We start from the raw sequence: 565,290 nt of genomic DNA on the forward strand, positions 1-565,290 counted from the left end.
CATTATCATCATCAATGAATGAGAAATAATTAGCCAAAGGCAATGCCATTTTGGCTCCTCCTTTGAAGTGGAAAATCAATTCCGGGATTTTTACTGACTTATAGCCTGAAATATTGAAGCATGGCGCTAGGCCGGATATGTTTTCCACTTCACGTGCTCTGCTATAATTTCCCATTTGTTTCTCAAACTCTTTTGAGACTAGCTCGAAGACTGGTCTCTCCATGAAAGTGAACGTTGATCCTGAGTCCACGATGGTGCCTCCATTACCATCTGATCCTGGGACCAAAAAACTGTACGGAACTTTCACATACTTATCGCCAACAAGAATTTTACGTAGAGTTACATAGTAGAACTCTTGGAAAACTGGGTTTGAGGCAACTTGGTTCCTGTAAAACGGTGTGTAGCTAAGACCCCGGGTGTTTGCATCACCCGAACCCGACCCGGTTTCCAACAACATGTTGCTGCTGATGCCCGTGTCATCGAACCGGCGAGAAACGAGGCAGTAAGAGAATTTCTTGAGGCCTAATTGGGATGGTAAAGAGTCAATGCTCCGACCAAACCCGGCTATTCCAGCGGGTTGTCGGTTGGAGACAATAGAGCATCCAACAAGGAAATCTTGGAAAGTTTTCTGAGGAAAAACAATGTTTTCTAGTAATAGAAGTCCACCAGTGGAACCTGAACCGTATTGAATTAGGTAAGGAGGGCAAGTTTGAGTACAGTTTTTGGATGTGGGTTCACAGTCTTGGCAACGAGACTCAACGTCAGGACCAAAAAGCCAACTACACTTCGGGTTTTTGCAACCTACAAGCTTGTTGGAAGATGAAAGTTTCGGGGAAAAAGTGGGGACTTTTGTTGGGTCGACGTTAGGGAAAACGCATTGGGAACAATGGTAACGAGAGGTGCAAGGGAACCAGGAGAGGCTGCTTCCAGTGTCCATAACGAAAGTGAGGGTTTGAGGCGGAGTTCCAAAACTGAGAGAGATAGTGTAGCCGCCATAACTGTGAGGAAAAAGTGGAGCCTTGAGAAGAGAAGAGGTAGCGTTGGTTTTGTGGTGGGGGTGTTTGAGGTGGTGGGCTCTTGAGACAGAAGAAGTGGCTAAGTTGTTGAGAATTTGGAAGGGATCGGAGGAAGGGTGGTGGGGGAAAGGAGAGAGGGAGATTTTGATGGTGGTGGAAGTGTTGTTGCCGGTGGTGGCGGATGATAGTGTTGTGGAGATGATAAGGAAAGAGAAGAAGGAGATCAAAGGAAGAGAAGCCATGGATTAACAAAAATGGTTTTCTCTGTTTTTGCTCTGTTTTTTTTTTTAAGTAGTATTGGGATAAAGTGGAATGGGGGGGCTGATGTTTCTCTTGTTGTTTGTTTAAAGAGAGAAAACAAGACAGTAGCAACGGTAGACAACTCGGCAGAGGAATCATGTTCGATTTGGGTGACGCTTTTTGGACACTGTAAGAGAGTAAATTACCAATTATGTCACCACCACCGTACCAAATTTAAATTAGATTCATTAATTTTTCTTTCTTTTTCATTTTTATAAGAAAAAAGAAATAATAATTTTCTAAGCAATTGATCATGTTACATGATGATAACATGACTCCTTCATTAATAAATAAAGTTGACTTGACTATAATATTTTTAAGTTAAATATATTAAAATTAAAATAAAAGATTATATTGAATTGAATTTAATGAAATTATTTCCCTTCAATTTGTTTTTAATATTCAAAAAAAATAATTTTTTAAAAATGAAAGTCTTAGTTTAGGGATAAAATAAAAAATGTTAAGTGTTAAAATTTATATTTTAAACTTATTAAATATAATTTTTTAAAAACAATTATATAAATCAAATAAATTAAATTTTGAGTTCAATAATTAAATTTAAACTCCTTCTTCTCAAAACATTTTAAAAAAAAAAATTCTCAATATTTTGAAAGGAGCTAAAAAAGAAGTGATGTGGAGGATTTAAAAAAAAAATAAATACATGAAAAACTATCAATCTTTCTCACTTTAACAAAAATTTTCCAATATGCATAACTTCTCCTCTAAGTTTTGACCATCTATTCTCTTTCCTTAACCTTTCTTTTCGCCTCTTTCTATAATACCAAACAAAAGAATACTATAAAATTTCAAAATTTCTAAGTTAAAGTCTTGACATGGGCTTACATTGGAAAAAGAAATACATAAAATCAAGTTTGTTCTCATTAAACATATGATCTTTAAGATTTTAAATAAAATAAAAATTATCAAGTTCACCATTGGATACAACTCAACCAATGTCCTTTGTGATTTCATTGTCAGCATTATTTTCCAACCCAAAAAGGCGGTTTCATTAATTGTAGAAACAAAATGTCAAAATTATTTTAATGTAGGCATCAAAATTTTGCATGTTCGAATTTATCTATATGGAAACAGTATCATTCTTGATGTACCAAAGAAATAAAAATACTATTAAGGAATTTGTTTGACATTACTTTGTAATTTTAGATGAAATGAAGGATTTAATTGTTATTGTATGATATTTACATAGAGCTTTAGATGCAATAGAGTCTTATTGTCTATGACAATTGTAACTTTGAACAAGTTCTTAATCATTTATAAATTTTAGATTGATTAGCATAAATTTAATGAAAACCTATGATCAAAAGTTTAAACAAGGTGTCTTGTGAAACTAATTGTTAAGGGTTTTTTTTTTTTTTTAAATGTTCTCCCACTTATAATTATATGAAATTATATTTTGTCAAGTACTATGTCTTAAGTGCACTTAAATTATCATAAATTTGAATTTAAAATTTAATTTAATTAATTTATACAACTACTTTTTAAAAAATGGCATTAAGTAAATTTCAAATTCTAATTCTAACTTGCAAATTTTCTTCCTGTAATTTTTTTTTTTTTTTTGTAAAAAAAAAAGAAGTTAAAGGTGAAACTACTACAAAAGTACACAGTCAGCTTTCATGGGACCGTTGGTGTTGAGCAAGACTTTTTTTGTTCCCATACGGCCAATAAGAGACAAAGGAAAGAAGAATAATTTAGGGCTAAACAGTGGTAATTCACGCCAGCCTTCCCATCAATTACAGGAAATATCACGTTTTTCTTTCACGCCATCAAACCCTTGAATGTTCCCTGTGGAAGATGACTATTTTTCAGTTTTTTATAACTTACTTCAAAAGCAATTAAAGCATATTAAAATTTTCTTATTTTTCCAATTAAAAAGAAAAAAAATTCTCATCTCTTTGCTTTTGTGGAAACAGGAAATGGGAATTGGACCAGAGAGGGCCTTTCAAGGGTTGCGCTTATTTTTATGTGCTGATCAAACGAGTTAATGAACTTATCTGGCTGAAAAGCTCATCTTTTTATATTATGGATGGGCTATGGCAACTTGTTTTCTGCCCAACTGCCTTCTGCAACATGGGTTAACTTCTCTCAGCAACGGTGTTGCCATTTGCTGGCAGCCCTTGCAGGCTTGTACCCTCAACGGCTTTTTCAGCTTACCCGATAAAATGGTATTCTCGTATTGTACAAGCCCACTGCAGTTTTGGGATTAGAGCCTTATGGAAATATTTTCATAGATTGTGTTTACGGTTCTGTTGGACTCCCGAAGCCTTAAAAGCTTAACATTAAGAATGAATGTAAATGAACAGAATTTTTATAAATTTTTTATGAATATATTTAGTTTTTATTTGTTTACATTCATTTATTAAACTAATCAAATACAAATAGAATATTTGATTTGTTTATAGTTATGAATAAATTTCGTTTATTTTTATTTATTATTCATTTTTTCTTAATTTTATAACTGGATATTTGTTTGCTTAAATTTGTTTTTGTTATGATTTATTTATTATTTTTGAATATATGTATATATATTTATAAATATGTTCGTTTAATTTTTATGAATAAATTCATTTAATTTAAAAAAGTTGAACACAACTGAAACAAACATTCTACCATTTAAATGAATATAGCTCAAATGTAATAAATAAAATTTTTATCAAATTCGAATAAAATATAAACAAACTATAAATATGTGTTCATTCATTTTTGTTGAAAACGTTGTAAATTTGCATGGTTTTGCGTTGAAGTTGATAGAATTGCTAACAACGTGTGATCTGAATGTTGAATTGTTTAATTTCAATGAATCTTCTTCCCGATTTCACCAACAACTAGCCATCGGCAACTTAGATTATTTTATGAAGTTTTCAAACATAAATTCTAAGATCACCATTTATCCATTATCTTATAAGCTTCGAGTACGTAAAAAACTGGATAATTTTGCAAAACAAGTTAAAATGCCGTTCCTAATGAAATGGAAACAATGTTATTCATCAAACATTAATTGGATCATTGCAACATTTTTAAACTACAAATGGATTAATTATAAAGTAAGATGACAACCCATTGACATCTGCTTGTACGAGATTGCTAGAGCCTAGAGTCAAGCTAGCATTTCCTGAATTTAAATACAACATATAATTTTTATCTGTTCGCCAACTGTATGTCTCACAACCAAAGAAATACAAATGATCAAATCCTGGAAAATTCAGTTGCCTGCATCGCCTTCGCAATAATTTATCGGGGAATCTAATTTAGAAAACTATAAATTTAACGATAATTTATGCTCTGACAGTTTCTTCTGATAGATTTTTGGAGATCATACCCTTAATTATCATGGGCATTTTCATGAATTTTAAGCAAAAAAGAAATTTTTTTTTTGAAGGTTTTGGCTGTTCAGCCTTACTTCATGGATTTCCTTTGGTAAATGTTTTTGGCCAAAATTTGTACATTATATTTAAAAAAAAAAAATTGCGATCAAGGATTCTTTTAACTGATAATTATAAATCCACGTGCATTTTCTTATTTCATTATCACAATAAAACAAGAAGAAAATAAAAATAAAAGACTAGTAATTAAATCTAGAGCCGTACCTGGATGGCAGGATGATGGTTTTGGAAAGATAATCCAAGCAACCTAAGATAATCTTATCTTCTCAAAAAAAAAATTTTTAATTGAAACATGCTTTTTGGCAATTTTCAGCGCATTCATGTTTGCTTTTCTAAGAATTAATTTACTTAGATTTAGATGAACAAGAATGAACAGAGACTGACGCTGTCTAACTCAAAAAGATTTAAAACCAATTACTGCCAAAAGAGGCAAATTATGGTCAACGACAATCCCATTTTCTCATGTCTAACTTGCAAGTTAAGTATTTTATTTTAGAACTACTTGTTCGTTCACACTTCCCACTAATAAATAACAATTATTAATTAATCTTTTAACATTTAATTTATTTCTAAATTAAATATTGCACATCATGGTATTGGTGAAAATTAAAAATAATTAAAAAGTTTGATTTTGAAAAAAGGAAGTTATATGATAATATCGATTATCATGGGTGAGTAATTTTTTTTATAAATGAAAGACAAATATTTTTAAAACGTTTTATTATTATAATTTTTATTTAATTTTAAGTGAATTTATTAATTAAATTATTATTTAATAAATTTGTTACATCAACTCAATTAGTTCAGTCAATGTAATATTAATATAGAATATTGGTATAGATTATGTCACTATATAAATTACTCAAACAATAAATGTAAAACATTAAATATAAGAAAGAAGCTCGAAAGAGTTAAGAACAAAAGAAATAGAAAAGGGATATAGGCAACGATAAAGGAAAAGATATTTAAAAAATGATAAAATTAAAGGTTATTTTTATTATTTTAATGTTTCTTAATTTTATACTTAAATCTTAAGAATTATTTTTGTATTGATATTAATATTAATATAGAATGTACGATCTTTATGAAATTATAACACATTTTGTCTTGAGTGAACAATTTATTTGTCTGGATTGTTATGAGTTAAAAGAATTATTCATTTGCTTTAGTCTAAAAAATTCTTTAAAAAATAAATCAATAATCTATCCATTTAAGAAATTTTTTTTTTCCTAAAATGGACTTCTGAATTGTTAATGGAAAGTGGAAACCGAGCAGTTTGCACATGTTCCCTGGAGAACGTAGTATAATATTTAGCACTAAAAAACAGAGTATGAGCCTGCTGGCTAAAGCTAAACCTAATAAACCAACTGCACAATAACCGTCAAACCATTCATCCTTGAGACTGATCAAGCTTTGAAAATCTCGAGAACAATGAAAAAAAAACCAACACATCAATAGAATTTGACACAAAGCCATCAATAGTTTGACAGCAGATCGCACAGAGGAAAAAAAAAAAAGAAAAACCACCCTGTGCTGTCCTACCCCATCTCATCCCATCCCATTCTGCTCTGTTTTGTTCTCTTCTGTCAGCGTGCGCTCGTGCCATTTCCACGATCCTTTCTATGCCTTCCTGCGTCGGTTACGCTGCCGGCGGCTTGTCCCACACGAGTGTCTCTATCTCTCATGTTGTGGGACCCTCTCCCTCAGCAACAGTGCTGCCTGTAAGTCTCTTTCATTTAATCCCGTGGGGCCAATTGCCCACGCCCCCTTTGGCAGACCCAGCTCCTTCGGCCATTTTGGCCCCGTTAAAATCTTAGTCGACAGGGTCGGAGATCTTTCCACAACGGTTGAATCTAACGGCAGTCATAACCTCCACGTCCAAGCTTGAGGTTGACAACATTTGTCGATTACAAAAAAGCAAAAAAACATAAAAACCGTCACCGTTCACAAAACAGTACCTTTATTTTTTAAGACTAGAAGATTAACGTTGCCGACCGTTGTAATTTTTGTTTGTTTACTGGCTGCTACATGTGTGGATTATGAACTGGAATTTGGATGAACTGTCACGTACTTTCTTTGAAATTGCTTTATCAATGTTTCTTAGTATTAAAAGTAAAAACGAAGAATACTATTTGCTTTTTTTGAAATACAAGCAAATAATACGAAGAATATTGTACCACTCTTGGTTTAAGGTCATAACTCTATGTTTTCTCTGGTCTAAAAGCAACTCACTTTTTCATTACTTTGGTATATATGTTATGATTATAATTTGCATGAACAATAATTTTTATTTAATATATTTTTTTTGTGTTATAGTATTGCCTTTTGTTTTCAGATTACTCTTCATATGAATATGTAATAGTATTTTAGTCTTTTATGGTACACAGGAAATTTAGATGAGGAAATTTTCAATATCAGTAAGTTTTAGAAGTGGTCTGAAAGCCAAACACGCCATAGGAGGGAGCATTGCAACAGCAAGCAGCGGAAATATATGGAGTGATGCATGGCATGGGTCTTCTTATTATTATATCATCACATCAATCAATCAAGAAGCATAAATCAAGCAAAAGCAAAATCATTACATTTGTCAGTACATAAGCACAAGATCATTCCCCAAGGAGCATTTCCATTTTCCAAAGGCCCCTTTGCCTTTGCCGCTCTTTATTTATAAAATTTCACCTGCTGGCTCCTAACAGCCCACGTGGAATTTTTCATTGTAAATTAGGTCAACATTGTTAGTTTCATAATTATCTTTTGAGTGTTTAACTATAGGCTGTTCTCATTAAATTCTTTTTCAATTACAGTGAATTTTTTTATTGCTAAATAAAAGATATCAGATAATTTCTTTAGGGCAATAGTTGTTCTAGAATATTATTAGTTACGTATTCTACAAATTAGTCAGAAGCCATTAAATTAATGTGATAATTAGTATGTTAACATCCAATGAAACAGTGCCTTTGACCAACTGACTTTTTGGGTAAATTAGTAATTTTACTCATCTAAAGCATGAAATTTTTTAATTTTATAAATAAGATTAAGATGATAATATATATATTATTTTTTTTAAATTAAAAATTTTTAAATATATAAAAAATATATGTCAACATTTTAATTCCGTTTATAAATTTAAAAAATTATTTTTCTCATCTAAGACATCTAATTAATAATGAAAAATTATATGATACATTGATAATCAAATTATTTAATTTTATAAGTAAGATTAAGATAATAATATATGTGTTATTTTTTTAAATATATAAAAATATGTATTATTATTTTAATCCCATTTATAAATTTTAAAAAATTCATTATATTTGTTAATTTCTCGCTAAGAATTTAGTTTTTTTTTTTTTTTTGCCAATTTAACAAGTTGGTTTTAAAAATTAACTACACTTTTCCAACTAATGTGGGATATTTAATTAATTTAAAACTAAGGAATTGGAAGCCCTTCAACTGGCACTGGCAGGCGCACCCAAAATATTGGGGTTTTTTTACACATGAGCGTCATGCTTTTCTAATTAAACAAGACAAATGCATTAATTATTTTAAAAAGAACAATAGTGAGAAACTTAATTATTATTTATTTTAAGAAAGAACAATAGTAATGTTCTAATTGAGATGGAAAATGCCACAATGAGGTTGCTCTCATTTAATTCTTATGAGCTACTTTCAAAATCTTATAACAACATATGCATACATAACATGCATTATTATATTGAATTCTATGCTAAATCTTCAATGGAGTTGGGATGATAAATGATAATAATTTATAAACTCAAACTCCACTTATTGTTGTTAAAAGATTATGGTTTGTCTCTATTTTATAGGTTTGGTTTCGTGATAGTGAAGTTAAGAACCAATAATTTTATATTTAAATATTTTGTTTCATATCTGATAATTTTTTTTGTTTGCAAATTTTAATTGTTTAAAAAATATATATGTAAGAAAATATTGGTATTATGTAAATATGAAATGATTTCATACTTAACTGAATGTATTTCATCAACAATTTCTTATTATAATCATTCAATTATAATAAAAAATATGTAAGGTCACTATTTATAAATATATATTTCATGTAAAATTTTGATAAATTTCATACAATTTTAAATTGTGATTAACTAATTATAGTATAAGATGGTACGTTCCATATTTTAATATGTATTTATGTATGTATATCATGATTAATATACATAGGCTTTTAATCATGATCTTTTATTCTCTTTAAAGAAACATTAATATCCAACGTTTATTTATAAATTTAAAGAATTCATAAATTATGGATTTAGAGATTTTAAGTTTTATTATTCATTGGTAAAAAAAAAAAAGTTTTATTATTCAATTTTTAACTTTTAATTTTCATTCATTATAATTGAAAATTTTACAAAATTTTTTAAAATATGAATTATTGTATGTTATATAAATCATTATTCATGTTGATTAATCTTAACCAAAGCCGTGCCAAAAAATTTGAATATTTGAAGGATTTGTAGTTGATGTATGATTAATATATAAATATTATATATTATTAATGAATCATATAGTATCATTTTATAAAAAAAATTATTTTTAATATATTTTATTTTAAAAATTTAAAATAAACTTTTATGAAATATTACCATGTTATATATTGATAGCATATAGCACTCGTACACCGAAATTACATCAAACCCATATTGGAAAAGTTTATATTATCCACGTGGATGAAACTACTGGCTGACAGTGTAAAACCGAGACAAATGCAAGACAGTCTCCATTTTTCTAAGTTCCCACTTTGGGTTTATTTTGCTCCGTTAATCAATCAATAAAAGTGGTCCCTCTCTGTCCATAAAAAGAAAATCGATATTTTCAACCTTGAAAATGAATTATTAAGAGACGGTATTATATTGTTGAATGTGGGGTTGGAAACATTTTTCTGTTCTACATGCTTACCTTGTTCTGATTTCTCAACTTTCTTCAAAGGACATCATTATTGTTGGAGAAAAAAAAATAGTGAAAGAAACAAAGAAAGGAAGAAAGGGAAGAAAAGAAGGAGATGGAAGAGACAGAGTCCAGGTTTAAAAGGATTTGTGTGTTTTGTGAGAGCAGTTCAGGGAAGAAATCTAGCTACCAAGAGGCTGCTGTGGAGTTAGGCAAGGAACTGGTAATTTAAACAATCAACTCTTACTTTTTCTTCTTTTCTTTTCTTTCTGAGGATAAGTATTTTCTCTCTCTTTTTTTTTTTTTTGCTTCGTTTCATTTGCAGTTTTCAAGAGTTTCCCAGGAAGAATATTACAATTCCAATTTGGACACTTTTTTTTCGTACTTGTTTTCAGAACTATATTCCAACATTCCCATCTCGAACTGCGATTTCCTAATTCCCATTGCTTCCAACATGGAACATTGTTTTGTTTTCTAGAAAATTTGATTCAATGAATGAGTTTTTAATTAACTTGGTGCAATTCTTTGCCATATACGAGGAAAACACTTTCTTCAATCATATCCACTAACTCCTTTCTTAAGTTTGTATTCCTCTTAGATCCTAGAAATGATTTTTTTCTTTTATGAATTCTTTTCTTGTTCTTCTCAAGTGGGGGATGTTGAATGCTGAAACAATCAAGCCTTCGACGTGCGCTTATGATTGTAGAGGGAATTAGCTGTATAAGGACTAAGGAGAGAAGGTTTAGAGTTTATGTTTGGCATGAGAGAGAGAGAAAGAGACGGACTTTGCTAGCTGTAACCTGCCTGTCAGTTGAGCAGCCTTCTTGCATGATCTTTGTTTATTTTTTTTAAGAACCCTTTGAAAAATGAAATAATACAGTAATATTATTAATAAGAACTATAATAATCAATAATCAGATATTGAAAATGAAAATCAGAGCGTGTTCTTCCCTTTGGCACTTCTTCAAAAAAACCTCCATGATTTTTGTTTATGGGATTCCATGAAAAATACTTATATATTTATATATGTCACTCATTTTGTAGGGTTTTGTTTTGATCATTCCCTTTCCACTCGACCTTATAATTGTTTTCTCAATTTGTTTATGTTTCCTATTGTTAATTATTCTATAGACAAAAAAATTTTAATGTTTATGTCCTTGTGACACGTGTTAATAGGTTTGATTTGATGCATTTTAGAAAAATGGTTTTTTTTTTTGGAAGGTGGAGAGAAGGATTGATTTGGTCTATGGAGGTGGCAGCGTGGGATTGATGGGTCTTGTTTCTCAGGCAGTTCGTGATGGTGGGCGCCATGTTCTAGGGTTTGTTTTCTCTCTTTCTCTCTCCTTTTCTTCTTTTATTGTCTTCTTGTTTTTAAAAGACAAGCATCATTGTATATTTTTTTTAATCTCAAGATATGGGTAATGATCTTTGTGTTTTTTTGTTTTTTGGACTTTGAAATTGGTTTCGAGTGTTTGACATTTTTAAAGAGTTTTTCCTTCTTGAACCATGCAAAATTTTTTTAATTATCTATGGCAGTGGGACGTTTCTCAACAAAGGCAGACATCATGGGATCAAATGCTGCCCCAGAGATAATAATAGAATTTATTTGTCCCCCCCTTTTTCACATGTGTAAAAGGTTTCTGTTTCGAGTGGTCAAATTGGATTTGTGCAGAAAGGAACATAGTTTATCTCGTACATATATACTACAAGAATCTGAAAGTGCCTTTACTAAAGTTTTTACAAGGCTTTTTTTAAGCAGCTTTGATCGGCTGGGAAAAGTGAATGAAACACTTTTGGTCCTTGCATTGTCAGTCCACAATTGTACTCCCAACTTCCTGTTAGAGTTCATTTTAAAGTTGTAGACTCTATAATCTTTGAAACTCTTTTTGCAGTCATTGGAATGGAGCCCCTCCTTTTGACATAACTAAATGCAATTGTTACAGTTAAAATGACTTAGATGCCCCTGGACAAAACATAATTTTTTTATAATTTGTAGTCTAATTTCTTCCAAATTTGGAAGTAAAATCTACTATATTCAATTCTTTAGTTTATGTCCTTGGAATTAATGGTACTGATTTATGGTCGGTGGATTCTGCAGTGTAATTCCAAGGACCTTGATGCCGAGAGAGGTAAATATTTAGAGCCTTGTATCAAACCGCCAACTTGATCCGAGTTGTCTGCAGCAATATTATCTGATTTCTATTACCCATGAAATCGATCATTTACAATGACATGGCTGAAAACATGATAACATGATAGTTTAGCTGTCCAGCTGTAGCTGTCAGTTATGTAGCCTAATGAATAATGATAGAACTATATTATGGCTTACAGATTCCGATCGTAAAAATAAAAAGTGAAGTGCCAACATCTGAAAGCTGAGTGCAATGAAAAGTTTTTCACTCGGTTCACTTTCTGTTAACTGGATCTGCCATGTGCGTTCATAACACTAGGCAGTTAGTTGCTGCAGTGATTTGTTGCGTAGTGGATATCTGTTCGATTGTTTAATTTCTTACTTTTTTTACTCTTGTTATTTCGAATTTAGTAGTAAATTTTTAATGGAAGGTGTTGTTGCAGATTAGTGGTGAGACTGTTGGAGAAGTAAGAGCTGTATCTGATATGCACCAAAGGAAAGCTGAAATGGCACGACAGGCTGATGCCTTCATTGCACTCCCTGGTATGAATTCCTATTTGATTCGCACATCCCCTCTTATTCTTATATTTTGCTGTCTGTAATTTATCCATTGATCTGGATGTCATAAATATGTGCGGCAATACGTGCTTACATCACAGTATAATTGATTAGAAATGCTTGGCTTGGAATGCTCAAACAGTACTTTATACTTACGTGTAAATATGAAATGTTTTATTAAATATCAGGTGGCTATGGCACCCTGGAAGAACTGCTGGAAGTTATTACATGGGCTCAGCTTGGAATTCATCGTAAACCTGTAAGAAATATTTTACATTTCCCTCTTTTTTTTTTTTTTTTTGGGTTATGTCGTTCATTGAGTATGATGGATTGGTAGACGACAGATAAGAACTTGGTCTCGAATAAAAATTATTTGGTCGCTTAAAAATAATGGTAGGAAAAAATGATTTGCAATTAACAGTCTAAAATTAAATATATAAATAATTCTCCTTATAAGTGGTAAAAACAAAATCAAGGCAATGGTAGTTTATTACAGAGAAAATAATTGAGGTTGTCAACTACAGAAACATGTGGCTTTCCTCAACAGATAAACAAATGGATTTTTCACCATAAAATATTTGTTGTTCAGCTTTTCGATCAATCTAATATATTTATTATCAGCCGTTCCTACGTTCACATGACTTCTTGTTTAATTTTTTTTGTAGAACTCAACTTGGTTTCTAGTCTCACATTAATGTATATTTCTATACCGTCACCAAATCTCGAGTACATTGATGTTTTTTAGGTATTCCATGGTACTCTTAGAAAGCAAATTTGACACTAGTTTTGGTAAATTAATATCTTATAAATGGTGATGTATTAGGGAGAAAAACTTTAGAATCAATTCATGTGGTGCTTCAATAGAATTCGCATGGAAAGATAGCATAAGATTTGATAACCTAATGATGCTCGTGCTTCATGATTTAGAGAATTGATTGGGAGAAAGGTTCTTACATACTATTTAAAATTAGGAAAAAAAAAACAAATGTTGGTGAATTGAAGGTTTTGGTATTGTGTCTTAGGTCACTATACAAGCCAATAGTACTATAATTTGATATAATAGACTTGGATATCATACTTAATTTATCAAATAATTTAAAAGTAAGTCGTATTCCTTTGTAGGTGGGTCTCTTGAACGTGGATGGATATTACAATTCTTTCTTGTCTTTCATCGATAAGGCCGTTGATGAAGGCTTTATTTCCCCGAGTGCACGTCGCATTATCGTGTCTGCCCCAACTGCTAAACAATTGGTCAGACTGCTAGAGGTAAGCAGTTCCTTCTAAAATATTCAATGGCAAATAAAAAAGACTTTAAGAAAATGAATAGGAAACTCACATGTTTGAAGGTTGAATGACCCAAGTTCCATGGCATAGACTAATTTAAGTAGAATCACATGTACCCTAATCCCCAATCATTAACCATTTTTTCTTCAAGCAATGATGTCCCCCACTTTTCCATTGACTAAGGTTTTCTATGTTAAACAGGATTATGTACCAGAATACGATGAAATAACGTCAAAATTAGTATGGGATGAAGTGGATCGGTTTAGTTACGTACCCGAATCCAGGGTTGCCATGTGATACATATTGCTTCGGCTTTTTTTTTTTTTTTTTTTCTCGGCATACATAGGGGTATATACGGTCGTAACACCATACAACCAGCAATACAGGAACTTTTTGGTGGAATTTGGAACTTGATGTTCGTGGAGGAAAGATGCTGTGTCACTTTCCCACTTTGTGAAACTGTGAAGAAATGATCATCAATGACTACTAGTACTAGTTACGTTCATATCCATTAATTCATTAAGCCTCTCTTATCAATATGCTTAAGTAAGAAAGATGAGTAAAGAAATGGTAGTGCTTGGTTAAGTTGGCCTCCATGCGTAAAAATAATTAGGCATTAGGATGGAATTTGGCTTCAATACTCCTTCCTTCTCTTAAGATTTCGTACATAATAATCCATGATTATATTCATAAATTAAAAAAAAAAATCAATGAACTTTGACTTGTAAAAGCAAAATGATATTCAAATGTTGGTTTGTTTAGATAATTGGACTTCAAATTTGTTTGAGTTTGAATTACTTATTCACCTAATGATCATTGAAAAAGTAGGTTACCGATTCAAACCGAAAGGATTCATGAATCAAGACCAAAATTTATCATATATATTAGAAAAATATATTAATATAATTATATTATAATTTATTGGATTGATTATTAGGTGTTGAAAACGGTGTTTAAGGAATATATTTTCAAAATATTGATTTTTTTTTATTTTAATTATTACATATGATGTGTAATAAATAATTAATTTTTTTAATAATATAATTATGTGATATAATTTGAATGAAAGTGATATATAATGATATAACGTAACTCTTTTATATAACTTTTTTTCATTTTTGAATTGGCGTACTTGTTACGAAGTCATGGGATCATGGCAAATTGTGTAAAATTTTCTGTTCATTATCTAAATCCTAAGCTATAATTTTAATGTTTCCCGTCGTGGTCCTCTGAATCCTCTCAAAATCAAAATTTACTGAAAAAGCTCAAAATTCAAAACTCATGTTTACAACCGATAATGATAAGGAAGATGCACGTGTCACAGATTTAAGGAGAAGTCTCGAATCTCTTATCGAATATAAAATGAAGGTTACTGGGATGTAAAAGGATTCGCATCATCTCTTCTTTATGAAATGTCTTTTGTAAGATAAAATCGTGAGATCAAAAGGGTCAGAACGTACAATAACTCACAATAGTATAAATCGTGACAAGTAAATTGATCTGAGATGTCGGATGAGTGGATGCTCAGATCTCGAAACCGCGCGAGTCGAAACTTATTCTTGACCCATGATACACGTCCATGCCCATTTTAATTTCTCTTATTTATTTGTCATTTATTCATTTGAGAATTGATAAATTTGATTTTAATAAATTTAGGATTTAATTAAGTTGATTTATATTTTATGCAAGCATTTTAAAAATATAACAAATAAATTTAAAATTTAATATTTACAATTCTTTTTTATATTTAAATTGTGATTTGATAAAAAAATACTGACCTTAAATTATGTAATAAATTATTCATGCAAAAAAAAAGGATAAATAAGAAAAAAATGAATGAGCACCTAAAACCTAATAATTTGAGCTAAATACTAAAGTTTTATTTATTATATAGTTAATGTTATAAATATATCTCAAAAACAGTGAACATAGTTATAATCTAAATCGATAAAACTTTGATAAAATTTTTTAAGTGAAGTTTGTGAAAATTTTTTTAAAAAGTGATTTAATAAAAATTTTAATAAAAAATGTAAATTAATAGATTAATAAAACTTAATGTTAAGATCAATAATATATAAAAAAATATTTAAAATATTTTTTATAATTTAAATTTGATAAAAACATACTTAATAAGACATTTACTTTATGTAATAAGACCTTTAAATTTATTAATTTATTAATTTTTATTTTTATTTAATTATTTTTAATATATAATTTTATAAATTTCACCTAAAAAATTTTATCTAAAAATTTTCTTCGAGGTTTAGTATTTCACGAGTCAACAGAAGGAAACAAAGCCGTCAATTGTGTTCCATAAATCATGTTGAATTCATATGTTGCTTTTTCAATGACAATAATATATACTATCACATGCATGTTACTGGGATTGGATTGGAATGGATTTTTGTTCGTTTCAAATTTAACTTGATTTTATATCTATAATATTTGAATCATATTTAATATGATAAGATTTTTTATTTTTTTTATCCGATTCAATCCGACATCATATAAAATTATATTCGATTCGATTTGATTTAAAATTAATAAAATATTTTTTAAAATATAAAATATTATTTTTAATGTAAATATAAAATAAAAAATAAAAAATATATACATAATTAAATAAATAATTAAAATAATAATATACACATATATCCGATAAGGATAAATTTACTTAAGATCCAACTCGACTCAAAACTTAATTTTCAAAAAAAACAAATGATCCCCGTAAGGCCAAATTAGATCAAAATACATCAAAGACATGTCAGAATCTGTTGAAAAAGGGTTAGGCTATCATCCATAGTTGGAGTAAACATTTTTTGGTATGTCATACGAGAACTACAAATGATGTTCCTTTTCGCATGTAAGAACTAGGGGTCAAGAAAGATATGACTTCTCAAAATTTTTTTTCTGTCATTATTATGTGTAAATTGGATTAAAGACATTTACATGTTGCTGTTTGCAAATAAATGAATGTTTGATTTGTAAATTAATTTGGATGGTTTAGCATGTGAACGTTTATATGGAAAAAGGGCTTGCAATAGGTCATGCCTTGGCTTAAGTCTTATAAATAATGCAAGAGTAACACTTATACCTTAAATCAAATTATTCAGACTCATCTCTATTTTTTAAGCTTCGACCTTCCCTTTATCGAATGTATGTATAAATAAATAAATAACTATATATATATATATATATATATAGTCATACTTGAAAATATCTGAATTTGAGGTGTTCAATGTTTTATATTTTAAATATTACATTAAAAATTTTTAAAATTTAAATACCATATTACATATTTTATTATAATTTAACAATCATATTAACCCTTATAATTTATATAACGCGAGATACATGATTGGTCGTTGATCCAAGTGATGCTACTTGGATAACTTAAAGATTATATCTTTGTAATCCCACATCAAGATTCTTTGGAGTCAGCCATATCTAACAGACAATCCAACAGGTGACAGCTGTAGAGCCCTCCCTAGTTTCATCACGAAGCTGAGTATTTAAAACAAGTTGGAAAGCTTTTAGAAAATGGCCAGGAAAGAAAAATGGAAAAGAGAGAAATAATCAATTTTCTCCCCTTCGCCTCCATGACTTTCAGCATTCGTCATAATTACCTGGTTTCTACTAAGATCCTTTGGGCTTTGGTAATGCAGAAGTCAGGAGTAGAATTTTGACCCAGCGGACGGTCCCACCTAAAGCAGAAGCATATGAGCCACCGGGGCCAATGCCCATCGCTCATCGGGCCACTCTGATTATGCATCAAAGTCTTGCTCAGTAAAAGTGGGTGACAAAAATATGATTGAGTTTTCTTTGTAAATGCATTAAAAAAAGCGCCAAGCCCAACTTAAAACATGATTATTCCCCAGACATTACCGACATTACCATCCAAAGCTCGTGATTGACAACAGATACTTAGAAACAAAACTCATTTAGACCATTACTGATGAACACAGATAGTCTCTGCCTTCTTCTTGCCTAGTGGCTACCCTCAAATTGCTGCAAAGTATTCCTTGCTCAGCTTAGGGTCTGGTTTCATGGATTTCTCTCCGGGCTTCCACCCAGCTGGGCAAACTTCATCTGGATTTTCTTGCACATACTGCAAGGCCTGCAGGAGTGCAAACCAAAAAAGAAAGGCAAAAGCAAATTACAAGATGATACATGCTAGAAAGGAAACTTTCAACATAAAGTAACATGTAAAATTTCAAAAATCAACTCCTAGAACCTGTTTGGATGCACCTCCCTCCCCCCAAACAAAAAAACATGGCACTCGGCACAAGAGTCATGCATCCAATCGGGACTTTAGTCAATTGCAGTTCTGGCCTACTAAAATATAAAATTACCTGGAGTGTCCTCATTGTTTCATCAACACTTCGCCCAATGGCAAGGTTGTTAATAGTAGAGTGCTGGATAATTCCCTCCTTATCTATAATGAAAAGCCCTCTCAATGCAATTCCCTGCCTTTCAAAGTTAACTTTGTAAGAAACATATGGTACAGATCATATTTGCAATAAAGAAGTGCTCAGTGTGGGGAAAAGTCTAGTAGTTGATAGAGAGAATGACAAGAGAGAGTGAGTGAGGTGGCATGGCTCTGAAAACAGCTTCCAGTTCTCAACTTATCAAGTGTTTCAAATAACTTGTTTTGTTCTTTTTGAATGCAAAACCTCTTTGTTTGACCACAATTTTCTTAGCTTAACAAACACTAAATTCCAAGATTTCAGCCAATTTTCAAAAATCAGGACATCTATACCTGATCAGGAATCAACACTCCATAGGATTTGGAAATTGTCTTGGTGATATCAGATATAAGTGGATATTTCAAATCACCAAGACCACCTGACTTTCTCTCTGTTTGAACCCAGGCAAGGTGAGAGAACTGCATAAATAATAAGTTGAGATTAAGTTCTATTTACTTTAATCTAAACTATAATGCAACAAAGTAAACTTCAACATAAAATGACAAATGCGGATGCTTCAACGATGTATTAATGCTTAGTTATACTAAACAATAACTATAATCTAAGCTATAATAAACATACGTATTACATAGACTTCAAGCAAAAATTAAAAATGCAGAGCATCAGAAGCAAACATACAAAATCCACTAGAATCATAGCCTTTAGTAATATCAACTTTTACATGATATATAAGTTGATAAGCAGGTTTACAGTGATTGCAAAACTTTCCAGATTGAATAAAGTAACACATATTAAATTGTTTGCGGATCACTAATACATCGTTGAATGCAGTATTTTTTTGCAACTAGGACAGGAACATTCTCTATTGTTTTTCCTCTCCTATTAAACATCTCCTTGATCCACTCTGAAATGCTTGCTATAACAGCATTTCACCCAGGTTAAAAAGAAAACCATTAGCATTTCATTAGTGCTACTACAAATCTTCTAGAATTGTGGACATAAAATGTAGGATCATAAGAATATAGATAAACAATTACTTCACAAAACATTTAGAGTACAGTGCACTAGCAACATAGCATAATGAGGAAAAGAAGTATTTTGTAATACAATGCAGATATCTTTAACAACCTTTGGTAAGACAATGTGCAACTCTGTGACTATATGATAGGCCCACTACAGTGATGATTATAAAATTGCAAATCATTATAATCATGTATCTTCAAAATTAGTCAATGACAGCCAAACATAACTAACATTATTACCTACGCTACACAAGACAAAAAGGTGACTCAACCAGAAATGCAACACAATTTATTCAAGAAAAAAAATAACAGCCAGAACCAGATTAAACTGAACCAGGTTAGATGTTATCAGGGAAAAGGAGGCAACATTTGACCCAAAAGTGAATTGTCCACTCAAACTGTCCAAAATCCAAGACCACCCAACCTGCATTAACTCAAAACTGCCTGCAAGCTGAAACTGAAAATACCTGAAAGTCTATTGCCACGTCTATACATAACCAACTAGCAAAATACTTAAGACTAAGATGAAGATGGAAGCACTCATTTAAGAATCTGCTGTGCCTGTAGGAAACTACTAACTTTTATTACGGGAAAAGAAATATACACATTTTTCGCTATGACAATAGGAAACAGCTAGGAATGAAGAATAGAAGTTTTTCTTTCACCTTCTTTTGGTAACAAGGAACTTACCACACTATCAGTAGAAACACCTAATATTTCTGTGTTTAGCTTCTCAAATTCTTCATAGCGGTCACTGAAAGCAGTAATCTCTGCAAGCAGGAAGAAATTTGGGAAGGTAGAAGTAAGAAGAGGATCCAAGATCATAGAAAATTTCAGTTTAAATGTTCAAAGTGAAACAAACCTGTAGGGCAAACAAATGTAAAGTCCAATGGGTAGAAGAAGAGAATCACATATTTCTTCCCAATGTATTCAGAGAGCTTGACCTGAAACAATGATCCATTATTTAGAATAAAATTGGAAAAAAATTCATTTTAAAAGGGTAAAAAAGCTGAAGTGCCTAAAAATAATTCAGTACAAATATCCACATAAAATACCTTAATGAACTCCTGATCAAAGACAGCCTCTGCCTCAAAATCGGGAGCAGTATTTCCTACCAGTGGAAGTTCACTCTGCAAAAAGATGCACAAAATGAGAAAACCATATGAGAAATTATGTAGATGCAGAAACAGAATATAACCTGAAAACAATAATGTGCCATCAAAAAATTAAGAATTTGTTTAGAATATACAAGTTCATGACTATTTTTTGAATTTCACTTAACATTTGTAATTTGATCCGCACTTTTTATTAATCAACAAAATTATAGATTTTAAACATACTAATTCATTTAAAACTTCATTCTCAAATGATATAAATAACCATTTTTATTTGGTTCCCCACAAAATTTACCAGTGGAGCCGGCTTTAGCTTACGATTTTGTCTTTTCATTGGGGTCAAAGACGCACATTCACCGAGCTAATCCTTCACTGGGTACACTCATCATAATAAAATTTTCCATCTTTGTTTAAAAAATCAAAACCGGTTCCCAATTTCTCATTTTTAACTCATTCTAATCAATTCCTTCTTAAAATGACTACAATGTTCAATAAGCGGAGCTAAAGCCAGTACATCCTAATAAATTTAGGTTTCAATTGTTCGCATTAATAAAATAAACAATTAAATAATTATAAAGGGAATAAATATAATACGCTGGCTTTGACGACGAAACTCTTCCGAGAATGGGAGGCGCGGGAGAGGGAAACGGAGCGGGCGACACGAGAAAGTAGAGGGGCACGGAGACCGGTGAAGGAATTGGGGAGAGGAAGAGATTGGGAGATGGGGTTGGATTTGGTAGAGAAAGCCCTAGGGTTTGATGAGAAGAGAGCCACGGTGGTTGAAGTAGCAGAGTAAGCCATCTCTCTCACTCACTAGGCTTCGAGACGGAAGAGTGTGAGGCGTACAAATGAAATTTCCAGTGGGTAAGAGGATAAGTGGACAGCGTGGGTTTGGGTTTGGACCGTTTGGTAGGTTTTTATATTGGTTTACCGGCTCCACACATTAGGGGCAACCGGAGATCTCGGTGAACTAAAAGGTGAAGGACGTTTCCTCCTTTTCTTTAGATTTTTTTTTTAATTTAGCTTTTGGGCTAATAGCCCAATTTTCCATGTCGTAGCTCTTGAAAATAAAAGTGTAATTTTCCAACAAATAAAGGCTCAATTAATTAAATGATTAATTAATCGAACTCGAAAATTTTAAATTAAAATTTTAATTTTGAGTCAAAGAGATGTCCATTTTTTAACATAATAAACTTATTTTTACTAAAAATCGTTGTGTGGCTTTTCGATAAAACATTAAATTTTTATTTTTATCAGAATTTAATCAATAGTAAAACTCAAATATTAAAATAAAAAAAATTATTTATACTTTTGAGAAGCCCAATTTTTTAAGGTACATCTTTAAGGAGTACTAATGGTAGCCAAGGTCTAACCCAAGAAACTTGGGCCATGTCCATTTCCCTTTCATCTCCCTTGTTGGCAAATGGAACATTACCCATTTTTGTCCAAATTCGACGAACCATTATCTTTAGAATTCAGATGGCAATCTGGCTAACAATCTATCTTCGAATCATAAAGTTTTTGGAGCCCTTATCCTCTCTCTTTCTGTCTCCAATTTTCCCGCCTTTATTTTTCGCTTTCCTGACCAGAAAAAACAAAAACGTAGACACCACCACACCATGCAAGACGCACTCCCTTCCCCCCCCCCCCCCCCCACCCACCACCACCACCTTCCCTCCTCCCAATATTCACTTTCCTTCTCCGCGAAGCCTGTGTCAACGCCTCCGATTTAAATAAAGTAATCAACCGACGGCCCAGATTACTCACATGCAACTTGGAAACTCATCTGCGTCCCACCCTATATTTCCTCCAAAACATCGGAATCTCCGAGGTCAAGAAACACACTTACTTACTGTTTTGCAGCGTGGAACATAAACTGATTCCTTGTTGCGAACACTTCCAAAAGATCGGATTCTCTTACAGACAAACGATTTTGATGTTTCGTAGATTTCCCCAACTGTTTAATTACAGTGTTAAGGAAAATTACGAGCCGACATTAAATTATTTCGTGGTGGAAATGGGGAGAGATTTGAGAGAAATTAAAGAGTTTCCTCAGTATTTTGTCGTTTAGCTTGGAAAATAGGATAAAGCCAAGGCACCGATGTTGTCTTGAAAAAGGGTTTGGTTTTCCTTTGCCTGTTTTGTTAAAGACAAGTGAAGTTGAGTTTCGCAATGGATTGGAGGTTTGTTGTAATTCCACGTTGCCGGTTAAGGGCTCTCCTTTGTGGTCTACAAAAAATTGTGATCTTTAATACTATGATTCAATATACAGTAAAAAGAAATGAATTGATTTTTATTGACTGGTATTTCGTTTTCATATCATGTAAAAATTTTGTGATTGGAATCTGAAACTAAAATGGGTTTCCTTCAAATTTTTATGTGGCTCTTCATTTTTGTGTTTTAGTTTAAGTATATTGAAATGATGATGAACAGCAGGAGTAAAATTCAAACTGAGTAGAAAATCATTGATGGTGACAGTTTCTGAATGGTTCATGAGCATCGGTTGAGAATTTTTCCACCCTCTCTTCCTTTTAGTTTCTTCTGCATTCTGTCTTTTAAGAACGTTTACTGGTGACATATTCTCTGTAATCTGTATGTTCTGTGGCGGGTGATTGACCAATGAGATGACTACTTTGATAATTTACAATCTGGAGGTTTATTGCACATTTTCTCACTTTTCTCCTATAGTCAGGTTGTCTGCAGCCCTGCTGCTGCTGAATTCTTAGTCAGTACTTATGATGGCAATTGACAAGCCTAGGTTTTGACATGAAAATGACCAAGGCATTCTATATATATTTCAAGAATCAGTAATTTGGAACTCCGCCTCAGTGGACAACTTACTGTTTTCTTCCATTATGTACTTGAAAGTCCTGTCGTCCCCATGCCCTCCTGTCATTATCATCTTTGAAATTAAGATGGTTTATAATGTTTACAGAGCTGTGTTAGTTTGTTGAATTTCTAGTTAAGTGACCTATATGTATCTGATTCTTGGTTGGAAGTAGGATGAAAAGTAAAAGAGAGTTGGTGTTTAATCCCATTAAAAAGCTTACTTTTGGCCTCACTGATTGGATTGCTCACTTGCACTTATAATGGCCTCCATTGCTACCTCTGTAATGCATGCCGTTGGGCAAATGGGAGAAACAGTTTCATACTTCACCAGAGCCTTAATTCATCTTCAAGGGGATAATCCAGTAGTCCACCTTGTTCTCCGGCCAGCGACTCCTGTGCACTTGCTAGAACATTTCTACTACCATCAGTTTGAACAAATTTTTACAATGTTTTGTTTCCTATAGACATGCTTAATTGCATATTAAATTAACGCAATAATTACTTCGAGGGCCTGCTTCAACCCCCATGGAACTTCATGCATTGTACTCTGAGAAAATGTTTCAGCATTAAAGAGTAAGAAGCGACCGAAACAAGCTTAATCCCCCAGTTTCTGGCAATGGTAAGAACCATCCTCACAGCTTCAACCAAATGGAACAGTACAATGGCAGGAAGACCAGCAACAGCCAAAGTTACAATAGCCTCCCCTATCTCATTTCTTACCAGACCCATCAGAACTGAAATTATTGCAGTTTTTTATGGGGTTTTTGGTTTTCCCACTTTAGAACCTTGTATGCTGCTTTCTTCAATGTTCTGAAAACAATCGAGTATTTCTTTCCATCCAGATCTGACTGGCGGTGCCTGAGAAAGCAGTTTTCTTTACCCTACTTCCTCACTGCTCTGACATTTCAAAAGAATCCAACATTCTAACCTCAAGTAAATCAGTCCAAGACTGGAACTTGACGCCTTGATTAAGGATACTTGCAGGAAAATCATTACTATAAATTGGTCGGAACTTTAGGCTTTAAAACTTGAAAAATACAGGCCCAAAAAAGGATGAATGTGACAGAATTAACAAGAATTATATGCTTAGCTTTTACTTAGCTACTTAATAACATGTGTTTTTATTTTAAAAAAAAAAAAAGATGGTTGGCGTTTTGCCATTTGTCATGAATCATGATTGCTCTTTTTGGTCCTTCAAGTTTAGGGTTTTGATGATGGGTAACAAAAGCCATGAAGTAGAATAAACAACAAAGAAAGGCGCCTACTTCAGCTCTTTTGTAATTTCCATTTTTGGCTTTTTACACTATATCATTCTTTTTTTGTTATCATTTTGCAGAAAACACCTCAAACTCTTGTTTTATATTAGCAAATTTCCTACTGTTTTTTTTTTAACTTTCTTTTAAAATATTTCTACTTCAATTGTTTTTAATCTATGCTCCTAGTTTATTATCATAATCTTTCTCTCTCCATATAAAGTTCATGGAGATTCTAATAAGATATTGGAGAAAAAAATCAAAATATTATCAAACTAATATCAATATTTATGTTGCAATTGCATACAATTACAGCAAATAAATCTCTTTTTTTAAAAATTAAAAATAGAAAACATGTTTTCCTTTTATCCTTTTACATTTGACATGTGCAAGATATGAATGTATGAAAGTTATTGCAACTTAATTTCTTAAATCTTAATTGAATAAAATCCTAATTCCATATATTCTTTTTGGGACAAATTGCAAAAAGAAGAAGTTAAGAGACAAAAACGAGGAAAAACCAAAACTTTAATACATTAACTGTAATTTTCTACAAAATGCTTCCCTCCACATCTATCCGAACTAAAATTCCCTCCCTTCCCTCGTTTTCTGCTCTATAACCCTTCCATTCACCACTTTCCTCTTCCTCCTCTCTCTTCCTTTTTTTTCAATTCCATTTCTACTCTCGCCTCTCTCAGGATTTCCTCTCACTCTTTCTCGAAATCATTATCCTCCATGTCCGGCGGCGCTCGAGCGTCCGCTCGTCCCACGCCGCCGTACCCCCCACCATCTCCGGCTGCCGCCTCAGCACCTGTATCGCCGGGTCCTTCGATTGTTCCGCCGATACGTCGCCACTTGGCCTTTGCCTCGACGAAGCCGCCGTTTGTTCATCCCAATGATTATCATAGATTTTCCTCTAATAATAGTAACAACAATTTAACCACCGCTAACATTGCTCGTGGAATCATCGCCGATCAAGAAGTTGAAGCGATTGTTGTGAAATCTCCAGTGAGTTTTTTTTTTTTTTTTAATTTTCTATTATTAAAATATATTTTACATTTAAAAAAAATTGGTGTTTACGGCGTAATAAGTCAACATATTTTTAATTTTATGATAATTTATACTCTAACTTGAAATTTTTTGTTAGATTTTGTTCAATTACAACTTTTTAATGATAATAAATACTCTATTCAGTTTTAAATTATATGTTTCTGCAGTGAAATTGTTATGCCTGTATTTTAATATGTGAACTTTTCGCAGGGCATTTACGATTTGGGTGATGTATTTGATGATATAATGGGCTTTGGGTAGAGTAAAGTACTCCTTTGCTGAACTAAGTTGAAATTTAATGAACGCCAGTCTCATCAAATGCCCGAAACTTGATAGCTTATACATATTAATCCCTGTGAAAGCTAGGTTTTAGTATTACAACTTTTGACAGACGTGCTGACGAGTGAATATCTAGCTATCGGGTTTTGGTTTATGATGTTTTAGATTTCAAACATAATTGTAATTGATAGTATATTAGTTTTATGTAATAAACTTGCTGTACTCATAGAGGAAGCTGATGCTTGTGCTGCATTGTTGGTTTAAACCAGAACATTGGATGCCATGCGCTATATGAAGAAAGCTTGAAGTTTGTTATTCTTTGGATGTTGCAGATTTGATGGACGTTTGATAAATGATTCAGTTGATATTGTTATGACTTTGACTGCATAATTTCCCCCTTCTTCAAAATATAACTGCTAGCCTGTCAACAAACCTATAGTCATATATGATATTCCTTACTCTCATTGTCCTCCACCTAATAACAATTGAATCACTGGTGTTTCTACATGATTTTTCATGACATTGATCCCTATGAGTTTTGGCCTTTGCAAAAACCTTTTGCATCAAGTAGTCAAGTAATTCTGAAGGTTCTTATGGCTAACAGTAAGTTTTTATTATACATATTGTCCTTTATTTGCATTTGTTAGACTTAGGCTTCTTTTTTTTTTCAATTCAATTGGATGTTAGTGTAAATATAACCACACACAAATTATGAGTTAAACTTGTAATTGTTCTTGCCATTAGCACCACTTTGAAATGCTGCTGGTTTTTCTCAGCAATTAAAAAGGAAGGGCATGGCGGACAACAATGAAGTTGAATCTAGCCAATGGATAACCAGTCCAGGAGTTACGGACATATCCAACAGTCCCTTCCAGACACCTGTATCTGCTAAAGGAGGAAGGATAAATAATAGATCAAAGGCCTCAAAGGCCAATAAATCTACTCCTCAAACAACTGTGTCAAATGCTAGTGAGAAACTTTGTCCATTCATCCACTTTATTATTTCATCTTTTTATTGTCTTCTACGAGCTTAGTCCACAGAAGGAAACATATATTTCACTCCAGAGCTGTATACACGAGTTTGATTGCTTTATTATTAGTATTCTCATTTGCCAAGAAAGAGAGATAGAATATGGAGAAGAAGAACCACTGACATTAAATATGTTAATGGGCAGGTTCTCCATCTCCTCTTACTCCTGCTGGCAGCTGCCGTTATGACAGTTCTTTAGGTAATCTTAATAATTTTTATTTTATTTTTTTTTAACACGGGCTGTTTTGATAGCTCCTAAAACTTTATACTTGGTGAGGAAGGTGATAATGTGGTTGATATTTTTAGGTTTGTTGACAAAAAAGTTCATCAATCTGATAAAGCACGCTGAAGATGGTATCCTTGACCTAAATAAGGCTGCAGAAACATTGGAGGTAATGATATGCAGCTAACTGAGTTTATGTACTATTGGGTGTTTTGTCATGTTATTGAAATGGTTCTTTTTTTTTCTTTTTTTTTTCTCTAAATGTTGTGACAGGTGCAAAAGAGGAGGATGTATGACATAACCAATGTCTTGGAAGGCATTGGTCTTATTGAAAAGAAGCTCAAAAACAAAATACGTTGGAAGTAATTATTGATGATGTTAAACATTTTTCAAGAATTTGTTGTCTTAATTTGGTTTGTCATTCTGGTTAACCTCCAAAGAACATGGGACTTATTTGAGGATTGATCAAATTTACTAGGGGTGTTGATGCTTCAAGGCCAGGAGATGCAGATGGTGATGTCTCTGTGTTACAGGCATGTGGAAGTAATATCAGTTTTGTTTTTCTTTGATATCCCCAGGCAACAGTTTTTCCTGTTATTGTGCTTTAGAATGTTTCTCTATTTCTTTATTTTGGTTTATGAATTTTAGGAGAACGTTCAATCTGTGCTTGTTGACCAATCTCTTGTTTATTTCCTATGCATATGATCTTAATTTCTATTATGTGCAGGCAGAAATTGAAAACCTTTCCATGGAAGAGCACAAATTAGATGATCAAATAAGGTTATGCATGGCTTATTCTCTTGTTAGAGTAGTAACTGTTACTGTCTCAAACCTGTTTAGGAATGCTAATGCTTCTAAAATATTGCAGAGAAATGCAGGAAAGATTGAGGGATTTGAGCGAGAATAAGAACAATCAGAGGTAAGATTTTCCACTCTGCCTTGTACTAGGATCCAATTAATTGCGGTTAACTGCTAACTGTTTGCAAACAATGATACATTTACTCATCTTCAAATTGTTTTAGGTGGCTTTTTGTGACTGAAGAAGACATCAAGGGTCTACCTTGTTTTCAGGTCAGCTTATTCCATGTTTCATTAAATTTATACTTTCACAATCATCTTCTGTACTTGCCACTGATCTCCAAGACATCTTGGTTTTCCTATAGCTAAATTTTCCATGTTACTTTTGGCAGAATGAAACCCTGATAGCAATTAAAGCTCCACATGGAACAACATTGGAAGTACCTGATCCTGTTGAAGTAAGCAGATGGCTAGAGAATTCTAATGAGTTAGTACCATTTTCTACTTTCATGTTTTGAACGCATAATTGCAATGCTCCTCTATAATCCAGGCCGTTGACTACCCACAAAGGAGATACAGGATAATCCTTAGAAGCACAATGGGTCCCGTTGATGTTTACCTAGTCAGGTATTGCTCCCTTTTTTTGTATGCTAAACTATTTACTCATACATATTTATGAACCATCTTTCTTTCAAAATTATATCTAATTGATGATGGACAACAAAGGTTCTTCTTTTAATATCCCTCTTGTTTGTCTTTCTTTTCAAATTGTTATTTCCTCAGTCAATTTGAGAAGTTTGAAGAGATGAATGGTGTTGAGCCACCTGCGAGCATCTCACTTGCTTCAAACTCTGGCTCTAATGAAAAACAAGTTGAGTTGGTCAATGTAGATGGCACAAGAAAGGAAATTGAACCACAGACACAACAAACTTATCAAATGGGTTCTGATATTAATGCTTCACAGGAGTCTGTTGGGGGAATGATGAGAATTGTTCCTTCGGATATTGATGTAAGTGCCATCTTTCTTGACAATTTATTACTGTAGCCAAGCTTAATGGAGAATGGATATATGAACAGTAAGGGTATTTATAAATTTCGGTAGTGTGGAATTAATAATTCATTTGGAGCCTTGGTTGTTACCTTTCTTTATGAGGGTAAGGCCGAAGATTCAAATTCCATTTTCCCCCTAGGAATTCATCGTGCACCAAAATTGAAAAATTGACACTCTGGTCCTTTGTTTTATGGTTGAATGTGTAAATTGACTATTAATTTTCTTACCTTGTTTTCAGAATAATGCAGATTATTGGCTTCTATCAGATGCTGATGTTAGCATTACGGATATGTGGAAGACAGACTGTATCCTTCTAGAAATTAGCTCTTCAATCTGCTTGACCCCCAAAGGTGGGGAAAAGCACTTGCACAAACTCATTTTCTTTTCCTATCCAATATACATTCGTAGGTTCACAATAGGTGAATGTTTGTGTAATCCTTAACTCCAAGAATAGCAGGTGTTGAATGGAGTGGGGTAGATATGCTTCATGCTGACTTTGGAATGGCTGATATCAGTACCCCAAGGCCCCAAACTCCACCATCTAGGCTGACTGAAGTGCCATCTTCTGATTTTGACTCTACTCATAGGTAAAATCAATTTCCTGACCAAGTTCTTCTGATTTAAATGGATCACTGGATAAAATTTGTAGCTATTGCAATTTACTGCACGGTTGTGCAATTTTCCTAACCGGTGGTTTAGTTACACAAATAAAAAATTGTTGCCCATTGGAATATGGATTAGATGGGTGTTAAAGATGGAATAAATGCAATGGACAATACTGGGACAAAAAACATGGTTGATACTGTCCATCAAATCTGATTATATGCCCATTAGTATCTCTTTGTTTATCTGAGTTGCTTCGTTAATCAGTTTTGAAATATCAAAGCAGAGCCATACTCAAATGTAGACGTGTAGAATTGGTGCATTTAGATGACAATCATTGATATAAAAGCAGGGATACCTGCTGAAAATTGATCTGTTTGTATGAAATCAATCAATTGTATACATTGATTGTAACCATTTATATATATATATATATATATATCATAATGATTATAGCAATGCAGTGATTTTTCCTACCGCATTACTTTCATCACTGTGTAGTTGAATGTTGAACATGGAGTTTTTCAAGTTTTCAAGCAACACCACCACAATTAGATTACCAAAGGACCTGATTGAGCTGAGCTAGGTACATTTTTATTTTGCACCCAAAATGTTTTTGTAGTGGCAGAAATTTGGGTATGTTCATTCACGGTTGAGAAATCATTTTCATTTTCAAAATGCGGACCGACTCGTGATGTATGTAATCATAAAATGACCATGTTGAAGAAAATGTTACGACAAATTAATGTTTGTCTTACTTCCATGATTGGATCCAAAACAACTTCTTTCCTTCCTCTTCGGAGTGCTTGGCCCAATTTTCCTATTCCTTTCGGATGCGTTGGAAAATGAAAATTGTTAAAATAATAGTTCAAAATACGAGAAATTATATTTTTATTTCTATATATTATTATATTAATGTCATGATTTCGTCTTTTTCATTTTCCAATTCATACTCTTAAAAAAAATGGATATGACACTTGAGACATCTGTCAGAGGATATTCCAGAAGTTGCCATTTGGTGCACAACTCAGCTCCATGTAACCATCACTTTCTCCACAATTAGATTTCCAGAAATCATGGCCCTTTATTTTTCCCCAAACTCTCTTTTGTAAGTATTTCCATTCCCCACAATACGTTTTTGTTGTTGGTTCACTAGCCATTTGTCAAGAAAAATTAATTGGCTGCTTTTTTTTTAGGAGAAAGTATACCAATTGTTACTACTTTTAATCAAAATTTACATAAAATATCATAAAATGCATCTGAAATATAGTTGTACGTTTTATGTTCATAATTTGCAAAATTCAGTCTTCTTTTTTTATAAATATATAAATGATGAATTTGGATGTTCAATTGAAGTGAAACAAGGAAAGAAAATAAAACGACAATGATTTGATACAATTAATGTTGAAATGACAGTAGTTAGTGGTGTAGTTGGCAGCTAGCAAACTTTTCCAAATTTAGTACTTTGGAAAAGTACATGGAAAGTTGGAAGCACGACCCATGATGTCAGAAAAGCAAACCAAAACAAAACAAATAAAAAAGAAAACATACAAACGCTCTAGGCCGCTCGAATTGATTGGCCGATTACCAAAAAGATAAGTTTTGAAAGAAAAAAAGTGATGTTTTAGCATAAAAACAAGATGCCTTAAGCTTTCTCTTTTGTCTCTCTTTTTTTTTTTCTCTTTTTCAAGAATCCAATCCATAACTCGGAAAGGGATAGCGGTTTCCACTCCCTCTCTTTCTACGTGGTTCCCTCTCTTTTACCTTTTTTTTTTCTTCAATACGCTCTAATTTAACTTTAATTGGAAAATTTTGGCAGCTTGCCACCTTATAAAAATAAAAATTTATAACAGTAGATGTCAATATTATTATATAATAATACAGTTGTCAGTTCATATATTGTCAAATTTTCATGATAAACAATTCAAATATTAAAATAATTAAAATTTAATTTGTGACAAATTTAAATATAAAAAATAATTAATCAAACTCTAATAAAATTAATCACCGACTTGCTAATTATGAGATCTCAGACTTTATATTAAAATTATTATTATTACGTGGGCATATGAAACTGTAGATAATCTACTGATGATGAATATGTACGTACGTCATTCACTTTTACGGTGCTACGATATATCCGGGAAGCTTACAACTTGACTCATCAGATTTAAAAGTGGCAATGCTATGTACGTACCTCATTGACTTTCAAATTTTCCTGCCTTTTTTCACCATGGACGACGAACCAGAGCAACCGCCGCTTTCAACTCGCCGCCGACGCAACTCCATATCAAACCCCGTCCAACTCCCTGCAAAGCTAACTCTCCAAGCAGCCACCAGCCTCGCATATGGAGACGCCTCCTCACTGCCGCTTGACCTCGAGCTGATCTCCCTCAAAACCTCCTTAGCTTCCTATACTTCACTCAAAGACATCATCTCTTCTTCCGCCGTTGCTATCAACTCCCCAACCACTACTGGATCTGCTGCCAATTCCGGGTACGAAATCTCCATCCGTAACCGTTTAGTAAAACAGGCGGCTTGGGCTTATCTTCAGCCCATGTCAGCTTCCCCTGACTCCTCTGGTCCTCAATTTTTCCGTCGGCTTTGGCTTCGGTTCTCTTCTCAAAACCCCATCTCTTCTTGCCTTCGGTTCTTCCACCACATACTCCTGCCTGGTCTGACCCGAGTCGTTGATCGGATCCTCCGATCCATTGGAATCCACTTTACCAGATAACAGATAAAGGGTGCGTTTCACAGGCAGCGCGAAGGATAAAATATACGAAAAGATTGTTAACTGTACGGACATTTATATGGAAACCTAATTTTTATTACGAAGAAAAAAATGAATGAATTGAATTTCAGACTTATTATTCAAGAAACAATTATGGGTTTCTTTTCTTTTTTTCTTTGGTTTGCGATTTTGGGGTTTCTGTACAATTTTTGTTCGTTTGTTACAAATTGTTAATTGTGTAGTTTGGTACGGCGGAGCTTGAGACGAGCCTGTTGGAGCTTGGAGTCACTTGGGGACTCTGGCACGGAAGTGTCATCGCTTTGGTCGTACTCGTATTCTGATTGGTTGTCAAGTTGGAAGTGGGCATGTTTAGACTTGGGTGATTCTACGACGGAGCGGTTGATTGTCATTGAAGTCAAACTCTTGCTCTTCCCTGATTGACTACGGAGTCCATTTGGAGGTGGTACTTGAATGTCTGGATTTTGCTGATCAGATTTCTGCAAAAGGTTTGGTGAAATAACATTGGAGAATTAGAAATTTTAGTGCTAATTGTTTCAAGTTATGCTCATTGATCTTGTACATGAAAATGAAAGTATTAAGCCAATAATTGATGAACCAGAGTTTGATAAACATTTTTCGTGTGGTGTGTTGATTCTGCTTGTCTGCTACTGAGAAATGCTGGTTTGTTTCTTCTTTTCGAGTTAGTATCAAACAAAGGGTAGAAATTAGAATAACATGGAAGGAAGATTACCTGATTGCCATGTTTTAACCTTGAAGATTGGACTGCCAAATATTGAAGTATTTCGAAGAATTTTGTCCTTCCCAATTCTGTGCAGTTTTGCCAGTAGTACAAAGCAAAGTCCCATGCTCTAGCTTTCAACTCCTGTATCTTTCTATCCACTTCTGTTTCATGTCTTACCATGAAAGGCCGCAACAAGGTGTCGTATACATAAGCAGTTCCCTACATCATCAAAAGCTTATTATTGTCAATTGATCAGCTGAAAATTTGCAGAAAAAATAAATTGTACGTTTTGCTTTTACCTTGGTTTTAGGATACCATAGGTAGATTAAGAGCGTAATCTTCAGCTCGCCATACATGGGCAACCTTCAGGACAGTTAAAATCTAATATTATTATTCTAAGCAATCAGATTGAACTATGAAAGTTCAGAGAGCTCTCTATACCATGAAATGAATATGTCCCCTATCCTCTCAAAAACTGTCAGAAACGCCAAAAGTATCCTGCAAAATTCATTGCCACCATAACTTTTAACTTATTACAAAGCTAAAGAAACCAAGCACAGGCCACAATGGAAGATTGGTTGAAGTGTGTTTTTTTATGGTAATAACAGAATGGATAAAAACAAGTTACCCATGTCCCTATTCAATGTGGTGGTGATCGATAGGTTAAGTTGTTCTAACTATCAACTTATCCATAAATCAAAGAAATGGCATTCAGGCATTATCCATCCGACCAGTTAGAATATTGCTTTCTCATTTATATATTCTTCTTGATAAAAATTCTCAGGTGTCTATCCTCCTCAAGATCATATGCATGGCTTTTGACCTAATGGTTGTTATCTTGGAACACAAACATGGGATCAATCTAGGACAGCAACAAGAAGCTGTTGCCCTCTCTCCTCGTTTTATAGTTGAAGAAAAACCGAATTATGACATTGGACTAATTCAAACATAAGTACCATGTAACCAATTTCACCTCAAATGGTATTGTTCCTAACAAATTAAGGAGCCTAACTAGGTTTTACATGTTCTAACGAAGAAGCAAATCAAAGGCTTATTAACAAGTAACTTGGAGTGTATTTTATTGAGAAAGGTTGAAAATTTCAAGCCTAGCATGATCAAACAAGAAGAAAGAAACCAAAAAAAAAAAAAAAAAAAAGAAGACTTCCATGGGATTGAATTGCCCAGAATGGAAAAGGTCTAGTCTAGAAAACAAAATGCAAGAAAAGGTGGAAGGCCAAGACTTTGATACCAATATTGACACCAAAATCTGAGTTCCTCAATCTCGACCCTGTTCTTCTCCACCGTTTTAAAGCACTCAAACGCTGGATATGCATATCCAAGAATCAACCTGAAAACACAAAATCACCAGAAAACAGATGATAATATAAAAATCCATAAACCAAAGTAACCATTCTTTTATTATTTATAATTTAACAAGCGAAGAACATTAAATACAATGCCAATGATGCATAAAACAACATGAAGAACCAAAAAAGAAAGCATTGGTAAATGACTTACACGAACAATCTGGTAAGGAAGTCACCCAACATTTTTTAAAAATTTTATTTCTTATTTATCCAATCTCCCGCGCTAATTTTCCTGGGGACAAATTAAAAGTATTCCATAAGAAAAGGAGAATCAAAAATCTCTTCATTAAATCATTCATTCATTGAACTCTGCAAAACCAAAAACAAAAACAAAGAAAAAAAAAAAAAGAACAACCCAAATTTCCAAACCTGTTTACAAAACAAAAAAAGATGAAACGCCAATGAATTGATGAAGCGCCCCTGATCTATGGCAAGAAAAATGGAAACTTCAAAGAACCAAAAACCCTCCCAAAAAAAAAAAAAAAAGAAAGAAGCAAGAAATGAATAAAAAAACAGAAACATAAACAAAACCAAAACAGAAATCTAGGAAAGACAAGTTCGTTAATATACTTTAGAACAAAAGTTGGGGGTTAAAAAGTTAAAACCTCTGAAACAAAACAAAGGATCCCTTTGATTCTTCGAGAAAAATATGTTGCGCGAGAGACAGATAAAGAAAGAAAAAGACTTTGGTTTTTGGGGATCAGAAGCTTGATGAAGGATTGGATTAAAAGAGAGAAATGAAAGCAGAGGAGGGGAGGGAAGGGTGATTCTTTGTTCTGTTCGTTATTTTACACGCGATTCAGTGTGGGGGGATTTTTTTTGGAATTCCTCCAACGGGTTTACCGTTTGGCAGTTATTATAGTTTTCTGTTTCCGGGTCATTTCATAAATTCATAAAAAATTTTGGTTTTAGGGGAAAGAGAAGAGTTGCACTTGTTAAGAATTGGATTACTTTTAGCATCAACTCTTTTTTTTTTTTTATGGTTGAGAGGCCTTCTAGATAATTTATTATTTGTTTTTTTTAAAAGGGTAGATAAACAATTATTTTTTGATTAAGGACGATATTAAAATTATTCTTTTAAGGGGATTAAATGGCTGTGGGGAATTATTTTTTATTTTTTAATCATATGTATTACATAAATTAATTAAATTAAATTCTAAATACATTTTTTATTGATACAGAATGAAATAAAATTGGGGGAAAAATAAGTGGGATTATTTATGGCATATATTTAATTTATTTTTTTGGCAGGGATGTGTATCCAAAATTCATCCTTCAATGTATTTGTTAGCTGTTGGGTTGTTGAGTTCTGAATTGGACCAGTGTTTGATTTTTCTGGAAGTTGGGTTAGCCTAGCCCCAAATAGAAGTTTGGGAAGGTCTAATGACTTCGGCAGTGGCCATATCTACAGTGGATGGGCTTCGGCCTTCGTAATTGGGTACCATCTCAACTTGACAAGTCATGAAATTCAAAGTTGATGCACCTTTTGGTTGTTTCATATAAGCGTTATAATCCTATCCAATGTAAGAAGAGGCGTCCAAAAAACTCCACGAGGGTTTGAACACAAGTAATAATTAGAGAAGAGTGTCCTTTTGTAAGTGGTTAACCACATCTACTTCAATGGGCCTTTTTTTTTTTTTTTTTTTCCAGAAATGGAGGCCTTCTACATTTCCCAACACAATAATCCCTAGGTGTTATTAAAGTTCTCACTTAAACGCAGCCCTACATTTCCGAATTCTCAAAATGGTTGACTTTGATTACAAGTAGCTAGAGAACATGAGTACTCGAGATGTAGTTTGCAATGACAATGATGGTTGCTTCGACATCTTCTCTCGGTTGTCTGATCAATAACAGGACTTAATTAATTAATGTGATCTGCTTTCAAGTGTTTGTCGACTCCAAAAAAAAAAACAAAACTCTTGAATTTATTACTACTTGTTAAATTAAAATCTTTTAAATGGTGAAAATCTTATTAATTTATAGGTGAAGGTTGAAACTTTAAATGAATGTAACAGTTGGTGATATTCTTTGTTGAAAATGAACAGCCCTTTTAAATTGTGAGTTGTTTTTTTCATCATCAAGCAAATATCAGGGATGGCATTGAAGGCAATGGAAAGAAGAGTTTGGTGTAAACTGTAAAAAATGCATTCAATGGTAACAACTAACACCCGACGATGGGAAAGAAAAAATGACAGAAACAAGGGCATCATCAGCATGCAAAGTTTTTAGCAGGGTTTTGATTATTCACAAAACTCAAGTACAAGTTGTTGAACCAAGTTTTTATTTGGATCAATTTTCTAAGAACTAAAACCAGCAAGTACTACTTCTTTTCACTGATTTTTTTTTCTGGCTTTCATTTGCCATAAATGTATTGGTTTTGTTTAATATTTTTCCCCATCTACTATCTGCTACACTGCTATTTTTGTTATGAATTATGATCCCATTCCAGAAAAATTTATATGTTGAACTAGGTTGTACAAATGGTAGATTTTAAGTAAAAGCCTAAAGCTTGTAGAGAATAAAATTTTTCTTACTGATTTTTACACAGGTAGCTTCGAGTTAAATGATAATATTATCAAATTATATAGTCGAATGTAATATTAAATATTATGATATTATAAATTAAAATAATATTTGATATTATAATATGAATAAAATATCGTATCAACATATAATTATGTAATATTAAATTATAATATAATTTTTGTTAACACTGAGCTCAAAGAGAAAAAAAAGTCGAAACAAATTATATACATACACGTGTTATTATTAATATTTATTGAAAAATAGTAGTAGTTGCAAAATTTTATTCTGCATAATTAATTTGTTCAATTACTTTTTTTTTCGTCCTTTTCTCTCAACTGTACAAGATTATTATTGTTATTATAATGAAAATTTAAATAGTTAATGATGTATTAAAACTGAAAAGTGATTAATTATTCTTTTAGTTCAATTATGACACAATAAAAAAGAGATGAATCAAAATAATCAACTTCCAAAAATTGAAAATTTGATATTTAATTCAATTTATTTATATAATTATTTTTAATAGATGACAGTCAATAAATTTATAATTCGAATATTATCATTTATAATTTTTTTTTATTCTCAAATTGTAATTTTTTATGTAGAAAAATTACGACAATTACTTATACTAATATAAGTATTTATACTCAATTTTTTACTTTTAAATAAAAATAATAAGTGTTATGGATTTATTTTTAATTCAAAGGTTAAAAATATATAGAACTTTTACATTAATATAAATAGATTCATATATATATATATATGTATATATATACACATATATATATGCAAGATTTTCAAAAAAAAAAAAAATCAAACTAATATTTTGTCTTTTCATAAAAAAATTGTTAACTATAACACAGAAAATATCTACGTAGGATTTATAACGTTATCCATGCTTTTGCTAACTGTTAAGCATCCAAAGCCTTGCAAAAAACCAAGAGCAACAATAAGGCATTTAATGAATTGGGACGACGCCAACCTCCATACTATTTGATCGTATTTTCCGTGAAAATCGATTTTTCTTTCTTGGAAAATGAGGTATGCCATTAATATTTCATTATCACACTATTTACCACCAAGCTTTTGCAAAGTAAAATGCCTGCAGAGCTAGCAAATGGTCATAGGGTTGAGTTTGTTTGTCTCATGCAGAAAGAAATTATGTGCCGTGGCTCTCTTCATTTTTTGCACACACATTCAGATTTTTTACTCGTGCCATCACGGTCCATCTATGAACGCATGGTTAGTTTGATCATATTTGTTTGACAAACTGTTAGATGTATCATGATTAATACTAATCAATGTGTATATTTGGTATGAATTATAAAATTTCTTTATATTTTTTGGTCTGTAATCCATAGATGCCTGATAACCACTTTAGGTTTTAACTAATCTGAAGTTGAATTATGTTGATTTCATAAAAGGATAAACTCTCTCAAATCTGTTTTTTTCATTCATAAAATTAAAAATTGAGATTTTATTTAAAAAAAATTAAGCTTTTTACTATTCGAATCAATAGACATTGATAAAAATTTCTTTGTATTGATGCTATATACTTTGATTTCATATCTTAAAAATTTTAATACTAAATGTTATGATTCATCTAAAACCCAAACAAAATATTAAATTAGTAAAAAAAAAATTGTTTTTTAGAAATTACAAATTTTTAAAAGCATTTTCAAAAATTACATAAATATCTCAAAAAAATTTATTTATTTTTTAAAAAGATACCATAAAAACTGTAAATTTTTTTTTTATATTTGTAGATACTAATATTTAAATTTTAATAATTAAAATTAAAATTTTAATATCCTATCAATAGACTAAAAAAAAACCATAATATTTTCAACATCTATGTAGATGAAAATATCTTCTTAAATATAACAATCTTAATTAATTAACAAGTGCTTTTAAGTAATGTAACAGGTTATAGATAACCAGCATCTCTCTTGATTCTTGAAGTAGGAGCTTCTCTCTGGATTTTGCAACTCCAAAAGGACCAAAACTTTGATTTTCATATTCCGACAGAAGAAAACATGGCAAGAAATTTTGGGCCCTTTGCCTTAAATTTTCATTTTTAAAGTTAGAAAGGAACATAACTACTTTTTCTTCTAGTGCTTTTCATTTCACTGTCTCTCCAAAAAAGGTCAAATTTGTAAATACATGGGATGGGAGAAACATTGTCTATTGCAGCTATGGTAATCGAAAAAAAAAAAAAAAGGAGAATCAGATTAATGTTTGTAATCTCACCCCGATAGCATTAATTAATCATTAGTTTCCTCTATTAAGGGTGAGGATTAAATTTAATAATAAATAAAAAAGGAGAATGGCACACGATTTAGAAACTTCGACAAATCGATCCGCACTGAGAAGAATCGTGGGCTTCCAAAATGCAGCATTGACGATTAGCTCAATTTGATTTTGTTTTATACAAACATTAAAATTATTTATGTCTGCCATTTAATTATCACTCCAAATCTCCAATGATGGATACAACTAACAAGCTTTTACCGTGATACTATGAAATTTTAATTGGCCGCTCGGTTAGGGTTATTAATACGTATTTCTGCAAAGGTTTAATGGATGACTTTGTAGATTTTCAAACAGTTTGGATAAATTGCCAAAAGACCACATCAAAGATTTGATTTTCACTATTGCCTACATTTAAAAGTTTAAGGGTTCCGATAGTGAATGTTAGGTTCCATTTGTTTCATATATATATTGATTTTTAAAAAATTATTTTTATATTTTTATAATAAAAAAATAACTTATTAATCAATAAAAAATAAAATCATTTTCTACGACTTCTCTTTTCATTTTGAAAAAAAAAATTATTTACGTCTTAGATTATTTATCAAATTCGTGAGTACAATTCTATTCAAACTTTAAATATAATTTTCCAAGCTTGGGTTTAATTTGACCGCACTTCAAATATTATAATATATATAAATAAAAATATTTTATTTACTTTTAATTAAAACTGTTTAAAATATTAAAAATCTTGTAATATTTTAATTTTTTATATTATTAAGCATAAATATTTTTAATATTTAAATAACAAATTGTATTATTATATTATTATTATTATTTTAGTATTAAACAATAAATATTAAAATAGCAAATAATATTTTTTATTTTTTAATAATTAATATTATTTAATACAGTAATATTATTATTTTAATCATTTAATAATTTTTTAAATTTAAAATATATTATTTTCATATTTTATTGACAAATGACAAATTGTTACTGTTCTCTTTATTTGTTTTATTTAAATTTTTTCAGAACACCCTTGTCTTTCTTATTTTTAAGTATAAAAAAAAAAAGATCCAGTTAAAAGGTATACCATTTATTATTTAAGGAAGGAATAGTGAATCATATATCACTTTCGAGTTTCGACTATAAAATTAAGGGAACAAACGACCAAATATCGGGTTAATTTGACAATACAAATACAAGGGTCCCTTACTCTTTAGGCTCCACCACTCGTTTTTTCCCTCATGCCACATACATTTTAAACAATACGTGCATTTCTTGTTTTTTCTCATAACATTTAGTCTAATTGAAAGACAAAGCAAGAAAATGAAAAGCATAACATTATTAGGCAATGCCCCACACTTTTACTATTTGCCTTATCGCCAAATCTTTTTGTAAATCATTAGAAATTAAGCTGAGTAAAAGGAAAAAAAAATTTCGTTCAAAAATTTGAAGCTGAGAGATTTATATATTTTTTATTTAAAAAATTTATCAAGTCAAATTTGAAGCTTTTTAATTTATTGGATTTTTAAAAATATATAAAAATATTATCAAATTCATTCAAAAAATTTCAAGCATTTTTTAACATTTTTTCAAACTTCATTTATATTTTATTTTGAAAAATAACAACCATTTAACTCAAATTTGAAATTTATGCTTAATTGGATTGTCTAGAAATTGTATATGAATATGGTATTTAATTTAATTGATTTTTTAAATTATTTTTTAAAAAATAATATTTAACATATTTAAAATTTAAAATTTAATACTTATAATTTTAATATTTTCTTTTAAATATATATTTGAAAATTTAATATTTTCGAATTTGTTGCGGCGGTTAAAAAGATAATATTGGTGCACGTGCCGAGGATACGAACGTAGGACCATGACAAAGTCCTGGCCGGAATTGGACCTTTCAGATGACAACGACTATCCAATTTGAAATCGACGGCTGTGATCTCTCTCCATCACATTCAGGTGAAATAAATCCAACGGTCAATATTTCTCAATCATAGGACCAATTTTTGTACGTTCGTGATTTGTTTTGCATGATACCTAGTTATCACCAACCTATATATATATTTCCGGGACAATTTTAGGTAGGAAATTGTTAATTCTTCAAAAAAAAAAAAAAAAAGATAGGAAATTGTTAAAAGTCAAATGGAAAACTTATAGGTATAAATTAAGTATCCGATCAAATTAGTTAAAATTTTATTTTAATAAAAATATTAAAAAGTGTATAGTAACATTAGTTAAGATGAATATTTTTAAAAATAAATTTCTAATATAAACACAATTTTTTATTTTTTAAAATTACAAGTACAAAAAAACTTACAATCGTAATCAACTATATTATTAAATTTAAAAATATTATTTTTAAATGAATCATAAATTTAATTTTGATTAAATGATTTTAAAAAAAATTAAAAATTATTATAATATAATTAGATCCCTATTCTATATATATCATGATTAACATTTACAATATATTAGTTCAATTATTAGCTAAAGCATTTCATAAAAAATATTATCCACATGGAAATCAGGAGCAGAATACCGTTGAAGCAAGCTTTGAGAAGTTTTAGTTTAAAATCAAATCAATTATGCTAACTTTATATAATATGTAAAATTAATTTGTCTAATGTGTGAAGATTCAAAAGGAATTAAATAATTGTCTCATGTACATAAGACAATAATAATTAATATTTTCTTTACGGTTTTCATTCTTAAAAAAAAAAAAACAAAACAAAAGATTTTCAAAAAATAGAAAAAGCAAGCTTGGAAAATGCATGGAAATTTCCCTGTACTCTTAAAGTTCTATTTCCATTAATTGCAGAAGAGATTGGAGTGGAGTCCTGTTTGCCAACACAGAAAGAAAGGGAAAAAGAATGAACCAAAAAATTAATTAGAAAGAAAGTTCACTATCATTTCTGAAAATTAGTGGTATAAACACACACACACACACACACACAAAATCAAACATCTAATAAAGCTGAAGAAGGATCATCTTTATTATCTTCAATGATCTCCTTCTGATATGCTTGTGATAAAGAAGATAAACAATGGCTATTATCAATCACTTCATCAGCTCCTAATGAGGATAAGCAAGGAGTAGTTGTTGAAGAATCCGCTGAGGAAGAAGATGAAGAAGCGTAAAATGATAAAGGAGAAGAAGGAGAATGAGTGCAATTAGAACAAGAAGGAAGAGTACAGGTTGAGGAAATGGCGAGTCCTACAAGCAAATCAACAAACGCTCCAACGATGTACCCATGATTGCCTTTTCCATTTGCTAGCAAATACCAAAACAAAAGTTCTTCAAGACCTTCCCAATCTTTTAACCGGTGAGCTTCCACCATTTCTTCCATGGACTTCCTGAAATCAACATGCGGATCTTCTGACTCCATTGACAAGATTACACTATCTTTAAAAGGTAATCCATCACTCGGCTTTGCCTCTTTCAGGATTGAACTAGTCTCTCCAGGCTCGAAAAACAGCCTTTCTGACCTTAAACCTCGAATGACAGTCTCTACAGGATCACCCCCAGACTCGTCAGATGCTGTTGAGAAGCTGGCTGATTCAGAAGAGTTGGAGAACCAAGGATCGGGTGTTTCAGCTTCGATGATGGCGTCTAAGTAAGTTGAGTTGATGGTCTTGATCAGGCTGTCATCGGTTCTGAAAGAGCGAGTTCTGGGCTGGTGACAGGAAGGCCATAGCCATGAGGATTTTGCTTGTACGCTGTTGTTCTTGGAGTTGGAGAGAAAAGGGGGCTTCATCTTCTTCCCCATGTGCCCTGCCCCTTCGTTGTTGCTTTGGTTTAGTGTTGTAGGAGATTTAGGATAAATACAAAAGATGGGGGCCGGGGTTTGTTCAAATGATTAAATTTTTGGACCGTGAAACTGAAATATTATGTGAATTCTTTTATGTGGGCATTAATGGGTCAGTCAGACTGAGAGAGCTGTGGATTGTGGGGATCAAAGATTTTAAAGGAGTGGTAAATCGAGTTGGGGAAGTTGATAGATAGAAAGGAGATTGGTGGCATGGCTGCTCTTTCTTTCTTATATATGTCTATTAATTATATCAACTACAAAATTTATTACTGTTTCAGTTGAACTCATTTATTACATTATAGTACTTCTTCTAGTAATATTTAATTAATTTGGATTGCTTCAAAGACACTTCATGGGGCAATTTGCATAAACCTAGCTAAATTAATTAACATATATTATCTTAATTTGGGATAATAATGAGCCATTAAAACCCCCCCTATGTCTTTAAAAGTTGTGAAACCCCCTTAAATTAAGTGGATGATAAATCCAAACTAAACCTACATTTATTAAACCTAATGCATGCATGAGAAAATCTAGCTGTCCTTCTCATAAAAGTTAATACAAATCAGCTGAATTATTAAAGATAAGTGCAAAAGACAAAAGATTAAGATGAGGGGACATAAATTTCATTGAAAATTTGGAGGGTTGGGAGCTTCAATGCACTGTGGACTGCTCTTATTGCTCTTTAAATTAAATCAGTGTATTTTTATTTAGTAGTTTGAAAATGAAATAGATATATTTAAGAAAGTTACATGCACTTTGGGGAAGAAAACTGTACTTGGAGGGAAAGAAAGAAAAGTTCAGAAGCCAAGTTGAAACAGTAAGAAACAAAAATAATAAAAATATATGGTGGCATATGGGGATGAAAATCTTTTGTATGCGAAAGTAACTCTCTATCACGTGCTTTCCTTCTGCTTTCCAGACAAGAGATTGGGACCTGAGAGAGACTGTTTTATTTGTTTCATCTTCCATTTGATGGAAATATTGGTCGATTATATGTTCCTTATACAATGAAAAGCACAAGGGAAACGAACTCAATTCCAGCTTGAAATTAATTAAGATCTGTTGCCACTTATTACCCTCTCAATGTTTTAGCTCTTCTCCCTCCGAACTTTATGCAAACCCACCCCCCCTCCCATCTGATCTCTCGACCCACAATTATGTTTTTGCAATTATTCTTCAACGTAAATGTGAGTGATATAAGAGGTTCATGAAATTTGTTTATATATCTTTTTTCTGTATCGAGTCAAACAAATTTATTTATCTTGAACTTAATAAATTTATAAAAAATTATTTTTACAAAATCTCTTAACAAATTCAAATTTAAATAACAAAAAAAATTCGCACTCTATTTACTATTTGAATCTGCCATTCATTAGTAAATGATAAGAAATTTATATATATATATATATATATATTTACACACAAATTAGTACATAATATTAAGTTTTAGTATTCTTAATGATCTTTGTACTTCCTGTCCCATGCTCATGCTTCATATGTTAAAACTTGATCAACGATAAAGTTATTAAGATAGACAAAATGAGGTTTATGAGTTGAGAGACTACTTCTCTCATTTTTAAACTAAAAAATTCTTATATATCAACAATATCTATGACTTAATTTGTACTTAATTATATATGCATCTTTAGGTATTTGTAATTAAGCTAAAAATCAATAATAATCATCAATTATTTTAACTATTTGTTTTAAAATATATAGTTCTATAATTACCAATCAACTATATACAAATCAAAATTTCAAACATATATATATATACCCTCATTCCTCTTGCTATATATATATATATATATATATATTAATAAGCTGCTAAGCAATAAGACAAATGTATGGGTGTGGATAACATGGTATTAAATTAATGCACAATGTTGTATATTTATATATGCATAATTAATAAAGGGGACCATCTTTTATTTTAATCCTATTGGTGGTCCATTTCCCAAACTTATCTACACAAAATCTGAAGTTCAAATATTGATGTTTCTTTTTTTTTTTTCACCATTAGTTGAACTGATCAGAACTTGTTGGTGGAAGGCCATGATGCATGGAGGAGGAAGCCAACAGGGTACAAACTATACATAAAGGGATGGGACCATGCATCTCACGGAAATCTTGTGGCACTTGTATTTAACCATGCAGTTTTTGTTGCTTCTGCTGTCAATGGTAATCCTGCTTATTTTAAATCTGCTTTTTGGAACCAATTGCATCACCAAGTGACATGATGAAGAGCAAGCATTATTTTCTAAACCCAAAGATTGTTTTGAACTAATTCTAAATAATACTATGTTATATAGGGAAATTCTGAGTATAAATACAATATCTGAAGAACAATAGAACAAGATTAACTAACAAAGTGGGAATAACAGCCTCAAAACCTGATAAATAGAACCAACCCCTTGCAAGAAGTAGCAATCAAAGCAACCACAAACTAGTTAAATCCATTTTCTTTTATTTTTTTAAAATTTTTTGGTCATTTCATATCAAACTAGTTATTAAAACTTAAAGCAGCCACAACTTGGCTAAGACCTAGAGGTCTAATATCAATAGACAAAAAAAAAAAAAAAAAAGGCAATATACTCATAAGGCCTAACAAAAAGATAGTTTGTTGGCAACATGATATAATTGGTCCTTAAGATTTATGTAAAACGTGTCAAGTCTTTTTTTATTAGCGTCAATTGAGCCATTCGTCCATTTGCTTATTTTTTATTAAAATATATAAATTTAATTGAAATTACTTATGTGCCACAACTTATGGTTAAGTTCGAAGTAAAAACATGACATGTATCAAGTGACATGACAGATGATATGTGACACGTGAGTCCAGCTGTTTCTTTCCATTTTTCCTTTTTTTTTTTTAAGTTTTGCACTTCTGCATTTGCTCTTCCCAAAACGACACAGTTTAACGTTTATAGGGTATTGGAATAATCCAACATAAGATAAGATGATCGTTTTCAAAGAGAACGATGGGCAATGATATCCCTTGTTGTTATATTTTATAGGGGAACGCAGCTAAATCCAAAATTTCTAATCGAAACAATGATAACAAAAACATTAATAAAAAAAAAAAGAAAAATTATTAAAAAAAATTTAAAATTTAACATTAACTTCCCTTTTAAAAAGAAAAAAAAAAACATTAATACAACTAGAAGGAACAAAATTCCATTTTCTGAACTTTTTATATTACATAAAAAAATGGGGGAGTATCCTCATTATAGGATTCTTTGTAGGGGAAACTATATGCAAACAAGAGGCTTAGTAGTTTTCAATGTATTAGTTACCCTATTTTTGGATAAATAAAAATTTAAATTATATAAAAAAAGAAAAAGCAAGACAAACTTAGATGATTTTTTGGATAAATAAAAATTAAATTTTTATTAAAAAAGGAAGCAAGACAAACTTAGCGGACTCCAGATATATACGTTATAGATATTACCTACTAAACAACTTAGTCATTATCTAGTTAGATATAGCAGTACTGTTTCTTTTCATCTTGAAACAGACATGCAGAAGTAATTTTCTCCCTCTTTTGCTTTGCTTTCTTTGATCATTTTGTCGAGTACAGAAAATGTCGATGAACCATTACATTTTTTTTTATGAGATACAAATATACGGGCGTGCCTAAGTTGGCCTGATCCAGTGGACATGCTCCTGCTGAATCCATCACCATATCATTCTCATCAATCTGCTTAATCTAATCTTTGGCCGAAAAGGGTATGTATATCTCAATCCTTCTGCCTAATCAAGAATATAGAATATCACATAAACTGTTAGGATCAATTCGTCCCATGAGTTCCTTTTTTTTGCTGATAGATTCCTTCATTTTTGCCAGTAGCCAAAGTTATACACCAAGATCAAAGGCAAGAATCAATGGCTTTAAATAGATTCTTACCACAGGCCCCATTTCCACCATGACTACAGAAACTTTGGACTGTATCTATGTAACCATCTTATGACACACAGATTGCAAAATAGTTGACATGCAATGAAAAGATTCTAATCCAACACTCAGTTCTGACCGTTCCTTGTTCATTGAGACATAATTAGACAAAAATAAAAAAGATGTTTCTATAACCATGTTGTACAAATTAGCCAGTTAATTAGAGATACCTAATCAAAACTTTATGGCCCAATACTAACCAAATATCTATTCCAAACTTGTAAATTATGTACCAGGATTCAAAGGAGCAGACCAAACACAAGATTATCAGAATCAAAGACATGCTGCAACTTCTATCCAAAGGCTCAAATGGGAATCAAGTGAAACAAAAAATTGCAAGTAAATCTTGGAGCTACTTGTCCTATCTTTCAATAATGAATTGGCACAAAAGGCATGCATAAACTAACATTTTAATGCATCACTCCACTCACCAGACAAACACACACACCTACCCACCTACCCACCCACCCAGCCATCCACCCACACACGTGTATATATATATATATATATATATATAGGCAAAAATATATGCACACACAGTTATTCTAAAAGAAAGATATAAATATTAGGAACCAGAATAAATGCAGTAACAGGATATCTGTTCAAATCATACAAAACCAGCAAGACAGAACCACAAACCTAGAAAACTGTAACGGTGAGCCTGAAGGGACAATCATGCACAAATCAACAGACATATTCAGCTCAACCTAAGGGATAGTAGTATCATCATGTTTGTCCCCTGGGTAACTATAAATATCAACGCATATATATACCCTGCTCATGAATCAACCCCTAACCAATTCAGACACCCACCACCAAAGAAAAAATAAAAATAAAGAGAAGCAAACTTTAATTGAACAAGACAGGAGAAAACATTCGTACATTTCTGAACAGGACATGCATAACAATTAGATAAAAGCAAACAATTCACAGATCAATGATTGAAATGTGGATGAATTTTCCTTGTGTATGTACTTTGTACAGCAAACTCACCAATTTAGGCCCAGGTTTATAGCTGTCTCTCCTTTCTTTTTCCTTCTTTTAAATCAATTCACAGTCTTTAGCTGTAGGCAAGAAAGTGATATTGCAAGTGCATATGTTCTTTTAGAGATCTTAGCTAACTAAAAGTAACACATAACACAAGACTGTCCCTAAAAGTGCAAGCCTGAACATGAATGGCTTTATAGGAGTATGAAATCCTCTTACAAGATGCCTAAACAAGCAAAGAAAAAGAGTCTAAATTGGCTAAATTCTAACCCCAAAAATTTGCATCCTTAAACCAATAACTATCTTCTGGAAAACCTAGCCTCCTCCATTACTCAGACTGTAAATTGCACCTTTGATGTTGGACAGTTTCAGAATCATAACAATGACACCAGAAGTTTGCTGTTCTCTTCAGATTTGAACTAAAATCTTTTGACCCTTCCTAATATGTTCAAAAAGAAAAAGTGTGAATTACAGTTCAGTTTTTTCTAATCAACTCATCAGAAACCACTTTTAATCTCCCAAATTCCACATCAACCTTTCTCAGCAGTCTATGGGATTGATGAAAATGTGAAAGCTAAAATTTCAAGCCATTCTTATCAGAATTCCTCTTCCAAACACTCCAAAGTGCAAAGGATCATTTCAAACAACCTAATGAAAAAAATTCAACAATAGGAAATAAAACTCTCACGTTCACATTCATCCCAAGGAAGAAACTAAAAATATCGTTCAACCATGACAAAATGGTGTAATTCTGAAGAAATTTCCAAATTCCACCTTCATACAATACCTGATATGAACCCCAAATCCAGTGCAACTGAATTCCCACACGGTCCAACTTCACCTCCCAAACCGCCTAAGAGTCTAACAACATGCTTTCTATTGCCTCTTCTTACCATTAAAATAAACATCTAACCAAAATATAAAACAAGAATACAAATTTGCCAGATGTGAATGCGAAATTGAAAGAATTACACTGAACTAGTATTAATATTGATGATTGATCAATAACCCATAAAATGTGTACAAAAATCTAACTATCTAAAAACAATTGCGCAAAGAATCTACAAATGCAATGAGATTCTTTGAAACATGAAGATTGAAGACATCAACATAAGCTGATTAAAATTCATGAGGAGTCAACTTCTAAACCATAAAGAACATTAGCATACTTCTCAACATCCCCCTTCCCGAAATACCTTTTCTTGACCTCCAACCACGCGTCCAATGTCAGCAAGCTGTCGGAACCGGCCTGATGACTCTTACCAATAGCGCGCTTAACCCCCAGTGCTTTAGACGCACGATCCAGCCCTCCGTATAATCCAGCACAGAACCTCATCAAGTGTTTGACGTCATAGACTCTGTCTCCAAAGAACAAGCGCACGAGGTTCAAGAACTCAGAGAGTTGGTCCCGCAATAACTCGCCTGTCAAGCATTTCACGAGGTATCCGAAATCGTACGCGCAGTGGAAAGTTACCCACGTAACGGCGTCGTTCAAGACAAGTCCCGATGACATCATCAGTTCCGCGAACCGGACCGACTCGATCCCAAATTCCCGGTTCTTTTCAAAATCTATGCCTTGACGACGGAGAAGCTCGACGGAATCGTGAGCGTGGACATCATTCGCGATATCGAAGTCTTTGAAATTGAATTCCCAGATAAACTGGTTTTCGGTGCCAAGATCTGGTAAATTTCCGTCATCGTCCGATAAAGTGAGGCCGAGTTGAATCAGCTTGAGTAAATCGACGTTGGCTTTGAGGCTTTTATAATGCACCGTGGGGTCACCAGGCCGGATGTATTGGCCGCCGCTGGGGGAAGTTGGTCTGACGACAACGCCAGGGAACTCAGTGTCCATGGAAATGATCGGATAGCCGTCGATGATGGATCTGATTAATTCGAATTCGTACTCCAAATTATTGGACCAAACGGATCGGATGACGACAGACTCTCGTTTAGGAGGTGGTTTATCTGACATTTTCTTCGATCTTTATCAAGGAAATCCGTCGCAGTTTGGATCAAGACAACAAGATGTTCCTCTTCTTATCCTTTTCTTGGATATCAATTCTGATTTTTTTTTTCTTTAATTTAGGGTTTAGGGCTTCTTTCTTTGGGGAAAAACCGAAAGAAAAAGACGTGAGGGAAAAGGCATTCGTCCAGCGGCGGTTTATTATATTTAATTTTTTAGGTTTAAATTAAATGACTAATTAATTAATTAATTATAAACTGTGGAGAAAAGGAAAGGAGAGAGAGAGAGAGAGAGAGAGAGAGAAAATATTTAGCTTATACGGATGCAAACGATAGAGGGTGGATGGATGGGTGCTCAAGTTTGACTCGTGATTTCTACTCAAAGTCGGCACTAAACTTTGGCAGCCGCCCAGCCCAGCCCAGCCCAATGAACCAAACGTGGAAACCGTGTGCTTCCTCAACATAAATTGCACAATTTCCGCAGTACATTAAAACAAAAAAACAAAAAAGTTTCATTTTTTCATTTTTTTTAATTTGTTTTTAGTACGAGGAGAAAAGCGTAGAAAAGTGAATAAAGGATGTAATACTTTAAAGTGACGAATCCAAGGTGGGGAATGAAAGGAAAGGGTAAGAAAACAAATATGAAAAATTTTTGACGAATCCACTAGCAAGTTTGCTTCGCCAGTTTGGTATTTTGACTACGCGTGACGACCATTGTTTTTTGTGATTCCGACTGTATTGCATTGCATTTTGCAGCTGACGCTGATTGAACCAAAATGTTGCCGATATGACTTTGACAGCACTGAATTTCTAGTAAGACTTCAGAGGTTTTCGATGATACAAAGTAGACCTTTAAAGCTTTCAATTGGAAGATTGGATTAAATTTGATTCTGTTTTGTTTCTAACTTTTTCTTTTTGTTTCTCAGAATGTTCATGAGATTAGCGACCTGGATGATGATGATGACAATGATGATGTGAAGACTATCGAGTTAAAACCAGGTTCATTCCAACAAAAAAAAAAAAATGTTTCACATTAAACCACCCAGCCCACCAGCCAATCACTAAAGGAAACAGGATCATTTCACAAGAAAACATGAATGCTACGAATACAATCAATCAATGAAATAAGCACCCATTCAAAGAAAACATCATTAATGCAAAGGGTATTTTTAATATTTGACACACTGATCAAATTCCATTAATCAAACAGCATCCCTTAAAACCGAGTTTGACAAAAAAAAAGAAAAAAAGATACAGAAAATGAAGCCGAGGAGAAGTAATTGGAGAAGCTTTTGGGGGCATTCCCCAGTTTGTTCTTAACTTAAACAGGATCAGCAAGCATTACAAACTATATATTGCATACCACAAATGCAATTAGATCCAGGATATCTATATAATCTTGAACGCTAGTAGTAGGTACCCTCCGGAGGTTGGACCAGCTTTCGGTTATGTGGGGCTGCCATCTCCTTTTTCAGCTGTGTCAGTATATCCTCCATAGTATACTCCCTCTGCCAATTTGCAAGAAGTCCAAACTTCTTCGGTTCCACCTGTTGCCATTGGATGCCATCAAATTCTCGTCACAATGTTTTCACTCATCATACTCAAAACAATATAAAAAATACAGTAGCTTGAATCAGAATACCATGGATGGTTGAATTACTTTCAAAATTATGAGTACCCGAGTTCCATGTCTACATAGAAAGAGGGGGAGGGGGACAATTTACACAATTGAACATGCCAGATTGCACCATTCTCAAACAAGTGAATACTTAAAATAAACAATCAATGAAAAGCAGCATAAGATTAAGCAACAGATATGAAATAAAATAAACTGATCATTTCAAGACAAATGAATGTAAAATTATTAGTATACCACTCCGGTTTCATGGTTAACACAAGTCATGTTGATCCTTGAATGAAAACGGACACTAGGTGGCTTCTCTGGATAATCTTTATCGCAGAACAGCTTCAGCTGATAAATTCGACCTTCATGTACAGTCTGGCAAAAGGAAAAAGGAAAATCACCACAAAGAAAGAAACAGAAAAGCATGTAGCGAAATGATAGTTTTCAAAATCCCCAGCAAAACCCATAGTCACTCCAAAAGCAAGGAGAGTAGGGTAATCCCAAAGACAAAGCTAAGAAACCAGAATGCTAATTATTTGTGAAAAGAATTATGAGAAACAGTAAGATAGTAGGGTATTCCATATGTACCAGCCAGATTTTTAGCCCTTGGTTTAATAACTAAAACAAAAAAAACTTAGAATAAGCTTTAAGTTCTCTGTTTCTGTCAAAAGCTGGGTTTAATACTCAATGCTTCAGAAGATTCACATATCATTGCCCATACAAACACAAAGTTTCATCTAAAGGAACACATCAAAATATATGAATGTTGACCGAAAAAAAAAGCAATTACATTGTGAGGACCAATAATGGTGCCAGTCCAAGAGCGCATGTATATATCATCTCCATCATCCATTCCATAACTAACAGTACCATCTCCGATACCTTTTTCTCCACGTTCAAGCTCCTCCAGCAATCTGAAGTTCCGAGGCACTATAAAAAGAACTTATAATACTCAATAAAACTCATGATCTGTTATGCTAATAACATAAGAAGTCCTAGCATTGGGCTTAATCCCAAAGAATTTCAGTCCTCCAATTGGACTAATCTTTTTAAAGGACTCCTAAAAAGCATAGCACCAACAAATAAGTAGTTTTAAAAAGCTATAAATAATCATACAAGTTTAGTCCTCCAATAAGGTAACTGCTCAAAAAGGGACAGATTACAAAGCTAACAAGCCTAAAGCAGCGGCACCTTTATACACCGAAAGAAATTCTTAATCATCAATGCCTGCCTTGTCTACTTTTAAGAGGAAAAAGTAGCAAACACACAAAGAAATGTGCATTTCCATATTCTTTGATTCAAGATTTTACGTGCAAAACGTATTCAAACAACTCCTAGAACATAAACCATCAAATATTCATATAGAATCTTTCAGATAACATTGTTTATGAGAGTTTTGAATTTGTTAAATATAAGGCTTGTCAGCTAAAGAAAATGATATAATTTTAATAATAACAATTAATAAACCATAACAGAATATTCATTATGAAACTAAAACATCATAAGGTAGCCACAACAACATACTTTAAATTGCTCAATAGATACTCAAGCTAAGCAAAATTTCATACTTTATATCAATTATAGCAGCAATGAAACCAACCCGAAAACAAATAAAAAAATTAACAGCCACCCAAAACTTTAAACAAATAATAAACCCATAGAACAATAGAAAAATAGAGGGAACCCCTTCAATTTCTTATGTTAACCCATAGAAATTGACCAATCCCATAAATAATAGCTGATTATATATGCAAGAAACGATTAAACAACAAAATCTAGGAAACCCATGAGTAGAATCTAAGAATGATCAATAAAAACACATGATCATAAAAAAAAAAAAAGAAAAGAAGGGAGAAGGAGATCGAAGGGCTGACCCACGACACTCGATCCTCCTGAGCCAAGCGTCATGGGTGATTCGCTGGAGGGTTTTGTTCGATGGGTTTGGAGAGATCTGATCGATAAGAGAGAGAAAGAGAAAGATATTTGAGAGAGAAGGAGAATGAGCAGAGAATCTGGTGAAAGAAAAGCGACGAATGGCAAAGCTCTGGAATGGGGAGAATAAAGGGTGCCTTTTATTTTTATTTTTCTATTAATATGATTAAAGTAAAATAAACAAATTTATGCATTTCGAATTGAGATTTAGACATTTTTTTTCTCGATCAAAAAATATTTTTTTGAAAATAAATATATAAAAAAAATATGAGTTACTTTTATAGTGGAAAAATTATTTTAAAATGACAATATATGTTTATTTTCAATTTTATATTTTTATAATCTTTTATTTAATATTTTGTAATTATTTTAAATGTGTTTCATGTTATTTGATTTATGAGTTGTAAGATGACAATCAATTAAAATTTTATGATAGTATAAATAAATACTAGAATTTGACAAACTCACTTAAGTGAGTTAAAAAAAATATTTTAAAAAAATTACTTGATAATAGGATATAAAATTGTTCATTTAATCGAATCAATTAATTTTAAAATAAATTATTTAAAATCAAATTAATCAAATTATATTATTTTATTTTTATTAATTAAATTAAATTTATTAATTTTGAAATTTAATCGATTGAATTTAATTCATCGATTTGATTAAATTTTTTAGTTAATCGAATAATAAATATATTTAAATTAAATTATTTTAAATTCTTAATTTATTATATTTTGAATAAACTAAATAAAATTAACAAATAAAATATTCAAATATCAAAATATTATTTTAAAAATTCTAACAACTTATAAAATAAAATGATAAATTTCAAGAATTTTTTATTTTATATTCGGATTATATTATATTTACATCGTAACAGTTTTGGAGCCTGCTGACGAATTTGAAAAACAAAAATAAAAAAAAATCAGAATCGCCACTAATTTTTTTTGGTTATGTGCGATAGGTCACCTATTAAAATTTATCATTTTAATAAAATTTTAAAATTAATTAAAATTTATTAAAAAGATAATTTTATGATATGCGGAACAGTTTGCGTTTGGGAGTCGATTACGCGTGGGGAATGATTAGTAGCCCCACAGCGCTCGTTTAAAACGGTACCACTTAACTATGTATTATCCATTGATTTTGATAAAAATAATCTTATTTTCGGTGTTTAAAAAATAATTTTCTTGATTTTCTTTGTTTGTTGAATTTTTTTTGTTATTTGATTTTATTTATTGTTTCATTTTTTATTCAAATTTTATTTGAGAAAAATAAATCAGAACTTTTTTATTGAAATATTTCTTAAAATGTTTCAATACGTTGATAACATTAGAATAAATTCTTCTCACCTATAGATTTTATAGGCATCGCTTCTCAGAATATCTTAAAATCTTATCCTCGAAGGCTCATATTTATTTTTCGTAAAAAATTATGCCATGCATGTAATGCAAATGATAATATGTTAATGCACACATTATATTTTTTTATTTAGAAATTTTATTAATTTTTTCATTTAAAACTTTTAGGAAAATGAAATTTTTATTATATTGAAAATTTTCTATAAATATTTCAATACACTGGTAATATTTTAAAAAATCTTTTCACCTAAGGATTTCTTAAAGTATCTCTACTCGAAATACTTTTAGAATCTCATTATCGGATAAAATTTCTTTTTTTCTCATTTTTATTGCTTATTCTTAATTTATTAATTAATTTTTATGTATATTTTATAGCAAAAGAAAATTTTTATCGTATTGAAAATTTTTTAATAAATACTCAAATATATTGGCAGTATTTAAAAAAAAAAATTTTCACTTAGAGATTTCGTAGGTATCACTATTCGGAGTACCTTTAAATCTCATCATCGGATAAAATATTCCTTTTCTTATATATTTTTTATTAATTTTGTATTATTATTAGGTTTATTTTAAAAATAACATAATTATAAAAATTTTAACAATATTATAAAATAACAAAAATTTATTATAGCAATTTTAAATATTTTAACATGCATAAATATTAATAATAAAATTTAAAGTAACAAAAATAATATTTTAAAAAAATTAAAAAATTTTAAAAATATTTTTTTTTACTTAAACTGGGGTCGGTCAACAGTTCGATCAACACCGGTTTGACGGTCTGATCGTGTTCAACGATTCAGAATCGATCCGGATCGAGTTCAGCTAGTCGATCCCGGTTCAGTTGGATCGATCAAAAGTTAAATGTGAAGTAGGTCATCGGATCGAGTGCGCGGATCTCGGGTCGGGTCAAGGGCCAAGGCATTGATCATTCGGTTCAAAACGACGTCGTTTTGATCATTTAATGAAACGACATTGTTTTGGCTTTCAGTTTTCTATAAAAGTCAAAAAAAAAAATTTCTCTCATTTTTTCTTCTCCCTCTCTTTCTCTACACTCTAGACCCTCTCTCTTTAGACTAGTCGATCGGTCACCATCAGTGGCTCCGATCATCATTAGTGGTCGCCGACCGTCGACCGTCGTCTACGGTTGCCAAAAAATCTTAAAAAATCTCAAAAAATTCTTCTCCACTCTCTAAACATAGATCGAGGCCTAGTTTTGCCCAAATCTCACTGAAACGCCCTAAATAGAGCTTCAAAGGTTCGGTCAAACCTCTATTTTTCCTTTTTTTTTTTTAACAACTAAGCTTTTTTTTGTAGGAAAACTTTTGGCGCTGAGTTCCCCGTTCCAGGGGATTGTGTTTTTTTATTTGAATGATTTTTTTTTGCATGAAGATTTTTTTTATTTTGGAAACTTCTTTTTTTTTTGCAAGATCTCCCTTTTTTTTTTGGTATGGCACGGAGCTCAATTTATAGAGCTCCGGCCATGCCCTATCCCTGGATGAGTGGCACAGGGCTTGGCAGAGGAAGGTATCGTGTACAGTACCCCAAGCATCAACCTTCATTTCTATCCCATTATCCTTTTATATTGTCTAATCTTGGCCCTATGCCTGAGCAGGTGGCACAGGGCCTAACGTGGGTGGACAGTGCCAGTGGTGCCATGCACGGCACAAAGCACCGGCCCCCTTCTCCTTTGTTTTTTTCTTTCTTTTGTATTCTTCTGCTTGTTTTTTTTCTTTTCATTTTTTCTTTCTTTTTTGTGTATTTTGTTTAATTAAAAAATAAAAGGCAGGCTGGGCCTAAATAACAAAATGGGCTTCAGGCCTGGTTGAATTGAAATCGGGCCTGATGCCCACTTGAATTGAAATCGGGTCTTGGCCCAAAAACTTCAGAGCTCTTAATTAAAATTTGGATAAATTTGGTGTCTACAGCTGCTCCTCTTTGCACATTACTAAGAATCAAGAATATGGCAAAGACAAAAATAATGATTTTGTCTAGAATCCAAAGAGATTTTTTTTTTTTTTTAGCTTAAACTAATAAAAAGGTTTTTCTCATCAAATCGAAATGCTTCTCTTACTTGAAGCTCGATAACTTTTGAAAATTTAAAATTTGAAAAAGGCTCTTCTCAGCAGAGACTCAACAACTTTTAAAAATTCTCATATTGAAAAAAGCTCATTTCAGTAAAGGCTTAATAATTTTAAAAATTTTCATATCGAAAAAAGCTCATCTTAGCAGAGGCTCAACAACTTTAAATTAAACAATTAAAAAATAACTTCAAATAACATTATCGAAAAATAAATAATCTCGAATATCACCACTGAGAAGATGCAAATGACTTCGAATATCGTCACTGAAGGAAACTCAAATATCATCATCGAAAAAATGTAATTCAAGCTTTAATACTCGGATATCACCACCGAGAAAATGTAAATGCAAATTCAACTTTAAACTCAGATATCACCATCGAGAATATGCAAATGACTTCGGATTTACCACTAAAAAAAATTTGAATATCAATATCGAGAAAATGCAATTTAAGCTTTAATACTCGGATATCACCACCAAGAGAATGCAAATGCAAATTCAAACTTTAAACTCAGACATCACCACCGAGAATTTGCAAATGACTTCAGATATCAAAATTTTATTTTTCCTCTCTAAAAACATTTTATTCTAATGACAAAATTCTAAAAAAAAATTACCTTAGTCAACTTCTATGAAACATTGTGACTCTTAAGTCTCTAAAAAAATTGTGATCATTATTATGCACATGATAATTCTATCTTTTCAAAAGGCTGGGATGATTAATTGTCAAACTAAGGTCTGCATAAGAAAATTGAATTTTTATTTAGGCTCAACAATAAAATTTTTGAAAAGTTCTGTAGCGGTTAAATCAAATTTGACACTCTTTTTAGTACTACAATGTAGTATTTTAATAGATGTCAAGACCAACTGTGGTTAATTCAAGATCATATTGGGCAAGGCTAAGATTTTCTATGATAACTCTTATACACATCTCAATCATTGGTTGCGATGAGTTCTCGTGTTGCAATCCCATTCTCGCTCTAAATTGCCCATTTTTAGGTTTTCACCATAGAACTTATTCTTTCATTTTTTTTTCTTGCCCTTTTTTAATTTATTTTTTCAATTTTTTATTTTTTGATGATTTCATCATGTACTCAAGTATTCTTGTGAAAAAGAAAATGGGCAAAAAAAAAGTTGTTCATGAAGGATTCTGCAAGAAACAAACTCTTCAGTTCAAGCATCCATATTTGATCGCAATGAACTTTTTAAAGTATGTAACATAGGCTAGGATTCGAGGTTCTGAAGAAATGGATAAACAGGCCTAAAACATATGTTTAAAAGTGATCAGACCAAGGACCATTTTACACCATGTGTAAGACTTTTTTTTTGTCATTTATACTTTTTATTTCTTCAATCGTAATATCAAATCATCTCTTTTTTCCTTTTTTTTTTGTTTTCACTTTTTCTCTTTCTTGCATGTTTCAACATTTGCTGGAATATGTTTAAAACTTCTAAACTCAATTTGTTTAACATTTGCCTCTGCAACTTAAGGCATTCTTTCATAACTTCATTGAATAAATCTTTTTTTTTCTCCTAATATAAATGGTGATCCTTGATTAAGGTTCATTTAAAAAGAATTCACTAGGCTCAAACGGGTAGCAAATGGATAATTTCTTATTTGTGAAAAGATAAAGAAAGATGGTCATTTGTCATCTCAAATTTGGTCACTTGTACTGAAGAATGATTATTTGAAAAATCAAAAATTTGTTTTTATCACCTCTTTTTTTTTTCTTTTTAGGATTGTTTGAATATCTAGAGCACACGATGTAACCATTAATATTTTTTTATTTTTTTCTTGTTTTCATAACTCACATCACAATCAATATTTATTCTATCTTAATAAGTCAACAAGGTTTATGTGACAATGAAAATCAAATTGAAAAGGTTTATTTGGGTCCCAATCATGAAATTACCTAGTGCCCTGAACTAGGTAATCTTAGGGCAACTAAAAATCATACTCTTCTGTCAGTATGCTACCTAGATAAAAAATGGTGTGTTTGGGTATTTGTGGCTATCTAGATGACTTTTTGTTTGAAGCATAGTCTTGACATCTTTCAAATTACCAACATCTAGATAAAAGAGCATCATATTTGTCTGATTTTTAATGAATTCAAAAGTTTTTTTTTTTCAGATTGATCATTTCAGTGTTTATTACTTTGACAAAGGCATCATAAAGTTCAAACTTGTGTCATTTGAAGCATTAAGGTTTCTTTTTCAAGTGATTTTGGGACATGAAAAAGGCATGGAAATATTTTATTCGGGTAGGTTCATAATAACAACCGTCAAATTTTTTGAGATTTTTTATTATGAAGAAAAAAAAATTTTTTTTTTAATTTGAGATAAAAAAAAGGCTCTTAGCATTTAGATTCAACTTTCATACAAGTCATGAAGTTTATACGCATGTCTAATACAGAAATGAAAAAAGAAACAAAAAGAGCACACTTTTTATTTTGAATCAATCCAGCTCTTTGCAACACCAAATAAAGTATCCATCATTTCTCGAGAAAAGTCGTAGAATCATTCTCTAATTTCTTATCTGTCCATCACATCAATGCTTTAACACCCTTAGTTTATCTTTTTTCAATATCAAGGTAGAGAGTTTTCAACAACATAATGATCACTGTCAGTTTTTAATTTATTTTTTCAATTTTAATGAGATCTCTAACATTGTATTTTATTGTAAGATAATTCTCTGTTGAATGACCCTGATTTTCATTATGGTAATCACATTTTACATTAGAATCATACCATTATGGGTAAGGGTGTTAAAGGGGTTTTAGATGCACATGTTTTAAAAATCGATTCTGGATAAGTTAGGATAACAATTTTGTGTAAGATACGAGAATAGGGTCAAAAATAATTTTTTTTTTGGTATTTTTTTGGGGCTCTTAGACCACTACCTCGATTGAATCTTTGTTATGATCGGATAGGTGCAATAAAATAGTTGTATGAATAGCTGGGTGTCCAAAAATATGGCTAAAAATGATGTGTACAAGCTGGTTATTGTAGCGACTGATACTGTTGGCAAGAATAGGGATGGATGTGACATTGTTTATGGAAGGGTAATGGGTTTGGTACATTGATGTAAGGTGTGAAGTGAAACCTCTGAACTGTTGCCCCACATAGTTCACTGCTTGGGCTTCATTTTTTTTCTTTTTGAAAACTTTACCTTTATTTGCTTCACTTGTCTCTCCTGTATCAAGCTTACCATTATTTATAGCATTTTCAATAATTTCATCAGATATCCCCATATTTGTAAAGCTTTTAGTGGTATTGCTTATCAATATCTCATAGTATGGTATTTTCAGAATGTTCACAAATAAGACAGTTATCTCTTTCTCAGTGAATGAAGGTTGAACTTATACAGTCATATCTCTCAATCTCTGTGCATAATTTTTAAAGCTTTTGGTTGTTTTCTTTTTCATGTTCTATAGAGATAGACGATCTGGAGCTAAATCTATGACATGCCGATATTGTGTAATGAATGCCCTTGAAAGCTCTTACCAGGAAAAAATACGAATCCTGTCTAGTTGAACATACCATCTAGTTATAGATTTCGTAAGGTTATCTTGAGATACATGCATCAATAATTTTTTATCACGAGCATGTACCGTCATCTTACGATAATACATGGTGACATGAGTCATTAAGCATTTTGTGTCATCATATTTTTCAAACTAAGGGACTTTAAATTTAGGTGGAATGACCATATTTGAAACCAAACAAAGCTCAATTGCATCTGTGGAGCCATAAAAATTTATTTTCTTTATGATCCTAAATCTTTTTTCTAATAATTTCATCTTCTGTTGAGCACTGGTATCTTCTACTTTCTCAGATGTCTCTATCTCTAGCTTTTTTCTCTCTTTGAAATCATTCGAGTTTAGAATCAAGATTGGCTTAGATGATTTTTTTATCATGACAAGATTAGTAAAATTTTAGAATTATCTTGGAATAGGTGTAGATGTCATCCCTAGATAAGGATTGGCATATCTTTCAGGGGTAAAAATTTAAATTCTGATTTCTTGAGAAGGTTGAGTTAACCGTGGTTCAAACCCTAGAGGGTATATAAGATTCACCATATTTTGCAATTGTTCTTAGAGGCTAAGATTTTCTTCCACTGCTTTTCTTTTATCCAAATTTTTGAGCATATCCATTATCTTATTAAGATCCTCTTTTAGTCCTTCTTGAGCCTTCTCAATCCTTTCAAATCAATTGGCCTGTTCTTGTTTCATGATTCTTGTTTGAACTCTAGTGTTGTATGAAATGTGAGTAGGTTGAGTCAAATTTTTTTTGTGGGCGAGCTATTCTTAAACCTTTTATTATCATAAAAAGAATTTTTAAAAAAATCAAAATGCCATGTGTTGAAATTTTTATTTTGTATTTTTTAAAATTTTTTTTTAAAAAAAAAATGATACACATGATGCATGAATGCAAATGGGAGATATTTGCTTTTAGATAAATTTCAGTACTAAAAATTTTCATTAATTTCATACGACTTTTGTTACATGAGATTTGAGCAAATCTATAGTTCTATAGGATCCATGAAGGCTTTTCGAGAGAAAAATATCTCAGAGCAAATACCTTCATACAGAACTATATGATATGATTAATGTAAAAAGAAAATCAAAACAAAATTAAGTTAGTGTGATGATGTGATTTGAGATTAAAAAAATATTTTTTGTGTTTTGAGATTTTTGTTTTGTTTTGTCTTACACACAACTTTTATTCTTATAGATTTTGGACTTAGGTATTTTTTTACAAGAGGGTGGGCAAGGCTCTACCTAAGCTTCTTAGGCTTATTGTATGTTAGGTTTGGGTTGACATATATCTAAAGGTTCTCAAATTGTTCTTTACTATCGTCCACGCTGGACTAGTAAAGTATCTCGATCCTCACCCATTACAAGCTATGAACAGAAAGTGTTTAATTTGAGTGAAAGTATTTCGTTTGTCATTGCGGAGGTTATCACCTCACGAGGGTATAGGTACTTTACTTCCTCCTATAAAAGACGAAGCTCGGGTATAGAGCTCATGCATGGTATGCATCATGTCATTATGTGTGTATATGTTTCCTAATTTATCAAGAGTAATATAGACGAAAAAAATAAAGTATAAGAAGCATAGTAAAAGAAACGTGTGTGAATTTTTTTTTTGTTTTCAATTTGTTGTTTTTTTTTTTACTTTTTTTTCTTATTGAAAGTAAAAAAATAAAAATTTTTAAAAACAACTAGGATTATTTAAATCAAAATTTAATGATAACACATAGTTAATTTTGGCTTGACTCTTGAATAGCACTCCCCAGTGGAGTCATCAAGCTGTCGTAACGGTTTTGGAGCTGCTTGACGAATTTGAAAAACGAAAATAAAAAAAAATTGGAGTTGCCACTAATCTTTTTTGGTTAGGTGCGATTGACCACCTATTAAAATTTATCCTTTTAATAAAATTTTAAAATTAATAAAATTTATTAAAAAGATAATTTTATGATCTGCAGAACAGTCTGGGTTCGAGAGTTGGTTAAGCGTGAGGAAGGATTAGCACCCCCACAGCATCCGTTTAAAACGGTACCAATTAACTATGTGTTATTCATTGATTTTGATAAAAACAATCTTATTTTCGATGTTTAAAAAATAATTTTCTTGATTTTCTTTGTTTGTTGAATTTTTTTGTTATTTGATTTTATTTATTGTTTCATTTTTTATTCAAATTTTATTTGAGAAAAATAAATCAGAACCTTTTTATTGAAATATTTCTTAAAATGTTTCAATACGTTGATAATATTAGAAAAACTTCTTCTCACCTAGAGATTTTTTAAGTATCATTTCTCGGAATACCTTAAAATCTCATCATCGGAGGCTCAAATTTATTTTTTGCAAAAAACTATGCCATGCATGCAATGCAAATGATAATATGTTAATGCACACATTATATTTTTTTATTTAAAAATTTTATTAATTTTTATTAATTTTTTCATTTAATATTTTGAGGAAAATGAAATTTTTATTAAATTGAAGATTTTCTATAAATATTTCAATACATTGGTAATATTTTAAAAAAAAATTTACTTAGAGATTTCTTAAAGCATCTTTACTCGGAATACTTTTAGAATTCCATCATCGATAAAATTTCCTTTTTTCTCATTTTTATTGCTTATTCTTAATTTATTAATTAATTTTTATTTACTATTTTATAACAAAAGAAAATTTTTATTGTATTGAAAATTTTTTAATAAATACTCAAATACACTGGTAGTATTTAAAAAAAAAATCTTCTCACTTAGAGATTTTGTAGGTATCACTACTCGGAGTATCTTTGAATCTCATCATTGGATAAAAATTTCTTTTTCTTATATATATTTTTAGTAATTTTGTATTATTATTAAGTTTATTTTTAAAAATAATATAATTATAAAAATTTTAACAATATTATAAAAACAACAAAATTTTATTATAGTAATTTTAAACATTTTAACATGCATAAATGTTAATAATAAAATTTAAAGTAACAAAAATAATATTTAAAAAAAATAGAAAAAATAATTTTTTTTACATAAATCGGACCGATCAACGGTTCGATCAACGTAGGTCCAGCGGTCTGGTCTCGTTCAGCAGTTCGAAATCAATCTGGATCGGGTTCAGCGGTTCGATCCCGATTCAGTTGGATCGATCAAAAGCTAAATATGAAGCAGGTTGTCAGGTCAAAGGTCGACGTGCCGATCCTTCGGTTCAAATCGACATCATTTTGACCATTTAATGAAACAACGTCATTTTGACTTTCAGCTTTCTATAAAAGTAAAAAAAAAAAATTTCTCTCATTTTCTCTTATCACTCTCTCTCTACACTCTCAGACCCTCTCTCTTTAGATCGGTCAGCCGGTTACGGTCCGTCACGCCGATCGTCGACCGTCGATTGCCGTCTACGGTTGCTAAAAAATCTTAAAAAATATCAAAAAATTCTCTTCGACTCCCTAAACACAAATCGAGGCCTAGTTTTGTCCGAATCTCGTTGAAATGTCTTAGATCAAGCCTCAAAGGTTCGATCAAACATCTTTTTTTCCTTTTTTTTTTTTAAACAGCTAAACTAGTTTTTTTTTTTTTTACAGGAAAGCTTTTGGTGCTGGTTCCCTATTCCAAGAGACTATGTTTTTTTATTTGAATGATTTTTTTATTTTGAAAACCTTTTTTTTTTATTCTTTTTTACAGGATCTCTCTTTCATTTTTTAATTTGGCATGGAGCTCAATTTATAGAGCTCTGGCCATACCTTGTGATTGGATGAATGGCACAGGACTTGGTAAAGAGGGTGTCGTGTAAGGTACCCCAAGCATCGACCCTCATTTCTAGGTACCCCAAGCATCGACCCTCATTTCTACCCCATTATCCTTCTGTATCACTAGCACCGCCTACCCACGCTAGGTCTTATGCATTGGTTTTTTTATAATATCTAAGTTTGGTATAAATTTATGTTAAATTCGTTCAAATCATTTGTTGACATCGTTCGGGAGTTTTTTAAATCATATATGCAAATAAAATTAAAATATTATCATATATCAATTTATTCATCATATTAATTTATTAATTATTTTAAATGCACTCTACTAAAAACTCTATCAAATGCATATTCAATTCATTAATTTAATGTATAATGTATAATATTTAATCATGATTAATTTTTATTCATACTTATAATTTCATTAAAAAAAAAACTTAATTTTTAATACATAGAAACCCAAGGAAAGGGTTTCCCACTACTGGAAATCATTATCGAGATGGTAACTATTAATTAAATATTTGATTCAATAAAAGTACAAATAATTTCCTTTTCAGAAAATATGATTCAAAGATTCTAAAAACAAAAAAAAAAAAAAATTAACTAATAAAATATAGGTTGTTATAATACATCATAAATTTTCACTAAACTATATTTAATTATTTTCATATAAAATAAAATGAATGTTTACAAGTTTCCTTCAATAATTTAAAAATGGGATTTAAGAAATAATAATTTTAAATTGAAAATAGTTGTTCATTTTCTATTTGTATTTTTAAAAGAATAGAACAATTGGGCAAAGGGAGTTGAAATCCGTTGAGCATAAAGTGGAAGGGCCTTGAAACTTGAAAGTCCACTCAAAGACTCCTCAACATCAGATTCACGCCACGCCACTGTCTTCTGAGAGAGAAAGGAAAAGAAAGATTCAGCCAAACACTCACTGTTCGTCTCCGCTATTTTCCACCTATCTTGCGGTATCACTGCATTACTGTCAAGTTTTATAATCTTTACTGTTTTCCTTATCTGGGTTTCTCGTAGTTTATCTGATGTTTCAATGGGGATGATGCTATTGTTTATGCGTATTAGATGTTTGTTGAAGTGCCTATGTGTAATGGAAACCTTTCCTTTTCTGTATTTTGTTTTTTGTTTTCTAGCAAAATGCTTGGCTCAAATTAAGGGTAACTTTCGTTTAGTTTTTTTTTTTTTAAATTTTTTGTGGGTGGGTTTTCATTTTTAGGTTGATTAAATTCTTATCTTTAGGATGTTTCTTTGCTGTTTAGTGGGTCGATTGAGAGGCTGAATTTATAAAGTATGAATTAGAGAAAGAACTAACACAAACTTTATTATATAGCTGTTAAAAGATTGCCTCTCCAGAGTCCAATCAAACTCATTAATCTCTACTAATTTGAATGACTTGTCATTTTCGACTATACTTCATCTGATACATGCATTGGAATTTTTTTTGTGTCCCATACTTAAGTGACATATTTGTCCTGTCAATGGCTATTTAACTTTTAAGGCTCACATCTCTTTAGTGTATGCAGTAGCTCAAATGAACCAATTTTTGTGGCCTTGTAAGCAATCAATGAAATTGTTATGTTTTTGGGTTTTTATGATATTAAACTAATAGTTATATTTTTGGGTTTTTATGATATTAAACTAAGGAGTAATTGGCGCTTGTTGTTGTTGAATTTCTGGATAACTTTGTACGTATAACTATTGTTGTTGGCAATGCAAGTAAGTGATTTAAATGATTTCCAGCACTTATTTATTGGAAGAAAATATAAAAAACCGTTTCTTTTTTCGGTCTAAGTAGTGCACAGTTTGTTAGTTTTGAAGTATTATTTATTCTTGGAGCTGCTTAAATGTAATGTGTATAATGCTACACTGTCTAAACTTGTGCTGTAGCTGTTAAAGTTGATTTTCTTTCTTGTAACCAATTCCTTATTCCTCTCTCTCTTTCTCCCTCTTAAATATTTTTGTAGATGTCTTTGTATATTGGCCATCTCTCATCTCGCACTCGTAGGAATGAACTTGAGCATGTTTTCCAAAGGTTTGGAAGATGCAATATACGGCTGAAAGATGGCTATGGATTTGTTGTGTATGACTACCCTCCAAATGCAGAGAAAGCTTTGAGAGTGCTTCATGGAAGAAACATCTGTGGGGAGCCATTAACTCTCGCATGGTCAAACAAACAGCCTAGACCTTTCAAAAAGATTTCTAGGGCTGATCGATCCTATGATCATGAGCCACTTAGAGTTAGGAGTTCTTCTAGAGGTGGAGATTATGGTAACAGAAAATTGGATTTAAATGTTCAGCGAGATTACAAGATGAGTATTGACCAACCGGAGAGTCATGATGTCAGGCTTAATTCTGCTGACTTGCGTAATGCAGAGATAGACTACCACCAAGACCATGTTAACGAATACACAAGGGAAGAAAATCATGACTGTGGGGAAGATTTGCTGAATGAAAGTGGTCGAGTTGTAACCAACCTGGTGGATAGTGATAGGTGGGATGGACAAAGTCATGATCTGTCTAAGGGTAATGATGTTGAACACGAAATGGAATTTGACCGGTACATAGGTTATGACAGGAAAGATGATGATGAAAACCATCAAATTGTGTACAGTGGTTCTGCTGCACAATGCCCTCAAGAGAAAATAGCAAGAGAGCTGATAGGTGAAGGAACTTTGAACCATCCTAAGGATTCAAAAGTGCATCAAGCTTGTTACAGCTGCGGTGCCTTGGGTCACAGAAAGCGTAATTGTCCCTATGAAAAAACTTCAAGAAGATATTTCTCTGGGTTTGACCACAGACATGATGGTGACATCAGTAGAGGAGGTGGAGGGCAAGGTGGCCTGGAAAGTTTTGGATCCAATAGTCGGGAAAAGCAGCAGCAAGATAAGGATCCCCTAAGAACAAAGCGATCTGAGGATACCAGGAAAGCATCTGGTTCAGGAAAGCATGGGAGATTGATAAAGAGTGGAAGCTCCCCTATTGCAAAGGAATCTGACAGGGCTTGGGAAAAGGACTATGGAGGAAAGAAGCGGAGTAGGAGGAGAGATAGAACTCCTAAAAGACATAGTGCAAAGAAAGCAAGGCTGATTTCTTCTTCGCTTCATCCTGATTACAATGCATCTAGGTCACACTCAAAATCTAAATCCATAAAGCATATGCCAAGGCCAATTTCATGGTCCAGATCAAGATCCATATCATCCAGGGCTCACTCATTATCTACTAATTTAAGAACCAGTTTAATATCTCATTATCCTAGATCCATAAGTTCTAAGTCTAGCTCAATGTTAAGTTCTCCTACATCATTGTCTTTGTCTGTATCCCTTAGTAGGCCCTTACCATCACCTCTGAACAAGGTGCAGTTTAATTTGAAGGGCACTTTGGATATGTCTAATTCTCCTGAATCCACGGAGATTATGGTTAGAGGAGAACCAGCAGAGGGTGATGTTGAATTGGAAAATGCAAATTTTGAAAATAGAGTGGCTCTAGTGGATATGAAAAATGCCAGGTCATCTGCCTCTGTAGAAACTGAAGTGGAAAAGGACCAAGCTATTCAGAGAGATGATAGTGATAATCATATGACATCCAGGTCAGTGTCTCAAGCTAAAAATCCAAGCACACCTGATTCAGAGAAAGGTGCATTTGCTGCTGGGTATTTGTCTCCGGAGAGATTGAGAGAGATCAGGAGCAGTCAAGATTTTGATGCACTGACAACAAAGGATGTGGTATTACCACTTATAAAAATTGATTCAGAGCTTACCTCCGGCTGTTCAACAAGCATATCTTTGGAGGAGTTGTGCATGGTCATGAAGCATTATGGCCTTGAACCTTCCGATGAAAATCAAAGGCATCTATCTGTTGAAGCTTACTTTGGTTCTGCATGCATGTGGCCTTGGGAGATTATCTATTATAGGAGGTTGAAGAAAGGTCCTATTTCAACTGAGAACTATGCCAGCCGAGTTGCGCAAAATAAAGAATTTGGTATTGTTGACAAGTATGTCAGAAGCAGTAGTGGATGGGGAGAACTGAATCGCCCTTGAAAAGCTTTGTAGACATTGTGACAGCTTATTTTATGTCCTCTGAGAGCCTCAGCATTTTGGCCCTTTTTTATAATGGGTTTGGGATTTTGCAAGATAAAGATCTGAGCAGGTAAGCTTCCAGAAAGTATGCCATATGGTTACCCTAAGTTTGCTGCTAGAATCGATATAACATCCTCTTCATTTTCCTGTCTAAAAGTAGTTTTATGGTAATATGATAGGTGTTAAGTAGTAGTATTACGCATATTTCAATTTCCGAAAATTGTAGGCCTATCTTCTAAGTCCTGTACTAAATATCAAGGCTGCTCTTGTTGTGGCAAATATGTAAAGCTTTGTTGCTCTTCATGTCAATATTATAATGTTCTTTAGTTCTCAAGCTTACTGTTGAATGCTTTTATCTTTAACTTGATTGTTTCATATCTAATGGTTTCCCTCAGAAGTATTAAGATTTTATTCTCTTTGGGTTTTTTATTGCATAATAAAATGTTGCTTCAATTAAACTTTTTAAATGCTTGTAAATATCCCAGAAACATGGTTTAACATATGCAAGTTTTGATTCAAACTTTCGATATTTTATGCATTCTGTGCCGCAGAATGCAGAGGCATGCATTTAGAAATTTCACTGTTGGTCATAAGCACTGCATATTGACCTTGATTCTCATGGCAAACTGTAGGATTGCAACTTGCCATAGGTCTTTTTAGTTTACGTTTTTGGTGATGATTTATGTTCCTATGACCTCAAACCACCCTTAGCAAGATAAGTGCAATATTTATGTATTTTAGTTATTGCATTTGTTAAGGAAACAACAATTGCTTTTTTTTTTTTTTTTAATTAATTGTATTTTGTCATGTGGAGGTTTTTTTTTTTTTTTGGGGGGGGGGGGGGGGGGAGGGGGTTCCAGGCGTGTACCCAAGACTTGATAGTGTGCCTAGCAGAAGGGTTGGTTGCCTGCTAGCTAGATGATTTACTTGTCTAAAATAGGTCTATTGAAGTGAGAATTTTAAAGTTTTAGCTTATCATATAAAGGTGAAGCACCATAAGAAGTGATGGCTTTTGTGCTTGTTTAACTTGAGTTTGTATGGTAATGCTTACATACAAACAGTGGATATATTGATTGCATATTATTTTAAAAGTTGTGGGAATTTGGTGGGAATCCTTTTAGTATGCAGGCTGGCTGTTTGCTAAGCAGAAAAAAAAAAAATAGCAATAGGTTATAACCAACATCTTTTATCTATCTAACTGATGTTGATTTTATTTACTGGTCTCTTTCTGATTTATGTCGTAAATTGATTCTAAATATAATGACTTGAGAATTTCATGCGGCCTTTTGACATTTTTTGCAGTTCATGCGCTCACTGCTCATAGAATGTAGGGTTTCCCTTCTACTATTTAAATGGAGAGTTGATTATGTGGTCTTATACTTTGGATTCAACTGTTTGCTTGGGCTTAGCATTCAATATCTTTCATATATTCTAAAAGTAGTCTCGATAAATTAGTTTTGCTGTCAAAAAAAGTTATTGGTTTTTGATGCATGGGATGCACGCAAGCTGATGGTAAAAAATAGGGTGAGTAGCATGTTATGGTATAGCTGATAATGATGTATTCTATATGGGCTTATGGAGCATTATTGTGACATAGAGGATGAATATTTCGAATAAAGAACAATAGGCTTGACACGAATGATTCTTTTGTTTCAGTTGTTGTCTTGAACTGAGATCTTTAAAGTCACTGCTGAATTTGAAATGAGTCATTTTTTCAGAGATTTATAATAATTGGTTTATTGCACCAATAGCACCTAAGTTTAGGAACAAATATTCTTTTGAATCTTTGCTTGGTCAGATATATTTGAGGTACGAGGTCTGGTAGATTAACTATTATTGCCATCAAACTGTAATTAATAAAAATCCTATTGAACTCGTGCTATGCTTTGTTACAGTCATTTTGTGACAAACAGAATCAATACTGATTTTAGGCAATGACTAAACCCATGAGGTTGAACTAAGATTTATTTGCTTTTGTTCAGAAACTAAATTTATGTTATTCATTGATTTGATTCCTAATTCAAAAACTGACTATGAAACAATTAAACCTTTCAGTTACTGTTTCCCATGTTGGTCTTTTTGGCATCTTCACTTTAAGCAGAATATGTGCATCCCTGCTTATTGACAACTCTCTTCCTGCACATTTATGACCTGCTATGCTTCATTTTTTTTCCCCTAAGTTGATTTTGAGATTTGCTTGCATAAAAATAGCATTCACAGGTAACAAAAAAAAGAAGTTGAAGTTATTTCTCTTCCCATGCTCTTCACCATTATTTTTCTGTGACTTTGAAATTATGTCCTACGCTAGTAGTACAAGATTTCAAGAGGGTTGAAAAGAGAGAGAGAGAGAGAGAGAGAGAGAGAGAGAGAGAGAGAGAGAGAAATGAATAGACTGAAAATGGACAGAAAAGTAGAGAGAGGGTTACCAAAATAGAAAATGGCAGCAGAAAGGTGGCATTTAGTGAGTGATGAAAAGAGAGTGAAAATGAAGGCAAAAAGGAAAAAGATTGAGAATAGTAGATGAATTAAATTTGTATTCATCATCTGACATAATAAACCCTCATTATTCTCAACTGTCTCAATTACTCTTGCATTTATGTGTTTTAATGGCCTTTCAGTCCAATAGTAGTTCCCTTTTTTTTTCAATGCTCGAACAACCTTACCTCACTCAACATCATTTATCTTATTACCCTTTTCTTTTTTGTTTCCTTAGGCCAGTTAAGATCATTTGATAATGTTGTGTTTTCAGGCATTTAACTTAATGATTAAAGACAATTTAAAGGATATTAAGGACCTGATTTTGAATCAGGCTTCTCCTCCTTCTCTTTATTTATACTAAAGCTTTGCCTTCTTATGTAATCGAAAAAGATAATGTTTTGTTTTTTTCTTCTAGAATTACTGGATTCTATGAAAAGAAAACTGTATAATGATGAGTTGTTTGTAAATGGTCACTGTGGCTAACTTTTTGCAGACATGTTAGGCTGAGGATCAACCTCAATGGATTTGGATTTGCAATTGGCAGCAGCAGCGAGTCTTCCCTGGCCCTGAGGCACAAAAGAAAGACAGCTTCATTGCCGTCTGATTCCTGCAAGTTCATAACTTTGGTGGATGATTGAGAGGCCCCATTCTATATCAAATTGCAACGTAGCTAGCTGAGTAGCCAATCATTACATGGCGGGCCAAAGTCAAAGAAAAATAGTACTCCTATAGTCCTACTAGTATTCCCCCAACGGCGCAATACATCTTCTAAAACTGCTCTCAAGTACAGGAAAATCCAACCTTTTCGTCATGGGATTTCCCCATCTCTTCGGACCAGGTAAAATTCAGTGATCATTCTTTTTCACTCAGTTGAACTGAGCATTGTGTCACTGGCCCATCAGCAGGAGCTGTGGCATTTTCTGATGTGATATAAAGCCACAAAATAATTGAGAAACCAATAAAAAAATCTAGAATTGGAAAAAAGAAACACAACACAATGGCTTACGAACAATATAATTTTTTTCTTTTTCATAAGAAAAAGTGGGCAGTTGCAGTTAAACCAGTTTACATAGTCTTCTGCTAAAGAGGGAAGGAACCCAAAAACCCATAGTATTCTGCTAAAGAGGGAAGAAACCCAAAAACCAGACCATAACGGAGATATCCACTAGTACAAACGCCCATATTCGATGTTCTATGATTTTAACCCAAAACAAAAAAGACCAGTGCTAGACAGAGATATCCACTAGTACAAACGCCCATATTCGATTCGATGGTCTATGATTGTAACCCAAAACAAAAAAGAGCAGTGCTATTCGTTGTGCACCTCTTTTAATCACTAATTTTGCTCTCTAAGGAGTAAATAACAAAAAATAAAGAAAAAAAGTGGAGCGCAAATAGAGCTATTTGAGAAAAATAAAGGGAAGAAGCTCTAACATTAAAGTCCTAATAGCCAACATTAAAATTAGCGAAAAGGCCGGGGGTAGGGGGGGGATTCCTACTCTAGCTCTTTCTTGTCTTGACGGCGGTGGTGGTAGCAGTATCATGGAGGAAATCAAGCAAAACAGTGCTCTTGCATTTGGGGCATTTAGGGTCATTCTCTGAAAGCATGACGTACATCAGGCACCTTGGGCAGCCTACCAGAACCATGGATGTTGCCTCAGGGCTGCTTGAGTATCTGACAGTACTCGTATCAACGTCCTGGTCCATGTCCGATGACACGCATGAGCTTGGAGGAGATGTCGGTGACACGGCAGCTGATCGGCGTGGTGATTCCACTCTTGGATTAAGCCTTGGCGGTGACAGGTTCAGCCTCAACTCAAGCTTGGGACCATTTCTGCGACTCATCTTTTGTATGTTTACGTATAACTAACCTGAATGAAACATCATGTAAGACAACCAACAAAAAAAGAAGTCGGCTCAATTATATATAAATAAAACAATTGAATTGTATTGAAATATTGATAACATGAATAAGAAAAAGATTGAATGTTAGTTACCTTAAAGGTCAAGGAACCTTGGGCAGGATAGGCTAGGGTGATGATGATGAAGGGTAGGAAAAGGGGGGTAGGCTAGGATGAAACTCTGAGGAACTAATTCCTTTCTCGGAGAATCAAGAAACAAGGGCGATGGGGGGGAAGTGATGAGGAGCTTGAAGAAGTAAGACAAAATATATAGGGAGAAATGAAGGGAGAGAGATGGGTATTATTTAAAGTTTAATTAAATTATTATGGTAAGGGAGAGAAAGAGGTGTAGGTTAGAAAGAGAGAATGGATTGAAGGATTGGTAGAAGAAGAGTGTAAATTGAGGGCAGGAAATGTATTAATGGTAGAAAAAAATCCCAAGAAGCATGCCAGAAGAAGGAGAATGACAGTAAAATATTATTGCAATTTAGAAAAGTGCAGGGTGGTGGAGGAAACCCCTTCATTCATTGCTTTTTGCTTTTATATAACGAAGGGGGAAGGGGGGAGTGGGTGTTCTTAAAGGGTGTCATGAATTGGATTTGGAGTGTAATGCAGGGAAAGAAATCCCAAAGGTTTTCATGGCTCAAACCCCAGATTTTTTAAAAACCAACACAAAGGCCACCTAAGAATTTAATATCAAACAACAAGAATTTTTAATGGCTACCAATGAAAAGAAAGTATAGCACCTAAACCCGATTTAAATGCCCAACAGAAGTCTGATAATTGAAAATGAACAACACCCATAATGATATTAATGGTAACATCACCAAAATTAAATGTAATTAAAGAAAAATAATCTTTATTCATATATATTTTCTTGGATTTCCAACACCTTGCCTTGCTCTTCTATCTGGCTTCTGGTTCGGTTGAGCACACAAAAGCCAAACAATTTCTCTCATATATAATCAGTTAATTTCCTTAAAGAAAAAAACTTTTATTTCAAGTATATATAAAATAATGTTCCTTCTAAATTATTCAATTGTCAAGGTAAATAATTATAGATGTTGAAATTTAATAATCGAATCATCAAATCGAAATTGAATTTTTTTTAGATTCACTTAGTCAAAAGCTTTGCTTGAAATTCATCTTCTCCAAATAAATTATAGTTAATGAAAAATTATAATCTTATATTTATATAGGGACTTGAAATTTAAATATTACGACAAATCAAATCCGAATTGTCAATTTTTTACTCAATCTTTAGTAAATTGGCTTGAATTTTTGTTTAATAAAACAAATAGTAGTCTTATAAAGGAAATGATTAACATATGGAAATTTTGAATTAATGAAAAACTGACCACTGGGTTAATACAATAAACAGTATGCTGCTTTGAGTTAATGTGATTAAAGAAATCATATATTTCATTAATAATAATTAACAAATAATTGAAATGTATGAGGCAATCAATTTTACATATAGAACTATTATTATATACATGATCAGTAAAATTTTTAAATTTCACAATTAACAAAATTAAAATATTATAAAATTTTTTATTATTTATTTTTTTTAATTCTTAAATAAATGTAAAAACAAATATAGTACGTCAAATAAATCTTTCTTTAAATTGTGAACGATTTAAAACATAAAAGCATTAATAAATCAATTGTTAAATTAACTTTAAACAAGACACAAATACACGAATTAATATTTTATTAACAAACATCTAGTATTACTTGGAAGATTCTAAAATTTTGGGAAGGTTAAAGCCTCCTCTAGCTTGAATTAGGATCCGCCTTTGAATTATATGTCCATGTTACTTGTACGATCTTTGTCTTGATAGATTTTTGTACATTGGTGTATTAATGTATAGCATACAACAAAAAAAAAAAAATTTATTGTGCCAATACCATTAAAAAAAAAATGAAATGTGTTAGTTGTATGATATTCTAAAATTTGGATAAGGTTTTCATATAGTAATGATGCATCATCAAACATTGATTTTGGGGGAAAGAAATTATACTCATCATTAATACATTTAAAAGAATCACGTTGAAACTATAAATTCAACCAGCTAAAAGCACAATCTTAATAAAACTATTTATTAAATGATGCAAAAATAAGTTTGTCAACTCATTATTACTCCCTATTAAATTTTTACTAAATTTTCTATTGCATGCCGATTATAAATTTAAAGAATAAAAAATATAAATAGTTTCTCATTAGTATTCCATAAAATAAAGTGGTACTTTTAATATTAGTGTCAATAAGATATAAAATAAGATTTTTTTTGTTTAAATCACAAGTATAACATTATAATAAATTATAATATATCAATAAATAATCAATCAACAAAACTCAACAAATTAAAATAAATTAAAATATAATTAAACAATTAAATCCACGTATAATAAGACTTGAATATAAGATTTTAAGACGTCTTATTTATTACTAAACCAAGATCTTATTAACAAATATATAATAAAATTTAAATTCAAAATAAATTAAATTCAGATAAAACAAACACAATGATCGATTTAATTTTCTTATGAATAATTTTTCAAATCAATTAAAAAGTAATAAAAGAAATAAAAATTATTGAATTTAGAATTTTAAGTAAATATGTTAATTCGTCTATTATATCGTGTACCATTGCTAGTTCGTGTATATTTTATACAAAAAATATATATTATAATTCATGTTAACACAAAAAATATAAAATATATATTTTATTTTTATTAAAATTTTACTTATCCTCTTATATTTTTTTATATCTATCATATTATATTTTAAATTATCACTTCCACCTTTTAAAATTTGGAGTGCATTTGCACCCAAAAAAGGGCAGCCACTATATTAAAATACCGAATTACCAAAATCAAATTTAAACAATAAAATATATAATAGTATAAATAAAAATATTAACCAAATTTTAATACCTAATAATTTATTCAGCTACAAAATATCTCTTACAATCACCATTAACCTCTCTTAATGTCATAAATTTTTTTAAACAAAGAGAATAGCAGAGAGGTTTGCTTGACATATCCATTTCATTCTTACTTTCTCAAGATTTAAATATGAGATTTTCAAATTAATTAGAATTTCAAGTTCTGAATAGTAATTTTGATTTCCTTGAGAAAATTAAAATGGCTTCAACATTATCCTAATAAAAAAGAGAGGTTATTAATTAGATATTGTAACAAATGAAATGGGTTTCTACTTTCTATCGGAAGGCCACCAACTCTCCTTTATTTCCCTGAATTGTTGTTTGAAATTTGTGGGTGATGTGAATAAATGTAACTTTCTATATTTGCAACTCAAGTTTAGATTCACAGTTGCTAATCCCAAGGAAAAATCAATTCCTTGTACCAAAAACAGAATGAATTCCCTTAATGCTTGGATTCATAACCCTTTTTTTTTTTTTCTCTTATATAATTATAAATGTTTAAATTCTGATCTAATTCTCTGGCAGGTGGGAAATAAAATTAAACAAAAATGAATGTGGATATAGAGAAGAGTAAATATGAAAAAAGAAAAAAAACTGCAAATTAATATATAATTTTTTTTTAAAAAAAAATTCAAATGTATATCCTCTATAGATAACTGACCAAACACAGTAGCAATATTCTTTATAGTAGAAAATAAAAATAATAGGTCTAACATTTATTGCTCGTTGAAAATATATAATATATATTGGTGAGTTATTGTAAACCTAATAATTCAACATGGAAATAAATAACAATATAATTAAATACTAGTAATATATTATATGTATATTACCTACTCCTACCAACCCAGACTTCATATTTCCTCATATGCACCAAAAAAAATCGCATTAAAGGATGTATCTATCTTTGTCATGGTTCGGACAAAATCTTCAAACTCCGCCAATTTTGGCATTTTTTCAAAAAAAAATTTTTTAATGAAAAACTGGAAGAACAAGATAACACCATTTGGAAGGTTTTCTTTTTTTCTTTTTTGTTAATTTCTTGTAACAAAATGGAAAAGAAGGGTATTAAAATAGAATATAAAATCGTTATTTAGTCTCTTCAATCCTCATTATATATTATTATTATTATTATTATTATTATTAGATTAGATAACCATATATACTTGACGATGTTACAAGGGGAATCTGGCATGCATGTCTATAGCACATGGGTAAAGTAAAGCTTAATAAATATATTCAAAAGGGATGATGAAGTAAGCTCATTTGATATCATAATTAAAGCATCAAATCTAATTATGAAATTTTTTTAACATAAATGAATAAATATTTTTATACCCCATTGATGAAACTTGAATTGAATTCTCAACTTCCCCCTTAATTGAAATGCATGCCTACAGATTAATTGCCCTATGAAAACTGACTATGGAGAGAAAAAACAGACAAATATTTACTGTACTCTGATTACAGTAGAAATAAGAGCAGAGAAACATTCAAGTTTTTCTTTCTTAATCTCTTTTATTGTTGATGTTTCTTTCTTTCTTTTAAGTTTTAATATCAATAATAATAAAGGGTAGTTTTTAATTTACTTGTAAGAGGATATCAGAGAAATTAATGGTGAGTTTTTAAAGCAACCCTCCCCCCCATCTATGAAACCCCGAGTTTGCATTTTTATATGAGATCTTCCTTCGAATCAATGCTGCCCTTAAAACTCTTTTAATGAATATCAACATATATTTATCCAAACTATCACGTGATATTAGATTCTTTCCATGCATTATAATATATAAATATATATATATATATGTCAGAAAAACCATGATAATGCTTCATTGACCTTGGTTGAGAGGAGTTGATGATTGAATATTTCCTCGAATCAGGCCTAAACTCTAAACATATGGAAAAAAAAAGTTGACATAAAAAGATTACTGAGATTTATAGGATGGAAGAAACCTAGTTACCACTATGTGATTTAAAACCTATCGAATCATAAGTCTGAGCCAAAAGTTTCGAGTAGGAAACTCATAATCAAATTCCAAATATATAGTTGATTATGAATGTTTCCATATTGGGTAAATTAGTATTGGGGAGGGAGACTATGATTTTGAACTTTTAGACCAAGAGCCCGTAAACATGCATGACGTGCTTCCAGCAAATGCATATGTATGAAACTGATATAAGACAGCAGCGGTTCAGACTTCGGATCAGTTCCACTTCGTTTAAAGCCAGAAACACAAATCAGTGAATGCTACAAACTGTTCTCAAAATAAATTCAACCACATGTCATTTTCATGTTTCGAGATTATGTTTTATGTATAGCTTCAACTATCAGATTTTGATATATTATTTAATTTTCTGCTTTTATGCTTCAAATTAACGAAACTATTTATTATTTTTTTAAGGTTTTAAAATGGAACAGGCAAGTGGGCAAATTGGGTGGGGCTAAAGCAATGGATCTTCATTGAAAATTTCCTTCTGGGGTCCTGCTTTTTGGATATAGGGCGAGAGAAAGAGAGAGAGGTAAATGCTAATGCTTTGAAATGAATTAGGCATAAGATAATGGAAGGTTAGAGGAGGCGTTTATGATTGTTCACTACTGCCATAAAGATCAATGGCAATTGGCAATGGATTAGTGGCAGAAATTAGTTCTTCTGGAAGCAGTAAGAGAAAATTTTTGTAACAAGGGAGGCAACCAATTTCCTAGGGATTACATTTGATTTTGATTTGGGCTACTAGGGAATGGAAAATGCACTTTATATCTACATGTAGTCCAGTTTTCCTTTCCTCAAGAGACTGCCAACTACTGATATAATTTTGCATATTGATTAAAATGAGTAATTCATTCTATTCGGGTGTGGGTGTGAGTACAATTTGTGGTTGGTTGATGTACACACGACATTAGGAAAACCCTGCCCCTGTTTGGAATCGTAATCTGCACCACCAGCAGCTGGAACTATTTCACAATGTTTCACTCTTCTCTTCACCAGATCAATCATTCTTCATCCTGGATTAATTAGAAAATGAAAGTTTTGCTCATTCGGCAGTGAAACTTTGAATGAGAGTTACTACAAAGTAAATGGAAAGCAAGAAAATACCAGCTGATCAAGCAATTCAGAATACAGATTCAACTTGCAATTTTTTAAGAAAAATCGATTAAATCAGTTTTCGCAATCAATTGTTCACCTCTACTTAGGGTTAATCATTGCTCCCGGTAATGAAACCCTGCCCAATATGTCAATTTGAGTGTTTTTGTGTTCACTTCATTGTTGTCTGGTCTGTGGTCTGATAACGAGTAATGAATGAAATCCTTTAATGTATGAAAATTCAACGATGACTATGTCGTATTTTGATTGCTTTCATGATAAAAAAAACTCTTACAAAATTTTTGAAACGCTTGTACTATGAATATAATGTAATGGTATAATCTACTTTCTAATTTTTACCCGTAATTAGTCAAATGCAAGGTTTATTACACATTTATAGTTACCAGTAATGTCTTTGGAACAATTTAGCAAGAAAAATAATGGTAAAAGTGAAAAGGAAAAAGAAAATTATGGTGTCGTGTCGGTCAAAGTTGAATTTACTCCTTGATGAAATTATGGACTTTTTGGGCCAGCAACCTATCATTAAGGAAATTGAATCCTGTACATTAGTGACAGGGCCATGAGCCCATGAGTAATAGAGGAGATTTAAATGCTAAACCCATTTAAATTTCAGGGCCACTTATCCAAAATAAATAGCCCATTTGAGGTTGTATTAATCAAAGACCAAACAAAACGAGGGCATGACTTGGAACTTGGAAGTTGATTGAGGTTAATTTCATAGTTAAAATTTGCAGGTTAATGATTTTCCCGTCACTTTTTACTTTTAAAATTGGCTAATCATACATTTGTTTTTTGGCCTCCATTTGTTTATTATATACTTTATATTTTTGTAGTTAATCTTTGCCATCTGCCATCTGTAATTAAGCAAATTAACGAGTTTCAAGTGTGTAGCCGTCTAAAACAAGGATCAAAATGATCAAGAAGCTAGCTTAAAAAGTCTCGAGCCAGCCAATATTTATTGTTTTCATATTTCAGGGTCTTGATTGAGCTTCACAGTATATAGCATGGTTCAACATTTCCTTTGCCTAAAACGAGATAATATTGAAGGAAATATACCCACTTACATAGGCCCAAAACATTCTAATTTCTTCCTCTGCCAACACTCGCTGCGGAAGTCGAGGATTTACTTGACCATAAGTAATGTTGCAATGGCTCAGAAAAGGTAACAAAGAATTCCCAAGTTCTTAATTTTAACGAAGTGAATGTGCATCAAATTATCAGATATGTGTTATCCCCAGTATATGATTTCGCGATAAAACTGAATAGCATTGCTTGCTTGTTCTTTGTTTTGAATTAATGATTCTCAGCAAACGTCAATCTTTAATTCTCAGGCTACAAGGCTAGCTATAATTACAGGGGGAGCTAGTGGGATTGGAGCAAGCGCTGTGCATATTTTTCATGAAAACGGTGCCAAGGTTGTCATTGCTGATAAGCCTGATATCCAAGACAGTCTAGGCCAAGCCATTGCTGAGAAGCTTGGGGAAAATGTTTGCTACAGCCATTGTGATGTATCAAGTGAAGACCACGTTAGCAATCTTTTGTTGACACTACGGTAGTCAAATATGGAAAGCTTGATATCATGTACAACAATGCAGGCATCACGGAACGCATGCTCAAGGGCATTTTGCAGACAACAAAGTCTGACCCGGAGCGAATGATTGGGGTAAACTTCGACGGAGCTTTCCTTGGAGCTAAACATGCCCAGCGGAAAGGATGCATACTGGTTACTGCCAGTGCTTGTGCATCAATTGCAGGTCTTTGAGCTCACACATACGCTGCATCAAAAGTATGCAGTTTTGGGGCTAGCTATGGTATGGTATAAGAGTGAACTTTGTCTCGCCTTATGGCGTGGTAACTAGGACAGATATTACTGAAGACAAAAGACAACAACTAGAAGCATTCGTGGGCAATCTGGGCAATTTGAAGGAGGAAATACTCAAGCCAGAGAATCGGGCGTTGGCTGCCCTATACCTTGCTAGTGATGAAGCAAATTATGTGAGTGGGCTCAACCTTGTGGTGGATGGAGGGTTTAGTGTTGTAAATCCCACCATGCTCAAGTTTTCTAACCACCTTTAATTTGTAACCGGAATTGGAAATGATCAGTGCAATGTAGGCGATGCAAAATAGTTTAGGAAAAAACCAAATGAGGTTCGTAGACTTCATCTGGTGTTTGTTCCCCTTTTTAGGATTTAAAATTTTTAGGTTTTCATGTGATCTTAGTGTATTTCTTTTAGTTGAAAAAGATATCAAAAGCAGCTATCATTCTCATCATTGTCATCAACCTATATCATTGCTAGTAATGAAGACAATATCATGGAGATTCAATTGCCATCGTCGCCAGAATTCTAAAATTGTCTCTGCTTTTCTCCTAGCTTGTGTCCTGTTTTTCAGCATTCCTCCAACATATATGTATATGTTTCTTTTAACCCGATCGGAAACCCTCAACCCTCCCCTATTTCTCTTCGATCTCGAATGAAAACCCCTAAATTGAAATCTCTCGGTAACCATCCTCTGATGAAGGCTTACAACATTATTTACTAAATTATGGGGAAAATTTTGTTGGATTGGAATGCTAATTATATTTTCCCATGCACTATTTGAGAGAGTTGAGAAGACAGGAATTTTGACATTAGGCTTATACATATGTTGTGTTCTACGCCAGCTTTTCGAGTTTAATTTGGTTTATGTTATGAATTTTTTCGCATGTATAAAAGAAAAAGTTTATTAAGTAATTGTATTAAAGCTTTTTTTTTTTTTTTTTTATGTTGAGATTTATATTATGAGTCAAGAAATGTTAATTTAGTTGAAAAAATTATTATAATAAATATTAAATTATCAATTTTATGTCTTTTCAAAATTTTTTATAAACATATCCTTATTTTTAAAAACTACTAATATATATATATATATATATATAATTTCTCTCTTCAAAAAAATCTATATAAGTTGTGTCAAATTTTAATATTTGAAATTGTTATTATTCAAACTTTAATTATGAAAATTAAAAGTTTAATATTTTATTAACTATTTACTTATACTTGGTTATGTGTCAAATTTTAATTGTCAATATTAGAATGATCACGATTTTATATGCCAAAGATGATTTGTTAAAGTTAGGTTATGAAGGAGAAAAATGATTTATTAACCTTATAATTTAAACCCACAAATTCAGAACTTTTTAAAATGATAATAAAAACAAACATCATCTGAATCCTTATTAATACAACCTCCATAAAACTTCAATTACAAGCTAATTATAATTTGATAATAGCAAAATATTTAACTCAAGATTCGTCGGGGTATTGGAACATGTGGAATGACGGATTAACAATACTAAAGCCCCCATCTATGAATAGATTGTGCCCACTTACATACCTTGCCTCCTCACTTGCTAGATAAAGAGCTGCATTTGCTACATCTTCTGCTTTAAGATAAACACCCTTGAGGTTAGCTAACGAACTCATCGCTTTCTCAAGCTCCTCATCATTAACCCCGATGAATCCGGTCGCTAAAGGCGTTGCAAGAGCGTAGGGAGACAGGCAGTTAACTCTAATCCCAAATTGCCCCAGCTCAACAGCAGCATTCCTCGTCAGTCCCAGGACAGCATGCTTTGAGGCACAATAGGCATGTGTGGCAGCAGCAGCGACTAAGGAGCTTATGCTAGAAGTTGAAATTATGCTACCACTTCGAGCAGGAACCATCACCCTAGCAGCGTGCTTGATCCCTAGGAAAACCCCTGTGACGTTTACACTGAGAACACGTTCAAAATCTGATTTCTCACAGTCGATTATGCGAGCCTTGTTGGGATCGACTATGCCGGCGTTGTTGAACATGATGTCTAGCTTGCCATGAGTGGCGACAGCTTTGTCAACAGCATTTTTAATTTGGTTTTCATCGGTGACGTTGCAGTGTACGTACGAACACTTTGAAGGGCCTATGGTCTCACAAATGGAATGGCCAAATTCATCTTGGATATCAGCGATCACAATTTTGGCTCCATGGCTTGCAAAGACTTTAGCAGTGCATTGCCCAATACCGCTAGCTCCGCCAGTGATTAGAGCTACCTTCCCTTCCAGCCTGCAGATTATAGTTGAATTATAACCTGATTAAAGTCATTTATTTGTTGGGTTTCATTTTTAGTCCAACCAAGGCTCTCATCTTATTATTGTTAGGCCGATATATGGATCCAAAACCTTGGCTGCAGGTTATCCTTAATTTATACATAAAATGAGTTTAAACCATTCATCACTTCCAAATGAGTTTCCAGTCAATTAATTAACTTATAACTGGCGATATATTAAACCAATTTGCAGGGTCCCTCAAGCTAGAAGGATATATATGCCAGTACTGAGCCCATTCCCCTACACATCAAACGTAGAAACTGAGCTGCCGGTTTGCTCACATAAACTCTCTTCCTAAACTAAACTAATGGACCTCGGAAGATCACTTTTATCGAATCCAAAACCCTCAAATATTCTAAACTCTAGGAACAAAAATAAACATATATAAATGAGAATTTGGGAGCAAAAGAGGAGATTTGTTTTTGACTTGAATATCATTCCATCTGATAATCAGCACAACATTCAAAGATTGCAGAAGATAGACATACAATCAAATGGATGAAACTAAGACAAACTCACCTTTTTGCGACTGATGAGATAAAAGAAGAAGCCGCCATAGTTCCTCCTACTTCCTTGACGATGAAACGAGAGAGTTGACTTAACACAGGAAAGATGCTCAATTAATTTTAGAAACCCAATTGGATCCAGGCCTGTCGGGTAAAATGACCTAATTTTGATTTTATTTTTATTTTGTTTTTTGTTTTTATTTTTTATTTTTTTGGTTTCATTGTTTTTAATTTTGTTTTAATTTTTTATATATAATTTTTTTTCCTTCTAAAAGATGATGAAAATTTGTCGAAAATTTGGGGTGGTAAAATTGGATTGGGATTCAAAGATTGATAATCTTGAATTTTAGTCAAAGAAAAAATTGGCATTGATCAAAAACTCTTTTGATCAATGCTTATAAATATAGACTTAAATAAAACGAAAAAAGACACATGATATAAAGAAAACAAAAGCAAAAAAAAAAAAGGTTTTGGAGAGTAGAAACAGTTTGAGAATTTTTAGGAATTTTTTCAAAATTTTGGTTTTTTTTTCTAAAAAATTTTTGAAAAAATTTCAGAATCCGATTAATTTTTCGGCCAACTTCGATTTTTTCAAAGAGATTTTTCAGTTTTTGGCGTCTTTTTCCAAATTTCGATAGAAATTCATTTGGATTCTAGAATTTTGTAGAGAGGGGGTAGAGAAAAGAGGGGAAGAGAGAGAAGGAAGAAGAGAATTCTGTTGAAACATACTAGTTTCAGCCTTTTATATCTCTGCAAAACTACGTCATTTAGAGCGTGAGTAGATACCTAGGATCCGTGCATTTATATTTGGGCAAACCCGACCCGATTGCAACTCGTTTGACTGACTCGTGTTCCAACCAACCATTTTAACCAAGCCGAGCCAAGCTGCATTCCCTGAGCCGCACCTTCGAACCACTTTTTGTGCCTCAAGCCGAGCCGAATTCCAACCGAGTCGAGCTGTTTTGTTTTTGGTATTTTTTTTTTCCTTTATTCTTTTTGGTATTTTTTATTAATTTTTTTTATTTTTAGTATTTTTGCATGATTTAATTTAATAAAAATAAAATAAAAAAATAAAAAAATTTGAGAATAAATATTAATTATTCAATGATGAAATTTATAGAAATTTTAAATGGTAAATTTCTATAAAATTCTTATGTGAGAAATTTTGTCTAAATTTATCTCAAATTGTGGAATAATTTAGATAAAGTTTCGATAGCAATAATTAATATTTATTTTCAAACCAAAAAAATTAAAAATATAAAAATTTTTGGAATTAAATACAAATTATCCAAGGATGAGATTCTTAGAAATTTCAAATGATAAATTTCTAAGAAATCTCTAAGTGAGAAATTTCCTCTAAATTTAGGCCAAATTGTGGAATAATTTAGATGAAATTTCAATAAAAGTAATTGTATTCTTTTCCAAATAAAATTTTGGTTGAAAAAATGTGATAATTACTCAATGATGAGATTCTTAAAAATTTTAAATAATAAATTCTTAAGAAATCTTTAGGTAAGAAATTTTCTCTAAATTTGACCGAAATGATGAAATAATTTAGATAAAATTTCAATAAAAATAATTGTCATATTATTTTTTTTCAAGAAAAAAAATTAAAAAGAATTTCTAAATAGGCCCCAATGGTGAAAAATTTTAGAAATTCAAAATAAGAAAATATTTCTTATTTGGCTGAAATGGTGAAATAATTAGATATATTTTCAACAAAAAAATAATAATTAAACATTTTTCGATGATGGAGCTTTTTCAAGAAATCAAATGCGATTCTTGAATACTCTTAAGGTGAAAAAATATTTTTAAGAATTCTACCAGATTAATGGAGAGTCTTAAGAATTATTTTCAACATTTCAACATAAATTTGAAACCATTAGACTCAAGACCCTATGATAAATTTAAAATAAAATGGTACCATTTTTTGAATGGGCATGTGGGGGTGTTATAACTTTTCTCATATATAATCGACTCCCGAACCCTGTTCTGGTTAGTAGACCCGAACCTATTCTTTTAGAGACCCTGAATTAAGCTTAGAAGTTCCTTAAAGGGATAGATTCCTTAGGTAGCCAATCACACTCAGTTAAAAAAGATTGGTGGTGACTCTATTCAGTTGTTAAGTTTAGCTATAGATTTACGAATCTATACGTTATGACAGTTTGACGACTCCACTGGAAAACTTAAAGAGTCAAGCCATAAACTTTTAAATTTATCTTATCCTTTAGTCTAATGGTTTTAATGATTTGTGTTATCTGTTTACTAACATTTTTTCCTTTTTTGACTTTTATTTGATTTTTTTTGGGACATGAAACTTATATGTTTTTTCACACACACTATCACATACATTTGCATTTCATGAGCTCTATACTCAGACTTCGTCCCTCTTAGGAGGGAGTAAAGTACCTACGCTCTCGTGAGATGATAATTTTTGTAATGACTAGCGAAATACTCTCACTTAAATTGAATCCTTTCTGTTGGTAGCCTATAATGGGTGAAGATTGAACTGTCTTACTAGTCTATGATAGACGATGATGTAAGAAATAATTTGAGAACCTTTTAGTGGTCAAAATCTCTTAACCCTGCATATAGTTCACTCATAAGAGGCCAACCTTAGGATAAAGCCCTTCTTACCCATCAATAGATATAACCCAAAATTAGGATACAAGAAGGAACAGTTTATTATTTAACCATTTTGTTTGTTTGATTTTTATGCATCACTACATTATCATTCCATTCTATGCATCATTTTCATCTTCATGTTTTAAGATTATCATATCATTTTATTCTCTGCATCATTTTCATAATCATGTTTAACACTATCATTTGCATCATTCTCATATAAGAAATATTTATCACATATCAGTTATTGATAAATTAGATCTCTCACTTATATCCTAGAAAAGCCAAATGCAATCAAAGTCTACATCAATCCATTATGAGTTTGTTCATCAATTGAAAATCAAGTTAGAGGAAGGTAAAAAAAAACAAAGAGACTGCTTGCCTAAGGATTTTGTCTCATCATTGCCCGAAAAAGTTCATTTCAAGTTACAACAAAATGATTTAGCCGACTTAAGTAGTATCTGGGGATGCATAAGTAAAATAAGGCATGATTTATTTGAGAACAAATATGGAGACATAACTTCATTACTTCAGGTGAATATGGACAATAATCTGATTAGAGCTATCATTCAATTCTGAGATCTTTTTTATAGATGTTTTATCTTTAATAAAATAAATATAATACCCAAAAATATATGATCTTACTTGGCTTCAATTTGCCAAATTCAGACAAGATTTATTGATAAAATAAAGTGGGCTATCGTAATGTCAAGATATTCACGTCATTTTTCTTCAATGATCCGTTTGATAAATAATATAACACTCATGTCAAGATGGAGACATTTATATTATTTTATTAAGTGAAGAGTGAGGGCAAAAAAAAGCATATGGGAATGGGCATCTCTATGATGTTGAAAGTATCTTTTTCTTTCCTTTTTTTTAATTGGAAAGATTTTTTAAGTAGAAAACTTTAATTATAAATCCCATTGATGATAAGATTTAAAGAATGATATATTCAATTTTTAATGCTTTTTTTTTTTACAAGTTTATATTAGAGAATGTTTGTAGCATAATTTTTTTTGAACGATTTTATTTTTTATAAAAAAATTGTAATATGAAATTAAAAAAATACAAATACTAAATATGAATTTTAAATTTATTGAATATTATTTTTAATTATAATTTTATAAATCAATTAAATTAAATTTTAAATTTCAAATTCAACTTTTTAAATAATATATATATGCTCAATAATTACTATTGAATCAAACACTTAATATTACTTAAGGAATGATTATTTGAACCCAAACAAAGCAATCCTACCATAAAGGTAGGATATAAATGTGAAGGCAAGAATGACATAAATGTGAAGGCCTTCCAGGTTAACAAAGAGATACTAATAGAGGTAGATGGATTTGGTAACAAGATACACGGATATCTTTACATTTCTTATGTGACTAATCAGATAGTGTCAATTGATCATCAGGGATCTTTTCTGGCCTCTGGGAAGGATTCTTTGGACTCTGTTGGTCTGAAATATTCGGTGTACAATCTATTTAAGATTTAAGCAGATTCTGCTGGACTCTGCTTTTAGCTTTTCTGGTAAGGCTTGTATGTGGAAAACAGAGTAGAGTGGGAAGAGAAGTTTGATAGTGACTTGCACAATATCAATGGCTGAATGGAAATGGGGGCTCCAGAATTGATGTTGGTGCAGAGTTGAAATTCCAGTTAGGCTTGCACTAATAATAGGATGAATCATTACTGTGAAATACTAGTTGTTCATAATACCTTGTGCAAGAAATATGTTACTCTGTTTGTCAAGCGATACCATTGCTGGGGCTATAGTACACATGTCGTCGCCTAGTGAATTGTTCAAGCACGTGAGGTTTGCTTTTAAGTCTACAGCGGCAACCTTTTATGGAATTCATCTAGAAAGTTATTTGTTTCCTCGGCAATTTGGGGATGGCATTTTATTGGCTTCAAGATTAATTTTGGACATTCTGGTGCTACACAAACCTTTGGTATAAAGGTATTTTTTTTATGGTTCTAATCTTTTAAGATATGCAATTTCCAACGTACAATTGTTTTTTCTTCTAAATTTTTAAATTTTCAAGCTTACAATTATTACAAAGTCTAGTGATCTCTGGATATCTTGATGTTGTCAACGTTGCTTTCAGTACAGTATTGATTTGATTTTGTTCCTCGGGGGCTTTAGCAAGAGAAAATTAGCTTCTTCTTCTGTGGCACATGTGAAGAGAGTTGAACATGAGGTTGACCTAGCTCCAAAAGCAAAAGGTCTGATAAGAGGAAAAGCTGAGTAGAACAAAGAAATCTTCTCATGTTCTTACTATATTTATACCGTACTTATTCATGCATGATTGAATTATTCTTGCTGGACAAACACATTATACAGGAGGAGTCCCTTCAATCTCTTGATTGGCCACCACCTAGAGGCCAATGATAACAATATCTGGTGATCCGCCCACTTGCAGAGCCACTAAAACTTTGGAGGCCATTTCCAGTGGAGGTCAATGGGTAACTCTCTTGTCTTGAATCCTTATGGGCCCTGATGATCAATTGACACTATCTGATTAGTAACATAAGAAATGTAAAGATATCTGTGTATCTTGTTACCAAATCCATCTGCCTCTATTAGTATCTCTTTGTTAACCTGGAAGGTATTTCAAACAACAACAGGTCATGATATAAATGTGAAGGCAAGAATGACATGGCTAAACTATGCCACTATCATTTTTAAATATTCATTTTACCAATATAAAAAAATAAATTATGTGTTTTCTTTTAATTTTTTTAATGTTATATAATATAATTTTTTTGGCTTTTACTATAATTTAATAGATTTAATTTTATTTTCTACTTCAAATGTTTTTCAAATAATTTAATTATTTATTAATAAATGTATTTGTTAATTTAATTTTAGTTATTTTATTATAAAGTAAATAAAATATTATCTTTAAATAATATTAAAATTAATCATTTGTGCAACTATCATAATATGTTTATTTTTATACTCTCAAATAAAATAATCTTTTTTTTCATTAATATAAACACAATGACTTTTAGTTCTTAAAAGTTAATTATTATCAATCGAACAAGATGATTCTAAATTATAATAATAAAATTATCTCCATAATTAAATTATCATGATGGTTTCAACAAATACCAAACACTAATTATGTAGTAATGTAGAATTTTTCTACTCGAGAGGTGGTAGGAAAAAATTACTTATAGCTCATAGCTGTGTGGCATGTTAATAGAGATTGAGTTTTTTATTCTAAATAGATATTAAATTTTGATAATTTTAAATATAAAAAAAATTACCTATAAATCTTTTTTTGTCCAGAATTTCCTTAGATTTTTAAGTATACATCTTTTTAGTATTTAAGAAAAATTAAAAAGATAAAAGTAGATTTGATAATCTAAAAGTGACATGACACGAATATCATATGAATATAAGACTCGAATGTAATATGTTTTAAAATTTTAGTAATAATTATATTTAAGTTTAACAAAATAAAAAAAATATATTTTATGTTTTCATACCACACGAATTATGATACATAATTTTTATATAAAATATGATACGAATGTATGAATTTTAATATTTTACACAGACACAAATACACATATCGCTAGGTCTAAATAAAAGTATTTTTAAAAAAATTGAAAATTTTACCACATAATAGATATTATACTAGATTTAATCAAAAGGTCCAAATGAATTTTAATTAAATTATTTCACTTTCTTTTAAGAGTTTTAATCACGATTAAATTTTTAGCTTCTGCTTAAATTTTGAAGATATATATATATATATATATATATATAGCTTTGTTTTGGTCAAATATCTATAGCTTATTATTTGCCTATTTCTCTACTGTTATTTTCAGGATTGGCAACAATATGTCGCTTCTATTGTACCCCCATCCAAATTTGTGAAGCAAATCATATTTCAAAGATATTCTTGGTTGAAATCTTAACATTATTCATGGGATTTTCCTATTAAGAGGAAAAAAGAACTTGGACTGAGGGTGATCTGGCCAAGGCATCTGCTGAAATGTTGCATCCATGTTTCATGGTGAATGAGAGAAGCAATCCCCAGTCTCACCGCCTCAGCTGATTATCATATCATTCAAATACTTGGTGACATAAAGAGGCTAACTGACAAAGTTAAGACAGAAAAAGAAGCACCTACGGCCGGCAAATTTGGAACTCTTCTAGCATATTTTACATTTCAATTATGCTAGAAGATTTTGTACAAGGTAAAACTGGTTCAATTAGCACAGCTTCCTTATAAAGAAAGGGACAACAAAGGGCTCTACAAAAGACTCTCGATCCTACTCATGGTCCAGATCTGGTGCATATCAAGCAACGATCATTGCAATTTGAGCACCTCAAGGGGCATCACACAAAGCTCTAACCAACAAGAAAAGAAACTTGTTTCCATCCAAATCTTCATGCAGTAAGCATCTAACAAGTTTGATCTGAAACTACTTCCATGCATCCAAAGTTCACCTTTGCAAGCTGAGATGAGCTAGACAATAGTGAACAAAGCATAATCAACAAACTTGTATTTCTCACCATCTTCTAGCATTATTGGCTTCACCCCTCGATTCTACCAGCCTTGACTTCAAAACACTACCGGGCACCAAAGAGGGCCTCTCTTGAGCTGCATTGTCGAGATCTCTAGAAGAGCGTGTTGGACTAGCATAAATTCTACCTTCCCTAGAACCAGATAAAAGGTGTTCCCTAAGACCCTTTACAGCTTTATATCCAAGCATTTCACCTCCATAACTTTTTGCTTCTACTTGCTTCTCCAGTTCAGCAAATCTACCCCACTCTAAATCATCACCAGCATTTTGAAGCCTTTCCTTTTGCATTCGCCAATCAACTCCATCTGACATGCTCCTTTGTAAAGAAGTACTCCTTGCTAATCTGCTAGAGGTAGATTTTCTACCTGTGATGTCTTCTTCATTTATTAGAGGATCTCTTGAATCACGAGCTGCACCAGGAGCATATGCCCACTTGTAGTTCTTGATGTCGTTGTCCATATTTAATTCTATGGAATGAAGATCACTTTCAACAGAGTCTTCTTCCCGTTCTACAACATCTTCAGCTTCTCCTTCCTCTTCATTTTCCTCACTGGGATGGGAACCAAAATGGGCTCTGTTTAAATAGGCAGCAATCGCCTCACTGTTAGGCTCATTTAGAGAACCACGCCCTTTTTCTTTAACTCTTTTTGTACCTAGGAAAGTTTTAAGTTTTTTCCTCCGTTTATCAACAGCTGCATTTTTCTCCTCAAGCTGATATTTGGCCTCCGAGAGTTTCATTTGAACTCTCTGTTCATGCAACACATCAGCTAACTGCATCATCTCCTTTCCCTTTTCAACCTCTTCACGAACTTTTGCAGACTCTCTCTTCAGCTCTTCCTTTGCAGCTTTATCTTCACTGACATCCCTAGCCAGTTCATCACATACTTGCTCAATTACCACCCTTGCCCTTTTCTCACTCTCAAGTTCTTTCACTGATTTCAGAAGAGATGTCTTTGTCTCAGCTAGTTCTTTCCCAAGCTTGTTGTTTAAGGTTTCAAAACGTCTCCTAAGCTTCCTCTCAATCTCAAGTTCACCTGCAATGGACGCAACAGCAGCCTCGACAACTTTCTGCTCCTTGTTTTTCCATGCTGCCTTTTCTTCAGCAAAGCACTTCATCAAATAAATGTCATGCTGGTCTGAGCGCTGCCCTTGGATGAGTTGATTGACTTGCAGGCGAGCCCTCTCCAACTCAGCATGTAAGGCAGACATGAGGGACATACTTGATGAAGGACGATCTTCGTGACCCCACTTGCGGTTGATAATTTTTATTAGTTCTTTGGATGTTGTCAAGGCATTACTAACATCCTTCAAACGAGTCTTAACGCCAACAGTTGATCCCGTGGGAGTATGGGCGTGAGATCTAGTTTCAATCTGCGTCACAAACGGAAGATTGTTAAACTCCTTTGGGCTCACCAGATACTCAAGAGCCCTACAGCAGCTTAGCACACTGTAAAAGTCCTCAAAAGTTTTTATATTTCAGATATATGAAAATTTTAACTCAGAATTTGATACCAAAAAAAAAAAAAAAACTGCTATATTATTTAATTGTTTACAAAAATGAATAAGAGAGAGGCTCGACAAAAGTTAGGAATTCTGACCTGAAATTATGACAAGCTCAAGAAGATCATAAAATACATTAAACCATTCATAAAATATCCAAAATAAAATAAAAGATTTCTCTTCTATCCTGCATCAATACTTACAAAATATAAAGAAAAGCAGAAAAAAAATCAATCTTTCCATGAACCAAAAGGAATACCTCCATCAAACTGGTGTTGCTAATAGAATCCAATACCCTAACGTTATGGTCTGTAAGTCTAAGCTTGTGGGAAACAGATGATGCTCTTCTCTGGCGACTATGGGTTCCAGGACTATCCATTCTCTGAAGAAGAATAAATTAACATGGTAATCATTTATCCACGTAAAAAGTATAGTGTGAAAATCAATAGTTTAGGTTATAAACAACCCACTGACAATGGAATAATAGTAGAATTTGGCTGCATGTATTTGAGGCTTAGCAGTTGTAAGCCAAAAACACCAATTGCATTCATTGATCACTTTATAATTAGTTCATGATCGAGTAAGTTAATATCTTGTTCTCTAGACTCTGATTCATAAAAAGCAATTCCCAAGAAAACCAACATTTCTTACACAAAATAAAGCAATAACTCTAAATACCAAAGGTTGAAATAAAATCATGCACAATCTAATAAGTGAGATGAAATTCTGGCTGAAATCAAATCCTAAGATCACAAACTGCTGATACTAAACACTATTTGCTCATTGAGAAATGTAGCGTTTAAAAATAATACTTAAACCCAGTTTAATGCAGCATTGCCATTAACCTTACAATATCTCATAGAAAGTCTGAGTGTTTTGATGAGAATCTTATTACATACTAAATCACTTTAAGTAGTCCAAGTTTCTAATCCAAAAATAGTTTTCACCAAAAGCATAATGTTAAGCTCTTGTTCAAGAAGAAGAAGATGCGTAGAGGTTTTCATGAGTCTTCAAAATGCTTCGCTCAAAAGTGACAAAATTCAATTGATTAGTTATCAACTGGTCAAATCTAGAATAGACAACAAATTCTAAACCTAACCTACCGAACTATTTGCTCATTCCTTAAAAACAAAAAAAAAAAATCAAACCATAACAATCCAAAAGCCAAATAATTTTTTAATATTTAAAAAAATAATTTTAAAATAAATTTAAAAAAAAAAAAAAGGAACCCACCTCAGAAACAGGGCTATGAGAAGGATCAGACAAGTGAGGCGGCAAAGAACCCGAATGAACCGACCTAGCAGCTCCCCTTTCTCTCCCTTCTTTCCTCCTCCTCGTCTCTCTGTTCCCTTCCTTTCTTCTCGGCGATGGTATCTCATTCATTTCCCACAGCGTCGCCGCCAGCTTCCTCGCCGAAACCGGCTGCTGCTGCTGCCCCTGTCCTTGCCCTCTCGCTTTACTCCCACTTTGTGATCCCGCATACCTAGGATACTCCGTAGCTCTCAACATTGACGCCGTTGATGGCGATCTCATCATCAGCTTCCATGTAGGCAAGGTAGTACTGGATCCACCCCTTTTGCTACCAATTAGAATCGCTCTTTTGAATCTGTAGTTTTGGATTATGGATGATGACGATGAAGCTGAAGATGAACACCCTCGTTTCCTAATTTTGCCAGGTAGTAAATTTTCCATGTGAATGTTGCCCAGGTTTTGCCTTGGCATCATCACTTTTTCTTTGACTAACTGAGTTAACTCAGCTCCTCTTTTTTATTGCTTAATTTTGCAAATAGATCTTATAAATCTGTCAACAAAACAATGAGGATTAAAACCATTAATTTTCTTTAAAAAATCAAACATTTTCTTCCTAAAATTGGACTCTTTTTATTATTTTCTATGACTTTGACATTGTAAATTTACCAGTGTTAGGCCTAGATCTCATAAGCTTACGTATGGCGGCTGAGAAAATTGAGGAAAAAGAAAGTAAATTAAAATGAAAGATTCAACTAAACCTATGAAAAAGACAGATTTGAGTTTGACGTTGTCTGTTTGCTATTAAGACAACAGAAAAAAAAGAATGTTTGAAATTGAAAGAGAAAAAAAAGAGGTTGATTTTTGTTTTACTGCATTAAAAACCAAGGAAAATTGGTTGACTGGAAGAAGATTTCCTTTTTCATGAAATTTACCGTTATGTTCACGGCTTGGTTCAGAGTTGTCTTTAGGATTGTTTGAAAACAGAGAAAACGAAAGGGAAAACGAGAGAAAGAAAAAGAAAAGTTCGAGATTTCAGATTCAGAAGAAAACCTGAGAAAAAGTGAGCTTCCTTTTTATGGCTTTCGCAGCACTGCGAAGAGAAAAACGTATTAATTTTCTGTTGATAAATTAGAACATGGTGCATGTCATATTCGATAAAAAAATTAATTATTGATAAATAAAATTAATTTTTATATTAATTTTATTTATATTTTAAATAATTATGTGTGAACATAAATAATTATCATATAACAAATAATTTTGAATATAAATAAATTATTATTTATAAATATTATGATTATATAAAAAATTATAACTACTTAAATAAAAATTTATATTTGTTCATTCATTATAAATAAATCTTTCAGTATAATAATTTTCATTACTTTTAATTGAAAAATTTGAGGCTTTATTGTATTTTAAAGATATAATTACATTTAAGAAAGTGTTTTTCACTTCTTAAAGTCAATTTTTTTATTTTTTTTATTTATTTATTTTAACAATTTAAAGATAATTATGAAAAAATTATATTTTGCATGAGAAATATACAAGAAAAAAATTTGGTATGATTTGGAGATTAATATTAAAGTAGGCTCAAGGTATTGAAAGATTAATATTTTTATGGGCCAAAATGTTAATTTAATAAATATCTTTATTAAAGGTATGTATCTTATTGTTTGCATAATTGCTAGTAAAAAGATTGATTCAATGAGATAAACGCGTTAATAATTTATTTTATTAATTTGTAATGTCAAAATACAATATGCAAATATTGATTACATTGCATAAATTTATGCATATACTAAAACTAACTTTACAATTGGATTTAATGAATTGTATTATATTTATTTGAAAAATTGATACTTATAAAGACTAGGATGAGAAATACCTTGAAAACATAAAAGAGAAAGGCATGAATTAATTTATGATCAAAAAAATTATCACTTGTTATCAAGTAATGAATTAAATTGGATTATGATAAAATGATCGATTATATAATTGTCATATATTGATTATATATAGAACAAGCAAATTGTCACATGATTTCTATAAAAACAATAAAAAATGGATAAGAGAATTTACTATGAGAAATTAGATGTAAATAAAGAATATATATAAAATAAGATTTGGCTACAATATTAGTTTTATTGTTAAATCATGGCACCAAAATTAATGTAATAAATTGAGTTAAGCTATTTGTATGGTTCTATTTTTGTTGATCGTTTATAAATCAAATGTTGATAAATATTTTAAATTTATTATTGGTTTAAATTTTGACTAGTGTTTAATTTTCATAAAAATCAATTAAACTTAAATTGATATATGTGAATAATTATTATTAAGATATGGTGTTTCATAGATTAATTGGTGAATAATAAACCAAATAATAGTTAGTATCATAAACATGAGCAATGTGACATATATTTTACATGTAGTATGTATTACACTAGAAGTGATTTTATAAAATAAAATTTTATTGTAAACAATTACAAAGTAAAAATCATAAAAACCGTCAAAGAGTTAATCAATGGTTACAAAAAAGTATTGTTGCTTTTCACATATGGGATATTGATTAAACAAAAAGGTATGTCATTAAAAAATATTAAAGCATTTGTCGATTACTAGCATTTTGAAGGATGCTCATCAATATCTAATTAGGCATGTTTATAAATTAGAAAAGAGCATGCAAATTTAATGTTCCAAAGGCACCAATATATGTATGTATTTAATTCCATTTTGTGATGACATGGAGAATATGGTACAATTTGTCATATATTACGAAAATAAACTAAATAGGATAAAATTGTCTTTCTTATACATATAAGAAAGATATGGACTATGGAGATACTATGTCATCATCCAATTTATACATCATTGATTAAAGATAATGAAGATATTTTTGCTTATCGTACTCGAAAAAAATGGCATTTTGCAAGCTATTAAAATGAAAAATGAACAAATTTATGAGGTTTTCAATAGTTTCATGATAATGGCAAGAATGTGGCTAGTTATACATCATATTAACATATGAGCTTAAATAATAATATTGGTTTGTGAAAGTCGTAAGTCTTAGAGTTCATAAATCAATTATTTAATCAATGCAGATTCATCACAAATTTTTGTATAAAATATGAGTAAAACTCATATTATAATTATTGTTTATATTATTTTATGAAAATGATTCATTAGATTCATATTTCAGACTTGCTTTGATATGGTGATTTAGATATAAACATATTGGTTACAAAATGATTGTGAAAGTATTTAAAATTTGAGTTAAATATATTATAGACTTTTATTGTATATAAGCATATTAATCTTATGAGTAAAGTTTGAATTTATTATATATTTGAAAATGTTGTGACCAATTAAAAGTAATAAATAATAGAGATATATAGGTTGCATAATGGTGAAGAAATAAAATTTTCATAAAATTTTGAAATTAAATTTAGAGGTTTCACTAATCATGAACTTGAAATTGGCTATTAGGTGCATTAGAAACTCATAATAACATTTGAGATAATTAATTTTCATTAAAACTATCATTATAAATTAGATAACTTCAATAGTCAAATCTATATGATTTATAGGTATGATGTTAATTATTATGATTTGGCTTAGAATAGTCATAAGCCAAAATTAATACCACAATCTTGGTCACATTATGGTAATTTTGTGTCGTCTATATGGTCTAATTAATAGATTATACAAATGATTTATCATCTATGATTTTATATAATGAAAATTTCAACGTATATTTACTTAAGAAGCCATAAATGATCCAAAAATTTTGTGAATATAAAAACTTTCATAATAGCAAAAAGAATGCTATTTGATCCATTTGGGTGATGAAAATGATTTTGTTTATGGTAATAAAAATTTATTAATAGTATCTATGATGAAATAGATTCATATAAGTATTTATGAATCGACATAAAAAGTTTTAAAAGAAAACTATAAAAACATGATTATATTTAAAATTTGCTTATTGATGTAAACTCTTATATTGAATTAAAATATAAAAATTTTGAAACTTTTATATAAATATTAAGATATTTGCTAGTTATATTTCATTAATGGTAGATTTGGAGGCCTCGTACTTTAAAAAATACCAAATAGTGAAAAAATGAAATGATAAATTGATTAAGTATTTATGATATCTTAAACAATTGAATGATACATTTCTTAATAAAAAAAATGCATACTTGCACATTGTGAGGGTGATAAGAATCAAAAGAAATAAAAATTACCACTATAGTATTGTAATATTTTAATATAATTTTATAAGCAAATTATAAAAACTAATAAGTTTAAACACTTATTAAAGTAAAATCATAAAAAAGTCTTTAAAAATCTTAAAAAGACTAAAATGGTTTAATTTATTAATTAAGTTTATTCAACTGTATTAGAAGTATAATTGTATTAAAAATGTATAAAAGTATGAAAATAGAATGGTTGAAATTAATGAATATAGAGTTATGGCCACAACCAAAACAAACTATTTCTTAAAATGATAAGAATGTGACAACTAAGTCTGGAGTATATAAATGATATGCAAAATTAAAAGTTTGGACATATTAGCTTGAAGTAATTATATTAGAGATTCAATCTCAAAAGAAAATTGAATTCCAATATTTTTTGTTGGTAGTACTACAAGCAGAATAGATTTAAACTTTTACTATTAGACACCAATAATGAGAACCCAACTTTGAATTAGTAACCTTTAATTACAAAGTTTAATGGATAAAAATAAATTATTATTATGTGTCTGTTAAGTACTAATAAAATTCATTCAAAATTTAAAAATTAGTGTGATCCATTACGTACGAAGGATATATTTTTATACTCTTAATGGAGTTTTAAATGCTAAGGTAACGGAGATATAATGAAAGCTCTACATATATAATATAGAAGTGGTGCTGCTTCAACAAGAATAACTGAAGTCTCTTTTGTAAATGTTTATGAATAAGATAAGTATATAGTCAAAATAGTATTAAAAGCAGTTATAAATTTTTAACAAAAGAATAAATAAGTATTATATGTGTTTTATCTTAAATTCTAATACTTTGAGTTGATGTTTAATCTGCAGACATCATCAACTTCATTAAAATTCTAATATATATATATGCTACTTGAATGTTTAAATCAAAAGATACCTTATTATATTCATAATATTTATTTGTGTGAAATATAAAAATTAAGCAACAACATTCTAAATTAGTGAAGGATTATTGGTAGTTTAGAATATGGTACATCTCATATTAGATAAAAAGAATTAATTATTGATGAGTAAAATTATTTTTATATTAATCTTATTTATATTTTAAATAATTATATTTTAACAAAAATAATTATCATATGATGAATGGTTATAACTATTTGAATATAAATAAATTATTATTTATAAAAGTCATATTTATATAAAAAATTATCACCATCTAAATAAAAATTTATATTTATTCATTTATTATAAATAAATATTTAAGTATAATCTTTTTTACTATTTTTAATCGAAGAATTTAAAATTTTATTATGTTCTAAAAGTATAATTATTTTACAAAAATATTTTTCACATTTTAAAGTTAAAATTTTTTTATTTTTTTATAACATTTTAAGATGAAATACAGACAGTAAACAGAGCTAAAGGTGGGGCAAAAAGAAGAAGAGATATTGTGCGGTCAAAACGAATTTGAATTCTTACGTGTCGAATTATTATTGGAATCGAAGAATGTGTTGGTTTCACTATTGGTCAACGTTTGGTGACGTGGGGGGGATTACAGGGGAAAGAACGTGGAAGGTGATCTAAGAGATTAGCCGCAATTTGATAAAAAGCGGAAAAATTAGGGAAATTTCGGTGGACCTTTGTGGATATGGTTTTTACCTTTGATTTCGCTTTAGGACAAGGAAATTCTCTTTCAAAGAAGAGTTAATACGTAATCTTCAAGCGGACAAAATCATAATATTAAGTAGCAATATTTATTCAAGTCCAAGTTTAAAGAGCCTAACATCTTCCAAAGGAGAAAAAAAAATTAAATTGGTGGAAACTCATTGAAATAGTCATATATTTTCTTCACTTATTATTATTTAAATTTAATAATTTATATATTCGTATCATATAAAATATTAAAAATTTATGTATTTATATTATATTTTATATAAAAATTATATATTATAATTCATGTTAATATAAAAATATAAAATATATATTTTTGATTTTATTAAATTTATTTATAATTTTTATTAAAATTTTAAATTATATTATATTTATATTATTTATTTATATCGTGTTATTGTATTATATTTTAAATTATTATATTTATTATTATGTTTTTTAATGAAAAAAAATCATAATTTCACCACTTAAAAAAAAAAAAAAAAGGAAGCAGAATAAATTCGGTGAGTTTGAATAAACAAATCTTTACAATACAAGAGCGCATGCATGTGAGAGAGCACCCAATAATTTGATGTGCCTCACATGCTAAAGGTTGAAAGGTGTTCAAAATGATTGTTAATTATTATAAGTAATCTATATGGAGCCTACTGGGGTAAATTTTAATTTTCCTCACAGATTTCAATAAAATCATGCATCTATATTATATCCATGACCTCAATCAATGGCAACCATGGTGCTAAAATCAATCAGATTATGCGAGTCTGATTCAAACCTAGCTGAATTGTATATGTCATTTACTATTTACCCCTTGTTAATTCCCTAAAAAACTATGATTGTGTCATTGTTTTCAGTAATGTTTTATTAAAAAAAGATTTCATTAATGTTTCTCTTTATAAAGATCCATTTCAAAATTTAAAAACTTAGAAAAACCCTTTAATTCATAGAAATGTGTGGAAAAGTTACATTTAGTGAATTTACTAAATGATTTGACTAGAGTAATTAGTTTAATTATTGCATTAGAAAAAATATGTATATCAAATTAAAAGTTTAATTTAATTTATTTATATAATTATTTTTTAAAAAATTTAATTTTAAATTTCAATATTTATAGATTTTTTATTTTTAAATTGCAATTTTTTTAATAAAAAATTCACGTTTAGGTACTTTGAAGTCTTATTATTAATGATTTTGTGCTCATAAATGAGCAATTTTCTAACTAAAGGAGTAAGAAAAATGGAAAACGAGGTTAAATGTTGGAACAGGGTTGATCATGCGGCAGGCGACATTGTTGTCATTGTCATAAAAAAAAGGCAAGAACCTGTTCATTGAATAAGTCTTGGGCAATCCGTAAATAACAGCTTCCAGCTACCAATCTTTCGAAACATATGGGCTCACGCCCAATATATGGGTAGTGGAAAATACAAAGATCCAAGAAGCAATTCTTCTCAATATAAGATAGGGGTCTCAAAATATACGTCTCTTATCACCAATATCCCAGGGGACTCGCTATGGGATTGGACCTTATTTAGGCCCACTTCTGGAATTAATGTTCAGGTTTTGGACGAAACATTTTTCCCATTTTCGTTTTATCGATTAAAAATTCCTTTAATAAAAAAGGTGGTGGTGGGGGGGGGGGGGGGGGGGGGAGGGGCGTGGGGGAAGCACATAAGAAATGCTTGATCAAATTAACATATATTAACTAACGCTATCTTCTCTGACTTTAAAGATAATTAAGTTTATTTTGACATTTCCAAACTGCTATTTTCTATGAATTCGTCGTGGTCCAAAAGTTTATTTGTTACCTAACAAATGAAGACTTGATGGATTCAAAAGAAAAAAATGTAAGACCTCCAAAATTTTCAAACATAGTGACACAATTAAGACAAGACACGGTATCTTATTCAGGTTAGCATGTCTTTCAAAGTTAGGCCTCAAAAAAAGAGACAGGGCTGTCCATTATTCAAAAGGAAGGCTTTGTCATTTTGAAGTCACTTAATTTAATACTGCAACTTAGCGGACAAAGGCCGTTGACTTAACAACACCACCACCACCACCCTCCCTCAGCAGTATCTGCAACTGCAATCTCAATCTCAATCAGCCAATGCCTTTTTTTTTTTTTTTTAATGTTGCCTAATACTGACTTACTTTTCTGAGAAAACTCTTTCTTTATAATCGACATTAACCCCCATCTTCACTTTAGGTTTTTCTTTTCATCCAAGTTTTAAAATAGTCATAGTTTTGATGATAAATGCCTTCCTTACTACTTTTATTTCATTATTGCTACAATTTACCTTTTCTGTCTTAGGGCCTGACAGAGAGAACCTTGCTTGCATCATAAGGTTCAACTCCAAAGTCTTTGTAAACATGCATTACGAAGATTCAGCAGAGTCAACCGCTATGTTCTTCAATCCACCCAACCACAGCCCAACAGCTTCGCTGATATGGCCAATTGAGTAAAATATTGTCAGCAGATTAACTAAACTGAAAAAAATAAATGCTAACACTATCATTATTGAACAAAAGAATCTTTGACCTATCAAGGGATCCTTGGAATTTCTTTATTTCAATCTGTCTCACTATATTTAAAAGCATACAATTACACATCTCATTACATCTTAACACTTAAACCAAACCGTGAGAGGGTTATTTTCACAATCACCTATCCACCAATCTTAGTAACCTGTCGTTTAGTAGGGTTTGATTCAGAAGTTATACAATTCCTCTTAAATTTGTCAACAAATATTGGCTCTAGTTTTCTCGCACAATCCCAAAGCATTCTTTAGGTAGGATCCGTAATTCAGTTTGGTTAAAAGCTGCAAGGAACGTGACAAAATGTTCAAAAAGTTCCTCAGCGCATGCTCTCACAGTACAAATGTGCAAAAGCCTAGAAGGGCCAAGCCAATGGAATCCTTTTGGAAACCAGAGCAAGCTTTGTCCACTTTGTTAACAAATTGGGGTCGATGGGCCCCTTGGACCATGCTATTGGGATTGGCTTTTCTCATCAACCCCTAATATCTGGTCCCAAACCCCCCTCCCCCCACCATCCCCGCACTCCCAGTTCTACATCTACACCACCCGTGCCATGTCTCAATTGTTATCAACCCTACCTAATTGCATCATCCATCATCACCTCTTATTTTGTTCCCTGCACTTTTTATTTTTTCCTTTGAAATTTTTTCACACAAAGCTAAAAAAAAAAAAAAAAAAGCATGCTAGCAGGCAGCAGCAGCAATGTAAAGGTTTGCGACGAAACTGAGGTTAGGTCGGGATCTGGTGGGGTCCATTTCCAAGAACAAAAAAATACCATATACTTGTAGGAGTTGTAGTCTTTGATCTGATGGGTCCCATCTGACATAGCCCACGCACGCCTTCTGATGAATGGGAAATTGAATTCATGACCCATTTCCAGGTAAGCCAGACCGGTAGGCAGCCGAGAAAAAGATACTTGGCCTCTTCGATACAGTTTTTTTTGTTTTTTTTCTCTGTTTTTCTTTGGGCTGGAAATGAGATAGCTTCCTTGTGATCATATCATAGACAATTAGACATTGGCAATTTAGCATTGCCTCGGGAAATTGTTATTATTTTGTTTGTTTCCGAGTAAATCAATTCAATAGATTAAATGAGTAATTTACCCTTTTTGTTGCATTGGCAGTCTGCCAGTGAGTCCATTTGTTGTCATTTACTATTTAAAGGTTGAATGATCGGTTTCCAGATATCGAATTTTGTTTAAATGCTGCATAGGGTTACTTTATTCTTTGGCTTACAATCCAATTTAAATAGTACAATAATATTCTTTTGAATGGAATTTGTTGGTATGTGATCAGATTTGTCAGCTGAAATTTGGTGAATTGTGGAAGGAAATGAATCTACACCTATAGTTTCATGATTTGCACAAAAATGCGTGCAATTATGAATACTCGAGTTCTTTTATCAGTATTTTATTTTTGGACAAAGAATTCCCATGTTCAAGTTAACTGAATTTCATGAATTTCACTACTTGCGGATTTTAATATATGATTTCAAGTTTCAATAATGGTTCTGGCCATCAGAAAAGGTTTCAATTATGAAATTTTGCATTCATGGAGAAGTCAGTTATTTTTGGTGAAACACTATTACAAAAGCTTTGAACTGATAATAAACACAAATTCCTGTTTGGCCAAAGATAATCACAGTTACACTATCATTAATCTAGAATATAAATAGAAATCAATTTAACTCAATCAAGTTAATTCCACATATAATCCATATAGGTTTCATTTAGATGGTCGGAGGGTCAAATCTTAAAACAACGTGATGGTATGATAAAAAAAAATTTTCATTGATTATCGAAATAAAACAATAATTAGTAAAATTAGAGTTAGGAAAAATGGAATGATAAACTTCTTAGGAGCAATTATTAATAAATCTACTTTAACTTCTTTTAGGAAAATAATGCATGGTTTATCTTAAAAACAGTGGCTCTCTAGCAAATGCCTTAAAGGAACTTTATATAACTTTCTTACAATTAAATAATACTACCTGAAAAATTAGGATGAATGGTTTCATATGGTCAAGGTTTTGTCCTAGATAAGTGCACTTACAAAGACTATTAAAAGCATCCTTTATTTATGATTATAAGACAATGATATACCTTTGTTTTAAAGCACACAAGAGAAAGTATTGCATTTCCAATTTAGGATTTTTTACTTAAATTTCACCCCTTTTTTAACTATTAAACTAAGTTCCGCTAGCAACGAAAAACCCTATTTTAGTATGAAAATGAAGCTATTAGTTTCACGTCTTTTCCAACCCTCCAAACTTACACATAAACAAATTATGAGTATGTACAAAACAAAATGTTGTCAAGTGATGAAAGATGAAGTTGAAACAGTATGTTTGAATTTAGTTATATAAATTATAAGAATAAAATGTACATAATTTGGACAAATTAATTAAGAATCAATATGCTTATATATCTGAATTGATATAATTAAGAATTATAAGTGCTTGTAAGTCGAATTTTCTTTGCATGCGTGAGCTGTCCAACTACAAGCCATGCAGAAGAACACCGTCTAGCCAATGGGATTGCCAACATGTTACTTTTAGTCTAACCAATTTGTTTCATCCACGGACTGTTTTCTAATTAAATATGAACCTCCTGGCGACTCAATGTGTGGATATAACTGAAGATTAGAGTCCAGACAAAACAAAAGTTTGCCGTAAAAATTCAGCCGTCTAAACTCAAGTCCACGTTATCGGCTCCTGAAATTTAATAAGAATTCAATTAGCTAATGATTCATATATGGAGCTTTTGTTTTCGGCTATGTAAAACATATGTTTGGACTCTGATTTATTCAATATTCGTGTCGATACCTGTAATTTTCAATCTGAATACTATGGTCCCCCTTTTGAAGTATTGAAAGTTTGAAGAGAGCAAGCTAGCAAAACAATGACGGTTTTTTATTTTGTATAAAGGAGACTATAAGCCCATAACTTGGGATAAAAGAAAAGATTGTAGGTGTTAGATTTAAACTTCAAATTTATTAAATATCAACTTTTAAAAATAATTATATAAACTAATAAAATTAAGCTTTGAATTTTCTTAATTTTTATACGATGAAGTGTATCAAAGAAATATATTTGGGCTTCAAATGTGTTTAACGAGTTTCTATTGGAGAAAGGAATAGTACCAGAGAATCCAAACCAAACTGCTGATCCCCACAAATTGACTAGCTTTGATGTTAACACCTGCTGTTTTTTTCTTTGGTACAAAAACTTGGTACCTAACCATCGTTATCAATGATCAATAAGGCTTTGATATCAATCTGATCTTTTTAATCCAATTGGTTTTCCTTGGGAATTGAGGAAAGTCACTCCCAGATATGGAAATATTAGACTCTAGCATTCCACCAGTCTTGTTCCATAGCGTGTGACAGTTAGCCAATTACACCTTCCAAAACCTGGTTTTAATTTCTTTAAAATCAAGGTATCCTGTTCTTGGAAAACAACATCTTTGAGAAACTCATTAATTTGTACAAAGTTTTGAGGCTTTAGTTGGTTTACAATATTTGAACTGAATTTTAGACAAACTTCGTTGAAAATTGAGAGTGTATAATCAACCTACAGTTAAGACAGCAATTTTCTTGTGCTGACATATTATAAACCTGTTTGATAATTGCAGTAAGTAGGCAGTAAATAAGATGACATAAACATGTCGGATGTATTAAACAAAATATATAGTATATATCAGCATAGCACAACAAACCACATGTATTATTTATGTGTTCCCCAGTCCTGCCCTTTTCTAGGGATGAAAGGGTGGCTGAATGTACCTGGAAATTGAGGTGGGTTTTGTCTCAAACTCAGAAAAAAGACATGCAACTGCATAAATAAATGAATAATAATAATAATAAAATGAATTGAGTGAGAGACACCCAGATGAGAGAAGGGTTTTAATGATGGGGAGGAAAGGACAGGATTGAAACACGACTAACAGAAAAAGGGAGAGAAGGGGTTGTTCCAATTGGGCAATCTTATCTCGTCTATATATTTCTCTGTTCGTTGGGAAAGGGAAGGAAACTATGGATTTTTTTTTTTCAGATTCCCCCCAATCGTTTCCTTGCTCCTTTTTAAAACTAGGAAAGGCCAAACATGAATAATGCTGTCATGCACGTGAAAAAAAAAAAAATACTATTCTCTTCATATTCAGGGGAGAACCCCCCAAAAATATTATTCACCTAATATTACACAACAAAGGGAGGACTGATCACTCCGGGCTCAGGGTCAGGTCCTCCTAATCCTTTCAGTACTTTTATTAACAAAACAAAGCTTCCTTTCACTGATTTGTACCATTCTCTTTCTCTCACTGCATATAAACCTAACAAGCATGTTCATCTCTGTCAGGTTTACACCATTGTATGAGATTTTTCACTGTTTGAAATGATGCAAATTAAAATCCTTTTTTACAGGCAGGGGAAAAAGATCAAACGTGTCCTGATTATCAAAGCTCTGCTCCAACTGCTACTCGGGTTGCCGTTGGATTCCAACCAGATCACCCATACTGCGTCAGGTTGGCCCCACCCTTTTGATTTGTTTGCCAATGCAGTAACATGGGGTGTTTTCTAAATTGCACAAAATTTATTCACTCCTGTTAGAATTCTTTTCTTTCTCAAGATTCATCTGGATACATGTTCTGCCGAATTCAGCAATTCTTGTTCATGTATCTCACAGTTACAGGATTGGAAATGTGAATTTCAGAAACTAGCAGTAGTTTTTTTAGGCAAAGTACGTGAAATTAAGGAAATAAAGTATAACTGCTCCAATCCCAACACCGTTTATGTTTATGGTTTAACATTATCCCATGCCAGATATTTCTTTCTTTTTTTTGTTCATTTAATTATTGATGATATTTGAAATGAATATATATAAAATTTTTCGACTTTTTCCCTAAATGATTGTAACTCTGTCTGAACCTAGAATGTGTATTTTATCCTTACTCTCATAGCATATTCTACAGGGGAGATTACTTCATTGCTTACTTATATCCAAACCCAATTCATTGAATGATGGATAACAATGGAAGAGGAAAGTAAGACGAAGGAAGTGAAATCTGACACCTGTTTGGTTTTATTCTTTTTTTTTTTTTTTGGTTGCAATCTTTGGCTTTATTCTTTTTCAATAGACAAACACAACATATCAATCATTCGATTCCAAGAACTGAAACTATAAAGCAGTTCTAGTAAGAGTAAGAGTAGTAACTTAGTCAGTAGCAACTATAAACTAGTAACTTAGTCAGCAGTAAGAGTAGAATTTAAAATAAAAATAAAAAACAAACATATTCATCATCAAATTTCACTGAATATAATGATTGAAAAAAAAATTCATCACGCAAAACTTGAACGTACGACAATTCCCCCTTACCCCTTACCCCTCCCCCCTTTCTCTTTCTCTTTCTCTCTCCCTCTCATTTTCATATCTTTTGAGCTGCATCAAATAGTTTCCACGTCAAACCCATATTCATCACGCCTCTTTCAGCCCACTCCATCCTTTCCTCTCTTTTTCACTACAGTTCTCTGCTGTACCAAATCACCCATCTCTCTCTCAAATGTCCATAAACCACGTCTTTGAGTAGAAACAATCAAACAACAAAAATATCAACTCAAAGAACAAAAACAAAAAGTCCTTCATGGAACCAACCCAAAGCTCCCCTTCTTCAAAGGTTCACAAGCCTTTAATTCCCCTTGAAAACTCCTCCTGGACCTCCCATTTCTACCCTCACCAATCTTGGCTAAACTCCTACAACAATCCTCGAGACCACCCTCACCATCCCTCCATGTTCTTCCCTTCAAATCACCCTTCCCACGACTTCAACCTTAACCAAGAGGAAGACGAAGAACTCGACGACCAAACGTCCACTTACAACACCGAAAACCCTAACCAAAACCTTCATGAAAACCCCCTAGGCCATGAAAGAGAACCAATGTTTGAAAAACCCTTAACCCCGAGTGACGTTGGCAAGCTGAACAGGCTTGTTATCCCCAAACAACATGCAGAGAAATACTTCCCACTCGGCGGTGACTCGGGCGATAAAGGGTTGCTACTGAGTTTTGAAGACGAGTCAGGCAAGTGTTGGCGTTTCCGTTACTCTTATTGGAACAGCAGCCAAAGCTACGTGTTAACAAAAGGGTGGAGCAAATACGTGAAAGAGAAGCAACTTGATGCTGGTGACATTATTTTATTCGAACGACACCGTACGTATAGTGATAGATTGTTTATAGGATGGAGGAGGCGCGGTGCGGCAGCGGCGGTTGCAGCGGCAGCAGCGGATGGCGGTAACGCCGTGATGGGGAATAATAGCGGTGGTGGCGGTGACAATGAGGGGTGGAGTATTATAGGATTGTATGAAGGGCATCCTAATCTTGGGCACATTGAAGGCCATGGGTCTATTGCGCCATACCAACCTGACTGCCTTCATGCAGGTATATAAATATATATAAATATATATATATATATATATACATTTAAAAAAAGGTGTTTATTTTATAGATAGCTACTTAGTTTATTCTATAAAAAAGTTTCGAATAATGTAAAATTGGAAATTTATTCGCACATTGAAGTTCGTGAGAGACACTTTGTCGAAACGATTTACTACTATTTTTTCCAAACGATTTTGTTGCCTTCACCTTTTCATTTTAATTGGCAAGCATTAAGAAACCTTTTCCTACAATCATTTCAAGCATTTCTATTCTTTTCGCTTTTTTCTACTTTAAAGAAAAGGGGTTTCATTGGAATTGGCATAATAAAAAAGAAAGATGTCAAATTAAGTAAGTGGATAAGCACTATTTTTTTGGTTGAATTTAAAGATAGAGATGAGGTAAGAGTTAAGTTGATTATGGATCACATGGGAGCATGTGTTTTTGGGATATATTTGCAGGAAGCATGGCTCAAAATGCAGCACCAGCTGGGAACCCAAAGAGGTTGCTGCGGCTATTTGGGGTGAACCTAGAGTGCCAGCTCGACGACTCCGAGCCATCCACGCCTGATATGTCGTCGGTGTCGAGTCAGGGTCCAACCACCCACCAGTTTTACTCTCAGTCCTACGCTTCAAATTATATGGTAAGCAATGCATATATCCACTAGTTTTTCGCTGCTGCTTCTAATGAGACAGATTAACAAAGGATTGAAAATTAGTAATTAAGTTGGGGAAGGTTGACCACACGACACGTGGCCTAATTTTATTAGTCTAGTCACTAAAATATGGTAAGTTGCAATGTAGTTTACTTTTGTCCCAACCATTTTTTTTCTTTAAAAACAATTTTTTTTAAAACCAGACATTAATTGATGAACATGCCCCATCCAAGCTGTTGAATACAGTGTGATTTCAGGATTATTATTATTATCTTTAAATAAAAAGATAAAATGGGCCCTAAGTAAGGCATGCAAGTTCATTACTTCCAACTCTAGTGAACCACTCTCCTCCTAGGATAATTAAATCCCTTATCTTTTTCTTTTTCCCATGATTATTTTTCTAAAACTCCTACTAATTATTTTATTATCACTAAAAAATTATTTGATACATCATCCAAATTTCACTAAGTAAATTAGAAGATAAATTATGTAAAAACATATAAAATAATATAGATTTTATGGGTTTTATGTGAGTTATTCGTTGGAAATATCGTGACAGATCATCCCTTGTCGCTAGGCTAAATCCTGGGGCCAAACCGACCTAGCCAAATAGTGGTCGGTATGGTTTGAAAAAATGGTTTCGTTTGGAAAGCAATAAACTGAATAATATACTTGGTAGTATTGCTTTTGATCAGCCATAAATTTCGAGTAAAATAAAAGCTCTAAAGGTTTTAAAATCCCAAGCAGAAATGGAGTTGGGAAGTGAACAGAGGCCACATAAGCTAGATTTTTGTTAGTTAAAATATTCCAAGTCGAGTAGATCTTGTCCGCTAAGCCAAAATTTTTATGTGTTGAAATTGATGGAGAATGCAATAATTAAGATGCCCTCCAAATAATTGATGGTCAAGAGGGGGGCTGGTCAGAATAGTTAGGCACATATTCTACAGATTTTTCCTGAAAATTAAAGCATTGATTGATGAGGTGATTACAACTGTAATTTTCTATAGAATTTTTGTTTTTGTTTTGGTGTATGTGATTGTAACAGGATTTCACTTTCTCCAGAGATATCAACCAGATGAGAAACCATCGAGGATAAGATTTGAAGATGTGACATCAAAGATTTGACTTAATTGAATCCCACGCGGAAGGTCAAAAGAAAATACTATTAGTATATGAGAAAAGAAAAGAAATATATATATATGTTCTGTTTTTTAATTTTATTTTTCTTGAAAGAGGAAGAAGTTAAAAAAATATATTAGTAGAATTAGGAACTTTCCAGGGCAGGGAAAGTGAGGGAGACAGAGGGAGCCAGGGAGGGAGGCAAATTGGAAGATGGAAATGAGAGTTGAGGGGAGACGCAGGCAAAGAGGAGTGGGGCAAGGGTGTGGATGTAAGCAAATGCCAAATGGAGAACACTGGGTCGTTTTTGGAATCTATTTGGGGGACTGTTGAGATTCTACCTCAAGATTTAAGGCCCATGTAGCCAAAGCTGTTTTTTTTATGCTCTACTACTGTAAGTTGCAGAAATCTGAATCAGAAAGCTTTAGAAATGGACTGCATTTTCACATTCTCTCTCTCATTTGGATTCCATTCTCTGTAATTTTTGTTGCAGCCAATGATCCTGAAAAAGATAGTGATATTTTATGTAGTCAAAGGAATACCTAAAAATTAATTCTATAAAAAATAAAACAACAAACAAATAGTAGAAGATATAGACAAAGTGGTCCCCTGAATAGATAATGCATAGATTGCAACTTGCAGGAAATATTGAAGTGAGAATTACAGAATGTCATAAAGGATATAAAAGTAGAGTTAAATAACGGTAAGCACAGGGTTCCATTCTGTATTCTTTTTCCCTTTTTTTGCCAGTTTGACTCAACCTGAGTTTCACACCTGAATTGACGACGTAGAAAATGATTCAAAGTCGCTCCAACGGCTAAAAAACTAATAGCCAGTTTTAGCCTAGTTTCGGTGATGATGATCCAGTCCAAGCATCAGGGTATTTTGTGGTTCCCCTTCCGATTGTCCCAAGCTTACTTACTACAGCTATGAATGTTGCATCCTCGTTGCCTCCATGTCCATCAAAAGTGCAAGAAACATTGGAGTTCCCCTTTAGAAAGTTTTATGACCTTTTAGCATCATTTACAATTTCATTTACTGCAATAAACCTAACTTAAGATTTTTACACCATTTGCCTTTTTATAGTAGAATACATGACAAGATCCTCCTATTACCATCAGCTTTCTAGCTGTGCCCCAGCCTGTTATTAAAACTTAAAAAGGAGTGAAACCTGTATTGTTCAATTGGGGCATGAAGATTGCTGAGAACAAAGCTAAGATCAGCGCCAGCATCTTAAAAGACTTAAGGCCTCTGACGTGTTGTAATTACTCAGGTGTCTGGTGACAAAGGGGCAAGCCGACGAACAGAAATAAATAAAGAACATATCATAAATGGAAAGGTTGGATAGAAACAAGAAACACTATGAACACCTGAATCCTGATAAGAGCTCTCTTTGTTTTTTAAGAAGGCATGAAATACTAATAATCTTGAATGTTATCTTCAAGGTCAAGGAACAATCTTGCCATCGTGCCAATCTCAAACTCTCAACAAAATAGTATAAAATTTTTTATGAAAAAGTACACCTAAGAAATGCATAATTAAATGGGTTATATATATGATGTGGCCCTAAGGAGCTTCCTGAAATGAAAAAAACTAGGGAATTAACAGTCTCAGCATGCCTATTGTGGCAGATTGTTCCTACTATTGTAAAAATGTTTGCAATCTTTTAGCAACCATAGATGCAATGAAATAAAGGAAATGTTTAGAAAATGCCGGTTGGGGTGTGATTTCTCAAGAAAAAGCACCACAATTAGCTAGATGCTCATAACTGTAGCAAGTAGCACACAACCAAATACCCTGTCAGACATGGATCACAATTGATTGACCTTGATTTTCGTGCCTTCAAATTACGAAATTCTGTTTTATTTTAATATGATAATTTATATATTCATATCACTAAAAATATTAAATATTTATATATTTATATTATATTTTATATAAAAATTAGCATCTTATGCCACCGTAAAATGCAACAGAGCCTCAAACTGACAACACCACAATTTAATCAATTTCAAGATTCTTATACCACTTGGAGGATAAGAGATAAGGCCTTTACCAACGGTACCTTACCTAATCAGTAAACGTCGTAATGCCTACCACCTGAGCTTTAGGCCGCTCATACTGAACCATTGAATGAAAAACATTTAATAACTGTTCTTAATCATGCAAACAGCTCAAAGCAAGCTGATGGGGATAAGTATAGTTTTAAGATATGATTAAAACCATTAAGCCCAACAGTGTTAATAAAGTCACTACTCGCCAACTTAGTTTTGACATGGGGCATTCCAGTGACAAAAATGGAAAATGTGACCCTTGAATGAATGGTTTTGATTAAGCATGCAGTGCAGTAATTAGACAAAGCTTATCACGACCTAAGTACCTAAATGAAGCTTGGACCACACATCAATGAGTATGGAAAAGTGGCTACAGGGTTCTAGCTTTCACGCAAGTGTTTGAAAGACCTTCCAGGTTAACAAAGAGATACTAATGGAGGTAGATGGATTTGGTAACTAGATACACAGATATCTTTACATTTCTTATGTGACTAATCAGATAGTGTCAATTGATCATCAGGGCCCATAAGGATTCAAGACAAGAGAGTTACCCATTGCCCTCCACTGGAAATGGCCTCCAAAGTTTTAGTGGCTCTGCAAGTGGGCGGATCACCAGATATTGTTATCATTGGCCTCTGGGTGGTGGCCAATCAAGAGATTGAAGGGACTCCTCCTGTATAATGTGTTTGTCCAGCAAGAATAATTCAATCATGCATGAATAAGTACAGTATAAAAATAGTAAGAACATGAGAAGATTTCTTGGTCCCACTCAGCTTTTCCTCTTATCAGACCTTTTGCTTTTGGAGCTGGGTCAACCTCATATTCAACTCTCTTCACATGTGCCACAGAAGAAGAAGCTAATTTTCTCTTGCTAAAGCCCCTGAGGAACAAAATCAAATCAATACTGTACTGAAAGCAACATTGACAACATCAAGATATCAAGAGGTCACTAGACTTTGTAATAATTGTAAGCTTGAAATTTTAAAAATTTAGAAGAAAAACCAATTGTACGTTGGAAATTGCATATCTTAAAAGATTAGAACCATAAAAAATACCTTTATACCAAAGGTTTGTGTAGCACCAGAATGTCCAAAATTAATCTTGAAGCCAATAAAATGCCATCCCCAAATTGCCGAGGAAACAAATAACTTTCGAGATGAGTCCCATAAAAGATTGCTGCTGAAGACTTAAAAGCAAAGCCCACGTGCTTGAACAATTTTCTAGGCGACGACATGTGTACTATAGCCCCAGCAACGGTATCACTTGACAAACAGAGTAACAGATTTCTTGCACAAGGTATTATGAACAACTAGTATTTCACAGTAATGATTCATCCTATTATTAGTGCAAGCCTAACTGGAATTTCAACTCTGCACCAACATCAATTCTGGAGCCCCCATCTCCATTCAGCCATTGATATTGTGCAAGTCATTATCAAACCTCTCTTCCCACTCTACTCTATGCAATGTACTTCAGACATTTCCAATAAGCTATTGCAAATTTGACACAAAAACTGTTTTCCACATACAAGCCTTACCAGAAAAGCTAAAAGCAGAGTCCAGCAGAATCTGCTTAAATCTTAAACAGATTTTACACCGAATATTTCAGACCAACAGAGTCCAAAGAATCCTTTCCAGGGGCCAGAAAAGATCCCCACGTCAGAGAAGCAAAAACTAAAGCACCCCTGCTATCAATCCATATGAAGAAACAATGTCCCATTCTCATTCCAACAAAAAGACAAACAAGTTCATAATAGTAAAATACAAACTCTTTTTTCCGGGGGTACATGCTTACATAATACATTTTCTTAGGCTCTCATATGGTTAATGTTTTTACATTAATATTTTTTCAATTAATGAAGAAAAAGCAAACGAAAAAAAAATTTTAACAGAAAACAAGAAGCAAGTAACAAAAGCATCAATCAAACAAAGCTTTAGTTATTATTGCTTGCAGTAAGGCTAGATCAACACTTTCTTTTTTCACAGTCAAGACATGTATCTGGTTTCTTTAGTGTTAAAGGCTCATTCAAAATTGGTTCCTTAATGCAAAAGCCTAATCAAGTATTGCATGCAAGCTACCTCCTTTAAGCAGTGGGCAGCAGTTATTCAGTAATTATTGGTTACACTTAACAAAGAGATAAGGCATAATAGTTCCTTTACATTTCTCCAAGCACAAGAATGTTGAATACTAAACTAAACCAAAAACTTACATGCACGAAATATGAAGAAATCCTACATTCCAATTTGTTAGCCTCACATAGAAGGAAAAAGAAGCTTCAGAACTGTGAACGGAGATTCCCATTATATTAATAGTTTTTTAAGCTTCCTTTCACAATACAGGAAAAATTCTCAGGCTAATGAATCGTTCTTGTGATTTCATGCCAACCCACCTCCATCAAAGCTGTGTATCAACAATAATGTGCTGGAGAAGTACTCGCATGCACTCATCAGTAGTCAAGTTGAAGTTTTCTGAATATTGCCTTCTTTTTGGGATTTAGAATCTTCCTTTCTCTCCATGACCTGCTGGATTTCTTCTTGATATCCTACAATAAAACTCCTGAGAGCATCTCTATATGCAGAAGCCCTTGTCATGTAATAATCTCTGTAAAGCAGGTCTCAAAGTCTCCATCCCACCTCTTGCAGCAACTGCTTCGAAATCATTTCCATAAACAACATCAAAATAGTGTAAAAAGTTTAAGATGATAAACTAAAATACCAGGAAAATAAAAAGAGCAGGTGAGAAAGGAAAGAAATTTGGCCTCGAAATATGTTAGTCAAACAAGAGAAGCTGTACCCACAAGGTCGATGATGACAGAATCAGTAGAAAATTATCAACAGTTAAAAGAATTTTTCATTAAAAAAAAAATCAATATAAGAAATATATATTTAGAAAAGACAATTTTGGCAGATGTTACATCATGCTTCGTTCTTCATCGTGAGCAATTTTATTTACAACAATAGGTATCAAGGTACCATAAGATATTGGGTATGATTGTCAAAGTGATAGCTATAGGATTTGAAACCCAGATAACTAAAATCACCGAAGAGATAAATATTTACTTAATATCTTTCTTCTTTAACACCAAGGCTTGGCCTAATGAAAGAAGTATTGGTTTAATATTTTTGTCAGTTAATGAAAGAAGGAATTGTTTATCAAAAATTACATTACAGCAGCAATAAAATCTAAGGACTTGAGCACAGGTGCCAACAATATAATCAAACAAAATGTGGTTCAGGAAATGATCCCGTTAGAAGGTATATTGACTTTGGCAATTTGGATAGCTTACAAAGCCTAGATTAAGTGTAGACACCCCATTGAGTTGGGATTTTTTTTTAATTTAAGTTTAGGATTTTAGTATTTTATTTAGTTTATGATTATTTATTTTGTTAATTAATTGTTTTATGATTTAAAAAAAAAAAGAAGAGAAGAGTTTGATTTAGTTTGAAGTCTAGTGTTCTAATTGAAAAAGAAAGTATATTGATTTAAGAGGTAGACTTGAATTAAAAATCTAACATTTGATTTTGCTTAGGAGATTGAAACTAAGAAAACCTTCTTTTATTGTGATTTGGATTAAAGGCTTAGAAAAAGATATCATTAGGATCAATTAGAAGGAATCAAGAATCAATCAAAAAAAAAAAATCGAGAGAGAAAGACTTAAAAAAAAAAAAAGGGTTTTTTTTTTTTTTTTTTTTTTTTTTCTATTTTAGGGTTTAGTTAATTAAGACTTTCTTTTGAAATATTTGGGTTGGAAAAAAAGTTGAGAAGAAACGCAATGAGAGGCTGCGTTGCGTTGGCGTTGTTAGTAGGAAAAGAAAGTGATCCAGGTTTGAACAAAGGCATTAATTAAAATTGACAAGTACCATTGCATAGACCTACATTACAACTCCCACCACTTTTTAACCAAGTAATATCCCACTCGTGGTTTGGCTTCTTTGCTTCAGTTCTTTTGTCACTTATTTGATTCCATTTATTTATTTATTATTTCATGCATATTTAATTTTTGCATATGATTTTAATTATTTGAAAAAGTTAAAAGAAAGTTTAATTTGGTAAGAAAAATTAAATGTATATTTTTTAAATAAATAAAAGTTCAACTAATGATAAAATTCTAAGAAAGTTATGAGTGTGTAATTTTCTTAGGAAACTCTAGGTGAGAGAGTTTTTTTAAATTCAATCAAAGTGTTGAAAGATTTAGAAATTGATTTCAAAATAAGAAATTTTATTTATTTTTAATTTGAAAAATTAAAATTGAAAACAAATTGTGATGATTTTATAATTGATTAAATTGTGATTATTTGATTATTGTATTTTGTATTTGATTATTGTATTTTCTTGGATTATGTATATTAAATTTCATAAAATATTTAATAAATCGACGATGCAACCTCTTCAAGAAAATAAATGTGTTACTTGAATACTCTTAAGGTGATGAATATTTTTAGGAGATCGACAAAAACATTGAAAAAAAACCTAAAAGTATGTCCAATATTTAAATATTAAAATTAAAAAATAAATTAAATAATAGGAATGAGTTAGGACCATTGAATTAAGGCTAAAAATATAATTTGGGATTAATTGGTACTATTTTAGGATGGGCATTGTAAGGATGCTATAACATTTCTTACATGTAACTGAACTCCTGAATCTAATTTTGTTTAGAAGACCAAAACTTATTCTTTTTAGGGACCTTTAGTAAAGCTTAAGTCTTTTTTAGAATGGATAGATTCACTTTAAGTGATCAATCGCATCTAGATAAAAAAAATTAGTGGTGACTCTATATGTTATGTTTAATAAGTTAGTTCTAGGACATACATATTATGACAGTTTGACGACTACACTAGGGATAGAGAGAGTCGAGCCAGTTTGTAGTCTTAGATTATTTCAAGCCTTACTTAGATGATCTTAATGTACTTATTTTTGTTTTTTTTTTCATGTTTATTAATTTGTTTGTTCTTTTTTGTTTCATCCATTTATTTCTTGAACAAAAAAGTTTGTTTAATTATTTTTATGTTCCTTAATACACACTGCACATGCACTTCATGCATTAAGCTTTTTACTCGAGCTTTGTCCTCTTTTAGGAAGAAGTAAGTACTTACACTCTCGTGAAGTAATAACTTTCATGTGAACTAGTGAAAACTCCTACTCAAATTGGACTTTTTCTGTTTTAAGCTTGTCATAGGTGAAGAGTAAGGTATGTTACTAGTCTGTAATGGACAATGATATAGGGAACAATTTGAAAACTTTAGATTATCAACATATCCTAACCCTGCATATAGAATAACCTAAAATGACAACCCTAGGTTAGAGCCATGTCCACCCATTGTTAAGAGGTAACCTAAATTAGAACACAGGAAAGAATTTTAGTAGTTTTGTTTGTATGAATTTTATGATAAAGTTGAAAGAGTTTAAGTTTAATCAATTTTTAGTGTGTTGTTATGTGACAAATATTAACACATTCATACATTTATCCATGCATTATTGAATTTTTATCATCTTATGCGTGCATTCATCCAACTTAGGTAGTCATTTGTTCATTCATGCATAATGGGGCAAAGCATGTATTCCTTCATTTATGCATTATTATAAGGCAAACATTAATGCATGTCTTCCTTTATTCGTGTATCATTACTGCAATGTATCAAATATCTTATGCATGCATTTATTTATCCATTGAGGCATATAACAAGTTAGGATAATTCTTTCCATATAGTAACATAACATCCTAATTGTGGTAAAAAGATTCAAATATAGCTAAATAATTAGAAGATTTCAAGTAGCCTACTTGTCATCACTATAACATTCAGACTTAGGTAAAACTTATGGAGCAAGAACAGGCAAATGAAAATTGAGAGGGAGTTAGAAAAAATCGTAGACTTGCTCAAATAAATGAATAAAAGGAAGGCTATGAAAATACTCTTACTTTGCCAGATTGCCCATCCCAAAATGTTGTGAACCCTTTATATCCACCTAGAGATAATCCATACTAAGCTCAAACTTCTCAATGGGCATAAGGATATCAATTTCTTTTTCTGGGACATATCCATATGCTTACTAATCTTATACTAATCTTACTTTTACTGAAAAAGGTATCTAATCCTATTCAAGCTTTTGATTTAGATGATCTTAAAGTACATGAAAAGTTAAAACTAAATACCTCTAAAGTAGTAAAATACTTATCTTTTCAAAAGATGAATCTATTAGAAGAAAAACTTCAGGTAATTAAAGAGATAGACTTTTATGGGTCTATGGATGCGTCTGAATTATATTTGATGCTTGATGTGGTGGTTTCACCTAAGTTTAAATTCTTTAGGTTTAAGAAGTATGATAGGACTAACTGTCTTATAACTTATGTCACAATGTATTATCGAAAAATGGTTGTCCATACTCGGGATGAGAAGCTTATGATTCATATAATCCAAGATAGTCTAATAAACTCTACTGTCAAATGGTATGTTGAGCTTGATAAAAATCACATCCATTCATGAAAAAAATTAGCTAGGGCATTCATCACCTAGTATAAACACATTATAGATTTTGCTGTTGATCATTTATCTTTATAAACATAGAGAAAAAATCTACTTAAAGCTTTAAAAAGTATGCTCACAGGTGGAAAGATATAGCTAGCCAAGTTCATCCACCTCTTACTAAGAAAAAAATTATGATTCTATTTATCAGTACCTTAAAGGCTCTCTACTAAGAGAGAATGATTGAGAATGCTACAAAAACTTTGTTGGCATGGTGAACTCTAGTGAATTATTAAAAATGTAATTAAAAATGGTATTATAACTGAATGAGAGAATGCTAGTGCAAAGAGAAAGTTAGTGCATCCAAGAAAAAGAAAGATGAAGCTCAAGTTGTGAACTATAAAGGGTAAGAATTTGAAAGTTTCACCCCATATTATCATCACATAATGCACCAAGCCCAGGTAGCTATAGCTTATTATTAACCAGCCTTTTAGCATCCCGTATATATGCATGGCCCATCACTACTCCAATTGCTAAAACCACTAACCAAATGAGTGGTTTAAAAAGATCTATGAACAATTAAAAAAAAGCTCGCATTGATCTTATCTCTATAACCTATATTGAGCTATTTTCAAACTGATCAAGAATGACTTGGTATCTTCAGTTATTTTAAAACTGTTGAAGCTATTTTATAAAAAATGATATGATGTTAATGTTACATGCGATTACTATAATAGGAATGTGGGTCACTCTATAAAAATCTATCATGTTTTTAAGCACAAGGTACAAAGTTTGATTAGAGTAAGCTTGATGAGTTTTAATAAGCCAAATGGGTCAAATATTGGTAAAAACCTTTTACCTGACCACATAAGGGCATAATTTTAACAATGATAAGGATAGTTGGAGCTGTCTGAAGTTGTTTATCATTTTAGGATTTTTTTTAAAGTAATGCTAAGATTTCTTTTATATATTAGGATTTCATTTTATTTTTTATCATTTTAATAAAAGTGGCAAATATGATGCATTTTCATGACATTTTTTCTTTCAGGTAAATTACCATTATATGTTTTTATCTTTCTATATATTCTCTTTTACCCATTTTCATATTCCAAATAATGAAGGTTCAAACAATAATGATTATAATATAGGATTCAATTTTAAAAATTTATTCATATTGATAAACTTGATCTGTGAATATTATTTGAGCAAGTTGTGTAAAGGGAGTTCAAAAGCAAGTTGTGAAGATTATTCAACCATTTATTGAAAAGCAAAATAAAGACATCTCATAAGCATGTGGTCATTTATGGTGATCTATCTACAAGTAAGTCTATGTTTAATAAATGATCTTCAAAGAAAGTATTCATATTTGATATAAAAATTTGTCATTTTTTTTACTTTTCAAGAAAATAAAATTTGCCATTGGTACCATTTTAAGCCTATTATGATTTTTTTTCTAAAAAAACCCTAACCAAAGATTACCTTTCACATTGCAGAGGTAAATTTTGAGAAAGATTTGTTTATTAAAAAAATAAAAAAAGTCTCAAGGATGAAGATTGAAAAAACCCCTTCATTAAAATGAAGACGAATGCCACAAATAACCTGAGAGATAAAGTAGAAAGAGCTCTTTGTGAATAAATTCCTCTTGAAGAGAAACTAATGAAGAATGAAGGATGTGAAAATAAAAAGATGAAAAAATGAAAAAAAAAAAATTAGAAGAAATAAGGGAAAATGCCAATGTGCTTCAACTGATGAATTGAACCTTTGGTTCATAACCCTTTAAACATATGTTTTAAGTCTATTGTATCCTTTCATTCACAACCATTCACCTTAGCCTACGTTACGTCTTTTAAAAGTCAATTTTGATTAAATATGAATGATTGAATTGAAGAGTCAAATATTGAACTAAGGCGTACTTATGATAGGACAATGAGATCATGATATGTTCTAGTATTTTAGGATTGGTTTGAAATTAGATGGATATGTTAATAATGAATGAAGTGAAAAAGAATAAAGAATAAACAAGAATAAAGAATAAAGAAAAATGAAAAAAATGAGAAATGAGAAATGAGAAATGAGAAATGTGAAAAAAAATAGAAAAAAAGAATACTCAAATTGAAAACCCGAAAGGTAATTTGAGTAAAGAAAAAAATTGAGTAGAAAAGATCAATGTCAACTGACAATTCTATTAAATTGGGACAAAGTTTGATAAGCTCAATGATTTGAAAATTCAATGGAATGAGTTTTTAAGAAAGAATTATAAATTAGTATTTAAAATTGTCTGAATATTTATTATTTAAATGTTGATATCCCACCTAAACAATTACAGTGATTGACTTTTATTCATTTTTGATTTATTTTTTATCATATTTCTTTTATTTTTTTCAATAATAAATACCCATTTTCTCTAATTTTTTTTATTTTTTACCAACTTTTGCATCCTCGAAACCAATTGAGGAGACATATGATTGCATTACATTTGTCATGAAATTGAAATGATGATAAATAAATGAATGATAATGTTCATAAAATATTCTTGCATTCATTTGAAAAAAAATCCAATATGACAAAGAGAAGAAACAAATTGAATGAAAAAGGTGAGAAAAGCTTGAGAAAACGTTTTACGGATATGGTGACCAAATGATGAAAACAGTAATGGATCAGTCAATGGAGTTTGTAGTTTTGAGCAAATGATGGAAACGAAAATGGATCTGTTGATGGAATTTGTAAGTTAATTATGAAATTATTAGTATTGAGAAATTGAAAAGAGAAATTATGAATGATGAAATTAAAAAGAGATCATAGGACGATTATAATCACCTAAAAAATGAAAGAGAATGACTTGGAAGTTGAAGACACTGGAATGATCTTGAGAACCTTTTTAGCCATAATTAGAGTTGCATTCATAAACATTGCATTCATGCATTGCATTTATAAATAGTACACTTATGTAATTTGTTTGGTAAAAAGTTATGATCTTGGATCTTGAAATGGTGAAAATGTGAAATATTTTTACTTGATTATAAGTTTTTCCAAAGATGAGATTTTAATCCTCAATGAAGGATAATTTTTGAAGATAAGATTTTGATTCCTGATGAAAAATTTTTAGAAAAACGAGTAAAGTAATAATCCTTAATTGAGGAAATATTCTGCAAAAGTAAAGCTTTTTTATGAGACTTTGATCCTTGTATAAGGAAAACTTTCCAAAGATAAAGTTTGAAACCTTTGGACAAAGAAAATGATCTTGAGAAAAGTTGGTGAACCTTGGTTAAGGAGCTCTTTCAATTTTTAAAATTTCATGACCACTATTAAGAGTCTTTAAATCTTAAATATGAATCTTTAAGATTTTCAAATGTGAAACTTTGAATCCTTAATGCAAATCTCAAAAAATTATGTAAATCTTGAGAACTTTCCAGTGAGAATCTCGAATCCTCAATTTGAATATTTGAATGAACTTTTGATCCCTTCAAATAAGAATCCATTTTTATATTTTTCAAAGTTGTTGAGCCTCTGATGAGAGGAACTTTTTATATTTTTAGAAGTTGTTGAGCTTTTAATGAAAAGAGTCTTTTTTTTTAATATTTTTCAAAGTTACTACGCCTTTATCCATAGGATTTTATTAGAATAAGATTTTAAAACTACTACGAAAATATTTTTAAATGTGATCTTTGATGAGAATCTCTAAGAGTTTCAATTGTAAATCTTTGAATGTTAGATGTGAACCTTTAAAATTTTTCAAGTGTATAAATTTTTGAATATTTGGATATGAACCTAGAAGTTTTGGATGTGAATCCCTAAGAGTTTCAATTGTGAATCTTTAAAATTTGGATGTAAATCTCTAAAATTTTCAAATAAGGATCTTTGAAATTTTATATGTGAATCTTTGAAATCTTTTGTAAACTTAAATCTTTGCGAATCTTAAATTTTTTGCGATTCTTTACAATTATGAAACTTTAAAATTCTTTGTGAATCATGAATCTCTTGCGAACTTTTGAATCCTTATCTTAAATCTCCTATGAATCTTTGAATTCTTTGCAAATCTTGAATTTTTTTACGAATTTTGAATCTCTCGTGCATTTTTTAATTTTTTGCGAATCTTTGAATCTTTGCTAATCTTGAATTTTTTATGAATCCTTGAATCTTTTACGAATCTTGAATTGTTTAGAATCTTGAATCTTTTGTGAATCTTGAAATTTTAAGAATCTTGAATCTTTTGCTAACCTTGAATCACTTATGAATTTTTGAATCTTAAATCTTTGTAAATCTTGAATAACTTGCAAATGAGAAATTTTGAACTTTTTTGTGAATCTTTGAACTTTTACAAATTTTTTAATTTTTTTGAATCTTTGAAATCTCTTGCAAATCTTTGAACTTTTGTGAATCTTTTAATTTTTGAGAATTTTTGAATTTTTATGAATCTTGAATCTTTTGTAAATCTTTAATTGAATATTAAAATTTTGAAAATCTTGAATCTTTTTTTAATCTTTAAAATTTTTGTGAATTTTTGCAAATATTTGAATTCAATTTATTTGTGAATCTTTCAACTTTTGGGAGAACCTTGAATGTTTTGCAAGCTTTTAAATTCAAATTAAGAATCTTTGAATTTGATTGTGAACTTCAAACTTTAAGTTGAAAATTTTTTTAATTTCAAATTATGAATGTTAAAATTTTCAGTGGCAAATTTTTCAATTTTAGTTGTGAATTGTGAATCTTTATTATAGATGAAGATATTTTCTTTGTATCAAATCCATACATAATAGATGTTTACTGTTTTACATAATTTTTGTTTCACAGAAAATACGTAAAGATGGACAGCTATAAACACCTTATCTAGTTAAAGTTTTTTTCAATTTAATTTTAGCATTGTAATATTTTTGTTTAGTTTATGATTATTTATTTTGTTAAATAATTGATTTATGATTTAAAAAAAAAAAAAGTTTGATTTAGTTTAAAGTCTAGTATTCTAATTAAAAAAGAAAATGTATTGATTTGAGAAGTAAACTTGGATTAAAACTCTAAAATTAACTTTGATTAAGAGATTGAAACTATGAAAATATTTTCCTATTGTGATTTAGATTAAAAACTTATAAAAAAAATCCCTTTTATGATCAATTAGAATAAATCAGGAATCAATTAAAAAAATCAAGAGAGAAAGAATTAAAAAAAACAAAAATTAAGAGTTTTCTTTTTTCTTTTTATCTATTTTAGGATTTAATTAATTAAGATTTCTTTAAAAAAATTTGAGTTGAAAAAAGAAGTTGAGAAGAAACACAAGGAGAAGCTAAGTTGACATTGCTAGTAGGAAAAAAAAGTAGTCCTGGAATCTGATTTTTGTATGAGTCGATTTGAGTAGGTTTGAGAATGTGGTTTGTCTTTCTTAGGATAAATGACAATTGATCAAATTTTTCTGAAGGTTCACCAAGGAACAAAAGCATTAATTGAAGTGGACAAGTACCGTTACATAGACCCACGTCACAAATCCCACACTTTTTAACCAAGTAATATCCCACCCATGGTTTGGCTTCTTTGCTTCAGGTTTTTTTTGTCATTTATTTGATTTCATTTATTTTTTTTTAGTTTATTGTTTCAGGCATATTTAATTTTTGCACATGATTTTAATTATTTAAAAAAGATAAAGAAAGTTTAATTTAGTAAGAAAAATTAAATATATATTTTGGAAATAAATAAAAGTTCAACCAATAATGAAATTCTAAGAAAGTTATAGGTGTATAATTTTTTTAGGAATTTTTAGATAAGAAAGTTTTTTTTAAATTTGATCAAAACGTTGGAAGATTTAAAAATTAATTTAAATACAAAAAATTTTATTTATTTTTAATTTGAAAATTAAAATTAGAAACAAATTGGGTAGATTTTATAATTGATTAAATTGTGATAATTTGATTATTATATTTTATTGAATTTTGTATTTGATTATTGTATTTTATTAGATTGTGTGTATTAAATTTTATAAAATATTTAATAAATCCGATGATAAAATTTTTTAACAAGTGTGTTACTTAAATACTATTGAAATAAGAAATATTTTTAAGATATCAACCAAAGTGTTGAAGAAAATCTAAAAATATATCTAATATTTAAATATTAAAATTAACAAATAAATTAAATAATAGGAATGGGTTAGGACCATTGAATTAAGGCTAAAAAAATAATTTGAAATTAATTGATATCATTTTAGAATGGGCATTGTAGAAATACTATAACTTTTCTTACATAATTGAACTCTCAAATCTAGTTCTGTTTAAAAAGATCAAAATTTATTTTTTTTAAGAACCCTTAGTAAAACTTAAGATCTCCTTAAAAGGGATAGATTCATTTAAGTGATCAATCGCATTTAAATAAAAAAAATTGATGATAACTCCATATATTGTGTTTAATGGGTTAATTCTTGGACATATACATTACGACATTAAGAGCAAAGCACCTGGGAGAAAAATCAAAGAATCAATTTCATGCTACCTCTAGGTAAGTTTCACTAAATGGGGAAATTGAAACAAAAACCTAACTTTAGTTGACTTCCATCAACTAACGGCAAGGACTTTGCAGTTCAAGATTTTGAGAAAGAGTATCCACTTGAGTTAGGAGTGAAAAGAAATGTGTTGGAAGACAATTAAATTTTGGTTAATACAGACTCAAGAGAGAGAGAGAGTGTGTGTGTTTGACCAGAAAAAGGAAAAAAAAATGCTGTGGTAAGTTTTTAAAGCAACTAATTACCACAACTATGGTTTAACCCGAATTTATGGTACTTCTTAAACTAATGCTAACTACTGTCCCTTAGTAGCACCAATCGTTAAAAGAAAGGACTTGTACATTCAATATACACATTTCTTCGGAGCTTAAGTATTTTGGCACAATGTTCCTTGACCTCCATAAGATATCACAAGCATAAGTTGATGAATCAGAAGAAACAATGGTCTATTCATAACTAAAAACTGCAACCAGAAATTTAAACATTTTAAAGAATTAATGATTTATAGCATATAATGGGTATGTTACATATTACACAAGTCTTTATTAAATACTTCTTGATTCATTACAGACAATTTATAAATCAGATACATTTCATGATATGAAACCAAGTAAAGTTGTTGGAGGTTGTCTCTTTAGTCCTACTCTTATCTTCATTGGGTTTACCTTCAATCCTTCCATCCTTCTTATAATCATTTGGGCTAAGATCAGGACCAATATCCTTTGCCCAGCTTGCAGCATAAAGCCTAGAGGCCTCAATCAATAAGTTCAAGAGCAGTATTTGACATTCAAGTATGTAAATTACTCATTAAACTCAACACAAGCAAGCAGACTGACACTTAAAAGCTATTTTATCGATTCAATATCTCCATGATCCAATTTACACCCTGAACACCAGCTATCACATTTTTGAGTTTACTACAACAAATTGAGGTCACCTGTACCATCATCAGGTTTTTTTACTACTTAGCTTTTGCTATTTGCTTCTTTAAAATTTGTTAAAAGGAACAAAAGCAAAAAAGTTTCTAAAAAAGAGGGGACTGAGTAAAAATTAGCAAATAGTTCAAATGTAAAGCACTTCCAAACATATTGATGTAAAAACAAAAACCATGCATATTGTTTTTCATTAAAAAAAAAAACCAAGTTTTTTAATATTAAAAAATATTGTACCACTAGTATTTACCTTTACAACAAAAATCCTTTTTATTTTCTTTGTTTTTTTTTTGGAAACAAAAAGCAAATAGCAATAGCAACAAAGAAAAAGAGGCTAATTTGCAAACCAAATTCACTATTTTTACTATAATGGAGAAATGATAGAACCATGTTCTTTTAACTGAGCAGTAACATCTAAAGCAAAATCCAATAATAAAAAAGTTTCTCCACTAAATAAACCGTCTCCAATTATATGAAAAGAGGAAACGAAGGAAGGGGAAAAAACCCAAAAACCCAACTACATTCATCGTTAAACCCCAGAAACCAATCACTAATATAAACTCCAAAAGCAGAAAAATGGAAAAAGCTTACCAAAAAAGGCTCGTGCCAAGTCAATTTACGGCGCTTTTTGATGTGAGGAGGATCAGGCAATGAAGAAGGGAAAGCTATTTCTTTGAGATCGTATCGGATGTAATCATAAACTGTCCTGCACACTACTTTCAGCTTCATTTTAGCTTCATATAGAAGAGACCCAATTTGATTAAGAAAATCAGTAACTTGTATTTATTCTTTCGCTGTCCAAATTTTAAGGGAAGCTGACGTTTACTAGGTTCGACAGTACGGAGGTCAGAGGGCTTTTGATTTATGTCATTTTTTTAAAAAGTTTTTTAATGATAATATGGGTTTTAGTGCAGCTTCGCAGCTGTCTTTTGGGAAGAAAACTATAAAGGCGTTCATGGGAGCAACAGCGTGGATGGAAGAGCTAATGGCCTTCTAGATGGCAAAAGTCTGAGAAAAGCAAATGGGTTTTTCTTTGAATAAGGCGTACCATACATGTATACACTTTTGATTACATTTACAAATGCTAAGCAGATAGTATCATAGTTCTAGAAAATCCAATTTCAGTTAAAATCAAGATGTAATTATATCCTTTTTTTATTATTTCTTGGGTTTTATTTTTATTTTTTATTGGAATGTTGGGCTCTAATTTGATGCTTTTCAATTATAAACAATGATGATATGCAGAGGGAATTTACTTTCCCTTCTACCAATGATTATATTCAATCTATTCCTTGGAAAACAACGGCTTTGGATGGAGCAATGATTGGTGAGGGTTTTATGTGCGAAAATTGTAGGAATGGCACATGGAATGACGGGGGCCTCTGTGATGCAGGAATGGAACCAGAAAAAAAAAAAAAGAAAAACACTACAAAAAGCTTAAGCTGAGCCATGGAATAATCAAACAAATGACAGATGGCAACTGGAAGGTCAGGTCGGTTAAACAGTACATATCTGACAGAGTTCAGGAAAGCTGATAACCCGTCAAGGCACCGTGAGCCGCCGGGTACTCCTGCTAATGTTCCAAAAGACTGCAGCCGCTGGGGCCTACCTGGGACACCAGACACATAGAATGAACTTCTCTCTGCTCACCTTCTGTTAATGGAATTTAGAACCAAGTGATCACCAAACTCGGAAAAGGCAAAAGAAGAAACAAAAAATGGGAACCCTCTGTTACCCTATATGAGGAGAACTGTTTCCATTTTAAAGGCTGCACAAGATCTCCAACGCAATTCAGGTTTCTTCCTGCACATTTTCTTCAGAGTCCACTTCGCTGGTTTCCATTTCCTTCACTTTCTCAAGCTGCCTCAGAGATCTAACCTTTCAGGTCCATATGTGGATGGTATCTGCCATGATACAAATTGTTAGCCATTGAGAAATAGAGGTTCAACACTTGAGGCTAGACATAAGCAAGTAGGATTACACACCAGAGCTGGCACATATCTTTGAATGGCAGCCAAAATGGCTGCATGCCCAACGGCACTAACCTGCAGGGCATAACTTTATCCATCAGATTAAGACAGAATAGATCGATAATAAATTGAATTTTAAATCAAAGATGACTGCAAATTTAGCAAACAAGCTGTTATTTTTCTCTAGTCATGTACAGGTGATTGAGACAATTCCTTTTTAGTTCTCTTTTAATTTAGGGCTCATTCAACAGTACTTACCTGATATACCCTACATGCTAGATGTTTATGCTATGCTTCATTATTTTGGACAGTTAGAAAAGAAAAAGGTAAAAACTTACTTTAGAGAAACTTGTAAGTGTTAAAGATAAGTTACGTGAACAAAGACTTCCAGATACAATTACACCAAGAGTATTTTCTCTGAACTCAATTTTCAGCCCCCAACTCATGCGGTCAACTTAATAGCAAAAGTTTTGCGCTTTTATTGTCCCAATATGATAATATAAGTGGAGGTTCCATGATGGATACGTTATGTGGATTAGAAAGACAAAAAGTGATTGATCAGCAATGCATTGGAAGACACACTGTTGACGGAACGATATATTTTGACTTCCAGGAAGAAGCATCAAAACGCCAATTGGAACAACTGATGCTAAGTCAGTTAGAGTTCTCCGGAGGGCTTTTTTTTCTCTCTCTGCTAATTCATCCCCTATCATGGCCCTTCTAAGCAACTCCATTGCAGCAGCAACATCAATGGCTAGAAGCTGAGTTCCTTGCAAGACATCCTGCTCATTGGTAAATAACTCAGTCGACAGCATTCATAAGAAAATGATAGATGACTTCTCATCTTGAAACAGTGATTCTATACACCACAAAGTTAGTCAGACCATAAAATATTGATGAAGAGTTTGAAACAATCAATACAAATCATTAACCACAATGACCTTATCAAGGGATTGGAAAAATCTAGGCTCATAATTCTTCTAAGATTTCATCAAGGGAAAAACACTATATTAGCAATCCAAAAAGTTATTTTGTATGTAGAGAAGGTATGTGCGTACCCTATTTCAACATGTTTCATATGCCCATAGCATGATATGGTACAAAAATATGGTACAAAGAAGGGATACAGAGAATTAAGCACCTTCACTTCTATTATATAAAGCGACTATTTTAGCATGCAAAATCAAGAAATGAAACCAGATCTAGAACAGATAATATAACCAATTTTTTTATAAAATAAGAGCTTAAGCATGTTTGATACGATTAGGAGACAATATACAGTTTGAGTTATCATTAGATAGAAAATAAACTACATGTTAGACTTTTAAAATGCAGAAAGTTCCTCTGGCCTTAACCCAATCTAATAAGCCCTATAATGGGTCATTTAGAAATGTTATAAAAGGTCTAAGAAAGACTGGTTTCAATTAGTCAAACTAAATTCTGACATGAGAAAAAAGTAGTGATTGAAAATATTAAGGAATTAGTTTCACCTAAAAGTTAGAAGAACACATGTAAATCAAAGCTAGAGTAATTACAGAATGCTAATTATACAAACATAAATATTTGATTTAACAAAATCCTCAAGATACTCGTACCGTGCTTGTTTCTTTTCTCTTGTCCAATGATTTTTCAATAATACTTTCTTTCTTCTGAACCTCAACCAACTGAGCATGTCCAGAATCATTAATAGAGCTAGGACGATCATCTGTAACCTTAACATCCTGAACAAATTTGAAAAAGGTAAAGCAAATTAAAACATGCATGAAGAAAAGCCATTCTGAAGGTCATTGGTTATCATATCATGCATCAACATGTTTCTTGTTCTTACAATGATGAAATCTTTTGTAGTGAAATTACACAGTTATAACCGTTAACAGATTGATTGTACCTCATCGTATGCTGACTGATCATCACTTCTTGTAACATGTCTCTCAAGCTCGATTAGTTCATTCCTTAATTGTTCAAAGCAGCAGATTTCATTTGGTTCTGAATCAGCAATATCAATATTTGAAGTATTCTGCTCAACAAATTCACTTCCCTGCATGCAACAAAATTGCAAATAGCTGTCATTTAAATAAAGTATACAGATTCCCAACAGCATGATAAATGCTTTAGCTTCTGGAATCTGTGTTATCACAATTATACTCAAGAGCTAAGAATTTTATATCACAGTGTACATTTGACCGTGCATCCAAGAAAGAGCTGTTTCTAAACATAATTATTGGATGACAAATTTCTTCACAAGTCCTTCACTAAAAAAACACACCTAATCTAGAGATCCTCAAGCCTTCAATCAGTGCTCATGTCCAACCTTCCATCCAAATATACAAACAACTTAAGTTTGATGAACATGTCACAGCTTTATAATAATTTGATTAACGAAACAGATGTTGAAACCAGGCGTGACTTAGCAACCATTCAGAAAGTTCAAAGATATAATTTTCAGAATTAAAGGTCCAGTTCTCAAGTGCATTGAAATTCAAGCTTAAGGTCAGCTCACTGGTAGTGATATAGACCAGCAGGATATTAAATAAATGCAAGTCTGATACTAAAAGGATATTAAATAAATGCAAGACCAACAGGACAACAAGTGTCAAATGCTACTTGTGGAGACGGGTCATACCAATTTCTCTATAGCCGATGACCCAGTGTCGGACTTCCTGGCCGAAGGGTGTAAGAAGCTCCATATCCCACGAGATTTATTGACAACTCTAAGAGGAAAAAGACAAACAAAATAAAGAGGCATGAATAGCAGAACACTGAAATGATTGAATTAGCATTAAAAATAAGTTCCAAGAAACCAGGCAAAAGGTACAGTCTAATGCTGAAGTTGCTACCTGTTGCTTCTGTCATTTGTTACAGTAGCACTCTTTCGGGTTTCTGTCTTTGGATACTGTTGCTGCTCACTAACAGAGGATTGAGAACTATCATCACCATCTTCCTGAATGAGAATAATGACTTTGCATGAATTCCAACTAAACTTACAAATATATTGTATAGTGTGTGTGCTAAATACAAGATTAAGGCATGGAGTGCCACGTAAAAAAAAGGAAAACACCCAATTTGACCTTAATTTCTATTGAACTCAACTATTTAGATTATGGCAAAGCCAGCCCTGCAATTTACCAAAAAAAGGAAATGCAGTCCGGTAGTCTATGGTTAATGTAGTGCTGCCCCGCAACTAATGCCATGAAATTAATTATGCTAATTTGCAAACACACCTAGCACAAAAATTTCTTTGATGTCAATATTCTTGGCTATGCTCCCAAGTGCATTTTTATATTGAGGCAAAAGGCAAGCATTTATCTTCTATTTGAGGAACTGAAAAGCCCTAGCCATATTGCCATCATGGCATAAATTTTATATTTAAGGCATTACTAGAATTTATGGTATTCAACAAATTTAGAATAACAGAAAAAGAGGGAGGAGGGATAGGAAGAAACCTGTTGAAAGAAAGCTTCTTTTGCTCTGAAAGATGCCTCCAAAAATTCAGCCTCCTTTTTTAGCTTCCTTATTTTCTCAAGGTTAGAATAAGCTGCTTGTAATTGCTCTTTCCTGGAGTAATAACTTGAAACATGCAACTCTTGAAGCAAGTTTTCCAGTCTTTCCAGAGTTTCTTCAACACTCTCTAATGCCTGAAACAAAACATGATGTCACTGCCTAATTACAACCGGTCAACAAGTTTAAAAATAAAGGCACAAACAGACTGGAGGAACCATGGGAGCAAGAGTTCCATTCATATACGTCATAACAGAAAAAGGCAGCAAGAGGAAAGCATCTATGTTATTTATGTTGAACTTATGCTAATTTCCATCCAGTATAACTCTAGAAAGAAAGTATAATCACCCCCATGGTTACGTAGTTATGAGTTATCTGAAGATCAACATTAAACATTATGCTGCAGTACAGTTGATTTCTCAAATGGTAAGTGAACTTTGTAACAACTACTAGTCTATAAGATTGCAATTTCCCAGAGTGTGTGTGTGTGTGTTCTGAAGTATTTTCTCTCTTTCTTTGTTCTCAGTGATGCTTTGGTGTTTAAAGAAAACCCTAAATCAAACCAAATGCAGTTACACCAATGCAGTTGAACAACATAAAATCTAGTGCACACAGAAGCCAGAACCAAGAAAAAGGATAGGACGGTAAACATCATCCATGCGTTTAGCAAGCAAAAGCTTTGACATCCTAGGTTTCATAAGAAAAAGGCAGAAGCATTAACAACAGATCTGACTAAGCATATGAAAAGAAAAATAGGCCCCACCGTGACTTAAACATTTACTATTACCAGCAGCATAGGCACATTAGCTAGTTCCAAGCTACATATAATTTGCTTTGAAACAAATTTAATTTCAAAGGGAAAAGGGGGAACCTTATCAAATGAATCTGACTCTTTCTCAGTTATTAATCCAGTCCTACCAACAGAACTAGTCTCCACCATTTCCCTTCTGCATCACATTTTTTCCAGCAAGTATAATCAGCAATTAGCAATCATTATGTATAAAGTACCATTGTCAATTAATGCAACACTAGTATGACATGAGAATGAGATGAAGGTAATAAACATGATATGCAGCAGCTCAGGTGATAACCACATCTCTTTTGCATAACACAAAAATAAATAAAAAGCAAATGATCGTTGTAAAAAGGTACAAACAAAATGTAAAGTACATGCCAGCAGTAATAATCAAATAAAACACAATTACTGGGCTGGCCTAGCATCAATCAGATCAGACTCATCGGACACTCTTTGATGCAGAAAGAAAGTGAAGAAGAAAATACATACAAGATCTTATGAATTTAAGAATACATGAAAGATAAAGAAATATCACACCTATTAACAATAGAAAGCGGCAATGCAGACACATGACAAATAATACAGCGGCAGCTTGTCCTCTTATTGAATCACAATGCCAATAATCATTAAGTTTGTAGTAATTTTTTTGTTTTGCTCTTACTGTTAAGTATTAGAAATAAGGATGATTGAACATCTTAATGCAGCAACCATACGTCCATCAGCAACATCAAACAAACATCTTACTAGATCAAGTCCATGTAAGACCATACCAAACTACACAATGCCCTTGGATTGCCCCAAAACTAGAACTAATTTTATAGATTCAGCAAATCTAAAGAAAGGACCAAGAAAACACAAGGATGAGAGTTTTCCATGCTGAAACTCAAAAATGTCTTGGAAAATATTTCCACTCTAAAATCCTTTGCAAACATTTTGGAGTTTTATCAACAGATAGCTCTTTCTTGAGTTTTCTGGATCTTATTTCTGAAGTGTAGCTCAGAGTCCTTTCCTCCTTTTTCAAACACAGCAAGCTTTGGCCTTCTTTCCTATCAGTTGTTCCTAATTTTTTATATCTAACTATTTTACTCACTTTATTTTTTGTCTTGCAAGTCATAAGTGTAATGTAGTTGCAGTTTTGCAGTAAATGAACATATACATATATAATGGTAGAAATTTTCTAACATGCATATCAAGATTTCAGATTTTTCATGTCTTTCTTGGAAGCTTAGTTTAGGTACCTTGATGTATTTGATTCACATGTATCCTTTTTTTCAATAGACTGATAGACATTTTTAAAATATGTTTGAAAACTCATAGCAATATGCATGTACTTGAGTATGAGAGTGCATTCTCGTGGGTTAGTGAGTGGGTTGTGAGTGAGAGAGAAGAAGGGGCTGCTAAAGAGAGAGAGAGAGAGAGGGAAGGAAGGAAGAAAGACTAAGTTAGGTTAACCTGAGTTCATCCACGACTTACGATGCTATCCTGAGTTCATCCATGCACACCAACTTATTGTGCCTAAACAATATAGCAACACTTTGTTCAAATTACTCAACAGAGATCAGATATAAATTGGTTTTCAATTAATGAACCATAAACTCCTTTACCCTCTAGACAGGAACCTTGCAGCCTTAACATTAGAAGGATTTTCCAGCCATCTACTATATTTAATAAAGCTCTGCATCCAATGAGAACAAACATCCAACACTTCAGGAATAGCTTTAATATTAGGAGGAACTTCTCGTATACTTTTAAGTCCATGAGACTGTTTTGATGTGCTAACAATGCCGGGATAAAAAGGAAGCCAATTTAGCTCTTCACACACAACCTAACGAATTTAAAAGTAGGATGATATATCATAGTCCATCATGAAACATATTTGTCAAAAGGTAATTACCAAAAAACCAGCCATGCTGACCTCTACGTGTAGTTGATAAGAACTTATTGATAAAAGTTGAGGATAGTACAACACGCTGCCACCTATAAGGTACCTGCGACAAAAGGACATTGAATAAAATTTGCAACTTAACCATTGAAACCAATCTGATCATAATAGGGGGAAAAGTTAGTGTATTCTAAGATACCTAATGAAGCTTTCAATAGGATCATCTATAACGTCAAATCCATTTGCAGATAAAAAAACCTGTGTATTTCTGCCTAAGACAATGAAGAACCCAAAAATGGTCAAATCCCTTTCCAAGACCTGCAAGAAATTAGTATAACTTTCAAGAACAACTCTACCAAAAGAAAAACTGAGTATGTATTGAACATGTCGCAGTCAGCACAAACTATTTTGCTTCCTCCTTCAATCATCACGTTTTCACATTTTATCCATCATATTCTAAAAGGATGTGGGGAAAGCCTTAAACATCTTGTAATAACAGATTCAACCTAGAGAGATATGAATTTATAGATTATTTTAGAAACTCTCGCCAGGATGCTATTTTCAGAGGATGGAAGACAGCAGGAAGTCTCAAAATGTAGACAAATCATAAACTCTCACTGCAAACCTCAATGCTTTCAGATGTTGTTAGCCTTGACCATATTTTCTCTCTATCTATAGCTCGCTGCAGCTGCTTCTGCACAAGATCGACCCAGAAAATAACCTCCTCAGAATCTTGATCATTTTCCAATCTGCAAGCTGCAGCTCGGGGACCAAAATGGACAAGAAATTCTCTGTGTAGACCAATGTCCTTTATAGAATGACAAGCTTGGTATATGGGAACGAAATCAACCAGCATGTCCATAAGTCTACCAGTTATGTCAGGAATCATGGAAAAGAAATGGGAGCAGGAAATTTTAGCAGGACCAAGTCTTGTGATGGCAGCAAGACAAGTCAGTGCAAGCATGAGAAGAGCTTTGTCACTTGCACTTCCTGCACCCAATGACTTGCCTTTCCCACGCCTGGGAACAATTAAAAGAGTCAGTATGTGACTATAAGCTTCACAACTATCAAGAGCTTCATGAGAGCCTCACATGAAGCAGCAAGGAGGTGATTCCGTACACATTTGTGGCAGCAGAGAATCGAAGGTCTCACTCAAAATAATTTACAAAAGAGATCACCACAGCTGGAACTTGCTCAGTCCAAAACCAGTCATATGCTTCAGGTTGCTTGGCTGATAGTTTCTCCCTGATTAAGCTCTCCAAGGGAGCAGACTGACGCAACAAACTGCACCAATGTGCTTGTTAGAAGCTGTTGAAAATTCTATACGAAAAGGGAAGTAAAATAAAGAGGTTAGCAGAGAGAGAAAGCCTGCAATCCTCCTTCAGCAAAACTTCATAGAATGAAATTTCAAGTGAAAACTATAACATAGTCCGCCTCCATGATTAAAGCATAATACAATGCACCTTACCTACCAAGCATATGCATTTCACATTTCACATTTCACAACAACATGATTGCCTTTGGCCATTTTGTTCTGCAGAAATAACCAATTACCATATAACAACTGGAGGAGAGCAACTTAGATATTTAAAATCATTAAGACTCCATTGTCAAATTTGTAACTTGTAATGCCAATTGTAATATGAACCATATTCAAAGTGAGAAAATATTTCAGTTTTTCTTAATGCATAATAAGTTGAAAAGTGTTAACACAAATTGATGGTAAATATTTAAATACACGTAAAGTGTGTTTATACAAACTTGAACAGGTAACAAAATAGCCTATATTTGAACAAGATTCGCGAAAAGTTAATAATATTACATGAAATACAAAATATATGCAATGCACTACCTCCTTTGGACAAAAACATTATATCCCTATCTCTAACATCACCTCGGGATTAAATCTCGCTGGCAGCTTGCAGTAGGGAATACACAGAAGCCTGTGAAAATGCATGAAAATTTAGGTAGCTTAAATGATACTTGAGATGAACATAGATACTTTATTTGTATTAGCATACCAGAATAAAATGTTTTAAAACTGTGCTGATAAATTAAATAAGTTTAGATATAAATAAATAAAGAAAAAGAAAGATGTTCAAAATAATTAATGAAATCTCTCAGTCAGGTGAAGGGACATTGTTTGATCAATATAAATAAACAACATTGTAAAAGAATGACAAAGTAGTTTTACAAGAACCACATCTTGAGAGCTGGTAGTACAAAAACATGCATCAAATTAAACATATTAATAAAAGCCCAAAGAATGAACCAAGACAAACCTGATAAGAGAGTGTTTTCACCCATGCATTCCTCTCTACATCAAGCCAGGCGGTTGGAAACCAAGACAATTTTGATAATGAAACTTGTTCTATGATTGCTAGCTCAAGAACCCTAGCTGCATCATGTAAAGATTGAACGAGTCCATTACTATAATCTTCACGCTGCAGTGATTGATTCAGTTTGACCCTTATCTCATCTACATCTGTACTTGCACTGGTTTGTGGACCCCCGTTGACAGTGACACCATCTTCGGCTGATGCTGGAGGAAAACAGAGACCCATCCTTCTTGATTTACGAAAGCCTAAAAAATGTTTCCTATAACCCACCAGCCTGGATTATCTGACGAAGTCTGCCTTATAAGACATTTCTTCCTCAAATTACCCCAATTCGTCAACAGATAATCCAAGTTGGCCATTCCTTTGCAACAAACATGGGTTCCAAACAAATTCCGTGAAAGCCATGGATTTGAAAACCTGCTAAAACACCACACCCAGCAAGACACGTGTGTTTTCACACAGCATGGATAAAAGAATACTAAGTGTGGCGTATAACTTATTTCCTAGGTATGTCAACTCCTGGAACTGTAACAGGCGTTTGTTTATTTCTTTTCATCCTCCTTCTAGAGGGTTTCTACTTTCTAGTTAAATTTATAAACCACTAGCCAGGTAGCTCCTGGTTCTTTCCTTTATTCAATTGAATTAGCAAATATACGATCAGTGGCAACTTATTTTTTGAACTTCAACTTGTAGCAATCCTAAAAACCACAGTGTCAGTTTAAAAGGTATAAACTTTAAATCTCATAAAACAGCCCCTTAATTCACGCGAACCACTAAAATTCAGAAATAATTCACTTAATTATTAAACTTATCCATGAACACTGAAAAAACACAATTAAGTTGAAAATTTGCATTCAAAAACTGCAATGAGCTTTGGCCGGTTAGTCTTCTTTCTTTTGGAAGAAGAAAAAGAAAAAAAAAAAAAAACTTATCGAACCGTTTGGCTTGCAAAGGAAACGAAACAATTCGCCATAAATCAGACATAAAGAAGCGATTAATCAATTAAATAATGAGAATTTGTGTAAAAATAAAATAGTTCGAATCTTCTTCACCTTAGTTTTTTTTAGCATCAAATTTTCAGGATAAAAAACAGTTTAAAAAGTTTCGATGACTAATTTTATACGGATTCTCTTCAATAAAAACCTAAATTACTCAGCCAAAACCAAAATTAAACAATACTTGAATGAAAGGAACAATTTTAAGAAAAAAAAGGAACAATTTTAAGCACCTTGAATATACAAAACTGTGATAATGTAATTTAATCGACATGTACAAACTGTGAGGGAGAATCGACGGGAAAACTTTTGGCGTTTGGATTGCGGGAAAAAATGCAGGGAAAAATGTTGAAAAAAATAAATAAAGAAACGTAGTGTTTGTTCGAAGTGAAAAGAATGAAAATGAGATTCTAATGACGTGGCATATAGAGGGAAGAGGGAGGGTCTGTTCTTTTTTTTAATATTAATTCTATCCGCATACGTGGAGAAACGAATAGTCACCAAACAGGGATCGTCTTCGTCTCCTTTCTTTTTTAAAATTGAATGAAAAATCCAAAGAAAGGTCTGATTTTGGCGGAGGTTTGGATGTTTATGTGGTGCCACGTGTAAGGATTGAAATATTACCGCAACCCTCTAGCTCTTTTTTAAGCATTTTATTTGGTTTGGGCCTTTTTCATTTTTTTATAGGCCATCAAGCCCATTTTTACTTTTTGGGCTTTTTTCTTCATAAGAGTTTGATGTGAGGAACAAATTTTTGTTCCGATTTACAAAATCAAATAAAAGTTTTTTTATCCAAATCTTATCCCATTTTTATTCCTTTTTTCATTTGGAAGAAAGAAAATTCGAATTTAATTTTTTATAATTTTTTATTTAAAATTATGGGTTTGAGAGAATTTAGACGTTCAATATATTTTTGAGTCAAATATATTGTAAAGTCAAAGAATTTAAAGATAAACTAATAATTTTAAAATTTTGAGTTTAATTAGTTAAATTAATGATAAAGCTAAACATTTCTTAATAATAATGTATAACCATTTAATTTAGTTATTTTATGCAAAAAAAAAATACCGTCATTCATTAAAGAAACTAAAAATCACTTAAGATTACTAAAAATTATACAAAAACATTTAATATTTAAAAATAAATTTTTACTAACAAATACTTTAAAATATTTTATTAAATAATAATATCTGCGTTCAAATCATTAAATATTTTTTACACTCATTGTCGACAAACTTAATTATTATAAATGAAAAGGAAACGTAACAAACTCCTTTTGTAGCTACCACTTGCATCTTCTCCCAATAATCTATTCATGATCGCTATCAATAATTTATATTTATAATAACATTTTAGTTTTTTTACTTTTTAGGATTCTTCATAATCTAATAATTATTTTAGGCTCCGATTAATTCAGAATCAAATAGGTCAAATCCAATAAAAGAGGAATCTCGTACAAACTTATTTTTTATTCATAAAATTCAAAAATCAAAATATTTAAAAAAAATTAAACTTTTTATCACTCGAACCAACAGACGTTAATATAATAACATCTCAGTTATATTCATATAATAACAATCAATAAGGAAGATATTATTGATAAGCATGATGATCAATATAGTTATTGATTGATGCAAAATGTCACATTTTAGCTCATAATTTTATTTTTTTTCATTATTTTGATTGAATTTTAACAATAATTTACCACGTTATCTTATGTGACTAATGACTTCAATGACTCCATTAATAATTAAAATCTAAGTTTGTCATATAATGTGACTGATGATATGACATATGAAATGTCATGTGATAAATCATGTGTGTTATAAATAACTACATGTCATTCATATAATATGGCATATAAAATGGTGCCTAAGACCAACATGCCATTAGATTCTCACCTAAAACATTCAAGAGAAAATAACAAACTCAAGTGTTTAAAAAAAAAAAAAAAAAAAACTAAGCAATTACATGCACCTATCATTACATTAAATATTTGAGTTTATCGGAGTTTCACTTATCTATATGTAATTGAAAGTTGGAAGCAAATTAATGACAAGTGGATGAGACATAAATAAGCGGACAAACCTAAAAAAATTGATGAAAAAAAAAAAAAGAATAGAGAAACAATTGTAGATGACTTTTAGAGTTCCATTGAATTTGAATTGTTTTGTTTGTGTATGTGTGAAAAATAGGATATTAATAATGTAATGTTTTTTTACTTAATTTATAATTATCTTTGTTTATGACTATTATTTTTTCTTTATTTTTCTTTATTTAATCCAATGGTGTATCCTTAGTTTATTTGCCTAATGAAACTAGATGCTGTAAAATGTTGAAAAAATGTAACAAAACCTAAAATGATGTGACTTTAGTTCTACCATTGTTAAAATATATATTTTTATACTACTAATAATAGTATTAGTGTTACATCAATTGGAAACGATTTAGCTTTTAAAACTTATTTTATTTTAAAAATAAATAAACAATGAAAAAGCATATCCATCACAAAGAATACGTAATTTCACATTCATTGGCTTTGGACTGCCTTTTGAAGGCCATCTAGAGCTTCGCCAAAGCAGTTCTCGAAACCCAAAAGTACCCTCCGGGTGGGGGCAAGCACAGGTAATAATATTAAGAAGTTTATAAAAGGCCGGCAAAGTTTGTAACACAGATTTATTATGCATCTTTAATAAATATCTAATGTTGACATGCATTAAGTTTCAGGTTTTAAAACCTTATTTGATTTTATTAGAGTTGCACTAAACCTTATAATTAATCCCAGTTGATTATTCACGTCACACTTTATGTAAAATTGATTATTTAATTATATTTTAATTTGTTAATAAACTATTTGATAATCGTAACTTTATTATAATATAATAGTTAAGTATATAAATATAATATTTAATTATGATTATAATTTAAAAAATTATGATTTTAATACATAAAATCAATGAAAGAATCACACCTAAATATCAAAATACTAAATAGTATGGTATTTGCAAGATTAACTTAAGTCCGATAACGTGCCTTAGTTAGTCTAAAATCTAAAGTGAGAGATTAATACAACACTAAAATGTATTGAAATTTTTTTTATATAAATTACATGTAAATTAAAATAGTTTATAATGCACAAATATTTGATTAAGAGATAAATTATGTATCATTTTATTTAAAAAATTAGGCTTAAATCTCTTTCTTTTTAAATAAAAAGGTTTTGGTTAATTTAAAAGTTCTTTTTAAATCCATGCATAAGTTTTCCATTGTATCTATTTTTTAGATTTTTTTTTAAATTTATAAAGATATTTGTTTGATTTTTTTTTGGGAATTTATTTTCAATTTTGAAAAAATTTTCTTTAAAATTTTATTTGTTATCACATTTTCTATATTTTGATATATAAAAGTAGCTGTGAATAGATATTATTTGTAGTACAAAAACAAAAGATAGACATTAAATGATTAATTAATTCCAAAAAAAGTAAAAAAGGATAAAAACAATAAATTAAAATGGTTAAAATATTTTTAAAATTGAACAATTTTATATTTTAAAATAAATTTTTATATTTTTATTATATTTAAATAAAATTTATTTGTTAATTTTATATTAAAATAAACTCTTATTTCAAATAAAAATTGATTTATATTGAAAATAAAAAATAAAAAATTAATTTAAATTCAAACTAAATATAAAAAGTTTATTTACATGCAATATAAATATACAAAATTATTTAAATAAAAAGCTAAAGTTAAATTATTTTTTTTTTAAGTCATTAAACCATTGCAATTTGACGTGCGTTCCCAGATCATAAAAGTACCTTTTAACATTTAAAGAATACCGGTCACAGAACAGTTAACAGTTAACATTTGTATTGGCACTTTTGTTATTAATTTAAAAGAAAAGGGTATTTATCAATTTCTTGCATTGCCTGCCTTAACTCCTTAAGTTAACTCCTATAAGGGTGCTTCCATTTGCACCACTCCAAACACATAGAAAAACCCGCTGCTTTCAAAACACACACAAAAAAAAAAATAGTAACACTGTGGCCCGTTCCTCCACTTCACCACGAGAACCATCAGCTTGCTCCCCCGACATGAACACCGTAGATCAGGACATCGCAGCAGCAATCTCTACCATCCATCCAGATATCATAGAGACCCACATATTGACCCGGCTTGACGGCCCAACTCTGGCATCCGCCTCCTGCTCCTCCACGCAACTCCGTGCACTCGCGTCACACGAAAACCTCTGGACCAACATTTGTCACTCTATATGGCCTTCTACCACATCTCCACGTGTTTTCCACGTCATCTCTAACTTCCCCAACGGTTCCAGCTCCTTTTTCTCCGACGCCTTCCCATTAGCCATGGAACCCGTGAGCTTCGGAAACTCGTCAGAAAATCCTAACCTCACATCGGAATTAATCTCAGCTGTGGATATTTATTACAAAAAAGAGCTCATTTTCAGCAAAGTCGTCGAAACAGAAACAGTAACTGCATGGTTCAAATGCTCACCGTTTCGTGTGGATTTATTGGGTCCGAAAGAAGCGTTTTCGACCCGGATACCACACCCTGACACGGAGGACACGTGTAGGGATCTGGAGGAAGGCATGGAGCTGAGCTGGATCGTGATCGACCCGATAGGAAAACGGGCAATGAATCTCTCGAGTCAGAGACCGGTGACCATACAATGGCACTGGCTAAGCGGGGATGTGCAGGTGAAGTTCGCGTCGGTAGTGACCGGCGGGAGGAGTGGGGCGGCGACGGAATTGGTGCAGTGCGGGGTGGTGGTCACGTGCGGGGGTTCGGCGAGAGGGGAAATGCACGTGAGGGAGGTGAGTTTGCAGGTGGAGGACATGGATGGGATGTACTTGAAGGGTAGGGATAGCTTGGTAATTTTGAAGAGAGGATTGGAGGGTAAAAGAGGAAAAGTGAAGAAAAAGGAAGAGGAAAGGAAGAAGGAATTTTTGGAGTTTTTGGAGAGGAAAAGAGAAAGGAAAGAAAAGAAAATTACGAGGGAAGGAATTTTGGATATGCTTTGCGTTGCGTTTGGGGTTATGGCGTTTGCTTCTTCAGTATTATTTTTTTTGTTAAGATAAAAAGATAAAAAAAATTCAAAAAAATTAATTCAATTAAAACTAGCTTATAGAGACAAAAAAATATATGATAAGCTAAAAAGTATAGTTTCATTTAATTTCGATATAAGAAACTTTTGTTTGTGTTAATTTTGAAATGCACTGTTTGTCAAGCAGTCTTTCACATAATTCAAAGACTTTTTCGATCCTTATTTTAATTTAAGAAATTTAACATGTTGTTTATTTAGTTATAAACCGGCATTCTACAGAGATTTTTAAGATTAGTTAAAATATTATTTAAAAAAATATTTTTATATTATTTATACTTCACAATTAGTATGATGAATTTTAATGCATGAAAAAAAAAAGTAAAGGTGATAATAATTTGAATTAAATTGAATTCAATTCAGTTTTTTTGGATAATGCATATCATTTTAAATTTTTAAAATTTTATCTGAATCTAACCCTATTTTCTTTTGAAACTAATCTGATTCAAATCAAATTTTATTGATTCGATTCATAAGTTTTTAATTTTTAATTTTTTATATAAGATTTTTAATATATTTAAATAAATTTATATATAAAATAATTATTTTTATTTTATAAAAAATATATAATTCAATTTGATTTAATTTTTATATTTTTTACATTCAGATCTAAAATCTAATCTGAATTTAATATAAATATTTAATATTCAAACTTGATCCAAACAGAATAAAAAAAAATTAAAATTAAATCGAATACTACGATTTTCAATCAAATTTTTTTATCTTTTTCTCACCTTTCAAAAAAAGTATTACTTAATATTGTAACATTAAAAAATAATTAACAAAATCCTTACTCAAAATTTATTTGCCAAGAATGTGCTAAAACATAGTTATTGCGTGAAGACAACTTGAAATTATCGATGATTAAACTTTGCCCATTAAAATTAAAATTTCTAACAGTCAATCAAATCACTCTGGTGGACGTTAAATATAATATTGTCGCTGCCTTGGTGCATATTACTATAACAACTTCTATTTATTTAGAATTAAAGACTGAATAGTTGTCACATTTCTATTTGTTTCTAGCAAAAACAATTAGGTAGTTGTCCTTATTGTCTTTAGGTTAGGCCATCATCAATTCAAACATGGTAAACATCTTCACATGATCAATGATCACTCTTTTCCCAAAAACTTCAAGCAAGATCTTGCTCTAAGTACATGTTTGGATTGAAGAAGGAAAGAAGAAAATAAAAATCCACTTTGTTTGGAGCTATGGTTTGGGTAGTAGAAAATCAGAACCATACCAATGATTTTTTATGTACAATTATACTCTCTACAGAGAACTGTGTTGAGGCTCATGGTTTTAGGTGGCCTATGTACGAGAAAACCAAGTCATTTAAGAAAAAAACCTTTATGCTATATAAGTAAAACACAGGTTAGACAAGACATTAAAATTGATAATGTGCTTTGTTCATGCCTTAAAAACATGGTTGCGAGTGTTGCCCTTGCTTTCTTCATCACCTAAAAATCTTTTGTTTGGCTTCCAAGAAAGTGATGGAAAGGCTGAGAGTCACACACAGCTTTTGCTCATAGGGCTATTGTAATGGCATATCAACTACCAGCACCACAGAAAACAAGATATCATCCAAGTCTTCCTATTTCACTCCCACCAGTTTGATTATCCATGCATAAATCTGAACTAATCTTCCAAATGAATGAAGATTTCACCAAGTTATATGGATCACTGGCATAAACTTGACACACTAGCGATAAATTAACCAATCTTAGTTAAAAGGAAAACAGTTTACAGAATAAAGAGAAACATAATCGACATTAATAAGATATAAAACCATCTTAACCATTCTTCTTCTTGCAGTGAGCTCTAAGTGTCTGCTACTTCAACAGTCTTTAAGTGCATCTTATCTGAGCAACTATAATAAATACTACAGGGCTGAAACAACCTATGAAGTTTAGTAGTCGATGTTCCTTACTGGATTCTTAAACCGCGAGATTTTTATGCAAACTTCTATCAGCTCTTGCTTCTAGTGCTCAGCAGTCCTCTGGATGGCTAGATGGATCTGAAATGACTGATAAACACATTTTGCAAAGGAATTATTAAGATAATATGTTTAGTATGTAATATAAGCTTGTATCTCACTGGCAGTGTCTTTGAAATGTATGTATATCTTTCTAAACGCAATCAGCTTTTGGCTATTGGATCGGGAGGTCCCCTGGCTATAGGCATTCCACCACCCAATTTAGTTGTGGGTTTTGCATAGTCCACAAAAATAACACGTCCATTCAAATCCTGTCAATAATCACTTTGTTATTTCTGAAACTACTAAGATCCCAATATAAAAGATAAAGGAAAGGAAAAGAATGCTGTACCTTTCCATTCATATCAGTTATTGCTTTTTCAGCTTCATCTACAGATGCATAAGTAACAAATCCAAAACCTTTTGATTTATCTGAAACTCTATCCGTTACAATTTTGGCTGGCAGAAGTAAACAATGTTAGTATAAATTCATAAAAGATTCAGACTATCGCTCAATATCATGACATAAAAGGATTCAATCACCTACTGACCTTCCATAACTTGACCATACTGAGAAAATGCATCCAATAATCCTTTCTCCGAGGTGTAAAAGGATAGACCTGTTTACAAAAGAAAATTTTCAAAGAATGTAATGAGTAAAGAGGTAATACAATGAGATTTAAGCAAATATTTTGTACAGTGTTATAAGTGTAATTACTGACTGATAAAAATACCAATGTAATCAGTTATTATACACAGATTTAGCATTTGGGTTTGTTAGTTTCAAGTTATTTCAGCCTAAAATAACTATGAATTTGTAATTGAAATGATCTAGAGCAGGAGGAAATTTTTCAAAGAAATATCCCATTATTGATCAAGTATTTCTATTTACAGGATAAGCTGAGGATTCTCTAGCAGAAAATATTAAGATAATAGATAATAAAAAATAAAGAAATCAGTAGATGAAAGTGGATGAAAGTGAGAGAAAGAGAATACCTCCAACGAAGAGCTTAGAGGCGATACCTCTACGACAGATAAGAAGGGTTGGAGGAAAAAGGGAAGAGTGTTTTGGGTTTCCCGTAATAAGTCTCCTGAGTGCCGCCATGTCCACTGCAAAGACACAGAAAGAGAGAGAGGCCAGAGCCAAAAAACCCGAACGGGATCCCTTGTCATGCGGTCGTGCCACAGTTGACAATACTGTGTGTTGGGTGGGCTGATCCTAAATGAAGCCGCTGTCTTCGTGGGCCTAACTTAAAGTCCATTGATAATATACCATTTTAGACTAAAAAAAACTTTGTGAACAACGCATCACTGCAAGTTTTATTTATTTTCTTTGGAAATTTTAATATGAACCCTTTATCCTGACTAAAGAAAATATTAAGTGCATAAATTCTTTTAAATTTATAACTTCTATGCGTCAGCTCTAATATACTGTGGTAAACGGTTTAAAATTGGAAAAGGGATGAGAAACAATGTCAATGATCGCATATTTTGTTTCCCTTCAACTTCTAAAACGTTCATAGAAGACTATTTTATTATCTTATTTATTTGATTTTTGCTGAATTCCACATTACAAACATCACATAAACAAGTCGCTAATATAACGTAAATCAATTTCCAAAATGAACCACATTATCGCCCCATACAAAATGATAGATTCATACTTTAAGATCAATTTATTAGCAAGCCTCACCAGTTGCTACGGCAGGGCATTAAAAATTTCTCCCCCATACGGTATGTCCAGCTCGGTCAATTCCCCCTCCAAAATATTACAATGACATAAATTTTGGACAAAATGGTGCTCTTGCTGTATTCCTCAAGTTGCTAAATAGTAAATTTTTAGCAGTAAAGTAACATTAGCAGAATCTTTGACAGATGCTAGCATAATCCTAAACAACCAAGCAACTTATATCATACATATTAAACATTTATGGGGAAGAAAAGAAAAGTTCTATTCCTACTATTACACTCCACCAAAGAAAGGATACAATGATGTTCAACCAAACTTCCAATGCTTCCAAGGTCATACTATAAACAGAATCAATTTTACAATCATTGAGCAATCAAAGAAATCTAGCAAGGGGAAGTCCATTACTGCTTTAAGATTAAACGCCAAATTAACCCTCAAACTCTATTCAATGTCCGTTGCACACCTCAGACTTTTACTTTGTTGAGCTAGGCATTCAATCTTCAATAACTGATTCGATCAACTAAAATCATAGCAGATTAGAGTCCACGAAAACACTTGCCATAAGGTTTACTGAAATTCCTGAACTGAAAGTAACACGGTAATTATTCACCTTATCCTCCGCTACAGCTGCCACAATCCACCACCCAAATACGATGCACATTTCAGAAAGTGAAGAGAAAAACACACTCCAGATACCAATGACAATGGATCTCTCCCACCTGAAAGCAAGCTAACGGGTACAGAGAGAAAATGGTGATAAGAGGAGAAAGCAAGGATGAACATTGACAAAATGGTGATAAGTGGAGAAAGCAAGGATGAAGTTTGACAAGGATGGAGCAATGGTGGCCTTGTTTGGTAAAGGAAATAAAGGAGAATTTTATTTTCTCATTCTTCTCTCAGCCCTAAAATTTCAGTTTTTTTTTTTTCGTGCATGTTGAAAGTTTAGGTTTATTTTTATGTGGGCTACAGCCTTTTGCCACATCAGCAAACTTTGAGTCACATTTTAATTTTATGCATCAACTCCAGCTATACAAGCTTGAATGCTACCAGATTATGATTTCACACCTTGTCCTCCATTAACAATTAGGGTAGATTGAATCAAGCATCAAAGTTAAGATACCTGACTGAAGAAAATAAAAGTACATGGTGCACATGGAATGTTGAAATGAAGTTTTGAGGATCAACTTTAGAGCTCAGGAATGATGCATCTTTCGCAATGCCTGGTAGAACATGTCAATGAATTGATCATCCTGGCATAAGAAGAACAAAACAAAGAGTCAGTCAATAACAAGAAGCCTACACCATAAGGAGGCTTCAAATTACGTATAATGTGTATGCACCAGGAATTTATTAGTGGTCTTCCAAGCATACCACACCAAATTCAGTCTTGAAATCCTAGTAAGAATTCTCATCAATCCTGCTCCACAGGCAAAGATATCCACAGTTGGACAATACTACTTATTGAATCTCTCTTTCTCAGAGGCATTTGCATTTTCTACTCAGTTTTTTCTTTATTTATCTTCTTTTTTTTTTCTTTTCAATTTAGCTTTTCGCTGAATGCTAATTAGTCGTCATACTCAAGCCATATGAGCTGCTATTAATAAGCATTATAAGTTAAAAACAGGAACCAAGAGGCAGAAAATAGTATAAATACCTGAACAAGCATTAGTAGAGCATCACGGACTTTATCCCTGCTAATAAGAGGTGCGTTGTGCAAAGTAGGTGGCACAACAGGAGTGAGAGATGCAGGTGGTGGGCTAGGTGGTGGAAAGGGTTGAAGCAGTGGAGTGCCATAAGGTCGTTGCAGGTTGAGGGGTGGATGAAGAGCAGAAGCAGTAGGTGATGATGAAGAGATAGGTGGCATCATCAATGAGGATGAAGATGAGGTAGGGGGTGAAAAAAATGAAGAAGGCTTAACAAGATTGGTTACTCGGTGACTGCTACTTACCGAATCAAGTGAAGGTGGAGAAGAAAGAGGAAGGGATGACAATGACAGAGTTGGTGCAGGAGCAGAGACGGCAAGTGGTGCATGAGAAGACACAGGGGTGGTTGAGATAGGATGGTAAGGCTGTATTGAATTTGTACCATTGGGAGCATTAGTTCCAAGATTCATAGCAGCCTGAAATTAGTGAACCAAATAAATTTGAGATCAAGGACATTGGATAAATATTAGGTCTCGAAAAGCCAAAGGTGACCATCAGCAGTAACATACACTAAAGAAGTTAACCAATGATGAATCTTCAGGCGCATCAGTGGCAGGAGAGACAGTTGCTGGTGGCTCCAAGGGGCCTTCTATTACAGACATGCTAGGAACTGCTTCTAGTTCCTCAAATTCACTGCATTACAATAACGAATAAGCTTAGAAACCTTGGATGCTATAGAAAGGCAAAGAAATTATGTGACTACCAGCATAGACCGCCAGGAGAGATAATCTACCATAAGGATTGTGGATTTTCAAGGGTGAACATCAAAATCATTAAATTCTGTGATAATCATTTATATTACATGATCTAGATGTTTGCATTCTGGCTAATCATAAAATTACAAATTACCCATTGACTTAGCATGTCTTGCAGGTATTATCTATTGAATTATATTATAGGCACCTTGTAACTTATAGATATGGGAGTTGAGGCTCATTGTTATAACAATAAACTTTTCATGTAAAGTTCTTGTCTCACTCAGCTACTTCCAGCATACACTACCAATTCCAGTTCTTAATTCCACCCTCTACAAGTTCCCTATTCTCCAGTTCCTATTTTGTATTCCATCCACTCCCTACCTTCTATTTCCTTCACCTGTCATCAACATTTGGTACCACGCACCCACTCTAGTCCTCCTCTCTACCATCTTTACCTCAATCCTTCACTTGTTTGCAATACTACCTTACCTCATATCCAAAGGACCCTCTAAACATGCAAAACAGACAATAGACAAGACATCACTCCGTCCAAAATAGCGTATGGTATCCAACACACTAAAATGGAAGGTAAAACAAATACATACATCCCAAAAGCTACAGAGGCAAATTCAACAATTAAATATGTTCTAAGGCTTGAAAAAGCAATAACTTCCTTATAGATGCTTCATAAAAATCATTACCTTTTGCTTGAAGATACTTTTGGCTTTGCAGGAACTTTTGAAAATGCATTAAGTATTCTGCAAAGAAAACAACAAATAACAGTTTACAATTTAAACTACCCAAAGAAACAGACTCAGAACTTCTCTTATTGAAATCATAACTCACAAAACACATTGATATAAATTTTATTTGATCGCTTTCATAGAATATTCTTAAATTAGGAAAGTTTAAAAATTGCTGTAAATTCAAGAGAACTTTTGTTTTAGATATTGCAACATGCCCTAGTGCAAATCATTAACAAGTCTAAACTTGATAGGTTGTGGAGCCAAAAACACATATATTATCTCTTTGACATATTAGAGTGCACTGACCCCACCTGTCTAGAATCTCGATTACTAAAAAATACAATAAACTAGAAGGGTGGTGTCAAATAAAAACCACACATCAAAGGAATGCCTTCAACTACTAAACCCTTCCTTTGGATGAAAAATAATAATTAAGTAATATACAAAACACAACATATAAGATATAAAAAATCTAAACCTCCATGTTTGAATTCACTTGGGATAACCATGCTCAAAGTTGATTATTAAACATCAGCTAAATGGATAAAAGATAAGAAAGATGCTATACCTACTAAAGAGGTTTGCAACATCCTCACATTCACGCGGATTATAGAACCAAATGCCATTAACTTCTTGTGCTGCATTTCGATACAACAAATATGGAACTTGAACCTCGTACTCAAAATCTCCCAGCAGATTCTCCACTAAATTATCTGTTTGTTAAAAACAGCTTTAATCTCAAATCAGGCAAAAGAAAATGCCCATGCTCTTTCATTAAGATTAAGAATTTGAACCTGTGTTACGCCGATTCATTACAATGAACTGGAACCGAGGTTGCGTATTCCTTACAAGTTAAAACCAAGGACACAATCATCACTCATTACCATAAGCTAAATCAATTTCCCAAGTTAATTACCTGCTTCTAACAAAGTTAATGCTAAAAAAGCTCAAAATCATTAACTTATTTTACCTCTTAACAACAAAGAGAGATCCTTCAACATCTTTTCGACTCTAAATATGAAAATAAAAAAAAAAATGAAAATGATTGAAAACACAGAAGAGAAAGGATCTAAAACCGAAAAGTAAAAAACTTAAAAATTTTAAACATCCAAGTGTTAAACCAAATCCAAAATAAACATTTAAGATTCCAAAGACTTAAAAATAGATTTTTGAGAAAGCGAACCCATTGATTACTGTCGATGTTGAATTCGTAGAAGGTGACGTGAGCGGCAGTGATCAAAATCTCTTCTATGAAAGGATCGATTCGCTGGAGAACAGTGAGATTGAGCATCTTCGTGCTCTGTTGATCGAGATTCGGCATCACTTTTCCAGTCTGAGACATTTTCGATTCGATTAATATGAAACCCTAAACCCTAAACTCGATTTTCTTGATGATTTTCCCGGGATTTTTTTTTTTTTTTTTAAATAACGTAAACGATACTGAGAGTTGAACACTCGTTAATCCATTCTCTAGATAATTGCGATTCGACAGTTGGTAGTTTACCTTACTGATTCTTAAATGACCAAAATAGCCTTTTATCTTCTAGAATTTTACAAAAAAGTGGAAAAATTTTTAAATTAAATCAGATAAACTCATATGAAACTACGTGTACTTTAAATGAATGATAAAATCATATGATATTTTTTTAAAATTATTTTAATCAGAATCTTATTCACTACAAGTAAAATAACACACTAACGTTATATTTGGATAAATATTAATAAAGAAAAAAATTTTTAAATAAAAAAATGATACATGTACCATTTATTTGGATAATTAAAATTAATAAAAAAAAATAAATGAATTCTAACAATTATTATTTGAATAAATAGTAAAAAAAATGATTCATTATAATAATTTTTTTTAATTATAAGATTTTATTGTTTGTGATTTTATAGTACATTTATAGATCATAATATGTTTGTTATCTTATCTAGTCTCACAATTGCTATTATATTAGTGGTTTTTAATCAAGTAAAATAAAAATATATTTTACAAACATACATTGATAGATTTGTTGACTATTATCAAAATTTCAACACATTATCACTTTGACATCTCATAAACTTAAAAAATATGTTTTATTTATATTCAATCATTCATCAAGATCAAATCATCAAAAATTTATAAAAAAATTTTATATTAAAAAAGACATGTGAAACTTACTTTAAAAAAAAGATGACTTTAAAAAAATTATAGAAAGATTGTGATGTGGTTAAAATTTTTTTTTTATCAGATTTTTGGTATTAATAAAAAGTTATATATAATAGTTTTTTTATAAAAATAAATTTTTTTTAGCTTTCATTTCCTCAGCATTTCCCCCAAATTAGGGTATTAAAAAAAATGAAGACAAAAAAACTAAAGGTTATTAAGTTTCTAAATCTTTCATTTCCTTTAAATTAAAAATTTATTCAAATAAATGAAAGATTTTTCTGTTTTCATTATTTTTTTTTTTATTTTCCTTTCCCCTCAATCCAAACATATTGTAATAATAAATTCCACTCTAACTTAACTCTCAACCTCTGTTATTTTATTAAATTAGTTATTACTATGTTTTTTATAAAAAAAATATTTGTTTAAGGATAGAAAAACGAATTGTTAATGATAGAATTATAATTCAAATTTATTTAAAATTATATAATTATATAAATCAGATTGAGTTAAAATTTTTTATTATAATTTTTAATAACTTTAAAAAATTTTAATTGTTTAAATTTGTTTTTATAAAATTAAGATTTGTAATAAATTATTTTTATGAGTAATGCAGTCTTCATGAAAGGCATATACTTGGATAAGGATTGTATACTTATCACAAGCTTTAACTTTTAAAATTTGATTATACAAAATAATATGACTTGACTTGAATTTAATATTTGTTTTGATTTTTCTTTCCTTATATATAATTAGCCAAATTCATATGCTTTTTACTTTCTGACAATAAAAAGTACTATACATTAATTAATATTATAAAAAATTAAATTTATAATATTAAATACTTAAAGATACGTTAAAGTCAATAGAAAAAAATAATAAGGGGAGAATATATATTAAAAAAATGAAAAAAGAGGTGGATTTGTTGAAAACCAAGCACGTTAATTACATTACATAAATCGCAGTTTCCCCAAGTACAACAGAACCTCGGACAGCGAAACAATGATATTTTTAATATTATAAACACACTTAAAAAAAAAAAACTTGGGAAATTAGGACACATAATTATCGAGTTGTAACAAATGTCTATGTCTGTTCATGAGCAGTGAGCACTAATATTTTTTAGTGCTTTTTGAGAGCAAAACCAGACAGTAGAATCAACGACATGAGGACCACGACAGTCACGAAGGATGCCACCACAGCTCCGCTCACTTTCTGGCAAAAATCACCAAATTGTTGGCAGATGGCTAGCCAGTTTGTGTTCGGATTACCATTGTGAGCCAAGTAGACTATGGCTGCTGCGGCGGCCCCGGCAGCCGTGGTCAGAGTCAATGCCACCTGCCATATATATACACGAAAAACGTTAACATTTTTCCCGACTCATATGCTAAGTAAAAAAAAAGGTAGGCGATGTTTGTTTAAGGGATGGAGTGCTTACAATGTCCAAAATGAATAGGAGGAGTCTTGGTGCAACTGCATGAGGGCGGACGATAGTAACTATGGAGAAAGGGAGGGAAAGGACGAGATAGCCGCCAACTAATGCCATTGCTATGACAAAAAACCTGCAAACAAATTCAATATGTAGTTATATTTGTGTCTCAGTTTCTTCAGATAATATATATATATATATGTTTATGTTTAATATATTATACGTATAATCACGTACATAAATGTGGGGAGATCATCATAACTAGCTTCGAACTGGAAGAATTGAGTGAAGAAAGGAAGAGTCTCATCGCTGGTTCCCATGGTGGCAGCAGCTGCTAGAGCTGAAATTATGGCTCCTAGTCTCAGAAGGAAGTCGAAAATGCCCAATCCCTTCTTGAATCCGCTCTTTTGCTCCCTGGGCGTAGCAATGAGAGGTGCTTTGCCTTTTGCAACAGCGCTCGACTCTGGAACATCAATGGTTGCATGATCACCGCTCTTCATTTTTTTGATGGAAAGAAAAAGCGAGGAAATTTAGTTTTTTTTTTTTTTTTAGGGATAAGGCCTTGTTGTGATGGAAAATGGCTTGAAGGATGAAGTTTTTATAGAGGGTTCAAAAGGGAAAGAATAGTTGGTTACGAAAGCATTGCTGACAGAAAAATCAATACATTATGTTGTTATTGGAGCAGGGGAATCCTTTGGCCATCCTTTTTCATGGTACTAGAAATATTTAAAATATACCATTGAAGTTGGTTGAGATACCGATTTGTCTCATTATTTCTGATGTTCTTGTCGGAATTAGTCAACAAAACAAATGCTACGAAATCAATTTTTTTTTAATTTAATAATTTAAAATATAATAAAATGACAAAATATAAATTAAATATAAATAAAAAATATAAAATGATGTGATTTAAATTTTTTATAATAATTAATAAAAATTTAATAAAATTAAAAAATATATTTTATATTTTAATATCAATATAAATTATAATGCATAATTTTAATATAAATAATAATAAAAATATATAAATTTAAATATTTTATACGACCTAAATATACAAATTATCGTGTATATTTTTTCCTACCAACTTCGTCTCGGAAATGCTTGTTCCCCTCCAATCCATCTTTTTTATTTTCTATTTCAAAGTCAGAAAGTCCAATGGACACAATAAATAAAGAGGTGGAGTAGGAATTTGTAATTAAGTCAAACAAAACGTATGACGAAATACCAACTCACAAAAGTGTGTAATTCTCTTAATCAGTCGATTAAATCCCACCTGACCTCTCTAATCCAACAATACCAAAACGACGATCTAGACACGAGTTGTAGGAGAAAGAAGCACGGCAGGCTTAGATTCAAAAGAATCCTATAAACAGTTAATCATAAAAGGCCCGAGTTGTAAAATGAAAGCCCATTTTAAAACTATCTAGAACCGGCCCAAGTAATCTTGTATATTCCCATATAAAATTGCTTTACTTTCTTCTTGTCTGCTCTTTCCAACTTCCCTTCAGCTGAAGCCATAGTCAGAAAACCCCTTCTTTTCTCTTTGAAAAATGTGGGCAAGCTTAGAGGGAGGTCTGCCAGAAGTTACTCTAGAAACCTCCATGTCTTCTTTCACTGTTGAGGTAAAACCCTTCAGTAGATATTGGGTTTATGAACATTAGCTTAAAATTTTTTCTTTTTTTTTTTTTTTTGCGTTTTTTACTGGGATTTTGAGCTATATTACAAGCATGCACCAAGAACTTGTAGGAACTTCATTGAACTTTCCAGGTGAGGTTATTATGATAGTGTCAAATTCCACAGAATTATCAAGGTTTCTTTTCGTTCTTTTTAATTTTTCTCGTTCGGTTTATTTGTAACTAGCTTTTTAAGCTGTATATGGTTGTTTTGGTGTAGGATTTTATAGTTCAGGGTGGAGATCCAACAGGGACTGCAAAAGGTGAAGAATCTATTTATGGGTATTTTGTTTTTCTTTTAGCATGAGTTACTAAGAGCTTAATCTCTTATTGCTTTCTAGACTTTTCATAATTGATATTGGAGGATACCCATCACTTTTTTGTTTATTTATTTATTTAATGTGATAAAAGCTGATGTTTTAGTTATGGATTTCAGCACTGGAAGTTACATTGTAAAAATTTTGTTAACATAGATTTATATTGTTTTGACATCTGTTTGCTTCGATCGTTGGCAGTTTTGGTGGTGTTTTATTATACAAAAAGTGAAATTTCTATTTCTGATTTTAATTTCTGATTTTTTGTTTTTGCCATTGATTGCAGTCCTGTATTTGATGATAAGATAAGGTCTGAGTTAAAGCATACCGGAGCTGGTATTTTATCTATGGCTAATGCTGGTCCAAATACAAATGGAAGTCAGTTCTTCATTACTTTGTCACCAGCACCATCTTTAGATGTTAATGACGTTATTCTTCATGGTTACAACAAGAATTATGTTATACTTCATTGTACAGTAAGATTTATTTGGTTAATATCTGGAGGAAATTGTTGAAATCTGTGGATTTCACAAGACTTAGCTAGTGGCAAAACTGCTTTTTCATTTTTAATATTGAGATCCTTTTTGTTATTAACTGTTTATGTTATCATGTCCAAAGTGAAATGTCATTGCCCGCTGTAATGTATTTTCGTCTAATGCTTTTACTTGTAGTTTCCATGATACCTTTGTTAGAGATCACATGACTGTTCGAAATTTATAAGTTTTATTAATGTGAAAGCTAAAAGCTATTAAATTTCTAAGGTGATGGTTACTACTTCTGGATAATTTATCTGTGAATCAAGTTGGAATTTTAGCACGGTAAATTGGCCCAACTTATAGGAAACCGAGCCTCAAATTGTTTTAAGAATTATTGAGGTACAGGTTAGACTTCTCTGGAAAATTGTCAATGAGCTGGGTTGGACTGGAGTCGGGGCCAATTGGTCCATCTTTTTCGGGGCAGACTCTCATCCTGAACTATTTCTGAGGATATTATCCTGCTTATCATTGATAACAGTAAAATTTTTAGAGCTTGTTGAAAAAAGTGAAGGCAGTAGAAGTTAGTTGATGTTTTTAGGGGTTTTCTATTTCTTTGTTGTGCTTTGGATCAATAAGTTGTCTAATTACCCCTTTGACCTTGAAGGCCCAAATCCATTGCATAGATTAAGATGATGAAAACAATTTTCATCTGCTGAATGGTATTTACTTTTCTAAATCCTTCCTTTTGGTAAATTTTTAGGTTGTTTCACATAAGAAACATAAAAGTGGGTTTTGGTATAAGAACTATGGGATCAATTGTCTCCCTTATGCTGTGTGATCTTGTATTTGAACAATTTGATATCATGTTCTTTAACTATTGACAACATGGAGTTTCCCCATTCACAGTGCTTTGACTGACAATTGTGTCTACAGGTAAACACACGATATTTGGAAGAGTATGTCGTGGAATGGAAATTATCAAGAGGCTAGGTAATGTCCAAACTGACAGCAATGACAGGTAAGTTTTTTGCTCATTTTTATTTTTCTTATATTTATTGCCACAATTCAGAACAAATGGAATTATTATCCTCTTATGTTACCTTTTGAAACTTCATAAAATTTTCTTTCCAAATTACTGGAAAAGGAAATGCATAACTTGGATTTTGTCAACCACTTGAAAGCATGAATTTGCAAAAATTTACTTGAATTATAATGGCAGTTTATTTTCAAAAAGCCATTTTAACTATTACAAAACAAACATAATGAATGAATGATAACTATTGGCTAAAAAAATTAATGATAAGTGATATTAATAAGAGTGTGAGGAAACTTAGAAGGTTAGCTTATAATAGAATCATTTTATGTTAAATAAGCTATAATTGTGCTTAAATGACATTTTCTAATTGTTCTATGAATGATATTTCTAATTATTCTGTGAATGAAATAGGTTAAATAATCATACCCATGTCTAGTCAACCTCAAATGACCTACATAAAAATTTGGGTTGTGTTGTTTTTCCTTTTTGATAAACAAGATGCGTTTGGGTTGAGCGTTTCAAGAGGATTAACTAAATGGGTCATCTTTGGTTGACCTATATCTTATTGTACTTATATATTGCAACACGGGTTTCCACCCCTACGCCCTAACCAAGGCATGCCCTCAATCTCATTTGTCCAATTCTTATTTTCAAATGTGCCATAGTTCTTACGCTCAACTAATGACTAAACTTTTTTGTATTGGAAGTTGCTCCTAAGGATTTAAGCATTTAGATGAATTCATGTTTTCCTGTTTGCCCTGTAAATGCAGGCCCATTCATGATGGGAAGATATTAAGGAGTTCTGTCAAAGACTAGCACCAGAATTGCAATAATGCAAATTCTAATGCTCAGGAATGCTTTTCTTTTCCTTGACTATTCACAAATATGTTATACATTTATTAGGGCTATTTTTAGCTTAAAGGAGTAAAACAATGAAGAAGGAATTAACGACATTTCTTTGGATGGCACTTCTGACTATGTGTTTTTTGCCCACAAAAGGAGTTTGTGTATGGTTGGATTCCAAACTATAGGAGGTCTACATTAATGGCTACCCCTTTTCCATAGACCCCAAAAACGTAGGTAATAACTGCTGAGGCAAATTTGCATCGACGGCTATCTCTTTTTCATAGCAAGGCAAGTGCAACATTATGGTTAATAGCTAGAATAGGCAGTGCTCATTAAATTCCAAGCTAATAAACAATGCTGAATCATACAAATGCCAAATGATTAGGTCTTTAGTTCTACAGTTCCTCTAGTTCGGGGGGGGGGGGGGATGCGACAGCAATTCGACAGTGTCAGCTCTAAACAGTTCGCTATTATTTTGAAAGTAGCACAGCAAAATCATATTTACCGACTTCCACCAGCATTCTTTCTCCCTAAAAAATTGCAATACTATTTAAAGGTAATATGGAGTCCCGACCATAGTTATCCGCTAGCTTCAATTCATGTGTATATGATCATAATATTTGTACCTTACAGGAGGATTGTTCCCTACGAAGGCAATGAACCTGTAGATGACAGTTCAAGAAACCACCAAAGTGCTACATATGCACCCAAAATTTAGATGTCAGTTCAGCTTGCCTGAATTTGTAGTCAGGTTCAACTTACTCCCATTCTCTTCACAAGCGAGACTCAGCATAGGCAACGAAACCTAATTAAATCCATTAGACTTGACTGACCCAGGAGAGGTGCCTTTTGAAATTGTGATCCTTTCTGGTTCGGATGTTTTGACAGTAAACTCTTCTGGAACACCTTGTTTTTGTAGCATTTCCATATACCGCAAAGATGGGACAACACCGTTACAGTACATGTGCCACATGTTCCAATATGTTGCCTCCAAACCGCTGAAAAAGCTCTATCTATCACAGTCAGGTGATTTAGAAACAAGGTCTAAAGGACTCATTCTCATTGTCTCGAGAGCAGTGACATCTGAGGCCCTACAGGACATACTCATCTTCATTTTTGGCTATCAGGTGTCCTAACCCTACATTGCAATTGCCCAGAATGCTACATCATTTGGCCCGTGGTGAGAAAATCACAAAAGAATAAAGTAACCATCTTCAACCAACATTAGGAGACAAGTCCTTCCTGGGATGTTTAAATAATTTGAATGCTACGTACATCAGAGTGAAAAACCTGTGAGGAAAAATAATGAAAAGGCAAAAGGACATTAACATAAGCCAGGCAAAAACTACGTAAACAAATGATAACAAGAAAATCAATGCTTGTTGATCCGAGTAGCTAAAAAGCTTAATTCTTATTAAATAAGTTTTAAAACTTGTGAATGAAAAAAACAGACGTTGAGAGAGTTTATCCCCTTGTAAGATCCGATCTAGCTTATTTCTAGATTCAAAAGAATTATCGAATATAAGATGAAGAAAAAAAAACAAAATGATATTAACAAGAAAAAGTGAAGCTCCTTACCAACTGTGCTTGGAAGACTGACACAAACACTTGCTAGAGGCCTGCGAGAGTCCAAAAACAACCCAACGAGCTATGAATAGGCCCAGATATCAGCCCAATTCTAGATCTTAAAATTTCTAAAAAATGGAGTTATATATCTCTCCTCTTCTGCCGTTCTATGGCTGTTTTATGCGTCAACCATAAATTAGGGTTTCGCATAGCTTTCCTCCATCTCACATCGCAGCTTACTTGCTAAAAAAATTCATTTAGATTTCATCCTTCTATTTTGCAAATTGATAAGTAAAAGCGCAGCCCTTAAGATCGCCTTTCTTTTGAAATCATGGAAGCGTTTCGAGTCATAGTTGCGCAATAGTGAAGTTTTTTTCTAGGGTTTTTCTTGAGGGTTTTCCTCTTGAGATTTCCATTTGTTCCCTCCTGGTTTTCCTTCTTGAGGCATTTCTTGTATTTGGTTTTGTAGCTTTTTCTCATATTTTGCAACCCGCTAAGCATAAATAGTTTATGCTATTTTTGTTCTTTATGTGGTTTCAACTATGGGAAAAAAAGTTCAAATTCCAATTCACTAATTTTAGATGTCTCAATTACTTCAGGTGGGAGACAATCTGATTAAAATTAAAGTGATTGATTTGATTTTTTTTTTTTTGAAAAAAGCTGGAAAGTGGGAATGGCAAGAATGATGAACCAATTAGATGTGTGAATGGGAATTGAATTTCTTTTCCATTTTGAACTCAGACTTTCGAGGCATTATAATCTGTTTGACTTGCCATTTTCTTGCTACATTTTTACTTTTCTACATGTCAAGAAGCAACATGTTGAAATAATATTGTGCATATGAAATCTTGTAATAAGAAAATTGTTTATAGGACTTGAGGTTTTATGCAAGCCAAATCTGATCATTAACAGTAAAGCCTAAATCACATTGAATATTTGTAATTTAAGTACTAACTTTAGTGATGGCAACTGGACGGATCGAGACGAGATTTTGTTCACCTAGAATCGATCCGACTTTAAACATATAAAATTCGTATTCGATCTGATAATTTTTTATTTTTTTAATATTTGAATTTGATTTGATCTGACATTGTATAAAATTTAATTCAATCTGAAATTAATAAAATATTATTTTAAATATAAATATAAAATTAAATATATATAAAAATTAATAAAATTAAATATAAAATTAAAAAAATAATTTTTTTTATATATATTAGGTTTGATTTACCTAAAACTTGATTTCGATTCAAATTCGAAATTTTTTTATGTCATCCGATCTTACTCGATTCGATATCCGATTTAAAAAAAAAAAAAATCGATTTTAAGAGGTAAAATCGGATCAAAATCCGTCGGTTTTGAGTATTTTTACCTTCTCTAACCAAATTACCAATGCTATATTTTGAACAAGCTAACTAAAAGCTTAAAATCTGATATAGCAAAGCTGAAACATTAGTTCTATGTTGGATTCCAATTTCAGAGAGGCATTTCATCATTGCGTTCAATTGGATTAATAAAATTTTCCTTCATACAATATCATCCCTAAAATTAATTTACTTTACTTTATTAATTTATAAAGGGCAGACTAATGTTTTAACGCATCAGAATCAGAAAGTTGTTTCAGCATTAAACTTTCTATCGCACAAAATTGGTCCTTTTCAGCATTTGCATACCTGCAATTACTGTCAAAGAACAAAGAAAAGAACAGTGGTTAAACTAACAAACGATGCTAACAATGAAGTTGAAGATTGATTTGCTGCAAATTATATTGTTTCTGTCAGAAAAAAAACAAAGGAGAAGCTTTTGAATAAACCATAGTGAAAACCATTTCTTTTGCAATGCAGTGTTTGGATGTTATTCATACCATTTTGCACATTTTATCAAACTTCAAAAATAAAATATGTTAGATATTGTCAAATTTTCAAGAAGATATTCTCATGATCATGTAACAAAAAATGTTTGCTTTGGAATTTTATAATGCATTAGGTATGTTATGATGGTCAGTGCAAAATTTTGCAATTTGATACAAGAAAATAACTCTAATTTTTTTTTACTTCAAATCTACACCATCATTTTTTTTTAAACTAATATCGAATTAAGTTTATTTGACACAATTTGTGCAATTAAAATACTTTTGATAAGCTAAAAAAAATTTAATATCAAAAGATCAAAACCATTTGTTTACAATTAGAAAAAACTAAATTCAAAAGGACGCATTTACCCTTAACTAATGAAGGGCCTTTTCGTCATTTAATATGTCAGGGTTATTAAAACCCTAACTATAAAAGTTAGTAACTCATATCCCGGCTTCTCTTCGAAATCCAGAGTCGTCATCAGCAAAAGCGCTCTCAAAAAACCCTAGTTTCACAGATCTGTTTCATTTTGCCTAAAAGCATGGTAAGTCTCTCTTTGCATCTATTTCGATTCTTAATTTTAAGCTATATCTTGTTTGGTAACTGAGAAAAAAGTTTAGGATTTGGTATCATTTACTTTACACTAGCTTTTATTATGATTCTATGCTGGAAAAACTGAAGCTAAATGAAAATTGGAAATGTGCAAAGCTTTGTCTTAGTCTTGAATTGTGAAATTTCAAATTGTAACCATTTACCAATTAGATTAGATTTAACCTTGGAATCTCTGTCACCGGTGTTTATTTAGATTGATGGGGGCTATTTCAGTTTTTTTTAGTATAAGATAGATTTACTCATTGACTTGGTGCAAATAGGATAGCTGACATATTGATTTGTTGTGTTTTGTAGTCAAGGAGAAAGGTTAGGGAGCCCAAGGAGGAGAATACTAACCTTGGACCTGCTGTTCGAGAGGGCGAGCATGTATTTGGTGTGGCTCACATTTTTGCTTCATTTAACGACACATTTATAGTAAGTGACAAGTGACAACCTTCTTTGTTTACATTGATTTTTTTTTCTCATTCTTATTGAAATGCTATCATTCAATTTGCAGCATGTGACAGATTTGTCTGGAAGGGAAACAATGGTTCGCATCACTGGTATGGCTTATACTTGTCTTTAGAAAATGGTTTCTTTTGCTATCTTGGATTTTGTTGTTATTGCCTTCTCTAGATTTTTATAGTTTAGTTGGTTTTATTACTTCAAACTGCCTAGCACCAAAAATTGGATTTTTCAAAGGAAGCTAACTAGTAATTTGGAAACCATTTGTAACTTTATAATAAAAATGTTAATTAAACATTGCAACATGTGTTGAGATTCATGACCCAGCTTGGACTTATTGTATGAAGGGTATTTTTCTAACTTATTCCTTGCATTTTCCAAATGTAGGTGGTATGAAGGTGAAAGCTGATAGGGATGAGTCTTCTCCTTATGCAGCCATGCTTGCAGCGCAAGATGTTGCTCAACGCTGCAAGGTATTATTGCTTACCCTTTGAGTTGTGGCACAATGCATGGTTACATGCAGTAAACTCATGCCTATTCATGTTTGTTATCTGCAGGAGTTGGGTATTACTGCCCTTCATATAAAGCTTCGAGCTACTGGAGGGAACAAGACCAAGACACCTGGTCCTGGTGCCCAGTCAGCACTTAGAGCCCTTGCTCGTTCAGGCATGAAAATTGGACGCATTGGTACAATTCTTTCATCCTTTCGTTTTCTCTAGATTTTATTGTGTCCGTTCACTTTAACTCCTCTTGTATACTGACATGTAACCTCTTCTTCACCTCAGAGGATGTTACCCCTATTCCCACTGACAGTACCCGCAGAAAGGGTGGAAGACGTGGAAGAAGGCTGTGATTTTTTGCTTCATATCTATTACTCATCTACTGCTGCTGCTGCTGCGACGATGCTTGGAGTTTTCTTTCTTTTTTAAACAATTTTCTGGTTTAGATTCAAGCTTGCTTCGCCCTGTTCTCTTGTTGCACATTTCTAATTCCTGAATGGATTTTGATCTTAATTTACAGACAAAAGTTGCGCAACTCTTTAATCCACCTTTAAAGTTTAACTTTTATTTGTCCTTGTTTTTCCTTGTCCAGTCATAACGTGTTATGGCAGATACGAACGCCCTACTTTTGTTTGATGGCGTTTGGAATTTCAATCTTGAGATAAAATTATTGCCCAATGTCATAGTTTTTCAGTCCTTGCTAGTTTTTCAGGGGATTATTTAACCTGTTCAATCACAGTAATTTTTATATAGGAGTTCATTATAGAATGAATATCACATAATATTTTGGTGGATTTTACATAATTTTAAACTTCGATTCATTAATTGTAATTCAAGTTAATTAGGGGCATCGGTCTTGTTGGCAGGTTTAATTGACTGCATAGCTAGTGCCTCATCTTTTATGAATTCTGCCTACGGTCAATATTGTTCATGGATTGCATTGAAATCAATGAGTTTTATTTATATTGTCTACTATGTAGCTTGAACTTAAACTAAGGCATAAAATTTTCTCTAATGAAAAAAAAAAAAACATGGTTTGTCGATTTAAAGTCCCCTATTTCCATGTTGGAATTAGCAAACAGCGAATCTCTTTCACTTGTGAAAACGCTTGGAATCTCTTTCACGTTTGTTTTCTTGATATTGTTTAAAAAAAAGATTCATGTATTACAACTTCAGATGTTATTGCATAAAAAAGAAGTCTTCATAAGATGGGTATAAAATTTTTCTGAAAGAAACAAAAAACAGAACTGATGAGTGAGCAAAAACAGAAAAAAAAAAAAAACAAGAAAAGAAAAACCCGAGCTTATACAGTTATGTAGTTTATAAAGCCTATTATTAATAGCCCAATGGGTTGTTTTTCTTGTTTTAGGCCGAAAGAGAAAAAGCCCAATAGATTCTCACCTCCAAAAGAAACCCTAGACAACGACTATAAAATCTAACAATTAATCATCGCAGAGGCTCATTCCTTTTTTGTGAAGGCTGGTAAAAGAAAGGAAGATAGAGGCAGGAGGAAAAGATGCAGATATTCGTGAAAACCCTAACCGGCAAGACTATAACTCTCGAGGTTGAGAGCAGCGACACCATTGACAATGTCAAAGCCAAGATCCAAGATAAAGAAGGTAACTTGCTCTCTTCCGTTTCCTTACCGAATTTTCTTTTCTTTCCATCTTAAAATCACGTAAGTTTCACTTTTTTGAACTAACAGGAATACCACCGGACCAACAACGTCTCATCTTCGCCGGAAAACAGCTCGAAGATGGCCGTACCTTGGCTGACTACAACATCCAGAAAGGTTTCTTCTTTTTTTCGATGATATTTTTATTTCTTTTTTTAAAATAAGATACTTAACTGAATTTGTTTTTCTGTTTCTTTTTTCTATTTAGAATCAACGCTTCATCTTGTTTTGAGGTTGAGAGGTGGAATTATTGAGCCTTCTTTGATGGCTTTGGCTCGCAAATACAACCAAGACAAAATGATTTGCCGCAAGTAAGCTCCTTTTCTTTTCTTTGTTTTAGTTTTTGGAAAATGGGGACCGTACTTAGCCTCTACTGTTTGTTTGAAATGGGATAGAGGTCATACGAGGTCCCGAAAATGACTGTAACCATTCTTCAACTTTGTCAGCTGAGCTAACTTTCTTGGCAGTTGATTTTCATGAATGGCACAATGAAAATAAGCAAGAAATTAATCTCACATTTTGTATTTGGTATTAGTGAAAATGGGACTAAAAGTTGAACCTTCTTTTGAAGTAAAGAATGAAAAGGAGGGCATCCTAGTTCCCTAAATCAATAATTTCCATTCTTTAACTTTGTCAACTGGTCAAAACTTTACTTGCAGTTGATTTTCTAGGGTGGCACATGACAGTTGATGCTTTGCTTCTTGTTTACGGGCTTGATAAATCATAAGATTAGTTTTTCTTAATTATTTTCTTAGTGAGGTGTTCTTATGGAGATTGATGATTTATATCATGGGATTTGAGTGAATGATTAACTTGAAGGGCTTAATGACCGGAACTAATATAATCTGATTGTTGCTTTGCTTCATTATTGTATGTTATGTTAAAAGTTGCATCTTCATATGAAATTATTAATAATTGCCAATGTTCAGCTTGCATCATTCAAGTAAAATTATGGCCTAATTTTTTGTTTGCTAGGTGTTATGCTCGTCTTCATCCAAGAGCTGTGAACTGTAGGAAGAAGAAGTGCGGTCACAGCAATCAGGTTTATATGTTCTGTATTTGTTTTCTTGTAGGTTGTATTATCATCTGGGTTTTCTTTTGTTGTAATTTATAATGAACTGAATGTTCTTTCTCTTGTTGCAGTTGAGGCCCAAGAAGAAGATCAAGTAAACTATGACTGGGGTTGTCTTGTATGCTTTAAAAGAATTTGAATATCAGACTTGGGAAAATTTTCCATTTAGTTCTTTGCTGTTCTTTTTTGTTGAAAGTTGATTTCTGGATATGGCAATTGATGAAGATTTTCAATTGAGTTTCAAATTTGTGTTTTGACTATTTTAGGCATCTTCCCTTGTGTGTGGATACATGTGGATTGCAACTAGACTTTGAAATAATGAAAACACCTTACAAAGACCGAATTAATTTGGAAGTGAAATTTATCCCCCTTCATACTTCATAGAAGTAGAAACTGAACTAATTAACCATTGCAAGGGCTTTGATATAATTTCATCTGTGTACCGTTGAGGCCCTGGTTCTTGCAAGGAAAGCAAAAACCCTCCTTTAATTCTTCTATGATCATGAAGCAAACCTTGCTTGTCAAAATAGTTGATAGTGGGCAAGAAATCCCCTGGAAGTGCTGCCCCTCCATTAGCAAACATTTCCTCTATACAAGTTCTAGAAACTGCATTACTTCTTCCGTTCCAGACATGTCTTCACCTTTTACCCAGCCATAATTCTCGTTACAATAGTAAATGTCAAGGCCGAAATCTATTGTCCTAAGTCTTAAAGGGCGCAACATCGAAGTTGATGATACCTGTGTTTGTGGAGAAAGGGGGAATTAGTTTACCACTTATTCTTTTAATGTCATTTTAGTGTCTGTTTATGGAAGAGGTTCTCTAACTGGGTGCGGGGATGGCTAGAATCTGGGGCTGTCTCCAGATTTTTGGACTTGTTTTTTGATCAAGGCGAACCAAGAAAAGAAACTAGAAACATGCATGTATACCCTTTGGATGATCTGGTCGAATAGAAACTGGTGTTTCCATGATAGCACGTGCGTATCTGTAAGTGAGACAGCTTTCAAAGTGGGACGTATGCTGAGTGAAGGAGGGGAGTTGTCGCATACCTCAGACAGAGACGATAATGGCAGGGAGGTACTAGCGAGGTGGAAGCCGCCTGAAAAAGTCGATTTTAAGATCAACGTGGATGCAGTGTTTGACTGCAAAACTTTGACAGCTGGGTTGGGGATGGTAGTACGGGAAAAAAATGGTAGAGTTGTGCTATGTGCAGTAACGAACGTGGTGAACGTTCAAAGATCTCTTCATGCAGAGATGAAAGCAGTGCTGTTCGGGGTGGATGGGTTTGATGTAGTGGAGGTTGAAACGGATGCATCTATAATGGTAACGGAGATTGACAAGGCTGGGGACTCGAACTGGGAAGGGACGGGAATCACTTGGATGTGCTGAGCGCAGCTTTACAATACATAGTATATTGTTTCTTACATGTTAACAGGACTGCAAACACTCTAGCTCATAATGTAGCCAAGATTAGGGGAAATGTGGGTTAAGTTCTTGTGTGGGAGAATCTCTCTGGAACTATTACGAATGTTGATGCTTTTATGTAGTAATGAAAGTACTTTCTGATAAAAAAAAAAATCTTAACTCTAACCTTGGTGAACTACCTTGATGATATGATAAACTAAAATATTTATCATATCATCAAAATTGTTAGCCAAGCAAAAATGACATGCATCTATCGATATTGGCAACATATAGTTCGGATTCTCATAAGGTTTAGTTCTGGAGAAGGTTAAATGGAGTTATTGTAAATAATTACTACTATTAGTTCTCGAGAAGGTTAGATAGAGTTATTGTAAATAATTACTACTATCTTGCAAAATTAGGACAGTCTTTCATAGGATAGGCGTTGACTATAATCACAACGTTGATAATATTGCTATCAACTTCAATTTCATACACATGATTTCTAGTTTCTGGATCAGATTTTTATTGAAGGAAAGTTCTTTCCTTTAGAACTCATTCTATGTCTTACGGCCCTTTCTCATTAGTTAAATTTTTTTTTTCACTTTATTAATAATGAAAACAAGGGAAAAACATTACATAGCCTAAAAAACAGAAAACACAGCAGCATTCAAAGACCTATCCAAGATTAAACAGAAAAAGAAAAACTTTTCACTTAGGCGTGGAAAACTTGTTCATTATTCATTAGACTTGCACATTAGAAACATACATGTTATAACTTAACTAGGCAGTCATCAGTCGATTCCTTTCAGTTCATCCGAGGCTTCTTCATGCTCCAGGCATTAAGATTCTCAACGGTGATAGTCTCGGTCCCATGGTTGAATGCATACACGTTAGCATTCTCAAACACTGCTAATGTAGGATAAACCCTGGATGTGATGCATGTTTTTCCTCCAGCTCCGAAACTTTCCACAACAGAATGATCAATCTGCAAGAAAAAAGACCAAATAAATAAGATACAGTAAAGGAGTACAGCATTAAAACTACTAGTAATTACAAATTAAAGCGCATACCAGACTTCTAAGAGTAAGCCTCTTATCAACCAAATCTACATTGACATAGCCAGTAAATGATAGTAATTACAAATTAAAGGGCATACCAGACTTCTAAGAGTAAGCCTCTTATCAGCCAAATCTACATTGACATAGCCAGCAAATGATGGTTTATACAGCCCATCCATCAATGAGGAGCTGCAAAAAGCTAATTCAGAAATTTGGTGACATGAAAAAAAAAGACTTAATAGCTACTGTTTCCAGGGAAAGTTATAACAGACCTCGTTGCATCGGAGCACAAGAGAATTACATGCTTCTTTGAACTTTTGAATACCCTGAAGAAGACAGGAGTATACTCTTCTAGGTTTTTTGAAGCTAATGTCAAGAGTCCGAATGGACCAACCCCACCTTGAACTTCTGCTCCCTTTTTTGCACAAAGTTCTTGGGCATTTGTCCAACTAGGATTAAATGGCTCAGCTTTATCCAAACTAGGAATATAGAAGGTAACATCAACATCAGCCTGTGAACAGTGTCAAATACAATGGAGTAGTTATAAGTTATAATCGGAGTTTGAAATAATTATATCTTAAGTTCAAGTAAACAATTCTCAAGTAAACCTGGGCAGCAGTTATTCCTTTGACTTCAATATGATCGCCTGTTTTAAGCTGTTGGTGTCTCATTTTAACATTTTTCCCTCTTAGAGTCTCCAACTCTTCAATGGGCCATTGCATCAATTGCCTTTGATTAGGATCAAGCCATACTGTTCTTGGAATTGCCTGGGATGTCATTATAAAAAAAAAAAAACAAATTGTAATAAGTCATCAATTTAACATTAATTACCAAGCAATTAGTATAAATATCTACAAATTATATCAGTACCTGAATTCCAGCCCATCCTTTTTTAACATCATCTTCAGTAGTATCAGATTCATTAACCCAACCCCACAAAATCCTTCTTTTTTTGGCAGGATCGAAGAATGTCTTTGAAGCATAGAAATTTCCATAATCATATCTAAGGCCAGCCCAACCATCGACTGATGTATTATCAGGCACATATCTATCCTTAGCAGTTAAATATGTACCAACCGTATAGTAATCATATCTGGTAATATCCAAGCTCACCTTCAAAACATGCTTAACAGGTTTTCCCTGGATATTGGACGTTTCTAAACCTTCTTTACCAGATAATAAAACTGGATAAAAATCAGGGCATTCCCACATTCCTGTATAGGGTACTGAATGAAAAGGGTGTTTAGCCTTAATCCAATACATGAAATCTCTACTTCTATACAAATAGGCTATCCCTCTATGGTTCCTTTTGCTTCCAACCAGCATTCTCCAATGCCCATTTAACCACCAGGCAGTGGTTGGGTCACGGAAGGCACTGGCATTCACACCCTTTCCAGGATTAACCACTGGGTTGTTACTAGGCTTGATCCATTTACGCAGATACGGATCAGATAAATTGGCTGGCACTGCATAGTTTTGAACTTGCCTGTCTTTGTGATCAAGACCGGTATATAAAATTATGGGCTTATTGTTAGGAAGAATGGTGGCTGAACCAGACCAAGCACCGTTGATATCAAAGTGTTCTGAAGGATAAATTGCTGGTTCAAGTGCTTCCCAATTGATCATGTCTTTTGAAACTGAATGTGCCCAAACCATGTTGCTCCAAACTGCACCTTTGGGATTGTATTGGTAGAAAAAATGGTATATTCCATTGTAGTACATAGGGGCTACAAAACCAAACAAAAAAAGAGAACAATTTCATGGGAAAGCATAGAATAATTAAGGACATCAAATTTGTAGGATTATGTTAGGACACTGACCGTTTGGATCTGTTGTTGATTTGTTCATCATTGAAGAACCCAAGGCGAAAAAAAAAAAAACAAAACAAAGAAAAACAAGAAGTTAATTGGTTACAAAACTATAATTTAGAAAATCATTGTTGAAAAAAATTAACTGTGAAATTGAAAAAAAAAAGTTGCAGTCTTCATGAAATTGAGTTTATGTTTATATAAAAATATATAAATATATTGAGTTCTGCTAATTAAAAGTTAAGCTTCTAGAAAACAAAATGTCCTTTGTATATAACCTAAAGGAAGGACCACAGCATAAAGAAGAGAATTCATGAAAGTGGCTCCACCAATAAAATAATTCCCATTTACCCAAGAACCATAAAAGCAAAATAGCTTGCAATTGCAAAGGTGGTCCAAATGCAAAACGAGTGGCAAATTCAGCAATGGTATACTGTTTGGGAGTAGACCTATCGAGTTAGAGACTCTGAAGAAGACTTCGACCAATTTCATGTTGATAATTTCAACTAAAAGCCTAAATCTGAGGTGAAGAGATGGCCGGATCGATGGGTTCTCCAAGTTGTAACTCTTGGGGTCCTATCCCATTCCGAAAGATGCTAAAAAGCCATGAAAGATAGTTTTGTTAATGCACATTTATCACATTTATTTTTCTTGAACCAAAAAAAAAGTGTTTATTCTTTATGTACAAGATACCGTACATACATATACCTGAAATATAATTATAATTATTCTCTTTTCTTAATTATTTTCTTTTCATGTCATTTCTTTTCTATTTCTTTTATTATAAGTTAGCTTTATTTATTGTCAAAGGTACAAAGAACCTAATACTAGAATATAGCTGACCAAGCTCAGCATAAGAGCAACAACGTTAGAGAATTGCAAAAGTAAAAATGAGAAATCCATCAGCCTGTCAATTTCTCAATTCTTATATAAATTATGAATTTATATTTGATATATTATCGGTGTATAAATTTTATATATTGTCAGTGAATAAAATGATATCATCTTATTAATAAGTAAATTTTTTAAAAAATATTAATTTTTATATATTTATTTTAAAGATTGATATTTATTTATTAATAAAATAATATAATATAATTTTTTAATAATATATAAAATTTATATATTAATAATGTATTAAATATAAACTCATAAATTATAGTAATTAAGAAACATTTAAAGGCTCGTCGGCTATGCATTACTAAAAAAATAGAGTTTAAATACTCTCTTTTTAATTGATGTTCAGAAAAACAATACCGCATAAACAGATAACTTAAAAATAATGGAGTGGGAAAATGGGGATTTAAAATTACTTCACGCGTGATGCCACCCTACAAAACTCAAAAGGAAGTAGGCAGTTGTTCAGTTACACAATCTTCAAATTATTAAAACCAACAATATTTTGTAATATCATTTTGTGAGGGAAAATAAGGATTCCTGAGAATCCATGATTCTTCAGAGAAATTTCATTCTAGACTTAAAATATATTTATTTATTTATTTATTTCAACAATTAGTTTATTGATAAAGTACTATATTCTTAGTTTCAATTATTAGGATTCAGTCTGGAGAGCTTCAAGCAGAAAAATATAATATACTTTAAGGAATTTAAGTATAAAGTAATCATCATTGGCAACGAAGCAGCATGCCTTAATGTTGCTGTTTAATGTCTCTAAAGTTTCCCCGTTGAGAAACCAACCAGAAAAAATGGAGTGGGACATAGCTTGATCCAGGAGAAACCAGGCAAGTCCATGACAAAAACTAAAGCTACCTTGCCTGGTTCGGAAACCCCTCAATTTATTCGAGCAAGCCAATGCATGAAAAAGAGGCAGTAAGTCAGCTATATATATAGCAACTAACAAATTATTCCTATATATGATTGATGAAATAGAGAAGCGGCTAATCTTCTGGCAATAACGGAACCATTTTACCTACAACAATTATAATATAATTAATCAATTAAAATTTAAATTACATAGAATTTATTAAAATTTTACATGAATCTTACACTTATAAGTAATAATAAAATTTTAATATAATTTTTTATTATGATTAAACAATTGTAACGTTATAGTAAAAGGAAAATTTAAATGATATGTTCCCAGAAATAAGAAACCCACCAAAAAGAAAAAGTTTGCAGAACTGGAATGAAATTGTTCGTAATTCAAAAGAATAAAAAACTAGAAAACCACAGCTTGCGGAAATGACAAACCAATCAGTAAAAGAATAATGAACTAGAAAAGAAAAGAAAAAAAAAAAAAAAAAACCTCACGACTTATATGTGAAGAAAACGTACCGTTGATCCAGTTCTTAGAAGGCTGAAAGTGATAGCTAGTTCGCAGAAGTTGCTTGACACTAACTGCACTTAAAGACTGAAATTGGGGATAAACTCTGTGAGACGCTTCGACACGGCCATAGTTAGCGTTGATTATGACACAAAGAAAAGTGATGAATGTGCCAAGCGAGAGGAACTTTGAAACTGCCATTGAAACCAAACACAAAGGGGAAGTTAATACACTAGTTAACTTGGTTGTAAGAGTACCAAGTTGGGTTGGGTATTTATAGGGAAAGAAGGAGAAGGTCGTCCCAAAAAACATTTTGTTTTTATTGAAAATCGAATTTGAAACTTAATTTTAAACCCGTTTCTAATATTACCGATTAAAACATCGTTGATGTCAATTTTTTCCAAATAATATGCCATGAAATATGCAATAACTGATTCTGATTTTTCTTCTTTGTATGAATTAATAATCTAAAATATAATTAACTATGCAAACTTTTTTTTGGGTGGAAATGTAATTATATATGCAACCCTTTGATCATAAACATTTGTCGTTTGTCGTATAGCAAGCATATAGATATAGACACTGGACAATCAATATATTGGACAGAACCGAACCCTATATACAGTGGCGTAGCTAAGGGGGCAGGCCCTCCCAACATATCTTTAACTTTCTTAGAAAATTGTAACTAATCCTACAGATGCTATATTTTATCTTTTTCTCTTTTGAATTTATTATTTGTTTTCATTTTTCAAATTTTCTACCTTCGTTTTTGTCTACATATAAATATAAAAGGGAAGTGCACACCTCGTGTAATTTAGCCTTTTTTTCCTAAGGATTCTATAGCTTGATCATCATCATTTATTGTTACTGGTTATAACAATTTTAGCTTAATTTTCTAGATTTTTTTATTAAATTATTTTTCTTTTGCAAATTTTAAATATTATGCTAAACTAAAATAGTGGATTCACGTAAATAGCCACCTTAATTATTACTTCTATTCTTGGATGTAAGGAACTCTCATCGCATGATAGCGATTGATATAGAACAATTTCACGACCAAATAACCTATATATGCCCAGAGCCACTTGGGTTTATATCAGGTAATAAGGATCTATTGCGAACCATAAATAGATCTTTTTTTTTTTTTTTTACAAAATAATGTATATAATCAACGCTCAAATGAGCATTAGGACTTTGCCAATGAGTTGCTAATTAAATGTTTAATGATTAAAGTGACAATCATAGAAGCCAAACTTAAAGAAAAGTTAAATTCAAATGGTTCACATGTTATAATTAATAAGTACATCTTTATCATAAATATATAGGGTGTTGTTAACATGAAATAGAGATGAGAGATTCGTAAAAATACTAAAGTTCATCACATGATTCTCACAAAGTTGTAATTACATGCAATATGGTCCCATATCCAAAACTCCTGTTTTCGGAAGATATGCATTTGATTTAACTTGTGTTTCCCTAAAACTAATAATTAATCCCCTTAAAATTAGCAAGTTAATTGACAAGTAGATTGTTTTTGAACCTTGATTTTAGAGTACTTGAAGTTTTATGTGATGCATAAAATAGTACTAATGTAAACAATATCCAAGATTTATCCATATATGGAGAAGGAAAAAAAAAAAAAACAAATGAACTCTCCAAAGCACTACACTAAAGTTGAATGGTTGTCATAAATTTGGACATCCCAATAATTGTTGGTGAAAATGCATGAAGCCTTGTGGTTGGGAGCTGTGAACAAAGACAAATTAACTTAGGGATTTTTTTTTTTTTTTTTTTGTATTTAAAACTAACATGATTTAAATTTTAATCACTAAAATTAAAATTCAATATTCTATCAATCTATCATATAACTTTTGGCACTAGCCTAAAGATTTATTTGTTATTATGCTTGCTTGAAAGCAAAGAAAAACCCATCTAAATTTAGTCCATATCTCCCAAAGCCAGGGCCAAGGTTTTAGTAGTAATTTTTGTATAATATATCGGATGGGTTAATGAGTTACTTGTCGTTCAATTATTAAGTTTTTGAGCAATTCTTTTATGGAGTTTAAAATTTTGCAATTCCGCCTTGAAGCATAGAAAGCCATCAACGATGATTTACAAATGGATCATGACACATTTAAACTCACATATGAAGATTTTAAAAATCTAACATTAGTGTATCTATATATATATATATATATATATATATATATAAGATAATAATCTATAAATAGAACCATTTTCTTCCTACCTTTAATATCTTTTTTTATAAGAGAAACTAAGGATATAGTAGAAAAAGTTGTATATTTGCTAGTTGTAGACACTCATCTGTATCCAGAGTCCTTCGAGACTATTTTATTTTATTTTTTTATTATTACTAGTATTATAGTATAGTATAACACTATTATTATATTATTATCATGGTACTTTATTATACTATTATTGTATTATAGTTATTATAACTATTATAATTTTAATTATCATATTATATAATAATAATAATAATAATAAAAAACTATTATTATTATTATTATTTTTTCTTTCCTTGTTTCGATTCTAGTGTGAATTTTGAAAACTGAAATCCGATCAAAAGAATTCAACATAGTCAATCGTTTTATTGTATAATTGGGGTTACAAATTCAACCTAGGAAATCAACCAAGAATCTATACTCAGTTTGAGATTCGGGCAGAATTCAATTCCAAGCTTCCAGGATTCAAGCTTAGGATTGATTTTATCTATTTTCTAAAATCTATCATAAGAGGCCTATAAATTGGACAAAAAACCACAGAATAAAGGACAGTGGATTTTAAAGGGGACACGATTGATTTGGATAAATTGAACTAGGCAGTACTAGGTTTATGGGATTCTAGGTTTTGGGATTTTAGGATCGATTTGAAGTTTCTGGGTGTGATTTGAAGATTCTAGGATTAGATTTAGATTTTTGAGATTAGGTTTGGGTTCAAGAAGGATTTTTTAAGGAATCTGAAGAATCTAAGAATTTTCTAAGATTTTTTCTGAAAAATCTAGGTTTGGATGAATTTTTGATGAATTTTTCAGTGGGATATAAATTTTTCGATGAGTTTTTTGGTGGAATATGAATTTTTCGGTGGGATTTTCCAAAAATTGGTAAGGATTTCTAGTTTTCAGTGGGCTCTTAGATAGATTTAAAGAGAAGGGAGAGCGTTTGAGGGTCTAGAGAGAGAGAGCAAAGGCATTTAAGATAAAAACGTTGAAGGATTACTTTTATACTACTCCAAAATGGTAACATTTTGGCAGCCCAGGATTCGAGCTCTAATCCGTTGACCTGCGCATTGACCTGCGTACTGACCCGACTTGATCGCAAGGTTTTCCTTTTCCTTTTTTATTTTATTTTTTTATTTTTATTTATTTTCATATTTTAAGTTTTTTTTTTATTTTCATTTCTTTGGTTTTTATTTATTTATTTAGTAATTCTATTTTTATTTATACAAAAAAGAAAAAATGTATTTTCTTTATGGAAAAATGCAAATGACAAAAAAAATTTTTCAAATAAGTTTTCAAAATAAAATAAAAAAATAAAAAAAGATCTTTTTAAGTTTTTTTAAAAAATATATTTATAAAAACAAAAAAAAATCCTTTCAATAAATAACAAAAAAATCTTTACAAAATAAATTCATGAATCCTACCAAACTATTGAAAAATTTTCATAGATTTAAATTTTATGAAATCCACCAAACTATTGAAAAATTTCATAAATTAGTTTTCAAAAAAAAATAAAAAAACTAAATAATTTTTATCCTCTAAATTATTGGAAGATTTTTTTTCAAATTAAATCCTACCAAACTATTAGAAGACTTAATGAAATTCACAAAATTTTTACAAATCTTTTATAGTAAAGTCCTACCAAACTATTAGGAGATCTACTTCAAAGTAAGTCATACTAAACTATTGAAAGACTTTACTAATTTTTTTGAACAAAAATACATTAATAAATATGACAATGGAGCCGCTTCAAAGTAGGATACTAGTCATCATAAATACTGATGAGGTGAGAGAATTATCTTAAATTACTACCAAACTATTAGGATAATTTTAAGATATATTTTCAATATTAAATTATCTGGTAAATCACAAATATGATCAAGGCTTGGATAATTTAAAATTTAATTGTACCATCATTTGGATAGGCGTTGTGGGGGTGCTATAACATTCTCCATGAGTAACCATACTCTCGAACTTAAACTCTAATTTCATAGATCAAAATTTATATCAGGTGGCCAATCACACCTTAAAAAAAAGATTAGTGGTAACTCTTTTAATCTATATCTAGTGATAGATCTACAGATCTATACGTTATGATAGCTTGACGACTTTACTAGGGACATCAAGAGTCAGGCTAGTAAATGATTTCTTACTATCCAAGCCTTGCCTAATAAATTTGAAATTTATTTTATTTCTTTTCATTACTTATGTTTGTTTTAGTTATTCATTTATTTATTGTATATATTTGTCATCCATTCACATATGCATAACATAAGCTCTTTGTCCAAGCTCTAATCTTAAGAGGGAGTGAAGTACCTATACCCTCGTGAGATTTCACGTCTCCGTGTGAGCCTGCTAAACACTCCCACTTAGATTGAACTTTTTTCACTTGTAGCTTATAATGGGTAAGGATAGGGGTGCCTTACTAGTGAGTGATGAACTATGATGTAAGAAATAATTTAAGAACCTTTAGAGGTAATCCAAACCATATCTAGTTAACCTTAAGAGCCTAACCATACATAAAGTTATGTCTTCCACCCTTTATAGTTAACTCAAATCTAAGGTCATGTTGTTATTTTACTTGCTTTATAATATCTATTCTTTATTTTTTTATTGAGGTGACTAACTAATCTTTTTTTCATCTTTTTATTCTTTTTCTTCTTATGTATATTCATAAATATAAATGTAGATTGCATATTATGTTTACTAATTCTTTTCGTGTATGCATGCATTTATGCATCACTACATTCATTTTCATGCATAATCTGAAGGTTTCATAAACATCATTCTAAATTTACACCATAATTATAGAAAATTAAGATTCAATGATAGCTTAACACTAGTACTACACTCGGGTTAGAGTTAGAAAAATAGAATAAGATAATGCAAGTTGTTTCAAAATGATAAAAAAGGCTCAGGTGATACTTAAAGAAAAATTAAACAAAATTTTGAAAGCCCTAAAAAAAGAAAATAAAAAAAAATTGATGAAAGAAGATACCTCATAAGAAGCTATTTAATCAGCATATCCTTCAGGTTTCAGCCCACATCAGACTTAGACCACCCTAAGCTTTCAACCATAACAGGCTGCATTTATGAATTATAACTACTCGAGAATGACTTATGCACCCAATCATGAAAATATCCATAGTTATAATAATCTCATTGTCACTGAAAAGGCAGTCGAACCCATTCAATTCTCTACTCTAGATGAGACAAATAAGAAAGAAAAGCTATAAATGACTATACCCTTAAAAGATGCTAAGACCGACCAAGCTATTAACATGATTGAAGAAAGATTACGAGCTGTAAAAGGTATTAATTTTTATGGATCCATGGATACTACCAACCTTTGTTTGGTTTCAGATGTTGTGATTCTTCTGAAGTTTAAGGTACCAAAATTTGATAAGTATGATGGTACCAAATGCCCTATTATGCATATCATAATGTATTATCATAAAATGACAGCTCACGCTAGCAATGACAAGTTGCTCATGCATGTATTTCAAGATAGTTGACTGGGTCTACTATAAGATAGTATATCCAGTTTGATAGAACTCATATTAAGTTATGAAAGGATTTAACTCAATTTTTCATCAACCAGTACTGTTACATCATAGACATGACTCTTAATCACCTTTCGTTATAAGGATAAAGAAAAAAAATTTGAATATTTTAAAAAGTATGCTCAAAGGTGACGAGATGTTACTGTTCAGGTACAACCTCCCTTAACAAAGAAAGAAATGATAGTGCTATTTGTAAACACTCCAAAGTCACCATACTGTAAGAAAATGATAAGAAACGTAATAAAAAGCTTTATCGACATATGATTTCTGGGAAGACTATTAAAAATACAATAAAAAATGATAAATTAAAAGAAGAAGAGTCTTTTACTGCTAAAAAAAAATCTTAAAAAAAAAGTGAGACTCAAGCAATGAGTTTCGATAGGCAATAATATAAAAACTATATTCAACTAATCTATCCTATATATCATTATTTCACAAGTCATGTTTCTGCTATGGTGTACCAATCAACTTCATGACTTTCTTATCCATCCATACTTAGGCCTTTTGTTCGTCTAATTATCCCAATAAGTGGTGTGCAAAAACCATAAAATAAAAAAAAATTTATATTTAACTCTATCTCTATGAGTTATACAAATTTGTACCAAGAAGTTTACAAGAAATATTTGATTGCTCTCATTCCTACAAAATAATTTGAACCTCTTTATCTTAAATGGTATGACTCCACTGCTTATTGACTATCATTTTAGGGTGGCTGGCATTTTCATTGAAAATTGTATTCTTTTTAAACATATGGTGCAAATATTGATCAAAGAAGGGCTAATAAATTTGAATACCAATGGTAACATAGCATCCAATGTCAATGGTAACCCTTCGTCTGATCATCCAAATGTATAATTTTTAAGAGATTGATTAGAACTGCTTATCATTTTAGACTTTTTGAGAATTTGAATCTTTTTATGTACTTAGACTTTATCTTATTTTCTGTTATTTTAATAAAGTAACATGTTTGATGCATTTTCTTCATATTTTTCTTTTATGTGAATACCCATTATTTATTTTTACCTTTTTATACCTTTTCTCATACCCATTTCTTCGATTTTGAATAATAAAAGTTCAGACAATCAGAATGATAATTCAAAATTTGATACCATTCATGGTGTTTGGATTAATAAATTTAAGATTGTTAGTTCATTGGAACTACTAAAAAGGAAATAACTCTAGTAAAAGTTTGGCTTATTGAAAGGTGAAAGTGATGTGACACACGATCTTTGTGATTGTTCACTCACAAGCTTGCTCTTAGTCAATGAATATTCTTCATTGAGAGTATTCATACTCAAAATGATAAATGATCATCTTTCTTTTATTTTTTCAAAAACAATTATCCCTTACTACCTCATTTGAGCATATTAAAAATTTCTTTTGAGGAACCCTAACCAAGGATCATCCTCATACTGAGGGGTAAAGTTTGAGAGATTTGTTCATTCTTAGGGGCAAAGCCCTTTTGTGATCAAGTTTCCTTGACAAATGAAAAAGTGAAAAAGAAAAGTGAAGGAAAATTAATGAGGTAAAATGCCAATGTGCTCTACCAAAAAAAAAAAAATTAATGGGACAAAATGTCAAAGCGTTCTACATGAAGAAATGATCATTTGTTTGATTACCCTTTAAATACAATTTAAGTTTATTTTATCCCTTTCTTTGGCATCCTTTACCCTAACCTATATTACGTCTCTTAAAAATTTATTTTGATTAAATGTGAATATTTGATTTGAAGAATCATGAATTGAACGAGGGTAGATTTACCGTTGGATTATTTGAAGCTTTGATCAAAGTATCATTGATGAACAAGGAAGAAAGAGAAAGAGAAATGAGAAAAATGTGTGAAAAAAATGAAAACAAAGGTAAAAAAAATAATAAAATAATAAAATAATAAAAAATGAAAAAAAAGAGACAAAAGAGGAAAAAAAAACTTAAACTGAAAACCTAAAAGGACGATTTAAGTGAAGATGAAAACTGGAAAAGATAACTTCATGGGAAGGTCCTCAGAAGGAGGATGATGATTAGCTCAAAGATTGAAGATATTAATGCAATGTGTTTTTGAAGGATGATCATGAGTTTAAGTTTAAAATTATTTGAGCAATCATTATTTTGCATGTTAATGTCCTATTTGAATAAATCCTGATATTTTACCTTTGTTTACTCTTGAGTTATTTTTGATCCTACCTTTTGTTCTCTCAATAATAAAACCTATTCTTCTTATCTTTCACTAAATAAACATTCCTTGAATGAACCAAAGAAATGTATCATGTCTGTCACTGATTTGAATGATGATAAATAAATAAATGACATTTTTCATAAAGAGTTTTCTATTTTTTGAAAGAAATCCAATATGAGATAAATGAAAGAAGCATGAGAAAATGATTTATGAGAGGGCAAATAAGGTGACTCAATAATAAATTCAGTGATAAATTGATTGACGTGATCTGTGAGTTATGACCAGATGAGAAGAATGACATAGATCGATTAATAAAATCTATTCTGAGACTATTAATACTAAGAAGCTAAAAAGGTCTGGTGGAGTCTTGAGAACCTTATCACCATAATTGAAATTTCATGACATTAGCATCACATATATTATGTTTACATTTGCATCTTGGATAGGACATGCATTTGCATCGTTGCAATATCATCATCACTCATTCAATCTTGGCTCATTCTAAATCATTTTTCTAATCTTTACGAAACTTAGAATCTTGTGAATTTTTCTTTCTTGTGAATCTGAAAATCTTTGTAAACCTTACATCTTTGTGAATTTAGAACTTTTACAAAACTTGAAATCGTGTGAATCTTTCTTTCATACAAATTTGAAAATCCTTACGAACTTTACATTTTTGTAAATCTAAAACCTTTGCGAAACTTGAAAATTTTGCTAATATTTCATTCTTACAAATCTGAAAACTTTTACAAATCTTGAATCTTTGTGATTTTGTTAAATTTGGAATATTGGGATCTTTTAACTTCTGTTATGAAACCTCATAAATTTTTTGAAAAGTTCAAATTGTGCATATTTGGATTTAAAGTGAAATTGTAAACTTTATTTTTTGACTCATGGCATTGTCTTGATTATTCATTTATGACCTTGACTTGGTATTGGTCCCTTTCAAACTTATAGCATCGTTCTAATCATCCAATCTCGACTCAAGCCAAATTATTTTCTTAACTCGAGGCATCATCTCGGTCATTCATTTTTTATCTTGACTTGATCTTGATTGTTTTATCTTTTTGACTCGCGAATTTCATCTAGATAATTCAATTTTGATTTCGTCCAGATCATTTTTTGACTCAGATTTCTTTCTTGTCAGTCATCTTCAACCTCGACTCGATCCTAGTTGCTTTATCTTTTTGACTCATGATTTTGTTTCGATTATTCGATTTTGATTTTATCCAGATCATTTTCTGACTCGCAGTTTCGTCCCTATCAGCTATCTTTCACCTCGACTCGATTTTAGTCGCTTTATCTTTTCGACTCATGATTTTGCCTCTATCATTCGATTTTAGTTTCATCCATATTATTTTTTGACTCGTGGTTTCATTTCGATCAGTAATCTTCGACCTCAACTCAGTCCTAGTTGCTTTATTTTTTTGACTCACGATTTTATCCCGATCATTCGATCTTGATTTCATCCAAATCATTTCTTGGCTTACGATTTCATCTCGATCAATCATCTTCGACCTCAACTCGATCTTAGTCACTTTATCTTTTTTACTCGTAATTTTGCCCCAGTCATTCGATCTTGATTCCATCCAGATCATTTTCTGACTCATAGTTTCATTTCGATCAATCATCTTCAATCGTGACTCAATCCTGGTCACTTCATCTTGTCGACTCGTGATTTTGTCTTGATCATTCAATCCAGTCTCAGTCATTTCTTTTTAACTAATCTGACTCTTATTCTTAGATTGTAATAGAGTGGGTGTCTAGGTCTTTTTATCATCTCTGTCTAATAAAGATATGTAAAGATGGACAACTGTAGACATCCATCTATGTCTGGGATCAATTAGGTCTATTTTATTTTTTCTATTATTATTACTAGTATTATAGTATAGTATATCACTATTATTATATTATTATTATGGTACTATATTATACTATTATTATATTATAGTTATTATAGCTATAATAATAATAATTATTGTATTATATTAAATTATATTATTATAGTTATTATAGTTATAATAATAATAATATTATTATTATTATTATTATTTTCTTTTCTTTTCTTTTTTTTTCCTTTCTTGTTTTGATTCTGGCATGAATTTTGGAAACTGAAATTCGATCAAAGGAATTCAACATAGTCAACGATTTTATTGCATAATTGGGGTTACAAATTCAACCCAGGAAATTAGCCAAGAACCTAAACTCAATTTGAGGTTCAGGTAAAATCCAATCCCAGGATTCAAGCTTGGAATTGATTCTATCAGTTTTCTAAAATCTATCTTAAGAGGTCTATAAATTGGACAGAAAACCACAGAATAAAGGACGGTGGATTTTAGAGGGGACATAATTAATTTGGATAGGTTGAACTAGATAGTACTAGGTTTTTAGGATTCCGGGTTTTGGGATTCTGTGATCGATTTGAAGTTTTTAGGCATGATTTGAAGATTCTGGGATTAGATTTAGATTTATAGGATTAGGTTTAGGTTCAGAAAGGATTTTTGAAAGAATCTGGAGAATTTGGGAATTTTTTGGGATTTTTTCTAAAAAAATTGGGTTTGGATGAATTTTTCGATGAATTTTTTAGTGGGATATGAATTTTTCGATGAAATTTTTGGTGGAATATGAATTTTTCATTGACATTTTTTAAAAACTAGCAAGGATTTTCAATTTTTAGTAGGATCTCGACAGATTTTAGAGAGAAGAGAGAGCATTTATGGGTCTAGATAGAGAGAGTAGAGGCATCTAGGATAAAAATGTTGAAGGATTGCTTTTATACTGCTCCAAAACGGTAGCGTTTTGGCATCCCAAGATTCGAGCTCTAATCCGCTGACCTGCGCATTAACCCACATACTGACTTATCTGATTGCAAGGTTTCTTTTATTTATTTATTTATTTATTTATTTTCATATTTTAAGTTTTGTTTTATTTTCATTTCTTTGGTTTTTATTTATTTATTTAGTAATTCAATTTTTATTAATAAAAAAAGAAAAAAAATGTCTTTTCTTTTTGAAAAAACGCAAATGACAAAAAAAAACAAAAAAAAAATTATTTTCAAATAAGTTTTCAAAATAAAATAAAATAAATAAAAAAAGATCTTTTTAAGTTTTTAATAAAAATATTTATAAAAACAAAAAATCCTTTCACTAAATAACAAAAAAAAAATTTTCAAATTAAAATCCTTACAAAATAAATTTATGAATCCTATCAAACTATTGGAGAATTTTTATAGATTTAAATTTTATGAAATCTACCAAATTATTGAGATATTTCAAAAATTAGTTTTCAAAAAAATATAAAAAATAAATAATTTTTATCCTCTAAACTATTTGAGGATTATTTTTCAAATTAAGTCTTGTCAAACTATTAGGAGACTTAATAAAATTCATAAAATTTTTACAAATCTTTTTATAATAAAGTTTCATCAAATTATTAGGAGATTGGCTTCAAAGTAAATCCTACCAAACTATTGGGAGACTTTATTAATGTATTTAATTTTTTTGAATAAAAATACATTAATAAATCTAATGACGGAGCCTCTTTAGAGTGGGATACTAGTTCTCATGAATACTCTTGAGGTGAGAGAATTATCTTAAATTGTTACCAAGCTATTTGGACAATTTTAAGATATATTTTCAATATTAAGTTATCTGATAAATCACAAATATGATCAAAGCTTAGATAATTTAAAATCTAACTGGTACCTTCCTTTAAATGAAAGCTATAATGGGTGTTATAATCTTCCCAACGCGTAACCGTACTCCTGAACTTAAACTCTAATTTTGTAGATTAAAATCTAATCAGGTGGCCAATCACATTTTAACAAAAAAAATTGGGGACGATTTTTTTAATCCATATCTAATGATAGATCTACGGATCTATACTATCTAACACTAATCATGAAAAATTTTAACAAAAAAGTTATTTATTTTTTTATCTTTTTGACTATAACGAAGCCCCAGATCCTGAAACCGACTTCGATAACACTAAATTAATAAATCATTGTTTTTTTTTTCAAAAAAAATGTTATTAAGTTGTCATCAAAGAATTGAAGTTGTCATAAAAAATTAAAAAAAAACCCTTTACCATTTTTTAGTCAAGTGTCTAAATTTTAGTCAATTTTGTTATTGTCCACTGTTTGTAATTCTATCTTATCCTCTTTTGCTCTTCAATGGAGATTTCAAAGCTTCTCTCTCTTTGTTTACTAGTCTGGAACCTTATTACAATAATTAATTTTAACAATGGTGTCGAAGGCTTGAAGCTTCCCACAGAATTACCCTGAATGTCAGTCTCTTACAGCAATTACCGTTAGGCAATTACTCCACATAACAGGCTACCACTTTCAGCCTCCGAAGCATTGGATCAATCAATGGTATGTTCTCCAAGATTCAATGGCTTAATGTCCATTTTAGAATCTAACTTTTATAACAAATTCGTCATTTCAGGATTTCAATCAAGTATTTTTTAAAAAATTAAACTATAATCTTTTCGATTTTAGCAAGTGATTTTGTTTCAGACTTAAAAATATATATATATAAATTTATATTGGTTAAGATCTACCCTTATGTACTACTGTTATTAGTTTTACATAACGTAAAAATTTTTTTTTGAAAAAAAATTTGATTTCAAATTAGCTGAATATTATCGTTTAAAGATGAGTGTATAAGTCAATTAAGATAAACTCCAAATTCAAATCCATTTTTTTTTTATTATGATGTTGCATTTGGACGTTGGATACACTTTAATGTATACTTCAACTTTAGTTTGTATAGCCAAGAGAAAAAGATAGTGTAAAAGGGCCATTAGGTGAATGAACCTTTGTCCTATTGGCTGCAAACATGGTAGTGCATGTACAAAATTCAGTTTAACTTGTTACCCATATTTATATAAACTCATGGTGGAATCTCGAATCACTTGGATGACACATCTTCTAAAGAGCTAGTTATCCACTGCCTACTTTTGCTTTTGTTCCATAGTGGTGGAATCACGCATGCCATTACAAAGTAAAGCTGTCACCGTAAAAATGTGTTTGAAGAATATCTTACCTGTTTATATGTACTTTATAAAAAAGCACTGCTTTATATACAACGCCCCTTCTGAATCCTAGTTTCAGAAAAGACTTCCATTTAGAGAAAAAAAAGAAACTTGTTTTTTCCTTTTGCCCCTACTATTGGAGTGTTCTTTTTTAGTAACATGAAAAGTAAGATGAATATCATGGGGGTTCCCCCACTTTCAACTAGAACTTAAAAAACCAGAATCTTGACTTAAACAAAATTTTCTAGCTTTTGGGTTTGGCAAGCTAAAGCAGATAGAAACTTACTTCCCCTATTATAATTTTGGATTTTGTTGTCAAAGTTTGATTGTTTCATAGTTGCAAGGCGTGATGGGTGGATATCATATTCAATGGAATTAGTTAATTTCTCTTGTGGAGTTTATGGCAGAGATATATGATGCAACAAATAGGAATCATTTATTGGTGGAGCTAGTTCCATAACGCAAGTCCAATGGGTTTTTTAATGCATAATTTTTACTAAGACCCCTACATATAACCTGATATCTACCTCCAATCATCTTCAATTTAGTTGTGAGTGACCCTGTTGTGAAATGGCGTCAGGCTTGGGTTTCAGTCTGGGACCTTCTCAAAATAAATTCCTTACTAAAAAAAGAAAAAATAGTTCTATTTTATGCGGGCACTGCCGTTAGATATGTATATATGTTGTTTATGGATATTAGTTACAAAGTCAACATTGTCACTAACTTCTTGTTTCTTTCTTTGTTTGGGTTTTCCCTTGGGAGCGTTTAAACAATGAAAAAATTGTTGCGACAGATCCAAATGGTGAGTCTACTCAACAGTATGATGCAAATTTTCGCCTATACTTTATCCAATTTAAGCAATTATTCTCCCAATTTATATGTTTATCAAACAGGCGCCATGTATTACAAAGGGTTTTACCATTTGTTCTTCCAGGTAAATCCCGAAGGAGCACTGTGGGGTAACATTGTTTGGGCACACTCAGTGTCAAAAGATATGGTGAATACGGAATCACTTGAATACGCAATCACTCCGACAGCACCCCTTGATCTTAAGGGCTGTCGCTTAGGTTCGGCCACCATTCTTCCAGACAATAAACCTGAAATTTATTACACAGAAATTGACCCTCGTGAAAACCAGGTACAAAACTATGCTGTACCGAAAGATGCTTCAGATCCTTATCCACGTAAATTGAAAAAGCCTGCTGAGGGAAACCCGACGGTGGTTGCTGACAAAGGCATGAATTCCAACGCCTTTCGTGAACCAACCACAGGTAGGCTGGCAAATAGGTAATGGAATCTATTGGTTTGGTAGGAAGTAAAACTAACCGTACAGGGATAGCCCATTTGTTGATGAGAACGGATCTCAAAGAAATGGACCAAGGCTCCACAACACCCTTTACACTCGCTCGGTCCCTAATACTGGAATGTGGGAATGTCCAGATTTTTATCCTGATTCAAAGTCCGGTGAAAACGACTTGGACGCATTTGTACTATGAAATGGTGTGAAACATGTTTTGAAGGTGAGCTTAGATCTTACAAGATAAGTGTACACGCTTGGAACCTATTACCCAGATCAGGATAAGTACGTGTCTGACAAGGGCGGAACTGATGGTTGGGCTGGGCTTAGATATGATTATGGTAATTTCTATGCTTCAAAGACATTCTTTGATCCTTCAAAGAACAGGAGGATTTTGTGGGGATGGCTAATGAATCAGATTCTGAGCCAGAGGATGGCCTGGTATTCGGGTAACTCATTTATCTTGATATTCAATCAATATATATTTTGGATTTTAATCCCATAACTCTTGGATAGGCTTATATCCCATAATTGTAGGATCGCCTATATAAAAAGTAAAAATAAAATAAAATTGTGTTAAGTCATAATTTTGAATATTTTTACGTAGTTCACTTTTATAAATGACAATATTTTCATCTATTTTATTAATCTTAATATCATTTCTGTAATTTTTTATATGATATATTTTTAAAAATTTTGGTATTTCTCAAATTCAAAAACTTATTTTTCTTAATTGATATATAAAGAGAGCTACGTTTCACATATTTAAATCATATTAAATGATCTTTTCTATTCTTTTCCTTAATTTAAATTATATTTAATTTTTTTCGAATTTTTTCGAATTTTTTCATTTTTTATTTTATTTTATTTAATCTTATCACATATCCATCTAAGCACCTCATCTCAATTACGCTTATTTTTTTTTATGTTGTTTCTTAACGGTTTAACACTTAGTCCCATATAAGAATACAAGATATTGTTATTTTATACAATTTCATTTTTAACTTTAATGATATCTTACAATCACACAACACATCCGACATATTTCGTCAACTTAGTTATCTTGTTTGAAACTTATGATTTACATCCATTTCTATCTTAGTATCGCTTATCTCAAATATCAAAAATAATTATTCTTTGATGGTACCTTATCATCTAATTTAATCACATTAATATTCGTTTTCCTATTACTACTAAACTTACAAAATGAAAGCAACTATAGGCATTAATTTTCAAACATAAAAAACCTTAGCATTAGCTATAGGTAAAATCAAGAAAATATATATATATATATATATATATATGGTTGCCTGGTTGGTTAAATGCTGTTAATGAAAATAGTAACTCACTATTCTTAACAATTGGTCCTAGAGACTTTTTGGTTCATCATGCTATAGCTCCAAGTTTACATACAACTACATTGATCTTAGTAAAAGGTGCTTTAGACGCACATGGTTCCGAGTTAATGTTAAATAAAAAAGATTTCGGTTATAGTTTTCCTTGTGATGGTTCGGGACGAAATGGTACTTGTGATATTTTGACGTGGGATGCATTTTGTTTGGCAATTTTCTAGATGTTAAAAATTCATGTCAATAAATTTTTTGTTTTGACATTATGATAACAATGATAAATAATATTAATTTAATTTTGGTTTTGATATAATATAAGTAAAATTTGATAATTTTTGATAAAATTTTAGTAACTTTTGATACAATTTGATAATTATTGATAAAATTTTAGCAACCTCTCGATATAATTTTAATAATTAACTTTTTAATAACTTATGATATACTTTTAGTAATCGTTGATAAAATTTGAGTTATCATATATTTAATAATGGATTTCCATAAGAAAGCTTAAATTCAATTTTAGTATAAAATAATTTTTTTATATAATAACAATATTGTTTCAATTAAATTTAGAATTTTTTTAACTAAATTTTTAATTAAATAGGTTTGTGATAGGTTTATCCATGTCTCTCAAGATAAAATTTAAAACTTCATTTCTGCTAATAATTAAGATTAAATTCCTAACCACTTTAAGTCCAATAAGTTTATCAATAATTTACTACTAAATTAATATTGATTTACTATTAACTTATGAATGATTTATTACTAAATTATGAATGATTTATTATTAAACTGTTAATGATTTACTATTAAATTACTGATAATTTATAATAAAGTTTAACTAATTTATTATTAATTTATTGATGATTTACTACAAAGATATCAATAATTATCTAATTTATGACTAAATTATCACTACTTTACTACTAAATTATCAATAATTTACTATTATGTTATTATGCATTTACTACTTTGTTATCATTAATTTACTATTTAGTTTTTAATTATTTACTTCAAAATAATCATAGATTTATTACAAAATTAACCATGATACATTATCAAGTTATCACTAATTTATATTTAATTATCCATAATTTACTATTAAGTTATTGATGATTAACTACTACTAAACTATATTGATTTACTTTTAAATTTCAATAATAAACTACTAAATTATCATTGATTTATTATTAAATTATTTGTAATTTACTACTAAATTAATCAATTGATTACCTATTAAATTGAGATTTACTTACTGTTAAGTTATCACTAATTCACTATTAAGTTGTAATTGATTTTTTATTAAGTTATTAATAATTAACAACTAAATTATCACTTGTTTTTATGAACCTATCAATGATTTATAAATATGCTGTTATACTTTTAAAACAACCCACTAATAATATATGAGATAATTTTTTTATATATAATAACATTATTGTTTTATTTAAATTTAGAAAATTTTTATTATTTTTTTTATTGAATAAGTTCATGGTAAGTTTATCCTAGTCGTGAAAATGAAAGTTTTGACTTCGTTTCTATTAGTAACCAAGGTTCAATCATAGGCAACTTCAAGTATAAAAAAATTATCAATGATTGATAATTAATTTATCAATTATTTACTACTCAGTTATCAAAGATTTACTACTAAATTATCGATGATATTTACTTCTAAATTATGAATGATTTACCATTATGTTATAAAATATTTATCATTAAGTTGTAAATTATTTTTATTAAATTGTTAATGATTTATCACTAAATTATTAATGATTTATTATAAAATTATAATTAATTTACTACTAATTTATCGATAATTCACTAAAAAGTTATCAATGATTAACTAATAAACTACTAAATTATTATTGATTTATAATTAAATTATTAGTAATTTACTATTATATTATTAGTGATTTACTGTTAAGTTATTAATTTATTATTAAATTATTAATGATTTATTATTACATTTTTATATTTACTATTAGGTATCATTGACTTACTACTTAATTTTTTATTATTTACTAAAAAATTATCACCGATTTACCACTAAATTATCTATGATTTATAATCAAGTTATTATTGATTTATTATTAAGTTATTACTAATTAACTATTATCTTATAAATTATTTACTACTAAATTATACTGATTTACTTTTAAGTTTTCAATGATTAACTACTAAATTATCAATTATTTACTATTAATTTATCATTGATTTACTATCAACTAATTATATTAAAATGAAATTGATTTACTATTCAATTATTACTAATTTACTATTAAATTATCATTGATATATTATTAAGTTATCAATAATTAATTACAAATTATCACTTTTTTGTTGTTAAGTTATCCTTGATTTAGTATTATGCTATTATACATCTACAATTATATTATAATTGATTTACCATTAAAGTATTATCATATATTATTATATTATTACTAATTTACTAAAAAATTATCAATTATTTATTACTAAATTATCGTTCATTTATTATTAAGTTATCATTAATTTACTATTAAATTATCGATGATTATTATTATATTATACTAATTACATTTAAGTTTTCATTAATTAATTACTAAGTTATTAATTATCTACTATTATGTTATCATTGATTTATGTATATCCAAAAAGAAAGTAATAACAATGTATGCTAAATGATATAATTTGTAAGATAAAGATATAAAAAAAAAAGTTCAAGTTTAAATGATTTGAAAAATATAAGTAAATGCTCTTAATTTACTCCATAGCTTAACATGTAATAATAAGCTAAAATCATAACTTTTTATACTAATATAAGTATTAAAACTAAATTAAATAAATATACACAATATATATTAAGTCAATATTTTAAAGATTTTTTTCAAAATTTTTAGTTCATGGTAAAATAGTAGATATTAAGATAAGCATTATTGATGATTTGATTAAATTATTAGTGTATATATTTTCATACTTGTTAGCAAAGTAAAATTGAATATAAAAGATTGAAAGTTTTGAAGTGTTTTATCATAAATGGAAATAATAAATTTTACCTTATGTTTCTATTTTTAAGTATACAATTTTAAGTAAAATTTTTTTAATATCTATGATAAAAGTAATCTGAACTTATTTACTAAATAAAATTTATGAAAATTAAATTTCACAATAATTTTAAAAAATATTATATTCATAAAAATTACTTTCTCATTTTTCATATATATATATATATATATTATACTAAACAAAAACATGGTATATTTTTAATTGTTGCTTCATTCTAATTACCACCATTCAAAACAACTTTTTTGATATTTTGATGCTAATCAACTTCTCTATTTAAAAAGAGTAAATAATATTTCACATTCTCCATAAAAAAAATTTTTTGCTAAATGAAAAGATAGTATATTTTTAATTGTTACTTCATTTTTATTACCATCATTCAAAATGGCTTTTTTAATATTTTGATGTCAATTAACTTCTTTATTTGAAAAGAGTAAAAAATATTATAAGGGGTCATAACAACAAAAATAATGTTTAATTCTAAGTTATCTTTATGAATAAGTTTGAACTATGATATGATCTCTTTCAAATAAAATGTTTGAATTGTTTTCTTTAACTTATATAGTAGTAATTTGATTAATAAATGAACAATTATAAATTCGTTGAATTATATTAACATTTTTACAATATGAATTTCAAAATTCTTAAAAAAGGAAATGTCATTTAATCTCTGCGAAACTTGGGCATAAATATTTTTTTTCTAAAATTATCATCTGTAACTTTATCACTTTTGTACTTAAATTTTTATTATATTGTATTCTTATTTTATTTCGAGATTTATTATAGGTGTTATAAAATTATAGTTAAAATAGCATGGATTAATAAAATCAAACTTGAAACAATTCAAAACTCAAATTAAATATAAATAAAATTTGTACATATTTTAAATTTTAATTTAATTGAAAATAATATAATACACATTATTATAAAAATGAACTAACTTAATTTGATTTCAATTGATTTTAAAACGTTAACAACTTAGTAATTCTTTAAAATTCAAAATGATTGAATATAATCAAAATCTAAATTAAAATAGTAACCCAATTAAAATCTAATATTAGTGATTTATCTTCCATAACAATTTAAAAATTTTTTTACTTAAGCTTCTTTTCCCTTCATCTTCAATGTTTTATTTTTATTGTTTTTGTGGTTGAATTAGTTAATTAATTTTAAGAGAATTTTTAAAATGAAATTAAAATTATAAGTAATTCAATATACTTATTTTTTTATTTAAATTTAAGATGATTTAAATCTACATTTTTAAATAAAGAGAAGTATGCACTGATTATTGAGTTAAATAGGCTCAGATGCATAAGTGAATAATTGAATATTCTATGAATAGAAGTAAATAATAAAACTTGACTTAACTTAATAGGTTGCTGATTTTAAGTTTAAAATCTAACTCGAAATTATAAAAGTCAAAATTAAAAATAATTGAAATACTAAATACATAATTAAATAAAGATTTATCAAATAAATTTTGATAATGAATTCCTTAAAATGACTTTTAAAATTAGTTAAATTATAATTTATAATAATTTTTTATTTTATATATATAGTGATAATTAATTTGATAAATTTCAGTTCTTTTAAACAAAAATTACCTAATATGATAACCTAAAAAGTTTTTAGGTTAATAGTTAATATTCTTCAACTAATATAAAAGAGATAATGAGTATATAACGTTTCATCAAATAAAAAGTTGCCTATTAATCATAAAAAAATTTGAAATCAATGTATTTATATATTTTTTATTGAAATATCATATAACAGTAACATTTTTTATCATATAAAGATGATAAAATTATGCATAACCAATCAATTTTTTATTTCATTTTTCTGCTTAAAATAATCTTCTATTGGTGCTTTTATTAATTTAATATAATTGTACATTCTATCAATTAAAAGCTTAATTTTTTTATTTTAAAAATTTTATTATACATAATTTTTATTATATAAAATATTAAAATACATAATTTTAAAAAATAAAGTAAAACAAAATCTTGCGTTAAAAAAATTTATCATAAACAATTAATTTTATTTCACTTAATAATTTTTTACTTGGAATAATTCACATTAAATCATTCAACCACCTAGATTATTTGATGTGAAAAATCATTTTATTTATAAATAATAAAAAAAGTCATTTAAATTAAAATTTCTAAAAAAATTATCACTCACTTTTAATTTTTTTAAATTAAATTTTTATTAAAAGTATTTTAATCAATCATTTTTAATTTTTTTTAGTCTAATTATAAAAAGAAAGAGTCTAATAATAAAAAAATTCATATAAAAACATTTAGTAATGATATTTTAGGCAATCACTCTTAATACTTTTAGAATTAAAATTTTAAAATTTTAAAATTTTAAAAAATTTAATTTTACATAAACTTTATTTTTAATTTTAGTTGATTTAAATTAAATTTAAATTAATTAATAAAAATTATAAATATTAAAAAAAAAAAATTTGTGAGGGTATTTAGATAGTTCATTATTAATAATTTTGGAGTTCACATTTTTATATGTAGATATAGATATATATATATATATATATATATATATATATATATATATATATATATGCTTATCCGTTTAGGGAGGTAGCTAGAGATTATCATTTTTTTGTAAGAACTTGGGGGCCAGAATAAATGAGAGAGCTCAGCTGATCATGCTAAAGTTCTCGTTTGTCCATTCACAACGATAATATTGCTATCTACTAAAATTTCATATGCATGATAATTCATTTATTACTACTGGGACTTTGATTTGATTTCCAGCTTCTTGATCAGATTTTTACAGAAGCAAAAGTTCTTTCCTTTAGAACTCATTCTATATCTTACGGTACTTTTCATTAGTTAAAATTTTCTTCTTTTTTTTTTTTTCAATTTATTAATAATGAAAAAAGGCAAAAACATTTCATAGCCTAAAAACCAGAAAACACGGCAGCATTCAAACACCTATCCAAGATTAAACGCGAAAAGAAATACTTTGCACTTTGGTGTGCAAAACTTATTTATTACTCAGTATTCTTACACATGAGAAACATACATGTTATAACTTAACTAGGCAGTCAGGAGTCGATCCCTATCAGTTCATCCGAGGCTTCTTCATGCTCCAGGCATTAAGATTCTCAACGGTGATAGTCTCGGTCCCATGGTTGAATGCATACAAGTGAGCATTCTCAAACACTGCTAATGTAGGATAAACCCTGGATGTGATGCATGTTTTTCCTTCAGCTCCGAAACTTTCCACAACAGAATGATCAATCTGCAAGGAAAAAAAAAAACAAATAAATAAGATACAGTAAAGGAGTACAGCATTAAAATTACTAGTAATTACAAATTAAAGAGCATACCAGACTTCTAAGAGTAAGCCTCTTATCAGCCAAATCTACATTGACAAAGCCAGCAAATGATGGTTTATATAGCCCATCCATCAATGAGGAGCTGCAAGAAGCTAAATCAGAAATTTGGTGAAATGAAAAAAAAGACTTAATAGTTACTGTTTCCGGGGAAAGTCATAACAGACCTCCTTGCATCAGAGCACAAGAGAACTACATGCTTCTTTGAACTTTTGAATACCCTGAAGAAGACAGGAGTATACTCTTCTAGGTTTTTTGAAGCTAATGTCAAGAGTCCGAATGGACCAACCCCACCTTGAACTTTTGCTCCCTTTTTTGCACAAAGTTCTTGGGCATTTGTCCAACTAGGATTAAATGGCTCAGCTTTATCCAAACTAGGAATATAGAAGGTAACAATAACATCAGCCTGTGAACAGTATCAAATACAATGGAGTAGTGTTATAAGTTATAACAGGAGTTTGAAATAATTATATCTCAAGTTCAAGTAAACAATTCTCAAGTAAACCTGGGCAGCAGTTATTCCTTTGACTTCAATATGATCGCCTGTTTTAAGCTGTTGGTGTCTCATTTTAACATTTTTCCCTCTTAGAGTCTCCAACTCTTCAATAGGCCATTGCGTCAATTGCCTTTGATTAGGATCAAGCCATACTGTTCTTGGAATTGCCTGGGATGTCATTATAAAAAAAAAAAAACAAATTGTAAAAAGTCATCAATTTAACATTAATGACCAAGCAATTACTATATATATCTACAAATTATATCAGTACCTGAATTCCAGCCCATCCTTTTTTAACATCATCTTCAGTAGTATCAGATTCATTAACCCAACCCCACAAAATCCTCCTTTTTTTGGCAGGATCAAAGAATGTCTTTGAAGCATAGAAATTTCCATAATCATATCTAAGGCCAGCCCAACCATCAACTGATGTATTATCAGGAACATATCTATCCTTAGCAGTTAAATATGTACCGATCGTATAGTAATCATATCTGGTAACTTCCAAGCTCACCTTCAAAACATGCTTGATAGGTTTTCCCCGGAAATTGGACGTTTCTAAACCTTCTTTACCAGATAATAAAACTGGATAAAAATCAGGGCATTCCCACATTCCTGTATAGGGTGCAGAATGTAAAGGGTGTTTAGCCTTACTCCAATACATGAAATCTCTACTTCTATACAGATAGGCTATCCCTCTATGGTTCCTTTTGCTTCCAACCAGCATTCTCCAATGCCCATTTAACCACCAGGCAGTGGTTGGGTCACGGAACGCACTGGCATTCACGCCTTCTTCAGGATCAACCATTGGGTTGTTACCCGGCTTGATCCATTTACGCAGATAGGGATCAGATAAATTGGCTGGCACTGCATAGTTTTGGACTTGCCTGTCTTTGGGATCAAGACCAGTATATAAAATTATAGGCTTATTGTTAGGAAGAATGGTGGCTGAACCAGACCAAGCACCGTTGATATCAAAGTGTTCTGAAGGATAAATTGCTGGTTCAAGTGCTTCCCAATTGATCATGTCTTTTGAAACTGAATGTGCCCAAACAATGTTGCCCCAAACTGCACCTTCGGGATTGTATTGGTAGAAAAAATGGTATATTCCATTGTAGTACATAGGGGCTACAAAACCAAACAAAAATGGAGAACAATTACATGGGAAAGCATAGAATAACTAAGGACATCAAATTTGTAGGATTATGTTAGGAAACTGACCGTTTGGATCTGTTGTAGATTTGTTCATCATTAAAGAATCCAAGGGAAAAAATAAAAAACAAAACAAAGAAAAACAAGATGTTAATTGGTTACAAAACTATAATTTAGAAAATCATTGTTGAGAAAAATTAACTGTCAAATGAAAAAAAAAAGTTGAAGTCTTCATGAAAGTGAATTTATGTTTATATAAAAATATATAAATATGTTGAGTTCTGCTAAAAGTTAAGCTTCTAGAAAACAAAATATCCTTGTATATAACCCACAGGAAGGACCACAACATAAAGAAGAGAATTTATGAAAGTGGCTCCACCATGGACCAAAAAATGATTCCCATTTACCCAAGGACCAAAAAGGGAAAATAGTTTGCAATTGCATTGGTGGTCCAAATCCAAAACGAGTAGCAAATTCAGCCATGGTATACTGTTTGGAAGGAGAGAGAGGTAGAGAGGAGGACCAATACCATGTTGATAATTTCAACCAAAAGCCTAAATCTGAGGTGATCAGATATGGCCAGATCGATCGACAGGCTCCAAGTTGCAAATTCCGGAGTCCTATCCTCTTCCTCAAGATGTTAAAAAGCCATGAAAGATAGTTTTGTTAATGCACATATTTTTCATATGTTTTGTCTTGTACCCAAAAAAAAAAAGGGTTTGTTCTTTATGTACAAGATAATCAATGTACATATACTTGGAATAGAATTATAATTATTCTCTTTTCTTAATTATTTTCCTTTCATGTCGTTTCTTTTCTTTTTTTTTTTTAATTATAAGTTAATTTTATTTATTTTAAAAGATAGAAAGAACCTAGTACTAAAATATATCTTAACAAACTCAACATAAGAGCAATAACGTTAAAGAATTGCAAAAGTAAAACAGAAGAAATCCATCGGCCTGTCAATGTCTCAATTTCTATATAAATTAAAGTAATTAAGAAACATTTAAAGGCTCATTGGCTATGCATTACTAAAAATATATACTTTAAATCAAATCTCTTTTTTTTTATATACATATTTAGAAAAACAACACTGCATAAACAGATAAACATATAAATAATGGAGTGGGGGAATGAGGATTTAAAATTACTTCACGCGTGATGCCACCCCACAAAACTCAAAGGAAGTAGGCAGTTGTTTTACGTAACACAATCTTCAAAGTACTAAAACCAACAATATTTTATAATATCATTTTGTAAGGGAAATAAGGATTCCTGAGAATCTTTAGATTCTTATGAGAAATCTCATCCTAGACTTAAATAATATATATTTCAATAATTAATTTATTGATAAAATATTATAATCTTAATTTTAATAATTAAAATTCAAATCTTGATTGTTTCATGTAAATATATATATATATATATATATATATATATACATAAAGAAATTTAAGTATAAAGTAATCATGCATGGCAACGAAGCAGCATGCCTTAATGTTGCTGTTTAATGTCTCTAAAGTTCCCCTTTGAAAACCAACAAAAAAAAAAAAAGGGAATGGAACATAGCTTGATCCAGGAGAAACCAGGCAAGTCCATGACAAAAACTAAAGCTACCTTGCCTGGTTCGGAAACCCCTCAATTTATTTGAGCAAGTCAATGCATGAAAAAGAGGCAGTAAGTCAGCTATATATATACATATATATATATATATGTATGTATGTATTAACTAGCTAATTATTCCTATGATTGATAAAATATAGAAGCGGCTAATCTTCTATCAATAATCAAACCATTTTATCTAATATAATTAATCAATCAAAATTTAAAGTTACGTGAAATCTATCAAATCGAATTATTTTATTTTCAATAATTATAATATAATTAACAGATAAAAATCTAAAATTATATAAAATTTATCAAATCGAACTATTTTACTTATAATAGCTATAATATAATTAATTAATCAAATTAAATTTAAAATTATATGGGTCCATCCAAATTTTACATGCTTTTTACACTTATAAATGATAGATCATTAAATAAATTTTTATTATAATAGAACAATTATATTATCATAATAAAAAGAATTGTAAGTGATATCCTCCTCATCAATAATAAGCCCGGCAAGATAAGAAAGTTTTCAGAAGCGGAAATAAAATCGTTCCTAATTCAAAAAAATAAAGATCTTGAAAACCACTGCTTGCAGAAATGACAAATTAACCAGTAAAAGAATAAGGAACTAGAAAAGAAAAGACACAAAAAAAAAAAAACACCTCATGACTTATATGTGAAGAAAACGTACCGTTGATCCAGTTCTTAGAAGGCTGAAAATGATAGCCAGTTCGGTGAAGTTGCTGGACGCTAACTGCACTTAAAGACTGAAATTGGGGATAAACTCTGTGAGACGCTTCGACTCCGCCATTGTTAGCGTTGATTATGACAAAAACAAAAGTGATGAATATGCCAAGCGAGAGGAACCTCGAAACTGCCATTGAAACCAAACACAAAGGGGCAGTTAATACACTACTTAACTTGGTTGTAAGAGTACGAAGTTGGGTTGGGTATTTATAGGGAAAGGAGAAGGTGGTCAATTTTTTTTTTATTGAAATCCGAATTTAAAACTCTTAATTTTAAGCCCATTCTAAAATTACCAACTAAAACATCCTTAATGTCAATTTTTTTCAAATAATATGTAATGGATGACGCAATAATTGATTCTGAATATTTTTTCTTTGCATGAATAAATAATCTAAAATATAATTAACCATGCAAACTTTTTTTTGGGGGTGAAAATGTAACTATATATGCAACCCTTTGATCATAAATATTTGTCGTTTATCGTATAGCCAGCATATAGATATAGACACCGCCCAATCGATACACCGGAGGAAGCCGAACCCTACATAAATATAAAATGGAAGTCCACATCCCATTTAATTGAGCCTTTTTCTTAAGGATTCTTTAGCTTGATCATCATCATTCACTATTACTGGTTATAATATTTTTGGCATATCGGGATTTTTTTTAATTTTTTTTCTTTTGCAAATTTCAAATCTTATTATGCTAAACCAAAATAGTGGATTCACATAAATGGCACCCTAATTATTACTTCTATTTTTTGATATAAGGAAATCTCATCACATGATAGCGATTGATGTACAACAATTTCATGATCAAATAACCTATAAATGCCCAGAGCCACTTGGTTTTATATTAGGTAATAAAGATCTTCTATGTGAAATGTTGGTAGAAATTTTATTAAGAAAAAGGAAAGTTAAATTCAAAAGTTTCACTTATTATAATTAATAAGTACATCTTTACCATAAATATATAGAGTGTTGTTCACATGAAATAGAGATAAGAGATTCGAAAAAATACTGAAGTTCATCACATGATTCTCACAAAGTTGTAATTACATGCAATATGGTCCCATATCCAAAACTCTTGTTTTCGAAAGATATGCATGAGATATAACTTTCGTTTTCTAAAACTAATAATTAATCCCCTTAAAATTAGCAAGTTAATTGACAAGTAGATTGTTTTTGAACCTTGATTTTAGAGTACTTGAAGTTTTATATGATGCATAAAATAGTACTAATGCAAACGACACCCAAGATTTATCCATACATGGAGAAGAAAAAACAAAAACAAAAACAAATGAACACTCCAATAATTGTCATAAATTTGGACATCCCAATAATTGTTGGTGAAAATGCATGAAGTCTCGTGGTTGGGAGCTGTGAATATTTTTTTTCTGTATTTGAAAATGTCAAGAGTTATATTCTTATCATTAAAATTTAAATTTAATATTCTATTAACAGATTACATAATTTTTAGCACTAGCCAAGAGATTTATTTGTTATTTTGCTTGTTTGAGAGCAAAGAAAAACCCATCTAAATTTAGTTCATATCTTCCAAAACCAAGGCCAACGTTTTAGTAATAAGTTTTGTATAATATATTGGATGGGATAATGAGCTACTTGTCGTTCAATTATTAAGTTTTTGAGCAATTCTTTTATGGAGTTTAAAATTTCGCAATTCCTCTTTGAAGCATAGAAAGCCATCAACGATGATTTACAAATGGATCAAGACACATTTAAACTCACTTATGAAGTTTTTAAAAATTTAACATTAGTGTATATATAAGATAATAATCTATAAATAGAACCATTTCCTTCCTACCTTTAATATCTTCTTTAGAAGAGAAACTATGGATATAATAGGAATAGCAATACATATGCCAGCCATGAAAAATTTTAACAAAAAAGTTATTAATTATTTTATCTTTTGAACTATAATTGAAGTCGAATTTGAGATCCTCGAACCGACTCTAATAATACTAAATAAACAAATCATTATTTTTAAAATAAGTTATTAATTTGTCATAAATAATTGAAGCTGTTACTTGTCCGAAGATATATATCTGATGGTTCATGTGAAGACCAATCCCCCTTTCATTATCTCCAAGCAAAACCCTTGGCCAATTTTTAAGTCAACTGTATCTAAACTTTAATCAATTTTGTTGTTGTCCAGTGTGTGTAATTCTATCTTATCCTCTTTTGCTCTTCAATGGAGATTTCAAAGCTTCTCTCTCTTTGTTTACTAGTCTGGAACCTTATTACAATAATTAATTTTAACAATGGTGTCGAAGGTTCCAACAGAATTTAGCCTGAATATCAGTCTCTCACTGCAATTACCGTTAAGCAATTACTCCACATAACTGGCTTACCACTTTCAGCCTCCGAAGCATTGGATCAATCAATGGTATGTTCTTCAATTCAATGGCTTAATGTTCATTTTAGAATCTAACTTTTATAAAAAAATTCTTCATTTCGGGATTTCAATCAAGTATTTTTTTAAAAACTAAACTATAATCTTTTCGATTTTAACAAGTGTATTTGTTTTAGACTAAAAAAAACCAATATAAATTTGTTTGTTAAGAGTTACCCTCTTGTGCCTACTGTTATTTGCTTTACATAAGGTAAAATTTTTTTTTTTTCACAAAATAAGTAGGTCACAACTTAAGAATGAAAAATCTTAATTGAAGATGCTGAAATTTGATTTCAGATTTTTTAAACAATATTATTTAAAAATAATTACATGAATCAAGTAAGATAAACTTCAAATTCAAACCTATTTTTTTATTATAATGTTACTTTTGGAAGTTGGATACACTTTAATATATACTTCCAACTTTAGTTTGTATAGCCAAGAGAAAAAGACTGTCAAAGTGTCATCAGGCGAATGGACCGTTTTCCTATTGGCTGCAAGTTAACACGGTAGTGCATGTACAAAATTCAGTTTAACTTACTACTCATATTTATATAAACTCATGGTGCAATATCGAATCACTTGGTTGACACATCTTCTAAAGAACTAGTTATCCACTGCCTACTTTTGCTTTTGTTCCTTGGTGGTGGAATCACGCATGCCATTGCAAAGTGAAGCTATCACTCTAAAAATATCTTACCTGTTTATATGTACTTTATAATAAGCACTTCTTTATATATATACGATGCTCCTTCTGAATCCTAGTTTCAGCAAAGACTTCCATTTAGAGAAAAAAGAAACTTGTTTTTTTCTTTTGCCCCCACTACTATAGTGTTCTTTTTTAGTATTATGAAAAATAAGATGAATATCATGGGGTTCCCCCACTTTCAACTAGAACTTAAAAAAACCAGAATCCGGACAAGAAAAGAACAAATTTTTATAGCTTTCGGGTTTGGCAAGTTAAAGCAGAGAGAAACTTACTTCCCTTTTGTAATTTTGGATTTCGTTGTCAAAGTTTGATTGTTTCATAGTTGCAAGGCGTGATGGGTGGATATCATATTCAATGGAATTAGTTAATTTCTCTTGTGGAGTTTATGGCAGAGATATGAGATGCAGAAATGGTAGTCGAGCATTTATTGGTGGAGCTAGTTCCATAACGTAAATCCAATGGGTTTTTTAATGCATACTTTTTACCTAAGACCCCAACATATAACCTGTTATCTATCTCCAATCATCTTCGATTTAGTTGCGATGATTTACCCTGTGACATGGCGTCAGGCCTGGGTTTCAGTCTGGGACCTTTTCAAAATAAATTCCCTTACTACAAAAAGAAAAAATAGTACCATTTTATGCAGGCACCGCCGTTAGATATGTATAAATATATATTCTGGACATTAGTTACTAAGTCAATATTATCACTAAATTCTTGTTTCTTTCTTTCTTTCTTTACTTGGGTTTTCCCTTGGGGGTGTTTAAACAATGAAAAAAATTCTTGAAGCAGATCCAAATGGTGAGTCTACTCAACGGTATGATGCAAATTCTAGGCTATACTTTGTCCAATTTATACTTCCTTAGTTTCTTTTAATCCTACGGTTCCTACCTTTTCCAAGCAATTATTCTCCCAATTTATATGTTTATCAAACAGGCCCCATTTATTACAAAGGATTTTACCATTTGTTCCACCAGTAGAATCCCAAAGGAGCAGTGTGGGGCAACATTGTTTGGGCACATTAAGGGTCAAAAGATATGGTGAATTCGGAATCACTTGCATATGCAATCACTCCGACCGCAACCTTTGATATTAAGGGCTGTTGCTCAGGGTCAGCCACCATTCTTCCAGGCAATAAACCTGTAATTTATTACACAGGAATTGATTCCATGAAAACCAGGTACAAAACTATCCTCTACGGTAGATGTTTCAGGCCTTATCCACGTAAATGGAAAAAGCTTGAAGAGGGAAACCCGATGGTGGTTGCTGACGAAGGCATGAAGGCCAGCGCCTTTCGTGACCCTACCACAGCTTCGCTGGCAAATGGGACTCTATTGGTTTGATAGGAAGTACAAATGACCGTACAGGGATAGCCCAACGGATCTCAAAGAAATGGACCAAGGCTCCACAACACCTTTTAAACTCGATCGGTCCCTAATACTGGAATGTGGGAATGTCCAGATTTTTATCCTGTTTCGAAGTCTGGTGAAAATATGCATGAACACATTTGTACTATGAAATGATGTGAAACACGTGTTGAAGCTGACTTAGATCTTGCAAGCTACGAGTATTACACCCTTGGAACCTATTACCCAGATCAGGATAAGTACGTGTCTGACAAGACAAGATTGATGGTTGGGCTGGGCTTAGATATGATTATGGTTTAATGACATTATTCATTGCCGGGTTGGGCTAATGAATCAGATACCGAACAGATGATGTTAAGAAAGGATGGCTGGTATTCAGGTACCTCATATATCTTGATATTCAATCAATATATACTTTGAATTTTAATTAATGGCATTATTATCTCTGTCACTTCCAAGAAGAGTCTTGTTTGATCCCAGCGGAAAGCAATTGGTGCAATGGCCTATTGAAGAAACAGAGACTCTAGGGGGAAAAAGTCTCCAAATAAGGAATAAACGGCTTAAACCGGAAGAGCATATTGAAATCAGAGGAATAAGTGGGTTCCATGTTTGCTCCCTAATATAACTTTTTTTAAGAATACAGCAACCCGAAAGCATTCTTTGCCGGTGCCTTTCAATATAACGTTGAAAAAATGAACCAGCTGTTGAAGCACTTCAACGAAAGTAAGCTCCCTGAATACACAGACGCCACTCTCAAGCACATCTAGTTCAAATGTCCAATCCGATTAAGGACGAAAATCTAGGTAAGAAATGGTTATTTCACTGTGCCTTGGCCCTTAGCTATAAGTGAGGCCTTGTTCTTCTGAACAGTTGATACGTCAATCCTGAAAGACTTGGCAATAATATCATCCCTAATGTTAGTTGGAAAAACAGACCCAGAAGCAGTTATGGTTCCAGCATTTGCACTACCGAAGGCAGAAATCGCAAAAGCAGAGACCTGCCCTTGGTTATATTGATAGTGAACAACCCCCTTTAGGGAAGATAAACAGATCTCCTGCATGAAGTGTCTGACAATGTATCATATTCTCTGCATCAACAAAGCCCACTTCAAGAGAGCCTATGATAAGAAAAAGAAGCTCAGCGCATGAGAATGGCTGTGAACAGTATTTTAGGAGCCTGAAGGGAACTGCAACACAGCATAAGAAACGCCCTAACCATTTAGGCCCGGAAATTCAGCCTCTCTGACTTTCATAACCTCAAAAGCTGTAGGTAGATCAGAGCCCCAATCAAGACACGGAAGGCAGTATGAGTGAAGAAGTTTGCATCAGCAGCGGAGAAATTTGGAGCGAGGACAGAGTCAACCTTGAGGTCTGTCTCACGAGCATTTATCACCTGGGAAACCATCAAAATATCAAACAAAGGACATGAATGCATGATATGATACCCATGGTGACAGTTAAGGTTGTACGATACAACTAAACTATGTTAGATGATATCATAATTACACAGATGATGGTAAAAGCAAAGATGATTAGGGATCGCGAATGCATACTCATGGTATGTATGCAAAAATTTATATTAGAGGACAACCAGAACCTTTGTAGCAATATGAGATGGATTCTCCACCATATGCAATTGACCAACAACTATAAAAGAAATAAAAATGCTTTTTACTCATTTCTTGGAATCATCATCAAAGGACCAAATATTGTATGTTAATTTGTCCAAGTTTTAAGACATTCCACGTAGACAAGGACACAGTTAATTGATATTCACAGGGATGTCTATTAAAGCCCCATTAAAGAATTCGGTCCTGTCTAGTAAGATAATTAAATAAGACATGGAAAAAAATTGATAACCAGCGAACTACAGCCCAAATTTACAAATGTTGTAAATTGAAAAGAATGTTGGAAAAAATTATATAGTGAAATCAATTATTTTAAATAATGTTGTACTACTAACTAGTTAGGAGGAGGAATGACATCGTATAGGCTAAAAATTTTCATCACTGTTTGTCTGATTCAAACAGTTAAAGAGGAAGCAAACCATCAATAAGTATGACCAAAGAAAATTGTAGCTTATATTTCTAGGGAAGTTTTTATTTTTCACAAGATTTAAGCGCAAATCTAGGTATAATCCAAGTGGAATTTAATAGAACTATTTGTTCTTGTACACTAAATTAAGTCAACCTTATATCACTACAAGCCAAATGGCCTCAAGAACCGCAGAAGTTCCCTAATCAAAAGCAGATGCATCATGCATGTTAGACATTTAAGATTAAAGAATCCTACTAAATATGATATGATGCTTTAATAGTACACGTAAAAGGGGAAAACTAACCTGTCAATATCAAGTAAGCCAATTACCAGTAGTCCCCACATGAACAGGTGCCCTTATTGAAGTGGTGAAATCTATTTGCATCTCGGACGATAATCAACCTCTTTGTAATAGCTGATACAAACTTAATAAATGTGTGGCAGTCACCACAAACTCTAAGATTCTTTGTAATCCTGAGAGGAGTTCCCTCAGGTGTGGCAATAAGACCAAATGCAATAGCCAATTTTTCACTATGTGTATACAAGATTCCAGCCTTAACTTCCTCATCAACATCATGCAACACAAAATTTGTATCAGGAACATAACCAGCTAACTCCAATTTCTCACTCATACTCTTCAGAAATCCATAGATCTCCTTCGACAGAGGATGAGACTTGTCCCCAACATTAAATTGATGAATCTTGTTGTCCACCTCAATCCAGGTCCAACCAGGAATCTTTTTGAAACTCCTTTCAGTCATCAGCTTCCTAATTTTTGCCATATCTTCCCACCTACCAGCATTTGCATAAATATTGGAGAGTAACACATAGTGCCCAGGATTCTGGGGCTGTAGTTCAAGAAGAGATTTTGCAGCCCTTTCTGCCAACTCTACCTTTTTATGGATTCTACATGCCGCAAGCAAAGCACCCCATAGTCCTTCATCTTTCTCAACTGTCATGTTCTCGATTAAGTTCAAGGCCTCATCAAGTCTTCCAGCACGGCCTAAGAGATCAACCACGCAAGTACAGTGCTTCACATCTGGTCTCACAGCATATTCGTCCCACATCACGTTAAAAAGCTGAAGACCCTCGTCAATCAAGCCAGCATGACTACAAGCATATAACAGAGAAACAAAAGTTATCCTGTTTGGTGTTATCCCACTACTCAACATCATAGGAAATAAATCAAGTGCTTTTCTGCCCTGTCCATGGTACCCGTAAGCAGCAATCATTGCACTCCATGAAATTACATTCTTCTCTAGCATCCTATCAAAGATTTCCCTTGCGCAATCAACACTCCCACACTTTGCATACATATCAATCATTGCAGTACCCAATATCACATCAAAACTGAAATTCAGTCTACAAATATAATCATGAACAAATCTAGCCTTATGCATAGCACCCAATTTAGCGCAAGCATTAACCACAGTTACCATATTAATCTTATCCGGAACAACACCTTCCTCTCTCATCCATTCAAACAAAACCAACGATTCTTTAGCATTCCCACACTCAGCATATCCACCTATCATAACAGTCCAAGTTACAAGGTCTTTGTTTGGCATATTATCAAACAATCTACGAGCATCGCTAATGACCCTACATTTTGCATACATGTCAACAAGAGCAGCACAAACAAACTGATCCAAACACAATCCAGATTTCAAAACAACATCATGAACTAAACTACCCATCAACAAGTCCATCCTATCCCGACAGACCCTTAAAACAAAAGGCAAAGTATAATTATCAGGCTGAACACTGCACCTAATAAGTTGCCTAAAAGTTCTAAAACAATTAATAAAGTCACCAGCTTTAGCAAACCCACCAATCATAACACTCCAAGAAACCGAGTCCCTTTCTCTCATTCCATCAAAAAAAGCATAAGCTTCACCTAAAGCCTTGTGTTGAACATATATGTAAAGGACTTTGTTTGTAACAAAGAGATTATTTAATAATCCATTGGCAACTACTTGGGCATGAACTTGTTTTATTTGAAAGATGTTTTTGCAGTTTAACAAAGCAGAGATAAAATATTTGGGGTCTACATGGAGTGAAGAATGAGATTCTAGTGGTTTTTGCTTCTGGGTTTCGAGTTTTAGGGAAGTTTCTTGAGTATTTGCAATTGCAGCAATAGATAAAAGGCGGAGTCTTTCATGGTTTGCGATAAGCAATGTTTGGTCTTTCTTGAGCTTTAACATGGGAACGGTACAAGGAAGGCAGGAATACTGTAGAAACAAACTCCCTAACGCTAACGGTTTCTGAACCGTACCTTTGTTGGAGAAAATACGAGGAAACATGCATTGGTCGAGTTGAGCTCCCTTTTAACGTGTAACTTTTCTCTGACTCCTAGCAACTTTCTTCCAATTTCCTTTTCCAAAGTTTTTCAATAAAAATTTCTCAACAATTTTGTTAAGTTGGTGAGTAATTAAAATGAAAACAACACAAATTTCACTTTATCAATTTCAACAATCTTAAACATTTCTTATAAAAAATTTAAGAATATGGTAATAAATTTCAGTTTAATTTTACCAAATAAAAATCTCAAGTGGCTTAAAACAATGTGGAGAAATACTGAAGCTGAAATATATCTGGGCATCTTTGCAATATGCAATAGTGAATCAGAAAAGTAGAAATTTCAATTTCGAGTAGTCAAAAATGGCAAACATTTCGTAGATGATGAAGAAAAAGCAATATTCCATGAATTTTGAATAACACTTAACCCAATTGTGAGGTTTTGGCTCAATTTACATTCCTCTACTCAAAGCTAAAGATTAGTAATTAATCCTGAGAAAGGATTATTCGTCCTAAATAATCCTGAGGTTACTCAACAATATACCTTCCAAATTCCACCTTCAACCGCTGCATGCACAATTACAATCTTCCAAGATGAGGATAATAACAGTTTACATTAATCATACAGATACAAATGCAATTTGCAAAGAACTTATAATTGAAGCAAGAAAATAACAGACTTTAGTTGATTTGGGAAAGGGGTGAGCGTGGTATTAGTGATGGCTTTAAACCCTTTGGCTCAAATGATTCGTATGAATTGTTTTCACGAAATTCTTCAACGAGAGCTTCCATTGGCATGGCTCGTTGTGATTCAATAGTCCCCTTGCTTGGAACTTCTTGTTCGCTTCTTATTGGAGTCGTCCCACTTGGCTCATAATCCTGTACATTATTTATGACAATGCACAATGTCGAATGGAGTAAATTTTCTGGAAATGTCATCACTTACAATTTGAGTGGAAAACAGAAATCAAACCAAGGCAGGCTCTCGGATGAAGTCATAAGCTGCATAACATACCATATATCTGTGCTGAAATGTTTCTTCTGCTCTCTGCTTGATGGATGTAGCTTGACTTGAATGATCATCCTGGAATGTCTCTAGGTTTTTACCATGAGCTTTAACGGATTCCAAGATTCCCGACATAATTCCTTGTTCCTGCTCTGACATACCTGTACAGAATTCCACAAAAATATACTCATTAAGAGGATACCAAAGGTAATTATTGTAAGAAGAAATGGCCAAATGGGCGATGTTCGCAGACATCCATAGATACCAATAGTACCATTCTCTTTTCAAGCATCTCCATGAATGTGAGCAACTGAAAGTTATTTTCCTTTTCTTTTTCTTTTTTTTTGGGGGGACATGGAGAGTTGGACCAATTGCAACTTATTTCTAACCCCCCCCCCCCCTTTCTCCATAGAATATTCTAAATTAAATTTGAATTCTTAGCTCTTGAATGGCATTATCTGATGCAAACAGGTTTATCAACCCACAAAGCATTAATAAACAGGTTTATCACCGAACAGCATTAACAAGTTGACAATAAAGTGAAAAACTACAAGTTTTCCCTCAAACCCTTTGCTTCCAAGAATTACCTTCCCCATATTTAAATACTAAATAAAACATCCTTCACACCATTGAATAAACGATATGATCGCCGTGCACCGTCAACAGAGATGCCTTACAACTAATTTTAAATATTTGTAGCAACTGTTAGCACCAAACATAAACTCTACACTCTAGAAGAAAAGACAACAAGAAACTCACTATGCATGTACTGAAGGGTATCATCAGTATCCTTCAAGCCGTCTCGCTCAGCTGCAACCCGGGCACTATCAATCTCAGCATCATGCTGCTCATTTGCATCAGAAATACTCCTGAAAGAAGCATATCGAAATTAACTTCAGGAAAACAACAAATTACTACAGAAACAGAAGAATCCAACATATAATTGTCTTGGTAATAGCCTTCAGAAACGGAAGAAACTATATTAGACGCTAATTTTCCAACATAAAAAACTTTAGCATTAGCTCTAGATAGAATTTATTTACTTTCCATGCATTTCAAATGGCAAAAAGATCGTAAAAGATGTTTACCACCAACCTGATAAGTGATGCCATATTTGAAACATGTTTACTACCCATCTCATTCACAGATTCTTGAGTATGTTTGCCGTGCGTGAACACAGATTCAGCAGTAGACACACTGAAGTAAAAGACAAAGAGAAAAAGTAAGGTTCAGAGATGCAAAGACAGGAGAAATAGATCCAGGATACAAACATGGCATAATTTACCATTGCTGTAGGAGTGCCTCCATACGACAATGTTTGGCAGCTGAGTAATCGGCACCATCTTTAGCATTGTTCTCTGCTTGCACAGCAAATGCTTGCCATTTTCGTTTTGCATCTGTTGTGATACCCTCCATGGAGGAAAAATGTCCATCTAAAAATGTTTTGCTCGCAACAGCACTTTTTCTGATATCTACGAGCCTTGCATCAACCTGCCAGAGAAACCATCGGTTAGTCTTCAAATAAGGGTAAGGGAAACGTAGAAAATAAATACAGAGTGCACAAACCAGCTCTTTCTGCCAACGAACATGGTTATACACAAGACTTGTCATATCAGAAATAAGTTTCTCTGCATCAGACTTCGATTGCTCCTGCATAGTATATGCTTCATGAGTAAGAAATTTCAGCAACAAATCTTGGGGTAGGAATATGTGTATTATACCTCATAAGCCTTCTGGAAGCTAGCAATGTTCTTCATTTGAACTTCTTCAGCTTGGACTGCATGATCCTGAACCCTCACAGACTCTTCTGAAAGCTTATCAAGAATTCCATTGGTGTAATCAGAAATGTCCTTTGTTTGTTCGATACTTACATGGAACCTCTGTTAATCAAAAGGGAACAAAGAAAAAAATAAAATCACCAATGAAAGGAAATTAATATAAAGTGAAAGAAGAAATCTACCGATGTAACCTATCTTTGGAAATTATGCTAATACTAAAAGTACAAGAAAAACAATATTTTGATAAAAAATCATTGCAGAATAAATACATGTCCTGCAATGTTATGCTCTAAAAGGAAAAAAATAGAAAATATATATATTGAAAAAATAAAGAGAGAGAGAGAGAGAGGTGAGGATGCTACAATCAGATATACATCACTATATCAGGGACAAGTTGAAAATTGGAGGACAAACCTGCCTTAGTTCCCTTGCAAAAAGAACCATTTCTCCCTGGTGAGTTGCAAGTGTACCCTGAAGATCATCAAACAGTGAAGCTGCTTTGCTGGCCTCAGACAAAAGGAACTGATCCATAATTCATAAACAAAAGAGGAAACAAATTAAAAAGAGCAAAACTCGAAATAAATTAAATTAAACACAACCAACTCAAAATACCAGCACCTACCTCTTCTATAAAATGTGCATTTGAAAAGGCCAGATCTGAAATTTCGTCTAAGGCAGCATTGGAGCTAGCCTTGTGCAATCGCACAATATTTTGGACTGCCTCCATGTGGGAAACGTGCAAAGCCCTTGCAACAGTCACCTTTTTCTTCATATCCAAGATTGCCTAGAAGCAAGTTTTATGAATACAAGGTCAGCCACCGCTAGTAAATGAACTGCAACACAAAATGAGAACTACCACAGTGACAAAAATGCAAGACAGGAGGTCATTTCAGGGGGAGAATCCAGGATACAAAAAACATTCAACACCTTTTCATGTATATCTGTAAAAGAACAACATAGTTTCTCAACACTCTGAAGGTGTTCATTTTGCCGAGACACTGATGAGGCTACCAGGTTGCAAAGACAACCAATTTGTTGGGCTAGTTCTACTTGAAATTTATTAACCACTACTCTATTATCAGCCTTCAGTTTGTCTTCCCTTCCTATAAAGTAAAACATCATAGGGTCAGATTTCTATTTACTGACACACACAATAAGTATGCAATAAATAAATTGAATATACCAATTTTTAGGAACAATGAAGCATTATTCTTAAGAGCTTTCTCCAAGTCGGACCTTAAAACACAAGCTTGATGCGCTAGAGCATTTTCTGTTTTTCACCAATCAAAGATAATGTCAGCATATAGTAAATAATAATATAACCTAAAATTCAATTACATATTGTTGTGTACCTGCTTTTTTTTGTTCAGATATGATAAATTCTTTCTCATTCAACAAATAGCAACACTTCCTCAATTCTTCTTCAGAGTTGGCAAGGAATTTACTGGTTTCATTCAAGTTTCTCTACATTTGCCACCTATTTTATTAGCATCAATCATAGTGGTATAAAAGGATCAGATAAAAAACCTAGTAAGGTTCACCTCTGTCATCTCAAGTTTGCCACTCAAATCAGAGCACTGTTGAACTTGGGCAACATATTTATCTTGCAATTCCTCAAGTTGCTGTTTTGTAACAAACCAAAGACAGCAACTTATAAGCCACATAAATCAAACAAAGACAGCAAGCATCTCATGATTCCAAACAATTAAAAATGACATCAAAGCAAAAGCTAACCTTCTGATGGGTTTCTAGAAGGACCCCCATTTGTTCAATCTGATCAGCCATTGCCTGAACAAATGATGATCGAACACATGAACAAGAATAAATCAAAAGAAATCATTCACTATCACCTGAATAATCTGAGTACGTAATAAATGGATATCAATTATACTTGTATAGGGAAAAAATCATATTAATAGAATAGACAAAAACAGCAACAGTTTAGATTAGTGGCAAAGCAATATAACATTTAAGAAATGACATTGAAGAACATTGAAAAATAACAAAATCATTCGATATAGGCATAAACATACACCCTAAAGCTAGGGGGAGGTATGAACAAAACTGCACACCTTCCTTTCACTTTCCTCTTGGTAATAGCGCTCCTTTGGAATATAAACACCATTTTTCTCACGAGCAGCATACACCTCTGAAGAAATGGACAAAATCAAAGAAGAAATGTCCATTAGTCAACATAGTTAAATAAGGAATATTTTGTTGCCCCATATTGTTTTTTCTTTTTTTTAACAACCCCTCCAAAAAAGAAGTATCTTACCTGCCTTTAGGCGATCGATTTCGCCATAGAGGTCCTTGATAAGAGTTGATTTCATCATTTTTTGGTTAACCTACATTAAATGATCAATAAGTTACTTGCTAAACCTTTTCTCATTTCCAAAGAACAGTAATTGCCAGCCAATAAGCATACTAAGGCATCAACAAATTGCACAGCAGGGACAAGAAATGACAAGTATTAATACAGCAAAAATGTTGCTCAGTCATAATTTGTATTAAACTAAACATTCAAGATATAATACGCAATAATTACTTCCCTAAAATCCATAACCCACCTTATTAAAAACAGTAACTGTGAAGATAACATACCAATTTTAATGCATAAAACTCAGAGGGAATTCAGAGTATTATGGGCAGCATGATTCATACATAAGTTTCAAGCAAGATAAACTTTCATTTAAAAATTTCACTTTAAAACAAGCAAGTTAAATGTTGCATCTTGCAAGTCACTGCAAGTTCTGAATAGTTGGTAGAAACTGTGGCAGGCATTGGTTTTCAAGTTAACTGCAAATTTTAGCATGTGTTCAAAAATTGTTCAAGGAAAAACAGAAAAGAAATCCAATCAAACGGGAGACATAAGAAAGTTGACTTGTTTACTAATGATTGTGTACAACATACCTCAGGCTTATTTTTTATATTTTTTGCCCTGTGTGCATAATCCAGTGTGCTTAAGGTCTCCTCCAGACAATGGACAGCAGGAGAAACTGTGGCTATAATGCAAGTCTTTGTTCTTCCCCCAAGTGAATCACGTAGTAATCGAGTAAGCTTGCTATCCCTAAATTCCAATTAAACTAAATAATCAGAAATCAACATGAAAGGACTATAGGTATCAAGCTACTCTAATAAGCTATTCAAACCTGTATGGAATATGCCCAAGATGCTCCACAAGGGCATTTATAACTCGTCCCAAAGTAAGTAAACTTTTATTAATTTCACCAGCTTCTCTTGCACGGCCCTAACATCAAATAAAGAATTAATTATTTCAGCTAAAAGCTAAACTTGGTTACAACCTTCAAATTGATTAGGAAACATACAAGAAATACATACATCCCTAGCACCAGAACGAGATATATTTTCTGACCCTGCTAAATCAACCAAATTCAGCTTCCCACACTTTATAAGTTCTTCACCTTCTGGTGTAGCTTCCTTAATATGAATCGTGATAGAAAATAGAGAATGCGAACGACTGAAATACACCACAATTTCTCAATAAAAAAGGGAAAAAAATTTTCACTCAAAAATCTAAAGCTAACAAAAGAACCATTACCTTGACTGCTTATTCAACAAAGTCTCAGCAGTACGACGCTTAGCAGACCCTCTTTCAAGCAAAGTAAATATCTCACTAGCACTTGTAACAATTTCCTCCTCTAATCCTCTCACAAGAACTCCACCTTTCCCATCTTCCATAAGTGGCAACTGCTTCTTCTGTTTCTCCTCCAAAGCAACTTTCGAAATTTCTTCAGGCGCAAGCAAATCAGTAATCTCCTCATTATAAAGTTCTAAAAACGTAACTTTCACACTGTATTCCGCATTCTGGATCTCCAGTGTATCAAATATCTGTTTAACAGCTCTTGGTATGACCCCTGCCTCCGCTGGCAATTCGCCATTAGGACCCGTCTGTCACATTTTTAGCATAAAATTTAACAGATTAGAATACTTAATTACACAAAAAAGGATAAGATTTAAAACGAATTTAAGCACAAATTGAAGATAATATATATGTATATTACCTTTGCCCTTTTGCATTCACCTTCCATAGTGTAAGTTTTTCCAGTACCAGTTTGACCATAAGCAAAAATAGTACAGTTAAAACCTTCTAAAACTTCATTCACTATTGGAACCACTGCTTGGTCATATAGATCTTTTTGTTCGGCTGATGGCCCAAATACCTAGTTAAAATTAAAAACCATTAACAAATTCAACATTTACAGTAGTAAACAAATCCAATAATAATATTAATTAATTATGAATTAATAATCACAAAAAATGGGGAAAAAAACCTTATCGAAAGTGAAAACTCTATCGATATGTTTGCCGGCGATGCTCTGAGAAACGGCGACTTCTCTCTGGTACTCATTACACGTCACCACTTGCGGCGCATTGTTCCTTAACTCCTCTTCACTAAACGGCCTATAAATTTTATTTTTTTTCCCCCAAAAAAATCAAAATATATGAACTCAAACGAAAATAGCGGATCTAAGAAACCTTAAACAAAGGAGAGTTAAAGAAGAGGAAACCTGCAACGAAGGAGGACTTGAACGTTGACGCCTTTCTCTTTTTCGTGGCGACTGGACATTTTCAATCGTCGAACGGAAGGAGAATAGCACGAACCTATCTTCGATTCTTCTTTTTTTTTCTGCTCGGCTTTATTGTTGTTCTGGCCGTTAGATCTGCTTTTTGAATTTGGTTCTTTCCATTTTTCTGTTTGGGTTTGGTTTGTGGGTGAAACAAAATCTGAAGAGAGAGCGGGCTTTCGCATGAGATTTAAATTTTTCTAAGGCGGAGCTGGGGGGTTTGGGGGTGTTAAATCTAATGGGTATATTTATTGGAATGTTAATGGGACGGTGTACATGGTTTTAGACTGATTGGACTGTATTACCCTTATGATTATCCGAAATTACTAATTTAGCCTGGTTGATTTTGATTTTACACGTAGGAAGGGCAAAGTTCCAAACTGGCTGAGCCTGGCCCAGATAATTGAACTTGGACTTACTCACTGAGCCCAACATAATTTGATGGGTTGATCCACCATTTATCGGTGGGCTAATTTTTTAATTCAAAGTTCTATAGTCTTTAATATTAAAAAAATAGATGTTTTTATAACGTTTTGATGGAGGAGAAATAATTAATTTTTTATTTTCACATTTCGCTTTTCTATATGTTTTTTAGTTGTATTTATATCTTAGATATAATTTTCCTCAAATTATATAACATAACATAGCATAAATATATAGAAATATTATTATATTACAAAATATTGAAAAGACCATTTTATCATGACTAGAGTTGTGCAAGAGCCATGTGTTTCGGCGAGGCATGTGGATTTTGATAGCATTTTTAAGTCAGATAGCCAACCTTAAAATATTACTTTAATACTATAATTTTTTATTTAATTTTAATTATATTTAATATTATTTTTTAATATAATCGAACTAATATAAATAAAAAGCATGACATTTAAGAGATCCATAAGCTTGACACCTTAATTAATCTAATCTATAAATAACTTTAATAGCGTAGAAATTATTGATATTATAAGTTAATTTGGATACCTTAAAAGCATAAATATAACAAAGACTTTTTCATTTAATAATTAATTTTGAATTGACAGATCATCTCTTAAATTTAAATGATGATAATGCTAAACCTAAGTTGGTTCTTCTCCTATTTGAAGGATTGATCATCAAATAATGGAACCATGCTTGAAAATCAATGCGGAGAACGGTCTCAATAGACGACAAAGCTACATAAAGGTTTGGCATGAAAGCATTGCATGTTACAATGTCCTTTTTCTAACACATTAAATGCTCAATTGAACTAAATTTATAGAAGATGTGATAACTCATTAATTTCTTCCGTCCTATAAATCCACCTCATGCTACACGGTGGCTATCCTACCATAATTCTCAACCTTGCTATTAGGAATATTTTTAGATTCAAATGATAAATTAAATTTTTTATTTAATAAATAATTAAAAATATTTTTAAATTTTGAACTAATTTAATATATATAATATTACATCAATTTAATTACATTATTATTATATCCCATAAAATCTTTTACTTTTTATTTATAAATAAAATAATTTCGATATTATTTATTAATCTATTTTACTTTTTAATTTTCATACTTTTCTCTCCTTTCAATCTTTCTTATTTCTACCTTTAATTGAAACATAGGAGTGCAAACATTAAAAACATCATTTGCTTTTATTTTTAACTGCTTTTTTTTTTTTTTTTGTGATTTCAAAACTGTTACTCTTAATTCAAAACTTAGACACAGATACTTGCCTCACCCAAAGCAAAGTGAGATCGCCTTCAATGTCTTCTCCCGATGTTGTTTTGTTTATGGAACAATAAAAACATGTGCACTTTTTTTTTTTTTTTGGCCACAACTTGCGTGCATTAAATTTGGATAGTTTTAGGACATTGGTTTATAATGTCGTTTTGTTTACGGAACAATAAAAACATGAGCACAAAAAAAAAATTTTTTTGCCACAACATGCGCGCATTAAATTTGAATAGTTTTGGGACATTGGTTTGTAATGATTTGTTTTTAATAGGATGTTAAATTTTTAATTTTAATAATAAAATTTCAAATGTTAATAATTTTAAATATGAGTTTTGTCCATTAAATTTTTTTAATAATTTTATATAACAATTTTACATTGTGTATAAAAGTAAATAGAAGGTAAAAGGGTTAAAAAAAACTGTGTATTTTTAATAGAAGGTAAAAGAGTTAAAAAAAATGCTATCAAATAATAATAATAATAATTTAAAATTTTGATATTTTATTTCAATCAATCAATTTTATAATTTTTTATTTTAGGTCAATTAAATCTTTAAATATTAGTTTTCATCTAATTAAATTTTTAAATATTTATTTTTATCTCAATTAAATTTTTTATTAGATGAAAATCAATATTGATGGTTAATCAATTTTCATCTAACGCGAATTTAATTGATAATAAATATTTAAAATTTTAATTAATTATAATAAAATGATAAATAATTTAAATAATTATTAAATTTTTATTCAATATTATTTTATCCTTCAAACCAAATAGAACATGGTTTATGCATAGCTTGAAATTCGGATAGAGGAGGGCAGTAGAGATTGGCCATGTGACTCCTTTAATGGCATTACTTTTAGCTATAAAGCCATTAAAGTTTTCCAGACAGATAAAAATTATTATTTTGTTAAGCAATAGGGAGGAATCGTTGTGTTTTGCTATTTGTAAAAAATTCAAAATTTTAGTGGTTCTTGTGTTTGTAAAAAATTAAAGTTTTAGATTTTTTAATTTTTGGCCAGTAAATTAAAAATTAAATATTTAACTATGGGTTTTTTATAATATTAAAAATTATATAAATACGTTAGTAAATTTAAAAAGATCAATTGCATAAAATTATATAATTTTTTATTCGTTATTTTGATCAAGTTTTATTATTAATTTTTTTAAAATTAATTGATATATTGTTAAAATTAGTATTTAAAAGTTATGAATTCGAAATAATTAAAGTGTTCATTATTATTTTCAATCAGATAAATAATACGATAAAAAAATTTTAAAAATATATTAAGAATTAAAAAAAAGTAATTAAACTTTACTTGGTAAAAATTGAATTTTCCTATTTAAGTTTTTAGATTTAGATTAATTTTGATAATCAGATATAAAGTTTTATTATTAATATGTAATAGCATGCTGCAGCCGGTCAAATTACCCTACCCTATCCTTTGTCTAAGCATTAAATACACAATCACTAAGAGATGCTTTCCAATTTCCTAGAGCTTGCCCTTTTTTTTTCTCCGGGAAAATACCTTTGCACATGAAGTCAAATTGTCTTGTTTGGGTTTTTTTAGTAATTTCATTGTTTATGCATTCTTTTATTTACATGTAATATATAAAGTGTTTTATTATCATACTTATAAGTTTATAATTATTCTTTTTTTTTTTTCATTTCAAGGGTAAAATTCGAAAAAAAAAATTAACAATGAATAAAAGTTAAAATATAACTTAAAATTTTTTAAAATTTGTACAAAATTAAAATCAAATACAATATATAAAACGGAAGGAATATAAAATTTGACAAATTTTGTACGAATTAAAGTAAACTTAAAGGCCTAATCAACATACCAAAACTTTCTTCAATTCTTATGAGTGGGGATTTGTGACACATGCTTCGCTAATCACAAGCATTCCTTAGTCATCAAATTCATATAATAGAAAGGCCTTTCACGTAGGGATGAAAAAGAAAATTTAAAAATTTAAAAATTGATTTGATATTATAGTATTTGATTTGGTTTAAATTAATTTTTTTCTTATTCGATTTAGATTAATTTGAGATATTTAATATATATATTAAATTTAGATTGAATTTTAGATTAGAATGTAAAAAATTGAAAAGAAAAATCGAATCGAACTAAATTATATATTTTTATTAATTTTTATATATATTTTAAAATTTTATAAAATAAACTAATTATTTTATATATAAATATATTTAAATATATCAAAAAATTTATTAAAATAATATATAAAAATTTTAAAAAATCGATTAACTAAACTAAATCGATAAAATTTATTTCGAATCAAACCAATTTTAAAAGAATATTTATTCAAATTTAAATTAAATTTTTAAATTTTATAATATTATATATTATATAAAAAAATCAAACCGAATTCAATTAGATTCAAATCATTATCATTCTTACTTTTATATATGTGTTTTAAAAAAGTAAAATTCGTAAATAAAAAAGAAAAATAATTATATTAACTTATTATTAAAAAAAACATATAATAGTAATGTTAATGAGACAGGTAAGGGGCAGCAACGTTCATTTAATTACTACCCGCACAACACTAGTATATATATTTCCCCACTTCAACGCTCACCGAAACAAAGCAAGTTAATTTTCCCCTTCGCTAGCACCGCTACCATTACCACATCATTACTCTATTACTACTGCTATCATTGCTACATGTCTGCCCAAACTCACAACTCTCAAATGCTTGATCCCAAGGGCCGAGCTGTTGGTGGAACCGAGCATAGCTGGTGCCGTGCGGTGCTCGGGGGAACTGGCATAGCCGTCTTGGCTATCCTTTCTTCCAAAAATCCCGATGTTTCACGCCTCCGAAATGCCCTTCACAAGCTACAAAATTCTCATCCAATTCTTAGGTCTAGGCTGCATCATGATCCTAGTGGAAATACTAATTTCTCCTTTGTTACGTCTCCTTTTCCTTTCACTCAAATCAAGTTCTTTAACCATTCCACAACTTCTAACATCCTTGAAAATATTTATAACCAAGAGAACCAGAATATCTCACCGCTGCATTTGATTCTTGAACATGAACTTAACCAAAACGCTTGGAATAATTGTCATAATAATAAACCTTCATTTAGCACAAAAAATGACATGTTTTTTGCTTCTGTTTATGCTTTGCCTGGTGCAAGGTGGGTGTTGGTTCTCCGCCTGCATGCCTCTGCATGTGACAGGACCACGGCGGTGTCGTTGCTGAGAGAGTTGTTGACGTTAATGGGTACTGAAGAAGAGGAGACAGGGTCACAGCAGGGTCAAAGGGAAATTATGATGGACAAAGGAGAGATTAGTTTGGCGATTGAAGATCTTATTCCCAAGGGGAAGGCTAAGAAAACTGTCTGGGCAAGGGGTGTAGACATGCTAGGCTACTCTGTTAATTCTTTAAGGCTGACAAATTTGAAGTTCAAAGATGCAAAATCTCCCAGATCTACTCAAGTAGTAAGGTTGATGATCAGCACTGATGACACTGAGAGGATATTAGCTGTAAGTGATTTGAAGCATGCAAATTTAAACTCCGAAAATTTCTACTTTTGCCTTGTGAGACTCAAATTGAACTTTTCAGGGTTGCAAGGCAAGAGGGATCAAGTTGTGTGGAGCATTAGGAGCTGCGGGGCTGATTGCTGCACACAGTTCTAAATGCCGTTCAGATCATCAAAAGAAGAAATATGGAATTGTAACCCTCACCGATTGCCGCTCAATTCTTGAACCTCCTCTCTCCAATCACAATTTTGGTAAGCACGTTATAATATTGCATTGCCAAATAAAAATCTTGAAAAACTCCCTTTAAGCACCAATGGATTCTATTTGAAATGACTTTTAAGTTATCAAAATCAAAATTTAATGCGATCGGTAATACTATCATATGCTATTAGACTTGGAATAAGATCTCAATTGCCTGCTTATCATTAATCATTAATTTGGTCCTGAAATAGACATTTATGATGGAGGTTGGACTTAGTATATTTCTGGAGAACCGATCAGATGACAATTCATAGCTGACCTTACCAAGGACCATTTTTTTTTTCCCTATTTGTTTGATAGAAAACCAGTAAGGGTGGTTAATTGATAGAAACACCAGTAGTAAGGAAATGCTGCTGCTGTCTTCAATGGTTCAACTTTTTTAGTACAAGAAAAAGACCTAACACGGAACCAAAGTTGCATGTCTTAAATTTCATGCCAATTAAGGTAAGCGATTTTCTTGACAAATTTCGTAGGATTTTACCACTCAGCTATTCTGAACACGCATGTCATTAAAGGAGGAGAGAAGTTTTGGGAGCTAGCAAAGAAAACGTACACGGCATTTACAAACTATAAGAACTGCAACAGGCACTTGTCGGACATGGCAGACCTGAATTTCTTGATGTGCATGGCCATGGAAAACCCTGGCTTGACATCATCATCATCCTTGAGAACATCTTTAATATCAGTGTTTGAGGATACTGTGATTGATGAATCTAATGACCAGCAAAAACAAGTTGGCCTAGAGGACTACATGGGCTGTGCTTCTGCTCATGGCATCGCCCCATCCATCGCGATTTTTGACAGTATACGAGACGGTCGGCTGGATTGCATTTGCGTTTATCCTTCACCATTGCATTCGAGGGAGCAAATGCTGGAGCTGGTTGATTCTATGAAGTGCATTCTTGTGGATGCTGGAAAGAATGGTAATGAAAATGAGAGCTAGAGGCTCAGGTCAGGTGTCCTTTCGGTGACACCTTTGAGCTATAGACTATAGGCTCATAAATGGTGTCACCCAATCTCTATAGGTTTCTTTAAAGCCCAAGCTAGAAAATGGGCAGGTTGGTTTCTTAATTGAGGTTGTTGTTGTTCTATTTCCAATGTTCTGCTACTCTTCTTAATAACTTCATATCAATTACAATTAATAGTAATTAAAGATAGGAGGGGCTTTTTTTTTTTTTGTTATTCACCGTAGGTATGCATTCAAATTTAAGACCTATTGAAATCACCAAGGCTCATTAAAAAAATTTTTTATTTAAATTTATCAAAATTTAAACTCGAACATTAAAAAATTTAAAAATTTAATATTTTATTTTGATTTTATGGTAAAGAAGAAACTTTAAAACATTGAGGTTCTGCTTCAAATTTTACTACTTGTAAATTTGATTGTTTAGTTATATTTTAATTTTAAAATTGATTATTTAATTATTATAATTTATTATGATAAATAATTGATTATTCAATTGATTATATGAATGTAATATTTTATTATAATAAATTCAAAAAAATAATTAAAAAAATTCAATACTTTAATAATAAATTACGTGATAAGGACTGAATTTTGACTTTTACTTTAGAGGAGTTTTTTTCAACAATGAAATGAAAAATAATAATGTTTTAATAAAATTTTTTAGTATTATTAATAACATTTCATTTGAAGGGTAATAATACATACAATCATAATTTCTACAGTTATAGTAATAAAATTCAATATTAAATTAGAACACTAGCAAATTTGATCTTAATTTAAAAAAAAAAACTATATTTTCCCACGATAACAAATTTGATATTAATATTAAATTAAATTATAACACAATCGCTAATATCCTTTATCACTTTCTCTTTAAATAAAAAAAAAAAAACCTTACTTTAAATAAATTTAATATTCGTAATGATAGGTTGTTTGACTACCATTACCTTATAAAACACTTCATTCCAAACCATATCCAAAATATGAGATTTCCTATCTCTTCTTCCTCGCTTCGAGGTAGCTCAAAAATCCTTAAAAGTGGTACCTACTCTATTGTTTCTTTGTACTTACATGGATAATACATAATAGGGTGAATATTGCGAATGGTAATGAAAAAAACGTACTAGTCCTATTCCTTTTCAACATAATAATGGTGAAATTAAAGCTAAAATTTTAGACATCAATCAAAGAAATAAATTACAGATGTCCCTTTTCTTATAGTAACGCGAAAGAAATCGTAGTCCAAATTTTTTTTTTTTGTTTTAAGAATTATAAATTAAAGTCAAAATATGTAAATTTGATATCTAAATTTTAATATTTATAATATTTTTTAATTTTAAATTAAAACATTTTTTGTAAAATTAAGTTTCGTGGCATTAATTCATTCCAAGTTTTTGCTCTGATATAAAGTTCATTAATCTTTGCCGCCAGCACAGAGAATAAACATCTAGGAGTAGAGGATTTCAGTAACTCTCGTTTTCAAGTTCTTTATGGGAAGGCCCAGAAGACTAGTTTCAGCTTTCAATGATTCCAGTGATATTTTGTACAAGTGGTAGGCCTAGTCACCCAGGATAATTCTCCAGGATCAGATTCAGGCGATGCTATCACTATTGTGAGTGGAGTCGGTATAAGGACAGAGAGCTTTGGGGCTGATAGTAAGGATACGATGTACATTTTCTGGTTGTGATTTGTGAAAGTGACTGGTTTTAAAACCAGTTAAAGATATCGTCGAAAATGCCGGCCCATTATCACATTTCACAATCACCATATGAAACTACTAGCATTAAATAAGAATGAATGGGATTTTAGGCCAAGTTGTGGGGGATCTTCCGTTCCATTGCATGTTCATCTTCTGATTTTTGCAGGAAGTTCTATTGGGCTCTGATATTTTGATCTGCATGGCAGTTTTACACATGAACTTAATTTACTGCTTGCAATAATTCATCAACAAATCACTGATATTATTTCATTATTGATCTTCTGGTACCCTTTTTGTCTGACTTGTGTCTAAGATTAGTCTTTGGTTTGATAAAATCATGATTTATGTGATTAAAATTGTCTTAAAGTTATATTATTCACAATTTACAGGGTTGCAAATCAAGAGGCATTAAACTCTGTGGAGCCCTGGTAGCCGCTTGCAGTTCGGTCCACTGAAGCCTTTCCTGACCAGAAAAGGAAAAATATGCTGTTGTAACTTGTAACCCTCGTTCACTGTCGGTCCATTCTTGAACGAGTTCTCGGTAGCAATCACATGACATGACATGACATGATAAGACTGCATATGAAGAACTATAGGATTTAGCAAAGGGATGCTACACGTCCTTTTACAACGCCAAGAACAATACAAGAAGCTGGCATTTCACGGATATGAGTGACCTAAACTTCCTCATGTGTAAAGCCATTGACAACCCTGGATTGACTGCATCGTCATCTGTGAGGGCTGCCTTGATCATATCGGTTTTCGAAGATGAATCCAACAAACTGTACGGGGAACTTGGCCTGGTGGGTTACGTGGTGTGCTCTTCGGTTCACGGTGTTGGTCCAACCTTTGCCATATTTGACACTATACGAGATGGATATTTGGATTATGCATGCGTGTATCCAGCGCCACTGCATTCAAGAGAACAAATGCAAGAGCTGATCGACTGAATGAAAAGAATTCTTCCAGATGGTAGTATCAATGTAGAGAATAATAGCTAGATTTTTCATGCGGTGAATATTGTGCTCATGAACAATTTCTGTGCTAGTTTGCCATCATATATGAGAAATGAATGAGGTTGTAAAGTGTCAATTCTCTGATTTCTACAATACAGGTTCTTAACAATCTTAGACTAAAAGAAGAAAATGACAAGCAGTACCCAGTTATTGCTGAAACAAAGTATGTTCGGGTAGGGTAGGTTTGGTTAGGTTATCATTTGGAATCCCAACCAAACCAAATAAATTGAAAAACTGAACAGGTAGTATGAGAAAATCAGGTTTAAGTAGAGATTTTAGAATCAAGTTATAGCTTCTCTTCTATCAGATTGACTTCTCAGATTTTGGGCTCTTAAGTTACACTTACCCAATATGTGTTCAGGCTATACCCATGCACGCTTTAATTTAACTTATTGCATCCACTGACAACCCAAGTCCAGTTTATATGCCCAAATCCCATGAAATGTTACAACTTACATATGCCTAGCAGGTTTTTTCTATCTTAGAACCATGTTGCTGATAGTTAACTTGCCTGACCATTTATCCTCCATTTGATGGGCTTTGGTCACCTTCCTGAAGAAGCATACTGAAAAACGAAGGACAGATAATTCAGCAACCGATTTCATAATTTTCAGCTTCAGTTTTAGGCCCCCAAATAATGAAAAGTTTATCAAGATTGTAAACCTTTTTAAAAATTTTTGTTTTTCATCTGGCTCTGGCTCATAGCCCTTGTAGCACGTCCGTGGACTTTCAATTTATTGCACAAAAGTTGACATCAGTTAGTCAAAGAAGAAAAAAAAAACCCTAAGAAAATAGTTAATATTGTAATATTTTAAATCTCAAATAATTTTCAACAGAATGTTCTGCAACTCTGCTGCAGATTTCTTGATGTGGTTGGTTGTTCCTTGAACCAAAATGTTACCTTCAGAGCCAAAAGAAAAGATTGGGAGGAGAAAGTAGTTTGTATTCTATTCCAGAAGTTAAATGCAGCAAATGTGCGCAAGCTCCTAAATACCAAAGTTTGAAATGTGAATTAAAAAAGGCTATCAGAGTCAAACTATTAATTTGAATTTCCAAATTACCTGTTTCTGATTTGTAGAAATGGAAGAAAGAGAGAGGAAGAAGCAGAGAAAGTAGGAAGTGGGATCTATTGAAAACAAAGAGGCTGGAAAAAAGAACAAAGCTAATTATGACCACATTCTTCCCTTTTTGCCCCATCGGAAAATGATTTCTACTGGTAATCTAACTAATTCGCTTTTGGCTAATTATGAACACATCCTGAATTCTTGCTGCCAATATTTACAAGAATAAGAAAAACCAGAACTTAGGAATCAATTCACCTCAGTTTCTTTTGAACATGATTCAGTCAATTTACCTAGCAAAGTGATTAACATAACCAAAATCAGCACTGCAGACAGAGCTGGATATGTATGATACAGGAGAGCTACAAGTCCAGTGAATTCATGGAACTATAAACTCAAAGCATAGGTTAAGATTCCCTAGTTCCTGAAACTAAGAAGCTACATTTTTTTTTTCTAAAGAAACTCCTCAACTAGTTTTCCAAAATCAAACTTCCTATTACAACATTCTACAGCATTCACAACTTCTTGAAACGTAGAGACACTGCATGGAACAACTAGCTTATTTCTTTGCTCAAAACCAAATTCATTGTATGACTTCTCCAGCAACATCTTAAAGAGTGGATGAGACAGGAAGCTGGTTGGCACCACAAATCTCTCTTCCTCCTCTCCTACATAAATAGCAAAAAACCCAGATGGGGTTGAGGCTGTAGGAGACATTTGCTCAAATTCTCTTAGCAAGCATTCATATTGCGATTGCTCTTGATCACCTCCACCCATGCCTTTCACCTTCTTGGCTATCTTCTTCAAGGAACCCATCTTTTTTCCCAACATTTTTTTATCTTGTGTTTGAAACCTGAAAGAGAAAGAGAGCAATTAGGGGATATAAAGAAGTGGGAAGCTAGAAGAAAAGGTGGTCTCATGTCTGTCGCTTAGTGGGTGGGGGAAGAGTTTGTATTGTGGCTAGAGAGGGAATGTCCAGGAATTGATCATCTTTTGACTTTGTCAATAATTGGGAATTTGTGAACATCGTTTCTAACTTGTAAAAATTGACTGAACATTTACTTTGACTTATCAATCGTTAAACAGGAACTGAGAATCCAACTTTAGACTTCAAAACATTTAGAGATCAATGATGAGGTGCACCCACTTCGAGTTTTGATTGGTATGACATTATGCACCACATTTGTTGGTAAAACATTGTTGGGTGGCTGAGAATCACAAAAAAATAGTATGGTTTTCCATCTTACACGGTGGTAAAAGAGCTAAAGTTGCATAAAATCCATTAATATTGATGGAATAACTAACCCTTTAAAGAGTGTTAACTAATCAACTGTTGAAGAATCATTTCTGTATTTTAATCAAATGCCAACCACTAGTCATTGTAATGGTTCTTTGATTATCAACAAAACAATCGCATAATCTTCAAGAAAACAAATGAACCGCTTCTGTCTTTTCACTTTTGTTTAAAGGTGGAGTAATAATGCAGTATATGTGATCCATTCCATGATTGACTCAAAGCACTAAAGTTTAATGGGGAGTTAGGGATATTCTTCAATAGTGAACTCTAACATTTCAGTTTGTCTTATTGAAATGTTGGTTGACAAGTGTATAGAAAAACAACAAAACAAACCAAAAGAAAAGTTATATACTATTAAAAAACAGGGAACAAGAACAGAAATTTTAATAGATAAATTTTTTATTGACAAGGAGAAAAGTTGGTGGAAGGTCTTAAGTTTGGTGGGTTCCATGAAGTGGGAATTAAGCTAATTAATCAAATCAAACAAAGTCAAATACACCTACTACTAATTTCTAACCCCTAAAACGTATAAGGAGCAATGAGCAAACCATCAGCCCTACTTTACAATAAAGCTGAAAGCAGGGCCGGCCATTTTCTTTTCTGTAAATGTCAAATGAGAGACAAGAAGGATTGGGTTGGAGTGACAAAAAAAAAAAAAAAAAACAGAAAGACGGGGAAGGGTTCATTGAGTGTCGACAATTGGCAATCCGGATACTTCCATCTAAAAAAAGACATGATTTTAGCCTTGTGCAAGTGGGGGAACAATGAATGGGCTTGACCAGTTCCAAATGGAAAATCAGTTAAATGACAAATGGAGTTGACTAAAGGCGGAAAGGCTAAGGTTGTTCTTCATGGGCCATGATCCCTCTGTACATAAAAGGTACGACCACATCCAGGGAAAAGATGAAAGCTTTGTTTGAATTTAAAACTTATTATTTTGTTCAACCAACGCAATCCCAACCATCCATCGTTTTCAATGGTTTCTATCTTTTCTCTAGAATATGCTCTTCATTGCCTATTTTAAAAAAAGGGCTATTGTTTATTAATGCTATATTGTAAAATGTTTTTGAGCTCGTCTTATAATATTTCTGAATTCAGATTTTTATGCAACTTGTTTAAATGTGTCCAACCGGCTGGTGACAATGATAATAGGAATATCTTCACGTTCCAGAGCTTGAACCATACCCAAAGTTCAATGCCGCGGAGAAAATGAATCTCAAAGAGAAAAAATGTACCATATCTATCAGTATATAATATACATTTTTTGAATGATAATTCACTTTAAAAATAGATATGATTATTTAAAATATAATATAATGATATAATAAAAATATAATATAAAAATAAGATATGAAAATTTTAATAATAATTATATATAAATTAATAAAATTAAAAAATATATATTTTATATTTTGATGTTAATATAAATTATAATATGTAATTTTTATATAAAATACGATATGAATATACGAATCGTTAAATATACTTAAAAAAATTTTGGTTTCATGTCCTCCCTTTACTTTTCTATACATTTTTTGTTTAGATATAAAATATTCCAAATTAATAAGGATAGTTAATATAGTGATCAAGAAAAAAAATTTTAAACAAACAAAAAATTATTAATAATTCTCCACCATAGAAAATTTCTTAACCGTTTAATTAAATAATTTGAAGTTGATATTAAAAAATATATATTAATTAAAAAGCTTATATTTTAAGAATGCACTCTTTATTTTGTAGTTTTACCCAACTCAAAGAACCTTTTTAAATCAAATTTTGGACAAAAATCATTCAAAAATATATAAATATAAAAATTACAATCATCGATTTAAAATTATATAATTTTAAGAAAAACTTCAATCACTGATTCACCATTAATCAAACAATTTATCATTTGACTATTAGTACGTACTATATATTTTTTAATTTATTATTTTTTAAAACGATTTATAGAGTTGAGTTTGCTAAGAGTTTAACTGTGATATAAATTATAAATCTAGTAAATTATTTTTTTGGGTATAAAAAGAGTAATATAGCATTAAAATAAGAAAAAAAAAAGATTTCATTTGTTAATCATCTTTAAATTATTAAATGATTATAAAAATAAATTTAAATATATGATAAAGTTTAAAAAAAATAAATTAAATTATTTTGAGAGAAACTCCTACGAAAGGGTGCTTGGTCTAGTGGTATGATTCTCGCTTCGGGTGCGAGAGGTCGCGAGTTCGATTCTCGCAGCACCCCGATTAACCCTATGGATTCAACATTCGTTTTATTTTTCATCCGTGGGTTTCTCGAAACCGACTCTTGTTAAAGCCCAGGCCCTCCAAAATTTATAGGGTTTTTAATTTTGATTCTACGGAATCAAAATCAAAGCTTTTCTTCCTTCCCAAAACCCTATTCCCATTCTCTAGCACTTGCACTCGGCCGTCGACCAAATTTCTGTCACAATGAGCAGATCGGGCCAGCCTCCAGATCTCAAAAAGTAAGCTCTTTTTCTTCCGTTTTTTTTGGTTCTCGAGGGAAAGCTCTTATTCACTCTCTTTTCAGTACTTTCTTTTTTCTAAGTTTTCTTTTCTCTGATTCTTCGATTTCTAATTTCTTTTCTTGGTGATGTTGTTTATAACAGGTACATGGACAAGAAACTCCAGAGTAATTTTTTCTTTAATTCAATTTTATGCTATTTAATTAAAATTAGTTTTTATTCATTTGTTGTTGCTTGTTTCTAGTAGTAGCTGGATTAAGCCCGAATTCGGTTAGTTAAGTTTCTAATTCATGATGGTCGATGACTCTTTAAGCTGAATTGAGTGAGTTGAGTGTTTGAATAGTTGTAGCTGAAAGGGTTCGCCTCTTTAAGTTGATGGGGTTGAGTTGAGTGTTTGGGGAGTTGTAGCTGAAAGGATTCTAAATGTAAGTATAATGGTTCAGTTGTTATAATGAGTGAATTTCCTCTGTTGTTTGTCTGATCCTAAATTGAGATTTAAATGTGGGTTTTGTTGGTGCGGGCTTTGCATTTTGTTTTTCTCGTTTGTGAGCCTGTTGCAAGATTGAGTTGAGACTCAAGGGTGTCCTGCACTATGGAATTTAATATTTTGGGTCCATTAGAAGGTCTGTCTCTGGGTTATGATAGTTAATGACCGTCTAATGCTACTGGGATTAGATGCTATATTGTGTACGTGGAGAGATTTAAACTTAATTCTCTGTTCTGGGATGTTCTTACAGTATTGTGAACTCTTTTAAGGTTAATAAAATTTAAGAAATTTTATCTTGTTTTTCAATTTTTTAGATTCTTGTGGGTGTTAATATTTTTAACATTGCATCTCCAAAAAACTATTATAGGGGTCATGATTGAAGATTGAACAATTCATGAGCTAAAGTAGATTCTATATTTAGGTGTGCGTTATTTTGGTATTTGCTAATACCTTCTTGCCTTATTTTAGTGTGTCAGGCATTTGTCATTTGATGCTTCTGTTAATGGTGTTAATTGGTCTTGTAAGTTGCACTTGTTAGGTCGGCATATGTAAATAAAAAATATAGAGGGGTAAAACCTTGTAACACGTATTCATAACATATAACTACTTTTTGTGGCTTATGGGCTTGCAGATTGTTAATTTACATTCATTATAGATTTGTAATATGTTTAAAGGAACAAAATTTACTCGTGTGAATTTTCTTGGTACGTAATACTGCAGTCAAGCTGAATGCAAATCGGATGGTTGTTGGTACACTTCGTGGGTTTGACCAGTTTATGAATCTGGTAGTTGACAACACTGTGGAGGTGAATGGCAATGAGAAAACTGACATAGGCATGGTGGTGAGTCTCCTAATATTTTTTCTTGAAGTGCCTTCCTTAGTGCTTAACTTGTAATTCAGGTATATGCTTACATTGTTAGCCTCATTGTAATTGATATCATTCCGCTGCAGGTGATAAGAGGAAATAGTGTTGTTACTGTTGAAGCACTTGAACCTGTAGGCAGAATGCAGTGATTCTGGTTTTTCTACTGGAAATTTAAAAACCACTTGATGCATCTCTTTCACTCTCTGTTGTTTGTGTAAAACTGCTGCTACCCTGCTACTTAGGGATTGGATATGTTATGTAATGCAGTATTTGTGGGAAGAGGATGGATCAACATGGATTCTTCCCTTTCTTTTCCTTCTCTTTTAATGGATTTTCCTTTATGCAATTCCAGATGGTTTAATTTAATGTAGTGAATGGTAACAGTGATACTTATTTTACTGTTAAAATATGGAGTAAGCAGAAAACTTGAGCAGTTCGAATGACTTATATAAAACTTGGGTAGCCAGATATGCTGTCGTTATTGTTTTGCTTTAATGGGAAGTCATGCAGTTGGATTAATTCTCTCAACATGCCCATTTAGCTCATGGTACGGTTAGTGATTTGACTGATGAGCTTTCTCCTATTTTCAAAGATGTCTTCGATAAAAGCGAAATAAGAGGGTACCTTTGAAAGTTGCTCCAGATTCGTTTTGAGCCGTTAGGTTTTGGCAATTGTATTGAGAGAATCAAACATCAATTTAGCTTGTATATATTCTTGGTGTATTTAAAAAAAGGGGAAGGAAAAAACCCATGCTCCTCTCAATTAACGAAAGCTTTGAGTAAAAAGCTCATATTTTCACTCAAAGAGGCAGCAGCCCTTTCGTTTTCCTCTCCTTGGATGACAGAACTCAATCTTAGAGTGTAGCGCGGCACTTTTCTTTTAACAAAGCATGATGCTGCAATTTCATCCCATTGGGGTTAAGGTTAACGATCGCTTAGACAAGGCAAAAAGGACAAACGCTGACTTTTCTCGGGCACGAAGAAGTATACAGATGAGGGATGCCCGCGAAGTAGGATTTAATCTCCCAACGTATAAAAGGGAAAATATACCGTAGAGTTTACAACGGGCAACTTCCCTTAAAAGTTTCTCTTTTGCATGCAGCTCAACAACTAGTTGTCTTGGACAACAGCTCCTTCCCACTTTCACTTTTCTTTTTTCCTTTTGTCCAGGCTGTTCCTGGAGTCCTTGAAACGGCACCAAGAGGCAAGGACCCGTTGCTGAGTCCAACAGACTTTTGAAAGGCGACTGTTTTTGAAGTATTAAGCATTGATGATTGCTTCATCACAATGAAAATCAATGAAAGGGATATAATAACATTTCTCTGTTTTGAAGGGTAGACAGTTATAAAAGGTTTATGAGTGATCTGATCCACAGCTCACCCACCCAACAGGCAACATATCCTCAATAGAATCCATCTTTTTTTTTGTTTGTATTGCCAATTGTCATGTGGAAAGTCGCACATGTTTGGTGGCAATTTTAAGGTTACTTAGGCAACACTTCTATCTTTTTCTGTTTGCCATTTTTCTCTTCTTCGTATTCTTAATGAGAACGTTTTTTACCATAATGCAGAGAAAGCAAACAGTTTTACAATATCTTACCATGCCATTAATTCTTTTATGCATTCATGAGTCATTTGGCAAGACCATCATTAACAGCAATGTTAACAAACTTGGAACGTTTTTTTTTAAATCTCACCAAACCTTGCTTTTTATCCTCTTCTGGTAATAACTTGGTAGGTTGGACCTTGCTATTGAGCAAATCTTCTAGCAATGATTAATCAATGAAGTTGAACTATACACTCAATTTCTATTCTAAACACCAGCTTCGTAAGTACTCAAACAACGATTTCCTTCTTTGAATGGTAAACCAGAAAGCCCGACCGGGGGGAATTTGGTTGGAAACTGGTGGGACCCAGATGCTGACATGATAGAGTTAAACTAAGACAAGGTGGCTTAAGACTATGACTAGGGTGTCTTTAACCTGTCAGAACCAGTTGGATCTGTGTAAGACAACCTTTCTTTATGTTGGGATTATCTGTCATCTGTTCTTAAAAAATTTCCTCCCTTTGTATATTCAAATTCCCAAATCTTGTATCAGAATTAAAATGTTCATTAAATTTGTTTCCATTATAATAATTCGAAAATAAACATATATATATATATATATATTCTCAAAAGATTGGCTGGGATACAATGGAATTATATTTTGAACTAAAATGTTACTATTATGAATGAAAATTAATATTTAATACTACTAATATTAAACTATGAATATCATTATCATAGAATAATCCTTTTAATCCCAACATAACCATGTGTCAAGCTGGTAAAAGAATTCCATTGAATGCTTGGATGGCTACATTTCATTGGCTCTGGAACAAGAAGAGTAGGATAATTCACTGCACAGAAGCAGCGCACCAATTTGCTTATAGAATTGGCTTTGGGGGCTGTCCTCTTTCTTCTCTAAGCCTCTTCATCTCCTCCACCCACCACCACTTCTCTCTCTTCCCCTAAATTTTCTATCTTTACATTTGGCTTCTTCAATCCTCAAGCCTTCGCCAGCCAAGAAAGTTAAACATAAAAACAAAAGATAACCCCCAAAATGATGGTAGTTACTTCCTACCATCCAAAATCTTTCCTTCAATCCAACTCTACATGGACAACCAATCTTGATATCCCATTATTCCATTAAAAGTCCTTCCAAAGAAACCAAAATTTCCATAAAAAAAAGTTAGTTTCTTGGGTCTAAATTCTTGTCCCCAATAAAGAAAAAGCACAATGACTGAAGTACTCCAATCGTCCCCATCTCACTTCTCTTCACCTGCAAGCTCCACCTCAACTCCACATGCCCTTATTAACTCTGGTGTAAGCACTGTGGGAAGTATAATAGCCCAAGAAAGTGACCAGGAAGAGGAGAGTAGGCAAGAGGAAGAGAGGAAAGAAAGGGACAGGGAAGCGGATCAGTTGTCTTTCTTAACACTTTTCGTGGCTGCCTTTAGGAAGTCTTTGATTGGGTGTAGCATTTCTGAAAGAAAAGAGCTTTGTTCAATGGAAATTGGGTTGCCTACCAATGTTAGACATGTTGCTCATGTGACTTTTGATAGGTTCCATGGATTTCTTGGTTTGCCGGTTGAATTTGAGCCTGAGGTCCCCAGGAGAGCCCCAAGTGCCAGGTAAGTTTATCAAAGGAGATTCTTCTTTTTTTTTTCCCTTGAAAATTATCATTGAAGTTCTCATCTGGGTTTGTCACAATGTGAATCTTTCTTGATTTTTTTGTTCTTGATTGTCGATAAAAGGGTAGTAATTAATGAAAAATTTTCTGGGGTTTGTTTATATTGGTTAATGCAGATATTTTCTTCCTGAATTCTTTGTTTCGCATTCATATAATTTAGTCTGCTTAACTTTTAAATGTTTTTTTACACAAGGAATACTAGAAAAAGGTTTAGTGTTTTCCCTTTTCTTACCTATGAGGAAACTGTTGTTGCAAACATCAATCCATTTTATTGGCTTCGGACGATGATTAATTTCTTTGAGGCCTTGATTCTTATATAGAATTCCATAGTAATGAAGGTGACCGTTGGGTTTTCCCCAGTAAATTCTTAATGAACTAGACAGTTTGATTCAGTTTGTCTATGCAAATTTCTTCTACAAAAAAGCTCAAGTCTTTTTCTGCATTGTATGCCTTTTTTCGCTGCTGGGCATTTTCTATTTGAAGCACTTAGGAATTGGGTTCTGGGTACCCTTTTCTAATTTTGTGTATGATGAGTAAACCTTACTGAAATTATATCTATTTTTTATGCTTATTTCATTGTTTAGTCTGCGGTGCTCAGTTTGAAGATCAGGCACAATTTTATAGTTGGTACGATGGATACAGTGAATATATGGAGATAGAAATGGTGACACCTAGCTTTGTGATCACAGTTGTCAAAGTCTATATCAGTATTCTATCCAATGGTGCCTGTGTTAATTTTATTTCATTGACTAAGATACCATTCTTGTGCAGTGCAAATGTATTTGGAGTTTCGACAGAATCTATGCAACTTTCATTTGACTCTAGAGGGAATAGTGTGCCAACAATACTGCTACTCATGCAAAGGCATTTGTATGTCCAAGGAGGCCTCCAGGTATGTGACTATCTATCTTTTCTCTACTATGGCTATAAAATTGTTTGAAGTGTCCAATTTTAATAACTAAAGTCTTATATTTATTTTTTTAAGGCAGAAGGAATTTTCAGAATTAATGCAGAGAATGGGCAGGAGGAGTATGTCAGGGAAAAGCTAAATAGGGGAGTAATACCAGATGGGATAGATATACATTGCTTGGCAGGTCTTATAAAGGTTTTTTCTTTGCTCTTTCATAGCTGCTGGTCTTATTTGGTTATGAGGAACATGTTTCTCATATATATATTGGCTATATAGGCATCTCTACTTGTATTTTATCAAGGTAATTTTTATTATAAGTAAATAAAATATTGAGTATGAACTGAACTATCAAAAGGACTGGTTCATGGGCTGAGAATGCTGTCAAGATACCTGCAAGTAAGGTGAGACTTCCCCTGTTGAACTGATATTTTACATGTGGTTAATGTGTTTATAATTCCGCAGGCTTGGTTTAGAGAACTTCCTAGTGGTGTATTGGACTCCCTTCCTCCAGAGCAGGTAATACAATCCCAGTCAGAAGAAGAGTGTGCTCGGCTTGTGAGGCGCCTTCCTCCAACAGAAGCAGCTCTACTGGATTGGGCTATAAATTTAATGGCTGATGTTGTGCAACTGGAGCATTTGAACAAGATGAATGCACGCAATGTCGCCATGGTGTTTGCTCCAAACATGACGCAAGTGAGTAAATATCTTTCATTAGTATTAAATGCACATGTCAAACTTCATGAACAATTATTGGTTACTGATGCTTGAGCCAATTTGACGTAGTTGATAAAGCTTTGTTGAGTTGTTCTACTACATTTTCTCCATATTCCTCGCCTTAAAGGTGCTAAGTGTTTTAAGCATATCTTCTGATACTAGTTGTCAAATGGATGCATACCCTATACCCTTGCGTGCAAACTCGCAGAATTTTTATATTTTCAAAACATGAGGAAAATCAGAATTTATTATCATTTACTGTTCCAACATATGATCTAACTTCAAGACAAAGAGTCCATTCCACTTTTGGGGCACCTTGAAGCTCGCTAAAGGTCTTCCTCATAAATGTGATAGTACATTTTTCTGATGGTAATTCTTTTCCGTCAAAGTATTAATTTAATTAAACTATTTAGGGTTGCGTGTGGCAATAGCTGATATCCTCTAGGTTTGTTCTTGCTATCTAATCCATTCTTAGTTTAATGACCTCCGCTACTGCTGTTTATTGCAGATGTCAGATCCTTTAACTGCATTGATGTACGCGGTCCAGGTTATGAATTTTCTGAAGACACTTATTATTAGAACACTTAAAGAGAGAGAAGATTCTATGATAGACTCTACTCCTGTTTCTCGCTTGGAGCCTTCTGATAAGAATGGACAGCAAAGCTCTTCACAACTGCACAAAGATGTCAATGAGGAGGTTAAAAACGAAAGTGAAGGTGAGAACGCTTTTATTGATCAAGAACCTGCCGTAGAGAGCCCCACTCACACTGCTGAAGAGAATTTGATGACTGAAACTAGCTCTCAAAGTTTCCTAACTTCAGTTGAGAATGGCTGTGCTGGAAATCGTTCTCTAGTTGATAACTGTCCTTGCACTGTGGTTTCTCAAGTGAACTCCTCAGCAAATGGACTCCAAGAAGGTGGCCTCCGAAGGACGTCTAAAAAGAGCAGAACTGGTCAATCAAGTCATTCAGGTCTAAAGAAGGGATCGAATAAGGCAAATGAAAGGTCAATAGGTCATGCAGCAGGACCTGTAGAGAAGCGCAAGGGAACAAGGATTGTCAGCCGCATAAATTCGAGAGCAGAGCTTTTTGAAGCTTGGAGGTGAATGGCCTTGAATGTTAGGTTGTAGTCAGATGAGGTCCGCATGGGAGGGAAAAGCCAACTGGTAAAAGTTGGTATGTTGTGTTTCCATTTCTTTTTTCTTTTGGAAATATTGTGTACGAGTTAATGTGTGTCATGTATGTGATATTGGGTAGAAATTCTTTAACCTGTCATTGCTTCACACTGACATTTCCTCAGCTCGTTCTAACATTTTCTATTGTTAATGGTACTTATCATTACAGCTTCTAATCAATCAAAGTTCCTTGTGTTGCTGACCTGAACATGACTTTTGCTTTCCTTGTGCATGTAATTGTAGTTTTACATTTAATTATCTAGAAAAAAAGAACCCCGCATTTATAAAATGGTGAATTAATGCATGACAAGGCTTGAGAAGGAAGGTGAAAATAATAGTAACATAAAATATTTTCTCCAATGGAGGATTCTCTCCGCATTTTGCCAAATGCAAGCACAAATCCTTTATTTTCGATGACTCACTTCAATGATCTTACTTTGAAATTTTGTTTGTACCTAAAAAGTATTGTTCTCAATATCCTTTTCTTTCCAAATTAGGCTAAGGGTTGGTAGGAAAAATGAAAAAAAAAAATCCAACAATTAAATTAAGAAAACTAGAAAGGGTGGTTTGGAATCTATAAGAAAATAGAAGTGTTGATTATTATTATTGTAAAAGATAATTAAAAATAGATCAATTATTTCATCCACCATAAAAAAATTTAAATTCAAATTAAAAGAGTGATGCATATTCTTTTAAAATATATTTAAAAATAAAAAACTATATTTTTTAATTTTTGTTTTATCATGTTCGGTGTATTTTTTAATGCCAAAAAAAGAAAAAGAATTCTTAAAATAATATACTGCTTTTGTTTGCACAATAATAAGCTGGGCTAACAGCCTATCCAATAACACAAAGAAAGGCCCATAAGAGGCAGGGCCAAGCTGGTCCAGCTCACTCGCACTTCATTAATGCTAACGCCATTTTCATTTCTTACCAAAAGCCTCGAGCAGATTTGGTAATTTCTATATTTGTGATGTATAAAATATTAATCATTTATGTATTTATATTATATTTTATATAAAAATTAAATGATGTAATTTGTGACATAAAATAATGAAATATATATATTTTTTTATTTTATTAAATTTATTTATAAATTTTTTTAAAATTTTAAATTATATTATTTTTGTATGTGTTTGAGGTTATTAGATATATTTAAGAGTATTTCAAAGATTTAATCCTCGAAGCTTTTAATTCTGATTACAAATTCTCGTTTCATGGTTTCTTTTTGTTGTTTCCAAGCTTAAAAAATTCGTTTTTATTTCTATGCATCCGGATTTGATGACGTGGAAGTGGAGTTGCTGGCCGGAGATAGGAAGGGAAAGGGAAGCAGAGGATTTGAGAGCGAAAGGGGAAGAGAAGGCGTTTGGGGTGGAACCGCAACGCAGCATTTGACGGTAGAGAGTTAGAGCTTGAAGGCATCGGCATTGCTTTGCAAGCTCTCTTAACTGAGTGTTCCATGGAATTGAAGTCATAGGAAGCAAAAACGGCGACGACTTGATGCCGTTTTGGAGTTTGAGAAAGAAGATGAAGCCGGTACGTTTTTCGCGGGAAGAAACGGGCAAGAGAAGAAGAGTAAGTAATAAAACGCTGCGTTGAGAGTTTTGGACACGTAGTTGCTCCATTGGAGGAAAAACTCGGACATAAAATAAAAACGTGGCCCGCGTAGCAGGGAATCCAACACGACGATAACGGATTTTATCTAGTCAAAAAATCCAGAGCTAGAGAGAAAACAAAAAGAAGAAAAAAATAGAGTTAAAGAGAGCAATGGAAGCGATGCAATTTTCGACCGTCTCTTCCCGTCATTTCTCGGTGACTTCAGGTTCCTTTCCGACCAACCGAAGCTTCTGTAACAGTGAGAGAAACTCAAGTAAAGTTGGCAGTTCATGGATTAGTGGTTCCAGCAATTTTGCTTCCCTTTCTTCCAGGAATTTGTTCACTGTAAGTAAAGAAAATCAATGTAATCTTTACCCTTTTTCGAGAAAATGCCTTTTGCTCTTTCCATACTTAAGTTTTGATTTTTTTTTTCAAATAATTTGATGGTAGAGAGAGATATGGGGTTGGGTAAATTCTAAGACGGTTACTTTTAAGAGGGAAATGCGAGGTGTTGTAAGAGCTGAAATGTTTGGTCACCTGACGAGTGGCCTCGAAGCTGCTTGGACCAGGCTTAAAGGAGAAGGTTTGCATTTTTTTTTATTTTGGTTTTCATTTGGTTGTTATTTTTGCTTCTTATCCTTTGTTTTTCTAAGTAAAAGCATAAAAAAGAAGCTTTTTTAAAAATGAAACATTGATTTTTTTCTGAATAACAACGCGTGGGTGGTGAACTTGTTGTGTTTCAGAGGTTTTGACAAAGGAGAATATTGTGGAGCCAATGCGTGATATTAGGAGAGCGCTTTTGGAAGCAGATGTAAGTGAGTGTTGTTGGAAATTCTTGGGATTTTCAATTTTCGCTTGGTAATTAATGTATTAATAACAAGGTTGGTGTCTGTTGACAGGTGAGTCTTCCTGTTGTTAGAAGGTTTGTCCAAGCTGTAAGTGACCAGGCTGTTGGAGTTGGCCTCATTCGAGGAGTAAAGCCGGATCAACAACTGGTTAAGGTGTGAAATTCTATCAACAAAATGCACTTTGCTAACGATGCCTCTAAGAAAGCTTTTCTATATGGATTCCTTTGTCATGCCTGGTTGACGTACTTTAGTAGCAGGATCTTGCATTCACTCTTATTGCCTTTATTTGGTACATTATTGTCTCCTTATTTCCTCATTCATGCTAGAAAGTCGAGAACGATCTTAGTAGTCTCTGATGGTTGATTTATGTGAATCGCTTAAGTTTCCTTTTGGTTGCAGATTGTACATGATGAGCTGGTGAAATTGATGGGAGGAGAGGTTTCTGAGCTGGTCTTTTCAAAATCTGGCCCCACTGTTATATTATTGGCTGGTCTGCAAGGAGTTGGAAAGACATCTGTTTGTGCGAAGTTAGCAAATTATCTTAAGAAACAGGTTCCATTTGTATTATTGCATATAGACTAGTTTAGCTTTTTCCTCAAGCCTCAATTGACATTGGAGCATATTGTTGAGTGCAGGGTAAGACTTGCATGCTTATTGCAGGAGATGTATACAGACCTGCTGCTATCGATCAACTTGTTATTTTGGGTGAACAGGTATGATTACGATTTTCATTGTCAATAAACATATCTTGTTCCTTACTTTAGTTTTATATGATTTCAGTTATCCATTTTTCTTTCAAATTCATTTTTTGTTTTATTGGATTTCAAAGAAGATTTTGACTGTCAAGTTAAATATGCATTCGGAGTTATCTCTAGAGTGGCGTTTTTACCTGCTAGAGGTGCTAACCTTTTGAGGTGAAAGCATGGAATTTTACACTCTTACTGCCAAGATGGAGTAATGCACACTAAACTTTCTTGTCTTCTTGGTGTGAATAATCTGTCCTAGTTCTGTTATAATGAACAAGATATTTGACTGATGGCAATTGATGCTGGAGCAATAATGACTCACTTCTTCATTGGTTTGCTCGCATTACCAATTATTATTCACTAAGACTGAACAAATGAAGCATAAATAGCTATCATAGAAGCTTTCTAGCAAAAACAGTGTCTTGTTAAAAAATTTTCTGAATGAATTTCAATTTCAATTTAAATGGAATTATTTTTAGTTTCAGGCAAGTTAACAATGAAAACTTTGTCCATTGGTTTTTGTATTTTCGCTTGTTGCTTTTGACTTGTGACCATATTTCCAGTTTAATTCATGAATTGAGAAACTTGTTGATTGGTTATGACAATTATATTTACCCATCATTAGGTTGTTTCTCTTTTGACTTCTCCCAAAAGTTATTATTTCTCATACTCTGTTATAGCTTGTGACAGGTGGGCGTTCCTGTTTATACTGCAGGGACTGAGGTTAAACCATCCGAAATTGCGAAGCAAGGTTTAGAAGAGGCCAAAAAGAAGAAGACAGATGTAGTGATAATGGATACTGCAGGAAGGCTCCAGGTAATATTATAGTTACAAGCATCTGTTATGAAATTTTAATGATTCTTAAATGATGCAACATCCTTCGGTTAATCTTCCCTGTAAACTATTTTCTTGTATTGAACAGATAGATAAAGCAATGATGGATGAGTTGAAAGAAGTGAAGAAAGTATTGAATCCCACTGAAGTTTTGCTGGTTGTGGATGCAATGACTGGCCAAGAGGCTGCTGGTACTCAGACTACCAACTTTCTCTTTTAATATGCTACTGCCTTTTTTCATTTATTCATTAATAGATATTATTAGTTTTTTTTTTTTTCCTAAGAATCTCATATATCTTTTTTTTCTATTATATATTATACACAGAGTACTGGATAAACTTTCTTCCTGAGTAATACATTATGTACATTTCAGTACTTATATTTGTAGAGCATGTATCTCATTGACGCATAACTGGAGCCATGGATTGGCTAAATGTTCTACTTAGAATGACGCAGCTGGCCAAATCCATACATAAGTAACCTCGAATTTTACTGATTTGGGACCCATTTGATTAATTATACATGTCTATGCATTTATTTACCCGCTTAATTTAGCTATTATTATGACGACTGTGACAGGTGCATGATATTCTTCTCTTCATGTCCTTTTGTGAATTCACAGCCTTGGTCACAACGTTCAATGTTGAGATAGGGATTACTGGTGCCATTTTGACAAAGCTAGATGGTGATTCTAGAGGTGGAGCAGCTTTGAGTGTTAAAGAGGTTTGCCTTACCTTGGCTATTGATTTTCTTTACTTAGAGCTTATGTGATAGAATCCCTTCCTTGGCAAAGACATTTCATGTTTAAGAACCTGGAAATTATGATAGTAGTTATTATACATTTCTTAGTAGCAAATTTGGTAATTGCTTTCTGTTCAATATTATTGAACACTATAGGTGTCAGGGAAGCCAATCAAGCTTGTAGGACGTGGAGAGCGCATGGAGGACCTCGAACCTTTCTATCCAGATCGTATGGCTGGACGCATCTTAGGGATGGGAGACGTTCTCTCATTTGTTGAGAAGGCACAAGAAGTTGTAAGTTTTTAGTGAATTTCATACCATATCCTTGACGGTAAACACATCAAGAGAAGTTTTTAATCACAATACCTGTTTAGATGCGCCAAGAAGATGCTGAGGAGTTGCAAAAGAAGATAATGAGTGCAAAGTTTGACTTCAATGATTTCCTAAAGCAGACGCGTGCTGTTGCAAGGATGGGTTCCATGACTCGTGTTATTGGAATGATCCCTGGCATGGGGAAGGTATGAAAGTTGGATTTCCTGTTCTTTGGTGTTATTAAGTTTGAAAGTTTATGCAACCTTCTTGGTCCATTGAATTTTCTGTTGCTGCTTGAACAGTCTCGTGTATGTCCACCAATTATTACTCTTTTTCTTAAAAAAGTGAAAGTCTGTGGACTGTGACAAGAAATTGATTTGATATTCCATTTGTTCCCCAACAGGTTACCCCGGCCCAAGTTCGAGAAGCGGAGAAGAGTTTAAAATTAATGGAGGCAATGATTGAAGCCATGACACCAGGTCTCTTATTTTAACTGCTTTTACTGTGGCAATTTTGAAGGATAAAACTTGACCAAACATTTTTTTCTTGTTTTAAATTTATTTGATTAAGGTTGACCTAGCTTCTTTAACTATCATGTTGTATTGATACTCGACAAACGGGCCCCCCTTTTTTTTTTCTCAAAATAAAAAAAGTAAGCAAAAAGTTGACGCCATATATACTTTTACCAGTACATACTCTATTATGTCTTGGTTTCTTTATAGATGATGAAGAGCAAAGCATCCCTGAAAAGAGATAAAGTTATACTTTCTTTCATTACCCTCTCACTCTCTCATTTTAAATTACCAACTATATTTGGACCATGTCTGTCTATGGTTATCTTGCTGGGTCCAGCTATGTAGAATCATACCATGTACTCTGCCTATCCATTGATGTTTGGTTTTGGTGTTGTACTAGCCAGATTATGCAACTAGGCACTTCTTGCTTTTGCCAAATGGTCTGAACCAGGGTAGCATGCTATAAAATTTTCTTGATGAGATTGTATCTACAACTTATTGTTGCTATATACATATTTAGGAATCAGCATTGACGATTTACCGTGCTTGTAGTAAACAACAAACAAGTTTTAATGGATATGTCTGTTGATTTGCTTCTTTCTCTTTTTTCTTTTCCTGTGAAATTGGTTTGTGTTAAACTTTTCTTGTTTTCTCGTTTATTTTCAGAGGAAAGGGAGAAGCCGGAGTTATTGGCTGAGTCTCCTGAAAGGAGGAAAAGAGTTGCTCAAGATTCTGGTAAAACAGAGCAGCAGGTATGGACTGCTGCTACTAGTAGGTTTTTAAAATTTTGACAACTTCTGAATGAGATATATTTTCTGGCATCAATAATAGGTGAGTCAACTTGTTGCTCAACTCTTCCAAATGCGTGTTCGCATGAAGAATTTGATGGGTATCATGGAGGGTGGGTCTATTCCAGCATTGAGCAATCTTGAGGATGCAATGAAAGCTGAACAAAAGGTGCCTTGTCTGCAACTCTGCATATGCAAAATTGTTCAGACAATGTCATACAACTATAAACTCGATTATGATTGATGGAATTCTAACTGTACACATAATGCCAATCCAATGGTTTTTGGGAAAGCTATATTCTGTAGTAATTGATGCTTTCATTTTTTTTCCCCATATGTTAGGCTCCTCCTGGTACTGCAAGAAGAAAGAGGAGATCAGCGTTGAGAAGGAAATTTGCAGACTCAGCATCAACAAGGCCAAGCCCTCGTGGTTTTGGTGCAAAGAACTAGGAACTCAAGTTAGAGGGACAGCAGGACTCTTCATTATCTGCTTACAGTGAAGTGAAAACAGAGATATGGGGTTTCCTAAGAGCTGCCGAAACTCGTTGCATTCTCATCGTGAGTACAAAACTATAGAGATAATCATCCTGCAAAATCGATGTAACACGAGAAGATGTACTTTGACTTGTTTGTTAATTGCTTATAAAGATCAAATGTGATCCATCTCGAACAAAACCATTTCTCATGGGAAATCAAAATTATCTTATCATGGTGTTTGAGATGAAAAAAGTTTCTATAATACAATGGTGGTTTGAAGCTAAAATTTGCCTTACAATTTGAGGTGGGGTTTCAGTTAACTTTTTTTTATTTTTCGAGTAAATGTTCAATCATACTTTATTTTCAAACAAAAATAAAGAGAATTGAGAAAGGTGCCTATGATTCTTTCCTGCATGGCTCCATTAACGGTCACCAAACAAAATGGCTAACCTCCTCACAATTCCGACAAAGTATCTGGACAGTTGAGAACAAAAAATAGAAAGTCGTGAACACCCATAAAAAGCTCAGGATTCAAGCTTGTGGGTTTCTGACACGTGTCTTTGAATATTTTCCATTGATGTTCTGAAATGCCAAGCCTTATTATCTCTTTTTTCTTTCTACTTTTTCCTCTTCTTTCCAACAAAAGATACCAAGGAAAATGGAAGATGAAATTTCTGTAGCCTCTGTTGGAAAATTTCCACCTGCTGATGCTAATGGGGAGCTGAATCCCGGTGAAAACAAGGACTTTAAGGTCGACTCTTTGTCGAGTGAGATTGTTACTTCTCGGGAGACCAAGGTAAGTATATCTTATATTTAAATGAAAAGAAAAGAAAATGTATTTATGGCTTTTTTCAATCATGTCATATCAACGGAGATCTTTTAGATTTGACGGTGTCCATATTAAATTTATTTTAAGTATAAAAAGATCATTCAAAACTTCCCAAAGTCACTAAAATTTAGAAATCATTTTTTTATTAATGTTACTATGTTAGTATAATTAAACTTTTATTTTATGCATCAAAATTGTTGCTAATTATACTTATATCGTACTACTTGCAAATGAAGGATCGCGCTGATTCACAAGAGAAAAAGGAAAAGAAGAATTCAATGCAGGCGCTGAAAACAGCAATTTTAGTGTCAGCTGTGGTGGTGGCTGTGGCAGCAGCAGCCTTTGCCATAACCAAGAAATTGAAAGAGAAATAATACCAAATATGTGTCTGCAGCTAGCCAAAGGCAAAGAGTGTTCTTTTTTTTTTTGTCTGGAAAGTCAGAGTGTTAAAACTATAGCATAATAGCAATTCAATCCTTCTTTGTCTCACTTTTATTAATTTATTTTTGTAGTCTTTTTTTTTTGGTAACTATCATGCATGCCCGTTGGGGCTTTCCTTGTTCCACTGTTTAAGTGATTGTCACTGTGGAAAGTAGTACTAAAACAGGATTTAGAGAACTTCCTTCTGTTACCAGTTACATTTGTTGATTAATTTAACACGAGAAGCTGCTTTTCACATTGAGCTTTTTGTTTTTGTATTAAAGGAACAAGACATCAACTATAATCTAGCAAGCTTGTTGAAACATATGCAAAAAGACAGCAGTCACATTCCTGGGTTTGGTGATCTGCATATATATGATCAGAATAAAATAATAATTTAATTAATAAACTTAAAAGTTTACTCATCTGAAATAATAGAAACAAAAGTTCACTTTGCTCACCTTCCATTACAAGCTAACAAACACTGCACCCATCAAAATAGTCAACAGATCAAAACCATAACCTCACCCAAAGGAGTTAAAACAACCTCAGCCACAAGCAAACCCAGAATATTTGACTTTACATACAGCAATCTCAGTCAAAACCAATCCACTCATACCTGAATATTTGACAGGATCATCCGCCATTGTTCTTGTCCTAGCAAGTTTGAACCTGATAGCCTCTGTAATTCCATGCGATAATTAATTCTCATCGAAACGAGGAATTAATAGTTACAAAGACTTGCTGTTTGCTATAGAGAAACAAGGAATAGCTACTTTTCAGTCCCAAGTGAAGGACTTTTAATCTGGTTCAGCCTGTTGATAAGGACCAGCAGAACTGCTTCGGGTGAGTTATGCAGTTGATGCACCACTTTTTTATCTATGAATCTAAAATTCTAACTGGTGAAATGGTTGTTACCAATATCCTCCAAAGTTGCCTTGAGGATTTCCCCTTGCTTGATGGCTTTACACGGCTTGGTTGCATTCTCCTTAGTGGAACGCATCCATCCCATCAATATATCCCTCTCAAACAACCCATCTTCATTTCATTTCAGCATCTTTTCATGAGGATCTCTAGGCCATTCCCTATGAACCCTATTTGAACTCTCAGAAAAGCAGCAAGAATTGACTACTTCTTTACCAAGTTCGGTAATACCTCTACTTTGAACTCCTGAAAGATGCTTGGTGTCAACTCATCAAGCTGTGTAATATTCCTGTTTTTGTTTGGTTTCTCGGCTTCCCTTGAGATTCCGATGATGACTGAGTTAAACTCCCATAGAACTCCAAAACATAATCAAAATCGTCCATAAAATCTGGAAAGTAATCGACTAACATTATCTTCACACCGAACATTGTGATTTTTCCAGTGACATAATCGTGTAGGCATTTCAGCAATGCCAATAATCCTCAGAACTATTAACTTTTTTCACAGAACTCTAATGCTTGAACCAAACGACCCTTTGTTTTGTTTCTTGGAATAGATTCAGGGTTAGGTTTTTGACCGGAACTAGAACTTAACCTGATCTTTTTGTTGTAACCATGGATTTCTCCAACTCCCTCAAAACCAGACTTCCTCCTTTTGTTGCTGCTCTCTGTCGATTCCGTTGATCGACCACTTAAACCATTAGAGAACTTCAAAACATAAATAAACTCGTAAAAAAAATCTTGGGTATTATCCTAGCAAATCTTCCACCATTCAAACCGACAACAGAGGTTTTTGACACATTAGACGTTGTGTTATAACATAAACACTACACAACCTCCAAAAATCAATTAGTTGCAATTTATTCCTTTCTTTTTGTGCCTTAATAGGTGCAGTGTGCAGTTTATAGTTTAGGCTAATTGTGCCTTGTTTTCGCGTTGCTGCAATGTTGTCGTTAACCATACTGCAATGCCTTGTCCCTGAAGCAGAGTTTCTCACTAATTAGAGGTTAGATTCCGGCCTTCGGTGTGAAGAATCATTGTTTAGGCAAAATTATTCAAGTTTAAGCAGACAGTCTCCAGCAAGGATTGCAGCCTTTTACACAAATTCTCTTGAAGAGTAATAAAGAGTTGGAAATTTTATAAAAGCTGAATTGAACAAGTAAATGGACAAGGCATGAATTTATCAGTCAATCTCAAATGGATATCTAATTCTAATGCCATATCAATCATTGGATCAAAATCAGTTAAAATGTAGTAGAGATTAATAGATCAAACAACCAATGTCTACAAGGAGGCAATTGAAACAACATCAGCAAGCAGAGGCCTAAAACCCACTTTAGAACCCCAGATTCCCAAAATGAGGGAAAAAAATGGAAAATAAATTCTTCAAGAAATCATTGTTACAGCTCGATGGAAATCTCAAATCCAAAATGAATCAAAGAGGGTAAATTCAACTATATATATCCACAACAAATGGGACATTGAATCAACCCATTTTCGTTGCACTCACCACACCTCACCTTCTTCTGTTCCCCGCCTAAAACTTTGCAGCTCCCATTACATTCCGTACACATCAGAAATCTCACCCCTGCACATCCTTCACATCCGGGAATCGCCCTGGGAATTCCATCAAACAAGGTTTCCAGTTTCCCTTCCTCTTCTAACTTCACAATCTCTTCAATTCCCCCAATCAACCTTCCTTTAACAAATACTAGCGGAACTTTCACCTCTTTTGTGCCCGTTAGCTTCCTTAACTCTTCCTTAAACCCCGAATCCATCGATATATCACGCTCAAACATTTGGATTTGGTAGGATTCGATAATGGATCTTACTGTGTTACATGCCTCAAAAGTCTTTCTGATCCCTCTCAACGTTGTAGTGTAAATCACAACTGCATTTTCTCCACCAGCAGGACATTTTTTCTTGAAAACTTGGAGAATAGACTTTGAGTCCTTAGATTTCTTTGATTTTCTAATTTCAGGTTCGGGCGAAATTATTCTCTTGATTTGTTCCTCTTCTTCAGACAACTCTTTCTCGTACAAAGCAACAATCTCTGGATCAAACAAGGGACTAAAATTCCTCCGTGAAGAAAACCCCGAATCACCACCTTCAAAGCCCGCAGTTCTTGTACTTTTCACCGGATAACTCAACTTCAAAACTGCCTTACACGAACTATCCTTAGAATTGTTCACTCTCAATATTGATTTCGGGCTAAATTCAGACTTCCCATTCCCATAACCAAGCCCATTAACTCTTCCCTTGTTCTCTTTCCCACCAAACTTCTTCACTTTCAACGGAGAACCAATCTGATTCAAGAACTTCAGCGGACTTCTCACATCTTTTTCCCCCACCCCTTTAACCAAAACACGCGATTTCGGACTTCTTTTAATAAAGCCATCTTCTTCGAGATCTTCCATTAGCTCCCAGGCATTGATTTCCTCTGGCTCTGGCTCTGGCTCTTCACGCGCAGGCGATATGTGAACTCTCTTTGCCTCTGTAACACCAACTTCTTGTTGTTGTTCGAGATCATTGTCGAGTTTAAGGACCCCGTAAGTGCTTGACTTGAGAGAAACCAAATGGTTGACGTTATCGCCGCCATTGTTGAGAAGAATTTCTCGTTTGATCTCTTTCTTAACGAGTTTTGAAGAAACACAACCCATTTTTTCTGGGGAAGTTTTCCTTATTTCTTCTGTTTTGAAGTAAATAGAGAGAGAGAGAGAGGGGAGTTAACTACTTAAGATTTTGATTAGTAACCGTTGGCTGTCTGGGAACGGGCCCCAACGGTCGATTTTTTTTCGAATGTGGGATTGCGAGCTATCGTGGGAAGCCCCTGTAATTATTTTTGTTGTCCGTTTTCGCCTCTTAATATTTTTTTTTAATTTTTAATACTAATAGTTATTTTAGATTTAATTATTTTAAAATCGAATCCGATAGAATTTTATAAAAAATAAATTCTTTTAACATTTATTTTTTTATTTATAAATTTATAAATTTTGATTTTATTTAAAAAAATTAAAATTTTTATTGCTCAAACCAATAATAACTTTTTGATATGCGAGTTATTTGCTTTTTAATTCATTTTGATTTTCTTTGAGGTTTTTTACACTTATATACTAATATCACCAATTTCCGACCATTTTTTCATACTTAATTCATATTTAAGATATTCAGCAAACTTTTGATTACAAAATATTTTTAGAACAATATTGTCTTGGAACTTTTAAATAAAAATACTCATATTAAGAGTTTATCTTGGTTGAAGATAGAAAGAATTTTTTTTTATTAAAAACTCAAATCAAACCGTTTCAATTATATAATTTTATATTTATATCATTAATCTTAGTCAAAAAAATTTTAATTTAATTCCGCGGTACTATATTAAATATAGAAAAAAAAAACTTGTTAATTTAGTAATTAAAATTAATAATCATTTTTTTATTTTATAATTTAATCATTAGATTAATAAATTTTTTGTTTTTGCTATTATTTTTCATCTTCTTTATCAAAGAAAACTTTATGTGAAATTTTGATCAATTTGATCTGAAATAAAAGAATAAAAGTTAAATTAATTCAAATAAAAATTGAAAGGCTAAAATGACCCTTTTTTTTATTTATATAGTTGAGGGCAAAAGTGTCCTTGTGCCAATGGAATAAGTGAGTATTGCCGTGGTTCAAATTGTCCAATTGGACATAATTGTGGACACAAAACGAGGCCCATGTCCAAAAATAGGCCAAACTTAGGTCCGAACTTTTAAGTATTACACATTGTTTTTTCCTAGAATTTTGTTGAAGTCCTAGAAGGGTCTGCTTGTTCCATTTCTCCACGGGACGAGGCCCACGACAATAATAAACCCCTAATAAAAAATATTTTAAAAATAGCTACTTTAAAATATGATTAAATAGTAATCAATTAATTAATTAATTAATCGTGCTGTCAATAAAAAATATTTAATATTAATTAATTTCTAATAAAACAAAGTAGTAGGCCAGAAAATATCATGGGGTCCCCAGTATTCCACCGTTCTAGAAAGCCTTTACCACTAGCCTTTCAAAAAAAAAAGAAAAAAATTTTAGCATTACTTTACAAAATCTCAAAAACATAATTAAAGTAAAATGAAATGCAATTCAATTTTAATGTTTTTTTTTTTTTTGTTAATAAGGTAAGAATTTTTTCAAGTTTTGTTTGTATTTATTTATTTTTTGAATGATTTTAAAAATATATTTTTTATATCAACTTGATGAATTTTAAATTATTATATTTATTTTTAATAAATTATTTTATTTTTTTTATACTTAAAATTTTTATGATTTGAACGTTACTAAAATTAAAATTTAAATACTTTAGTAACTTCATTATCTTGCTTCTTTAGATTAATAAGATCTTTTATTTATACAAAAAAAATTTGACTTGTTAGCCCATAAACTATATTTTTCCTAAAAAGTTGGATCATCGAGAAGCTCATTTAAAGACGTGGCCCTTTGCCTTTTACATGGCGGCTTTGTTCGGGGGCGGCGGAGCCCATGCAAATAAAGAGCATAGAAAATTAGGAAGCTTCTTCTTCCTATGCAAATATTTTTAAATTATAATAAAATATTTAATATAATATTCAAATTTAAAGATTTTTTATGATATTTAATTTATAATTTATTAATTAAATAATATTTATTTATAAAATAATTAATTTTAAATAATGATATGTAGTGCATAAATAATTTTTTAAATATTATATTTAATTAATAAAATTATAATTTATATTTTTTAAAATTTAAATATTATTTTACTATAATTCAATAATCATTCGTAATATTAACTCAAATAAATTAAAAGGGCTGACAAGGCAACTCTATTTAGATTCATAAAACTTTTGTCTTATTAATTAATCTTTCTCTTCAATGTAATCAAAATATTTATATTATGCCAACAGCTACATAATCTATTAATAAAGTATTGAATTATTAGTTATAATTACCAGAAATCAACAGTATCACATAAACAAAAATAATTGCATTGTAACCGTCGGGCTCCCTTAAAAAATATATCCAACATTTAAATATGAGTTATTCAAATAGAAAATTTCAAATTCTAAATATTGTTGAAATATATTTCTTTAATTACTATAGTCAAAATAAAATTTTTTAGTCTCACTCTTGTTTACTTATATTATTTATGTACTTTTATTTTCATTGATAGCTATTAATGAAATTTAATTCCTGAATTATGACTTTTCCTTATTGTTAAATATTAGATCATTGAAACTTGGGTTGAACTTGATGAAAGATTTTGAAGTTTAAAATGAAATTCAAAGGGGAATTTCATTTTGTAATTGAAAATTAAAGAAAATTATAATGTATTATTGAACGAAACTAAAAAAAAAAAAAAAAATCCAAAAATTGTGTCATTATATTAAAACATGGAAATATATAAAATAGATAAAATGAATAATATATTTAGTAATTTACACCCAAATTATCAATTCATTAATTATTTGATAGTGAAATATGAACTTTTATTTACCTAAGAAAAAAGAAAGCAAAGAAATCATAATCACACAATTATCCAAAGTCACAAGTCCAACTCTAAGAACATAACGGGAAAAGTTGACCAACGCCTTCGCTGATTTTGCTTTAGTAAAAAAAAATCGATATTATATATATAAAAGTAAAAATTTACTTTTATTTATCATTCATTTGAATTAAAATAATAATTTTAAATATACATATATATATATATACACAGATGCAGACATTGAAACGATTAATGCAAGGAACTGGGATCCATGAATTTGCTGGACAATTGCTAGACATTCAACAAATTTCCCCCTATTTTCAGGGTTTTTGCCTAAAATTGGGAGGTCAAATTATTTTATCCCTTTTAAAAAATTGTCATCACCTAGGGATGAAGAAGAACCATTCTCAAATTTAGGATGGTATCGAGTCGGATTCGAAATAGGTTTTATTTATCTCGAATTCGACCCTACTTGATTTTTTTTAATATTCGAATCTGATCCGATATTATGTAAATCGTATTCAACTCGATTTGATTTAAAATTAATAAAATATTATTTTTTAAATATAAATATTTAAAAATATTATTATATAAATATATATATATAAATAAATAAATAATTAATTAATTTTTTTATATAATATCAGATCGGATCAAATTTTAGACATATCTAAACTTAATCCGATCTTGATTATTTTTTAATTATATTCGACTCGATCTGAAAATCAAAATTAAAAAAAAAATCTAATCCCATAAAATCGAATCGAGTCGAAATTCGTCGGGGACAGAATTGGTTGCCGTCCCTACTCAAATTCCATAGAAAGAGATTTTTGGTTGATATTTAAAGGCATGGGCTACCTTGCTGTATGGAATGGGTACGCCTCTTCTTGTGACATCCAAATCAATCATTTTTTTTTCTTAAAATTATCAAAAATTAAATACAAATCATTAAAAATAAAAATTAAGTTGTCTTCCCTTTTCGATCTGGGTCATACTCATACCTATCGAGCTCCATCTTTCCTCCAACCCCAACTATCACATTACCTAATCGAATCATGAACAGCTTAAAATAAATTAATTAATTAAAAGGATATCAAAAGGAACCCGGCCGCGGAAACTACACAGCACTAATGGATAAAACCTTGGAACCTAGCTAAAAAGTGAAAAACAAAATCTAATCAAACTAGTAATTTATTAATGAAAGTTTTATTTTTTAAAAATGATTATTGAAAAAAAAAAAAGTGACGATCCATTAATTTTATTTATAAAATTAAAAAAAATTATACTTTCAATATGTATGAAAAACAAACTAATGTAGAATCAATCGTTCTTAATCTCACCTTAATTAAATACATTGACAATATATATAGGTGTTTTAGTTAATATCATATACTAATTTCCTGTCATACGGATTGGTTTTGGATGTAAAGTTTGATTGTCACATTGGTTCAACGTAATTCATTTGGAACATTATTGTAAAACGAGAAAGAAGCAATTTTTTCTTAAAAAAAAAAAAATGTTCACTACCATTCTTTTTAGATGATTATGGATGTCCAGAATAAGCTGAAACGTTGATGGGAATTATATATACATATAATTTGTCCACATTTACCCACATTCTTAATTAAAACAAAACATCAAGCAATCAAATACAGTACGAGTCTTGTTTTACGTCATGGGTGAAGTCTACTAGTAACTCCATTTGGCAAGAAAGAGATCTGTTGGGGTTTAAAAAAAAAAAAAAAATCAAATTCCTTGACCATATTATTTATTCTGCAAGCTAAGTTTCTAACTAAATTGATCCGTTAGGTTCAATTCAATAACATATGGGCAGACCATATATATCAAATACATAATAACCTCTATATTATCACAGTCTTGGATTAAAAATTAGATATTTACCGCAATTATTTTTGGTTGTCTCAAAATTCTTTTTAGTGAAGTTTTCTTTAAATTATTATTAAAATTTAAATTCAACACATTCAAATTTGAAGTTAACTTTACTATTATTTTTTAAAGTAAAATCTTTGATTTTGACCACGTATCAAATACTATATTATCATATCTTTGGATTTGGTAGGTAAATTTATTAAATATGATTTTTTTAAAAAAAATTTAAAAATAAGTAAGTTACTTAATTTTTCAGATTAAGATAATATATATCATGTCTGATAGTTTAAGATAAATAGTTATAAATCGTGCATTCGAGATAATTTTAATAAATAGTAAACGACAAGATTCGAATACAATATCTCTTTATTGAAAAAAATGACTTTAATTGATTAAACGAATCACTTATTAATATTAAATATAAATTTTAATTTCTAATAATGTTTGTCTTTATGATTTTTGAGTAATACTAAAGAAAAATATGTATATATGATTAATGATTGCACTTTTTTTTACTAAAAAAAAAAGAAGAAAAATGTGGGAAACCATATTTCCTTGTTGCTGCAAATAAATACTACAGTACAAAAACCAACGTTTTGTATTTTTTTTTTTAAATTTTCTTTGAAATTCCATTTTATTTTAACTGAAATACTATTAATTAAAAAAAAAAGAAAAATTGTTTCCCCAAAATTAAAAACCAAAGAGAGAGAAGGCAAGCACCAGTCAACAACGTTGAAACGCTCCCTCCAAAAATCAATTTCACTCTTTCTCTCTCCATCAATTTTCCACAATCAAAACAGCTTCTTTCTTTTCTTTTTTATATAAATCTTATCAAATCCACCTCCTCTCTCAATCTTTCTCTCTTTCTCTCTCTTTTTAAGATTTAAAGAGGGGGATTTCTTTTTGTCCGTACAATGACACAGGGCAATTTAGAAACCCTTGTTTATGTCTACGCCGGCGACTCTTGCGACAACAAAATCGTCTATGAGGCTTTAGCAACCACCGAAGGCGACCCCGACGACCATCTCCACACGGAGGAGAAACATGGCCAGGAAGAAATCCCGCCGGATTTCCCGCCAGAGTCGTTTTGGTTATCCAAAGACGCAGAGCTTGACTGGTTCGATCGCAACGCTTTTTACGAACGGAAAGAGTCGCAGAAAGGAAACTCAGCTTCCAACTCCACAAATCTTAATCCTAATCTGAATTCAAAATCCAATTCTCTACGCTTTTCCTTGAGAAAATCTAAAGCTTCGATCATCGGATTACCTAAACCGCAGAAATCTTGCTTTGTCGAAACGAAGAACAGAAAGTGTACTAAGCCTGGAAATACTAGATTGTTTCCTAAACGGTCCGGTTCTGCTAAATCAGACCGGCCACTTGTTGAACCGTCCTCGCCTAAAGTTTCTTGCATGGGAAGAGTGAGATCGAAGCGAGACCGGAATCGCCGACTAAAAAAGAACCGCCAAAAATCTGTCGAAGTCGAAACTGTAAAAGAGAAAACGACAAGAAAAAGAACCGGTTTCTTTTCGAGTTTTCGTGCTATTTTTTGGTCCAATGGTAAAGGACGTGAATCAGAAGCTCTTACAGTAGCGCCGTTGCCACCAAAGAACAGCGATATTAGGTCTCGCTTGCCGCCAGATGATCGTGACGCAATATCGATAGAGCATGAAATTGCGGAGAGTGAAGCGGTTGCTGAGCCTGTCAGTTTAGGTGGAATGAAGCGGTTCGCGTCCGGTAGGAGATCGGAGCCGTTAATCTAAACCGTGTGGGAAGTGGTGGGCCATAGCTAAGGCGTGGCCGCGCGGTTTGGTCCGCGGTCGTGGTTGGGCAACTTGCGGGTCCCGCGTAATGTTTAAAATTTCCTTCTGGTGACGTGGCTGATGATTAACGGTTTGGGAAGGTAAAAAAATCCCAATTTTCCAATTTCCACGTCGTTTTCTTCTTTTTCTTTTTAAAATAATTTTGATTGGGTTTTACTTGAGAAGGGTTTGTAAATATGAGTGGTTTTGGAGAGCACAGTTGTAAGTTTTGTTCTTATTTTAATAATAAAAATTAAAAAAAAATTATAAGATTCAGATTACTTACTATTATTCTTTAAATATAGAGATTCATATATTATATCATGTTTATTTTATGTACGGTAAAGATGAATAAAACATAAAATTATCAGAGTTATAATTTATATCAATATTATAAATAAAATATAATTTTAATTTTTGTTAAATTAATATATGATTTTTATTAAAATTTTAAATGTGTTACTTTCATGTTTTTTTTATTGTAATTATTTTCTTATATTTAAAACTATTAGATTTAAAATTTTCCATCATTTATAGCTAAGTTTAAATATATTTATCTTAGAAAAATGATCTAAAATATGAAATTGAAAAATTGTAAATTGATGAAAAGAGAGCATAAATTTAGGAAATTAATTAAAGCAACATTGATTAAACATAAAACAACTTTTTCTTTTAGGTGATGAAGCACTTTTGTTACGTGAAAAGGTGTCAAATAACAGCTAAAAAGATTACATAAAAGCTTTGGGGTGATGTTGATGGGTGCTAATTTTAGGAATTGGGTGAGCTGCCTAAAGTTGGAGATTGCATCATCCAACCTGTCTGAAGATAGGGAAGGGTAAAAAATTCCCTTCATTGCCTTAACTGTTTAAATATTCATCCTTAACCCTAATTTTGAAGTGTTCACAATCACGAGTGTTGTTGGGTCTCAGTTAAGCTGTCTCTGTTTGGAAATTGTCGACAACTTGACTGCTAAGGTGGATGGTATTAGGTAAAATGGTTTAAAATCTTGACTGTTTCAGTGTCTTATTGTCTCATTTTCTTCACTTGTTTTTTAACTTTGAAAATAACTACCTCACCTATCATCAGATTTCATTTTTAATTATTAAATTTTAGTCTATTTTAGCTGCTTCAAGCCCCCAACATATTAAAGTCTTTGATACCCTGTAAGAATTTCATTTTGTAAAACTCAGTCAAGGTTAAACAAATTAAATCTTATTTTTTCGGGTGATATTTTTAGGCTAGTTTATTTATTGCTCCATCAATTCTAAGCTATGAATCATGTAACATATAGTTCTCTTACTTTTCTTTCCCTTACCCCATGTGTTTCTACAAGTTTGAGTAGTTGATGATTGAGACTGGAGCAGCTCTATTGTCTTACGTAAATCATATCACTAATAGGACAAAAGCTGGTGCCTGTTTTCAAGCTCAGAATTTCAGAAAAATTTAGTTTGGATGGTATTCTTTGTCTATCAGCCAATATAAAAGAGAAAATTCTGATGCAGGCTCAACAGTTTAGTAAAATATATTGATGTTGTTCTAAGTGCATGGAAAAAAGTTCATAGAGTACAAAAATACTTTCCCCCCACCCTTTTTAGAACCAATGATTAAAGTTTTTAGCCAATGAGCTCATCATACAGCTCAACCTTCCGACCATTCAATCGCTGACAAGGCCTTGCGTTTTTCTTGCAATTTGAGTTCACTGGAGCTTCCAGAGCGGCTATCTGCTCTTTCGAAATCGATCTCACCTGCAGATTTAGCAATTTTCAGTGTATCTCCAATCATAAATTTTGTATAGGAAAAATATACCTTTCCGAGGATGCTCCATGTGACATTCTCCGAGCAAGGAGGAGTGGTAAGAGAACCAGCATATCTGTAGTATTTGCGGCTACTTCTCTTCAATGGCTTGATATCCAAGGTACCAAGGGGAATTTCAGCTACTTCATCTGCTTTACATTTCTCCTTAGCCAAATTATTCAACCCATTCATAATCTGAAACCACAAAATTACAACATAGATTTATATATTTTTCCTTGAGGTTTGAAGCTTACAGCTAGACACTAATGAAGAACAGAATTAATTACCTTGGAGATAACTGGATCGGCATCCTCTTCTTGGTAGAGTAATGCTACAACTGCAACGCTGTTATCTGCTGCCCGGTGGACCAAATGAAGTTCAGCAGCAAATCTGTAGCAATGAAAGTGTCCCACTGGTAAGAAGGGTAAAACCAATAGAACAGAGTGTTGTACTGCTGTGGGAATTGGATCCTAACTGTTCACTTGCCCTGGCCTAAACAATTCATTCAAGTGGAAGTGGCCCAAATAGATTAAAATAAAAGTAGACACAGAGCTAAGGCCTTTCTTTGGGGTAAAGAGCCTATGAAAGTGAATCAGCCTCCACGACTCGAGGCCCTGAATAAAATTGGAACAACCCGATACATAATATTTCACAGAGAGAAATGGAGTGCATACTGTTCTCCATTAATATGGTGCTCAGAAGGTAAATGCCAGTGCATTTGCCTGAGTGAGTAGGTTTTGCCATCAATCGTTACCTCTCCAGCATATTCATCAAAGCGCACCTGCAACCAGAATTCATCAAACCAGCAAGAAAAATGCTCAACTATTAGATTCATTTATAGCAATGCGAAATGAAAAAAAATTATTTATTGTTATAGTAAGTTTAGCAACCAACCCCAATATTGAAGCCATTGTTAACGAGGGTAGAATTTGCAGGTTTATAATTCCTGATTAAAGGTTTCAATAATTTGTTGTGAACAGTCTGATTCTTCTGAATGTTTATAGGAGATTGCTTTTTCCCTGATGAGCATGCTGCGAATGCTGGATCCAAACTTCCCCACTTGTCAGGGCCATTTTTGCCAGAATAAGTGAACTCAACTGCACCTAGCACTAATAATAAAAACCAAATATGAAAAACCAATAACTGAGTCGGAGAAAAACATTAGATAATTGCCAAATGACTTGGCAGCAAAACGTGATCATACCATCAGTAGCAGAAGCAACGCCAAGAAGCAAAGTAAGTGCGAAGACGAAGAAGATCTGAGGGGCCATTAATAACATGATGACAATCTTAAACTACACAGCCTTCACCCTATATTACCCTATGTTTTATTGCTCAACTTGTTGCTATGGTTCCGGTTGCCACCACAATATTGCTGTTATTTTTAGACAATTTCTCTTCTAAATATAGCAGATGTTTCTCGAGAGCTTTGGGGCACCTTGCATTCGTTTGTCTTTGTCTATTTATACAAGTGGGAATATATCCGAATGTCATGTTCTATATAAAAAAAAAAAGATTACTGAAGTTAAACCTTAAATTATTACTTGGTTGAATCTTGTCTATTATCAACATTGCAGAGCTAAGCCTGCAAACATCGGTGTAGAATCCTTTAAATTATATAAAGGGAGAGAGAGACTATTTGGGATAAAAAGCAAAAATTAAAAAGGTAAAATATTTCCCTGGTTCAAAACAATCAATGCCCCATGGAATATTTTGGGATGCAGAATGATCAGATCAACTTTTCTTATTTTTTGTCTTCAAAAATGACATTAAAGAATTAGTATTTGTTTGGTCAGATGTTAAGCAGAAGATAGATTGAAACATATATATTAGGCCTTAAAAATGTTTGCCACATACTTTGGTAACAACAATTATATGATACATATAATTATATAGATTGAAACATGTATATTAGGCCTTAAAATGTTTGCCAAACACTTTGGTAACAACAATTATTTTATGGATTAAACACCATTTTTGGTCTCAGCATCTCAGCAGTGAGCAATAAGTAATTTTCTCCATTTCTAATGATGGCCTCCACTAGAAAGGTCAAGACAAAATGCTTTAAAGTGAGTACGGACACCCCCACCACAACATAGATCAGTCTCAGGGCATCAACAGTTGAACCTTGGAAAAGGAAGGATCAAAAACCAAGCCTAAAAAAAGGTAATATCGAATATGGTAAAGTTATGGGCCAAATTTAAAGAGGTATTCCATCAGTCAGTCACCCAAACTTTGCTTCATCTTTTGTTATTTGTTTCTGGAGATAGCCAGATGCTACCTGCCTCTGGTATATGCATGATTTAATTCCAAGTGGATGGAACACACCAATGGCCAACTTAGATTAAGACTTTTCTTTCTTTTTCTTTAATCTTTTAAATGAGAGCTTAGGGATAAGGTTTTGGTTAGTTTTGGTTTCTTTTAAAACCTTGACTAAGCTGATGATCAAGAAATGCTATAAGTAGAACCACAAACCTACTTACATGTAAAGGACTTGGTATGATTAGATATATCGAAGTCAATATGTGCTTAAAGGCGCAGGATCAGATTCCATTTCCAGGACCACGATGCATTATTATAAGAAGCTCCGTCGGCTCAATGAGAGGTGAGAGACAATGGTATGCTCATCAATGAACAAGTGACACTCGGAATGCCACAGATAATGGTGATGAGACTAGAAACTACATTATTTGTTGACAGCTCTTTTCATCACAATTTTAAAGCAAAGATAAGGATTCTTCATTAAAGTTTAAGAGGTTAACATACGGATATTCTTTAGCCCCCACCATATGACGACCATGTGTAGAACATACTGTTACATTTTGATAGGAATTCTTTTGTTTATGGATCAACTGTTCCAACAGACCTTATATTGATATAGGAAGATCAATCTAGAGAATTTGTCCACCATATTCAGTGCCATATGGAAGCACTTTTTCATTAGAAAGAAAACAAAAAATAAAAACTAGTTTTTTTTGGCTACAAGAAGGAGCAACACAGCTCGTAGGTCAAACTTAAAATCTCTACCTAATTCCCACTTTACTCTTACAACTTTGAGCCAAGCCCAATTGACAGAAGGGTGACGTTAAAAAAAAAAAAAAAGGAATATCTATAACAGAAGACCACAAGGAAAACCTACCTGGGAAGGTTTTGATTATTATTGAGCATATGTAGCTTTTAAGTATTCCACAATTTCTGCACTTTCAAACATTTGCACTCCAGTATTTGGGTCTTCTAAATAAGGTACCTGTCAACCATTTTTGTAGAAAACAACACTCTCTTACCACTTGTGGCCAAATCATGCAGCAAGTAAGAATGAACTTTATAGATTTGGACTCTTGTTAAGAAAAGTACTAATATACCTGAAAATGTCCAGCTTTCTCATAGAGGATCTGCCGTTTTGGGCTGCCTCGAGCACAACTGATAGAAGAGAGAAGAAGAATTAGTAAAAATTGTCTCAGTACCATGTCTTGATGAACCACTTGAATGCATAAATGAAGATGTATAAAGGCACACTAATCAATCAAATCCTCACAAAAATGATGGAAATCTTTAATGATCATCATTCATACTGTGAACAGTTTTGACGCAAGGAAACCTAATATAAAACACATGCCTAATATATCTTACCTTATTCACAACTTTTTAGTACATATGCAAATATAAAGAGGTTTCTCAATTCTTGGCATAGACTTGTGTGAAACCATAACCATTAATCTGAAGGTCAATATTTGGCATTTGAATGCATGGACCTTTTTTTTAACCAAAGCATTAATTGAGCAAATGGGTCAAGCACCTAAACCCCCAACGTTATTAAAATTAGAGAGCGTATGTAAGGAAATATACTTGAATATTCATATAACATTAACATACAAGGAATGAGGATGCTTTAATAAAATTTAACTAATCAAGTAGAATGATAATTTTGACTTCACCTGCGTTGGATGTGTGGTAACTCTAGTTCCACCAGCACTTCTCGCACAATCTTACAGAATGGAGAACCCTAGAAGGGAAGATAAAATCATTTTAAGGTCAAAACTAGTACACTTATTCAAAGTATAGCAATTTTTTACATGTGTATTATTGGGAAATCATAGTTGACTGCTGAACATAAATATCTTCAAACATCAAGATCTTATAATACTATACTAACCTCATATGACCATATCTCAAGTGGCTTGGGAGGCAGTTTTGATGGAATGTAAGAAGTTCCCTGCATAAAACACACGAGTATTTAGGGTGTCTTTAAAGCATTTTCCAGAAAGCAGTAAATTTATGTAGTAAAATTTAGAATAATTGCTTTGCCAAATAAGCATGTCAATGATGCATAAAAAGAGGGGAAAAAGAAGGAGAATGAAAGAGTTTCTTCACAGATGTCTTCAGAATTTAATAAAATCAGAATTTCATATCTTTCCTACCCTTCCCATGCGGCCAATCATGGCGAAGCCTGCAGTCAATGTCTGCAATACAAGAGAATTTTAGGAAAGTTTCATAGATAGCAAGAAAAACTATTATTCTCATAGAAAAAAAAAAGAACAATTATTATAAAAACAAACGCCAACCGTCAGTAGACCAAGTGATAGCATGAAAGGAACACTTCCATCACCTAAAACAAGAGAGAACAGCGTAGATGAATAGATGACTATAACAAACTAATAGCAAACTAAGTTACTGATAAGAAACTAGATGTAAGTTGAAAATTTTGAGATATCTAAAAATTAAGACATGATTTCTTAGGTAGCTCTCAACCTAGACGAGGTAGTAATTAAGACATTTGGACACAGGCATCTCTTAACCTAGAAAAAGTAAGGAAACCTCTAAAAGGACAATTGAGAAAACAGAAAGCAACTACATCACCATAAAAATGGAAGATTAAATGTATGTATCTAATGTTTATACATCACCAAATATAATCTGTAGATTAAAAAAACCAACAAAACAAAGAAAGATAACAATAGTATGTTGATGTAACTATATGTACCATATTTGGCAACCAGATACTTTATAATTTCATTTGATTCATACATAGCAACTCCTGTATTTGGATCCACCTGAAACCAAAAAAAAATGTTTAAGTTGAACTCACCTTTGACATCACTCTTTTTTTATATAAATTCAAAGGCTTTTATACAAACAAAAGCACAAATCTCAAGAACAAAACCAGGGGGGAAAATTAAGGCATAAGCGAGAAGCCGTGGATCAAAGGAAATAAATAATATCTAACCATGTAGGGGAACTGCTGCTTTCCACCCATCTGAGCAACTTTGGGACGGAAATTTGGACCATTTTTGGGGCAAGGATAAAACAAAACATCAAGATCCAAAACTGCAACAATTTCCCTAACCTGTGTATGATTAAAATGTCAGTCTGAAATGTGAAGAAGTTCATGGACTATGATTTTAGTCATATGCCAGGGGAAAACATTGATTTCCTTATGGACCTTATGCATCATGCTTAGTGACTCTAGTTCCAATTAACGATTTATTAGGAAAATATTAGAAGTGTAACTCAATAGATATCCTCTTTAGGGAAGTATAACTATCACCAATTAGAACCACAAATGCTATGCAACAAGAGCTAAGTATTCATGCTTCTGATCCTCCTGCAATGTTAAGTGGATCCATTCAATCAAATTTCAGAGTAACACCTTATCCAGGAGTTACATTGAAGTTGATATTTCCACGAACAAGGCAGCGTGGTCATGTCTAGGTAGTGTAAGATAGTGTCCAATGGGACATTTGCTCCAGTACATTTATCTTCATAATGGTAGCAAAAACCCAATATGAATGCAATAGAAGCAGAAAAGTGTTACTAGATGAGGATAATTTACTACCTTTCGACAAAATGGACAACTGGAGTTGCACGCAGTCCGCCATTATCCATAATTCAGCGGGAAAAAAGAAATGCACAGAGTCAGTCTTTTCTTCATCAGAAATGAAACATGAAAAAATGCAGTGCAGAATAAAAGAGTAAAAAGGCTATACTCATTGAAGGACAATTAAAGTGGCAATTAGCACAAGCATTAAACAGGGGAAAAAGAAAAAGAAAAGGAAATTTGAGTACCCTTCAAACTCATATATCTCAATAGGCTTCTCTGGACGAGGGCCTATCTTTGATGTCTCTTTCACCTTAGAGCCTGTAAAATACACTTATCCGATCAACATTCAATTGTGACATTTGACACTAAATAAAGACTCAACTACGAAATAAATGATTTGCTTACACTTTTTCACAGTAATCTAGACTTGCACAAGACCTTTGACACAATGATGCAGAGAAGTAAGGAAATGAAAAAATAATTGACCCCATACCTCCTACTTCTAAACAATATTGGCCAGGTGGAATCTCGTTCTCAGAAACAACAGATGCAGAATAGCTGCCACAGTGCAAGAAGATACAAGATTATTAGAAGAAACCTACAAAGTCCAATGCCATTACCATGAACCATGAAGTGAAGTGCCACCAATACAGCCTATTCCCCTAATTATTAGGAATGTAGTAGGGGGCTTTCTTTCTTTAATTAGCCAGGCGGCCAGTCAGGTAGGACTAAGTACATTTTGCTAGTGGACATTGATTATCATCAACACAATTTCCAGAGGTGTATATTACCAAATATCCAGTTAAATGACTCAACTTAACTTTTATAAACCTCAATTTTATTGTATTCATGCTTTAATTTGTCATAGAATTCTCAAATCTATGTGCTGCCATTTACAAGTTCAATGCCACCATAGCTCCAGTACGAGATAATCAACAACTAAATTAAATTCATTGCACTAATTATCAATCCTTCAATTTTCCCATGACAAACAATTAAGTCCAAAGAATCCCACAAAATAAAATAAACAAATAAAAGAAGAAAAGAAAACAAGTCTCCATACCCAGAAACAAAAACACCAGTTCCCCACCGAAAGAACAAGGCAAGAGCTGCCCCAAGGATATCCCAAACCTTATCTGGTCTAACCGCAAACCGCTTAGGCTCTGGCGGCTTGAAATTTGAAGGAGGAGCAAATGTTGTTACTGTTGAAGAAGAGGCAAAGCTTGGTTTTTGCTCTTCCTTGGTGCTTATAGAAGCAGAATTAGATTGGGAATTGGAGGGTTCTGAAGATGCTTTAATGGAAATGAAGGGTCTTGATTGTTTGCGCAGGGGAAATGGCGACAAAAGCGGGAGGTTGGGGATGTTAAGGACTCCCGCCATCGCTTGTGGTTGATTAAGGTTTTTCTTACGAGAGATTGGTGATAGAGAACGAGGGAGTTCCCGTTTTTGTCTTTTTGTTTTGTGCAGAGAGACAAAGAGTGGCTGTTGTGAAACTCTGTTGTTGGTACAAGACAAAGAGTATGACATGTAACGTAACACTGTTCTAATATCTGAAGCCATTCTTTTTTCCGTTGATTTGATTCTCGCGGAAGATTTTCTTTCCCCCAACCAATTTTATGACAACTAATAATAAATAGCGAATAATTAAGTAAAATTTAAGCTTAAATAATTAAGTTTTGAACCCTTTTAATCGATGACAACCAAATCAATTTGTGTCAAATGGTGAATATTTCAATTATTTTTCCCATTCTAATTGGACTATAAAAAATAAAGTTCCTATCTTAACTCAAATATGGAATATATATATATATAATATATATATACATACATGAATCTCATTTTAATTTAATTAATTTATATAATTTTTAAAAAGAATTATTAAGTAAATCTAAGAATGTAATTTTTTTATTATCAAATTATAATTTCTTTTTTTAAAAGATATGAAATATATAATTTTTACTCTTTTAGATTATACTTTAAAAAAAAAAAAGGATTAGGTTATATTCTTAACAAAAAAGAACAATGTAATGTAAATGCATGAGTTTAATCGAAGATCGTTGTAAAATAAGTAAGTTGAGTCTATATAATAAAATAGCAAAGTTTAAAGATTTTTTTTTGTTGTTTCAGTAAAAAAAATTTCTTGAAAGAAAAAATTAAAAGAAGATCACAAATTATTTAGATTCAATTTGCTCAATTAACAACGATAGTGTGCTTTGTTTCAACTAGTACTGAAACAGTTTTTTGGAATCAAAAGGAGAGTTTCAGTCTGAAACTATTACCGCAGCCATCACCAGCTATCGGGAATCACCCAAACATAGAGCAGGGATCTTGTTCGTCTCCCTTCAGTTTGACGTTTATATTAATTATTTTTAACAATCAAAATGGAAGAAAGAGATTGAAATTAATGAAAGTTAGCTTGAGGAGAAGATTCCTTGATTGATTCTCATGAGTATTATACGTACCAGTCCAGCTGTATAGTAGCTGAAATTTTGTATAGCAACGTGGAGATATTGCCGATGATGGGATGTTTTCATCATGTGGAAATCGTAAAGCTTTAGATCGGTAAGACAAGTCCACGTGTCAGCCTTTTGTATCATACACGTGGCACTAAAAAAAAAATATGGTAAGGTTGATTAAGGCTAAAATGGTTTCAGGAGATCTTCAGGGTCACTGAAATGAATTATTTTTTGGGTCAAGGATCACTGAAATGAATCTCAGTCAACAATAATTGGGTCAAGGAAGAGAATTCCACATGGCGGTGCCGCTGAACCATTGAGAGACCAAGTGTCTTAATCTCGAGCGCCATGTCAGCCGACCATGGTGCCCTCCCTGGACCATATCTAGAAGCCATAAAAAAAGTTGCAGGCATAAAGGAAGTGTTGCAGGGAAAATCAAAAGATTCAGATTCGTTTGTGTGGTAAGGGAGGTTATTTAGACTATTATCAGAAGAGGAATGAGAAAGGAATATTTATGTGATATGAAAACAAGGTTGTTTTTTTTCCATTTTTGAACCTTCGAAAGACTTGGATGACTTTATAATTCGTGAGTGAACAGCTGAATTCTTCGGTTTAAAAAGGAATCTTAATTCTTTCAGAAAGGAGATATATGAATCCAGACAGCAATAAGCCAAAGATCACTCATAAACTGAAAAAGAAAAAGAAAGAAAAGTACACGGAAAACTAAGTAAATCGTGTAGAAAAAACAATGAAAGAAGCAAATGGCATTCTTATTCAACTGTTCAACATTTCCGGTGATGATCAAAGCCATGTAATGTAACTTTCATGAAAGTGCACAAAGCATGCCAGAGCATCATAGTCTTCTAGAGAAACCATTATAATTTCACGAAGAAGAAACTCATCAATAAAGAACAGAAAAGTGGGATTTATTTTGCTTGTTTTTGAGGGGAAGACAGACGAAGACGTCGTAAGCTAAGAGAGTCTGAAATTCCGGGGTTTGCTTCAATGGGGTGCTTTTCTATGAGTGAGATTGTCTGATAAATAGTCGGTTCTTAGCAGAACCATTCATCAGGCTGACATAATTTCATCCTCTATGTCTCATGGCATACATCAGACACAACCTCAAATTCCATGCATTGATACATTTTAAAATGGGCTACTTTGTTATCATTACCTCAAAAATATAGGCACTCATGAAACATTGGGTCTTTTCCTGTTTCTATAATGTAGATCAGCTTAAGAATTCATCAGGCTGACATAATTAATGACACCATTTCAATCCTCTTGACCCACAGAAACAAAACCCAACATGGGGAAAAAGACAAGTAAAAGAAAAAATCCTGAGCCAGAGCAGTTTGGTTCTAAATTGATCTTAAATATCCTTAAAGCAACAGGCAAATGGACAAGATATTTGTATCTCTATTTCTCTAGCCTTGAAAAATCTTCTGCTAACCAAAGTGGTACAAGCATCAGAAGATTCAGAATATCAGCAAATGATGTTTTGCCATTTATCTTGATTGGGATGGAGTTTTCCAATTGAAAATAAAAAATAAATCTTGAGTTTTTTCTGTATACCAAAACACTGCTATAGCTTTGGTGAAGCCACACTACTGTTTTCTTTATTGGCTAACATACACAATCCCACTTGCTAATGAAGAATCAAGATACTGTAGGTTTTAGTTATAATTTCTCACTTGACTTTCAATTTCGTGTAGTTTATCTCCTACTTTCACTTCCATTTTAAAATAATTTCAATGTGAAAAGACCAAATATTTTCTGGCTTGAACTGGCAGGCCCCAAGGTCTGATGCCCCCTTGGTTAAGTCACTAGTGATTACCCTCTCCAGTCTCCTTCTTTTCTTTATTTGCTTCTACCATGAAATTTCCAAAAAGAGGGCTTTCATTTTCTACTCCCACTAATTACAGAATTACTCTATAATTCTTTGGCAAAACATGCGTGTTGATACCATCACTACCCACTAAGCAAACTTTTTTCTCCATACTCTTCATAATCTTATCCCAAGTGGGTTTCAATCATTTTCCATTCACACTCTCCAACAAAAGGACCATATTTTTCCTAAGACCTACAATTCTGCCATTAAAATTCTCTTACATAGTCTCTTGCTGGAAGCTGAAATAAAAGTTACAGGCTGCTGGAACTAGCTAACCCCGCACTTACTTGACTACATGCACCACCTCTTGCCTCAGACCACATTTGGAGTTTACAGATGGAGATTTGACAGGGGCACTAAACATGGAAGTTGGCTAAAACAGAGCTAATTATCTTGTCTGTGTTAGCCGACTTGAGAATACAGTTGTTTTCACGTTAATTACTAAGCAAAGAGATCAGAGTTTTCGCAATTGTTTGCACCCTCTCATGCTTTTTTATTCAGCATAAAAATTGATTAAAAAAAATCACAATCTTCATAGTATAAGGGATGTACAAAGTTAAGTCATTTTTTGATAAAAGGGAAAATATCAGTAATTGAAAATGATAGCTTTATTCCAAATAAACATAAAAAACCCATCATCCCTCTCATATCTCTTTAATACAAGCACAAAACTAATACTTGGAATGCTCTCTAGCAATTTGGTCGACACTAGATTGTTAGCAAATAAGTTCAAGTACTAATAAAAATTGCAGTTTGCAAATTGCAAATGAGCATGATGAAAAATAAGGCAAAAAATGAAATGGTGTTTTCATGCTTTACCGACCTCAAGAGAGATGAAACACGAATGTTGTTGATGAAACTGCTGTAAGGAAATAGTCAACATTGCGTTTATGGAGTCAACGACAGAGCCCCGTCTGTGGAGCACCATGGTCAAACACTTTTGGTGGTCCTACGGGATCCAAGCTGATCTTACGCTGTAAAAAAATGCGGTCTGGTCAAAATCCACTCACTGTCCAAATGCAGAGAACACAGTTCTATTATGTACTCGTTAACCTCAAACTCAATGAGTTGACTCATGATAAAATGATCCAAAAATTAAAGGGAAAGAGCAAATTGCTTTGCTATGCACATCCTAATGTCAATTTTTTTAAGTTGTAGAAAAAAGGAATGATTGAGGGGTAATGACTTTCAAGTCCATCTTACACACCAGCAAAATCAATGGGGGTGCAGAGAGAGATAAAGACATTTGTGTAATATTTTCTAAGTTATAAGGGCATTGCCATAAACCTTTTCTTTAAATACGACACCTTTGCACTTCAAACATCCTCCACTTAGAAACTCAACTTTCATATTAAGTTTTCTATTGTAAGCAGCTACACAGAAAGTCATGGGGAATTGCTTAGTTCTGGAAGAGAAGGTGATCAGAGTCATGAAAACTGATGGAAAAATCCTTGAATATCAAGCACCCATCAAAGTTCAACAAGTGTTATCAGACTTTTATGGTCATGTACTATCTGATTCTTTTTCAGGCTTCCAGCATCTCCAGCCAGATGCAAAGTTGCTTCCTGGGCAGTTATATTACGTTATACCTGTTCCATTACCATCCCAAAAGAGTAAGAAAAAGGTGAGGTTCTCAAATCCAGAGGTGAATGATGAGCAAGAAAGTGCTGTCGTTATAAGAATTAAGTTGATAATCAGTAAGCAAGAATTGCAAGAGCTGCTTCAGAAGGAAGGAGTGTCAGTTCAGAATATGGTCTCTCAGATACATAGTAAACAAAGCACAAATGGAATTGACACATCTGATGCTGATGATAACTGCAAAGGGTGGAAGCCTGTATTAGAAAGCATAGCTGAAGTTAACTAGTAAAGCATATCATGTGTTAAACTAATCCCACTATTCTTAGCCATATTTATCTTACAGACAAGGAAGATATATATATATATATATATATATATATATGTGTGTGTGTGTGTGTGTGTGTGTGTGTGTGTGTGTGTGTGTGTACTGCAACAATAGGCTTGTCACTATGAAATCAGCAGATAAAACGATAAGCGCGCTTGAATCCATGTCCTTGTGAACATCCATTAATTTTGTCATGTTTTTTCTTCATTTAAATGGCGTCAACCACCCGGTTAAACGAAGCAAAAAGGAATATCGATTTCTCTAGCACATGCTAAGTCAATGAACTAATAAGTGAACCTTGAAACTGGGCAAAATACAACAGTAATGGGAATAAATGCCTTTGTTTCTTTTGCTAAATAATGGAAATACCTATATTTAAACCAATACTATCCCCCTTCCAGCCAACAAAATGCACAGGTTTTTATTACCAGGTCTCAAATTCAAAAGCTAGTGCTTCTGATGCCTCAACGGCATGGTACATGCTATTTTTAGCCAATACTCATCGGTAAAAGCCCCAACCATTCACCTAACAACAAAAAAATCTCAAATCTCAGCACCCTTTTATGTCAGAATAAGAATCAAATACCATCAATGGAGAGATTAGGATATTTCACCACATTGTAGAGAACTTAAATTAATATTTGCCACAAAAGAAGTGGTAAGATGATGCATCTAAGCCACTTGAGGTTTCTTTCTCACCTGCTAAGTCACTAAAAGGAACTTTTCTAATAGCCATCTCACCATAAAAGAAGTTTGAAAAAGAAAAGAAATGAAATTAACTTATGCATCCTTTGGCGCCTAACCTATGCTAAATCCAATCCTGAATCACACTAAAAACAATTCTAATAGTAAGAATAGATAATTACCTTTTGCATTGGTAATTATTAGGGTTATGTTGGTGCGCAGTAGGCGCACCCATGATAGCGTTGGTGCTATAGCTCATAATTAATAGGAAATTCTAGTATAAACTGAAAAGACAAGTCAACTTTACCTAGTAAAATTTCATTATATGTTGTAAGAAAAGTTTAAGCGAGTTTTACTTTGAAATGGAAAGCTATTTCCAACACAAATCAAGCTCTCAATTTGCTTGTTAGGTAAGAGCATTGATTTCCCACATGCCCCATTTCTTCATCTTGACAATCCAAAGTATGTCAAAGACAAAAAAAAAAAAAAAAAGGGCACTCCATGAACAACATGCTTGTAAATCAACTGTCTTAGTTGGCTCATTAATGTGCTATGTCACCAAGTCTGACTGATGTGGCATTTTTTAACATTGCTGAACCGAAACTTTTGCATAGTGAGGGTGTTCAGATCTTGAAACTTCCCCACCATGAGACCTGGTGATAGACTGGAATGCTGCGATTAAGGTACAGACGTGGTCTCCAACCTAAAATGTTTGATGCTCTAATTGACATGAACAAAATATATTATTACACTAACACGATCACCATATCGAATTTCATGTGATTTGCATCAATTAGTTTAATGTATAGCCTAATTCAATCCTCTTTTTCATTTTTCACACAAAAGAAAGGGGAAGGAAATGAAGCTCCCAGAACCGTCTTGACAACATTGAAAAAAGGCAGTGGCAGAACTGTTTACAAGCATGATGACTTCATAATAAGTTTTTAAGAGCAACGGCCAACAATGCATTTAAGACCTCCATTTTGGTAAATGGAACAGAAACAAGAAATGAAAGTACAAAAAAAAAAAAAACAGATACCATACACTTTCAAACTGTCAATTATTTATTCTTTCAACTAATTTCCTGGGAATTGGAAATTGGAACACTTAACATAGATAAATGTTTTTCAGTCCCTGGTTTAATGAGCTTTCTGAAAGATACTCGTAGCAATTTCTATCATCCAATCGGACTTCAGATTTGTCACTTTCTCATGTCCAAGGTAGTCTCAGTCCTAAATCTAAAGAGTGGAGGGGGGAATTTGCTAGCCCAAGTACATTTCTGAATGTTATTGATCTTGATTGACAAGATCCGTGAATATAAGCAAGCCAGACACAATGAATATTTTCCACTTTCCACCTTAGTTTTGCTTAAAGATAGTACCTTTTCAAAAAGATTTACTAGGATTCATTGTTTTTAAAAGGAAACGTGATATATACGAATCAACAGTTTAACATGACCAAAATCCCAACAAAAACAACATATTAACCATCAACTTAGTTTGCTAGTCTCCCGCTACCGTATACACAAGTTGCAACGTTGGATTGAAATGTAAAATGAATAATTCACCAAATTTATACAATCATATAGATGGATTTTTCACATACATAAGATAGTACATGATGCCACCTGGTCAGGAAAATATTAAACAAGTGGTGTAACTGATTTTACAGGGAAAACATTGTATATTCGGCAAGCAGATACCTCAGGGTTCTAAAATCCCTAATCCGGAGCTATTCTTCCTTCTTTTCTACTTCCAACACAATCTCATTACGGCGGGTAAATGGAAGTGTAAATGGTGGATTGTACTGCAACCACAATTAAGGAGTTATTCAGAAAGGTATGTCAGAAGCAACTTATTCAGGGACTGACTTCATTATAGATAATTTGTTATAAATGTAACCTGTGCAACTTCTACTGAAGCCACTTTTTTAACTTGAAACTGCCTGTCATTTTTCAGAGCATCTCGGAATTTCAGTTCCCGTTGTTTAACTTCTTCATCAGTAACAAAACCTGATCCACGAACATGACCAAACAATGTTAGTTCCAAGAGCTGCACAATTAAAAGATATGAATGTATCAATGTCATGCCTTAGTTGTTCCTTAAATTGAAATATCTGTATTTTATGTTCTTAAGAAACCTGAGAAGGCAACAACTGCAACTACTTTCCTTGACACGTAAGTTAAGAACAAACCTGAGAAGGCAACAACCGCAACTACTTTCTTTGGCACCTCTTTGATCCTCACAGAAGGATCTTTAGGCAATGGCAGATTGGAACCATACTTTGATGGCATGACAAAAGACATCTGCCACTTATCTTGATTTTCCACCTGGATCATAAGAAGTCCAATATATAAGAACCAATTTAATGAACAATTGCATAAAAGGAACAATTTAATGAACCCTGATAATGCAGTGCACCCAATAAAAATCCAAGTAACTATGGATCAAAGTTAAAAAACACCAACAAAGAGTGGTGACTGAACACATCAATATGTGTTTGCAATCTGAAATCAACTGCATGATTCATAATTTCATACACAGAATCAGGGATCTTCTTCGAGTTACCTTGACAAACCAGAATAACAGAATACGACTTCACATAGCATGGACATTTTCTCTCATTTGTAAATTATTCAGTTGCATAATGAAAAAAAAGTATAAATGATAAAATTGAGTTATTTACAACATTTCCCATAAAGCAAATTTAACAATCGCCAAAAATTCCAAATGCACAATCCAAACACTAAACTTACCTTCTTTGTTATCACAGGTGTGGTCATTTCCATCCTCTCCCCATCAGAAGTCCTACTCGTAAAAACAGGGGTATTCATCTCCATTTTCTCCTTACTCGTATTCTACAAGCACCAAACATCCGAAATAAGCAAATTACAAGAGATGGTTGTAGAAAGAAATACTCCAACTTAACATAGAAGATCCTAACTACCTTACCAAACAGGTACTCAGCTAAAACATTGAAGGATTGAGATGCACCATTGAAATCAAATCCAGTCTTCCCCGGCATTGTTGTCTCAGCTATATAATAAGGCTGTTATAACAATCATAATTCTCTTTAGACTACATACAGTAAACATAAGATTAAGAAAAAAAAAAAAAAAGATAAACAACAGCGACAACATGCACATACCTCTACTTCCCTTATCTCATACTGGTCTGTCCTACTCAAAACCTTGAACCTTACAGTCTCAAGATCCGGGACTAAACAAATAAATCCATAAAAAAGGAAAAAAATGTAAATGAAAACAAACTAAAAGAATAGTTTCATTTTTGGTAAATAAAAACAAGTTTGTCAATAAACAATTCGCCAAATCATAAAAAATTTTCAAAGCGTTCATAAAATAGTACTAATTTTGATGAGATGATGAGTTATAATTTGATAAATCTAAACCTAGTAAACAAAAAAGTACCTGCCATTAATGCTTCCTCCAAATTCCGGCCCTCAAACCTCTTTGGAAACACGTATTTGGCAGTCTCCGAGGCCAAGTCCATCAAAACTGCAATAAAAGTAAGGTTAAAAGTTCAAAAGACTGATAAAAACAGAGAAATTGAACAAAATGAAAAGAATACTTTTAAAATTATTGAACATTTGGAATTGGAAACTGAACATTTACGTCGTTGAGAGACGGAAGAAGCTTGAGAAGCAAGAGCTAAAACGAGGGAGATTCGAGCTTCAAAGGCAGACATGGTTCGTCTCTGCTTCGGAGCTAGGATGGTTGTGGAAGTCGTTGTTGGTGTTCTCTCCGTTGTGGCCATCGACTTGACGATGTTCAAGGAAGATCGGTTGATATTAGGGTTTTGGGTTGAAGAAATAATTAGGGTTTTGGGAAGAGATTGAGCTGCCATTGAAGGCCTGAAAAGAAGCGGTGGAGGTGGAAATTGTCTGTTACTGGCTGTTAAGTTTTAAATTTCCGTTGGAAAGAAGAAAGGCGTGGGCGTAGATATACACATGCTCACAATGGCGGCGGTTGGAGTTTTCCCGTGAAGGATAAGGCCCATAAAATTATCCTCCTAATAAGTTTTTATTGTAAGGTCAGCAACAAATAAAAAAACTTCAATAAAAAGATTCAGATAGTCAGTAAGTCGATCTAGAAATATCATGACATGAAGGTTTGATCAAGAAAGGAAATTTATCATGAAGGGTTAAAAGGTAAATCCAGCAACCAATCCTCCCGCTTTCTCTCTCTCTCTCTCTCTCTTCCTCCAAGTTTAGTTAACCACTTTTCCTCTAAAATCAATCTCTTCCATGGCCAAAGCTCAAAAATAAAAAAAAAAGGGCAAAAATTTTTTTTTGTAACTTTGATTCGTTTCTTGATAACTTTGATTACAAATAAAGTGCAGTTTAATTAAAAAAATCTATTAAAATATATTTTTTAAAAATATTTTAAAATTTTAAATTTTGAACTTCAACTTCACATAAAATAATATAAAAACTCCCGTTTCGACCCTCAAATTTATTCTCCATGGTTGACTATTTTGTTTTTGAAGTATTGTTTGCGCTTTCCTTAAAGTTTTTTTTTTTTTAAAAAAAAACTGGGCATACATATGGTTAATAATTATAAATGATTATAAGAGAATTAATTTAAATTTTACAAGGCAAGCGTTGTTTCTCTTGTATTACCCTTCAAAGCCAGTGCCATAATCCCACAATGCTAGACAGTCAAAACACAAATGTGCTGCATACGACATTTCCCGAAAAAAAATGGCCTGCCATTTGCTTGTAGTTTACCCCTCAAATACCGTTCAAACCATTGCTCAAACACCCTGTTACTATACAGTAGAGATCCATTAATCTACTCCGACTATCATCATTCAATTAGCGGCAACCAAATCATAGGCTTACTGAACGTAATCCTTAACACAAATGCAACTATGATGAATTAATCTACATTCAACAATCACAAATTGCACGGTGATGAATGAAGTAGATTATACATTGTAGCCATGCACAATTCCGAATAACCGGAAATTTCCAAAGATGATTCAACCAACTCATCGTTAAGAAACGAATATGTTCCACCAAAACAAATTAAATTTTATTGCAACAATGAACATTGCTACCTAATAGATATATGCTCAGACCCACAATCCTCAATAACTTCAAAATATCCAGCCAGAACACGATGGTTTCATTCCCCAGCCAGAACACGATGGTTTCATTCCTCTGATTGCCTCTGTCCTAGAACTGGAATGTCTTCATACCGTTTCTGTTGCATAGCAATAAAATCAAATTTACAAGTAGATCAACTACTTTAAGCTCTGGAAGTAATTGATTATTGCAGACAAAGATCAGCAAAGATGAGTCAAGGCATTTATGCAAACAATTTTTGTGGGTGTGTCAAATTGGATAAGCAAACCAAATCCATACAGTAATTATCAAATTGAAACATATTTTAAAGTTTGCAAGAACAGAAGAAATTATAGCTATAGAGAAGGCTATATTATATCACATTGTTTAGGAAGAGGAGAGAAGAAAGAAGGCTAAAAGCAAAAATACTTGATTTTTGTCTACACATAACAATGCACACAACTGACAGCAGATAATAAATACCAATGCAACCTAAGAGATTCAATATGAAATAGGTAACAAGTATCATATCACCCACCACTCAATAACAATATAAAGTTCTGCAATTAATGAACAGGTTTACAGTATTCTACCCAACTGCAAGATTTATCTCATTGAAAAGCCAAATTTGAAAGGAAACTACAATCCTCACAGATCCCTTTTCCAGAAAGCCAATCCCAAACAATAAGTGAGATCAGACATATTCCCACAGTTACAAAATGTTTCTAAAAGCTATTTCAAGCATCTAATAGCACTAACAGTATTACGCAAGTGTCATGATGGTTGTTCTTAAACAAAAATTGACATTTACCTAAAGATCAAAGATACTTCATAAAATCCACCTTGGAATATATGGGGTTACAGAAAACCATCAAAAAGACTGGTATGAGAGTATTATAACAAGATTTCTAAAACTGGAACGAGCCGAGTGGCACCCCTGGCCATCTTAATTGCTATAATGGTTTAAACAACTTGTCAATCAAGTGGTAGGGAGTAGGGACAATCCTATCTACAATGCAATCAAATCAAAATCCAACTGTGCTCGTGTAAATCAATATTGACCACCAAATTTGCGACTAATATTCAAACAATCCACACATAAATAAGCTGCCTATGTATGCCATAAAATACACAACAGAAATGATATTCCTAAGATTAGAAAATTTACCCCAACATTGTTGTATTCCCAGAGCTTATGAACTCCATAATCCACAGCCTACAAAAGTCGAATCAATTATAATAAGAATCTTCAGAGATCATAAATAACAGCTGATTTTAAACATTACTAGAACCGCAGCATTTACAATTAAAAACCAAATAATCAATAAAAATTAACAATCATCAGTAAATTAATAAACCCTAACCTTTTTCGAAAAATCAACAATCAAATTTAATCCAGATCAAAATGGAAATGAGAGAGATTCAATGAGAAAAAAGAGTTAAAATTTACCCGTTCACCAAGGAAAGCGCCGGCGATGACGAAGGTGACGTAGACAGAGTTACGGCGCATGATGACTCTGTAGAGACCTTCATAAAGGCCTCCTTGACCTCTTCTTCGAGCTGCGTAATCCATGGCGGTTCGCTAAGGTAGAAGGAGTCTCTTTTGCTGGGATCTGCGATTAGGGTTTGCAGAGATGCTGTGCGCGAAAGGATGGTGAATTTTGTTTCGCAACTTTGAAGTTTGAACTTTTGACAAGGTACCGGGTCGAACCGAATGATATGGATTTAGACTTGCTGGGTCATCGGCCCAATGGGTTGTAAGGTTGGATTTTGTTGCCTTTTGTTTTCCTTTACTCTTTTTTTAATTAATACAACTTTTTTTTTTTTTTTGCATTATCTATTGCTTTTTCATTGGGCATTTTTTCTTATATGAAAAAAAAAAGCGAAAATTAGTGGTAAAATAAATTTAACCTGATATAGAGGAAAAAGATAAATAAGGTAATTTGAAATACAATATAATAATATAAAAATAATATAATTTAAAATTTATAAAAATAAAAAATTATATTTTATTTTTCTATATCAATATAAATTATAATATATAATTTTTATATTAAATATAGTTTAAATATAGTATTTTACATGATGACGAGGATCTAAAATAAAAGTTTGCCACGACTGCGCCACGATTCTCTGGTTGTCACGGGTCTGAAGGCTGCGCGCGTGAAACCCACAACCTCTCTTGTCAATTTTTCTTCATTGAAAAACCTAAACAAAAGAACAAAAAAAAGAGGCGAAAAATTCAACCGCCACTTCGCCAATACCACTTTTTTACTCTCAACTACGAATCTATCACTAAACAAAAAAAATCGCATCGAATCGAAAAAAATAAAACCCTCATTTTTATTATTTCTTTCTCAGCTATTTGGTTGAATGGAGTTGTTAGATGGAAACTTAGAGCTCAAAGAGAGTCAAAATCTCCAAGGCCACACCGACAGGGTTTGGAGCATCGCCTGGAATCCGGCCACCGCTGCTGCCGATGTTCCCGCAGTTTTCGCTTCTTGTAGCGGCGATAAGACTGTTCGAATCTGGGAGGCGAGCCCCTCCACTCGCTCCTGGGACTGCAAGGTCCTCCTCCTCTCCCCCTCCCTACTTATTTTTATTATTATTTTTTTTTCTGAAAACATTGCTAAGAGGAAGTGAAAATTGGATTTAAGCTAGGTCAGCAACGTATAAATTTCAAAATTTTTTGTCGCCTTTGATATTTAAGTTAACTAAAGTAGAAAACTTTTTGTTGCAGTCGTTTGAAATTTATGATTTTTACTGTCATTTTTTTTCTTTCAAGTTGGAATGAATTCCGTCCTTTTGAATTTGTTTAGAAGTATTAGCTGAAGTAACGATTGTTGGAATTCATGGTGATTTGGTGTGTGATCTTCTGCAGGCTGTTTTGGAAGAAACACACACTAGAACGGTCCGATCTTGTGCTTGGTCACCGTCTGGGAAATTGTTGGCCACTGCCAGCTTTGATGCTACCACTGCCATATGGGAAAATGTTGGGGGTGACTTTGAATGTGTTTCCACTTTAGAGGTATTATTCTTATTCTTTTTTTTTTTTTTTAATTTCTTTAGGGTGTGTTTGGATGAGGTACTTGTAAGAGGGATTTTATTTTAATCAAGGTTTACAAAAGTCCAAAATTTTATTTATTTATTTGGATAAAAATAAGAGAAAATTTCAAAATTTAGGTAGAATTTCAAAAGGCTTGAAATTCCACCTAAATTGATGACTTTTCAAAATTCCTCCAAATCCTCCTCACTTTACTGCACATGGTCCACAATAACATACAAAACTCAAAAAAATAAATATCATTTTATTTAACTCTAATATATTATATATATATTTATATTATTAATAATATCTATATATTTTTACAAACCCAATGATACCCTTATTGCATATTTTATTTTACACATATATTTTTTTTATCTTTAATATGATTGTTGTTCTTTTATAATTATTCTTTAATCTCATCAAATTCCAATAGATTAAATTTGTTTTTAAGAGATATTTATCCAAACAACATAATTATAAATGCTAACATTTTGAAATAATGCATTTTAAAATTCCTTCATTTCAAATTTCTTCAAAATTTTAAAATTCTCCATCCAAATGCACTCTTAGAGTTTTCTGTCTGTTTTGCTGTTATTCGTGCACCATTTAATACCAATTCACTAAGCAAAACATAGTTACATATCAAAATTGTGGCTAAACTGAAATAGCTTACCATGTAGAAAGGGATTGAGCCTAAAAATATTATATTTCTTGCATTCGGCTAGATTTATTGTCAAATATGGGAATTATTAATATTTAGATTATATCTGGTTCATATTTTAATAATATTGGAACCATTTATTTATTTATTTGCCGTTGTGTATAGGGTCACGAAAATGAAGTGAAAAGTGTGTCTTGGAATGCATCAGGTTCTCTTCTTGCAACATGTGGGCGAGATAGAACTGTTTGGATTTGGGAAGTAATGCCAGGGAATGAATTTGAGTGTATTGAAGTTTTGCAAGGTCATACTCAAGATGTGAAAATGGTTCAGTGGCATCTGACTATGGATATTTTGTTTTCCTGTAGCTATGATAACACTGTCAAGGTACTGTAAAGGCTAAAGAGATCTCTATCTCTTTTACAAGCCCTTAGAAATCTCTAATCTTTTGCAGATTCCCTTATGTGCCAACAAGATCGAGAAATGTGATTGAATTTGTGATACATTCGCATTTCCTTGTAGGTTTGGTGGTCTGAGGATGCTGAAGGTGATTGGAGCTGTGTACAAACTTTAGGTGAATCTAGCAAGTACTGTGGCTAAAACTCTTTCTATCTTTGCTCTTTCAGCTCATTTTCTCGTTTATTTTACTGCATGAGATGTATTTTTTTTCTTTATATGATCCTATGAAGTATTGTGATGGTTCTTTTAAATTTTATAAGACCTTGAATATTTTTATCCACTGGTTTATGAAATTATCAGACTACTAAAACTCTTGTTTCAATATCTTATGGTCAGTGGTCACTCTTCCACCATTTGGTCACTTGCTTTTAATGCTAAGGGAGACAAATTGGTAACTTCTAGGTATGCATAACAATTTTGTCAGTGGAATCATATTATTTGTTGATGGTATCACAAACAAAAAAGGAACTGTTGTAAGAAATAGGGCTAAAATAAATTGAACTGAGTTTGTAGTGATGACCTTACCTTGAAGATATGGGAAGCAGACATCGTAAGGATGCAATCTGGAGATGGTTATGCACCCTGGTGAGAAACCTGCTACTTTTTTTTAATTGAAAATTTCAAATTGCTAGCACTTGGTTGTCATATCAAATTCATAGTCTAGGCTGGTTTGCATAAATCAGGACTTAGATGCTTTGTTAATGCCGTTGAATTCGTTTTTTTCCATTTGTTTATAATGTGTAGAACTTTCTCTGGCTACCCTCAATAATTTGCTTGCACAATTAAAAATCAAAGTCAATGATAAATTCATGGCTTATTATATTCATTGAGAAGCTATTAATGCTCACATTTTGATCTCAAGAAACTCATTCTTGCTGTGTGAAACTTAGAAGCATCAATTCTTAGCCTGGTAGTTGTAGCAGTCCTACCAAAGAATTAACGGTCAAATTATTGTGATTAACATGCATATTAGATCTAGATTAATCATTAGTTATATTAAGCATAGCATGTACCCTGAAGGGATCAAAACTAACTTATTCCACTTTGATATACAGTATTTCCTTTTGTTTATTCTTGTTTAAGACTGTGTAATGCATAAAAGTAATGGGCTTCACTTGAATGGTTGTCCAGGAATCATTTGTGCACTCTCTCAGGTTATCATGATCGAACAATTTTTTCAGTTCACTGGTCAAGGTATTGACACCATTTTATTGTAGCAACTATTTTCTCCTAGGGGCTTCTACTGTGTGATCCTTTAATTTTCTCTCTATAAATGGCTGAGAAGTCCAAATTACAACTAAACTGCTTCTATGTTCTTATTTTGGGGACAGGCTAGTGCTTACCTATTTGTTCTTTTCAATTGACTTTTTTTTTCTTAACAAGAAGAAATTAGGTAATAACCCAATTCCCAAAGAAAGAGCTGAATGACAGGTTTAACTTGGTTTGCATCATCAGAACCATTTTCTGGTGACTGAAAATGTTTTCCTAAAGCTTACATGTATGAGTGACTGGAATGTTAGCCATAGTCATGACCTTGAGGAAATGACTCTTGTGCTGAGTGATAAACTCATTACCATCCATATGCTTTACTTTCTGTTTTCAAGAATTTACTAGTAACTTTGTGAGAAACGGGATGACAACCTATGCCTGAAGGAGTCTAATATCAACTCTGATTTTGAAAATATTTTGAGTGATATAACTTCTGTTTGGCTGAATTAGTGAAGTGCATTCCATTAACAAATTGTATGTGACTATTTAACATTGTAATTATCTTGTCTGATTTAAGTTAAAATGGGTTTGATTTTGTTGCCTCTATGGTTCCATTTTATAAGTTTGAGTTAGGATTATGTAAGAATCAAGTACCCTGTCTTCTACATTTGATATTATTTTCATTCTGAATAGCTTTCTTTTTTTTCTTAAGTTTCAATCTGAAACTGATTGTTCTGGCTTATGAATATTACAGAGAGGGAATTATTGCCAGTGGAGCCGCTGATGATGCTATACGGTTGTTTGTAGAGAGCAAAGATGGTTTGGTATGTAATTCTTTCAGCCTCTGATTCACTGTGTATGTTTCCATATGAGCAATTAAACGTGCTTCAGTATTAATGTCCTGCGTTTGACAGAAGGATGGTTCTGTAAATTCTATCCAAAGTAATTGGGCAAATTGTCCTGTTATGCATATTAAGAGTTCTTGGCTGGAAAATGCTCCCTCCTTTGTACTTTTTAGGTTTCGAAACTGGCGCAATTCAGCAGATTAATCTGTTTTATGGTTTTACTACAGATGAATGGACCTTCTTATCAATTGCTATTGAAGAAGGAGAAGGCCCATGACATGGACGTAAATTCAGTACAATGGTTCCCGGGGGTAAGATTTCCTTTCTTGGTCATGCACATGCACATAAAAGCAGAAATGAATAAATATCACAAATATAGATAATTTCTTTATGTATGTAGAGTCCGGTGGTTGGCTCAGTTATTGGCTTCTTTTTGTCTTCTTCTGAATTGATGGCCTACTGATTGATTTGATAGTTTTGCTCAAACCAATGCCTTCAAAATAGTGGCAAAACCATCCAGAAAGGATTGAAAATAAAAATAGATCTTGTGATTAAATATCCATTTCATTAGCTTCAGTGTTCTGGCCTCAGTTTTAGACTATATTTCCATCAATTGGACTATGCACGTTTACTAAGAAGCCCAACTACTATGTTGTGCTAGAATTTTCCTATAGTTTCACCCATTTTCTTTTTAGTTACTGCATCTCCCTTTCTTTATTTTCTATTTTATATCTTTTTCAAACCTGAGGTATTTTGGGGCTTATTCTTTAAAGAATCACAATGGTAATAGAACCATGAATTGACTATATGGAAAGCTTATACCTGTGCTTGTATCCTACAATAGATTTGTCTTGAGTCTCAACTTTATCTAACATATTGGTTTGCATTATCATTGAAAATAACAGGAAAAGCGTCTACTTGCTTCTGGAAGTGATGATGGAGCGATAAAGATATGGGAGTTAGAAACTTTGCCCGGATGAAAATTTTGTGAAATTTGTTTTTCTTTTTCATACCTTTCGGATGTTAGATATGCATGGTTTTGAAAATTTGTATGTGATCTTGTAACAGTTTGGCTTTGAGAAGTCAGGAAATGAAATATTATGTGACAGAATCATGGTTGAAATAATAGTCTAGCAGAATTGCTGTGTATAATTTGTGATAGCAAAAGTGAAATGCATGATTCTATTCTCTAACACAGACTTAACCATGTTCTCTTGTCACCTCTGCTTGGAGTGAACTATATCCACTCTTTAACTGGAAGGGTTATCCCTCGTCCAGATGCTGAACAGCTCAGGCAGTCAGCTGATTCATGGCTGTCTTCACGGATCTGGGACATGAATTTTAGTACCACAATTGGCCAAGGGAGAATTTCGGGAAAGAAAGGAGAAGCAAGAGCAAAGTAGTGTAGAAAAAAACCAGTTCTAGTTTGTCAATTGTCACCTACAGAAATGCCATGCCCCAATTGACTTGCACCACTCACCCAGTCAGCCCTGTTGGATGGGTGTGCTCGGTTTTTCCCCAATGTGGTGATGATCATGCTATTAACTAACCTATAGATTGCATTTTCTATCCTCAATGAGCCGGTGAATATTAGATTATTTCTCTGATGAGGCTGTGGCTTGTAACAGCTTATCCTTTTAAAAAAAGGGAATGAAAGCAATCATTAATCTTACCTGAAAACTAAATCAAAGTTCATTTTCCATAACTAAAAAGATTTCACCAGATTCATCATTACATTGCCTACAGAACAAGCATAAAGTAGCAAAATAATCACTTTGGCAAATATATGTCATGTGCAATGAAAACAAATCAATCATTAACATTTTTTTTCCAATTTTGATTAGAAAACAAACAAAAGATTTAATATAACTAACACCTGTTTTCTATTCTAAATCCACCAGAATTTGCTCGTCGTCCTTCATCAACCAAAGCTGCACGAGCTGACAGAATCCCATTAGGGACCAAAGAAGCTTGAAATACAGAACAATCAATCCAATCCATCAAAAGCTCTTCCTGACTCCATACTTCAGGAATCCAAACCCTGCCTGCCACTTCAATCCTATGCCTCTTCAGTCTCTCTCTTCCATTATCTTCTTCCAACAACTCTTTAGCCCTCATTGCTTCTTTCGTAACGTCATCAACTACTACAGGAGCTGAAGACGTACCCTCTAACGAGCTTCCCTCGTTGTTTATAACTCTAGCAGTCTCATCAAAATCATATTGACAGGTTTCCAACCCTGAGATTCCTGTCTCAACATGAACAACATCGTCATGCTGCTGACATTTGTTGGGTTCTTCTGGAAGCTGGGGAGCTCTTCGTTCCCCAGGCTGGACAGGATTCTGGTGGGTCATTTTTGTAGGTTCTACGTTCATGAAGTTGAGACAAAAGCCTTATTTTTCTTCTTCTTCGTGTTTTTCCTCAGTTCCTTGACTGATCCCTTTTTGTTGAAGGAGAAGAGAACATTGAAGATTACATTCACATGGAGAAAGGGTTTTGGTAGGAATAAAAGCAAAGATAATGGGTGGGGAGTTCGTTTACACGTCATCTCTTTCAAAACTGTCAAGTGTGTTTTGTTTTGTATGGCAAGTGAGAAAACATACGTTTCTTGTTTCAGGATTGTTATTGGTTAAGGTTCCATTTTGCGTAGTTCAGTTGCAAATTTGATAACACCAAAGAAGGAATGGAAAAATAGAGCCTTCAATAAAAGAAAATTTGCATATGATGCCTTGGATGGATTTTTTGGATATATAAAATAAATAAAATTTACGAAGAAATACGAATATTCTCCATCATGTAATGAGATTTAGACTCATTTTAGAGAAATTTTTTTTCTTGATGTACACCTCAACGACTCTGTCCCCTCTTCTTTTGTTTATGTCCTCACTTTTCTTTCTCTTTTCAAAATTTCTCGAGCCATGTTGAAAAACTTACTTGTAAACATTTTTTTTTTCCCATTTTTTTCGTTTCTCTTCTTTTCATCGTTTCATGCATGCATTAACAGAACTACATGGTGATATTGCATATTTGCTTTAATTTTGAATAATCTCCTACTTTTTACAGAGTCCTTATATGGTAGGGCACATGCTCCATGTGGGTATGCCTTTTAATCTTAGACCTTAGTCTTCTAACATGAAACAAGTAATTTTACAATGAATAAATCTTCTTTAAAAATCAGTTCTAATTACAATTAAATTTTTAACAATGTCTTGTATTATCCAAAAAAACAGTAATTTTTCATGTATTCTTGGACAGCATTCTTCTTCTGCATGGCATTGTTGTTACCCCACCTGAAATTTATTCTTCAAAGAATAGATGACATTAACACAACCAAAATTGGATAGGAAAACACACTAAGTAATCTCATCTTTACTTTCATCAAATGCACTCTTCTGCACAAAGCTACTCAAGCTTTATTTAAACATGGTATCAAAACAAGCTCTAACCTAAACTTCGAAAAATTTACTGCACTTATTGAAGGGAACAAACCATATAGAACCAACTAATAGCATGGTATACTTTTGAACAAGCATATGCACTAACATCTCAAAACAGAAACCAGTAATCACATAGGATTATGTGGAAATAAGTAGGGACCTCAGAGTGAAGCATAACTACATTGGTTGAGACACTAATCAGAAAACCATTCAAGCTCTTGGATAGCGTGAACGTCCTTTCTTCTTCAGGAACTCGGGGATGTCCACTGAACCACCATCACTGAAAGAAGGCCTCCGATTGATTCTAAGTCCAATATCTCCCTGTGCCAACTGACCTGCCTGCATTTGAACAGAAATCCAGTGTAAATTGGAGTGTGAGGGAGAGGGAGACAGAGACAGAGACAGTTGAGCAGTACCTGATGGGGCCTCCCTTCACTTTCTTCTTGACGTTTAAATCCCGTGGCAATTAGAGTTATACTTACCTAAATAAAGACCCAAAATTATGTTTGCCATTAAATTAATGATTCATATTGAGGACCATGAATGTTGGAGCAAGAGGTCTTGCTGGTCTGTGCAAACATGACCTTGTTGCTAAATGAAGAACCAACACAGAAGACTAGCCTATATGGCTTTCATCATCAATTCAACAGTTCGCATTAATGTCAATGTGAATTCTGCAGCTAAATTTGGCATTATTCAACATACCTCTGCACATTTTTCTTAACATATCAAGAACTCAAGAATGACTAAATAAGCCTTCAGGGAGCAGAGATGAAATTTTATTGCCAATCACATCGCTAGAGGAGAACTATCCACTGACATGAAACACAAAGGCAAGACCTCTCTTATTGGATCAATATGTGGCCTAGACAGTAAAGCTTATCCCTAAAGTCCATCCGTTGGCAGGTTTTAATCATACTTTTCTGAATGTTTAATTCATTGAATTGCTGTTATCACATATGCTTGATTAAAACGACTGTTAACAGCAGGCCTACTCAACGTATGGTGATCAAGATACAAGTATGCAGATGATTGTTTCTGTCTAACTTTGGCATGGTACGTTAGAAAAAGCATTAACTTACTTGGCCACCAAGTGATGGATCTATCACTGCTCCAAATATTAAATTGGCAGTTGGATCCACAAGATCATATATAACCTCAGCCGCAGCATTCACCTACAGAAAATTGTCAGATGTCAAATGATGCATATAAAAAGAGAATAAAATATGAAGGCATATTCTAAAACAAGTGGAACATCCAAGATAATCAAGGTCGCCAGTGTATAATATTTCAGTCACCATGTAGACTATTTCTGGTTATTGGTTGGGGGGGGGGGGTGGGTGGGAGATAAAGTACAGTTAATGCACCCCTCCCCCAACACACAGAGAGGAAGTTAGAGACAGAGTGTTACCTCAAACAAGGTTAAATCACTTCCACCAGTTATGTTCCACACAATTCCAGTAGCCCTTTCTATACCAAGATCTAACAAAGGAGATTGGATAGCATTTAGTGCAGCATCTCTTGCCCTTGTTTTCCCTACAAACAAGACAAAGTGACGTGTCAATGAAAGGGCAATTAAAAAAGTGAAATACCAATTAATAAACAAAAGCATCATGATGAGAAAAGATCATAGGCCGTTTGACATGTAAAATTTTGTTTCTTTCAAGATTAAAAACCAATATGTACTACCACTAAAAGGAAAAAGAAAAGAAAATGGACAAGCTACCATCACTTCTATTTTTGTCAGAGGGCAAAAAAAAAAAAGACGTAGAAACTTCATGCATTCAAAGATGAGGCTGTGGCGCATTCTCTTCTGAGAAAAAACAAGTCCAAGCAGTGCCATCTTTAGCATTTCCAAAACACAGGTGAGAAACATGTAACATGATGGTGGACCACGTTCTTGCATCAAGATATGAACAAGGAGGTAAAGCCTGAGAAACCTCTATATTTTTCATTTTTTCCACCTTTTTTCTCCCAACTTCTTCTTAGTATCCTTTGCTCAGGAAAGAGTAGGAGAATACGTGTAATAAGAAAAACAACCAGAAATTTTGAAGCCTAAAATATAAAATGCTAACAATCTCTTTGAATTACCAGTTGCAGTTCCTATCCCCATTAGTGAAGAACCTGCATTGGCCATTATAGTTCGCACATCAGCAAAATCAACATTGACTAGCCCTGGAATCTGCAATCAGGAAACTAACAACCAATTAGAGTGCAGAAGTATGGTTCAAAGCTCATAAGACTTCAATGTATGTGCTGCCCAAAACACTACACATATGAATGGGTAGTCATGCAAATACACTGATTTTTACAGGCTCCAAGGTTCCATTCCTGTGCTCTGTTACCAACGGATTTAGCAGTACCAATGACCATAGTTATCCAGACTATCTAGCATACAAAGATAATTACTACAACTTTGGTCTGATAACATATAGAATAAAGATCATGATTGATAATAAATCATAGTTGTTATTTACCAGAAAAAGGCTCAAGATATTTCATAAAAAAGTGCAACCCCCAAGTATTATATGAATAAAAAATCTCATATTCAAAGGGGGTAACAAAGAGATAGAAAAAAGCAGCGCCAAACTAGTTGTTCATCCTCAACATCTAATAAACTACAGCAATAACTAATGCAAAAGTTTTTTGGCCCCAAATTTAAAGTGCACAAATGTTGCTATCACCGGTTGGTTGTAATATATCACAAAAAAATTACCATATGATCATCAACAAAATTGGAAGGACAGTTTCAATTTTTTACGACTATGTGAGAAGAAAGAAAGAAAGAAAGAAAATGACATTACAGTTATGTCTCCTTTGTCTAAATATTTGGGTTTCAACTCAATCTTGAAATTATATAGTTAAAATTAGGATGTTTTCAATAGTTTCATGAAGTTCCTCGTACCGTAATTATATCAGAGATACCACGAACACCTTGTCGAAGAATATCATCAGCCAGATTAAATGCTTCTGTTACTGGAGTAGACTGGGAAACTGCAGTCAACAACTTGTCGTTTGGAATAACAATTAGTGTATCAACATTTTCTCTTAGAGCTGCAATTCCTTCCTGTGCTTGAACAGTCCTCCTTCTTCCCTCAAAAGAAAAAGGGGTAGTGACAATACCAACAGTTAATATACCCATGGACTTTGCAACTCCTGCAATTACAGGAGCTCCACCAGTTCCAGTTCCTCCACCCATTCCAGCCTGCAAATGCAAACTTAAGTCCTAGGTAAAATGTTAAAGAAAGACACTAGAAGACAAAAGAAAGCCAAGATCCCATTTGCTAATCCTAATTTTTAACTTGGCAAATATCAATCTATCAAAACACCAGGTGCAACAGTACCAAAACAAAAGGTTTTTCCACTAGGAAAGAACAAAAGTATCAAGGACAAAAATGAATCATGAATTAAATTAGTTCATAAATCATCAAATCCAAGACAAATCAACTATAGGAAACATTATGAACAGATATGCAACAACAATGTTATGGACATTTAACTTAACACGTATCAGATGCTTAGCACATAATAACAAGTTAAGCTTGCTGTTGCAGAAATAATATATAGTTTTTACCACTCCTTGACACAATAGACTTTGCACATAGATCATTAACTATTCAATCGATTGAATAGGTTTCATGAAACAAGAAACCACTAGTCAGTATGCATATTGCTTTTGCTTATCATATGACCATTGAATATTCAGCATAAATAGGAAGATTGAAATCTTTGACAAATATTCTTACATGTCTCGTAGAGGAGCCTAGTTAATAATAACAAACAGAACATAAAATAATTTTTCTTGTTGCACAGCATATTTTGCTCAATTCCATGATTTACCATTTGTAATTTTTTTTTATAGAAATAGTAGGTTTTAATAAAAGCATAAAAACAGAGGTAGTTTCAATCCAAGATAGTCATGAAATCAGATTAGTAACAGTAATATCAATAATCCAAATTCTACCCAAATGATTTAAATTGAAGATTGATGGGAACTTACAGTAACAAAAACCATATCAGCACCATAAAGAGCCTCTTCTATCAACTCCTTGCTTTCTTTGGCAGCATTCATGCCAATCTCTGGGTTCCCACCAGCACCAAGACCCCTAGTTAGCTCCTGTCCAATTTGCAAACGATGATCAGGAAAGACAGGTGACATTTTCATGGCTTGAACATCAGTGTTAACAATCCAGAACTCTACACCCTTCATTGCGCTTTCTATCATGCGATTAACAGCATTTGACCCACCGCCTCCAACACCAATAACTTTGATCTTAGCTTCATTATAACTACTTGAACCAGACATGTCTCTTAAGTTCTCAGTGACACTTCCAGTAGAACTATCCTTTCTTGGGTTGGTTATTGTACTGTTCCCTTCACCTCTAAGCATCGAAGCTTCAGGGTGCAGATTCAGAAAAGGGTTTTTATTTTGATGCGGACTGACACTTTGAAAGTTGGCAGAACATCTAAAATGAGGCATGGTAGACCTTTGGCCGGCACTTGAAAATCCACTTTTCCCGTCAGAAATTTTAAGGCAGCTAAGTCTCCCTAAAGGATTCTCCATTAACAGTCTCCCTCCAAGAACATTAAGCACCCCCATTGGTCTAGTATCTGAAGGTGTAAAATATGGTGTTATAGCAGTCGCCATTCGAAGGCAGCACTAAGACTCAGGTTTACTAAAGCTATGATGCAAGCCAGAAAATGTAGAGTCGTAAATAGCTTAAATTTCAAGTTGCAAACTCAATTTTTCTTTCAGTACCTGCATTAAACACACAATAAAATCAAAACTATATTAAAAAAAATTTAGAAAAACCCATTGGCGAAAATAACACTTGGCACTGGCACTGGCAGTGTGACCTTAAAACTTAAACCGAAAATAAACCTCAAATCTAACAGTAAACACTAAAGGGCTATAAATTTCTAAATTCAAGAGCACAAAAAACTTATAAATGTGAAGTATAACATCAAACAAGTAGCCAAGATACATGCAGAGTTTTTTTTTTTTTTTCAATACAAACTACCCAAAATGCTTCAACTTTAAAGTTCGCAGCAACCAGGTTCACAATTTATAACAAAAGATCCAACCCTGCAGCTAAAATGCAGAACCAGAATCTTATTTTCAAAAGTGTATAAACAAGCTAAAATGCATCAAAAGAGAAAATGGCATCTGGGTCTTAAAGAGGAAGAGGACAAGAAAAAACCTGAAAGACATGCAAAGTCGAACAAAAAGAGAAACAGCAAAGTTCCCCATAGGCATTTTTGGCTGCTAAAGCCCAAAAGGGAATGGAAATGGGGTGAAATAGGAGAAGGTTTCCTTCTTTTTTTTTTAGTTTATTTAAGGGCTTGAAACTCTTTTCGGCTTTAGCTCTGCGATTTCCGTTGTCAGTTTGTTCCTTGATAAAAAAAATAAAAAAAAAAAAAAAAGAATTTATGAGATTTATGAATAGTGCCAGGATTGAAGTGGAAGTGTGGCACTGAATTTCTGGCCCTTGCAATGCTTAAACCCATTTTTCCTTTATTTTCTAAATTTTCATTGGTGGGCCCAAGAAAAGTTGAGCTTTTCCAGTCCAAGAAAGAGTTACGATTGTTAATTGAGATGGACATTATAGCCCAAGTTTCTATTTTTCACACTCCAAACATATGTCAGCCCAAATCAAGCCCAAAGTTTGCGTTTTTGTTTATTTTTTTCATTGCCCTTTGGTTCCTTTCATTCTTCACCACCACCACCAGTCAAAGCCGGCGACAGCACCACCACCAATCGAGGCCAAGCCTCTTCCTTTTGCGACAGCATCACCTCCAAGCTTCTTCCTCTTTTCGAGCGGGGTAGCAGATTCTTTCTCCCTTCCCCTTTCCGTCATTTTTTCCTGGACACGACATCGTTTAGAGGCATGGCTTCTCGATTATTCGCGACAGCCGCGGAGAAAATCGGGCCAGCGGCAGTGAGGCGGCAAGCCCTGTCTTTGACCGACGCAGCCGCCTACAGAATACGCCATCTTCTTCAACAGCGCCAAAGACCTTTCCTTCGATTGGGTGTCAAGGCTCGCGGATGCAACGGCTTATCCTACACCCTTAATTACGCCGGTTCGTTTCATATTGTAATCTTCCTTTTTTTATATCTATATTTCTGAAATGAATTAAAATTGATTTTTGTTGTATGGAATTGGCTGATAGATGAGAAAGGAAGGTTTGATGAGTTGGTCGAGGACAAAGGTGTGAAAATACTAATTGATCCTAAAGCTTTGATGCATGTGATTGGGACCAAGATGGATTTTGTAGATGATAAACTCAGGTATTTAAAGATTTAATCTTTTTGTAGTTTTATTTTATATGTTTGTCATATCATTTTTTTTTAATTTGGTAATTAAATTTTATGTCTTTATATGTTAAATTGGTAGTGATTAGTAAATTGAGAAATAGAAATTGGATTTAAAGCACTTATATTTGGTCAGTCATTTCTCAGGAAAATGCACCATTTAGTTGTGCTTGTATATTCTTCCTAGGCGAAAACTGGAAAGTAATTTTTTACCTTGAACCATCGCATGGGCGTTTTCAATTTGGTTTTCAGTTGTGCACCATTGCCTTTTTCCGAGCTCATAATGTCTGCTGTCACCTCTGCGGCTCTACCAGTCGATCATCATTTCTTTTGAGGTTGATAATTCATTGTTAACATGGCTGCATATTATGGCCGCTTTACCAGTCACCATCTCCACTTTCATTGTATCATTCTTATGGTTGCTTATTGTGCTTTCATAGACAAAGACAAGGCTGCGTCATCACCGCTGTCCCATTCCTGCTTACTCAACCATCTGTTGTACATTGCTAATGCTTCTGTCATCCATCTTACTAGGTTAATACCATAATTACCGTTCCTCTTTCTCTCAAAGATTGTGTGTGTGCGTGTGCGCGTGCACGCACATGCGCATGTGTCTCCAAGCATGAGTTCAAACACTTTGTAGCTGACTGTTGACACTGTCCTCTTCCCCCCTTCGACCCTTCTTAAACAATTTAGTTGGCTGATACCATACTGCAGAAAAATGATATTTCTTTTTGCATGTATGTTTACCTGAGTAGAGGTTGCTTTTGGTGGATTATCAAATGGTCCATAAACATAGGTGGTTATTGTGGGGAGTTTTTTTATTTTTTTAATTAAACACTTTAACTGGATAAAAAGTAATGCTGCACGTGGAAGCATGCAGCATGTACGGAGCTTTGATATTACCAACGTTTAACTTTATTTGATATGCGTGAAGTTTGAATGCTTTGTGTTACAGAAACTGGCTTGTATTTATCTTTTATTCTGTGCACCTCTTGTTATGAAACCGGTGCGCCTTGATTTTCTTCCAGCTTTAATTTGTAACTTCTGCACAGGTCTGAATTCATTTTTATCAACCCAAACTCTAAAGGGCAGTGTGGATGTGGTGAATCTTTCATGACAACACCTGGTAGTAGCGGCGGATCTGCTAAAAAGGGTGGTAGTTGAGGGTTTCAAAACCTTGTAATAAGATAAGATTTGAACTAACCTACTTGATTCCATGTAGTTCCTAAATTAGCCACTCAAAATAAATCATCAGGAAAAATGTTTCCGCATACCAGGTGAGCTTCTATAACAGTTGCTGCCAACTGATTGTATACTGATGGTAGTTTGGCATCTAAAAATCATTTCGTCTATACCCTCTGTATTTTGTTAATGGAATTGTTACACTACGGAAGTTCTTTTGAAATAAAAAAACTTGGAAGTACTTTTTGTATTGCAGCTAACTCGTACTTTTTGGAAATGATAGCACTTGACGTACTTTCATGAACAGTTTTTCAGTTACAACATTATAATATGATCTGGATCATGCAATGATATCTTTGCAATGCAGAGTAGTAGCACTTAGAAGCTGGGAACCTAGATTTTATGAGATGCCTGAAAAGTACCTCCAATTAAGGATTAAAGTGTCTCCAAACAACCGATTGGATACTTTTGTGCGATACTGTTTTAAATTTATCACAGCCAACAAGGCAACCTTCCCTTCTCAGGCACACAGAGAGAGAGTGTGTGTGATTATTCACAAGGATTGCAGCCAATGTAACAACAGTCAAAATTGTAAGATAAAATGCTGTCTGAGGAGTCTTAGAAAGAGTTCTATTGAATAGATTTTGTCACAGTTCGTACTCTAGGCAACAGGTATATATCTATATATATATATATATATATATATTTATTTATTTCCTGAGTTCTCTTCATTTACAAATCTTTGAAGCTGTTTATTGCCAAGTATGCGCTGATTGTCTGCTTTACTCATGCTCCTGAAATTAAAGTGATTATTGAGTAAAGTAGACCATAACTGTTAAATGCCCTTCTCAAAATAGCAAAATCACACTATCTGTTAATTGATGAGGAGAATGGGAATTCATCATACTTTTATCTTCATGTTGCTTTCAATATTTTTTCCTTTAAAATTTTCACAAATTAAACTCTTGATAAGACAATGGTTATGAACAAACCGTTTATCTGTTCTTTTTTTCTTTTTTTGAATCCCAAGTGCCAAAGCCTATTTTCTGATCTCAAGGGTGTTGAATTATGAAAATTCTGTATAGTTTCAATCTCAAAAACTGAATATGGAAATCAACATTTATTGAGGAAAGAATTTTATCGCCCTTGGAAAACTTTGGGCCAAATTTAAGGCTGAGATAATACCAAAAAAATGGCATACCTTATGTCTGATTGGATGCAGACCTGTTAAACATAAGACCATATTTAATTCAGGCTTCAGAATTTGATTATTTATAAAAATCATATTTCCAAAAGTCTTCTTGTATTAGAATATCACTGATTTGTCTTTTTGTTTTTTTGGTAGAAATCCACTGATCTTTCTGCCATATTTTAAGGTTGATGTGCTTCAGATTGTGGTAATCAAAATTTCTCCATCCCAAACTCTTCTCCTCGCTTGCTTTTAGGTCATTGGTAGTAGAGAGCTTCCATCACCAATGCCTGAAAATTCCATGGATTTTTCATTTAATTTGTATCATAAATGCAAGTGGTACGAGATGATCAGGAAATAAGAGAAACAACTCAACTAATTACCTTGCTCATCTTCATGTGATTCACAGTGGACAACTCAGGTTTCGTCTCATTATTCTTGGTTTCTCCTTAGCTTTCTGGGCTTTGGTTTGAGTTCTCATCTTCCATTCCTCAAAGTACTTCAAGAAAAAGTACACCAAATTAGGAGGAACAAAGCAAAAACTGAATCATTTGCAGAATTTACAAATTAAATGGGTGTATATTGCCATCAATGCTTGGATTTTCCACTCTTATGTGCCAGAAATTATATGGCTATTCTTAGCAAAATAGAAACCTACAATGCTCTGGGAATCAGTTAGATGATTTACTTGTTGCTTTCTTTTTCTCTCGAGTTCTGCCTGTTAAGATGCAAAGTAAAATGAGATAAGTTGTTCATATAACAGATGATGAAAGCTACATGAAGACTCAGCAATTTGACGAAAATGAACAAAAGCAACAACGATATGTTACCAGAGCCTGCTTAAGGTGGGCATTCTCTTGTTTCAATTGGTTCAATTCTGCTTCTAGCTCAACTGTATATGCCTGTAAAATCAAGCCAACCTTGTAAGGATGGGTACTTTCAAAGTACCACTAATTAATTTCTCCAAAAATATATTGCTGATATAGCAAAAACTTGAAATTATTGATCACATGAGTTAATTTCCATTTCTTAGCTTAATATCCATTTTCTTAATAATATGGCTAATTGCTAATGTAGAAACTAGTAATGGAAACACGTCCATTCTTGTAAAAGTTAGGCCTAGACACTAGAAATTTCCCCACCAGGCACCAGTAAAGTTCTGACAATGCAAGGTAAAAACCCTAGGGAAGCAAAACAATATATGTAACTCAAACAGTATTTCGCAAATATATGCATTTACTTCAGAAAAAAGCATAACTATCAATTCAATACAAGTAGTAGTACCTGTTTTCTAGCTCTAGACCTTGCAGCTGACTCCCTATTCTTAATCATCCTTCGTTGCCTTCTCTCAACGACCTTCTCCATCGGACCATCAATGATCCTTTTCCTTCCTCGGAGTCCACCCATCTCCATCCCAAATTGAGTAGCTTTATTATCGACTTGATTGGTACACATTCCTTTTGATGATACAGGACTCATTGGTGACACTACTCCCATTGGCTGTCCAGGTCCATAGCCACCAGCAGCAGCAGCTATCTTCCCATTATAACAAACTGCTGTAGGTGGCGGGGCAGCTGGCTGGTAGCCACCACCTCTCTTAACATCATTAACATACCCTGATGACTCACCAAAGACTCCACCAGGATGCATTGTCTGGTATGGACTCCCACCAAAAGCACCACTGCTACCCATTCCCATAATAGGCCTGGAACCAAAACCTCGACCCACCGCAGGGTTATTACTATTCTGATACAACCCATATCGTGGCTGATGCTGCGGAGGCGGTACTGCTGTTGGCACGCAATGTTCCCTGACTACCCCTGCCTTAATCAAGAAATCCTCCAAGGTCATCTCCCCAAAAGTTGGCTGCCGAGTGGAGTTCTCAGCACTCTGTACATTGCTATTATTATTCTGTCCTTGTCCTTGCTGCCCTCCACGTATCTCAGACCAAACTTCATCAACAGTCTTCCTACACAACGGTGGAGGAAGTGTAAGCGAGCCTTGCCTCGGGAGGCTAGGCTGCTTTGCTATGCCTTTACTGCTTGCTGCTTCATTCAAAGACAAATGAACATGGCTGCTAACTTGTTTATTTGCACAGTCGTTCTGATGATTGTTATTGTTGGAGTTGATAGCTTGGTTTTCCTCAGCGTTCCAGATGTTGGTGAGGAATTCGTCCATGTTCATGGACCCGAAGTTCTTCCTACCCTCACATAGAGTGTTCTGGAACTCATCAAGAGTGAGAGAATAGATTGAGGATTGTCTTCCAAGGGCAAAGAAATGGTGGCTCTTCTCCTGCTGATCCACCACCTGCGAGGGTGACTCAACCTCAGACTCTGTAGCCACCATCTTTGCAATGAAAGCTGTGAAGCTATAGCTCTTTGATACTGATTGATATGGAAACACCAATTACCTGTTTGTAAACAAAGAGAAGAAAATTGGACGGACTATTAGGTTCAGCAAGAAGAACGTAATAAAACAAAGGAGGAGACCATGAAAATCTTGTTTAAACATTTTCCACTACCATGCCAATAAAATGAGATGACAACTGACAGATTAGTTTTGCAGCGGATTGTTACAGGTGGGGTCCAAGCCTGATTCCTGAAAATGAACCCTACCTTTAAGCAAGGGAAAGGAAACAAATTGAAGTTACAAAATTTTGGGGAAAAAAATTTTTACAAAAGGGTACATTACATTTGATTTACCTTATAAGTCTATAATAAATCAAAGCAAATACGCTGTAAGTTCCTAAAGTCTAACGTTGTATCAATGCAACAGGACAACAGTATGTTGAAAATAATGATGAAAACTTATGGCGTATATATATATATTAAATTCAGTAAAGATAATGAAATAATTGAGATTTTTAATTATTTTAAAAAAAGAATAAAAGCGTCTAAAGTGGCTGCAACAGTGGGAATCTATATCCTATCTTGTTTTGTTTCCTCACCACATCATCCACAAATTAAAATAAAAAAAATATACTATGTCTATCATGGCAGAAGATTGGACAGGTGCTTTGGTACTTCTTCCATATTCCTTTTAGCCTTGTTACTGATACGACCCGTTCAGATTGTCGAAATTTTTTTTTAAAAGCTGACGTGGATCAACCAGAGCCACATGATGACTGAAAAATATATGAATGCTTAGTGCAAATTGTATTTGTTTGTTTTTAATTAAAACTGATATGATTAGTGGAAAAGGCCAAAAAATCAATCTGCCAAAAAACTTTAACAGAAAATAAAAAAGAAAAAATGATTCTGTTCCTTAAAGTGGAATATTGATATGGATGGCCGAGAGGGAAATGCAAAAGAACCTTTCCTCTTATGGAAAACATGATAGAAGCTATAAATTAATTAAGTGCCACTAAATTAAAATAAAAAAAAGTTTTTTAAAATTCAAAAACATTTTTTTTCTTAACTTCTCTCATAAGGGATTAGAAAACTAGAATACTGGATTAAAGAAAAATTATAAAAAAAGAAAACAAGAAAGGGTGGTCAAAATATCAAAGCTACATATGCCTACTATCCTCCATGAGTAAAGATCGGGACGGAGCAGGTTTTTCTCATCCTGACTCCGAAAATCGACCTCCAACTCAATCTTATAAAATAACTATTTGATTCCAACCAATTTAATATTAAAATATTATTTTTTTTATATTCAATCCAATTCATATATATAAAATTATAACCGATTCGATTTAAAATTAATTTAATAATTTTAATTTAATATAATATTTATAAAATATTTTTAATATAAATTATATCTTAATTATACATAAATATAATATTTTTATTAAATTAATACAATAAATTAAAGTATTACATAATAATTTTATTAATATAATATATATAAATTAAATAAATAATTAATTAAAATTATTATATGTATACCACCAATTGGCTTTTTTTTAAAAAAAAAAAATATCTTATAAGGTCGAATGCAGTCAGATATTTGCCAACTAATCCAGGACGGTTTGGATGGCCCAAGACAGGAGCTAAAAGGTTTAGATGCCGGGGGTTGATGGCTAATTTAATTGATAAATTAATTATTCTTTTGACAATTATGTTACATTAAAGTTGTAAACAAAGAAGAAAGGGACGAGTTATTTAAAATAAAAAGTTTTTTTTTTAAATACAAAAGTGATTGCAAGAATCAATTAATATAAAATTTGAATTAAAAATAAAAATATTATACAAGTAAGAGGAATTAAAGGTTAAGATATAGAAGTTAATTAACTAATTATAGTATAAGAAAGAAATAATGTCCTAGTTATGACATTAGTTTAATGTAACACTGAACCTTATTAAGTACAAAACAAATGCATGGATGTACAAAACACATGCATGGATGGGTCATAGAACATATAAGCTTCAAAGCATGCAAACAAGATTGTTTCAGATCTAAAACCTTAATCAGTAGAACATCAAAAAATAAGACAGGACAAAAAGAAAGAAAGAAAGGAACCCCATTCACAGTACATTTCACCTTGAATTGTATAGAATCCTTGAACCATAAAAAAGACTGAAAAACCAAATAGTATATATATGACATACCTGATTCCAACAAGGAAGAAGAAGATAATTCAGCTGAAAATTGCTATTGGGAGTTTTAACAATCCAGGGTTTAGTTTGTCAAGATTTATCAAACCAACATTAAGTAACTTTGTCAAGCTTTATCATACTGTACATATATATTTGTATCTAATCATATCATGAAATAATGATCAGAAAAAGATCAGTTGCAGATGAGAAAATGGGAGGGGTTGGGTTGAAGAAAATGTTAGGGCCTACAAACAAAGATGTAGTGAGAGCAAAAGTGTTCAAGTTGCCGGCGGAATCAGGGGTCCAAAAGCAGGTTACAAAGTCAATTGTAAATTGCAATCAACCCTACGCACGAAGTTGAGAATAAGAAAATGGTAAGGGGCTAGCTCTGCTTGACACGTTTGGACCACGTGGCTTGCTACGCCTTGCTTTGCTGCTCTTTGCTTAACGCGTGTGCTGCTCCTCTTTGCTCATCATTCATCGACGGGAACCCCCACATGCAAAGCTAAGCTCCCATTCTCCCACTGCTTTGCTTGATAATACTGGTAATAAAATAATCTTCTTTGTTTGTAAGAAATACATTTTTAAAATTGTCAAAAAAAAAAAAAAAACTTTCATGTTACAACATTTATTATAGATTTCAACATAAAAATATATTGGGTTAATTTCTCTCAAGGAATAAAACCTGTATATTAATATAATAGAACGTATTTAAGAGTTAAAATTTAGTAAAACTTTTAATTTAATTACACTTTTCTTAATTATCACTAGATAATAATTAATATTTTCCTTATGGAATTAATTAATGTTAAGTTAACAACTAATCTCCCCGAGACTTTTGGATAATATTATAATTAATTAAGATATTCAACATCAAATACTTGGGACGAAGGAAGAAACAATGGTAAAAAAAATTAAGGGGTGAGCAAGATATAGCCAATGTTCTCCCCATATATATAAAGTTATGGTTGGGGCATCTGAGGCACGTGCAGTTTTGTTCCTTAGATTCTGCGTGATTGATGAATTTGGTTGGCTTTAGATTTATGCTCGTTTGTTTCGATGGATTCATTGGAAACCGCTGTATGGAAAAATCGGAAGCCCGTTGTTTTGGGTTGCTGTCATCATTATTCATCACCCTTCCAAGTTCCATGCATCCTTTGCATTTACTCTTATTTCTTTGGCATCTTCTTTCCATGAAAAGAATGAGGAAATTTTATATATATTCCATTTCACTAATTTGACCAATTTCCTTTTTTTATTTCTTTATTTTGAGAAATGGTGATTTTCGAGTTCAATTTTTTATAAACAATAAAATAATGCATTTAAAACGAAGTAATTCAAGCTTTTTTCATTTTATTTTATATGAATTTTACTAGAAGGGGAAGATCAAGGGGTGATCATTAATGCAAATTGGGAGTTTGTTTATATCAACTAGTTCGTCTAAATCCGAGTGGTTAAGAAGTTCGATTCTTCCTAAATAAAATTTCGATTTTGAGTTTTGTAAATGAAAAAAATAAATTCTTTGAAAAGAGCTTACCCATTTTATAAGATTCAATTCGATTCGATTTTAAATTAATTAGAGTTCAAAATAATTACCGAATATCGAAAAATCTCATATCAAGATAAAAAAAAAAATTATTTATATTATATATATGTATACGTATATGTGAATATTAGTTATATAAGATTTTTTTTAATTATTATAATTTTAAAAATGATGCGTATCGTTCCTAGGGAAAAAAAAACTTAGATAGTTTTTTCTTTTAATTAATTTTTTTAATTTTTATAGGTTAGGAGGAAAATATATATTTTTTAATTTTGGTGCAAGAATTAGAACTTAATACATCTACGGCGGTTGGTGAATGTAGAAATATATAGCTAGCTGTCATGTTTATTTTAATAAATTTAAGCTAAGAATTGATGAAACTGAATTAATGAATTCTAAATTTCTAACAACGTTTGACCAAAAAAATTAACAACCCAAACTGTATGTCTTAAAAATTATAGGTACCTTCAAAACAAATATATATTTTTTTCTTCGAGAACAAATATTAATCCCTTATTATTTGTTATTTCCTAGTTGTCTAAAAAAAAAAATTTCTGTAGATTGTGGCCTGTGGGGCACAATAATTGGGTGGGTAATCTCAAGTTCGTTTTGGGGCTTGAAATTTAAGATGGTATATTTAAAGGCCTTTGGAAAGCACTTAGGCCCAATTAGGCCATCAAGGGCCAATTACTGTGAAAACCATGCGATTTGCTTCACAAATTGAGGTATAACATGATTTCTACCCAATGAGTTCTCATCATGCGTAAGATTTTTTTTTTTTTGGCCAAAATTATCTGTAAGATTCACATTTGAAAATATTTATTATAGCAAAAAAAAATGAAAATATATAATTATATATTCAGATCAAACATATAATTTCTCATTCATTTACTCTCAATCTCTAACATGATATATGAAGTCCAATTCATGAAGATTTTTTGGGTTGATGTCTAATTTGTTCTCCAAATTATATCACTTTTGTTAATTTAGTACTCATAAAAAATTTGTAATTAAATATCTCAACTTTTATTTCGTGGAACAATGATATTAGTCAAAATACTAAAGAATATCTATCAATAAAAATTCACTATGAATCATGTTATTATTTTTTAAAAAAATTAAAAATAAGATTTAATTTTTTTTTTTGTTAAAATTTATTTTTGAAAATTTTACTTTCTAAATTAAATAATAAAAACTAGAAAAAAAAATTTTTAAATAAAATTGAAAGAGAAAGGATCCATTTGTACTAATATAAGTGTTATAGATAAAAATATTTTAAAAAAATTACTCATAAAAATAAGGCAGGAAGCTAACTTGATCTCTGTCCTAGTGTCCTTTAATGGAGGGGGCTCATTACTCTTTGCTCACCTCATGGCTACGCCATCACCGGCTGGAAGATAAGGGAGGGCGAGGGGGGGCTGGCAAGGAGAAGAACAGTTGATGATAGTTCAAACACCTATTGCCTGCGTGCAGTTTTGTTTGATTGAAAATCAACACAACCTTAATCACCAATCTATAGGATATCATATTAATGATTCTGTCGTCTTAAAAATAGTCTCAGAAAAAAATATATTTTTGTATTTAATTGAAAAACAGAAACATTTACAGTTAATTGAAAAAAGAACAAGTGGAATTAATCATGACTCAAAATTTCAGGTTCCTTGGTTTTCAAGTAAAGGATAGCCAAAAGAATTTCCTGATTTTTTTCATACTTACAGCAAAATCATTTTTCAGCTTTGTTTAATTGGCTTGGCCCGAGACACGTATATTGATCTTCCACGCGGACGACATCGAGAACAAACAAATCATCATTACAATTACAATTATCGATTACCAAACTCTCATCATTTTCTACATATATTCTCAAAGATGAAGTTGGAATTTTGTTTATGAAAGATGAAGTAATTAATAATAACGCAGGGAAGGGTAAGAGTATCGTTATTGGCAGAAAACATCATTAAAAAGGACCCTACCAAAATAATTAATGTCTGATACACACTCCCATGACATCTGCCTGAGATCCTGCTTCTGAAACTGTTGCTTTTTCTTTGTAATTATGTATGGAGCGTATTGAGCTTTGAAGGTTATAACTTTATTTGCTTCTATATAAACCATCTGAATTTTCTATATAAGTGATTGAGATTTGAGAGTAGGGGCATTAGTATAGTAGTAAGAACATCGAGGAGGGAAAAACATGTTTCTTAAATTTTGGGTTTTGTTTTTGCTGGTCATTTTGCTCATACATGGCGATGGGACTTTAGCCTCAGACCCTGACCCAATTCAGGATTTCTGTATTCCAAATCCCAAATTTGGTGCAATAAAAACTGCTCATCTCACCATTCTCCCATGCAAAAACTCCTCAGAAGCAACCACAGATGATTTTGTGTTCTCGGGCTTAAAAGGCACTGGAAACTTCACTGATACAGGCCTTGCAACCATTCCAGTCAATCCAGCGATCTTTCCAGGGATTAACACACTAGGCATGTCACTTGTACGTGCTGACCTGAAAGTTGGTGGGATAAATCCACCTCATTTTCACCCTAGAGCAACTGAGATTGCGTATGTGGTGCAAGGAAATGTTTATGCAGGCTTTGTTGATTCAAACAATCGCGTTTTCTCCAAGGTGATTGAGCAAGGAGAAGTGATGGTGTTTCCAAAGGGTCTGGTGCACTTTCAGATGAATGTTGGTAAAAGGCCTGCTACAATATTTGCAAGTCTTAATAGCCAAAATCCAGGACTCCAAAAGATTCCATCTGCTGTTTTTGGATCTGGTATCGATGAGAAGCTGTTAGAAAAGGCCTTTGGCCTGAGTCATAAGCAGATTGGGACTATGAGGAGAAGATTTGATCCCAAACAGTGAGCTAAATTCATGATTGAAAAAGATTTATTGTAATAGAAAATATGAAGAGTAAGTAACATGGCTTTGCTGTAGTATAATGAAGATGAGAGATTATGTTGTCTATCTGTTTATTTTATAAATTCTGTTCGTCTATACTGGTATTGTTTTGGAGCTGCAACTAGTTTCTCCTCTCCTCACTTGTTTCACCTGAAGTTCATTTCATTTAGTTCTCTGTCATATGAAATTTAAACTTGATTCATGCTCTTTAGAATCATAAACAGGAAACTATATACAGTAATTTCGAGAGCCAGAATCACAAAGGAAACCATGCTTCTAGTTTCCCCATCAGTTTTTCCCTTGACCAAACAGTGCCTTAACCTGTTGATATCCACTGACCTGTTAAAACCTTGATTCTATAAGATTAGAAGTCACAGTCAAATGTAGTAAATCACTAACATTCCCCTATGTATTTTGGTATAAAAAAAAGATCAGTTTCCTCGAAGAATAACAAAATAGTATGAATCTCTATGCTTTATTCTAAAATGTGGGGGATAAGAGAATGTGATGGTATCATTGCAATGGCGACAAAATGCAGCAAAGTGTGCTGAGATGCCATCATTGTTGCAGAGGACTATTCAGCTGTAGTTGCAAAAGAAAAACTTTAGAAAATATAAACAACTAGCCGAATGCTATTGAATCATAGTTACTTCACAATTAATACAACAAGGAATGATAACGGATCGTGTCGAGGTGAGCTTTTGTTTCTCTCAAACCTAACTCGATCAAAAGAATTTTTATTTTTTTCATATTCGAACCCAACTTGACTCAATATTATATAAATTATATCTGATCCAATTCGATTCAAAATTAATAAAATATTATTTTTTAAATATAAAAATAAATATATAATTATATATATAATTAATTAATTAATAATAATTTTTATATAATATCGGGTCGAATCGAGTTGGGTTTGCTTAAAACTCGAATCCAACTTGACTCAATCCTGATTTTTTTAATATTATCCGACTTGACTCCAAAACTTGATTTAAAAGAAAAACGATCTTATGAGATCAAGTTAGGTCGGATCGACGGGTTAAGCTGCCTATCTTAAATACAACAACCTATAAAGAGCAAAACAACCAACTTTAATCTCCAATACTAGTAAATATTTCAGTTTTTGGGGAATCAACTCCAAAATTATTGATCCTGGTAATATTGAATGACATTATCCTACACATTGGTGTTGAGTTTTAATACAGCACTTATGTATTATATTAAATTTGCCAAACGTTAATTTAGCTTTTCTTTAAAGCATTTTTAGAGCAACTCTATGGTAACAGATCTCATAAAAGGTACAGCTAGGCGAAACAGACTAGCTGTCCAGATAAATCATATGAAGATGGAAAGAAATTAACCCAGTCAACGTAAACCTTACATGCTTGTACCATATGCATGATGAATCTAGCCTTACTAACATCGCTATCCTACACATATGTTCTGATAATTGATCATTTCTATCATCCATATTCATAATTGATCAGTTCTATCAATTTTTTTTTTTTTTACTTTATTATCTTTCCTTTTGTGAAAAACTAGTTCTATTTTGATTCTGTATAAACTATCCTTTCTTTACATCCACAGATAGTATTGGCAAAGCATGTAATGCTATGATAATATTTGAGATCAACCAGCCAAAATTGAAAATTGTTTGACAAACGCAAATGTATAATGTATTAACAAGTTATAAATGTTTTTTTTTTTTGGCCAATAAGTTACAAATGTATTAGTGAGTACAAAAGTGCTACTAGATTGTTTAAAATTTCAAGAATTGGACATACTGTCAGGACAAGGATATTTTAGAAACTGCAGTACCTCAATCCCACCCTCCTTTTTTTCTGTCTCTTAAAACTGAATGAATACAACCTTTGCGTTTCAGACATAAAATTGTACCTTCAACCCTGACGAGGTTGCAGACATCAATTTTGGTAATAACTTATAGTGGAGGGTAATGGGATAAGGGACAAAACCTATAAATGCAGCTAGTTCTCTCCAACCAAAAGTGTCTTTACGATATTATCCGACATCCCACCAGCAAGTCGAAACGTATGTCCATCATTGGTTAGTTCATGGTAGTGAATCCATGGGAGTTGTTGGGCAATGTAGCGTTGCAATGTAACAGGCACCAGCACATCCTCATCTCCATGACACAGGTGCACAGAGCCCTCATTATTCGGAAATGGGTTGTCCAGACCCTTGAGAGAGAATTCCCATGTTCCCAATCCAATTATCAGGTCACGATGCATGGACTCATATTCGCCTTGCTGTCTTACTAATGCCTGAGGAGAGAACAGACAAGATTATGATGGCAGCAATAGCAAAGAATAACGTTCAAAAACCAATTATAAAAATTCTAAGAGTGTGAAAAACAAGAAAAAGAAAGAATCAATTGATAGTTATTAGTGCAGCGAATCAACTTGTTATAGACATAGATCAACCGAACAGATGCACAAAGAGAAATTGAATTTTCACCATCTGCATTATTGCAAGCCACTACAACCGCCACAGAATGCCACTTCAAAGAACCACCATTAACCGACCACAACCACATAATTTTTTTAAGAATTCCTGAAGAATTTTTCAAATAAAGTTTTTTTATTCATTATTATTTTTATTTGATGATTGAAAAGAATTGTACAATTTTACTAATTTTAAACTAAACTACAAAATAAGAATAGATCAGAAATTATACCTTCAAATAAGGTTTCTTTTTTTTTTTTAATTTAAACATAGCTTTGGGTCTTTGGGCTTCAGAAAATTAATGGACCAAAATGTAAAATTAGTGTGGGCCAAGTGCACTTTGCAATTCATGTCAGAAAAAAATATTAAAATTACATCGTTACCCTTTGAGCTAGGGGGCCAGGGCTTGAGTCATTTTCCTGCCACTAATAGCCCGATTCTAAGGTGAAGCCCAACAGATAAAGACAGACAACAGAACATGAAACAATTCAAAAAGTTCAGTAGTGACTTTTGGGGTAGGAAACAACGTGCATGCTAAAAGAAATTAAAAAGGAGAGGAGGCACAATTTAAGACAAACATATAAGCCAACTCTATAACATTTGATTTACCTTAATTTTTATTTTACCATTGATTAATCTATTTTTTTGAGTTGCTAAATAAGTATATACGTCAACATTTTGTATATAAGAAGAAAGAAGCATGTACATTTAATGTTGACAATTACAAAAAAATTATATATATGTTTGTATGTATATACATTTAATTATGATCATCAAGATTAGACAATTCATGAATTTTTTTCTTTGATATATTTTTCTTTCTTGTTGGTTTAACTTGAATACCTAAATAATTAATTTCCTATATGAAAAAAACAAACTATATATCCCAGTGTAGAACTACTAGCAAACAAAAGAAATTACTCCCACTAAAAATAGTAGTAAAAAAGAAAAAAAAAACATGAACAAGGATGCAAAAATGGGATATATATATATATATATATATCCCGAGTTTGAAATAAAGTCAGAAACATTTTATTTTACAGAAGTGTGACAGCTATTTATATAGAAAACGATTTAACTAGTTTGATGTGATGCCAATGGCAGCATTTGAAGCACTTTTTCCTACTGGTAATCATTTATAAGCCTTTTTTTTTTTTTACTTTTATTTCTAATTTTTTTACTACAATTTGTCGAAGTCTGAAAAACATGAATTATATGATCATCTTTATTCTTTCGGGAGGATTCACCTAGGTTGTTATAGCCATGGAGAAGCTTTAGAGTTTAATCTGCATTTTTACCATCTTCTTGTTCCTTAATATGGTGAACAAAATCCCCTTTTTTTCTTGAACCAAAATATTAATCCTATGAAACGAAAACATCCATGAGCTGAAATAAGAGAAAAAAAACAGTTTACCGAGGGCGATTTGTGTCACGATAACACCAATGATTCTTCTGTTGGTAAAGTACTCTACCCAAGCAGGCATCACAAATTACACTGACAAAAACAGGTGAATAATTCACAAGTTGTAGATTTAGACATTCAGTTTATGTACCAAAAACTTATCAGTTTCAACACTTAGTTAAATAATAGACATCAAACCATGGCAGAGATTCAAAGGAGGATCTCTGCAGCAAGTTATTTAGATCCGTACTGCTACAAGCCTGTATTCTTAGACTAAAAAAAAAAAAAAAAGGAGAAACTACCACACGTTTTCTTTTTTTTTTTTCAATTGAAATGGAACTTGTTTTTGTTGAGTTTTGACTTGTACAGGTTCATTAGCGCCTTCTTGCAGCTGTTTCTCTTTGAGCATTGAAATAAACAGCAGCAACAGGGAGGTCAAGATCGTTCTCAGCAGCAAAATTTCGGGTGCTGAAGTTATCCCTTGAAGAAGGTGACGTTATTATCTGTCTACGTTTCTGCTTGAAAAGAACAAACACAAATCTGTGGATCCCTATATTTGGCCTTGGGATTTCATAGCTCACCACCTCCCTTCCTGTTTAATCCAAAACCCCATAAACCAGAAAGAGAAGAGGGGAAAAAAAATAAGGAAGAGAAGATCAGTACTTTTTATCTTTCTTAACTTGTCCAAGATAGTTCTTAATTACACGGAAAAACATACCAAATGTCGCATCTGTTGTGCCTGGGATGTCCGTCACTATCCTGTAAAGTGGTCAGATCAATGAAACTGTCCGCTATTTTTTTAGCTTTTCCAATTGGTAAGCTCTCTTATTAATGCATGCAGATCACTTGATTCTTACAGAGTTGAACTTATTAACTTTCATTTGACTAAACTCGAAGAAATTACTACTGATTATAATAAAGACATGACATGACCATAAGTTTATGGTTGTTATTACCTTAATTATTAATCGATCAAAGCTTTGCTTTTCAACATTAGATTAGGTCCAGGATTAATATTGAAGCTATGGTGGTGTTGGAAAGTGGAAACAATGGATTTAGAGCCACTTTGGTAACCCTCTCCTAGCTCTAATCAAGGTACATATCTCAAAAGTTGACTTTTTTATGGGCATATGGAGTGGACTGATCAATTCTACTATATATAATTAATGAAGCAATTGCTTGTTAAATAGACAATTAAGGAAAAAGTTTGGTTTGATTGAATGAAGGGAGATCTATCAACCCTAGAACATATATAGGGTTTTGACAAGTTCTACTGTTTTAGTAAATTATTAAGGGCTGTAGGGGTGTACCAGTGAAGGTGCTCCCTCAAATAAGGATCACTGGGTCCAGGGGCATCTGGGTCCGTCATGACCTGCAATAAAATAGAAACCAGCTCAACAAGATATCAATTTCAACAGTAGACCAAGGTGAAACTTGGGAAAAGATAGAAAGAGATGAAGACGGTAATTTACCAGAGTGAAGAAAGTTCTCATGTCACCTCCTTGTATCTCTACCCTAGGTTTGGTGGCAACAGTTGAAGGATAGAACTCATGTCCATTGAAGACTTGCTTGTTGTTGAAAGTGACTGACATTTTAATACTTGGAGTGAAAGAATCCAGAACTTCTCCTATGACTCTCCCAACAATGAGAGCTTCTGCCGGTCTTGACATTGTTCCAGCTGTTTCAGAGTCCGAGGACTAAAACAAAGAGAGAAAAGATCACCTGATCGAGGGATTATATATGCATATAAGACAACTCGATCGGAGCTTCTTATTGGAGGATATGTGTGTGAGCAGAAGCTCCTTTTATAGTGTACGAAACTCCTCTGAAAGAGCACTGTAAGTTGTCTAGATCTAGCTATAGGCTTTAGAGACGAAGAGTATAGAGTTTACAATTATATGGGAAAAATAAAAGAAGAAATGAGTGACAAATGAATTATAGACAGCTTAGTGCGCTGTGCTTTTCTATTAAATCATAGTTACATGCTTATTTCTCAGTTGGGGGACCCTGGAATTGGTTCTTGATTGGCTGGTTTCTATGCTAATTGACATTTCATTCAAGAGAAGAGATGTTTTTTTCAGTAGTAAGGCCAGAAATGAATTATAAACAACCATGGAAAGTGGGTCCTTACTATGCAAGCTGTCATCTCGCTTTCCTTTAAAACATAAAGTACGACTCTGCAAAATATTTGGAAGTTCTGTGCCTGTATATTAACAAGAGCCTGATGATGGAAACTCAGCTTTTTCATTTAAGGCAAATGAAAAGATCCTAAATAATTGTTAAATGCTTTTGATTTCACAGAATCTTCCCAATATTACAGATGCACATTTTAGAACAACTTTTTAACATTTTCAGAGAGATTCTTTGGGAAGAGAAGCATAAAGGAACTCCACCCACATACTAATGACCAGGCAGGCAGCATGAGCCAATGAGTGGTAGTGCACCGAGGTCATTTCAAAGTTATAAAGAAATTCACAGAAGTTCCAAGTTGGCCAGGTGAAAAAGATGGTGGATTTTCCATAACTAGAAAGCCAAAAACATGGTCATACGCCATGTTTCGTCTTTTTGTTTAAAATTCAAATATTTAATTTTGATAATTTTTAAAACAATTTTAGTAATTTATAGTATAATTTTGGTAACTAATTTTAGTTAGCTTAGATGCAATTTTAATAATTTTTAATGTAATTTTGATATAAGTTGGTAACTTATGATATGGTTTTAAAAATCTTTGATAATCTTCATAACTTTAGATATCATTTTAATAACATATGATATAATTTTGGTATCATTTAATATAATTTTTATTTCCATAACCTTTGATATAATTTTATAACTTTAGATACAATTTTGATAACCTTTAATACAATTTTGGTCACATTTGATAAAATTTTGATAATCTTTGATATAATTTTGATAACTCTTTGTATAATTTAATAACTTTTGATATAATTTTAATAACTCTTAATACAATTTTAATAATATTTTATATAATTTTGATAATATTTGATAATTTTTTATTTGATAACTTTTAATACTATAATGGCAACTTATAACATAATTTTGATAATTATTTATATAATTTTAGTAGCATATTGCGAAAATTAATTGCTCCTTGAAGTAAAGCCCCATTCAATGATGATAGTCAGTGAAATGCCAATGCCGTTTAGGCCCCAATCGAAGGGTTCAACGACGGGAGAATGAATCTAATAAGTCCCAAAACCTACAAGTACTTAGCAGACATTAATAACATAATATCGTGTATTTAAAAATAACTCATCAGCTTCTATCGACACCTACTTTGCATTTGCATAAACGAATCCCATTGGCTGTACTCAACCAGCCAGCAGCATGCAAATGCATGTACCAGGAAGAGGTGAGTTTCGCTAGATATCAATCACACAAGATAGAGAGAGAGAGAAGAGTGTTCTTTTTTTTTTTTTTGCTTTTCTTTTTCTGTTCTTTCATTGTTTGTCGTTGTACAACGTAAACTGTACTGATTGATGCTTTCTTCTCCACTAAATTTGCAGTTGTTACTGTAAGTCTCTAGGTGTAAGGATACTGCAGTCTAATTGTTGGTTAAGCAAATTGAATCATTGATGACCACTCCTTTTTCTCCTCCTTCTGATTTCCTTCTTTTTTCTTATATTTTAAAAAATTCAATCAATTAATTTTGGATTGCCAATGAGGTGAATGATGAATCTTCTTTGTTTGGACAAGAGCCTCATGGCTGAATCTGAAAATCGTAAACACTAAACAGTGCTAGGCAGTAGTCACAGCCCCACATAGCCCAAATGTTATCGAGAAGGTCTGACCAATTTGGGAACAAAATGGCACTTGGCGAAGGTCAAGCTCAATGGAACTTTGAAACAATCACAAAACACAAACATCACCTCACCAGGGAAAAAAAAGGGAAAATGCTTCCCAGTAATGGGGTAGAGGATACTGTTAACTGCTTCGAGATTGACCTCCAAGAGCTCTTCTTCTTCTTCTTCTTCTTCTTTCTTCCATCTCTGTTAGACTCAGGGTGTGGTTGCTGCTTCCTCTATATCCATGTTATGAAATTTCTGCTTTGATAGCAGAAGCCATTGCTTTTGTCACGTGGCGGGAGCTGTGCACGGACCGTGACACCTTCAGGTTGTTTTGTGGTACGTTTTTACGAGTGTTTGAATAAATATGTGGTGGTTTTTGTGTCGTGGAGCGGAAAGAAAGATAGTAAGTAGAAGGCTCTGCAACAAATTAACAAAATTTTGGTCAAAAAGCAACCAACTCACACCAATCAAAATCAATTCGGATTTGTAGGTTGCTTTTCAAATGCCATGATCATACGTATTCAACCCTCCTTTTAACAGATCCAAATACAATGTTAACGTATTCATCATATAACTAAGCCACTTGCCTGATGATTCTATTATTAAAATCCAGATGAACTGAAAAAAATCTCAATAATCAGCAGTTATAGCAAAAGGGGGAAAAAAAAAGCCGCCAGTTAGCATATAAAATTTGTGGTTGGTTCAAGTCAACACCAACCATTTAAGGTATTTTTGTAGATGCAAAAGTAATTATAAAAATTTAAAAAAAAAACTTTTTTGTATTTTTTACAGATTATTCAAATTCCAACCTCTCTCTCGCTCTAGGACGGTGAAAAAACAAAGAGAATTTTGTCCCCATTCATAGGATAGGAATTCCTACGCTGAAACAGAATGGTGGAATTTGAAAGTTCAGAAAAGTCAAATCGTATGATCTCATCATCGTATCCCAAACTAATAGATGATAGGTAACAAAAAAGTACATTAGACATTAGTTACCTGAGAGTAGCCATTTCTTAAAGGAAACCACAGCTCTAAAACTACATACACATATATTAGTTAGCTTCAGAGGAAATGGTAATATTAATACTCAGTTCTAATTAAGACCAAATCCTCAACGTAAACTTTTCACTGAAGAGTCATCGAGAAGTAGACCTAGCTACCCCCACCCAAACATAAGATATTTGCACCTTTTTTTTTTTTTTTGAATTGAAAAAAAGAAAAAAAGAAAGAGCTATTTGGAAGCTGCATCTGAAATGGTTTAGACTCTTAAGAGAAACATGCCTGTTTCTTGATAATAAAACACAAACCAATACCATGGCAAGATATCCAGGCAAGGCAAAGGCTTTTTCTGTAAATGATTTCAACTAATTGGAAATGGAAAGATTAAAAAGAGATTGCCATAGCTTGGCACCAAGTTAGGAGCAAGACCCAAAGGGAATGGGTCCAATTGCAAGTAAAAGGAATTGATATTTGATAGTTTCTACATCAAAACAGATCCGACCAGGTGACACTGCAATGACCCCTAGCAGCATCTATGTCATTTGTGGACATAAAGTTTTGAATAGGATCAAGTTTGGCACCGCATAGGTAAAAAACTACAGTGTAAAAATATCATGGACTCCGATCCAATAAAATCTTGAATTGACTAGTTGCCTCCAAAAACAAACAAGTTTTGGAGTTCAGAGGTAACACTGGAAAGTTGAATTTCTTGAAAAAAAATTATAAGAAAAAAAAAACCATCTTTTTACTATATCCATACAAATAAACTTAGCAGCTCAAAAAAACAAAAAAAAATCCATCAAAGTGGGTTGTGACTTGTTTATATATCATGATAAACTAGGTTTTTATAAACGAGGACGTCACTTACCATGACATGAACCTTTGTCTTCATCCCCATAATTGTGCTTAATGAAGTTTTGACTGACTGCTACAGACTCTAGGAACCGTTGATGCTATAAACTGCCGAATATAAACCGAGATCACCTATCAAAAAGGGGGGAGGTGGGGGAAGGGATTTTCGTTCCGCAAGATTGAGGGAAAATTGAAATAGTAATCACATATTTACACATCTCACCTCTAGTAATACTGCAGTTAAAAAGGTAAAGTTGCAGCTTGCAGGTGTAATCCCGTTGGTGCAGAGCATATACTGAACAAGAGATGCCTATGATAGAAACCGAACAAGAGTTCTGAAGGGAACCATTAGAAGTTGTGCTATTCAGCCCAATGCCTACGATAGAAACCCGCAATCTTACATCCTCCAAAAAATAAAATAGAGCATCATCCTGTCCATCATCTTATTTCTGATTCAAAACATTTACAGGCTTAGTTACAGCCCTAGTCGATAATTTCACATACCCAAGATCCAAAACCTGTGAGAGTATTGTGAAAGCATCTCATGATAGAGATAAGCAAGATGTAAATTCAAGCAATAACGTACAGACTGTAGATCTCAAAGTGCACCTACATCTCCAATTCTCAAGGGCTTCAAGTTGAGCAGCCTACTAGCCTTGACACCAACCAATTAAGCTAAAACCAATAATTCAATATTCAGCCCTTTATAAAACAGAAAGTTTTACTACATGCATAGAGCACAGAGCTCTTCAAATCTCCAAGCCTCTCCAAAAGTAAACTCAACTAGCTTCTAAAACTGGAAAAAGATATAAAAAGCGTCATTCTCAAGACAACCAAGGTCGCACAGCAAAAAACAATCTTCCCTAAGGTCGAAGAAGTACGTTTTCTCCTGGCTAAATGAATACTCTGCCTGCATGAACGAATAAATAGTTTTCTTGAAGAGTATGGATAACCCTGACAGTCTGGTTGACCGGATCACCTCAAACAAGATAGTATCCAATAAAACAGAACCATAAAAGAGAGGATATCGAGAATAGGAATAGTTTGATCATGAATTAAAGGAAATATTCAGGCGAACAGATAATAATGAAGGTAAAAGCCTATTTCAATTCATGCAAATAAGTTCATATGCTTCATGTTCAGAATGAAAGAGTATACCACGTTATAATAAGCAATTATAAGCAAAAAAAAAAAAAAAGCGCAATTCTGTAAAGGTTTAGTTCAATTCAACATTCTAGATATCGGAATTCAAAAAGAAACCCTTTTTCTATTGATATCATCCACTGAAAACCTAACTCTCAAAAGGATAAAATAAGAAAAAAATCAGCTTCAATTAAAATATAACAAGAAGCGAAAACAAAGTGTAGATCAAGAAACAAGCGTACGCGATAAGGCCACGATGTTCTTCACCTCCATCAGCAAGCGCCACCATTAAATTGGTGCAAGCCCTAGTGGCCCACAAAACAAAAACCCCCGCCATTGCGTACCTAGGGACACTGCTCCCCAGCGGAATAAAAAGCGATGCCGCTGATAAGATCACCACCGGTAACATACAATAACCAACCACGCTAGTACACGTATGCAGATCTAGGTTGCCGTTGCGCCCCGCTAACATGTTGAAAACGATGTAGAGGAAAATCGAGGAGACGACGATCCAGCCGAGGATTACGCCGAATTGGATCTTGCCAGCTAGTAGTTGGAATAAGCAGAGGGACAAGTAGAGGAAAATTGGGCCAGATAGGTCCGAGTCTTTATGGCTCATCGGGTTGACACGGAAGGGGTTGAGAATGGATCTTGTTTTGTGCCAGATTTGGTCCGGGTGGATGCCCAGTTCGTCGAGGAGGGGCTCTTCGTCTTCGAATGAGGCGGATCCGGATGCTGCTGACGTGGAGATTGTGCCGCCGAAGGATCCGGTTGATGACGCAGCGGAACCAATATCGAAGGACATGAAGGGCATGGCGGAGGAGGATGGAGGGCGTGAGGGTTGGAACGGAGCCGTTGGGACTCGGCGTTGGTTTATGTTTCCAACAGTGGGGTTGACTCCACCGCCGGAGGGAAAGACCACCGGTGGCACAGTAAATTCTTTGGTCATTTTTGTTAAAGCTACTGCGATTCTTTTGTGGGTGTTAACTATTAAGCGAGAGAGTCACCTTTTCTTATTTCCCCCGAGAATCTTGAGCTAATTCCATTTTTTGGCCTTCTTAACGGCTGATATTGGGCGGTGAATTGATTGGTATTTTTTACTATTCGTTTGAATTGAAGGGTACTTTTAAAATAACTTTAAAAAACGATAATGATTGGGATGAATTTCAATCACTTTAATTTTTTTAAATAATATATGATGTTATAAAATTTTAAAATAAAATTTTTTTTGTCTCAGTCTCTCAGATTCATATACATATTTTATATACATTTCTAATTGAAATTTTGTTTTCACATTTTACTGCGTAAATGCTAGTATTAAGTTTTAATATTTAAAATTAAAATTTTCATAAAAAATTTTTACATGTCAGGTGTTTCTTGTTCTTTCAAAAAATTACGTGTAAATGTCCAACAATTAAACTATTTATAACAAAACCCGCTATTATGTTGAAACTCATCGATTTGCCAGCCTTTTATAGATAGTGCAATAACGAATTTCTTTCAAAAATTAAAATGGAATGGTATTGTTTTTTTTTTCTTGTTCCTACTTTTTTTCTCAGCAGCCAAACAGAGGATTCGGTGGAACCTCTCTGTATATTTTCTCACAAATCAGAACTTAAAAGGGCTTTGGCATTTTTATTATTGCACGCATCTTAAATCAGTTTAACTTTGATTTTGAAGCCAATGCATACAATTTGCTCATTGTAGAACTCCGCCTCTGGTCACCTTTTCTTTTTATGTATGGATCACCGTTCAGATTGTAGCTTGCTTCGCAAACAATTTGCTTTCTCACTCAGGTAATAGGGTTTAGGGTTTCACAATGGGGTTATGTAATAAACCATTTTTCTTCTCCCGCCTAATTGTTCAATGGGCTTCAGCTTTCACAATGTACGATGAATGTGTTAGTAAATAAAAAACTCATTGTTTTTGGTTTTTACATCAGCCCATGATTTTTTTAGAACTAAGTTTCTCAAAGATTGAAGTTATTATACTAGATGACATAGTGAGAGGTCCTTTCCCAAGAGTTAGGGGAAGCAAACAGATTCAAGGACAAATGGGTCAATATTTTAGTGGATTTAGTGACTTGCCAAAGATAAAGATAAAAAAAGTTTTGGTTGTGGATCTTTGGGTTCTTGAGCACCGAGTGTCTGTCATCAGGCAATCCTGTTCTGGTCTTCTAAGGAGATTCGAGTCATCATACTTTTGTCCTCCTTTGCTTTCCAAATTCACTAGTTGAGTCATGACACGGTTCGATGGCCTCAGAGGTTGTGAAGGGCAAGAGCCAGAGGATATTTGAGTTTGATGGGACATACTTTCTAGTTAGCTGAAGCAGTTTGTTGATGGTCAAACAGCATCAGCCAATGGACTGTGTAATGTCCGTGAGTTGTTGTTCAAGCTTAATCAACCCTCATTGACTTTCTCCTTCTGAATCTTTTGTTGATGTTACCTTCGATGGATCTCCCTCCCATCACTCTCTTCCCAAACAGAATCTGAATGAAAAGCCCCCTTTCCAATCTTATGGTATTTTGTTTTGAATTTTTTATTTGAAAGAAAATCTATATCCATTGGCTTCTTTCACCTGTTTAAGCAGCTCAAAAGTCACCCATTCTTTTCCTGCTTATTCGTTTTTATACAATACAAGTTAATTTCTTTCACAACAAGAAAACATGCAGGGTTACCTTTCTTCTTTTGGGTAATCCAAACGTCTTTAGCAGACACTTGAATGATAAGTGTGGATTAAGTCACTCTACCGTTTGAATTTTCAACCATATGCATGAAATACTAGTAAGGAAAACTCTAGTCCAAAGTATAGAGTTCAGTAACAGTTTAATGAAACCAGTGGTGTTGACAGATATTTCTAGTTTTGCCACTTTTTTATGATATGATCCTGAAACATGGAGTGAGTTTGTCCAATTCAGTAATCCGCCTAAATTAATGGAGTAATTATCCAATTTAGCGACAGACTAAAACTAGAACTGTGATAATATCATATTCATTTCTAGCTGATAGCCTGATACATCCTTTGTTGTTCACAAATCCATACAAAAGAAGATATGAGAAAGATGGAAATAGAAATAAGCCTAATAGAAAGAAACTAGCTAGTAATATCCTATTTAACTGAAACGAAGCTACTACTACTGTTTGGCTATGGTTTTACACGCAAAAAAAGGGCAAGGGGGAGTTTATGTGGGGTTATGGTGTCTATCCTGCTGGATCAGGGTTGGCTAGAATTGGGAGAATTTAGGTTAGAACTGGAGCTGAGGTTGAGGTCTTTTGCTGAATTTTCCTCTGAGTTGGCCTTGGAGAGTTTCTGTTTCAGCTCAGAGAGCAGGGCTTGATTCTCCTGGTTGAGAACCTGTGCTTTCTTCCTCAGCCTCTCATTCTCCTTCATTATGTAACAGTTATGCAGGTACAGATTCGAGTTCAGCCTTTCCATGACTATAACAAACCTTTCAAACTGCCTGTAATGCCCCTGAAACCAGAAAAAAACCAGAAAAATGGTATCAGGATAAAAAGAGTATCTATGATAATATTCTTTACTGCTCCAGAAATCATTGCACTACACATGGAGACAGTATTTTTGTTCTTTCTTTTTTTTTTTTCTGAGAAATGATATTGTTATTTTTAAATCCATTGTTTAAAATATTACTTAGTACCATCAATTAAGTCACCCTTATCTTAATCTAAAAATCCAGAAAAGGAGTATAGTCCTACATTATGTGCAGGATGTCTGGGGAGAAATAGAAGAACATTTTCAGCCTTTTAAAAAACAACTTAAACTAATGCCTATTAACATGGACTATGTCTACCTTTCTTGGTGAAAGAAAGAAACTAGAAACTGAAGAAGAGAACAAGTCGAGAGAGAGGAGAGGAGAGGAGAGGTGGGGGGCCTGTCTCCTCTTTATCTTTTCAAAAAAGATCACCTTTTCAAGGAGTTTTGTTAGAGAGCTTTGGCCGAGGAAGCTAAAATCAGGTTTCTAACAACTACTAGCAGCAGCGAAAAAAGGAAAAGAAATTGAGGGACACAGTGGAAGAAAGGAGCCGTTCATATATAGAGCAAAAAAGGTGTAGGAAGAGAGACAGACCAAAAAGACAGAGGAGAAGCTTATGGTGGGGGAAGGGGACATGACTCCCGTCTGACACAACAACCATGCATGTGTAAGCATAGAAGGCAGGCGATTGGGGGCGAGGATTTAGTGTCTTGGTTGTTGTACCATGATGGTTGATGAAGGTTACTCAGTGATATGACTTCTAAAATGATGTGGGCTAGGCCGTCCCAGGATAAGCAATGATGGTTTAGATTGGGTCGAACCATCATCAACGCCCCCACTCCCACACCTTTCCCTTCTGGATTCTCCTCCTCCAATTTCATCATCATCATCAATTCTCTTTCGCTTTACTTTCTATTTCAACAAATTATTTTTGACACTTCCAATTATTTCTTTCCTAATTCCACTTCTTAGTTTGGTAACTATCGGTAATAATCATTTTCAACGGTAATCTTTTATTTCATTTGTTGAAAATGACGGTCTACAAAAATTGTCTACCTCTAGGGGCATATTTAGAATTCAAACATGATCTTCTACAATAAATTTTGACACTTTTAAATTAAAGGTTTTTTTTTTTTTACCCTACTTGATCATTCCAAGGTATAAAAGGAAAAGAATTTGTTGTTTCTTTATCATATTTTATGTCTTTTCCTTTGTCACCACATACTAAAAATGGGGTGTTTTGGTTTGATATACCAATGGGCTTTCAAGTGCAACCCAATGACGAAATTAACCCTACTACCCTACAGCTTTGCACCGTGTGTTACACCATTGATGATGTTTTGCTTTACGTTATTATAATCATAAGTCACGCATATCTTTTGGCCAATATTTGAGGTGACCTTTGAAATAACGAAGGAAACAAAGGAAAGCGTTGGGCCAGGCAGCCTCAACCCCTCATGGGTTATGAATGCCTTAAAGTGAAACGTCATGGTTGACACAGATGTTGCATAAGATGGGTCGGTCAATGGGTAAAATCGTCATTTCAATGGCCTCACCCCTCGTGGAGCTCGCTCGTTTTGAGTGTTAATTTGAGCAAAATGTAATTATAAATAAATGGCTCTGTATTCCATTGCTGGTTTAATTACATCTTTCCCTTAACGGTTGATTTCCCTTAACGTTTCAACTTTCAAGAGTAAATGGAATCTTAATTTGCGCGTAATAATAACTGATAATAATAATAATAAATAATTACTGTTTTTATGGAAAAAAATGAAATTAGATTTAGACTATTAATTGCTTTCTTATTTGAAATTATTTCTTTTCAATGGAGAGATACTCATGATATTCTCTTAATTCATAAGTTTTTTTCCGCTTGCATATATAGTCATTAAGGTTGATAATGGTTCATTTTTTTGGATAATATATGATTTATAAATTTTTAAAATTAGATTTAAATTTGAATAATTTTTTAAATCAATTTGATTCGAATTAAATTTTATTGATTCGATTTAATTTATTATTTTTATTTTTTTATTTTTTATATATTATTTTAATATAATTTTTTATATATTTAAATAGATTATATATAATAATTATTTTATTTTATAAAAAATTTTAAAATATATATATAAATTAATAAAAATATATAATTCGATTCAGTTTTTTTTTTTTAATTTTTCACATTAAAATTCGATTCAAGCTTAATATATATATATATTTAATATCCAAATTTGATATACACAAAATAAAAAAAAATCCATCAAATTAAATAAAATATTATCAATTTTCTTGATTTTTTTTCTTACCCCTAATAGTCAATACCATAACTAATTCAAATAACGTCGATGGCTCCTTATTGTCTTTAATATACGCCTCTGTGAATTTCAAATTAACCTTTTGCCATTTAACAATCAGTTTTGTCAATGGCCATGTAGTGGAAAAATGATGAAATCTAGTAATATAATAACAAATTATATAGAGGTATAAATCATGATAGAGGTCATGAAATTTGTTAAATTAGGATAAAACAAGAATTAATTGGAAAAAACTAAGTAGGATGTAGATCTTTGCAAGCAGATTATCACAACAAAATCGAAGCTTTCCAATCCTAACCAAAAACCAACAATAGTTATCTTCAAACTTTGATGCTATCTATTGAATTTAGGTTTTGCTCAAACTCTATCTTCAATAATCAAATAACAGTCAGATGAATTAAAGAGAACATAACTCTTATTCTTAATATAAGATAACAAACTATTATTCTTAAATCTCAAATCGACATATTGGACAAAAATTACTCATCTGAAGCCAACGAACAATGCAATGGTCATGAAATAAATGTGAGCAAGGCATCCGTTTGGCTTCAGAACCAGTGCAGAGATTATCCAGACAAATTGTACAATTAATGGGATTTTCAACTAACACTTTCTCCAACCCTTCTGCGGCGGCCTTACTCGCAGGGATCATTGTTAGATTGTCATCAGAAAATGGCAACTGAGAAACCATAACATCAATGTTTACGCACATCCTCAAAACTTTTCGGCTTTTGTAATTATCGTCGTTTGACATGCGATGGACACAGGCTGATATTTTATGTATCATGGAATCCTCCACTGGAACGTGCATGGAAACAAGCATGTCACGAATGGCAGATTGAGGATCTCTAATCATATGATCAAATTGCACTTCATGAATACTTCGTAGAGTTACACTTTCGTAAGACTCGATGTAAGATTGAAGGTCTAATTCTTCATCATCTTCCTGGTTCGAGTATGTGAAGGAAGCATGAACATCAATGGAAAAAATTCGACTCTCTAACAAATCATCTTCCATTTTTTCTTCATCTACTGCCCATACATGACAATAATTATCGCTGTCGTTTGACATACTTAAAACCAAATTAAAAATCTAGCAAAAATTTAAAAAAAAAACACTGAAATCAACAGAAAATGAAGGAAAAAATAATAGGAGAGGCCAAACAAAATAAAAATTGGTATTTTTCTCACCCTGGGGGAACTGCCTTTGAAGAAAGAAGCGCAAACGTCGTTCTTATGGCAGCAAGTCGGATTCCAATAAAGGAAGATATCCTAGGTATTAAGAGAATGAAGAAACTTACCAATTGCTTCAATTTTTTAAAAAAGGAAGTTTGGAATGTACATAACGATTGGTGACCGAGGGAACCGAGAAGGTTTAGCATTAATGGAAAGACAGATCCATATTTCAACACTAGACTGGACAGACTAGAATTAGAATTTAGACCCAATGCATATCGAACCAGCTCTTGGCCCATTCAGATTAAACGACCTTAACATTGGTGGCCTTATTCTTGCAACTCAAAGGGACCATAAATCATGGTCCTAAAATCAATTCCTAGTTCTTAAAATACTAAATTCTTAGACCCAACTTCTCATACATAGGGTAAAGAAGAAAATCCATTACTATTAACATTTTGTCAATGTCTGTTACCATCACATCTTTTAGGATAGAGATAAGAACTATGGGTTTTGATATTTAATTTTAAATATCTTATATATCATTTTTTAAATATAATTATATGAATTAATTGATTTAAAATTAAAATTTAATGAATCATAATTTGTCAACTTTTAATTAAGGGTGGGAAAAAAAATGAAAAATCAATTCACAATAGTGCAATTTAAATTGATTTTTTTTAATTTATTCGAATCAAATTCGAATATTAAATGTATATATTATGTTTGTATTAAATTTTAAATCAAAAAGTAAAAAATAAAAAAAATTAAACATAACTTAATTATATATATTTTAGTTTTTACATATATTTTAAATTTTTATAAAATAAAAATAATAATTAATATCAAAATTTATTTAAATTTATTTAAATAATATATAAAAAATTAAAAATTGATAAATTAATAAATCAAATTAAATTGAATAAATAAAATTCAATTCATTTTAATTCAAATCAAATTTTTATTTGATTTAAATTTAAATTAAAATTTAAAATTTTATAATATTATATAATATTTTAAAAAAATCAAATCTTATTCGAATAGATCACTATCCCCTCTACTTTTAATACAGAACATTTCAACCAAACGAAAGTTGTAGTAGTTCAATTACTCCAGAGTCCAGACAGAATAAACAGTACATCAAATATAAGGAAAAATACTTTATTGTTTCCCTGATGTGATATTTCATGGTGGAGGTTTGCGAATCCTACTTCGGACTTTCACTTTATAGGGAATCGAGATTTGGACATGGTCGGTTAAGGGTGCTAGACGAAACTCGAGCAGTGAGCACAGTGGTCATGGGACTACAACGATGATTCTGATTCATTTGTCGCCGACAAGGTTTGGCTAGAAAGTTCAACCACAACCAAATCATGTCGGTCGAATGCAGGAGACAAAGAAGGGCTGAAGGTTAAAATTATTGAACTATAAAGTGCACATGGGATATAAAAAAATGTCTTGCAATTAATTTTCCATTCCTTTTTCAAGGGAAAAATAATGCTAACTTGTCCTCGAGTGTAGGGGTGTGTTTGGTGAAATTGGTAAATGTTAAAACAACAAGTGGCTAATTTTGATGAATCGTGCAGCTTGATTGATGATGGTGTAATGCTGATTCACTAGCCAAATCTTATCTTGTTAGGGGGCGGTGGCAGTGGATGTGGGAAAAAGATATTTGGAGTTGTTGCAGCCCATGGTTTTAGAACTTAAAAAGAAAAATACGAACAAACCTGTTCCCAATCCTTATCGTTTGTACGCCCGTCTGGGTCATCTGCTCATCTCCCAACTTGCAATTTTTGACACTTCTAAGGATGAAAAGACATTTGCTAGTTGTTTTGTAGTTGAATTCTTCTTTATCATGGTCAAATAAAAAAATTAAAAGGTATCGTACCGTACGAACGATTCTCAAATTTTGTCTAGTCACGATTTTCATATTTAATTTTAATAAAAAATAAAAATTTAATTTTTAATATTCTAATTATATATAAATAATCAATTATTTTAAATTTATCAAAATCATCAATGTTACCGTAAATTGTCACATTCAACCACAACACCAATCTTACCAAAACAAAAACCACAACATCAAAACCATAAACACGTGTACTAAAATTTTGGAAAAAATCATCATAGTCAGAAGTCGTAACCTTGAAGTAAAAAATTGTCAGAATTTTTTGTATGTATCAATATTTAGTACCTGAGATTCCAATCATAAAAATTGCCAATCCTCTTGTTAAATTGTCATCGACAACCATGAACACTGAAGTGAATTTATACTTTCATTAGCATTTTTCAATAACGATATAATAAAATTTTGTTGATGGAAAGATTGTTGAATTTACAACTTTAATCTTAAAAGGCTTGATTTAAGTTTTTTTTTTTTTTTTCATTTGAAAAGAAAAAACTTTCGAAGAAGTGACAATTAAATTTTGTCTCTAAATTTATCATATTGAAAATTCATGTACATTTCTGCTAAATGTAGTTTTCAAGGAACAAAAATTCATGAATTACGAAAAAAGAAGCATTTATTTTGTGTCATTAAAAAGACGTTTAAAAGAACGAAATGAAAGGGATGGAAGTGAAACTTGGGACCCAAAGAACAGATAATTGTCATTTTTTTTTTTTTGAAGGAAAGGGCCAATCAAATAAAGACAACATTCAACGACAAATAGCTTTCAAGCTGCCAGCACAGTTACATACCAATAATTTTAAAATAGCTTCGAATAAGAAGAACCAAGAATCTACACGGAATTGACTTTTTTTTTTCTTTTTATTTTCCACCCCAAGATAAAAAAGAGTAAAAGTAAAAAAAAAAAAATAGTAACTTTTTTTACATAGCAAAGAGGAAAGAAGAAAGACTAAGAGATACGTAAATTAAAATATTTAAAAAAAAGACTTATTTTATGAGAAGAAAATATTTTTATCCAGCCCAATGGCTTTTCTAATTCCATGGTGGGACCACCGTGAAACACGTGTCATGATGTGACAATTTCCAGTTTTTCTCATCAAAGCTGAAAGGATCAAATGGCTTGGCATCTTCTTCTCAAATCTTTTGGAGCTTCTCTGCTTTGACCACCGGATTAGCGCGTGCGATCTCCTCTCTCCCAACCTTCTTGAAATCGAACGAACATCCGTGATTCTCTGGGTACCTGTGGGACCCGCAAAACGTAATCCCGCACCTACACTTAAACCCGGTCAAACCGACCCTCTTCCCGCAAAACATGCACCGACTCGGTTGTTGCTGCGGCCGCTGCTCAGCCGCCATAGCAATCTCGACAGCCGGAACCGTTGATTCTCTGTTGACTTCATGGGGATTCAATAGAGGAACCTGAGAATCGGATTCAACGACAGTTGACGAAGACGAATGAGATGAAGAAAGAGATGATTTGATCGAAGAAGCTCCTTGTTGTTCCTTAAGACGGAAATCTCTGTAACATTTAGAGCAAAGATTCATCGTCGCCGGACTACCGAAAAAGCCGCAGTTATTAACGCAAAGACGGTGGCCTTCCGGCTGTTGGCATCTATGCTCCTCCACCATCCTTTTTTTCTTTTGTAATCTCTCGATCTGTTTGATTTCTTGAGAATTCTAATTTACTTGAGATCAGATCTGGAACAAAAATTATCCACAAATTAATCAAACTTTAGAAATAGCAGAAAAATAAAATAAAATTAAAAGGAGAGGAAGAGAAGTACCTCCAAAGGAGAAGCTGAAAGGAAAGAAATAAGCAGAGGAAATGGAGAATATGAACAACGGAAGGAATTATCAGAATGAAAGAGTCAGAGGCAAGAATATTATAGGGAAGGAGGAAACAATGACGAAAAAGGCACCAAAAAAAAAAAACGAGTAATAATAATAATCAATGATTTTTTAATTTACAAGTTATAATTACATTTTTTTTAAATCATAATAAAATGGGAAATATCTTAAGTGACAGGCTGGCGGGTAAAAGGCCAAAAAAGAAAGTCCAGCGGCTCCTGCCAGTCGCCCTTTTTTTTTTTAACTAAAAAAATGAAATTTAGTCTTCTCGAAATTATTGTTAAGAGCCTAATCAGGCAAGAAATCCGCACAACAACCCGCCCAGCCCAACCAGTGACCTTTCTGGTTATTCTATTGCCAGCCAATCAAATACGGACACGAAAATTCATGCATAAAGAAAGACAGAGAAATTAAAATTACACCCGTGTGCAATCAGTCCTATGCCCCGTCCGTTTAGGCTAACACGTGGCAGCTATGGGTGGATTACTGGTTTTAGATTTATTAATTAAAACTCTTTTTTTCCTCATGTGGTCCTGTTGGTTTTTTCTCATTGGGTTAACAAAAAAAAAAAAAAAGGGAAATGTTATCTAGTTCATTGATAAGGCTAATGTGGGGATGGCGGTTGGCTTAGCTGGATGGAGTAAATTTGGTCAGATATTGCGTGCCAGAAAGACGCGCCATCTGGCGTGGGAGACGGTTGCTTTCAGCAGCCAATGATTGTGGGCTTCGACTCTGTCAGAGCCGAGCTGGGGTTAGGACCACCAACCAATATATTAATCAGTAGTGGAAAGAAAAAACAAATAGGAAAGATGGAATTTCCTAATTGATAGTTTATTATATGATTATTCAAAATTTGTTTGGTTGTCCTCCTAAGTTTAGTTATGATTAGATTTGATCATTTTAAATATAATATTAAAATAATATAAATATAAAATATAAAATTAATATAATTTAGATTTTTAATAAAAATTATAAATAAAATTAATAAAATTAAAAATATTTTTTTATATTTTTTATGATATATAATTTTTATATAAATTATGATATGAATAAATAAATTTTTAATATTTTAATAATATAAATAAGTAAATTATTAGATTTAATTATGATGATCGAAATTGAAATAAAAAATTAATTTTCTTAAATGAGCTTAATTACGGTCCCTAAAGTTTTATAGTATTATTAATCAACATTCTTTATTATTTATAAAACATAATTAAAATCAAGTCTTTAATCTCATTTTATATATAGTTTAAATGCAATAATTTGGATTAAGAATGTCAATGATTAGGTAGGAGATAGAATTCTTGTAAAAAAAAAAAAAAGAAATTTTACATTAGTTTCTAGTTTTGACATTTTCAATTTGTTTTTTTAACTTTGAATTAACAAAAGGTCAACATAAACTTGCTCAAACACGAGACTTTGGTCATAAAGTTATCATAGAACATTTGCTTTAAGTCTAAGTTATTTTTATTTAAAATAATTTGAATTTGAATTTGAATTATTAAAATTAAATTTAACTCTAAATCAACAAAAAATATACTATCATTTTTTTAATTTTAATATTTTTTTAGGATGATAATAATAACAATTGTTTTTTATGATATTTGAATTCTTGGGCCTAAGGCCAAGAATTTTAATTATTCAAAAGAAAAAAAAAAAAAGAATTAAGGCTTTCATTGAGATCCAAATGCAAAAAAAGGAAAAAAATTATATGTAAATAATGTTATAAAATTCAAAAAAAATTATTACTGTAACAAAAAGTTTATTATTATTATTTTTTAAATTAATTCAATCAAAAGTGACTTGGATAATAAAATTTTGCAAATGCACCCCCAAAACAAAGTAGACCCCATTGCCAAAGAGCAGATTGGGCTGTTTCTTTAGCTTCTTTGTTCATGTTTTTTTCCTTCTTGTTTGTGCCTATTCTCCGTACGTGCATACATACATATATATATATATATATTTATAAGGCAGGGACGATTAGTACATTTTCGGTGTGATGCAAAATTTTGTACTATCTTTCTTAATTAATGAAGCAATTTTGTACTATTATTCTTATAATTATTTAAATTTGTTTGATAAATATTTTTTTAAATTTTTTATTTATTAAAATTTAAAATTTTAATAAATTTATATTATTTTATTTAAAATAAATTTACAAAAATACAATTTAAAATAAATAATTATTTAAACAATTTAAAATAATTTGATAAATAATTTTATTTTTAAATTTCTTATTAATGAATTTTTTTAAATGTTAATAAATTAATATTATTTTATTTTAATATTTTATTTCTAAATCATTATTCTCTTTTTTATTTTATGAAAAAAATAATCAGTGTATCCTTTTGCTCTCTCTATCTTTTGCAATCAGTCTTCAATTATTAAACCATAAATTATGTAATATGGTACATTTTATTTATGTCTAACCTGAGCTTGTGTGTCTTTAGTAGAGTCATGCTTTACCTAATTAAAAACTAATCACAACCGTCTCAATGAGATGTTAGATTAATGATAAAGAGAAAGTTTTAGAATTTTGATATTTTAGATTTAAAAGTTTAATGTATGTGGATTTGATTTAATTTATATTAAATTTATTTAGTTAAATTATAATTTGTTAATTAATCTATTATTTATTTAATTATTTAATTATATAATATTTGATTATAAATGTAATTTATTTTATACTTGTAATGTAAAAAAACTTTCAATAGTATAACCAAATTACACATGGATCTCATTAACATCGTTATATAAGAAATTTTTTATAATAAGATGGAGATATTTCCAAGTTTGCCCCGGAATTAATTTCTATAATCTTTTATTTTATTTTTGCATATTTTCTGAAGACAACGTATCAAATTAACGTGCAAATGCAATCTAAAAACATCTTACTTTCTCCTCAAAATCCGGTTCGGGTTAGTGATGACAGTTTCACGTGGTACAAAGAACGGTGACTCGCAACTAACAGCAGTAACGGTTGGGTGAGACAACCCCCGCTCGTGCCTATTAGGAACGTGCTCTTTGCTCCCCAAGTCCAAGGAATTAACCCATGAACGGTAGCTAGTCAAGCAGCACTCAAGCTTAGATGCAGATCTCTGAAACTGACAAAAAAAAAGGGACCCTCAACTGACAAGGTACGTTGAAAAAAATAAGCTTTAAAAGCCTCTTTTTTTGGTGATGTTAACATCATTTTCTTATGATTTCACGGCTAGGACAGTAACCTACTAACCCACTTTGATTATTTCTAGTTTTCTTTGAGGTTCAAGCTCTTTTCTGGGGAGCTTCTTTTTTTAAACGCTTTTTGACAAAAAATGAACTGGAGTGCTGCAGGCAGCTGGTTCAAAAGTCATGTAACATTGAACAATTTGTTCAGACTTTTTCTGGGTCAAGTTGTTTCTTTTGTTCTTGCTCTTATGAGTTTTACTTCTTCTTTAATAGCCAGTCTTGGTAAGGTCAACTAAACCAGTGCTTTACATTTCATGGTCTTAATTTTTTCTGCCTTTTGTTTATTGCCTTTAGCTTTTTTGATTCCTTTTGGTATTTTATATTCTTGTTTGCATATGTTTATGTTGGTTTTTGTTTTAGGTGTTGATGCGCCTATCACTCAGACTTCCTTCACTTACTTCAGTTTGGCTGTGGTTTATGGTAGCATCTTGCTCTACAGGAGACAAAAGCTAAGGGTGATTATCTATCTATTCACTTATCATCACAAATACATATTCATATGTCTGGTTGCTGAGTGTTGTTTGTCAAAATAGATTAACGTAATTTTTAGTTGTAATTCATTTATATGGCGTAGAAACAAAAATTCATCTCAAGAGATATCTCTTTTTGCCTTGTTTAAGGAATTTTTTTTTTTTTTAAATTCTATTGTTCTGAGTTTAAACTTTAAATAGTAATAATCAAGCTAAGTTTGGCGTGAAAAAAAAATCAAGCTAAGAAAGAAACTTGAATCAAGCTGTTCTGTTTGCAGATTCCTTGGTATTGGTATCTCGCCCTTGGCTTTGTTGATGTTCAAGGGAATTACCTTGGTGAGTAGTAGTTGCTCACATCTCATGTTCTCTCAAAATACATACATGCATTGGCCTGTGGCAGATGGCATTTGTTGTGCATTAAAGCTGAGAATTGTAACCTATATCTATATGAAATATGGGGTGATTGGGATAGCAGCTTATAGCTGGTTAGAAATTGATGTGGTAGTTTATGATCACATTTGAATGATATAAGTGCTGGGAAGGAATAATGTAAATTTACACTGTGATTTGAATATATTCAAATCAAGTGCATGTTCTGAATAGAAAAATCTCGGTAGAATGGGTTCGATTTGGATAGACTTTATCTGAATTATACTGATCTGTTACTGTCAATCATTGTGACGAAGAGCCTTCCTGTTGCTTTCATGCAGTTAATAAAGCATACCAGTTCTCCTCAATCACTAGTGTGACACTGTTGGACTGCTGGACCATAGTATGGGTAATAATTCTCACATATTTTTTCATAGGCACCAGATATTCTCTATGGCAGTTACTTGGTGCAGCTCTGTGTGTGCTTGGTCTTGGTCTAGTGCTCCTTTCTGATGCTGGGGTGGGTGGTGGAGGTATCATTCTTTTCTACTCTCAATCTACTGCAAATGGAATGTCTAGCTTTCGGCTGGTGTTTCTTTATGGGATGCTTTAATCCGTCATTGGCATGCCATTAATGGAAGTAATTCAAGTTTTCTGCACTTAGTTTACTTGTTTCTTTGCACCTATACCTTTAGTAATTTCAAGGAGAAATATTAGGAAGCCGCTGTAATTACATTCATTATCAATATATGATATCTTATTCTCATGAGTCACATTCCCATTTTACAGGCGGTTCAAAACCTCTTCTGGGAGATGTGCTTGTCATTGCTGGCACACTCTTCTTTGCCATGAGCAATGTTGGTGAGGTTGGTAAATCTATGGAACTCTTATAAATTTTTTCTCCAAAAGCAGTTTTATGTCAGTCGGATAAACTAGGGGAGCTATAAGCTTATTTATCTTAGCTATATATATACCTTTTTCATTTTCTTCTTGAATATGGAATACAAGGCCACTGATCATTTAACTTATCGACTTTTTCATTTCTAAATTGCAGGAATTTTGTGTTAAGAAAAAAGACCGTGTTGAAGTGGTTTCCATGATTGGTCTTTTCGGCATGCTAGTGAGTGGCGTTGAATTGTATCCTTTGTGCTAGGTAGCAGTATATGCTATATTATGACTCTCAAGTGTCTTACATGCTATCATTCTATATACATTGAAAAATATATTCTTTTAATTCCATAACCTTCTTTTAGATCCATATTTGAGCTAAAGACCCTGGAATCTGTAACATTGTCCACAGATATCGTAAGTAATCTATTCCTGTAAGAAATTTATTGTCTACACTCTGCACTGATTTCATAGAATCATGTCTTTAAGTCTTCAACAATAGGTTTTGCCATGTAGCAGAAGTATGAGTTCCATTTTTAGGACAATTTTTTCTTGCTTTCTTTGATGTGTTCTGGTGGAGATCCTTCAGCACCTGATTTGTGAGTTAAATCCAATCATTCAGCCACTTGAAACAGCAATTAGTTGATTCACTGTTCCATGTTAAGATCTTATCCCCTATGCTTGCTAAAAGACCTTTACCAGCAACAAATATAATATACATTTTATGACTTTAGAAGATGACAAATATAGGGGGAAAAGAATCAAGCTTGATCAAGTGCAATTGTATTAACCCTACATAACGTTACATTTTGCACTTGTAAAGAGTCATCTGTTGTGTTCCAAGATGCAAGGAAGAGGCATTGGTGATTTAGACATTGCATTTAATGATTTGATTGCTTCCATTATTGCATTTCCAAGTAAATTCTCTGCTATTCTGCCAAAATATCTTCCTTTTGTCGTCTTTTCTTTTCAGATACTAGCCCTTTTTGGATACACATTGTCAAGTTTTATGTTCTACACCATCACGCCCTTTGTTCTAAAGGTGACTTTCTTTCTTATTTAAGTTAATTTAGCTTTTAATTCATGTCCTTTCTAATGAAATTCATACAATGTGAAGTTTAGCTTTGAAGTTTCTTATTTTGCTTGCAGTTGAGTGGAGCCACAATGTTTAATCTCTCTCTGCTCACGTCCGACATGTGGGCAGTCGTCATTCGAATCCTTTTCTATCGCCAGCAGGTATTCTTTCCAAACTGATACGTCTGGTTCTGGATCAATATGAATCCATTGCTTCAATATTGCTTCAATATGCATAAGCAAATGCCATTGTTTTACTGTCACCACATTGCAGGTTGATTGGCTATATTTTCTTGCTTTTGCATTTGTAGTCATTGGACTCATCATCTATTCAGTGACGTAAGTTTAATCCTTGTAAAACAGTAACTTCTTGGGATTCTGCATCGTCAATATGCAAAATAAGCATTGTCAATTTATCTCTGTTTTTTTCCTGATAGTGAGAAGGACCCTGTCCCTGAAGCACTTGTCGAGGATGGAAACGACAGTATAAAATACGAAGTGCTTAATGATGAAAATATAGCAACGAGGGACGAGTCTTTGGCCTCATGACGGATCAAGGAAGGTAAGGGGGTTGGTCACGGCAGTTTTATGTCCCTAGAATGCCTTGTTTTTTCCTTTGTTCCCCTTCAATCTTTCGATCAACAGCAAGAGGAGCTTCAGTTTGGAAAGACGAAGAGAAACTATCTATAATATTCCATGATCGGAATGCTGAACTTGTCCATTGATGAAATGAAGCAATCACCTACTTGGTAACTCAAACCCATCCAATTTGACGTATTCTCTGTATTTCTATTTGATAAAAGAAGGAATCGTATCTTCTATTGTAATTTTATTTTCAGCCATGTCTCCTTTCTTCGTTTTTTTCTTAATCTGACTGAAAACTCTCTATTACATTTGTAACTAAATGACATTGAGCCATGAGGAGAAGGATTTTTAGTCATATTATTGATTTTCATATTAAATTTTATCAATATATTTTTATTTATATGAATTTTTATTAAATCATTTAAAAAAAAACTTCACAATTTTTATTTAAAAAATTGTCTAAATTTCTTCTTGAGCGATGATGGATGATTTAAGCTATGACTTTCACATTTCTTATATGTTTGGAATATATGTGACTACGAAAATGATGTTTATTTGAATGAAATCAACTTATCTTTTTATAGATTATAAATCATCGATAATATACAAATTATAATATTATATGCGTATATAAAAAATTATTATATCAATCAAAAATTAAAACATAATTAAATAAATTCATCACAAAATTAAATAAAATTTGCATACAATAAAATTTAAATTTAAAATTTATTTTTTGTCACTAAATTAGGGAACGGGTAGAAGTAAGAGTTTTTTCCCAAGATGGTGTCCTTCGAAATCTTTATTCTTTAACCATAATTATTTTAAACTTATTTCTCTGAATAGGGTTATCTAAACCACATCATTTCCATGTCATTTTTTATTGAATAAAAAAATTTTCATGTTAATAAAAAAATATGTAAAAAATAAACAAATTAAAACAAAACCTTAAACCCTAGCTGTTCAATTCTTTGACCTTTCAAGAAACTAATGCCAAGAACGAACTTTCTGTGTCTCCTTACTAGCTTTTTCCTTAGGATTGAATCAGATAAAAACCCACTACAGCTTTCTGCTGTAAGAGAGTTTTTTCAATTTTTAAAAGGAGAAAAGTGTGACTTGTCCAGGTTTGGAGGTTCAAATTACAGTGGTGGTAGTGGCAATAATGGTCGAGTTTGGAGAAATTGAGTTGTAGGAAGAAAGATGGGTGGCACTCAAGAGAGCATAATCTTAGTGGGCAAGGCAAATCCAGACTACAGAATGGGGCTTGCTGTATACGAGTGGAATAAGTAGGCTTTTTTTCGATTGAAGCTCTCCTCGAACCATTTTTTATGATTGAGCATTTCCTGAGTCAGTGAGAAAGCTCTGCTTTAAGCCTTTCTTCAGAGTTCTAGCAAGCCCTTCTTTGATCGGGCATTTTTGCGAGTTAATTATACACCAATTTCTGGGTATTTTTGCCAGATCTCATTCCTAATCTTATTTATTGACTTTGGCGAAATACGCCCCAATTGCAGCAGGTTCTGTGTAACCAAGCGAAATGTTGAAAGTGTCTTCCAGGTGAGTTCAAACCGAATGGGGAATCATCCTCCATAATTGGTACTGCTCTTACTTTGACTCTGACTCATTACTATATCTTGTTTTTTTTGGTATATTTACTTTTATTTCCATTGTGCCATTTTAAAAAAATCAATTAATTTGTAATAATTTCCAATGCATACTCAAGCATACGTTGTTTGAAGCTCGACTCTATTATTAGAACATGGGATTGAAAAAGATCTGCTTTAGGGGATGATTTGACGGGGTAACCTTTCTTTTTATCAAAAAAAGGTATTATAATTGATGTTATTTTAAATGTTGTTTGTGTGAACCGATCTTTCATTAATCGAAAGCAATGCATAGCTTTGAATACAGCTTCACATTCATGAAATTATGTACACATGCTAAAAGTTGAATGGGAATTTCACTTTATTTGCTTTGTGACTATATGAAAATTTTGTGATTAATTGGGTTCTACTGGCATTATGTTGGGCAATTTTGAGGTCTGGGGTTGTGAAGTTGTTCTGACAGAGTGACAATATTGTTGTAAGTAGGCAGTTCAAGAGAACTTCAAAGACTTTATGATGGGATTGTTGAGTCAGCTGATGGCTGTCGGTTGGATCTATGCAATTCTTGAAAAGACTGTCAGGTAGACGTTCTACTTTATTACTTTCATGTTTAGACCATTGTTTTCAAATTTTACTTATATATGGATATATTACATTCATGTTATTCGTTTTAAATAAAATTTATTTTCAACATTTTTTTTATTGTATTATTATATCAAATACTTTTTTAATATTTTGTACCTTTCTTTGCTCTATAGTTCAACTCCAAAATATCCCCATCAAAATTTGCAAAGTTTCTTTTAAGTTTGTTTTCTAAATAGAAAACTAGTTTATTCTCAATGAGTGAATTAACACTGTTAAAAAAAATATGAGTTTTAAAGTTTTTTTTTTTAATTTTCATTTTTTATAAAAATATTTTCATTTTTGTTATAAAAAGATATGAGCAACAGTGACAATGAAAAAGAAAAAATCAAAATGGTTGTCATAAAATACCTTTATTAAGGAAATAAGATTAAAAATGCTTTTATTAAGGAAAAATTATTCTATTCTATCTTAGTGTAGGAAAAAACTCCATTGCTTTATGCTTGGTAGGTAGGATAGTGTTGCTTCATGATTAACACTACTACTGAAGTGATGATATCTGGTCAAAACCTCTCTAGTATACATTATTTTATATCTGTCATACATTATCTCTGTTCACAAATTACTTCAGATTCAAACTTTTCAAATCATAGCCACAGCTTCAAAGCTTGCATAACTAAACCCATCTTTCTGGTGTAACATGAATGGTAGAAATTATAGCCCTTTCAATTGCATTCATTGAATAACCACAGGGATCAAACTCAAAATCACATATTTTAGAATCTTGAAGGATCTTCCTTATGCCAGATTTAATGGTCATCAGAATTGCCAAGCCTGATTGGTCTTTGTAAAAAATTGAAGCCATTTCCCTATCCAAACCAGTTAAGCACATTTCTACAGAGTAAATAGGGCCACTGGTGATAACTGATTATGCAGATTTAGAGTACACATGCTATTTCTGTTTGTCGAGTCCACTTATTATATATGCATTGCTACCAGCGCCAAGCTTCCCAAAATAGTTATCAAAGATAGCAACTTCTTCAAAGAAGTTACAATGAGGATAGGGCTAAGCACCAGGGAAGATAAAACTCACATAAGTATACCTTACAGAATTTATGGCAAAATCAGTTCTACAGATGCTACTCCATCAAGATCAGTTGCAAAGAATATTAGGCAAAGACTTGCAAATGTCATTGAGATTTCTTGTGACTTAGTCAATAGGGATCTATAAATGAGAACTTTGTGAAAGACTATTCAAAATGTAATTTTTTTTCTCTTTTATATTCATTTGTTTGTTGATATTGCAGCTATTAACTTTGTATTAAAGCTTCCCTGTTTTGTTTTAGGTAATAAAAATATTCAATTTTCTTTGAATCAAGCACATATTTGTAGTTGAATAATGGGAAGTTGATAATTATTTAGGCTAAAAGATTTTAAATATTTTATGCTCCTTACTCTAAAAAAATTATGCTAAAACCAATTAAATTACAAAGTAACCAACATTTTCATAATATAATTAAAAGACAAAACTAGTAAATTGAAAACAAAATCATAAAGCCTTTATGAAACTATGAAATGAACAAGTTCATGTCTTAAAAATAAAAACAGTATGCCCGCTCAACAAATCTACTTGGATATGCCATCTGCAATCACTCCCTCCATAATTTTTCTCAGAATTCTTAGTAACCCTGCATATATTTGAAAAAAAATATGTATTAAATAATTTTTAACTTGAAAAGAAAAAAAAATATTACTCATGAATATCCATTATTTCCTAGCATTAGATAAATAAATTCCTTTTATCAATCTATGAAATTGGACTAAAAAATAGAAAGTCTGGTCTCAAAGATCCATTGCTGAAAATTTTAGCATTGAAAATGGAAAACAAAGATAATATAGAGAAAATGCAAGCAGAGATACTAGCATAAATAGAAAAAATTGATAATTTATAAATTAGGTGTAATAAATATAAGGTGCTGGTATATTCCTTGGAAAAATAAGTTATCAAATTACATATTCAATAAACTTAAATGAAAAAGAATAAGAAATACCTTATAATTCATATTAAACTGCAATTGCATTTGAATTTTTATGTCTTTTCATTTGGCATGTCCTACGATCATGGCCTGGCTTTTTATAAAGTTTGCAACGAATTGTTGTTCGACCTTCATTGATATCCATCTTAGTTCTAATTCGTGTGGACTGTGGTCAACCTTTTTTTGAGCATCTAAGATTAGGGTCTGCTAATAATTACGAGATATTAGGCTCTGGCCAATAAGCTTCATGAAGGATTGGATTAAACTAAGGTGCTCAAGTTTGAGAATATTGTTCAATGAAATAATACTTTTCTATATATTGCCAACTATCAAGTGCCAACCTTCCACGTACAACCATCACATGTGAACAGGGAAACTTATAAATTTATCATTTTCCACATGTACATGTTCTTTTATCAAGTTGAACAACTTGTTTATTATGACCTCGTTGCATTCTCTCACCATAAGATGCAGTTATTACTTCAAACACTCATTTTTGTATATCAAATGGAACAAGATCATGTGTGTTAGCCTTTGCTAGATAACCTTGAAATTTAGCTGTAACATGAGGAGTGTACAAGTCTCCTTTTGCTAATGCCTCAAATGTAAAACTCCGTCTGATGCTAAAAAAATTAACCAATCAATAAAAAGGTTAATTGCACACATGCTGTGATAGGTAAATTTCGAGCCCCTTTTAGCACATTATTGAATACCTCAGATAAATTAGTTGTCATTATTCCGTAATGTCGACCACCATCATGTGCCAATGCCTATTATTGCACTGGTATCTCATCTAACCATTTTCGAGCTTCAAGATTAATCTTGTCTATCATTTCATTATGGTATCAAACTTTCGTAACTGATGTGCATTTCTAGCTTTATACATAAGTTTTTTCAATTTTTTATTATGAAACTTATCATTGAAATTACTGCATATATGTTACAAACAAAATTGATGATAAGCCCATGGTTCTTGTCATCTAGAGCCAGGCTCATTCACTGCTGCACGAATACTGTAATGATGATCAGATATCAAATAAATCCCTTTTCGTTGAGTCATTTTCTCTCTAATGCAAGTAAGAAACCATTTCCAACTATCAAAAGATTCTTCCTCAGCAATAGTAAATGTAAGTGGCAAAAGCTGGTTATTAGCATCAACTCCCATTGCAATAAGCATTTTACCTTTATATCTTTCATACAAGTGAGTAGCATCAGTACTTATAATTGGTCTACAATACTTGAACCCTTCAATGGAAGGTGAAAAGGCTCATAAAACACAATGGAATAGTCCGAATACTCTAATAGTAGAATCACGCAACTACTCAATTTACCATATAACAATCATTCCATTATACTTTTCAAGTGTAGCAATAAATTTAGGTAATAACCTATAAGATATGTCCCAATCACCAAAAACATTTGTAATGGCCTTTTATTTTGCATGCCACATCTTCTTGTATGAAACATCATAAAAAAATTTATCTTTTACCTTGGCATTCAGAGCTGCAACTGTAATCGAAGGTTCAGCTTTCACTTGACTTTCAATCTCATGTGCTAATAATTTTGAGTCTAGTTATGGGTGATCACGACTCAACCTTGGGTAGACATATGTATGAAGGTCATCATATTGAGTAATCTCAAAAAGTTCATGACTTCTATGTTGATATGCACGAAGTCATCATACTTTTCGATGTCTTTTACACCTCAATGACCATATCTTTTTTTTTTTGTTTCCACCACTTCATACTTTTGGTGTCTCTTGATGGAGTATAATTGTACATCTCTTTTCAATTTTACCTTATCTTGGAAAATTAAACCTTTTCTCAACTCAAGATCAAGATTCCAAGCAAAACTTTGGCTTTGTGGTGTCCAATTACTAGTAATAGCATGATCAACTTGATCCATATTGGTGAAGAATGGCATGTTTGGCTCATGAAGTGGCACCTTTATAGTGGTACTATCAGCTTCTAGGTTAACATCTTCAAAATCTTCTTGCTCTTCATGTTCTTCATTTTTTTTTTCAAGTACTTCATTATTCACATTCATATCCTTGAATATATCGTTAGATTCAAAATAAACTAATTGTTCCACTACAGTTATATTTACACTAGTATCTTTGTCATATTGGCTAATACTTTCGTAATCTGAGAATCCAAAAATATTACCTATGATTGATACTTGCCTTTCCATGGTAGGTTCACTACTACTTGACAAAATTAGATGATTAGCATGGTAGGTAGTAGCACGATCCAACGAAGTGTCATTGTATTGTGTTGGCAATTGAACAAATGGAACAAAACTTTTGGATTGACCCTTATATTCGACAGGTCCAATAAAAATTGATTCCACTTTTAAATACAATTCAACATTGCTAATAGATGGATGAATAGATGGATGAATAGATGGAATTTCCAACATGATATCTATGTTGGCATCATCCACAATAGGTAAACGAATATATTTAATCATTGATGATTGCACTATTGTTGGATACCGATAAACCAAATTTAGTCGTGCTCGCTCTCTATCAAATCCTGTAATACAATACATCTTGTTCATCAATGTGTTGGATTTTGTTTTTTGCTTCAGTTTAATTACTCTTAAAGGAGGATCATCATAACACAAGCCATTTGATCCTTCAATGAAGCTACCATTCCAATAACAAAAAATTGGAATTTCTCTTTCAGACATTACCAACTAGCATTGAAATAATAAAAAATAATTATTAGCTCAATATCATATATAATAAGAATTCAATAATATATAAAATATGCCATCTAGAATTGCTTTGGATACAAAAGTAAACAATTCAAGTAGAAAAGCCATTCACTTTGTCGAGCTATTTACAACGTAAAAAATTTGAAATCAACTTACTATTAATTCAAACAATGCAATTGAAGTTGTATTGTATATATCTTTGACTAGAGATTCTACCTATAATTAAAAATTGTAAGAAAAAATATAAGCTAAAAGTATGATTTTTCATTCATTTATAAAAAAGTCCATAAACAAGCAATGTTCACATGTTGATTAATGCTCGTTGTAAACTTTATGAAATATTAAACTCTAGTCTAAAGCCCTGTATGGCCTGATCATGGAGAAAGTTACATAAGCAAATATGTCCTTAGTTATATGGTTTATCTTAGCTCAAGTTCAAATTTTGAGTTCATCAAAATGTATGAAACTCTCACTAAAAACAAAAAAAAAAAAAAGAAAATGATGCAATAATGACAAACAAATTTCTTTTTGTCAAGAAAAAAATTAATAACAAAAAAATTCTAAATTAAAGTAACCTAATAAATTATGGTCTATACATGTAAAAACAAAGCCTACTGTATGAATTCTACTAATTTTGCTTGTCTAATTAACATGGAGAGTATATTACAATTCAACGCCATAACTATAAGGTTTAGGATTCTTATAAAATCAAAAATTTTTTTCAAATCAAGAATAATTTGCCAAATATAATTCCCTTTGCAAACCTTTATGCTCCAAAATTTTGTGAAAAAAATTGTGTTTAATAAAAAAAATAAAATGTAAAAAAAAATAGATTTAGGGTTTATAAGCGATTATAATTTAGGAAAAAAAAACCTTACAAGTTTAATGTTTCAATTTTAAAAAATATATTTTTTATTTAAATTATTGTTTAAAAAATATGATATGGAATTGACACGTTTTTTTGACATAGCATAAATACCTTTCTTAAATAAATAAATTTAAAAGTACCGAAATAAAAATTTTAAAAAACCTTACCGTTGGAAAAAACTCGTAAAGAAGTAGAGCATGTAACAAGATTATATTAAAAGAAAAGAAAAGAGAAAAAGACAATTTTGTTGTGCAAATAAAAACACCCCCACCCTCCACTTCACTAACCAACGTTTAACTTGCTTAATCCCTCTTTTCCCTCCACTCCACATGGACCAACAACAACAGCCTCAGCCAACCCATAATGCTCCTCCTCCCACCACCCCCACCGCCACCACTGACCCACCTCAACAACCACAACCGTCGCAGCCGCAGCCGCAAGCGCCACAACTTCAACAACAAACAACCCCACCTCTGCCCTCCACAACACCCTCAACATCCTCCGCCCCAAACCCTAACCCTAACCCTAACCCGAACCCGATCGCGAAACCCTTGCCTTCCCCAACACAACCACCCCAACAGCCACCGCAGACTAAACCAACTATCCCTATTCCTCAGCCCAGACCCACCTCCGCTACTACCGCTTCATTCTCGAGGCCCTGGCAACAGCACTCCTCCCAGTTGGCCCATTTCTCTTCCTCTTCTCCCTCTGTCTCATCGTCCCCTTCTTCTATTCTTTCTTCTCAGCCGAGAGGCAGCATTGCCCTCGGTGTTCCCTCGTCGCATTCTAGCCATTCTCCTCCGTCTCCTTTACCTTCGCAATCCACTCCGTTTTCGGGTTCCTTTGGTCATTCCTTCGGTGGAGCCTCTAGTTCCAATGTTTCCCAGGTAGGGTTTTAAGCTTTTGGTTTCTTTTCGATTACAATTTTAAAGTTTTTGATGTTGAAATTTTCTTCTCACTTTGATCTTTTCTTAATAGGCAAGGCCACTGATGCAAGGAATAGGGATGGGAAGTTCTCATATGAGGCCAGGTGGAATTTCTGCTCAGCATCAACAGAGGCCTGTGCAATCATCTCTTAGACCGCCATCTTCACCAACTAGCCAGACCCCTTCCACCCAAGTTAGTAGCTTGTTAAAATTAATGTATTTTATTTATTGGCTTCGTAAATGTGTTTACTTTTATATGACATTGATTTTTGTGTTTCCTGTATTTGATGCTATGGTTGCTGTAGATATCAGGTTCAGCATATTCCAATAGAAGTCTTAATGATGTTTTAGAATTTTAAGAAATGCCGAAGAAATGTTAGCTGAATCTAGAAAATTATCTCTTTTTCCTTGTCTTTTATTTTTTATTTTTTAATCTTAGTTTGAATATCATATTGGTAGGTCGAATTAAGCTGCTTTAAGGATTTTGTAAAGAAAGCTAGGGTGTTACTGTCTACCGTATAACTTATTATTGCCATCTTGTTTATAAATGCTGGGTCAATTTGTGTTTCATGCGTTTTTTATTGGTAGTATGTAACTCTTTTTCTTGTTTCTTTTTTCCCTTTTGTAGAATTTCCAAGGGCATGGCCTTACGAGAGTGTCAGCTGTTGGTTCCTCAGGTTCTTCGGCACCAAGTACACCACAAACTCCGCAATCACCTAATCAGCCATGGCTATCATCTGCAGCACAGGGGAAGCCTCCTCTGCCACCCCCTTCGTTTAGACCACAGATTAACTTGCCATCCTTGCAGCAAAGGGCACATATTCCCCCACAACATCATTCCTCGCCAACAGTTTCACAACAACAGCATGTATCATCTCCACAAGTGCCACAAACTATATCGTCACATCAACAGCAGGAGCATTTTGGACAACAATTTTCACAATCAAGGGCCCCACAATCTTTACCCCATCAACAACAAGTTTCGAGAGCCCAGGGTTCTGCAAATCATAAGCCTTCTTCTCTTGCAATGGTACAACCAAGCACAGTCCAGCTGGTGAACCATAATAAAGCAGCTATTACAGAAAGTGACGAGTCTGGTGGCCGGATTCTTAGCAAAAGAAGCATTCATGACCTAGTTAACCAGGTGAACTATTCAGGACCTGGCTTTACATTTAACATCCTTTGGATTATATTGCAGGATCTTAAGTCTTACTGACTTATTATATGTCTATCTACCAAATCTATACGTTGTACGAAAACTTATCTAGCATCTCATGACCTATAAGGAAATTATTTGAATTATTTAAGCTGTATATGTACTGTATGTAAAAAGGTTAATAGTATTGAACAAAATTTTCTCTTATTCTCCACATATTTGCTGTGTTATGCCCTTCATCTATTTGGTTTGTATTCAATGGATATTAAGTTACTCCATTTGAACATTGTATATTAGTAATTTGTCTTTGTTGGTGACCGACATAAATGTTCATGATCATCATTGAGGATTCTAGTGACAAAGGGATGTTCTGCATTTATGTTTTGATGTATGTGCTTTTCAGAATAGAAATTTTCTCTAGGCATTCATTGAATGATTATTGAGGGGGGAGGTCTTTAGCAATTTGCATTTCCTCACATCCTGACTACAATAGCAATATATATATATATATATGTATGTATGTATGTATGTATGTATGTATGTATGTATGTATGTATATATATTTTTGTTCTTGTAGAGTTCTTATGGAGTTTCATGCTTCTGTATCTGCAATATGACTTGTTTTATTTTTGTACAGATTGATCCATCTGAGAAGTTAGATCCTGAAGTTGAAGATATTCTTGTGGATATTGCAGAAGACTTTGTGGATTCTGTGAGTTGTTGAACTTATATTCAAAGAATTCATTATACATACACTTGGGGTTGGGCAGATCCCAAAATACTTAAAGGACTGGCCAACTATGAATTTCTTATTAATACGTTTCTTAAATTTTATTTTTCTTTGATTAAGCTTATTTTGCTTGGTGTGAAAACAATGTAGTCTGCTAATGGATTATAATTTTTCCCTTCAACAAAAGAAAATGTGAACTGAACCTAAATATTTTTATTCTTGTCCTTTTTGATTTGTTGTACCACATAGGTTGATCAGCTAATTGAGGTTAAACATGCACTCTGACGAATTTTGTAGAATGTCTTCAAAATTTTAAGAACAATAAGTTTCATTCCACACCCTAAATAGAGACCTATATTCCAGGTTTCTCTGTCCTAGCTTGGTATGGAACTCTTATATTTCCTTTTCTAATTAGGATATTTTGAATTTTTTCTCCGTTGTTGTGTTGGTTTTTCTCACTGCATTTTATGTGGATACTATGCCACTTAATGCAGTACTTTCTACTTTATTCTATAAACTTTTCGACAGCTGATATGAACATTATCTGGTCCTTTTGTTTCAACTTTTTTGTCAATAGATCACGACATTTGGTTGCTCACTAGCTAAGCATAGAAAATCAGATACATTGGAAGCAAAAGACATTCTCGTACATCTTGGTTAGTTATTCCGTAAAATTATCCTCTTTGGTTTCTTTTTCTTCTTTAAACTTCGAGCACTTTAACTTTAACTTTTACTGTTTTATGGCTTGATACAGAGAGAAACTGGAATATGACTCTTCCAGGATTCAGTGGTGATGAGATTAAGACTTACAGAAAACAGGTAAAGTTGTTTCCAAAGTTCTCTTTTATCTGTAGGACGGTGATGTTAGATGCAAAGTTGTTTGTAAAGGGAATTTAATTCTTAGTAGATTTAGATTTATGACTTTTCGTGATTATTGTTTTGTTGGTTTTTCAGCTTACAAATGAGGTTCACAAAGAGCGGCTTGCAGTGGTAAGTTTTGGCCTCAGTATATTTCGCATTTCATAGCATATGAACTAATTAAGATGTGTTTGTGTTTTTTATTTTTCCTTTATGACTGTGTGAAGAGAGAGATAGTATGCCCCTGACATTATGTTAAGCTATGTATAGGCTTGCATTTTTGAATCATTAGGAGATTGTGGCTTTCTAGTGAACTTTCTTCTTGTAAATTTACGTATCTGGTGTCTGTTTCTCTTTGGCAGGTAAAGAAATCAAATTTACTGAGTGAGGCAGCCAATGCTAAGCACTTCAGTGGAACAGCTGCTGTAAATGCAAAAGGTAGCCTTGGAAAAGCAGCTGCTAATATCTTGGGCTCTCCAAATGTTAAAATATGAGAAGTAACATGAGGCTCCTTTTTTGACAATGTTGAATGTCTGAAACTATTTTGCTTTGAAGGTATGCCTATTATCTTGCAGGTCTAAGTAACTAATATCCATAAACTCAACAATCAGCATTTAATTGAATATTGGAATGGTGCTTGAATTAGGCCCCTAATGATACTTAGGTAAAACCATGGTTATAAAGCTTTTAAAATTGTTGAGAATGTTATTCATTGGTAAAATTTTGTTTCAGCAATTCAAGAAAATTTCTTCTGTGTGCTCCTATTTTTCCACTTGTTTATAGTTTGTCATAATAGGTTTGTTTTAGGTCATATATGTTATGTACTGGGAGTTGCTCCTGTGCCACTGCATTTTTCATTGCGATTAATTTAATTAGCCTGTCTAATATTGCTCTCTGAGAAAGGTTGGATTTGAAACCCCAGTCATGTTTTATAAAGAGATGAAGCTGGCATGGACTGATTGCTGTGTGCTGACTGTTGTGCATTATTCAGAACTTTTGTAAAGGTTTCCCTTTTTTTTTTAATGTCCTTGTTCCTTGATTTTATGCAGGATCAATTACCTGAGAAGCATTATCACTGATGGGATGGAGGAACCAAACTTTTTTACTTTACCTAGGATGTGCATAAATTCATTTTGAAGATTGTATTTTGCACATCTCAAATGGAGCTAGGTTGAGAATTTTTAAAATTTAATGAGTTGGTGCCTCCGGATCTTGTATTCATCACCAACTTCCATTATATCAGGCCAAGTCCAATCGCACAGGCAAAATTCCGTCTCCTTGGCTGCTTTTTGAATTTTGATACAGGGTAGGACATGTGGGAAGAAACTTAACAGAAACTTGCCAGAAACCAGACCGTGAATACAAATCGACTGTCCCTTATTCTCCTTACCCAAATACCTTGCTCATTTCGCAAAATTTTCCACTTTTATTGATAGTGTGTGTTGATAGTGCCATGTTGTTTGGTTTCTACTCATTGTAGAAGGATAAAAGTGAAAGGGAAGTGACAACAACTATGAAACAGAAGGAAACTTATATCACTTGGTCCTCAATTCTTCATAATCTGCCAATACAATGGAAATCTTCTATCCTTCTCCTGCCATGGATAACTCTTCCCCTACAGGCTCTGAAAGTGATAATGAAAATCCCAATTTATTCAGTTAAAATTGATGGAAACATGGCAAGTGAGTCGTTGAGTCCTTGAACGATTTCTTAGAAATAAAATTCATGAAAAGATTGAGATTACTTTTGATTCTGAGTATGTTGTCGGATAGAGGGGAAAGTTTGTTGTAAGATGAAGCCAGCTTCTCCAGTCGGCACAAGCATGTGCTGACCGCTGAGGATATGCGGTCCGGTTCTGGTGACTACCGGTTTGCTGAATATCAATTTTCATGTCACGTGCTTCAACGAGCGCCTCAACTTTTGGGACGCGAACCATTTTTTCCATTTTCAGTATCTAACAACAATATATTTTGTTCAGTTTTGTAATCATTTATGTTCTCTTGCAAAAAAAAAAAAAAAAAAAAAAAACTCAAACTTTGCGTGCAGTCATGTGCTTCCCCATCCATTCCAATAACAAAATAATTCTATTTTAATTATTCAAAAATATTACCGTACTCTATTTTTTTCTATTTATAGTATTATTCATTACAATCTGTCAGTTGTCTTTTAATTTTTTGCTTTTGAAAGCAAAATCTAACAATAGATATAAAATTATTTTTTATTTTTAATATAGATGTTAAAAATTGAGTGTCCAAGTGCAACATATTGTCTAAAATTGTTTATAATATTCTGATGGGATATGGACAGTTTATTTATGTAAACTTTAACTAAGGTAGGAGAAGATTCATTGGTCATATTTACACACGTTAAATGTCATCATTTGCCAATTGAGGTTTGTTGGTTCGGAAAAATTCAAATATTTTATTTTTAAAATTTAAAATTTTAGTTTTACTATTAATAGTATTTTTTGAAGAGTAATTTATAAATTGAATATAAATTTTTTCTAAAATTTACATTTTACTATCAACTTGAAATCTCACCTTATTTTACACAATATATTATTGTGAAACTAATTTTGGATAATTTTACCAAGTTATGGCTGAGTAGGACATTTAATAATCAGATATACTGGTTTTGTTATTTTTCTTAAAAGCTTGTTTAATTTTCTAATTGACCGAATGGCTAAAAGATAATATATATATATATATATGTATTATATCGCACTTAGATTTAAACTATGAAAGTTATTTTCTTTGACAAAGATAGTTCCTCGGTCTTATCTAATTCTTGGTTTGTACAAAGTCGTAGTTCCTTCTTGTCTATGAGACCATTTGTTTTGAATTTTCTTGCATTTCACTTTCAAATTCGGGGGGTCTTAGTCATACTCTAAAAACCATAATTTCGTATGTCGAAACTCTAACACCTAACTTTTTGCTTTGAATGTAGAGATTCGAAATTGAATTATCTTCCTTGTTAGGCAGCCAATTTTGTAATTTTCAAAACTTATAATAATTTTATAATTTCATTTGGAATTAATAAGTTTAAGTCAAATCCACAATTTTAAACTTTATTTTGTAAGAAAAATGAAAATTTTGTCATTTTAATGATTAAGTTACAAAATAAAATATTAGTTATAAAATTTAATTATTATATCAATAAATTTTTTATCTTCACTTTTTTTTATTCATCCTATAAAATAAAATTTTAATTGATTTATATAATTATTTTTAACAAAAAAATATTTAACAAATTTAAAATTTAAATTTAAATACTTGCAATATTATCTTTTATTCTTAGATTACAAATTGTAAATTTTTTTATATGAAAAAATGTAAACCGCATCCCCTTCTTTGAAATTTTTTTTAGACTTTTGCGATTCCTAAATTATGGGTTTTTTGTTATATCTTTTATTTAATTTTAATAGTTTTAATATTTTTTAGTACACAATATTTTAAATTATATTATAAATAATGGGAGATAATTTTTCCTATTTCAAAAAATTAATCTCGTTTTATTTTAAAATTGGATTCGAAAATCTGTATATTCTTGCTTGTGCCACCGAAGATTTTTTCGTACATTCGCAATATAAACTTTTTGACTTTTTTTTTTTTTTGAAAGATACGTATCGAAAAAGGTTATCTCCGTTTTTTCAAACCATACAACTGGTCCTTTTTGTGATGCAGCCCGTGCCAGCATAGAATCCGAAGGACGGGACGCGTAGGATCACGATTTGGGTCCACTCAAATTAATCCACGTTTTGAACTCCCATTCGCTGTTTCTCAATCAAAATGCTGACGTCATCATTCGCCGCCTGAGTTGAAGTAGAAAGCTTTTGAGTTTGAAGGCAGCCACAAATCATAAATACCTCTTCTTCACGGACTCTTTGGTTGGCAGCGGCCTCCTCTTCGTCTTGCCTCTTTCGCTTCACGACAAATTCCCAATTAATTTTAATTTTTGTTTTCAAATCCATATTCATTGAAATTAATTGATAAATAATCAATTACTAAAATTTTCGATATAATTTATTCTACTTTTTACAAATATTATAAGTATTCCCGGAAATTGAGCTCTTTATTTTGGCGTTGAATATGGATTGTGAAACGAAGGAAAATTCTCGCGTAGGGATTGTCGTTAACGGCGAAATCGACAGCGTTTTGGGGTCTCATGCCAACAGGAACAAGCTCATCATCGATACCGACCCCGGGATCGGTCAGTTTCTCTCCTTTATTTTTATTTTTTCTTCCTTTATTTACCATTGTGAAACTTTGGATACAAGCATAGATTCTTGAGCCAAGACGTAAAAGAAAATGCTAAACCCGTTTTGGGGTTCGTGGTAAATTGTTGAGGGTTGACAACTCTTGGCTCTGGGCTCTAATGGTGAATGAGTATTCAATTTCGAGGGGAGTAGCGAGATCTGTATAGGGAGGTTTCAGTTTTTGATAGATTTTTCAAATGGAGAAAATCTTAGTAAGCTATGAAAGGAAGTCAAACTGTGAATCTGACACTTGGAAAAGAATGTGAAGGGGCAGTTGGGGAGGGAACGTGAGGTTGATTTGATTGACAATTTTAGTTATGGGGGTGCGGGTGATTTTAGAACCTTTGTTTTGAAATATTCGGTGAAGATCCTGCCTGAGATGTGATTGTTTTCTTATTTGATTAACAGATGATAGCATGGCGATCTTAATGGCATTCCAAAATCCGGATGTGGAGATCTTAGGTTTGACGACTGTGTTTGGTAATGTTACTACTGAGGATGCCACTCGTAATGCCTTACTTCTGGTACGTGCTTGTATGTTGATTTGAAATTCTTATTTGTGGTTTTTATATGTTTTTGGAATATGTTCATGATCAATTCCTCTTTTTGAGGTGCAAAAGGATAGTGTGAGATCGCAGGGTGTCCTGGTGTTCCTGTAGCAGAAGGCAGCCCTGAACCTCTTAAGGTAAATGTTTAGGCATTCCCTAGCATGCCCTGCATCCATTACCCAAATTAGATTGTCGTTGCCCCTGAAATGTTTAGGTATTCCCTATTCTTGGTTTGCTTCTGCTTCTAGTATTTGCACTTTGTTAGCCCAGTTTGACTCACAACCTTTTAACTGTATATGTTGACGGTTGATCCAATTTTTTTTCCTCTTAATTTTGTTTTATTATTATTATAGCATATTCTTGGTAATTCGCTTCTGTTTCTACCATTTGCAATTTGCTAGCCCTTGTCTAATTTACTTTGTTTTAAGTTGTGTAGATGGTCCAAAACTTTTTTCTTCTTCATTTTAGTTTTCTGAATGTTTTTCTTCTTCATGGGGAAATCACCAACCTATTGCCTATTGAACTTACTTTTGTTGATTACTCTGATTTATTGTGCTTTCATTTTTTTTGTTGGGTTTTATGATCTCCTTTATTTACTGTAACCTAATCATGGTTTCTCTGGAAAAGGGTGGGAGGCCACGTGTGGCTGACTTCGTTCATGGCTCTGATGGACTGGGGCATATATTTCTACCTCCTCCGAAATCTAAGAAATGTGATAGGAGTGCCTCTGAATTTTTAGTTGAAAAGGTCTCTGAATATCCTGGTGAAGTAACTGTACTTGCACTTGGACCACTGACAAACTTGGCATTGGTAAGTCATTGGATTCGTTCTTATCAATTTACTCCGTTGTTACATTTGGCTAAACATGGTTATATGTCCAGGCGATCAAAAGGGACTCTTCCTTTGCTAGCAAGGTGAAAAATATTGTTGTACTTGGTGGCTCATTCTTTGCATTAGGAAATGTGAATCCTGCTGCTGAGGCAAATGTAAGTACAAAAGCTCCTAATTTTATGTTTCTTACAACAAGGCACATAACATCATTCTTCTTTTCGAAAAACTACTTTGTGATGGTAATTTTTTAGTTTGCAAGGTGAAACTATGAGTTTTTAAGTTGAGCTCCTTTTTCGTTGAAAGTATTCCTTATCAAAACACTTTTTTGATTCATCACTTTTATAGGATTATTACATATTAGTGCCAGTATACGTGCCTAAAATGTTTTATTACGTTTTGAGGGGAATTTCCTTTTTGTGAAAACTTGTTTAATTTCTTTTGCTTGCTTAAAATCATTGTCTCTTCTTTCCCTTTTCACCATCACAATGTTGTCTCATTGTTCATATTACAAGAGTGAGTTGCAATGGCCTGGTCAGCAAAGAAATTAATTTTGACTTGAACAAAGTTTAGTAGTTGACCATCCATTAAGAACCCATTGAGAATTCATTTATCTGACTGCAGATTTATGGAGACCCTGAAGCGGCTGATGTTGTGTTCACTTCGGGAGCAAATATTGTTGTTGTTGGGATAAACATTACCACCCAAGTCAAAATGACAGGTAGGAGCTTAATTGCCATTTGTCTTAGCTGTCAAGCTTCTTTGCATGTTTATTTGACGTAATCTTCTTGACAAAGTTCATAATCTCTTCTCTTAGACGATGACCTCCTCGAATTGAAGCAATCAAAGGGAAAGTATGCCAAGCTACTGAGTGACATGTGCAAATTCTACAGAGATTGGCATGTACGGTCTGACGGTGTATATGGTAATCTTTTTGGGATTTTAAATTACTCTCAACTAAATTTCATCTTTTCTCTTCAGCTTCTCAATTTTCATTTCAGTCTTATTTTAAGGGAATAACTCCGAAAATTTTGGTACCAGGGATATTCCTCCATGACCCTGTCAGTTTTGTGGCCCTAGTTCGGCCGGATCTCTTCACATACAAGAAGGGGGTTGTGAGGGTTGAGACGCAGGGCATATGCTTGGGGCATACATTGATGGATCAAGGATTAAAAAAGTATTTTAAAACAAGCATGCTTATTAGTGAATTCAAATAGATTTGCGGTTATTGTTGCTAATGTTTATTCCATAATCTGGTGCAGATGGAATGGAAGCAACCCATGGACAGGCTATTCCCCAGTTTCCGTTGCTTGGACAGTGAACGTGGATGAAGTCCTGAAATATGTTAAAAAACTGTTGATGAAACCATAAAAGCTGGAAAAACCACTTGACATTTTGAAAGTTGTCCTGGATATTGGGATGCCTTTGATTTCCGCTAAAGGGCCCCTTGTAATTTTATTCTCTTCTTGCTACGCATTTTTAGGTTTAAAAGGCTCATAATTGTTCTCATGTTGGAGGATTTTTTCTTTATTGGAAAAACCATTCAATTTGATGATCCTCAAGTAATCAGAAACTGTAAATGATGCTTGATCATAAATATTTAATATCACTAAGTTTTGATGCATTGCTACACAATATTTTAGTGCTGATAAGTCCTTTGCCTATCCCTTCTTCTGCAAAAAAAAAAAAAAGAAGAAGTCAATCTCGGATATTAGAAAAGCTTAAATTATAAATTTAGGAGTCGACATCACCAATGGAAGCTCTGTTCCATGCAAATACAGATCATTCCTACGTTACTAAGAATAATCTTGAGGACACCTTATTATAAATTTTGTCTGGACCAAAACAAAAGTAGAAATTTAATGTCCTTTATTCAGCAGAGCAAGTAAATGATCTTGAGTTATCGCTATTCCAGAAAGAACGATTCTGCATCCTGTGAAAAGGTTCCATGGGTTCTTTATACAAATACATTTTGCCAAATGATTTTCACCTCTAATTCTTATCTACAACTAAACGTGGACCAATGGGTTATCTGCAGCTGCAAGCTTTCCCTAACAGTAGTGATCAATCTACAGTAAGAAAATTAGGAGGCGGCCATGCCTGTGAAAGCATGTGATCTCACATCTTTTCTCTAGGGCAATTTTTTTTTTCCTCCAGTTACCAGGTTCATTGAAACCAGCATTGTTGTTAACCAAACAAATATAGCACTTAGAAAAAGAGAGGTTGGGGGTGTGTGTGTGTGTGTGGGGGGGGGGGGGGGGGGAGGGGGAAGTATGTAGATTTGGGGTTGATCATCCATGATTTGGCAAGGGGATGGACTTGACGTTCGGATTAAATTTAAATATGTTCTTCCTCTGCTTAATGCGTTCCCCAGACCTGCAAGTCTTTGAGTTTTGACTACTCTTGCTAGGCAAGTCAACAATTGATTCGGTCAATGCGTTTGCATGCGAACGCGTCAAGCTTTAAAGCCACCAGCACCAGGGATTTCAATTTTTAACACCATGAAACCGACCTCCCCATCTATTAGATGCAGCTGCTAGACTCTAGCTTTGCCCAACTTAATTACCATTCATGATTCGTGAATCAAAGCTGATCAAGCTTAGAGTCAACTTATGTTCGATCCAATTGAACCCAATGACAAGGGAAGAAACAAGGTCAAAAGCAGTGACAAAAGCCCATTTAATAAAAGCAGTTAAACCGACTTTTTTATTTTTTCTTTTTGCAAACTTCTTTATGCATTTCTTTCCATAAGGCAGTCAACTACCACAACGAGAGAACTGTCTCAACTCCCGCCAGATATTGCACCCACTCCAACCACCTAAAGAAAACGAACCCATTTTCTCAATCATATTTAGAATCCCAAAATCCTCCCTGGAAGTGGAAAGAAGAAAAAAAAAAGATGGGGAGAGTTTCTTCAACAAGTGCAATGGCAGAGAAAGTTTCTTGGCACTGTGCTTTGTTCATGGCAGTGATGCTAATATTGAGCTGCTGCTGCGAAGAATCAAGTGGAAAGGATTACAGGGGTAAGGAAGTGCTAGTGCTGCAGCAGAAGAACAAGCCATGCGATGAAATATATGTTGTTCGAGAAGGAGAGACTTTGCAGACCATCAGCGAAAAATGTGGGGATCCTTTTATTGTTGAAGAGAATCCTCACATACATGACCCAGATGATGTTTTCCCTGGCCTTGTCATCAAAATCACTCCTTTTAACAACAGGTAGAGATTAATTCATTATTAGTAGAGCCCTTCTTTGCTTAACTCAGTTATTTTGTATTCTGGCCATTAAAAAAATTCAGTTATTTGTGGTAAGTGTATTTTCTTCGAATTATAAAATTGCAATCAAAATTTTATTGTTTCGACTTTAGAGTTTGTTTCGATTTTATTGTAGAAGAGCACATTTCAATAGCTTAAAAGAGTCATAAATCTAATAAAAATAATAATAATAACGTATCCATCAATAGAATATGACGCCATAACTTTCCTAAAACTAACGGAAATCCTGCTTCCGAAAGTAGTAAAACAATTGCAAATTTCCAATCAAAGTTCAATCAACCAAAGCAATTGTTAGGTATTTGGGCCCCTTACACGACAAAAAGTGATCATCAGATTTTAGTTTCCGTCTTCAATGAGGATGGGCAAGGGCCTGGCAACCTAGCCCAGGAAGAACAATAACTTAAAACAAGTTAGTAGTTACACACTTCCTTCAAAGACTGCAACAAAGGCCTCAAGGAGCCCAACCAGTTTTGCAACTATTCACAAAGTTTAAAAATACTCCAATTCGCTGACCGAGGTTGCCCGAAGTGATAAAAGGCGTACATTGAGTGTTAATTCAAGTTTGAATCTTCTTGTAATTAATTTTTTGTTAGTAAATAATTTGTAAATTTAAAATATTTATAAGTGAAAATTTAATAAATTCATAAATTTTAATTAGACCGTGGATTTATTTTACTTTTAAAAATAAAATACTTCTCTTGTTCTAAGCTTTAAAAAAAAAAAAATCCAATTCAATCTCCATTTTATCATATCCTATACTAACCAAAATTCACAATTTAAACCCAATTCAGAAATCTTTCTCTTATTGGAAATCAGGAATCGGAACGTAAGTCGTACCTTTTTCTGGCTGCAAATTAGGAATGCAAGCGTTTATGCCTAAGGCCTGCTATTTTTCATCCATGAAACGTTGCAGCTTGCGCATCAACTCGAGAAATCAAAATGAAAACAAGAAGCTAAGAAAAGAAAAACAAAAAATAAAATAACCCCAGAAGACCTTAGATTTTAGAATAGTCACCTTGACCTATTCTATGCTACAAGACAAAATTTAAATTATAAAAGGGCTGCTTTCGCATTTAGTTAGAGTTTCCATTAAAGTCTTTTTATATTTTAAAAGACCTTGACTTCAAGACGTATTATATATATATAGATCTAATGACAATTATATGTATATTGGAACAAGTTGATTTATTTTTTTTTTCTATTTTGGATTGCAGTTTGGTAAAGTTGTACAGCGAAATTCATATTATTCTATATTTCATTGACTTTTGGAAAAGTAGAAAAAAAAGTATTTATATTATTGGTCAGGAACATGTGTTTGGATTATTATAAATTTAAATCTGACCCTTTAAACTCTTTTTGGTAATCGTTGCTGGCAGATTTCATTATTTTCTCTTGTTTTGATTTGGTGCTTAGGATTCTACATTTGCATAGAGCAGGCATTTTTGATTGATTAAAACTTCATTTATTATATTCCAACAAAAAAAAAAAACTAATTTACTTTATTATTTTTCAATATTCTTATCTGAAGAAAAATGGGACCTAAATGAAGGAAGAGGAAAAAAAAATTAATATTATAAATGATTTTTAAATGAAATATTTAATACAATATTTAAATTTACTTGGTCATGATCATTATTATTATTATTATTAGTAATAAAAAATTTTACATTATTATTATTATTAGTAATAAAAAATATTTTAACTCATGATCACTTTCTTGAAACCGACCGCTTAAATGGAAGCCTTACGTCCCAGCATATAAGGTGTTGTTATCCGCAAAATATTCTTTCAAGCTTAAGCCATTTTGCAATTTCCACTATCCCCTTCCCTCTCTCTTTGCAAAGGTTTTATTTGTCTATCAGTTTCGCCTGCTCCTTGATTTCCTTTAATGGACACTCAAAACTTACTCTTCTTGTTATGTTTCTTTGTCATTTCTCTTTTCTCAGGTATCAGAAAAACAAACGCCATTTCTTTCTGCTTCTTTCTATGGCTATTGGCCTTTCCAGAAGAGTTTTTAATTTTTTTTTTCTTGATGTGTAAATGATGAATTGTAGGTCAGCAACAAGTTGTTGAAGGTTCAAGGGTGTCTCCCTTTCCTTTCAGACCCAAGAAGCTGTTTGTGTTTGGAGATTCCTATGCTGATACAGGGAACAACAGGAAAGATTCGGCAAGTTCCTGGAAATATCCTTATGGAATTACATTTCCTGGGAAACCTGCTGGCCGTTTCTCTGATGGTCGTGTCTCCACTGATTACATTGGTAATTCCTCTCTCTCTCTCTCTCTCTCTCTTTCTCTTTCTGATGAATAATGATAGTGTCTTTCTTTCCCAGCTTTAGCTTTTAGCCTTTCTTTTTGGTACACGTAATGGGTTTGCTTTATCTGTTGTAATAGTGTCTCTTAATAATATATTGGATTGAGTGGTGCTTTCCTTTTCACTCCAGGCTTTCGCTTTTTCTCACGTCTTTTGATAATAACTTGTTCTGAGCTGACGCTAAAATGAACTGCTCTCCCTCCTTTTCTTGCCTGTTTGTTTTGCATTATAGGGGAGCATCTTTTTTTATTTTTTTTCTTGTTTCCTCTTTCTATTCTTTGTGTCAGATCCTTATCTTTTTCCTCTTGTTCTATCTTTTTCACATGATTTGAAGTTTTGTACACTTTCGTTTCTTCATCATTATTCATTATTTAACATTAATCATTCTTTTCGGTGCTTCTATGCTTTATTAAGCCTTCTTCGAAATCCATTTCTTCACTTTCTTATTCCACTTTGATTAAGCTCACCACTTGAGAAAAAGGAGGATAACTGTAATGATTTCAACCTTTAACCTTTGTTTCAAATAAAAAAGCTATCTTTTTCTATATAGCTTTTAGTTTCTAATCCCATCAACGTTAGTATTAGTATACTAACTAATATCTCTATCAGCATTTGCACTTTATTGACACCAACATGAACAACTAACCACCACTTTGGAATTTACTAATAATAAACATTTTCAATCATTTAATTATACATTTTTTTTTAATCAAAAAGTTGATTTCCTTGTTTTGGTCAAGCAGCCGGGTACTTGGGAATCAAGACACCAATACCATACAGATGGAGGAAACAACTAGCTGGTCGCCTGAAGTATGGGGTGAACTTTGCTTATGGAGGGACAGGGGTTTTTGACACGTTGGCTCAGGAGCCAAACATGACCACCCAGATCGATTTCTTGCAACAGCTTCTCAATGAGTCGGTCTACACAAAAAGGGGCTTGAAAACTTCTGTGGCATTTGTCAGCGTTGCAGGGAATGACTACTCAACTTACACTGCCACCAACGGCTCTGCTGAGGTAATAAAAAAACGTGATCCGCTTATTTCTAATCACTTTATATATAAATATCCACTGTTGATTTAATTAAAAAATTAAAAAAAGAAAACAAGTCAGTGTTTTATTTATGAATGGCGACAGGTACATTCAATATGGTTCACTAGTTACTCCTTGAAATTTTTTATGGTCCCATTAGATCTTCTCCCTTGTAATGAATCTTACTATGACGATGAGATATACTTGAACATGTTGAACACACTTGAATTGACAGCTCATCTGCCACATAATGGCCAATCAAGGAACCACTAGTTGGCTGCCATGTAGAGATTTTAGAAAGTAGCCCATAGTGTCTAATTGTACTTCAATTTCAATTTACACTAGCTAGGAGCATTTTGGGGTTGTTCATAATTTTATCTTTACCGATCCAACTGAGAAACACCCAAAGATTAGTAGGAGTCTCAAGAGAATCTGACACTTCATTTTCTCTTAAAGGTATCCAAGTTCATTGTCTTGTTCTTATGTTTGTATAAATATGCATGCAAAGAAAAATGAAAGAATGTTTGAGATCCGGTAATTGAAGAGTTTACCATCTCTGCCGCTCTTTTATATCAGAGTCCAGGCCATTATGTCATAAGCTTTAATGTGTCACATTAAATAACAAATTGTCCTTATTATTTGTTTATGGCAATGAATACAGTCTTAGAAACTAAACTGATCAGAAAATGTGAATCTAGCTAGGCTTCCAAATCCGTCCCTTTGGCAAAATTATTTTTAATAATTATTGTAAAAGGAGGTTTGAAATTAATGAGAAAATTTTCTGAAAGATGATATTGTTCGCTGCTTGATGAGTGCTTATCCTGACAGGGTTTTCCAGCCTTTATTTCAAGCGTTGTGAGCCAAATTACTGTGAACTTGAAACGCATCCATGACTTGGGAGTGAGAAAAATAGCCGTGAGTGCCCTGCAACCATTGGGGTGCCTCCCTCGAAGCACCGCCCGATTCTCCTATCAACACTGCAACGAAACTGAAAACACCCTTGTTAATCTCCATAACCAGTTGCTGGCTCAAGCTGTGAACAATTTGAACAAACAAGCCAACAGCACCTCTTTCTTTGTTCTTGATATTTATAATGCCTTTTGGACCATTTTCAATGAGAAAGAAGCTCATCAAGGTGATTATATATTTATTACATAAACTCTGCACTCTTATTCTTTTTTACTTGCTTAATTTACTAACTTTTTCAAAATGTAATTCTTTTGCAGAAAGTCCAAAGTTTGAGAATCCATTTCAACCATGTTGTGTTGGAGTGAGTGCTGGATTTTCATGTGCAAGTGTAGATGAAAATGGAGCAAAAAAGTACACACTCTGCTCAAATCCTAAATCAAAATTCTTTTGGGATACGGTTCACCCGACAGAGGAAGGATGGCAAGCTGTATATTCAACTCCAGCTTTCCAAAACAGCCTCAAGCAACTTTGGTAGAAATCACCATCAAAAGTGACCTTGTCACTTTCTAATGTTAACTTCTTGTTCTTGGTATCTGTCAAATCCTTCGTAGTATCTTTTATTCGTTTGTTTAGTACTTTTCCTGATGTTATCTTGGCTTGAATAATAATAATGGTGAGGATGATGATGATGATACTAATGTACTTGAATGGATGTCATTGGTTGTTGATTTTTTGTTTGATTGGCTGCCACCTTCCTATATGGATGAAAGTAAATAAATAGAAGTCTAACCCATTTGAAAGAACAACTCTAAAGCCATTTCCAAGTTTCTACTGGAAGAGCAGAGGGGCTGGACCGGCCTATTGTTGCTCTTAAGCAATTACAAAAATTTTTAAGAAAGTTTAAGCTAATTGAGTATGTTTTAGATGAGCCGAAGTTTTCATGTCAATGGACCATGGCCCATGAGCCAATATAAAGCCACAAACCAAAATGAATTCACCTATTAGAGGGGTTGAGGTGGTGGATCTATGTTTAAAGGCCCAATAAAAGGTAACTTCGAAAACTGATTCTAGGGATTTTTCTTTTTACTTTGAGAATAATAGAAATTCAAACTAAAAAATGCATATATTATCCATTGCATAACGTATTTTAAAGATCTTTAGCATTTAGAATTGTTCAATAAAAAATAGGAACAATTGAATTTGCCTATTTCAGTTCATTACCTTAATAATATAAAAATCAATTAATTTATGACTTTAAAATTAGTTATGATGTTATTTATAATAATATTTTTATATTAAATACAACGATTATGAGATAATTTCAATTTATTGGAAGAAGATATTTACTAAATATGATAATTTTGATGAATGTATTTATTTAGAGTAAATTAATTCTTTCTTTATAATAGAATTTGCGACTTAATTAATAATAATTCAGCAATCTTCTTAATTATATTTATGATTGCATTTCTTAATTAATACCTTTTATTGCATGCTAAAGCCAGACATGATTGCATCAAAATTAGCTGTTTATAGCCAAAAAAATCTAGTCACTGACTAATACAGATCCCAAATAAAAGCCATGAAAATCTCACTTTCAAACAGACCATGCAATTCCTAGTTCTCAAATTTTGACTCTCATCACTCACTTCCATACTTGGCGATCGGAGCTAATCTGTTGCGGGAAATGCCACACCCACCTATTTATAGCCAAAAAAATGCCACTCTTTTCACTAAATTGTATACTTAAAATTCTTTGTATGCTTTGATATATGGAGAAAATGCAAAACATTGCAGCAACAATGATACACTGTGTTGTGTCTTTTGCCTGTTGTTTTTTATGTCTTGCAGCTGCCTTTGTCCAGGGATCAATTGTAAATGAAAGAAAGGTATATTATCTCTTGCTGATATCTTACAGGAACTAAACCAGTTTCAATGACCAAAAGCAACCAATATTCACCATTTTTCTTCATAATTATTTGGTTTATTTTGCTATGAAACGTATGTCTTGATGTTAATTTGATACATTGTACCTTTTAACAACAGCCATATATTGTATACATGGGAGAACTGCCACATCATGGAGCCAGGATTTCTGCCATGGATGAACATAATAATCTGCTCCTGAAGGCAGTTGGAGAGTAATAGTCATTGCTTTTAAATTATCTCATTAATGAGACTGTTTCTAGATGATATTTAATCACCAATAATTTTCTTATTGTAGTAAGAATATAGCCAGAGAATCCAAAATATATAGCTATGGAAAGAGCATCAATGCGTTTGCTGCAAGGCTTTTGCCAGATGAAGCAAAGAGACTATCAGGTTTATAAGAAATTTCAAAGAAGAATATTTTTCATTATTCCTCTTTAACCATTGCTGTTTACATATTGCTTAATTTACAGATGAAGATGGAGTTGTATCAGTATTTGAAAACACAAGGCGCAAACTTCTTACAACAAGATCATGGGATTTTCTGGGAATGCCTACAAGTTTAAAGAAAAGGAACGCCGTTGTAGAAACCAACATCATAGTTGGTGTATTGGACACTGGTAAATGGAGCAATGTTTTGTCATTCTACAATTGGAAAGTTGTTTCTCAAATTAATTAATGTTGGTTGTAGGTATTTGGCCGGAATCCCCCAGTTTTAATGATACAGGTTATGGGCCTCCACCTGCTGAATGGAAGGGTAAATGTGACAAAGGAGCCAACTTCACTGGTTGCAACAAGTACTTTCTCTAACTTAACTGTCTCGTAACCTCACCAGAGATCTGTCGATCTCATAAACTCTTGGATCATATTTATTGAAAGATTTAGGAAAATTATTAGGTAAGGAAAAGTCTCATTTTCTTTAGGAATTCCAACTTTATTCAAATTGGTCTCTTGGAATTGTAATCTGTTTATTTAATTAACAAATTATAAATTATTGTTACACATTGATTGTTTGTTAAACTTACTAAATGAACATAAATGAATGCAAATTGAGTTTGTTTGTCGAATATTATGTTAGTTTATAACATCGAGTATAAAACGAACTAAATATAAATGAATATTGTTATATTCATAATTTATTTGTTTAATTAACGAATTTTGATACGTTATGTGTTATCATTTGTTAAACTTAATAAAAGAATATAAATCAAATCTATTCACCAACTATTCATAAGATGTTTTGTTCGATTGCATCACAATGAGCTATATATCTTGAAAATCTTTCTGGTCAGACATTGATCTTGAATCTTTTCTAACATGGGCAGCAAAGTCATTGGTGCAAGATACTATCAACTAGACAGCTCTCTTCCTATAATGGATGATCCAACGCCGGTTGACACTGACGGCCATGGTACCCACACTGCCTCCATTGCTGCTGGCATACCTGTAAAAGGCTCCAGCCTGTATGGCATAGCAAAAGGAACTGCTCGTGGCGGCGTACCATCTGCACGTATAGCAATGTACAAAGTGTGCTGGAGTGGCGGATGCAGTGACATGGATTTACTGGCTGCATTTGATGATGCCATCCGCGATGGAGTGGACTTGATATCCCTTTCAATAGGCGGTGCTTCCAGGGAGTTTTTCCATGATCCGATTGCTATAGGAGCTTTCCATGCGATGAGAAAAGGAATTTTGACATCTTGTGCTGGTGGAAACGACGGGCCTATGATCGCAACAATTCAAAATGTTGCACCATGGATCTTAACCGTGGCTGCTAGCAGCATTGATAGGCAATTTACCTCAACTATTAAGCTTGGCGATGGCACGATAACTTCTGTAGGTTTTCAATTCTTTGTTTTGTGAATTTCTACGTACATGCTTGACATTACATAATAATCATACTAAATCTAATCTCCTACACCCATCAATATAGGGCAATGGAATCAACACATTTTCGATGAAAAACAAGATGTACCCTTTCACAGACGGAGCCCATGCAACCAATCTTACTGGCAACATCTACGGCAATAGCAGGTATTTACACCAGGAAATTTTGGCATTATTGTTTTTTTTTTAATTGCATTACGCCTCTAATTCAATTATGTTTAAATGTGATTAAAGTGCTTGTGACTACGGAACCCTGAGCGAAGACATAGTGAAGGGAAAGATTGTTTATTGCCTAGGGGACGCCGGTCAGGACTATACAATCAACACGCTGGGCGGGGCAGGAACCATAATGGCTGTTGATGCAGCAACAGATTATTACTTCCTCACTCTTACACCCGCAACCACGGTGGTTCGCAGCAAGAATGGTGGCAAGCTTGATCGGTATATCAACTGTACCAAGTATGTCTGCTTTTAGATTCTTTCTTCTTTCACTTCAGAATCTTTGATTTCCAAATAAAATTATCATAAATTTAACAATGAGAAAGCTTATAGATGATGTTGATACGATAATGCCAGGAACCCTCAAGCTGTCATATACAAGTCTAGAACTGTTCGTATGACTGCTCCCTTTGTGGCTTCTTTCTCTTCTAGAGGACCTCAATTAACAAACCGCAACATTCTCAAGGTAAAATCTTCTCGCCAGCCTCTTCCTTTGCCTTTTCTCTTTCTTTCGTTTCTAACTTGAGACATTCCATGGCCAGCCCGATGTTACTGCTCCAGGACTAAACATACTGGCTGCTTACACAAAACTGAAGTCAATAACAGGAGAACCAACTGACCGACGCTATTCTGCGTTTAACTTTATGTCTGGCACATCTATGGCTTGCCCTCATGCTTCAGCTGCTGCAGCCTATGTCAAGTCTTTCCACCCAGACTGGTCGCCAGCCGCAATCAAGTCTGCTCTCATGACTACCGGTAAAACTTCCTACCCAGCACATCAAGCAAATTAATAGATGCTCAATACTCAAATCTGTCAAATGACAGACAGTATATCCTTTTCTAATTCAATTACCATATTATTTCTTGCTTCAGCAACACCCATGAAAATCAGAGACAAGTATGGGGAGCTAAGCTCCGGATCAGGCCAGATAAATCCAATTAGAGCTATAAACCCTGGGCTCATCTATGACATTAACCAGAGTTCTTATATTAGCTTCCTTTGTAAAGAAGGGTACAATAGCACGACCATTGGCCTACTCATCAGTGGCAAGCGAAAATATAACTGCTCAAGCTTTAAACCTGCACGGGGCTTTGACGGGCTCAACTATCCTTCCATGCACATTCATCTCAATAGTAATGAATCTAGAATTTCAGCAGTGTTCTACAGAACAGTGACAAATGTTGGAGACGGAAATTCCGAGTTCAAGGCAAAAGTGACATCTCCAAAGGAACTTTCGATCACAGTTATCCCGAAAACGTTGAAATTCAAAACGAAGTATCAAAAGCAATCTTTCAAAGTTTTGGTGAAGGGCAGCTCAACGAAGAATGGGACAGTGATCCTATCAGCTACCCTTGAGTGGAGTAACGAAGGGCACAGTGTTAAGAGTCCTATTATTGTCCTTAAACAGCAGTCATTCTTTTGATTTTGGCATTTGCTTAATGCTTATAGTTAGAATTGAATAGTTTTCAGTCAGATTCTTTTCTCCTTTTGGTATATCAAAACTATTTTTACCTCAATCAATTGCCATTTTAAAAAGATTCAGATTTATCTATGCATCATTGTGCAAAATGAAGAGAAGGAAAAAAATGTAGGATAGAAAATCAACAAGAAATTTTCTAACTTCTCGATCACAGACTCGTACATGTCTTTTTCTGGAAGAGGATGACAAACTTGCAGCATATTTTACAAAATATCAACATTTTCAACTAATGCAAACTCTTTAGCAGCCCTGTTCAGGTTAAGCGTATGGAATAGGAAAAAAGGTACACATCTCCCATCTAAATCTGCCGCTTAACCCCAAAAAAAAAAAAAAAAAGGGGAGATTATTCAGTCTGTTAAGCTAAATAAAGACAATAAGCAGGACAATGAATCTCTGTTCTTATATCTTGCACCCAAAAAGGAAAAAAAGAAAAGCATGGAGAAAAATGCATCTAGCCTTGAAAATTGGCTTAGAGATGTGCATGCAACCACGCTTTTGGCTTTCTCCCTTTGAAGGCCTTCTCTCTGCTTTTGAATTTTTATTTCTGCAGGGGTAAAATCTTCTAGGGCTCATTTTAGTAACAACAAAAGTCCAAATTTTTGCTGATAAGCTCAACGATGTAGCCAACATTGTCGGCCATGCAGGTTCTTTAGTTTTGTAAGTTCTTTCCTCCTCTTTCTTGCCTCAGCAGCAGCCACTGCGTCCAGTACTTTCTTACTTGTATAATTTGTTGATTCTTGATTCTCCTCCGGCAAAGCACCTACACAGTGACATGCTCTTATAGGAGCCGATTCAGTATTGACACCATGATCTGGTGTATTCTCCCGTTCAACAACAAATGTAGTCCCTGCAGAACACACAGGTGCAGGCACAAGGACCTCTTCTTTAATATTGAATCCCATACACTGACCGCCACCATCTGGAGGAAGCCTGACTGGAGTACAATTCAGTTTACTAGGACTGGCTTCAATTGAGCCATAAGCCTCTTTTTCAACTTCTATTGATAAAGAGGAATTATACTTCTCCTCGTGCACAACTGATTTCAAAGAACACCCAGCACTAAATTGATTATTAACAGAACTTTCATCTTTGACATCTTTTGGGCAACAAGAAGGCTGAGGATGCAGTCCATTCCGATGATCAGGAAGAGAAAAGAACCAAGGGTAAGGCACTACATATAAAGGAGTTCTGGGGCCATTAATGTTTATGGGATTTTCTTGATCATGAGATGAATCAAGCCTACCATTATTTGGTGTGGAAATGCCTGGTGGAGCAAAAATGCCTTGGTGCCCACACTGTGATTGAAAGGGATGTGAAGACCGAACAACGGAAGGCCAACAGAAAGGGGGGAAAGGATGTTGGTTATAAAAGAAAAATGGATAGTTTCTACATGGACCAGAAATCTGACGGGCTAACTTAACTTCTCCAGGACTTTTCCCTTCCTCAGGTTTTATTGCCTTAGCCATCTGCAGAAAAATATAGCATGTCAAAGATGTATAGTATTTTCAGGATAAAAAGGTTGTCAAATAGGTAAAACACTTTCAAGGTTAAAAGGTTCATTAATGCTAATTTATGTTACCTCTGTCTTCAGGTGCTTATTGGTGCTCTCTTGAAACTGACACTCTTTCAGGGCCAATTCTTTTGCCTTCTCAGTACAAAGGTAATCAAAAAGTGAATAAGCTACCATGCAATATTAACATAAATTCAATAACCACCAAGTAGTTCAAAAGGGTATACACCTAAAAACTACTTTGATATTTGTTAAAAACTATGAGCAGAACAGATGTACTCTTTAATTTCGAAAAGTCAGGTAAAAAAAACAAATAGATACTCAGGATAATTACATGGAAGAAGTCCACTTACCCTCTTCAAATTTTCATTCTCCCGTGTTAAATCGGCAACTTTTAGGGTCAATTTTTCACAGAGAGCCTGAGTGAAAGTACAGCATAAGTGACCAACACTAGTTAGCCATAAATAAACTTCGAGCACAATAAAACTGAAAGCAGATTACCAATGAAAAAGTTTGCTGAAATTTAGATATTAAAATGCTGTGACTTGTTACAAATAATACATACTATGTTGCAACTAGCACATGTTGACCCAAGTGATTAAGACAAACCACTATTACCATTCTCGAAAACATCAACATGTTGCTGTCACACATCACTACCAGGTAGAATTTTTACAAAACCCAGTGTGGACTCCTGTACACATATTTCGTACGAGGTAGATAGTTGGGTCAGATTTTTTTAATCTTAAAATCTTAGGATAATTAGAAGAGTAATTTGAAGGCAATTGACATTTGTACAATTAATCACTAGTCCAAACTGACATAAGGCAGATAAGAAAACGTTCACAATCTAATCTCCTGTCCAACAAAAAGGTAATTAATGCATTTCAAAGCATCCATCATAAAATAATTGAAGCATCTGAAATAGAACCAGGAACTGTTTTCTATCAATTGTTACCACTACAAACAGAGAATAGCATTGCAATAATCTGGCATCCACTATATGTAGGCTGTCCTGGAAATTGCAAACAGATGCCATATCATATAGGTTTAAAGTCAACCTTTAGCACTTTTCCTTGTTCTAGTACACAATCCCAACCAGATCCAAGTGACACTGATCTGTAGCACCCAGCCCCCAAAGAGTTTATCATTGAATTTGGAAGCACGGAAAAGGTTGCCAGCAATATTCTTATGAGTTCAATGAAAGGAAAAAGATAATGACTTATCAGAAGAAAAAAGCAATATTAATACGAGTTAAATGGCGAGCAAAAGTCAATGACTTAACAGAAGAACAAACTATTCCCTTGATTCTTATAACAAAAAACAATCTATTTATGTACAATAAAGAGATGATATGGAGTTACCTAGCAGTATAATTGTGGCCAAAAGCCGAGGTTTTCAATTAGATGAAGAAACAAGGGAAATTAGAAATGGATAAGGCTTTCCTCAAAACATCTTCCAGAGACATTCTCGCTAGAAAAATATTTACAGTCAAAGCTAGAAAAAGAAGCAACTTAATAAATGCAGACTGACAAACCATGTAAAATAAAATCCCAAAGCAAAATTAACAACTGCAATGCAATAACTCAATTACCTGCCTTCGCCGAATTGTCTGCCTAGCTGATTCCCTGTTTGCTAATATTCTATGTAATCTCCGTGTTTCCTTCTCAGCCTGATAGAAAAAGCTTCAGTTGAAAACTAAGGACTAATCATAAAGCAAGAAAGTCAAATAAAAAATAGTTCTACCTCGGTTAAATTCTGACTTGACCTCCCCCTGCCACATGATATGTACTTTATGGAACATGTAGGACTTGATTTGACCGACAGAGCATTCTGCTCTGCCTTCACTGATTTTATAAGTACATTGTTGCCTGTTATTTGATCCTGCTGCCTATCCTTCCAAATATCTTTCTCACGCATTCCCACCATGCTGAATAATATCTGAAGTGAGCAGCCAGCATAAGTAAATTAATAAAATCTGAAAGTAAACATATAAATCAATATGTAATATATCAAACAAACACAACCGACCTGCCTTTCATGAATCATCTGCCAATCTGACTCCTTATTTGTTAACATTCCATGCAATCTACATGTTTCTTTTTCAGCCTGATCAAAAGAACATTCAGTCAAAAATAGGGGATTTACAAAGCACAACACTAAATCAAAGAAGCTATCTGCCTCTGTTACATTCTCTCTCGACCTCACCACCCCATTGGATGTATATCTTGCAGTGCAAGGATGACTCGTGTTAAGCAACTCAGCATTCTGCTCAGCTTCTACAGATTCAATAACTACAGTTGTGCTTGTCACTTGAACTTTCTGCTGGCCTACTGTAGCTCGATCCTGCTATAAACAAAAATAATTTTCAAGTCCTGTCCAAAATAGTGTGACTTGGTGACAGATCACTAAACAAAGTCCAATTAAGACAGAACACAACTACTTTACCTAACCACTTCACTAAACATGTCCAATTGAGACCCAACTGGTTTAGCTAACCACATTTTTATTATTTATGTTTTAAAATTTCCTAAAATCAGAATACTTTCTATAGTCATCAGTTTCTCCCCAGTTTAGCTATTCTCATCTTTACTATGTTTTTAATTCCTTGAAATACCAGAAATAGAAAAATCAAATCAAATCTGAAAAAAGAAAAAAAAAGCATTCTTCAACATTAATAAATTTGTTACTATTATGTTCAAATTCTTGCATGACATCCCACATACTAGCATCGATATGATTAAAATTTTAAGAAAATCAAGAAGTTATTTGAGTGGTTATATTTCATTAACTGAAATACTAGTGAAACAATTTCCTTTTAACTATAATTTAAATTAAGAAATTTCCAGCATTCGCAAAACAGAATCAATTTTATCAAATTAAATACAAGTATTATGAAAAAACAAAGTTTCGAAATATTAAATTTATTCTTTTGGCACCAAAAAAAAATTTTTTTTGGCATATACTATTTCTACATTTTCAATGATGTGAATTACTTTCAAAAAGTAATTTGAATTACTAGTTTCAGGCCGACACATTGAAAAGCCACTGAATCAAAAAAAATATCAGAATTGTTTTTTCTTCAAATGGAAAAACTAAATATATAAATAATCGAAAATATCGATAAAATTAGAGTGATTCACCAGTTCAAACCAACCTCAGCGAGATCGGAACCCGATTGAACCGAGCCAACAGGGTTCAAACTGGTGTCAGAATGCGGTGACTCGCTTCTACTGACTCGCTTCCTCACTCGCTTCCCTTTGCATCCCCATTTGGCGGAAAATTCGGCGGCGACAGCAACAGCATCCCGCTTCTTCGAATGAGCCAACGCTGCCAATATCTCCGCCGCCTCCATCTCCATCCGGTCCGTCGCCACCGCCTCTGCATCCTCCGCCGCATCTTCCGAAGTCGAAGCTGACGAACTCGAAACAAAACCTCTCTCCAAATCCATCCCAAAGAAAAGAGAACAGAAAATTTCAAAATTAAAAGAAAAAAAAATCGAAAGAGAGGAACAGAACACTGTTAAATTCGTTGAAAGAAAAAGAAAAAGGTTTTTTACCAGTCTCTGCGGCGCCTAGAGGATGTATCTGAGAGTGCCACGTAGACGACCCGATGACTCGTGTCTGGGGTCCGGCACTTGCAAGGGAAAGGGGACATGAAGCAGAGATTGCATCTGAGACGTGGATAGAGTGAAGAAAGAGCACGTGGGATTTTTTCATTTGTAACTCTTTTAAGATCACAACAGGAAGTCGACGTGTTTTACGTTGAGAGACTGCGTGGAAATTTTATGACCAGCAGATTGACTTTGGGGATTTCTCTTTTTCTTTTACCGGTGAAAAGTGGATTGTTGTACGTAGTAAAACTGTGAACAAGTGATCGAGTGGCAACAGCTGTATCCTCCTAGCTGGCAACATACTGGATTGAATCAGATTATTTTGACTATTCTTTTAAAATGATTGAAATTGAATGTCCGAAAAATTTTATGATTGAATTCAAATTTTAGTGAAGTTAATTTATGTAATTTTTTTAAAAAGCCATGTATAATAAGTTTTAAGTTTAAATTTTAATCTTTATAATTTTTTATTTTGAGATTATCATTTTATTTATTACATTTTAAGGCCGAAAATCCAAATTTGGTTTTGCTTTCTGCTCCAAATTTAATTCAGCCAACATAAGCCCAATACGCCATTAGTCGAGATCATAAAATGCAAATTCAACGGGCAAGAAACACTTGACCCTTTACTCGATAAAACCGAAATCAGAACGTCTTTCGTCTTTTGATTTGGTGATTATAGAAGCTTTTAAAAAAACATGTTTTAGGATACTCATTAAAAAATCCAATAAATTAACTTCTTGTTAATTGATTAATCCACGTTTTTTGTTTAATTAAACTCAATACTTGTTTTTTACATAATCAACAAATCAAGAACATACTTTCTTTATTAATCCAATTCTGAAAAAAGAAAATAATACTTATTAATCCTTACAGGATTGTGACAAATTGAAGAGATTAGGATCAAGAAAAATGAAAATGACAAATTTAATGGTGGGGTTGCATTTGCGCCAGCATTAACAAATCCTGATGATGGATTTGTACAACAATTATTAAGACAAAAAAAAATCTAAAGCGATATAAAGTTATTTTCATTGTTTAAAGAGTTGACTTCGATCAAGGAGAAAATTTTTTGAGGAAAAAAATAGTTTTGATATTAGAGATAGATGATTTTAAAAAAATTATAACAACTGATTGACTAATTACGTGCACCTTTCGTTTAAAATAAATGTAGTAATTTAACACAGACTTATTTCCATTATAAACAGAATAGTAAAAGAAAATTTTGCAATTTGGTAAGAAAAATTGATTGTTTTTTTTTTTTGAAGTCTAAGCTTAAAGTACATAGCCTTTTTCATAGCACAAAGGTGGGTGATGTGCCAATTTGCCGATAGCTAAAAATGGACTAAAAAAAAATCAATGATTCACACGAGAGAGAGAGAGGGATGGTGGGCGCAACTGCACACCCCAAATCCTTTTAAAGAAACTAAACTGTTTGTCTTTGACTTGCATAGAAAAGAAAAAAGAAAACAAAAAAACAAAAAAGATTAATCCACTCCATCGTTCTAGGCCCGGAAGAAGGATTTCTTTTTTTTTTTTTTCTTTACATAAACCAACTTCCTTTCCTTCTATTCAGAAATTACAAGTAGGGTTTGACGTTAAATCTTCTAAATTTATATGAGTCCAATGGCTTTAGCCGCACTTCAAACACAGCTCAAGAATTTTGTTCAATCTATGTTTGATAAGGTACCTTGTTAATTCCATTTCATTTTTCATGTCCTAAAGCATCCTTTTAATATATTTTTCACGTAAGGTTTAAGATTTCCTTTGTAAATAAAAAAAAAAAAAAAGAAACAGTAACAAAAGATTTCATTTCTAGCAAAGAGTTATAGGATCTTTATATTTTCTCTTTCAGTTATCTTGCTTGAGATGAAGCTTTAATTACTGATACTTGATTCTTTAAGATCATTTGGAATCTGAAATTTCTGTGGTAAAATATCTTGTATGTTATTCCATTTGGAATGAGGATTTTGCCAATTTTCTCAAGAATAATTTCAAAATCGACATGGGTTATTATTGGAAATATCAAATATGGATGATTTCCTTGCTGTTGAGATGTTTTATGACTTGGAACTTTTCATTTTGATGATTTTGGTATTAAGTTTATATAACTGTGTTGTTTGCTAGGGAGTGCTGGACAGCCAGTTCGGTCAAATTCAAGCTTTGCAAGATTCGAGTAATCCCAACTTTGTTGATGAAGTGATCACTTTGTTTTGCAGTGATGCAGAAAGGATCATAACCGAATTGAACAGATATTTGTAATCTCAAACCTGAGATGCTACTGTCTGCTGTTACCATTAACCTTATCTAGAATACTTTCTGAGTTTATCCTGTATGCTAATTAATGTTATATCTGCAGGGGTTATCAAAATGTTGATCTTAGCAAGTTGGATTCTTATGTTCATCAACTTAAAGGAAGTAGCTCAAGGTAATATACCTGTATCATTTTGCTTCTTAGAGATGATGTCTTTGTTCCTTTAGTAACTTTTCTGTAATTTACATTCATAAATTGCTGATGGAAAAATTGTTTCTTGCTCCATTTCAGTGGTGTCTAGATAAGAAATCATCATTTCCTTTCAAACTTTAACACACCACGCTGTCAGTTTAATATATCCCGTGATCAAATCCTGTGATATCTATACGTTAATATATATGCTTATTAAGTACTCTCATCAGTAAACATTACCAAGTGTTTTGAAAGTTTTTGCTATAGTTTAAATTATGACATGTTCTGCTATTAAGCTATATTTTGGAGCAAGTGTAACTCATGGATGAGAAAAAAAAAGGGAAAACAAGCGGAAGCACATGCTCATGGTAGCTTTGTTGCTTTGTCTTTGTCATCCATGATTGAATCCCTTCGTTTCAAAAGAAACCAACAGTTTATCTGGTGTTCTGTTTTCTGCTATTTTTTCAAAGCCTATGTTAGTTTCTTAGTCATTTTAGGATAATAATCATTTTAGGAACTTTAGTTTCTTTAACTTGTCTGTATTTGGTTTCCCAGCATCGGTGCACATCGCTTGAAACTTGCTTGTGTTAACCTCCGTCAAGCTTCTGATGACCGGAACAAGGAAGGGTGAGAATGTGAATCTGCTTTTCGTATTCCTTCTTCAATATTATATAATATGTTAATGCTTTTATGCAATTGTTGCATGGTAGAAACTACTTGCACTCAAGCAAAAACTTAAAGACCATCATATTCTTTTTCCTTTCCCCATTAAAGAAAAACTACTTAATAAACCTTCACCCTAATCAACTAGAGAAATATCAGCAGTCCTCTTACCTATTCATCCATTATATCAAAAGAAGTAATTCCAGAGGTCAATATCGGGCATTTAACCTGCTTATCAGAAGTATGAGGTCTGTTATTCCACTTGTATAATACTTTTTTTCTGTTAGTAATTTTCTTTATGGTTTTCACCCCAAGTGGGCAAAAGGTTTTAAAAGTGATCTCTTCTTAAGTTAAATATGACTATATATATACTGTCCATGCTCCTCCTTATAAGCCAACTGCTCTGTTCTTTTCTAGTTGTGTGATTACCTCTGCATCTTGCTGTTTCCAACCTCATAAACACAATCATTTTCCTTGCAATCGTTGAGTTTTTCTTTAATTGGCATTTCATAAACATAATAGCTCCCAGCTTCTATGAGCTGCTATGGCCTTTAAGTTGTTTTTATCCATTCTCTTTTTTATGCTGTTATCAGATCATATCCTTACTCCTCAGAGATCTGAGAAAACTTGGACTGACTTTATTTTTATTAGCCCCGATATGACTTTTTTTTTATCTATGCAGCTGTGCGAGAGCTTTAAATTTAATCACTAGCGAATACTGTCTTTTGCGCAGCAAATTTCAAACCCTGATTCAGGTAATGCATGGTCTTATAGTGTCTGGTATTAGAAAATTTGGCTTGAGATTCTGATCTGAGAAAAATATAGGATCCATAGTTAAAATTTTGTAAATTATGCATTGATCCAGCATAGATTAGTTTTACTTACAAAAGAAGAAAATTTCAAACTGATCTAGGTGATCTAGGTTTTTCTCATATATCTTTCGCTAAACAAATTATTATCAAGAAATTGAGTGGCTGCATATTACTTTTAACTTCAAACTGCTACCAGCTATATATGATAGCAAAAATGAATCTGAACGATATGCTGCAGCCTGATTTTAACTTTTGTTTTGGAAATTAAATGATTTCTTCTTGTGGTATATTTGCTTGTTCCAACAACTCCCCATTTCTGATGGTGCAGCTAGAGAGGAGTATTATTGCCCTTGAGACCAACCAACAATGAGTGTATAGCTTGAAAATGCACTGCCAGGTGTCGACCCAAATTTTGAAGGAACAGTTACCATTTATCTTGAATAGGTAGACATTGTTTCTTCATTTTGGTTAACTGAATGTATGGCATCTTGGATATTGACTTGGATCTTCTTTTACAATAAGCACTAAGGAATCAGTTAATGCTTTATATTGTTTTTAGATTTACTGTATAAATATGGATAGAATGTTGGCATGAAGATGGTTCATTGGATTTTAGTTGTCAAATGGCCATATGGTTTGGTTTGACAGGATAATTTGTTGCATAAAATTTTTTTCACTTGCTCCATTTTCTTTTGTGACATCGCACAAAATATGCATGGTCTGCCCTGGCCCTAAAATGCGGAAACCTCTCCTCATTCCAAGCTTTTTTGTTAAAAAAAAAAAATTCAACTTTTTGAATTAGTAGATACATGCATACAAGTCAGAAACTATAGATTAGAGACAATGGCAAACATGACTCTATGAAGTCAATTATGTGGACTGGTTGTTTAGCAACAGGGTAGCAGGCAGGATATATCTTTTGCAGATGTCGATGCTACAGATGTCACCGCCTATACCATAACTTTTCTAGCTCCCAATCAAGACAAGCAAATTTGGAGTTCTGTCAAGCTTTTTTGTGTGGTATCAATTGGCAAAAGGGGTCCATTGTAGAATTATTGGCACTCAAGCAATTCCCAACAGGCTCTGTTGTGAGGGGTTCCTAGGAATGCCGCATAGTTGAAATCTTTTGAGCACTGAGAGTGAGATGTAAGAAACGGCATGACTGATTTTGTTGATTGCTTAAATACAGATTAATATTACCTGTTATCTCATGAAAAAAAAAGAAAGGAACCGGCTTTAGCCTGGTCGGGTACTAGGACTGGCAGGTAATTTTGCTGATTAATCTTAAAACTGATGCGTCTCGTAATTATATGAAACATCCACCAAAACCTCTCGACAAAATGCATTATCTGAAATCATGGTAGAATAAACAGCTAATGGATACTTATGAAACGCATTAGACGCAGCTGCGATTATGCTATAGTCATTCAAAAAGGCTGAAGTGCCATTAAAGCGGATAAGATATTTACATTTACTAATGCATCCATAATACTAGGAGCACAAACCCTACTGATAAATTCATGGTATATTACACTTAGATGCCAGAAGTCGCATCAGCATTTGAGTCATTTGATGTTGGCTGAGATGTCGTTGGTGCAAGACCACTAGGACGCCTGTATCCTGAAGGTATCAGGGGGGTGCGTGGCGTTCTTGGAGATAGGAATGGTGGAGGGGTGTGAGGAGTTCTTGGGGACAGGTTGACGAACTCCAATGCTTGTTGTCTCAGTTCTACAGGGTAATCAGCAACGCACCCAATCCTTGGCCCAGCCCCAGTTGACCATTTGAGCGACAGCTGATGTCCCAATTGGTATGATTTGGCCGCCTTCTTCGAGTTGATCCTTTGCAATATAGCCTTTTTAGGCACCTCAGCTCTTGGGCTCTGGAGACCACCAGATAAAGTCCTTTCGTAATTATTTTTGGTCTCCGGTTGATTAGTTTCAGATGAGTCAGATGACAAATTCTTCTCTTCATTTTCAATTTCAGGTTCAGTAGTCACTGAGCTTGTTGAAAATTCAAAAGCAGTCCCACCACTGCTGGATTTGCCATCATCATAGCTATCAGAATCATCAGTTGCTCGGCGAATCTGAACACGAGATCAAAGTCAGTCATCATATTTATTACGGGAATGGAAGAAGGAAATGGCATGATCCATTTGACTGAAAATGGAACCAGAGGTTCAAGGATCAAAACCAGCAAATATAAGAAATAAACAAGCAGACATGTACCTAGGGAACATTTTTATAACAGAATTCCTTGATGAAACTTTGAAACATCAAACTTGACAATTGCTAAAGAGAAAATGAATAGATTGAAAGGTTACCTCAACTTCACTGAGGTTCATTCCGTTCTCTTTCAGAAAGGATAGAAAACTCTCAACACTATCATCTGTTGGCCGGTAATGTCCACTATAGGTAGAGATGGACTGAAAAATGAAGGAAATCAGGTGTCAATGCATCAGCACATTGTATCAGAACTTTTAACAATATTTCCAAACAATAAAGGAACAAGACAGTAGCCTGTAAGCTCCAATGATGAATTACAGGTGTAAATTTGATGAACTATCCAGTCATTCAAATGCAACCAACAATAAGGGCAGCAGGTAACATTCCTGGTGCATTCCTATATCTTAAATCATTATGAAGCAATACCTTTAGTATTCCCTGCTCTGCCACCAGCCTACCAGCTGCTAACGTTGCTCCTCCAGCTAAGAAGCTAGAATGATGAAACATTCCTTTCTTCTTCTGCAAGGTACAAAAGACATTTTAGGTTTTTAGATATTGACTAGGTAATAATCAAACAGTTGCTGTTCTATGTCAGATGCTTACTTCGCCAGCATACAATTTCCTGGAGGTGCTCATAACAAATATCCATTTCCCCTCTTTCAATCCTTTGATTGTATCAAGGTCATTTCTAGTTTGTTTATGGATAATCTTTCCTTCAACAACAATGTACTCATAATGCTCCCTCTCTTGCTGTTTCCCCACCAAAAGACCAAAAAAAAAAAAAAATCTCATCAGGATTTTACAGCAACTGGAATTAACAATTTATACATATCATTTAGAAATTTAAATCTAGAATGAATCTAACATATAAGGGCACATACAGGTCCAAGATACTTAATGCATTGTTGTCGAAGCTTCGATCTCGAGCATTCTTTTAGATCAATCTCTTTGCCATCCCCTACATCCAACCTGTAGATAGCACAAATGAAAAAAAAAAAATCCACTAGCAATTAACACTGTTTAACACCTATAAGCTTTAAGCAAACCCTTTCCTTCAATAGGGAAATTTCAATAATAGCAATTGAATTCATAGCGTAGTAAAAGCAAAAATGTTTGGGCTTACCAGTAGAAAAATGGTTGACCAGCTTCAGCTTTACACCACTCATCGTAGTAAATATGCAAGTTATGCCCGTAACGATGACGTGGATCAATCTGCAGTTATAAATTATCCAAAATATTTTGTTTTAAACAAATCTACTATTTGAAATGAAATTTTTTTTATTCAAGTGAAAGGATAAAGAAGAGTAAATTACAGCTTCAATCCAATGTTGAAAAGCCAATTTTTGTGCTTTGGCGTCTATGCACAATCCTTTCCCGACCTGTCCAAATTCCAAAGCTGATCATTTATGCAAATAAATAAATAAAACAATAATTTGTAAAAATTAAAAGAAAAAGGACAAAACATGAAAAATCAAGAAAGTCCAGCTTTTAAAATAAATTTTTTAATAAAAATAATAAAAAAATACCTTAGAAGCGTTTAAGCCAACACGATTCCACCTCGAAGCAGCAGTTTCTGGTTTCAAATAATTAAAAAAAGAAATTGTGTTGTGATTAAGTCTTGCATAATCTAAAACCAGCCACCTGAAAAAAAAAATTATAACCCAAGAAATATAAGATTTTTATAACATTAAAAGCAAAAAAAAAAAAAAGACAGACAAAAATTTTATGAACGTACCAGAGTTCTTCAGCGACAACAGCGGAGTCTGCTAACCTACGCCGTGTCTGATAACTCCTATACACCTTCTGAACCTTAACAGCCGCGTTGGAATGACAACAAGCGCCACCAGGGGCGTGATTCGAACCCGCAAATTTTTTACCGCCGATCACCGACTCCACCGGCATTTTCAAACCACCTCCATTATTCCCCGACGGGAAATCTGATTCACTTGCTTCTTTCGGACTATCCATAAAGAAAAAATCAGACGGTTCGGAGCCCCCACGTAACCCGGGGTTCTGAAAGTCCGAGGAGGAAATGTTACCAAGTGGAGACTTTGACTGGAGATTGAAATTTGAAACAGCTGCTTGAGTTTCAATTACTTTCATTGTTTTGTTTGCTTTTCTACTAGACTTAGTCGAATAGTTTAAACCAAACCAAGCCTTAGAATTTGAACGAATTTTCCACAGAAAAAAAAAAAAAAAAAAAACTTCGAATCGCTGGTTTTGAGAGGAGGAGAGAGCAAAGAACACAAGGAGCGTAGCTGAAGGTTCGGAACTTCCCGGGGAAACCTACCTGTCAATTTTTATATCCCACTAGGTTTTACCGAAGTGCTTGTCTCACGCGCTAAGGTTGAGAGTGAGGTTTTCTTTAACCCGCTCGCAGCAGTGAGAAACTAGATAAAGAAAACTAGGAACCGGAAATCTCACTGGAAATTTGTAGAGACTTGGAGTTGTGCTTGATCCGCGTGGTTATATTATATATATATATATATATATATTACGTGGTCCGTTTTCACTTTTTAGATTCATGGGATTATTTCTTGTTTATATAATACTATCTATCACTATCACAATTGATGCATCATTTTATCTATTCTAATGAATTACAACCAGTTATCTTATTAAAAAATTAAAATATTTTATTTATATTACATATAAAATTACAAAAATAATTATATCTTCTTTAAAAAAGAAAAAATAATGATATCACATATATATAAAATTACAAAATTTTTATCTGCTACATATAATTATTCCTGAGAGAAAAAAATGTGACAACAAATATATTTTATATCTGATATTTCTTAGTCCTAACAAAACAAATACATGATGATATTATAACCAAAAAAAAAATCAAACACTGATCTAAAATAAAATTGGATGAAATAACATTTTCTTAATTATATAGTCAATTTTTTGTGGTCGGAGTGTTTTACAGAATTAGCGTGACCTACTTAGTCAGCACCATAAAAAACAGAACTTGAAACAGACGCTCCGACGGCAGGCGTGAAAAAGTCCAGGTGGAACAAAATGGCAATTGAGTGTGACTTTCTCTGTCTCTGGTTCGCGTTTCAGCCACGCGCGAATATAGCAACGGTTGGTTTGAAACGATCAAGAAAATAAAATTAAGCAAAGACATTCGGTTCTTCAGAGTGACCCATTTTGCGGTTAGAGTGGGTCCACTTTTGTCTCGTTGCGCCATTTCATATTTGGATCAAGCCGAAGTGCAATTAATCAAAGGAGCAGGGGTGAAATTAAAAATGTGGTCCATTACATTTGATACAACAAATAAATTTGGAAAGATATTAATTGTGACATTTGTGACTGAGTGTAGTAAAGCAATGGACCCCCATTCACTTAAACATTAGATTCGTATCGATCACGATCCGGCTTTGCATTTTTTTTCCCTCTCATCAATAATTGATGTATTTGTTTAGATTCAAGTTATTTATTTTTAAATATATATTAGATTTTTTTTATCCTTGCTTTGTCAGGTTAGGTTTTATTTAAAATAATTTAAATAATACTCCTTTCATCTCATGACATGAATTTTTATGAAATTTAAGAATTTTTTTTTAATTTTAATATATTTAATATTAAAATTAAAGTTTTATGATTTTAATATCAAAAAATTAAAAAAATCATAAAATATAATTTTAAAATATAAAAAATAAAAGTTTTAGATATTTAAAAAATAACATAATTTTGAAATATTAAAAAAAAAAAAAAAGATGAACAAAAAAAATTGGAATAGAGAGAGTATATAATACCTTTCTAATCTCTAAAAGTTTTCAATTAAAAAAATCTACTGATGCTATTTTACTATAATTAATACTTGCAATAATTAATATAAAAATATACTTGCAATAATATTTAATCAACAATTTGTAATCATACTTGCAATCATACAAATTGTTGATTTAACATTTCATATTTTTGACTAAAACAAAAAGTTTGAAGTATCTTTTTATGAAGTTGTGACAGTACTTATCTTAATTAGCAAAAAATTTGCTTATACTATCTGATGATGGAAATGAAAAAATCTCCTAATTTTGTCTCTTCTTTTTGGAATTTTCCTTTTACCAATGCATGGTGATTCAAGATAATTACAACTCAAACTGTGATATTTTAAACCTTCTTTCAAATGACTGCGCAAAGTAACCTTATCTTTTTATGCATGCATTTTGTTTTCGCAAGTCATTTTCTTTCTTTAACAAAATTAATTAATTTTAAGAAAAAAACATATTTATTTATAACTATATGTATATAAGTTATAATCATCATATAGAATGATAGAAGTAGACAGAAAATATGGTCATTTTCGTTTTTTGGGGACAATGAAAGTGACAAAAGGGAAAGAAGACAGCACAAACGAGGAAAGAAATGGGATTTTCGAAATGACTAGGTAGCTATCCCATGCTAATATGTATTATAGTTTGTTCCATTTCATTTGGTGGTATATATGCAAAGAGGATATACGATCCAAAAGAGTGATGGTTTTTCCCACAAAAGTTGACAGAAAGAGTCATAGGTAGAGTGATTTTGCGGTACCACCAAAACCATGCATATGCCCCACATTTCTATAAGAGAAAATTGTGGTTGGAAATGAAGCGATTAATAGAATTGATGTCCTTCTCGTTCATTTAATATGAAAACCTACCACTGACAAGGAGCTCTCTACTGCCAGCCTCCTGCACCTACCAAGCTTTAAATGCTTAAGCCTCTGTGTTGGGTTTGTACCATTACTTTATAGTTTCGACGGACAGAGCTATGGTCAAATACCTAGACAGCCTACTTGGCTCAGGCACCCATGTCATGTGTTTTCTTGTATGCGTGCCTTTTTTTTGATCGGCAGAGGCTAAAGCATATAAAAGCTCAGTTTCCTAAATGGGCTTGGCCCAATTTAATATTCAGCTGAGTCCATTATCTCGGGGCAGCTATAGTGGTTTCTTAAACTCAGACAGATTTGTAGGTACACTCAAACACAAATCTTTTAGGGCATTAATATAAGAAGAAAAAAAAATTATATATATTATATCTTCATTTTTTTTTAAATCTATAAAATCCAGAATTACAAGGAAACACCATTTAGACTATCATAAATTTTTCATGGATAAAAAAAGAGATTTTGACTTGGATTTTTTTCTTCTAAAAACCATTTGATTGGTATAATTATTCAAATAATAATAATAAGAAAAAGAAGAAGATGAAGAAGAGGAAGAATAGAGTTTATATTTTATATAAATTTTATATATTATTTATGAATCATATGATGTCACATTATTAATAAAAAATTAAAATAAATATATATAAATTTGATAATTTAAAATATGATACGATGTGACGATATGAAAATAATACAAAATAAATATATAAAAATGGTACGGTTTAAAATTTTAGTAAAAATTTTATATGAGTTTAACAACACTAAAATATTTATTTTATAATTTTATATTAACACAAACTATGAAATTAATTTTTTATAAAATACAGTATAAATATATAAAATTTTAAATTTATTTTAAGATTTTATAAAAAAATTTATATTTTTTATTAATTAAGTGACATCGTATGATTCATTATCAAATGTATAAAATTTATATAATAAAAGTACATCAATTATATAATAATAATAATAATAATAAGGATCTAACATTGGGCTAAAAGGATTCATTGTTTGGAAAAAAAAAATCATTGGGCTGAAAAACCCAAGCCCGGATCGTATACCCTTTCCATTTCTCCAACTAAAACCCTAGTTTTGCATACTATATAATGCTGCATACGGCCTGTTTATTTCCATTTGCATCCAGGGTTGCTTCCATCACCGCTGCAGATCGATAGCCTCCCTGGTCGGTCCTCTCTTCCACTCTTCTTCTTTTTCATCTTTGTAGTTACTTTTATTTTCTATTTTTGGGTTTTTGAATTAACCGTTGCTTTTGTGTATCTCATTTTACAGAAAAAAGGAGAAAATGAAGGTAGTTGCTGCATATTTGTTGGCTGTATTGGGAGGAAACGCCTGCCCTTCAGCTGATGATCTTAAGCACATTCTTGGCTCTGGTTCTCTTTTCCCGCCCTTAACCCTTTTCTTTTCTCTTAAATTCAGATCATTTGACTGCTTTATTTCCTTTGTCTGTTTCAATAGCTTTTCTTGGTAACGCATTAGTTTATGATTTGGAAATCTTGTGTTTATGTCTTCTAGATTGAATGTCAATTTGGTGAGGTAGCGGCTTTCAATAAACATATGAACTTGTGTACTTCTAATTTGTATTTTAGTTTGAGATTTACATAAATATTAGATCACTTAATGCAAAATATGTTTGATGAAGATTGAATTGGTTGTTTATCTGTTTTTCATCTTTGTCCATCAAAATAAAGGTATAACAATTTAGTACAATTGGAGAAAGAAAAATTGACTTTGGTTCAAATAATTTATATAAATATGTTTTATTTTGCCAGTAATTTTAATTGGTTGTTTATATATGTTGGAGGAAGAAATGTTGACTTTGTTTCAAATAATTTTGTATACAGTTGGAGCTGAAGCTGAAGATGACAGGATTCATCTTCTTTTATCTGAGGTCAAGGGAAAAGATATAACAGAGCTTATTGCATCTGGAAGGGAGAAGCTTGCCTCTGTTCCATCTGGTGGTGGTGTTGCTGTTGCAGCCGCTGCACCTGGAGCCAGTGCTGCTGCTGCTGCTCCAGCTGCAGCTGAGACCAAGAAGGAAGAGAAAGTTGAGGAGAAAGAGGAATCAGATGATGTAATAACTCCAAACCTTAATTTTTTTTTTTCTTCATTTGTGATTATCTAAAGTTTTGTTGCAATCATGGTTTTGTGCATTTGGTACTATCACAGATATATTTCTTCTAATTAACTTCTGTTTTATTCAATTTGTTGCAGGATATGGGCTTCAGTCTCTTTGATTAAAATGTTGATTGGTTTCTGCAGAAATTTTCTTTTTCAGTTTAAGCCTGACTTAGATTTGAGGTTTTGTTATCCTGCGGTATGTAGTCTTCTTTTTCTGGATTCAAATATTGGATAGACAAGACATTTGTTTTGCTGAAACTTAATGTTGCAATGGAATTCTGAGAGTTCATTATGATGAGTTTCTTGAATCTCATGTCTAATGATGATGAAAGATTGAACGAAAGTAGATGAATTTTCTTCAATATTATTGTGCAAGTTTTGAAAGAATTACTGTGATTTATGTGTTATGAATTCATATATGCAGTCAAAGCCACCTTAAGTTGAAAATTTGTGATATGGACCATGTTACGTGTTGGAGGGAACTGAGTAGTTGATGTCGAGAATGTAAATTGATTTGAGGACGCTTATGTCGAAATATTAATGGAAGATTGAATCGTTTGGTTCGGAGTAATTTCTATGGTCAAGTCAGGCGAATTTGCTGTCAATATGAAATACATATTTTGATAAAATTATAAGATATGATAGCCCTTGTACTGCACCCTATGGCAGTATCCTCGGCCATGGCAGTGCCAGTATTTCTGAGAATGCTAGGTTCTCTTATTTTCTATAGAATATTTTGTAGATTTGGGTACCAGCACCATCAGTGGAGATATACGGGGTTTGTTTTGAGATCAGGCAAGCCATTTAGAAGCGTTCCGAAAATTTTGTAGGCAGGAAGCACTTATTATAAGATCAAAAGGATGAATAAAGCATGGGGAGACCACCAACTCAATCCAAAGAGCACAACCCAATAAAAAACAGATCCAAGGCTTTATCTATAAAGAATAAAAGTCCTCTTGCAACAAGTAAGCAACAATCAATGCATGGCAGAGTTGGTCTTCAAATCCTGCAGGTGAAGGGTAGACCGTCGTAATCCTGCAGGTGAAGGGTAGACCTTCGTTTGTTAGGGATTCCAAATTCTCAACCGTAGGCTGAAGCTTAGCAACTTTAGTAATAGCGTGATTTTCTTCGGCTGTGCCACCCTCTAGGAAAGCTCCAACCACCTTCCCGTCTTTAATTCAGTAAGATCCAAACTTTGGCTTTGGCGATTGTGGGTTGTTGTCTCCCAAAAGCACCGTGTCCCCAACATTTTCACCGTAGAACTGCCGTGCTAGATCAATTGAACGAGGATAGAAGTATGGTAGGTAGTCATATTCAACAACTGATTCCCCCTTCTCACTTGCCTTGATGGCCTGAAAAAATGCTAGAATGTTTTGACAGTTATATGCATAACTGAGAAGACTCAAAACTGTATCCTACTTAAAGGTTGCAAAGATAGATTCTTGTGTTGGAAAGTAACATTTAGCCAATAATTGAGCATGAAGATCAAGTCAATAAATATATAAATAGATGAAACAAGTGAGGTAACAAACCTTTCCTGCCTGGTCGGCTGAAATCCGGGCATGGTCAACGTGCTCAACACTACTCAAGTCATCGTATAACTTCATAAGAAAAGTGGCTACATCACCCACAGCATACACATTGGGAACACTAGTTTTGAAAAAAAACATCAGTCTGCAATCAAACAATTTGTGATTTTCAAATTACATGCAGATCTTACTTTGAATTTATGCTTAGGAATTTCAAGCCGACAATTATAGATGAAAAGGCAATTGAGATCATGGCACTGATCAAACCAACCTTTATTCAGCCCTTCTCCTCTTCAACCTGCCCTTCAAATAACGTTGCAAGAGGTCTTCCACCAACACCAACAACAACGTCAGCTTCCAGCACTCTGCCACCTTAAGTTTAACTTCCGTCACCTGAACAATGGTCAAAAGTATCACCATGAAAATGATTTCAGCCCCATAAAAATGATCAAAGCAGCAAGCCCTCTGAAGTATGGCTGTAAACCTCTCCATTTGAGTCAGAGGTGAATCCAACTGCAACTGTTCCCTTAATAATTTTGATCCCTTTATTAGCATTAACAATCCTCATAGAAAGCAGCAATGCCAGAGGTGAAAAGCCGGGGCACTAGAAGAACAATCTTCATGTCAGAAAAAACAAAGAATCAGCCAGAAATCATATATAGTTTATTTATTACATGGACTGACACCATATTTCAACAGTAGGCCTCTACTTACAGCACCATGGTTCAGGGTACACCATGCTGACCTCGAAATTGTTCATTTTCATTGCAGCGCCAAGCTCAAGACCCAATATAGCCTCCTCCAACGATAACAGCCTTCCCATTCTTCTTTGCTTTGATCGCTTCTACCAACTTATCAGCATCATAAATTTCTCTTAAGTAAAAGATGTTTTTGGCATCAGCTTGTCGCACTCCAAAATCTGTCAACCTTATAACCTGCAAGAATAACGAGTTAAACTATGCACAGCAGGCAAGACAAGGAATGCTTTATGTTGAGATCCCTAGAAACCGTAACTCATTGTGGAACCAGTTGAGATTATCAAAATTTGATACTTGAATGTTTCTCTTGCTGCGCTTAATAGATCTTGGCAGGAAAATCTGCTTTCACCATTTCTGTGCTAAGGATCAATTCTATCCCTGCAAGTATCAGAACACGAGAAGTATATCAAATGGGGCAATTTCCAAATTCTAACTGAGAGATTGAATAAACAATGAATATTAGCTTCAATTCCCTTTTGGCAGATCCATTTTTCTATTATTTCTGCAATTCTCAAATTTCACATGAAATAAATTCAGGCAGTCATATTTGCGAACCTTTTTCCTTGCACCACTCAGGAAGCAATCTCTCTTCGCCACTTCCAACACAGACATGGAAATCAGGAAGTCTTGCAGCTCCTGCAAAGAACAAATCACCAAATTGATCCAAGAAACAAAACAACCGGATGGCCAAAAAAATGGTGTGGCAATTAAAAGCATAGTTATGATTGCATTTATACGAGTTTAGAATTTATTTCAATTTATCAAATAGGTACAATTAAGCACACTAGGTTACCCTCAGGGAAGAAATATCCCTTACTCAGAGCGGGACATTCATATGGAGCCACCTATGTATAAGAAAGCAAAAATCATGTAATATGCAATATAAATTTATCCATTCATGGATCAATAAATGACAACAGTAGCAGTTACGATTAGTGCTGTAGTGTAAATGCCACTGGTGCTGGCCTCTATTACAGTAGAATAGAACTTCGACAACATCAGACATATTGTAAGAGGAGCATCCGGAGGAAGGAGTCCCTTGAACATAGCAGAATGAGAGATTTTCAAAAGCTAACCGGTGTATTGAGTAATGAAATTATGTGATGGAATCTTTTGCTGATTTAATTGAAACCAAAACAAAGGACTTGTATTTGATGAAATAGGCTATGCAGATAGTGATCTAAAATATAAAATGCAAGCAAAATGGATAACTACAACTTAATAGAATGGCTAATCTTTTTCTAATGCAATGATAGAAAAAGTTTTATTAAATACAGTAAAAAGCATACCCCCTATTAGGAAATAATGGCCAGTTCACCAGTCTGCACCCTTCTCGGCAAACTCCCTGCATATCCCTATAATCGGAAGAGGAAACTTTCAGGCAAAGAAACTAAAGATGTCAATCAAAAGTAAATACAACATAACCCCATAGACAGTCTGACAGCTACATAAAAATGAAAGAAACTCCACTTTCTCACATTACTGCGTTCTAAGCAATGCAAAATAAAATCAAACCACCCTTTGCAACTCACACAGACACTCTACATGATTATAACTGCATGAGATGCATTACATTATGTAACAACATGCTTGGTTGCTTCAATATAAATCCATTTTCGCAAAACATTTTAGCAGTAAAGACAATTTGTGCTCTTTCTTTTGCTCAGTGACTTCTCTTTCTACCTTTTCTGTAATTAACCGATTTTTGTACAGTAGATTGGTCAGAAAATTCTATAGGGAGGCGCCTCCTCATTGGCTGACCTTTGGATGTCAACATGATTTTGCCATGTGTTATAAACATTGCCGTTAATCATTGCTGACTGTGCATCTTCCTTGACTAATTTTTCAGAAAATTAAGGATTTTGAAAGGATAATTAAAGTTGATGCCATTGATAATGTGGCAGGGGATCTTTATATGATATAATGATGTTCATACACTTTAATGATTCCGTGTGACTGGTACATGATATCATCACATCAGTCAAAAGAATGAAAATTAATTATTAAAAAATTAAAAGATAGTTACCGGAGTTTGACTTTATTATGTTACGAAGAATTATAAGTTAAGATTAAATTGAATCAAATTTATTTTTTAGATATTATATAATATTATAAAATTTTTAAATTTTATTTGTATTTGAATTTTTTAATATAATTTGATTCAAATTAAATTTTTTGATTCGGTTCATTTTATTGATTATTGAAATTTAATTTTTTATTATTATTTATTTTAATATAAAATTTTAATATATTTAAATAAATTTTGATATAAAATTATGAGAAAGGATCAACGAAAATATTTTAATTTTATACATTTTTTTAACTATTAATTTCATAGATATAAGGAAGAGATTAAATAATTTTTTATTTTTTTGATTTAATTCTTTCATCCTTTGAATTTATTAGAATCAATAGTTAAAAAAATATATCAAACTTTTTGGTATAATTTGACGACTCTCCTAAAATTATTATTTTTATGAAATTTAAAATATATATAAAAATTAACAAAAATATATAATTTTACTCTATTCAATTTTTTTTATTTTTCATTTTTCCACATAAAATTTGATATGAAATTTAATATCTGAATTTAATTCAAACCAAATAAAAAAAAAAACTTAAACCAAATCAAACACCATAATTTTAAATTAATTCTTAATTTTGTCCAATTTTTTTCTCACCTCTATTACTCAACATTCAAGTTCAACGACTTTTAGTTAAACCTACGACGCATGATTTTCAAGTGACGAGCTGTGATAGAATAGGCCTTGGTCATGGGTTTAAGCTCAAATTAAAACAATACATATTTTCATATTTTTGGTCAAGCTTTAATCCGGTTGAGAGTAGCAAGCCCAAGGACAAGATTTTTCATTTAAATTTAATAAATGTTCATATTTTTTCTATTGCATGTTTGCATATACTTCAAAAAGAAAATACCACAATGTTTGCATAGTATTCACATAACATAAGATTCATTGGGCAACAAATGAAAGTACAAATGAGTGTCCAATATAATTTGAATGTCAATCGCAACTCAATGGGATCGATTATTTAATTGCATTCAAATATTAACGAGATCAACAAAAGTAGCTAACATTTGGTGCTATTATTTGATGTTACTATAGGCAATGATCATATATATATAAATCTTCTCAAAAGGAAAGCAACTTATATTAAATCCAAACAAAAATTGTAATGAGATTTGTTTCCAAATAAATTTTACCTTATAGCTCCATATGAATATTATAGACTACTATTATCACACCCATTCACTCCACTTCAAAACAGCCCTTCATTCATCATGAAAGATTTCATATATATTTTACTTCTTTCAGTCCTTCTCCTTGGCAAATTTGGTGAATTGATTTTCCTCTTTCACTTTTTTTTTTTGTTCAATTACACTGTATTTTATTGTGATTTATTAATTTTAATAAATAATAATTAATTTTGTACTTTATTGTAATTCGCTTTTCAGGAAGTGAACCAACGATGGCAGAGGCAAAAACTTGCCATATATTTTTGGAGGATATGCCAGGGTGCAAGGTTGACGACTGCACTGCTAACTGTTCCAATAACTATGGGCCTTTGGCTTTAGGGAGATGTGTTAATAATTTTGAATGTCACTGTGATTACCCCTGTTAATAATTTCACGTTTTTTTTTCACTCCATCAAGGAATAAATAGAAGAAATAAATGGAGCTAAGTTAAGTATTTTATGAATTATTATATTCTTTTTTTTTTTTTTTTTTTACATTTTTTCGTTGTGTGAGGATTGAATATTAGCATATGGGAAAATCATTTCATACAATATCGGTAAAATTTTTTAATTTTATTAATGGATTATCTCATCCTATTAAGATATATTTAAAAATATTAAATTAATATAATAAATAAAATTGCATGCGATAATTTTTTTATTTTTATTTATAAAATTTAAAAATTTTATTAACAAGGAACAAAATAATTATCCATTTACATTTTCCTTATATCAAATTCCAAAATGATACTAAAATTTATTGAATTCTTGAAACATTGTTTGAAATGACAGAGTCAATTAAAAACGAAAAGGAGAAAAAAGAAAGGATATTTCTTGCATGAATAATAGAAGGTATCATTGAAAAAGGATATCAAACAAGGTGATGTGTCTAAAAAAATGAACCAATGTATTGTAAAGTAAGGGCATTGTTGCACATTTTTATTTTTAATTTCTGCTTGTTTGCTTTAAATTTTTTATTTTAAATTTTTAATCTTGTATTTTTCATGCACCTACCGGGCATAAAAGGATAACATTAGCAATAACATATTTAGATTTGAAGATTTATATATTTATTTCATGTAAAATATTAAAATTTATATATTTATATCGTATTTATACAAAAATTACATATTATAATTTATATCAATGCAAAAATATTAAATACTTTTTTTATTTTGTTAAACTCATATATAATTATTATTAAAATCTTAAATCGTATTACCTTCATGTTACTTTTTCATATTGTATTCATTTCATGTTGACATATTGTTTTAATTTCTTTTTTTAATAATAGTCTCATTTATTTTTTTTCTATAAAAATGAGATATTAAAATTTACTATCAAGTTTAGGTTATTTATTTAGAAAATGAGAAGAAAATAATAAAGGTTTGTTCATAAAAAATGGTTAATTAAAATTTCAAAAAATATATATTCTTATTCATCAATACTACTGGCTCTGACATTGTTTTTCAATCAATTATTGAAGGGAAATTCCTTATATTTACAACATATATATCCTTAGTCATGGTTAGCACTTACCATACAATTTTTTTACTGTCAAAGTTAAAATTTAATTATTTTCATAATTAATAACAAAACATTATTACAACAATATTATTGCATAAAATGCAATAATTGATAAATTTTTGTCAATTCAATAATTAGTTAATTTGATGATTTTTAATGTATCAATTGAAAACATTACTCAATATAGTAACTTTAGAAATACATTTAAAGCACTCGATTATAGTATTTTTCCCTTAAATATTATTATATAATAATAACTGTTTAACAATTAAAATGTTTTGGTTCCAACTAAGCATTTGAATTAAAATAAAAAAAATAAAGAGTTGTGAGTCTTATTATATGTACCTACACATTCATGTACGTACGTAAAAACCAACAAATTTATATATGTATTTATATACATTAATATGTACGTATAAACATGTATTAAAAAAAAAGCTATGGTTTACGAGCTAGGGTTGCTGCGGCAGCAAATGAAAAAATGGCTTTTTTGTTTTTAGTCTTTAGCTTGTGAAAAATCTTTGACAATCTTAATAAAGAAATTTATTGCGATTGAAGAAATGGTTTAATTTTTCTGACAATGATCCATAGCCATTCCACATTAATTTGCTTTGTTGCCTTTTGCTCAGATTGATCTTACTCACAACTTGTTTAGTTGGTGGAAAATTAAAATAAATAATTAAATGATTAATTTATCAATAGCTGTTTAAGATTGTCAAAATTAAGGGTTTATGCTTTTTCTACCAATCCTCATTAATACTTAAAACCTAATAATCTTTAATATAATTTAACTTTAACCTTGTCTCTATATTTTTTAATGTTTTATGTTGTAGTTCTTTTTTAATATTTTGTTAGTATAATTTTTTTAATTTCATAGGAGAAATTTAGAGATTAATATATATTTATTTTTTTAATTTTTAATATATTTTTAAAAAGTATATATCATCTTACTAAACTCATTTATGTAATTTAAAATTTTCATTGATAATAAATGAAATAATTTTTTTGATATTAGTTTTACATTTTAGTATTTGATTTAACTTTAAATATAAGCATTTCCACTCAAAAGTTAAATTTAAAATTTTTTTATAAAACAATATCATTTTCTTTAGTTTAAAATGACTATTGTTTGAACAAAAAAATTTTAAGCTTACAACTGATTATGTAATTTTACAAAAAAAATGAATTTTAAATTATTCTAACTAGTTAAAACTAATAACAAGATGAATTAATTTGAACTCATGTCAAACTAAAATACACCAAAACCTTGAATTATTCAAAATTAAAAAAAAAAGTTTGTAAAATGTCTAGTGTCGTATAAGTAATACAACTCATTAATTGCGACCATTGTTCTGTTTCATTTTGTTTCGACATTGTTGTCTTCAAATCTTACAGGTAAAGGACAGACCTTCATTTGTCGGGGCTTCCAAATTCTCAACCGTATGCTGCAGCTTAGCAACTTTAGCAATAGCCTGATTTTCTTCGACAGTGCCACCCTCTAGGAAAGCTCCAGCCACCTTCCCATCTTTGATCCGGTAAGATCCGAGAATATACAAACCGAGAAGTCAAATCTGTCGCTTTCTTAAAGGTTGCACAGTTCGATTCTTCTGTAACATTTAGCCGATAATTGAGTATCAAGATTAAGTCAATAAACATACAAATAGATGAACCAAGTGAGATAACAAACCTTTACTGCCTCTTCTGCTGATTTCCGGGCATGGTCAACATGTTCAATCCTTCTCAAATCGTTGTATAACCTCATAGGAAAAGTGGCTACATCACCCACAGCATATACATCGGGAACACTTGTTTTGAAAAAAGCATCAGTCTGCAATCAAATAATTTGTGTTATTCAATCACATGCAGACCTTACTTAGGATTTATGCTTAGGAATTTCAAGCCGACATTTATTGATGAAAAGGTGTTTGAGATCCTGGCACTGATCAAACCAACCTTTATTCCACCCTTCTCCTCTTCAACCTGCCCTTTAGGTAAACGTTATAAGAGGTCTTCCACTAACAGCAACAACAACGTCAGCTTCCAGCACTCTGCCATCCTTAAGTTTTACTTCCTTCACCTGAACAGTGGCCAAAAATATCACCATGAAAATGATTTCAGTCCCGTAAAAAAATGATCAAAGCATCAAGGCCTCTGAAAGATCGCTGTTCCTCTCCATTTGAGTCAGAGGTGAATCCAACTGCGACTGTTCCCTTAATAATCTTGATCCCTTTATTAGCATAATAGCCCTCATAGAAATAAAGCAGCAATGCCAGAGCTGAAAAGCCGGTGCACTGTATTAGCATAATAAGTTGATTTCTGTAATATCTGATGTAATGATCTTCGTACACGATAATGATTCATACGACCAATACCGGAAAATCATCACATCAGTCAAAAGAATGAACGTTAATTATTAAAAAATAAAATAAAAGGAGAGGCAGCGTGCTTTGATTATATAGATAACGCTTCGAATTAAATTAAAATTGATTTTTTAAAAAATTATATAATATAAAAAAATTTAAAATTTTATCTAATTTTGAATTTATTTTATATATGATTTGATTTAAATCAAATTTTATTTGTTTAATTTGATTTATTTATTATTAAAATTTAAGTTTTTGGGTTTTATATATTTATTTTAATATAAAAGTTTAATATATTTTAATATAAAATTATGATAACGAATCAATCTACTCTAATATAAAACATTTTAGTTTATATTTTTTTTTTAATTATTGATTTTATAGACCTAATAATGAGATTAAATTATTTTTTTAACTTATCTCTTTCGTCTTTTGAACATATAGACATCTTAATTTGTCCCGATTAAAGTTCATTGGGCTCAACAGGGGTTGGGCTTAAGCTCATTGGGCTTAGCTCAGATATGATCCAAAGAGGGCTAACTGGCCCAGTTTTTTTATTTTTATTATTCTGAATTCTACTTTATTTAGTTATTTATTTATTTATTTATTTTTAGGATATAATAATTAGAAAACAAAAAAAAGGGTAAAAAAACAGAAAAATTCTGTGGTGAATTTAGAAAGGTTGGTAGGTTTGGAATTGGACTAAAATACTGTTTCTGAATCCCAATAAAAAAGGGAATCAAAATTGATCAGTAATTCCTCTGATCAATGCCTATAAATATAGGTTTGGAACATAACAGAAATGGGGGGACACACATGAAAACAGAGAGGAAAAAAGAAAAAAAAAGCAAAAAAAAGGGCTCTGAGGTGTTAGTAGCAATCGTAGCATTTTTTGGAATTTTTTTGGAATTTTTTGGTTTTTTTTTAATTTTTTAAAAATTTCAGAATTTGATCAATTTTTCGACGAAATTTTTGGCCAACTTTGAATTTTTCGACGACATTTTCCAATTTCTGACGTATTTTTTCATATTTCGGTATAACATTCAATCAGAATCTGGGTTCTTTTAGAGAAAAGGAAAAAAAAAAGAAGGGAAGAGAGATAAGGAGAAAGAGGCATTTGCTAAAAAAATTAAGTTTCGACCTTATATACTAGCATAAAATGACATCATTTTGGGTGTTAATAAATCCCCAGGATCCGCGTGTTTCTGCTTGGGTCGACCTAACCCGATCGTAACCCGCGTGCCAGCCCTCTCCTGGAGCCGAGCCGCGCACTCCCGAGCCGTATTTTTTGAGCCATTTTTCTTCCTAAAGCTGAACTATTTTCTTTTTTTGGGTATTTTTAATTTTACTTTTTTTAAAAAAATTTTGTGTTAGTTTATTTTATGAGTATTTTTGCATGAAAAAAATTTAAAAAAATAATAAAAATAAAATTTTAGGAATAAATATTAATTATCCAATGATGAAATTTATAGAAATTTCAAATGATAAATTTCTATAAAATTCTTAGGTGAAAAATTTTGTCTAAATTTAGCCCAAATGGTGAAATAATATAGATAAAGTTTCAATAACAATAATTAATATTTATTTTCAAACAAAAAATAAAAAATAAAAAAAATATAAATTATGGGAATTAAATACAAATTACTTCATGATGAGATTCTTAGAAATTTCAAATAATAAATTCTTAAGAAATCTCTATGTGAGAAATTTTCTCTAAATTTGTCCAAAATGGTGGAATAATTTAAATGAAAGTTTCAATAAAAGTAATTGTATTCTTTTTTCAAACAAAAAAATTTTTGGTTGAAAATATATAATAATTATCCAAGGATGAGATTTTTAGAAATTTTAAATGGTAAATTTCTAATAAATCTCTATGTGAAAAATTTTCTCTAAATTTGGCACAAATTGTGGAATAATTTAGATGAAATTTTAATAAAAATAATTGTCATATTATTTTCTTTTCAAGAAAAAAAGAAAAAAAAAAGAATTTCTAAATAGGCCTAAATGGTGAAAATTTTAGAAATTCAAAAGAGAAAATATTTTTAATTTGGCCCAAATGGTGAAATAATTAGATTTATTTTCAACAAAAAAAAATAATAAATAATAAATAAACCTTTTTTTCGACGATGAAACCTCTTCAAGAAATCAAATGAGATTTTTAAATACTCTTGAGGTGAGAAAATATTTTTAAAAATTCTACCAGATTGATGGAGAATTTTAAAAATTGTTTCCAATATTTAACTTAAAATTTAAAACCATTAGACTCCAGACCATAGGATAAATTCAAAATAATATGGTACCATCATTCGGATGGGCATGTGGGAGTGCTATAACCTTCCCTATATGTAACCGACTCCCGAACCTTGTTCTGATTAGTAGACTCGAACCTATTCTTTTAAGAATCCTTAGTCAAGCTTAAAAGCTCCTTAAAGAGGATAGATTCCTTAAGTAGCTAATCACACCTAGATAAAAAAGATTGATTGTGACTCCATTCATTTAATAAATCTAGCTATAGATTTTTATATCTATATTTTATGATAGTTTGACGACTCTACTGGGGATGCTAGAGAGTCAAGCCATAATTTTTGAATTTATCCTATCTTTTAGTCTAATGGTTTTAAATTGTAATTATTTATTTACTAACGTTTTCCCTTTTTGTCTTGTATTTTATTTTTGGGGCATGAAACCTATATGTTCCTTCACACACTATCACATGCATTTACATTACATGAGCTCTGTACTCGGGCTTCGTCTCTCTTAGAAAGAAGTAAAGTACCTATGCTCTCGTGAGATGATAATCTCCGTAATGACTAGCGAGATACTCTCACTCAATATGAATAATTTCTGATAGTAGCTTGTGATGGGTGAGGATTGGACTACCTTACTAGTCTATGATAGACTACGATGTAAGAAACAATTTGAGAACCTTGGTCAAAATCACCTAACCTAGCATATATTGTATACTTAAGAGGCCAACCTTAAGATAGAGCCCTTTCTACCCATTGATAGACCTAACCCAAAATTAAGACACGAGAAGGAACATTTTACGATCTAACTATTTTGTTTGTTTGACTTTGTGTATTTGCATACATCATTGTCATAAGTAACATTTTGTATCTGTATCACTTTCATTTCATTAATGAAATTAACCATTTTTGTTTAACTTTGTCATGCATCATTTTTATTGTCATATGTAACATTATATATCTGCATCATCTTTATTTCATCCTTAGAAAGGTACATGTCATGCATCAACATATCAAGCATAAAATATAGCATAACATTTTTGATCATAATTTGATACTCAAGGTTCAAGGATAGCTCTATCAAGCAAGAACCCAACTCATCGATACAACACAAGGGCCAAAGTTAGACAAATGGAACAAAAAAATTCCAACCGTCTTGACATGATAGAGAAGGCTCAAGAGAAGCTTGAAAATAAGTTGAGTAAGATTTTGGATGCTCTCAATAAGCTATATAAAAAGAAAAATATAGAGAAAAATACCAGTCAACAGGACTATCCATCACAAGAAGTGACTGATCCTTATATCCATCTGGTTTTGGTCTACCTCAAGCTCAATCTACACAAGAGGTTCCATCACAATAATTCACATATCCTACATATCCTGGAATGCTATAAGCCTCTAATCAAGGGCATTACCATAGCTATGTGAATCATGTCTTTACTGAAAAGGTAGTAAAATTGATTCAAGTTCCTAATATGGATGAACTAAAAGAAAAAGAGAAAGAAAAGCCAAAAGTGGTTGAATCCCAAAAAAATTGAATATTAGCATGCTAGAACAAATGTTATGAGCTGTAAAGGGGATTGGTTTTTATAGTTTTATCGATTTTGTTGGACTTTATTTACTCTCGGATATGGTTATCCCTTCGAAGTTCAAGGTGCCAGAGTTCGAGAAGTACGATGGTATAAAGTATTCAAAAACTCACATTACTATGTACTGTAGAAAAATGGTTACCCATACCAATAATGAAAAGCTCTTAATGCACGTCTTTCAAGATAACCTCACTGGCTCTGTTACTAGGTGGTATATCTAGCTAGATAGAAATCGTATTCATTCTTAGAGTGATATGACCCATGATTTCATCAGTCAATACCGACATATCATAGACTTAGCTTTTGATTATTTTTTCTTACAAAATATAAAAAAAAGGTAACTGAATCATTCAAATAATACATCCAGAGGTGAAGGGACATGACAACTCAAGTGTAACCTCTTTAGACTGAAAAGAAAACCACTGTATTATTTGTCAACACTTTGAAATCTCTTTATTATGAAAAAATGATAGGAAATGCCATAAAGAACTTCGTCGACATGATGATCTCAGATGAAATCATTGAGAATACCATTAAAAATGGTAAGTTAAAAAGAGGTGAAACCAAGAAAACATCAGAGCAAAAAGAAACTGAAGCTCAAGCTGTAGGCTTTGACAGACAGTTCAGGGGATACCAACCTTATCCACAGGGTTACTCTTCATACTATCCTACTGTGAATAATATCTCATCCTATTCATACCAGCCAGCTTCACAACCATCTTACCCATTAACATACCAGTTTGTTTTTAGCCATCAAGCTCTCATATATAGCCTTAATATTCAACTTCTCACAAGGCCCCAGGTTCATCTTGCTAATCTAACAAGTGGTTTACGATAACAATAAATTACCCAAGAAAAATTTGTATTCGATCCAATTCCCATGACTTATACGGAGTTATATCAAGAGCTCTATAACAACCACTTGATTGCTCTCAATCGTGTGGAGCCACCTAAGCCACCCTATCTCAAGTGGTATGATCATACAACTCATGTGACTACCACTATAAAATTACTGACCATTCCACTAAAAATTGCACTGCTTTGAAACATAAGATGCAACGATTGATCAATGATGAAATGATAAGTTTCGATTAAAGAGGAGCAGCAACACCTAATGTTAGTGGCAATCCATTGCCTAATCACAATGTCAATGCTCTGAGTGAGAATCAAGAACACATTGATTCGAAAAGGCTTAGAGAATTGTAATGAATCAGGGGGCAAGATATGAATCAAACTTCTCCACCCGATTACACAAAAGCATAATTTTAGAAAATAAAGATAAGGTCAGTTAAAAGTTTCTTGTCATTTTAGAATTTCTTTTAGAGTGATGTTAGAATTTTTTTTAGGCAATAGGATTTCATTTGTTATCATTTTAATAAAAAAGTAAGTTAATGTATTTCATTATATTTTTTTTCTCTTTCATTCAATCACTGTTATATTCTTTGTTACCTTTCAAAAATTTTCATTCCTATTCTCAAATTCCAAATGATGAATGTTTAGACAAGGATAACAATAATTTTGAAAACTCATTCACATTGATCTGATAAGATTATTTAAAAAAAAAAAGTTGATATAAAATTAGTATGTCTTGAAGATATGTAGTCATTCATAAAGATCCATGAGCTTATTTTGGTTCAATAGATGAAGTTCAAGAAAAGCATTCACATTTGAAATGAAAAATGACCATCTTTCTTTTACCATTCGAAAAACCATTCATTGCTACTCTTTTGAGTCTATTGTAATTTTTTTCTAAAGAACCTTGACCTAGGATCACCTTCCACATTGATGGATATTTTGTTAAAAGAAAAAGTGGTAAAAGATCGTAAAAAGCTTCAAAGAGAGAAAGCAAAACAAAATGAAGGAAAGAGAGAAAATAAATAAATGTCATACATGATTTGGGGTAAAGTAATGAGAATCTTTTTGTGAGAAATGAGATGAAAAAGGAAAAAGTAGTGAAATAAAGTGGAAAGGGGTAAAACGCCAAGTTGTTTCAAATTATGAGAAGTGATCCTTTGGTTTTAAACCCTTTAAACACATTTTTTGAGCCTATTTTATCTATTTTTTTCATGACCCCTTTACCATGGCTTGCATTACAACCTTTAAAAGTTTATTTGGGTCAAATGTGAATGCTCAAATTGAATGATCATATGTTGGACTAAGGTATGCTCGTGATGGAATGACAGAATCATGCTTTGTTGCTTTAAAATTGATGTGGAAGAGATATCAATAATGGGTGAAAGAATGAAAGAAAAAAAAAGAAAGAAAAAGATAAAAAAAGATAAAAATAAAAATAAGAAAAAAAAGACTCAAATTAAAAATTCGAAAAGGCAATTTACGTAAAAAATCTCTGAGTTGAAAGTTGGATAAACATTTCACATAGATGAGAGATCAAGACATCTGAAGATCTCTCAAAGCTGGGGCAAAGATCAAATAAGCTCAAAGTTAGTAGAATGAGTTTTTTAAGAAAAATCCTATATTAATATTTAGAATTGCTTGAATATTCATTGTTTGAATATCTCATTCATCCCAATAACATACATCCAACTTGTTTCTCTCTCTATTTGTTCCTTATTAATTACTTTTCTCTCAATTCACCTTATGCTTCCTTATTATTGCATCCTCAAAATCGAAAAAATGTATGAGTGCATTATATTTATCATAATTTGAAATGGTGATAAATGAATGACAATGTGCATAAAAGAGTCTTATATTCTTTTAAAAAAAATCCAAGATGATAGGTGGTAACAAAATGAAGAAGTGGTAAAAACCTAAAAACAATTATTTGAAAGGACATATGATGTGACCAAATAGGGAATATGGTAATGGATTGGTCAACAAAATAAAGAGGGGGTAAATCTTGAAAAGTGTTAGAACCAAGTGATGAAGATGGAGATGTATTGGTCTACATAACTTGTGAGTTATGATTGGGTGATGAAAATGATATGGGACAATGGATAAAACTAGTACTGAGAAGCCCATGAATGATGATCAAGTGATGAAGGATGAAATTTATACTAAGAAGCTTATGAGCGATGATCAAGTGATAAAAAATAGAATTTATTCTGAGATGGCTAGTGTTAAGAAGCTCAAAATGATGGAGTCTTGAGAGCCATATTACCACAATTATTTAGGATTTCATGACATTATTGACGTTTGCATTACATGCATCATGTAAGCATCATTGTTTAAATAGTACATGTATATAATTTGATGAATTAAAACTTTGTTTGGACATGCATGGCATTATGAGAATCTGGGTTATTGCATTTGCATCATTAAGAAAGCATTTGCATCTTTGATCATGACATTCATTCATGCAAAATTTTAGGTCACCTAAAAAGAAATTTTGAACTTTTTGATGAAAATCTTTGAATTTCAAATGAGAGTCTTTAAATTTCAAAAGAAAATCTTCGAGTTTCAAATTGAGAATCTTTGAGGTGTGAAATACTAAAGTTCGTTGAATGTAAATCTTCGAACTAGAATGAAAGTTTTGAACTTTTAGATGTGAATCTCCAAAATTCAAACAAAAAGCTTTGAACTTAACTTTTGGATGCGAATTTTTAAAATTTTGAGTGAGAACCTTTGAACTTAGAAGTGAAACTCTAAGTTTTATTGCATATGAGCCTTTGAACTTGAATAAAAAACTTTGAACTTTTGGATGTGAATCTCCAAAATTCAAATGAGACTCTTTGAATATAGATGCGAGTCTTATAATTTACGAATGCGAATCTTAAGATATTGCAAAATTGAATTATTGTGAAACTGAAATTTTGAGAATTAAATTTCAGTGAATTCTTGTGAAGCTGAAAGGTTCTTACGAATCTGAACCTTTGACTTTTGAACTTAAATTGTGAATCTTTGAGTTTTCAATCAGACATGATCTATGACTCGTCTAGTCATGATTGTCAATGAGCCATTTATTTTTCTAAAGTTCTGTTACCTCTATTCAAATGAGCCATTTATTTTTTCAAAGTTCTATTGCCTCTATTGACAGGAGCCATTTATTTTTTTCAAAGTTCTGTTGCCTCTATTCAAAAAAGCCATTTATTTTTTCAAAGTTTTGTTGCCTCTATTTAGATAAGCCATTTTATTTTTCCAAAGTACTGTTACCTCTATTCATATGAGCCATTTATTTTTTCAAAGTTCTGTTATCTCTATTCATATGAGCCATTTATCTTTCTAAAGTTCTGTTGCCTCTATTTAGAGGAGTAATTTATTTTTTCAAAAGTTCTGTTGTCTCTATTCAGAGGAGCCATTTATTTTTTCAAAGTTGTTTCGCCTTTGTTTAGAGAAAATTTGTTTACTAAAAAAAAAGAAGAAAAAATAAAAAAGTGTTGAGTTAAGTCTTGAATGAGTTTCTACGTCTTTGTACAATTCATGTTTCACAGAAAATGTGCAAAGAGGGACAACTATAGATAACCTAATTTGTCCGGGCCCATGCCCATTGGGCTCAACAGGAGCTGGGCCTAAGCCCATTGGGCTTAGCTCATATCTGGTCCAAAAAGGGTAGATTGGCCCAATATCTTTATTTTTATTATTTTGAATTCTATTTTATTTATTTATTTATTTATTTTTAAGATATAATAATTAGAAAACAAAAAAAGGTAAAAAAATAAAAAATTATGTCATGAATTTAGGAAGGTTGGCAGGTTTGGAATTGGATTAAAATACTATTTCTGAATCCCAATAAAAAAGGGAATCAAAATTGATTAGTAATTCCTCTTATCAATGCCTATAAATATAGGCTTGGAATGGAACAGAACAGAAATGGGGGACACATTTGAAAATAAAGAGGAAAAAAGAAAACATAAGCAAAAAAAGGGCTTTGAAGTGTTAGTAGCAATCATAGAATTTTTAGGAATTTTTTTTGAATTTTTAGGTTTTTTTTTGGAAAATTTTTGGAAAATTCCAGAATTCGATCAATTTTTTGATGAAATTTTCGACCAACTTTGAATTTTTTGACGACGTTTTCCAGTTTTCAATGTATTTTTTTAGATTTCGATAAAACATTCAACTGAAATTTGAGTTCTTTTAAAGAGAAAGAGGAGAAAAAAAAAGGAAGAGAGAGAATGAGGAAGAGGCATCAGCTAAAAAAATTGAGTTTCGACCTTATATACTAGCATAAACGACATCGTTTTGGGTGTTAGTAAATCCCCAGGATCTGTGCGTTTTTACTTGGGTCGACCTGACCCGATCGTAACCCGCGCCTGACCAGCGTGCCAACCTTTTCTTGGAGTTGAGCCGAGTCGCGCACTCTCAAGCCGTGTTTTTTGAGCCATTTTTCTTCCTAAAGCCGAGCCATTCTCAGCCACAAGCCGAGCCATTTCCTTTTTTTGGTATTTTTAATTTTACTTTTTTTAAAAAAAAATTTATGTGTTAGTTTATTTTATGAGTATTTTTGCATAAAAAATAAATAAAAATAATAAAAATAAAAATTTTAAGAATAAATATTAATTATCACACCTAGATAAAAAAGATTGGTGGTGACTCTAATAATTTGTTAAATCTAGCTATAGATTTTTGGATCTATATGTTATGACAGTTTGACGACTCCATTGGGGATACTAGAGAGTCAAGCCATAATTTTTGAATTTATCCTATCATTCGGTCTAATGGTTTTAAATTGTAATTATTTGTTTAATAACATTTTCCCTTTTTGTCTTGTATTTTATTTTTGGGGAATGAAACTTATATGTTCCTTCACACACTATCACATGCATTTACATTACTTGAGCTCTGTACTCGGGCTCCGTCCCTCTTAGAAGGGAGTAAAGTACCTACGCTCTCCTAAAGAATCTATTAAAATCAATTATTAAAAAAATATGTAAAATTTTTTTTGTGTAGCTTGATCACTCTCCTAAAATTATTATTTTTATAAGATTTAAAAATTATATAAAATCTAATAAAAATATATAATTTTATTTGATTCAATTTCTTTTGATTTTTCATTTTTTATTCTAAATTAAATTTTATACTAATATATATATATATTTAATATTTGAATTTAATCTAAACTAAATAAAAAAAATATCTAAATCAAATCAAATATTATAATTTTAAATTAATTTTTTATTTTTTCAATGTTTTCTTTTTTTATCCCTCGTACTAAACATTCAAGTTCAACAACCATCAGTTATTTTTTATCCTTCACACACTATCACATGCATTTACATTACTTGAGCTCTGTACTCGGGCTCCATCCCTCTTAGAAGTGAGTAAAGTACCTACGCTCTCCTAAAGAATCTATTAAAATCAATTATTAAAAAAATATGTAAAATTTTTTTTGTGTAGCTTGATCACTCTCCTAAAATTATTATTTTTATAAGATTTAAAAATTATATAAAATCTAATAAAAATATATAATTTTATTTGATTCAATTTCTTTTGATTTTTCATTTTTTATTCTAAATTAAATTTTATACTAATATATATATTTAATATCTGAATTTAATCTAAACTAAATACAAAAAATCTAAATCAAATCAAATATTATAATTTTAAATTAATTTTTTTATTTTTTCAATGTTTTCTTTTTTTATCCCTCGTACTAAACATTCAAGTTCAACAACTATCAGTTAAACCTCCGACGCATGATTCTGATGTTGCGAGCTGCGATGAATAGGCCTTGGTCATGGTTTAAGCCCAAATTAAATTAATAAATATTTCCATACTTGGGGTCTAAGTTTCAACTTGATTGAGAGCAGGAAGCCCAAAGGCTAGATTTTTCATTTAAATTTAATAAATGTATATATTTTTTCTATACTATGTTTGCATATTATTCAAAAAGAAAACGCTACAATGTTTGCATAGTATTTACATAATATATGATTTATTGGGCAACGAATAAATAAGTGTCAAATGCAATTTAAATGCCAATCATAACTCAATTAGATCGATTATTTGATTGCATTCAAATGCACTCTTAGGTAATTCAATCAACATAAATAACTAATATTTGGTGCTATTATTTGATGTTACTATAGGTAAGGAATATTTATATATATATATATATAAATATTCTCAAAAGGAAAGCAACTTATATTAAATCCAAGCAAAAATTGTAATGAGATTTGTTTCCAAATAAACTTTACCCTATAGCTCCATATGAATATTTATAGACTACAATTATCACACCCATTCACTCCACTTCAAAACAGCCCTTCGTTCATCATGAAAGGTTTCATATATATTTTACTTCTTTGGTCCTTCTCCTTGGAATATGTGGTGAATCGATTTTCCTCTTTCACTTTTTTTTTTGGTTTGATTACACTATGTTTTACTGTGATTTATTTATTTTAATAAATAATAATTAATTTTATACTTTATTGTAATTCGCTTTTCAGGAAGTGAACCAATGATTACAGAGGCAAAAACTTGCCATATATTTTTGGAGGATATGCCGGGGTGCAAGGTTGACGACTGCACTGCTAACTGTTCCAATAACTATGGACCTTTGGCTTTAGGGAGATGTGTTAATAATTTTGAATGTCACTGTGATTACCCTTGTTAATAATTTCACTTTTTTTTTTTTTACTCCATCAAGGAATAAATAAAAGAAATAAATGGAGCTAAGTTAAGTATTTTATGAATTATTATATTCTTTTCTTTTCTTTTTTTTTTACATTTTTTCGTTGTGTGAGGATTGAATATTGGCATATGGGAAAATCATTTCATACAATATCGGTAAAATTTTTAATTTTATTAATGGATTATCTCATCCAATTAAGATATATTTAAAAATATTAAATTAATATAATAAATAAAATTGCATGCGATAATTTTTTTATTTTTATTTATAAAATTTAAAAATTTTATTAACAAGGATCAAAACAATTTTTTATTTTTATTTATAAAATTTAAAAATTTTATTAACAAGGAACAAAACAATTATCCATTTACATTTTCCTTATATCAAATTCCAAAATGATATTAAAATTTATTGAATTCTTGAAACATTGTTTGAAATGACGGAGTCAATTAAAAACGGAAGGCAGAAAAAAGAAAGGATATTTCTTGCATGAATAATGAAAGCTAGGATCTCAAACGAGGTAATGTGTCTAAAAAAATGAACCAATATATGGAAAAGTAAGGGCATCATTGCACATTTTTGTTTTTAATCTTTGCTTGTTTGCTTTAAATTTTTAATTTTTAATCTTTTTTTATTTTTCGAGCACACACAAGGCCTTAGAAGGATACCATAAGCAGTAGCATATCTAGATTTAAAGATTTATGTATTTGTTTCTTATAAAATATTAAAATTCATATATTTATATTTTGTTTTATACGGAAATTACGTGTTATAATTCATATAAATACAAATATATTAAATATATATTTTATTTTGTTAAATCTATATATATTTATTACTAAAATTTTAAATCATATAATCTTCATATTAATTTTTGTATCATATTCATATCATGTCAATATATTATTTTATTTTTTAAATATTATTCTCATTTATTTTTTCTCTCTAAAAATGAGATATTAAAATTTATTATCAAGGTTAGGTTATTTATTTAAAAAAATGAGAGAAATGAAAACAATAAAGGTTTGCTCGTAAAAAATAGTTAATATGAATTTCGAAAAAATATATATTCTTATTCATCAATGCACTATAGCTCTAATATTGTTTTTCAATCAATTATTGAAGGGTAATTCCCTATATTTACAGCATATCCTTAATCATGGTTACCACTTACCATCCAATTTTTTTACTGTCAAAGTTAAAATTTAATTATTTTCATAATTAATAAAAAAAATTTATTTTAACAATATTTTTGCATAAAATACAATAATTGATAATTTTGTTGTCAATTCAATGATTAGTTAATTTGATGATTTTTAATGAATGGGCTGAAAACATTACTTAATATAATAACTTCAAAAATACACTTAAGGCACTCTATTATAGTTTTTTTTTTTCTTAAAAATTATAATATAATAATAACTGTTTAATAATTAAAATGTTTTCATTCCAATCAAGCATTTGAATTAAAATAGAAAAAAAAAAAAGAGTTGTGAGTCTTATTTCATCTACCTACACATTCATGTATATACGTAAAAACCAACAAATTTATATATGTATTTATACACATTAATATGCACGTATATACATGTATTAAAAAAAAAAAAAGCTATGGTTTACTAGCTAGGGATGCTGCAGCAGCAAATGAAAAAATGGCCTTTTCCTTTTTTAGTCTCCAGCTTTTGAAAAATCTTAGACAGTCTTACTAAAGAAATTTATTGCGACTGAAGAAATGGTTTAATTTTGCTGACAATGATCCATAGCCATTCCTCATTAATTTGCCTTGTTGCCTTTTGCTCATATTGATCTTACTCACAACTTGTTTAGTTGGTGGAAAATTAAAATAAATAATTAAATGATTAATTTATCAATAGCCGTTTAAGATTGTGAAAATTAAGGACACATGCTTTTTATACCAAGTTCCTCATTAATACTTAAAACCTAATAATCTTTTAACCTTGTCTCTATTTTTTTAATGTTTTATGTTGTAGTTCTTTTTTAATATTTTGTTAGTATAACTTTTTTAATTTCATAGCAGAAATTAAGAGATTAATATATATTTATTTTTAAATATTTTTTAATTTTTAATATATTTTAAAAAAGTATATATCATCTTACTAAACTCATTTATGTAATTTAAAATTTTCATTGATAATAAATGAAATAAATTTTTTGATATTAGTTTTACATTTTAGTATTTGATTTAATTTTAAATATAAGCATTTCCACTCAAAAGTTAAATTTAAAATTATTTTATAAAACAATATCATTTTCTTTTAATTTAAAATGACTATTGTTTGAATCAAAATTTTTAAGCTTACAACTGATAATTTAACTTTACCAAAAAAAATGAATTTTAAATTATTCTAACTAGTTAAAACTAATAACAAGATGAATTAATTTGAACTCATATAAAACTAAAATACACCAAAAGCTTGAATTATTCAAAATTAAAAAAAAAAAAAAGAAGTTTATAAAATGTCTAGTGTCGTATAAGTAATACAACTCATTGATTGCGACCATTGTTTTGTTTCATTTTGTTTCGACATTTTCGTTTGTTATTTTTTTCGATGAAAATGAAACTTCCATTAAAAAAACATTCACATTTTCTTTTGTTTGTTTTTTTATTTCATCGATGAATGTAATTTACATTCTATTATGTAAAGATATTATGTAAAGCTTCTTTTATCAGAGGTCAAGGGAAAAGATATAACAGAGCTTATTGCATCTGGAAGGGAGAAGCTTGCCTCGGTACCATCTGGTGGTGGTGTTGCTGTTGCAGCTGCTGCACCTGGAGCCGCTGCTGCAGCTGCTGCTCCAGCTGCAGCTGAGACCAAGAAGGAAGAGAAAGAGGAATCAGATGATGTAATAACTCGAAACCTTATTTTTTTTCTTAATTTATGATTATCTAAAGTTTTGTTGCAATCTTGGTTTTGTGCATTTAGTACTATCACAGATATTTTTCTTCTAATTAACTTCTGTTTTATTCAATTTGTTGCAGGATATGAGCTTCAGTCTCTTCGATTAAAATGTTGATTGGATTCTGCAGAAATTTTCTTTTTCAGTTTAAGCCTGACTTAGATTTGAAGTTTTGTTATCCCGGAGGATGTAGTCTTTTTTTTTTTTTTTTCCTGGATTCAAATATTGGATAGACAAGACATAAAATGCTGACAGTGATCTAAAATATAAAATGCAAGCAAAATGGATAACTGCAACATAATGGAATGGCTAATCTTCTTCTAATGTAATGATAGTGAAAGTTTTATTAAATACAGTAAAAAGCATCCCCCTACTAGGAAATGATGCCCACTTCACCTGTCTGCACCCCCTGCTCGGCAAACTCCCCTCCAGCATATCCCTATAATCAGAAGAGGAAACTTTCAGGCAAAGAAAGTAAAGATATCAATCAAAAGTAAATACAACATAACCCTTTAAACAGTCTGACAACTACATAAAAATGAAAGAAACTCCAATTTCTCACATTACTGCGTTCTAAGTAATGCAAAATAAAATCAAACCACCCTTTGCAACTCACACAGACACTCTACATGATTATAACTGCATGAGATGCATTACATTATGTAACAACATGCTTGGTTGCTTCAATATGAATCCATTTTCACAAAACATTTTAGCAGTGAAGACAATTTCTGCTCTTTCTTTTGCTCAGCGACTTCTCCTACTTCCTTTTCTGTAATTAACCGATTTTTGTACTGTAGATTGGTCAGACATATTTATAGGGAGGCCAGCCTCCTTCTTGGCAGACCTTTGGATGTCAACATGATTTTGCCACCCGGTATAAACATTGCCGTTCATCACTGCTTACTGTGCATCTTCCCTGACTAATTTTTCAGAAAATTAAAGATTTTGAAAGGACAGTTGAAGTTGATGTCATTGATGATGTAATGATTTTCATACCCTTTAATGAGTTCGTACGACCGGTACATTATATCATCGCATCAATCAAAAGAATGAAAGTTAATTATTAAAGAAATAAAAAGAGAGTCACGGAAGTTTGACTCTATTATGGAACGAAAAATTATTATTTCGGATAAAATTGAATCAAAATATTACATAATATTATAAAATTTTATTTAAATTTGGATATTTCTTTTATATAATTTGATTAAAATTAAATTTTTTGATTCAATTCATTTTATTAATTATTGAAATTTAAATTCTTTTTGTTTTTATTATTTATTTTAATATAAAATTTTAATTTATTTAAATAAATTTTGATATAAAATTAGACGAAAAGATCAACGAAAATATTTTAATTTTATATAATTTTTTTAACTATTGATTTCATAGATATAAGGAAGAGATTACATTATTTTTTATTTTTTTATTTTAATAATAATTTATTAAAATCAATAATTAAAAAAATGTATACAACTTTTTTTGTATAATTTGATCATTCCCCTAAAATTATTATTTTTATAAAATTTAAAATATACATAAAAATTAACAAAAATATATAATTTTATTTGATTCAAAAATTTTTTTTGTTTTTTATTTTTTATTTAAAATTTGATATAAAATTTAATATCCGAATTTAATTCAAACCAAATGACAAAAAAAACTTCAACCAAACCAAACACTATAATTTTAAATTAATTTTTAATTTTTTCCCATTCTTTTCTTGCCTCAATTACTCAACATTCAAGTTCAACGACTTTGGGTTAAACCTTCGACGCATGATTCTCAAGTGGCGAGCTGCGATGGAATAGGCCTTGGTCGTGGGTTTAAGCCCAAATTAAAACAATACGTATTTTCATATTTTTGGTCAAGCTTTAATCCGATTGAGAGTAGCAAGCCCAAGGACAAGATTTTTCATTTAAATTTAATAAATGTTCATATTTTTTCTATAGCATGTTTGCATATGCTTCAAAAAGAAAATACTACAACGTTTGCATAGTATTCACATAACATAAGATTCATCGGGCAACAAATGAAAGTACAAATGAGTGTCCAATACAATTTGAATGTCAATTGCAACTCAATGGGATCGATTATTTAATTGCATTCAAATATTAATGAGATCAACATAAGTAGCTAACATTTGGTGCTATTATTTGATGTTACTATAGGCAATGAACATATATATATATATATATATATAAATCTTCTCAAAAGGAAAGCAACTTATATTAAATCCAAACAAAAATTCTAATGAGATTTGTTTCCAAATAAACTTTACCATGCAGCTCCATATGAATATTTATAGACTACTATTATCACACCCATTCACTCCACTTCAAAACAGCCCTTCGTTCATCATGAAAGGTTTCATATATATTTTACTTCTTTCGGTCCTTCTCCTTGGCAAATTTGGTGAATCGATTCTCCTCTTTCACTTTTTTTTTGTTTAATTACATTATGTTTTACTGTGATTTATTTATTTTAATAAATAATAATTAATTTTATACTTTATTGTAATTCGCTTTTCAGGAAGTGAACCAATGATGGCAGAGGCAAAAACTTGCCATATATTTTTGGAGGATATGCCAGGGTGCAAGGTTGACGAATGCACTGCTGACTGTTCCAATAACTATGGACCTTTGGCTTTAGGGAGATGTGTTAATAATTTTGAATGTCACTGCGATTACCGCTGTTAATAATTTCACTTTTTTTTTTACTCCATCAAGGAATAAATAAAAGAAATAAATGGAGCTAAGTTAAGTATTTTATGAATTATTATATTCTTTTCTCTTTTATTTTTTTACATTTTTTCGTTGTGTGAGGATTGAATATTGGCATATGGGAAAATCATTTCATACAATATCGGTAAAACTTTTTAATTTTATTAATGGATTATCTCATCCTATTAAGATATATTTAAAAACATTAAATTAATATAATAAATAAAATTGCATGCGATAATTTTTTTATTTTTATTTATAAAATTTAAAAATTTTATTAACAAGGAACAAAACAATTATCCATTTACATTTTCCTTATATCAAATTCCAAAATGATACTAAAATTTATTGAATTCTTAAAACATTATTTAAAATGACAGAGTCAATTAAAAACGAAAAGGAGAAAAAAGAAAGGATATTTCTTGCACGAATAATAGAAGGTATCATTGAAAAAGGATATCAAACGAGGTGATGTGTCTAAAAAAATGAACCAATGTGTTGTAAAGTAAGGGCATTGTTGCACATTTTTATTTTTAATTTCTGCTTGTTTGCTTTAAAGTTTTTATTTAAAATTTTTAATCTTGTATTTTTCATGCACCTACCGGGCATAAAAGGATAACATTAGCAATAGCATATCTAGATTTGAAGATTTATGTATTTATTTCATGTAAAATATTAAAATTTATATATTTATATCGTATTTATACAAAAATTACATATTATAATTTATATCAATGCAAAAACATTAAATATTTTTTTTTATTTTGTTAAATTCATATATAATTATTATTAAAATCTTTAATCGTATTACCTTCATGTTACTTTTTCATATCGTATTCATTTCATGTTGACATATTGTTTTAATTTCTTTTTTTTAATAATAGTCTCATTTATTTTTTTTCTATAAAAATGAGATATTAAAATTGACTATCAAGCTTAGGTTATTTATTTAGAAAATGAGATGAAAATAATAAAGGTTTGTTCATAAAAAATGGTTAATTTAAATTTTAAAAAAGATATATTCTTATTCATCAATACTACTGGCTCTGACATTATTTTTCAATCAATTATTAAAGGGCAATTCCTTATATTTACAACATATATATCCTTAGTCATGGTTAGCACTTACCATCCAATTTTTTTACTATCAAAGTTAAAATTTAATTATTTTCATAATTAATAACAAAACATTATTATAGCAATATTATTGCATAAAATGCAATAATTGATAAATTTTTGTCAATTCAATAATTAGTTAATTCGATGATTTTTAATGTATCAGTTGAAAACATTACTCAATATAGTAACTTTAGAAATACATTTAAAGCACTCGATTATAGTTTTTTTTCCCTTAAATATTATTATATAATAATAACTGTTTAATAATTAAAATGTTTTGGTTCCAACTAAGCATTTGAATTAAAATAAAAAAAATAAAGAGTTGTGAGTCTTATTACATGTACCTACACATTCATGTGCGTACGTAAACACCAACAAATTTATATATGTATTTATATACATTAATACGTACGTATAAACATGTATTAAAAAAAAGCTATGGTTTACGAGCTAGGGTTGCTGCAGCAGCAAATGAAAAAATGGCTTTTTTGGTTTTAGTCTTTAGCTTTTGAAAAATCTTTGACAATCTTAATAAAGAAATTTATTGCGATTGAAGAAATGGTTTAATTTTGCTGACAATGATCCATAGCCATTCCACATTAATTTGCCTTGTTGCCTTTTGCTCATATCGATCTTACTCACAACTTGTTCAGTTGGTGGAAAATTAAAATAAATAATTAAATGATTAATTTATCAATAGTTGTTTAAGATTGTCAAAATTAAGAGTTTATGCTTTTTCTACCAAGTTCCTCATTAATACTTAAAACCTAATAATCTTTAATATAATTTAACTTTAACCTTGTCTCTATTTTTTTAATGTTTTATGTTGTAGTTCTTTTTTAATATTTTGTTAGTATAATTTTTTTAATTTCATAGGAGAAATTTAGAGATTAATATATATTAATTTTTTTAATTTTTAATATATTTTAAAAAAGTAGATATCATCTTACTAAACTCATTTATGTAATTTAAAATTTTCATTGATAATAAATGAAATAATTTTTTTGATATTAGTTTTACATTTTAGTATTTGATTTAATTTTAAATATAAGCATTTCCACTCAAAAGTTAAATTTAAAATTTTTTTATAAAACAATATCATTTTCTTTAATTTAAAATGACTATTGTTTGAATAAAAAATTTTTAAGCTTACAACTGATTATGTAACTTTACAAAAAAAATAAATTTTAAATTATTCTAACTAGTTAAAACTAATAACAAGATGAATTAATTTGAACTCATATAAAACTAAAATACACCAAAACCTTGAATTATTCAAAATTAAAAAAAAAAAAGTTTGTAAAATGTCTAGTGTCGTATAAGTAATACAACTCATTGATTGCGACCATTGTTTTGTTTTATTTTGTTTCGACATTTTCGTTTGTTATTTTTATTTTCTTTTAGCGCTTTCGATGAAAATGAAACTTCCATTAAAAAAACATTCACATTTTCTTTTGTTTGTTTTTTTATTTCATCAATGAATGTAATTTACATTCTATTATGTAAAGATATTATGTAAAGCTTCTTTTATCTGAGGTCAAGGGAAAAGATATAACAGTGCTTATTGCATCTGGAAGGGATAAGCTTGCCTCGGTACCATCTGGTGGTGGTGTTGCTGTTGCAGCTGCTGCACCTGGAACCACTGCTGCTCCAGCTGCAGCTGAGACCAAGAAGGAGGAGAAAGAGGAATCAGATGATGTAATAACTCGAAACCTTATTTTTTTTCTTAATTTATGATTATCTAAAGTTTTGTTGCAATCTTGGTTTTGTGCATTTAGTACTATCACAGATATATTTCTTCTAATTAACTTCTGTTTTATTCAATTTGTTGCAGGATATGAGCTTCAGTCTCTTCGATTAAAATGTTGATTGGTTTCTGCAGAAATTTTCTTTTTCAGTTTAAGCCTGACTTAGATTTGAAGTTTTGTTATCCAAGAGGATGTAGTCTTTTTTTTTTTTTTTCCTGGATTCAAATATTGGATAGACAAGACATTTGTTTTGCTGAAACTTAATGTTGCAATGGAATTCTGAGAGTTCATTATGATGAGTTTCTTGAATCTCATGTCTAAGGATGATGAAAGATAGAACGAAAGTAGATTAATTTTCTTCAATATTATTGTGCAAGTTTTGAAAGAATTACTGTGATTTATGTGTTGTGAATTCATATGTGCAGTCAAAGGCACCGTAAGTTGAAAATTTGTGATATGGACCATGTTTCCATATTTGAGGGAACTGAGAAGTTGATGTCGAGAATGTTAATTGATTCGAGGTCGCATTTGTCGAAATACTAATCAAAGATTGAATCGTTTGGTTGGGAGTACTTTCCATGGTCAAGTCAGGCGAGTTTGCTGTCAATGTAAAATACATATTTTGATAAAATTACAAGATATGGTAGCCCTTGTACTGCACCCTATGGCAGTATCCTCGGCCATAGCACTGCCAGTATTTCTGAGAACGCTCGGTTCTCCTATTTTCCATAGAATAATTTGTAGATTTCAGTACCAGCACCATCAGTGGAGATATACGGGGTTTATTTTGAGATCGGGCAAGCCTTTTAGAAGACGTTCGGAAAATTTTGTAGTTAGGAAGCACTTGTTATAATATCAAAAGGGTGAATGAAGCATGGGGAGACCACCAACTCTATCCAAAGATTACAACCCAATAAAAAACAGATCCAAGGCTTTCTACAAAGAATGTAGTCCTCTTGCAACAAGTAAGCAACAATCTATGCCTGGCAGAGTTAGTCTTCAAATTCTACACGTAAAGGATAGACCTGCATTTGTCAGGGATTCCAAATTCTCAACTGCAGGCTGAAGCTCAGCAACTTCGGCACTGCCACCCCCTAGGAAAGCTCCAACCACCTTCCCGTCTTTAATTCAGTAAGATCCAAATTTTGGCTTTGGCGATTATAGGTTGTTGTCTCCCAAAAGCACAGTGTCCCCAACATTTTCGCCGTAGAACTGCCATGCTAGATCAATTGAACGAGAATAGAAGCATGGAAGGTAGTCACATTCAACAACTGATTCCCCCTTCTCACTTGCCTTGACGGCCTGAAAAAATGCCAGAATGTTTTAACAGTTATGCATAACTGAGAAGACTCAAAACTGTATCTTACTTAAAGGTTGCAAAGATAGATTCTTGTGTTGGAAAGTAACATTTAGATTCTTGTGTTGGAAAGCAACGTTTAGCCAATAATTGAGTATGAAGATCAAGTCCATAAATATACACATAGATGAACCAAGTGAGGTAAGAAACCTTTAGTGCCTTGTCGGCTGAATTCCGGGCATGGTCAACCTGTTCAACACTTCTCAAGTCATTGTATCACTTCATAAGAAAAGTAGCTACATCACCCACAGCACATACATTGGGAACACTTGTTTTGAAAAAAGCACCAGTCTGCATTCAAACAATTTGTGTTTTCCAATTACATGCAGATCTTACTTAGGATTTATGCTTAGGAATTTCAAGGCGACATTTATAGATGAAAAGGCATTTGAGATCATGGCACTGATCAAACCAACCTTTATTCCGCCCTTCTTCTCTTCAACCTGCCCTTTAAATAATGTTGTAAGAGGTCTTCCACCAACACCAACAACAACAATGTCCGCTTCCAGCACTCTGCCACCTTAAGTTTAACTTCCTTCACCTGAACAGTGGCCAAAAGTATCACCCATAAAAAATGATCAAAGCATCAAGCCCTCTGAAAGATGGCCGTTAACATCTCCATTTGAGTCAGAGGTGAATCCAACTGCAACTGTTCCCTTAATCATTTTGATCCCTTTATTAGCATAATGACCCTCATAGAAAGCAGCAACGCCAGGGGTGAAAAGCCGGGGCGCTACAAGGACAATCTTCTTTTCTAAAAAACAAAGAATCAACCAGAAATCATATATAGTTTATTTATTACATGTGCTGACACCATATTTCAACAGTATATTGGAAGGCCAACATAAGGCTTCTACTTACTGCACCATGTTCGGTGCTGACGTCGAAATTGTTAATTTTCATCTCGGGGTCAAGCTCAAGACCAATATAGCCTCCTCCAACGATAACAGCCTTCCCATTCTTCTTTGCTTTGATCGCTTCTACCAACTTGTCAGCATCATCAATTTCTCTTAAGTAGAAGATGTTTTTGGCATCAGCTCCTTGCACTCCAAAATCTGTCAACCTTATAAACTGCAAGAATAACGAGTTAAACTATGCACAGCAGGCAAAACAAGGAATGGTTTAGGTTGAGATCCCTAGAAACCGTGACTCATTGTGGAACCAGCTGAGATGATCAAAATTTCATACTTGAATGTTTCTCTTGCTGCGCTTAATAGAGTCTTGGCAGGAAAATCTGATTTCACCATTTCTGTGCTAAGGATCAATTCTATCCCTGCATGGATCAGAACACGAGAAGTATATCAAACGAGGCAATCTCCTAATTCTAAGCCAGAGATTGAATAAACAATGAATATTAGCTTCAATTCCCTTTTGGCAGATCCATTTTTCTATTATTTCGGCAATTCTCAAATTTCACATGAAATAAATTCGGGCAGACATATTTGCCAACCTTTTTCCTTGTACCACTCAGGAAGCAATCTCTCTCCGCCACTGCCAACGGAGACATGGAAATCAGGAAGTCTTGCAGCTCCTGCAAAGAACAAATCACCGAATTGATCCATGAAACAAAACAATCGGATGGCCAACAGAACGGTGTAGCAATTAAAAGCATAGTTATAATTGCATTTATACGAGTTTAGAATTTATTTCAATTTATCAAATAGGTACAATTAAGCACACTAGGTTACCCTCAGGGAAGAAATATCCCTTACTCAGAGCGGGACGTTCATATGGAGCCACCTATGCATAAGAAAGCAAAAGTCATGTAATATGCAATATAAATTTATCCGTTCATGGGATCAATAAATGACAACAGCAGCAGTTACGATTAGTGCTGTAGTGTAAATGCCACTGGTGCTGGCCTCTATTACAGTAGAATAGAACTTGGACAACATCAGACATATTGTAAGAGGAGCATCCAGAGGAAGGAGTCCCTTGAGCATAGCAGAATGAGAGATTTTCAAAAGCTAACCTGTGTATCGGGTAATGAAATTATGTGATAGAATCAAACAAAGGGCTTGTATTTGATGAAATAGAATATGCTGACAGTGATCTAAAATATAAAATGCAAGCAAAATGGATAACTGCAACATAATAGAATGGCTAATCTTCTTCTAATGCAATGATAGTGAAAGTTTTATTAAATACAGTAAAAAGCATCCCCCTACTAGGAATTGATGCCCAGTTCACCTGTCTGCACCCCCTGCTCGGCAAACTCCCCTCCTGCATATCCCTATAATCAGAAGAGGAAACTTTCAGGCAAAGAAAGTAAAGATATCAATCAAAAGTAAATACAACATAACCCTATAAACAGTCTGACAACTACATAAAAATGAAAGAAACTCCAATTTCTCACATTACTGCGTTCTAAGTAATGCAAAATAAAATCAAACCACCCTTTGCAACTCACACAGACACTCTACATGATTATAACTGCATGAGATGCATTACATTATGTAACAACATGCTTGGTTGCTTCAATATGAATCCATTTTCACAAAACATTTTAGCAGTGAAGACAATTTTTGCTCTTTCTTTTGCTCAGCGACTTCTCCTTCTTTCTTTTCTGTAATTAACCGATTTTTGTACTGTAGATTGGTCAGACATATTTATAGGGAGGCCAGCCTCCTTCTTGGCTGACCTTTGGATGTCAACATGATTTTGCCACCTGGTATAAACATTGCCGTTCATCACTGCTGACTGTGCATCTTCCCTGACTTATTTTTCAGAAAATTAAGGATTTTGAAAGGACAGTTGAAGTTGATGTCATTGATGATGTAATGATTTTCATACACTTTAATGAGTTCGTACGATCGGTACATTATACCATCGCATCAATCAAAAGAATGAAAGTTAATTATTAAGAAAATAAAAAGAGAGTCACGGAAGTTTGACTCTATTATGGAACGAAAAATTATTATTTCGGATAAAATTGAATCAAAATATTACATAATATAATAAAATTTTATTTAAAATTGAATATTTCTTTTATATAATTTGATTAAAATTGAATTTTTTGATTCAATTCATTTTATTAATTATTGAAATTTAAATATTTTTTGTTTTTATTATTTATTTTAATATAAAATTTTAATTTATTTAAATAAATTTTGATATAAAATTAGGCGAAAAGATCAACGAAAATATTTTAATTTTATATAATTTTTTTAACTATTGATTTCATAGATATAAGGAAGAGATTACATTATTTTTTATTTTTTTATTTTAATAATAATTTATTAAAATCAATAATTAAAAAAATGTATAAAACTTTTTTTGTATAATTTGATCATTCCCCTAAAATTATTATTTTTAAAAAATTTAAAATATATATAAAAATTAACAAAAATATATAATTTTATTTGATTCAAAAAAAAATTTGTTTTTTATTTTTTTATTTAAAATTTGATATAATATTTAATATCCGAATTTAATTCAAACCAAATGACAAAAAAAACTTCAACCAAACCAAACACTATAATTTTAAATTAATTTTAATTTTTTCCCATTCTTTTCTTGCCTCAATTACTCAACATTCAAGTTCAACGACTTTCAATTAAACTTTCGACGTATGATTCTCAAGTGGCGAGCTGCGATGGAATATGCCTTGATCATGGGTTTAAGCCTAAATTAAAACAATACGTATTTTCATATTTTTGGTCAAGCTTTAATCCGGTTGAGAATAGCAAGCCCAAGGACAAGATTTTTCATTTAAATTTAATAAATGTTCATATTTTTTCTATAACATGTTTGCATATGCTTCAAAAAGAAAATACTACAACGTTTGCATAGTATTCACATAACATAAGATTCATCGGGCAACAAATGAAAGTACAAATGAGTGTCCAATACAATTTGAATTTCGATCGCAACTCAATGGGATCGATTATTTAATTGCATTCAAATATTAATGAGATCAACATAAGTAGCTAACATTTGGTGCTATTATTTGATGTTACTATAGGCAATGAACATATATATATATATATATAAATCTTCTCAAAAGGAAAGCAACTTATATTAAATCCAAACAAAAATTCTAATGAGATTTGTTTCCAAATAAACTTTACCATGCAGCTCCATATGAATATTTATAGACTACTATTATCACACCCATTCACTCCACTTCAAAACAGCCCTTCGTTCATCATGAAAGGTTTCATTTATATTTTACTTCTTTCGGTCCTTCTCCTTGGCAAATTTGGTGAATCGATTCTCCTCTTTCACTTTTTTTTTGTTTAATTACATTATGTTTTACTGTGATTTATTTATTTTAATAAATAATAATTAATTTTATACTTTATTGTAATTCGCTTTTCAGGAAGTGAACCAATGATGGCAGAGGCAAAAACTTGCCATATATTTTTGGAGGATATGCCAGGGTGCAAGGTTGACGAATGCACTGCTGACTGTTCCAATAACTATGGACCTTTGGCTTTAGGGAGATGTGTTAATAATTTTGAATGTCACTGCGATTACCGCTGTTAATAATTTCACTTTTTTTTTTACTCCATCAAGGAATAAATAAAAGAAATAAATGGAGCTAAGTTAAGTATTTTATGAATTATTATATTCTTTTCTCTTTTATTTTTTTACATTTTTTCGTTGTGTGAGGATTGAATATTGGCATATGGGAAAATCATTTCATACAATATCGGTAAAACTTTTTAATTTTATTAATGGATTATCTCATCCTATTAAGATATATTTAAAAACATTAAATTAATATAATAAATAAAATTGCATGCGATAATTTTTTTATTTTTATTTATAAAATTTAAAAATTTTATTAACAAGGAACAAAACAATTATCCATTTACATTTTCCTTATATCAAATTCCAAAATGATACTAAAATTTATTGAATTCTTAAAACATTATTTAAAATGACAGAGTCAATTAAAAACGAAAAGGAGAAAAAAGAAAGGATATTTCTTGCATGAATAATAGAAGGTATCATTGAAAAAGGATATCAAACGAGGTGATGTGTCTAAAAAAATGAACCAATGTGTTGTAAAGTAAGGGCATTGTTGCACATTTTTATTTTTAATTTCTGCTTGTTTGCTTTAAAGTTTTTATTTAAAATTTTTAATCTTGTATTTTTCATGCACCTACCGGGCATAAAAGGATAACATTAGCAATAGCATATCTAGATTTGAAGATTTATGTATTTATTTCATGTAAAATATTAAAATTTATATATTTATATCGTATTTATACAAAAATTACATATTATAATTTATATCAATGCAAAAACATTAAATATTTTTTTTTATTTTGTTAAATTCATATATAATTATTATTAAAATCTTTAATCGTATTACCTTCATGTTACTTTTTCATATCGTATTCATTTCATGTTGACATATTGTTTTAATTTCTTTTTTTTAATAATAGTCTCATTTATTTTTTTTTCTATAAAAATGAGATATTAAAATTGACTATCAAGCTTAGGTTATTTATTTAGAAAATGAGATGAAAATAATAAAGGTTTGTTCATAAAAAATGGTTAATTTAAATTTCAAAAAAGATATATTCTTATTTTTCAATACTACTGGCTCTGACATTGTTTTTCAATCAATTATTGAAGGGCAATTCCTTATATTTACAACATATATATCCTTAGTCATGGTTAGCACTTACCATCAAATTTTTTTACTGTCAAAGTTAAAATTTAATTATTTTCATAATTAATAACAAAATATTATTATAGCAATATTATTGCATAAAATGCAATAATTGATAAATTTTTGTTAATTCAATAATTAGTTAATTCGATGATTTTTAATGTATCAGTTGAAAACATTACTAAATATAGTAACTTTAGAAATACATTTAAAGCATTCGATTATGGTTTTTTTTCCCTTAAATATTATTATATAATAATAACTGTTTAATAATTAAAATGTTTTGGTTCCAACTAAGCATTTGAATTAAAAAAAAAAAAATAAAGAGTTGTGAGTCTTATTACATGTACTTACACATTCATGTACGTACGTAAACACCAACAAATTTATATATGTATTTATATACATTAATACGTACGTGTATAAACATGTATTAAAAAAAAGCTATGGTTTACGAGCTAGGGTTGCTGCAGCAGCAAATGAAAAAAATGGCTTTTTTGGTTTTAGTCTTTAGCTTTTGAAAAATCTTTGACAATCTTAATAAAGAAATTTATTGCGATTGAAGAAATGGTTTAATTTTGCTGACAATGATCCATAGCCATTCCACATTAATTTGCCTTGTTGCCTTTTGCTCATATCGATCTTACTCACAACTTGTTTAGTTGGTGGAAAATTAAAATAAATAATTAAATGATTAATTTATCAATAGTTGTTTAAGATTGTCAAAATTAAGGGTTTATGCTTTTTCTACCAAGTTCCTCATTAATACTTAAAACCTAATAATCTTTAATATAATTTAACTTTAACCTTGTCCCTATTTTTTTAATGTTTTATGTTGTAGTTCTTTTTTAATATTTTGTTAGTATAATTTTTTTAATTTCATAGGAGAAATTTAGAGATTAATATATATTTATTTTTTTAATTTTTAATATATTTTAAAAAAGTATATATCATCTTACTAAACTCATTTATGTAATTTAAAATTTTCATTGATAATAAATGAAATAATTTTTTTGATATTAGTTTTACATTTTAGTATTTGATTTAATTTTAAATATAAGCATTTCCACTCAAAAGTTAAATTTAAAATTTTTTTATAAAACAATATCATTTTCTTTAATTTAAAATGACTATTGTTTGAATAAAAAAATTTTAAGCTTACAACTGATTATGTAACTTTACAAAAAAAATGAATTTTAAATTATTCTAACTAGTTAAAACTAATAACAAGATGAATTAATTTGAACTCATGTCAAACTAAAATACACCAAAACCTTGAATTATTCAAAATTAAAAAAAAAAGTTTGTAAAATGTCTAGTGTCGTATAAGTAATACAACTCATTAATTGCGACCATTGTTTTGTTTCATTTTGTTTCGACATTGTTGTCTTCAAATCTTACAGGTAAAGGACAGACCTTCATTTGTCGGGGCTTCCAAATTCTCAACCGTATGCTGAAGCTTAGCAACTTTAGCAATAGCCTGATTTTCTTCGACAGTGCCACCCTCTAGGAAAGGTCCAGCCACCTTCCCATCTTTGATCCGGTAAGATCCGAGAATATACAAACCGAGAAGTCAAATCTGTCGCTTTCTTAAAGGTTGCACAGGTCGATTCTTCTGTAACATTTAGCCGATAATTGAGTATCAAGATTAAGTCAATAAACATACAAATAGATGAACCAAGTGAGATAACAAACCCTTACTGCCTCTTCTGCTGATTTCCGGGCATGGTCAACATGCTCAATCCTTCTCGAATAGTTGTATAACCTCATAGGAAAAGTGGCTACATCACCCACAGCATATACATCGGGAACACTTGTTTTGAAAAAAGCATCAGTCTGCAATCAAATAATGTGTTATTCAATCACATGCAGATCTTACTTAGGTTTTATGCTTAGGAATTTCAAGCCGACATGTATTGATGAAAAGGTGTTTGAGATCATGGCACTGATCAAACCAACCTTTATTCCACCCTTCTCCTCTTCAACCTGCCCTTTAGGTAAACGTTGTAAGAGGTCTTCCACTAACAGCAACAACAACGTCAGCTTCCAGCACTCTGCCATCCTTAAGTTTTACTTCCTTCACCTGAACAGTGGCCAAAAATATCACCATGAAAATGATTTCAGTCCCGTAAAAAAATGATCAAAGCATCAAGGCCTCTGAAAGATCGCTGTTAACCTCTCCATTTGAGTCAGAGGTGAATCCAACTGCGACTGTTCCCTTAATAATCTTGATCCCTTTATTAGCATAATAGCCTCATAGAAATAAAGCAGCAATGCCAGAGGTGAAAAGCCGGTGCACTGTATTAGCATAATAAATTGATTTCTGTAATATCTGATGTAATGATCTTCGTACACGATAATATTCGTACGACCAATACCGGAAAATCATCACATCAGTCAAAAGAATGAACGTTAATTATTAAAAAATAAAATAAAAGGAGAGGCAGCGTGCTTTGATTATATAGATAATCGGTTCGAATTAAATTAAAATTGATTTTTTTAAAAATTATATAATATAAAAAAATTTTAAAATTTTATCTAATTTTGAATTTATTTTATATATGATTTGATTTAAATCAAATTTTATTTGTTTAATTTGATTTATTGATTATTAAAATTTAAGTTTTTGGGTTTTATATATTTATTTTAATATAAAAGTTTAATATATTTTAATATAAAATTATGAGAACGAATCAATCTATTCTAATATAAAACATTTTAGTTTATATTTTTTTAATTATTGATTTCATAGACCTAATAATGAGATTAAATTATTTTTTTAACTTATCTATTTCATCTTTTGATCATATAGACACCTTAATTTGTCTCAATCCAAGTTCATTGGACTCAACAGGGACTGGGCTTAAGTTCATTGGGTTTAGCTCAGATATGATCCAAAAAGGGTTGATTGGCCTAGTTTTTTTATTTTTATTATTCTGAATTCTACTTTATTTAGTTATTTATTTATTTATTTATTTTTAGGATATAATAATTAAAAAAAAAGGTAAAAAAATAGAAAAATTCTGTGGTGAATTTAAGAAGGTTGGTAGGTTTGGAATTGGACTAAAATACTATTTCTGAATCCCAATAAAAAAGGGAATCAGAATTGATCAGTAATTCCTCTTATCAATACCTATAAATATAGTTTTGAAACATAATAGAAATGGGGGGACACACATGAAAACAGAGAGGAAAAAAGAAAACAAAAGAAAAAAAAGGGCTCTGAGGTGTTAGTAGCAATCGTAGCATTTTTAGGAATTTTTTTGAATTTTTGGGTTTTTTTTTTAATTTTTAAAAAATTTCAGAATCTGATCAATTTTTCGATGAAATTTTTGGCGAACTTTGAATTTTTTGACGACATTTTTCAGTTTTTGACGTATTTTTTCATATTTCGGTATAACATTCAATCAGAATTTGGGTTATTTTAGAGAGATGGAGAAAAAAAGAAGGGAAGAGAGATAAGGAGAAAGAGGCATTTGCTAAAAAAATTAAATTTCGACCTTATATACTAGCATAAAATGACATCATTTTGGGTGTTAATAAATCCTCAGGATCCGCGCGTTTTTGCTTGGGTTGACCTGACCCGATCGTCACCGTGTCTGACCCGCGTGCCAGCCCTCTCCTGGAGCCGAGCCGCGCACTCCCGAGTCATATTTTTTGTGCCATTTTTCTTCCTAAAGTCGAGCCATTTTTAGTCGCAAGTCGAGCCATTTTCTTTTTTTGGCTATTTTTAATTTTACTTTTTTTAAAAAAATTTATGTGTTAGTTTATTTTATGAGTATTTTTGCATGAAAAAAAATTAAAAATTAATAAAAATAAAAATTTGAGAATAAATATTAATTATCCAATGATGAAATTTATAAAAATTTCAAATGATAAATTTCTATAAAATTCCTAGGTGAAAAATTTTGTCTAAATTTTGCCAAAATGATGAAATAATTTAGATAAAATTTCAATAACAATAATTAATATTTATTTTCAAACAAAAAATAATAATAATAAAAAATAAAAAATATATATAAATTATGGGAATTAAATACAAATTACCTCATGATGAGATTTTTAGAAATTTCAAATAATAAATTCCTAAGAAATCTCTATGTGAGAAATTTTCTCTAAATTTGTCAAAAATGGTGGAATAATTTAAATGAAAATTTCAATAAAAGTAATTGTATTCTTTTTCCAAACAAAAAAATTTTTGGTTGAAAATATATGATAATTATTCAAGGATGAGATTTTTAGAAATTTCAAATGGTAAATTTCTAATAAATCTCTATGTGAGAAATTTTCTCTAAATTTGGCACAAATTGTGAAATAATTTAGATGAAATTTTAATAAAAATAATTGTCATATTATTTTCTTTCCAAGAACAAAAAAAAATATTTTTAAATAGGCCCAAATGGTAAAAATTTTAGAAATTCAAAAGAAAAAATATTTTTAATTTGACCCAAATAGTGGAATAATTAGATTTATTTTCAACAAATAATAATAATAATAATAATAAATAAACCTTTTTTCTGACGATGAAACCTCTTCAAGAAATCAAATGGGATTCTTAAATACTGTTTAGGTGAGAAAATATTTTTAAGAATTCTACCAGATTGATAGAGAATCTTAAAAATTATTTTCAATATTTAACTTAAAATTTGAAACCATTAGACTCAAGACCATATGATAAATTCAAAATAATATGGTACCACAATTCGGATAGGCATGTGGGGGTGCTATAACCTTCCTTATATGTAACCGACTCCCGAACCTTATTCTGATTAGTAGACTCGAACCTATTCTTTTAAGAATCCTTAGTCAAGCTTAAGAGCTCCTTAAAGAGGATAGATTCCTTAAGTAGCCAATCACACCTAAATAAAAAAGATTGGTGGTGACTTCATTCATTTGATAAATCTAGCTATAGATTTTTATATCTATATGTTATGATAGTTTGATGACTCTACTGGGGATGCTAGAGAGTCAAGCCATAATTTTTGAATTTATCCTATCCTTTAGTCTAATGGTTTTAAATTGTAATTATTTATTTACTAACGTTTTCCCTTTTTGTCTTGTATTTTATTTTTGGGGCATGAAACCTATATGTTCCTTCACACACTATCACATGCATTTACATTACATGAGCTCTGTACTCGAGCTTCGTCTCTCTTAGAAGGAAGTAAAGTACCTACGCTTTCGTAAGATGATAATTTTCATAATGACTAGCGAGATACTTTCACTCAATATGAATCATTTCTGATAGTAGCATGTGATGGGTGAAGATTGGACTATTTTACTAGTCTATGATAAACCATGATGTAAGAAACAATTTAAGAACCTTTAGTGGTCAAAATCACCTAACCCAGCATATATTGTATACTTAAAAGGCCAACCTTAAGATAGAGCCCTTTTTACCCATTGATAGACCTAACTCAAAATTATGACACGAGAAGGAACAGTTTACGATCTAACTATTTTGTTTGTTTGACTTTGTGTATTTGCATACATCATTGTCATAAGTAACATCTTGTATCTGTATCACTTTCATTTCATTAATGAAATTAACCATTTTTGTTTAACTTTGTCATGCATCATTTTCATTGTCATATGTAACATTATATATCTGCATCATCTTTATTTCATCCCTAGAAAGGTACATGTCATGCATCAACATATCAAGCATAAAATATAGCATAACATTTCTGATCATAATTGTGATACTCAAGGTTCAAGGATAGCTCTATCAAGCAAGAACCTAACTCATCGATACAACACAAAGGCCAAAGTTAGACAAATGGAACAAAAAAATTCCAACTGTCTTGACATGATAGAGAAGGCTTAGAGAAGCTTGAAAATGAGTTGAGTAAGATTCTGGATGCTCTCAACAAGCTAAATAAGAAAAAAAATATAGAAAAGAATACCAATCAACAGGATCATCCATCACAAGAAGTGACTGAATCTTATATCCATCTGATTTTGATCCACCTCAAGCCCAGTCTACACAAGAGGTTCCATCACAACAATTCACATATCCTACATATCTTGAAATGCTATAAGCCTCTAATCGAGGGCATTACCACAGCTATGTGAATCATGTCTTTACTGAAAAGGTAGTAAAATCGATTCAAGTTCCTAATATGGATGAACTGAAAGAAAAAGAGAAAGAAAAGCCAACAGTGGTTGAATCCCAAAAAAACTTGAATATTAGCATGCTAGAACAAATGTTACGGGCTGTAAAGAGGATTGGTTTTTATGGTTCTGTCGATTCTGTTGGACTCTATTTAGTCTTGAATGTGGTTATCCCTTCGAAGTTCAAGGTGCCAGAGTTCAAAAAGTATGATGGTATAAAATATTCAAAAATTCACATTACTATGTACTGTAGAAAAATGGTTACCTATACCCATAATGAAAAGCTCTTAATGCACGTCTTTCAAGATAACCTTATTGGCTCTGTTGCTAGGTGGTATGTCTAGCTAGATAGAAATCGTATTCATTCTTAGAGTGATACGACCCATGACTTCATCAGTCAATACCGACATATCATAGACTTAGCTTTTGATCACTTTTTTTTACAAAATATAAAAAAAAAAGATAACTGAATCATTCAAATAATACATCCAGAGGTGAAGGGACATGACAACTCAAGTGTAACCTCTTTTTATTGAAAAGAATACCACTGTATTATTTGTTAGCACTTTAAAATCTCTTTATTATGAAAAAATGATAGAAAATGCCATAAAGAACTTCGTCGACATGATGATCTCTGGTGAAATCATTGAGAATACCATTAAAAATGGTAAGTTAAAAAGAGGTGAAACCAAGAAAACATCAGAGAAAAAAAAATTGAATCTCGAGCTGTGGGCTTTGATAGACAGTTCAGGGGATACCAACCTTATCCACAGGGTTACTCTTCATACTATCCTGCTGTGAACAATATCTCATCCTATTCATACTAGTTAGCTTCACAACCAGCTTACCCATTAACATACCAGTTTGCTTTTAGTCATTAAGCTCTCATATATAGCCTTAATATTCAACTTCTCACAAGGCCCCAGGCTCATCTTGCTAATCTAACAAGTGATTTACGATAACAATAAATTACCCAAGAAAAATTTATATTCAATCTAATCCCCATGACTTATACGGAGTTATATCAAGAGTTTTATAACAACCACTTGATTGCTCCCAATCGTGTGGAGCCACCTAAGCCACCCTATCCTAAGTGGTATGATCCTACAGCTTATTGTGACTATCACTATGAAATTACTGGCCATTTTACTAAAAATTACATTGTTTTAAAACATAAGATGTAACGATTGATCAAGGATGGAATGATAAGTTTCGATTAAAGAGGAGCAACAATACCTAATGTTAGTGGCAATCCATTGCCTAATCACAATGTCAATGTTCTGAGTGAGAATCAAGAACACATTGATCCAAAAAGGCCTAAAAAATTGTAATGAATCAGGGGGCAAGATATGAATAAAACTTCTCCACCCGATTACACAAGAGCATAATTTTAGAAAATAAAGATAAGGTCAGTTGAAAGTTTCTTGTCATTTTAGAATTTCTTTTAGAGTAATGTTAGAATTTCTTTTAGGCAATAGGATTTCATTTGTTATCATTTTAATAAAAAGGCAAGTTAATACATTTCATTATATTTTTTTCTCTTTCATTCAATCACTGGTATATTCTTTGTTACCTTTCAAAAATTTTCATTCCCATTCTCAAATTCCAAACGATGAATGTTTAGACAAGAATAACAATAATTTTGAAATTTAATTTTGAGAACTCATTCACATTGATCTGATAAGATTATTTGAAAAAAATAAGCTAATATAAAATTAGTATGTCTTGAAGATATGTAGTCATTCATAAAGATCCATGAGCTTATTTTGGTTCAATAGATGAAGTTCAAGGAAAGCATTTACATTTGAAATGAAAAATGGCCATTTTTCTTTTACCATTCGAAAACCATTCATTGCTACTTTTTTGAGCCTATTGTAACTTTTTTTCTAAAGAACCTTGACCAAGGATCACCTTCCACATTGATGGATATTTTGTTAAAAGAAAAAAGGGTAAAAGATCGTAAAAGGCTTCAAAGAAAGAAAGCAAAACAAAATGAAGGAAAGAGAGAAAATAAATACATGTCATACATGATTTGGGGTAAAAGAATGAGAATCTTTTTGTGAGGAATCAGATGAAAAAGGAAAAAGTAGTGAAATAAAGTGGAAAGGGGTAAAACGCCAAGTTGTTTCAAATTATGAGAAGTGATCATTTGGTTTTAAACCCTTTAAACACATTTTTTGAGCCTATTTTATCAATTTCTTTCATGACCCCTTTACCATGGCTTGTATTACAACCTTTAAAAGTTTATTTGGATCAAATGTGAGTGCTCAAATTGAATGATCATATGTTGGACTAAGGTATGCTCGTGATGGAATGACAGAGTCATGCTTTGTTGCTTTAAAAATTGATGTGGAAGAGATATCAATAATGGGTGAAAGAATGAAAGAAAGAAAAAAAAGAAAGAAAAAGATAAAAAAAGATAAAAAAGATAAAAATAAAAATAAGAAAAGAAAGACTCAAATTAAAAACCCGAAAAGGTGATTTACGTAAAAAATCTCTGAGTTAAGAGTTGGATAAACATTTCACATAGATGAGAGATCAAGACATCTGAAGATCCCTCAAAGCTGGGGCAAAGATCAAATAAGCTCAAAGTTAGTAGAATGAGTTTTTTAAAAAAAATCCTAGATTAATATTTAGAATTGCTTGAATATTCATTGTTTGAATATCTCATTCATCCCAATGACATACATCCAACTTGTTTCTCTCTCCACTTGTTTCTCATTAATTACTTTTCTCCCAATTCACCTTATGTTTCTTTATTATTGCATCCTCAAAATAAATCAAAAAAATGTATGAGTGCATTATATTTATCATAATTTGAAGATGATGAATGAATGACAATGTACATAAAAGAGTCTTATATTCTTTTAAAAAAAAATCCAAGATGATAGGTGATAACAAAATGAAGAAGTGGTAAAAACCTAAAAAAGATTATTTGAAAGGACATATGATGTGACCAAATAGGGAATATGATAATGGATTGGTCGATAAAATAAAGAGGGGTAAATCTTGAAAAGTGTTATAACCAAGTGATGAAGATGGGGATGTGTTGATTGACATAACTTGTGAGTTATGATTGAGTGATGAAAATGATATGGGACAATGGATAAAACTAGTACTGAGAAGCCTATGAACGATGATCAAGCGATGAAAGATGAAATTTATACTAAGAAGCTTATGAGCGATGATCAAGTGATAAAAGACAGAACTTATTTTGAGACGGCTAGTGTTAAGAAGCTCAAAATGATGGAGTCTTGAGAGCCATATTACCACAGTTATTTAAGATTTCATGACATTATTGACGTTTGCATTACATGCATCATGTAAGCATCATTGTTTAAATATACATGCATATAATTTGATGAATTAAAACTTTATTTGGACATGCATGGCATTATGAGAATCTAGGTTATTGCATTTGCATCTTTGATCATGACATTCATTCATGCAAAATTTTGGGTCACCTAAAAAGAAATTGTGAACTTTTTAATGAAAATCTTTGAATTTCGAATGAGAGTCTTTAAATTTCAAAGGAAAATCTTCGAGTTTCAAATTGAGAATATTTGAGGTGTGAAATACTAAAGTTTGTTGAATGTAAATCTTCGAACTAAAATGAAAGTTTTGAACTTTTGGATGTGAATCTCCAAAATTCAAACAAAAAGCTTTGAACTCAACTTTTGGATGCAAATTTCTAAAATTTTGAGTGAGAACCTTTGAACTTAGAAGTGAAACTCTAAGTTTTATTGCATGTGAGCCTTTGAACTCGAATAAAAAACTTTGGACTTTTGGATGTGAATCTCCAAAATTCAAATGAGACTCTTTGAATATGGATGCGAGTCTTATAATTTACAAATGCGAATTTTAAGATCTTGCGAAATTGAATTCTTGTGAAATTGAAATTTTGAGAATTAAATTTCACTGAATTCTTGTGAAGCTGAAAGGTTCTTACGAATCTGAACCTTTGACTTTTGAACTTAAATTGTGAATCTTTGAGTTTTCAATCAGACATGATCTATGACTCGTCTGGTCGTGATTGTCAATGAGCCATTTATTTTTCTAAAGTTCTGTTACCTCTATTCAAATGAGCCATTTATTTTTTCAAAGTTCTGTTGTCTCTATTCAGAGGAGCCATTTATTTTTTCAAAGTTCTATTGCCTCTATTGACAAGAGCCATTTATTTTTTTCAAAGTTTTGTTGCCTCTATTCAGAGGAGCCATTTATTTTTTCAAAGTTTTGTTGCCTCTATTTAGAGGAGCCATTTTATTTTTCCAAAGTACTATTACCTCTATTCATATGAGCCATTTATTTTTTCAAAGTTCTGTTATCTCTATTCAGATGAGCCATTTATCTTTCTAAAATTATGTTGTCTCTATTTAAAGGAGTAATTTATTTTTTCAAAAGTGTTGTTGTCTCTATTCAAGGGAGTCATTTATTTTTTCAAAGTCGTGTTACCTCTATTCAAAAGAGCCATTTATTTTTTCAAAGTTTTGTTGCCTCTATTCAGAAAAGCCATTTATTTTTTCAAAGTTGTTTTGCCTTTGTTTAGAGGAAATTTGTTTACTAAAAAAAGAAGAAAAAAAAATAAGAAAGTGTTGAGTTAAGTCTTGAATGGGTGTCTACGTCTTTGTACAATTCATGTTTCACAAAAAATGTGCAAAGAGGGATAACTATAGATATCCTAATTTGTCCGGGCCCATGCCCATTGGGTTCAACAGGAGTTGGGCTTAAGCCCATTAGGCTTAGCTTAGATCTGGTCCAAAAAGGGCAGATTGGCCCAATTTCTTTATTTTTATTATTTTGAATTCTATTTTATTTATTTATTTATTTATTTATAAGATATAATAATTAGAAAACAAAAAAAGGGTAAAAAAATAAAAAATTTTGTCATGAATTTAGAAAGGTTGGCAGGTTTGGAATTGGATTAAAATACTATTTCTGAATCCCAATAAAAAAAGGAATCAAAATTGATTAGTAATTCCTCTGATCAATGCCTATAAATATAGGCTTGGAATGAAACAGAACAGAAAGGAGAGACACATTCGAAAATAGAGAGGAAAGAAGAAAACAGAAGCAAAAAAAGGGCTTTGAGGTGTTAGTAGCAATCATAGAATTTTTAGGAATTTTTTTGAATTTTTAGGTTTTTTTTTTGGAAAATTTTTGGAAAATTCCAGAATTTGATCAATTTTTTGATGAAATTTTCAGCCAACTTAGAATTTTTTGACGACGATTTCTAGTTTTTGGTGTATTTTTTTAGATTTCGATAAAACATTCAATCGAAATTTGAGTTCTTTTAGAGACAGAGGAAAAAAAAAAGAGAGAGAGAATGAGGAAGAGGCATTTGCTAAAAAAATTGAGTTTCGACCTTATATACCAGCATAAAACGACATTGTTTTGGGTGTTAGTAAATCCCTAGGATTTATGCGTTTCTCCTTGGGTCGACTTGACCCAATCGCAACCCGCGTCTGACCAGCGTGCCAGCTTTTTCCTGGAGTCGAATCGAGCCGTGCACTCGCAAATCATGTTTTTTGAGCCATTTTTCTTCCTAAAGCCGAGTCACTCTCAGTCGCAAGCCGAGCCATTTCCTTTTTTTGGTATTTTTAATTTTACTTTTTTAAAAAAAAAATTATGTGTTAGTTTATTTTATGAGTATTTTTGCATAAAAAATAAATAAAAATAATAAAAATAAAAATTTTGAGAATAAATATTAATTATCACATCTAGATAAAAAAGATTGGTGGCGACTCTAATAATTTGTTAAATCTAGCTATAGATTTTTGGATCTATATGTTATGACAGTTTGACGACTCCACTGAAGATACTAGAGAGTGAAGCCATAATTTTTGAATTTATCCTATCCTTTAGTCTAATGGTTTTAAATTGTAATTATTTGTTTAATAACATTTTCCCTTTTTGTCTTGTATTTTATTTTTGGGGAATGAAACCTATATGTTCCTTCACACACTATCACATGCATTTACATTACTTGAGCTCTGTACTCAGGCTCGTCCTTCTTAGAAGGGAGTAAAGTACCTATGCTTTCCTAAAAAATCTATTAAAATCAATTATTAAAAAAATATGTAAAATTTTTTTTTGTGTAGCTTGATCACTCTCCTAAAATTATTATTTTTATAAGATTTAAAAATTATATAAAATCTAATAAAAATATATAATTTTATTCGATTCAATTTCTTTTGATTTTTGATTTTTTATTCTAAATTAAATTTTATACTAATATATATATTTAATATCTGAATTTAATCTAAACTAAATAAAAAATATTTAAATCAATCAAATATTATAATTTTATATTAATTTTTTATTTTTTCAATGTTTTCTTTTTTTATCACTCGTACTAAACATTCAAGTTCAACAACCATCAGTTAAACCTCCGACACATGATTCTGATGTTGCAAGCTGCGATGAATAGGCATTGGTCATGGGTTAAGCCCAAATTAAATTAATAAATATTTCCATACTTGGGGTCTAAGTTTCAACCTGATTGAGAGCAGGAAGCCCAAAGGCTAGATTTTTCATTTAAATTTAATAAATGTATATATTTTTTCTATACTATGTTTGCATATTATTCAAAAAGAAAATGCTACAATGTTTGCATAGTATTTACATAATATATGATTTATTGGGCAACGAATAAATATTGGATTTGCTGGATTCAAATATTGGATAGACAAGACATTTGTTTTGCTGAAACTTAATGTTGCAATGGAATTCTGAGAGTTCATTATGATGAGTTTCTTGAATCTCATGTCTAAGGATGATGAAAGATAGAACGAAAGTAGATTAATTTTCTTCAATATTATTGTGCAAGTTTTGAAAGAATTACTGTGATTTATGTGTTGTGAATTCATATGTGCAGTCAAAGGCACCGTAAGTTGAAAATTTGTGATATGGACCATGTTTACATATTTGAGGGAACTGAGAAGTTGATGTCGAGAATGTTAATTGATTCGAGCTCGCATTTGTCGAAATACTAATCAAAGATTGAATCGTTTGGTTGGGAGTACTTTCCATGGTCAAGTCAGGCGAATTTGCTGTCAATGTAAAATACATATTTTGATAAAATTACAAGATATGGTAGCCCTTGTACTGCACCCTATGGCAGTATCCTCGGCCATGGCACTGCCAGTATTTCTGAGAACGCTCGGTTCTCCTATTTTCCATAGAATAATTTGTAGATTTCAGTACCAGCACCATCAGCGGAGATATACGGGGTTTATTTTGAGATCAGGCAAGCCTTTTAGAAGACGTTCGGAAAATTTTGTAGTTAGGAAGCACTTGTTATAATATCAAAAGGGTGAATGAAGCATGGGGAGACCACCAACTCTATCCAAAGATTACAACCCAATAAAAAACAGATCCAAGGCTTTCTACAAAGAATGTAGTCCTCTTGCAACAAGTAATCAACAATCTATGCCTGGCAGAGTTAGTCTTCAAATTCTACACGTAAAGGATAGACCTGCATTTGTCAGGGATTCCAAATTCTCAACTGCAGGCTGAAGCTCAGCAACTTCGGCACTGCCACCCCCTAGGAAAGCTCCAACCACCTTTCCGTCTTTAATTCAGTAAGATCCAAACTTTGGCTTTGGCGATTATAGGTTGTTGTCTCCCAAAAGCACAGTGTCCCCAACATTTTCGCCGTAGAACTGCCATGCTAGATCAATTGAACGAGAATAGAAGCATGGAAGGTAGTCACATTCAACAACTGATTCCCCCTTCTCACTTGCCTTGATGGCCTGAAAAAATGCCACAATGTTTTAACAGTTATGCATAACTGAGAAGACTCAAAACTGTATCTTACTTAAAGGTTGCAAAGATAGATTCTTGTGTTGGAAAGTAACATTTAGATTCTTGTGTTGGAAAGCAACATTTAGCCAATAATTGAGTATGAAGATCAAGTCCATAAATATACACATAGATGAACCAAGTGAGGTAACAAACCTATAGTGCCTTGTCGGCTGAATTCCGGGCATGGTCAACCTGTTCAACACTTCTCAAGTCATTGTATCACTTCATAAGAAAAGTAGCTACATCACCCACAGCATATACATTGGGAACACTTGTTTTGAAAAAAGCATCAGTCTGCATTCAAACAATTTGTGTTTTCCAATTACATGCAGATCTTACTTAGGATTTATGCTTAGGAATTTCAAGGCGACATTTATAGATGAAAAGGCATTTGAGATCGTGGCACTGATCAAACCAACCTTTATTCCGCCCTTCTTCTCTTCAACCTGCCCTTTAAATAATGTTGTGAGAGGTCTTCCACCAACACCAACAACAACAATGTCCGCTTCCAGCACTCTGCCACCTTAAGTTTAACTTCCTTCACCTGAACAGTGGCCAAAAGTATCACCCATAAAAAATGATCAAAGCATCAAGCCCTCTGAAAGATGGCCGTTAACATCTCCATTTGAGTCAGAGGTGAATCCAACTGCAACTGTTCCCTTAATCATTTTGATCCCTTTATTAGCATAATGACCCTCATAGAAAGCAGCAACGCCAGGGGTGAAAAGCCGGTGCACTACAAGAACAATCTTCTTTTCAAAAAAACAAAGAATCAACCAGAAATCATATATAGTTTATTTATTACATGTGCTGACACCATATTTCAACAGTATATTGGAAGGCCAACAGAAGGCTTCTACTTACTGCACCATGGTCGGTGCTGACGTCGAAATTGTTAATTTTCATCTCAGGGTCAAGCTCAAGACCAATATAGCCTCCTCCAACGATAACAGCCTTCCCATTCTTCTTTGCCTTGATCGCTTCTACCAACTTGTCAGCATCATCAATTTCTCTTAAGTAGAAGATGTTTTTGGCATCAGCTCCTTGCACTCCAAAATCTGTCAACCTTATAAACTGCAAGAATAACGAGTTAAACTATGCACAGCAGGCAAAACAAGGAATGGTTTAGGTTGAGATCCCTAGAAACCGTGACTCATTGTGGAACCAGCTGAGATGATCAAAATTTCATACTTGAATGTTTCTCTTGCTGCGCTTAATAGAGTCTTGGCAGGAAAATCTGATTTCACCATTTCTGTGCTAAGGATCAATTCTATCCCTGCATGGATCAGAACACGAGAAGTTTATCAAATGAGGCAATCTCCAAATTCTAAGTCAGAGATTGAATAAACAATAAATATTAGCTTCAATTCCCTTTTGGCAGATCCATTTTTCTATTATTTCGGCAATTCTCAAATTTCACATGAAATAAATTCGGGCAGACATATTTGCCAACCTTTTTCCTTGTACCACTCAGGAAGCAATCTCTCTCCGCCACTGCCAACGGAGACATGGAAATCAGGAAGTCTTGCAGCTCCTGCAAAGAACAAATCACCGAATTGATCCATGAAACAAAACAATCGGATGGCCAACAGAACGGTGTAGCAATTAAAAGCATAGTTATAATTGCATTTATACGAGTTTAGAATTTATTTCAATTTATCAAATAGGTACAATTAAGCACACTAGGTTACCCTCAGGGAAGAAATATCCCTTACTCAGAGCGGGACGTTCATATGGAGCCACCTATGCATAAGAAAGCAAAAGTCATGTAATATGCAATATAAATTTATCCGTTCATGGGATCAATAAATGACAACAGCAGCAGTTACGATTAGTGCTGTAGTGTAAATGCCACTGGTGCTGGCCTCTATTACAGTAGAATAGAACTTGGACAACATCAGACATATTGTAAGAGGAGCATCCAGAGGAAGGAGTCCCTTGAACATAGCAGAATGAGAGATTTTCAAAAGCTAACCTGTGTATCGGGTAATGAAATTATGTGATAGAATCAAACAAAGGGCTTGTATTTGATGAAATAGAATATGCTGACAGTGATCTAAAATATAAAATGCAAGCAAAATGGATAACTGCAACATAATAGAATGGCTAATCTTCTTCTAATGCAATGATAGTGAAAGTTTTATTAAATACAGTAAAAAGCATCCCCCTACTAGGAAATGATGCCCAGTTCACCTGTCTGCACCCCCTGCTCGGCAAACTCCCCTCCTGCATATCCCTATAATCAGAAGAGGAAACTTTCAGGCAAAGAAAGTAAAGATATCAATCAAAAGTAAATACAACATAACCCTATAAACAGTCTGACAACTACATAAAAATGAAAGAAACTCCAATTTCTCACATTACTGCGTTCTAAGTAATGCAAAATAAAATCAAACCACCTTTGCAACTCACACAGACACTCTACATGATTAGAACTGCATAAGATGCATTACATTATGTAACAACATGCTTGGTTGCTTCAATATGAATCCATTTTCACAAAACATTTTAGCAGTGAAGACAATTTCTGCTCTTTCTTTTGCTCAGCGACTTCTCCTTCTTCCTTTTCTGTAATTAACCGATTTTTGTAGTGTGGATTGGTCAGACATATTTATAGGGAGGCCAGCCTCCTTCTTGGCTGACCTTTGGATGTCAACATGATTTTGCCACCTGGTATAAACATTGCCGTTCATCACTGCTGACTGTGCATCTTCCCTGACTAATTTTTCAGAAAATTAAGGATTTTGGAAGGACAGTTAAAGTTGATGTCATTGATGATGTGGCAACGATGATGTAATGATTTTCATACACTTTAATGAGTTCGTACGATCAGTACCATGATACCATCACATCAATCAAAAGAATGAAAGTTAATTATTAAAAAAATAAAAAGAGAGTCACGGAAGTTTGACTCTATTATAGAACGAAAAATTATTATTTAGGATAAAATTGAATCAAATATTACATAATATTATAAAATTTTATTTAAATTTGAATATATCTTTTATATAATTTGATTAAAATTGAATTTTTTGATTCGATTCATTTTATTAATTATTGAAATTTAAATTTTTTTTGTTTTTATTATTTATTTTAATATAAAATTTTAATTTATTTAAATAAATTTTGATATAAAATTAGGCGAAAAGATCAATCAAAATATTTTAATTTTATATAATTTTTTTAACTATTGATTTCATAGATATAAGGAAGAGATTACATTATTTTTTATTTTTTTATTTTAATAATAATTTATTAAAATGAATAATTAAAAAAATGTATAAAACTTCTTTTGTATAATTTGATCATTGCCCTAAAATTATTATTTTTATAAAATTTAAAAAATATATATAAATTAACAAAAATATATAATTTTATTTAATTCAAAATTTTTTTTGTTTTTATTTAAAATTTGATATAATATTTAATATCCGAATTTAATTCAAACCAAATGAAAAAAAAAAACTTCAACCAAACCAAACACTATAATTTTAAATTAATTTTTAATTTTTTCCCATTCTTTTCTTGCCTCCATTACTCAACATTCAAGTTCAATGACCTTCAGTTAAACCTTCGACGCATGATTCTCAAGTGGTGAACTGCGATGGAATAGGCCTTGGTCGTGGGTTTAAGCCCAAATTAAAACAACACGTATTTTTATATTTTTGGTCAAGCTTTAATCCGGTTGAGAGTAGCAAGCCCAAGGACAAGATTTTTCATTTAAATTTAATAAATGTTCATATTTTCTCTATAGCATGTTTGCATATACTTCAAAAAGAAAATACTACAACGTTTGCATAGTATTCACATAACATAAGATTCATTGGGCAACAAATGAAAGTACAAATGAGTGTCCAATACAATTTGAATGTCGATCGCAACTCAATGGGATCGATTATTTAATTGCATTCAAATATTAATGAGATCAATATAAGTAGCTAACATTTGGTGCTATTATTTGATGTTACTATAGGCCATGAACATATATATATAAATCTTCTCAAAAGGAAAGCAACTTATATTAAATCCAAACAAAAATTGTAATGAGATTTGTTTCCAAATAAACTTTACCATGCAGCTCCATATGAATATTTATAGACTACTATTATCACACCCATTCACTCCACTTCAAAACAGCCCTTCGTTCATCATGAAAGGTTTCATATATATTTTACTTCTTTCGGTCCTTCTCCTTGGCAAATTTGGTGAATCGATTCTGCTCTTTCACTTTTTTTTTTGTTTAATTACACTATATTTTACTGTGATTTATTTATTTTAATAAATAATAATTAATTTTATACTTTATTGTAATTCGCTTTTCAGGAAGTGAACCAATGATGGCAGAGGCAAAAACTTGCCATATATTTTTGGAGGATATGCCAGGGTGCAAGGTTGACGACTGCACTGCTGACTGTTCCAATAACTATGGACCTTTGGCTTTAGGGAGATGTGTTAATAATTTTGAATGTCACTGCGATTACCGCTGTTAATAATTTCACTTTTTTTTTTACTCCATCAAGGAATAAATAAAAGAAATAAATGGAGCTAAGTTAAGTATTTTATGAATTATTATATTCTTTTCTCTTTTTTTTTTTTTACATTTTTTCGTTGTGTGAGGATTGAATATTGGCATATGGGAAAATCATTTCATACAATGTCGGTAAAATTTTTTAATTTTATTAATGGATTATCTCATCCTATTAAGATATATTTAAAAACATTAAATTAATATAATAAATAAAATTGCATGCGATAATTTTTTTATTTTTATTTATAAAATTTAAAAATTTTATTAACAACGAACAAAACAATTATCCATTTACATTTTCCTTATATCAAATTCCAAAATGATACTAAAATTTATTGAATTCTTGAAACATTGTTTGAAATTACAGAGTCAATTAAAAACGAAAAGGAGAAAACAGTAAGGATATTTCTTGCATGAATAATAGAAGGTATCATTGAAAAAGGATATCAAACGAGGTGATGTGTCTAAAAAAATGAACCAATGTGTTGTAAAGTAAGGGCATTGTTGCACATTTTTATTTTTAATTTCTGCTTGTTTGCTTTAAAGTTTTTATTTAAAATTTTTAATCTTGTATTTTTCATGCACCTACCGGGCATAAAAGGATAACATTAGCAATAGCATATCTAGATTTGAAGATTTATGTATTTATTTCATGTAAAATATTAAAATTTATATATTTATATCGTATTTATACAAAAATTACATATTATAATTTATATCAATGCAAAAACATTAAATATTTTTTTTTATTTTGTTAAACTCATATATAATTATTATTAAAATCTTTAATCGTATTACCTTCATGTTACTTTTTCATATCGTATTCATTTCATGTTGACATATTGTTTTAATTTCTTTTTTTTAATAATAGTCTCATTTATTTTTTTTCTATAAAAATGAGATATTAAAATTGACTATCAAGCTTAGGTTATTTATTTAGAAAATGAGATGAAAATAATAAAGGTTTGTTCATAAAAAATGGTTAATTTAAATTTAAAAAAAGATATATTCTTATTCATCAATACTACTGGCTCTGACATTATTTTTCAATCAATTATTGAAGGGCAATTCCTTATATTTACAACATATATATCCTTAGTCATGGTTAGCACTTACCATCCAATTTTTTTACTATCAAAGTTAAAATTTGATTATTTTCATAATTAATAACAAAACATTATTATAGCAATATTATTGCATAAAATGCAATAATTGATAAATTTTTGTCAATTCAATAATTAGTTAATTCGATGATTTTTAATGTATCAGTTGAAAACATTACTCAATATAGTAACTTTAGAAATACATTTAAAGCACTCGATTATAGTTTTTTTTCCCTTAAATATTATTATATAATAATAACTGTTTAATAATTAAAATGTTTTGGTTCCAACTAAGCATTTGAATTAAAATAAAAAAAATAAAGAGTTGTGAGTCTTATTACATGTACCTACACATTCATGTGCGTACGTAAACACCAACAAATTTATATATGTATTTATATACATTAATACGTACATATAAACATGTATTAAAAAAAAGCTATGGTTTACGAGCTAGGGTTGCTGCAGCAGCAAATGAAAAAATGGCTTTTTTGGTTTTAGTCTTTGGCTTTTGAAAAATCTTTGACAATCTTAATAAAGAAATTTATTGCGATTGAAGAAATGGTTTAATTTTGCTGACAATGATCCATAGCCATTCCACATTAATTTGCCTTGTTGCCTTTTGCTCATATCGATCTTACTCACAACTTGTTTAGTTGGTAGAAAATTAAAATAAATAATTAAATGATTAATTTATCAATAGTTGTTTAAGATTGTCAAAATTAAGGGTTTATGCTTTTTCTACCAAGTTCCTCATTAATACTTAAAACCTAATAATCTTTAATATAATTTAACTTTAACCTTGTCTCTATTTTTTTAATGTTTTATGTTGTAGTTTTTTTTTAATATTTTGTTAGTATAATTTTTTTAATTTCATAGGAGAAATTTAGGGATTAATATATATTTATTTTTTTAATTTTTAATATATTTTAAAAAAGTATATATCATCTTACTAAACTCATTTATGTAATTTAAAATTTTCATTGATAATAAATGAAATAAATTTTTTGATATTAGTTTTACATTTTAGTATTTGATTTAATTTTAAATATAAGCATTTCCACTCAAAAGTTAAATTTAAAATTTTTTTATAAAACAATATCATTTTCTTTAATTTAAAATGACTATTGTTTGAATCGAAATTTTTAAGCTTACAACTGATAATTTAACTTTACCAAAAAAAATGAATTTTAAATTATTCTAACTAGTTAAAACAAATAACAAGATGAATTAATTTGAACTCATATAAAACTAAAATACACCAAAACCTTGAATTATTCAAAATTAAAAAAAAAAAAGAAGTTTATAAAATGTCTAGTGTCGTATAAGTAATACAACTCATTGATTGCGACCATTGTTTTGTTTCATTTTGTTTCGATATTTTCGTTTGCTATTTTTATTTTCTTTTAGCGCTTTCGATGAAAATGAAACTTCCATTAAAAAAACATTCACATTTTCTTTTGTTTGTTTTTTTATTTCATCAATGAATGTAATTTACATTCTATTATGTAAAGCTTCTTTTATCTGAGGTCAAGGGAAAAGATATAACAGAGCATATTGCATCTGGAAGGGAGAAGCTTGCCTCGGTACCATCTGGTGGTGGTGTTGCTGTTGCAGCTGCTGCACCTGGAGCCGCTGCTGCTGCTGCTGCTCCAGCTGCAGCTAAGACCAAGAAGGAAGAGAAAGTTGAAGAGAAAGAGGAATCAGATGATGTAATAACTCGAAACCTTATTTTTTTTCTTAATTTATGATTATCTAAAGTTTTGTTGCAATCTTGGTTTTGTGCATTTAGTACTATCACAGATATATTTCTTCTAATTAACTTCTGTTTTATTCAATTTGTTGCAGGATAGGAGCTTCAGTCTCTTCGATTAAAATGTTGATTGGATTCTGCAGAAATTTTCTTTTTCAGTTCAAGCCTGACTTAGATTTGAAGTTTTGTTATCCCGGAGGATGTAGTCTTTTTTTTTTTTTTTCCTGGATTCAAATATTGGATAGACAAGACATAAAATGCTGACAGTGATCTAAAATATAAAATGCAAGCAAAATGGATAACTGCAACATAATAGAATGGCTAATCTTCTTCTAATGCAATGATAGTGAAAGTTTTATTAAATACAGTAAAAAGCATCCCCCTACTAGGAAATGATGCCCAGTTCACCTGTCTGCACCCCCTGCTCGGCAAACTCCCCTCCTGCATATCCCTATAATCAGAAGAGGAAACTTTCAGGCAAAGAAAGTAAAGATATCAATCAAAAGTAAATACAACACAACCCTATAAACAGTCTGACAACTACATAAAAATGAAAGAAACTCCAATTTCTCACATTACTGCGTTCTAAGTAATGCAAAATAAAATCAAACCACCCTTTGCAACTCACACAGACACTCTACATGATTATAACTGCATAAGATGCATTACATTATGTAACAACATGCTTGGTTGCTTCAATATGAATCCATTTTCACAAAACATTTTAGCAGTGAAGACAATTTCTGCTCTTTCTTTTGCTCAGCGACTTCTCCTTCTTCCTTTTCTGTAATTAACCGATTTTTGTACTGTAGATTGGTCAGACATATTTATAGGGAGGCCAGCCTCCTTCTTGGCTGACCTTTGGATGTCAACATGATTTTGCCACTTGGTATAAACATTGCCGTTCATCACTGCTGACCGTGCATCTTCCCTGACTAATTTTTCAGAAAATTAAGGATTTTGGAAGGACAGTTAAAGTTGATGTCATTGATGATGTGGCAACGATGATGTAATGATTTTCATGTACTTTAATGAGTTCGTACGACCGGTACCATGATACCATCACATCAATAAAAAAATTGAAAGTTAATTATTAAAAAAATAAAAAGAGAATCACGAAAGTTTGGCTCTATTATGTAACGAAAAATTATTGTTTCGGATAAAATTGAATCAAAATATTACGTAATATTATAAAATTTTATTTAAATTTGAATATATCTTTTATATAATTTGATTAAAATTGAATTTTTTGATTTGATTCATTTTATTAATTATTGAAATTTAATTTTTTTTTGTTTTTATTATTTATTTTAATATAAAATTTTAATTTATTTAAATAAATTTTGATATAAAATTAGGCGAAAAGATCAACGAAAATATTTTAATTTTATATAATTTTTTTAACTATTGATTTCATAGATATAAGGAAGAGATTACATTATTTTTTTTATTTTAATAATAATTTATTAAAATCAGTAATTAAAAAATTGTATAAAACTTCTTTTGTATAATTTGATCATTCCCCTAAAATTATTATTTTTATAAAATTTAAAAAATATATAAAAATTAACAAAAATATATAATTTTATTTGATTCAAAATTTTTTTTTGTTTTTTATTTTTTTATTTAAAATTTGATATAATATTTAATATCTGAATTTAATTCAAACCAAATGAAAAAAAAAACTTCAACCAAACCAAACACTATAATTTTAAATTAATTTTTAATTTTTTCCCATTCTTTTCTTGCTTCCATTACTCAACATTCAAGTTCAACGATCTTCAGTTAAACTTTCGATGCATGATTCTCAAGTGGCGAGCTGCGATGGAATAGGCCTTGGTCGTGGGTTTAAGCCCAAATTAAAACAATACGTATTTTTATATTTTTGGTCAAGCTTTAATCCGGTTGAGAGTAGCAAGCCCAAGGACAAGATTTTTCATTTAAATTTAATAAATATTTATATTTTCTCTATAGCATGTTTGCATATACTTCAAAAAGAAAATACTACAGCGTTTGCATAGTATTCACATAACATAAGATTCATTGGGCAACAAATGAAAGTACAAATGAGTGTCCAATACAATTTGAATGTCGATCGCAACTCAATGGGATCGATTATTTAATTGCATTCAAATATTAATGAGATCAACATAAGTAGCTAACATTTGGTGCTATTATTTGATGTTACTATAGGCAATGAACATATATATATAAATCTTCTCAAAAGGAAAGCAACTTATATTAAATCCAAACAAAAATTGTAATGAGATTTGTTTCCAAATAAACTTTACCATGCAGCTCCATATGAATATTTATAGACTACTATTATCACACCCATTCACTCCACTTCAAAACAGCCCTTCGTTCATCATGAAAGGTTTCATATATATTTTACTTCTTTCGGTCCTTCTCCTTGGAATATTTGGTGAATCGATTTTCCTCTTTCACTTTTTTTTTTAGTTTGATTACACTATGTTTTACTGTGATTTATTTATTTTAATAAATAATAATTAATTTTATACTTTATTGTAATTCGCTTTTCAGGAAGTGAACCAATGATGGCAGAGGCAAAAACTTGCCATATATTTTTGGTGGACATGCCAGGGTGCAAGGTTGACGACTGCACTGCTAACTGTTCCAATAACTATGGACCTTTGGCTTTAGGGAGATGTGTTAATAATTTTGAATGTCACTGTGATTACCCCTGTTAATAATTTCACTTTTTTTTTTTACTCCATCAAGGAATAAATAAAAGAAATAAATGGAGCTAAGTTAAGTATTTTATGAATTATTATATTCTTTTCTTTTTTTTTTTACATTTTTTCGTTGTGTGAGGATTGAATATTGGCATATGGAAAAATCATTTCATACAATATAGGTAAAATTTTTTAATTTTATTAATGGATTATCTTATCCTATTAAGATATATTTAAAAATATTAAATTAATATAATAAATAAAATTGCATGCGATAATTTTTTTATTTTTATTTATAAAATTTAAAAATTTTATTAACAAGGAACAAAACAATTATCCATTTACATTTTCCTTATATCAAATTCCAAAATGATACTAAAATTTATTGAATTCTTGAAACATTGTTTGAAATGAAAGAATCAATTAAAAACGAAAAAGAGAAAAAAGTAAGGATATTTCTTGCATGAATAATAGAAGGTATCATTGAAAAAGGATATCAAACGAGGTGATGTGTCTAAAAAAATGAACCAATGTATTGTAAAGTAAGGGCATTGTTGCACATTTTTATTTTTAATTTCTGCTTGTTTGCTTTAAATTTTTTATTTTAAATTTTTAATCTTGTATTTTTCATGCACCTACCGGGCATAAAAGGATAACATTAGCAATAACATATTTAGATTTGAAGATTTATATATTTATTTCATGTAAAATATTAAAATTTATATATTTATATCGTATTTATACAAAAATTACATATTATAATTTATATCAATGCAAAAACATTAAATTTTTTTTTATTTTGTTAAACTCATTTATAATTATTATTAAAATCTTAAATCGTATTAACTTCATGTTACTTTTTCATATTGTATTCATTTCATGTTGACATATTGTTTTAATTTCTTTTTTTTAATAATAGTCTCATTTATTTTTTTTTCTATAAAAATGAGATATTAAAATTTACTATCAAGTTTAGGTTATTTATTTAGAAAATCAGAAGAAAATAATAAAGGTTTGTTCATAAAAAATGGTTAATTAAAATTTCAAAAAAAATATATTCTTATTCATCAATACTACTGGCTCTGACATTGTTTTTCAATCAATTATTGAAGGGAATATCCTTATATTTACAACATATATATCCTTAGTCATGGTTAGCACTTACCATACAATTTTTTTACTGTCAAAGTTAAAATTTAATTATTTTTATAATTAATAACAAAACATTATTACTGCAATATTATTGCATAAAATGCAATAATTGATAAATTTTTGTCAATTCAATAATTAATTAATTTTATGATTTTTAATGTATCAATTGAAAACATTACTCAATATAGTAACTTTAGAAATACATTTAAAGCACTCGATTATAGTATTTTTCCCTTAAATATTATTATATAATAATAACTGTTTAATAATTAAAATGTTTTGGTTCCAACTAAGCATTTGAATTAAAATAAAAAAAATAAAGAGTTGTGAGTCTTATTACATGTACCTACACATTCATGTACGTACGTAAAAACCAACAAATTTATATATGTATTTATATACATTAATACGTACGTATAAACATGTATTAAAAAAAAAGCTATGGTTTACGAGCTAGGGTTGCTGCGGCAGCAAATGAAAAAATGGTTTTTTTGTTTTTAGTCTTTAGCTTGTGAAAAATCTTTGACAATCTTAATAAAGAAATTTATTGCGATTGAAGAAATGGTTTAATTTTTCTGACAATGATCCATAGCCATTCCACATTAATTTGCCTTGTTGCCTTTTGCTCAGATTGATCTTACTCACAACTTGTTTAGTTGGTGGAAAATTAAAATAAATAATTAAATGATTAATTTATCAATAGTTGTTTAAGATTGTCAAAATTAAGGGTTTATGCTTTTTCTACCAATCCTCATTAATACTTAAAACCTAATAATCTTTAATATAATTTAACTTTAACCTTGTATCTATATTTTTTAATGTTTTATGTTGTAGTTCTTTTTTAATATTTTGTTAGTATAATTTTTTTAATTTCATAGGAGAAATTTAGAGATTAATATATATTTATTTTTTTAATTTTTAATATATTTTAAAAAAGTATATATCATCTTACTAAACTCATTTATGTAATTTAAAATTTTCATTGATAATAAATGAAATAATTTTTTTGATATTAGTTTTACATTTTAGTATTTGATTTAACTTTAAATATAAGCATTTCCACTCAAAAGTTAAATTTAAAATTTTTTTATAAAACAATATCATTTTCTTTAGTTTAAAATGACTATTGTTTGAACAAAAAAATTTTAAGCTTACAACTGATTATGTAACTTTACAAAAAAAAAATTTTTAAATTATTCTAACTAGTTAAAACTAATAACAAGATGAATTAATTTGAACTCATGTCAAACTAAAATACACCAAAACCTTGAATTATTCAAAATTAAAAAAAAAGTTTGTAAAATGTCTAGTGTCGTATAAGTAATACAACTCATTAATTGCGACCATTGTTTTGTTTCATTTTGTTTCGACATTGTTGTCTTCAAATCTTACAGGTAAAGGACAGACCTTCATTTGTCGGGGCTTCCAAATTCTCAACCGTATGCTGAAGCTTAGCAACTTTAGCAATAGCCTGATTTTCTTCGACAGTGCCACCCTCTAGGAAAGCTCCAGCCACCTTCCCATCTTTGATCCGGTAAGATCCGAGAATATACAAACCGAGAAGTCAAATCTGTAGCTTTCTTAAAGGTTGCACAGTTCGATTCTTCTGTAACATTTAGCCGATAATTGAGTATCAAGATTAAGTCAATAAACATACAAATAGATGAACCAAGTGAGATAACAAACCTTTACTGCCTCTTCTGCTGATTTCCGGGCATGGTCAACATGCTCAATCCTTCTCAAATCGTTGTATAACCTCATAGGAAAAGTGGTACATCACCCACAGCATATACATCGGGAACACTTGTTTTGAAAAAAGCATCAGTCTGCAATCAAATAATTTGTGTTATTCAATCACATGCAGATCTTACTTAGGATTTATGCTTAGGAATTTCAAGCCGACATTTATTGATGAAAAGGTGTTTGAGATCCTGGCACTGATCAAACCAACCTTTATTCCACCCTTCTCCTCTTCAACCTGCCCTTTAGGTAAACGTTATAAGAGGTCTTCCACTAACAGCAACAACAACGTCAGCTTCCAGCACTCTGCCATCCTTAAGTTTTACTTCCTTCACCTGAACAGTGGCCAAAAATATCACCATGAAAATGATTTCAGTCCCGTAAAAAAATGATCAAAGCATCAAGGCCTCTGAAAGATCGCTGTTAACCTCTCCATTTGAGTCAGAGGTGAATCCAACTGCGACTGTTCCCTTAATAATCTTGATCCCTTTATTAGCATAATAGCCCTCATAGAAATAAAGCAGCAATGCCAGAGGTGAAAAGCCGGTGCACTGTATTAGCATAATAAGTTGATTTCTGTAATATCTGATGTAATGATCTTCGTACACGATAATGATTCGTACGACCAATACCGGAAAATCATCACATCAGTCAAAAGAATGAACGTTAATTATTAAAAAATAAAATAAAAGGAGAGGCAGCGTGCTTTGATTATATAGATAACGCTTGAATTAAATTAAAATTGATTTTTTTAAAAATTATATAATATAAAAAAATTTAAAATTTTATCTAATTTTGAATTTATTTTATATATGATTTGATTTAAATCAAATTTTATTTGTTTAATTTGATTTATTTATTATTAAAATTTAAGTTTTTGGGTTTTATATATTTATTTTAATATAAAAGTTTAATATATTTTAATATAAAATTATGATAACGAATCAATCTATTCTAATATAAAACATTTTAGTTTATATTTTTTTAATTATTGATTTTATAGACCTAATAATGAGATTAAATTATTTTTTTAACTTATCTCTTTCATCTTTTGAACATATAGACACCTTAATTTGTCTCGATCAAAGTTCATTGGGCTCAACAGGGACTGAGCTTAAGCTCATTGGGCTTAGCTCAGATATGATCCAAAGAGGGCTGACTGGCCCAGTTTTTTTTATTTTTATTATTCTGAATTCTACTTTATTTAGTTATTTATTTATTTATTTATTTTTAGGATATAATAATTAGAAAACAAAAAAAGGGTAAAAAAACAGAAAAATTCTGTGGTGAATTTAGAAAGGTTGGTAGGTTTGGAATTGGACTAAAATACTGTTTCTGAATCCCAATCAAACAGGGAATCAAAATTGATTAGTAATTCCTTTGATCAATGCCTATAAATATAGGTTTGGAACATAACAGAAATGGGGGGACACACATGAAAACAAAGAGGAAAAAAGAAAAAAAAAGCAAAAAAAAAGGGCTCTGAGGTGTTAGTAGCAATTGTAGCATTTTTAGGAATTTTTTTTTAATTTTTTGGTTTTTTTTTTGAATTTTTTAAAAATTCCAGAATTTGATCAATTTTTCGACGAAATTTTTGGTCAACTTTGAATTTTTCGACGATATTTTCCAATTTCTGATGTATTTTTTCATATTTCGGTATAACATTCAATCAGAATCTGGGTTCTTTTAGAGAGAAGGAAAAAAAAAAGAAGGAAAGAGAGATAAGGAGAAAGAGGCATTTGCTAAAAAAATTAAGTTTCGACCTTATATACTAGCATAAAATGACATCATTTTGGGTGTTAATAAATCCCCAGGATCCGCGCGTTTCTACTTGGGTCGACCTGACCCAATCGTAACCCGCGTGCCAGCCCTCTCCTGGAGCCGAGCCGCGCACTCCCGAGCCATATTTTTTGAGCCATTTTTTTTTTTTTGGGTATTTTTAATTTTACTTTTTTTAAAAAAATTTTGTGTTAGTTTATTTTATGAGTATTTTTGCATGAAAAAAAATTAAAAAAATAATAAAAATAAAATTTTGGGAATAAATATTAATTATCCAATGATGAAATTTATAGAAATTTCAAATGATAAATTTCTATAAAATTCTTAGGTGAAAAATTTTGTCTAAATTTAGCCCAAATGGTGAAATAATGTAGATAAAGTTTCAATAACAATAATTAATATTTATTTTCAAACAAAAAATAAAAAATAAAAAAATATATAAATTATGGGAATTAAATACAAATTACTTCATGATGAGATTCTTAGAAATTTCAAATAATAAATTCTTAAGAAATCTCTATGTGAGAAATTTTCTCTAAATTTGTCCCAAATGGTGGAATAATTTAAATGAAAATTTCAATAAAAGTAATTGTATTCTTTTTCCAAACAAAAAAATTTTTGGTTGAAAATATATGATAATTATCCAAGGATGAGATTTTTAGAAATTTCAAATGGTAAATTTCTAATAAATCTCTATGTGAGAAATTTTCTCTAAATTTGGCACAAATTATGGAATAATTTAGATGAAATTTTAATAAAAATAATTGTCATATTATTTTCTTTTCAAGAAAAAAAGAAAAAAAAAGAATTTCTAAATAGGCCCAAATGGTGAAAATTTTAGAAATTCAAAAGAGAAAATATTTTTAATTTGGTCCAAATAGTGAAATAATTAGATTTATTTTCAACAAAAAAAATAATAATAATAAATAATAAATAAACCTTTTTTTTCGACGATGAAACCTTTTCAAGAAATCAAATGAGATTCTTAAATACTCTTGAGGTGAGAAAATATTTTTAAAAATTCTACTAGATTGATGGAGAATTTTAAAAATTGTTTCCAATATTTAACTTAAAATTTGAAACCATTAGACTCAAGACAATAGGATAAATTCAAAATAATATGGTACCATCATTCGGATGGGCATGTGGAGGTGCTATAACCTTCCTTATATATAACCGACTCCCGAACCTTGTTCTGATTAGTAGACTCGAACCTATTCTTTTAAGAATCCTTAGTCAAGCTTAAGAGCTCCTTAAAGAGGATAGATTCCTTAAGTAGCTAATCACACATAGATAAAAAAGATTGATGGTGACTCCATTCATTTAATAAATCTAGCTATAGATTTTTATATCTATATTTTATGATAGTTTAACGACTCTACTGGGGATGCTAGAGAGTCAAGCCATAATTTTTGAATTTATCCTATCCTTTAGTCTAATGATTTTAAATTGTAATTATTTATTTACTAACGTTTTCCCTTTTTGTCTTGTATTTTATTTTTGGGGCATGAAACCTATATGTTCCTTCACACACTATCACATGCATTTACATTACATGAGCTCTGTACTCGGGCTTCGTCTCTCTTAGAAAGAAGTAAAGTACCTACGCTCTCATGAGATGATAATCTTCGTAATGACTAGCGAGATACTCTCACTCAATATGAATAATTTATGATAGTAGCCTGTGATGGGTGAGGATTGGACTACCTTACTAGTCTATGCTAGACTATGATGTAAGAAACAATTTGAAAACCTTGGTCAAAATCACCTAACCTAGCATATATTGTATACTTAAGAGACCAACCTTAAGATAGAGCCCTTTCTACCCATTGATAGACCTAACCCAAAATTAAGACACGAGAAGGAACAGTTTACGATCTAACTATTTTGTTTGTTTGACTTTGTGTATTTGCATACATCATTGTCATAAGTAACATTTTGTATCTATATCACTTTCATTTCATTAATGAAATTAACCATTTTTGTTTAACTTTGTCATGCATCATTTTCATTGTCATATGTAACATTATATATCTGCATCATCTTTATTTCATCCTTAAAAAGGTACATGTCATGCATCAACATATCAAGCATAAAATATAGCATAACATTTCTGATCATAATTGTGATACTCAAGGTTTAAGGATAGCTCTATCAAGCAAGAACCCAACTTATCGATACAACACAAGGGCCAAAGTTAGACAAATGGAACAAAAAAATTCCAACCGTCTTGACATGATAGAGAAGGCTCAAGAGAAGCTTGAAAATGAGTTGAGTAAGATTTTGGATGCTCACAATAAGCTAAATAAAAAGAAAAATATGAAGAAGAATACCAGTCAACAGGATCATCCATCACAAGAAGCGACTGATCCTTATATCCATCTGGTTTTGGTCCACCTCAAGCCCAGTCTACACAAGAGGTTCCATCATAATAATTCACATATCCTACATATCCTGGAATGCTATAAGCCTCTAATCAAGGGCATTACCACAGCTATGTGAATCATGTCTTTACTGAAAAGGTAGTAAAATTGATTCAAGTTCCTAATATGGATGAACTAAAAGAAAAAGAGAAAGAAAAGCCAAAAGTGGTTGAATCCTAAAAAAACTTGAATATTAGCATGCTAGAACAAATGTTACGGGCTGTAAAAAGGATTGGTTTTTATGGTTCTTTCAATTTTGTTGGACTTTATTTACTCTCGGATGTGGTTATCCCTTCGAAGTTCAAGGTGCCAGAGTTCGAGAAGTACGATGGTACAAAGTATTCAAAAACTCACATTACTATGTACTGTAGAAAAATGGTTACCCATACCAATAATGAAAAGCTCTTAATGCACGTATTTTAAGATAACTTCACTGGCTCTGTTGCTAGGTGGTATATCTAGCTAGATAGAAATCGTATTCATTCTTAGAGTGATATGACCCATGACTTAATCAGTCAATACCGACATATCATAGACTTAGCTTTTGATCATTTTTTTTTACAAAATATAAAAAAAGGTAACTGAATCATTCAAATAATACATCCAGAGGTGAAGGGACATGACAACTCAAGTGTAACCTCTTTTGACTGAAAAGAAAACCACTGTATTATTTGTCAGCACTTTGAAATCTCTTTATTATGAAAAAATGATAGGAAATACCACAAAAAACTTCATCGACATGATGATCTCAGATGAAATCATTGAGAATATCATTAAAAATGATAAGTTAAAAAGAGGTGAAATCAAGAAAACATCAGAGCAAAAAGAAACTGAAGCTCAAGCTGTAGGCTTTGACAGACAGTTCAGGGGATACCAACCTTATCCACAGGGTTACTCCTCATACTATCCTACTGTGAATAATATCTCATCCTATTCATACCAGCCAGCTTCACAACCATCTTACCCATTAACATACCAGTTTGTTTTTAGCCATCAAGCTCTCATATATAGCCTTAATATTCAACTTCTCATAATGCCCCAGGTTCATCTTGCTAACTTGACAAGTGGTTTACGATAACAATAAATTATTCAAGAAAAATTTGTATTCGATCCAATTTCGATTACTTATACGAAGTTATATCAAGAGCTCTATAACAACCACTTGATTGCTCTCAATCGTGTGGAGCCACCTAAGCCACCCTATCCCAAGTGGTATGATCCTACAGCTCATGTGACTATCACTATAAAATTACTGACCATTCCATTAAAAATTACACTGCTTTGAAACATAAGATGCAACGATTGATCAAGGATAGAATGATAAGTTTCGATTAAAGAGGAGCAACAACACCTAATGTTAGTGGCAATCCATTGCCTAATCACAATGTCAATGCTCTGAGTGAGAATCAAGAACACATTGATTCAAAAAAGTCTAGAGAATTGTAATGAATCAGGGGGCAAGATATGAATCAAACTTCTCCACCCGATTACACAAAAGCATAATTTTAGAAAATAAAGATAAGGTCAGTTAAAAGTTTCTTGTCATTTTAGAAATTCTTTTAGAGTGATGTTAGAATTTTTTTTAGGCAATAGGATTTCATTTGTTATCATTTTAATAAAAAGGTAAGTTAATGTATTTCATTATATTTTTTTCTCTTTCATTCAATCACTGTTATATTCTTTGTTACCTTTCAAAAAATTTCATTCCCATTTTCAAATTCCAAACGATGAATGTTTAGACAAGGATAACAATAATTTTGAAATTTAATTTTGAAAACTCATTCACATTGATTTGATAAGATTATTTTAAAAAAATAAGCTGATATAAAATTAGTATGTCTTGAAGATATGCAGTCATTCATAAAGATCCATGAGCTTATTTTGGTTCAATAGATGAAGTTCAAGAAAAGCATTCACATTTGAAATGAAAAATGACCATCTTTCTTTTACCATTCGAAAAACCATTCATTGCTACTCTTTTGAGTCTATTGTAATTTTTTTCTAAAGAACCTTGACCAAGGATCACCTTCCACATTGATGGGTATTTTGTTAAAAGAAAAAGTGGTAAAAGATCGTAAAAGGCTTCAAAGAGAGAAAGCAAAACAAAATGAAGAAAAGAGAGAAAATAAATAAATGCCATACATAATTTGGGGTAAAGTAATGAGAATCTTTTTGTGAGAAATGAGATGAAAAAGGAAAAAGTAGTGAAATAAAGTGGAAAGGGGTAAAATGCCAAGTTGTTTCAAATTATGAGAAGTGATCCTTTGGTTTTAAACCCTTTAAACACATTTTTTGAGCCTATTTTATCCATTTCTTTCATGACCCCTTTACCATGGCTTGCATTACAACCTTTAAAAGTCTATTTGGGTCAAATGTGAATGCTCAAATTAAATGATCATATGTTGGACTAAGGTATGCTCGTGATGGAATGACAGAATCATGCTTTGTTGCTTTAAAAATTGATGTGGAAGAGATATCAATAATGGGTGAAAGAATGAAAGAAAAAAAAAAGAAAGAAAAAAATAAAAAAAGATAAAAATAAAAATAAGAAAAAAAAGACTCAAATTAAAAACCCGAAAAGGCAATTTACGTAAAAAATCTCTGAGTTGAAAGTTGGATAAACATTTCACATAAATGAGAGATCAAGACATCTGAAGATCCCTCAAAGCTTGGGGCAAAGATCAAATAAGCTTAAAGTTAGTAGAATGAGTTTTTTAAGAAAAATCCTATATTAATATTTAGAATTGCTTGAATATTCATTGTTTGAATATCTCATTCATCCCAATAACATACATCCAACTTGTTTCTCTCTCCATTTGTTCCTCATTAATTACTTTTCTCTCAATTCACCTTATACTTCTTTATTATTGCATCTTCAAAATAAATCAAAAAAATGTATGAGTGCATTATATTTATCATAATTTGAAATGGTGATAAATGAATGACAATGTGCATAAAAGAGTCTTATATTCTTTTAAAAAAAATCCAAGATGATAGGTGGTAACAAAATGAAGAAGTGGTAAAAACCTAAAAAAGATTATTTGAAAAGACATATGATGTGACCAAATAGGGAATATGATAATGGATTGGTCAACAAAATAAAGAGGGGGTAAATCTTGAAAAATGTTATAACCAAGTGATGAAGATAGGGATGTATTGGTCTACATAACTTGTGAGTTATGATTGAGTGATGACAATGATATGGGACAATGGATAAAACTAGTACTGAGTAGCCCATGAACGATGATCAAGTGATGAAGGATGAAATTTATACTAAGAAGCTTATGAGCGATGATCAAGTGATAAAAGACAGAATTTATTCTGAGACGGCTAGTGTTAAGAAGCTCAAAATGATGGAGTCTTGAGAGCCATATTACCACAGTTATTTAGGATTTCATGACATTATTGACGTTTGCATTACATGCATCATGTAAGCATCATTGTTTAAATAGTACATGTATATAATTTGATGAATTAAAACTTTGTTTGGACATGCATGGCATTATGAGAATCTAGGTTATTGCATTTGTATCATTAAGAAAGCATTTGCATCTTTGATTATGACATTCATTCATGCAAAATTTTGGGTCACCTAAAAAGAAATTATGAACTTTTTGATGAAAATCTTTGAATTTCAAATGAGAGTCTTTAAATTTCAAAAGAAAATCTTCGAGTTTCAAATTGAGAATCTTTGAGGTGTGAAATACTAAAGTTCGTTGAATGTAAATCTTCGAACTAGAATGAAAGTTTTGAACTTTTGGATGTGAATCTCCAAAATTCAAACGAAAAGCTTTGAACTTAACTTTTGGATGCGAATTTCTAAAATTTTGAGTGAGAACCTTTGAACTTAGAAGTGAAACTCTAAGTTTTATTGCATATGAGCCTTTGAACTCGAATAAAAAACTTTGAACTTTTGGATGTGAATCTTCAAAATTCAAATGAGACTCTTTGAATATGGATGTGAGTCTTATAATTTACGAATGCGAATCTTAAGATCTTGCAAAATTGAATTCTTGTGAAACTGAAATTTTGAGAATTAAATTTCAGTGAATTCTTGTGAAGCTGAAAGGTTTTTACGAATCTGAACCTTTGACTTTTGAACTTAAATTGTGAATCTTTGAGTTTTCGATCAAACATGATCTATGACTCGTCTAGTCATGATTGTCAATGAGCCATTTATTTTTCTAAAGTTCTGTTACCTCTATTCAAAGGAGCCATTTATTTTTTCAAAGTTCTGTTGTCTCTATTCAGAGGAGCCATTTATTTTTTCAAAGTTCTATTGCCTCTATTGACAAGAGCCATTTATTTTTTTCAAAGTTCTGTTGCCTCTATTCAGAGGAGCCATTTATTTTTTCAAAGTTTTGTTGCCTCTATTTAGATGAGCCATTTTATTTTGCCAAAGTACTGTTACCTCTATTCATATGAGCCATTTATTTTTTCAAAGTTCTGTTATCTCTATTCAGATAAGCCATTTATCTTTCTAAAGTTCTGTTACCTCTATTTAGAGGAGTAATTTATTTTTTCAAAAGTTCTGTTGTCTCTATTCAGAGGAGCCATTTATTTTTTCAAAGTTGTTTTGCCTTTGTTTAGAGAAAATTTGTTTACTAAAAAAAAAGAAGAAAAAATAAGAACGTGTTGAGTTAAGTCTTGAATGTGTTTCTACGTCTTTGTACAATTCATGTTTCACAGAAAATGTGCAAAGAGGGGCAACTATAGATACCCTAATTTGTCCGGGCCCATGCCCATTGGGCTCAACAGGAGCTGGGCCTAAGCCTATTGGGCTTAGCTCATATCTGGTCCAAAAAGGGTAGATTGGCCCAATTTCTTTATTTTTATTATTTTGAATTCTATTTTATTTATTTATTTATTTATTTTTAAGATATAATAATTAGAAAACAAAAAAAAGGTAAAAAAATAAAAAATTCTGTCATAAATTTAGGAAGGTTGGTAGGTTTGGAATTGGACTAAAATACTATTTCTGAATCCCAATAAAAAAGGGAATCAAAATTGATTAGTAATTCCTTTGATCAATGCCTATAAATATAGGCTTGGAATGGAACAAAACAGAAATAGGGGACACATTTGAAAATAGAGAGGAAAGAAGAAAACAGAAGCAAAAAAAGGGCTTTGAGGTGTTAGTAGCAATCATAGAATTTTTAGGAATTTTTTTGAATTTTTAGGTTTTTTTTTGGAAAATTTTTGGAAAATTCCAGAATTCGATCAATTTTTTGATGAAATTTTCGGCCAACTTTGAATTTTTTGACGACGTTTTCCAGTTTTCAATGTATTTTTTTAGATTTCGATAAAACATTCAACTGAAATTTGAGTTCTTTTAAAGAGAAAGAGTAGAAAAAAAAAGGAAGAGAGAGAATAAGGAAGAGGCATCAGCTAAAAAAATTGAGTTTCGACCTTATATACCAGCATAAACGACATCGTTTTGGGTGTTAGTAAATCCCCAGGATCTGTGCGTTTCTACTTGGGTCGACCTGACCCGATCGTAACCCGCGCCTGACCAGCGTGCCAGCCTTTTCTTGGAGTTGAGCCAAGTCACGCACTCCCAAGCCGTGTTTTTTGAGCCATTTTTCTTCCTAAAGTCGAGCCACTCTCAGCCGCAAGCCGAGCCATTTCCTTTTTTTGGTATTTTTAATTTTACTTTTTTAAAAAAAAAATTTATGTGTTAGTTTATTTTATGAGTATTTTTGCATAAAAAATAAATAAAAATAATAAAAATAAAAATTTTGAGAATAAATATTAATTATCACACCTAGATAAAAAAGATTGGTAGCGACTCTAATAATTTGTTAAATCTAGCTATAGATTTTTAGATCTATATGTTATGACAGTTTGGCGACTCCACTGGGGATACTAGAGAGTCAAGCCATAATTTTTGAATTTATCCTATCATTCGGTCTAATGGTTTTAAATTGTAATTATTTGTTTAATAACATTTTCCCTTTTTGTCTTGTATTTTATTTTTGGGGAATGAAACTTATATGTTCATTCACACACTATCACATGCATTTACATTACTTGAGTTCTGTACTCGGGCTCCATCCCTCTTAGAAGGGAGTAAAGTACTTACGCTCTCCTAAAGAATCTATTAAAATCAATTATTAAAAAAATATGTAAAATTTTTTTTGTGTAGCTTGATCACTCTCCTAAAATTATTATTTTTATGAGATTTAAAAATTATATAAAATCTAATAAAAATATATAATTTTATTTGATTCAATTTCTTTTGATTTTTCATTTTTTATTCTAAATTAAATTTTATACTAATATATATATTTAATATCTGAATTTAATCTAAACTAAATAAAAAAATATCTAAATCAAATCAAATATTATAATTTTAAATTAATTTTTTATTTTTTCAATGTTTTCTTTTTTTATCCCTCGTACTAAACATTCAAGTTCAACAACCATCAGTTATTTTTTATCCTTCACACACTATCACATGCATTTACATTACTTGAGCTCTGTACTCGGGCTCCATCCCTCTTAGAAGGGAGTAAAGTACCTACGCTCTCCTAAAGAATCTATTAAAATCAATTATTAAAAAAATATGTAAAATTTTTTTAATAATTGATTTTAATAGATTCTTTAGGAGAGCGTAAAATTTTTTTTGTGTAGCTTGATCACTCTCCTAAAATTATTATTTTTATAAGATTTAAAAATTATATAAAATCTAATAAAAATATATAATTTTATTTGATTCAATTTCTTTTGATTTTTCATTTTTTATTCTAAATTAAATTTTATACTAATATATATATTTAATATCTGAATTTAATCTAAACTAAATAAAAAAATATCTAAATCAAATCAAATATTATAATTTTAAATTAATTTTTTATTTTTTCAATGTTTTCTTTTTTTATCCCTCGTACTAAACATTCAAGTTCAACAACCATCAGTTATTTTTTATCCTTCACACACTATCACATGCATTTACATTACTTGAGCTCTGTACTCGAGCTCCATCCCTCTTAGAAGGGAGTAAAGTACCTACGCTCTCCTAAAGAATCTATTAAAATCAATTATTAAAAAAATATGTAAAATTTTTTTTGTGTAGCTTGATCACTCTCCTAAAATTATTATTTTTATAAGATTTAAAAATTATATAAAATCTAATAAAAATATATAATTTTATTTGATTCAATTTCTTTTGATTTTTCATTTTTTATTCTAAATTAAATTTTATACTAATATATATATTTAATATCTGAATTTAATCTAAACTAAATAAAAAAATATCTAAATCAAATCAAATATTATAATTTTAAATTAATTTTTTATTTTTTCAATGTTTTCTTTTTTTATCCCTCGTACTAAACATTCAAGTTCAACAACCATCAGTTATTTTTTATCCTTCACACACTATCACATGCATTTACATTACTTGAGCTCTGTACTCGGGCTCCATCCCTCTTAGAAGGGAGTAAAGTACCTACGCTCTCCTAAAGAATCTATTAAAATCAATTATTAAAAAAATATGTAAAATTTTTTTTGTGTAGCTTGATCACTCTCCTAAAATTATTATTTTTATAAGATTTAAAAATTATATAAAATCTAATAAAAATATATAATTTTATTTGATTCAATTTCTTTTGATTTTTCATTTTTTATTCTAAATTAAATTTTATACTAATATATATATTTAATATCTGAATTTAATCTAAACTAAATAAAAAAATATCTAAATCAAATCAAATATTATAATTTTAAATTAATTTTTTATTTTTTCAATGTTTTCTTTTTTTATCCCTTGTACTAAACATTCAAGTTCAACAACCATCAGTTAAACCTCCGACGCATGATTCTGATGTTGCGAGCTGCGATGAATAGGCCTTGGTCATGGTTTAAGCCCAAATTAAATTAATAAATATTTCCATACTTGGGGTCTAAGTTTCAACTTGATTGAGAGCAGGAAGCCCAAAGGCTAGATTTTTCATTTAAATTTAATAAATGTATATATTTTTTCTATACTATGTTTGCATATTATTCAAAAAGAAAACGCTACAATGTTTGCATAGTATTTACATAATATATGATTTATTGGGCAACGAATAAATAAGTGTCAAATGCAATTTAAATGCCAATCATAACTCAATTAGATCGATTATTTGATTGCATTCAAATGCACTCTTGGGTAATTCAATCAACATAAATAACTAATATTTGGTGCTATTATTTGATGTTACTATAGGTAAGGAATATTTATATATATATATATATATATAAATATTCTCAAAAGGAAAGCAACTTATATTAAATCCAAGCAAAAATTGTAATGAGATTTGTTTCCAAATAAACTTTACCCTATAGCTCCATATGAATATTTATAGACTACTATTATCACACCCATTCACTCCACTTCAAAACAGCTCTTCATTCATCATGAAAGGTTTCATATATATTTTACTTCTTTCAGTCCTTCTCCTTGGCAAATTTGGTGAACCAATTTTCTTCTTTGTTTTTTTGTTCAATTACTATGTATTTGATTGTGATTTATTAATTTTAATAAATAATAATTAATTTTATACTTTATTGTAATTTGCTTTTCAGGACGTGAACCAATGATGACAGAGGCAAAAACTTGTCATATATTTTTGGAGGATATGCCAGGGTGCAAGGTTGACGACTGCACTGCTAACTGTTCCAATAATTATGGACCTTTGGCTTTAGGGAGATGTGTTAATAATTTTGAATGTCACTGTGATTACTCTTGTTAATAATTTCACTTCTTTTTTTTTTACTCCATCAAGGAATAAATAAAAGAAATAAATTGAGCTAAGTTAAGTATTTTATGAATTATTATATTCTTTTTTTTTTTTTTTTACATTTTTTCGTTGTGTGAGGATTGAATATTGGCATATGGGAAAATCATTTCATACAATATCGGTAAATTTTTTAATTTTATTAATGGATTATCTCATCCAATTAAGATATATTTAAAAATATTAAATTAATATAATAAATAAAATTGCATGCGATAATTTTTTTATTTTTATTTATAAAATTTAAAAATTTTATTAACAAGGAACAAAACAATTATCCATTTACATTTTCCTTATATCAAATTCCAAAATGATATTAAAATTTATTGAATTCTTGAAACATTGTTTGAAATGACGGAATCAATTAAAAACGGAAGGCAGAAAAAAGAAAGGATATTTCTTGCATGAATAATGGAAGCTATCATTGAAAGAGGATCTCAAACGAGGTAATGTGTCTAAAAAAATGAACCAATATATGAAAAGTAAGGGCATCATTGCACATTTTTGTTTTTAATCTTTGCTTGTTTGCTTTAAATTTTTAATTTTTAATCTTCCTTGTATTTTTCGAGCACACACAAGGCCTTAGAAGGATACCATAAGCAGTAGCATATCTAGATTTAAAGATTTATGTATTTGTTTCTTATAAAATATTAAAATTCATATATTTATATTTTGTTTTATACGAAAATTACGTGTTATAATTCATATAAATATAAATATATTAAATATATATTTTATTTTGTTAAATCTATATATATTTATTACTAAAATTTTAAATCATATAATCTTCATATTAATTTTTGTATCATATTCATATCATGTCAACATATTGTTTTATTTTTTAAATATTATTCTCATTTATTTTTTCTCTCTAAAAATGAGATATTAAAATTTATTATCAAGGTTAGGTTATTTATTTAAAAAAAATGAGAGAAATGAAAACAATAAAGGTTTGCTCGTAAAAAATAATTAATATGAATTTCGAAAAAATATATATTCTTATTCATCGGTGCAGTATAGCTCTAATATTGTTTTTCAATCAATTATTGAAGGGTAATTCCCTATATTTACAGCATATCCTTAGTCATGGTTACCACTTACCATCCAATTTTTTTACTGTCAAAGTTAAAATTTAATTATTTTCATAATTAATAAAAAAAATTATTTTAACAATATTTTTGCATAAAATACAATAATTGATAATTTTGTTCTCAATTCAATGATTAGTTAATTTGATGATTTTTAATGTATGGGCTGAAAACATTACTTAATATAATAACTTCAAAAATACACTTAAGGCACACTATTATAGTTTTTTTTTTTCTTAAAAATTATAATATAATAATAACTGTTTAATAATTAAAATGTTTTCATTCCAATCAAGCATTTGAATTAAAATAGCAAAAAAAAAAGAGTTGTGAGTCTTATTTCATCTACCTACACATTCATGTACATACGTAAAAACCAACAAATTTATATATGTATTTATACACATTAATATGCACGTATATACATGTATTAAAAAAAAAAAAAAGCTATGGTATACTAGCTAGGGATGCTGCAGCAGCAAATGAAAAAATGGCCTTTTCCTTTTTTAGTCTCCAGCTTTTGAAAAATCTTAGACAGTCTTACTAAAGAAATTTATTGCGACTGAAGAAATGGTTTAATTTTGCTGACAATGATCCATAGCCATTCCTCATTAATTTGCCTTGTTGCCTTTTGCTCATATTGATCTTACTCACAACTTGTTTAGTTGGTGGAAAATTAAAATAAATAATTAAATGATTAATTTATCAATAGCCGTTTAAGATTGTGAAAATTAAGGACACATGCTTTTTATACCAAGTTCCTCATTAATACTTAAAACCTAATAATCTTTTAACCTTGTCTCTATTTTTTTAATGTTTTATGTTGTAGTTCTTTTTTAATATTTTGTTAGTATAACTTTTTTAATTTCATAGCAGAAATTAAGAGATTAATATATATTTATTTTTAAATATTTTTTAATTTTTAATATATTTTAAAAAAGTATATATCATCTTACTAAACTCATTTATGTAATTTAAAATTTTCATTGATAATAAATGAAATAATTTTTTTGATATTAGTTTTACATTTTAGTATTTGATTTAATTTTAAATATAAGCATTTCCACTCAAAAGTTAAATTTAAAATTTTTTTATAAAACAATATCATTTTCTTTTAATTTAAAATGACTATTGTTTGAATCAAAATTTTTAAGCTTACAACTGATAATTTAACTTTACCAAAAAAAATGAATTTTAAATTATTCTAACTAGTTAAAACTAATAACAAGATGAATTAATTTGAACTCATATAAAACTAAAATACACCAAAACCTTGAATTATTCAAAATTAAAAAAAAAAAAAAGAAGTTTATAAAATGTCTAGTGTCGTATAAGTAATACAACTCATTGATTGCGACCATTGTTTTGTTTCATTTTGTTTCGACATTTTCGTTTGTTATTTTTATTTTCTTTTAGCGCTTTCGATGAAAATGAAACTTCCATTAAAAAAACATTCACATTTTCTTTTGTTTGTTTTTTTATTTCATCGATGAATGTAATTTACATTCTATTATGTAAAGATATTATGTAAAGCTTCTTTTATCAGAAGTCAAGGGAAAAGATATAACAGAGCTTATTGCATCTGGAAGGGAGAAGCTTGCCTCGGTACCATCTGGTGGTGGTGTTGCTGTTGCAGCTGCTGCACCTGGAGCCGCTGCTGCTCCAGCTGCAGCTGAGACCAAGAAGGAAGAGAAAGAGGAATCAGATGATGTAATAACTCGAAACCTTATTTTTTTTCTTAATTTATGATTATCTAAAGTTTTGTTGCAATCTTGGTTTTGTGCATTTAGTACTATCACAGATATATTTCTTCTAATTAACTTCTGTTTTATTCAATTTGTTGCAGGATATGAGCTTCAGTCTCTTCGATTAAAATGTTGATTGGATTCTGCAGAAATTTTCTTTTTCAGTTTAAGCCTGACTTAGATTTGAAGTTTTGTTATCCCGGAGGATGTAGTCTTTTTTTTTTTTTTTTCCTGGATTCAAATATTGGATAGACAAGACATAAAATGCTGACAGTGATCTAAAATATAAAATGCAAGCAAAATGGATAACTGCAAAGAACAAATCACCGAATTGATCCATGAAACAAAACAATCGGATGGCCAACAGAACGGTGTAGCAATTAAAAGCATAGTTATAATTGCATTTATACGAGTTTAGAATTTATTTCAATTTATCAAATAGGTACAATTAAGCACACTAGGTTACCCTCAGGGAAGAAATATCCCTTACTCAGAGCGGGACGTTCATATGGAGCCACCTATGCATAAGAAAGCAAAAGTCATGTAATATGCAATATAAATTTATCCGTTCATGGGATCAATAAATGACAACAGCAGCAGTTACGATCAGTGCTGTAGTGTAAATGCCACTGGTGCTGGCCTCTATTACAGTAGAATAGAACTTGGACAACATCAGACATATTGTAAGAGGAGCATCCAGAGGAAGGAGTCCCTTGAACATAGCAGAATGAGAGATTTTCAAAAGCTAACCTGTGTATTGGGTAATGAAATTATGTGATAGAATCAAACAAAGGGCTTGTATTTGATGAAATAGAATATGCTGACAGTGATCTAAAATATAAAATGCAAGCAAAATGGATAACTGCAACATAATAGAATGGCTAATCTTCTTCTAATGCAATGATAGTGAAAGTTTTATTAAATACAGTAAAAAGCATCCCCCTACTAGGAAATGATGCCCAGTTCGCCTGTCTGCACCCCCTGTTCGGCAAACTCCCCTCCTGCATATCCCTATAATCAGAAGAGGAAACTTTCAGGCAAAGAAAGTAAAGATATCAATCAAAAGTAAATGCAACATAACCCTATAAACAGTCTGACAACTACATAAAAATGAAAGAAACTCCAATTTCTCACATTACTGCGTTCTAAGTAATGCAAAATAAAATCAAACCACCCTTTGCAACTCACACAGACACTCTACATGATTATAACTGCATGAGATGCATTACATTATGTAACAACATGCTTGGTTGCTTCAATATGAATCCATTTTCACAAAACATTTTAGCAGTGAAGACAATTTCTGCTCTTTCTTTTGCTCAGCGACTTCTCCTTCTTCCTTTTCTGTAATTAACCGATTTTTGTACTGTAGATTGGTCAGACATATTTATAGGGAGGCCAGCCTCCTTCTTGGCTGACCTTTGGATGTCAACATGATTTTGCCACCCGGTATAAACATTGCCGTTCATCACTGCTTACTGTGCATCTTCCCCGACTAATTTTTCAGAAAATTAAGGATTTTGAAAGGACAGTTGAAGTTGATGTCATTGATGATGCAATGATTTTCATACACTTTAATGAGTTCGTACGACCGGTACCATTATATCATCGCATCAATCAAAAGAATGAAAGTTAATTATTAAGGAAATAAAAAGAGAGTCACGGAAGTTTGACTCTATTATGGAACGAAAAATTATTATTTCGGATAAAATTGAATCAAAATATTACATAATATTATAAAATTTTATTTAAATTTGAATATTTCTTTTATATAATTTGATTAAAATTGAATTTTTTGATTCAATTCATTTTATTAATTATTGAAATTTAAATTTTTTTTGTTTTTATTATTTATTTTAATATAAAATTTTAATTTATTTAAATAAATTTTGATATAAAATTAGACGAAAAGATCAACGAAAATATTTTAATTTTATATAATTTTTTTAACTATTGATTTCATAGATATAAGGAAGAGATTACATTATTTTTTATTGTTTTATTTTAATAATAATTTATTAAAATCAATAATTAAAAAAATGTATACAACTTTTTTTGTATAATTTGATCATTCCCCTAAAATTATTATTTTTATAAAATTTAAAATATACATAAAAATTAACAAAAATATATAATTTTATTTGATTCAAATTTTTTTTTTGTTTTTTATTTTTTTATTTAAAATTTGATATAATATTTAATATCCGAATTTAATTCAAACCAAATGACAAAAAAAACTTCAACCAAACCAAACACTATAATTTTAAATTAATTTTTAATTTTTTCCCATTCTTTTCTTGCCTCAATTACTCAACATTCAAGTTCAACGACTTTCAGTTAAACCTTCGACGCATGATTTTCAAGTGACGAGCTGCGATGGAATAGGCCTTGGTCGTGGGTTTAAGCCCAAATTAAAACAATACGTATTTTCATATTTTTGGTCAAGCTTTAATCCGGTTGAGAGTAGCAAGCCCAAGGACAAGATTTTTCATTTAAATTTAATAAATGTTCATATTTTTTCTATAGCATGTTTGCATATGCTTCAAAAAGAAAATACTACAACGTTTGCATAGTATTCACATAACATAAGATTCATTGGGCAACAAATGAAAGTACAAATGAGTGTCCAATACAATTTGAATGTCGATCGCAACTCAATGGGATCGATTATTTAATTGCATTCAAATATTAATGAGATCAACATAAGTAGCTAACATTTGGTGCTATTATTTGATGTTACTATAGGCAATGAACATATATATATAAATCTTCTCAAAAGGAAAGCAACTTATATTAAATCCAAACAAAAATTGTAATGAGATTTGTTTCCAAATAAACTTTACCATGCAGCTCCATATGAATATTTATAGACTACTATTATCACACCCATTCACTCCACTTCAAAACAGCCCTTCGTTCATCATGAAAGGTTTCATATATATTTTACTTCTTTCGGTCCTTCTCCTTGGCAAATTTGGTGAATCGATTCTCCTCTTTCACTTTTTTTTTTTGTTTAATTACACTATATTTTACTGTGATTTATTTATTTTAATAAATAATAATTAATTTTATACTTTATTGTAATTCGCTTTTCAGGAAGTGAACCAATGATGGCAGAGGCAAAAACTTGCCATATATTTTTGGAGGATATGCCAGGGTGCAAGGTTGACGACTGCACTGCTGACTGTTCCAATAACTATGGACCTTTGGCTTTAGGGAGATGTGTTAATAATTTTGAATGTCACTGCGATTACCGCTGTTAATAATTTCACTTTTTTTTTTACTCCATCAAGGAATAAATAAAAGAAATAAATGGAGCTAAGTTAAGTATTTTATGAATTATTATATTCTTTTCTCTTTTTTTTTTTTTTTTACATTTTTTCGTTGTGTGAGGATTGAATATTGGCATATGGGAAAATCATTTCATACAATATCGGTAAAATTTTTTAATTTTATTAATGGATTATCTCATCCTATTAAGATATATTTAAAAACATTAAATTAATATAATAAACAAAATTGCATGCGATAATTTTTTTATTTTTATTTATAAAATTTAAAAATTTTATTAACAAAGAACAAAACAATTATCCATTTACATTTTCCTTATATCAAATTCCAAAATGATACTAAAATTTATTGAATTCTTAAAACATTGTTTGAAATGACAGAGTCAATTAAAAACGAAAAGGAGAAAAAAGAAAGTATATTTCTTGCATGAATAATAGAAGGTATCATTGAAAAAGGATATCAAACGAGGTGATGTGTCTAAAAAAATGAACCAATGTGTTATAAAGTAAGGGCATTGTTGCACATTTTTATTTTTAATTTCTGCTTGTTTGCTTTAAAGTTTTTATTTAAAATTTTTAATCTTGTATTTTTCATGCACCTACCGGGCATAAAAGGATAACATTAGCAATAGCATATCTAGATTTGAAGATTTTTGTATTTATTTCATGTAAAATATTAAAATTTATATATTTATATCGTATTTATACAAAAATTACATATTATAATTTATATCAATGCAAAAACATTAAATATTTTTTTTATTTTGTTAAACTCATATATAATTATTATTAAAATCTTTAATCGTATTACCTTCATGTTACTTTTTCATATCGTATTCATTTCATGTTGACATATTGTTTTAATTTCTTTTTTCTAATAATAGTCTCATTTATTTTTTTTTTCTATAAAACTGAGATATTAAAATTGACTATCAAGCTTAGGTTATTTATTTAGAAAATGAGATGAAAATAATAAAGGTTTGTACATAAAAAATGGTTAATTTAAATTTAAAAAAAGATATATTCTTATTCATCAATACTACTGACTCTGACATTATTTTTCAATCAATTATTGAAGGGCAATTCCTTATATTTACAACATATATATCCTTAGTCATGGTTAGCACTTACCATCCAATTTTTTTACTATCAAAGTTAAAATTTAGTTATTTTCATAATTAATAACAAAACATTATTATAGCAATATTATTGCATAAAATGCAATAATTGATAAATTTTTGTCAATTCAATAATTAGTTAATTCGATGATTTTTAATGTATCAGTTGAAAACATTACTCAATATAGCAACTTTAGAAATACATTTAAAGCACTCGATTATAGTTTTTTTTCCCTTAAATATTATTATATAATAATAACTGTTTAATAATTAAAATATTTTGGTTCCAACTAAGCATTTGAATTAAAATAAAAAAAAATAAAGAGTTGTGAGTCTTATTACATGTACCTACACATTCATGTGCGTACGTAAACACCAACAAATTTATATATGTATTTATATACATTAATACGTACGTATAAACATGTATTAAAAAAAAGCTATGGTTTACGAGCTAGGGTTGCTGCAGCAGCAAATGAAAAAAATGGCTTTTTTGGTTTTAGTCTTTAGCTTTTGAAAAGTCTTTGACAATCTTAATAAAGAAATTTATTGCGATTGAAGAAATTGTTTAATTTTGCTGACAATGATCCATAGCCATTCCACATTAATTTGCCTTGTTGCCTTTTGCTCATATCGATCTTACTCACAACTTGTTTAGTTGGTGGAAAATTAAAATAAATAATTAAATGATTAATTTATCAATAGTTGTTTAAGATTGTCAAAATTAAGGGTTTATGCTTTTTCTACCAAGTTCCTCATTAATACTTAAAACCTAATAATCTTTAATATAATTTAACTTTAACCTTGTCTCTATTTTTTTAATGTTTTATGTTGTAGTTCTTTTTTAATATTTTGCTAGTATAATTTTTTTAATTTCATAGGAGAAATTTAGAGATTAATATGTATTTATTTTTTTAATTTTTAATATATTTTAAAAAAGTATATATCATCTTACTAAACTCATTTATGTAATTTAAAATTTTCATTGATAATAAATGAAATAATTTTTTTGATATTAGTTTTACATTTTTGTATTTGATTTAATTTTAAATATAAGCATTTCCACTCAAAAGTTAAATTTAAATTTTTTTTATAAAACAATATCATTTTCTTTAATTTAAAATGACTATTGTTTGAATAAAAAATTTTTAAGCTTACAACTGATTATGTAACTTTACAAAAAAAATGAATTTTAAATTATTCTAACTAGTTAAAACTAATAACAAGATGAATTAATTTGAACTCATATAAAACTAAAATACACCAAAACCTTGAATTATTCAAAATTTAAAAAAAAAAAAAAAGTTTGTAAAATGTCTAGTGTCGTATAAGTAATACAACTCATTGATTGCGACCATTGTTTTGTTTCATTTTGTTTCGACATTTTCGTTTGTTATTTTTATTTTCTTTTAGCGCTTTCGATGAAAATGAAACTTCCATTAAAAAAACATTCACATTTTCTTTTGTTTGTTTTTTTATTTCATCAATGAATGTAATTTACATTCTATTATGTAAAGATATTATGTAAAGCTTCTTTTATCTGAGGTCAAGGGAAAAGATATAACAGAGCTTATTGCATCTGGAAGGGAGAAGCTTGCCTCGGTACCATCTGGTGGTGGTGTTGCTGTTGCAGCTGCTGCACCTGGAGCCGCTGCTGCTCCAGCTGCAGCTGAGACCAAGAAGGAGGAGAAAGAGGAATCAGATGATGTAATAACTCGAAACCTTATTTTTTTTCTTAATTTATGATTATCTAAAGTTTTGTTGCAATCTTGGTTTTGTGCATTTAGTACTATCACAGATATATTTCTTCTAATTAACTTCTGTTTTATTCAATTTGTTGCAGGATATGAGCTTCAGTCTCTTCGATTAAAATGTTGATTGGTTTCTGCAGAAATTTTCTTTTTCAGTTTAAGCCTGACTTAGATTTGAAGTTTTGTTATCCAAGAGGATGTAGTCTTTTTCTTTTTTTTTTTTTTCCTGGATTCAAATATTGGATAGACAAGACATTTGTTTTGCTGAAACTTAATGTTGCAATGGAATTCTGAGAGTTCATTATGATGAGTTTCTTGAATCTCATGTCTAAGGATGATGAAAGATAGAACGAAAGTAGATTAATTTTCTTCAATATTATTGTGCAAGTTTTGAAAGAATTACTGTGATTTATGTGTTGTGAATTCATATGTGCAGTCAAAGGCACCGTAAGTTGAAAATTTGTGATATGGACCATGTTTCCATATTTGAGGGAACTGAGAAGTTGATGTCGAGAATGTTAATTGATTCGAGGTCGCATTTGTCGAAATACTAATCAAAGATTGAATCGTTTGGTTGGGAGTACTTTCCATGGTCAAGTCAGGCGAGTTTGCTGTCAATGTAAAATACATATTTTGATAAAATTACAAGATATGGTAGCCCTTGTACTGCACCCTATGGCAGTATCCTCGGCCATGGCACTGCCAGTATTTCTGAGAACGCTCGGTTCTCCTATTTTCCATAGAATAATTTGTAGATTTCAGTACCAGCACCATCAGTGGAGATATACGGCGTTTATTTTGAGATCGGGCAAGCCTTTTAGAAGACGTTCGGAAAATTTTGTAGTTAGGAAGCACTTGTTATAATATCAAAAGGGTGAATGAAGCATGGGGAGACCACCAACTCTATCCAAAGATTACAACCCAATAAAAAACAGATCCAAGGCTTTCTACAAAGAATGTAGTCCTCTTGCAACAAGTAAGCAACAATCTATGCCTGGCAGAGTTAGTCTTCAAATTCTACACGTAAAGGATAGACCTGCATTTGTCAGGGATTCCAAATTCTCAACTGCAGGCTGAAGCTCAGCAACTTCGGCACTGCCACCCCCTAGGAAAGCTCCAACCACCTTCCCGTCTTTAATTCAGTAAGATCCAAACTTTGGCTTTGGCGATTATAGGTTGTTGTCTCCCAAAAGCACAGTGTCCCCAACATTTTCGCCGTAGAACTGCCATGCTAGATCAATTGAACGAGAATAGAAGCATGGAAGGTAGTCACATTCAACAACTGATTCCCCCTTCTCACTTGCCTTGATGGCCTGAAAAAATGCCAGAAGGTTTTAACAGTTATGCATAACTGAGAAACTCAAAACTGTATCTTACTTAAAGGTTGCAAAGATAGATTCTTGTGTTGGAAAGTAACATTTAGATTCTTGTGTTGGAAAGCAAGGTTTGGCCAATAATTGAGTATGAAGATCAAGTCCATAAATATACACATAGATGAACCAAGTGAGGTAAGAAACCTTTAGTGCCTTGTCGGCTGAATTCCGGGCATGGTCAACCTGTTCAACACTTCTCAAGTCATTGTATCACTTCATAAGAAAAGTAGCTACATCACCCACAGCATATACATTGGGAACACTTGTTTTGAAAAAAGCATCAGTCTGCATTCAAACAATTTGTGTTTTCCAATTACATGCAGATCTTACTTAGGATTTATGCTTAGGAATTTCAAGGCGACATTTATAGATGAAAAGGCATTTGAGATCATGGCACTGATCAAACCAACCTTTATTCCGCCCTTCTTCTCTTCAACCTGCCCTTTAAATAATGTTGTAAGAGGTCTTCCACCAACACCAACAACAACAATGTCCGCTTCCAGCACTCTGCCACCTTAAGTTTAACTTCCTTCACCTGAACAGTGGCCAAAAGTATCACCCATAAAAAATGATCAAAGCATCAAGCCCTCTGAAAGATGGCCGTTAACATCTCCATTTGAGTCAGAGGTGAATCCAACTGCAACTGTTCCCTTAATCATTTTGATCCCTTTATTAGCATAATGACCCTCATAGAAAGCAGCAACGCCAGGGGTGAAAAGCCGGGGCGCTACAAGAACAATCTTCTTTTCAAAAAAACAAAGAATCAACCAGAAATCATATATAGTTTATTTATTACATGTGCTGACACCATATTTCAACAGTATATTGGAAGGCCAACATAAGGCTTCTACTTACTGCACCATGTTCGGTGCTGACGTCGAAATTGTTAATTTTCATCTCAGGGTCAAGCTCGAGACCAATATAGCCTCCTCCAACGATAACAGCCTTCCCATTCTTCTTTGCTTTGATCGCTTCTACCAACTTGTCAGCATCATCAATTTCTCTTAAGTAGAAGATGTTTTTGGCATCAGCTCCTTGCACTCCAAAATCTGTCAACCTTATAAACTGCAAGAATAACGAGTTAAACTATGCACGGCAGGCAAAACAAGGAATGGTTTAGGTTGAGATCCCTAGAAACCGTGACTCATTGTGGAACCAGCTGAGATGATCAAAATTTCATACTTGAATGTTTCTCTTGCTGCGCTTAATAGAGTCTTGGCAGGAAAATCTGCTTTCACCATTTCTGTGCTAAGGATCAATTCTATCCCTGCATGGATCAGAACACGAGAAGTATATCAAACGAGGCAATCTCCAAATTCTAAGCCAGAGATTGAATAAACAATGAATATTAGCTTCAATTCCCTTTTGGCAGATCCATTTTTCTATTATTTCGGCAATTCTCAAATTTCACATGAAATAAATTCGGGCAGACATATTTGCCAACCTTTTTCCTTGTACCACTCAGGAAGCAATCTCTCTCCGCCACTGCCAACGGAGACATGGAAATCAGGAAGTCTTGCAGCTCCTGCAAAGAACAAATCACCGAATTGATCCATGAAACAAAACAATCGGATGGCCAACAGAACGGTGTAGCAATTAAAAGCATAGTTATAATTGCATTTATACGAGTTTAGAATTTATTTCAATTTATCAAATAGGTACAATTAAGCACACTAGGTTACCCTCAGGGAAGAAATATCCCTTACTCAGAGCGGGACGTTCATATGGAGCCACCTATGCATAAGAAAGCAAAAGTCATGTAATATGCAATATAAATTTATCCGTTCATGGGATCAATAAATGACAACAGCAGCAGTTACGATCAGTGCTGTAGTGTAAATGCCACTGGTGCTGGCCTCTATTACAGTAGAATAGAACTTGGACAACATCAGACATATTGTAAGAGGAGCATCCAGAGGAAGGAGTCCCTTGAACATAGCAGAATGAGAGATTTTCAAAAGCTAACCTGTGTATTGGGTAATGAAATTATGTGATAGAATCAAACAAAGGGCTTGTATTTGATGAAATAGAATATGCTGACAGTGATCTAAAATATAAAATGCAAGCAAAATGGATAACTGCAACATAATAGAATGGCTAATCTTCTTCTAATGCAATGATAGTGAAAGTTTTATTAAATACAGTAAAAAGCATCCCCCTACTAGGAAATGATGCCCAGTTCGCCTGTCTGCACCCCCTGTTCGGCAAACTCCCCTCCTGCATATCCCTATAATCAGAAGAGGAAACTTTCAGGCAAAGAAAGTAAAGATATCAATCAAAAGTAAATGCAACATAACCCTATAAACAGTCTGACAACTACATAAAAATGAAAGAAACTCCAATTTCTCACATTACTGCGTTCTAAGTAATGCAAAATAAAATCAAACCACCCTTTGCAACTCACACAGACACTCTACATGATTATAACTGCATGAGATGCATTACATTATGTAACAACATGCTTGGTTGCTTCAATATGAATCCATTTTCACAAAACATTTTAGCAGTGAAGACAATTTCTGCTCTTTCTTTTGCTCAGCGACTTCTCCTTCTTCCTTTTCTGTAATTAACCGATTTTTGTACTGTAGATTGGTCAGACATATTTATAGGGAGGCCAGCCTCCTTCTTGGCTGACCTTTGGATGTCAACATGATTTTGCCACCCGGTATAAACATTGCCGTTCATCACTGCTTACTGTGCATCTTCCCCGACTAATTTTTCAGAAAATTAAGGATTTTGAAAGGACAGTTGAAGTTGATGTCATTGATGATGCAATGATTTTCATACACTTTAATGAGTTCGTACGACCGGTACCATTATATCATCGCATCAATCAAAAGAATGAAAGTTAATTATTAAGGAAATAAAAAGAGAGTCACGGAAGTTTGACTCTATTATGGAACGAAAAATTATTATTTCGGATAAAATTGAATCAAAATATTACATAATATTATAAAATTTTATTTAAATTTGAATATTTCTTTTATATAATTTGATTAAAATTGAATTTTTTGATTCAATTCATTTTATTAATTATTGAAATTTAAATTTTTTTTGTTTTTATTATTTATTTTAATATAAAATTTTAATTTATTTAAATAAATTTTGATATAAAATTAGACGAAAAGATCAACGAAAATATTTTAATTTTATATAATTTTTTTAACTATTGATTTCATAGATATAAGGAAGAGATTACATTATTTTTTATTGTTTTATTTTAATAATAATTTATTAAAATCAATAATTAAAAAAATGTATACAACTTTTTTTGTATAATTTGATCATTCCCCTAAAATTATTATTTTTATAAAATTTAAAATATACATAAAAATTAACAAAAATATATAATTTTATTTGATTCAAAATTTTTTTTTGTTTTTTATTTTTTTATTTAAAATTTGATATAATATTTAATATCCGAATTTAATTCAAACCAAATGACAAAAAAAACTTCAACCAAACCAAACACTATAATTTTAAATTAATTTTTAATTTTTTCCCATTCTTTTCTTGCCTCAATTACTCAACATTCAAGTTCAACGACTTTCAGTTAAACCTTCGACGCATGATTTTCAAGTGACGAGCTGCGATGGAATAGGCCTTGGTCGTGGGTTTAAGCCCAAATTAAAACAATACGTATTTTCATATTTTTGGTCAAGCTTTAATCCGGTTGAGAGTAGCAAGCCCAAGGACAAGATTTTTCATTTAAATTTAATAAATGTTCATATTTTTTCTATAGCATGTTTGCATATGCTTCAAAAAGAAAATACTACAACGTTTGCATAGTATTCACATAACATAAGATTCATTGGGCAACAAATGAAAGTACAAATGAGTGTCCAATACAATTTGAATGTCGATCGCAACTCAATGGGATCGATTATTTAATTGCATTCAAATATTAATGAGATCAACATAAGTAGCTAACATTTGGTGCTATTATTTGATGTTACTATAGGCAATGAACATATATATATAAATCTTCTCAAAAGGAAAGCAACTTATATTAAATCCAAACAAAAATTGTAATGAGATTTGTTTCCAAATAAACTTTACCATGCAGCTCCATATGAATATTTATAGACTACTATTATCACACCCATTCACTCCACTTCAAAACAGCCCTTCGTTCATCATGAAAGGTTTCATATATATTTTACTTCTTTCGGTCCTTCTCCTTGGCAAATTTGGTGAATCGATTCTCCTCTTTCACTTTTTTTTTTTGTTTAATTACACTATATTTTACTGTGATTTATTTATTTTAATAAATAATAATTAATTTTATACTTTATTGTAATTCGCTTTTCAGGAAGTGAACCAATGATGGCAGAGGCAAAAACTTGCCATATATTTTTGGAGGATATGCCAGGGTGCAAGGTTGACGACTGCACTGCTGACTGTTCCAATAACTATGGACCTTTGGCTTTAGGGAGATGTGTTAATAATTTTGAATGTCACTGCGATTACCGCTGTTAATAATTTCACTTTTTTTTTTACTCCATCAAGGAATAAATAAAAGAAATAAATGGAGCTAAGTTAAGTATTTTATGAATTATTATATTCTTTTCTCTTTTTTTTTTTTTTTTACATTTTTTCGTTGTGTGAGGATTGAATATTGGCATATGGGAAAATCATTTCATACAATATCGGTAAAATTTTTTAATTTTATTAATGGATTATCTCATCCTATTAAGATATATTTAAAAACATTAAATTAATATAATAAACAAAATTGCATGCGATAATTTTTTTATTTTTATTTATAAAATTTAAAAATTTTATTAACAAAGAACAAAACAATTATCCATTTACATTTTCCTTATATCAAATTCCAAAATGATACTAAAATTTATTGAATTCTTAAAACATTGTTTGAAATGACAGAGTCAATTAAAAACGAAAAGGAGAAAAAAGAAAGTATATTTCTTGCATGAATAATAGAAGGTATCATTGAAAAAGGATATCAAACGAGGTGATGTGTCTAAAAAAATGAACCAATGTGTTATAAAGTAAGGGCATTGTTGCACATTTTTATTTTTAATTTCTGCTTGTTTGCTTTAAAGTTTTTATTTAAAATTTTTAATCTTGTATTTTTCATGCACCTACCGGGCATAAAAGGATAACATTAGCAATAGCATATCTAGATTTGAAGATTTTTGTATTTATTTCATGTAAAATATTAAAATTTATATATTTATATCGTATTTATACAAAAATTACATATTATAATTTATATCAATGCAAAAACATTAAATATTTTTTTTATTTTGTTAAACTCATATATAATTATTATTAAAATCTTTAATCGTATTACCTTCATGTTACTTTTTCATATCGTATTCATTTCATGTTGACATATTGTTTTAATTTCTTTTTTCTAATAATAGTCTCATTTATTTTTTTTTTCTATAAAACTGAGATATTAAAATTGACTATCAAGCTTAGGTTATTTATTTAGAAAATGAGATGAAAATAATAAAGGTTTGTACATAAAAAATGGTTAATTTAAATTTAAAAAAAGATATATTCTTATTCATCAATACTACTGACTCTGACATTATTTTTCAATCAATTATTGAAGGGCAATTCCTTATATTTACAACATATATATCCTTAGTCATGGTTAGCACTTACCATCCAATTTTTTTACTATCAAAGTTAAAATTTAGTTATTTTCATAATTAATAACAAAACATTATTATAGCAATATTATTGCATAAAATGCAATAATTGATAAATTTTTGTCAATTCAATAATTAGTTAATTCGATGATTTTTAATGTATCAGTTGAAAACATTACTCAATATAGCAACTTTAGAAATACATTTAAAGCACTCGATTATAGTTTTTTTTCCCTTAAATATTATTATATAATAATAACTGTTTAATAATTAAAATATTTTGGTTCCAACTAAGCATTTGAATTAAAATAAAAAAAAATAAAGAGTTGTGAGTCTTATTACATGTACCTACACATTCATGTGCGTACGTAAACACCAACAAATTTATATATGTATTTATATACATTAATACGTACGTATAAACATGTATTAAAAAAAAGCTATGGTTTACGAGCTAGGGTTGCTGCAGCAGCAAATGAAAAAAATGGCTTTTTTGGTTTTAGTCTTTAGCTTTTGAAAAGTCTTTGACAATCTTAATAAAGAAATTTATTGCGATTGAAGAAATTGTTTAATTTTGCTGACAATGATCCATAGCCATTCCACATTAATTTGCCTTGTTGCCTTTTGCTCATATCGATCTTACTCACAACTTGTTTAGTTGGTGGAAAATTAAAATAAATAATTAAATGATTAATTTATCAATAGTTGTTTAAGATTGTCAAAATTAAGGGTTTATGCTTTTTCTACCAAGTTCCTCATTAATACTTAAAACCTAATAATCTTTAATATAATTTAACTTTAACCTTGTCTCTATTTTTTTAATGTTTTATGTTGTAGTTCTTTTTTAATATTTTGCTAGTATAATTTTTTTAATTTCATAGGAGAAATTTAGAGATTAATATGTATTTATTTTTTTAATTTTTAATATATTTTAAAAAAGTATATATCATCTTACTAAACTCATTTATGTAATTTAAAATTTTCATTGATAATAAATGAAATAATTTTTTTGATATTAGTTTTACATTTTTGTATTTGATTTAATTTTAAATATAAGCATTTCCACTCAAAAGTTAAATTTAAATTTTTTTTATAAAACAATATCATTTTCTTTAATTTAAAATGACTATTGTTTGAATAAAAAATTTTTAAGCTTACAACTGATTATGTAACTTTACAAAAAAAATGAATTTTAAATTATTCTAACTAGTTAAAACTAATAACAAGATGAATTAATTTGAACTCATATAAAACTAAAATACACCAAAACCTTGAATTATTCAAAATTTAAAAAAAAAAAAAAAGTTTGTAAAATGTCTAGTGTCGTATAAGTAATACAACTCATTGATTGCGACCATTGTTTTGTTTCATTTTGTTTCGACATTTTCGTTTGTTATTTTTATTTTCTTTTAGCGCTTTCGATGAAAATGAAACTTCCATTAAAAAAACATTCACATTTTCTTTTGTTTGTTTTTTTATTTCATCAATGAATGTAATTTACATTCTATTATGTAAAGATATTATGTAAAGCTTCTTTTATCTGAGGTCAAGGGAAAAGATATAACAGAGCTTATTGCATCTGGAAGGGAGAAGCTTGCCTCGGTACCATCTGGTGGTGGTGTTGCTGTTGCAGCTGCTGCACCTGGAGCCGCTGCTGCTCCAGCTGCAGCTGAGACCAAGAAGGAGGAGAAAGAGGAATCAGATGATGTAATAACTCGAAACCTTATTTTTTTTCTTAATTTATGATTATCTAAAGTTTTGTTGCAATCTTGGTTTTGTGCATTTAGTACTATCACAGATATATTTCTTCTAATTAACTTCTGTTTTATTCAATTTGTTGCAGGATATGAGCTTCAGTCTCTTCGATTAAAATGTTGATTGGTTTCTGCAGAAATTTTCTTTTTCAGTTTAAGCCTGACTTAGATTTGAAGTTTTGTTATCCAAGAGGATGTAGTCTTTTTCTTTTTTTTTTTTTTCCTGGATTCAAATATTGGATAGACAAGACATTTGTTTTGCTGAAACTTAATGTTGCAATGGAATTCTGAGAGTTCATTATGATGAGTTTCTTGAATCTCATGTCTAAGGATGATGAAAGATAGAACGAAAGTAGATTAATTTTCTTCAATATTATTGTGCAAGTTTTGAAAGAATTACTGTGATTTATGTGTTGTGAATTCATATGTGCAGTCAAAGGCACCGTAAGTTGAAAATTTGTGATATGGACCATGTTTCCATATTTGAGGGAACTGAGAAGTTGATGTCGAGAATGTTAATTGATTCGAGGTCGCATTTGTCGAAATACTAATCAAAGATTGAATCGTTTGGTTGGGAGTACTTTCCATGGTCAAGTCAGGCGAGTTTGCTGTCAATGTAAAATACATATTTTGATAAAATTACAAGATATGGTAGCCCTTGTACTGCACCCTATGGCAGTATCCTCGGCCATGGCACTGCCAGTATTTCTGAGAACGCTCGGTTCTCCTATTTTCCATAGAATAATTTGTAGATTTCAGTACCAGCACCATCAGTGTGTTGGGATTTGCCTTGAATCTCAAAATCCCACATCGAAAGTTAAGTAAGTTTGAATTTGTCTTGTATCCCACATCGGGAGTTTAGTAAAGGTATAAAGGGTTTCACCCCTATAAATAAGATGTTTTGGTTTTAGTTTAGTAACCCCATAGAGTTAGACACCAAGAGAATAGCTAAGTGAGTAGGCTATTAAAGGGTGTAATTGGGTTTTGGGTTAAGTTTTGAGTAAGGAGTTTTATGAGACTTTTCTCATTCTAAAAGTCTCACAATTGTAAAGATTTATTTGATAGTGGATTAAGTTGGAGTAGGTCATTTTGAGTTGGGCCGAACCAAATATATTTGTGTATTCTTATTCTTGATTTGAGCTTGTTATTTTGTGTGTGGTTGCTGCGCGGAGGTATTGTTGTTTTTCCCAACAAGTGGTATCAGAGCGAGGTTCCAGGTTCGAGGTTCTAGGTTCGTGGGTCCAAGAGATCGTGAAGCAGTGTTTGAAGATGTCTGAAGAAGGTATGTCTGGTATGTCTATGCCTAAGTTTGAGATTCCGTTATTTGATGGAAAGAGTAATTTTATGTTATGGCAAAGTACGATTCAAGATCTGTTAGTACAACAAGGATTGGATCAGGCATTGGAGAGTAGTAAGCCTGAAGGAATGTCTGATGCTAATTGGAATAGGATTCAGAAGAAGACTGTTAGTACTATTAGATTGGCGTTAGCTCCAGAAGTAAAGTACAGTGTGTTGACTGAGAGTACTCCGAAGAGTTTGTGGGATAAGCTTGAAGGTATTTATGCTTCGAAGTCGTTGACTAATAGATTATGTTTGAAGATGGATCTGTATTCTCTGAAGATGGAAGAAGGTATGAGTCTTCATAATCACCTGAATGAATTTAATAAATTGGTTTCTCAATTGTTAGCGATTTCTGTTGATGAGTTAAAAGATGAAGAGAAGGCTTTAATTTTGCTGTCATCTTTGCCCAAGTCTTATAGGCCTTTAGTTCAGACTGTGTTGGTAGGCAGGTCTACTTTAAAGTTGGATGATGTGACTGCTTTATTGCGTGAGAATGAAAGGTTTATGGGAGCTCAGAACTCATCACCTGTGGGGAGTACACTAGCTGTAGAGGGTTTTGATCGAGAGAGGACTCAAAAGAGGATTGATGGATCAAGATGGAGATCTAAGTCAAGAGACAGAGATTATAGTGATGTAGAATGTTATTATTGTGGTGAGAAGGGACATATCCAAGTACGCTGCAGGAAGCTGAGAAGGGATATGGCTGCTTTCAAAAGGGCGAATGATGAGAAGAAATCAGATGAAGAAAAGAGTGATACTGCTGCTGTCGTGTCTGATGATGATGATGTTGTTTTGACAACTTGTGTGGATGAGACCCAGACTTTGAAAAGTGATAAAGGTTGGGTTTTAGATTCAGCTGCTACAGTTCATGTTTGCAATGATAGGAGCTGCTTTGTGGAGTTGAATGAGAATGAAAAGTACGGGGATATTGTGATTGCTAACAAAGAAAAGGTGCAGATTCAAGGCATTGGGAGTGTTCGCCTTAGATCTCACAATGGTGTTATTAGGACACTTCGTCATGTAAGGTATGTACCAAATTGTCACTACAATTTGATTGCTTTAGGTGAGTTATCTTCTCGGGGATACACATTTTATGGTAGTAATGATTGGTTGAAAGTGTATAAGAATGGTAGTGTGATTCTACAAGGGAATAGGGTCAATCACTTGTACATGTTTGATGGAAGCTCAGTTGCTGGAATGCCTGTGATGAAAGAAAAGAAGAAAGGTAAGCATGTTAGCTTTGCAGATACTGTTGAAGTGTTTGGAGATTCAAGTCAAGGGAGGATTTGTTGGGATTTGCCTTGAATCTCAAAATCCCACATCGAAAGTTAAGTAAGTTTGAATTTGTCTTGTATCCCACATCGGGAGTTTAGTAAAGGTATAAAGGGTTTCACCCCTATAAATAAGATGTTTTGGTTTTAGTTTAGTAACCCCATAGAGTTAGACACCAAGAGAATAGCTAAGTGAGTAGGCTATTAAAGGGTGTAATTGGGTTTTGGGTTAAGTTTTGAGTAAGGAGTTTTAGGAGACTTTTCTCATTCTAAAAGTCTCACAATTGTAAAGATTTATTTGATAGTGGATTAAGTTGGAGTAGGCCATTTTGAGTTGTGCCGAACCAAATATATTTGTGTGTTCTTATTCTTGATTTGAGCTTGTTATTTTGTGTGTGGTTGCTGCGCGTAGGTATTGTTGTTTTTCCCAACACAGTGGAGATATACGGCGTTTATTTTGAGATCGGGCAAGCCTTTTAGAAGACGTTCGGAAAATTTTGTAGTTAGGAAGCACTTGTTATAATATCAAAAGGGTGAATGAAGCATGGGGAGACCACCAACTCTATCCAAAGATTACAACCCAATAAAAAACAGATCCAAGGCTTTCTACAAAGAATGTAGTCCTCTTGCAACAAGTAAGCAACAATCTATGCCTGGCAGAGTTAGTCTTCAAATTCTACACGTAAAGGATAGACCTGCATTTGTCAGGGATTCCAAATTCTCAACTGCAGGCTGAAGCTCAGCAACTTCGGCACTGCCACCCCCTAGGAAAGCTCCAACCACCTTCCCGTCTTTAATTCAGTAAGATCCAAACTTTGGCTTTGGCGATTATAGGTTGTTGTCTCCCAAAAGCACAGTGTCCCCAACATTTTCGCCGTAGAACTGCCATGCTAGATCAATTGAACGAGAATAGAAGCATGGAAGGTAGTCACATTCAACAACTGATTCCCCCTTCTCACTTGCCTTGATGGCCTGAAAAAATGCCAGAAGGTTTTAACAGTTATGCATAACTGAGAAACTCAAAACTGTATCTTACTTAAAGGTTGCAAAGATAGATTCTTGTGTTGGAAAGTAACATTTAGATTCTTGTGTTGGAAAGCAAGGTTTGGCCAATAATTGAGTATGAAGATCAAGTCCATAAATATACACATAGATGAACCAAGTGAGGTAAGAAACCTTTAGTGCCTTGTCGGCTGAATTCCGGGCATGGTCAACCTGTTCAACACTTCTCAAGTCATTGTATCACTTCATAAGAAAAGTAGCTACATCACCCACAGCATATACATTGGGAACACTTGTTTTGAAAAAAGCATCAGTCTGCATTCAAACAATTTGTGTTTTCCAATTACATGCAGATCTTACTTAGGATTTATGCTTAGGAATTTCAAGGCGACATTTATAGATGAAAAGGCATTTGAGATCATGGCACTGATCAAACCAACCTTTATTCCGCCCTTCTTCTCTTCAACCTGCCCTTTAAATAATGTTGTAAGAGGTCTTCCACCAACACCAACAACAACAATGTCCGCTTCCAGCACTCTGCCACCTTAAGTTTAACTTCCTTCACCTGAACAGTGGCCAAAAGTATCACCCATAAAAAATGATCAAAGCATCAAGCCCTCTGAAAGATGGCCGTTAACATCTCCATTTGAGTCAGAGGTGAATCCAACTGCAACTGTTCCCTTAATCATTTTGATCCCTTTATTAGCATAATGACCCTCATAGAAAGCAGCAACGCCAGGGGTGAAAAGCCGGGGCGCTACAAGAACAATCTTCTTTTCAAAAAAACAAAGAATCAACCAGAAATCATATATAGTTTATTTATTACATGTGCTGACACCATATTTCAACAGTATATTGGAAGGCCAACATAAGGCTTCTACTTACTGCACCATGTTCGGTGCTGACGTCGAAATTGTTAATTTTCATCTCAGGGTCAAGCTCGAGACCAATATAGCCTCCTCCAACGATAACAGCCTTCCCATTCTTCTTTGCTTTGATCGCTTCTACCAACTTGTCAGCATCATCAATTTCTCTTAAGTAGAAGATGTTTTTGGCATCAGCTCCTTGCACTCCAAAATCTGTCAACCTTATAAACTGCAAGAATAACGAGTTAAACTATGCACGGCAGGCAAAACAAGGAATGGTTTAGGTTGAGATCCCTAGAAACCGTGACTCATTGTGGAACCAGCTGAGATGATCAAAATTTCATACTTGAATGTTTCTCTTGCTGCGCTTAATAGAGTCTTGGCAGGAAAATCTGCTTTCACCATTTCTGTGCTAAGGATCAATTCTATCCCTGCATGGATCAGAACACGAGAAGTATATCAAACGAGGCAATCTCCAAATTCTAAGCCAGAGATTGAATAAACAATGAATATTAGCTTCAATTCCCTTTTGGCAGATCCATTTTTCTATTATTTCGGCAATTCTCAAATTTCACATGAAATAAATTCGGGCAGACATATTTGCCAACCTTTTTCCTTGTACCACTCAGGAAGCAATCTCTCTCCGCCACTGCCAACGGAGACATGGAAATCAGGAAGTCTTGCAGCTCCTGCAAAGAACAAATCACCGAATTGATCCATGAAACAAAACAATCGGATGGCCAACAGAACGGTGTAGCAATTAAAAGCATAGTTATAATTGCATTTATACGAGTTTAGAATTTATTTCAATTTATCAAATAGGTACAATTAAGCACACTAGGTTACCCTCAGGGAAGAAATATCCCTTACTCAGAGCGGGACGTTCATATGGAGCCACCTATGCATAAGAAAGCAAAAGTCATGTAATATGCAATATAAATTTATCCGTTCATGGGATCAATAAATGACAACAGCAGCAGTTACGATCAGTGCTGTAGTGTAAATGCCACTGGTGCTGGCCTCTATTACAGTAGAATAGAACTTGGACAACATCAGACATATTGTAAGAGGAGCATCCAGAGGAAGGAGTCCCTTGAACATAGCAGAATGAGAGATTTTCAAAAGCTAACCTGTGTATTGGGTAATGAAATTATGTGATAGAATCAAACAAAGGGCTTGTATTTGATGAAATAGAATATGCTGACAGTGATCTAAAATATAAAATGCAAGCAAAATGGATAACTGCAACATAATAGAATGGCTAATCTTCTTCTAATGCAATGATAGTGAAAGTTTTATTAAATACAGTAAAAAGCATCCCCCTACTAGGAAATGATGCCCAGTTCGCCTGTCTGCACCCCCTGTTCGGCAAACTCCCCTCCTGCATATCCCTATAATCAGAAGAGGAAACTTTCAGGCAAAGAAAGTAAAGATATCAATCAAAAGTAAATGCAACATAACCCTATAAACCGTCTGACAACTACATAAAAATGAAAGAAACTCCAATTTCTCACATTACTGCGTTCTAAGTAATGCAAAATAAAATCAAACCACCCTTTGCAACTCACACAGACACTCTACATGATTATAACTGCATGAGATGCATTACATTATGTAACAACATGCTTGGTTGCTTCAATATGAATCCATTTTCACAAAACATTTTAGCAGTGAAGACAATTTCTGCTCTTTCTTTTGCTCAGCGACTTCTCCTTCTTCCTTTTCTGTAATTAACCGATTTTTGTACTGTAGATTGGTCAGACATATTTATAGGGAGGCCAGCCTCCTTCTTGGCTGACCTTTGGATGTCAACATGATTTTGCCACCCGGTATAAACATTGCCGTTCATCACTGCTTACTGTGCATCTTCCCCGACTAATTTTTCAGAAAATTAAGGATTTTGAAAGGACAGTTGAAGTTGATGTCATTGATGATGCAATGATTTTCATACACTTTAATGAGTTCGTACGACCGGTACCATTATATCATCGCATCAATCAAAAGAATGAAAGTTAATTATTAAGGAAATAAAAAGAGAGTCACGGAAGTTTGACTCTATTATGGAACGAAAAATTATTATTTCGGATAAAATTGAATCAAAATATTACATAATATTATAAAATTTTATTTAAATTTGAATATTTCTTTTATATAATTTGATTAAAATTGAATTTTTTGATTCAATTCATTTTATTAATTATTGAAATTTAAATTTTTTTTGTTTTTATTATTTATTTTAATATAAAATTTTAATTTATTTAAATAAATTTTGATATAAAATTAGACGAAAAGATCAACGAAAATATTTTAATTTTATATAATTTTTTTAACTATTGATTTCATAGATATAAGGAAGAGATTACATTATTTTTTATTGTTTTATTTTAATAATAATTTATTAAAATCAATAATTAAAAAAATGTATACAACTTTTTTTGTATAATTTGATCATTCCCCTAAAATTATTATTTTTATAAAATTTAAAATATACATAAAAATTAACAAAAATATATAATTTTATTTGATTCAAATTTTTTTTTTGTTTTTTATTTTTTTATTTAAAATTTGATATAATATTTAATATCCGAATTTAATTCAAACCAAATGACAAAAAAAACTTCAACCAAACCAAACACTATAATTTTAAATTAATTTTTAATTTTTTCCCATTCTTTTCTTGCCTCAATTACTCAACATTCAAGTTCAACGACTTTCAGTTAAACCTTCGACGCATGATTTTCAAGTGACGAGCTGCGATGGAATAGGCCTTGGTCGTGGGTTTAAGCCCAAATTAAAACAATACGTATTTTCATATTTTTGGTCAAGCTTTAATCCGGTTGAGAGTAGCAAGCCCAAGGACAAGATTTTTCATTTAAATTTAATAAATGTTCATATTTTTTCTATAGCATGTTTGCATATGCTTCAAAAAGAAAATACTACAACGTTTGCATAGTATTCACATAACATAAGATTCATTGGGCAACAAATGAAAGTACAAATGAGTGTCCAATACAATTTGAATGTCGATCGCAACTCAATGGGATCGATTATTTAATTGCATTCAAATATTAATGAGATCAACATAAGTACCTAACATTTGGTGCTATTATTTGATGTTACTATAGGCAATGAACATATATATATAAATCTTCTCAAAAGGAAAGCAACTTATATTAAATCCAAACAAAAATTGTAATGAGATTTGTTTCCAAATAAACTTTACCATGCAGCTCCATATGAATATTTATAGACTACTATTATCACACCCATTCACTCCACTTCAAAACAGCCCTTCGTTCATCATGAAAGGTTTCATATATATTTTACTTCTTTCGGTCCTTCTCCTTGGCAAATTTGGTGAATCGATTCTCCTCTTTCACTTTTTTTTTTTGTTTAATTACACTATATTTTACTGTGATTTATTTATTTTAATAAATAATAATTAATTTTATACTTTATTGTAATTCGCTTTTCAGGAAGTGAACCAATGATGGCAGAGGCAAAAACTTGCCATATATTTTTGGAGGATATGCCAGGGTGCAAGGTTGACGACTGCACTGCTGACTGTTCCAATAACTATGGACCTTTGGCTTTAGGGAGATGTGTTAATAATTTTGAATGTCACTGCGATTACCGCTGTTAATAATTTCACTTTTTTTTTTACTCCATCAAGGAATAAATAAAAGAAATAAATGGAGCTAAGTTAAGTATTTTATGAATTATTATATTCTTTTCTCTTTTTTTTTTTTTTTTACATTTTTTCGTTGTGTGAGGATTGAATATTGGCATATGGGAAAATCATTTCATACAATATCGGTAAAATTTTTTAATTTTATTAATGGATTATCTCATCCTATTAAGATATATTTAAAAACATTAAATTAATATAATAAACAAAATTGCATGCGATAATTTTTTTGTTTTTATTTATAAAATTTAAAAATTTTATTAACAAAGAACAAAACAATTATCCATTTACATTTTCCTTATATCAAATTCCAAAATGATACTAAAATTTATTGAATTCTTAAAACATTGTTTGAAATGACAGAGTCAATTAAAAACGAAAAGGAGAAAAAAGAAAGGATATTTCTTGCATGAATAATAGAAGGTATCATTGAAAAAGGATATCAAACGAGGTGATGTGTCTAAAAAAATGAACCAATGTGTTATAAAGTAAGGGCATTGTTGCACATTTTTATTTTTAATTTCTGCTTGTTTGCTTTAAAGTTTTTATTTAAAATTTTTAATCTTGTATTTTTCATGCACCTACCGGGCATAAAAGGATAACATTAGCAATAGCATATCTAGATTTGAAGATTTTTGTATTTATTTCATGTAAAATATTAAAATTTATATATTTATATCGTATTTATACAAAAATTACATATTATAATTTATATCAATGCAAAAACATTAAATATTTTTTTTATTTTGTTAAACTCATATATAATTATTATTAAAATCTTTAATCGTATTACCTTCATGTTACTTTTTCATATCGTATTCATTTCATGTTGACATATTGTTTTAATTTCTTTTTTCTAATAATAGTCTCATTTATTTTTTTTTTCTATAAAACTGAGATATTAAAATTGACTATCAAGCTTAGGTTATTTATTTAGAAAATGAGATGAAAATAATAAAGGTTTGTACATAAAAAATGGTTAATTTAAATTTAAAAAAAGATATATTCTTATTCATCAATACTACTGACTCTGACATTATTTTTCAATCAATTATTGAAGGGCAATTCCTTATATTTACAACATATATATCCTTAGTCATGGTTAGCACTTACCATCCAATTTTTTTACTATCAAAGTTAAAATTTAGTTATTTTCATAATTAATAACAAAACATTATTATAGCAATATTATTGCATAAAATGCAATAATTGATAAATTTTTGTCAATTCAATAATTAGTTAATTCGATGATTTTTAATGTATCAGTTGAAAACATTACTCAATATAGCAACTTTAGAAATACATTTAAAGCACTCGATTATAGTTTTTTTTCCCTTAAATATTATTATATAATAATAACTGTTTAATAATTAAAATATTTTGGTTCCAACTAAGCATTTGAATTAAAATAAAAAAAAATAAAGAGTTGTGAGTCTTATTACATGTACCTACACATTCATGTGCGTACGTAAACACCAACAAATTTATATATGTATTTATATACATTAATACGTACGTATAAACATGTATTAAAAAAAAGCTATGGTTTACGAGCTAGGGTTGCTGCAGCAGCAAATGAAAAAAATGGCTTTTTTGGTTTTAGTCTTTAGCTTTTGAAAAGTCTTTGACAATCTTAATAAAGAAATTTATTGCGATTGAAGAAATTGTTTAATTTTGCTGACAATGATCCATAGCCATTCCACATTAATTTGCCTTGTTGCCTTTTGCTCATATCGATCTTACTCACAACTTGTTTAGTTGGTGGAAAATTAAAATAAATAATTAAATGATTAATTTATCAATAGTTGTTTAAGATTGTCAAAATTAAGGGTTTATGCTTTTTCTACCAAGTTCCTCATTAATACTTAAAACCTAATAATCTTTAATATAATTTAACTTTAACCTTGTCTCTATTTTTTTAATGTTTTATGTTGTAGTTCTTTTTTAATATTTTGCTAGTATAATTTTTTTAATTTCATAGGAGAAATTTAGAGATTAATATGTATTTATTTTTTTAATTTTTAATATATTTTAAAAAAGTATATATCATCTTACTAAACTCATTTATGTAATTTAAAATTTTCATTGATAATAAATGAAATAATTTTTTTGATATTAGTTTTACATTTTTGTATTTGATTTAATTTTAAATATAAGCATTTCCACTCAAAAGTTAAATTTAAATTTTTTTTATAAAACAATATCATTTTCTTTAATTTAAAATGACTATTGTTTGAATAAAAAATTTTTAAGCTTACAACTGATTATGTAACTTTACAAAAAAAATGAATTTTAAATTATTCTAACTAGTTAAAACTAATAACAAGATGAATTAATTTGAACTCATATAAAACTAAAATACACCAAAACCTTGAATTATTCAAAATTTAAAAAAAAAAAAAAAGTTTGTAAAATGTCTAGTGTCGTATAAGTAATACAACTCATTGATTGCGACCATTGTTTTGTTTCATTTTGTTTCGACATTTTCGTTTGTTATTTTTATTTTCTTTTAGCGCTTTCGATGAAAATGAAACTTCCATTAAAAAAACATTCACATTTTCTTTTGTTTGTTTTTTTATTTCATCAATGAATGTAATTTACATTCTATTATGTAAAGATATTATGTAAAGCTTCTTTTATCTGAGGTCAAGGGAAAAGATATAACAGAGCTTATTGCATCTGGAAGGGAGAAGCTTGCCTCGGTACCATCTGGTGGTGGTGTTGCTGTTGCAGCTGCTGCACCTGGAGCCGCTGCTGCTCCAGCTGCAGCTGAGACCAAGAAGGAGGAGAAAGAGGAATCAGATGATGTAATAACTCGAAACCTTATTTTTTTTCTTAATTTATGATTATCTAAAGTTTTGTTGCAATCTTGGTTTTGTGCATTTAGTACTATCACAGATATATTTCTTCTAATTAACTTCTGTTTTATTCAATTTGTTGCAGGATATGAGCTTCAGTCTCTTCGATTAAAATGTTGATTGGTTTCTGCAGAAATTTTCTTTTTCAGTTTAAGCCTGACTTAGATTTGAAGTTTTGTTATCCAAGAGGATGTAGTCTTTTTCTTTTTTTTTTTTTTCCTGGATTCAAATATTGGATAGACAAGACATTTGTTTTGCTGAAACTTAATGTTGCAATGGAATTCTGAGAGTTCATTATGATGAGTTTCTTGAATCTCATGTCTAAGGATGATGAAAGATAGAACGAAAGTAGATTAATTTTCTTCAATATTATTGTGCAAGTTTTGAAAGAATTACTGTGATTTATGTGTTGTGAATTCATATGTGCAGTCAAAGGCACCGTAAGTTGAAAATTTGTGATATGGACCATGTTTCCATATTTGAGGGAACTGAGAAGTTGATGTCGAGAATGTTAATTGATTCGAGGTCGCATTTGTCGAAATACTAATCAAAGATTGAATCGTTTGGTTGGGAGTACTTTCCATGGTCAAGTCAGGCGAGTTTGCTGTCAATGTAAAATACATATTTTGATAAAATTACAAGATATGGTAGCCCTTGTACTGCACCCTATGGCAGTATCCTCGGCCATGGCACTGCCAGTATTTCTGAGAACGCTCGGTTCTCCTATTTTCCATAGAATAATTTGTAGATTTCAGTACCAGCACCATCAGTGGAGATATACGGCATTTATTTTGAGATCGGGCAAGCCTTTTAGAAGACGTTCGGAAAATTTTGTAGTTAGGAAGCACTTGTTATAATATCAAAAGGGTGAATGAAGCATGGGGAGACCACCAACTCTATCCAAAGATTACAACCCAATAAAAAACAGATCCAAGGCTTTCTACAAAGAATGTAGTCCTCTTGCAACAAGTAAGCAACAATCTATGCCTGGCAGAGTTAGTCTTCAAATTCTACACGTAAAGGATAGACCTGCATTTGTCAGGGATTCCAAATTCTCAACTGCAGGCTGAAGCTCAGCAACTTCGGCACTGCCACCCCCTAGGAAAGCTCCAACCACCTTCCCGTCTTTAATTCAGTAAGATCCAAACTTTGGCTTTGGCGATTATAGGTTGTTGTCTCCCAAAAGCACAGTGTCCCCAACATTTTCGCCGTAGAACTGCCATGCTAGATCAATTGAACGAGAATAGAAGCATGGAAGGTAGTCACATTCAACAACTGATTCCCCCTTCTCACTTGCCTTGATGGCCTGAAAAAATGCCAGAAGGTTTTAACAGTTATGCATAACTGAGAAACTCAAAACTGTATCTTACTTAAAGGTTGCAAAGATAGATTCTTGTGTTGGAAAGTAACATTTAGATTCTTGTGTTGGAAAGCAAGGTTTGGCCAATAATTGAGTATGAAGATCAAGTCCATAAATATACACATAGATGAACCAAGTGAGGTAAGAAACCTTTAGTGCCTTGTCGGCTGAATTCCGGGCATGGTCAACCTGTTCAACACTTCTCAAGTCATTGTATCACTTCATAAGAAAAGTAGCTACATCACCCACAGCATATACATTGGGAACACTTGTTTTGAAAAAAGCATCAGTCTGCATTCAAACAATTTGTGTTTTCCAATTACATGCAGATCTTACTTAGGATTTATGCTTAGGAATTTCAAGGCGACATTTATAGATGAAAAGGCATTTGAGATCATGGCACTGATCAAACCAACCTTTATTCCGCCCTTCTTCTCTTCAACCTGCCCTTTAAATAATGTTGTAAGAGGTCTTCCACCAACACCAACAACAACAATGTCCGCTTCCAGCACTCTGCCACCTTAAGTTTAACTTCCTTCACCTGAACAGTGGCCAAAAGTATCACCCATAAAAAATGATCAAAGCATCAAGCCCTCTGAAAGATGGCCGTTAACATCTCCATTTGAGTCAGAGGTGAATCCAACTGCAACTGTTCCCTTAATCATTTTGATCCCTTTATTAGCATAATGACCCTCATAGAAAGCAGCAACGCCAGGGGTGAAAAGCCGGGGCGCTACAAGAACAATCTTCTTTTCAAAAAAACAAAGAATCAACCAGAAATCATATATAGTTTATTTATTACATGTGCTGACACCATATTTCAACAGTATATTGGAAGGCCAACATAAGGCTTCTACTTACTGCACCATGTTCGGTGCTGACGTCGAAATTGTTAATTTTCATCTCAGGGTCAAGCTCGAGACCAATATAGCCTCCTCCAACGATAACAGCCTTCCCATTCTTCTTTGCTTTGATCGCTTCTACCAACTTGTCAGCATCATCAATTTCTCTTAAGTAGAAGATGTTTTTGGCATCAGCTCCTTGCACTCCAAAATCTGTCAACCTTATAAACTGCAAGAATAACGAGTTAAACTATGCACGGCAGGCAAAACAAGGAATGGTTTAGGTTGAGATCCCTAGAAACCGTGACTCATTGTGGAACCAGCTGAGATGATCAAAATTTCATACTTGAATGTTTCTCTTGCTGCGCTTAATAGAGTCTTGGCAGGAAAATCTGCTTTCACCATTTCTGTGCTAAGGATCAATTCTATCCCTGCATGGATCAGAACACGAGAAGTATATCAAACGAGGCAATCTCCAAATTCTAAGCCAGAGATTGAATAAACAATGAATATTAGCTTCAATTCCCTTTTGGCAGATCCATTTTTCTATTATTTCGGCAATTCTCAACTTTCACATGAAATAAATTCGGGCAGACATATTTGCCAACCTTTTTCCTTGTACCACTCAGGAAGCAATCTCTCTCCGCCACTGCCAACGGAGACATGGAAATCAGGAAGTCTTGCAGCTCCTGCAAAGAACAAATCACCGAATTGATCCATGAAACAAAACAATCGGATGGCCAACAGAACGGTGTAGCAATTAAAAGCATAGTTATAATTGCATTTATACGAGTTTAGAATTTATTTCAATTTATCAAATAGGTACAATTAAGCACACTAGGTTACCCTCAGGGAAGAAATATCCCTTACTCAGAGCGGGACGTTCATATGGAGCCACCTATGCATAAGAAAGCAAAAGTCATGTAATATGCAATATAAATTTATCCGTTCATGGGATCAATAAATGACAACAGCAGCAGTTACGATCAGTGCTGTAGTGTAAATGCCACTGGTGCTGGCCTCTATTACAGTAGAATAGAACTTGGACAACATCAGACATATTGTAAGAGGAGCATCCAGAGGAAGGAGTCCCTTGAACATAGCAGAATGAGAGATTTTCAAAAGCTAACCTGTGTATTGGGTAATGAAATTATGTGATAGAATCAAACAAAGGGCTTGTATTTGATGAAATAGAATATGCTGACAGTGATCTAAAATATAAAATGCAAGCAAAATGGATAACTGCAACATAATAGAATGGCTAATCTTCTTCTAATGCAATGATAGTGAAAGTTTTATTAAATACAGTAAAAAGCATCCCCCTACTAGGAAATGATGCCCAGTTCGCCTGTCTGCACCCCCTGTTCGGCAAACTCCCCTCCTGCATATCCCTATAATCAGAAGAGGAAACTTTCAGGCAAAGAAAGTAAAGATATCAATCAAAAGTAAATGCAACATAACCCTATAAACAGTCTGACAACTACATAAAAATGAAAGAAACTCCAATTTCTCACATTACTGCGTTCTAAGTAATGCAAAATAAAATCAAACCACCCTTTGCAACTCACACAGACACTCTACATGATTATAACTGCATGAGATGCATTACATTATGTAACAACATGCTTGGTTGCTTCAATATGAATCCATTTTCACAAAACATTTTAGCAGTGAAGACAATTTCTGCTCTTTCTTTTGCTCAGCGACTTCTCCTTCTTCCTTTTCTGTAATTAACCGATTTTTGTACTGTAGATTGGTCAGACATATTTATAGGGAGGCCAGCCTCCTTCTTGGCTGACCTTTGGATGTCAACATGATTTTGCCACCCGGTATAAACATTGCCGTTCATCACTGCTTACTGTGCATCTTCCCCGACTAATTTTTCAGAAAATTAAGGATTTTGAAAGGACAGTTGAAGTTGATGTCATTGATGATGCAATGATTTTCATACACTTTAATGAGTTCGTACGACCGGTACCATTATATCATCGCATCAATCAAAAGAATGAAAGTTAATTATTAAGGAAATAAAAAGAGAGTCACGGAAGTTTGACTCTATTATGGAACGAAAAATTATTATTTCGGATAAAATTGAATCAAAATATTACATAATATTATAAAATTTTATTTAAATTTGAATATTTCTTTTATATAATTTGATTAAAATTGAATTTTTTGATTCAATTCATTTTATTAATTATTGAAATTTAAATTTTTTTTGTTTTTATTATTTATTTTAATATAAAATTTTAATTTATTTAAATAAATTTTGATATAAAATTAGACGAAAAGATCAACGAAAATATTTTAATTTTATATAATTTTTTTAACTATTGATTTCATAGATATAAGGAAGAGATTACATTATTTTTTATTGTTTTATTTTAATAATAATTTATTAAAATCAATAATTAAAAAAATGTATACAACTTTTTTTGTATAATTTGATCATTCCCCTAAAATTATTATTTTTATAAAATTTAAAATATACATAAAAATTAACAAAAATATATAATTTTATTTGATTCAAATTTTTTTTTTGTTTTTTATTTTTTTATTTAAAATTTGATATAATATTTAATATCCGAATTTAATTCAAACCAAATGACAAAAAAAACTTCAACCAAACCAAACACTATAATTTTAAATTAATTTTTAATTTTTTCCCATTCTTTTCTTGCCTCAATTACTCAACATTCAAGTTCAACGACTTTCAGTTAAACCTTCGACGCATGATTTTCAAGTGACGAGCTGCGATGGAATAGGCCTTGGTCGTGGGTTTAAGCCCAAATTAAAACAATACGTATTTTCATATTTTTGGTCAAGCTTTAATCCGGTTGAGAGTAGCAAGCCCAAGGACAAGATTTTTCATTTAAATTTAATAAATGTTCATATTTTTTCTATAGCATGTTTGCATATGCTTCAAAAAGAAAATACTACAACGTTTGCATAGTATTCACATAACATAAGATTCATTGGGCAACAAATGAAAGTACAAATGAGTGTCCAATACAATTTGAATGTCGATCGCAACTCAATGGGATCGATTATTTAATTGCATTCAAATATTAATGAGATCAACATAAGTAGCTAACATTTGGTGCTATTATTTGATGTTACTATAGGCAATGAACATATATATATAAATCTTCTCAAAAGGAAAGCAACTTATATTAAATCCAAACAAAAATTGTAATGAGATTTGTTTCCAAATAAACTTTACCATGCAGCTCCATATGAATATTTATAGACTACTATTATCACACCCATTCACTCCACTTCAAAACAACCCTTCGTTCATCATGAAAGGTTTCATATATATTTTACTTCTTTCGATCCTTCTCCTTGGCAAATTTGGTGAATCGATTTTTCTCTTTCACTTTTTTTTTTTTAATTACAATATATTTTACTATGATTTATTTATTTTAATAAATAATAATTAATTTTATACTTTATTGTAATTTGCTTTTCAGGAAGTGAACCAATGATGGCAGAGGCAAAAACTTGCCATATATTTTTGGAGGATATGCCAGGGTGCAAGGTTGACGACTGCACTGCTGACTGTTCCAATAACTATGGGCCTTTGGCTTTAGGGAGATGTGTTAATAATTTTGAATGTCACTGCGATTACCGCTGTTAATAATTTCACTTTTTTTTTTTACTCCATCAAGGAATAAATAAAAGAAATAAATGGAGCTAAGTTAAGTATTTTATGAATTATTATATTCTTTTCTCGTTTTTTTTTTTTACATTTTTTCGTTGTGTGAGGATTGAATATTGGCATATGGGAAAATCATTTCATACAATATCGGTAAAATTTTTTAATTTCTGCTTGTTTACTTTAAATTTTTAATTTTTAATCTTCCTTGTATTTTTCGAGCACATACAGGGCCTTAGAAGGATACCATAAGCTGTAGCATATCTAGATTTAAAGATTTATGTATTTGTTTCTTGTAAAATATTAAAATTCATAAATTTTTATTGTGTTTTATACGAAAATTATGTGTTATAATTCATATAAATACAAAAATATTAAATATATATTTTATTTTGTTAAATCTATATATATTTATTACTAAAATTTTAAATCATATAATCTTCATATTAATTTTTGTATCATATTCATATCATGTCAATATATTATTTTATTTTTTAAATATTATTCTCATTTATTTTTTCACTCTAAAAATGAGATATTAAAATTTATTATCAAGTTTAGGTTATTTATTTTAAAAATGAGAGAAATGAAAACAATAAAGGTTTGTTTGTAAAAAATGGTTAATTTGAATTTCGAAAAATATATATTCTTATTCATCAATACTCTTGGCTCTAACATTGTCTTTCAATCAATTATTAAAGGGTAATTTCCTATATTTACAACATATCCTTAGTCATGGTTACCACTTACCATCCAATTTTTTTACTGTTGAAGTTAAAATTTAATTATTTTCATAATTAATAACAAAACATTATTAAGTATTATTTTTGCATAAAATGCAATAATTGATAAATTTTTGTCAATTGAATAATTAGTTAATTTGATGATTTTTAATGTATCAGCTTAAAACATTACTCAATATAGTAACTTCAAAAATACACTTAAGGCACTCTATTATAGTTTTTTGTCTTAAGAATTATTATATAACAATAACTGTTTGATAATTAAATATTTTTGTTCCAATCAAGCATTTGAATTAAAATAGAAAAAAGAAAAAAAAAGAGTTATGGGTCTTATTACTTCTACATATACGTTCATGAACATACGTAAAACCAACAAAGTTATATGTATGTATTTATACACCTTAATGCATATGTATATACATGTAAAAAAAAAAAAAAAGCTATGGTTTACTAGCTAGGGTTGCTGCAGCAGCAAATGAAAAAATGGCTTTTTTGTTTTTAGTCTTTAGCTTTTGAAAAATCTTGGACAGTCTTAATAAAGAAATTTATTGCGATTGAAGAAATGGTTTAATGTTGCTGACAATGATCCATAGCCATTCCTCATTAATTTGCCTTGTTGCCTTTTACTCAAGATTGATCTTACTCACGACTTGTCTAGTTGGTGGAAAATTAAAATAAATAATTAAATGATTAATTTATGAATAGCCGTTTAAGATTGTGAAAATTAAGGGCACATGCTTTTTCTACCAAGTTCCTTGTTAATACAAAAACCTAATAATCTTTAATACTTTAACTTTAACTTTGTCTCTATTTTTTTAATGTTTTATGTTGTAGTTCTTTTTTAATATTTTGTTAGTTTAATTTTTTTAAATTCATAGGAGAAATTAAGAGGTTAATATATATATATATATCTATTTTTAATTATTTTTAAATTTTTAATATATTTTTAAAAAGTATATATCATTTTTGTCATAACATATAAATCTATAAATTTATAGCTAGATTTAATAAAATGGAATTACCATCAATCTTTTTTATCTATGTGTGATTGGTCACCTAAGAAATCTATCATTTTAAGGAACTCCTAAGCTTGATTAAGGGTTCCTAAAAGAATAAGTTCGGGTCTACTAACCAGAACAAGGTTTGGAAGTCGGTTACATGTGGAGAATGTTATAGCACCCCTACATGCCCATCCGAAGATGGTACCATATTATTTTAAATTTATCTTATGGTCTTGAATCTAATGGTTTTAAATTTTTATGTTAAATATTGAAAATAATTTATAAGATTCTTCCATCAATCTGGAGAACTCTTAAAAATATTTCATCATCTCAAAAGTATTTAAGAATCTCATTTGATATCTTAAAGAGGCTCCATCGTTGAAAAAATATTTATTTATTATATTTTTGTAAGAAATATATATAATTATTTCATCATTTGGGCAAAATTAAAAATATTTTCTCTTTTTAAATTTCTAAATTTTTCACCATTTGGGCCTACTTAGAAATTTTTTTTATTTTTTTTATTTTCAAAAAGAAAATAATATGACAATTATTTTTTATTAAAATTTCATTTAAATTCTTCTACCATTTGGGATAAATTTAAAGAAATTTCTCACCTAAAGATTTCTTAAAAAATTTACTATTTAAAATTTTTAAGAATCTCATCATTGGATAATTGTCTCATATTTTCAACCAAAATTTTATTGTTTTATTTTTTTTATTGAAAATAAATATTAATTATTGTTATTGAAACTTTATCTAAATTATTCCACAATTTTGGACAAATTAGGACAAAATTTCTTACAATTTAGATAAAATTTCTTTCCTAAAAATTTTATAGAAATTTACCATTTGAAATTTTTATAAATTCCATCATTGGATAATTAATATTTATTCCCAAAAATTTTTTTATTAAGTTTTACACTTTTTATTTTTCCTAAATTTAATCATAAAAAAATACTAAGAAAAAAACTAAAATACTAAATAAAATAAATTAAAAAATACCAAAGAAAAACAAAAAAAAAATGGCTTTGCTGGCAGCTGGATCGGCTCAGCTATAGATATAAGAAGTGGCTAAAAGGCACGGCTCAAAGGTATGGCTTTGCTCAGCTCAGCGGCGAGATTCGACTGGGATGCAGGTCACAGAAGCGGGTTGACGTGCGGGTTGGGTCGCCTACTAAAAAACGTGTGAATATTGGGATTTACTTAAACGTAAAACGATGTCATTTTTAATATAAGGCTAATTCTTAACTTTTTCAGCAAAATTCTTCTTCCTCCTCTCTCTCTTCCCCGTTCTTTTCTTTTCCTCTCTCTCTTTACCCGAATGAACTCCGGTTGAATCCTTCATCAGATTTTGGAAAACGTCGTCAAAATTTTGGTTGGGTCGCTAAACGGTCACCCAGAAATTTAAACTTCGTCGAAATTTTCATCGAATTTTGAAAACCTGCTAGAAAGTTCAACCGATGCTGAAAAACTTACCAAAAAATTCAACCGACGTCAAAAAATTTCCCTGAATTCTGAAAATTTTTTGAAAAATTTCCAGAAAAAAAATCTGCCAAAAATTCAAAAAAATTCCTAAAATTTCTAAATTGCTTCTGCTTTCCTAAACACCTTTTTTTGCTTCTGTTTTTTGTATTTTTTATGTTTTTGTCTCCCCTGCCTCTGATCAGTATGGGTATTTATAGATTGGATTAAGAGAGTTCCTAATTAACTCTAAATCCCACCTTTGATTTGATTCTTGCATTATCCCTGAACTTAAAGAAATTAAGACCAATTGTAACTCTGCCATCACCCCCAAACACGCCAGAATTTTTATTTTTTATTATCCTATTATTAACTAAAATGAAAAGAAAAATAAAATCAATAAAATAAAGCCTATAAAAAAGCAATAAACAATTGGGCCTGACATTTATATCCCATTGAGCCAAGTCCGATAGGCTTAGGCACAGATCCTGTTAGACCAGGTCCAATGGACTTGGATCCGGACCAATTAGAATGTCTATAATCTTACTAAACTCATTTATGTAATTTAAATTTTTTATTGATAATAAATGAAATAATTTTTTGATATTAGTTTTACATTTTAGTATTTGATTTAATTTTAAATATAAGCATTTCCACTCAAAAGTTAAATTTAAAATTTTTTTATAAAACAATATCATTTTCTTTAATTTAAAATGACTATTGTTTGAATCAAAAATTTTTAAGCTTACAACTGATTATTTAACTTTACGAAAAAAGAGAATTTTAAATTATTCTAACTAGTTAAAACTAATAACAAGATGAATTAATTTGAACTCATGTAAAACTCAAATACACCAAAACCTTGAATTATTCAAAATTAAAAAAAAAAAGTTTGTAAAATGTCTAGTGTCGTATAAGTAATACAACTCATTAATTGCGACCATTGTTTTGTTTCATTTTGTTTCGACATTTTTGTCTTCAAATCTTACAGGTAAAGGACAGACCTTCATTTATCGGGGCTTCCAAATTCTCAGCCGTATGCTGAAGCTTAGCAACTTCAGCAATAGCCTGATTTTCTTCGACAGTGCCACCCTCTAGGAAAGCTCCAGCCACCTCCCCATCTTTGATCCGGTAAGATCCGAGAATATACAAACCGAGAAGTCAAAACTGTAGCTTTCTTAAAGGTTGCACAGGTCGATTCTTCTGTAGCATTTAGCCAATAATTGAGTATCAAGATCAAGTCAATAAACATACAAATAGATGAACCAAGTGAGATAACAAACCTTTACTGCCTCTTCTGCTGATTTCCAGGCATGGTCAACATGCTCAATCCTTCTCGAATCGTTGTATAACCTCATGGGAAAAGTGGCTACATCACCCACAGCATATACATCGGGAACACTTGTTTTGAAAAAAGCATCAGTCTGCAATCAAATAATTTGTGTTATTCAATCACATGCAGATCTTACTTAGGATTTATGCTTAGGAATTTCAAGCCGACATTTATTGATGAAAAGGCGTTTGAGATCATGGCACTGATCAAACCAACCTTTATTCCATCCTTCTCCTCTTCTACCTGCCCTTTAGGTAAACGTTGTAAGAGGTCTTCCACCAACACCAACAACAACGTCAGCTTCCAGCACTCTGCCGTCCTTAAGTTTTAACTTCATTCACCTGAACAGTGGCCAAAAATATCACCATGAAAATTATTTCAGTTCCGTAAAAAATGATCAAAGCATCAAGGCCTCCGAAGGATCGCTGTTAACCTCTCCATTTGAGTCAGAGGTGAATCCAACTGCAACTGTTCCCTTAATAATCTTGATCCCTTTGTTAGCATAATAGCCCTCATAGAAAGCAGCAATGCCAGAGGTGAAAAGCCGGGGCACTAGATTAGCATAATAAGTTGATTTCTCTAATATCTGCTGTAGTGATGTTCATACACGTCAATGGTTCGTACGACCAGTACCATGAAATCATCATATCAGTCAAAAGAATGAACGTTAATTATTAAAAAAAATAAAAGGAGAGGCAGCATGGTTTGATTACATAGATAACGGTTTGAATTAAATTAAAATTGATTATTTTAAAAATTATATAATATAAAAAATTTTAAAATTTTATTTAAATTTGAATTTATTTTTTTATATGATTTAATTCAAATTAAATTTTATTAGTTTTAATTTGATTTATTGATTATTAAAATTTAAGTTTTTTTGTTTTTATACATTTATTTTAACATAAAAGTTTAATATATTTTAATATAAAATTATGAGAACGAATCAACCTATTATAATATAAAACATTTTAGTTTATATCTTTTTTTAATTATTGATTTCTTAGATCTAATAATGAGATTAAATTATTTTTTTAACTTATCTCTTTCATCTTTTGAATTTATTATCATAACGACTAGATCCGGATATCTATCGTTAGACATTGACTTAAGGAGTCGCCGTCAATTCTTTTTATCTAGGTACGATTGATCACCTAAGAATCTATTATTTCAAGAAACACATAAGTTTAAGGATCCCTAAAAGAGTAGGTTCGGGTCTACTAATTAGAACAGGGTTCGAGAGTTCGGTTACGTGTGAGAAAGGTTATAGCACCCTCACAACGCCCATCGAAAGATAGTACCAGCTTAATTTTGTGTTATCGAATATAAAAATTTACCAAATAATTAATTATTAAAAATTATTCTCAATTGATTCTAATACTTTTAGCAAAAAATTAAAAAAAAATTCTCACCTCAAGAGTATGCAAGAAAACTACTGTTTCACTTGCAGAGCCTCTATCGTCGGATTATTTAACATTAAAAAAAATTCAAGAAAATAAAAAGGAAAGAGAAAAAAAATGATTGCTTTTGTGTAGGAAAAATTGATACTTTCAACTTTTCCTCAAAAATCTATTTTTTGAAAATTTATTTTTAAGAAAAATTGATACTTTCAACTTTTTCTTAAAAATATTTTTTAGAAAACTTATTTTCAAGGAAAATTGATACTTTCAACTTTTCCTCAAAAATATTTTTTTAGAAAGCTTATTTTCAAGGAAAATTAATACTTTTAATTTTTTTCCAAAAATATTTTTTTTAGAAACCTTATTTTCAAGAAAAATTGATACTTTCAACTTTTCCTCAAAAATATTTTTTTTTGAATTTTATTTAAAGAAAATAAAATTAAAAAATAAAATTAAAAATAAAAATGAGAATAAAAATAAAGAAAAATAAAATAACAAAATAAAAAAATATTAAACAATTATAATCTAATTAATAAATAATAATCATAATAAAAAAATATATATATAAATAAAATAAAAAATGAAAAAAAAAAACCTGGAAACGGTTCGACTTAGCGGCTCGGCTCGGTTCGGCTTAAGGAAGGAAAACGGCTCGGAGACGCGGCTCGGGAGTGTCGGCTCGGCTCGACTAACGGCTCAAAGATGCGGGTCGCACGCGGGTCGAAAGCGGGTTGGTGCTCGAATCGGGTCAGATCTTGGCAAAAGTGGGTTTATTAACGTCAAAACGACATCGTTTTCACTGGGTATAAAAGGCTAATCTCTCTATTTTTTCAACAAACCGAGCCTTCCCTCTCTCTCTCTTCCCTTCTTTTCCTCTGCCTTCTCTCTAAATCGCGAACCCAAATTCTAAAAATTTTCGCTAGAATCTAAGTTTTTCATCGAAAATTCATCGAAAAATTGATCGATTTCTGAAAAAGTCGTCAGAAACTAGGAAGTTGACCGAAAAATTCAAACTTGGCCAAAAAAGTCATCGAAAAATTCAAACATCACCAAAAAATTCAACCGAAATCTGAAAATTTTCTAGAAATTTCTAGAAAAAATTTGTAAAAAAAAATTTTTCAAAAATTTTCATCGATTCCTAGAGCTGTTCTAACGCACCAAAACCTTTTTTAGCTTCTGTTTCTTCTCTGTGTACTTTCTTTCAGTCAGTGTCTCCTTTTTTTCTCTGTTCCAGTCCTTTGATATGTGAATCTATTTATAGGGATTGATCAGAAGAGTTTTTGATCAATCCCAACTCCTCCTTAGATTGGGATTCAATCATTGAATCTAATATGGACTCTGATTGAATCTCATTCACAGTAGGATTCTCCAAAAACAATTCCAATCTCTATCGAAAAAAAAATCAAATAAAAATATTAATAGATAATTAAAAGAAAATAATCAAATAAATCAAAATATTAACAGGCAAATAAAAATAAATAATAGATAAATTATAATATATAAATAGATAAATAATAATAAATACATATATATAATAATATATAAATAGCTAAGTAATAATAACTATATATATTAACATAAAAAAAATAAATATATATTAATAAATAGTAATAATAAATAAATAAATAAATAATACATAAGATACAAAGAAGAAAAAAATATATAAAATAAAAATACAAAATAAAAAATAAAAACAAAAAAGGGCCTACCCATTTGAACCAGGCCCAATTGATCCGGGCCTGGATCAAATTGGGTGTCTACATTTATTAAAATCAATTATTAAAAAAATATATAAAATTTTTTTTGTGTAGCTTGATCACTCTCCTAAAATTATTATTTTTATAATTATTTATTGCATGAAAGAATATTTATTGCATGAATAATGGAAGGTATTATTGAAAAATGATCTCAAACGAGGTGATGTGTCTACAAAAATAAACCGATATATGGTAAAGTAAAAGCATCATTACATATTTTTGTTTTTAATTTCTGCTTGTTTGCTTTAAATTTTTTATTTTTTATTTTTTATTTTTAATCTTCCTTGTATTTTTCAAGCACTCACAGGGTCATAGAAGGATAACATTAGCAGTATCATATCTACATTTAAAGATTTATGTATTTGTTTTGTATAAAATATTAAAATTTATATATTTATATCGTGTTTTATACGAAAATTACGTGTTGTAATTTATATCGATACAAAAATATTAAATATATTTTTTTTATTTTGTTAAATTCATATGTAATTATTATTAAAATTTTAAATGGTATCACCTTCATATTAATTTTTATATCGTATTTATGTCATATTAATATATTGTTTTATTTTTTTTAATATTATTCTCATTTATTTTTTCTTTCTAAAAATGAGATATTAAAATTTACTATCAAGTTTAGGTTATTTATTTAGAAAATGAGAGAAATGAAAACAATAAAGGTTTGTTCGTAAAAAATGGTTAATTTGAATTTCAAAAAAATATATATTCTTATTCATCGATACAGTATAGCTCTGACACTGTTTTCAATCAATTATTGAAGGGTAATTCCTTATATTTACAACGTATCCTTAGTCATGATTACCACTTACCATCCATTTTTTTTATTGTCAAAGTTAAAATTTAATTATTTTCATAATTAATAACAAAACATTATTATAGCAATATTTTTGCATAAAATGCAATAATTGATAGATTTTTGTCAATTCAATAATTAGTTAATTTGATGTTTTTAATGTATCAGCTAAAAATATTAGTCAATATAGTAACTTCAAAAATACACTTAAGGCACTCTATTATAGTTTTTTTTCTTAAGAATTATTATATAACAATAACTATTTGATAATTAAATATTTTTGTACCAATCAAGCATTTGAATTAAAATAGAAAAAAGAAAACAAAAAGAGTTGTGGGTCTTATTACATCTACATATACATTTATGTACATACGTAAAACCAACAAATTTATTTATATGTATTTATATGTACATTAAGACGTATGTATATACACATAAAAAAAAAAAAAAAAAGCTATGATTTACTAGCTAGGGTTGCTGCAGCAGCAAATGAAAAAATGGCTTTTTTGTTTCTAGTCTCTAGCTTTTGAAAAATCTTGGACAGTCTTAATGAAGAAATTTATTGCGATTGAAGAAATGGTTTAATGTTGCTGACAATGATCCATAGCCATTCCTCATTAATTTGCCTTGTTGCCTTTTGCTGGGATTGATCTTACTCACAACTTGTTTAGTTGGTGGAAAATTCAAATAAATAATTAAATGATTAATTTATGAATAGCCGTTTAAGATTGTGAAAATTAAGGGCACATGCTTTTTCTACCAAGTTCCACTTTAATTACTAAAATTAATAATCTTTAAAAAAATTATCAAATAATACACTAATAAAAAAAATTATCAAATAATACACTAACAGTGAAATTTTTTAACTTTACAAACAAGATTAAGATAGTGACACATATTCTTTACATATTTAAAAAAATTATTTAAAAAAAATACATGTATTTTTATCTTAACTTTGCATGTAGAATTAAAAAACTCCATCATTAGTGTATCAAATAATTTCTCTAATCTTAAATACTTTAACTTTAACCTTCTCTCTATTTTTTTTTAATGTTTTATGTTGTAGTTTGTTTTTAATATTTTGTCAGTATAATTTTTTTTAATTTTACAAATAAAATTAAAAGATTAATATATATTTATTTTTTTATTATTTCTTAATTTTTAATATATTTTAAAAAGTATATATTAGTTATGTAATTTAAAATTTTCATTAATAAAAAATGAAATAATTTTTATGATATTAGTTTTACATTTTAGTATTTGATTTAATTTTAAATATAAGCATTTACACTCAAAAGTTAAATTAAAATTTTTCTTATAAAAGAATATCATTTTCTTTTAATTTTAAATGATTATTGTTTGAATAAAAAAATTTTAAGCATACAATTGATTATTTAACGTTACGAAAAAAAAAAGAATTTTAAATTATTCTAACTAATTAAAACTAATAACAAGATGAATTAATCTGAACTCATATAAAACTAAAATACAACAAAACCTTGAATTGTTCAAAATTTAAAAAAAGTTTATAAAATGTCTAGTGTCGTATAAATAATGCTATTCATTGATTGCGACCCTTGTTTTGTTTCATTTTATTTCGACATTTTCGTTTGTTATTTTTTTTTTTTTTTTTGTGCTTTCGATGAAAATGAAACTTTCATTAAAAAAACATTCACATTTTCTTTTGTTTGTTTTTTTATTTCATCAATGAACGTAATTTACATTCTTAGGATAAATCAATCATAGTTTGTCCCTCTTTCGAAAAAGATTGATGGGTGTGTGTATATATATAATATCATAGCAGTAATAAAAAAACAAAACAGGGTGAGTATCAAAAGAATCGAAGGTAAGTAAAAAAAGGAAAATAAATATTCTGTCACAATCTAGCCAGTGTCCACATCTAAAAATCTGAACGTTTTTTATTTTTTGACACTCTCTTTCTCTCTCTTTTTATTTTTCTTCAGATCCTCTTTCGTTTTTTGCACTTTTGCTAGTGTCTTTAGTCCCTAAACATCTGTTTGTTAACTTTCTCATTTCGCACATTTTAGTCCCAGCATCTCTTCCTCAATGCTTTCAGTTCTCTCTTCTTTCTTAAGGTGCTTTTTATTTCTCTTGGTTCAAGTTTTGGCTTCGTTTTGTTTGTTTGTCGTTTGGGTTCTGGATCTTGTTTTAGGTTTGGATTTAATATTTGCAAGGAATTTTAAGGATGTAAGAGCTTTCGGTTTCCGGGTTTGTTGTGATTTTTATTTGTGATTTTTTTTTTGGGGGGTGTTGGGCTTTGTTTGGCCGTTAAGAGTATTTTTGTTTTAGGTTTCTTTGCTGGATCCTTAGTTTTTTTTTTTTTCTTTTGTCAAACAGGAAATGGAACGTAGTTTAGTTTGCAACTTGGGTTTGGCTTCATTTTTCATTTTTGATCCATTACACATGGAAGGAAAGCAAATGAAACTAACGTACTATTGAGTACTTTTGTGATTCGTGATAACAGTTGGTTTTCTATAGAACTTTACTATTTTTAAAAAATATTGGTGGTAATTTCATGCTGATGTGATTTGCTATATATTTTTGGTTTTAAATGTTTTTGAATTTGGTGCCTGTGTTTAGGTTCAAGGAATATATGAGCTTTAAAATTGATTAGATGAAAGCAAGGTCACAATTTGCTCTGCATTCGGATCTCTGAAGTTGGTCAATGCAGAAACATGAATTAATATAAATTTGGAGAGTCACATCGTACATTTTCTTTTGGGATACAGCTGAGAAAATTTAGTAGCGTGTAACAGTTAGAATGGGTTCATATTCTGGTTCTTGTGAAATCGTTGAAGCTTGCCAAAGTTGAAACCAGTACAACGTTGTAAGAAGGCATACCGACCACATTCAGGATTGGGTGCGGGTGTCAAAGATCGGAAGCCTCCTGTGCTGAAAATGGGATACAAGGATTCTATAGAAGATGATAGTAATCAGCTTTTTGATGCTGTCAATCTTAAAGGTCCCAAGGGGTTAAGTGTTTCGTACCAAGGAGGCGCAGGCTTAAGCTCTTTAAAGAAAAATGCTTTGAAGAAGCCAATTGCAGTGGGGATGCCGCACTCCCCTAGAATTGATGGTTCAGAGCCGTTGTCACTGAAGCAGGCATTAAGGGATCTTTGCATTTCTAAGGCATCAGAAACGGCTGCTATGAAACGGTTATCAATATCAACTAGTTCTCCTGGGGTCTCTGAAGCTGGAAGGATAAAAAGTTTGTTCAATTCAGTTGTAGTTGAAGCAGCTAGTGGATCTGGTCTTCCCAGAGATGAAGATAAGAAGGGCATCGTTGAAATATCTTTGGTGCCTGAAGAAAGCAAATCAACTTCTTCTAGGATGATGGCTGTGCCACATCAGACTGCTAAGAATAAGTCATTGATTCAAAGTGCTAATTCTTCGCCTCGATTTGCTCGTGCAACAACACAAATTAGCACTGGAACTTCTACATCAACTCAAACTGATGTTTCTGCATCCAGAAAAGTTGGAACTCAGGCGCCAAAGGCAGAGCTGCATCAGAAAGATAAGCACACTTCTGCATCTTCTCCATCTTTTTCTTATGCTGATGATAATAAGTTAGAACCTGATAATACTGCGCCTGCTTCAACCAAGTTACCAAAAAAAGCATCATCGCCAAAGCCAGGACGAAAGGGCAGGCTGCATGCTGTTGCTTGCTCTAGCTCGATCAATGGCAACAGAGTAAGCAGGATGACAAGAAATGCACCGAGGGCGGCCAAAACAGTTGCCAGGGACAAAACTTCTGTCAGGAAGAAAATGAAGGAGGATTCCTCTTCTGCCGATTGTGCTGCTAATACTTTTAATGAAGTTAATAGCAGCTTGAATTTCACTACGAGTCAATTAGTTTGTCAGAGATGCCAGTGCTCTATGAAGAGTTCACGTAATGAGTCTAATAAAGATTTCATGAAGTCGCAGTCAGACGGGATTAGTGCTGAAGTGAGCTCAAGTTATGTGAATTCTGATGTGTGCAAACCAACTTTGGTTGAAAATAACTCTAACAGAAACCGAGCTGCCACTCCGAGGGGTAAAAAGATCCCAAAATCAGGAGAGAAGGGAGACTTCTTCCAAAGCAGCCTTGGTGATAGTAGTAGCACAAGCATTTGTGATGACAGCAATCTAAGGGGGTCTAGCTGTGGCAACAGACCCCACATGTCAAAGGACGTGAGATGGGAAGCCATCCGCCACATTAGGATGCAGGAAGGGGTCTTGGGGTTGAGACATTTCAATATTTTAAAGAAGCTTGGTTGTGGAGACATTGGTACAGTATATCTTGCTAAGCTTATTGGTACAAACTGCTTGTTTGCTATAAAGGTCATGGACAATGAACTTTTGGCAATAAGAAAGAAAATGCCAAGGGCCCAAACAGAGGGAGAGATATTAAGGATGCTTGATCATCCTTTTCTGCCTACTTTATATACCCAATTCACATCAGATAACTTATCATGTTTAGTTATGGAGTACTGTCCTGGTGGGGATCTGCATGTCCTTCGGCAAGGTCAGCCTAGGAGATGTTTTCCTGAGACAGCAGCTAGGTAAGATGCTTAGATGATGAAAAGTCAATTTAAATTAGGATCACCTTCTACTAGTTTGAAATGTCTTCACAATTGAGCACCAAAAATAACAGGAGGGGAAGAAATAAAGATGCTTCATATTAAGTTCATAATACATAACTGGATTTGTCTTGTATGTCATTCAGTCTGGACCTTGTACATCTAAAGCGCAATAGTTTTTGCATTATATTGCTAGCGCATTTCTGGTTAAAGTTATGAAATGGTTTAGATATGGCTATGATAGGTGCTTCCACCTAATCACCTTGGAACTCCCCTTCCTATCTTTGGAAGTTTTAGCTTGTCCCAAATTGACTTGCTCAACATCAGTTTTGAGTTGTTTATGCTAATCTCAAGCTGTGCTGTTTTTACTTGTTTCCTTCATCTTGGTGACTGATGTAGCATAGCATAAGAGAAAGTGTATGTTCATTGTTGAATGAGAGTCTTCCTTGCTCTTGTTCATCTTTTTTGTTCAATCTGACATCAGTAAATCTCTGAACGGAATATATATTATTTTGTGTTCAGGTTTTATGTAGCTGAGGTTCTTCTTGCTTTGGAGTACTTGCACATGCTTGGAGTTGTCTACCGTGATTTGAAACCAGAAAACATTCTGGTTCGAGAAGATGGCCACATAATGCTCACAGATTTTGACCTTTCACTTAGATGCACAGTTAGTCCAACCCTCCTGAAATCTTCATCAAATTTGGATCCTGCAAGGATATCTGGTCCAATCACTGCATCTAGCTGTGCAGAACCCTTCTGCATTGAACCATCCTGTCAAGTCCCATGCTTCAGTCCTAGGTTCTTGCCTGCTGCTGCCAAAACAAAGAGGAAGGCAAAAGCAGACCTTGCTGCCCAAGTGAGATCACTATCACTGCCACAGCTTGTGGCTGAGCCTACTGATGCAAGATCCCACTCCTTCGTTGGGACCCACGAGTACTTGGCTCCTGAGATCATTAAAGGAGAGGGTCATGGAGCCGCTGTTGATTGGTGGACCTTCGGTATCTTCCTTTACGAGCTTCTCTATGGTAGGACACCCTTTAAAGGTGCAGGGAATGAAGAGACATTGGCTAATGTTGTGCTACAGAGCCTTAAGTTCCCGGACAGTCCTCTTGTTAGTTTCCAGGCAAGGGATCTCATCAGAGGGCTTTTGGTAAAGGAGCCAGAGAATAGGCTGGGAACAGAAAAAGGGGCTGCCGAGGTCAAACAACATCCTTTCTTTGAAGGCTTGAATTGGGCATTGATACGATGTGCTGTTCCTCCGTAAGTACCAGAGTTCTTTGAATTTGGTGTCCCGAGCATGATGACCCCGGAAACGAAGAGCAGTTATTTGGAATGTAAAGCTCCAGAAGAGCACCTTGAATTTGAGCTTTTCTGATGAAAACATATACTACTTTTTCAGAGAAAGTTCCCATAAGATACTACACGGCGAGACCTTGAGCCCTTTAATCGAAGGATCTCCCTCCCCTCGTAATTAAATATCTTGCTCATAATATAAATTTGATTGAGAATCTTTTATAAAACGAAAAAATGTAAAGCTATTTAGAAGAAGCTTCCAGAGAAGCCGAAAGTACTTTAGCTATTAACTATTAATGTAAGTAATAAACTGATCAAGAATGCAAGCTTTCAGGGTATTATATTCTTGATAACCGCCGTGTGGGCATAGCCATGTTGTTTTAAAATATGATTTATTGAAGAATGGACAGATTGATGACTTCTTCTATTTACATTTTTACAACTTCCTAATCATTGTTGGGTATCTAGGTAATTTACCTAGACCTTTCACTTTCTTCTATTCCCATTTTGCATTTGCATTTTGTGCACATTTCTTTTAATTTTCGATTAAATTTGCCTTAAACTTTGAATGTAACTTTAGAAGTTTAAATTCTCCATTTTTCTAAACTATTTAGCATTAGCTTTATTTAGGAAAAAAACATTATAATATTATGTTTTATTATTCAAGTAAAATTTAATATTAATTTTTTATTAAGATTTGGAAAATTTTGTCTTTCATCACCCTGAATTCACGGAGCCATATCTTTTTGACCTTTGAAGCCACCTGGATAGTTTCATTCGCTTTTATGGCGTCAAGCGCCGACGAAGATGAGTTCGTTATTCTCGTATGCACCGATCCAGAAACCGGATCGAACCTGATATCTCCAATGAAGAAATATTTCCTGCTGGGATTTCCCTTCGATTCTCTCTTTTCAAACATTTAAAATCCAAGCTCATCGCAATAGGCAATTCCATTTTCTTTTCAATCATTTCTCACTTCAAAAAAAAAATCAAAATTGAGGATGATGTCTGTATAGAGACAGAGGAACGATTTAAACATTGTAAATTGATTACAGTACATGCTGGAGGTGAAGATTTCCAATAGCAGCTTGAATTTTTGAAAGCCAGAGACACCCATGTGCCCAAGGTAACAGATCTTGCTGGGAGGGAGGATGTTTGGTAATAAATGGTTCACTGCCTATGACACATACACAACTCTTGCCATCTTTGACATTTGTTTATCTTATGCACACACTCACTTGATTCTCAAGATAGGAAGTTGACTGACGTAAGATTTTGGGTTGAATATCTTGCAGAAGCTAACTGAGACGATTGTGGGAAGTGGTCACCATGGGAAACTTCACATATAAGACCTTAGGCTGATTATTGATGAAGGTGGAGAACCGGAGAGTAATCCAGTGGCTGCAATTGTGCTTCCTGCAATGAAGATAGTCCGTGTCACGAACAACTTTTCTTAGTTTCAAGTTTCTAGAAGCTAGTCATCATGTAGCCATACCATATGCTTTCTGAATTTAACAATGCATGTAACACCCTTGTATTTGAGACATTCAGTATCTCCAAGCCATAGAAACAATAGTGAATTTGGCGGCACTTAATAGGTAAATTTTCTTTTAGTCAGTTTGATTATTTATGAACCAGTAAACAGAAATAGAGAATGGTTTTAAAGGATTCTATGAAACACGCACAATGGCATCCAGTTCGTAACAAAATGTGGATTTGTATGTTGTATAATAATCAAATGTTGCAAAGTAAAAGAAATGATAGAATCCATCCCTTCCCCCTGTATTCCCAGAAATGAAAAATGAGAAGTAACAAAATTATTCACTCATTGTCGGAACTTTCAGAGCTTGATTCATTTCCTTTATGATCAATAACACCATTGGCCACTGCTCCATTCCTCTTTGAATCTTTTTCATCCTCCTCATCTTCGCTATATTCACTCTCATAATCATCATATCCATCTTCTTCTTACTGCTCTTCCTCCTCAATCCCCTCTTTCATGGCAGCTCCCTCATCCGGCAAGGGACCTGTCCTTGTACCTGCTCGACTTCCTTTCAATATTTTGATCTTCAGGTTTGCCTTCTTATCACAACCAATCCAAGAGTCACACAAGCAGAATGCTGTCAAGTTGTAATTTGCCTCAGCCGGAGCCTGGAACTTTCCCATTACTAACCTTGACCCACTCTTTACTTTCTTAACAGCTTCTCTAACAGCAGCATTTGTCTCCTTCAGGCTTGCCCCTGACCCTTCCTTCAACTCCTGAATTGCTTTAGATGCTGCCAATACGGCCACAGCCTCATCCATGAAGCTCACCTTTTGGGAGATCCAAACATCATTGGAGACAAAGTCAGCAAGCAGTAACCAGAAATTCTCTTCCTTGTGAAAGGGGAAGTAAGGAGCATGAGGAAGAGCAGCAACAAGGCCACTCCCACGTTTGAGTGTGATCCAAGCATGCATTGTGACAATATCACCCTCTTGTATCCCCTCTTCACCTTCTGTCTCACACGTGATATCAATTGTCAAGTAAGGTTTCAGCAGTAGATAACCCTGCAACCTGAGTCAGCAGTTCAAACTGGTCCTCTAAGGTCATGTCACAAAGATCTTGAAATGTTCGCACTTTCTGCAAACAAAATGAAAGAGAATTTTCAAACCAAAGAATAGTATAAAACAGATGCAACGTGTTCAAGAATGCCAAATCCCATGATTCATGCATGCATCAAGACATCAAGCCAACTTCTTGTTTTATAGAGCATTTGCCAATCCATACAAGAACTAACAATGTAACATTTTCACCTCCTCTGAAGACAATTGAACCATTTCCATGAATGTGAAATTGTCAATCTGAAGTCTCTAAGGCTTTAGCTAATGAACCAGTGTTTTTCTTTCTCATCCACAAATAACTTAATCCAAAAACATAATCAACTGGTTGGCATAGAGTGTCTTGAGATATAGAATATTAATCAAGCACTAAAGCAATAATACCTAAAAAGCAGCCAAGATATAGGTGATAACATAGAATTAAAGCAAATGCATCAGGACTCCTTTAGTGCAGCACAAAAACCAATAAAATAAGCATATCAATACCCTCCGTGCTATCTTTTTTACTATGGTCTCATTAAAATGAGGCAGCTGTAGAAAGGGAGCAACACCTTCACTAGATCCCCCAGCAATCTTTCTAGCACTTAGCGGGACTTCCTGGTCCAAGGAATAAATAACAAAAAAAAAAATCACTTTGTTGAGAGATTAGAAGAATAACTCTCTTCTAATAAAAATAAAAGAGAATGATGAGATATAACTGCATTAAAATAAATGGCAGTGAAGGCCCAAGCTATTGAATTATAGGAAGAGAGTTAATAAATAGGGATTTTGGTTCGAAATTGTCAGTAAAAGAGCAGGTAAGAAAACTATGACATTTTTGGCCAAATACAACAGGAAGAAAAAAAATGAAAGGATTGTCAAAGGTGCCACACACACACACTTTGGCAAATGATATGATGGCGATGACAGACCAAAAATTAATATTCCACTTCGATCTCTGGTAGGCAATACAGCTTGCTAATTCCAATCAACAAAGCCTATTCTGGGTCAGTTTAGGAAACTGATCCTTTTAGAAGAAAAGAATTTAGTATTCACCTGAATGCTAAGGATATGCAAAGTAACCAATCTAATATTCATATGCTGCATATGCATACCCTCTAATTTACATTTTCCATTTGGTATATTGCAAATGACAATATAGATGGAGATAGCTAAACAAAATATTGGCACCAAAAGTGGCACTCCACAAGGAAAGCACCAAAGTTCCAGACAAAAGAATAGATTCCAAATCAAGGAGCATATACACTTACCTGAATGATATTCTAAGAAAGCTCAACCACGCCAATGGCAGGTCTCAACCATCCATGCCCTTGAGCAGTGCGTGGTATTAATGCCATCTGTATTCATATATAACATACTGAGTGATACATCCCAAAGAATGCAGAATATTTTGAGTTGCAAGCATAGCTTGTTCAGAAAAGTAGAATAATATAGCAGAAAACCCAGTAAACACAGTCACACATCAGTGAAATTAATACCTCACAGAGAACAAAATGGCTTTGCAGTCTAGGAATTTCAAAATAGTAGGGACTTGTTGCAGATGTTAATTATCTACAAGATTATGATTAGGATGAGGGGTTGAAATGGATTTTGAGACCAACTTGTTTTTTTCACTTCTTTACCAAAGAAGCTGAAGATGGTAAAAGCACTTGATTTCTTAGACAATCCTTCAAAACCCTCAGATGCCCCCAAAAATACCAAAAATTTTCAAGAATAATGCCAATCATCTTGTGAGCAACAATTAAAATCCAGATCTATTATTATCAATATGTTCAAATGAGGAAACATGTGCAAAAGAGGATTTCCAAAAATTGAGCGTAACAAACCCATTAATGTGCTAGATGAGCTGAGAAATCTAAATTCACCTTCATTAGTTCCTCAAGAAGGCGGAGTGAAAGCTCAAGCATGCGTCTAAAATCATGCAACAAAGCTGGTGTCAGAGCAGCAAACTCATGAGTCAACTGGGATTGGATCAACAATTCCGCCTACAAAGTAGAAATGTAAAGCAGCAAGAACTATAAGCCCGAACTTCAGAGTGTTGGAAATAGTAAAATACTAAAAGAAATAGAGAAAGACATGGCTACATGTGAGCCACCTTTACGAAAGCTGGATGCTGCTTCCAAAACTTGGCTTGGTCTTGACGAATATTCTTATGGTCCAAGTTCAGCTCGCTCCTAACCAACACGAATAATTTCTGAAGGGGTTCCTCATCACTTCGCTGAACTGGAATTTCCATGAATTCTGCAGCTTTTATAAAGACATCCAAGACCTTGCTGCAAAAATAGACTACTATTGAGAAAACTGAAATGAAAAACAACAGCAAACCCTATTGAACATTGTCAACAAGAGTATAATTTATGATTTAGTTTGACACTCTCTCTTCAAGTCTCTACTGTGTCAAGCACTTTTGCAACTAGGAGTAATGGGAAAGAAGCCTGTCATTAACATAGTTGAATTTTTGGCTGGTGAGAAAATTTAAAGCCATTACACAAAAAATATCATTTCGAGGTCTCAATAAATTTAGAAACATAAAGCAATAGTTAACTTTTTATAAGTGTTTTACAATAAACATCAGATAGCATATCAATATGATGGAAATTTGTACCTTGGAGCTAAAGAAGGTTTCATGAAATAGTAGTAGGCAGACAATGTTTGATGCATCACATAATTTCCGGTATATTTGGCTGATCTTGAGAGATATATAACAGCCAACACCAAAGGCAGAAGAATGCATACTCCAACTATTCCTAGAAGAAGTACCCCACCTGATGCTGCATCAATATTCAGCAGAAATGGAGGTAGGGCTATACCCATTTTGAAGACTCTAAATTATGAATTCAATGAAAATTGAAAACAAATCAGAATTAAAATTTCTCATTCATGAAACTTGTATTCTGCTGGAATGAAAGATGAAACAAAGAAATTTGTTACCTGCCTGCCATCTGGGCGGCCATACTTTTCAAAATTCTCCTGAGAGACTGGATCTGTCAGGGCCTGATAAGCCTTTGAAATGTATTCAACAAAATAATCGTGGGCCTCTGATATGAATGGGGACGAGGCAAAGGTGGACAGGTATAAGGTCTTCAAAAAGAAAAAAAAAATCATGGGCTGTGAAAACCAGATATGAAACCCACAAATAAACCTATAACCTAGATCTGGATTTTTATCAGGATGATACTGGATGGAAAGTCTCCTATATGCCTTCTTTATGTCTGAATCTGAGGCTCCAGGGTCTAAACCAAGAATACTAAATGGCTCAAACACTTTAACCTGAAAATCAACAAAAAAAGAAGAAGAGGCGAATCATGTTATATCATGTGAAACAGCTGAGGCACACCATGTACAGAGAATAAAATGTTGATGGGAGAAACAAACTGGTTGATTGCACTAATATATTAATAAATGATCACCCAGGTATTAATATATAACCATTCATTCCACATTCAAAAAATCAACAAGGGGAGAATGCATATCTATACTTTCTCAATCCACACATAACACTTAAATTCTTCGCCTAAAACCAAAGTCCCATCATATAAGGGACGAGGTAACAGCTGACTGCGAGATTAAATCATGTTGTCCTTAGATATATAGAACAAATGGAGTACCTCATGACTTGTATGTTTGATATAGTATATCAGCATCACCATGACAATCCAAAGAAGTACAAGGGTCAGATTACTACATGTAGAGAAGTTTGAGATCAGCAAAAGTAAACCAAAGAATCACAAATATGTCACTCCAAGGTAACTCAAATACAATGAAAAAAATGATATTAGAAGCAAATTTACCCTTTTGAAAATAGATTTCTTATACTTCCCAGAACGAGAACACACAGAACACTGGCAGTGGATAGTCATCGTCTTCTTCGAAAATGCATCTAAAATCTTAACCTAGAGTGTACGGCGCCAATGGCAGAGCCATTATGGTCAACACAAAGATCGGGAACAATGCACTGTTCTCCTCAGATGCAGCCATATTGACCTTTTTGCTTCTGAAAAAGTAAACTTAAGGAATTGTTTTCTTCTTTATACAACTCTGTAACAACAATTTGACAAACAATCAACATCTATGCATTCAACAAGAAAAAGAAAAATTAAGCTGAAAAATAGGGCTAAAATCTTAATTCAAAATATGCCTAATCCAATTCTCCTTTTGAAAAAAAATAATTATTCTATAAAATTAACTATCAACGATTTGGCAAATTCGATAAAGTTTATATCTGGCACCAAAATCACATTAAAAAAAAATCATATCACGAATCCGACTAAGCCCATTATTGACATTATTTGTTAAATAATTAAACCGAAACTGAAAACTTCCGCACCATTAATATCTAACTTCCACGAATATCCATTCCAAAAAAGGTTCATAAATAAATAAATAAATCTATATGTTCATATACTTTAATTTATTTAATAAACAAACGGAGAGAAAAAAAAACAAAAAACGTTGCTGTTAAACAAGCAGAACAGAGCGAATTTCTCTACAGGAAGCAAAGAATTTGGGCAGAAGAGAAAAATAGTTAAACCTCAATTAAAGGAAGATTTTATCTCTTACAGATGAAGTTGAGGGACGCCGGATGTCTACGGTATTGGCCGCGGCAGCTCCAGGCCCTGGCGTTGGCTTCGCTGGCCTCATTGCGGAATTCTTATTAATGAGCCTTTTTTTAAGTATTTTCTTTTCCGTTGTTTCCTAGTCACGCTATATTTTGTTCTCCTCTGCCTCAAGCTTTTCTTTTTAATTTTCTTATTTCATTTTCTCTAATAATAATAATAATTTAATTTGTAATATCCATAAAAAGAAATATATATTTTTGGAATTTAGAAAAAATTAAAATTACTATTTGGGTTTCTAAACCTATCTCAATAAACCTCCAATAGACTTAAATAAATAGAAAATAAAGCAGCTCCAGCCCTTGTTCTTCCTTTCATCTTGAGCTCATTAAAGAGCCCAGATCACTTTGATTTTCAATTTTTTTTTCCTGAAGATATGCCGCTTGATGTTCATTTCCACACTTCAAAACAATTTATTGATGTTGGTAAAATAAATACTAAAAATAAACAAACAAACCTTCCTTTATTGGTAGTTTAGGTATTGTAGTAAATATTCAAGTTTTGTTTGTGAAAATTTTAAGTTTCTCCATAAGCATATTAATTATCTTTGATGCATAAAATAATATATAAAATAAAATAAAAATCATCTTATGTTATATTTAATTTGTATTTAAATAAAAATATAAAATAACAAAAAAAATTAAATTATATTTTTAATATACGATGATTCAATCTTTTTAAAAAAAAAAATTATTTTTAATCAATTGATTGAATTTATATATTTTATTATATCATTAAAAATTATATTAATAATTTAAATTATATAAATTTTTTAAAAAATAATTTTAATTAATAAATAAATTATTTTATTTTAATTTTTATATATAATAAAAAATAATAAAAATGATATTATTTTATTTTATTTTATTATAATCTTATTAGCATTCATAAAATATTATAATAATTTAAATATGAAGCAAATTTGCTCTTCTCCTACCCCACATCGTTTTACATCAATCAACAAAAGAAAAGAAAAAAAAAAAAAGGAATATGCCCCCATTGATTCCAGCAATTAAATGATATATTCTTTTAGAGTGAGGCGGAGGATGTGCGTCTGATTAAGACATTTGTTTTGCAGTTGCAAAATTTTGCATATAAAGGACATTCTTCCAGAGAAGATGTTGGGTCATTATCTCAAGCTCAGTGGACTACATTCAGATCTCCTTGTGTTGCCCTCATATTATACTTGTCAAAATTAAAATATCTTTCACAATCACCTGGACATAGCAACATTTGCACTTGATTACATTCATTGGGGGAGCCACTGGGATATCAACCAAAATAGACCAAAATTGACCTGTAAAAAGAGGAGACATACTCAAATAACTTCGTCCTCCACATACAAAAAAACACCAACAACAAAGATGGACATATAACGATGGATTTTGTACCGACATCACGTTAACTCAATTGGCAAAATCATATGTCTGAATGTAAATGGTTTTAGTTAAATTAAAAAATTTTAGGTTGTTTTTCCTATGATTTTTTGCTTTTTACATCTTAATTCGAGATTTAAAGAACTTATCTATTCAAGAAGTGATTGTGTGTATATAAATTTGATTAGAATAAAAACATTGTAACATGTGTGTATTTATCGATCTTATTATATTATTATAATAATAATAATAATAATAATAGTTATTATTATTATTATTATTATTATTATTATTATTATAAGTAGCAGGAGGTAGGTCACATGTTTAAGAGGGCTTGATATCATTTAGCGGCAACGCAAGGTTTCGGTGTTGATCAAGAGTAGCCAATTATTTATTCAGGATTTTACATACTAGCATGTTCTTTTGTTCGGTTCCTAACGTGATTTAGATGGATCCATCCGGACCCAGTCTCCTCTTCATTTTTGTTTTCAACTAGAGACTATAGTAAATGGTGGGGGTGATATATTAAGCCATATCATAAAAAATAGTTAAACTGATCGCTCACATCATGCCAAGTCATCAAAATTAATCTTAAGAAAAAAACTGTCGCTCCAATGACATTTTTTAATGAGATCTTATTTTCGTTTAAGCTTAGAGTTTGTAATATAAATTGCTGGTTACATAAGATTCGTTTTTTTTTTTAATATAAGATAGGCTAATATGGTTTTTGTTTAATAATAAAGAGCAAGTCTTGAAACTATAAGATTTTATATTTAAATTTTATTGTGTATTAATTTGATTTTCTTTTATATTAAAATTATTATAAAATATAAATAAGATACTGACGAATAAGATATTATATTTAGCTATGTAATATAATATAATTAGTAAAATTAAATTAAGAAAAATGCAAATACCTTATCAATCATGCTGATGGATTATTAATTTTATGAAATAAAAAATATTATTTGTTTCATCTCTAAATTTAATAAAAAAATTATATATTATATAAGAATACAAATATTTATAACAAATTTTTGGGACAATAACGTTAATCTCGCACTAAAAATTAATTGAAAAAATTGAATATCGTCGTTTTTTTCGATAAAAATGCAAAGCAAAAGGATTTATAAAAAAAAATTATATCATAAATGTCAAGATGTTTGATAGCCGAAAAAGGAAAATTTCATTTCATAGAAGTGAAAGCACCTTTTCTTAACTTGTGAGAAAGAAATTAAAAAATAAAATAAAATATAGAAATAACAATCACAAGTTTCAACAACCGTTCGTTTCTATGAATTATTGTGCTTATCGAGCAGAATTCACGTGACGTGCCAACGGTGTCAACCTGATGAAAACATAAAAAAAATGGGCACAGTGATATGTACGGTCCAGAATTAGTTTTGTTTGGGTCCCACATTCCAAATCTATACCCTACACCCATCGCTATGCAATTCTTCACAGCACACGTAGCACTTGCAATTCATTTCATTTCTTGAAAATAACAAAAAAATTTTAATTTGATATTTTTCTCTTTCACTTATGCTTTTCTCGGTGGCCTTCGGAGCTCGCTTTGGCGAAACCTTCTCCTCTTCTCTCTCCCTCTTTCTTGATCTGTCTGATATCATCTTCTCGCCTTTTCTTGCTTCTTAAACAAAACTAGAAAAAAATCCTGAAAAAAAAAATGGTTTACAGTGTATCTGGTTTACGGTTGCCTTGTGTGCTTTCAGTGGACAGGTTCAGTCATGGCGTTCGTAAGACTAGCAGTTTCTCTGTTTTGTTGAAGAAGGATCAGTTTTCTTGTATTCTCTCTTTTCTTTCTACTTTTTATGCTTTTTTTGTTTGTTTTTGGAACTGAGACTCTTTTATTTATTTATTGCATATTTTATTATTTATCTCCAACTGTGGTTACTTCTTTTCTGTAATGACTTATCTAATCTTATTTTCCAATTTTTTTTGTAAGAAAAGAGTTGTTGATGAAACAGTTTTAGCAAAATTTATTACTCAAACAACGATGCTTGATTTATTATTATTTTTTCTTTTTTATTGATAAAGTTAGAAAGCGATGGCGAAAAAGAGTTCGAGTTGTACTATGATCCAAAAGTATAAATGAAATGTATTCAAATACGATGTCGTTTTTGTAATGAAATTTATAATTAAAGTATTAATAATTAAATCTTCTTTGAATTGCGCATTCGCTATCGTTAATATGTCGTAAGCATTAATAATGAATAAAAAATCTTGATTGTTGAAGAACTGATCGGCATGATTCAAAGTGTTACCGCTGAATTTGTGAATGTAAAAGAAAATTGCCATGAAGAAGTAATAATTGCAAATTGAAGTAAGGTTAATTTAAATGTGAAAATGGAATTGGTAAAAGGATGATTATAGTGAAATAGCAGAAAAAGTAGTAGTGGAAAGAAGTACTTTAGTTTTGTAGTTAGGGAGCTTTAAGAAGAAAATAAAATCATTATTTTTGACAATATTGTTATAGAATTCGTTTTATTATCAGCATTGTTTGAAAGTCATGGTTGGATCATTCCATTTTATTTTCTGAGCATGCCAATATGATCCTTGTTTCTGATTTCTCTTCTTCTCTAATGAAGATGGATCTATATTTGTTAGCATAATTTTAGTATGGTCAAAAGAATTCTCTATTGATGGTGACTGCTTTTATAATCATTTGGTTCGTAATATGTAGGGGACTGATTTGATGCTTGCTTGTAGGGAAGATCTTTGCGCAAAAGCCTTCTCATGATTCAGACTCCTCATCTGTAACTGTTGCTGCATCCAAGAAAGTGCTTGTTCCCGGAAGTCAAGATTATGGTTCTTCATCCTTGACAGATCAATTGGAAAGTCCTAGAACTATTTCAGATGATCCACAGGTTTGCAATTTTCTGAGAATAATGCATGGGAATATTACACTTTTAGTTTTAGATTGAGTGCAATTGAGTTTTCATGAGTTTATATGTAGGAGTAAATTGAAAAATGAAGTTTCAAGATGGAGTTGATGTCATTCAAGCTTGTTGGTTTTCTAAAACAGTTATAACTTGTTATTGAAGACTTGTGGTTCTAATTCTGAACTGACTCTTTTGGAAGAAATATTATAATAAACTACATAAAAGGCTGTGGAATAAGGTTAGGGAATGGTATGTTCTTGGTTTTTATCTGTGAACTACTGCCCATTAGCAGCTAATTTTGATGCTCATTTCAGGTCACTAATTCAAAATACAAGATTAAACTTCATCTATCTTATCTCTTTATGATTTTGCTATAGGTAATTCATGATATAGATAGTGAAGAAATGAAAAATGATGAAAAGGTTGAGATTGAAGAACAAGAATCCGTTCCATCTGCACTTGCAAATAATGATGAAGAAGCTCATTCTGAGGAGCCATTTGTCCCTTTCCGTAGGAATATAAGAACTGAGAAAAATGAAGCAAAACCAAGATCCATTCCCCCTCCTGGTACAGGACGAAAAATATATGAAATAGATCCGACATTGTTGGGTTTCCGTAAACATATTGATTACCGGTAAGATAATCCTCCATTGTTTACTTGTATTTGTGACCTGTAATGATATATTGGGTCTCCTCTGGCCTTTACAAGATGGTTGTAGATTTAGTTCTCTAATTTGTTGGAATCTTTTTTGCTATTTTGTTTATAGTTGCTTGTGCATTGTGTTTTTCTATCTGCACAGTGCCAAACTTGCTCATGGTCTTTGGATATCCATGCTGGTATCTGGATAGGAACTCAGTGAATAAATCTGTATTTGCATGTCTCCGTATTAGCAGTAAACATTTATTCTATGGTTTTGAGAAGCAATACTTGAAAGACCACTTACAGTTTGTTATGTTTTATGTTTGTTTTCATTACTCTAGGGCCCTGTGTTGTTTTTTTATTTCTATTATTTAGTTGTTTAACTAGATTTTATTTGGTCGGATGAGTAACCAAACAGCTCTACTTTTTTTTCTTATTTCAGTAGCTCCGCTTTCTTTTTCATTTCCTAGAATCTGTAACTGAATCATATGATTGATTTTTAAAGTGTATTATAGTTGGCTTAAATTGCTAAAAGCAATAAGTTGCTTATGGTCTTATGATTATATATGTATTCAAACGGCAGGGAAATGAGTTACAGTTTGTGTTGGAAAAAGATCCTAGAAGTGCAAAATTTTATGCATCTGATTAACTTATTGTTGACTTGCCAGCTTTAATTTTGACGGTCAATATGTTTTCGTTTTCATTGCATGGCTCTCTGGTGCTATATATCTTGTATTATTTGTTTTTCCCCTTTTATTAAGGTAGTGTTATTATTTTGTCCCTGTCAAATTTTTTATTTTTATCTGTATTTTATTTTCACTTTACTATTTTATATCCAGAATACCTTGTAAAATTTTATTACCTTGTATATTTTATCCCATTACAGGTATGCACAATACAAGAGAATATTAGAGGAAATTGACAAGTATGAAGGTGGTTTGGAGGCATTTTCTCGTGGCTATGAGAAGCTTGGCTTCACACGCTGGTTACCATTCTTCCCAATATCTAATTGTTAGCATGGGCTTATTTTTCATAGCTGTAATGTTGCATAGGTCCCATGGTTGCATGTCGTTGCTTTTTATGCTAAATGTAATTTGTTTTGATTTGTTACTCTTTCCGGTTCAAATGAGCAATTTTCAATTAAATGAAATTAGTGTTGGAATATTCTTGTGATTGATTTGTGTGGGAACAATGTACATGATTTTTCAGATCTTTTACTTTTATATGTTTAAAATTTAGGTAGATTAATCTAAGAAATAAATCAGTTCCTTGATGCTCAACAACATGTGGAGCAAGTATTTGATTCTTTGGTGCAAGAAAAAATTGAGAATTTTATTAAAGCCCTTAGAATTAGTCCTTTCTCTATTATTTCACTTTTATATGTTTATTTTATTTTGTATATTTATTTGTGAGTGTCTTTTCCTTGTTTCCTTTATCATTTCTTTGTATTACATTGCTTAATAGCTATCTTGTTAACTTTAATTTTTAGTAAAATGTTATTCTCCATTCATGTTTTTTTTTTGGGTCTTAGAAGTTGTTTTATGATAAGCTGATTTTTCTCTTTTTGATTATAATCTCATCTGGCTTTCAGTGAGACAGGAATAACTTATAGGGAGTGGGCACCAAGAGCTAAGGTTTGTTATGCATCATTTTAACATTTTGAGATTTTAACCATTAATCTTACTAACTTCTATGCAATTAAAAAAATCTTATTAACTTCTAGGTGTTCTGTTTTCTCTTCAATTTTTGTAATTATTTTACTGCATTTTCTGTTTCAGTCAGCAGCACTGATTGGAGATTTTAACAATTGGAACCCTAATGCAGATATTATGAGCCGGGTATGTTATGCTTTCTTCTGCAAGAATAAATGCCACGTGTGCATTGAATTGATATTTTCCGTGTCTGTAAGAACTGACCTGCCATTGATGGGTTACTTGACATTAAGTGTAGTGAAGTTCATAATAATTGAGCAATACTTTAGTAGGTGCACCTAAAAGTGATTTTCTTTGATTGCTTTCTGAATCTTCTCCTCCTATACATGACATACGTTATTCAGTCACAGGATGGAGTTGGTGCTGTCAAAATATCAATAACTCAGCACTTTGTTTCTGAGGCAGCCTTCTTGCAATTTTATATCTATTGATGAACTACACATCATTTGTGTTGCTGTTAGTGAGCTACTGTCTCCACTGCTTTTCTCTTTGACTCTGACCTCTGTGCTTTAAGATTTATGCCTTAAGAAACTGTAGTATTTGCGATACCTGCTGTTCGTAAGTCAATGCTTATATCTTCTCTAAATGCACATGCTGAAAGAAGTTAAAAGTTATTTAAGCTTGGTTTGTCAAAACACTCAGCTTAATGTCAAATCTGAATGTAAACATGGATCTTTTTATATATATGTGAGCATGACTATGCTTCTTAATAGACCAAAGATTAGGTGTATAGTCTGGTGCAGTTGGTATTCTTAAAAGATCCAAATAGAAAAGTTAAGAAGATAAACCTTGTCAAACTTTTTATAATTAACTGCAAAAGTCACCTTGCTTATATAACAGTTAATTGTATCAGCAAATTCATATATTTAATGCCATGTAGTCTCAAGTATAAAAGGGAAGGTGACTGTGTGCTAAGTGCTTAGAAAGCTATGTTGATTTTCATTGGCAGTGATCTATTGTCTATTTCTATATTTAAATAACATCTAGTGTTTAATTCTACAAATATTAATTGTTTTTTAACAGAATGAGTTTGGTGTCTGGGAGATCTTTTTGCCTAATAATACTGATGGTTCACCACCAATTCCCCATGGTTCTCGAGTGAAGGTAAATTACCTATAGATGAATATAAATTTGACTCTTGAAAGTTATTGTGCTTACATTCAAATGCTACTTGTTTATTGTTTTCTTTTTCCAGTCTTTAAGTCAAAGTAAAACGAAACTATAAAAAGTTGCAACTCTCTTTAGTCTTTTGATCATGACCTGTGGACCAGGAACCTTTAAGTATGATGCTCTTTTTTTACACTGACCCTATTGCATGTGTATATGGTTTGAATAAATCATTGGTTTGTACTACAACATTCACAATAATTAATTACTAGAATTCATGACATAAAGGCATTAAAGTATTTAATAGGGCAGTCTCCAAGTCAAACAAATTTATTCAAGGTAGCTGAGTTCAAATCCAACTGACTCCCGCCCTAAAAAGAAGGGAGAAAGAAAGAAAAGATAAAGATGAAAAAATAATTTTTTTCCGGTGGACTGTTATGATCACATCAATTATCTTTCATCCAAACCTCCTTTTCCATGTGTACATTTTAACTTTTTGACCATATAATTGTAGATTCGTATGGAAACTCCATCTGGGATTAAAGACTCCATTCCTGCTTGGATCAAGTTCTCTGTTCAAGCGCCAGGTGAAATCCCATACAACGGAATGTACTATGATCCGCCAGAAGAGGTATAGTTAGTGGCTGTTTGATCTTTTGGTTTTGTTGGAAAGATTAGATAACTTATTCTTTTCAAACTATAAGCAGCTAAAATATTTGGAGCTTGGGGAAAATCAGAAATACCAACTAATGTTTATGATAATTTTAAAATGACTGCATGTGTGTGAAGATACATAGACAAAAGCATGCATGCATGCCTGCACACAAATATGATTAATTGATTATATAAACAAATAATGAATTTCTAATTCATCTTAGAGTAGGTTGTTTTGATGAATCTCTTCCTTTATAATGTTGATTTTAAGATGAATGCCCTTAAAGGTTTTTAAGAAAACAATTTTGATTGGTTCTTTTTCATATATGAAGGCAGTTTCTAAATTGTGTTCTCGCTTGTTCAAGTTTAATCACTGGACAGCATGATCAACTTAATTTAGTTTGTAATATGTCTTATCTCAAATTTTTGTACCCTCTAACGTTACATATGATTTTTATACTGTAACAGGAAAAGTATGTATTCAAACACCCCCAGCCAAAAAAACCAAAATCACTTAGAATCTATGAATCACATGTTGGAATGAGTAGCATGGTATGCATCTTCCTTTCCCTTGCACGTAGCAAATTGTTATTCAACTCTTCTGTTTGTGTGCTGAATTGCATTTCCTTGATTTATTTAATCTTAAAAGAGGAAACCTTACGTTTGATAAAAAGCTTCATTAAATGCTATCATGTGTGGGATCGTATTTTTTATGCTGTTTCTTTCAACCCTTCCTATGAAGTGTTCCTGCAAGGTTTTGAGATCGAAAAGTAGAGCAGGAGTTCTTCTAAGACAATACATTTTACAGGAAAAATTATCTTAGTATTGTATTTAAACTATCAATTTTACCCCCCCTCTCCAAAAAAAAGGAAGATAGAGAGAAACATTTTGATTAGCATTGAACATCTTAAAGAGCATCAAACAATATAACTATCTGGAAAGGCCTGTAAATTTTGAAACTGAATTGTTTGTTCTATCCTGCATCCCGACGGCAAGGTGACCTCTCTTAAAGAGAAAATCCATCAAATTAAGTTAGCAAAAAGCCACGTAGGTGTGTATGGCCTACTTTTCGTGTTCTTTAGTTAAAAGAAGTCCTTCCATTTGGATTATACTAAATAATAAGTATTACTTTAGTTAATGATAATGCAAATGCCAAACAGCTAGTGACTTGGATCTCTGTTAACTGTTTTGTGTATAGAAATATCTTAAATAGCAGTTTCAAATCAATAACATAGAAATTGGTTTGATTGCATTTCAATATGATTCTTCACCCATTTCTAAAACCCATTAAGAAGCCTAAATTTGCAGTTAAATCAAAATTTATCTCTAGTTTTTATCATACTATCATTCAAAGAAAATTTGTCCCACAAACACCTTCAGTCTTTATCTTCCATGATACATTTTGGTATGGTTAAATCCATTTCCTAGTTTTCTTAATATTATCAACTCTGAGATGCAGGAGCCAATAATTAACACATATGCCAACTTTAGAGATGATGTGCTTCCCCGCATTAAAAGACTTGGATATAATGCTGTTCAAATCATGGCTGTTCAAGAGCACTCGTATTATTCTAGCTTTGGGTATTATCTCCTCCAAAATATCAGTTCATCTTTATTTGTTGCTGTTTATGTTTGTTAACTTGTAGTAAAATGCTATGTTTTGGATGTAAACAGAAATATTTCTTTGGAATTTAGTTTTGGTTATGGAAACTAACCTCTTCTACTTTTAACAAGTTGCATTTAATATGTTGCAGGTATCATGTGACAAACTTCTTTGCACCAAGCAGCCGTTTTGGAACCCCTGATGATCTTAAGTCACTGATAGATAGGGCTCACGAGTTGGGTCTACTTGTTCTTATGGATGTTGTGCACAGGTAAGAATTAGACTTGCAGGAGAATATCATTTCTAGAAACATGCCCTTCAGCTTTATTTGTTGTTACAGTTTTTGTGCAAACAGTTTTTCCCAGCATTTTTGTACCAAAAATGAAAATATAAACTCTTTTTCTTCTTCTTTTCGTGCTTAAACTGTATGGTCATTCTTCCTGTAGACTTGATGCAACTATGGCCATGAGAATTTAGGCTGTTATTGGTCCTCACTCTTAGTATGTTTTTTCTACCTGCTTTTGGCTTCCTAAAAGGTTTCTAAAGAACAAACCCACAAGGGAGAAAGCAAAGTCATAATTGTTTGAAAATATATATGACTAAATGCAATAGAATTTGTAGTATAATTGTTCTATTAAAAGAGAAATCATAGTATTTTGTTCTACAAGAGATTATATTTTTTATTTTTTATTCTTTTAAAGTATTATTATCTTTTCTACCCAAATGTACTTTTTGCTTATGGAAGCAAAAAGCTAATAGCAAAAACAACTACCAAATGGTATCTTACTGTATTTTTTAAAAAGAAAGTTTTATCTTTTGCATGTCGTTAATGTTAAATTCTTTTCTAAGCTGTAGAAGCAAATTTTTATTCAAGTATTTACTCTATTGCTTTGAGTAAGTAATCTTTTGCTATCAGTCTCAGTTAATTTTTATTCTTTAGTTAAATTAAGTTATTAATTAATTTTCTCATCCATATTTGTATCTGACTGATGTTTGACAAATACAGCCATGCATCTAAAAATGTGTTAGATGGATTGAATATGTTTGATGGAACCGAGGATCATTACTTCCACTCGGGGTCAAAGGGTCACCACTGGATGTGGGATTCTCGCCTTTTTAATTATGGAAGCTGGGAAGTACGTACTTCTGCTGAAACTTCTCTTAAACAATAGCTTGTTGAAAGATTTGGCTTCCTTCCATCCTATTGTGTGTAAATATTAATTTTTACTTGTTGCTTTAGGTACTAAGGTTTCTTCTTTCAAATGCAAGATGGTGGCTGGAAGAATACAAGTTTGATGGGTTCAGATTTGATGGTGTGACATCAATGATGTACACACATCATGGGTTGCAGGTAATATCTGAGTGAGTTTGGAGATTTTCTTTTTTGCTTGGTGTTATATGATAAGTTACTTGCATGTTCTGAGGTTAATTATCAGGTTTTGACTTTATGTTATATAGAGAAGTAGAACTGATGTAACATTTGATTCTTGCAAGTGGTTAAGCATCATTTCTCTATGTTTGTTTCTTAACTGAATTCTCTTGAGGACTAAAGGGTGTCAGTGTCATCACATCTTTATAATGTATTATCCCGGCTTAACCTTTGTTGTCTTGCACTTGCTGTAGGTAGCATTTACTGGAAACTACAATGAGTACTTCGGATATGCAACTGATGTAGATGCTGTTGTTTATCTGATGCTGGTTAATCATATGATTCATGGGCTATATCCTGAGGCTGTCACCATTGGTGAAGATGTATGTCCTATAACTCTTCTTTGAGTCACATTAAGCATCCTTCGACTTATAATCATTTATTTGTTCTAGAATTATGATGTCCGCTTTAAGTCCTGTCTCTTCTACCACAACATTTGTTGCACTGGGTTGCGTAAATGGAATGGGGTTTCAAAACTTTTTTATGTGATCCATGAGGATGCTAAGTGTAGAAATGGTTTTGAAAAAGTTTGCACACATGTATATGTGTGTGCATAAGCCTACCAAACATTTGTGTATTATAAATGCTTTTCTAAATCTCTACTGCTTCATCAATTCTCTTCATGCATCAATTGAATTCATATGCCATGAATAAGTAGGTTACCCTGCTAGTAATTAAGTGTTTTGATATTGTAGAATGAACTAAAGAATTGTTAAAAATGCTTGTTGCAAATTAAGCTAATTTTTATTGTAGACCAAGAGTCATGGAAACATAGCAATTAAAGGTGCCAAAAATGAAAATTCCAAAAACAATTGAAGGGAACGAACAAGAATCTCTAGAAATCTTAAAATATCCTTGCTTTACTCATATTTCATCTTTTGTGCAAATAATTCACCTAAAGAGCTACTAGCACAACAATACGCAATTTATGTATTACCCTTTAGAAATATTAGCATAGTAAGGAACATTTAATTGCCAAAATGTTTTTATTGGACTGATTTAGTTGCAGATTTTCATTTATTATTTGCAAAAATAACATTCTTAAAGTTCTGTGAATATTGAAGAGGAAAAGAAACAATAGTTGAAGGTAGATTTCCACCGTCTTAAATTGTCATCTGTCATAAATAATCAATTAATAATGAGTAAAACAAATAGAGGATAATACTAAGAGGACTGTAATCAAGATGAGTAATTCTCTTGGGAAAATGTAAATATTGTTTATCCTCATTGTGCTAATTGTGCAATTTTGTATGCTACAGGTGAGTGGAATGCCTACATTTTGCCTTCCTGTCCTAGATGGTGGTGTCGGATTTGATTACCGGCTGCACATGGCCATTGCTGATAAATGGATTGAGCTTCTTAAGTGAGTAACTATCCAATTTAAAACTTTTTACCATATGATGACCTGGAATCTACTATCTTGTGAAATGTATTTGATGTTAAACTATGTGTACTTTTTGCATTGTTTTCTCATATAGGAAAAGGGATGAAGACTGGAAAATGGGCGACATTGTTCACACACTTGCCAACAGGAGGTGGCTGGAAAAGTGTGTTGCTTATGCTGAAAGTCATGACCAAGCTCTAGTTGGTGACAAAACAATAGCATTCTGGTTGATGGATAAGGTTAAATATGTTCTTACTTACATTCATGCTGATGAGTATTACGCACTTGGAAAGCTAACTGGATATAGGAAATGATTTTACTTGACAATCTTTTTTTTGGTTGGCCTCAAGCTTTTAGAAATTTGCAATTATATTGCATTTTGCAAAGTTAAATACAAATGAAAAGAAGTTACCCTGGTTTTCATTTAAATAGAGTTAACCAGCCTGATTCGGCTTTATAATTTATAATATAATTAGCTTCAATTGCTTTTTGCAGGATATGTATGACTTTATGGCTCTAGATAGACCAACTACTCCACTTATAGATCGTGGGATTGCATTACACAAAATGATTAGGCTTATTACCATGGGACTAGGTGGAGAAGGATATTTGAATTTCATGGGAAATGAATTTGGTCATCCTGGTAAGATCAACTGGTTGCATCTGTGATGTCTCATCATTCTTTGTCGTCAAATTGTACAATTTGACGGTTCTTGAATGCTGTGTTATAATTTCTTCACTATTCTTTTCTTCAGAGTGGATAGATTTTCCAAGGGGTGACCAGCGTCTTCCTAATGGCAGAGTAATTCCTGGGAATAATTTCAGTTATGATAAATGTCGGCGTAGATTTGATCTTGTAAGTTTCTCTTCAATTCATATTTTGCTTGTGTTACAGCTTGTTAAAAAGTTTGATAGTTATGTGATTTTACTTTCTTCCAGCGACTAGCAGCATTGTCTGCATTTGTATTTTATAATCAACAATCAAATATATAATAGTATAATTGATCCCTAAAGTTGCTATGCATAAATGTCTCCGCATTGTATGTGTGTGTGTTCACACGTGCCGCAATACATTGTTATATTTGGTTATATGCACACAGGGGGATGCAGACTATCTGAGGTATCGTGGGATGCAAGAATTTGATCAGGCAATGCAGCATCTTGAAGCAAAGTATGACGTAAGTATTGATGGTGCTTATTGTTTTGTTTTATATTTTCTGATGAATGGGATTGCCTAACCATACATTTTATTGCATATTTTATTTATTTTTCTATACTAGTGATTAATCAAACTCAATTACATGTGAAATTTTAAAATAAAGGAATGATAAACAAAGAAAATGAATGAACATTAAGCAGGATAGAAGAGAGGAAGTGAATATTGAGAGAGTAATGAGCAGATAGAGGTAGTCATTGGTGATCACTTTCCGTTGTCAATTTAATTAGCCAAATGTGTATTGTAATCTTTACTTATCGATACTTATTGATGGATTTATTTTTGTTACATTGTAATCTTCTTGAAGTCATTGCTTGGAGCTTTTTGACAAAATTTATTATTAAATGATTTCATTTAAAATCATTTCATGGTCATGGATCTAATAAAGCCTTCAGGCTTACCATATATGCCTGTGGGCATGGCTCTGATTTTAGTAGATTCTCTCTTCCACATAAAAGACAATAAAAGCTTTCATAATTCATAGGATTACTCAAATTTTAAACAATTTCTTTCCCTTAATTTCATAATCCCTATAATACAAAGTTTTACCTTTTATTTTGTACTAGTAGACCATGTTATGGTCTTCTACGATTATGAATTATCACCTGTTCACGGTATGAGATTTATCCAAATCAAACAGTGTTGTCTGGGTAACCAAGAAGCTTTACTTTCCACTAAAAATGATGCACGGTTGATTGTTTATTCAGTTCATGACTTCTGAGCACCAATATATATCACGGAAGGATGAAGGAGATAGGATGATTGTCTTTGAAAGAGGCAACCTGGTTTTCGTGTTCAACTTTCACTGGCATAACAGCTATTTTAACTATCGAGTGGGCTGCTTAAAGCCAGGAAAGTACAAGGTATAACATCTTTTGGTTCATACAGATGAAAGAAATTGCATGCAAAAAATTCCTTGTGCCTTTTGTTATCCCACCTTGCCCTCTTGGTTATTCGTATCAACATATCATTCATTTTTTTTTTCTTGTTATTGATTCTTCAAATATAGTTTCAAAAAAGTTCATGCTGTTTGTCATGAGATTAACATTTTTATTTTGTTCCTTTTTCCCAGATTGTATTGGATTCAGATGATCCATTATTTGGAGGCTTCAATAGGCTTAGCCATAACGCTGAGTACTTCAGCACTGTAAGTTAATTCTCTGAAGATTTGTTGCTGAATTCTGTATGCCCCTTCAACATTCACTCAAAAAGTTTTCCAAGTTAAAGCCTAATGTCGGCTTCTGCAGGAAGGATGGTATGATGACCGGCCTCGTTCCTTCTTGGTGTATGCACCAAGTAGAACAGCAGTGGTTTATGCGCTAGTAGAAGATGAACCAAATGCAGTTGGCAAATCATTACCTGCGGAAATTTGTGCAACTGTTGAAGAAGCAGCAGAACCGGTGAAAGAATCAGAACCTTTAGGCCACTAAACTTTTCTCTATCATAGAACCTCCTGATAATGGATTGGCTTAAAGAAAATGTCTTCTCGAGGAGCTGCCGCACTCAACAAGGTATTTTTGGCTTACAAATTACACATGCTATATAATTCCATGATCGAAAGCTTCACTGCCAAAAATGATCACAGAAAAAATCCACCTTACAATGCCGGGCATATAAGCAAAATCTGGAGCAGGAGATGGCAATTCTTTGATGAGAAATAAAGTCAAATTTCTATAAATATATATATTTATATATTTATAAAGTTTGTTGGGCTCTGTAAATGTTTGGCGCTGTTATCTTTCAAGCTATAAGCCGCTGATGTCAGCTAAATATGCTATTTACAAAAATGTGAAGTTACAGCTGAACGCCTTTAAGGCATTGAGCATCCTGAATAATAGTTTAATAAATATCATCAGTATTGCAGCAGACGGATCTTTTATTTTATCCAATATATCGGTTGTGGCGGAATTTGCTTGAAGGCCTGCTAGAAAAAAACTTTTAAACTCACAATTTTCTTTTTGTTGCGCCCTTGATTTAGGGAGTAAATTGAAACTCAAGACACCTCTTAGCATGTTTTACCAAAAAATTCAGTATCGGGGTGCTTGTCTTTCTCGCAAACTTATTTAACGAAACCTCTTTCAAACAGATAGCGACTGCTGCAATCTAATATTACAACACATCATGCAGTCAATTTTGTTCAATGAAAGTCAAAAACAGAAAGTGAAAGCAATTTACACATGGAAATGTGTTTGGAGTGCGTAAAAGGGTTAAGTTAAAAGACAAATAACACAGCATTACCTACTAAATTCAAGTGCTAACATAGCTTGTCTCAGATGCAGAACCCCTGGGCAACTGATGCAGAACACTAGTAGGTGATGAATTAGATGTTGATGATCTTAAAGCCTCGGCAAGGGGTCCTCCCATCGACGCTACGTGGTTTGAGGCCCACCCCGCGGCCCAATTCAATTGTGGCTGATCCCTTTCGTTGTCCCGGCTACCCAGTTGGTCTCCATTGCCCGTAGACAGCTTCAACGACACATCTGATGAGGAATTTCCAGGTATTGAAATGGAGAGGCATGTTGCAGAATTCATCCGGCTTGCATTTGTTCCAGAATTGTCAGATTCTTGTAGGGATCTCGGCCAATCATCAAAAAAGTGCCTCAATATGTGACCATCAGATCTGTTATCCACTTCAGTATGGGCTTCGAAAAGGCCTCTATGTTCATTTTTTGACTCTGAGGAGCTGCCAGATATGTAAGAACATTGTAGAGCAAAAAGATTAGCAAAAAGAACAAGCAAAATAAAAATACATTGTACTGCAGCATAAACAATGCACGCTATAAAAGCAGTGGTTGGGGTCAGCTTGTATCGAATAATCTAAAGCTCCTGCCCAGATTTTAAGATATACATTGGTCAGATCTTGATTAGGGTCCTACCAGGGAGATATCACTACATAAAAGCACCACATCCCAACAAAAGATTCTGTCGAATCCAAAGTTCCACGAGTTTGTACCGAATAGTAAATGTGGAAATATCCCACGCTACTTTAAACTATGAGTTTTTTTCAGTATAGCATCAAGAAAACTCGATTCCATTTGATTGATCCACTATCTTCGTTTCTCAAATAGTATTTAAGAAAATAAATTTTCTACCGAGTCGTGGATAAAATTGTACATCCCTCGTCTCATCCTATTATTTTCAACCATTACGTCTTAGATCGCCTCACTGTTCGATTCAGGGCTAGAAATAAGAGCAAGAGCAAAATCATTATCCAATTTCCAATAATTTAGTATACTTAACCATTGCCACCAGCAACAGTAAACTATATATATAAATGCTCCTGTCTCCCTCCTTCCTTTTCTTTTCCCTCCATCATTGGGTTGGATTGGTGGGCGAGAAATCGAACCTTAGAATCCAAGTCAACTTTTTCAGTTGCTAGCGACCTATATCAACTACCAAGAGACCAAAACCTTTCATCATGGCTCATCTGTTCTTATCAACGTGGCAGGGTGCTTTCCTAATCGTGTGCCCAGTAAATTACCACCCAAAAATCATTGTTAAAGATTTAAAAGCCGTTTGGAATGAGAAGATTGGCAGCAAGATTACCTATGATTAAGGTGAAGAAGATCAATGGGAGGGGAGGGCCCTGAAAGGCCAAAATTGTTGGGTCCGTTAGCCACCGCTGCTAAGGGCGGGGAGGTAATTGGGGAACTGGCTTTAAGAGAACCACATCCGATAGCACCAACACCAGTACCGGAAGCACCACCAAAAGGAGCAGTGGCATTATTGTTCGTGATGCTGGTGGTGGTGCTAGATGTGGGCATTTCCACAGGCTTTCTTGAACGGTTGCGGCCACGGTGCACGTGGCGCTCGCAATACTTCTGGCCAGCAACCACGTCCCTCGAGCACCTCCACTTCTTTCCGTCAGTCCTCCGGCACCGACCTGGCTCTGGATCCGTTGCTGCTCTTCCCCAGTACCCTGATTGCAACACTGATTACACGTGTTCATCCTCTTCATCAAAAGTTCACTACTGTTATAGTCTATAGTATTTATTTTTTGGACGGATTCATTAAATTTTTTTAGGTAGACATATAAAATTTTTATGGACCAATTTCTTTTAGCAAATAGTAGTTTTATTATGCCATAGACAAAATACAGAATTCATAAATATAAAGCAATAACAGATAAAAAAAAAATTGGCCCAAATCAAATCTTGACGAAAATGTAAATTTTTAAAACGTGGGATGAACAAACCCTAAGAGGAGTTCAAACATAGTCACTGTGTTGGAAGCTATTAATTGTGCATTTAAAGAACATGTAAATGATCTTAACATTTAATAGAACCAAGAAGGATGATAGCTGATGAAAATTGACTTACAGGCTGGCTGGTAATGTGAATAATGTTGAAGAGGATAGTGGAGGAAATATGTAGGAGAATGAGGAAGGCTTTTCTTGATTGGTTGGAGGAGTTCAGGCGGAACAGCAGCGCCAGCTAACATGTATCTGTAGATCAAAGCTTGTAACTCCAGTTCCTGCCACTGAGCCAAGCTGAAGTAACTTGCCATACCTAACAAAACAAAGGAGACCAAGGATGGCAAAAAAGGTGAGAAGTGAGAACCCCTACAAGGTTTTAAAGTTAATTAGAAAGGAAATTTAGAAGGCAATCAAGAAAGTAACCAAGCCAGAAACTTTCCAAACCAGGGACTTGGAACTTTCTGAGGTTCGGTTCTGTCAAGAAGAGATAAAAAAAAAAAAGGTGCAAAGAAAAAGGAATAAAAATCTCACCGGTAAATCGGGTATTTGAATCTGGAAGTGCTGACAGGTTGCTGCTACAGATTTTACTGTTGAGTTCAGGTACAAACAAAGGGAGAGAAGAAGACCCAGGCGGGAGTTGCTGTTGCTGTTGTTGATGATGGGGATCGAGATGTTTTGGTATCTTTGCAGAAGGTTGTTGCTCTGACTCATGCTGGTTTCTCCATTGCTTCAGATGCAAGTCCATGGAGAGAGAGAGAGAGGGAGAGCGATTTGTAGCTTGGTTGGGTTTTTAATAGAAGCTTGGTTTGATGTGTTGGGCATGTGAAGAGAAAGTTTGGAATAGCTTTTGCAGGAACTTCTCTGTAGGTTTTCTTTTATAACATTGGCAGATAGCACACTTAAGAGAGACAGAGAGACAGAGAGACGGAGGGAGAGAAAAAGAGAAACTATTCTGACACGAAAGCCTGCAAAGTTTGTCTATGACCAATGGAGAAGCCTATGGCAATTGAGAAAAAGACAGTAAGACAAGACAGTTGAGAGAAAAAGAAAACTCAAAAATTATTAAAAAAATACTATATAATCAAAACCCTGTTGAGAAAGAAGAGAAGCTTATTAACCTTCAGTCGTTCTGTCTCACATCTTTCCCTTGGAAGTACCTCCTTTTTTACGGATAAGCAGCTGAGTCTGCACGCTGCAGCAGCATATGGTGAGATCAGACAGAGCTTAAACACCCTTTAATTAACCTTAACTTTTCCATTTTCAGTGTAATTACGTACTTAAACTAGGAATAATTTACACATGATATATTTAACTATATTAGGATTTTGATGAAGCTAGCCTACAAAGCCGAGCTCAGACTTTCCTGGTTTGTCTTTCCAGTCTCCAGGATTAAACCATGAGTAGGTCATATGTCCCTTGTTCTGCAGATAGCTTTACTTAACATGAAGATTACCCTGAATTTACAGCCCCCTCAGAACATTGAAATTTCATGTCTTTTCCCAAGAAAAGAAAATTTACTGTAGTATATAGTTTGCTAATGAGTTTGTTAAATATTTTTCTTAAAGATAAATCAGATTTATATGTATGCTATTTCGGCGGCCATTTCAGGCCTCTTGGATGCCGGATAGAGTTTTATCGGTGGCGAAAGGTTGTTGTTCAGGCCGTTTGATGCTATTCCACCGAATACAACCAAGAGAAGCAAATGGCTAAATAGAGCAGTAACGAAAATGGCTATTCATGCCAACCATACATGGCGTAAATTTTTTTGGTAACACAGTTAAAGCAGTTAAGTTATTTTTCCTTATTGCTCAAAGCTCCATCCCACCATACAAAACGACAAAAATCATTTCGGGACAAATGGACTTAAATTTGTCCTTATTGTATATATGTACAATTCCCTTATGAACCTTATTTATTTTACATTTTTAGTTTATTTCTAATTCTTTATTGGAAATCCATAAATAAATATTTTTATTTTTAAAATTTCTTTTTTATTTTAAATAATGAGGATTTCAACCCTACGTCATTTAAACATGAAAAACATGTAATACTAATCATTAAAACAAATGCTTGAATCTATAATACTAATATAAAGAAGTTTTTAGGATTTCAATAATAGATTGATACACTTGACATTGAATTGTTGGTGTGAGTGAAATTGTTTGGTTTTTAATTCATGAAAAAAAAAAAAAAAAACTGGTTGGGTTTTAATTGATGATTATGGTAATTTAATCAGGTTGGTAAAAATGTATCTTGTTTTATATAAAATTTTGTTTTGGTACTCGATGAATATCGTATGGCTCTTATGGATTTTAATATATGTTGTTGTTGTTTTTTTATAATTAAACAAACACGCTTTGAAAAAAAGAAATTTTTTATTTAAGTTTGAATTTTATTATATTTTTTATGTGATATAATTGAATTTATTGTAATATTATTGAATTTAAATATTAATTTTAATAAATTTTATTTAATATAATTTTTTTATTACATTTTTTAATTATAATTATAATAATTTTTATTATTATTTTAAAATTGAGAAGTAAATATGGTCCAAATAGGTAAATGATAGAGCAAAGCATAGGCAGAAAAACATCTTTAATCAACTGCACTGTGTACGGACATCGGAAGGAACCCCTGCAACCCAAATCCACGTCGTCTTTACTTGAACCATTTAAAAATAAAAATAAATAAAAACAGCGGAAATTACTTAATATTAATAAATTAATTTATAAATAAAGAAATTAATAAAAGAGAATTAATAATAATAATAATAATTAAAAGAAAAAAGTTGGTCACATGTCTGAAGCAAAGTAATACGTCACTGACACAAAATGTCAGTACAGATGTCAGACGACACACATCTGCTCACGTGGGTCCCTTCCTTTTTTCAACATTTTCTGTAGGATACAGTATGGCACGCCACTCCTTTCCTCACGTGCCTTCACGTGACTTCCTCTTTCTCAATTTCCTTTTTATTTTTTAAATATTGATTTTTAAGCTATTTTTTTAAACTATTATTTATTTTTAAATCTCTCAAATCTCAAGTTCAGGGCTCAACAAAAGCCATCCATTGAATTCAAATATAAAATGATAAAATTTTACTGGAGATTATCAATTGAGCTATTATTATTATTATTATTATTATTATTATTTTACGATAAAAATTTAATGTAAATGTAGGTTCTTAAAATCACAGGAAAAAAAAAATAAATGGAAACGAAATATGAAATGCTTTTGGTTATATTACATATAAAAAAAATCAATGATATTTATCGGTTTAGTGATTTATTTATCTTTAACAATTTTTTTGTTTGATTATATTTATAATATATTTAATGTGTATGGTTTGAAATGTCAGTACTTTGATAGCGGCAGAAGCCAGCTTAATTCATTGCTCGAAGGCCAAGTTTTTTATTCGGAAGAAATTGCAGAGTAGATCTTAACTTCCTTTTCAGCTTTGGGTTTCCCAACCACAAATTACCAATATAGATATACTCTAAAAATTTCAGTACTTGGTTTGAGTGTCATTTTCTTTTTCTTTATAATGCCTTAAATTCTTTTATGGGACTCTGCAATTTGTAAGATTCAGGCATGGTAACTGTACAATGAACGGTTGTGTTACCTTTTCCATACCATATTTAGTATACATTTACATTCACATGCACCCTCAAATTTTAATTTGAAATGACAAAAATAAAGTCTTTTTGGCCTTTGGGGCTGCATGTTAACTATTGAGAATATACAACTATAATCTTATTAAGAAAAAAAAAAAAAAGCTTAGATAATAAGAAACCTTTAAATTTGGTAACATATAAAAATTAATTGAACAATATACAAGAATCAGTGCATGTGCATGGAGATCAAATCAATTAATAGAATAGGAAAAAAAATTATAATGATTATATTAATTTAAATTTGAGAAAGGAATTTGATAAGTTTTTAGGGTTTCAAAGAAAATAATCAAAAAGTAGAAAAATGTTTTTTTTTTATTTGGGTGAAAAAATTAAAATTATTAAATACATCAATTACTGAATAAATATTCGATAAAAAAAAAAAGTAAATTCTATCAATGTGATCTTATATACAAATGTTTCAAATTAAAAAATTACCACTTTTCACCAAAAAAAAAAATATTCTGTGAAGCAAAAGGATGGGAATAAGTTTATTCTTTTCTTCTCTGAATGAACTGGCATGAGCACATGTTTGGAAATTGAAACCAACCCTTCCCTCAGAGTAAGCTTTCCATACTGTCATATGTGGAAAAGATCAGATAAAGAATCCAATGCCATAAACTTTTTAAAAAATACTCGTCTCTTTGAATTTTATTTTCTTTTTGTAAAAATATTGAAAACGTTTTATTAGTTATTCCCAATTCAATGAAAGCAGTTGAGACCAACATATAGCCCCGAATCCCACATTCAGTAAAAAAAAAGGAAGAAAACAAACCCTATCTCTTTATATGTTAGAAGTAGGACCGTAGGCCCAATCCAGTTTGAATGAATCGATAACTTAAGTTAGCTGGGCTTCAGGCCCTAAATTTTCCAATATTATCTCCTCAGATTTGACTTCAGGCCCTAAACTTTTCATATTATGATTATATCTAGTCTGGTCGGGCTTCCATTAAAAAAGTTTAATTGTTTCAATTCTCTGGGATTGTTTAGTTGGGCTTACATAATAAACAACCCATTTTTGGATGGGTTCCGGCAAGTCTATATATGGGCTGAACCCTAAGAGAAAATCATGAAATAAGCAAAAGGAAAAGACAAAGAAAACGTACGAATTGAAGACACTAACGTTTCGCGAAAAAGGTTACAATCAAACCAGCTGGAGACGTTGAGACGGTTGGCATGTCAACAAATGTAAGGGACCGAGTGACCTGTAGTGCAAATACCAACGAAACGACAACGGCATAAACGGCTAAAGCAATTTATTACGACGGGCGTCTCGTGAAAGACAGTGTTCATTTGAAAACTCCTCTCGCAAAAAATGCTATAGTTTTCATTTATAAAACCTGCAATTTGTTTTTTTTTTACTTCTCTCTTAAAAAAAAATAATGTTAATTTTAACTATTCATACGTTAAGTTAAACTTTCTTCAACCTAAAAATAATGTGCTATGAAACTGAAAGCCAACGATATCCAGACATCTCGGGGGTTCCTTTATTTTTGGAGTGGACTGGAGACATCATTATCCAGGTCAAACAATATTCATTTGCTTCTCCACGCGCAATTAGTCAGACAATCACGTTGGTAAATACCGTGAAGGCAATTGAACAAGCAATTGAACTTGAATTTACTAACGAATTCTCATCTTATAGACTTGATTTGGTCAAAATTATCATAAACCTCAAGTTAGCTGCATGTTATCCATTACTCATATTTATTCAAATATTATTGTTTGAAAATTAGAATACTGGAATTTTGACAGGTTCTTCTTTTTTTTTTTTCAGTTCTGAGAATTTTGGTCAACTTAATTGATAATAAGAATCGGCTTCTACTTCAAAGAAATTCTGTTCTAGAACTTTTGTCAACTGGTCTCTTCCATAACATAATTTCTTAAATACTAAAATAAAATATACAAATAATCATTTAATTTTAAATGACTATGATAAAATTCTGGTTGAGTTTAAATTTTATTCCTAATGAAATTATACTTATATGCTATTAGAAATTTGCTCTCGTTAGACTATGAGATGCTATATAAATAAGCGAGACAATTTTTTTTTTAAAGCGAGATCTTAAACTATATGATTATTAATTATTAAAACAGAAATTATTTCTAAAAATTTAACATAATCATAATTTGTGTGGGTTGAGAATCTAAAAGATACAGATGGACATGGCCATAACCGCAACCCCACTTGACAAAATTCTGTAGGAGAAAGTTACATACTGCTAGAAAATATCAAAGACATGATATGTTAGATACTTTGCTAATCATTGGTGTTCCAAACACGCCCTTAATCAAATATGCTAATGGTGGCATTAGGTATAATTGGCCATCTTTGCTATACTTTTTTTATTAATATAATATTTTATTATCAAAATTAAAAGAAAAAAAGTTAATTCAATGGACATCGTTGGATGGGCCCACCAGGAGATTCGTAGGCCCAAAATCATTTTGATCCCATGATCCCTTAACCGGTTAAGAATGTGATTTTACGAAAATGAAAAATGTTTTTGTTTGAACTTTGAAGTTGGCATCCAATTAATATTGGAAAAATAACAGATCATATAAAATTAGAAATAAAATCCAAAATAAAAAATAAAAAAGAACATAGAGAAAAAATTAAAAGAGGAGATTCTTGCTTTGGAGGCCCAGATTGGAAAGTTAGTCATATTTGTCAAAAGGTTAGCTAAGCAGCCACCAAATGCCAAATTGCCATTGGCCGTTTCTCTCCCAACTTTGCTCTTACGGCTCGGTTTTTCATTTGGTGTGATTATTTTATAGGCAACCTTTTCTGATCCACCCCTTACCAACATTTATAAATTTTTTTAGAAACGATAGCCTTAGCTCTTCAACAGCTAGAATTTAAATCTCAAGATGATTCTAGCATTACTAGAGTTCTTAATTATTGTTGGTTTTCCAGACACTGAAAACCATGATAAAGCTGTTTAACTCAAACAGCATAATTATAACATTTACCATTTTGCATACTTTTTGCATGCAAAATTGTAATTATTATTTTTAATATCTACATTCAAATTCATTATTAAGAAAGAAAAAAAAAATTAAGTGCTTGTGTCAGTCATCCAATGTGGATGGAGAATTAGTTGAAGTTGGTTGTCTTCCAACAAAACAAGAAAACTACATTGTTGCCATGAAAAAGGTCCCATCTGCACCCTCAAACAAGTTACGATTTTGGAACAGAGGTAAGAAACAAGCAATTTGTAATTATTTTTTTTAAATGAGGCAATCATTTAGTGTTTAATTCTTTCTTTTGTTTGTTTCGTTTCCGTTTCTTAGTTATGTTGCACTTTTTCAATAGTTCACATGGAATTTAATGAGCCAATAATTTACCGTACATTGTATAATAAATTCACATGCAAATTTTAAATTTTATATAAAATTTAATTTAATTTATTTATTTTAAATAATAAGATATAATATTTTTAATTTTTAAATTTTAATATATATATTTTTTATTTGATGTTACGATTTATGTTATATAAAAAATTAATTATTTATGTTCTTTTGTTTTTTTGTTTTTTAGTTTTTAAGAAAATTTTTTGAAAAGAAAACCAGAATTTTAAAAAATTCTCAAAACTGGTTTTATTTTATTTTAATTTTCAGATTAGTTTTTTTATAAAATTTTAAGTCCCAGCTGTCACTGTTTTGAAAAGTCAAATGTTATTCTTTGTTTGATGTTTTAATGCCAGCTGTCGGTTTTAAATGACCATACGTAGTATCTTTGTTATCCGTGCGTTTTCCAGTATTTGCTGAAACTTTATTTTTAATTATCTTATAAATAATAAATAATAATTGTAATAGTCAAGATAGCATAGATATTTGTAAGTTCAAAGAAAGCTAAGCTAACTTAAGTAAATAAATAAATAAACAAATAAATAAAAATGTTAGAGGCCATCCTTGTTTATAAGCACTCCCAACGGCAGAAAAAGGAAGAAAAGAAACAAAGCAAAAGCGAAAGAGAGAAAAAAAAAAAAAAAAAAGGGGGAAGAGCTAGAAGGGAATAAAGAGAGGAATTCGAGGAAGAAGAAGGGTTTTCTCTTAGTGTGAAGAAGCTGGAGCTAGCAAAGATGATACAGACTGAGCAGCAGCAAGAGCTGCAGCCTCAGCAGCAAAACCAGTTAATGGTTCAAAACTCTGGGAGTCTCAGCTTTAGCACCCACTTGTCTAAGGAAGACGAAGAGATCTCAAGGTCTGCTCTTTCCAATTTCAGGGCCAAAGAAGAAGAGATTGAAAGGAAGAAGATGGAGGTTAGAGAGAAGGTTCAGCTTCAGTTATGCCGTGTTGAAGAGGATACAAAACGTTTGGCCCTGATTCGTGGTGTATGTTCAAATAAAATTTGCTCTTTTTGTTGCTTTTACCCCTGTTAGCTTACAGGCTAAGCTAAAATTTTTCTTGATTTTTCACTAGCTTGACTTGAAAAGGTGAAATTTTTCCATGTTTAAAGGCCTTGATTTTAAAAAAGTTTACTTCATTTGGTTTTCTTGGTCATATTTTGCAAGGCTCGCATAGTGATACAAATTCCTGATCTGGGCATGGATTTGAAATTCTGAAAGAGGGTGTTTCAGGTTTCGCCTTTTGATGTATTTTCCTTATGAAAAAGGAGTTTGTTTCCCCGTAAATTTAAAGATATATTTAGAATGCATTTCTTTAAGAAATCAGGAGCATTTTATCTGTCAGATTTGCAGTTAAAGGTTTAATACAACAAATAAATTGTCAGTTAAAGGTTTAATACAAAAAATAAATTGTCGGTTAGCTTTGAGGCTTTACTTCTTTTTTGTAAAAACAACTATTTAAGTTAATAGATCAAGGGTGCCTTATAAAGGGTTTGCTAGTTTAAAACATACAACCAGATCTGGTCTTGATTTCACATAATAATATTATTACTGTTTCTCATTTTAAATAAAACCATGTAAATCTATCAGGAGCTTGAAGCACTGGCAGATCCTATGAGGAAGGAAGTTGCTCTGGTCCGGAAGAAGATTGATGTTGTTAACAAAGAATTGAAGCCACTTGGGCACACCTGCCAGAAAAAGGTACAACTTTTCCAAACATTGAGGCTGTTGAACTTTTCCATTAATTTTGATTGTATATTATCGAATGCTTGAAAGCTATGGTATCATCTGTACTTTTGGGTTGTTGAAATGTGTTGCAGGAAAGGGAGTACAAGGAAGCCCTTGACGCATTTAACGAAAAGAACAAGGAAAAAGTACAGCTAATCACAAAATTGATGGAGGTTAGTTTTTATATTGTAGTATTGAAATCAACTGAAAGATACAAAGCATGTAAATTTCGTGTTTCTGATGATTGATCTGACCTTGTTGTTATATGGTTTTATTGATTGAACAGCTGGTGAGTGAAAGTGAGAGGTTGAGGATGAAGAAGCTGGAGGAGCTCAGTAAGAACATAGATTCCATATGCTGATATAGCCTTTAGGGCTGTTTAACTGACTGGGCCAGTGTGATGTATTTAAGGTGACTTTGATATTTATATATGGTGTTAATGTTTTTGGGTTTGGTGTATTGTATGGTACCTTTGGTTGTTTCATTAGCATTTGATGGACAATAGCTGATTTAGAAAGGGAAATGCCCTATAAACAGGTTTGTAACTAAACGCATCCTGACTGCATTTTCTTCTCAGATTTCTCTTGATCATCTTTTGTACCGTTTCTTTTCAAGTTTTTCTGTAATTCGAAGTTCGTTTCAAAACAAACGGTTTTGGAAGGGCCTTAACTTGGATTCTGTAAATTATTCGGTGTTCATGAAATTAATCCACAATACCCATTAGCAGTTATTGAAATAAGATCTATTTGCTGGTTAAAACTGTTGAACTTTGTTTGCATTTATAGTTATGGCAGTTACATGTTAAAAGACTGTCGATGTTGAAACTATTGTTAAAACATTTGTGGTTGATTTAAACGGTGATTATGAATCATTGATTATGATGATTTGTTGATATTTTTCTTCATGAAGTTTCTTGTGGATGAATTCATCATATCCGTTTTAGAAAATGGTCAATATTCAATATTCTGGCAGGTGAGTTAACGATTTTGAACCTCCTAAATCGTAAGAACAAATCCATGAAAGAGAAGTGATATCTACTCACGCACAGAGGTACATGCCTTGTTCCAACCACACAAACAGGATTGAGTTCTATCGATGGTTCATGGGTGGGCCGTCTCTTTCTTTGTGCAACTAGGATTCTTTAATAATGTACATTGTATCAAGGGTTCAAGCCTCTTTTTTCATCGATTTGGAAGCGTTAGGGGGGTCACTGATGGAGATAGGATGCGGCCATTTGCAAATTAAACATAACATCATCCCAGTCATTTTAGATTCTGTATAAGGAAGTTCAAGCCGTCAAATTGGAGTAATGGCATTGCATTTTTTTTAAATTTTGGAATATGATTCAATATTCAAATTCAAAATTACTATGGTTTTATTTGATAAATCTGAAAGGTTTATCATAAGCAATACTTAAAATTTGGTTTCTGACAACGTTGTCATAGCGATGCATTGGGCTAGGAGTTGTTTTGAGCAAGTATCATGGTATTGATCTTATAAACAGTTCATTTTAGTTACTGAGTGGTTGCTTGTGTCCGTGTTTTGATAAATCTGGTATGAAAGTCACTGTTTCTTTTTGAAATGGACAGCTGACCAAATTACCAACGCTTTCACCACCTATTTTTGTGTGCAATCAAACATCAAAAGCAGCTTTTATCTTACAATTTATCCCGAAATGAAAACTGTTTTAACCCTGGAAATAATCATGATGTTCTTTCAAAAATTTGTGCAAAGAATATCTTTTTAAAAATATTTATTAAGATTAAAACTTACCACTAAATTTTCAACAAAACGTTGAAAATACTGATCAAATTCATAATCAAAATTGCTTTTAACATGAAGAGAATGTGAGAAACTAATTTCAAATCTTTTGAGAGCAAATATTATAGGCAAATGTTTAAAGGAAAAACTACAATTTTAACAGTTCTTAGCTTTTGCCATTACTTTTTTTTATAAAATATTGCCAGGAAATATCACACAAAAGAGGTGGCTTTTTAGTTTGCCGACACCGGAGGCAAAGGCATCAATAAAATTCTCAAACTTTGTGACCGTATGATCGTGTTTAATCATTGCAATGATGTTATGTTACATTCTCCAACAAGTTTTTGGGTGCTTTTTTTTTAGCCATTCATAAAAGCAAAAGATGTTATGCTACACGCAGATGCTGCACTTTTATGTGCAGAGCATCTTATGATCTTATCAAGTACTTCCTTTTTCAATTCCTGGTTCCAATATTATCCTCATGCAATGAAACTTTCCTGGAAACCTAACAAAGGAGAGCCATCTGGCATTTTGGCGTGTCTTGGTTAACTGCAACGAATTTTTTTTGCAAATTTGACTGGTGGGTTAAATAGGGGCGCAAGACCAAACTGTTTTGGTCAAATGTCAATCTTCTGATGTTGGAACGGCGAACCTGCAGGTTTATTAATGATTTCCAGGTACATTATCCCGTATTTGCAGTTAGTGTTGGGAAAAAGAAAAGAATCAATGGTCTAGTCCAATATGCAGATTAGAAATTCAGAATCACTGACTTTGGTATCAGTCAACGACCACTTAAATCAAAGTCTGTCAAAAACTATGTCAAATTTCAAACCTTCATCGACGCCAACAAAGTTAGAATTGATCTCAAGTCTCAGCTTAATAAATCAAAGAAAAAGGCGAAAACAAATAAAGAATGCTCTGAAGTCTGAACTAGTTGGAGAAACATATCAAAAGGCTATTGTCCTTATACAAGCCAGGTACATTATCCAGCCCATTTTAAAGTGTTGTAAAAGCTCAAAGATGCAGGATTGCTTTCATGTCGGGCTCTGGTAAGGATTGAGACTTCAGCCTGCAATTGCCTTTATATAGTTAAGGCCTTAAGGGCTAGATATAGTTTAATATTCCATTGGTATTGGGCTGAAGTCTCACGCCCACTGCACTGTAGGCTTTTCTACTATAGTTCAGATTAACAATAGGACAGTGAAAATCATTGATACAATGATACAATAACAATAGGTCAATGAATAATTGTTACATTTCTCTTTCAAAATGAAGTTGCTAAGGTTTTGTTAGGGAATCATTTAAAGGGGACAACCCCTGACTTTGGCAAGGCTGCCACCCATAAGTTAATCAACCGAGCTAAACCCTTATGAAATAAAATTTTATTGTTCAAACTCATGAAAGATTGAAGTTAATTACTTAATTTGAACTTTAAACCTTTAATTTCAAGTATTCGATACGTTTAATTCCTTTCTTGTCTTCTTCTCTATCATATATAAATATATATATTTTAATCTCTTTAAGACTTAAGAAGCCTCCTTGACATTTCCTTCACATGAACCCAAAACGATTATTGTAACTAAAGCACATGTTTATCTCTTTTCACTTATAAGTCAAAAACATCAAGGCTATTAAAAAATTAATTAACTTGGTTCAGAAATATGGATGACGATGAGTAACAACAAAGTTCTCTAATATTTTTTTTTACTTTGTAGGCAAGGAGGAACATTCCGAACTTGATGCAAAACAAAAACATACAAAGCGACATAACTTGTAATTAATGTTCCATAACTCAAATGGTCAATCACGTTTTTGTTGGACCAAAATACAATTTTAACTTATTTCATTGAAAAATTTTATTTTTCCTTTGCAAAAATGAGGAGAGAATCTACCTACCCATTCCATATCTAGGTTTGATTTATGTTGGCAATATCCATTTGCCATGGAGCACCTCATGACTAGATGAAGAGAACCCTTGTGAGACAAAGAGAGAGATGTTAATTGTTTTCCTTCAAATAGGAAGATTTGGATGTCACCCCTGGATGAGACATATTGGAATGGAATAATAAGACATGAGTTAGTATATTTTTTAGAATTTCAAGGTAAATGCATATTGAGAAAAATGTGATTGGAAACCAAACAATATTACAACACTATATATAATTTATATTTGATATATTGTTATTGAATTAAATGATATCATCTCATAAACTCATTAATGAAGAGAATTATATGATATCAGCTCATTAATGAATAAAACTTTTAACAAATATTAATTTTTGTATATTGTTTTGTAAATAGAAAACTACATACTCTTTCTTATCCTCTGTCAGCCTATGGTGAATTTGAGCCAAACTTCCTATTTTCGGTTGACATAAATTGGATAAGAAAAATAATTTTGGAATTTTTTTTAACGAGCATCCAATGTTTCTTCTAAGTTGAACTTGCCATAATTTCTAGCAATATCTTTTTTGGTGCTTGTATATATAATTTAATGCGTTTCTACAAATATAAATTCATTAATTAAAGATGGAAAAAATTATGTAAATTTCATTGTATTAAAGATAATAAGTTATAACATTTCTTTATACAAAGTTGGAATTTGATTTTCGACCCTTCAATTCGTCTTCCCTTATTTCCTAAACTTCGTCTTTCTCTATTAAAAAAAAAAAAGTGATAGCATTTTTCTAATTGACAAATACTTATTTTTGATATTGTTTGAAAAGGAATAAATGATGAAATAACTTATATATAAATTGCTCCAACTTTATATCTAACATTGAAACGTGATCTTTCTTTCTGAAAATATGGTTTTTTTTCCATACGAACAATAAAAAAGCATACAATTCTAATGGAAAAGAATGCAATTGAAGAAACTTGACCTTTGGTAACATTCATTAAGAATTGATATGGAAAAATATGGTAAAAGTCATCCACTACTCAATTTTTTATTAAGATCCATTTAAATGATAAGTGAAATTGGTTATGATGAAATTTAAAATAACGATAAAAATGAGATTAATTACTATAATGATGAAATTAAAATTAATGATGAAGATATACATTTAGATGAAAATGTAGCGGTGATGATTAAATGTAAGAAGAGAAATTATCATTAAGAATATTAAATTAAAATATTTATGTAATAAAAGTTTAATTATTTAAAATTTATAAAATTAATAAATAATTTAAAAATTATTAAATTATTTTATATCAAATAATAGTTTCGATAATAAATAATTAAAATTTATTTATTTATTATATACTAATACATTTTATTTATTTATTTATTATTTTATAATTTGTAAGGATATTTTTGTTTTTATAACTAAAATTTAAGGATAAAAAAAAAAGCTAACAGCCCCAGTGCGATGAAGCTACTGGAGCAAAATTGGCCAATAGCTTACTGTGATCAACCGTGCCATCATGCTATTTGGTTTGGATCTCTTCGATGCATTTGGCATCATGTTTCATAACAATTGGAGCCCTACTAGAGGTTCAATGAAATCCAAATTAGCTCTTAGTATCTGGAAGGAGGAAAGGAGTTTTTTTTTTTTTTTGTCAAAAAGAAAAGGTTGCTTTTGAAAAAAAAAAAAATTGAACAAAGTTTTAATTTGAAGAGAAGCTACCTAGAAGTGAAACTTAACAGCCTGGACAAAAACAAAATGCCAATGGTTTAAAATTCAATAAAATTTCAAATATTTAAATATGTAACTAAGTTGTCAATGTATATATTTTACAAATTTTACGTAAAAAAATTTATTTAAATAAAAACTTTTTACGTATGCATAATTAAAATTAAAAAAAATACTATATGCATAGATTTTTCTATTTTATAGTGGAAAAAGAAAATTCCAGTAACAATTATAATTTCACCACTTGATTAGAAAAAAATAAAAATCTACAAAAAGTTGCAAAACCATAGAATCCAATGTAGAGAGAGAGAGAGAGAGTGGCAAAGGGCAAAGCAAATTGCGGTTTGACTTGAAGGCGGTTGGTACGGGGGAGCTCAGGGTCCAGACTCCATAACAAAGTACGGACAAAAATCCGACCGTCTCTGACACGTGGATGCAGCGGACTTTTGAACACGTGTGAAGTCGACAAGCTGAAATTGGACGAATTACGTGGATGCATCGAATGACGGTGCATTTATAAGTCACTGTTACCTTTCTTGTCTTCACTTAAAACATTTGCAAAGTTTTAAGGGCCCATATGGATTTCGTAACGATAATATTGCTTGGATCGCTCTGAATTTGTTTGGAAAGAAAAGGTTGTTGACGCCAAGTGGGAAAGTGAAGGTTATAAAATGGGTTAATTTTTAGCCATTTTTTATAAATGTGAGGATAAAAATGGCTTGCAAGTTGCAAGTAAGAAATTCATCACAAATTCATGTTATTTTCTAGCATATAAAGAATTTCTCACGTATAGTTAATCAGAAACATATTTGATTTTATTGATTATTGTTTAATAATAAAAAAATATTTAAATATAAATTCATAAAACTGATTTTAAGAATTTTTTCATGCCTTATTTTTCCATAAGTGAATATGAATTTTTTTTGGTCCTAACTTGTTTGATCATTTTTTTTTTTTATAAAGATAAACTTTTATCTTATTATTATAAGATTGAAGTAATTATAAACAAATGGTTTTGCAATAATTTAATGAAGCCAGTCAGAGGCATTATTGATTGCTAATGAACAAATTACTTAATAATTATGATTGGATCGGCCACTAAGTAACCAAAGTGATACTCATATAGCTTCATCCAATTATAAAAATTTAAAACAACATGTTCCTGTCGTAGAAGGATTGCCACGTTACCAGCCACCATCCACACCAACCCAACAAAACCATCTTTTGCTTTTGTTTGGTCTCCCCTTTTTAAATTCTTATCCCAAATTAAGGCTGAAATTAACTTACCAATTTGAGTCAGAACAGGTCTTTCGTTTTGAGATAGAATTTTTCCATGTTTTTTCAAGAACAGATGGGTCTCCACTCTGTAGATTGAATTATAGAAAATCGAGCCAGGTCAACCAAAAAATAATTTACTATCATAATTCAAGGTTGCCTGGAAGTTAGTGTATTACTATACTGTTTACCTAACTTCAACAATTGATGTTTTCTGTGCATTTTATACGACAAAGCAAAGGACGTGTTACATGCAGCTGCCAGAGTTTTTCTTAGGGAAGGAAGCCAAGCCATTGTCCTTTTATAGCTGCTACTTAACAGTTAAAAAACATAGAGGGTTTATTCTTAAAAAAAAAAAAAAGTTATCAACAAGTAATCAATGACGTGAATCCATGTAGCCGAAGATTCTCAACAAACAAACAAGAAAAAAAAGAAAAAGAAAAGAAAATTTACAAGGATAAAACCACGAAGAAAATGAGCATAGTAGGCCGATTTAATTATGCTAATTTTGTCGTTAATTATTCATTGTGCATGAATTATTTAATTTGGATTGTTCCCCGACAAATGGAAGTGATTAAAATTATAATAACATAAAAAGACAAAGGACGTGAAGTTACGTGGAAGAGCAAGGCAAAGGCATGAACAGTTATATATTCATTGTTTTTGTCTTCTATAACTTAGACATATTAAAAAGAGTATAATACTAGAATAATGCTAATTGCTTAAGTTTGATGTTATGAGTCAAGTTATTTATTAGTAACAGAGTAATCTAATTGTCATTTATTTATTGTTAATTGTGACAAAAATTATTTATTGGTTAAGTTTGATGTTATGAGTCCTTAAACTCAAATGGAAAAATTATGTAAATAATTAATTTTATTATTAAATATATATTAAAAAGAGTATATTAGTATTTTATTTCTTTTATTAAAAAATTGAATTACATTTTTTTAACCTCACATTTGTTAAATATTTTTTTATAGCTAAATGGAGAAATTATTCACCAAAACCTAATATCAACGTTGTGATAAAACTTTCCTGACTATGGGAAGCTCAAGCTAGTACAATTTGGGTTTTCTTTTTCTTCTTCCTATGTTGAGTAGTGCTGAGATAGAAAGATTTTGCATGAAAAGTGAAGTGATTGGTTTTATAATATTTATGTTGGTTTTGGAAGAAACCAAAAATCACAGTCACTTTCATTTGTTTGATTTTTCTTGGCTGGCTGCGAATGTAATATTATTATTATTTTTAATTTCGAATTTAACTCCTCAAATTCGGTGATGAGTTCTGCATATTCTTAATTTGTTATTGATACAATGAATAAATATAAACCCTATTTCCCCCACCCCCCATGCAGCAGGTATCCAATGCTGTACTTTTATTCATAAATTGACAAACTTGTCGATCTGATTCGCTTATGGGTTATGAAAATAAGTTAATTACATTTATTTGAGACCTTTTACATATTTTTTTCAATATAAATATACCAGAGTTTAAAACTTAATTTAATTAATTTATATAATTACCTTTAAAGATGATATTCAATGAATTTGAAATTCAAATTTGAGTATCTTTAATTCTTTCTTTTATTTTCAAATGGTAGATCTATGATTTCTTTTGTATTATGGTATTTTTAACTTTGTTGATCTAATCTGTATATCCTTATTTTGGAAATCTTAATATATATATATATATATATATGCATCAATTATTGGATAAAATTTACATGAAGTTACGTAGGTGAAGTTTGTAAAATTTTTTATTAAAAATAAGTAAATTAAAACTTTGAAAAAAATTTAAATCGACAGAATGATAAAGTTTAATATAAAAATCAATAATATGTAAAAAAATTTATTAAAAATATTATTTATAATTCAAATTTAATCGATACTTATTCAACGATAAAATTTTTATTAATATTTTTACTAAAAATATCTATTTAATAAATATATCAAAATTTATTAATTTTTTTAAAAATTATATACGTTTGATAAATGTGATAAGATTTTTTAATTTATTGATTTTGATTTACTTATTTTTAATAAAAAAAATTCACGAACTCTACCTATAAAATTTTGTTTTTTCAATTATTTATCATTAAATGTTTCGGATAGGTCTTATACGGTTGTTTGCTGAAATTACCAAAATATAAACGTTTAGATAGGGATAGAACCTATTCTTTTATCAGGCTTCCAGAAGGGCTACACGTAACGTAAGCCTCTTTAGTTCATAATGAATTATTAGATGCATCAACCAAAATTATTGTTCACCTGCTTCATTAAATTTAAAATTCATGGAACTACCTAACATGTTTTTGTCTTTATTAGCTCCTTCACCACCAGGACTCCCATGCCCAAATTATCGCACTTGATTAAGAACTACTTTGGTATTATGAAAAGAGTTACATTTAATCACAATCGTTAAATTTGATCACAATTGCAATGACAAATATTAGTTGTGATTAGCATCAAAATTGGAAGAGTGGCAAGCAAATTGGCACATTTCACTAGGTATTTTTGAGGATAAAAATTTATTTTCTCCACATATGTGAATATTTGATCTAACGAAAGAAAAAGAAAAGAATTTTAAAAAAGGAAAGCCCTATGATGGGAAGTTTTTTTTTTTTTTTCCCCTATTACTACATATAGTGAAGCTTTACGAATGAAAAATAAAAAGAAAAAGAGATTCAAGTCCTAACTTTGTTTTTTTTTTTTTTTTTTTTTTGTTTCGAAGGTGCAAAGCCTTATTAAATGAGGGAGGGGGGGAGAGGAGAAGCTTAATTCAAAACCAAGCCGTTATGTTTTCTTAAAGGTTTCTGTGGCCATTAAGTCACGAAACGGAAGACAATCCTAACTTTGTTTTTAATGATAGGGAAAAGTCAATCAGTTTTTATTTTCTTTAAAAGCAAAGGTTTAAATTTGGAATGGAAGTTATGCTAATTTATTATTTAATTTTTCGTGCATAGGAAGGCATGCATAACCTTTTAAAGCATAACTCCTAACTGTGGGAAGCAATGGGGGATTAAATTAGAATATATTTCTTTTCATTAATGAAACTGTTTGAACACCTAAGCTAATAATTGGTGCATGTATAAAAAAATGTTAGTATATGAAGAGCATGGGATGAGATATATACTAATATGTTGATATATTTTATATCCTTATTTCTAACTATAAATAAATAATTTGTTGCTTAAAGGTGATAGATTATGGTTATATTAATGGGTACATATCAATTAGGTGGGTGGGTGAGCAATGATATTTGTATATTAAATATCAATAAAAAGTTGATTCAATTGATTAAAATTTATTTTTTTAATGAAAATATCTTGAATTCGAATATTATAAATAATCGTTTGTTAAAATCATTTATAATGCATGATTTATTATCATTTATCTTAAATTATCGAATACGATATATTTTATTTTAATTTAAAATTTTAAATAATTTAATTATTTTCGAATTTATTGTAAACAAAATTGTATTCTAAATTTAACCCAAAACAGTGATTTCATCGTAAAAGCAATTTCTTCAAAAAGTGATACTAATGGCTGCACATTTCTTCGTTTAACTGTTGGTGGAGTCCGTGAATCTTGCAGGCAGGCAGGCAGGCAGGCAGGCGGGCCGCACTCCAGGGCTCTCAAACATTCATTCTTTTTCAAAAGTTCAGTGTCATTTCTTCACAGCTATGCCAACAAAAAAAAAAAAGAAAAAAGCAACCATAAAAATCTGCTCAACAAAAAATGGAGTGGGTCACGCGTCACTTACCTAAAGCACTCTCTTTTTCCTTTTCAAAGAGCCAATGGATAAAGCCAGAGTCCAGCTTCAAAAATCAAAATCAATTTTTTTGCTTTTAAATTAAAGTTGATTTCTGAAATGGACCCGTCAAGTTTCAGAAAAAAAAGTGAGGGGTACGAGTAGGAATGTAGGATTACGACCGAAGTACCCTCAACGGTAAAAAGAATTAATTATAAACATTTTAATAAATATACCATTTTTAGTTCAAACAAATACACGTCAATTTATTTTTATACCCTAACGTATGAAATTTGATCAAAATAAAATTTATTCAAAATTTTAATTAAAATTTGTTAAGATTTAAACTATAATATTAATTGTTTATAAATTAAATTGTTAAACTTTTCGATTCAAAATGAGGTGTGTCATATTTAAATTAAATATTAAATATATTTTAAGGCTAATGTTATAAAAAGTTTTTGTTATGATTTTTAATTATTAATCAATTAATTAATGTAATATTTATTTTTAATATGATTAATTTTAAATAATAATATATAATAGATAAATTATTTTTTAAATATTAAATTAATTAATAAATTTAAAATTCAAATATTATATTAAAAAATTTTAAAATTTAGTTATTACATTAACATCTTATTATATTTTAAATATTATTTATGATATTAACCTTATATTTTATTTTACAGTGATCATGAATTTTATGTTATACTCCATTTAGCATGAATTATCATTATGGCGTTATTGGTGGTAAAAAGTAAAAACTCGCTTAAGATAGTTTATTTAATTTATCTACTAAACTGATCTTCATATGTGGTAAAAAAAAATAGTGGTAACTAGTACATATTTATAAAAGAAAAAGTAATAGTAATAAATATTTATTATTGAGCAGCAAAGAACAAAAAGAAAAGAAAAAGGATAATTAAAATGAAAGGCAATGGAGAGGAGCGTCAAAGATCGAGTCAAGATCCAGCTCTGTACCTTACTTGGCACGCGCGGTCTTCTCATTTTTGTCGTTTTCTCCCCGTTTCGGCTCTCGAGAATCTCTTTTTTTCTTTTCTTAACTTTTCGTGAGATACACGAGTCGTTACGATGTTTTGAGATCGTCAACGCTTGTCGCTAAAATTAAGAAGCCTCGAAGGTATGGAACAGATTAAGAACTCGCTTTTTAAGACGGACATCTGTCAAGGAATGACCTTTCTACCACGTGGCAGTATTCAAAGGTGAGTTTTATGGTATAGTTAATGAGTTTAAGGAACAGTTGTTGAGCTGGTTGAATTTTAAGGTAGTTTAAGTCATTTCAATGCAAGTACTCTATTTGGGTAACTTTTTTTTGTGGGGTAGTAATTAGGTTGGAAAAAGAAATAAAGGACCATGCCCAAAGCTGTACCACTATGTGAAAGTACTCTAGTGTATAGCTGTAAAGTTCAAATTGTTTTTGGCTTACGTTGTCCTAAGACAAAATTTAATGATGATTAGGTTTTCAGTGGACTAACTTATAATCATGTGTTAAACACAATACTTTTAACTTTGATCCATTCTTAATGTTTCTAGCAATATTGTCTTGTATTGATATGTAAAAATAGAGTAATAGTTTGGCTTTTTTTTTTAAAGAGAATTAAGCAATGGTAAACAAAAGGAAGAGAGCCCAATTAATAGCTACGACGAAAACGAGCCAACCACGGCCATGGCTTGTTCTCTAAATCTCGAGAAAGATGTGAACGACGTGGAAAGATCCTTTTGGTTCTAGCCAGCTAGCCAAGCTGCGCGGCTGCAAATCCTGTGACTAACGCCGTCCCCCATTGTTTCCTTTGGCAGTCAAACAGTCATTGTTATTACAGAGAAAAAAGACAATGACACAAATGGAGTATATTTTTTCTTTTAACACTGCCAACAATGAAACACTGTTTTTGCAGTCTCTTAAGACAAAACAAATCCAATTTTTACTTTACTTCTATCAGTCTCTCTCTTAAAAGTAAAACATGTCGACAATGGAGAGAGATATCAGGAGACACCGGATCCTCCCCGATGTAACTTGAAGTACTGCCTAAAAACGCCTAAAATTTGCAGCCATTTATTTTCTCTATTATTTTTCCTCCTCTTTTTCTGTTTTTCTTGTTTTAGCGTAAATGTTAGGAGATTAATTTTTTTAACACTATCTTGCCTTGATAGTGTAAATCCTCCAGATTTTGAATCAGGAACTCCCCTCATTCCTTCCTTTCTCTCTCTTTCTTTATTTATTTTTCTCTAGCTAGCTATATTTGTAGGCCAACTTGTTCTCCTTCAAAATCTTCCCTTTGGTTTTGCACTGCATTTTCTGGTTAAAAGTTGTAAACCTCTTCCACTCTTTCATGATGCTGAAATCCATAGCTTGTTGAGATTGTTCTTTTTAACATTACTACAAATTCTTCTTTTGTGAAAGAGAAAGGGAAATTAGATTTTTTTATGTCTCTTTTGATGATGGCTCAAAAGCATTTGCATGAGTTACTGCAAGAGGATCAAGAGCCATTTCTTCTGAAGAAGTACATTGCTGACAGGCGTTGTCAACTCAAGAAACCATCACCTAAAACTCATCTTCAAATCAAGAAAGGGAAACCCATCTCTCAAAACTCGAACTTTCCTTCAAACTTCTGCAAAAATGCTTGCTTTTTCTCGTTTCATGACTCACCAGACCCGAGAAAGTCTCCATTGTTTGAATTTCCATCCCCAGCTAAAAGCCCTTGCAAAAGCCCCAATGCCATATTTCTTCACATCCCAGCAAGAACAGCTGCTCTTCTTCTTGAAGCTGCTCTCAGGATTCAAAAACAATCTTCACCAAAAACCAAACCCCAGAGGAAAAACAATGGCAGTACTTTTGGCTTATTTGGTTCCATTCTAAACAGGCTAACTCAACGTAACAGAAACCGGAAGCGTGAAATAGCTAAAGATGGAGCAAAAGTTTCAGTCAAGGACATTTTAAGGTGGGATTCAACCGTGGGGAAAAACGGTCTAAGTCAAAGGAAAATGTCTTCAGCAATGGAAGAGAAAAGTGGTTGTGAAATGGGGCATTCTTGTTCTTATAATGGTAGGTCAAGCAGCGCTGTTTGGTCAGAAAGCAATGAAGAAAAATCCATGGATATGGATTTGGATACTTCCTGTAGCTGTAGCCGATCAGAGGATTTTGAAGAGATATACATGTCCATGGAAGTTTTAGAAAATAACTTAGCTTTTGCTTCCTGTGATAAGCACTTTTGTGAAAGCCCCTTTCATTTTGTGCTTCAACGAAGCCCTTCTTTTGGTCATCGGACTCCCCTATTCTCTTCCCCAGCTATATCCCCAAGTCGCCACGAAAAAGAGGTTAGTACATTTAACTGAAAGATTAGAGGTAATCAATTTGTTAATTAAAACTGCAACTCTGGTCTGTTCAAAGCTTTGTCATTTGGTAGTATTTGAGTATACTCGTGACTCAGGTGACTGAGTTCTGACATGTTAACTGTCGGTACATATAATATCATGCTGCAAATTTGGCCAGAATTTATACTGAATAGGCAAATATGCCCTGTTAGTCTTGGCTTTTTTTTGTTCGAAGGTATCTGTTTGTTCGATTGGTTTTCAGGGATATATATGTCATTTAGTAATCCATCATGAACATTTTCTTGTATCATTTGTTAAGTGTACTTTGATCATGCCTCTGCCATGCAAATCTTTTATATTAAGAGTCTGTCCTGTAAGTAATTTCCCAAAAGGGCAAATCGATTTTTGTTTTTATCTGTTGGATCCCATCACCAAAATCAGACAACTGTTAAATTACTATATTCAACAACATTTTTTTCCTAACAAAATTTGATAAGAAAGTTAACAATCCAATCAATTATCAATTATATCTGTAACAACTCTCATTCTAATTCTTCACCAATAAAATTATGGAATTTTTAGCTGTTGCCATATTGAAAAATGTTATCTGAAGAGTCGTTGTAATACATTGTAATTTTTAGCTAAACTCTCATTCTAATTCTTAATTAAGGGTTGTTGACTTGTTGTATTGGATTGTAGCAGGACATGGAAAATTATGAAGAAGATAGCTTAAAAAAATTGCAAGTAGAAGAAGAGGAAGAAGAAAAAGAACAATGCAGTCCCGTTTCTGTTTTGGACCCTCCATTCGAGGACGATGATGATAGACGTATGGATGATGATGATGATGAGAACAATGGTTTCGATCTTGAATGCAGCTATGCAAATGTACAAAGTACGTTTTTGAATCACTTCAAATAATTTTTGTACCATTCCTTCTGGTTAGTGAGGTCATTATCAGTCAACTTAGCTGTTATTCCATATTCATGCATTTGTTTAAACTTGTTAGCCGATGCATAGTTTAATTGATAACTAAACAGAAACATTTCAAATTGATGATATATGTGGGATCCGTGGAAATTCTGTTGCCATTTAGATTTTAGTTTGTACATCAAGTTAGGCTAAAGAGAACTGTTGATGAAGCAGACACAAATTTTTGTGATAACTTCATGTGTGACCCACATTTCAAAGTTAGGAGATCTGTCTTAATTGTGCTGGTACTCATTTACACTTCAATTTGTTGGACCATGTAATCATCTACTAAAATTTACTTGAAAATTTTCAGGGTTTATTTTGAAAACTTCATGCTTTTGACGATTCAAGACATTTGTTTCTTCTGTTGGAAAGCTTAAAATTTTGGCAAAGACAAGTTAATTTTAGGCCAATTGCCTCACTAATGGTCTCTCCCTCGAGAGCAAAGGAGCTGAAATAATTGAGGCAAAAGGCGTTTAAACCATCCCTTTTAGAAGTAGGAGGAAGTATTCCACATACTTCAATCTCTAGAACTTTCAAACTTAAAGGCTTGGGCTGGTTGAATTGAATTCAGATGCTAATATAGGCATAAAACTAGAAGAGTTTGGTTACTCGTTGTCAATGGTGGAAGGCCCAGCTTTTTTCTCACAGTTCACTTGGATTCACAAATATGGCAATCATCATACCCTTGTTTAGTTCCTTTCTTTCTATTCCTCTCTGGATTTATCTTGGTTCTTTTTAAATATTGTCAGCATTCCTCATTCTGGTGGAATCCATTGAATTTCAAATCCTTTCCTTGTTTAAGCTCTAAAACATTAATAACTGTTGATTTTGTATTTGAAGCTTATCTTAATTATATAGTATGATCTGTATTGATGTCCTTTTTGGTTTTCCTTGTCTTATCACCAGGAGCTAAGCAGCAGCTACTGCAGAAACTTAGTAGATTTGAGAAACTGGCCCAACTGGATCCAATTGAACTGGAGAAAAGAATGTTAGAACAAGAGCAAGATGATGATAATGATGAGAATGGTAATTGTGACATAGTGGAAGAAAAGGAATTCCAGCACGACTCAGCTGCATCGGATGGTGAAATGAACGTTGATGGCTTTCTCGACAAACTGCTTAAATCAAGTTTCCACAATCCAAGACATATCCCAGAAGGAATGAAAGGGCTAGTATCAGATCTCATTGCCGAGGAAGAGACGGAGCAGAACTGCTACATCGACAGAGAAGAGGTGGCTAAAAGAGTTTGCCAAAGGCTGGATTCATGGAAGGAAGTAGAATCAAACACCATTGACATGATGGTGGAACAAGATTTCAGAAGAGAGATTGATGGTTGGAAGAGAAATCAAGAGCAGATTAGAGAGACAGCATTAGAAGTTGAATATGCCATCTTTGGATTACTGATGGAAGAATTGTCAGAAGAACTAGTTTGTTTAACTGGGGAAAAATTTTGAAGCTAAGGTGGTGTTTAAAAATGAATTTTGGTTCCACTTTCTTTCATTTCCTTTTTCAAAATCATATATTATTAATTAGAGGAGTACCGTCTCACTGCTCTGAAGTGATAGGATAATTAGAAAGATGCATGGAGAAAGCGGGAAAGAAGGATGTGGGTTAGAATAGCAGGGTTATGTATATGCAATCATGTATTTAGTGGGTGTAATGATGTATGGATCCTGGCTTTTATGAGACAATAATATGTACAATAAATTTTCTACATCAACATTGTTCTGTTCCCCTTGTTTCAAATTTTTAGATGTTCGAGACAAAATTTTACTAGCATAGTAGCATGAGCAGATTTCAGATGTCTGAATTACCTTGGCAACTGTTACATATGCAGAGCATGTCTGCTTGTTAACTTATCTGAATCCTCTCAGCAATTAGTGATCAGGTTTGATCAAACATTTAGGGTAGGCAAAGCTTCTGGTTCCGGCTGCTTTTTACTGAAATGAATAGCAACATTGAAGAAAGGAATATGGCTTAGGGGGACCTTGGCTTTATTGATATTTTCGCTTCTTTTCAATCATTTCCAAGTACAAAACAGGGAACATTATTCCTTACACATCTTCGATCTTTGGTCTTGGAGCGTAATTTGTTTCTTTCTTATGAACGACAATATAAGGGACACTGTTAGAAGTCGCATTGCTGTGCAGGTAATAGAAAGCATAATTTGCCATTGATTTGACAATCCATCTAAACACAGTGTTATTACATAGACTATATTTTGGCTATTTGGAAGAATCTTTTTTTTTTTGTAAGGGCCCTACAAAAGGAAGGGTTTGAACTTGGAGCTATTGGAAATTCTGTCTGAGGATGGCCTCCGAGGAAATTTTGTCCGGTGTTTCAGCTTGTAAAACGAGATTTTATTATTATGATTATTGGAGCATTATTTTCTTTCATTTGGTCTTGTTGTTTGTTGTTTACTTTTTTTTTTTTTTAGGACTTTCTTCCAAGGAGATAAGATGTAAGAAACATAATTAGTTGAACTATTGAGTAATGTTGGGAACTTTCCAATTTTTTATTTTCTAATTTTCAAAATTCAAAATTCAAGTTTTTTTTTTTTATATATATTTTATTTTAAAAATTAAAAAACAAAATTTTTTTTTTTATTTCTCAAAATTTTTAGCTTGGCGATGAAACCCACAAATAGTGTGGCATTCATGTGTAAACTGATTTGACATGATAATTTATCAAAAATTTTTTGATATTCCTCTTGATACCATTGTAGATTGTCATTGGTTAATAAAGCCAATAATATTTTAATGGAATCAGTTTATTGGTATAAATTGCTGGAATACAAATTCAAATATTCAATTCTGAATTTTTATTTTTTAAGTATCAACCTGATAAATTTGCATAATTCAAGAGATAAATTACATATTAACCTAATATAAAATGATTTATGAATTATAAATTAGCAGTGCATGGATATAAGTAAATGTGCCAATTGTCACTTGTGCCTTGAAAATGGAAAAGACTGATAAATAATTTTGGAGAAAGATCCAAAGCATGGGCAAAGAAATTTCAACTAAAATGAATAAAACGATTCATAATTCATTCAGAGTGTAATAACTATTGTTAAATAAATACAAGCCCTATCACTTCAACCTGATGAATACTTTCAGCCTAATGGGGCGCCCTCTAAATGAAGGCTTAGGGCCCCCTCCAACACTTCATATGGCTATGTCTTGGCTTATTCACAACGTAAATTTCATATGGTTCATGTCTAGTCTCTTCTGCCCCCGCCCCCCCCCCCCCCCCCCAACAAAAAAAAAAAAAGGTTTTCCGCGACTGGACATGAAAACCTAGGCCTAATCTGGTAGCTTGACCCATTGATGAGAAATGTATGGAAAGGAGCCCTGTATTGGGCTTGAAAACAGTGGAAGAGGGCCACTTAAGGGGGCCCTTTAAAAGAACTAAAAGGTTGATATTATAATTACATCGATATGCTTTGTTTTACCAAGTTGAACGATTTTTTTAAAAGGGTTAATTGATGCACTATTAATTTATAATTGTTATATATTATTACTATATTTTTGTTAGTAAATTTAAAATTTTGAAATCTTAAAAATAAATATTTAATTATATAAAAACAAATTAATAAAATGACTTATATGATGTACATATAACATTTACAAATTAACGTTAAAATAATTCCTTGTTCAACGACACAATTCTCTTCTATTTAATAAAATTTAAATATTATTTATATTAGGCTTCAAACATAAAATTTAAAAAATGAAATAATAAGTTTTAATTGTTGTGACATTCCTTTCTAAATTATACTTATAACTGTTGTTATATTATTTATAAAAAATAGTGAAAACTAAGAAATTGATGCAATGGGGTAGTTCAAGTTTTCAACAACAAATAAGTTTTATTTTTTTAAAATGCAATTAAATGACTTTTTATTATTATTATTTTTCCTTTATTTGACCTTGTGATCAACTCCTTGGCAAGGTCGACGACGTGGCTGAATTGAGTATGCATGTATATGATGTTTCTAAATGTCGGCTCAAATTAAATGGACGTTCTCTCTCCTTTATAAAAAATTATAAAAAATTAAATAGTGAAATCATTGGTCTCTTTTGATGCCTTCCTTTTCAATTTAGGCAGCAGGTTCGAATAGGTTGAATGTAGTCCACAAAAATAGTCTTTTGGGCCACACAATGTTGCCAACAAACATTATTAATTTCTTATTTCCAAATGAAAAACGAAAAAAAAAAAAAACGGGGGGAGAAATTAAGCTTTGCTTCATATAATTTGTTCAACTCATTTGAAAATTTTACATAGTACGATATGATTGCTCTGTGATTTTCATTCAATTCATGTCCACACACATGGACTTGTTGAATAGAAAAATAAAAATAAAATTGAGTATAAGCTCTAGGAGGAAAAATATTATAATGTATTATTAGTGTATAAATATTATATATTTTCATTGAATCATCAATGATATTTCACACAAAAAAAATACTAATTTTAAAATTTTAAAAATAAATATATTTAAAATTAATTTTTTTTTATAAAATATCATAATTTACTAATAATATATAACATTTATATCTAGACAACACACAAATGTAAATACAAGTAGCATTATATTTATTATTTAATGTTGAAATCCACGTATTACTTGGTTCTCTTTAAGAAAAAAAATCCAACCACGTGGCTTTATCATTTAGATACCCTAATCACAACCACGTGGCTTTATCTTTTAGATGCCCTTATCACCATTTTTTGTATTTTTTCGCAGAGTTATCTATAAGGGTCAATGCCGGGCGGCTTAAAGGCTATGGAGGTTGCGCAAGAACTAGGTTTCCAATATATCATTCTGGAGGGTGATGCATTGGGGATAATTAACAGGATGAGCTTCGACCACCAAAATGGTTCTTTTATTGGTAATTTGATAGAGAACGTGCGAATGTTGAGACATCAACAAATTTTGATTAGCATCATATTTTTTTTAATAGGAAAATGCATGCTATACAGTCTGAAGAGGTTAGAAACTCAAACTATTTCAAAACTTCCTTTTTTTTTTTTAACCCTGTAGAGGATTTACTGTCGTGACTTTCGCCAAACATATATAAATATTTAATAATTGATCTTGCGCAATTTCCATGTTTCTCGAATCTTAATTTCTTTTGCCGTAAGTGTATTCACAGCTTCAATTCAGTGAATTTATGCGTTAGATTTGCAGAGATCGTGTCTATTCAATTGCATTATTTCTTTGTTACAAACCTAGCTAAATGCATTAAACTCGTGTGTTACGGATGCTCTTTATTCTCGGTGTACTTTTTATTTCATTACTTTTCAGTGCCATAGGTTTTTTCCTTTCTGGTTAGGGGTACTTTTCTGCAACTCTTTTGCGACAGATTCGCTTATCTTATTGTGACAACAACTTTTTCCATGCTTTAATAGTTGTGGTTTAGACACCTTCTGAAAGAACTGTCTTTTATCAGTGACCTAACAAGAATTTGTCTTCGGCCATTCCGAACCGAACCAAAACCTGCTTTTCATACGGGTTTAACTTCCTCGAGAAGCAATAGTTTTGAGCCACTTGAAACGGCGAAGACAAAGACACATCGGTCCGAGCCTTTTTTTTTTCTCTTCAATTACATAGAAAGTCAAAAGTTTTGTCCACCGACATGCAGCCATCAGCTTCATTATATGCGGGTAAATTTAGAGTAATAAAGTCTGAATGTTTGACGGTACTTTTTTCTTCTCAAAATTGAAACTATTAACCGCCCTTTAGTTGGTTTTTGAAAAAGATATCCAAATTTTTCAAGAAAATTTTGTGTTTCCCCGTGTCAAATGAATATATATATATATGTACGTATATATGTTTCAGTTAATTAGTTATGAAGGATATGAAAATTTTCGTTTTAGAATGCTGCATATAGGCATTGCGTGTACTAGCATGTACTCTTTTTTTTTTTTAAATTTTTATTCTTTTAAATTTAGTTTTTATGTCTATCATATTGATATAATCTTAGCACAAACATGATTTTGATATTAAAATTGATCAAGGCAACACAATCAACACTTAAAAGCATACAAATTTATTAAAATTGATTTTAAAGCATATGGTTAAAGCATGTACATATTATACAACACTGATTAATATAACCGATTTATATTTTCAAGGAAATATAAAAAGATAAACTTTTTTTTTAAATAATGTGAGTGTATCTATTGTGATTTCAGTGTACCAAAAATCACAAAAAATAATTTATTTTCACTGTACTTCCCTTATATGAAATGAGAATCTTATCTCCCTTTAGTGTAAATAGTATGGCCTCGTACGTTGGAAGCAAACCTCTTCCATTCTATATATAAAGAGACCTCATTTCCTCCAATAAAATAGAGCTAAATTTTTTTTGAGAGAATATATATATATATATTTATACAACATTTTTTTAGAAGTTAGGGATTTAATTTGATCTGTCATCTGTCAAAGATTTACTGCATTACTGTCTTTTACTTAATTATTCAGTGGGATTTGCTTAAAAACACGCCTTGAGTGATAATTTGATTTTTTTTAAGACCTAATAAGTGATTTTTTTTTTTACTTGATAACAAAAATTTTCAAAGCATTTATTTATTCTTATATTAGAAGTTTAAATGAAAATTTTTATGAATTATAATAAAAATTTGCAAGATTTATGAAGTTAAATTTCTATATTTATGTTTATTCATAGAGAAATTATTAAATACAATGTGAATGTAATTTTTTAATTTATGAATAAAGTTAATATAGTGATATATATCCATTAAAATATTTTTAAAAAAATTAAAAAAATAAATAAAACCATATTAATTTCATTTGTAAAATTAAAAAACTGGCACCAAATAATTTTTCATATGTATAAATATATATATATATATATATATACTTGTTTTTGAGGTCAATTTTGAGTGACACTTTAAAAGTTTTATAAAAATAGCATTAATCTAGAAGTGTTAGAGGGTCGTTGAAGTAGGAAGAGCAAGTAAAAATGCTAGTCAACCAGTGATGTCACATCAAGAAATATCTTTGGAATTGGGAGTACTTTTGGCCACGTGAATCATATTTGGTTTTTGCCAGCACCACGTGGAGAGTGTGAAAAAGACCGACTACAAAATTAACAATGGAACGTGATACTCATGCACACCTATTCTCAAATTCTTTTTTTGAAACGTCCTATTTAATCATTCTTGTTTGGCATTTATTTAAACCTCGTTCGGTCGCCGTTTTCTCCTTCAATAATTATAAAGCATATACACTACCAACCTAGACAAAGAAAAAAAAAAAAAAGAAAGAAAAATACAGTTAAACTCTTTTTTTTTTCTTTTATTGAAGCATCTCTCTCTCTCTCTCTCTCCCAGGCTCCATAAATGAAACAGAGGGAAGATCAGCAATCTGTTTCAAGCTCAAAAAGCCACAAAAGTCCATGGTCATCGTCACAGCCTGAACTCGGCGGCTCATCAGGGCAAGTTGAAGCACAATCCCAAAAGCGAAAAGCTGGAAGGAAGAAGTTTCAAGAGACTCGGCACCCCGTATACAAAGGCGTTAGGAGAAGGAATGGCAAGTGGGTCAGCGAGCTTCGAGAGCCTAACAAGAAGTCCCGAATCTGGCTTGGAACATTCTCGAGTCCAGGCATGGCTGCTAGGGCTTATGATGCAGCGGCCTTGGCACTCAAGGGAGATTCTGCTTCCTTAAACTTTCCCGAGTCTGCTAATACATTACCACGTGCTAGGTCGTCCTCCATTAGGGATGTTCAGTCTGCTGCTATGGAGGCAGCGGAGGCTTTTGGTGATGCTGATGCCAAAACATCATCTATTTCACCTTCATTCTCATCGTCTCCGCTGCCATTGCCATGCTTGCGGGACTCAGAGAATGTTGAAGAGAGTTCAAAGATGTTGTTTATGGATGAAGAAGAGGTGTTTAACATGCCAGGGATACTTGACAGTATGGCAGAAGGGTTGATACTAACGCCACCAGCTATGCAAAAAGGGTACTATTGGGATGATGTAGAGGATTCTGTGGAATTCAGTCTCTGGCGTGACTGAGTTGTTCTTTTTAGTAGTATTTATTTTAATTTTTCCATAATGCTGATACTGAGTTTACTGGACGGGAAGGTGTTGAGTAGCTAGAGAGAATACTGAATAGAAACTACTCCATCAAAACTAAGCAAACAAAAGGCCAGTTGAAACTCGAAAAATCAGTCAAAATATTGCGTCATTTCAATTTTTATTCTTAAAAATGAAAAAAATTAGCTTTATAAAAATACTCGAAAGCTGAGTAAATTCAACTGGATAAGTTTCAGCAATATATATATATATATATATATATAGAGAGAGAGAGAGAGAGAGAGAGAGAGAGAGGGCAAACGAGGGAATATGTTTATTTAATACTATTCATTTAATTACCTTACTGTTGTTTGACCAATGATTTGTCAGGCTTTGAATTACAATTTGATGTAACTTTTCAGGTTGATCCATTAAGTTTTGTTGCCACACCATGTGTTTGTTATGCAAAGTAATATTCAACCCATGCAAATTGATAAAGAAACAGAGCTACAATTAACACGTTATCGTGGAAGACCTCAAAGTAATTACCAATTAGCAGCTACCAAATACTAATGCTTATTACTCAACCCGTGACATTTTGCACAAGATTAGTGCAGTGAATCAAATGATTTGAAAACAAACACAAATAAAATTTGATAATACCCTCTAAAATCAATTGTCTCACCCTTCAATCTCTGATTAAAATTTATTGCTTGTTAGGTTCATAAAGTTTTTGTCGGGCCCACCAGAAGAACGTAGGACTCAAAGGGTATGTGAACGTGTTACAACACAAGTCAACACTCCGTAAAGGCATGTATACGTCATTTATGTGAAGCATAGGAGAAAGAAGCGAAGACAGAAAACTGGTTGGATATTTGTTCGAGATTAATGATATTATGATCATCTAATTAAAAAATAATTTTTGTAGGCCCCACTAAAATAATATCACCTTATTTTTTTATATGCATGCCATGATTATATCTTAAAAAATGGAAATAAACCAAAATGTATTATTAAACATGGTTTATGGTGATAAACAAAAAATACAAAGCTCCTAAAATTTTCCAGGGTTGAACACAAAAAAATGTTGGCACTTCATGTTAGGAGTAATATAATTGAAATAATAGCTTTCCTTTTTATTCTCCTTTTTCCCCGTTGCAATTCACCGTTCTAGTCTTCAAAGTTTTTGCACGCCACAAGTCTGTAGAACCTTCTCGAGAGCTTTAAATTCACAGAAAAAAAAATTACGGTCGCTTGTCTCTTCAATTTACCCTTTTTTTTTTTTTTTTTGCTAATTGCTTTTTTGGTTATTTTTAAGATTAATTTTTTGCTAGATGTCACAGATTCTTTTATAATTCTGTGATTTTTTTTGTCATAGATTTGTTTTCCTTCTTAATCATAATTAAAGGTAAGTTAATTTATTTAACGAAAATTGATTTGATGAAGATGAGTTTAAGATAATTATTGCATGTCTTCATAAAAAAGGTGAAATTATTTTTAATAGTGCCTAAAAAATCCACTTTTTAGGAAAATTTTTGTTATAACATATAGACCTTTTAATTTATAATTAGATACAATCGAAGGAGTCATTATCAATCTCTTATTAAAGTATGATTGATCACTTAATTAATTCATTTTTACAAAACAAAAATTAGGTTTGGAGTATGGTTACGTGTGGGGAATATTATAGCACCCCCATATCACCCACCCAAAAGATGATACTAGTTTAATTTTATGTTATCCAAAGCCTAAAAAACTTATCAAATAATTTAATATGAAAATTATTCCTAAATTACTTCAATAAATTGGTAATAATTCAAGAACATCCCATCACCTCAAGAGTATTCAAAAAAACTATTTGTCATACTTTAAAGAGGCTCTATCATCGGATTCATTTAATTTTTGTAAAATCTAATTTTTATGGATAAAAACCTCTTTATTTTCATAAATATCCTCCAATATGTTGGTAGGATTTTCTACTAGAAATTATCCTTCAATATTTTAATAAGATTTTATAGCAATTATATTTTTTCTAAAATTTAATGTTTATTTAAAAATCATAAGGTTTTTTAATATGTTGGTAAAATCTTATCTTAAAAATTAAATTGCCTTCCAATATGTTGGTAATCCTTTATTGACAACTATTTTTTCTTGAAATTTGTTTTTCATTAAAAAATTAATAAGATTCTTCAATATATTGGTAAAACTTTATTTTAAAAATCAAATTGTCTTTCAATATATTGGCAAGGCTTTTTATTTAAATATTTATTTAAAAAAATTGAATCTTCAGTATGTTAGTAAGGTTGAAAATTTATTATAAAAATTTATTTTAAATAAAGAAGAAAGAGAAACAACTAAATAACATAAATAAACATACAAATAAAAAAGGAAAAAAATAGAAATTACCTTATCTTCTTTCTTGTTTCTTTGAAATCCTTGAAAATTTTGCTATCAAAACTTTTTGTTGAATATTTCCCTTTTGTGTTTCTTCTCAATTCTTTTCTCTAGCATAGAACTTTTAAAAGAAAATTCTAATTATCTAAACCCAAAAGATCATAAAATAAAATAAAAAAAACTCTTAATTTTTTTTTGTTTTTTTTAACTCTTTCTCTTTGCTTTTTTGTTGTATATATCTCTGCTATTTTTTTGTCCATTTTTTTATTGAATCTAGGTTCATATTTATAGGGTTAAAATTATGAAAACCATAAATTAGAAAGGCTTTTAATTTCACTTCAATTCTAACTTTAACTCTGATTTTAACCCAAATTTTATAATCCCAAAGAAATAATTCTACACCAATTCAACCACCTCAAACTTTTCCTAATTTTTTTTAATTTTTATTTTTTTAACAAAAAATAATTACAACCCTAAATAAATTAAGGTGTTTATAGTTGCCTCTCTTTTCATACTTTCTATGAAACAAGAATTGTACAAAGACGTAGACAGCCCTCATATCCAGATAATAAACTTGACATACTCATTCTTTTTTTTTTTGAAACTCTTTTAAAATGGATACTCAGACTTTTTGAATAACATAAAAAATCCTCTAAACATAGGTTTAACATTTTGAAAAATATAACTCCTCTCAACAGAGCTAAAAAACTTTCAAAAAATAAATATAGCTTCTCTAAATAGAGGCTCAACGACTTTTAAAAAATAAAAAAAATTTATTTAAACAGAGGCTCAACAACTTTTAAAAAATAAATAAGGCTCATTTCCTTTAAATAGAGGCGTAATGACTTTTTAAAAATAAATAAAGCTTCTCTAAGCAAAAGCTCAATGACCTTTTAAAAGTAATATAAAAAAATTTTTAACAATCATGCCCAGAGAGGTCTTATAGATCGTGTCTGAAAAAATTTTAGAAGATTATGCCTAGAGGTCTTACAAATCATTTTTAATATAAAAAAATGCTCTTTTGAATAAAGGCTTCACAACTTTAAAATTTTAAAAAATCTTTTTTCTCCATTATTGATTTTCTTGACATATCATTTTTCAATGATTACAATTTTACCTTATAGGTTTCTTTTCAAATGAGAATTTAAAATTCCTTCACTGAAAAGTCTTCATATTTATTTTCCCCATATGAGATATTGTAATATCCCTATTTTCTAGATTCATGCACTACACATTCCTAAATGTAATGCATGCTATGCAAATATTAATTAATATCTTTTCAATTGTAGTATACAGGTTTTCAAGCCTTTTTTCTTTGGATTTCAAACTCTTCAATCTTCAAGTATTAAAACCAAATCGATCTGATTCTCAATCATCTCTCTCATTCAATTTTAACACCTATATTTTTCTTTTAAAGTAATTTTTCTTCTCTAAATTCATTGTCTTTACCAGGAACTGAACATTTCATATTTGCCTTTATCACTCTCAACCTTTCCTAGAAAATATAAAAATATTTAATGCTATTATTCATTTATCAATCATTATTTCAATTTTAAAAAGTAAAAATATAATTACACATTTGTTCCATTGCAAGATATTAAAGGGAAAAGCCAAGAGATGTATAAATGGAAAATAGTCATCAAAGAGAGACACAAGGAATGAAATGAAATATTTCTTATGGTAGAACAACTTTGGCCATTAACAAAGAAGAATGGTTACAAAAATGGTTATAGGGTAACAGCGCCAAAAATAAACAATCAAATAATCATGATAACATATTTTGAAGACTTTTGAAAGTTTAACCACCTGATACACTTAACAACTTTAGAGCTCATCAGAAAATGCTAACCTCCATGTTGATGAATTTTTAAATTTGATGCTGTATCCTCCTTATCTAAGTCATCTTTTTAGGTTTTCAACTTAGATGAACCTTTTTTTTTACTCAAATTGCCTTTTTGAGTTTTTTTGATTTAAGTCATCCTTTTTCATTCATTATTTTTATTTCTCTTTTTTTAAGTATAGTATTTCTTTACAGCATCAGAATTTATAAGATTAGATAAATTATCTCCATCCATCTCTACTAATATTAATGCTCTACTTGAAAAAGCTTTTTTCATAACATATGACATTTCTCAATTCGAAGTTCACTTTCTTCTATTATCGTATTGGCTTGGGAGAATTCTTTTCAAAATTAACTCTCTTTATAAAAAACAACGTAGTTAGACCTTTCTATCATGAGTTCTCATCATTCTTCTCTAATATAATTGATCATGATATAGCACTGTCAATCACTTCTCTTTAATAAAATTTAACTGTTCATAATGCTCACGAATCCATTCAACCTCTTCTAATCCAATTTCCCTTAAGACTTTTAAGGATAGGATTTTCACTTTCATCGGTAATACAGTTTCTATCCCATAAATAAAAAAAATGGTGTTGCTTTAATAGAGGTATGCATTGATGTTCGATAAGCATGTAGAGCAAATGGTAACTTTTAATGCCAGTCTTTATAGGTTTCGATCATCTATTCAAGAATTTTTTTTATATTTTTGTTTGTCGCTTCAATTGCCTCATTCATCTTTAGGCAATATGATTTCAAATTATGATATTTGATCTTGTACTTGACACATATTTCCTTCATCATTTTACTATTCAAATTCTTGACATTATCTAAAATAATTTTTTTTGAAGTTCATATTTACAAATGATTTCTCTTTTTATGAACTTGCAAACTAGAGATTTTGTTACACTTTCAAATGAAGCTACTTTCTCCCATTTTGTGAAATGATCTATCATTATGAAAATGAACCTATGCCCATTAGAGGTTTTCGTAGTAATATGACCAATGACATCCATGCTCCACATAGAGAATGGTCAAAATGGTGCCAAAACATATAAAGTAGTAAGTAGAGCATGAATCTTACCATCATAGATCTGACACTTGTGATATTTTTGAACATAGTTAATGCAGTCAGTCTTTATTATGAATCAATAGTACCTAGCTCTTATGATCTATCTTGTCATCATATGTTCATTTGCATGTGCCCTACATATTTTATTATGCATATTCTCAATAATTTTTTTCGTCTTGATCGTATTTATACATCTCAATAACATTTGATCATGACTTTTTTTATACAAAACATCATCATCTAAGAAGAAACTCATACCTAATCTCTTAGTAACTCTTTTATCATTCTCAATCGCTTGGTCCAAGTATTGTTGATTCTTAATGATTGTAAGATATCATAATACCATGGCTTTTCATCTCTCTTTTCTTTTACATTAGAATAATGAGTTGACATATCATTAACATCTAGCTTGATGAACTGAATATTGGTATTATCATTAATTTGAATAATTGTTACTAGAGTAGCCAAGGCATCAACAATTAGAGTTTCTTCATGAGGTAAATGAATAAATTAAATATCTTTAAACTGCTTGATCAACTCTATGATATAGTTATGATATAGGATGAGTTTTGAATATCTTGTTTCTCATTCTCCTTTTAACTGATATGTAACTAGAGTTGAATCTTTAAACACTTTAAACACTTTTAACACTTTAACTTTTCATCTATAATAACTTGTAAACCCAAGACATATGCCTCACGTTTAAGATTGTTATTAGTGCAATTGAAATTCAACTTTGTTGTTATAAGATAATAGCTTCTTTCAGAGAGATTAAAATTACCTTAATTTCATGCCCTAAGGTATTAGCAGCTTTATCAAACTACATTTTCTAACACTTTTTATCATGTTCTTCTTTTTCAAATTGGGAAATAGTCATAAAAAATACCTTAATTTCATGCCCCAAGGAATTAGCAGCTCTATCAAAGTATATTTTCTAACACTTCTTATCATGTCTTTCTTTTTCAAGTTGGAAAATAGTCATCAAATCTTCATTAAGAAATGCCAACCTCTTTGGTCCATAATCTTTAATAGCACAATCTGCGAGAAACTTGACTACAGCACTTCTTTTGATTGCTTTCTAGCTCATATATACGATGTCATATTCTGAGAGCATCATTTGTCATCTCATAATTTTTTTAGACGATAAAAGCTTTGTAAACATGTCAATCTATCCGGGGGTCTACATTTGATTTTTGTAAAAAAAAAATTAAAAAAATGAAAAGGCTGGAAAAAATTAAAAAAATATAAAGAGTTTAAGTAGGATTAAAATTAAGAGTTTATGTGGGATTAAAAATTGAAATTAAAATTAGAAAGGACTAAAAATCTTTTTTAGTTTAGGGCTCTCGGATTACAGTCTATAAATACACAGACAGACAGAACAAATAGAGAAAAAAAACTCACAGGGAGGAAAAACATAGAAAATAAGAAAACAGAAGTTACAAAACACAATAAGCAGAAAGCTGTAAAAAAATTTTTTTGAAAATTTTTAGGTTTAGAAAACAAAAAGGGTTTTTTTTGAAAAAATCTGGAAAATCCCAGATTTTTGAAAAAATTTTAGTTTTCGATGAATTTTTTAGCGTTTGTTGAAATTTTTGATGAGTTTTTCAGTGTCGG

At 31.8% G+C, this 565,290-nt stretch overlaps 63 protein-coding genes, 3 long non-coding RNA genes, 2 other non-coding genes and 26 pseudogenes across 109 annotated transcripts in view; 44 read left to right on the forward strand and 50 right to left on the reverse strand.

Annotated features, from left to right (window-relative positions):
• The window catches only part of LOC111294999 (putative aspartyl protease At4g16563), a 1,748-nt gene extending 402 nt beyond the window's left edge, over positions 1–1,346 (reverse strand). The window contains exon 1 of the mRNA XM_022888324.2: positions 1–1,346. This exon is cut by the window's left edge and continues 402 nt beyond it. Coding sequence (XP_022744059.2) covers positions 1–1,258 — 1,258 coding nt within the window. The 5' untranslated portion in view covers positions 1,259–1,346.
• Positions 1,347–9,523: 8,177 nt separating this feature from the next.
• LOC111295469 (cytokinin riboside 5'-monophosphate phosphoribohydrolase LOG7-like) lies at positions 9,524–14,085 on the forward strand. The gene is made up of 7 exons (XM_022888966.2): positions 9,524–9,860; positions 10,859–10,956; positions 11,736–11,766; positions 12,212–12,311; positions 12,515–12,585; positions 13,449–13,592; positions 13,812–14,085. Exons 1-7 carry the CDS (start codon positions 9,753–9,755, stop codon positions 13,905–13,907), a joined length of 648 nt encoding a protein of 215 aa, XP_022744701.2. The 5' UTR covers positions 9,524–9,752; the 3' UTR covers positions 13,908–14,085.
• A 2,890-nt stretch (positions 14,086–16,975) lies between these two features.
• Positions 16,976–17,377, reverse strand: LOC149515144 (uncharacterized). Its single transcript, XR_016327778.1, has 2 exons — positions 17,237–17,377; positions 16,976–17,114 (listed from the first exon to the last, which is right to left on the reverse strand). It is a non-coding gene; the product is annotated as an uncharacterized LOC149515144 (long non-coding RNA).
• Positions 17,378–17,407: 30 nt separating this feature from the next.
• LOC111294054 (2-Cys peroxiredoxin BAS1, chloroplastic) lies at positions 17,408–21,065 on the reverse strand. The gene is made up of 7 exons (XM_022887218.2): positions 20,769–21,065; positions 20,115–20,189; positions 19,922–20,003; positions 19,750–19,829; positions 18,370–18,495; positions 17,963–18,076; positions 17,408–17,727 (listed from the first exon to the last, which is right to left on the reverse strand). The coding sequence occupies exons 1-7, from the start codon at positions 20,973–20,975 to the stop codon at positions 17,611–17,613; spliced, it is 801 nt and encodes a 266-aa protein (XP_022742953.2). The 5' UTR covers positions 20,976–21,065; the 3' UTR covers positions 17,408–17,610.
• Positions 21,066–21,563: 498 nt separating this feature from the next.
• LOC111294892 (protein SEEDLING LETHAL 1, chloroplastic pseudogene) lies at positions 21,564–22,426 on the forward strand (annotated as a pseudogene).
• Positions 22,427–24,829: 2,403 nt separating this feature from the next.
• LOC111295480 (transcription factor E2FA-like) lies at positions 24,830–29,771 on the forward strand. Its single transcript, XM_022888980.2, has 14 exons — positions 24,830–25,264; positions 26,362–26,554; positions 26,761–26,814; positions 26,922–27,007; positions 27,112–27,200; positions 27,317–27,371; positions 27,566–27,618; positions 27,707–27,757; positions 27,861–27,909; positions 28,029–28,094; positions 28,187–28,263; positions 28,420–28,645; positions 28,926–28,992; positions 29,145–29,771. The coding sequence occupies exons 1-14, from the start codon at positions 24,992–24,994 to the stop codon at positions 29,276–29,278; spliced, it is 1,473 nt and encodes a 490-aa protein (XP_022744715.2). The 5' UTR covers positions 24,830–24,991; the 3' UTR covers positions 29,279–29,771.
• A 1,634-nt stretch (positions 29,772–31,405) lies between these two features.
• Positions 31,406–32,403, forward strand: LOC111294379 (uncharacterized). The gene is made up of 2 exons (XM_022887662.2): positions 31,406–32,034; positions 32,264–32,403. Exon 1 carries the CDS (start codon positions 31,473–31,475, stop codon positions 32,022–32,024), a length of 552 nt encoding a protein of 183 aa, XP_022743397.2. The 5' UTR covers positions 31,406–31,472; the 3' UTR covers positions 32,025–32,034; positions 32,264–32,403.
• LOC111294893 (putative HVA22-like protein g) lies at positions 32,026–35,006 on the reverse strand. Its single transcript, XM_089743954.1, has 7 exons — positions 34,500–35,006; positions 34,282–34,362; positions 34,013–34,111; positions 33,205–33,261; positions 33,063–33,126; positions 32,773–32,982; positions 32,026–32,518 (listed from the first exon to the last, which is right to left on the reverse strand). The coding sequence occupies exons 2-7, from the start codon at positions 34,311–34,313 to the stop codon at positions 32,252–32,254; spliced, it is 729 nt and encodes a 242-aa protein (XP_089600080.1). The 5' UTR covers positions 34,314–34,362; positions 34,500–35,006; the 3' UTR covers positions 32,026–32,251.
• Positions 35,007–41,708: 6,702 nt separating this feature from the next.
• On the reverse strand, positions 41,709–42,930 carry LOC111295619 (transcription repressor OFP13-like). Its single transcript, XM_022889167.2, has one exon. It carries the CDS (start codon positions 42,695–42,697, stop codon positions 41,888–41,890), a length of 810 nt encoding a protein of 269 aa, XP_022744902.2. The 5' UTR covers positions 42,698–42,930; the 3' UTR covers positions 41,709–41,887.
• A 5,713-nt stretch (positions 42,931–48,643) lies between these two features.
• LOC111293627 (putative CCR4-associated factor 1 homolog 11 pseudogene) lies at positions 48,644–49,864 on the reverse strand (annotated as a pseudogene). Its single transcript, XR_016327779.1, has one exon. The product of XR_016327779.1 is annotated as a putative CCR4-associated factor 1 homolog 11 pseudogene (transcript).
• A 933-nt stretch (positions 49,865–50,797) lies between these two features.
• On the reverse strand, positions 50,798–53,316 carry LOC111293628 (ubiquitin-conjugating enzyme E2 variant 1D). Its single transcript, XM_022886453.2, has 4 exons — positions 53,145–53,316; positions 52,061–52,200; positions 51,520–51,645; positions 50,798–51,193 (listed from the first exon to the last, which is right to left on the reverse strand). Exons 1-4 carry the CDS (start codon positions 53,176–53,178, stop codon positions 51,053–51,055), a joined length of 441 nt encoding a protein of 146 aa, XP_022742188.1. The 5' UTR covers positions 53,179–53,316; the 3' UTR covers positions 50,798–51,052.
• Positions 53,317–64,529: 11,213 nt separating this feature from the next.
• On the forward strand, positions 64,530–71,386 carry LOC111295526 (uncharacterized). 3 transcript variants are annotated; one of them, XR_002690837.2, is made up of 3 exons: positions 64,531–64,882; positions 65,894–68,075; positions 70,977–71,386. XR_002690837.2 is itself a non-coding variant. In XM_022889055.2 (2 exons), exon 2 carries the CDS (start codon positions 65,894–65,896, stop codon positions 67,964–67,966), a length of 2,073 nt encoding a protein of 690 aa, XP_022744790.2. In that variant the 5' UTR covers positions 64,530–64,850; the 3' UTR covers positions 67,967–68,344. The 3 variants fall into 3 exon arrangements, 2 of the variants coding, with proteins under 2 accessions (XP_022744790.2, XP_022744789.2); XM_022889055.2 differs by lacking the exon at positions 70,977–71,386 and having other exon boundaries at positions 64,530–64,850; positions 65,894–68,344; XM_022889054.2 differs by lacking the exon at positions 70,977–71,386 and having other exon boundaries at positions 65,894–68,344.
• A 101-nt stretch (positions 71,387–71,487) lies between these two features.
• LOC111295329 (protein GL2-INTERACTING REPRESSOR 1 pseudogene) lies at positions 71,488–73,093 on the reverse strand (annotated as a pseudogene). Its single transcript, XR_016327780.1, has 2 exons — positions 72,481–73,093; positions 71,488–72,354 (listed from the first exon to the last, which is right to left on the reverse strand). The product of XR_016327780.1 is annotated as a protein GL2-INTERACTING REPRESSOR 1 pseudogene (transcript).
• On the forward strand, positions 72,196–80,713 carry LOC111294894 ((21S)-21-acetoxyl-apo-melianone synthase SDR-like; annotated as a pseudogene).
• Positions 80,714–81,592: 879 nt separating this feature from the next.
• LOC111294462 (secoisolariciresinol dehydrogenase-like) lies at positions 81,593–83,224 on the reverse strand. Its single transcript, XM_022887771.2, has 2 exons — positions 83,080–83,224; positions 81,593–82,516 (listed from the first exon to the last, which is right to left on the reverse strand). Exons 1-2 carry the CDS (start codon positions 83,115–83,117, stop codon positions 81,724–81,726), a joined length of 831 nt encoding a protein of 276 aa, XP_022743506.1. The 5' UTR covers positions 83,118–83,224; the 3' UTR covers positions 81,593–81,723.
• A 6,428-nt stretch (positions 83,225–89,652) lies between these two features.
• Positions 89,653–93,700, reverse strand: LOC111294513 (uncharacterized). Its single transcript, XM_022887863.2, has 4 exons — positions 93,660–93,700; positions 92,976–93,543; positions 92,002–92,124; positions 89,653–91,613 (listed from the first exon to the last, which is right to left on the reverse strand). Exons 2-4 carry the CDS (start codon positions 93,465–93,467, stop codon positions 90,228–90,230), a joined length of 2,001 nt encoding a protein of 666 aa, XP_022743598.2. The 5' UTR covers positions 93,468–93,543; positions 93,660–93,700; the 3' UTR covers positions 89,653–90,227.
• Positions 93,701–106,788: 13,088 nt separating this feature from the next.
• On the forward strand, positions 106,789–110,057 carry LOC111294509 (B3 domain-containing protein At2g36080-like). The gene is made up of 3 exons (XM_022887860.2): positions 106,789–107,843; positions 108,299–108,480; positions 109,555–110,057. The coding sequence occupies exons 1-3, from the start codon at positions 107,051–107,053 to the stop codon at positions 109,615–109,617; spliced, it is 1,038 nt and encodes a 345-aa protein (XP_022743595.1). The 5' UTR covers positions 106,789–107,050; the 3' UTR covers positions 109,618–110,057.
• A 15,044-nt stretch (positions 110,058–125,101) lies between these two features.
• On the forward strand, positions 125,102–126,969 carry LOC149515145 (uncharacterized). Its single transcript, XR_016327782.1, has 2 exons — positions 125,102–126,390; positions 126,460–126,969. It is a non-coding gene; the product is annotated as an uncharacterized LOC149515145 (long non-coding RNA).
• A 3-nt stretch (positions 126,970–126,972) lies between these two features.
• LOC111294896 (uncharacterized) lies at positions 126,973–137,457 on the reverse strand (annotated as a pseudogene). The gene is made up of 19 exons (XR_016327781.1): positions 137,259–137,457; positions 135,974–136,447; positions 135,544–135,634; positions 134,811–134,975; positions 134,317–134,710; positions 133,891–134,009; positions 133,725–133,797; positions 133,414–133,634; positions 133,283–133,324; positions 131,885–131,960; positions 130,959–131,150; positions 130,353–130,456; positions 130,139–130,226; positions 129,404–129,553; positions 129,111–129,236; positions 128,110–128,297; positions 127,531–127,585; positions 127,281–127,449; positions 126,973–127,198 (listed from the first exon to the last, which is right to left on the reverse strand). The product of XR_016327781.1 is annotated as an uncharacterized LOC111294896 (transcript).
• A 3,534-nt stretch (positions 137,458–140,991) lies between these two features.
• LOC111294898 (putative F-box protein At2g36090 pseudogene) lies at positions 140,992–142,328 on the forward strand (annotated as a pseudogene).
• A 1,529-nt stretch (positions 142,329–143,857) lies between these two features.
• Positions 143,858–145,373, reverse strand: LOC111293888 (small RNA-binding protein 11, chloroplastic-like). Of its 2 annotated transcripts, XM_089743956.1 has the most exons (5): positions 145,120–145,323; positions 144,675–144,743; positions 144,476–144,582; positions 144,246–144,395; positions 143,858–144,174 (listed from the first exon to the last, which is right to left on the reverse strand). In XM_089743956.1, exons 1-4 carry the CDS (start codon positions 145,226–145,228, stop codon positions 144,288–144,290), a joined length of 393 nt encoding a protein of 130 aa, XP_089600082.1. In that variant the 5' UTR covers positions 145,229–145,323; the 3' UTR covers positions 143,858–144,174; positions 144,246–144,287. The 2 variants fall into 2 exon arrangements, with proteins under 2 accessions (XP_089600082.1, XP_022742668.2); XM_022886933.2 differs by having other exon boundaries at positions 143,858–144,395; positions 145,120–145,373.
• A 634-nt stretch (positions 145,374–146,007) lies between these two features.
• On the reverse strand, positions 146,008–150,409 carry LOC111293887 (mRNA-decapping enzyme-like protein). Of its 5 annotated transcripts, none has more exons than XR_016327784.1 (10): positions 150,144–150,409; positions 149,931–149,971; positions 149,755–149,804; positions 149,529–149,673; positions 148,916–148,972; positions 148,026–148,149; positions 147,468–147,932; positions 146,934–147,063; positions 146,424–146,532; positions 146,008–146,333 (listed from the first exon to the last, which is right to left on the reverse strand). XR_016327784.1 is itself a non-coding variant. In XM_022886931.2 (8 exons), exons 1-8 carry the CDS (start codon positions 150,300–150,302, stop codon positions 147,007–147,009), a joined length of 1,098 nt encoding a protein of 365 aa, XP_022742666.2. In that variant the 5' UTR covers positions 150,303–150,409; the 3' UTR covers positions 146,008–147,006. The 5 variants fall into 5 exon arrangements, 1 of the variants encoding a protein (XP_022742666.2); XR_016327783.1 differs by having other exon boundaries at positions 146,424–146,543; XR_002690672.2 differs by having other exon boundaries at positions 146,008–146,532.
• Positions 150,410–152,213: 1,804 nt separating this feature from the next.
• Positions 152,214–153,279, reverse strand: LOC111295424 (casparian strip membrane protein 1). The gene is made up of 3 exons (XM_022888905.2): positions 152,779–153,279; positions 152,551–152,674; positions 152,214–152,450 (listed from the first exon to the last, which is right to left on the reverse strand). The coding sequence occupies exons 1-3, from the start codon at positions 153,039–153,041 to the stop codon at positions 152,235–152,237; spliced, it is 603 nt and encodes a 200-aa protein (XP_022744640.1). The 5' UTR covers positions 153,042–153,279; the 3' UTR covers positions 152,214–152,234.
• Positions 153,280–154,023: 744 nt separating this feature from the next.
• Positions 154,024–157,011, forward strand: LOC111294283 (peptidyl-prolyl cis-trans isomerase CYP18-2-like; annotated as a pseudogene). Its single transcript, XR_016327785.1, has 6 exons — positions 154,024–154,166; positions 154,259–154,354; positions 154,438–154,499; positions 154,818–154,909; positions 155,941–156,025; positions 156,814–157,011. The product of XR_016327785.1 is annotated as a peptidyl-prolyl cis-trans isomerase CYP18-2-like (transcript).
• A 178-nt stretch (positions 157,012–157,189) lies between these two features.
• Positions 157,190–158,959, reverse strand: LOC149515146 (uncharacterized). Its single transcript, XR_016327786.1, has 2 exons — positions 158,468–158,959; positions 157,190–158,179 (listed from the first exon to the last, which is right to left on the reverse strand). It is a non-coding gene; the product is annotated as an uncharacterized LOC149515146 (long non-coding RNA).
• Positions 158,960–159,126: 167 nt separating this feature from the next.
• Positions 159,127–159,233, forward strand: LOC149515147 (small nucleolar RNA Z266). The gene has a single exon (XR_016327920.1). It is a non-coding gene; the product is annotated as a small nucleolar RNA Z266 (small nucleolar RNA).
• A 1,523-nt stretch (positions 159,234–160,756) lies between these two features.
• Positions 160,757–162,431, forward strand: LOC111293670 (small ribosomal subunit protein uS11z-like). Its single transcript, XM_022886524.2, has 6 exons — positions 160,757–160,852; positions 161,215–161,334; positions 161,417–161,462; positions 161,752–161,837; positions 161,922–162,051; positions 162,150–162,431. Exons 1-6 carry the CDS (start codon positions 160,850–160,852, stop codon positions 162,215–162,217), a joined length of 453 nt encoding a protein of 150 aa, XP_022742259.1. The 5' UTR covers positions 160,757–160,849; the 3' UTR covers positions 162,218–162,431.
• An 887-nt stretch (positions 162,432–163,318) lies between these two features.
• Positions 163,319–164,871, forward strand: LOC111293671 (ubiquitin-ribosomal protein eL40 fusion protein). The gene is made up of 5 exons (XM_022886525.2): positions 163,319–163,483; positions 163,570–163,656; positions 163,748–163,850; positions 164,515–164,581; positions 164,683–164,871. The coding sequence occupies exons 1-5, from the start codon at positions 163,381–163,383 to the stop codon at positions 164,707–164,709; spliced, it is 387 nt and encodes a 128-aa protein (XP_022742260.1). The 5' UTR covers positions 163,319–163,380; the 3' UTR covers positions 164,710–164,871.
• A 1,718-nt stretch (positions 164,872–166,589) lies between these two features.
• LOC111293672 (beta-fructofuranosidase, insoluble isoenzyme 1-like) lies at positions 166,590–171,415 on the reverse strand. Of its 2 annotated transcripts, none has more exons than XM_089743959.1 (6): positions 171,178–171,415; positions 167,945–168,801; positions 167,683–167,841; positions 167,347–167,585; positions 167,173–167,263; positions 166,590–167,001 (listed from the first exon to the last, which is right to left on the reverse strand). In XM_089743959.1, exons 1-6 carry the CDS (start codon positions 171,365–171,367, stop codon positions 166,822–166,824), a joined length of 1,716 nt encoding a protein of 571 aa, XP_089600085.1. In that variant the 5' UTR covers positions 171,368–171,415; the 3' UTR covers positions 166,590–166,821. The 2 variants fall into 2 exon arrangements, with proteins under 2 accessions (XP_089600085.1, XP_089600086.1); XM_089743960.1 differs by having other exon boundaries at positions 171,174–171,415.
• Positions 171,416–184,974: 13,559 nt separating this feature from the next.
• On the forward strand, positions 184,975–185,581 carry LOC149515148 (beta-fructofuranosidase, insoluble isoenzyme 1 pseudogene; annotated as a pseudogene).
• Positions 185,582–192,830: 7,249 nt separating this feature from the next.
• LOC111295391 (beta-fructofuranosidase, insoluble isoenzyme 1-like) lies at positions 192,831–197,415 on the reverse strand. Of its 3 annotated transcripts, none has more exons than XM_089743961.1 (6): positions 197,178–197,415; positions 193,992–194,848; positions 193,730–193,888; positions 193,392–193,630; positions 193,219–193,309; positions 192,831–193,130 (listed from the first exon to the last, which is right to left on the reverse strand). In XM_089743961.1, the coding sequence occupies exons 1-6, from the start codon at positions 197,365–197,367 to the stop codon at positions 192,951–192,953; spliced, it is 1,716 nt and encodes a 571-aa protein (XP_089600087.1). In that variant the 5' UTR covers positions 197,368–197,415; the 3' UTR covers positions 192,831–192,950. The 3 variants fall into 3 exon arrangements, with proteins under 3 accessions (XP_089600087.1, XP_089600089.1, XP_089600088.1); XM_089743963.1 differs by having other exon boundaries at positions 197,174–197,415; XM_089743962.1 differs by lacking the exon at positions 197,178–197,415 and adding an exon at positions 194,942–195,921.
• A 3,709-nt stretch (positions 197,416–201,124) lies between these two features.
• On the forward strand, positions 201,125–202,263 carry LOC111294900 (beta-fructofuranosidase, insoluble isoenzyme 1 pseudogene; annotated as a pseudogene).
• Positions 202,264–202,367: 104 nt separating this feature from the next.
• Positions 202,368–203,305, reverse strand: LOC111295392 (germin-like protein 9-3; annotated as a pseudogene).
• LOC111295390 (putative pentatricopeptide repeat-containing protein At5g52630 pseudogene) lies at positions 202,978–206,060 on the reverse strand (annotated as a pseudogene). Its single transcript, XR_016327303.1, has 2 exons — positions 204,062–206,060; positions 202,978–203,113 (listed from the first exon to the last, which is right to left on the reverse strand). The product of XR_016327303.1 is annotated as a putative pentatricopeptide repeat-containing protein At5g52630 pseudogene (transcript).
• A 380-nt stretch (positions 206,061–206,440) lies between these two features.
• LOC111295389 (kinesin-like protein KIN-5C) lies at positions 206,441–213,653 on the reverse strand. Of its 2 annotated transcripts, XM_022888855.2 has the most exons (23): positions 213,369–213,653; positions 213,132–213,261; positions 212,862–213,020; positions 212,399–212,748; positions 212,179–212,317; positions 211,989–212,086; positions 211,750–211,906; positions 211,115–211,184; positions 210,912–210,988; positions 210,574–210,627; positions 210,381–210,461; positions 210,192–210,303; positions 210,023–210,109; positions 209,767–209,942; positions 209,462–209,623; positions 209,254–209,361; positions 208,783–208,941; positions 208,628–208,711; positions 208,347–208,552; positions 208,157–208,258; positions 207,821–207,930; positions 207,071–207,222; positions 206,441–206,934 (listed from the first exon to the last, which is right to left on the reverse strand). In XM_022888855.2, the coding sequence occupies exons 1-23, from the start codon at positions 213,608–213,610 to the stop codon at positions 206,737–206,739; spliced, it is 3,213 nt and encodes a 1,070-aa protein (XP_022744590.2). In that variant the 5' UTR covers positions 213,611–213,653; the 3' UTR covers positions 206,441–206,736. The 2 variants fall into 2 exon arrangements, with proteins under 2 accessions (XP_022744590.2, XP_089600084.1); XM_089743958.1 differs by lacking the exons at positions 209,767–209,942; positions 210,023–210,109; positions 210,192–210,303; positions 210,381–210,461; positions 210,574–210,627.
• A 4,093-nt stretch (positions 213,654–217,746) lies between these two features.
• On the forward strand, positions 217,747–220,084 carry LOC111294996 (uncharacterized). The gene is made up of 3 exons (XM_022888321.2): positions 217,747–218,653; positions 218,733–218,901; positions 219,385–220,084. Exons 1-3 carry the CDS (start codon positions 217,832–217,834, stop codon positions 219,852–219,854), a joined length of 1,461 nt encoding a protein of 486 aa, XP_022744056.1. The 5' UTR covers positions 217,747–217,831; the 3' UTR covers positions 219,855–220,084.
• Positions 220,085–223,104: 3,020 nt separating this feature from the next.
• On the reverse strand, positions 223,105–224,514 carry LOC111295103 (auxin-induced protein 15A-like). Its single transcript, XM_022888474.2, has 2 exons — positions 223,257–224,514; positions 223,105–223,158 (listed from the first exon to the last, which is right to left on the reverse strand). Exon 1 carries the CDS (start codon positions 224,483–224,485, stop codon positions 224,108–224,110), a length of 378 nt encoding a protein of 125 aa, XP_022744209.1. The 5' UTR covers positions 224,486–224,514; the 3' UTR covers positions 223,105–223,158; positions 223,257–224,107.
• A 2,609-nt stretch (positions 224,515–227,123) lies between these two features.
• On the forward strand, positions 227,124–227,195 carry TRNAP-CGG (transfer RNA proline (anticodon CGG)). The gene has a single exon. It is a non-coding gene; the product is annotated as a tRNA-Pro (tRNA).
• A 92-nt stretch (positions 227,196–227,287) lies between these two features.
• Positions 227,288–229,135, forward strand: LOC111295386 (putative small nuclear ribonucleoprotein G). Its single transcript, XM_022888851.2, has 4 exons — positions 227,288–227,436; positions 227,581–227,603; positions 228,644–228,765; positions 228,876–229,135. The coding sequence occupies exons 1-4, from the start codon at positions 227,402–227,404 to the stop codon at positions 228,936–228,938; spliced, it is 243 nt and encodes an 80-aa protein (XP_022744586.1). The 5' UTR covers positions 227,288–227,401; the 3' UTR covers positions 228,939–229,135.
• Positions 229,136–231,156: 2,021 nt separating this feature from the next.
• Positions 231,157–234,978, forward strand: LOC111294087 (rho GTPase-activating protein 4-like). The gene is made up of 5 exons (XM_022887253.2): positions 231,157–231,961; positions 232,792–232,912; positions 233,006–233,125; positions 233,393–233,623; positions 234,153–234,978. Exons 1-5 carry the CDS (start codon positions 231,567–231,569, stop codon positions 234,747–234,749), a joined length of 1,464 nt encoding a protein of 487 aa, XP_022742988.2. The 5' UTR covers positions 231,157–231,566; the 3' UTR covers positions 234,750–234,978.
• Positions 234,979–236,507: 1,529 nt separating this feature from the next.
• LOC111294085 (signal recognition particle subunit SRP54, chloroplastic-like) lies at positions 236,508–241,961 on the forward strand. The gene is made up of 15 exons (XM_022887251.2): positions 236,508–236,759; positions 236,865–236,997; positions 237,158–237,225; positions 237,314–237,415; positions 237,662–237,814; positions 237,898–237,975; positions 238,699–238,824; positions 238,931–239,033; positions 239,465–239,565; positions 239,740–239,877; positions 239,958–240,101; positions 240,299–240,374; positions 241,077–241,162; positions 241,242–241,367; positions 241,541–241,961. Exons 1-15 carry the CDS (start codon positions 236,586–236,588, stop codon positions 241,646–241,648), a joined length of 1,716 nt encoding a protein of 571 aa, XP_022742986.2. The 5' UTR covers positions 236,508–236,585; the 3' UTR covers positions 241,649–241,961.
• A 250-nt stretch (positions 241,962–242,211) lies between these two features.
• Positions 242,212–242,989, forward strand: LOC149515149 (uncharacterized). The gene is made up of 2 exons (XM_089743965.1): positions 242,212–242,471; positions 242,741–242,989. Exons 1-2 carry the CDS (start codon positions 242,334–242,336, stop codon positions 242,876–242,878), a joined length of 276 nt encoding a protein of 91 aa, XP_089600091.1. The 5' UTR covers positions 242,212–242,333; the 3' UTR covers positions 242,879–242,989.
• Positions 242,990–245,094: 2,105 nt separating this feature from the next.
• On the reverse strand, positions 245,095–246,554 carry LOC111295262 (uncharacterized protein At3g28850-like). Its single transcript, XM_022888686.2, has one exon. It carries the CDS (start codon positions 246,505–246,507, stop codon positions 245,302–245,304), a length of 1,206 nt encoding a protein of 401 aa, XP_022744421.2. The 5' UTR covers positions 246,508–246,554; the 3' UTR covers positions 245,095–245,301.
• A 5,317-nt stretch (positions 246,555–251,871) lies between these two features.
• On the forward strand, positions 251,872–253,318 carry LOC111294189 (uncharacterized). The gene has a single exon (XM_022887411.2). The coding sequence runs from the start codon at positions 252,158–252,160 to the stop codon at positions 253,001–253,003; it is 846 nt and encodes a 281-aa protein (XP_022743146.2). The 5' UTR covers positions 251,872–252,157; the 3' UTR covers positions 253,004–253,318.
• A 1,221-nt stretch (positions 253,319–254,539) lies between these two features.
• Positions 254,540–256,268, reverse strand: LOC111294433 (alpha carbonic anhydrase 1, chloroplastic-like). 2 transcript variants are annotated; one of them, XM_089743966.1, is made up of 6 exons: positions 256,041–256,268; positions 255,731–255,939; positions 255,511–255,617; positions 255,124–255,226; positions 254,849–255,031; positions 254,540–254,787 (listed from the first exon to the last, which is right to left on the reverse strand). In XM_089743966.1, exons 1-6 carry the CDS (start codon positions 256,114–256,116, stop codon positions 254,656–254,658), a joined length of 810 nt encoding a protein of 269 aa, XP_089600092.1. In that variant the 5' UTR covers positions 256,117–256,268; the 3' UTR covers positions 254,540–254,655. The 2 variants fall into 2 exon arrangements, with proteins under 2 accessions (XP_089600092.1, XP_022743466.2); XM_022887731.2 differs by having other exon boundaries at positions 255,731–255,945.
• A 1,460-nt stretch (positions 256,269–257,728) lies between these two features.
• LOC111293752 (uncharacterized) lies at positions 257,729–262,171 on the reverse strand. Its single transcript, XM_022886679.2, has 12 exons — positions 261,718–262,171; positions 261,148–261,212; positions 260,900–260,972; positions 260,670–260,688; positions 260,061–260,180; positions 259,818–259,887; positions 259,399–259,442; positions 259,255–259,296; positions 258,990–259,049; positions 258,772–258,839; positions 258,199–258,256; positions 257,729–258,083 (listed from the first exon to the last, which is right to left on the reverse strand). Exons 1-12 carry the CDS (start codon positions 262,032–262,034, stop codon positions 257,994–257,996), a joined length of 1,026 nt encoding a protein of 341 aa, XP_022742414.2. The 5' UTR covers positions 262,035–262,171; the 3' UTR covers positions 257,729–257,993.
• Positions 262,172–265,835: 3,664 nt separating this feature from the next.
• LOC111293753 (SOUL heme-binding family protein) lies at positions 265,836–271,596 on the reverse strand. Of its 2 annotated transcripts, XM_089743969.1 has the most exons (9): positions 271,220–271,596; positions 271,016–271,102; positions 270,736–270,806; positions 270,535–270,636; positions 270,344–270,445; positions 269,782–269,917; positions 269,490–269,599; positions 269,291–269,394; positions 265,836–265,975 (listed from the first exon to the last, which is right to left on the reverse strand). In XM_089743969.1, the coding sequence occupies exons 1-8, from the start codon at positions 271,449–271,451 to the stop codon at positions 269,320–269,322; spliced, it is 915 nt and encodes a 304-aa protein (XP_089600095.1). In that variant the 5' UTR covers positions 271,452–271,596; the 3' UTR covers positions 265,836–265,975; positions 269,291–269,319. The 2 variants fall into 2 exon arrangements, with proteins under 2 accessions (XP_089600095.1, XP_022742415.2); XM_022886680.2 differs by lacking the exon at positions 265,836–265,975 and having other exon boundaries at positions 269,108–269,394.
• Positions 266,288–267,068, forward strand: LOC111293755 (uncharacterized). The gene has a single exon (XM_022886681.2). It carries the CDS (start codon positions 266,389–266,391, stop codon positions 266,863–266,865), a length of 477 nt encoding a protein of 158 aa, XP_022742416.2. The 5' UTR covers positions 266,288–266,388; the 3' UTR covers positions 266,866–267,068.
• An 864-nt stretch (positions 271,597–272,460) lies between the features above and the next one.
• Positions 272,461–274,370, reverse strand: LOC111293983 (cytochrome b-c1 complex subunit 9, mitochondrial-like). The gene is made up of 3 exons (XM_022887072.2): positions 274,124–274,370; positions 273,842–273,889; positions 272,461–272,812 (listed from the first exon to the last, which is right to left on the reverse strand). The coding sequence occupies exons 1-3, from the start codon at positions 274,244–274,246 to the stop codon at positions 272,762–272,764; spliced, it is 222 nt and encodes a 73-aa protein (XP_022742807.1). The 5' UTR covers positions 274,247–274,370; the 3' UTR covers positions 272,461–272,761.
• Positions 274,371–274,808: 438 nt separating this feature from the next.
• Positions 274,809–280,045, forward strand: LOC111295326 (protein CIA1-like). 2 transcript variants are annotated; one of them, XM_022888774.2, is made up of 10 exons: positions 274,809–275,241; positions 275,555–275,701; positions 276,549–276,767; positions 276,903–276,967; positions 277,176–277,241; positions 277,353–277,424; positions 277,971–278,033; positions 278,803–278,872; positions 279,121–279,204; positions 279,799–280,045. In XM_022888774.2, exons 1-10 carry the CDS (start codon positions 275,047–275,049, stop codon positions 279,871–279,873), a joined length of 1,056 nt encoding a protein of 351 aa, XP_022744509.2. In that variant the 5' UTR covers positions 274,809–275,046; the 3' UTR covers positions 279,874–280,045. The 2 variants fall into 2 exon arrangements, with proteins under 2 accessions (XP_022744509.2, XP_022744511.2); XM_022888776.2 differs by lacking the exons at positions 277,176–277,241; positions 277,353–277,424.
• A 612-nt stretch (positions 280,046–280,657) lies between these two features.
• LOC111295672 (uncharacterized) lies at positions 280,658–281,416 on the reverse strand. Its single transcript, XM_022889268.2, has one exon. It carries the CDS (start codon positions 281,264–281,266, stop codon positions 280,763–280,765), a length of 504 nt encoding a protein of 167 aa, XP_022745003.2. The 5' UTR covers positions 281,267–281,416; the 3' UTR covers positions 280,658–280,762.
• Positions 281,417–282,054: 638 nt separating this feature from the next.
• LOC111295547 (cell division protein FtsZ homolog 2-1, chloroplastic-like) lies at positions 282,055–287,819 on the reverse strand. Of its 2 annotated transcripts, XR_002690839.2 has the most exons (9): positions 287,530–287,819; positions 286,329–287,087; positions 285,234–285,533; positions 284,420–284,510; positions 283,740–283,864; positions 283,411–283,503; positions 282,745–282,810; positions 282,489–282,667; positions 282,055–282,181 (listed from the first exon to the last, which is right to left on the reverse strand). XR_002690839.2 is itself a non-coding variant. In XM_022889077.2 (8 exons), the coding sequence occupies exons 2-8, from the start codon at positions 286,974–286,976 to the stop codon at positions 282,539–282,541; spliced, it is 1,452 nt and encodes a 483-aa protein (XP_022744812.2). In that variant the 5' UTR covers positions 286,977–287,087; positions 287,530–287,819; the 3' UTR covers positions 282,233–282,538. The 2 variants fall into 2 exon arrangements, 1 of the variants encoding a protein (XP_022744812.2); XM_022889077.2 differs by lacking the exon at positions 282,055–282,181 and having other exon boundaries at positions 282,233–282,667.
• A 224-nt stretch (positions 287,820–288,043) lies between these two features.
• On the forward strand, positions 288,044–290,081 carry LOC111294482 (iron-sulfur assembly protein IscA-like 1, mitochondrial). Of its 2 annotated transcripts, none has more exons than XM_022887795.2 (3): positions 288,044–288,409; positions 288,500–288,617; positions 289,697–290,081. In XM_022887795.2, the coding sequence occupies exons 1-3, from the start codon at positions 288,217–288,219 to the stop codon at positions 289,806–289,808; spliced, it is 423 nt and encodes a 140-aa protein (XP_022743530.1). In that variant the 5' UTR covers positions 288,044–288,216; the 3' UTR covers positions 289,809–290,081. The 2 variants fall into 2 exon arrangements, with proteins under 2 accessions (XP_022743530.1, XP_089600104.1); XM_089743978.1 differs by lacking the exon at positions 289,697–290,081 and adding an exon at positions 288,789–288,956 and having other exon boundaries at positions 288,067–288,409.
• Positions 290,082–291,070: 989 nt separating this feature from the next.
• LOC111294481 (protein ABSCISIC ACID-INSENSITIVE 5-like) lies at positions 291,071–295,893 on the reverse strand. 6 transcript variants are annotated; one of them, XM_089743975.1, is made up of 7 exons: positions 295,569–295,893; positions 293,537–293,613; positions 292,300–293,425; positions 291,846–291,917; positions 291,704–291,733; positions 291,399–291,514; positions 291,071–291,305 (listed from the first exon to the last, which is right to left on the reverse strand). In XM_089743975.1, the coding sequence occupies exons 3-6, from the start codon at positions 293,359–293,361 to the stop codon at positions 291,419–291,421; spliced, it is 1,260 nt and encodes a 419-aa protein (XP_089600101.1). In that variant the 5' UTR covers positions 293,362–293,425; positions 293,537–293,613; positions 295,569–295,893; the 3' UTR covers positions 291,071–291,305; positions 291,399–291,418. The 6 variants fall into 6 exon arrangements, with proteins under 6 accessions (XP_089600101.1, XP_089600097.1, XP_089600100.1 ...); XM_089743971.1 differs by having other exon boundaries at positions 291,674–291,733; XM_089743974.1 differs by having other exon boundaries at positions 293,537–293,630.
• A 3,325-nt stretch (positions 295,894–299,218) lies between these two features.
• LOC111295140 (germin-like protein subfamily 3 member 2 pseudogene) lies at positions 299,219–300,153 on the forward strand (annotated as a pseudogene). Its single transcript, XR_016327787.1, has one exon. The product of XR_016327787.1 is annotated as a germin-like protein subfamily 3 member 2 pseudogene (transcript).
• A 3,893-nt stretch (positions 300,154–304,046) lies between these two features.
• On the reverse strand, positions 304,047–305,932 carry LOC111294544 (protein SELF-PRUNING-like). The gene is made up of 4 exons (XM_022887908.2): positions 305,336–305,932; positions 305,174–305,235; positions 304,582–304,622; positions 304,047–304,455 (listed from the first exon to the last, which is right to left on the reverse strand). Exons 1-4 carry the CDS (start codon positions 305,531–305,533, stop codon positions 304,238–304,240), a joined length of 519 nt encoding a protein of 172 aa, XP_022743643.2. The 5' UTR covers positions 305,534–305,932; the 3' UTR covers positions 304,047–304,237.
• A 1,618-nt stretch (positions 305,933–307,550) lies between these two features.
• On the reverse strand, positions 307,551–311,717 carry LOC111295544 (uncharacterized). Of its 4 annotated transcripts, XR_016327789.1 has the most exons (4): positions 310,909–311,716; positions 309,747–309,972; positions 309,540–309,631; positions 307,551–308,089 (listed from the first exon to the last, which is right to left on the reverse strand). XR_016327789.1 is itself a non-coding variant. In XM_022889073.2 (2 exons), the coding sequence occupies exons 1-2, from the start codon at positions 311,613–311,615 to the stop codon at positions 310,307–310,309; spliced, it is 834 nt and encodes a 277-aa protein (XP_022744808.2). In that variant the 5' UTR covers positions 311,616–311,717; the 3' UTR covers positions 309,984–310,306. The 4 variants fall into 4 exon arrangements, 2 of the variants coding, with proteins under 2 accessions (XP_022744808.2, XP_022744811.2); XR_016327788.1 differs by having other exon boundaries at positions 309,540–309,972; XM_022889073.2 differs by lacking the exons at positions 307,551–308,089; positions 309,540–309,631; positions 309,747–309,972 and adding an exon at positions 309,984–310,433 and having other exon boundaries at positions 310,909–311,717.
• A 1,901-nt stretch (positions 311,718–313,618) lies between these two features.
• LOC111295652 (protein LITTLE ZIPPER 3 pseudogene) lies at positions 313,619–314,981 on the reverse strand (annotated as a pseudogene). The gene is made up of 2 exons (XR_016327257.1): positions 314,476–314,981; positions 313,619–314,138 (listed from the first exon to the last, which is right to left on the reverse strand). The product of XR_016327257.1 is annotated as a protein LITTLE ZIPPER 3 pseudogene (transcript).
• A 1,923-nt stretch (positions 314,982–316,904) lies between these two features.
• On the reverse strand, positions 316,905–318,047 carry LOC111295608 (uncharacterized). Its single transcript, XM_022889157.2, has one exon. It carries the CDS (start codon positions 317,542–317,544, stop codon positions 316,921–316,923), a length of 624 nt encoding a protein of 207 aa, XP_022744892.2. The 5' UTR covers positions 317,545–318,047; the 3' UTR covers positions 316,905–316,920.
• Positions 318,048–320,387: 2,340 nt separating this feature from the next.
• LOC111295058 (zinc finger A20 and AN1 domain-containing stress-associated protein 6 pseudogene) lies at positions 320,388–321,410 on the reverse strand (annotated as a pseudogene). The gene is made up of 2 exons (XR_016327790.1): positions 321,339–321,410; positions 320,388–321,252 (listed from the first exon to the last, which is right to left on the reverse strand). The product of XR_016327790.1 is annotated as a zinc finger A20 and AN1 domain-containing stress-associated protein 6 pseudogene (transcript).
• A 3,207-nt stretch (positions 321,411–324,617) lies between these two features.
• Positions 324,618–328,374, forward strand: LOC111294315 (uncharacterized). Its single transcript, XM_022887585.2, has 11 exons — positions 324,618–324,855; positions 324,994–325,088; positions 325,382–325,439; positions 325,814–326,005; positions 326,262–326,338; positions 326,527–326,609; positions 326,726–326,777; positions 327,334–327,402; positions 327,510–327,596; positions 327,709–327,773; positions 327,872–328,374. Exons 1-11 carry the CDS (start codon positions 324,720–324,722, stop codon positions 327,981–327,983), a joined length of 1,026 nt encoding a protein of 341 aa, XP_022743320.2. The 5' UTR covers positions 324,618–324,719; the 3' UTR covers positions 327,984–328,374.
• Positions 328,375–329,866: 1,492 nt separating this feature from the next.
• Positions 329,867–332,383, reverse strand: LOC149515150 (S-adenosylmethionine decarboxylase proenzyme-like; annotated as a pseudogene).
• An 831-nt stretch (positions 332,384–333,214) lies between these two features.
• Positions 333,215–334,929, reverse strand: LOC149515151 (uncharacterized). Its single transcript, XM_089742995.1, has 4 exons — positions 333,986–334,929; positions 333,834–333,893; positions 333,728–333,747; positions 333,215–333,483 (listed from the first exon to the last, which is right to left on the reverse strand). The coding sequence occupies exons 1-4, from the start codon at positions 334,927–334,929 to the stop codon at positions 333,215–333,217; spliced, it is 1,293 nt and encodes a 430-aa protein (XP_089599121.1).
• Positions 334,930–336,076: 1,147 nt separating this feature from the next.
• On the forward strand, positions 336,077–340,889 carry LOC111295357 (transcription initiation factor TFIID subunit 12-like). 2 transcript variants are annotated; one of them, XR_016327792.1, is made up of 9 exons: positions 336,077–336,711; positions 336,803–336,943; positions 337,379–337,894; positions 338,544–338,618; positions 339,214–339,292; positions 339,391–339,455; positions 339,591–339,626; positions 339,857–340,049; positions 340,544–340,889. XR_016327792.1 is itself a non-coding variant. In XM_089743983.1 (9 exons), the coding sequence occupies exons 1-9, from the start codon at positions 336,154–336,156 to the stop codon at positions 340,555–340,557; spliced, it is 1,560 nt and encodes a 519-aa protein (XP_089600109.1). In that variant the 5' UTR covers positions 336,102–336,153; the 3' UTR covers positions 340,558–340,762. The 2 variants fall into 2 exon arrangements, 1 of the variants encoding a protein (XP_089600109.1); XM_089743983.1 differs by having other exon boundaries at positions 336,102–336,711; positions 339,857–339,932; positions 340,544–340,762.
• A 2,457-nt stretch (positions 340,890–343,346) lies between these two features.
• Positions 343,347–346,760, forward strand: LOC111294600 (uridine nucleosidase 1-like). Of its 3 annotated transcripts, XM_022888019.2 has the most exons (9): positions 343,347–343,703; positions 344,158–344,273; positions 344,375–344,434; positions 344,925–345,107; positions 345,179–345,283; positions 345,750–345,846; positions 345,943–346,050; positions 346,167–346,302; positions 346,388–346,760. In XM_022888019.2, exons 1-9 carry the CDS (start codon positions 343,583–343,585, stop codon positions 346,494–346,496), a joined length of 1,035 nt encoding a protein of 344 aa, XP_022743754.2. In that variant the 5' UTR covers positions 343,347–343,582; the 3' UTR covers positions 346,497–346,760. The 3 variants fall into 3 exon arrangements, with proteins under 3 accessions (XP_022743754.2, XP_089600110.1, XP_089600111.1); XM_089743984.1 differs by lacking the exon at positions 344,375–344,434 and having other exon boundaries at positions 343,384–343,703; XM_089743985.1 differs by lacking the exon at positions 346,167–346,302 and having other exon boundaries at positions 343,384–343,703; positions 346,388–346,680.
• A 1,126-nt stretch (positions 346,761–347,886) lies between these two features.
• LOC111295462 (uncharacterized) lies at positions 347,887–348,489 on the forward strand. Its single transcript, XM_022888959.2, has one exon. The coding sequence runs from the start codon at positions 348,025–348,027 to the stop codon at positions 348,343–348,345; it is 321 nt and encodes a 106-aa protein (XP_022744694.2). The 5' UTR covers positions 347,887–348,024; the 3' UTR covers positions 348,346–348,489.
• A 1,679-nt stretch (positions 348,490–350,168) lies between these two features.
• Positions 350,169–353,393, forward strand: LOC111294463 (GDSL esterase/lipase At5g03610-like). The gene is made up of 5 exons (XM_022887772.2): positions 350,169–350,344; positions 350,453–350,656; positions 351,453–351,724; positions 352,568–352,874; positions 352,966–353,393. Exons 1-5 carry the CDS (start codon positions 350,287–350,289, stop codon positions 353,181–353,183), a joined length of 1,059 nt encoding a protein of 352 aa, XP_022743507.2. The 5' UTR covers positions 350,169–350,286; the 3' UTR covers positions 353,184–353,393.
• Positions 353,394–354,298: 905 nt separating this feature from the next.
• LOC111294901 (Subtilisin-like serine endopeptidase family protein) lies at positions 354,299–358,215 on the forward strand. Its single transcript, XM_022888211.2, has 11 exons — positions 354,299–354,537; positions 354,695–354,789; positions 354,873–354,970; positions 355,051–355,197; positions 355,269–355,374; positions 355,903–356,413; positions 356,511–356,611; positions 356,699–356,923; positions 357,041–357,149; positions 357,226–357,439; positions 357,557–358,215. Exons 1-11 carry the CDS (start codon positions 354,421–354,423, stop codon positions 358,105–358,107), a joined length of 2,274 nt encoding a protein of 757 aa, XP_022743946.2. The 5' UTR covers positions 354,299–354,420; the 3' UTR covers positions 358,108–358,215.
• A 59-nt stretch (positions 358,216–358,274) lies between these two features.
• Positions 358,275–363,336, reverse strand: LOC111294280 (uncharacterized). 4 transcript variants are annotated; one of them, XM_089743981.1, is made up of 8 exons: positions 362,832–363,336; positions 361,883–362,020; positions 361,706–361,783; positions 361,421–361,615; positions 361,269–361,346; positions 360,028–360,093; positions 359,744–359,809; positions 358,275–359,630 (listed from the first exon to the last, which is right to left on the reverse strand). In XM_089743981.1, exons 1-8 carry the CDS (start codon positions 363,123–363,125, stop codon positions 358,776–358,778), a joined length of 1,770 nt encoding a protein of 589 aa, XP_089600107.1. In that variant the 5' UTR covers positions 363,126–363,336; the 3' UTR covers positions 358,275–358,775. The 4 variants fall into 4 exon arrangements, with proteins under 4 accessions (XP_089600107.1, XP_089600106.1, XP_089600105.1 ...); XM_089743980.1 differs by having other exon boundaries at positions 358,280–359,630; positions 361,883–362,023; positions 362,832–363,243; XM_089743979.1 differs by having other exon boundaries at positions 358,280–359,630; positions 361,865–362,020; positions 362,832–363,242.
• A 1,439-nt stretch (positions 363,337–364,775) lies between these two features.
• Positions 364,776–367,766, forward strand: LOC111295404 (histidine-containing phosphotransfer protein 1-like). Its single transcript, XM_022888875.2, has 6 exons — positions 364,776–364,973; positions 365,415–365,545; positions 365,647–365,715; positions 366,289–366,360; positions 367,079–367,151; positions 367,537–367,766. Exons 1-6 carry the CDS (start codon positions 364,905–364,907, stop codon positions 367,576–367,578), a joined length of 456 nt encoding a protein of 151 aa, XP_022744610.1. The 5' UTR covers positions 364,776–364,904; the 3' UTR covers positions 367,579–367,766.
• An 823-nt stretch (positions 367,767–368,589) lies between these two features.
• Positions 368,590–371,890, reverse strand: LOC111295403 (IQ domain-containing protein IQM3-like). Its single transcript, XM_022888874.2, has 9 exons — positions 371,166–371,890; positions 370,957–371,071; positions 370,744–370,809; positions 370,554–370,642; positions 370,312–370,399; positions 370,034–370,180; positions 369,857–369,949; positions 369,529–369,630; positions 368,590–369,291 (listed from the first exon to the last, which is right to left on the reverse strand). The coding sequence occupies exons 1-9, from the start codon at positions 371,531–371,533 to the stop codon at positions 368,743–368,745; spliced, it is 1,617 nt and encodes a 538-aa protein (XP_022744609.2). The 5' UTR covers positions 371,534–371,890; the 3' UTR covers positions 368,590–368,742.
• Positions 371,891–375,152: 3,262 nt separating this feature from the next.
• Positions 375,153–376,530, forward strand: LOC111293699 (large ribosomal subunit protein P2-like). Its single transcript, XM_022886576.2, has 4 exons — positions 375,153–375,276; positions 375,384–375,484; positions 375,956–376,185; positions 376,326–376,530. The coding sequence occupies exons 2-4, from the start codon at positions 375,397–375,399 to the stop codon at positions 376,350–376,352; spliced, it is 345 nt and encodes a 114-aa protein (XP_022742311.1). The 5' UTR covers positions 375,153–375,276; positions 375,384–375,396; the 3' UTR covers positions 376,353–376,530.
• An 880-nt stretch (positions 376,531–377,410) lies between these two features.
• LOC111294902 (monodehydroascorbate reductase, seedling isozyme-like) lies at positions 377,411–379,566 on the reverse strand. Its single transcript, XM_089742996.1, has 9 exons — positions 379,450–379,566; positions 379,313–379,364; positions 379,075–379,155; positions 378,869–378,897; positions 378,568–378,696; positions 378,246–378,365; positions 378,060–378,154; positions 377,765–377,906; positions 377,411–377,584 (listed from the first exon to the last, which is right to left on the reverse strand). Exons 1-9 carry the CDS (start codon positions 379,564–379,566, stop codon positions 377,411–377,413), a joined length of 939 nt encoding a protein of 312 aa, XP_089599122.1.
• Positions 379,567–384,683: 5,117 nt separating this feature from the next.
• On the reverse strand, positions 384,684–385,662 carry LOC149515152 (monodehydroascorbate reductase-like; annotated as a pseudogene).
• A 16,830-nt stretch (positions 385,663–402,492) lies between these two features.
• Positions 402,493–405,837, forward strand: LOC111294905 (uncharacterized). The gene is made up of 3 exons (XM_089742997.1): positions 402,493–402,606; positions 405,310–405,486; positions 405,623–405,837. The coding sequence occupies exons 1-3, from the start codon at positions 402,493–402,495 to the stop codon at positions 405,647–405,649; spliced, it is 318 nt and encodes a 105-aa protein (XP_089599123.1). The 3' UTR covers positions 405,650–405,837.
• A 125-nt stretch (positions 405,838–405,962) lies between these two features.
• On the reverse strand, positions 405,963–409,584 carry LOC149515153 (monodehydroascorbate reductase 3, cytosolic-like; annotated as a pseudogene).
• Positions 409,585–413,909: 4,325 nt separating this feature from the next.
• On the reverse strand, positions 413,910–414,908 carry LOC149515154 (monodehydroascorbate reductase-like; annotated as a pseudogene).
• Positions 414,909–426,081: 11,173 nt separating this feature from the next.
• LOC111294904 (monodehydroascorbate reductase 3, cytosolic-like) lies at positions 426,082–429,129 on the reverse strand (annotated as a pseudogene).
• A 1,644-nt stretch (positions 429,130–430,773) lies between these two features.
• On the forward strand, positions 430,774–433,916 carry LOC149515155 (uncharacterized). The gene is made up of 2 exons (XM_089742998.1): positions 430,774–430,887; positions 433,582–433,916. The coding sequence occupies exons 1-2, from the start codon at positions 430,774–430,776 to the stop codon at positions 433,816–433,818; spliced, it is 351 nt and encodes a 116-aa protein (XP_089599124.1). The 3' UTR covers positions 433,819–433,916.
• A 5,133-nt stretch (positions 433,917–439,049) lies between these two features.
• Positions 439,050–451,469, reverse strand: LOC149515156 (monodehydroascorbate reductase-like; annotated as a pseudogene).
• A 1,332-nt stretch (positions 451,470–452,801) lies between these two features.
• Positions 452,802–455,351, forward strand: LOC149515157 (uncharacterized). The gene is made up of 4 exons (XM_089742999.1): positions 452,802–452,836; positions 453,926–453,975; positions 455,013–455,188; positions 455,325–455,351. Exons 1-4 carry the CDS (start codon positions 452,802–452,804, stop codon positions 455,349–455,351), a joined length of 288 nt encoding a protein of 95 aa, XP_089599125.1.
• Positions 455,352–462,268: 6,917 nt separating this feature from the next.
• LOC111294906 (monodehydroascorbate reductase-like) lies at positions 462,269–465,430 on the reverse strand (annotated as a pseudogene).
• Positions 465,431–467,081: 1,651 nt separating this feature from the next.
• LOC149515158 (uncharacterized) lies at positions 467,082–470,442 on the forward strand. Its single transcript, XM_089743000.1, has 3 exons — positions 467,082–467,195; positions 469,910–470,086; positions 470,223–470,442. The coding sequence occupies exons 1-3, from the start codon at positions 467,082–467,084 to the stop codon at positions 470,247–470,249; spliced, it is 318 nt and encodes a 105-aa protein (XP_089599126.1). The 3' UTR covers positions 470,250–470,442.
• Positions 470,443–473,301: 2,859 nt separating this feature from the next.
• Positions 473,302–476,452, reverse strand: LOC111294903 (monodehydroascorbate reductase-like; annotated as a pseudogene).
• Positions 476,453–478,103: 1,651 nt separating this feature from the next.
• Positions 478,104–481,464, forward strand: LOC149515159 (uncharacterized). The gene is made up of 3 exons (XM_089743001.1): positions 478,104–478,217; positions 480,932–481,108; positions 481,245–481,464. Exons 1-3 carry the CDS (start codon positions 478,104–478,106, stop codon positions 481,269–481,271), a joined length of 318 nt encoding a protein of 105 aa, XP_089599127.1. The 3' UTR covers positions 481,272–481,464.
• Positions 481,465–482,018: 554 nt separating this feature from the next.
• Positions 482,019–485,200, reverse strand: LOC149515160 (monodehydroascorbate reductase-like; annotated as a pseudogene).
• Positions 485,201–491,205: 6,005 nt separating this feature from the next.
• Positions 491,206–495,055, reverse strand: LOC111294907 (monodehydroascorbate reductase-like; annotated as a pseudogene).
• Positions 495,056–497,409: 2,354 nt separating this feature from the next.
• Positions 497,410–502,948, forward strand: LOC111294162 (serine/threonine-protein kinase KIPK2-like). The gene is made up of 5 exons (XM_089743986.1): positions 497,410–497,627; positions 497,890–497,981; positions 498,133–500,093; positions 500,634–502,530; positions 502,700–502,948. The coding sequence occupies exons 3-4, from the start codon at positions 498,451–498,453 to the stop codon at positions 501,373–501,375; spliced, it is 2,385 nt and encodes a 794-aa protein (XP_089600112.1). The 5' UTR covers positions 497,410–497,627; positions 497,890–497,981; positions 498,133–498,450; the 3' UTR covers positions 501,376–502,530; positions 502,700–502,948.
• Positions 502,949–503,105: 157 nt separating this feature from the next.
• LOC111293933 (dnaJ protein ERDJ2-like) lies at positions 503,106–508,966 on the reverse strand (annotated as a pseudogene). Its single transcript, XR_016327796.1, has 11 exons — positions 508,563–508,966; positions 507,794–508,040; positions 507,611–507,706; positions 507,152–507,272; positions 506,935–507,040; positions 506,608–506,826; positions 506,098–506,275; positions 505,868–505,987; positions 505,253–505,339; positions 504,489–504,599; positions 503,106–504,024 (listed from the first exon to the last, which is right to left on the reverse strand). The product of XR_016327796.1 is annotated as a dnaJ protein ERDJ2-like (transcript).
• Positions 508,967–511,516: 2,550 nt separating this feature from the next.
• On the forward strand, positions 511,517–524,505 carry LOC111293690 (1,4-alpha-glucan-branching enzyme 2-2, chloroplastic/amyloplastic-like). The gene is made up of 22 exons (XM_022886561.2): positions 511,517–511,796; positions 512,722–512,879; positions 513,272–513,528; positions 514,421–514,519; positions 515,126–515,168; positions 515,313–515,372; positions 516,270–516,350; positions 516,868–516,984; positions 517,476–517,559; positions 518,467–518,588; positions 518,762–518,881; positions 519,617–519,746; positions 519,851–519,961; positions 520,234–520,362; positions 521,299–521,402; positions 521,518–521,662; positions 521,919–522,066; positions 522,179–522,279; positions 522,524–522,601; positions 523,347–523,502; positions 523,712–523,786; positions 523,887–524,505. Exons 1-22 carry the CDS (start codon positions 511,679–511,681, stop codon positions 524,067–524,069), a joined length of 2,619 nt encoding a protein of 872 aa, XP_022742296.1. The 5' UTR covers positions 511,517–511,678; the 3' UTR covers positions 524,070–524,505.
• Positions 524,506–524,655: 150 nt separating this feature from the next.
• On the reverse strand, positions 524,656–527,684 carry GRF3 (growth-regulating factor 3). Its single transcript, XM_022888407.2, has 4 exons — positions 527,366–527,684; positions 526,959–527,147; positions 526,186–526,570; positions 524,656–525,322 (listed from the first exon to the last, which is right to left on the reverse strand). The coding sequence occupies exons 1-4, from the start codon at positions 527,577–527,579 to the stop codon at positions 524,887–524,889; spliced, it is 1,224 nt and encodes a 407-aa protein (XP_022744142.1). The 5' UTR covers positions 527,580–527,684; the 3' UTR covers positions 524,656–524,886.
• A 6,754-nt stretch (positions 527,685–534,438) lies between these two features.
• LOC111295411 (uncharacterized) lies at positions 534,439–536,325 on the forward strand. 2 transcript variants are annotated; one of them, XM_089743987.1, is made up of 4 exons: positions 534,439–534,845; positions 535,449–535,559; positions 535,679–535,758; positions 535,863–536,325. In XM_089743987.1, exons 1-4 carry the CDS (start codon positions 534,594–534,596, stop codon positions 535,945–535,947), a joined length of 528 nt encoding a protein of 175 aa, XP_089600113.1. In that variant the 5' UTR covers positions 534,439–534,593; the 3' UTR covers positions 535,948–536,325. The 2 variants fall into 2 exon arrangements, with proteins under 2 accessions (XP_089600113.1, XP_022744619.1); XM_022888884.2 differs by having other exon boundaries at positions 534,441–534,845; positions 535,679–535,759; positions 535,873–536,325.
• An 11,603-nt stretch (positions 536,326–547,928) lies between these two features.
• Positions 547,929–552,108, forward strand: LOC111295338 (uncharacterized). Of its 2 annotated transcripts, none has more exons than XM_022888795.2 (3): positions 547,929–549,352; positions 550,049–550,241; positions 551,228–552,108. In XM_022888795.2, exons 1-3 carry the CDS (start codon positions 548,462–548,464, stop codon positions 551,773–551,775), a joined length of 1,632 nt encoding a protein of 543 aa, XP_022744530.2. In that variant the 5' UTR covers positions 547,929–548,461; the 3' UTR covers positions 551,776–552,108. The 2 variants fall into 2 exon arrangements, with proteins under 2 accessions (XP_022744530.2, XP_022744531.2); XM_022888796.2 differs by having other exon boundaries at positions 550,052–550,241.
• Positions 552,109–557,558: 5,450 nt separating this feature from the next.
• Positions 557,559–558,410, forward strand: LOC111295339 (dehydration-responsive element-binding protein 1B pseudogene; annotated as a pseudogene).
• The last annotated feature ends 6,880 nt before the right edge of the window (positions 558,411–565,290 follow it).

The sequence above is a fragment of the Durio zibethinus genome, chromosome 14 (genome assembly GCF_047325235.1).
Source record: "Durio zibethinus cultivar Kanyao isolate XHJ-2024 chromosome 14, ASM4732523v1, whole genome shotgun sequence".
NCBI lineage: Eukaryota > Viridiplantae > Streptophyta > Magnoliopsida > Malvales > Malvaceae > Durio > Durio zibethinus.

Bases quoted from the DNA above. Each gene is read 5' to 3' on its own strand.
- LOC111295469 (XM_022888966.2), top strand. From the start codon at position 9,753: ATGGAAGAGACAGAGTCCAGGTTTAAAAGGATTTGTGTGTTTTGTGAG. The intron at 12,312-12,514 runs GTATGAATTCCT...ATTAAATATCAG, and splicing joins TGCCTTCATTGCACTCCCTG to GTGGCTATGGCACCCTGGAA. The intron at 12,586-13,448 runs GTAAGAAATATT...ATTCCTTTGTAG, and splicing joins TTGGAATTCATCGTAAACCT to GTGGGTCTCTTGAACGTGGA.
- LOC111294054 (XM_022887218.2), bottom strand. From the start codon at position 20,975: ATGGCTTACTCTGCTACTTCAACCACCGTGGCTCTCTTCTCATCAAAC. The intron at 20,190-20,768 runs GTATTATATTTA...ATCTTTTTGCAG, and splicing joins GTTTCGTCGTCAAAGCCAGC to AGTGAACTTCCACTGGTAGG. The intron at 18,496-19,749 runs GTAAGTTCCTTG...TTATTTATGCAG, and splicing joins GTGTTTCTACTGATAGTGTG to TTCTCTCACCTTGCCTGGGT.
- LOC111295480 (XM_022888980.2), top strand. From the start codon at position 24,992: ATGTCCGGCGGCGCTCGAGCGTCCGCTCGTCCCACGCCGCCGTACCCC. The intron at 26,555-26,760 runs GTGAGAAACTTT...GTTAATGGGCAG, and splicing joins AACAACTGTGTCAAATGCTA to GTTCTCCATCTCCTCTTACT. The intron at 26,815-26,921 runs GTAATCTTAATA...TGATATTTTTAG, and splicing joins CCGTTATGACAGTTCTTTAG to GTTTGTTGACAAAAAAGTTC.
- LOC111294379 (XM_022887662.2), top strand. From the start codon at position 31,473: ATGCTATGTACGTACCTCATTGACTTTCAAATTTTCCTGCCTTTTTTC.
- LOC111294893 (XM_089743954.1), bottom strand. From the start codon at position 34,313: ATGTTGGGTGACTTCCTTACCAGATTGTTCGT. The intron at 34,112-34,281 runs GTAAGTCATTTA...TTGTGTTTTCAG, and splicing joins TTCCTTACCAGATTGTTCGT to GTTGATTCTTGGATATGCAT. The intron at 32,519-32,772 runs GTAATCTTCCTT...AACCTTTTGCAG, and splicing joins GGTTAAAACATGGCAATCAG to AAATCTGATCAGCAAAATCC.
- LOC111295619 (XM_022889167.2), bottom strand. From the start codon at position 42,697: ATGGGGAAGAAGATGAAGCCCCCTTTTCTCTCCAACTCCAAGAACAAC.
- LOC111293628 (XM_022886453.2), bottom strand. From the start codon at position 53,178: ATGACGCTTGGCTCAGGAGGATCGAGTGTCGTGG. The intron at 51,646-52,060 runs GTAATTGCTTTT...TCCTTTTGCCAG, and splicing joins CCATTATTGGTCCTCACAAT to ACTGTACATGAAGGTCGAAT. The intron at 51,194-51,519 runs GTATACTAATAA...CAATGGCAACAG, and splicing joins TTAACCATGAAACCGGAGTG to GTGGAACCGAAGAAGTTTGG.
- LOC111295526 (XM_022889055.2), top strand. From the start codon at position 65,894: ATGTCTTTGTATATTGGCCATCTCTCATCTCGCACTCGTAGGAATGAA.
- LOC111294462 (XM_022887771.2), bottom strand. From the start codon at position 83,117: ATGGCGGCTTCTTCTTTTATCTCATCAGTCGCAAAAAG. The intron at 82,517-83,079 runs GTGAGTTTGTCT...TATAATCTGCAG, and splicing joins ATCTCATCAGTCGCAAAAAG to GCTGGAAGGGAAGGTAGCTC.
- LOC111294513 (XM_022887863.2), bottom strand. From the start codon at position 93,467: ATGATGCCAAGGCAAAACCTGGGCAACATTCACATGGAAAATTTACTA. The intron at 92,125-92,975 runs GTGGGTTCCTTT...ATTCTTCTTCAG, and splicing joins CTCATAGCCCTGTTTCTGAG to AGAATGGATAGTCCTGGAAC. The intron at 91,614-92,001 runs GTATTCCTTTTG...TTTGTGACGCAG, and splicing joins GCAACACCAGTTTGATGGAG to ATTGAAACTAGATCTCACGC.
- LOC111294509 (XM_022887860.2), top strand. From the start codon at position 107,051: ATGGAACCAACCCAAAGCTCCCCTTCTTCAAAGGTTCACAAGCCTTTA. The intron at 107,844-108,298 runs GTATATAAATAT...ATATATTTGCAG, and splicing joins ACCTGACTGCCTTCATGCAG to GAAGCATGGCTCAAAATGCA. The intron at 108,481-109,554 runs GTAAGCAATGCA...CACTTTCTCCAG, and splicing joins CCTACGCTTCAAATTATATG to AGATATCAACCAGATGAGAA.
- LOC111293888 (XM_022886933.2), bottom strand. From the start codon at position 145,228: ATGGCGGCACTCAGGAGACTTATTACGGGAAACCCAAAACACTCTTCC. The intron at 144,583-144,674 runs GTCAGTAGGTGA...TACTTCTGCCAG, and splicing joins GTATGGTCAAGTTATGGAAG to CCAAAATTGTAACGGATAGA. The intron at 144,396-144,475 runs GTACAGCATTCT...GATTATTGACAG, and splicing joins TAACTGATATGAATGGAAAG to GATTTGAATGGACGTGTTAT.
- LOC111293887 (XM_022886931.2), bottom strand. From the start codon at position 150,302: ATGTCTCAGACTGGAAAAGTGATGCCGAATCTCGATCAACAGAGCACG. The intron at 149,805-149,930 runs GTAAAATAAGTT...TTAACTTGTAAG, and splicing joins TCTCTCTTTGTTGTTAAGAG to GAATACGCAACCTCGGTTCC. The intron at 149,674-149,754 runs GTTCAAATTCTT...TTTAACAAACAG, and splicing joins AATGAATCGGCGTAACACAG to ATAATTTAGTGGAGAATCTG.
- LOC111295424 (XM_022888905.2), bottom strand. From the start codon at position 153,041: ATGAAGAGCGGTGATCATGCAACCATTGATGTTCCAGAGTCGAGCGCT. The intron at 152,675-152,778 runs GTACGTGATTAT...ATTTGTTTGCAG, and splicing joins GATGATCTCCCCACATTTAT to GTTTTTTGTCATAGCAATGG. The intron at 152,451-152,550 runs GTAAGCACTCCA...TATATATGGCAG, and splicing joins TCCTATTCATTTTGGACATT to GTGGCATTGACTCTGACCAC.
- LOC111293670 (XM_022886524.2), top strand. The intron at 161,335-161,416 runs GTAAGTGACAAG...TTCAATTTGCAG, and splicing joins CATTTAACGACACATTTATA to CATGTGACAGATTTGTCTGG. The intron at 162,052-162,149 runs GTACAATTCTTT...TCTTCACCTCAG, and splicing joins CATGAAAATTGGACGCATTG to AGGATGTTACCCCTATTCCC.
- LOC111293671 (XM_022886525.2), top strand. From the start codon at position 163,381: ATGCAGATATTCGTGAAAACCCTAACCGGCAAGACTATAACTCTCGAG. The intron at 163,851-164,514 runs GTAAGCTCCTTT...TTTGTTTGCTAG, and splicing joins GACAAAATGATTTGCCGCAA to GTGTTATGCTCGTCTTCATC. The intron at 164,582-164,682 runs GTTTATATGTTC...CTCTTGTTGCAG, and splicing joins AGTGCGGTCACAGCAATCAG to TTGAGGCCCAAGAAGAAGAT.
- LOC111293672 (XM_089743959.1), bottom strand. From the start codon at position 171,367: ATGGCAGTTTCAAAGTTCCTCTCGCTTGGCACATTCATCACTTTTCTT. The intron at 167,842-167,944 runs GTACTGATATAA...ATGACATCCCAG, and splicing joins AAGGATGGGCTGGAATTCAG to GCAATTCCAAGAACAGTATG. The intron at 167,586-167,682 runs GTTTACTTGAGA...CACTGTTCACAG, and splicing joins AAGGAATAACTGCTGCCCAG to GCTGATGTTGATGTTACCTT.
- LOC111295391 (XM_089743961.1), bottom strand. From the start codon at position 197,367: ATGGCAGTTTCGAGGTTCCTCTCGCTTGGCATATTCATCACTTTTGTT. The intron at 193,631-193,729 runs GTTTACTTGAGA...TACTGTTCACAG, and splicing joins AAGGAATAACTGCTGCCCAG to GCTGATGTTATTGTTACCTT. The intron at 193,131-193,218 runs GTATGCTCTTTA...TTTTCCTTGCAG, and splicing joins GGCTTACTCTTAGAAGTCTG to ATTGATCATTCTGTTGTGGA.
- LOC111295389 (XM_022888855.2), bottom strand. From the start codon at position 213,610: ATGCGAAAGCCCGCTCTCTCTTCAGATTTTGTTTCACCCACAAACCAA. The intron at 209,362-209,461 runs GTAGGTGCTGGT...ATTATGGATCAG, and splicing joins ATGCACATTTTATAGAAGAG to TTCCTTTTGTCTGAGGCCAG. The intron at 207,931-208,156 runs GTTGGTGGTAAA...TGCTTCTTTCAG, and splicing joins AATATGGCATCACTTATCAG to GAGTATTTCTGATGCAAATG.
- LOC111294996 (XM_022888321.2), top strand. From the start codon at position 217,832: ATGTCTGCCCAAACTCACAACTCTCAAATGCTTGATCCCAAGGGCCGA. The intron at 218,654-218,732 runs GTAAGTGATTTG...TGAACTTTTCAG, and splicing joins ACACTGAGAGGATATTAGCT to GGTTGCAAGGCAAGAGGGAT. The intron at 218,902-219,384 runs GTAAGCACGTTA...CAAATTTCGTAG, and splicing joins TCTCTCCAATCACAATTTTG to GATTTTACCACTCAGCTATT.
- LOC111295103 (XM_022888474.2), bottom strand. From the start codon at position 224,485: ATGTTGGGAAAAAAGATGGGTTCCTTGAAGAAGATAGCCAAGAAGGTG.
- LOC111295386 (XM_022888851.2), top strand. From the start codon at position 227,402: ATGAGCAGATCGGGCCAGCCTCCAGATCTCAAAAA. The intron at 227,437-227,580 runs GTAAGCTCTTTT...TGTTTATAACAG, and splicing joins CAGCCTCCAGATCTCAAAAA to GTACATGGACAAGAAACTCC. The intron at 227,604-228,643 runs GTAATTTTTTCT...GTAATACTGCAG, and splicing joins CATGGACAAGAAACTCCAGA to TCAAGCTGAATGCAAATCGG.
- LOC111294087 (XM_022887253.2), top strand. From the start codon at position 231,567: ATGACTGAAGTACTCCAATCGTCCCCATCTCACTTCTCTTCACCTGCA. The intron at 231,962-232,791 runs GTAAGTTTATCA...ATTCTTGTGCAG, and splicing joins AGGAGAGCCCCAAGTGCCAG to TGCAAATGTATTTGGAGTTT. The intron at 233,624-234,152 runs GTGAGTAAATAT...TGTTTATTGCAG, and splicing joins TTGCTCCAAACATGACGCAA to ATGTCAGATCCTTTAACTGC.
- LOC111294085 (XM_022887251.2), top strand. From the start codon at position 236,586: ATGGAAGCGATGCAATTTTCGACCGTCTCTTCCCGTCATTTCTCGGTG. The intron at 237,815-237,897 runs GTTCCATTTGTA...TGTTGAGTGCAG, and splicing joins CAAATTATCTTAAGAAACAG to GGTAAGACTTGCATGCTTAT. The intron at 240,375-241,076 runs GTCTCTTATTTT...GTTTATTTTCAG, and splicing joins GATTGAAGCCATGACACCAG to AGGAAAGGGAGAAGCCGGAG.
- LOC149515149 (XM_089743965.1), top strand. From the start codon at position 242,334: ATGGAAGATGAAATTTCTGTAGCCTCTGTTGGAAAATTTCCACCTGCT. The intron at 242,472-242,740 runs GTAAGTATATCT...TTGCAAATGAAG, and splicing joins TTACTTCTCGGGAGACCAAG to GATCGCGCTGATTCACAAGA.
- LOC111295262 (XM_022888686.2), bottom strand. From the start codon at position 246,507: ATGGGTTGTGTTTCTTCAAAACTCGTTAAGAAAGAGATCAAACGAGAA.
- LOC111294189 (XM_022887411.2), top strand. From the start codon at position 252,158: ATGACACAGGGCAATTTAGAAACCCTTGTTTATGTCTACGCCGGCGAC.
- LOC111294433 (XM_022887731.2), bottom strand. From the start codon at position 256,116: ATGTTATTAATGGCCCCTCAGATCTTCTTCGTCTTCGCACTTACTTTG. The intron at 255,227-255,510 runs GTATGCACTCCA...TCATTGCTACAG, and splicing joins CACCATATTAATGGAGAACA to ATTTGCTGCTGAACTTCATT. The intron at 255,032-255,123 runs GTAATTAATTCT...TTGTGGTTTCAG, and splicing joins CCGATCCAGTTATCTCCAAG to ATTATGAATGGGTTGAATAA.
- LOC111293752 (XM_022886679.2), bottom strand. From the start codon at position 262,034: ATGGCGGGAGTCCTTAACATCCCCAACCTCCCGCTTTTGTCGCCATTT. The intron at 259,888-260,060 runs GTTAGATATTAT...TTTTGGTTTCAG, and splicing joins AGCAGCAGTTCCCCTACATG to GTGGATCCAAATACAGGAGT. The intron at 259,443-259,817 runs GTACATATAGTT...CTCTTGTTTTAG, and splicing joins GTATCTGGTTGCCAAATATG to GTGATGGAAGTGTTCCTTTC.
- LOC111293755 (XM_022886681.2), top strand. From the start codon at position 266,389: ATGGGGAATTGCTTAGTTCTGGAAGAGAAGGTGATCAGAGTCATGAAA.
- LOC111293753 (XM_089743969.1), bottom strand. From the start codon at position 271,451: ATGGCAGCTCAATCTCTTCCCAAAACCCTAATTATTTCTTCAACCCAA. The intron at 270,637-270,735 runs GTATGTGCATGT...TTGTTATAACAG, and splicing joins ATGAGATAAGGGAAGTAGAG to CCTTATTATATAGCTGAGAC. The intron at 269,395-269,489 runs GTTACATTTATA...TTGTGGTTGCAG, and splicing joins CTTCAGTAGAAGTTGCACAG to TACAATCCACCATTTACACT.
- LOC111293983 (XM_022887072.2), bottom strand. From the start codon at position 274,246: ATGGATTACGCAGCTCGAAGAAGAGGTCAAGGAGGCCTTTATGAAGGT. The intron at 273,890-274,123 runs GTAAATTTTAAC...CGACTTTTGTAG, and splicing joins GCGCTTTCCTTGGTGAACGG to GCTGTGGATTATGGAGTTCA. The intron at 272,813-273,841 runs GTAAATTTTCTA...GCTATGCAACAG, and splicing joins GGGAATACAACAATGTTGGG to AAACGGTATGAAGACATTCC.
- LOC111295326 (XM_022888774.2), top strand. From the start codon at position 275,047: ATGGAGTTGTTAGATGGAAACTTAGAGCTCAAAGAGAGTCAAAATCTC. The intron at 278,034-278,802 runs GTATTGACACCA...TGAATATTACAG, and splicing joins TTTTCAGTTCACTGGTCAAG to AGAGGGAATTATTGCCAGTG. The intron at 278,873-279,120 runs GTATGTAATTCT...GTTTTACTACAG, and splicing joins TAGAGAGCAAAGATGGTTTG to ATGAATGGACCTTCTTATCA.
- LOC111295672 (XM_022889268.2), bottom strand. From the start codon at position 281,266: ATGAACGTAGAACCTACAAAAATGACCCACCAGAATCCTGTCCAGCCT.
- LOC111295547 (XM_022889077.2), bottom strand. From the start codon at position 286,976: ATGGCGACTGCTATAACACCATATTTTACACCTTCAGATACTAGACCA. The intron at 285,534-286,328 runs GTAAGTTCCCAT...TTGCATTTGCAG, and splicing joins CTGATATGGTTTTTGTTACT to GCTGGAATGGGTGGAGGAAC. The intron at 283,865-284,419 runs GTAATTCAAAGA...TCTTGTTTGTAG, and splicing joins GGGGATAGGAACTGCAACTG to GGAAAACAAGGGCAAGAGAT.
- LOC111294482 (XM_022887795.2), top strand. From the start codon at position 288,217: ATGGCTTCTCGATTATTCGCGACAGCCGCGGAGAAAATCGGGCCAGCG. The intron at 288,410-288,499 runs GTTCGTTTCATA...ATTGGCTGATAG, and splicing joins CTACACCCTTAATTACGCCG to ATGAGAAAGGAAGGTTTGAT. The intron at 288,618-289,696 runs GTATTTAAAGAT...ACTTCTGCACAG, and splicing joins TTTGTAGATGATAAACTCAG to GTCTGAATTCATTTTTATCA.
- LOC111294481 (XM_089743971.1), bottom strand. From the start codon at position 293,361: ATGGTGGCTACAGAGTCTGAGGTTGAGTCACCCTCGCAGGTGGTGGAT. The intron at 291,918-292,299 runs GTACTACTACTT...TTGATTTTACAG, and splicing joins GGTCTAGAGCTAGAAAACAG to GCATATACAGTTGAGCTAGA. The intron at 291,734-291,845 runs GTAACATATCGT...GCATCTTAACAG, and splicing joins CCCACCTTAAGCAGGCTCTG to GCAGAACTCGAGAGAAAAAG.
- LOC111294544 (XM_022887908.2), bottom strand. From the start codon at position 305,533: ATGTCAAGACCGGCAGAAGCTCTCATTGTTGGGAGAGTCATAGGAGAA. The intron at 305,236-305,335 runs GTAAATTACCGT...ATTTTATTGCAG, and splicing joins TGAGAACTTTCTTCACTCTG to GTCATGACGGACCCAGATGC. The intron at 304,456-304,581 runs GTATGTTTTTCC...TGGATTAAACAG, and splicing joins CACAACAGATGCGACATTTG to GAAGGGAGGTGGTGAGCTAT.
- LOC111295544 (XM_022889073.2), bottom strand. From the start codon at position 311,615: ATGACCAAAGAATTTACTGTGCCACCGGTGGTCTTTCCCTCCGGCGGT. The intron at 310,434-310,908 runs GTACGCTTGTTT...TCGTTCATGCAG, and splicing joins GAACATCGTGGCCTTATCGC to GCAGAGTATTCATTTAGCCA.
- LOC111295608 (XM_022889157.2), bottom strand. From the start codon at position 317,544: ATGTCAAACGACAGCGATAATTATTGTCATGTATGGGCAGTAGATGAA.
- LOC111294315 (XM_022887585.2), top strand. From the start codon at position 324,720: ATGAACTGGAGTGCTGCAGGCAGCTGGTTCAAAAGTCATGTAACATTG. The intron at 327,403-327,509 runs GTGACTTTCTTT...TTTTGCTTGCAG, and splicing joins TCACGCCCTTTGTTCTAAAG to TTGAGTGGAGCCACAATGTT. The intron at 327,774-327,871 runs GTAAGTTTAATC...TTTTCCTGATAG, and splicing joins CTCATCATCTATTCAGTGAC to TGAGAAGGACCCTGTCCCTG.
- LOC149515151 (XM_089742995.1), bottom strand. From the start codon at position 334,929: ATGTCTGAAAGAGAAATTCCAATTTTTTGTTATTGGAATGGTAGCTTC. The intron at 333,894-333,985 runs GTATGAAGTGGT...ATATCAACATAG, and splicing joins TCCATCAAGAGACACCAAAA to AAGTCATGAACTTTTTGAGA. The intron at 333,484-333,727 runs GTAAAAGATAAA...CTTCCATTGAAG, and splicing joins TTGCAGCTCTGAATGCCAAG to GGTTCAAGTATTGTAGACCA.
- LOC111295357 (XM_089743983.1), top strand. From the start codon at position 336,154: ATGGACCAACAACAACAGCCTCAGCCAACCCATAATGCTCCTCCTCCC. The intron at 339,293-339,390 runs GTTAGTTATTCC...GGCTTGATACAG, and splicing joins AGACATTCTCGTACATCTTG to AGAGAAACTGGAATATGACT. The intron at 339,627-339,856 runs GTAAGTTTTGGC...TCTCTTTGGCAG, and splicing joins ACAAAGAGCGGCTTGCAGTG to GTAAAGAAATCAAATTTACT.
- LOC111294600 (XM_022888019.2), top strand. From the start codon at position 343,583: ATGGATTGTGAAACGAAGGAAAATTCTCGCGTAGGGATTGTCGTTAAC. The intron at 344,435-344,924 runs GTAAATGTTTAG...TCTCTGGAAAAG, and splicing joins GCAGCCCTGAACCTCTTAAG to GGTGGGAGGCCACGTGTGGC. The intron at 345,284-345,749 runs GTAAGTACAAAA...ATCTGACTGCAG, and splicing joins ATCCTGCTGCTGAGGCAAAT to ATTTATGGAGACCCTGAAGC.
- LOC111295462 (XM_022888959.2), top strand. From the start codon at position 348,025: ATGGGGAGAGTTTCTTCAACAAGTGCAATGGCAGAGAAAGTTTCTTGG.
- LOC111294463 (XM_022887772.2), top strand. From the start codon at position 350,287: ATGGACACTCAAAACTTACTCTTCTTGTTATGTTTCTTTGTCATTTCT. The intron at 350,345-350,452 runs GTATCAGAAAAA...GATGAATTGTAG, and splicing joins TGTCATTTCTCTTTTCTCAG to GTCAGCAACAAGTTGTTGAA. The intron at 350,657-351,452 runs GTAATTCCTCTC...TTGGTCAAGCAG, and splicing joins TGTCTCCACTGATTACATTG to CCGGGTACTTGGGAATCAAG.
- LOC111294901 (XM_022888211.2), top strand. From the start codon at position 354,421: ATGGAGAAAATGCAAAACATTGCAGCAACAATGATACACTGTGTTGTG. The intron at 355,198-355,268 runs GTAAATGGAGCA...TGTTGGTTGTAG, and splicing joins AGTTGGTGTATTGGACACTG to GTATTTGGCCGGAATCCCCC. The intron at 357,150-357,225 runs GTAAAATCTTCT...TTCCATGGCCAG, and splicing joins CAAACCGCAACATTCTCAAG to CCCGATGTTACTGCTCCAGG.
- LOC111294280 (XM_089743982.1), bottom strand. From the start codon at position 363,125: ATGGATTTGGAGAGAGGTTTTGTTTCGAGTTCGTCAGCTTCGACTTCG. The intron at 362,024-362,831 runs GTTGGTTTGAAC...TTTTGTTTATAG, and splicing joins CGGGTTCCGATCTCGCTGAG to CAGGATCGAGCTACAGTAGG. The intron at 361,784-361,864 runs GTAACAGAGGCA...TCTTTTGATCAG, and splicing joins TGGTGAGGTCGAGAGAGAAT to GCTGAAAAAGAAACATGTAG.
- LOC111295404 (XM_022888875.2), top strand. From the start codon at position 364,905: ATGAGTCCAATGGCTTTAGCCGCACTTCAAACACAGCTCAAGAATTTT. The intron at 364,974-365,414 runs GTACCTTGTTAA...GTTGTTTGCTAG, and splicing joins TTCAATCTATGTTTGATAAG to GGAGTGCTGGACAGCCAGTT. The intron at 365,546-365,646 runs GTAATCTCAAAC...TTATATCTGCAG, and splicing joins ACCGAATTGAACAGATATTT to GGGTTATCAAAATGTTGATC.
- LOC111295403 (XM_022888874.2), bottom strand. From the start codon at position 371,533: ATGAAAGTAATTGAAACTCAAGCAGCTGTTTCAAATTTCAATCTCCAG. The intron at 369,950-370,033 runs GTAAGCATCTGA...TGTACCTTGCAG, and splicing joins GGAAATTGTATGCTGGCGAA to AAGAAGAAAGGAATGTTTCA. The intron at 369,292-369,528 runs GTAACCTTTCAA...TCTCGTGTTCAG, and splicing joins TGAACCTCAGTGAAGTTGAG to ATTCGCCGAGCAACTGATGA.
- LOC111293699 (XM_022886576.2), top strand. From the start codon at position 375,397: ATGAAGGTAGTTGCTGCATATTTGTTGGCTGTATTGGGAGGAAACGCC. The intron at 375,485-375,955 runs GTTCTCTTTTCC...TTTTGTATACAG, and splicing joins TAAGCACATTCTTGGCTCTG to TTGGAGCTGAAGCTGAAGAT. The intron at 376,186-376,325 runs GTAATAACTCCA...AATTTGTTGCAG, and splicing joins AGAAAGAGGAATCAGATGAT to GATATGGGCTTCAGTCTCTT.
- LOC111294902 (XM_089742996.1), bottom strand. From the start codon at position 379,566: ATGTTCAAGGGACTCCTTCCTCCGGATGCTCCTCTTACAATATGTCTG. The intron at 378,366-378,567 runs GTTGGAGGAGGC...TTGTTCTTCTAG, and splicing joins AGAATGGGAAGGCTGTTATC to TGCCCCGGCTTTTCACCTCT. The intron at 377,907-378,059 runs GTTGAAGAGGAG...GTTTGATTGCAG, and splicing joins CAACGTTATTTGAAGGGCAG to ACTGATGTTTTTTTTCAAAA.
- LOC111294905 (XM_089742997.1), top strand. From the start codon at position 402,493: ATGGCAGAGGCAAAAACTTGCCATATATTTTTGGAGGATATGCCAGGG. The intron at 402,607-405,309 runs GTTAATAATTTT...TATTATGTAAAG, and splicing joins CTTTGGCTTTAGGGAGATGT to CTTCTTTTATCTGAGGTCAA. The intron at 405,487-405,622 runs GTAATAACTCGA...AATTTGTTGCAG, and splicing joins AGAAAGAGGAATCAGATGAT to GATATGAGCTTCAGTCTCTT.
- LOC149515155 (XM_089742998.1), top strand. From the start codon at position 430,774: ATGGCAGAGGCAAAAACTTGCCATATATTTTTGGAGGATATGCCAGGG. The intron at 430,888-433,581 runs GTTAATAATTTT...TATTATGTAAAG, and splicing joins CTTTGGCTTTAGGGAGATGT to CTTCTTTTATCTGAGGTCAA.
- LOC149515157 (XM_089742999.1), top strand. From the start codon at position 452,802: ATGGAAGCTATCATTGAAAGAGGATCTCAAACGAG. The intron at 453,976-455,012 runs TTTCCTTTTTTA...ATTATGTAAAGC, and splicing joins AGCAAATGAAAAAATGGCCT to TTCTTTTATCAGAAGTCAAG. The intron at 455,189-455,324 runs GTAATAACTCGA...AATTTGTTGCAG, and splicing joins AGAAAGAGGAATCAGATGAT to GATATGAGCTTCAGTCTCTT.
- LOC149515158 (XM_089743000.1), top strand. From the start codon at position 467,082: ATGGCAGAGGCAAAAACTTGCCATATATTTTTGGAGGATATGCCAGGG. The intron at 467,196-469,909 runs GTTAATAATTTT...TATTATGTAAAG, and splicing joins CTTTGGCTTTAGGGAGATGT to CTTCTTTTATCTGAGGTCAA. The intron at 470,087-470,222 runs GTAATAACTCGA...AATTTGTTGCAG, and splicing joins AGAAAGAGGAATCAGATGAT to GATATGAGCTTCAGTCTCTT.
- LOC149515159 (XM_089743001.1), top strand. From the start codon at position 478,104: ATGGCAGAGGCAAAAACTTGCCATATATTTTTGGAGGATATGCCAGGG. The intron at 478,218-480,931 runs GTTAATAATTTT...TATTATGTAAAG, and splicing joins CTTTGGCTTTAGGGAGATGT to CTTCTTTTATCTGAGGTCAA. The intron at 481,109-481,244 runs GTAATAACTCGA...AATTTGTTGCAG, and splicing joins AGAAAGAGGAATCAGATGAT to GATATGAGCTTCAGTCTCTT.
- LOC111294162 (XM_089743986.1), top strand. From the start codon at position 498,451: ATGGGATACAAGGATTCTATAGAAGATGATAGTAATCAGCTTTTTGAT. The intron at 500,094-500,633 runs GTAAGATGCTTA...TTTTGTGTTCAG, and splicing joins TTTCCTGAGACAGCAGCTAG to GTTTTATGTAGCTGAGGTTC.
- LOC111293690 (XM_022886561.2), top strand. From the start codon at position 511,679: ATGGTTTACAGTGTATCTGGTTTACGGTTGCCTTGTGTGCTTTCAGTG. The intron at 513,529-514,420 runs GTAAGATAATCC...ATCCCATTACAG, and splicing joins CGTAAACATATTGATTACCG to GTATGCACAATACAAGAGAA. The intron at 522,067-522,178 runs GTAAGATCAACT...TCTTTTCTTCAG, and splicing joins AAATGAATTTGGTCATCCTG to AGTGGATAGATTTTCCAAGG.
- GRF3 (XM_022888407.2), bottom strand. From the start codon at position 527,579: ATGGACTTGCATCTGAAGCAATGGAGAAACCAGCATGAGTCAGAGCAA. The intron at 526,571-526,958 runs GTAAGTCAATTT...ACGTGTAATCAG, and splicing joins TTCACATTACCAGCCAGCCT to TGTTGCAATCAGGGTACTGG. The intron at 525,323-526,185 runs GTAATCTTGCTG...CATATCTGGCAG, and splicing joins CTTCTTCACCTTAATCATAG to CTCCTCAGAGTCAAAAAATG.
- LOC111295411 (XM_089743987.1), top strand. From the start codon at position 534,594: ATGATACAGACTGAGCAGCAGCAAGAGCTGCAGCCTCAGCAGCAAAAC. The intron at 535,560-535,678 runs GTACAACTTTTC...AATGTGTTGCAG, and splicing joins GGCACACCTGCCAGAAAAAG to GAAAGGGAGTACAAGGAAGC. The intron at 535,759-535,862 runs GGTTAGTTTTTA...TATGGTTTTATT, and splicing joins CTAATCACAAAATTGATGGA to GATTGAACAGCTGGTGAGTG.
- LOC111295338 (XM_022888795.2), top strand. From the start codon at position 548,462: ATGTCTCTTTTGATGATGGCTCAAAAGCATTTGCATGAGTTACTGCAA. The intron at 549,353-550,048 runs GTTAGTACATTT...ATTGGATTGTAG, and splicing joins CAAGTCGCCACGAAAAAGAG to CAGGACATGGAAAATTATGA. The intron at 550,242-551,227 runs GTACGTTTTTGA...TCTTATCACCAG, and splicing joins CAGCTATGCAAATGTACAAA to GAGCTAAGCAGCAGCTACTG.